At 42.9% G+C, this 569,941-nt stretch overlaps 9 protein-coding genes and 2 long non-coding RNA genes across 43 annotated transcripts in view; 4 read left to right on the forward strand and 7 right to left on the reverse strand.

Annotated features, from left to right (window-relative positions):
* Window positions 1-93,267: 93,267 nt before the first annotated feature.
* On the reverse strand, window positions 93,268-150,612 carry HMG20A (high mobility group 20A). Of its 3 annotated transcripts, none has more exons than XM_078380923.1 (10): window positions 150,491-150,612; window positions 120,266-120,356; window positions 119,102-119,249; window positions 117,820-118,032; window positions 114,364-114,496; window positions 113,048-113,079; window positions 109,091-109,166; window positions 107,056-107,271; window positions 105,955-106,098; window positions 93,268-93,962 (listed from the first exon to the last, which is right to left on the reverse strand). In XM_078380923.1, exons 2-9 carry the CDS (start codon window positions 120,352-120,354, stop codon window positions 105,962-105,964), a joined length of 1,044 nt encoding a protein of 347 aa, XP_078237049.1. In that variant the 5' UTR covers window positions 120,355-120,356; window positions 150,491-150,612; the 3' UTR covers window positions 93,268-93,962; window positions 105,955-105,961. The 3 variants fall into 3 exon arrangements, with proteins under 3 accessions (XP_078237049.1, XP_020664320.1, XP_078237050.1); XM_020808661.3 differs by lacking the exon at window positions 150,491-150,612 and adding an exon at window positions 150,150-150,277; XM_078380924.1 differs by lacking the exon at window positions 150,491-150,612 and adding an exon at window positions 126,977-127,306.
* A 356-nt stretch (window positions 150,613-150,968) lies between these two features.
* On the forward strand, window positions 150,969-211,510 carry PEAK1 (pseudopodium enriched atypical kinase 1). Of its 16 annotated transcripts, XM_072981691.2 has the most exons (10): window positions 151,012-151,229; window positions 167,498-167,603; window positions 168,739-168,843; window positions 181,884-181,972; window positions 182,643-182,763; window positions 188,729-191,973; window positions 199,655-199,771; window positions 201,676-201,872; window positions 202,910-203,658; window positions 206,084-211,510. In XM_072981691.2, the coding sequence occupies exons 6-10, from the start codon at window positions 188,843-188,845 to the stop codon at window positions 207,224-207,226; spliced, it is 5,337 nt and encodes a 1,778-aa protein (XP_072837792.2). In that variant the 5' UTR covers window positions 151,012-151,229; window positions 167,498-167,603; window positions 168,739-168,843; window positions 181,884-181,972; window positions 182,643-182,763; window positions 188,729-188,842; the 3' UTR covers window positions 207,227-211,510. The 16 variants fall into 16 exon arrangements, 13 of the variants coding, with proteins under 13 accessions (XP_072837793.2, XP_072837791.2, XP_072837792.2 ...); XM_072981690.2 differs by lacking the exon at window positions 168,739-168,843 and having other exon boundaries at window positions 150,993-151,229; XM_072981685.2 differs by lacking the exon at window positions 168,739-168,843 and having other exon boundaries at window positions 151,225-151,365.
* Window positions 211,511-233,056: 21,546 nt separating this feature from the next.
* On the forward strand, window positions 233,057-253,142 carry TSPAN3 (tetraspanin 3). 2 transcript variants are annotated; one of them, XM_072982116.2, is made up of 8 exons: window positions 233,057-233,246; window positions 244,543-244,734; window positions 246,064-246,138; window positions 248,064-248,165; window positions 249,645-249,797; window positions 250,571-250,654; window positions 252,190-252,330; window positions 252,811-253,142. In XM_072982116.2, the coding sequence occupies exons 1-7, from the start codon at window positions 233,184-233,186 to the stop codon at window positions 252,280-252,282; spliced, it is 762 nt and encodes a 253-aa protein (XP_072838217.1). In that variant the 5' UTR covers window positions 233,057-233,183; the 3' UTR covers window positions 252,283-252,330; window positions 252,811-253,142. The 2 variants fall into 2 exon arrangements, with proteins under 2 accessions (XP_072838217.1, XP_020664319.1); XM_020808660.3 differs by having other exon boundaries at window positions 252,190-253,142.
* Window positions 253,143-256,275: 3,133 nt separating this feature from the next.
* Window positions 256,276-294,118, reverse strand: PSTPIP1 (proline-serine-threonine phosphatase interacting protein 1). 2 transcript variants are annotated; one of them, XM_020808667.3, is made up of 15 exons: window positions 293,378-294,118; window positions 281,474-281,574; window positions 278,176-278,250; window positions 270,874-270,908; window positions 268,757-268,863; window positions 267,810-267,872; window positions 266,160-266,258; window positions 265,507-265,552; window positions 265,275-265,354; window positions 264,206-264,304; window positions 263,585-263,681; window positions 262,950-263,037; window positions 262,313-262,383; window positions 261,530-261,630; window positions 256,276-260,389 (listed from the first exon to the last, which is right to left on the reverse strand). In XM_020808667.3, exons 1-15 carry the CDS (start codon window positions 293,408-293,410, stop codon window positions 260,258-260,260), a joined length of 1,227 nt encoding a protein of 408 aa, XP_020664326.3. In that variant the 5' UTR covers window positions 293,411-294,118; the 3' UTR covers window positions 256,276-260,257. The 2 variants fall into 2 exon arrangements, with proteins under 2 accessions (XP_020664326.3, XP_072838216.2); XM_072982115.2 differs by lacking the exon at window positions 293,378-294,118 and adding an exon at window positions 285,917-285,946.
* A 3,858-nt stretch (window positions 294,119-297,976) lies between these two features.
* Window positions 297,977-304,519, reverse strand: RCN2 (reticulocalbin 2). Its single transcript, XM_020808663.3, has 7 exons — window positions 303,950-304,519; window positions 301,980-302,085; window positions 301,621-301,817; window positions 300,695-300,808; window positions 299,662-299,758; window positions 299,287-299,429; window positions 297,977-298,898 (listed from the first exon to the last, which is right to left on the reverse strand). The coding sequence occupies exons 1-7, from the start codon at window positions 304,166-304,168 to the stop codon at window positions 298,746-298,748; spliced, it is 1,029 nt and encodes a 342-aa protein (XP_020664322.3). The 5' UTR covers window positions 304,169-304,519; the 3' UTR covers window positions 297,977-298,745.
* A 179-nt stretch (window positions 304,520-304,698) lies between these two features.
* SCAPER (S-phase cyclin A associated protein in the ER) lies at window positions 304,699-451,113 on the forward strand. Of its 4 annotated transcripts, none has more exons than XM_078380929.1 (33): window positions 304,732-304,847; window positions 306,451-306,509; window positions 308,904-308,979; window positions 309,671-309,788; window positions 310,567-310,637; window positions 315,630-315,821; window positions 328,007-328,107; window positions 329,076-329,192; window positions 330,783-330,955; window positions 337,134-337,387; window positions 338,118-338,345; window positions 339,569-339,739; window positions 341,047-341,122; window positions 341,555-341,672; window positions 342,931-343,042; window positions 344,514-344,654; window positions 349,188-349,343; window positions 350,160-350,302; window positions 351,257-351,338; window positions 352,120-352,272; window positions 352,900-353,007; window positions 358,554-358,690; window positions 365,112-365,177; window positions 370,000-370,111; window positions 394,219-394,334; window positions 407,123-407,246; window positions 416,586-416,815; window positions 424,188-424,343; window positions 428,812-429,049; window positions 435,166-435,315; window positions 444,845-445,036; window positions 449,382-449,424; window positions 450,343-451,113. In XM_078380929.1, the coding sequence occupies exons 3-33, from the start codon at window positions 308,917-308,919 to the stop codon at window positions 450,444-450,446; spliced, it is 4,245 nt and encodes a 1,414-aa protein (XP_078237055.1). In that variant the 5' UTR covers window positions 304,732-304,847; window positions 306,451-306,509; window positions 308,904-308,916; the 3' UTR covers window positions 450,447-451,113. The 4 variants fall into 4 exon arrangements, with proteins under 4 accessions (XP_078237054.1, XP_072838049.2, XP_078237055.1 ...); XM_078380930.1 differs by having other exon boundaries at window positions 330,783-330,943; XM_078380928.1 differs by lacking the exon at window positions 306,451-306,509 and having other exon boundaries at window positions 304,699-304,847.
* Window positions 446,135-465,868, reverse strand: LOC140702418 (uncharacterized). 2 transcript variants are annotated; one of them, XR_013538943.1, is made up of 3 exons: window positions 465,784-465,868; window positions 451,569-451,685; window positions 446,135-447,475 (listed from the first exon to the last, which is right to left on the reverse strand). It is a non-coding gene; the product is annotated as an uncharacterized LOC140702418 (long non-coding RNA). The 2 variants fall into 2 exon arrangements; XR_012081570.2 differs by lacking the exon at window positions 446,135-447,475 and having other exon boundaries at window positions 451,436-451,685.
* A 2,030-nt stretch (window positions 465,869-467,898) lies between these two features.
* On the reverse strand, window positions 467,899-486,728 carry ISL2 (ISL LIM homeobox 2). Its single transcript, XM_072981949.2, has 6 exons — window positions 486,537-486,728; window positions 485,347-485,536; window positions 483,715-483,989; window positions 478,775-479,058; window positions 471,890-472,057; window positions 467,899-468,162 (listed from the first exon to the last, which is right to left on the reverse strand). Exons 1-6 carry the CDS (start codon window positions 486,592-486,594, stop codon window positions 468,046-468,048), a joined length of 1,092 nt encoding a protein of 363 aa, XP_072838050.1. The 5' UTR covers window positions 486,595-486,728; the 3' UTR covers window positions 467,899-468,045.
* Window positions 486,729-493,466: 6,738 nt separating this feature from the next.
* LOC144584590 (uncharacterized) lies at window positions 493,467-509,271 on the reverse strand. The gene is made up of 2 exons (XR_013538945.1): window positions 509,197-509,271; window positions 493,467-493,538 (listed from the first exon to the last, which is right to left on the reverse strand). It is a non-coding gene; the product is annotated as an uncharacterized LOC144584590 (long non-coding RNA).
* Window positions 509,272-513,063: 3,792 nt separating this feature from the next.
* Window positions 513,064-542,244, forward strand: ETFA (electron transfer flavoprotein subunit alpha). The gene is made up of 12 exons (XM_072982265.2): window positions 513,064-513,220; window positions 519,168-519,317; window positions 519,515-519,596; window positions 519,698-519,780; window positions 520,080-520,179; window positions 522,150-522,260; window positions 523,761-523,862; window positions 524,671-524,739; window positions 525,048-525,130; window positions 532,589-532,654; window positions 536,914-536,994; window positions 541,960-542,244. Exons 1-12 carry the CDS (start codon window positions 513,170-513,172, stop codon window positions 541,993-541,995), a joined length of 1,014 nt encoding a protein of 337 aa, XP_072838366.2. The 5' UTR covers window positions 513,064-513,169; the 3' UTR covers window positions 541,996-542,244.
* Window positions 542,245-547,376: 5,132 nt separating this feature from the next.
* Window positions 547,377-569,941, reverse strand: part of TMEM266 (transmembrane protein 266) — a 113,675-nt gene continuing 91,110 nt past the window's right edge. For all 10 annotated transcript variants that reach the window (XM_072982260.2, XM_072982263.2, XM_072982257.2 and 7 more), the window contains 3 exons: window positions 563,725-563,914; window positions 552,235-552,297; window positions 547,377-548,752 (listed from right to left, as the gene is read on the reverse strand). In XM_072982260.2, the coding sequence (XP_072838361.2) occupies window positions 548,133-548,752; window positions 552,235-552,297; window positions 563,725-563,914 (873 nt within the window). In that variant the 3' untranslated portion in view covers window positions 547,377-548,132. The remainder of the gene's footprint in view (window positions 548,753-552,234; window positions 552,298-563,724; window positions 563,915-569,941) is intronic.

The following is a 569,941-nucleotide window of genomic DNA, read 5'->3' on the forward strand; positions in this document are numbered from 1 at the left end:
AGAGGAGCTTCCTTCCGAAATGAGAAATCCCGGCTGGTTGCGCAAATCATGAACGGTGGGAGGCTTACCAGGGTCGACTCAGGTCAATCTGCTACCAGAGGTAAAGGAGACCAGAGGCAAATTGCACCCTTCTCCAATCTGAGAGTTGAGAAGAACTGGCACGTTGGCTTCCATCATCTAAAATCCCCCCCAAGAAAAAAGCCGAGAGGCCCACCACCTAATTTTCAAAACTCTCTTCCTGTTTATTGATCCTAATGCAAAACTGCGCATCCATTTTTCCAATCTGAATGTCACTTTCTGGAATTCGTATTACCTTCCCCCCCAGCTACTGCTTCCTGGACTGGCTGCCTTACTCCGTGTAACGGTAGGGCCGGCCTCTGGGGTTCCCTCTCTGGAGATTCCATTCCATTTTGCCTAGCTTGTTCTTGTTCTTCCCAGCCTGTTCCTCAAATAACATCTTTGATTACGCAAATTAAGCACAATAACCGGGCCCTCCTTGCCCTCCAAAACACATACACCCCCCCTCCCCGCATGCAGACACGCACAATCCCAGATAGGGAGGAGGAAGAAAAGAAAATTTTAAAAGAAACAAACCCGCCACTCATAAGCAGGAGCAGTAATTATGTGTATTGACGGAGATTCGGCTCCCCAAAGTGTTTGCATAATTGCAAATGGCTCGGTGGCATCTCGCTCTCCCTCCCTTCTCCTTCTGCACCGCCATCCCAGGGAGGAAAATTAATTGGAAAATACATGAAAATCCATGGGGGGAGATGCTGGGATACAGAGGAGGTTGGAATGGTCCTACAGAAGGGAGCAGAAGACAGTGGGGTACCTGAAGATGGGGTAAATCAGAGCATGGAAGCCTTACTTTTGGGGACTACAATATCCCTCAGGCAGCTATGGGGATTGGGGGGGTTGTAGTCCAGAAATATGTTTTTCAAGCTGTGCTATGCCTCGCCAGCAAAAGGCCTGCTTTGCATAGCAAAGGTCCCAGAGTTCGGCTGGTGGCATTGGCAGATGAAGAAATCAAGTAGCAAGGAGTTCCGCCTGGCCTTGCAGAACTGGTGCCAATAAGGATAGATGTTAATGGATCAAACACTAATAAGATTGTGTCCTCTCCCCTAGAGAAGTGAAGTGGTGCCTGCTATACCCCACCACCCAGATTTCCCTCTCTAGATGAACGGGTGGAAATGTCTCTTTTTCATACCCACTCCCCACCTTTCTTCCCATGGTGGGACTCAAAACAAATGACAACTAAGAATTACATATAAAAACCAGAACTTGGGACATTACACTACGTGGCATGAGTTCAATTCTTTCACTGTGGCTCCTTATTTATTTATTTGATTTGTACCCCGCCCATCTGGTCTATAAGACCACTCTAGGCGGCTTCCAATATAGCATAAAAAAAATAAAATAACACAAAATATTACATAAATCATACAACAACAAATACAATACAAAGACAGAATAAGAAATAAGGAAGGACAGAAAGAAAAATCAAATATTAACTGGAGAGAAGGCCTGAATATACAGCCATGTTTTTAATTGACTTTGACAAGGGCTGTACTAGGCGATCCACTGGGTCCCTCCCAGATCTGCAGTTCCAAGATCCTGCTGCAACGATCTTCTGCCTTTAGCCTTTTTTGGAGGGAAGATCCTCACGTATCCACGATGCCCAGCATTTTTGCCAGTCTGGGAGGGTCAAAACTGGAACATGCCCCCTTCTACTGCACATTTTACAAAGACTCACGCCATCTACTTAATTCCCCAATTTTAAAACTTTGTCCAATATCTTTTACATCTTTTTTCCCCCCTCCTCAAGTGAAATCACAGCGAGGGCTGCAAAATTCTGTGCCGTGTCTTGTACAAAAAAGGGGACTCCCTCACTGCAGTAATCAGATGAGGGACTCACACCTAATCATAATCTGAATTTCAGTCCTTGTACCGCCTGCAAAATGCCACATGACCTGTAGCTGCATTTCAGCTTTGCATCTCTAACATGGCTGGCTTAGGGTTGTAATAATAATAAAGCGTTCAGGGGAATGCATTGACCGGGGGGGGGGCAACTTGTGACCTCCCAGGTACTGTCAAACTACACTACCCATTATCCCTCATGCCTGGTTATCCAGCTAGGGACTGGTGGAAACTGACCTCCTACCAGAAGCCCATGAAAATCTCACCTTCACTCCCTTGGTTTGAACGTTGGACTGGCACTCAACAGAGCGAGGTTCTGTTTCTCACAGAGACCTGAAAGACGCTGGAAGAATCAGGCCCGGTTGCTCCCTGGTAGCCTGCCCTCCCATGCTTGGGCAGAAGCACTGCAGTGGCCTCATCCTGGCCCCATGAGTGGGTTCAGCAAAGAGGAGTTTACCGGAGTATAAAGCCATTCAGGGGCAGGAGATCCGAAGCCAGAGTCCAAAAATTCCGCAATCGAATAAGATAATCCAAAGGTTACAGATCCAGCAACTCTCAGGCAGGCGCCCTTACACTCAAAGCAAGCAAGAAGGAAGGAAAAACAACCTCATCTTACAACGCACTCTCCAGCTTTGTGTAGCCGGCAGCTTCCGTCCCCCACCTTGAACTCAGCTGCAGGTGTTCAGCCCCAGATGGAAGAGGACAGCCCAGCTGCAGGCACTTGGCCTCATCTCCCAGGAAGGAGAGCTTTCTCTCAAGTAGACCACCTACTCCTGAGGAAGCCCCTTCTCTGATATTATGATAAAGTGCAGCCCAGTACTTTAATAATAATAATAATAATAATAATAATAATAATAATCATCATCATCATCATCATCATCATCATCATCATCATCATCATCATCATCATCATCATCATCATCTCAAATCTGGAAGGGACCCTACGGATTATCAGATAGCCTCTTTCCAAGTTTTAACCTGCCAAGTTTTTGCACGATTTGGGAAGGGGTCCAGCCTCCTCTGACTCAGCCCTAGAGCCACCCTCATCTGGGGGATGATGCTTCCGGACCCTCAAGGGTCCACCCTCATATGGAGATTTGGCCCCTTGGATCTTGGAGGGCCCCTCAATTCAACGGGTCGATGCTTATTATAATTAGTAATTGAATTTTGTTCGTCATAAAAGCTTCTCCAGTGCTCAAGGGGTTGGATCTAGAGATGTGGAGATTACAGTAGGACCCCCCCATATCCACAGGGTCTGTATCCACTGATTCATTTATCCACGTTCTGAAAATATTAAAAACATTTAAAGAAAAATCCTAGAAATATATATTTCTAAAGATGAAGTTACCATAACTGGATACTAGAGGGAGCCAGAGACCATGTTATGTATAGCATTTGCTACTAAAATAATGTTCACTATCATCCACATTTTTCGGCAACCGCGGGGGGCTTGGAACCAATCTCTCACAGTTATGGGGGGGGGTCCTACTGTACTCAAAACAATTCTCATTTTCAGCAGTTTTCCAAGCCTTCCTGTACTGAGACTTCTGTTCAACTCTTCCCTCACACAAATAAGATTTACAGCTTCCTATTTCATTTCTGTTTTCCAATTTTTTTTAACTAGTTCATTGTCTCACAAAACCACCAAATTCTGCATCGCTCAACACCCTTTCTTGGGAAGTCCTTGGGTACCATTTTGCATAGGGATTGGAAGAATTCTACACAGATGGGCATTTCCCCTCCCCCGGGGGGATGACCAGGAAACCTCTGGAAAATCTCATAAGATCCCCCACATTTTTCTTCTCAGTGGAAGAAAAATGACCCAGATAAATCCTACTTTGAGGAGCAAGGACGGCTTTTTCTCGCATTCTACAACAGCAAAAGGCTGTCAGATGCACACATCTGGACGGAGTCTCTTAAAGCAGTGGTCCCCAACCTTGGGCCTCCAGACATTCTTGGACTTCATCTCCCAGAAATCCTGACCATCAGAAGTGGTGATGAAGGCTTCTGGGAGTTGTAGTCCAGGAACATCTGGAGACCCAAGGTTGGGGACCACTGTCTTAAAGGAAACACTTAGTTCAAGACCTTCCCCCCCCCCCCCGCTCTTGAAGACAAAAAGGATTTTGTGCCCTGCTCTCTGGTTGGAATGGTAGGCCCTCTTCACCATGCATATAAACTTGCTTTCTTCTGCACCCAGCCCCAGTTAGGTCATAAAGTTGAGCTTGCTTCCTCCTCCATGTTTAGTGGTTGACGTCCTGTTTAAATCCTCCAGAAATAAAGATAGGCACTTTATATGCCACACTGATGACCGTACATTAATAATACATAATAGTAATAATATTGCCCTTTGAGCAAAGCAGTGTTTCATCAGCTGGGAAATTGCTCTCGAGCCTGAGTATAAGCCGCCTGTCAGGCTACACAAAAAAAGCACACACACAAATCTCTACCCTCCCTCCTGTTGCTGCGGCTTGCATCGAAATTTCTGAGAGTTTATACACACCATGGATGAAGCATGAGTATTTTAGAAACCACACCTATCATATCTGTGAAGATTCTCAGTCCTCCAGGTGAGGTTATCTGGAAGTTGAGTTGTGGCAATTGGACATCTTCCTTATTAGGTTGAAATGCTTCACTCCTCATCCAAGTACAGTGGTGCCTCGCTTAACGAGTGCACCATTTAACGACAAATCCACATAGCGACGTGTTTTTTGCGATCATTTTTATGATTGCATTGCAATGTTTTTTATGGGCAAACATCGCATTGCGATGATCGGTAAGCGTTTCGCTTACTGATGTTCGCATTGCGATGTTTGGGAAACAGCTGATCGGTGGTTCCAAAATGACCGCCGGAAGAAGAAAATGGCCAGCCGCAGCATTTTCGCGCCCTGCCCTTGCTTACCGAGGCGGCGAAAATGGCGGCCGTATGGGGAATCTTCGCTTAACGGTGAGTTTATTCCACATAATGCGTTCCTATGGGGTTTTCAGTTCCGTTTATGATGTTTCCAGATACCGATGTTTTTCCTGGAACAGGTTAACGTCGCTATGCGAGGCACCACTGTAGCTTCTTCAGTCTGAAGAGAGTTGGTAGGCGATCCCTGATATATCCTCCCTGTTGGTTTCATTTCCCCTTGGTCTGAACACAGATCATGAATAGATTCTTCCTTGGTATACATGTATGAACATATGTGTGCCAGCAGTTGGAATAATATCCATCTAGTCATTAAAAAAACTTTTAAGAATGCTGAAAACAAATAAACTAACAGTACTTGAAGATTTTACTTAGTACAGAACTGCTGAGTAGCTGAGTGGTTTCAACATCAGGCTTTATGGAGCCAGAAGTTGGGGGTTCAGTTGCCCACTGGGCCTCCTTGGGATAGGACAGACTCGATGATCCAGTAAGATCTTCCCAAGCTGGGCGGTTGAGAGTTCTGACCCCGAGAGAGGCTCGGAAAACAGCAACCAGAAACCAGGCCTTCTCGGTGGTAGCCCCGCAATTGTGGAATGGCCTCCCACCCAAAATCCACCTGGCCCCTTCTTTGGGAACGTTCAAGCGATCACTTAAAAACATAGTTATTCGGACAGGCCTTCCCAAACTCTATAATACCCTGATAATAGTGCTTAAACAACCCGATATTCACTAATGTTCAACCCTCCGCTATGCTTTCATTATTTTATTTTAATATTTTATTGCTAATTTTTTTCATCTGTTCATATTGTATTGAGTATTCTGTATTATTGTCCCATTATTGTATTGTTTTGCCTTTATATCTTTGTTTTATTGTACTGTGTAAACTGCCCAGAGTGGCCTGGTTTGCCAGATGGGTGGTATAGAAATCAAATCAATAAATACGTCAGTAGTAGTAGTAAAAATGATGAACTAAGCATTACTAAGCATTATTGTTTTGAATTGTTTTTAACTGTTTTGCTTTACAATGTTTAATGGAACCCGCTCAGAGTAGACTTTGTCTAAAAGGGCAGGATAGAAATCTAATAGATAAATAAATAAATAAAATGAAACTGAGGCTATCCTCCTTTGGGCACATCGTGAAGAAAGCAGGATTCTCTGGAAAAGACAATAATGCTAGGAAAAGTGGAAGGCAGCAGGAAAAGAGGAAGACCAAATACGAGATGGATCCATTCCCTAAAGGAAGCCACAGGATTGAATTTGGAAGAGCTAAGCAGGGCGGTTGGGGACAGGCCATTCTGGAGATGGCTCATTCATAGGGTCTCCATACATCGGAGGCAATTTGATGACACATAACAACAAAAGAATTCTGCAGCAAAGCTCGATAACACACAAAAACAGAAGGACTATTGCACAATGCAAGCGATCCGGAGTATTACTATCTTTCTTCATCAGGACCATTGGCTTGTTGTCATACCACCAAGGCTACGGATGGTGAAAATTACTTTCTAGGACTCTAAAACTCACAACTCCAGAGCCAAAATGTTGCGGCCTTGGCTAGGATATTCTGGAAGCAGTGATATTCCAAAAGATAACTTTCCTAACCCATCATATTTCTGTTGGTGGCAGAAATAACAGCATTTTTAACCCAAGTTACTCCATTTTTCTACTGTCAACTCAGAAGTTCCCTTCCACCTCTGAATATTTTAGAGACATGTTTAGGAGTGTAGAGACTGACTTTTTCTCAGTTGCATATCTTGACATCTTTTGGATTTAAACTGACATTGACATCTTCTGCAGTTCCATCAGGAAGATAAGTTAATATCCTATCATGATTGTTTGCCTCCGGCTCCGGAATGTTATGTAACAGACACTCACGCATTCGCACAGAAACGTCCTTCAGCTTCCATAAAAAAACGTACGGATAGGACACCGCGAAGGCTTTCTAATTAGCGATGTAACTCAGTGAATATTTAACCCGTTTGGATCAAATAAGAGATAATGATCTGTTCCCTAACGGGGCCCAGTTTTAACCACGATGAAATATATAACTGGTCTTGCGCTGGAGTTGGAAAACAAGTCCACTTAGTTGAACAGTCTTGATGAAAGGAGCCTTCACTCATTCATTTTGCATCTTACATGGAAGAAATGCACCTTGTCAGATGAATTTGCACAACTGCAAGGCGTATAGGGACTTTCCATGAAATAAAGGCTGCACAAAACTTTTATTATTATTATTATAAAATATGAACTGCATGCCTTCAAGTCAATCCAGGTAGAGAGTACTCAGAAGTGGCTTCTCATTCCTTTCTTCTGGGGGGTGGGAGATTCCTGAGCCAGTGCAGCCGGCCCAAGGCCACCCAGGCTGGCTCTTCTCTCTGGAGGCACACAGTGGGGAATCTAACTCCCAATTTCTGTCTCTACAGCCATATACCTAAACCGCTGAACAATCCAGCCAGCTAGTAACCGTGTGCCGTCAAGTCAATTCTGATTTATGGTCACCTTTTAAAGGGTTTTCCAGGTAGGGAATACTCAGAAGTGGTTTCCCATTCCCTTCCTCTAGGGCAGTGGTGTCGAACTGTGGCCCTCCAGATGTTCTTGGCCTTCAACTCCCAGAAATCCTGGCCAGCAGAAGTGGTGGTGAAGGCTTCTGGGAGTTGAAGTCCAAGAACATCTGGAGGGCCACAGTTCGACACCACTGCTCTAGGGGGCACCCTGGGACTGTGCAGCTTGCCCAAGGCCATCCAGGCTGGCTCTTCAGGAATACACAGTGGGGAATTTGAACTCCCAGGTGCCCAGTTCACTGAAGTATACAGCTGGCTATTTTAAGACACAAAGGGCTAAAATATGCATCACTGAAACAATTCAACCCTACTTCAGTTAATGATGAAAAGTTGTGTAAATTAGGTAACAAATATATATACATTGGGGGAAACTGTAAAAAACAACAACAACATGGGTTTCTCTACAGAACGAAAAGTCAAAAGTGCACAACCAGATGTGAAAGAAAAGCAAGGAAAGACAAGCAGAGAAGTTTTAAAACATCAAATCAGGAAGATTCGCTTGGAAGCATCTGTGAATTTTATCAAAGGGCCTTAGTCCTTATCCACATGTGCCTCTGCTACCCCTGTTAGCAACATCTCCCAGGCTTTCCATCCTTATATCTTCCAGACCACTAATGGCTAAGAATGTGGACAAGGCTTCCTTCTGCTTAGAACTGCTTCCCTGTGTTGCAGGATACGCCTGGGTGAGCCACAGCAAGAGATCTTCCAGGTGATGGAGGCAAACTCCATGATCTGGAACCACAGTTCCCAACCTTGGGTCCCCAGATGTTCTTGAACTCCGACTCCCAAAAATCTTGGCCAGCACAGCTAGCGGTGAAGGCTTCTGCAAGTTCTAGAATGCCCAAGAACGACCCAAAGCTGGGAGCCACTGATCTGGAGGGTGACCCAGATGTACACCAATAATGCTCTCCTGAGCCTTTCCTTCTTCAACATGCAAATATGTATTAATCCAATAAGAAGCATTCCCTTTTACAAATAGCTAGAGCTGGCTCATGAGAAGAGAAGACTCCCTGGAAAAGACCCTGCTGTTGGGAGAGTGTGAAGGCAAGAGGAGAAGGGGACGACAGAGGACAAGATGGCTGGACAGTGTCATCGAAGCGACCAACATGACTTTGACCCAACTCCAGGAGGCCGTGGAAGGCAGGAGGGCCTGGCATGCTCTGGTCCATGGGGTCATGAAGAGTCAGACATGACTGAACAACTAAACAACAACAAAAGAGCTGGCTTGGCATTCAACTACAGTGGTGCCTTGCATAGCAATGATAATCGGTGCAGCAAAAATCGCTGCAAAGCAATTTCATCGCTATGCGATTTTAAAAAGCCCATAGGAATGCATTGAAACCCCTTCAATGCATTCCTATGGGTTTACAACTCATCTTAAAGCAAAAATCCTCCATACGGCCGCCGTTTTCGCTGCCTGGTAAGCGAGGAATCGGCGCAAAAACACAGCAGGTGGCCATTCTGTTTACCCGGTGGCCATTTTGGAACCACCAATCAGCTGTTTAAAAATCATCGCTTTGCGATGATCGGTAAGCGAAAAAGGGTACCGATCATCGCAAAGCGATTTTCCCCCATAGGGAACATCGCAATGTGATCGCAAATGCAATCACGAAATCTTTGTCACTATGCGGTTTCATCGTTAAATGGGGCGCCCGTTAAGCGAGGCACCACTATACATGGATTTGGTGCTCACCTCAGGCTGTTTCATCTGTTTCCTGTTTCCTTTTCTGCCTTCCTGGGCTCCCAAACTCCCTGGGCTCAAAACATAATTTGAGCTGGCATTTATTTTGCCATTCCTCACCATGTTTCAGTCCCTAATTTCATTTAAAGGCACCCGGGGTTTGCTGTTTGATTCAGAAGAGTCATCATCGCCATTACCATCCTCGCAATCGCTGGAAAATTGGGGAACGGGTCCTTTCTTTCCGTGTGGAATCTAAATGAGTTCTCATCAGGGTGGAATATAATTAAATAATTATATTTATTTGTCCTGGGGAGAGGAGTGGAAGGCTGTGAACCAAATGGAGGGGGGCCCGCTAGGGAAATGTCTCCCCACCGCCTGCTGTGACACTTAATCAGGTCACCTTTGTTTACATGTTCCTGATTTCTCAGGTGGAAACTCAGTGGCCTTCTGAAATCAGAGACCTAATAATCCAACCAAACACTGTCCGGATCTTGACACGATTGATGGAACAGCCTGATTTTGGGGGGTGGAAGTGAGATTAGGGGAAATGGGTGGATTGGGTGGATTGGAAGCCAAATGGTTTTGGATATTCCCTGGGTCCCAAATTCTGCTGCTTGAAAGGGAGGGGAGAAGACAGAGTCAAATTCTGTTCACATATAGAGTGGAGCTGTTCAAGAAGCAGCTGTGTCAGTCTGTGCCAACATATCAGACAAAAAAGCAGCAACAACAACAACAACAGAGACAAAAATGTTGTGGCAGCTTGAAGACTAACTTCTATATTTTCACGTGAGCTTTTGTGGATCAAGCCCGCACGCTCAATGATTGTTATACAATAGGACGGCGTTATCAGCGGTGGATCTGTCCAAGCCTCCCTCCCGCGCAGATGCTGAAAAAAAGTGGAAGGATTGAACTATATGCATTGCATGGTCTCTGGCTCCCTGTGGTGGCCAGTTCTGTTCAATGCACACTTGGAAGATATATAAATATTTCAGGGGGGGGTGTTATTTACTATTTTCAGCCAGTGGATAAGTGAATCAGTGGATCCTGAGCCCTTGGATGGGGGAGGGGGTTCCGACTGTATTTATACATGACCAGGTGGGGATACAGAGAATGGACAATGCGACAATGGTTTATTAGTAGAGGAACAGACCGTCAACTGTGAATAATGCCAATTGTCAGTCTAGAACAACGGTTCTCAACTTTGGGTCCCTGGATGTTCTTGGACTACAACTCCCAGAAATCCTGGCCAGCACAGCTAGTGGTGAAGACTTTTGGGAGTTGCAGTCCAAGAACATCTGGGGACCCAAGGTTGGGAACCACTGGTCTACAAGTTGACAATCGCATCGTTGACACAAGTGCCAACCCCTATGCATCTATGTAGCGTTTTACAATTGGTAATGACTTAAGAACCCTTGATTAGTCCTTTGAAGTGGGTCTGATTTTGGTTTGGGCGAGAGAGTGTGAATTGTCTTCTCTCTGTCAACAAGTTCAGCTCAGCTTCGTTATAGCTGTACCCGGCTATTCCCAGCTCATGCTGAACTCAAGAATACAACCCTTGCGTAGTGAAAACGGTCTACAACCTGACATTTGGGTACAGTTCATGCATTTCCCACCATGCCACCTTGCACCTTGCGTATGACCACGATGCCATGCCCAAAGCAAACCCTTCCCTTCTTCCAGTTTTCTGCCCATCGGTTCTGCTCTTGGATTGCACACCTTAGCATGGGGAGGAGGTTTGAATAGAAGCCTCCAAATGCTAGAACACAGCAAGCTTCCTGTTGGTCAGAAATGATCATGCCCAGGGCTCTTTCTTTCCAAAATAGGCACATTAGCCACCTCCCTCTCTTTCTCAAAACAAAATAACAATACAAAATATATATATTTTTTTTAAAAAAAGAAATACCTAATCTGCCATGTAGTTGTTTTCATGCATCAGAGAGCCCGCTTCTCATGCAAATCCAATTTCATGCTTCCCTCTGTCTCTTAAGGCATTAATCCTACAAGCAGCAACATCCGTATTGTCCCACTGATTTTAAGTCTTAACCGTGCGCCCAGGAAAGTGTGAAATTCGGTAGAACCAGGATCTGAACATCTTCCACTCCGTAATCTGATATCACATTTTTCCCGGTTCATAGATAAGATAAATAGGGACAATTCATACACAAAGCCAAGCAGGGGATTTAAGTCAACCCCTTTACCTTCAGACATACAAGCAAAGGTGTTGTACTCGTGCTACAGAGAACGGGGAAGGTAAAAAATTTAACTGGGACCCCTAGTAACTAGAATGCTGGACATGTGCTTTCAGATGGAGGTTCCCAACCTATTGTGTGTGTGTGTGTGTTAATCAAATGTTTAAGCTTTATAGTTGTTTTGGGGGGCACAAGAATAAGAATTATGCATGGATTTTGAACCACATGGGGGTCTGGCTTCTCTAAACCCAGTGTTGTTGAATGGAGAAGTGTATACAAATCTCATAGATTTTTTCCCCGTTGATTTTTTGGGAAGAAATTCACAAGTTTGCCTTAGCTCTCATCAGAACCAAGTACGGCCCAGAACATTCCTAATCTCTTCTGGTTGGGAAGCTGAATAGAGTAATTGATTGGGAGACCACCAGGAAAGCCTAGATTAGGGCTTTCTGCCAGTAACTCTGCAGACCCATCCAAGGCAAATCTGATGTAAAGGTAGAAGGACTAGAAAGAGGGAGATCAATGGTCTGGAGTCTGTCCATCTACAATGAGCAGTGCATGAAAATGTAAGTGCCCTTCTCCCAAATTGTGGGAGACGGCATTCCGGTCCCATCACTGCTTGAATGGCAGACTCACCCCCACAATTCATCCGGCCACTGACTGCTTCCCTCAACTGAGCTGAGTTACAATTCCATTTAAATGCTAACAATCATTTCTAATGTTGTATTTGCCTGTAGAGAGTAGAATCTGCCAGTAGCAGCCTTGGGGAGCACTGGTTAAACTGTAGTATTGCAGTCAAAACTGTGCTCATGGTCAGCGTTTGATCCCAGCAGATTCTGGCAGGCAGCTCAAGGTTCACTCAGCCTTCCAACATTCCAAGGTTCTCTTCCATAGCCTTGACAATCCTTTTTTTGTACAGTATCATGTGTAACGAGCCTTAAAGGTCCTTATGACCCCCTGATGTTGTGTTTGGGGGCATGTAGACTACTTCAGTGCCTTCAGTATTGAACTCATGGGGTTCTGGGTGGCCAGCGGCACAGATTGGATGGATGGATGGATGGATGGATGGATGGATGGATGGATGGATGGACGGACGGACGGACGGACGGACGGATTCATTCATTCATTCATTCATTCATTCATTCATTCATTCATTCATTCATTCATTCATTCAAATCCACAGTGGTGCCTCGCTTGACAACGTTAATTCGTTCCAGCGAAATCTCTGTAGAGCGAAAACGTCATCAAATGAAATAATAAACCCATTGAAACACATTGAGAACCGTTCAATGCATTCCACTGAGCTGAATACCTGCTCGTCCAGTGAAGATCCTGAATACAGCAGCCATTTTCTGGTGCCTGTTAAGCAAAAAATCAGTCCTAAAACCATTGGGGGGGGGCTATTTTCTTCAGCTGGTGGCCATTATGAAACCCGCCGATCAGCTGTTTGCTGATCGTCGTAAAGCGAAAATCGGTTCCCGAAGCAGGGAACCGATGATCGTGAAACAAAAAAAACCATTTAAACCATTGTTTTGCGATCACAAAAGTGATTCCAAAAATTTCAACGTTAAGCGGATTCATCGTTATATGGGGTAATTGTCCAGTGGGGCACGACTGTACAGTATAACCACAGCCTTGCTGTTCAGACCCATGCAATTCAAAGAAGAAGTGTAATTTGAACACGAGAAAAAGCAAAGCTGACATGCTAAATCATCTCTGCTAGGCAGTGAACTGCGTGCAATGCAACCCACCCTTCAGGTGCCAAAGGACTACTTTAAATCCTTTATAACATATTGCTAGGTAAATGCTGCATTTGATTGCTCGTTTCTCAGGTATATTTTTAACCAAAGAACACACGCACGCACACGGCGTTTTAATCAGCAGAGGACCACCAATTATGGCAGAGTAAATTAATTCAGAGGGAAGAATAAAACCTCCACTGGCTGGAAGAGCTAGGGCAGTAGTGAAAGCAAGATGGCAATCTTTAATATGAGGACCGGGGCGTTGCATAAATGCCCATATTTTCAAAAGGGAAATGTTGGAGAATATGCAAAGCAGACTGAAAAAATGCTCCTGTGTGATTTAAAAAAGAGCTCACCTTGGCCAACTGGAGCCACTCTGCAGGAAAGCCGGGACGTTCTGGACCAGACCATCCGCTTATGAAAATGGCTGAGCATTCCCGACTCTTAATACCAGTCATAAAAACATGAAGCAGGAGACACGAGGAACAGAGATTGATTATGTCCATTACATGCCAGCAGAAAGCCTAGCCTTGGGCACGGCAGAGATGTGTTTGGAGAGAGCTTTCCTGGGATCATATGCAGGTGTAAGCAATGAAAACGGGGAAGCCAAAGAGGCGAAGAATATTATCAAACTCAAACACCTTTCACAGGTTTTTAAGCTAGCAGGTTGGTAGTTACGGCACTGGCGAGGGGAAATGTTTTGTTTCGAGCTTGGAACACATCTTCAAATAAAATATAGTTTATCCTTTCCTTTTGAGATTGCAGCGTTGGTGTTTCCTCTATCCCAGTGGTTCTTAACCTTTGTTACTCAGATGTTTTTGAACTGCAACTCCCAGAAACCCCAGCCAGCACAGTTGGTGGTGAAGGCTTCTGGGAGTTGCAGTCCAAAACTCCTGAGTAACCCAAGGTTAAGAACCAGTGCTTTATCCCATCGTTTTCTTCCTCACTTCTGCTTCCGCCTCCATTTAGAAGTCCATTTGCATAGTCATTTCTTAGGTTCAAAATAAACCTGGAAACCTACATAGAAGTGAAGCCAGAGGGTACCAATTTCATGCTGAACCCAATGATGGCACCACCCCATGGAGGACAGCTGTCTTGGTGATAACTCAATGAACACCAGGCCAGCGTAATGGTTGCTGAGAAAATCTAGAGCACTCCATCATCTGTCATTGTATTTCTGATCCAACTGTCTCTTTTTAAAGCCATCTGAGCTCATAGATGTCATAACGTCTTGTGGGACAGAATTCCATAAGCCAACTAACAATGTTGAGGCTATGGCACCACTTTCAGAAAATCCAAATGTTCCAACTTTTCCTTGGACTGCACCTGCTTCAAACAGCAGCCTGCCACAAGGTACTTGAACCAAACAAGGAAACTTTCAGATCGCGTGGCAACTGAAGACCCCTGGTGAAAAAGCTTGATAGTGAAGAACCAAGATGGCAATCCTCATCCATTATGCTCCTCTACTTCAGCAAATTACTGTATTTTAGAAAGTGGCTCTGGATTCCTATATCCACAGGGAGTTGGCCTTCCTTGAGAAAGAACAGCTGGTGGCTGGCTCAGTGAATGACTGCAAACTTCAGCAGACCTGTCCATGGTGCTGAACTCATTGTTGGGGTGGGATTCAGAACTTTGGACAGCTGCTTTAAATTTGGGGCTGATCCATGGCTCATAGACAGGGGAGCCACCAGCCTCCATGGCACCCAACACCCCAAAAAATAAAATCTTGAAACATAACCAATCAATATATTCTCAAAGGCTTTCATGACCCGGATCCGATGGTCGCTGTAGGTTTTTTGGGCTGTTTGGCCATGTTCTGGAGGTTTTTCTTCCGAACGTTTCACCAGTCTCTGTGGCCGGCATCTTCAGAGGATAGGAGTTAGAACTCTGTCTGTGAACTCTGTCTCTGAACACAGAGTTCTGACTCCTGTCCTCTGAAGATGCCGGCCACAGAGACCAGCAAAACGTTAGGAAGAAAAACCTCCAGAACACGGCCAAACAGCCAAAAAAAAAACTACAACAACCATTGTAACTAATCTACTTTTAAAAACCAATTTTTAAAAAACGGAATTATCATCTCCACAGTCCTCCCCTTTCCCTTAATACTTCATCATGTAAACCCTTCCTGAAACAAAACAAGCACAGTATGATTTTTTCTGGTAGACTGCCTTTCAATTTACTGTGGGTGGTTCCCAAATTTTCCTCCTCCGGTCTTGCCTCTCCATTTCATCACACTCTCAGCTTCCTGTACAACTTCCTCCCATCTCGTCTTCTTCTGCTTCTGGTTTCCTGTCTCCTTCTCCTCTTTTAAGCTCAAAAGCCGAAAGAGAATATCAGCTGAGCAGCTTGGAAACAACACCAGTGTATGCCGCTTGTTCTTACTTTCTGTTCCACTTGTGCTGATGCTCTTCTCATCGCTGCTGGTTCTCTTTCTCCATCTTATCAAATTTTTAATTATCTACAAACTTCCTTTTACTTATTGTTTTTATATATTTGTTTCCTTTGTGTGTTGTAAGCCACCTAGAGTGGTCAATATGACCAGATAGGCGGGGTATAAATGTAATAAATAAATAAATAAATAAATAAATAAATAAATAAATAAATAAATAAATAAATAAATAAATAAATAAATAAAAGCATTTGAGAAAGGGGAACGCAACCAGCAGAAAACAAATTGAACTTCCTGCAGATACCACAGAGGTCCAAATTAGATGTTACATAGATTTTCCCCATGTCATTTCCCTCGGCTAAAAGCATAAGAGAGGAGCCTTGTTGAACAGCATGAGTGTTGCACCCCAGACTTGATGTTTTTTTCGTTGATCTCTCATTGGGAACAAAAGCTTGCAACAGCTTTGTGGCAACTCTACAGCCCGTCTCTAGCCCTGGGTCGATCCATAAAGGCTCATGGAAAGATCTAGCATTTCTAAGTGGTTCTCAGAAACAGAAGCTGCGAGTAATCCTCTTCAATGTCAAGGCGGTATGAACAGAATACTCACAGCTGTGCAAACATCTGTCCAAAGGCATGGACAGAATCTCATGCGAAGAGGGAGACTTGAACACATGTTTTGCCTGCAGGAAGTCTCTCATTTGGTCTTCAGTCAAAAGTTAGTCCAGTAACGGCGCTGCAAAAGCCAACTGCCGGAGATGCTGGAGAGACACTGCCAGTGAGGATGCTGTTGGGCTCGCTAGCTCAAGGGATGTGATTCACGAGGACACCCGGATCTCACAGGCATGGGAAGTGATGACCAAGAAAAAAGAAACCCACAATTGCAGGACCAGGCACCACATTTTAAGAAGATTGATCCAGTGAAATATGTCCAGAGGAGGCTGTCCAGAAGGGTGAATGGTCTGGAAATACAGCCCTACTTGGAATGATCAAAAGATATGTAGCCTGGAGAAAAGAAGATGAAGAGGAAACCTTTCAACACCATTCAGGTCACTGGTCCATTTAGCCAAGCAAGGTTGGCCACTAACTGTCAGCAGGTCTCTTGTATGGACAACAGGAATTGTTCACATCCCGAGCTGGAATCAGCAGGGTTTGAACTTGGCACCTTCTGCATGAAAAGCAGGCGCTCTGCCACTAAGCGGTGGCCTTCCCCTGCTGTCAGTCGGATGGTGCCGCAGGATTGCTTTCTATGTCTCGTGAAGCAAAGCTGGCATTGAAGCAGGTTTTGGAGAAGAGTTTGGAGACCCAAAGTCCAAAATTCTGGACAGCAATGGCAGACAGCCTCGAAGGCACTCCTTCACTAAAGGTCTTTGAGTGGAGAATGGGTGGCCCACATTCCATGATGTGATAGCATCCTGCAAAGAGCTTATATATACTTATGATTGATTCCTTTTTCTAATAATTAAAAGATAATTGAGTTGCATTATGATCGCCATGTAATGAGGGATCCCTCCATTTACAGGGTAACTGTAACTGTTTCCACTGCTTTTATTCTTAGATGAGTAGCCCGTCGTATAATTTTTAAACCAATGTGATTATTTCCATTGCTTTTGAATAACAGAAAAGTGGAGGTACTTTTATACTACAACAACTCATTCCTTTGGGAGCCTTGTAACTTTCACTTTCACGCATTGCTCTTGGAAACAACTTTCTCTGAACCCATATTGTAGGTTCTGCGTTGCAAAGGGAGCCAAATTAGATGACCTTTAAGATCACCTTCATGGTAGACCTTGGAATCCATCAGCCTGATCATTCATGGTGCACCCCATACAACGTGCGCTAAGAGGGAGGTATGAATTCTTCTCATGGAAAGGCTGGAGCACTCCGTTGGGTTGACATCTATGAAGCCCCCTGCCTCTCACATGGCATCCAGCTAAGCAGCCCGGCTCAATCTGTCATCCATTTGTCAACGTGACATTGAATGACGGATCAGAACAGACGCATGGCTGACATGCCCGGGACATCTTGAAGGCCTGTCTCAAGCTGCCTGCTGGTTCTGCTTTGTAGCATTAATCTCCCATGACAGAGAGACCCAGTGTGAAGAAGCCAGCTGTGCAGTGCCAGCTAAGCGGGGACAATGTGTCATATGTTCTAAAGGAAACTTGAAGTTCAGAGGAGGGGAAAAACTCCTGGACAGCTGAAGTGCGTTGAGCAGGAAGTGTCCTCAAACCAAGCTCAAGCATGGATGGAAGTGGAGGCAGGAAAAGCTAGAAGGTCCTGCTAGAGCTGAAGAAAAGAGGGACACCGGGGGCCTGAAAGCAAACCAAAACTGCAACAAAGCCAAGACTCTTTGCTCAGGGCAAGTCCCACCTAAATAGGAAACCTTCTGTAGGCTTCCTAATATGTAGGTTTCGTAATATGGTCCAAAGGCCTGTCTGTGCAGGCAGGACCAATTCAAGTCTAACATCTCCTTTCTACTCAGATGCTCTAACCATCACCAAACAGGTTGGCACTGCACAGTTCCCATCATTTTATGGTTCTATCCTCAACGGCTCCTGGCAGGACAGAAAGAGAGGATTTGCAAATCATAGGGCAAAACAGGCTATGAATGCATAGGTAGCAATAGAATGAGCAACTGAGAATCATCCCCAGTCTTCTGGAAGTGGTCTTTAGGTTCAAAATTGTGGGCAGAGTGTGCAAATCACTGTTTTAAAACCTCCAGCTATGCAGTGGAGAAAAAATAATCCAGACAGGAACCTATAGAGCAGATTATTAATTAGTTTGAAGTCACCCTCAATATACCACCCCTTCTTGTTTGATTAGTTTTAGCTCGACTCGCAATATAGTCTCAATAGATTCATTCAGAGACTCTGGTGTTGAGAAAGAATAAAAATATTTTTCTTTTACTCACAAATCTTCATATATCTCAGAACTACAAACGAATATATTCCTTCTTACACAGTGTGATGTCTTAACTGGTTAACTTGATTATTTTGACTAATGGACTGGTTCCATAAAGACTTCACTCAGATTCTAACTGCCGATTCTGTAAGAGACAGACTTTAATTCACACGGAACCCTGACTGGGTCAAAAAGGTAGGAAAAGGAATCTCGTGCAGAAAGGGAACAATTGATTGCTACTGTGTGATTTGACATTCAGACCCATAGTACTTTCCCTCCAAAGCTCTTGAAGCCATAATAAGCAGGCTGCTAAACCCCAACAGAAACAAGAAGAAGATGATTGTGTTGCTAGAGGAAGCTTGATCTTAACCACACCACACTGGTACTCATTGGACAATCATAACCACACAATACTGAAGCAACCCAGAGTCCTTGTAGTCTCTTAAAGGCTAACACACAGTGTTTAGGGACTGCAACTCATCTGGCACCGGGGAGTCCATATCTTTAAAGCTACAGAGCAGATATGTGTTTGATCCCATTGCCCAGGTTCTGTATTAGAAAGTCAAATGGAGGCAAACCAGCCACACGGATGTCCAGAGTTCCTCCCCAGCTCCTCAAAGGCGTCCCAGGGCCCAAGGGGCAACAGCCGGATCCCAAAGCAACTCAATTATTGGCCGGCTGTCCCCTTCCTTCTCTCTATCAGAGGACTGACAATACTTGTTTGCATCTAGCCCAACAAACTTCCTTTGATTTACACTTCAAATATTTTCCCAACCATTCTGCTCCTCCGTTGTCTCTTGTGGCAGAGGCCCTTTTACTCGGTCTCTCGCTGGCTCGCCCTGCACAGCCATGAATCACCGCAGAATAATAAGTTCATTTATGAGCAGAAGACCATCTCGGAGAACCAAAGAGCAAGCTAAATCATTGCAAAGCACCTCCAAAGCGGATTTAGGCGTTCGGCTGGGCTCCCCAGGCTGACGTCCGTCCTTCTTGTGGTTGCGTTAGAATGTCCAATAACTGGACATTCTTGTCATTGTTGTGCAGTATGATAAAGGAAAGTGGGCTCTTACACACAAACAATGTATCTGCACTAGACTGCAGTATCCTTTGGATGCTACTTCATTTGGGTTTGAATTGTTGGGTTTCTGCTTTGGTGGGAAATCTCTGCAAAACCAAAGTGCTGTGGAACCTTGGGTCCCTAGATGTTCTTGGACTATAATTCCAAGAGGTCTTCATCGCTAACTGTGGTGGCTGGGGTTTCTGGGAGTTGTAGTTCAGGAACACTTGGGGACCCAAGGCTGGGAGCTACTGCATTAGTGTAGTCTCCTAAACTACCATACAGAATGCTATACACCAAAAGCCAAATCCCCAGAATCTACTAAACCAAGAAATCATAGAATCATAGAATAATTAAGTTGGAAAGGGCCTATGAGGCCATCAAGTCCAACCCTCTGCTCAGTGCAGGAAACCAAATCTGACAGATGGGTGTCCAATTTTATCTTGAATGCCTCCAGCACTGGAGCACTTACTACCTGCCAAGGAAACTGGTTCTATTGTCATACTGCTCTAACAGTTAAGAAGTTTTTCCTTATATTCAGCCTAAATCTGGCTTCCTGTAGCTTGAGTCCATTACTCTCTGTCCTGCACTCTGGGATGATCAAGAACAGATCCTGCCCCTCCTCTGCATGGAAAGTGGGAAATACCTTTCAAGGATTTTAAAAGTGCCATCATACCTCCCCTCAGTCTGCTGCTCAGACTGAAACTGACTGAATAACCTCTGGCGAGCCTCTCCTTCTCTTCCTCTCCCTCCTTGTTTGATCTACCTTATAGGGTTGTCATGAGGATAAATGAAGGGGCTTCTCCCCAAGCTCTGTGCATACAGTATATCAGTGTCTCATGAAAACTTTTTTAAAAATAAAAAGACTTAAGATATAACTGGAACTTCTTCCGTCAAGGTCCAGGAACACCCAGAGCTCAGAAAATTTACTTAAGGGGGACTGTATTAATCAGTGGACATGCTAGTCTGATGGGGTCTGGGAGCAATAGTGCAAACACTCCATCATTGGCCATTTAGAAGAGTACCGTGAACTTAAGAGGCATTCAACTAAGGCAACTGTGCCTCTCCCATGATGATATTGTTATTAATAACAGCAACCAGAATAAAAATCAAATGTTCTTCTTCCGTATTATCTTATGACAAAAGAAAATTCAAATCTATTATTTAAAAAAATAAGCCATCAGGATTTTTTTAAAAAAAATACAGTCTAGCCATCAATTAAAATCATTTTGAAAACCCAGCAGACTTTATTGGGAACATTGTGTATGTTTAGAAAGAGAGGAGGGGGAGCTCTCGGAGGGCGAATAAACAAACTGGCACATTTCCAGTCTCTCTCTGCACTGCAAAAAAACAAAAAAAAAGCATCGGAAAAGAAGGCTTTGAAAAAGCTAATTAAGGAAGTGATGATTCCCCACTCGAGATGGAACGTCTCTTTTCAAGCAGCTCCGTTGCCTAAATGGCAACGTAGAAGAGCAGAGGACGCCTTGTTCCACCAGAGCAGCGCTTCCCCACCTTGGTTTCTCCAGGCGTTCTTGGACTACAACTCCCAGAAATCTTGGCCAGCACAGCTAGTGGTGAAGGCTTCTGGGAGTTTTTTTCTTTTTAACTAGACATCGGACAGTGACTGCAAGGACACTTCATTCATTCATTCCAAATATTTTTATCCTGCCTTTCTTGTTAAAAAGGACTCGAGGTGGCTTTTACATCATTAGGCAAGTCTTAGGTCAAGGTGGCGCATCCCCCCAGTGGCACATTTGAAGGCCCCTGTCAGGTCCTACCCCATTTCCCCAAAACCATTTTGACTTACTTTCTACTCTTGTAATCATTCAGAAATTGCAGTTTTCTGAGCCTAACTTCAGCCGGTAGCCAAAGAGTAAGGGCCACCTGCCCCTTTTAGTGCCAACAGCTTCCTCAGAGGGGAGCTAAGCATAGCGCACTTCATCGGGACTATTTAAAGCTTGTCATTCGGTCGGCCTCCAGATGTGGCTGAATTGCGATCCTAATCAGCCTTACCTGGCAGTGGGTTCCCCGTCACGGCAAAGCAATTTGGGGTTTGCTATTTCTTGAGCACCAGATGGCATACAAGGCTCCATTGTGAGCTGTCCATGGTCCTGATTGATCTCCATGAACTAACCTTGTCAACTCAAGCCTGTGGACCCTTTACCCACCCACATCAGAAAAGGTATACTCACAGGTTTTGCCTGATTCAAAACATGCCCGTGCTCTTTGAGGATATGAGAAGGTGAGCCAATTATTCTGGCTTCATGCCTCTGCAGACCGATCAAATCATCTGTCGTTGTTTGATCAATCAGCTTGTACCAGTAACAGTCATGTATTCTCGAGATCTCTAGATGGTCAGAATACTCATTGGAGGTCTCTTCTTTGCACTCTGCCATCTGCTTCTTTGCAACCCTTTTTAACTCCCCCCCCCAAAAGCACCCCTTAACTCATGTAAATATTGTTCACCCAAAACAGCTCACGGATTTTCATTATGCTGTTTTAGCAAGGTCAAAAAGTCTTCTTCTTCTAAAAATGGGAGGGAGATAGCCAGTGAAACACACATCAGGGGTCTGAGACATTGGAAACATCTGGGGCTTGAGGGTGGAACCAGCTTCTAACTGGACCATCAGGAAGTCACTTAATAGAGTTTAAAGCCAAGTAGGAAGAGCAAGGAATAATAAAGTGAAATGGGGCTATTTGGATACAGGACAAATTTCTGTGACTGTGGAGAAATTCAATCAATGCAACAATTGCGTGCATGCCATTCACCACTTGTACAAAAAGGAGATCTAGGAAGTGGCCGAGATAAGACTATTGATCATGCTTCGGGTCAAAAATAGTCTAATGATCTTAACATTTTAATTTGTTTTAATATAATTCATATATATCTATTTTTTAAATGTTCAGTGCTTTGCTATGAAGAAAGAAGACACCCCAAAATTGGAAAAGTAAATAAGCTGTGTTGCTGTCCATATTACTGGTGAGTACAACAAGCTGGGGAGGGATTTATCCTGCCCCCCCAAAAAAAGAGATAGGTTGAAATGGTACCCCCAGTTTTCACCACCTACACATAGAGTCAAGAATTTCTGAAGAGTGTTTTCTCGTAGCCCTGGAACATCCACCCTGCTGAAGAGACACCCAGCGTGGTGTAAAGCAGTGGTCCCTAACCTTGGGCCTCCAGATGTTCTTGGACTACACCTCCCAGAAACCTTCACAACCACCTCTGCTGGCCAGGATTTCTGGGAGTTGAAGTCCAAGAACATCTGGAGACCCAAGGTTGGGGACCACTGGTGTAAAGGATAGAGTGACAAGCTTGGGTTCAGGAGGCCTGGGTTCAAATCCCCATTCGGCCTTGGAAGGTCACTGGGAGACTGGAAGTGCAAGACTACTCTTTGAATATCTCGGTTACCCAGAAAAATTAATTGTAGCTTTGAACTGGAAAATAATGTATGACCTCCAATTAAATGAATGGTGTAGAGAGGTTTGGGAGATAGCGATTCATGATGAGTTCCGATGTAATATAAAAACAAAGGGGGTTATAAGTAAGAAGACGTTGATAGATATTTGGGGGGAAATTATTGATTTATAAAGGGGAAAGGACGTGTATCTTTGTGAGAGTCAGTAAAATTTTGGAAAGGGACAGTTCCGTGGAGGGAGGAAAAAATAGTTATACAGTATCTCCAAACGGCCTAGGTGGGGAGAACACGATTTGTGTAGTGTTGCTGCTGCTGCTGTTATGTTTTATTCGATATTTTAGGTTTGAAGGATTTTGGTTTGTGTTCTTCAAATATGACCTTTTTTTAAAAAAAAAAAAAACCTCCTTAAATACCTCACTTAACCTTGAAGGCCTTGTTAGGGCCTCTTATCATTCAGTTCCGACTTGAAAGCACAGAAAAGAGTTTCTCTATGTGGTGTTAATTTTTTGTTGTTGTTTTGGGGGTTTTTTGCTCTTCCATTTTGGACCTAAGCAACTTTCTACCCAAGATTCGTTCGATATGTGGTGCCAGAGGACAGCTTTGCAGATACCCTGGGCTGTTAGAAAGACGAACAAGTGGGTCTTATAGCAAATCAAGCCTGAACTATCTCTGGAGGCAAAAAAAATGTCAAAACTGAGGCTGCCCTCCTTTGAGCACCTCGTGAGAAGGCAGGATTCTCTGGGAGAGACAATCATGCTAGGAAAGGTTGAAGGCAGCAGGAAAAGAGGAAGACCAAATACGAGATGGGCTGGCTCCCTAAAGGAAACCACAGGGTGGCGTCTACAAGAACTGAGCAGGGCCGTTGAGGACAGGCCATTTTGGAGATGGCTCATTCATAGGGTCGCCATAAGTCGGAGGCCAGGTGTCAGCCCAGAACAACAGCAGCATCCAAGAATTGAACAGCATTGGTGCTGCCCTCCTCCTAGGTAAAACCCTTTCCATCTGTAATCTTGGGGTGTTTGTAAGAGTTGATGCTAAGTCGTCTTCATTTCATGCGACTGAGAGCCAAGTGCGTGGAAACAACCATGAAGGTCAGCTTGCAATTCCATGTGTATCATGGATAGAAACCACCACTTTCCTAAGGTAAAGGTTCCCCTTGACATTTAGTCCAGTCGTGTCCGAACTCTAGGGGGCAGTGGTCATCCCCATCTCCAAGCCATAGAGCCAGTGTTTGTCCGTAGACAGTTTCCGTGGTCACGTGGCCAGCGCGATTAGATCTTCCCACCGTGGTGGTACCTATTTATCTACTCGCATTCTTACATGCTTTCCAACGGCTAGGTTGGCAGGAGCTGGGACAAGCAACAGGAGCTCACTCCATCGCGTGGATTCGATCTTATGGCTGCTGGTCTTCCAACCTTCCAGCACAGAGGCTTCTGCGGTTTAACCCACAGCGCCACCACGTCCCATTGTATCCCACCACTTTCCTAATCGTGCCAATTCGTAGAGAGGAGGGGAGAGTGCACAACTGTGAACAACATCCTTGTCCCCTTCGTTTCTTTCCTTCCTAACAACCCCAGACCACCCCGCTTTCTATTTGGAGTTCAAGCAATACAGCGCTCCAGAGAATGCAGCAAAGAAAGTAGTGGGGTAAAGGAGGCAGTGGGGAGTGTTGGATAAATGAAATTAAAAGGTTCCTCTGTGGCTGGTTCAGACACTGGGCTGGGTGTCAGGCACGCCCTCCGCCCACTTTGCATTCTGCGGGGCTGCCCACGACAGACAGATCCATCTTCGGTCCCTTCCAATCCGCCGCCTAATGAATAAGTCAGCAAGGTCGGCGTTTGACATTGCCTTCTCCAGCCAACCCAAAACAAGACTCCTTGCCTGCACACACAGGGAGGCTGCTGTTCCAGGAGCGACGTTGAGGCTGGGAAAACCGAGAAGAGGACCACGTTGTGGCTGTTTGGGGTAGAGACCTGGGGAGCACTCAGAAAAAAAAATATTCTCAAACCTAGCAGTTTTCCAGGTCTTGCTAGGCTGAGGGCCTCCGATAAGATGTTCCCTCCCATCAGTGGGTCTTCCCAGCTCCCCACAAAAACAAAGATATAGCGATTCTCATTTTTGCCCGCGGTTCTCCTTCTGTGCCGGTTTGTGTCCTTTCCCACGAATCCTGCAAGAAAAAAATGCCATTTTCTTTTCTTTTTCTTTCTTTTCTTTTTCTTTATAATTTTTATTAATTTTTAACAACTATTATATATAAAAAAAAACTAAAGTAAAAAAAAATCTACGTATGCACTTAATGTGCTTCCCCCACCCCACCCCCAACCAGGACCAATGGAAAGACTTCACCTTCCAGAAATGCGCTAATTTGCAAAGGTACACAACCCCTTCTGCTTGGATAATACAAAATGCTCCCCATATTCTTGACATTCCTTTTCTTACTTTAAGATTACTTGTTAATTTGTCATTAATACCTACCTAGATAAGGACTCCCTCAGGATGTTGGTGCAGACCCTGGTCATCTCCCAGATTGACTACTGCCATGCCCTCTACATGGGGCTCCCCTTGAACCTGATCTGGAGACTTCAGCAAGTCCAGAATGTGGCAGCCAGACCAGTGTTGGGTATTATTATAATATTGCCTATTTTTAATGTTTTTAAAGTTTTAGTATTGTTGTACGCCACTCAGAGACCACTGGTAATGGTGCAGCTTAAAAAAACTTGTAAATAAATAAATATATACAAAGCCCTCCATGGTTTGGGCTCATGTTACTTGTCGGAGCGTCTCTCCTTAATGTCATCTGCCCGACCCACAAGATCATCCCAGTCGAGGCTCCTCTGAGTGGCCACCCCGAGGGAGGCCCATAAATCCTCTATGAGAGGTAGGGCCTTCTTTGTGGTGGCTCCAAATTTATGGAACCAGCTTCTGGAGGAGTTCCGCCTGGCCCCCTCCCTGTGGACTTTGAGGAATCAGTTAAAAACATTGCTTTTCAGTGAAGCTTTCCTCATTGACTCCAGCTGACCACCTTTCCCCCCCCCCTTTCTTCTTTGCCCTCATCTTCTTCCCCCCTCGCCCTCTTTTCCTCCATTCGTTCTGGGATTAGTCCGGTGCCATCTGTTTTGTTTTCTATTTTACGAGTTGTAACCCACCCAGAGTAGTGCTGTGACAGTAATGGGAGTGGGATACAAATTGAATGAATGAATGAATGAATGAACGAACGAACAAACAAACAAACAAACAAACAAACAAACAAACAAACAAACAAACAAACAAACAAATATTAATAGCTTATGTTCCAAACTTCTTTATACCATTTATTTAATTGAAAAAAATATTTTCTATTTGCTTTATAAAGTAGGGTAAGGTAAGGGACAGCTGGGATGGGGTACCTCTGAGTAAATTGCACTTAACTTTACAACTCTTTGCTATTATTAATTTAGCCACTGTTACTAGATTTGTGATCAATTCTTTTCTTGTCCAATGCCATTGCTCATTCTCAAATACCGTTAAAAGTGCTGCTTTAATACATATTCCTAAATCCAACTTTAATATTTCACTTTTCTCTTTCACTGGGTCTCCCTTTCTGGGAGAAAGCAGGAATCCAAATAAAATCTATTACATACATAACTAAATCCCAAAGATTCTGCCTGTTTCATTTTGTTGCTGTTTGGAAAAAAAATATCAAAAAGGCACACGTGTCTGCTTATTCAGGAGAGAAAGATCTTGAGATTCCAAACACATAATCTGAATGCAAGAGAGAGAGAAATGGACAGGTTTAATAGCCTCTCCTCCTTAACGCTCTCTTTTTGCTCTCATTTTGCAGCAGAGGGTAGACAGAGAAATCGCACCTGTCCTCGGTGATGCAGATTGTAGCACAGCACCTTTCCAGCTGAGCATCTGAAGTGAGAAGCACAGGCGTCTGTAAAAGACAAACAACCCATTTGAGGTGGTTTCTGACTTCTCTCTCTCTCTCTCTCTCTCTCTCTCTCTCTCCCTCCCATTCTCAGCTGGGAGCCCATAATTGGCCAGGCCATTATGCCAGGCTGCATCACCCCAGGAGCCAGGGAAGCGATTTGAGGGAGACGGCAAGACAACGGCAGCCACCTCCGATTCCCAGGCTGTGGAACGAACGTGGGTGGCTCGCTCTCTCTCTCTCTCCAGCGGCTGTAAATTCCAACTCACTCATATCTGCAAAAGCTGATGCAGTCAAATAAAGCTGTCCTGACAGCAACATTTAATCGCCCGGCTGTCTGCAAAACCCTGGGCTTCACGCACAGACAGAGACAATGGATGTGTGTTTTTACTAAGCTGGAATTTACTATCTTAGGGCTGGATTTACAACCTGAGCAGCCACTCAGTACCCAGATATACATAACCCGCTAGAAGGTTGGGAGGGTGGGGGGGACAGAGAGGAGGGGAGAAAAGAGGCAGCAGGCGCTTGGCTCCATTTTCCACCTCTCTTTAAGAGGATTTTTCTGTGCATCGGCGCCTGCTGAAGTCAGCAGAATATTAACTCATCCATCACTGAGTTTGGGAGATGTGGAATCCTACACAAACTCATAAAAAGCAGGCAACAGATGCACCTCTTTTTTGCTTCCTTTTTTCCTTTTGTTTGTATGGAGGGAGGAGAGAGAGCAAGAGAGGGAGGGCCGCCATTTCTACCAGATAGCACCTAGTTACCTGACTTATTTACATTAAATGTCCAGCTGTTAGGCTGGTGACTCTTGCTTTCATTGGGATGGGGTGTGTGGAGTAAATCCATATCCAGTTTTAGTCTGAACCTTCAAGGAGCTGTCCATTGTGTTGAACCTGTCTGGGAGGTAGAGTTTGGTACCATGGATAGCTCCTCTGGTCTTTTGTTGACATACAGAGCAGATTCACCTTCCTCAATATTACCAGCCTCTCCCATGGGCCCAATTTCCCACCAGTGTACACATTCACAAAGAAGACTATGGACTCAAGATCTTCAGCCAAGAGGATTGTTCAGAATGATTATCGTGGCTGTGGCATCTACAACAAAATGCTTGAGGACTAGCCTAAGTATGAAAAGCTTGGCCAACGAGTGAAGAATTGGCCATGGAATTGGCCACGGTGCTGGTGTGGAACTCTTGTGATTCACAGTTAAAGAGGGGCTTCCTCTACCAGTGAATCCACGGTTCTTCAAAGAGCTCAAGATACAGGATAAGCTAGAAGGAACCTCCTTGTCTGAAGTCCAGTGTACAGTGGTGCCCCGCATAGCGACGTTAATCCGTTCCAGGATTAACGTCGCTATCCGGATTCGTCGCTATGCAGGGGGGAAACCCATAGGGACGCATTAAACGGAGTTTATTGGGGAAAAACTCACCTCTAAGCGAAGATTCCCCCATCCGGCCGCCATTTTCGCTGCCCAGTAAGTGAGGGCAGGGCGCGAAAATGCTGCGGGCAGCCATTTTTTGCACCCGGCAGCCCTTTTGGAACTACCGATCAGCTGTTTTTTAAACATTGCAATGCAAAGATCGGTAAGCAAAACGCTTACCGATCACCGCAATGCGATGTTTAGCCTATCTAAACATCGCAATGCGATCGCATTAGTGATAGCAAAAACGCATCGCTATGCGGATTTGTCATTAAGTGGTGCACTCGTTAAGCGAGGCACCACTGTATAGCAGAATGGTTACAATGCTGGGCTAAAACTTGGATGACCTGGGTTCAAATCTCAGCTTGGACATATGACAACTTGGGTGACCTTGAGCTTATCATTCTGTTAGGCTGACCTACTTTACAGGGCTTTTGTGAGGATATAGTGCGAACGATAAAAGCCATCTATATCACCCTGACCTCCCTGAAGGAAAGGCGGAATAGGTACATAACAGAGGAGAGCTTTACGGACACCCTGGGCTGCCAGAAAGATGAAACAAGTGGGTCCTAGAGCAAATCAAGCCTGAACTATCTCTGCAGGCAAAAATGTAGAAGATGAAGCTGTCCTACTTTGGGCACATCAAGAAAAGGTAGGATTCTATGAAAAAGATAATACAACCAGTTCCAAGCCCCCACATGCCAAAACAACATGGAAGTATTGAATGCTCTTCATTGCCTGGTCTCTAGTTCTCTCTAGTGGCCGGTTCTGGTAAGTAAACCCTGGAAATACAGGCATATACATACAGGGTGGGGTGTTAGTTAGTAATTTCAGGCAGCAAATAAGTGAATCAGCGGATACTGATCCTGTGGATATGGAGGTCAAACTATAATGCCAGCAAAGGCAAGAGGCAGCAGGGGCAGAGGAAGTCGAAATATGAGACAGATTGTCTTCCTAAAGGAAGCCACAGGGTGGAATTTGAAAAGCTGAGGACAGGATATTTTAGAAATCGTTCATTCATAGAGTAACCCTAAGTTGGAAGTGACTTAGCACTACACAACAACAAATAAATAAATAAATAAATATGCCCACCATTCATCATACCCACCAACGAAAGCAAAGCAGACCGATTTTCTCTATTCTTTGCCTTGTGAACTTTGCATAATTTTTCAGCTGATACCGGGATCAAGGCCATGCCTCTTGATGGGAGGACAGGGGCGACACCAATAAGACCAGGATGGCCACCAGACATAATTTATGAAAGGCTGGGCTGAATCTCATGTTGCCTTTTCGGCAAGAGATGATGTTCTGGAGTGAACGATACATCATCCACATGACCGTTACAAGCTGGGGAAACCCACATCCTGAAACAGGGATTCACAATCAGCATTTGCGGTGGAGGGTTACAGCTTCCACAACAATGGCAACAGACTTGAGGACCTGTTGGCAAGGTCTTCTCAAGCCGTGGAGACCTCAAAGAGGGTTCACACTGAGTAGGAGAGTAAAGATAAGTTCCTTTTGAGGTCGATGGACTCCCAGAACGTCGAGGCTGACTGGGACATCATGAGAAGTGAGGGAAAGGGGGTGGATTTTTCCCAACTTTGTGAAGAAGTGAGATTGTCATATTCCGCCTGAGGACCACCGACATTCTAGTTCTTCCTCTAGAACCCTGTGTGTGTTACTACCATTCTATATACCCTCCCGTTTTCTCCCTTCTTGATGAATACATCATCTTTCTCTCTCCTCATTGCCACCTTACTGTTGTTGTTGTTTGAAAAAAAAATCCAAATTGTACAAAATAAACCTCTAATTTTGCAATCAGAGGCAGCTATGTAAATTAAGGAAATTTATGCAATTCTGTGCACTTTGCATAATTTGTTCTTATCAGAGAAATTGCTTTTACTTATTTTTAGTGTGGCGTTCTGTGCCTGCTTATTCTGAAATGTTGGCAGGTAAGTGCTGTCCTCTGGTTACCTGAGGCCTTCTTCTTACCTCTTCCCACAAGTCGAGGTCTGGATTAAAAAAGGGAAGTTGCCTTCGACTGAGCAGAGCGACAGATCCCACATAGCCAGCGTTCAAAATTTTGATTGACTGTCAGTCTCCAGGATCTCATAAAGAGGGAATCTTTCCTGCTTTTTCCTAGAGAAGATGCTTTGAGCTAGAGGGGTCAGATACAGCTTGACAAGTGACTATTATTAAAAAGGATGTCTCTAAAGTCATGCCATAGCCATCCTTAAGTCAGGGCAGATCCCATGTTAAAGAAAACATAAATTATCTGGTTTTGCTACATAGTTTTCCTCCAGCCATGCAAATCCTTCAAAGCTACGTGCTTCAGAAATCAGACATGCAAATGAAGCCTGTGTGCATCTCCTGATGGCCAACTGTAGAGCAAAAGAAATCTCATGCACAGAAGGTGGATTCAAGTAAACTGACAATAGAAGAAACAATCTTTTACTTCCGAAAGGAGCTCTGATTCTAATGATGCATGAACTGTATTTTTCAGGGAGTTTTTTTCCCCCACCCCTGAGGAGTGCTAAAATGATGCCCTTGGCCCCAGAGCATCTCCTTACCAACACTTCAATATGGATGCTTTGATCTTATCACTAGATTTGTTCTCCTTAAAATACTTTCCAAGTTTTATTGCCAAGGACGTGGACTCTGTGCATGCCAAATGAGCCCTCGGTTGCTAAGTACTCTTCTCCCTTCTAAAAGCTAAATTGCTTGGAAATGGTTTTCACTTCAGTCTTAATCTGAATATCGCATTTCAAAGCATGATTTTTTAAAAAAAATAATAATAATTCCTCATCCCAACACTTCATATTCACCTCCTCTAACTTGCTGCTCTCCACCTACAACCTGCACACTTTCCAGTCATTAGTTTTGACGGCAGTAGGTTGGGGGAGGAATATCTTTCCCCTCCAAATCACAAGTGCCTGTAATCTAAAGAGGACGGATCAGCAAGAGAACACGACACTGGTTATCTCAGCATTTCCACCAGCTCCTGCTTGGCCCTCGGGAGGAGTTCAACGCTGCCTGGTGACCTGCAATAAAGCCCCAGCATGTCTAAGAAAAGTCTTACTACCTTTGTGTTCTACTGCAAATGATAGTTTAAACTTGGAATACAGGTGGGCCTCTGTATCCACGGGATCAGTAGCCACGGTTTCACTTATCCATGGTCTGAAAATATTAAAAGAAATTTAAAAAACAAAAAATATGTAGTTCCATGATGTAATTACCAGGCCTGGCCACTAGAGGTTATCAGAAACTGCTGATCACTGCCTTGAAAAAATTCCCAATACAGTGGTGCCTCGCTTGATGATGTTAATTCGTTCCAGCGAAATCGCTGTAGAGCAAAAACGTCGTCAAGCGAAATAAAAAAGCCCACTGAAATGCATTGAAAACCGTTCAATGCATTCCAATGGGCTGAATACCTGCTCGTCCAGCGAAGATCCTCCATACGGCGGCCATTTTCGGGTGCCTGTTAAGTGAAAAATGTCTCCTAAAAACAGAGAGGAGCCATTTTGAGCAGCCGGCAGCCATTTTGAAAACCCAACAATCAGCTGTTTTGATCATCGTAATGCAAAGAATCGGTTCCCGAAGCAGGGAACCGATCATCGCAAAGCGAAAAAAACCCATTAAAACATCATTTTGGGATCACAATTGCGATTGCAAAAACATCGTTGTGAAGCAGATTCATCGTTATACGGGGTAATCGTTAAGCAGGGCACAACTGTACAAGCAAGGCGTCTCCAAGAGTTTGTAGCAGATTTCTAGTATCTGTGTCTCTTTTCCGTTCTAAACTCCAGTGAAGCTTTGGCTGGGTAACATGGGTCTCTCCAGATCTTGCTATGCAACCTAGGCTTTCCCATGATCTTTGCCAAAGAACTGTGTTCCATGGGCTGATGGGATCTGTAGTCCAAGGACATTGAAAGGGCCAGAGCTTCTCAAACATTTAGAAATTCACTGAGCAACTAGAAATCTTGGGCTGTCTTGCATAGATATTGAGACAGTAAAAAGACTGTATGCTGCCAAAGGCAGAAGCAAAGATATTTGTAATTGTAAACCTTTAGTATATAGTTTGAAACCCGCACCTATGATGACTGTGTGTCTACACATTTTCTGTGTGTGTGTGTTTTCTACTTAATTTTTGGAAAAGTTAGGCTACAGCTCTCAACGTCTTCCAGCAGCCATGGCCAGTGGCCATGCTCACTGAAGGATTTTACATCTGTAATATTAAAGGTAGACTGCTACTCAACCTGGAAGCTCAGCTCATAGCTGTTAAGGTAAATGCCAGTTGTGAGATCCTTTGTTCATTCCTTTGGCTAACTGTTTTGCCTAATTCCCCCCAATAGGTGGCTGGATAGCTCAGTGGTTTAGGTCTCTGTCTGCGGAGCCAAAGGTCGTGAGTTCGATTCCCCCACTGTGGGCCTCTTGGGAGTAAAGCTATCCTGGGTTGACTTGGGCCAGCTGCACAGTCCCAGGGATTCTCCCCCCCCCCCCAAAAAAGAAAGGAATGATAAACTGCTTCTGAGTCTTCTCTACCTGGGAAACCCTGAAAAGGGTCGCTGTAAATATGAATTGACTTGGTGGCCCAGAATGATAATTTAGTTCCCCCAGTGAGTGATTTAGTCCTCCAGTAGAAAGATACACTTCTGGCAGAACAAAACAAAGACGACAGGGAAAGACAGCATTTGCCTGTTGCCCTTAAAAATGTCTTAATCGCATTTTCCATTGACATCATTTTTAAAACACAGCTTCTGGTCTCCAGGATTTTCTCTATTTCCCAGAGCAGCAAGAAGCCACCGAATAAAATGCGGCAATTATCTTCCACCCCTTACTCTTAGCAACTCATGCAGAAGCTTGGTGGGTTCCTCTTTCTGGCCTATTTCGGTGTTTTCTCTTGCAGTTCCTCCAAATGGAAAGGAATGGAGTGGACCCTGTAGGTTTTCAACAGCACCCAAGAGCGCCCTCTGCTGCCCAGCTTAAGCCTCCGCCAGGTCAGAAACATCTGCAGGGATAAACCGGCCTGCCAGCATCCCAGCAGGAACGCTTAGAGAAGGGAATTGTTGAGTGAAAATACCGTCTATAAATAGTGTCTGGAAAGAGGAAGACCCGGTTTCCTGCAGGCTGTCCGTGCAGAAGAAAAGGAGACAAAAATACAAACAGTCCTTTCATGGATTCTACTTGGGTGCAACTCCCTTTACCATCTAGCATAAGTTGGCTGATGATCAGTGGAGGCCGATGAGTCCGATTTTGTGAAGGCAATGAGTCGGCGCCGGGTTTGGGTCCAAACTTGATAGGAGCTGCCTGAGGTGCCAGATTTGGGGTTTCCCAAATATTTCTCTCAAATCCCAGTTTATCTGGTGGGAGTGGAGGAAAACAGCCCCATGTGAAATGACAATGTTCCCCCTCCCCAGGAATTTCCTTTTTCCCTGGCTCCGCACATCTCCAAATCTGCCCCATGTCTTTCAATCTGCAAGGGGCAATGGCTGGATAGCTCAGTGGTTTAGGTCCCTGGTGAATTGAGGGTTCGATTCCCCATTGTTCCTCCTTAGAGGGGATAGACTTGATGATCCGCAAGGTCCCTTCCTGCTCTGCAGTTCTAAGCTTATTGTCACATTCCTGGGGGTTACAACAGCAGAGCCTGATAAGCCAGTCCTATGTCAGGAATTCAGGGAATGCAGAGCCGATAACCAAATACCAAAGCCAACTCACACAACATAGTCCAGGGTCAGAGTCCAAAGCCAAAATGTGCAACGTAGTCCAGGGTCAGAGTCCAAAGCCAAGGGTTCAGAAAACATTCAATGTTGTCAGGGGTGTGGATGCAAGCCAGAGGTTTGACTTGTTGCTTCCACGGACTTTCAGCTGTCTGAGAGCTGTTTATATAGTAAAACAGTCCTGCTGGAAGCCTTTTAATCCTGTCAGAACTCAGGGCTAGTTGATCCGATGTTTCTGCGGGCAGCCTTCAAGCGATCCTCTAACCTTTTGGTCATAAGTCTTCCCCGAAGCCTGGCCCTCAGCCTGTCTACTGGAGGAGGAGAATCTGGAGGCGATTCAGGTGTTTGTATTTCTAATTGCTCAGCATTCTCCTCAGCTACAGTTAACCCTTCAGGTTCCGGATCTTCGACTGCACTTGTGACACTTATTTGTAGGTCACAGACTTATAATACTTTCATAACAATTTCCTTATTGACATACTACAGCTGAAAAACACTACAACAGAAAAGCCCTGTGCTAACAGAACACGCAGAATAAGTCTCATCTAACAGTTCCTACTAGTTCTGCAGGTCTAGGATTATGACACCATACTCCCCGCATCCAATCTCAAAGTCAAAGTTTGCATGGATCGAAGGGGAGCAACTCAAGCTGTTAGAACACTTCCAACCATTTGCCCAATACAATCCTGAATGCTATAAATGCTGAAGCAGCCAGGGATAAATAGACACTCGTCATTTTCACTAAAGTGGGAAACTGTCCCCTATTGTCCCATCAGAATGCAAGGCACATTTGCTGCACAGGGAACCCGGGCGTTGGTGTTTGAACCCTCCGACAGAGAGAGAGAGAGAGAAAATGGTTGTGTAAGAACCGCCATGCGATACAGATAACAGCTCTGACCGTACAAATAGCCTACAAACGGTGGAATAAAATTCCCTGTGATCCTTAAAGGTAATGCAAGTTGGCAGGTGGTGCAGTATCAGCAGAGTCATTCACACGGTGAAACAATCGCAGCTGGAGTAAATGACCGTTTTGACCGTAATCTCCAGGTGACTTTTAAAAGGGGGAGAGTTAGTTAATCTGGCATTGTTACTACTTTATCATGCTACTCTCAGGAATACATGTAGGGGAAAGAATTCGTATAATCCGAATAATGACCCATTACGAGAACAGTTCAAGCGGGCACATTTTCCATCCTCTTTGTTCTAAGAAGTCGAAGTTTCCTAGTGTGATACCGTCTTTCTGCGTTGCTTTGGGTTCAGATTGCGAGATCTCCAGTCTGGAGGTTCTCATGGGCCTCAAAAATGCCGCTCCTCCCTCCTTGAAAGGAACACATCTATCCAGGAAACAGCCAGTGGGGAAAAAGTGGCAGCCCTAGTTCCAGACCTTGGAAAAGTTACTTTTTTAAATTGTAGCACTCAGATTCCTCCAACGCGACCACTGTGAGTCCAAAAACTTCTCCGCGTTTTTCTCTGCAAGATTCCCAGATTTCACATGGAATGCATGATTCCATCTAGTAGGGATTCTGGAAAGTCTTTGGTCCCCTGAGTCCCAAGTCCAAGTCCTTATTAAAAACAAACTTCCCCCCCCCTACAGAAAAAAGGGAGGGGTGGGGTGGGTCAAGAGTCATGGGTAGAAGGAGGGCAGCCATTTTTTTTCAGCTCCTCTAGGAGGAAAAGTAACCACCATACAGTAGGGTCTCTACTTAAGAACTTAATCCGTATTGGAAGGTGGTTCTCAAGTGGAAAAGTTCTTATGTAGAATCTGCATTTCCCATAGGAATGCATTGAAAACCATTTAATCCGTATCTGCTCTTTTCCGTCCATAGAAACTGATGGGAAGCTGCTATTCCGCGTTTTACCACTAGAGGGGGATTTTTTTATTTTTTTTTCCCTTAGGTCAGGGAACAGTGTTAAAAGCATTTCTGACGAAGCTAATTTTGAAGCAATGGACTGAAAACCAATTAATCCGTTCTGGCTGTTTTTTTTTTATGTAGAGGTGCGTTTGTACATTGAAGCATTAGTTCCCATAGGAACTAATGCAAAGCTGGTTAATACGTACTCTACCACTAGGGGGAGAACTTTTTTTTAACCTAAGATGACCTTAAAAAAAGAGCAGGAAAGGTTTTTTTTCCTGTTCTTATCTGGATTTTGTTCTCAAGTAGAAGCAAAATTTAGCAAATGGAGCTGTTCTTAAGTGGAATTGTTCTTAAGTAGGGACGTTCTTAAGTAGAGACCCCACTGTATTTGGAACTTAGAGGGAAAAGGTAAGTTGGGGGGGCGGACATGGTAGAGATGACTTGACTGCGACTGAACTCATGACTCATAACCCACCCCCTCCCTTTCTTTCTGGGGGGGTAGCTTGTTTCTAAGAGGGATTCGGAATTGGGACTTGGTTGGTATCAAAAACACAGACTCGAACTTGGGACTCAACCCCAAAAGACTTGCCAACCTCCCTGAGTTTAACCAGTGGGCCACAAGGCTCCTTTATGAGACTGGGCAGTCAGTTTGCAATGTCCAAAAATTGTTCCGGAATAAAAACTGATCAACCCTAGAAGAAGGGCCAAATAAAAACACAGACGCCTTCTACTCAGGAAAACAACAGAAAGTTCTTCCATTGTCTAAAAGTTTTCCTTCTCTGTGCAAAACAAGAGCAATACTCCAGAGCTCTTCTTTATTTTCAACTGTACTCAAAAAAAATCACCACTCAAGTCTGCAACTCGCCACAGACGAACTCTCTGTCAAAGCACCGGCGCTTTAGCAAATTGGAAGAAAATTGGTTTTGATTTAACAAAGTTATGAGTCTCTGAGAACGGCGCGTTTGGCGTGCGAGTTAACTGCCTTTGTGCCGCCTTAGCGCTGCATTAGCATATTCTTCTCCCATTTAATTAAGTAAGTGTTGCAAATTGTTTTTCTGTTAATTATTTCAGCTATGGACATTATTATTTTTCCCTTTCGGAAAGCCGAGTCTATTTGAGAGGGTTAATAGTCCCGCTAGCTCGGGTTTCCCCCTCCCTCCAAACCGTTCGCCGCTGTTGATAAGGTTCCATCTGCCATTGTTACACCGAACGCGTCTCTTCCATTTATAATTGGAAACATCCTGTAGCAAATAATCTCCTGAAGCACTGATATGATATCCCAGACGGTAATATTCTCTCTTCCTTCTAATTCCATGGAAAAAAAAAAAGGCCTGCTGACAGCCAGTGTTTTAACAAAAAGAAATCTGTCTATGGAGGCATGGCAAGGGAGGCACCGGAATGTAGAATGGGAGCATCAGCGAAAGAGGAAGAGCCCCAGCTGAAACAAGCCAAGATGGCCGAATCCAGGTCAGCTGACACAAGGCCATCTGATGCCCAGCTTCATCCAACCGTCTCCCAGTTTAAGTAGTGGGGGGAAATTACAGTGGTGCCTCGCACAGCGAGGTTAATCCTCTCCGGATTAACCCTCGCTGTGTGAAAGCATCGCTGTGCGGGAAGGAAAAAGCCATTGGAACGCATTAAACTTAGTTTAATGCGTTCCAATAGCAGCTTTACTTACCGTACAGCGATGCTTCACAATGGCCGGCAGCCATTTTTGCGCCCTCCCCTCGCTTAACGAGGGCGCGAAAACGCTGCGCGCAGCCATTTTGCAGCTTCCGGCAGCCATTTTGGACCCGCCGAATAGCTGATCAGAGGGTCACAAAGCGAAGGTCGGTAAGCGAACCGCTTACCGACCTTCGCTCTGCAATTTTCGCCCTATGCAGGCACCGTTTTGTGATCGCATTTGCGATCGCAAAACCGGCCTCGTAGCGCGAATTCACCGCTCTACGAGGCGCCCGTTGTGCGAGGCACCACTGTACTTAGGATTACCCTCTCTCTCTCTCTCTCTCTCTCTCTCTCTCTCTCTGTGTCTCTTTTTTGGCCTTAATTCTGCCCATGACCCTAAGCTGGAAGAAGGATGGATCTCACATAATCGGGACCTTCTCTCGCCCTGCTTCTTCCCCATCCTGATTTTGGTTCTTCTGGCAGAACAGCTGAGACGGTGGGGCTTCTTCTTCTGCTGGCAGGTTCCTCTCCAACGATCTGGAACCGGAGGGTTCCCGGGGCACAAGAGGGTTTCCGATTGAGAGAAAAGGCTCCGTTCCCCCTTTTCCTCTCCTACCACCAGCGCATCTTTGAGTTAGGCATGAACGATTTAATGCACATTGACTTGGAACTAAATCTCACTGAGTTCACAGAGACTTGCTCGCAGGTCACTGGGGCGTAGCATCGCAGCATTAACCTATACAAAGCAAGGTGGCTTTTCTGGGAAAGTAACTTGCCATTCTTAGAAAGTAACTCTTAGACTCTACTGTGGAGTGGCCATGGAGCTCTCCAGTAACTTTTGTTTTCCATGCCCTACCTCTTTGAGCAGTGAGAAATCTACCTAATGGGTTGTTGTTGTTGTTGTTTAGTCGTTAAGTCGTGTCCGATTCTTCGTGACCCCATGGACCAGAGCACGCCAGGCCCTCCTGTCTCCCACTGCCTCCCGGAGTTGGGTGAGATTCATGTTGGCAGCTTTGATGATGCTGTCCAGCCATCTCGTCCTCTGTCGTCCCCTTCTCCTCTTGCCTTCACACTTTCCCAACATCAGGGTCTTTTCCAGGGAGTCTTCTCTTCTCATGAGATGGCCAAAGTATTGGAGCCTCAGCTTCAGGATCTGTCCTTCCAGTGAGCACCCAGGGTTGTTTTCCTAATGGGTTGAGTACCTAATGGGTACTCTGGTTTATTTTCCCTTGGAGAACATTGGAACCAGATGGGGGAGGTTGGTAATATTTCCTTTTTTTCACACATTTGCAAGCAGAGATGGAGTAGAGACGAAGCACCAGATGTGATTACAAAGCAGCCGACCTGCTCCTTTGGATCAGTCTTACCATATGTTATCGATAGCGGGAAATACACCTTAGCATCTGCTGAACATATACCATGTCACACTGCATCCCACGTAGTGCTTCGGTGTTTGTACGCATACTTTGACACAGCTGAGCTCGAGGGGTTGGTGAGAAGTTGGATCCGTTTGCTTGTTTTTTTTAAAAAAAAGAACTTTTCAAAATTTGCAGGTAAAGAAAGTCAGTGGAAAGGGCATCAGATTTTAAAAATTAGTCCACGAGAATTGGGTTTTGAATTCTTGGGTGCTCACCTTGATCAGCTTTCCCTCTTTCTCACCTGCCTCTTTTGTCATTCTTTAAACCATGTCCATCTGCTTTCTTTCAAGAAACTCCCAGGGACCCCTGCACGTTGCCGAAGGGGCTGCTCGAGAGTTCGCTTTGCCGGGGCCATCGCGTCTCCAGCCACCTTCCCTCGGAGCTTTCCCCCAAGTCTTAATAAAGATCTCTCCAACAAGATGCTAATGCTGGATTATTCGGGTAATCTCGCCGAGATACTTCCCTGCGCGCGGCTGCTTATAAATAATGAATTAGGCCTTTACTTATTATTTCTCTTGCCCTTTAGGTTCACCCCAAGTCCCAGGAAGGAATACAAATTTAAAGGCAACGAGATCCATTTATTAATATCAGCCGCTGCCAATCCCACACCAGGGACGCTGCTCCATCAGGCCTGCCACGCTTTATCGCTACGGCGCCATGGCAGGGATGTTAATGTTACTGGTTTAATAACTAAGTACCAGCCTGGGTTTCAGTTGCCGGTCCTATAAATTGGAATGTGGGGGGGGGGGGACAGAGAGAGGCAGAATTGTGCATTTTAAAGCAGCAATATAAAATCAGGTATCCCCACTGGCTGTCTTTCATGCATCGAAGTCCTCGTGGAATTAGAGATACACACACCCCGCAGATCCTTCTGCAGATGCATTTCAATATAACACGGTCTTACTTTGGATCTGCCCCCCCCCCCCCCCCGGTTAAAGCCTCCAGTGTGATTCCACCAGAGCGACTTAATTATCAGATTCCAAAAAGTGTGGCAAAGGGACATGGCCCTGAAAGTTCAGACTTTTCAGGCATACTTCTAGACATTTTTGAGAATAATTTTTTCAGGTTTTATGTCATTCTTTTACCAATCCTAATTGGCAGCCTCAAACATTTTTTTTCTTTTGTTAAATATTTCTAAGGTGCAATATCAAAACTGGCCAGTAGAGGGAACAAGATTTCTTTCCTGTAGTTTCCAGGTTGATGGTAACCATACAGATGGGACTGGCTATGGGGATTTCCCAGCTTTTAAATTTAATCTTAGAACTGCAAAACTGGAAGGATCCCTATGGATCATCGGGTCCAGCCCCTGTCAAGGAGGCCCAGTGGGGGAATCGAACACCCAACCTCGGGCTCTGTAGCCAGGTGCATAAGCCACTCAGCTATACAGGATCATTCCCTCTCTCCTTCCACAGCTCCTGAAGGCTGCCACGGGACAAAGGGGGGATCTCTAGGAATCCCTGGGTGTAGGAAGCTTTTAATTTCCCTAAGACGCCACGGCATGGCCGATATTGTCACTGGAGGATTCCTGGCATCCCTCATACCAATAAAATTCCAGCTATAGAATGGGTTGGTTACGGTCAACATTTTGTACAGCACAATAAAATCTTTTGTCTTCTGGCTGAATTCCCCCCTGCTTCAGGTTCTCAGACAGACAGTATCATTGACCAAATATTTCCTGGTAACGGGCTTGGCAAATTGGCCGCCCTATGTCATCATGATCAGTGTTGTTACACCGTTCAGAAAAAGCATCTTTGTTTCTCAGTGGCAGCAAGGAAAGGACCCAGTCAATTGTGCCTACTATATTTCTCCCTTCATTTCTAATCATTAAGCATCTGTGCATCCCAGTTAAATGCCTTCCCTACAAAGCTTTCCAGCGATGTTTTGCCTTTTATACCAAAACAATTGCTAAAAGCAATTCCACCTATACTTAGTGTCCACCCAGCCCATCTGCACGGAAACTGCCTGGAGATTTATGTATGAGGGGGAACTAATTTCTATTATCTCCAACATTAAACTCGGTGATGGAAAATCCCATAGCCAGACTTGGAGGGGGGGGGGAGACATAATTTCAATAAGTTTCATACCAACTGAAAAAAAGGATAAGCATCTGGATGGGAGAACCAGAGGCTGGTCGTTCAGTTCCTGACGGTGCCTCCTTGACAGGGGCTGGATGTTATGATCTATAGAGTCCCTCCCAGCTCTGCTGTCGTAAGATGATAATTGTTGAGCTGCTGGGGAGCCCAGTGGTTTAGATCAGTGATTCTCAAACTTGGATCCCCAGATGTTCTTGGACTGCAACTCCCAGAAATCCTAGCCAGCACAGCTAATGGAGAAGGCTTCTGGGGACCCCAGTTTGAGAATATCTGGGGACCCCAGTTTGAGAGCCACCGGTGGAGAGCTGTCTGCAGGGTCAGAGGTTTGGAGTTTGATTCTCCGCTGTGCCTACTTGACAGGGAGCTGGTCTTGATGATCTATAGGCTCCCTTCCAGCTCTGCCGTTCTAAGATTCTAACATTCAGACTCCTGGAGGGGATGTGGAGGATAAAACCCATTCCTTCCCGGTGAGGGCTTCCAACTGTGTTGGGTTGGCTAAATAAACCAGTCAAGGGCATTGTAGATGAACACTTTGTTTGCCCACACTGCCAGTAGCTCAAAAAAAAAAAAACACCTTTGGTAGAATCCTGTTGGGAGTTGGGCAGCATATTACCTCTGCAGGCACAGCCTGTGATAAAACTTTTTATAGAGTCTACCTCTGAGTCAGCCAAGAGACACCTGCTCCTTCTACAGCTGGACCTGGTCGGGGCAATCCTATATTTCCGTCAGATATTGTTCATTTTCCACCAAACTTCCCAACAGTAGTTGTTTAGGCTCACGTTCCTTAGAGCTTGGAAAGTACCTTAAAAAAAAATTAAAGAAAATCCTGCTTACAGGATTGTTCTAAGGCTGCCATCACCCTCCTAGTTCTCACGGATCCTTTCATTTTTAGCTTCTCTCGAGGAACAGCTCAAAAAAATGACCAAAACTGTGGATGTGGGGAGTTCCTCAAGACAGCCATGGAAAGCATTCCCCCACCAAAGAATGAAAGGAAGAAAAAGTAAAAAGTTGCATTATACAGAAAATATGGCTATTTAAATCATACATCATTTTCTGCAAGTCGGCAGGGAATTTCTGGTCCATTTTCTCCAAACGATCAAGGTTTTCAAGCTCGGGTGCTGTAAATATTTTTGACTCCATCTTTGAGTTCATATGAATTTTATAACCCATATAGTAGACTCGTTAGGATTCCAATTTCCAAACCAGTCTATATAAGGCAGAGAACAGGATCTGACATTGGGCATTCCCCATAGAGAAGGGAGAGGGAAACAACCAGGTTGGGGCAGGCTTTGGGGTGATCTTCTCTAATAGATTCCACTCCTATCATGTTTTCCTGACCTTTCGTAGAAGGCAATTTAAATTCTAATTGTCCTGTGAGCACCAGCACAATCAATTAGCGAGAAGAGCTGCTAATTGTTCAGAGTGGGTGGAGACAGCGTACGCCTTCCCTGGGTTCCATAGATGGCTGAAAGCCCAAGGGGGTTTCTGGAATTGTGGAGGGGTTTAATCGGATCTCTCCGTTTAATAGCTTCCGTATTGTGCTGAAACGGTCAAGGTCCGTTAGACTTCTGGAGCATTGTCTGCAGCCAACGGCACCTTTTGCAGGGAACGAGATGGGCTTTGCCTTCATGCGTGGAGTTCCAACCTCCTCCATCGGACACCATCCCAGTCAACACATCTGGATCATTAGAAGGCAAACCTATCTTCCTTCCTGGCTTGGAAAGAGCCATATCCATACAATTCACTCTGGACCAAAAGTGAAGATGGAGGATCCCAGATACGGCCAAGCTAAGGGGCACAGAATGAAATGAGGTGTCCCCTCGAATCAACCAGCAGCCGTCCCAGGCGGCTGAGGAACAGGTCAAACTTCAGAACGCCTTGTGGCTCAAACCACGAGGAGAAAAAGAAACACTCTTCTGCTCGTTTCTGTCCGGGAGGACTTCAGGAGAATCTGGAGGGTGTGCATGTGGAGACCGAGACCTGAAATTCTTCCATGGAGAAGCTGCCACCTCTAGTTCCATGTTTCACTACAGGCAGGGTGGGGCTTGCAAATGTCCCAGTTGCATTGCGATTCCTGGTACACCCAGGAGTTGCAATTCCTAGAATCGTTCAGCCGCCTTGTTCTAACTCAGGCGACCCCAGCAAGCCCATACCGGCTTGTTTACCTACCAACCTGTGTTACCCCACCCCACCCTGCTAAACTGACCATGGGGGAAGGGTGGTCGGGGGGGAGGGGAGAGGAGAGGGAAATTACAGGATGAATCTGCGCGAAGGAGTCAACTGCCCAGCTTGGAGACGCACGGCGAATCTAGACGGGGTTCCCTCTTCCCCTGCCATTCATTTGTATCCCTCAGCGATTGTTTCCTAACCCTCACGCCTCCTGCTATTGCTTCTTGTGTTTGGCTTCCAAACAGACTAGCGCTCTCTCCTCCACATGGCCTCCCAGGGATGGGGAGAAATTGCGGGGATCGCGGTCAAGTCGGATTTAAGTCGCATGGGCAACTCGCCTTCAACGTGACTCAAGTTTTTTTTTCCTCCAATGACTTTAACTCAACTTGTGACTTTGAACCCACCCTTCCTTTTTTTTCCCCCCTGGGGGAAAAAAACTTGTGTTTCAGAGGGACTCAGGACATGGTACCGAAGACTCGAACTCAGACCCAAAGGCTTGTCAACCTCCCTGCTGCCTTCCTCTGAACCATAAATACAAAGGCAAAGGGGAAATCCTGTAATAACAGAATGGAGGGAGACGCCAAGCCCTGCCCCGAAGGGTCAACCCCCACGGCTACCTGGCAACCTCGCAGCTGACGTTCCTTTCTGGCTTTAGCCCGGGAGTTGGAAAACCACCACGCCCCCTTAAAAAATTCCTGATGTCATGTCAGAATAAGGTGCACATCAGACGACAATAGGTCCTATCGTTATGCGCCAGCAAGGTGCATAATATATTTTTAAAAACAACAGTCATGTAGTGCAAAAAGGGAAATAGAGCCTCATGGTGCAGTGGTTCAACAGTGGTACTGCAGCCATGACTGGGGGTTCAATCCCAGGTAGCCGGTTCAAGGTTCACTCAGCCTTCCATCCTTCTGAAGATGTCAAATGAGTACCCAGCTCACTGGGGGGGGGGGGGAGGCAATGTGTAGCCTGCATAAGCAGCACGCTTTGCTTAATTTGAGGACATACTGTAGTTTTCTGATCCTCTTCTGAGTTTTGGAATGAATCAGTAGAGCAGGAGCAGAGAAGCAGAGAAGTCAATGCTGTTGTGCGCCGGTACATTACGGCTTTTGGCTGGGTCATGTGAGATGCCCTTAACACCACCTCCCATGGGTCACCGTGCTTTCTGCCCCACCAGCCAGAGTGGGCACCTACTCTGATGCCCAGCAATATATATAGATGATATAGATACATAACGCAGTATTTGCAGGAGCGCCATCAACATACTACCAGCACACACAAACCGGCTGTGCCCCCAGAATGTCTCACATCACCTGCTCCCGAGGATAAGAGCCAGGTATGTCAAGATCAGCAGCTGGAAGCTGCCGACACACTGAAAGGACCTCCCTTCCTCTCTTCTCCAGCCAGAGCATCTCTCTGCCTACGTGCCTCGGGGAAGGACAAAGCTCGCTTCCCTCCCACCCTCTCCGTGGAATGGAATTAGCCATTTCCCTGCTCATCCTCTGCCTGATGCATCTGCAAAAATAGACAGAGGGGCCCCCTCTTTTGAATTTCCATTAAAAATAATAATACATTCCGTTCTGCTTCAGGAGGCCCATCGCCTTCCCCTGCCCGGTTTCCTTTTTAGCGTGCGCCAAGCATGCATCTTTTTTTTTCCTCCCCTTCCCAACACCATAATCATTTTCAACTCACTTTTCTTCACTCCATTATTTGGGCAATTTTGGACGGGTTTTATTGCTGGGATTTACAAAGCCATTCAGTTAAACTTTAGATAGCAAACCAGAGACGATTTGGGAAATGGAGTGGTTTTTGACACACGGCGCGTTCTTTTAAGTGGCTTCTGTAAAGTGAGACGGCCACAAATTGCTTCTGGAATTGGGGCTCAGGGTTCTGTTGCCCATGGCTGTAGATTTGGGAGCGAGAGTCACCTTAGGAAAATAGGTCCTGTGGGAAATTGATACAGGACCGGAAGCATTCAACAAGGGAAATGGAGCCAAGATACCGTCATGTAGAAGGTGGAGCAGGACACAGCTTGGTTACCGAGAGGAGGCGCTTTGAGATAAAATACGCTGTTATTTTGGTTCCCACCCTTTAGTCTTACCCGCCACCAGGATCCAGCCCCTGAGCACTTTCCTGAAACTGAATTCAGCCTTTGGAGCTGAAAGAATTTCCCACCATAGGTGTAAAACATGTGTCTATCTTGTTCTTCTTGTCAACATTTACAGGAAACAGGAGTGGAGGGCTGGGAGTGAAGATAACTGATGTGAATCTTTTTCAGTATATGGATAACGCTCAGCTCTACCATTAATTTGCACCTGCTCATATCAGCATTTAAGCCACTCTCTGATCCCCTCTGAGCTGTTCGATTGCATGCAATGACAATACTTGAAAGCCTCATTATCACCTCACCTACTTGTGGGACAGCAAGCCTATTAAGGTTATTGCTGCTGCCTGATATATCATATAATGCAGCTCAAGCTCAAGACAATGTTACAGGACAACAAACACAGGAAGGAGACAGGTAGAAAGCCAAACTACAGCGGAATTTCAACAACTGATTTCCTTCTGCCCTTCTGCATTATGTAGTTTAAAAGGTAAGTAAAGCAAATACTTTATCTATTTGATTAGGAGGTGAAATAAGTAAGAGAGCTTTTGAAATCCTAATTAAACCAGCTCAGGCCTGTCTCAAGCTCCAGCTTCCATTCTGAGATCAATATTTCCATTCATTTAAAGCCATAGCAAGGTTAGAGAGGTGAAAGGAGTAAATAATTAACTAATTTGCAGCTTTTTGAAAAATCCAAGCAGTCTTTTTTAATCTCTAGGGTAATTAGCTATGTTGCTGGCATCAATCACAGCAGCAGCAATTGTTTAAAGTACTCGATCATTCCATACAGAAGGGTTAAAAAAAAAACACCTCCATTTAGACCAGAATACTTTTTACTAGTTAATTGGCAAATACGTAAAATAGATGTTGGTGGTGTCCTTCTTGCAAGGAAGAAAGGCCTGGTCTTTTTGGCATCCTTCAACCTTCAGTTTTAAGGTGCATTCCACCAAAAATATGTCCAGGGGTCGAGAATGCATGAATGTTTCCTGCAAAATTCATGCATGCATGCATGCTCAGAAATACTGGGCTGCTCAGTTGGTAGAACGTGGAACTGGAGCAAGGATGTGCAGACAGATCCAGCTGAAACCAAAGGTGGCATCCAGACCCTGTTCCATTCACAGAAGCTGGCTGGATTGGAACCCAGCTCCCATTTCAATCCTTGTGATAGTGTCATCATTATAGGCTCTTCAGTTCAACCAAGAGGGTGTCAAAGTCCTTAGGAAGGGGTTGGGATTGTGAAGTTTCTGTTTAGAAAAACGAGACGGATGGAACAGAAAGGCATGCCAATTTACCCCAGCAACAGGAATTAGGCCTTTATTGCTGTGATTTAGGTAAGGGAACATCACTCCAAGTGTGTAAGAAGATGGAAAGGGTCAGATCCCTGGAATGATCATCAATATCTCTACAGATCCTTGCATTTATTTCAGGGCCTTGAAGGTTTTCTCTCTGGATCTTCCTTCTTCGAGCCTTGGATCCTTGTAAAAGACTCTGAAAACTGGGTTTCTCTTGAAGTTTGGTTCCCCACATGCTTGGGTTAGAGGGGCTTCTTTGTTTTCCGGCACCTTGTTTGTGTGTGAAAAATCACAGGCTCTTCTCTGCTTCTTCTTTTTGACAGCATCCAAGCTGAACTTCAGTTTGCATGGTTACTGGCTTTTGTTCCTGGGTTTAAAATATCGAATATTTGCAAAGTTTACTGCGGTTGCAGGGCTTGTTTTGAAAATGGCCTCGGAGAACCACATGAAGAAGAATGCAGTGGGGGGGGCAGCCCTCCTCTACAGTACCTGAGAGAGTGGTTCGGCTTATTGGGTCTAAAACAAGGCACATGTGATGAACACATGCAGCTTTGTCCCCCAACAGAGGATACTTCCCCCCCCCAAAAAAAAGCATCTGCTGTTTATGGCAGTGGAGGCTTGTGGTTTCCCTTTCACAAGGGGAGTGAACCTGTTTCCAGGGTGTAGCCCAAACTTTTAAGGAGCTGTTCAAAACACAGTACTGAATGCAGTTGGAGGGGGCAGTTCAGCACCATGGAGAGTTCCTTTGAGGTTCCGACTGGAGCCTAGAACAGACTCATCATCCCTGGGAAACTGCAGTCATCCGCTTCGACTGGCTTAAGGCCACTGCCTCACTTTGCCTCACAGCAGGGCTGGTCCTGCATGCAACGCCTGCACCGAGGCTTGGCTCATCAACATATTTCAGTCTAATTTAATTCTCTGTGTTGTTGTGTAGATAAGACACAATAATACTGCACTTAAGACTTGCATCTTGGTTACATGACTATTTGGGAGCCCTCAGCCGCCAGTGGTGGGTGGATGTTTGTCTTTGTGTGTGTGTGTGTGTGTGTGTGTGTTAACCATATTATCTATATTATTATTTGGGATCCTGTGCACTTTGGTAAATAGAGAATCAGATGAAGACTCAGAAGGAAGCATGCTGGGGGAGGTGGCAAAGGTAAATCACGCTATGAAATGTCTCGCCTACCTTGGACCAAAACCTTTCAGGGCTGCAGTAAGTCAAAAGTGACTTGATCGCATACAACAGTAACAACTGTACTGCAGGCAAATGAACAGATTACACAGAGGAAGACATCAAGCTGGCTAGGTGATTATTTGGATTGTAAAGCCAAAAAGGGTACTGTATTTCCCAGTAGGAGTTTTGGCCCATGAGATCAGATTTCTGTACAAAATCCACGAAAATTTGACTGCAGGAGGAGGCAGTGGGTCAGGGCCCCAAGGGTGGGGTACATTTACAGCCTGGGAGAAGCACAGGTTTCCCTGAGCCACAGAGGATGCGATGCCTGACTCTCCAGGTAACCTTTACTCTTGGGAGGCTTCAGAAATACAGACCGTGCCCTTGCCAAAGTGCTGACTTCAGCCGAGCCCTCCTACTCCTGCCTGACCAAAGTGTCATCTTCTAAAAAAGGAATAGGACTTTTACATCTCCCAGAATTCATCTGCCAGTGTATGGCCAGCGGCTGCAGACTCCGGGAACTGAGTGGCCATCCAAAAAAGTAACTTTGCATCTCTAAAACAGGCACTGTAAAGTAAGATCAGTGAATTTCCTCCCATTCAAATAAAGAGCAGTGGCTTCCCAGAAGTCCCCGAGCAGGGGTTTGAAGGCTGCAAAGGGAGAGAAGAGAAAGAAGAGGATTTTCATCCATGCTTGCCCAACATGCATATGCATATTTTATAGATAAATTGATTTGCTCTTGCAAAGTATGACTCACTCTGGTAAACAAAAATAGGCTGTTTTCTTCAGGGTAGATTCCCTGTTGCTCCTCTCTTCTTTCTGTCTTTATTTATTTATTTTATTTCGCCTTCTATATTTTACATCAGCTAGACCCTTTTGCACAATAATAATAATGTGCCATCAAGTCAATTTTGACTCACATCAATCCATCAGTCAATCAATTTTGACTTACGGCCTCGTTTTTAAAAGGGTTTTCCAGGTGGAGAATATTCGGGGGGAGGGCTTATCCTAACCCTCTTCTAGGGGCATCCTGGGATTGCTCAGCTTGCCCAAGGCCACCCAGGCTGGCTCTAGTCACAGGAGGCAATCTGATACACTAGCCAGAGAAAGAAAGAAAGAAAGAAAGAAAGAAAGAAAGAAAGAAAGAAAGAAAGAAAGAAAGAAAGAAAGAAAGAAAGAAAGAAAGAAGGAAGGAAGGAAGGAAGGAAGGAAGGAAGGAAGGAAGGAAGGAAGGAAGGAAGGAAGGAAGGAAGGAAGGAAGGAAGGAAGGAAGGAAGGAAGGAAGGAAGGAAGGAAGGAAGGAAGGAAGGAAGGAAGGAAGGAAGGAAGGAAGAAAGAAAGAAAGAAAGAAAGAAAGAAAGAAAGAAAGAAAGAAAGAAAGAAAGAAAGAAAGAAAGCTCTTTTTTTACTTTTCACTAGAGCACTTGTTCCTTCTTGTTTATCTCATTTCAAGGTGTCCTTTCCCTTTATCTTTCTCCGAGGTTGGGTTCAGACAGACACAATAAGCCTTGGCTGTGCTCCTACATATAGTTAAGCAGCTTATTGTCTTCCCATTTCAAAGGCATCTAAGCAGCTAAACCACCTGCGCTAAACCACCTTCACATTCTCTTGGCATGGAATAGCCGTACCTTGGGCAAGTGGTAAAAAACCTGGAGGATCTAAAGGGCAGGCCATTGGCATGATCCAGACATTCATTTATACCACCGCGGAAGTAAATCAGAGCCATCAAATTCAGCTGGCCTCTTCCAGTGGCAAGACTGGGAGGAGACAGATAGGTACACTTGGGCTGGTCAGATCCACCCCTCCTTAGAAGAGCCTGCTGTATTCGGGTGTTGTGGGCGAGATTTTTCCAACACCAGTATTCAACGGATGGCCCCGTTGGCTTTTCTACATAGAAGGGGAAGGGACAACATCCCCTCGTCTGCTTGGGCAGCAAAATCCCTTAGGATAGCTATTAAGTAAATCATGGCTCCCTCTTTTCTCAACCAACCATGTGCCTCTGAGAAGCCAAGAAGTACGTTAAAAAGACAATAGCTTTCCTGCAGGAATTGGTATTCAATACAACGTGAAAATAGAACTTCTTTTTTAAAAAGCCACACTAATTTTTCTCCCAAAACACTCAAACCCAAAGGGCCAGTATAGTCATGCTAGCTGCAGGAACTTGCGAAATGTAGTCCATAAGAGGAACTTTTCCATGTTACAATTCATTGGCACAGCCTCTCGAGTCAGGATAGTTTCATTTGCCACCAGCAGCCAAAAGCGGTTGGTTGACAGAATCCAACTGGAATCATTGCCTCTTCCACACAAATGCATATAACAAAGTACAGTGGTGCCTCGCAAGACGATTGCCTCATGGGATGAAAAACCCGCAAGACGATTGGTTTTTGTGATCGCTATGGTGCTTCGCAAGATGGTGTTTTTTTGCAAGACAGCAATTCTCGCGGAACGAATTATATTTGTCTTGCGGGGCACCACTGTACAGCCTGCCCAAATCCATGATAAATGAATCACACTTGTTTATAAGGTGCTATAGAATTCTTTGGCCATTCACACACCTTTGGCCTCCGTTTTCCATATATTCAGTGGAGGACAGACAGTTACACAAAAATGTAAACTTATTTTGTCTATCCCCCAAATTCTAACAACCAGTTTCACCAAAAAGTGCTATCACATCACCCCTCTGTCTTCTCAAGGCTAAACATGCCCAGTTCTTTCAGCCACTCCACATAAGCTTGGTTTCCAGCTCCCTGATCATCCTTGTCACCCTTCTCTGAACTTGCTCCAGTTTGTTGGCATCCTTCTTCAAGTGTGGTGTCCAGAACTAGACACAGTGCTCTAAACAAAGCCTAACCAGTGCTGAATAGAGAGAAACTAGGACCTCATGGGATATGAACCCTATATTATGTAAACTGCCCAGAGTGGCCTGGGTTGCCAGATGGGCAGCATAGAAATTCAATAAATAAATATATTTCTGTTAATGCAGCCTAACATTATTTATTTTGGGACACAAAAGTACTTCCTTCCATTGCTGGTACTGTTCTTTGTTCCTACTTCATATTTTCATCCTCCAGATGTTTTCGACTTCAGCGCCCAGAATATTTGAACATTGCTTGTTATGGTTAGTGTTACATACAGCACTGATGTTACCTGTCTGTCATGGGTTTGGAGGGAAAGTTCCATCCTATGGGGAGTGGAAGGCGGGACATCAGGAGGAGGGGCTGTACTGTATATATATGTGATGCGTGTGAGGAGACGCTGGGATGTGAAGAAGCAGCAGCTGGGAAGAAGAAGCTGGTGTGGGAGTCTGTGTGTCAGACAGGGTACTACTGTGTGTCAGTACCAACCTGATAGGTTCAGGTGTCTGTTGGTTAGCCAGAACTGATAGGTTCAGGGTCTGTGCTTCAAGTTAAGGGTTCTGTGTGAACCAAACTGTATGCATGTATGAATGAGACTAAGCCACGTTACTATATCTTATTCACCTGATCATTTTATTTTCCCTGTGTGTTGTATTTAAATAAACCTTGTTCTTTTATTTGTTTAAAAATCCATCCCTGGTCTGTGTGACTTCTTATAGGGAATGGTTGGTGGCAGCTTAGTTAACTGTGGCAGATCCCAGTAGGTCTGGGTTTGTCACATTGATTGGTGTCCAGCGTGTGGGATACGACTGGTCCAGTTGTCCAGCGGTCCAGCAAAGCCTTGGCAAGTGTGCCCAGAGCAAGGGGGGTCTAGTCAGGGACAATCTGAGGCGCGTAGGTAATCTTCTAGGTGTACCTCACGGGGAGGTGCGCTAGTAGAAGAACGTGCCAACTGGGGAGACTAGATTAGGGTGCTCTGAGGCAGCCTGGTTTTGGCGGGAAAAAAGCTGAGGCAAAACTGTATAGTAACAGTGATTTAGCCTGCCTGCTGAGAGGCCCAGCAGAGGGGGGTAGACTCTAGCTTGCAACTGTTGCAAGTAGTGCTGAAGGACAGCAGCAATCTATAGGGAAAGCTGGTTCTGAGGCAAAAGAGAAAAAAAAAAGTGGTCGTTTTATTTTGAGGCTTGACTTTTTGAAGCAGCCTGTGCTGGGGGGGGATTATGCCCTTGACTCGAAGCCAAATGGCAGAAATGGGTGAAGTGAAAGACCCCCAGGTAGACCAAGGTTCTGAGGATGAATTTGGCTCAGTGCAAGGTGACAGCACGGGAGAACAAAACCCAGAACTCAGGAAAATGCTCATAGCCCAACAGCATGAACTGAGGATGAGGCAATTTGAAATAGAGGCCAGAGAAACAGCTGAAATCTGTCAGGCAGAGGCAGATGCCAAGAAAAGGGGAATGGCCATGAGGATAAAAGAGATGGAACTGAAACACCAAATTAGAATGGTACAATTGGAATTGGATTTCCTAAATAAGTGTATTAACAATTTATCAGTTGAAGAAATGTCAAAGAAGGAAAAGTATGAGGCTCAGGTCAGACAAAGTGAGCAAGATCTTGAAAAATATACTCAGCAAAAAGACATTAAATTAAAAGAAATCAGAGATAAGACTGAAGAAAAAGTAAAAGAGATAAAAGCTAGGGCTGAGGAAGAAATTTTACAGATCAGGGCTGAGTTCGAGGCTAAGCGAAAGGAGCTGGATTTGAGAATAAAAGGGAAGAAATTGCAGCAAGGGGGAGGGGCCCATGGTGAAGGGAAGCCCTCAGACATGAAACCAAGACCTCAGATTTTGGAGGGAAAACCAAAACAGGATGAGAAAGACTCAAAATATAGCAGAAAATGTTATTTCTGTCAGGGAAAGGGCCATCTAATCTCAGAGTGTGAGAAATTAAAGCAGCTAAAAGGAATTGTGCCTCAGGATTCGAGTGGGACCAAGCCAAAAGCTGTGTTCTGTGTCCAGAAAGAGCAAGGCTCATTGTCACTGAGGGAGCCTGTTGCCATGGCTACTCAATCTGGAACAGCTACCTCTGCTGATCAGGCTGAGGAAAATGGTCCTCTTGTAGAGGTCAGGCGCTGCCTGCTGGTGAGAACAGATTCTCAGTTGTTTGAGACAGCAGGGGTGGACGTAGGAATACTTGACCATCAGTATCGGGGGCTGCGGGACACTTGTTCCCAGGTAACCCTGTGCCATCCAGATATTATTCCTAGGGAATATATAATCCCAAATGAGAGCATGAAGGTGGCAGGGATTGAGGGACAGGTGATTTCGCTGCCAGTAGCGGAGGTACCGGTGAACTTTCAAGGCTGGAGGGGAGTTTGGCGGCTAGCGATTTCATCGACTCTGCCAGCAGCCGTGCTCGTGGGAAATGACCTGGCTGAACATGTGAAACGGGTGCTAGTGATTACACGTTCACAAGCCACCACGGGGACAGTTCAAGGGGGTAATGATGAGCCAGAGACGGAAGCAGGTGGGGGGAGTTCAGAAGCTGTGGTGGAAACCTTAACCACAGACAGCAGGTTTGGACAAGAGCAAAAGGCAGACGCCACTCTCCAAAAGTGTTTTGAACAGGTGACTGACGCCCAGCTAACACCTGAAACCCCAGTGAGATTTCTGGAGAAAAAGGGGATTTTATATAGAGAGACCCTGAGGAATACCTCAAAAGGGGGAGATGGGATCAGAAGTCAGCTAGTGGTGCCTGAAAAGTATCGCCCCATGATCTTACAAAGGGGGCACTCTGACATGTTTGCTGCACACTTAGGGGTGAACAAAACACAGCAGAGAATCACACAGAATTTTTACTGGCCTGATATAGGGAAGCAGATCAGGGAGTTCTGTAAACAATGTGATGTGTGTCAAAGGCAGGGGAATAGCCGCGACAGGACCAAAGCAAAGTTGTGCCCTTTGCCTGTGATTGACACTCCGTTCAAATGCATAGGGGTGGATATTGTGGGACCTTTGCCCAAGGCCACAAAGAGGGGGAACAGGTTCATTCTCACCATTGTGGACCATGCCACAAGGTACCCTGAAGCCATACCCTTGACTAACATTGAAACTAACACAGTGGCAGATGCCTTGGTGGGGTATATGTCCAGGATGGGATTTGCCTCAGAAATAATCACAGATTTGGGCGCATCGTTCACATCAAAGCTCATGAAACGCTTATGGCAAATCTGTGGAATTAAGCACAAGGAAACCACTGCCTATCATCCTGAAAGTAATGGGTTAACTGAGAAGTTCAATGGGACTCTAATGCGCATGATTAGGGCTTGCTTGGCAGAGAATCCAAACAATTGGGACCAGAAGCTGCAATCCCTTTTGTTTGCTTATCGATCAGTGCCACAAGCCAGTACCGGGTTCAGTCCATTTGAACTTTTATTTGGGAGAAGGGTGAAAGGGCCCCTTGATTTGATCAAACAAAATTGGGAGCAGATCACTCAGGATGACCCACAAGACGTTGTGACATATATAGACTCTGTAAGAAATGACCTAAAGAGAAACCTAGAGCTAGCAGCAGAGACCCTGCAAGCTCAAAAGGTCAGAAAGAAAGCTTGGGATGACCAGGAAGGCAGGGAGAGGCGCTTTAATCCAGGAGAGGAAGTGCTTTGGCCTAGGCTCTGCAGAGAGAACAGACTGCAGCTGGGTATCCCAGAAATAAAATACTTGGGTCACATGGTAGGGGGAGGAGTGATAAAACCCCTAGAGGCCAAAATAGAAGCAGTTCGTGATTGGCCTAGACCCAACACCAAGAAAAAAGTCAAATCATTTCTTGGGTTGGTGGGCTACTACAGAAAGTTCATCCCGAGGTTTAGCGAGATTGCGGCTCCGCTGACCGATCTGACGAGGAAGAAGGCTGATGACCGCATCCCGTGGGCCAGCGACTGTGAGGAGGCGTTCCAGAGGTTGAAGCAGGCGCTCATCAACTATCCAGTGCTGCGGGCTCCAGACTTCGACCGGGAGTTCATCATCTACACCGATGCGTCTAACAGCGGGGTAGGAGCAGTTCTGTGCCAGGAGGATGAGAATGGTGACCAGCATCCAGTGTCCTACCTGAGTAGGAAACTCCAGAAAGGTGAGAGACATTTGGCAACCGTGGAGAAGGAGTGCCTGGCAATAGTCTACGCGATCCAGAAGGCCAAGCCTTACATCTGGGGAAGACATTTTGTTCTGTGCACTGACCATTCACCACTGCAATGGTTAAAGACAATGAAAACCCACAATAGCAAACTTATGAGGTGGGCTTTAAACCTACAGGACTATGACTTTGAAGTGAAGGTGGTCAGAGGGTCAGTGAACTGTGTTGCTGACGCCTTGTCAAGAAGACCTGAAGAATGAAGACGGCGAAAGAAACATGGACTATGTATATATATTGATGACAAAAGGTTAAATGTACCTGGTTTTTCTTGAATTTGGTTTGTATGAATAAAGGTAAATTGATGTAATGTATATGGTAAATGTTTAAATGCCTAATTGCTATGGTTAACTTAGAATGTAAGTATAAGTAAGTATGATATGGTATGTATAACTGTTGTTGTGTGTTTTATCCAGGTTGTTTTTTGGGAAAAAGCACCTTAGCTTTCCCCCTACAAAACAACTTATAAAGAGGGGAGGTGTTACATACAGCACTGATGTTACCTGTCTGTCATGGGTTTGGAGGGAAAGTTCCATCCTATGGGGAGTGGAAGGCGGGACATCAGGAGGAGGGGCTGTACTGTATATATATGTGATGCGTGTGAGGAGACGCTGGGATGTGAAGAAGCAGCAGCTGGGAAGAAGAAGCTGGTGTGGGAGTCTGTGTGTCAGACAGGGTACTACTGTGTGTCAGAGTACCAACCTGATAGGTTCAGGTGTCTGTTGGTTAGCCAGAACTGATAGGTTCAGGGTCTGTGCTTCAAGTTAAGGGTTCTGTGTGAACCAAACTGTATGCATGTATGAATGAGACTAAGCCACGTTACTATATCTTATTCACCTGATCATTTTATTTTCCCTGTGTGTTGTTTTAAATAAACCTTGTTCTTTATTTGTTGAAAATCCATCCCTGGTCTGTGTGACTTCTTATAGGGAATGGTTGGTGGCAGCTTAGTTAACTGTGGCAGATCCCAGTAGGTCTGGGTTTGTCACAGTTAGCTCTTTGGGGAGCGGAAACAGAAGATCAAAGGCTTAGAGCCCAATGCCTCCAGGCATCTGAAGAAGCGGGCTACAGTCAACATAACAAGATGTCTTAGTCTTCCAGATTATTTATTTATTTATTTATTTATTTGATTTATACCCCGCCTATCTGGTCCGCACGGACCACTCTAGGCGGCTAACAGCCATAAAAATAATATAAAACAACGAAAACAGACGATTCTAAAAAAGAAAGAAGGCACTACATTATGTCAGATGCCACAAGGCTCTTTATCGGTTTTGCTCCAACTGACAGACGCTAACCACTATCCCCCACCACTACCAGAAACATGGCTAGATGGCTACTGATCCATCCAGCAGTTCTTTCCCTTATTCAATAAGTACCGCATTGAAGCTTTTTATAAGGACTTTTAGGAAGCGCAAGTTGCTCAGAGGTATTGCCCAGATATATATACTACTTTTTGATGCTTTTGAATTGATGCTTTTGAATTGATGCTTTTGAATTGTGGTGCTGGAGGAGGCCCTTGAGAGTCCCCTGGATGCAAAGAGAACAAACCTATCAATTCTAAAGGAAATCAAGTCCAAGTGCTCACTGGAAGGACAGATCCTGAAGCTGAGGCTCCAATACTTTGGCCATCTCATGAGAAGACTCCTTGGAAAAGAACTTGATGTTAGGAAAGTGTGAAGGCAAGAGAAGAAGGGGACGACAGAGGACGAGATGGTTGGACATCGAAGCTACCAGAATGAATTTGACCCAACTCCGGGCCTGGCGTGCTCTGGTCCATGGGGTCACGAAGAGTCGGACACGACTAAATGACTAAATGACGATATACTATCTTCCCACCACCACCAAAAAACTGGTATTGAAAAGAACAACCCATTCTCCCAAGTTTGCTGTAGGATGACATCTTGTGTATTGAAAATATTTTACTCCTATATTTCTACTTTTTCGTTGCATTTACGAAAACGCTTGCACTGTATCTGTAATGTAATTTCTTTTCCGGCACCTCTGGTTACTCCTGCATGACATTATTGGTCAGGTCAAGAGTATATACTTCAGTTTCAACCACATTAGTTCATTGCTTTTAAAAACTCTTCTCTCCTGAACCCCTGAATATTAACCTTTTACTGTGTCAGGCTGGTTCTACTACATGGAAATTGCCGTATCATTACACTTTCATTTCACTTATTGCTATACCGTTTGGAATTGCTTCTGCTCCCACCTCTGTCGGGATTCAGATAACTGCAACCTACAAGGCATCTTGTGATGCCTTAAAGACTAACAGATTTTTTTTTCTTTCCCATTTTTTCCCCAGGGACAACAGCCTTCTTTGACAGATGCTTGAAGTTAGCATTATTATGATAATGCCTTAAACAGGGAGTTGTTGAATGCTGGAAAAACTACACACCGGCTCTTTTTTCCAGGCTTTCAGTGTAAAATGGAAGACTGAACATAGGGGATAATCATCTTAGAACTGCAGAGCTGGAAGGGACCCTATGGATCATCAAGTCCAGCCCTTAACAAGGAAGCCCAGTGGGGAATCGAACACCCAACCTCTGGCTCCGTAGTTGGACACTTAAACCACTGAGCTATCCAGAAGTTCCATATCCTCCACATCTGATCTGTTGATCGTATAAATAATCAACGACAACGACAACGACAACAACGACAACACAACAACAACAACAGCAGCAGCAGCAGCAGCAGCAACAACAACAACAACAACAACAACAACAACAACAACATCCATATCCTTTGCTGGAGGCATTTACACAGAGACTGGACAGTCATCTGTCTGGAAATGTTATAGATTCACTATATTAACTCATCAGGACCTTAAAACTCTAAAATGGAATTATTCAAGGATGGAGATTCTAGGTTTACCGCAGACACAGACCGGTTGATGTCCTCTGATGACTGCTAGTGAAAAAGCCATGCTGAGCCTTTCCTAGCAAGGCCAGTTCTTCTCCACACTTAGCCATTTTATGATAATAATTAGCTTTCCAATCCCCACTACCTTTAGCAGGAAATACGTATCAGGCTATTTGGCCTGTTATTTCCAGAATGTAACCCGATCCTTTTCTAAAACTCAGAATCATATTGAGAGTCCTCCAATCTGCCAGAACGAAGGCCAATTTGAATGAAGACCTTGCATTATTCATTATTTCCAAAATGGAGCAGAATCCCCATAGATCTCAAGGCTAAAGCTTCATAAAGAATGTCTTGCCAATAATCTCAAAGTGGCCCTAGCAGTTTTGAAGCATCCAGAGAGGCAAGGAAACTCTGTCCTTTATTATAGCCTTCAAAATGGATAGTTTCTGCACATCTGTCATGTACAACTGATCGGTAAAGAGATACAGCTCATTTTTATTTAAATTATTCCATTTATTTTCCACTGTGCAATTGACAGCAAATTCCATGCGGTGGAGGAGGAAGGCATTGTTTTCTCACATGTACACTGGAATATATTTATTTTCTCAATTGTTTTTTGTTTGAAAGGGATTTCCACTCCTTTGAATGGACATGTGAGCCTGTGGGAAATTGTTATGCAGGATTCTATTCATGCAATGTAAGGATCCCACAAAAGGACCATAATTCTGCCCAACAGCAACAAAAAAAATCCAAAACCCACCCAGTAGCTGCCAGATCACACTGGGGGGGGGGGACTCTAGCGTTCCCTGGAACCGTTTGGCAGCCCCACTTCAGAAGGAAAAAATTATTTTCCATTTGATCAAAGTGCATGGCTCTGTATGAACCCTACAACCGTTAAAACGCTGTACTGCAGCTAAAACTGTGCTCACGACCTGGGGTTCAAATCCCAGGTAGCCGGCTCAAGGTTGACTCAGCCTTCCATCCTTCCGAGGTCGGTAAAATGAGTACCCAGCTTGCTGGGGGGGGGGGCAATGTGTAGCCTGTATAATTAAATTGTAAACCGCCCGGAGAGTGCTTGTAGCGCTATGGGGTGGTATATAAGTCCAATAAATAAATAAATAAATAAAATAGTTTAAAAGCTCCTCTTAAGAATTTGTGGTTCTATGTCAGTTTCACTCCCAGCAAATACAGAGGAAATGGAGATGCAGATCCTCCCCAGACCTATTTTGTTTAGTCATTAAGTCATGTCTAACTCTTCGTGACCCCATGGACCAGTGCATGCCAGGCCCTCATGTCTTCCACTGCCTCCTGGAGTTGGGTCAAAGTCATGTTGGTCGCTTCAATGACACTGTCCAACCATCTCGTCCTCTGCCGTCCCCTTCTCCTCTTGCCTTCACCCCTTTCCAACATCAGGGTCTATTTACAGGTTACTAACAACCCAGAAGTCCTACCATGTCATGAAGACCCACAAAGAAGAGAGAGATGTTAAATACTCCCGTGTACAACTAACTCAACACCACGGGGTGGCCTCATTGAGCATGTATCAAGGATTATATCCCAGCCTGCCAGAAAGACAAACAAGTGGGCCTTAGATCTCCAGATTCTCTGGAAAAGACTCTGGAAAAGACAATGACACTGGGAAAGGTGGAAAGGAGAAAGAGGAAGACCCAATACAAGATGGACTGATTCTCTAAAGGAACCCACAGGCTTGAGTTTGTAAGTGTTGAGCTGGACTGTTGAGGACAGAACATTTTGGAGATCTTCATTCATGGGGTCGACTTGATAGCACATCAGAACAGCCATATTCTGGTGAAGCAGGCCCATTGACAATTCCTTGCAATTATGTATTAGAGTAGTGCATATGCACTGCATCACTTTAAAAAAAATAAAATCGAAAGACAAATGGAAAGCTTCCTACTGAAAGCTTTTGTTTGCCTTTCTCTTAAAAGTCCGATCAAGGCTTAACTTGCCAATATCCTGAAGTGGCTCTCTCATCAAGACACATCAGGATATTGGAAAATGGACAGCAGGCGGCTGCTGACCAAACAGGGTCGCTTGAGGTCCGTATGCCCTTTGGATCTGAGGATCACACTAAACAGCACACCAGACCTCCTAGCAATCCTATTTAGCCCAATGCGTCCCATGCAAATTGTGACATGTAGACCAGCGCTATTTCACTACAGGGATAGCTGACGCACAGCAAAGAGGGTGATATAAATAACAAGTGGAAACTGATGCAGATTTATCTGTGCCCCCAGCACCGTCTGATTCTGCAACCTTGACACGATTCCCCCCAACATTGGAGGGGAGGTGTGTGCTTCCCCCTTGGAGCAGGAAGAGCTGGACCTCATAAAACAAAGCACGGCTAGGCGAGCCTAACCACTGGCAACAATAAAAGAAAGGTGTGCTGCTTTTCTGCTTCACTTTCCTATCTTCCCCTCCTCTGCAACAGCTAGATCCAGACAGCTGTAACTTGGGATGGCGTTGGAAATTTAAATCACACCTTTGCCTAACCTCAACTGACAAGCTGCCAATGCACTAATCTAAGGATGGCTATCTTCTCTCGGGGGAGAATAGAAGAGGGAGGGGGGAACCCTTCCAAACCAACTAAGGGAAAGTGATAAATTTCCAATTTTATTTTAAAATATACCAGATGGGAGATTTTATAGGAGTCATAAATATGTCAAGAGCAATGTTGGCGTATGATTGGAGATGGCTGCCACGGAGAGGAAAGCTCCCCCCCCCGTCTTTAGAAATTCCATCAGATTCTTAATAAGAAGTGCCGGTAGTTAGACTGCCGTAAAAGAGTCCCTGTATTAAAGCAATTGAATTTCTATTTGCTAAAACATCTTTTCTCTTCTTCCCCCCCCCCTTCGTTTCCAAAACAGAAGGATCTTTTCTTCAAGCTAGCAAGATGGTGGGAAGTGGCACTGGAGGGGGGGCACGGTGGGCTGAGCTCAGCCATCAACACGTTCACACGCAAGGAGGAAAAGAAGTTTCCCACGAATCGTCTGCTTGTGGGCATGGAGATGCACAGCCTTGCACGACAGGGATCTGTATCGCCAACAAAGTTGCTCTGGGGAAGATTTAAAGCCTACTACACAACTGTAACCAGAGGGGAGAGAGACTCGAGTCACAGGACTCACCGTCAAGTCAGACCTGCTGCCGTGAGACCGACAGGTTACCTATCTGTAATTGTAGTTCTTCGAGTGGACCCCGGTGATGCACCTTAGTCTAATGTGATTTTTGCTATCGCAGAAGCTCTAGAACTTTCCGATGATCACCCAGGGTGTGATTCACAGAGGCCACGAAGAAGAACTGGGGTCAATCTCTCCCCCCCCCCCAAAAAATATCTCCCTGACCTACAGTATGTCACACACCTGTTATAAGAATTTTATTAAAAAGAGGATATAGAGTCTTGAGGTCCACGGGCGGGGGGGGCGGGGAGAACAGGAAGATAAAAAGGGAACAAATCAAATACCTTTTTTAAAAAAATTGATTTAAAAATAAATGCATGGCCATTTCTCAAAATTTCTTTAAAAAATGTTTTTAAAAATTTGGGAAATGGCCATGCACTCATTTCCTTCTTAGGAAACAGTCTCTTTTCTGGAGATTATTAAACACAAATGGGCCTCTGATGGTAGAATCCACCATTTTGAAGGTCATTTTTTCTTCCAGAGTTGCCCGAAGGGATTCCCTCCAAGATTCAGTGGAAAGACACACAAGCAGCTCCCAGAACTTCAAAGGTTCCCCAACTTTGCATTAAGGAAAACGGGGAAGTCTTTGGAGGATGTCAGAATAGAATAAGATGGCCCATGGGAGAACCTCTGTCGTCCTGCATTCTGATCCTATAGAGATCAGAAGGATTGTCGTATCTCAGGACTCCAGGCAGCTATGCTTCCCTGCATCTCCAGGAAGGGAAAATGAAAATCAAGGTCAACAGATAAGCTTTGATCTACGTGGACATTTTATTGTGTGCGACTGTCCTAATACCTGGACGGTCATCTTCCCAACACTCCCAACTGACACTGGGGCTCGCTGGCTAAGTATAATCACACTTGTATGTGTTTTGCATGTATAAACCAGCATCATGTTGGTAGTCACTGAAAGTAACGGCCTCTTAGCATAGCGCTAATTCTTCTCCAGCTCTTGTTTAACAAAAACTGGACAACACCCGCTTAAAATGCATGAGGCTTTAGGCTTGCACAAGGAAGACCGGGATGTCTCCTTGCGCAAAGACCATGGAAGTCCAACCACTCGCCCAATGGATCCCCGTGGGAGCAGAATGGATGAAGAGAATACTGGTATTTGTTTAGGAAATCATGCAGAAAATCCACAAGGGCCAGGATCTTAATCGTTATCTCCACTGTCTCAACTCATTCCACCTACATTTTAGTGGTGAACTGCAGCAAGTTAAGATGCAGGCTGATGCAGTCATAAAACTAAGCGCATGTAGCAGCATTTGCCTATGCTGACTATTTAACTTCTGGCAATTTGAGGCTGCTATTCACGCAGATTGCTTTATGGTGCTGGCATAAAATCATAACAGGTTTCCAGCAACTGTCTGTCTTTATTCTTTCCTGCAAACAAGCACACAAACACAGATACAGTTTTCTGCTTTCATTATAGAAGGAGAAGCCACCAAGATGCATGACAGGGTGACCATCAGAATGAGGAAGTTCACAATAAACAAGCCATTTCGGCATAAGCAGATCGCGATTTATGTTCTTCATCCACTGTCACCAAAACTAACATTCATGAAAAGTTGGATCAAACTTCCCATCTAGAGGTTGGGGGTTCGATTCCCCACTGTGTGCCTCCTGAGAGTAGAGCCAGCCTGGGTGGCCTTGGGGTAGCTGCACAGTCCCAGGGATCCCCCCCCAGAAGAAGGAATTGAGAAACCACTCTTGAGTATTCTCTACCTGGAAAACCCTGAAAAGAGGTGCCATCACTCAGAATTGACTTGACAGCACATGATTATTTATGGGGATGATTCCCTGGACGGTGCAAAGAAAAATGAACCAAAGCATTATGAGTCAGACGCAGAAGAAAAAGTGTGTTGTTGTTTTTCTGATTGCTACCCAAGGGCCCACCTTTTCTCCCGTGACACAAGTCCTCTCCCCTTGGCCTGATCTTCCAGCTGGGAAAATGAAGCTGTTGATCTGGCAAGTCCAGGCTGATGGAGCAGTTCCTGCTGGAAAACCTTCCAGCAGGGAGAAACGCAACAGGTTCTCTCCTGCTGGATCTGAGGCATCTGCCTCTGATTATAGAAGCAATAAATGCAGTTTGCCATCTTGCCTAGACCAAACTCTTCCCGCCTCCACTGCCATTCAGATGAGCAATTGACTTTTTTTTATTGTCTGTCATATCATTTATCTCTCCATAGTGTCTTGTATTTGAGATCCCTGACAAATAAGCAATCTTAAAGAGGAAAAAGGGGGGGAGAGAGAGAGAGGGAAAAAAAACTTGGCCATTTATCAACCAACAACGGTCTTCAAAGCACCTTGCAATAATCAAACAAAATGAAAACAGCTACCAAAGAGTAAGTCAATAAAACAACCACAATACAGTTACAGTGATGGAGAGAGAGAAACGCACACTTAAAATGCAGCGGAAGCGAATAGCCAGCAATCAACCAAATTCACCCATCCAAACTGAAAGCTCTTGAAAGCAATAAAACATTGTTTAACAAGGCAACAAGGTTAGCTAATAAAAATGGCTAGCAACAGATATAGGACAGACAAGAACTGGGGGATTATTCCAACCGGACATAATTAATAATAGCTAGAAAATGTTTCATGTATATACTTCAACTCACCATATTTATATATATATATGTGACTAATTCAGCGTTCAGTCAGCATGGCTGCCTTGCTGGCTGAGTGATTGTGGGGGTGGTCGTCCAAAAAATGAATTTTTCCAAGCTCTGCATTAAATGCCAGGTGTTTGTGGGCAAATATAGCTGAAGACCTGCTTTTCACACCTTCGTTGTGTTGTCCCCCACATACATCTAGATCTAGATGGACCTTCAGCCTTTCTATCTTATTTTCCTATTGAATGCATGCATTAGAAACCAAAAACCCATTGTAAAGTCCAAGTCCCAGAAAGTCCTAGAATTTTAAGAAGGAAGGGGTACGATCCTGCCTATGTGATTCTTAGAAGCAACTTGTAGGGAAAGAGATTAGACTTCAGCAGTTTAGAATGATGGCCTTTCAGAGTCTCTGGCCCTTTTTTCAGGCTGCACTTCAACATCAACGTAGCGAATGGTGAGGGACTGAAGAGTCTTTAATCTAGAAACAGCTGGAGAGTCACCTTTTCTTATCCTAGCAAGAGACGCACAACGGACCTGACCCAAGGAAAGCTGTTCTTAAGATCTCCTTGGCAACAACAGTGAACGACAAGAAAACCCCATGGAACAGACACTGCGCTCTTGTAAAGTGAAGGCTAAAGAATATAGGTCGCTGTCATTCCCGTCTGGATTGCTCACGGCCCTTCTGGAAGCATCTTGCTCCTTTGGATCACAAATAAATTGCAGATTAGTTGCCAGATGGATTGACTTCTGGTCTGAGATCAAGAGGGGGGGGTTCTTCTCTTGAGGGTCACACCTGAAAATCAATGTTTGGCTCTACGCTAATGGTTTGGGAAAAGAAGAATGGAAAGACAGTTTGCTTAGCATGGCCTCCTTTCGATGATATGAATCTTCTGGGTGATTTGTTTGTGTGTTTGGGGTGCCTGAATAGCACTGAGAATCTTCTTCCAACAGCTAAATTAAAAAAAAAAATCAAGCAGGGCTTTATTCGTCTCCTCCTGGGAGAATTGAAGGGGGATGTTGGTTGTCATTCTACACAATGTCTTGGGCTCTGTGGGGACATCCTCCCGAGATTCCTGGTGCTATTTTGGAAAGTGTCTTGAATGCAACATCTGGGCTGTTTCAGAAAGAGCCTCTTGAGTGATTTACGAAGCTCTGCATGTAGTCAACAACACCTACTGACAACAGGAAAACGAAGGGATGGGGACTTGAGTTGCGAGACTTGCTGTCAAGTCAGACTTAACTCACACTGACAACTCTTCTCTGATTTTTTTTTTCTTCCCAGTGACTTGGATTCAACTCGCAACATGGAACCCACTCACCCTCTCCTCTCTTTTTTTTTCGGGGGGGGGTGATCTTGTTTTTAATAGGGAACCTGACTTGAGGCTTGGGACTCGGGACTTAATACCAAAGACTCAAGACTTAGACTTGGGACTTGGTTTCAAAGAATCAGACTAGGATTTAGGACTTGAACCTGAAGACTTGCCAACATCCCTGGGAAAACGGGCCATCAGGAGTGAAATGGGATATCTCCTTCTACTGCTCAGCTCATCCGCCCTCAGTATCTGCTGGAACCCACTTGGACTTCATCCTGTCCTGAAAATTACTTCACCTCGGAAGACCTTTGGGGAAAATTGGGAAAGTTACTAGTTTGCTAATATTCCCAGAATCCTCCAACCGGCATGGCCACAGATTCTGACAAGACTGTTCGGAGTAAGAGACGTTTCCAAAAGATCCACCAAGGACTCGTGTCTTTGAAATCAAGAGGTTTTGCGACAATTATATGCCCTCCTTCTTTCCTTTTTGAACACCAGGGATGGAAAAAGTTCATTTGTATGGTACTACTATAACCCCCAAAATTCCCCAGATTACTTTTCCCATTTGCAATTAATCTTATTTCAGAAGCTAAGTAAGGTCACACTGGGTTATCAATGGGACGGAAGGCCACTCTGGATTTCCGGGTACGACTAAGAAAAAAAAATCCAACCTGGAACGCTGGAAAGCCATTGCTCCCCATTAGAGACAATGCCAGACAACATGGCAGCTTGATTTCTGTCTATGTGTTCTTATTATAGGTTTTGTAGTCCACAGAGTTAGCCTTTCTCATTTCTGCTCTGTTACGTGGTCAACAGAACACAGAGAAGCTCTCATTAGAGCATAAGAAGACCCCTCTTGGGTCGCAACAAAGAGCCATGGAGTTTCAAATCCTCTTTCTGAGAGTGACCAACCAGAAGCATCTGGAAAGGCAACTGCCTTTTCCTGTCCTTGCTCTCCACCAGTAGGTGTTCAAAATGGCCTCTGATCCTAGAGACAAGCTATAGCACTGGTGATTAATGGCCGTTCGGCAAAGTCATCTTTGTCGAATTTGTTGCATTCCTTTTGAAGCCCCTGGAGTTCATGGTCATTTCCTCCTCTTGTAGCACCTTCAAACCAAATCCCCTGCTCTGCTCTTGCAGCTTCCAGGCAGTACATATCTATATATGGGTTGCACGCCCATGGGAATTGCTGGAAATTTGTAGAACTGGAGGCGTGAGGAAAACAATCACACGGGGCGCTTCGATATAAATACTTTATGGATTTAATCACATCGCTGCAGAACGGTACAGCAGAGGTTCGAAATTAATAACAGATATAATATCTAATGCATTTACAAAATGATGTTTTACAGTTATAGCCGATCCATAATGCAATTACAGGGCGGCGGAGAGGAACATGATGAGAGGATGTGAGCAAAAAAAGCAGCTTAGCAAGGCAAGTCCTCCCAACCCCTGCTCATTTTGCTGAACCATGAAGAGGGCAAGCCATTAGACAGAGGCCACCATCACCTCACCCTCCCGTTCAACTGACCATGTTTATACAAATGTAGTCAAATGTATTTAACAGCCACCCAATGGTCCATTTATAGAAGCAATCAGAGCAGAGAGGCCATGGAAAAGAAAAGGTACAGAACCCCTGACAGGCATCCATTTCTACCTTCCCCAAGTACCGTATTTTTCCATGTATAAGACTATATTTTTGTCTAAAATCTTTAGGCTAAAAATTGTGGGTCGTCTTATACACTGAAGTAAGCTGAGGCAAGTACAAAAATAAGTGGAGGGGAAAGCAGGGATCAAATTGTTCCTGCAGGGCTTTGATCCCTGCTTTCCCCTCCACTTACTAAGCCTTAGCAAAAGGAAAGCAGGGATCAAAGTGCTGCAGGATCTCTTTGATCCCTGCTTTCCCCTCTGCTTGCTAAGTCCCATGGGGCTTAACAAAAAGGAGGGGGAAGGATCAAAGCAACCCCATGGCTGTATAAGAAGGAAAGGGATCAAAACAATAGTGCAGTTGTGGGATTGCTTTGATCCCTTTCCACACGGGGCTTAGCACCAAGGGAGAAAGCAGGGATCAAAGTGATCCTGCAGCACTTTGATCCCTTTCCCCCTACACTTGCTAAACCCCACTTAGATTTCATAATTTTGGGTTAGAAAAGTCTTATACACGGGGCGTCTTATACATGGAAAAATACAGTACTTGCCCTGTTTCACGAGAATCAAGAGGAGACAATGGGACTAAGATTTGAGAGATCCAGGTACAGGTGCCCACTGGGCCAAGGCCAAAAGACTCACTGGGTGACCTTGGACAACTCTCTTGGTCTGATCTAATAATAATAATAATAATAATAATAATAATAATAATAATAATAATAATAATAATAATAATAATAATAATAATTATTATTATTATTATTATTATTATTATTATTATTATTATTATTATTATTATTATTATTATTATTATTATTATTATTATTATTATTATTATTATTATTATTATTATTATTATTATTATTATTATTATTATAATTATAATTATAATTATAATTATAATTATAATTATTGAACGCTATCAAGGCCATTCTGACTTACGGTGACTCTTTCTAGGTAGGCAATACTCAGACGTGGTTTGCCATTCCCGTCTTCTGGGGGCCTCCTGCGATTGTGCAGCTTGCCCAAGGCCACCCGGGCTGGCTCTTCCCCCAGGAGGAGCACAGTGGGGGAACCGAACTCCCGGCCTCTGGCTCTGCCGCCGAGACCAAAGCCACTGACTGCACAGGTGGTGAGGATAACAAAGGAGGCATGATGAGAGCTATGTGAACTGCCTTGAGCACAAGGGAGGAACAACAGAATGTAAATGGAACTTTTGGAAAGAGCAGATACAATGGAAGGTGGCAGAAAAAGAGAATCAGGAAACATCTTTCTGGAAAGGAAAGAGAAATGGTTTTGTTTGGATGGCAATCCCGGTAAATTGCAGTAAAGTGATCACTCCTCTGCCTTCAAGCAGCAAAAATATCGGGAGTGGGGCTGTGTTTAGAGGATGCCTAAAAGGCGGAAGAGAGCAAAGGGGCCATAGGGTCCCTTCCAGCTCTGCACCTCTAAGATGGTTAATATTGTTCAATGCAAGCCCATAATCTAAACTCAAACATTGACATAGATCGATTTAACAAAGGAAGCCACAGCCTTGAGCCCACAAAAAACAGAGCTGGGCTGTTGAAGGCAAGGCATTTTTTGGGGGTTCACTAATTCATAGGGTTGCCCTAAGTCAGAAGGGCACATAACAGGAAGAACTTTGTCTACATACCCAAAATGTAAAATATTGGAATTAGAGATTCTGCACCATCCAACTTGTTTCTCTCTAGAATTCAAAGGCTTTTCATTTTGTCGGTTGATAGCTACATATTTACTGTCCGTTCGTTGCGGCTGTTTTAAAAATTGGAGCGATCACTCAAAAATATTGGCAGGGGGTCACCTTTAAACCTTAGGTTTTTTTAGAAAGCCACATTCGGGAAAAAAAAAAAAACACTTTTGTGTCTGTCTGTCTGCCTTGTCTCGGGGCTCCAGAAAATCGTATCCTAGCCTCCCGCAGGTGGAACTGAATGTGAGGGAGAAAAAACCCTTCACCCAGCAGAGCCATCAACTGTATAAATTACCCACAGAATTAAAATAACTATTACCATGCTTACACCATGTTTATAGGTTAATAAATTGTGCATCATGAATGACGAGCTGCTGACTCAGAAAGAGAGCCCAAACGAAGCATCATTCATCATGGATATATTTACTTCCTTTTTTTTTAAGCAGTATCTTCACTCTTGCTGGGGGAGAATGTAGCTAACGGACCTTTTAAAAAAAAAATTACAACCTGATAGAAAATATGAGTCTGGAGGGAAAGATGGAGGCAGGAGGGAGGGAAGAGATTCCTCCTCCCCCACCCCCTTTTTTCTGTGCATTACCATAGCCCTTGGGGGTTATTTAAATGGCAACTTCAAAGCAGGTATACGATCTTTCTGTTTATGGCTGCAGGAATTTCATTTTACTCTCTAATGCAGAAGCTTCTATGAGTCAGAAGAGAACAGGACGGCGTTGACACAGATCCGGCTGCTTCGTAACAAACTACTGCAATAACAAGCAGGCGGGCCTTTGCAAATAAAACTACAGTGCTTGCTTTTTATTTATTTATTTATTTATTTTTGACAAGGACTCTGAGAATTCGCCTTGCTAGCAGGCATAGGTAGTGGCCCTATTCTTGGAAGTATCATCTAAAAAAAAAAAAAATACGGAGGGAGGGGGGAGACTTTGCCACACTCCGGAAAAGTGTTGTGCTGATGATGTCTAGGGAGATAGAAGAGTCTTCTGCTTGGAGTGGATGCTTCCTACGCTGCATGCCTCCTTGATGTCAGACGTTGAGTCCCGCTGTGCTTTCTGGGGAAAAGAGCCAGCCTGTGTAGCCTTGGGCAAGCTGCACTGTCCCAGGAGGTCTCCAGAAGACAGGAAGGGCAAACCACCTCTGAGTATTGCCTACCGAGAACACCCTGGAAAGAGTCAACCTAAGGCAAAATGGAATTGATGGCATACAGTTATTATTCTTATAATATCAGACCGAGAGATCTGTCCAAAGTCACTCAGTGAGTCTTATGACTCAGTGGGCCTTACCTGGATCTCTCAAATACCTGGATCTCTCAAATACCTGGATCTCTCAAATTCTATCCCCGAACTCCATTGTATTCTCTTGATTCTCTTTCCCATGAAACAGGGCAACTTCTTGGGGGAAGGTAGAAATGGACGCCCGTCAGGCGTTCTGCACCTTTTCTTTTCCACGGCCTCTCTCCTCTGATTGCTTCTATAAATGGACCACTGGGCGGCTCTTAAACGCATTTGACTGCATTTGTATAAACATGGCCAGCTAAATGGGAGGGTGAGGTGGAGGCGGCCCCTGTCTAATGGCTTGCCCTCGTCCTGGTTCAGCGAAATGAGCAGGGGTTGGGAGGACTGGGCTGCCTAAGTTGGAAATGACTTGACAGCACACTATTATTATAATTATTATGGTGGTAGTGGCGGTGATTTTCAAAAATATGGAACGCCGTCAAAAATAGATAAAATCATTTTAAAAAAAAACATTGACTGGTATTATATAACAGGTTTTAACCCAAAATCTAAGCATGCTGTTTTTTGCAGTTCTGGGGGTGTTATTTCACAGATAAGCGGCTGCTTATAACATTTTATAAAATACATTTTTAATAAAATTATATAATTTTATAAAATTCTACGGCATTGCTCCCAATGCCCCAATGACGATCAGGCCCAATAAAAGGTGTTTCATCTAGAAGCGAGGATATTTCAATTGCCAGTTCTCTGTATTTTGTTAGTTTTTCCAATCAGAGTCTTTATGTTCAACTCCGGCATCCACTGGAATTGCATTGTTACTGTTACGTCTAGTGTATTATGGTCAGTGTATACTGTTGTTGTTGTTGTTGTTGTTGTTGTTGTTGTTGCTGTTGCTGTTGCTGTTGCTGTTGCTGTTGCTGTTGCTGTTGCTGTTGGGATCTGTGCTTCAGAAACAAAGAGAAAATTACTGTCGTCCCTTTATAGCTAGCAAATTTATTCTATTGTGAGCTCTTGTGGTTTACAGTCCACTTCGTTGGACACACCTGGACCACAGGTCTATAGGTAACATGCACAGTACGGGGATGGGAGGAAGACCCAGTGTAGGGACGGACATGTATGTTGGGGTGCTGAGATGTTGGGGGATGGGCAGCATCCACTACCTGGTCTGAGAAATACCTTTTTGTTACAAGCCATCAAGTCACTGCCGACTTTTGGCAATGCTAATTGGGTTTTATGGGGGGACACGAGATGTTCAAGGAGTGGTTGCTTGCCAGCTGCCAGAGTATTTCCACAGTGGAGCGAGGATTTGAACCCAGGTCTCCTGAGTTTTAGGACAACATCTGCTGCACCAAACGGGCACTCTGGAAGCTCATCAGCAGGTCTTAAGATGCTCCTGCCATTTGACTTTGACTGAGGAAAGTACAGCAGGACCGCAATATCCGTGGGGGACTGGCTCCAAGACCCCTCCCCAGGGATGCTTGAAAAATGCTGGGGAAATATCAAATGCTATACATTTTATTGTCTCTTGCCCCCTCTAGTGGCCAGTTCCAGTAAATACATTCTGGAAATACATATAAACTCGACTTACGAATGTCTCCACTTGCGAACATTTCGAGTTACGAATGGCTCCGTTCGCAAAATGTTGCTCTGACTTGCGAACGGAGCCTCGACTTGTGAATGAAAAAAAACTTTTCCTGAGCTTTTTTTTTTACCTAAGTTCATCTTAGGTCAAAAGAAGAAGAAAATTTAAAAAAATTCTGCTAATGGTAGAGTACGGATTAACTGGCTTTGTGTTAGTTCCTATGGGAACTAATGCCTATAGCTGCGAATAACGGCTCAACATACGAACGACAAACAGCCAAAACGGATTAAATGGTTTTCAATGCATTTCTATGGCAAACTTTGCCTCGACTTACGAACTTTTTGGTGTACGAACGCCGTTCCAGTACAGATTAAGTTCGTAAATCGAGGTACCACTGTACGTATCTCTGGAGGGTTTTTTTTTAACTTAGTATTTTCAGACAGCACAAAAGTGAAACAGTGGATACTGATCCCACAGATAAGGGGGTCCTGCTGCATACAGACATTGGCTGTAATATTTGATGAGGTCTGATCATTTTTCCAGTCCTGAAATTGTATGGCTAAACTAGAATTAACAAGAAAATGTGCCCTATGCAATCAACAAGTGCTTCTATCTCAAAAGGATTTTTTGGAGACATGCGCTCTGTGCCAGAGTAAATATTTGAACCCAGGTCCTCTTGGTCCTAGTCCAGTCCCTTCCCCCCCCCCCATAGACAGTGTTGCTGTCTGCAGATTTAAAAGCGGGCCTAAAGGCCGGATTCTGCCTCCAAAGAATTGCACTGTGCCGCCGGGCTCAGAAATGTGTCTCTTTTTACTCCCTCACACCAGGGACCTCCTTTGTGGCCATAGCTAAGCTGCCTTCAAAGGAAGCTCAACGAAAACAGCTCAAAGGGGCATCCGCAAAAGGAAATGAACAGTGACTGTTTGTGCCCAAATCTTTCCATCCTTCCATCCATCCTGCCATCCATTCATCTATCCATCCGTCCGTCCGTCCATCTGAAAGTTGCATCAGGCAGCTGGGAAGACCAGCAGCCTCCGTTCGCACCGAGCAGGGTTCTAGCTGCTCACCGAGATGAAAAACAAAATGTAAATTCAACATGTGAATATTCATAAGCCAAAACTTCACAAGGCTACTTTATATTTAGAAGCCTAGGCTCCAGGGTATACCTCCAAACCCAGTGGTTTTGTGTGCGTGGATAAGATAACGTTTCTAGGCTGATATTGGCAAAGAAAGAAAGAAAGACAAGAGAACTTCCTATGATATTATCTGGGTGCAGAGCAGCCAAACCGGGGATATTCGTATGGAGGTGGTGGCGGGAGTAGAGAATCGGCTTGCGTTAAAAGGTAAAAGGTGGTTCTTTCCTCCAACCACCACCTGACCCGGGAGCAAACGAAATGCCACACTGATTTTGACATTTGTGAGACTCGATATTGTGTGTCCGCCTTTAGCGTGCTAGAGGATAACTGCGACAGGAACAGACGTGACTCAGAATATGAGCGGTTCAGGGTCACACGTGTATCTTTGTATCCACTGTGCCGTTCTGGACAAATGATTTTGGCCAGCATGATTTTTTCCCCCCAGCATTTACTAGTTTAAAGAAAGAGAAATTGTTTTAAGGAAAAGGATAGCAGCTGGCTGGTTAGCTCAGGGAGTCGGAGTACCAAGTTCCAGGGCTTAAAAAACAAAATAAAAACAAAGTGTGCTGCTTATGTACCACCCCGCAGTGCTTAAAGCACTCTATGGATGGTTTACAATGTGATTATGAAGGCTACACATTCCTCCTGCCCCAAGCAAGTTGGGGACTTGATTCACCGAGCTCGGAAGAATGGGAGGCTGAGTGAACCTTGAGCCGGCTACTTGGGATTAAACCCAGGTCATGAGCAGAGATTTGGCTGCAGTGCTGCAGTTTAACCACTGCACCACGAGACTCTGAATAGATCCAGAGAAGAGCATAAGGCCTTACATTTCCCCTCTCCACCCCAAAGCAGATTAGTATGTCTACCCCACGATGAAGGTCAGAAAGTAGGATTTCAATAAGGCAGTAATGTGTAAAATTGTAATAGTTAGAACCCAGACACGGTAAGTCAAGACACAGCAAAATTCACCAGTACATTTTTGCTCTCTCACTCTATATATGTGCCCTCTCTCGCTCTCTATATATGCTCTCTATATATCCACACATGCACACTGCTTTTTCACCTCCTTTTGGCTTTGCAAGCTGCAAAATTACGGCGCAAGTCCCAGAAAATAAATCGAGTTAACACCCCATTAAATACGACCGCCTTTCCATGCAAAGGAGTCGGAGGGGAAAGGGAAATATCCTGAAATTAAGCTGCCCGGGTGCTTAGGGCCCCCTTGGCAATTCGCTGATATACCGATCCGCACGGTGGATTTAGATGAAAAGAATAAAAAAGGCTGGCCGTTGTGGCCATGCCCGTTTTGCAATCCGGAGACTCTCCCCACTGCTGCGGTGATGTCGGCGGTGGGGTGCAGTGTGTGTGGATGTGTTTTATTTGAAATGCACTTCGGCAGCAGATCTATTTCTGCAGTGTATACGCCTGTAATGGTATGCCACATCCCCCTAGGAGAATTCGTGAGGGATTTCAGAGTTATGTTTTGTCTTTTCTTTTTATCAGCAAACTTATTTTCCTATTTCCTACCCAGATAAAGATCTCCGTTTACGGCTTAGGCTCCCTGACCTTGTTCGGATTGCAGCCTCGCACAGAAATTGGTCCCAGAGAGAAAAGGGCATCGTTATAGCGAAGCTGAGGGTCGTGTGAGGTGGTGGTGCGTGTGTGCTATTCCTTCATTTTTATTCATTTCAGAGAAGGTAATGGTTTGAGGTGCATTTTCCTTCCCTTGTATTCTGCCTCGGTTTCACACATCACTGTCTCCAGGGGCTAGTTTTCAAAGATGTGTTGGTTTGCTTATGGGAACATTTAAATATCTATATTTTTATATATATCCAGAGAAACAGAACAAAAACAAAAGCAAGAAAATACAAAGGTTTTGTTTTTTAAAAAAACTACCCCAACAACAGCAACATTAAAATTAATGCCATACATGCTAGAGTTTTGTTTTGTGTGTGTGTGTCTGTGTGTGTGTGTTTGAAAAATCTGATCCAACGGGATAAAACACTGTCAGAAACCACAAGAATAAAATTCCAAATAAGAATAGAATGCCCTCTGGATAATTCACTGCGAACTATGGCCAGTCTATTGGGCCTAAATCTACATTTTGTTGTCTGAGCATAACTATGTTTCTAAGCTCAGGGTAAGAAAGCAAAATGCCTGGAGGCATGGCTATTTTTAACATCTTTCCTCTTGAAAGTCTGAGTCCAAGAAGAGACCTGAGAATTCAGGAGTTGAATGACTAACTGTCTAGATGACGTCATTGGGGAAATTTCGGCTCCTTGCGCTACGGCTTGCAGTTCTAGGAAGACGAGACACCAAGCAAGGAGTGGGCTGCATCTCATGGGGTTTGGTGTTGTGCTGATGCCATGAGTCTCACAAACCTGCTCCAAAAGGCTTTAAGTTGTAGCCCAATGGTTAGGAGATAGTGTTCCAGATGACAAGGGCACACCAAGTATTGTAGATCAGAGCACTGGTGATGCACCAGAAATTTGGGCAGCTGTACAGGAACCTGCCCATGGAAAAAAGAAGATGGCGGGGAATCAACTCAAGTGAATGGCCTATGGGTTCAGAAGTTCTTGTGCCAATGCAAAGACTATGGGAAACAAACAAGATGAGCTTGAACACTTAACAGAGGAAAGCAAATCTGATTTAGTAGGTGCTACTAAAGAAAACCAACATGAATTTGACCAAACTCTGGGAGGCAGTGGAAGACAGGAGGGCCTGGCGTGCTCTGGTCCATGGGGTCACGAAGAGTCGGACACGACTTAACGACTAAACAACAACAACAACCAAAGAAAAAAACGTGATGGATGAAAGGCTTGGAATGTAGTAATTGAAGTGTAGAACTTATTCAAAAAGTGATAAAACAAGAAGTGGGGAGGAGTAGCATTATATATAACATATAATATGTTTAATCAAATATGTCTCTTGCAATATGAATGGCTGTTGGAGAGTATTTGGGTAAAAATCAAATGACAAGGAAAGAACAGTGACAACACTGGAAGAGTTTCCTGTAAACCTTCAAGCCAGACTGAAAGCTTGTTTGATACCCTCCTAGTTAGACTGCCAGTGTTTCAAAGAGGGGAGATATGGTGGTAATCGGAAGCTTTAACTTTAACATCTATTTGGTGTTCCAGTTAGCCAAGATGCTGATGAATTCATCTTCCAGACACCAGCAGTGACAAAAGGGAATCACTCCCCTGAGCCTTATCATAACCCTCCAGTCTCCACAGGTCTCCTTGTGTCCACCAGAGGGAGTTTTCCAGCTTTTTTTATAAGACTTAAAAACAAAAATATGTGGGGATGGAGGCAGGCGATCTAAGAGTGTCGAAGTTCCAGGGGTATGTATGTGTGTAGCCCTTTAGAAGTTCCCTGCCCCTGATCTACACTTACAGACAGAGATTATAGCCATTACCTGGAGATGACAGGATTGAGCTTGGGAGCTTTCACATTTCAATGCTTGTGTTGTACCCGTGAGATACAGAACTTTTCTCGAGCTTCAATGCAGCTTAATCCTTATTTATTACAGAATGACCCTGTCCGGAGCTGGAGTCCCGTAGGCAGCTCGTGTCGTTCTGCCAACTCCTGCGACGTTGCTGGAACCAGTCGTATTGGCTCTTGCCTTTCCATTGGACCATTTCAGCAACGTGGAGAGGGGGGATTTGCTGCTTGGGTAACAGCCTATCCTCCATATTACCTTACCCGGGCTTCATGCTCTGGAGAGGACACTCCTCGATTCAGAGCATGTTACCATAGTCTCTCGAGACTGAAGGATGCCTATGATGATCCTGTCCTTACTGCAGGCTTCTTTGGCTGCTTCCCATGGTTCTCTCTTCCCTGTTTTAGAATCAAAGGATAAAGGAGTTGGCATGAGCCTATAAAGCCATCAAGCCCAACCCCCAAATCAATGGAGGACTCCACCTGACAGATGGCTGTCTAAATTTCTCTTGAATGCCTCCACTGCTGGAGCGCTCACCACCTCTTAAGGTCTTTGGTTCCATTGTCGTACTGATCTAACAGTTAGCTCATTTTTCCTGATATTCAGCCAAAATCTGGCTTCCTATAACTTGAGCCCATTCTTACATGTCCTGCACTTTGGAATGACTGAGAACCACATCCTGCCCTTCCTCTGTCTGACCATCTTTCCAGGGTTTTTTCCCCAGAGTGCCACCCTACCTCCACCCTTTGTTCTGTCTTGAAGTCTTCTGTCTCATCCTTACAAAACCCCATAAAGCTGTTTTTTAAAAACAGGTTTTTAAATTTGTTTTCAATCTTAGTTTTAATAGTGATACCAGTTTAATAAGTTTTTAATATAATTTTATGAGAAATGAGAGCACTGTATAGTTTTAATTATTGTGCTGCCTTGGGTCCCCTATCGGAAGAAAGGCAGTGTATAAATAAGATTAGATAGCCAGAAGTGAGATATTCGGTTCTTTAAAAAAAACAACTTCCTGTTTATGAATGTGGGATATTGTGCTTCTAATTCACAATTCTCACTGGAAGGACAGATCCTGAAGCTGAGGCTCCAATACTTTGGCCATCTCGTGAGAAGAGAAGACTCCCTAGAAAAGACCCTAATGTTGGGAAAGAGTAAAGGCAAGAGGAGAAGGTGACGACAGAGGAAGAGATAGCTGGACAGTGTCATCTAAGCTACCAACATAGGTGGAGGATTGATCAGGCTTTATTCCCTATCCTGGTGTGGGTGGGTTTGTGTGGGTGTGTAATTCCCGGTTCCTTATTCAGAGGAAATAATTCACAGCTATCTTTTCCTGGCAGCTTTTGCTCAAGACAGTTATTAAAAAGGAAGGGGAAAGGTGTAAAATGTGGGGAACTGGTTTGCATTCTGGGGGGTCCCAGAAGCTTTGGGTTGAGAGGCGTCCCCTTAATGGCTCTCTCCAGTATACCAAAAAGAAATGAAATATTTACCATGCGAGTTTCCAGCAGATGCAAAACCAGGAAGTGCCAGGAGAGGGCACTGTTTCTCCCCGCAGAGACTGGCCCTTCCAGAGACATCTGGAAATAATGCATCAGCCCTATTGTTGTGAAACCCTTTGCATTTGAGATCCGGCATCACGTCTTGCCTCTGTGCTTGTTACATTCCCCTCCCTCTAAAGCACTCGGGGAATGTGTGGAATGCACAGGCCTGGGTCCAGATAGAGACACACACACACAGGGCGCAAACAAGCCAGCCTAGGAGAAGCCTTCCCAAACATCAGCAGAGACAAAGAAAACTTCTGCGAGACGCCTCCAGTGCTTAAAACCTCTCCCGCTGCCAGGCAAGACAAGCGTTTCGAAAAGGAGGTTGCCAGGGAGGAGGAGAGGCTGATCCGCCGTGGGTAGGCTTTATAAATAAGGCAAATAAAAACACTCCCACGGCCTGGCTTCGGAAGCCCCACATCCTGTTTCCCACACTGGCAGAGCAGATGGCTTGAAATGCAGCAGCTACCGAGAAGGAGAGAGTCCCTCGATGGGATCTCAAAAGCCGAGAGACGCTCTCCCCTCCGCTCTGTGCCATTCTCATTCCTGCTTCGTGGCGTGGACGGCAACCTTGTCTAACTGAAGCCGACCCTTTCGGATGAGTGGCCGAGCTTGGAAAAGGTCCAGGTTCGGAGGGAGACTCCAGGATCCCCCTCCATCGACAACGCCTCTTGCTCTAAATCGGATTCACAGAAAATGGAAGGACTTGGGGTGACGCAGAGGATCGGCCCAAAGAGACCGGAGGAGCTGTTGTTTGAACCCGAGCCCTGTACAACCTTTAACTACCAAGCTATTTGCCCACCGGGGAACTGAGTTCCAATCCAGGGAGCAAGGGGGTGAGAACAGATGGGACGGCCACTGGCCCCAGAGGCGACAACGCATATCGACAACACACATCACAGGAGTAGGCTTACAAGTTTCGAAGCCGATGCTGTCCTCCCTACCTTGTTCCAAATGATGGGATGGATCCCACAGGCAAGCACCCCTCCGGTCTATTTTCCCGGGGCCTTCCCCTCACTGAACAGATTTTTTTCCCCTTTTAGTTCACTGACATTGTGGAAATCCAACAAACGAGCCCCAGTGCTGGCTAGGAAGGGCTGGAGGGGTTCAAAGTTAGAAATCAAACTTCCGCAACTGCTCACCCATGATTTTTTTCTCCCCAAAGGAAAAACACAGGAATCCTCCTGACCCTTTATCCGGCATCTGGAGGCCTGGGTAGCCCAGATTCGGTCTCTGAGCTCACCAAGAGTTAACTGAACATGTTACGCCTTTTCCACAAATCTCCCCCTCTCCCTCTGTGTGCGAGTGTGAGAGAGAGAGAGCGCATGTGGGTCACACTTGTGCTGACAAGGCAGTTTCTCCAGTTGTGGAAAAATAAAGTGGAGGCCCCAAAGGGCACTCGAATCCCCCCCCCTTTCCAGGTTCCCCATGTCCTGCCGAATGCCCTTGGACTTTGGATGCACTTCCTTCTCTGCCTCTCCCCTCCAAGAAGGGGGGGAAAAAAGAAAATACTGCCTTCTTTCCTCTGGGAACAAAAAGAGGTCTAGATTTCATGTGTGCCACACAGGAAGCAGTGGCCAACGCAGCAACAGCAGCGGTTGAAGTGCCACTGAAGAAGGAGAGGGCAGCAGAAGCCGAGAGAGAGAAAGAGGAGACTGGAAAGCGATACCTGGATCTCTGGCCAGGCCCTTCCTTGCACACAGACGGGGGCGTTTGTTGTGCCAAGGAGAGGCGAGAACAGAGTCCCCCTGTCTGACAGGGTTAGCTTTAGCATCTGGTGTCCACAGGAAACGGGTCTGGGCTCCAGAGCTTCCTGCCTGATCTCTGAACTCACTTTTTTTAAAAAAAAGAGAGGGAGGAAGCTCTCCGTATGAGCAGCTCCAGCAGCTGGATCTCGCCGCGCCTTTCGATTTCCCACAATGCCTTTGGCACAGCGTCCCTCCGGGGCATTGTGGGAACACCCAAGGAGGGCAACCAGACAGAGGATGCCGCGACACCAGCCCAGCTCCCTGACGAAACACAGATCCTTTGCGATGGGCCCCTTCAAACGTGGAGAAGACCCTGATGTCCAAAGGCAGAGTTTTCCACACTTTGGAAAAAGTTATCCTTATTATTATTATTATTGCAATGTCAACTCCTCGAAGGATGGAAAGACTCTGAGATTTAACAGCCAAGGCGCCTGTTTTGCATGGTCCCCTACCCTGTGAATATCCAAGACAAATGGACAGGGGGTTACCTGATGAGAGTGTTTGTTGCACCGAAGGACTTGCTGTCCTTGCGCTATTAAGCTCCCTAGTGCAACACTGCCAGCCAGCCCCCCCATGATCAGCTTGGCCGGTTAGCCAGAGTTGCGATCAAACTGTGCTAATTGCAACGGATGCGAGAGATATTTCAGAGCTGCCTGGGTGTCTGATTGTTTAGTCCAGTGGTTCTGGACCTTGGAACCTTGCAGAGGGTCTTGAACTAACTCAGGTGTTCTTGGACTGCAACTCCCAGACACCCTGGCCAGCACAACTGGTGATGAAGGCTTCTGGGAACTGCAGTCCAAGGACACCTTACCCAAGATTGGGAACCACTGGTTTAGCCCCTACTGACCTTGGGGGTGACATGGGATGTATATGTGCAATCACCACCCAGCTGGATTTGTGGGTGGGCAAATTGGGTGAACAAAGCAGGACCACTGATATCTTCCTGGACTACAACTCCCATTACTCCTATCCAAAACAACTAATATTGGGAATTGTAGTCCAACGTCCTCTGGATAGCTAGAATTTACTCTTCTCTGGGGCTAAACATTGGTGAAGTGCTAAAGACAAGAGTGACTAGGTTTCCCAAGACGAGGAGTGAAGAAAGATCTAGCCCTCCAGATGTTGCTGGTCTAGAACTCCCTCAAGACCCAGCCCATCAGGGATTATGGAATCGGTAGTCCAAAACAGATTTTACTTTCTTGGGCTCCCTGATCACTGCAGATGGCGACAGCAGCCACGAAATTAAAAGACGCCTGCTTCTTGGGAGGAAAGCAATGACAAACCTAGACAGCATCTTAAAAGACAGAGACATCACCTTGCCGACAAAGGTCCGAATAATCAAAGCTATGTTTTTTCCAGCAGTGATGTACGAAAGTGAGAGCTGGACCATCAAGAAGGCTGGCCGCTGAAGAATGGATGCTTTTGAATTGTGGTGCTGGAGGAGGCTCTTGAGAGTCCCCTGGACTGCAAGGAGAACAAACCTATCAATTCTGAAGGGAATCAACCCTGGGTGCTCACTCAGGAGGGACATATCCTGAAGCTGAGGCTCCAACACTTTGGCCATCTCATGAGAAGAGAAGACTCCCTGGAAAAGACCCTGATGTGAAAGTGTGAAGGCAAGAGGAGAAGGGGATGGCAGAGGACGAGATGGTTGGACAGAATCATCGAAGTGACCAACATGAATTTGACTCATCTCCGGGAGGCAGTGGAAGACAGGAGGGCCTGGTGTGCTCTGGTACGGGGTCACGAAGAGTCGGACACGACTTAATGACTAAACAACAACAAAGTCCAAAACATCTGTCAGGTGACACTTGTCTGTTGCTATTTTACATGGACACTACAATTTTAAGCTAGCTTACTCAGAAGTCTCACCAAATTCTACTCTGCAAACTCCCTAGCTGGCATGCTTAAGAAAGACTTCAACAACATCTGAGATGTTTGGAGAAAATAAAATGTTGACAGAGCTGCTGCTGAAATTAGGTCTGCATCTGCCAACTCCCGCCAGAAAACTGTTAGAGGTGGAAAAACAAATGTAATGATATTGTAAGTAGGTAAACCAATGAATATGCTTCTCGTGAATTAGTAACAAAAGAGAAAAACCATCACATACGCCTAATGTAAATTAAATCTTTATAATGTACTTTACATTATAATTTATGATGTATAAATGCATAAATGTGGCTGCGTAGCCAGAGGTTGGGAGTTCAATTCCCCACTGTGCCTCCTGGGAGTACAGCCAGCCTGGGTAGCCTTGGGCCAGCTGCAAAGTCCCAGGGCTCCCCCTAGAGGAAGGGAATGGTAAACCACTTCTGAGTACTCTCTACTTGCAAAACCCTGAACAGATAGAATTGACTTCACAGCACATGATTATTATTATTATAACGTAGACCAATTTCTTTTCTGAGGCTATATGGACGACACCACTTTCATTCAGTCACAAATAATACTGAGGATTTGGTTTCAACCGACCGGTGTTGCCTAGCACATCATCTACATGTAACCTTCAACTTTTCCAATCTCAAGATGTCACGTGACCCAGAGCATCTGCTTCTAGCCACCCAAGGAACCATGTCCTTCAACAAAACAGAAGCGGATACTTTTCCAAGGGTCTGCCAGTCCTTTGTGTACAGAAATGAAGACGTGGGGGAACTCCTTCTACAGCCCATGTGGTGCAAGGTCATAACACACACCACCCTACAAGCTACCTTCTCAAGTCATCCGTCTTCATCTTGGAAGGCTGATGACCATCTAGCCAGGATTGTTTTTGAACTTTACTGTGTCTCCCCTCTTCCAAACTAACACTGGGGCAGATGAAGGTGCCTAAAGAACTTTTAAGCTTGCTCCTTTTATGATATTTTGGCAGGGCAATGAAAGTATTACCCAACGGCAGATGTGATTATATATTTTTTGCAACCACAGCAGTTATTTTGCTTTAAGGAAATGGCCCCTCCCTTGCTACGAACAACTCGAGCCGCCAGCCGCCTTGTTCCAGGGCTGGATTCGGCACACCTAAGCCCTCCTGACCGCCAGCCGGCTTATCTCTGGCATCCTTCCAAACTGTGAGACAGCTCTGCGAGATCTCGCCAAGGAGGAGGCGTGACATTTTCATGGAACAAAACTCTGATTTCTTTTGTAGGTTTCCTCGTTTCCGAACGTTTTAGACACCTTGCATTCTGTTGTCAGGAGTGCTAGAGACATACGCTCTCAACAAGAGAGCAGAAAAATCTGCAGGGGGAAAAAAGGGGGGAGTTGCAGACATGAGAAAATTCTTCAGGATGCTTTTCCTTTACTTTTACTTATTTGCAATAGGTCAGATTCAGATTGCAAGCAGGGCCAAATTTATGGAACATAGTTTGTGGATAATTCTTTCAAGTCATTTCCAACTTATGACTCCTCGGTGAATCACACAGCCCTCTAAGAGGTCCTGTCTAACAACCCTATTCAGCTTCTGCAGAATCAAGGCAGTGGCTTCTTTCACATCAGCCAATCCATCTCACGTTACGTCTTCCTCTTCTCCTACTGCCATCTATAGTCATTTTCCACTTAGCTATCATGATGCAATTGCATGTCACGAGTCTCAGCAGCTCTATTATAAGCATCGCCAGCTAAGTCTGTAACCACAGCTTCAAAGTTCCACAAAACCCCACTCACCAAAACCACTGGCCAGGATGGTTAAGGACCCTGGGTATCATCATGACCATCATCATCATCACCATCACCTGACACCTTTTTTTCTACACTCCGGACTCCACTAGCAACCACCAGCAGTAAAACCATAGAGAGCAGGCAACCCAGTGAACAGAGAACTTATGTGATATAGTAGTTAAAGCCCTCTATGAGACCTGGGAGTTCTAATCCAATGGAGTCACAAACCTAACTGGATGATCTTTGGCCAGGCAGACCTTCTTAGGAATCTGGGTGAGGTAGGGAAGGAAAAGCATATATCTAGCGAGCCTTGAGCTTACTGAAGGAAATGCATGATATAAATATAAGAACAAGAAATAAGCATGAAACAAAGACAGCAATGGGAGTGAAATGCAATACTTAAAAGCTGTCATTTAAATTAAAAAAAAGGTATTAGAATTGTTGTCGCTACCTGGCCGAAAGATGGCAACAAGAGGATTAAGCACACCTCTCTGGAAAGGTCATTCCACGTTCTCAGTGGCACAACTGGGTAGAGTGGGCGGCACATATAAATAAATAAATAAATAAATAAATAAATAAATAAATAAATAAATAAATAAATAAATAAATAAATAAATAAATAAATAAATAAATAAATAAATAAATAAAACTTATAATAAGGCCCCCTGTCTTGTTCCTACCATTTGATGCTTGGCAAATCAATTGAGAAGCTTCAACTGGGGAAAACAGTTCCTGACCTTGCCACGTCATAAACGAAGGGTTCCCGAGTCCAAAGCCGGCATCTTGCATTCAGCTCCAAAAGCAAATGGGAAATATTACTGTTATCGGAGAAACACAAGATGTGATCTATTTTAGTCTTCCCAAACGGGAGATTGGCTGCTGCAAGTCTTCAAGGGCTGCTCCATTTAGAATGCTTTACAGTAGTCCTACTAGTCACTGAAAACCTGATATGTATCCCAGTGGCTGGGCACATGAGGACATAACAAATCCAGCAAAAAGCTCAAATAGGCTGAAATCCAGCATTAAGTTGCAATTAGAGAGTAGGCCCACTGAACTGCAAGCCTCATCAATTCAATGTGCTACTCCAGCTGAGGCTTAGTACTGTACTGGGATTTCAGTCCTTGTGTCAGAGAGAAGTTTTCGCCGTTTAAGGCCGAGTATAACCCCATGGAGTAGATACTTGGTGTGGTGTAGTAGATAGATAGATAGATAGATAGATAGATAGATAGATAGATAGATAGATAGATAGATAGATAGATAGATAGATAGATAGATAGATAGATAGATAGATAGATAGATAGATAGATAGATAGATAGATAGATAGATAGATAGATAGATAGATAGATAGATAGATAGATAAATAAATAAATAAATAAATAAATAAATAAATAAATAAGAGTGATGGACTAGGATTCAGGAGGCTTGGATTCAAATTCTTGGCTAGCCATGGAAGCTCACTGGAGGTGCAGAAGTGGGTAAAGCCACTCCTGAAAGCTCTCTCTCACTTTGATTGCCCCAACAGGGTTGTTCTAAGTTGGTTCTGACTTGATGGCACATAACAACAAATACCAAGATGGACAGGGTAGCAGCCACAAAATCACAACACACTTCTGGGCAATGCAACACTCCGTTGCTTGCTCCCCAGTGTGCAAATAGTTAATATTCAACGTATTAAGAAGAATCAAGGACATTTGCAGCGAAGTCTGGTCTGTAGGTGGCTATTCCAGATGTACAAGCCCTCACACAATGTGCAGACTCCGGGACCTCACCCTAAAGGCCTCCATCTTGAGCGCAACTCCCATCAACAGACAAGAGGCTAATGGGAATCTTTAAAAGACCTCTCAAGTCAAAGTCTCTCCCTTAAATTCTGTTTGCTTTGGACAGACAATCACTCATATTAATTACAAACCTCTGTCTTTCCCCTCTGAGAAAGTCTGCCAGAATCATTTTCTCTCTCTTTCTTTTTTTAAAGGAAAGAATGCAGATCAAAGAAACTGTTGCTATTCTGACGCATTTTTAAACTGTTATTTTTAAATCTGCTACAGCTTTATCCCAAAGAATATATGGGAAACTGTAAGGACAGATACATGAGTCATTCCTAGCATTTAGGGTATGAATAGTTCTGTATCAGCCTTCACAAAGATACATTTGCTTCCTTCTAAGAGTTTGCATGTACCCAGCCAAAATGAATCCCCATCCTCGTCTCGTTATAAATCATGTTGTTTCATAATTTCTTTCTATCGGCATTCTATCCTAGGGCAGGGAAATTATGGAAACATAAGGTTACGGGTGTGAGCTGCAACCTCCCAAGTCAAACTCACACTCAGCTAAACCCTGAGAGAGAAAGAATTAAAGTGAAATGCATCATATCATCATATCCATCCTAGCAGCATTTTAGAATAGAAAAATCATTTTGCTTCTGAACTAAGGATAGTTCCTTATCAGGAAAAGGGCTGTGAATGCTCTCAATGTGTTCTGAACAGAACCAGGGAATGCTACCATTTTTCGACTACAACTTCCAAAATCCCCGGCCAGCATGGCTGCAGGCAACACTAGAAGCAGGATTCCTCCTGCTTTTAACAAAACCTGGCCACAGCAATTCATTTCATACTGACATTCTGATGGCAATAATGTGCTTTCCAAGAAGTTACCTATGAAAAAAGTGTACATAAATATAACTGTGTGCCGTCAAGTCAATTCTAACTCATGATAACCCTTTTCAGGGTTACCTAGGTGGAGAGGACTCAGAAGTGGTTTCCCCTTCCCTTCTTTGGGGGATGCTCTGAGACTGTGAAGCTTGCCCAAGGCCATCCAGGCTGGCTGTTCCCTTAGGGAGAATCACACTCCCAACCTCTGGCTCGGCAGCCATCGGGGTAGGGGATAGAACCTCCTAAGCTGAAAAATGCAACTGTTGTTGTATGAACACCTCCCCAATGAAGCCTACAGCTCTGATCTTGTTCCAGTTTGACTGATTGTTTGCTTCCTGTTCGAAGTCCCAGTCCTGAGAGATCTTTATAGCCTTTAAGTCCTTCAAAAATGCTCCTTCCTTTGGCTACAACTTTCAAAATCCCCCAGGCGGTGCCATGCTAGCTGGAGAATCCTTGGACGGTTGTCCCAAGGTACATCTTGAACGAGTTCACGTGAGGACGTCTTAAAACCTCTGTCTTCCCATAGGCATCTCTGTCCACACTAAGATCAATGTCGGACTCCTGGAGATGCAGGGAGGTGGCAAACGGAACTAAATCTTTTCATCCTGGCAACCCATTTGCAGAATGCCCTCCCGACACGGCCAAGGACTGTCCCTAGCTTCATGATTGCCGGCCTTGTGGCAGGGCAATAAAAACTCGGTTATTGCAGAAGGCTCTGTGGGGGGAAACGCACACTTTACTGATCTGTGGCAGCCAATATTGTTCCCAGGTTCAGTCTAAGACATTAGGAGGCCCGAGGCAGAGCAGTAAAAGATGTACGGGACCCAAGGGGCCGGTACTGTTCCTCTGGTATCCTGAGGCAGAAAATCTCATATTCTCCTCTCTTCCTCCCTAGTAGTAAAAATATATATATATATATTTTAATGGTGCACTTAAAGCAGTAGTAGTGATTTTCTGCCTTTTCACGGGGGGCAGTCACTTGTCTGGGGTGGTGCATTCACTCTGTCTTAGGACAGGGGAAACTGGGATTCTCTGGATCTTGTTGGATTCCATGTCCCATCAGCCCCAGCAAGCCTGGTAAAATATAATGGGAGTAGTATTTCAGAGGTTGGGGGGGGAGATTCCCCGCTCGTGACCTGCCTATTGATACCAGCAAATGTGGGCAGATGAGGGACCTTAATGACATCTCACACTATTACACACTATTATTCCACCTTCATTCGTGTTTCTGCACAGGGCTTGAAAATGATGCCTTTTTCCTGGACCACATGACCCATAATCCCCCAGCTGGCATAACTGGGGGATTCTGGGATCTGCATTACAATAAAGGAACTGTTCCATACTCTGGAACAGTTAGCCACATGGTTGGGGTGAGAAAGGAACAACAGAAAGGCAGAGGAAACTGTTTTGGTAAATAAGCACTTTTTCTACATTGTGGCACCCTTTCGGAAAAGATGACCTTAGATATCAGAACTTAGAAAACCACGTATGTCCCAACCAGGGAGCTAAAAAAAAAATCCAAAACACAACCTTTAGAAATATTCCTTTTCAGATGAAAATGTCCACCATCTCCTCTAGCCTGCCTGGGGAATTCTCAAACTTTTGCCAAAAGCAACTGTCCTTAAATCTGCTATGAAATGTACCCTATGGCCACAACCCTGTTGCTTAGTGTAGTGAATTGCACTAGAGTAGGCCCAATGAATCAATGGGGATTGGGTGACTCCCCTACTCCTTAAGTTCCAAGGATTTAAACAAGACTACTCTAAAGGTGACCAGCTCTGGTAACATAAGTCACCAACAGAGCAGGCCCAATGGAATCAATAGAACTTACAGAGTGGTTGATTCACCAACTCCCCGTGGATTTAAAGGTGTGCGGTTTACTACACTAAGCAACAAGATTTGGGCCACGGTGCCTGCTGAACCTGGATCAGAAGGTGGAGACTTTTAAATTCTGAGATTCCAGCCCCATGGAATCTCGCAGCCAGCCTGGCAAGTTAAGAGGCCAAGTGACTAATTTTTCTAAGTGTGAACATCTGGCCTAGCTAGGAAGCTAATTTTTCTAAGCCCTCGCCCAGTTGCTTTCCAGACTCTGAAGGATACAGCTCAGCAAAGGACTCAGTGCCCTGGAATGCCAACCCTGGCCCTACACATCCCACCCTGAGGGAAGCCCACACAAATCACTGCCAGGAAACTGCCTGCAGGAGAGGAAGGACCTGTGACGACCTCCGGAATGCTCCGGCTCCTAAATGATCATTAATCCGAGAGCCAATACGGCAGCTGTGCCGTAAGAGAACAAACCTGCAAGGTTATTTTTACCCCCGCGTTTTGCTTTTCCTCCGTTGTGACCGTGTCACCGGTCACCATCTGCTGCTTGATGTCAGCAAACGCTTGTTGAACAGGAAGCCAGGCCCTTATCCTCTCGGGTTGGGTGGATGCCGAAAAAGTCACCTTTGGCTCGCCTTGACGCGCAGCTGCTTCCTGGGGCCACCTTTTTGAGAAAGGAAAAGGCCACTGGGTGGGGCCCAGAGGTGCAAAATGAAGGTGCAGAAACCCTGACGCTGCCTTACACCTCTTCTCGACGAGAGATTCCCAGGCTTTGAGTCCTCAGGTGTTGTCGGCTTACCTGTCCCATTGTCCTTGATCCCATGTTGTACCACTTATGGATCATGGGCTTGTGATGCAACAAGTAATGCAAATCTATTCTAACCCAGCTCAAAGAGTTATCTTGAGGATAAAGCGGGGAGCAAAACAGTATGCACACCAAGCTCATGGCACAGAAATGTCATAAAGCGAACAAAAAATATTGGCTACTCCAAGCATGGTGTTGTATTCTTGCAGAGTTAAACATATTCTTCACTGGTAAGCAGTTTCATCTGCTCCAGCTTTCCAAGCATGGGATGCTACTGTAGTGTAGCTGACAGGGTGACAGACTCATGAAAGTCAGGAGACCTGGATTCAAATCCCAGCTCAGAGTTGGAAACTCACTGGGTTTGGGGTGGGGGATATTTGGCAGTGGTAAAACTGCTTCTTAAACATCTCATGTGCCTTGAAAACCTTAATGGGGTCACCCTAAGTTGGATGCAACTTGACAGAATGTAACACACACCACTCAACGGGCGGAGGAACCTTTACCCTTCTAGATGTTTCGTGCTATGACACCTACAATCCTTTACCTTTAGTGATGCTGGCCACGGCCTCCTGAAGCTTAAGTCTGATGTACTTTGAAGATTTCGCACGTACATGCCGTGCAACACAGCACTGGTTCCTAGCCAATAGTTCCTACATGTTTTTAAGACTACAATTCCTAGAAATCCTGTCCAGCACAACTAGTGGTGATGGCTTATGGGAGTTTTAGTCCAAGAACATCTGGGGACCCAAGGTTGCTACAGACACTTGAAGCCCCTTTTATAGACGTCTATTGAAACCAGCCAGCGCTGTCAACCAGATGTGACACAGTTGGGCACTTGCTTAGAACTGAAGTTTCTGGCCCCAGGGGCTACAGTTTTGCGGCTATAGTTTCCAGAAGCCTGGCTAGCACAGTCAACAGTGTGAACATCTGGCTTAACTAGAAAGCTAGTACCATTTCTTTGGCCCTGCTTCTACTCCTCAGTTGTGAGCAGATCGAAGGAACAGGGCAAGGATAACTTCCCATTAGGAATGAAGTAAGCAGTGTATCTCAGGACATTTTGGAGATCACTCATACATAGGCTTGCCATAAGTCGGAGGTGACTTGATAGCATGCAACAACAAGAACAACAAGCAATAGATCTAGTTGGCTTTGGATACACAGAACAGATTCTAAACACATGCTGCATATGGAAACATCTGGCAGTCTTGAGTTGGACAACGGAACTTGACTTGGCAAAACTTTATGAAACAGACCAAAAGTATGTTAGTGTAGGTGGTGAAAAAAAAGGTTAGTATGGGGAGATATGATAGAGATGTACATAAAACCACATAAAGAGATACTGCAGGTATCGCTTGCTTCTGTGTATCCGTTGCTGAGAACACGAGCAAGGAGATTGTGGCTGCATCCAATTCTGGTGGGCTTCCTAGGAGGCAGATGTTGTGGGAACAGAACCTTGGACTGGACAGTCTTCACTCCGATCCAACAGACCTCTTATATTTTTAATAAGACAACATCAAATAAAAGGAACAGGCAGCCTGGCATTCTCTAAATCAGTGGCTCCCAAATGTTCTTGGACTAAAATTCCTAGAAGCCTTCACCGCTGGTTGTGCTGGCCAGGATTTCTGGGAGTTGCAGTCCAAAAATATCTGGGGACCCAAGGTTGAGAACCATGACTCTAAATGTTTCAGCCACCTTCCATCAGCTCCAGCAGGGATGGCAAAGGATTGGGGATGATGAGAACAGCAACCCAAAACAGCTAGGAGGTGGTGGTTTGCTTATCCCCAGTGTCAGACCAAAAGGTTCTGGATGGTCAGTTCTGGCCTTTCATATATATGGGACTGCAACTCCCATCCCATACCTAACGGTGAAGGATGATAGAAATTGTAGTTCCAGCAATATCCAGAGGTCCATAAAGGGCCCCACTCTGTTTAAGATTCAAGTGAAAACAGATGGTGTCGTAACAGTTGCAGCTGAACATGTTGCTGTTAACAACATACAAAAAAGGACACCGACCTTGTATGCCAGCAAAACACAATTCAAAACGTCATGTATTTGGAGTGCCTAGAAAAACAGCTCTGGTGATTAATAGGGATGTAATTTACATTTCAAGAGCAGAAAACAACAGAGTTAAATTTTTGCTCATTAAAATGTAGTTGAAACGGAAATCACAACAATTAGGCTTTAAAGCAGATTTAATGAAGCAAATGTTAAGAAAACACATCAACTGCTTCTTTTTTTAAAAAAAGCCCCAAAACTGAAATTATAAAAATACGCCTGCAGGAAGCTTGGAATTCTATGAAATTTGAGTAATTTCAACTAAGAAGTAGACTTTACCACTTTTGTCTCAAATAGAGGAAAATCTTCTTTTCAACACATTTTTCCTCTTAACCACAGAAGATCAAAATTAAATACACACACAAACATTCCTGTGCCACTAACACATTCTGTGACTGAAATATATTTTATCTCTTTTTAGCTGTTTACTTTGGATCTGTGTGATTTGTATGCTTTTGATATGGTCAAAATGACTAACTAAATAAACGAATTGAATTGAATTCAGAATGCTTGAGAAGCTGGCTCTTTCTGAATCCTGATGCGATTTCGCCTGATCCACAAGCTGCCAAATTGTGAAATGCAAACGATCTACCAGCTTTGTTTCCTGAGCGTTCCTAGCACACACACACACAAAAACATGGTTGCAATGTGACGAAGAACTGAGTTGTTTTGAACGAAAATACATTGAAAAACACCTGTTTCACTGTGAATATTTTGTGTTGTCTGCTTATAACATATAAATTGTATGCATGTTTGCAGATAAATGGAACACAATGGCCTCAGGAGTGAACATAATGCAAACGTGACATGAACCTGGAACAGGCTGATTTATCTGTCCCCAGTTGTGACCGCACACACAAAAATCGAGTTGATTCAAGTTTAACAAAATGCCAGTGTCATAAACCATTGTTTATTAGACCCAAGAAATGAATCTCACTGCCACATTTCCTCCTCTCCTTCTTATGGGGAAGAAAAAACACTTCCATTGTTTATTCAATCAATTTCCTGTTATATATGAACTCCAAAACGACGATTTACTCTCAGTATACAAAGTTAACGCGTTTCTTGCTTAAGACATATCCACCCCCCCAAAAAAATTCTAATGCAGCACTCAGAAGAAGGGAGCAAAGGGAAATGAGGCTCATGCTCAGCCAAATGAAAACCACCATTTATTAGAAATGGTTGCATTCGGGTCAGATTTGTTTCTTAATGCACACTGATGCTCGAGGACTGGTGCTTTTCTCTTTCTCAGAAACTATATGGTGAAGGGAATCACTGGAGAATAAACACAGTAACACAAACTACATGTAATCTAATGTGATTACAATTATTTGCTCACAACACTTTCCTCCCATTCCCAGCTTTCCATGCTACCATTTCAGATCCTGGTCAAGCACAGAATACTGGACAGATAGCATTTCTACAGAAGCATAAGAGTTTTCTTTTAAACTCTGTTTCCATGTTTCTGCTTTCTTGCCATCAGACCTATTTTGGGTTAAAAACCGGGCAGAATGGAGCTGGGGATGGCAGCTGGAAAACCCCTCGGGGCCCGGATCCGAGGCTTCCTCTCCCATTTCCTGTCCCAGCGAGCCTATCTAGTGGGCAGTTTTCCTCAGGGCTTGCTTTGTGCTTCCTTTTTATGTGGGACGCTTTCTCCTCTCCACATCTGGAGGAGAAAGGAAGGAGCAGGTCATGTGCTGTTGACCCTTGGCTCAATTCCTGACGATGGGCGTTTTCCGTGCATCGTCATTGCCAGAGGAACTGTCCGACTGAATGTGTGGCTGCACCTTCTCTACTGCCTGTCCGGGAACAGCTGCCATTATTTCTGGGCGTTTTCCCTTTGACTATGGCTCCATATAGCCACGTTGCTGCTGTTGGATCAAGAGATTCCAGCTTGGATTGTACCACGTCCAAGCCCCCATTGAGCCATCGGTGGCCTCTGTGACATGCATTACACCAACGTTTGCAGAAACTAAGAACACAATGGTTTGTTGGAATACCTTGAACTAGGACATGAGTCCACATATCAGAGGGAAGGAGAAAGATTCACTGATCACCGCCCCCCAATTCTCACATGACTGGCCATCTCTTGTCTGAAGGCCAGCTTTCTGATGTTCTCTTATGCGGCTGTAGAAGTAGTCCTGGAATTTCATGGGTAAGAGTGGAGCACTTTATGTAGCACTTATTCCTCAAGCTCGATATGGCCAATAGTTCAGTTTCAGCTCACACAACCATTTGTGAGGAAGCTGCCATGACTGCAAACTCAAGATGAAACACATTGGCATCTATGTCTACATCCATATCATGGAAAGTGTTAAGAACTGGGACCTAACAGGCACAGATGTTCAGGCACAGGCCAAAATTCTGTAGGAAAGTTCACCATTGTACTTGTGCTGATTCTTGACAACCATGGAAAGCATCAAAGACTTTTAAAAAAAGACAGAACATTTGAGTTGTTCCAGCCTGTGCAAACATGCTGGAAGCCTCTGCCCTTCGGCTCTTGAGGGAGGACAAAAGTTACAGCTGCGGAACAAGTGTAAGGATCTTACAGGATTCCAGCAAATGTCTGTACAGACACTCCCTGGTAAAGGAGGCAGAAGTTTAGCAATGTTCAAGGTTAAAGTAAACAGCAGAAATTCATTTTGGCATCTGTCCTGGCCTGAAATTTGTGATTCTCTTATAAAAAGGGAAATGATTGATGGCTGGGCTTTTCTCTCATCTTTTTATTAGGGACACGGGAAGCCGTCTTATACTGCATCAGAAGACATTTCTGCAACACAGCTCATCCTCAGTCCCAAGTTCAATTCCTCCTATCTCCAGTTAAAAGTATTTCACAGAGAAAGACCTCAGCACGTGGCCTTAGTTCTGTCATTGGCCGAACACGACTGGAGGATGCTCTGGGCAAAACAGATCCACAGCACAGCAACTTGGTTCAGCAAAAGGCATCCTCTTACAGCCAGTACTTGTCATCCATGGCTCTCCTCCCCTCCCACTTATTTCAGCTGGCAGGATAACTCAAATGGATTAGGTATCTGGCTCAGAGGCAGTCGGCAAGCACTGCAGAAGAAACATCTGCCTAAGTCCTTGAGAAGTGATAGTTGCTGGAATAGACAACAGAGAGCTTGACAAACCAAGAGCAGAATTCGGGTGATTAGATATCCGAAACTACACAGGTAGCTTTATCTCTTGCCCTGAGGGACAAAGAGTACCTCAGAGAGAGGGAATCCAGACCATAAAAGAGCAATGAGGGGGGAAACGTTGGCTGGGGGTTCTCCATGGTTGTCTTTTACAAAAGATACCCGATAGTTCTGCCTTGTTTGGCTCATAAACGACACCACATCTTGACATCCTTCAATTGAAAGCAAATATTTTCTCTGCTTTACACAGACACAAGCACCTTTTTGACTCTCAGTATGCTCGATGATGATGGCATTGCCTGGATCCTCCGCTCATTTCCTTCCACTTACCCAGCACTCTGTTCAAATCCAAAGCAAGAGAGGAACCCAAGCTGGCTTCTTAAAAAATCATTTTATGTATTATCTGAATTTCATTGTTACTTGTGTTTTTATTGTTTCATTTTTAAAAGTTCTTAGAGAATGTTATTTTACGAAGCAGCAAATCAAGAAGCAAATACCCTTTTTACAAAGTTTATTTTAGAGGGACAGTCACATATTATCAGACGAAAGAAACAAACCATCTCCCTCTGTCCATTTCCTGTTGCTTAAGAGAGAGAAAAAGAGTTTGGAATAGGAAGACTACACATACAGTGGACAAAGTAACAAACTACAGAAAAGGAGGTTTTTGTCCCACACAACGGTGTCGTGTTTTCCATCCTGGGAGGTAAAAGCCTGCCCTGTCGTCTCCTCTGCGTTGCCGCTGGCTTTAACAGAGTGAAGGATATGGATCTTGACAGTTAGCAGGACAAGACGTACATGCAACAGGAAACAAGAGAGGAGACTCTCTCGTTTGGAACACAAGCCACAAAACACTCCAGAGCTGTGTATCACTACAACAGACACCAAACTTTGACTTAACAGAGAAGGAAGCATCACTGTCGCCTTATGTGGTCCAGGCATGAAAATGATCAGAAGCGGTAGACCAGTCCATGGATGTTCAGGCAGGAAGTTGGATGGAGAATTTGATCATCTCTCAGGTTGCTTACGGGTCCCCATGAAATATTCTCATGCATTAAATAGTTTGTCCAGTAAGAAGGAACCAGAGCGCCTCCAGAAAGTCTCGTCACCTACCACTCGTGGCTTATTTTCATGGTGGCTCTTGTTCCTCGCTGCTTTTATCCCTTTAAGAAAAACATCCAAGGGGCTAAAAGACTGGAGATAAAACAGAGGGGTGAGGTTTAGAAGACGTGTGCAGCTATCGCAATGACACAGGATTTTGTGAAGACATCTTTGTAGAGATAACCAGAAGAAAAAAAACACAACCCAAACAGAGGAAGATTTTGTCCTGGAAGATAATCTGGGTGTGTCAATGAGTTTCAGAAATCAACTGTTCACGTGCCTGGATACATCATAGACATACCAGGCCTGTTTCAAAACACTATCTGTTGGCTGCCAATTTGCTTTTAGGCCCATGTTCAAGTTGTCGGCCTTAACTTTTAAACATCATAGGTGGCCTTGGTCCTCGTGGTTTTAGGGAACACCCTTATCTGAATGCACAAGTCCTATTTCCTGCACGAATCTCTGCTCCAGTCACCATCAACGGTGGAACCTAAATTACGCTAAACAAGCGCCAGGCTCTTTTCTGCAATAGCTCTTCCTCTTCAGAATTTGATCCTGTTTGATGTTGAGCAACCATCTCCTCCTCTGCCTCTTTTTCACAGTACATCTTTTTTTTTTTTCATTTTACTTTAATACATTGAATTAAACATGTTTATTCTTATGGGGACATGGTGGCACTGCGGGTTAAACCGCAGAAGCCTCTGTGCTGCAAGGTCGGAAGACCAGCAGTCATAAGATCGAATCCAAGTGACGGAGGGAGCTCCCGTCGCTTGTCCCAGCTCCTGCCAACCTAGCAGTTCGAAAGCATTAAAAATGCAAGTCGATAAATAGGTACCACCTCGGTGGGAAGGTAACAGCGTTCCATGTCGTCGCACTGGCCATGTGACCACAGAAATGTCTTTGGACAAACGCTGGCTCTATGGCTTTGAAATGGGGATGAGCACCGCACCCTGGAGTCAGACACAACTGGACTCAATGTCAAGGGGAACCTTTACCTTTACCTTTATTCTTATGGGTATTTTTCCATTCATTTTTATAGCCCTCCTGTTGGCTGTTATATTTAGTTAGTCATATTTGACTTATACCTGTATGCTTATTTGACTTGAATTTTTTACAAAATAATTTGAATTCTTTTAAAGCGTTTTTCCTGTAAATTCCTCAGGAACTGTTATAGCTGAAAGTCAGTCTTTAAATATAGTAAACAAATTAAATTTGGATTTCTCTGAGTCTTAATATGAATTTGTACCGGAACAATATTTTTGTTTACTAAACAGGCAGGAGAAAAGAGGTTTAAACTATTTGCTGCAAAGTTAACAGTGCAAAAATATCTGAGTCTTTGAGCAAGGTGAAACATGTTTTGCCCTCCTGATTTTATTATTATTTTAATCAAAGATAGCTGAATGATTAGACACCTCCTTTTTGTGTGGCTTCTCATCTTCAGGTTCACATATACCACCAAAGACCACAACAGGTTGTGGAATCTGATACCTCACTTTGAATTGTAATTTCAGTGCTGATTCTTAAGGAGAATGTAAAAGAGCTGCTTTTATGACATGGAGAATGTGCTTCCTGTTACATAACAGCACTGATGTTACCTGTCTGTCATGGGTTTGGAGGGAAAGTTCCATCCTATGGGGAGTGGAAGGCGGGACATCAGGAGGAGGGGCTGTACTGTATAAATATGTGATGCCTGTGTGGTGAAGAGGAGATGCTGAGACAGACTGTGAGACACTGGGAGGGACGAAGCAGCAGCTGGGGAAGAAGAAGCTGTTGTGGGAGTCTGTGTGTCTGACAGGGTACTACTGTGTGTCAGAGTACCAACCTGAAAGGTTCAGGGGTCTGTTGGTTAGCCAGAACTGATGGGTTCAGGGTCTGTGCTTTAAGTTAAAGGTTCTAGGTGAACCAAACTGTATGCTGGTGTGTGTGAAAATAAGCCACGTTACTTTATTTTATTCACCTGATTGCTTATTTTTCCCTGTGTGTATTTAAATAAACCTTATTCTTTTTATTGTTTAAAAATCCATCCCTGGTCTGTGTGACTTCTTACAGGGAATGGTTGGTGGCAGCTTAGTGTAACTGTGTGACATATCCCAGTAGGTCTGGGTTTGTCACATTGATTGGTGTCCAGCGTGTGGGATACGACTGGTCCAGTTGTCCAGCGGTCCAGCAAAGCCTTGGCAAGTGTGCCCAGAGCAAGGGGGGTCTAGTCAGGGACAGTCTGAGGCGCGTAGGTAATCTTCTAGGTGTACCTCACGGGGAGGTGCGCTAGTAGAAGAACGTGCCAACTGGGGAGACTTAGATTAAGGTGCTCTGAGGCAGCCTGATTTTGGCGGGAAAACGCTGAGGCAAAACTGCGTAGCAACAGCGAGCTAGCTTGCCAGCTGAGAGGCCCAGCAGAGGGGGGTAGGCTCTGACTCGATACTGTTGCAAGTAGTGCTGAAGAACAGCAGCAATCTCTAGGGAGAGCTGGTTCTGAGGCAAGAAGGAAAAAAGTGGTCGTTTTATTTTGAGGCTTGACTTTTTAAAGCAGCCTGTTCTGAGGGGGGATTATGCCCTTGACTCGAAGCAAGATAGCAGACATGAGTGAAGTGAAAGACCCCCAGATTGACCAAGGTTCTGAGGATGAATTTGGCTCAGTGCAAGGTGACAGCACAGGAGAGCAAGACCCAGAACTCAGAAAAATACTCATAGCCCAACAGCATGAACTGAGGGTGAGGGAAATGGAGGAAAGGGAAAGAGAGAAACAGCGGCAATTTGAATTAGAGAGAGAGAGAATGGCGTTTGAATTAAAGAGATTGGAACTGATGAACCAGAACAATAATAATAATAGGGATTCTGAGGGGGGCCAACTGTCTAAGGCTGACCTGAAGAAATTCCCTGTGTACCACAAGGGAGATTGTCCCGAGGTGTTCTTTTCCTTAGTGGAAAGAGCGTTTGTGGACTTCTCAGTGAGGGAAACTGAGAAGATGACCATCATGCGGTCTTTAATCAGTGGTAGCCTGGCTGAGGTTTATGCCGAGATGCCTGAGGAACGGATGAAAGATTTCGCAGAGTTTAAAAAACTGGTGTTTGCAAGACATGGGATAAATGCAGAGCAGCTGAGACAAAGGTTCAGGTCCCTCACCAAGAAGCCAGAACAGACTTTTACCCAAGTGGGGGCCCAATTGGTGAGGCTGCTTGAGAAATGGCTGTCGCAGGAGGGAACAGAGACCTATGAACAGCTTAAAGACTTGATAGCCCTGGAACAGTTCTATTCAGTCCTGCATGGGGAATTGAAATTCCAGGTGAGGGAAAGGAAACCGAAATCTGTGGCAGCAGCCGCAGAGATCGCGGATTTTATCTCCCAAATAAGAAAGCCCTTGGGTGAGGGGAAATCTGTAGGTAAACCCAAAGAAACCTACAGCAAGTACTCTCAGGGACCAGGGAAAAACCAGCAAGGGGGAGGGGCCCATGGTGAAGGGAAGCCCTCAGGCATGAAACCAAGCCCTCAGAATTTGGAGGGAAAACCCAAACAAGAGGAGAGAGAATCAAAATACACCAGAAAATGCTATTTCTGTCAGGGAAAGGGTCATCTGATCTCAGAGTGTGAGAAATTGAAGCAGCTAAAAGGAATGGTGCCTCAGAATTCTAGTGGGACCAAGCCAAAAGCTGTGTTCTGTGTCCAGCAAGAGCAAGGCTCAGTGTCACAGAGGGAGCCGGTTGCCATGGCTACTCAGTCTGGAACAGCTACCTATGCTGAGCAGGCTGAGGAAAATGGTCCTCTTGTGGAGGTAAAGCGCTGCTTGCTGGTGAAAACAGATTCCCAGTTGTTTGAGACAGCCGGGGTGGACGTAGGAATACTTGACCGTCAGTATAGGGGGCTGCGGGACACTTGTTCCCAGGTAACCCTGTGCCATCCCGATATCATTCCCCGGGAGTTTATAATCCCAAATGAGAGCATAAAGGTAGCAGGTATTGAGGGGCAGGTAATCTCTCTGCCAGTAGCAGAGGTACCTGTCAACTTTCAAGGCTGGAGGGGAGATTGGCGGATAGCGATTTCATCTACTCTGCCAGCAGCCGTGCTCGTGGGAAATGACCTGGCTGAACATGTGAAAAGGGTGCTAGTGATTACACGCTCACAAGCCACCACGGGGACAGTTCAGGGGGGTAATGATGAGCCAGAGGCGGAAGCAGAGGGGAGTTCAGAAGCTGTGGTGGAAACCTTAACCACAGACAGCAGATTTGGACAGGAGCAAAAGGCAGACGCCACTCTCCAAAAGTGTTTTGAACAGGTGACTGACGCCCAGCTAACACCTGAAACCCCAGTGAGATTTCTGGAGAAAAAGGGGATTTTATATAGAGAAACCCTGAGGAACATCTCAAAAGGGGGAGATGGGATCAGAAGTCAACTGGTGGTACCTGAAAAGTATCGCCCCATGATCTTACAAAGGGGGCACTCTGACATGTTTGCTGCACACTTAGGGGTCAACAAAACACAGCAGAGAATCACACAGAATTTCTACTGGCCTGACATAGGGAAGCAGATCAGGGAGTTCTGTAAACAATGCGATGTGTGTCAAAGGCAGGGGAATAACCGCGACAGGACCAAAGCAAAGCTGTGCCCTTTGCCTGTGATTGACACTCCGTTCAAATGCATAGGGGTGGATATTGTGGGACCTTTGCCCAAGGCCACAAAGAGGGGGAACAGGTTCATCCTAACAATTGTGGACCATGCCACAAGGTATCCTGAAGCCATACCCTTGACTAATATTGAAACTAACACAGTGGCAGATGCTTTGGTGGGGTACATGTCCAGGATGGGATTTGCCTCAGAGATAATCACAGATTTGGGCACATCGTTCACGTCAAAGCTCATGAAACGCTTATGGCAAATCTGTGGAATAAAGCACAAGGAAACCACTGCTTATCATCCGGAAAGTAATGGGTTAACTGAGAAGTTCAATGGGACTCTAATGCGCATGATTAGGGCTTACTTGGCAGAGAATCCAAACAATTGGGACCAGAAGCTGCAATCCCTTTTGTTTGCTTATCGATCAGTGCCACAAGCCAGTACCGGGTTCAGTCCATTCGAACTTTTATTTGGGAGAAGGGTGAAAGGGCCCCTTGATTTGATAAAACAAAATTGGGAGCAGATCACCCAGGATGACCCACAAGACGTTGTGACTTACATAGACACCTTGATGAATGACCTAAAGCGAAATCTAGAGCTGGCAGCAGAAAACCTGCAAGCGCAGAAGGTCAAACAGAAAACATGGTATGACCGCAAAGCTAGAGAGAGGCACTTTGACCCAGGGGAGGAAGTGCTTTGGCTTAGGCCCTGCAGAGAGAATAAACTGCAGCTCAAATGGGCAGGACCATATAGGGTCATTTCCAAGATGTCAGACCTGAACTACCTAATAGAGCAGGAGGAGAACCAAGCAAGGAGGGTGGTTCATGTGAATGCCCTAAAACCCTACTACAGAGGGGAACAGAGGGTTCTATTTGCTATAAAAGCAGCTGAGAGTGAGGAAGCTGAATTACCCTTCTGGGAGGGTAGAGGGGAAGTAAAATACAACCCAGAGGAGGTAAAGATCAGTCCTGCACTCACCCAAGACCAGCAGCGAGAACTAAAAATGCTGCTTAGTAAATATCAACAGGTGTTCTCCAACAAGCCGGGGATAGTGAAGGGAGTGATGCATCGGATCCACACAGGGGATGCACCCCCGCAGGCAGTATCCCCATACCGAGTAACGGGACCCTATAGGGACAAGGTGCGGAAGGAGCTGGACGAAATGCTGAGGGAGAACATAATCGTCCCCTCTTCTAGTCCTTGGTCCTCTCCGATAGTCCTTGTGGACAAGCCTGATGGGAGCATTAGGTTTTGTGTCGATTACAGGAAGTTAAACCGTGTAACCACTCCTGATGCCTACCCAATGCCCAGGCTAGACAACCTGATTGAAACCATAGGGGGTTGTCGGTTCATCTCATCATTGGACCTGGTAAAGGGATATTGGCAATTAAGAATTGATCCCAGGGATCAAGAAAAGACTGCCTTTTGCAGCCCTTTTGGTCTCTATGAGTTTCGAGTCCTGAGCTTTGGTCTCAGAAATGCACCAGCCACATTCCAAAGGCTGATGGACCAGACCTTGGCAGGGCTCAATGACTTTACAGTGGCCTACATTGACGACATAGGGATCTTCAGTAATACCTGGGAAGATCACCTGATACACCTGGAGTTAGTGCTGCAGAGGTTAAGTGCAGCAGGGCTAACAGTAAAGGCCAGCAAGTGTCAGCTGGGTAGCCCAGAAATAAAATATTTGGGTCACATGGTAGGGGGAGGAATGATAAAACCCCTGGAGGCCAAAATAGAAGCTGTTCGTGATTGGCCTAGACCCAACACCAAGAAAAAGGTCAAATCATTTCTTGGGTTGGTGGGCTACTACAGAAAGTTCATCCCGAGGTTTAGCGAGATTGCGGCTCCGCTGACCGATCTAACGAGGAAGAAGGCTGATGACCGCATCCCGTGGACCAGCGACTGTGAGGAGGCGTTCCAGAGGTTGAAGGAGGCGTTAATCAACTATCCTGTCCTGCGTGCTCCAGACTTCGACCGGGAGTTTATCATCTACACCGACGCGTCTAACAGCGGGGTAGGAGCAGTTCTGTGCCAGGAGGATGAGAATGGTGACCAGCATCCAGTGTCCTACCTGAGTAGGAAACTTCAAAAAGGTGAGAGACATTTGGCAACCGTGGAGAAGGAGTGTTTGGCCATAGTCTACGCGATCCGGAAGGCCAAGCCTTACATCTGGGGAAGACATTTTATTCTGTGTACTGACCATTCACCATTGCAATGGTTAAAGACGATGAAAACCCACAATAGCAAACTTATGAGGTGGGCTTTGAACTTACAGGACTATGACTTTGAAGTGAAGGTGGTCAGAGGGTCAGTGAACTGTGTTGCTGACGCCTTATCAAGAAGACCTGAAGATTGAAGACGGCGAAAGAACATGGACTATGTGTATATAATGATGAAAAGGTTAAATGTACCTGGTTTTGAATTGGTTTGTATGAATAAAGGTAAATTGATGTACTGTATATGGTAAAATGTTTAAATGCATATTTGCTATGGTTAACTTTGGATGTAAGTATTATTTGGTATGTATTACTGTTGTTGTGTATTTTATACAGGTTGTTTTTTGGTGAAAAGCACTTTTAGCTTTCCCCCTACAAAACAACTTATAAAGAGGGGAGGTGTTACATAACAGCACTGATGTTACCTGTCTGTCATGGGTTTGGAGGGAAAGTTCCATCCTATGGGGAGTGGAAGGCGGGACATCAGGAGGAGGGGCTGTACTGTATAAATATGTGATGCCTGTGTGGTGAAGAGGAGATGCTGAGACAGACTGTGAGACACTGGGAGGGACGAAGCAGCAGCTGGGGAAGAAGAAGCTGTTGTGGGAGTCTGTGTGTCTGACAGGGTACTACTGTGTGTCAGAGTACCAACCTGAAAGGTTCAGGGGTCTGTTGGTTAGCCAGAACTGATGGGTTCAGGGTCTGTGCTTTAAGTTAAAGGTTCTAGGTGAACCAAACTGTATGCTGGTGTGTGTGAAAATAAGCCACGTTACTTTATTTTATTCACCTGATTGCTTATTTTTCCCTGTGTGTATTTAAATAAACCTTATTCTTTTTATTGTTTAAAAATCCATCCCTGGTCTGTGTGACTTCTTACAGGGAATGGTTGGTGGCAGCTTAGTGTAACTGTGTGACATATCCCAGTAGGTCTGGGTTTGTCACACTTCCATTACCTCATTCCCGCTTATATCTGATGTTCATAGAATCACTGAGTTGGAAGGGGCCTATAAGGTCATCAAGCCTAAACCCCTGCTCAATGCAGGAATCCAAATCAAAGCAGATCTGACAGACAGTTGTTCAATTTTCTCTTGAATGCCTCCAGTGTTGGAGCGCTCACCACCTCCCGAGGTCACTGGTTCCATTATTGTATTGCTCTAACAGTTTAGACTTTTTCCCTTATATTCACCCTAAATCTGGCTTCTTGTAGCTTGAGCCCATTATTATATATACTACACTATGGGATAATCCAGAACAGATCCTGCGTCACCTCTGTATGATTACCTTTCAAGTATTGGGAAAGGGCTATCCTGTGTCCCTTCAGTCTTATTTTCTCAAGGCTAAACATGCCCAGCTCTTTCAGTTTTTCCTCATAGGACTTGGTTTCCAGTCCCCCTGATCATCTTTGTTGCCCTCCTCTGAACTTGCCCCAGTTTGCTGGCGTCCTTCTTAAAGTGTGGTGTCCAGAACTGGACACAGTACTCTAGATGAGGCCTAACCAGTGCTGAATAAAGGGAGATGAGATTTGGAGACTATACTTCTGTTAATACATCTCAAAATAGCATTTGCCATTTTTGCAGTCGCATCACACTGTTGGCTCATATCCAGCTTGTGATCTACAAGAATTCCAAGATTCTTCTCACTCGTAATATTACTGAGCCAAGTATCCCCCATCTTGTAACTTTGCATTGGGTTTTTTTTCCTCCTTAGGTGTAGAACTTTGCACTTAGTCCTATTAAATTAAATTCCATTGTTTTCAGTCCAATGCTCAAGCCTATCCAGATCTTTTTGAATTTTGTTCCCATCTTCCAAGGTATTAGCTATTCCAACCAGTTTTATGTCATCCACATAAAATTTTATAAGTACTCCCTGCACTCCTTAATCGAAGTCATTAATAAACATGTTGAAGTGTCAGGCACAGGACTGAGACTTGTGGTACCCAACTTATTACCTCCTCCCAGTTTGAGAAGGATTTGTTGATGAGCACTCTGAGTATGATCCAGTAACCGTGTATCCACCTAGCACTTGTTTCATCCAGTCCATACTAGTTAGTTTGCTAATCAGAATATCATGGGGCACTTTGTCAAAGGCTTGGCTGACATCAAGATAGATTACATCTACAGGATTCCCACTGTCTTCCAGGGAGGTTACCTGATCAAAAAAATGAGGTAAGATCAATCTGGCAGATTTGTTCTTGACAAATCCATGTTGGCGCTTAGTTATTACTGCATTGTTTTCAAGGTGCCTGCAGAGTGACTGGTTTATAATCTGCTCCTGAGTATTCCCTGGGATTGATGTAAGGCTCATTGGTCTCTAGTTTCCTGATTCCTCCTTTTTGCCCTTTTTGAAGATAAGGACAACATTAGCCTTCCTCCACAGTTAATCTTAACAACGGTTAGTGAAGAACTATTTTTGAAATGAAAGGCTTCCATGAAACAAAGGGTTTTATGCAGTTTGGTACCCCTTTGTGCAATTAACTGCTTCCATAGTTAATCATCCTTCCAATCTAGCTTTTCTGAGGACTAGCTGAGCAGGAAACTGCACACTTGGGCTATGCTGAAGAGAAAAAGAGTTGAACAACACTCCTCAGTGTGGTTGCCAGGCCCAGTTTTAACAGCAATGTGCTTACAACAGGTGAGGTACCCAAAAATGCATTAAACAGATTTATTTGTGTAATATCTCTGATTGGATGAGAACAAGCCTGGTTTCAACAGGCTGCCTTTTCTACTCTCTTCCTCCAGCATGTCTGTGATCATTATGTTCTGCTTTTGTCTTAAATGAAACACAGTTTAGCAGATCTGAACCGAAAACCATGGTTAATCTTAGCAATGGTTAAGAAAGAACTACTTTTGAAAGCTGGCTTGTTTCCACTAACTATAGTTAAAATTAGCCATGGTTTGCCTTGGGACGTATGTCATGACAAGTTGCTGTTAATCAAAGCAAACGTTTCTAAATTCCTCCTCACAGTTGCATAAGATGAGGCAAAATGACTGTGAGAGTCCAGGGGAAAACCAGATTTGATCTCAAAAATAAAACTGAAATTCACTGGTTTCCCCCAAAGAATGCTAATCTCCTTTTACCTTTAAGAAGTGAAACATTTATTAAGCACATTGTTGCAGGGATGACATAGCCCTGAGATTGAAACAGTTTTAGACTACCATTTTGAAGTCCTATTGTTGTAGAAGTGATGAAGTAGACATTTATCTTTCAACACATATAGGCAAAATTCATCAGCATACTGGCAGCAGCTTCAACTGCAATATACCTTTTGCTTAAAATTAGAAAAAAGGCAGGAAATAAACCTACTTTTAGTGGCCCCAAGGGTGATGACATTTTTGTACCCTGGCAGAATATAAACATTCCAAAATGGCTTTTAAAACCTGCACTATTTAATATCTGAAATCATTTATGGTGTTTAATATTAATCAAGTCATTAGGGTGACAGTTTGGAACAACATTACATTACACTCGAAAAAAGGAACAGCAGGAATGTAGCAGTTTCCAAAGTACTTGAGCCTGCTAAATGGCACAACAAGCGATACAGTGACTTTAAGGTGATCTACGAAATATTGTTTAATAGCTTTCCCAATTAAAAGTGGGTGAGTTTTCTATTAGCATGACAGAAAGGGCGGAATGTCATTCCAAAAAGACGTTACACTTTAGACATAAGTTTGTGGTCCAAATCAATGACAAACTACGGATGCCCTTCTCTAACCAATAATACATTATAACTTGTTTTGTTCACAGTTATTTCTTCGTTTCACCTCCTTGTTTATTAAAAACTCAAGAAGAGTCCATTTCACCGAAAGCAAATATTTTCCAGTTAGCATGACTGGACATACGGTAAACAAATCGATCACTATGTTGACCTTCTGTTTATCAACAAGAGCCAAATCTTGGTACATACATATAGCCTCCGTCTTTGCAACCGACTCATGTTGGGAGAATCTTTGGCCAAGGAATGTCAAGGGTAATTAATCACGCCAAAGCGACACTGAATGTCAGCACCAGTTGAGCATTCACATTTGGATAATGAAGTCCGTCTGGAATCAACCTTTAAAATTGCCTCATTTATGTTGCTTGAAGGAGTGAGAACATGCCTTCTTAACTAAAAACAGTGTGGAAGGAATAGAAGGGTGCAGGCTGGGTTTGTGTGTGTGTGTGTGTGTGTGTTGCCGTTGCTTCAAGCGATTCAAATTTGAATCCAGTTTTTCCAGAAGCAAAACAGATTTCCATTTTGGGGTCACCAGCCTTTTCCATGGTTTCTCCCAACAATGCACACAGTGAACTATCTTGACATTTGCAAGTTTCAAGCAGGGGTTTTACTGGCAAGGTGTGCTGGAATGAGAACATCTGGCATGTGGCTCGAGGTGTCCTTCCAACACCTGCCTAAAGGGAAAACTCTTTCCCACATTCTGCTGCAGACAGAATGCTGTCCCACCCGCAAATTCCCTAAGTCTCCCCTTTCCAGCTTGCAGGCATGCTAACGGAAAATGCTCTGTTAAAAATGAGAAGGCTGATGAGCTGTGGAAAAATCCCAGACTTGCGTCCACAAGCTGTTCCCCTGCATAAAATAGCGGCTGAAGAGCCAATGCGTTATCCGGCAGGGAGCACAATTGACTTAGAACTGTCGCCTGTTCCATCTGGCTGCTTGCTGGAAAGGCAATGGGCTTTTCACTTAGGCTGTAACGGGGAGCCCGCAATTAACTGCACTGCGCAATTATCAAGGAAGGTCAGGACCGGAAAGGTTGAGGACTTCCGGCTTTGTATAGCACAGATGGACCTCAGCTCTGAATATATTGAATTAAAGCAACTGTTTCATTTTATACATGCAATTCAGAATACACAGGCTTGGGAGCTTAGCCTCACAGATTTAGAACAAAAAAACTCGAACTGCTTTTAAGGGTACAACATTACTAGTTCTCTTTGACATAACAGGAACGGGGAAAAACAGTATTGACAAAAATGTAGGAAGATCACTAACCCTATCAAAAATGTCCCAGCACATACAAGTCTAACCATGAAAAGGACATGATGCTGAAACGGGGGTGGGGGATACTTTACATATACAGTGTGTGTGCTGTTTATGCTATATAAACTAAAATATGAGTAATTTTTGAGTTCACCAAGATACAAGAACCCGACATCAAAATCCAAGCCCAGAAATTGACTTCGCAAGGTTGGCATTTCAAATGTTACCCACATTTCAATGCAGCCCTAGTGAATATATCCCTGACATTTTGGTAAGGCGGAAACTCACCAGGCTGCTAGCGTTCAAGGTGGTTTACAACTTCGCGTACAGTGGCTATAAGATTCTCATTCTCCTGCGGATTTGCCAGGATAATGTTGTGCAGCCGATTCATGTATGAATCAATAGTGTCCACTGTGGGCATCTCTCCACTTCCTATCAGACACACAAGTCAAAGGGAAGAGGATAAAGCAAACTGAGTTAAGAGGTTTAAAAGGTACTCATACACAAATGCATGAGGAAAAGGAGAAGGCTGTTTGTTTCTCTTCATAGAAAGCAACTATCCAAAAAAAAGATAGTGTCTTCTTCCCAAGTAGCCTCTCCCTATGATGTAAACATCCTATTTTTCTGCTAGTGATCACTCTCTAGGTGGGCCTGATCCCTCTCCTCACTTCTTTAGATTAACCCGGCCCTGAAGGTCTGAATAGGACTATAAGCCTGCAGCTGAAAAATGATCGGTGTAAGTCACTCAAAACTAAAGGAGATCATGCATGCTGATGCTCAGCAACAGGGTGATAAAACAGGAGGATCACATCGTTTTACCATATCATATGCCTGTTAACAGGATTTCAAAACCAACAGACACTGCCATTCAGCTGGCATAGTGAAAAGATCTATATGAAAGAAAACACATGTGCCGCTTTTGGGAACAAGCTACCGTGATATTCAAAGAGCCTCGTGATTCGGTGGTTAAAGTGCAGTACTGCAGGGAAAACTCTGCTCACGACCTGCTTCGGTCCAAGCAGATTCAGGGAGCCAGCTCAAGGTCGACTCCATGTTCCTTCTGAGGTTGGTAAAATGAGTACTCAGCTCACAGGCAGAAGGGGGAGCCATGTGTAGCCTGCATATTTAAAAACCGTAAACCTCCCAAGGAGTGCTATAAGCACTATGGGGCAGTATATAAGCACATTTGGCTTTTGTTTTTGCTTTATCTCAAAGATTCTCCCAATAACAGATCCTGACACTTGACACTGAAAAAGATTCCAACACCCAACTCGCAGTACCCACTCATTAAAACGGATCAAGGACCACCAGGTCCCGAGCATACGCACAAAGATCAGCCATTAGGATTGAGGAAGGGAATTGAGAGTCCATATTGCACGAGCTTTTCACCTGGCAAGGGGACGCCAGCAAAGCTACTGGTCAGCGCCTGCCGTAAGGTCTCCAGGTGCTGCTGAAGGACTGTATTCCGACTGCGCTCCTGGATCACATCGACCTCCAACTTCTCCACGGCTGTGCGCATGCTCTCCACGTGTTTCTGCAAGGCAGCATTCCTCTCCTCAAATTCCATGTTGGACTTGCGCAACTGACGGAGTTCTGCTTCCCGCGCTGTCAACAAGTCACGAGATAAAGGAAAGACAGGGATCACTCGGGATTTTCTTCCTTGTGTTTAGCAGCTACTTGGGTCTCCACCAAAGTGCACCAAAACAACCCAAAGCAAATCAACAGATACAAAGTAATAAAACTACTATTTTCAAAGATTCATTTCAATTTTTTAAATTTAAAATATTTTTTAACTTTAACTTTTTCCTTTAATAGTATACATCATTAAAAACAAAATACTAACAGTGAAAAACAGTAAACTATTCAAATTTTTAAAAAATTAACAACGTTTCATTTAAAATGTTCGGTAAAAAGCATGACTAAAAACAGATTTAGAAGCAACAAAATATAAACCACCTTGTTTTAAAACCTCTCCTAGACAGTCAGTGACTGAGGAAAACCCTGCCTGAAGAAAAAGATCTTTGCCTGCTTGGGGAAAGACATATTGAAATGTCCACATCCCTAATACAGTGTGATAGCAAAAGACTGATTTTGAAGAGGTCTCAGGAATATTCATCCTTCCTTCTAAAACAGGAAGGAAATACAAGAAGATAAATTGTATAAGGATTACATTTAAGCTCAGCCATAGGGAGGAGGGATATCATGGCATTGAGCGTATTTGAGGTTAAAACAAATCAACGGTGACTGTTCAAAAGATAAATGCGCTATTATTGTACAGACCACTTCCAATAAAGATCCTGGATAAACTTAATTGTCTTTTGCCATCTTTTTTTTTATTTTGCATTTATGTCTGGATTTCATTATTGCCCAAAGTTTGTATCATTTGAAACACCACCATATTCTTGAACTTTTATTACAGTCGTGCCCCGCTGGACGATTACCCTGTTTAATGATGCATCCACTTAACGTTGAAGTTTTTGCGATCACAAAACGATGTTTAGATTGGGTCTTTTTGCTTCACGTTGATCGGTTCCGTTTTGGGAACCAATTTTTCGCTTTACAACGATCAGCAAATAGCTGATCATCGGGTTTCAAAATGGCCGCCAGCTTTCAAAATGGCCCCCCGCTTTTTTCTAGGATGGATTCCCCGCTATACAGGCACCGAAAATGGCTGCCGTATGGAGGATCTTTGCTGGACGAGCAGGTATTCAGCAGGTATTCAGCCCATTGGAACGCATTGAACGGTTTTCAATGCGTTTCAATGGGTTTTTTAATTTCGTTTGACGACGTTGTCGCTCTACAGTGATTTCGCTGGAATGAATTAATGTCAAGCGAGACACCACTGTACTTGACTCTGGTGGCCTTACAAAGAGCCATCTTAAGACACTGCTTTTACAGCGTGTTTGCTTACTGCAGCATCCTAGGCAAAATTCTCTTTCTGCAGATTTTAGCTTGCAGCAAGGATGGTGCAGGGCTTCCAAGGGGGTGCAAGGAACTGGCAGCACCTTCCTCTCTCTTAAAATTCTGTTGTGCAAAACAGCAGTTTCACAGACTCTAGCTGATTGGGTCAAGAGGAATCCTGGCACACAAATGGAGGCGGTGATGACGGCCTTTTGCCTTGTGGATTACTGCAGCACGGAATCAGAGCAGATTTGGAGCAGAGAATCTAAAAGCAGATGCTTTGCAAACAAACCATTTTTCCAGTCTTGCAACTGTAGGGTCACTAACCAGTCTCAGCCTTTATTTATATGCTTTTAATCATTATTTGCTACCATTCTCTTTCAGCCACATAGTAATCTCCTACTAAAAGCACATACAGCAATGTATAAAAACAATGTCTGCTTGACTCTTGCCTATTAGCAGGATATGTATGCAGGTGAAGGCAGCGGGAGGCAGAGAGAAGCAGGGCTTGTATTCTGCTCACCTTTACTGTGGTTCAGGAACTCCTCTGTGAAAATTGGAATATCGAAAACAGACCTCTCCTTCGTATCAGGTTCCTTCTGCATACAGACAACAGCAAAATTATGTCTCAACCCCTCGCATCATGAAACATGCAGATATGCTCAGGACCAAGTATGAGTAGCTGTGGCCCTTGAGATGCTGAATCACAAGCACCCTCATCCCTCACCACTTCCTCTGCAAACTAGGGCGGATGGGCACTGCAGTTCAACGGCAACTGGAAAGCCACTCGCTGTTCCAGACAAGTTGGGAAAAGTGACTATGAGAATTTCACCAAGCATCTCTCCCTTAACAAACCACAGGACAATGTCAGGACAGGATGGGATAAGATGATCTTAAGTTTTTTTTTTTTTTAAGCCAATTCTAATTTATGTTGCTGTTTTAAGGAACATAAAACACACGGTTCCTTAAAAGTTTTCTCTCCTGGTGAAATCAGACTAGCATTGCAAGGAGAAAGCAGAACATAAAGCCTTCTACGATGGGAAGAAGGGCCATCCCATCAGCTCTGTTGAAAGACCAGTTCCACTGTGGCACTTCCCTCAAATTCCATCTAGCAGAATTTATTGCAGCAGAGAGGGAGAAAGGACACTCTAAAACAAGGAAAACCATCTTGCAAGAGAGGCAAACCGCCCCCCCCCCCGTTAGCTGGCCTTAGGAAAAATAGGGGTACTTCACTTGCATTTTTATTTATTTATTTTTGGCCTACTTTTGGAACTTTTCCATTTTTCTAATCAAGTCAGTTGAACACAGCCTCTTTATTAAAATGATTTCTGGGAAAGAGAGAGAGACATGCCATACACGATGCAGAATAACTGAGAAAAAGACACTTTTAAACGAGTATCACTGTGACTTCTAGAAGTCCAGAATGATAAAGGGGAATCTTGCTTTTTTTTTCTTTTTTAACAGCATGCCCTTGTAGCTGTGAAAAAGACAATGTCCCTTTTTGTCTGCTCGGCTGTAACAACTGCAATTGAAACGGCAACATAATAATGGAATTGTACAGCAAGAAGGAAGATTTGCAGATAGCTTGAACGTTTCGGCTGCCAGCAGGCACCGAGAAATGTATCCTACGAAAGAATGCCTCTCGCTAGCCTTCACCAAGGCTGTGGGCTTTTGTATGTAAACACCTGAGGCTTTAAACGAAGTGTCAAACATGATTTCGGGCCAAGCAAGAAAGCTAAGTGGTTAAGAGCCTACAATGGCATTCTGGCTGTTAAAGCTCAGTGCTTCATCTTGGGGCAGGCCTCATAAAAGGGGCTCAGTGGAGATGAATGGAGAGCCGTTTGGCAGGTGGCCAAGATAGACAACAGCGCTTTGGAAGCGCAGAAAACCCTTCGCGGCTTTGCCTGAGCAAACTCAGAGGCCGCGGCAGCCTTTTCCCATTAAAAAAAAACACACCCCGAAGTTCCTAACCAAGTGTAAAGGTTGCTGGACATCCTCAGTTGTGAAGCAGTGTACAAGACAGAGAAGAAAAGGAGGACTGGATTCTAGAGGAAGTAGCAGGATGTCAGAACTGCTTCCTATATCTCACCATCTGTCAAACCTAGACATTTCTATGAGAAGCAAGATATTGGGGGGGGGGATGAGTTTGTCCATGGCCACTGTGCCCCTTTAAAGATGTTTTAAATGCTCGTATACTAGTTTTACTCAGGATCCTTATCTTGTGAGAACATATCTGGAGCTGGCAAGGTCCAACAGGCAGCACAACTAGCTGCTTTAGGGGATGAGCCTTAGCTCAGAGACAGAGCTCTTGCACTGCCTGGAGGAGGTTCTAAGATCAAACTCAGTATCTCCAGGCAGCAAGCTTGGAAAACACTTTTGCCCAAGTCTTTGCAGAGCCATGGACCGCTGAGATCAAGGGCTCTCAACCTTTGCCCCCCCCCACCGCCTTCAAGTGTTTTAGTCTTCAGCCTCAAAATGTGTTTGGCTTCAGCTCCAGAAAACCCAGCCTACGGGCCCAGCAAAGGGACGTGGTGGCGCTGCGGGCTAAACCGCAGAAGCCTGTGCTGCAGGGTCAGAAGACCAGCAGTCGTAAGATCGAATCCACGCAATGGAGTGAGTTCCCGTTGCTTTGTCCCAGCTCCTCGCCAACCTAAGAGGTTCGAAAGCATGTACATGCGAGTAGATAAATAGGTACCACCTCGGTGGGAAGGTAAAATGGCGTTCCCTAGTCACGCTGGCCACGTGGCAATGGAAACTGTCTTCGGACAAGTGCTAGCTCTACGGCTGGAAAACGGGATGAGCAGCGTCCCCTAGAGTCGGACACGACTGGACTAAAAATGTCAAGGGGAACCTTTACCTTTTTTTACCTTTACAGGCCCAACAAGCAAAGGTCTGGGGAACTAAAATGCAGGACACCAGGTGAGAAACAATGGCTTAGGCCAGACCACCCAATCATTTGAACTCAGTACAAAGCTTCCTATCCAAGGAGCTACCCTGAAAACCCTTCGACAGGTGTGCGGGTGGGGCACCAACATCCTACAAAGTCAGGGGCACCCACCACATCTTCTCCCAAATATTTCCTTCTGTGTTCACTGTATGGATCTGAGGAGGAAATACCTTGGGGAACATCCACAGAACTGCAGTCATTTTCGTGTACTGCTTTTTTTTTGTATCTATAGTTGGCTCGAAGCCTGATGTTTTAAAAAAGTGCAAGCAAATATCTAAGCAAACCAACAGTACATCACTAGCCAATTTGTCTCTACAGAAATAACTATCTAATGAAGAGTTTCCTAATAAAAAGAATACATAATAAAATGGGATGAGCACTACGCACAAGATATTGAGAAGGTGCAACCAAATGCATGTTTGCCTGAGGTAGCAATATAATTTATGCTGCTCTAAATAGATCCCTATGAAAATCGGTTGTAAACCTCAGGAATGAGCACACACAGAGAGAAAAAATGACTCCTTCAGACAGTGGGTTTTGTGGCAAGGTGGGGGAAGACACTACGGGTATGACGGTTGCTCCCCAGGGGAGAAATTCTTCCAGCCCCACCTCCGTAACGCCAAACAGTTCAGCAATTAAGTCTCTAAAAGGCAGAGAGATTCTACTTAATGGAAGAAAAGTAATGAAAACCATCAGCACTCTGCCATTATCGAGTACATTACCCCAGCATGTTAAAGGAGCCTCTCGAGAGCTCCTAGGTACTTAAACCACTCCGAGGCTCACTCGTGGGATTAAAATCATACGGATTTGATTACCACTTCATTGCAAAGGACTAATTTGTTCAGGCTTAGTGTCACTGTGTCATTTATCATAAACTGGAAGAAGAACACAAAACGGACTGCTTCTTTCACTGTCCTTAAAAAGAAAGACAGATCGATAGAAAGACAGAGGGGCACAGGTACCGAGTTCCCACGTGGAAAAAAGAATTCTGATTATTTAGAACAGGCCCTTGTTTTGAGCCTCCAGAAATTATACAAAAGATGAAATTATCAGTTGAAATATTTTTAAAAGGGGGTGGGTGGGATGACCAAGATGGTTATTTTTCTTTACCCAAAACTATTCTATATTTTCATTACTTTCTCTAGTTTTGTGCAACTCCAGTCTGATTATTTTATCACCTTTTCATGTGCTTTACAGCTTTTTAAAGCACTCGGCTGAGGGATTTAGTGAATACTCTTTCCATCTCTGCCTTCCGATACTTAGTAAGCACCACACAATCCGCACACTGTGCATGTTATACAACACATGGCATTATATAAGCTTAACATACAGATTCAGCAGGGGTACTGATGAGATGGGGGGAATAGATCGCAAAGCTTGAATGTGTATGTGACATACCAACAGACAGTATTTTAACACAATCTCACCACTGGCTGGCTTATGTGGTCACCCCATATCTCTTTAAAGTGTCCACAGCCCCTGAACAGTTAATAAAGAAAGCCAACCTAGGGAGTAGCAGAGGAGAGTATTTACCTCATGGTCATGGGCGGCCTGTCGTGCTCCCTCTGAAACAAACAATGTGGGAAACAAAATGAACAACATTTGCAATGCAGCCCGAGATAGATTTCACAAGCCCTTTTCTTGTTGCATCGTGAATGCATGCAAGGACAGCAATTCAATATTACTACAATGGAATTCTAGCTGTTTAATGAATGAACAATGTGGCCTCCATGACGCTCCAAAAAAGAAAGAAAGGAGACAGCCTATAGGTTCCATACAGACTGCATACGGATCCACACTGTGTTTCTCTTAAGGGATACTGTGCCTGCTGCATCAGGAATGAGGATAATACTGCATTTTGCTCCTATCACTACGTCAAGAGGTTTTCTCTCCTTGCAGGTGTGAGAGGTCTCCATGGGGAAGAAAACAAAGGACCACACTGAAGGAATGCGAACCCTGCTTCCTAAACCAAGGGAACCTTACTGAAAATTAAACCTGTTTATTTCATCAGAAAGCAGGCATTCCACCCAATCCATGTGTAGCGTATCTACCAATCCTCTCCACATCAGCATATCTCATACGACAAGCCAAGAAAGGGGAAGACAGACAGGTACTTTTGGAGGTAAATAGCTTTCCTCTCAACTCTCTTGCAGCTTGAACAGCATGAGACTGTAGGAACAACCCTGTGCTATGTATGCTTCTACACTTAACAGGCACTGAGAGGATACAGTGGGTTTCTGTGGGGTTGGAGCCGTCTACTCTTCCAGAAATGAAGACCAGCATTTATCCTACACTAGCCATAGGCCAGGGCCCACATTTTAAAAGGAAGTGCATGACACTTGGAGGATTATAGGTTTACCCATGTACACTTACTGCTCATTAAGTGAGAAGAAAAAAAGGCAGAAAAACAGGGGGAGGAAGAGAAAATGGTTGGAGTGATTTTTGGTAACTTGGCTCTCTGAACATCTCCTTTAAAAGGCTATTAACAAATAGGAGTATGCAACACTGAAGACGCACCACGTTTCAAGCAGAAAAGAAAAGTAAGTTAGGTGTTTGGTGAAAGTCATTACTCCATGCACGTAAAACGGAGCATAAAGTGAATTAGTCAAAGGTTCTGATACTGTATTTCCTCGAAAATAAGACAGGGTCTTATATTAATTTTTGCTCCAAAAAACACATTAGGGCTTAGTTTCAAGGGATGTTTTATTTTATGGTCATGTCATCTTCAGGTTCACTTAACAGGGGCTTATTTTGGGGGTAAGGCTTATATTACGAGCAATTATACTAGCGCTTATTTTCACGTTAGGTCTTATTTTCAGGGAAACAGGGTAGTTATTGTACATTAATACCTTGTCGGTGAGATTTGCCCTTTTGTCTGTCCTGTGCTTTCCTGCTAAAGACCTTGTACGCCTCCGTCTTCTGGTACTGCTCCAACTCCCTCATGTAACGCTCCTTGTCTCTGTCTGCTTCATCAAGGTATCGCTGAAACAAGAGAACAGATCATACTTCTCCCCTCAGAACAGAAAGCAATTAAATCAGGCAGATGAACTTTTTCCACAGTCCTTGGCTATATGGACAGTCAGGAAAAGTGAAAAGGAACGGAATATAGAGATTCCTCTTTACATCCCATGGTTTCAACTTTAAAGGTCAGCTAAAGGTTCCTCATCTCTACCCTTTTCCACAGTAAAATCAAGGACACACATAAAGGCATCTCAGAGGTTGTTCCTCAGCTATGAAACTCTCAACTGTGGAATACAGGTCCGGTCCAGCCTTTTATTTAAAACAAATAAAAGTTCTAGTCTATCAGGAAAAACTTCTTAACTGTTAGAGCAGTATGACAATGGAACCAATGACTCGGGAGGTGGTTAGTGCTCCAACACTGGAGGCCTTCAAGAGAAAATTGGACAACCATCAATCAGATCGGCTTAGATTTGGATCCTGAATTTAGCAGTAGGTTGGACTCAATGGCCTTATTGGCCCCTTCCAATTCAGTTATTCTGTGATTTTAAGATTCTATCTAAACTGAGATTTACTTGACAGGAGAGACTAAATTGAGTACACAGTATTTTATTTATTAACATGCCCCTGGTTTTATTATGGAATCTGAAGGACTGTCATTTGCCTTGTACCTTTGTGCTATGAATCAAAAAGACAATAATGCTAGGAAAAGTTAAAGGCAGCAGAAAAAGAGGAAGACCCAATATGAAATGGATTGTTGACTCCCTCCATAAATGAAACCACAGCCATGAGTTTACAAGAGCTGAGAAGTAGTTAATGACAAAACATTTTTGCAGGTCACTCAATCGCAAGGTAGCCATAAGGCAGAGGCAACTTGATGGCACGTAACAACTCCAACAAGAATGGAAAACACTAAGAAATTTTATCTCACATTTAATAGGACATAAATCACATCTCCTTGCCTCTATATGGGATGAATCAAGATGAGAACTTTAGTCTTCACAACAGTGAGGTGCTTGAATACACTTCTAAGGAAATCATATCAAACCTTGCCTCTAGCATTCTGACACATTTGCTTAATGAACAGAGGGCCTGGTTGCAGAAGACTTCAAAGGCAGTTGTCAACACGAGAAGAACTTAAATAGTAGACATCAGCGAGGATGGAAGTGATGGTACCCTTTCACATGAAAAGCTTCTTTTCCTTGCTCCTACATTCTCCCTTCATTTGCTTCAGGCTTCTCATCTTATCCTAAGATTATATCCTTCCTTAGAAAATGGTGGAGAATGTAACAAGGGGGTGATGAAATTTATTCTTGTAGGTAACTCTGAATGCAGAGTTGAAGTGACTCTCTTTTTCTAATCAAGGTCCTGCACAAAAAATTCTGGTAGCTCAAATAAGAGGTACACCATTGGTTTTGGCCTAATCCAGACTGGTGGGAGAACAAAGTAATCTACAGTAGTCTCTCTGCATAAACGACACAGGTTTTAATGTATTCATGGACAGAAAATATCTGCCAATATCATAATGCAAATACACAGAGTTACTTCACTTGGGTATGGTTCTGGATCTCTCCAGACTGGCCAAGCAGGCACCCAAAGGGCAAATATGATTCCATTTTAGTATAAAATGAGGTAAACAAAAGCAAAAGAAGTTCATAAATACATTCGAGCAACCTGGGCTTGTGGTCAATCCACAGGAAAGGCTCTCGAGATAAAATTTGGATGAAAACATTCACTCATTGTACTTGTGGAAGAGACCAATAGAGGATCATTTGAGACAGCGACAGAAAACAAAGCTCTCAAGATTCTACTTATGCAAATCTAGTGTGACTGCAGTTGGAATACTGTGCATAATTCTGATCATTTCATCTCAAAGATAAATTGGAATGGAAAAGATGTTCAAAATGCCACCAAAAAAAAAAACAATTAGGAAGCTGAACAAATATCTTGTCTGAAAAGATTATATCTGAAACTGTTTCATTTCAAATAAAATGTTAACAAGAGGGTGGGGGAGAACTGTACAAAATTGTTTGTGGTGTGAAAAAAGCGGACATTGTGTTTATCTTCCTCTCTAACCGAGAATCATCCAACGAAGCTGATTCAGAATGCATCAAAATGTCAAGACAGGCTAGGTCAAATAGGTCTCCTCTCGTGTCAACCCAGTGAATAGCACATTGCTGGCACTTCATCACTCAATTATGCTCCATCCTTTTCTTTTATGTCTTCAGGCACATTCTGTTTCTATCAATGCACTTCAAATGCATAATTATCCTATTCTGGTGCTACTAATTTCAATATGCTTCAGGCGCACCCACCCAGGGACACATGAAAACTGCATTCTAAATTCCTCTTTCCACATTGCAGTAGGTCCTCCACATGGCTTTCAGAAAGGGTGGATAAAAATCAATGACATTTAAAAATCAAATTGATTTAAATCAAGATTTAAACCAAAAATATCAGATTTTTTAAAAAAATTTAATCAACCTGATTTAAATCAAATCCACTTGCTTTCTCAACTGTTCATCTATGGCAGTGGTTCTTAACCTTTGTTACTTAGGTGTTTTTGAACTGCAACTCCCAGAAACCCCAGCCAGCACAGCTGATGGTGAAGGCTTCTGAGAGTTGCAGTCCAAAAACATCTGAGTAACAAAGGTTAAGAACCAGTGATCTATGGCATGCCACAGTATATCATTTTTTTAAAAAAAAATCAAATTCAGAAATTATTTTTATTGTATTTGGCCTGTTTTATTTCCCACATCATTTAATCTCCTCAGATGTTGAGACCATTGGGAATGGAATTATATCAATTATACTCTCAGATACACTTGGCTGGCAAGAAACTCAACTGAACCCAGTTGCTCTGTTAGAACAAATACTGTGAACGCTTCTGAGACAAAGCGCTAGAGTAGGACCTGAAATAAAGAAATAAAGAAATAGATAAAGAAATCAAACAATCAAGTGGGCAGTTCCCGCTTATCCACTTCATTTTGGGATGTTTCTTCTAATTAAAAATAGACTAATGAAGCAAGTATTGCCATCTAAAACTCCAAAGCATCACATTTTCTCCACACTATAAGCAGCCTTTATAAATGATAAACCATCTGATGCCTCCCCACTTTAAGTCTGCATCTTATTCCTTCAGGCGTATCTTTTTCAGGACACCAGCTGTACTGATAAATCCGTCCGATGAAGTAATCTCCTCTGGCGGCAATCTGCCTTGCCATTTCCCCACACTCAATATGGGAAGAGACCAACTTCTATCCTACTGCTCTTGTCATCACAGAGCAAGGTCACATCCTGGTGACAATACACCACATTCCATAGAGAGAAAGGCAATGCAAGGGTACCCGTTTTTCCTCAGGAGGCAGTTTGCTCCATTCATTTCCTAGCATCCTGGTGATTTCCGGGAATGGAACTTCAGGTCTCTTGGCTCGAAGCTGTTCCCTCCGTTCATTCATAAATCGCACATAACCTGTGAGAGGAGATTTAGGAGCATTGCTGTCCCTTAAAGGTTTTTTCCTCTTCCGCCCTTTGGACCAGCCTCCTCTTTTACTTCTTTGCTGTACAAGGGGAGAGAAGAGAAAAATTCAAAACAAGTTATTGTTTGACATCTCCTTTAGCATCTGGAATGCTTCTCTTAGTTACATGGGACACTTGCCTAGTAAATCTTAACAGCAAATTGTGTTTCAGCCCAGTAGTCAGAATGCGATGGGCGCATTCGAAAATATATTGGTCTGGACAAGCACCTCTGTATGCAACAGAGGGTTGCATAAAGTGGCCTGAGGTGGCTTGGGGTGGACTGAATTGGAACAGGAAACTTCAGTCTGAATGGAATGGATTTTCCTTGATACAGCCAAAAATCCACTTTTCACAGAAATGATAGGTAATGTCCCTACAGATCATGCCATTTTTTAAAAAAAATAGATTTTATTTAGTTTAATTTTGAAGGTTTTTCAGATCTCATGAAATGCTGGAAAGAGATTTAAAAAAAGAGGATGGTGTGATAAGAAGCAGATAAAGTGCCTTCAAATGATGCAAGCTGTGATAAAACTCACAAACCAGGGGATGGGTTTTAAGGAAAGGCAAACTTAGTATTACTAAAATTTCCAGCAGAAAGGGAGACCTAATATGATTTTAGAAAGAGGACTGAAGTCTTTAGATGACAGACATGACAACACTTGATATCTTAAAAGTCAGATGGAGCAAAGTGTACATTGTAAGAAATTAAGTTGTAACACAGATGAACATCAGCTCATCTGCCTTATAATCTAACCTCCAACAGAGGCTCGGGCCAAATGTGTCTGCAGAAGCAAAACAAATCACGAGGCAATTCTGTCATGTCATGCCAAAGGATGACCTTTCTCTCTGACTAAAATCTATAGCTCTCTCATGCCCTAAAGGGATGAGACATAGCGGCATCAGGCATTGGCATCACCAACAGTATGTAACTGCAGGTGTCCTCTCTTAACTGAGAGCAGAAACAGAAGGAACGCCTGTCAAAATCCATCAATAGTCCACTTGGTAGTTTTCCATTTAAAAAGGTGTACACAGTGGGGGCGGGAGGGAGGGGAGAGAAATGAATGGGTACACAATTCAGTTGGAGAACATCATTTTCTGGTTACTGCTCACCTCTTCCTCAGGCCTTGGCTCACTATGTTCTGGTTTATTAGATGATTCATTTCGCAGCCGTTGGGTTTGCAACAACTGCTCAGTGAAATCTGGGTTGTTGGCAGACTGGGAAACACTGCTACTGCACAGCCCTTCGGAGTGATTTAACCTGGTTGGAAAAATAAAATATCTGTGTACAATCCTCTCTTCATTGTCAGGACAAAGCATTTCTTATTTTTATTATGTGATGTTGCAAATCACAGAACATTATGTACCTGCCTGTTGCACCTGCCAGAGTGATTTCTCTTAAGACTATCTATATCAGGTATCTATTTTTTTTTAGGGTCCGAGGGAGACAAAACAGCCATCCAAAAGTACACCTATGGCAATGGAGCTCTTAAACATCTAGAAAACTCAAAGCCAGAATATAGCCCAGAATTTTCTAGTGCAAAATGACAATTTCCCATTGAAGGATCAAGTTTTATCATGAGGTCAGCCCATTTCCTCTAAACCTTTGTATGTTTTGCTGCCTTGAAGTTCCTACTGAAAGGACACTGAGAGATGGAAAGACATGGAAGGATGGGACAGAGACAGGGCAGGGGGAAATGATACCCGAGTCTAAAGCCCTGAAACGCTGTTCATCTTCTTAAGGGTTTTCTAATGAATGAAGGAAAAATGATTTTTTTTCTGCCTGAGCTATCCCATTCTGTCCTTCTGGCCACATGCCTTCCTGCAGACCAACAACGCCTTGAACTCCACACTCGGTGTAATCTACTGTTCCCTAATCTAAATTCTTACCTCGGTAAGGTATTCACCACCAGCCCCTATTTTCTTGCCTGCCAAGAAGCATCTCTAACAAGAAAATGCCCTTTGGCACTTCTGGATGCTGATTCCCCAGAAGACAACCCTTTCCAGGCAGTGTACATTTCAGTCAATATTTCTAACGGAAAAAATAGCAACCAAAATGAAAGCCTCCTCTCCAATATCTCAAGAGATATCCAAAGTGTCTTTGTTTTTTGTTTTCTGGAGACAAGAAGACCACTGTCAACATAATTCCTAGAACTGAAAGTAGCCTGAGAAACTGGAGCTGTGATCCATGGCAAAGATACTACATTGACCACATTACAGTATCAGCCCCAATAGATGACTGGACATGCATGAGCCAAGACTGGAATAGTTGCTTACCCAGCTGGGACAACTTCACTGCTCTCCTTTGAACCATCCTCTTCTGGAAAATGGGAAGGAGGAGATGCACTGGCCATTGGATTCTCCATTACTGCCGTAAAACAAAACAAAGATCATCTTTATGTTCCTTGTTTAAACCTGTTCATAGCTAGCAGGAAGAACTCCTCTGAGCTTAAATGTTTCCTCTTAATAAACACACTATAATTGTAAAAGCGAAGACTGCAGCTTTAGGGTCTTGTCTTTAGATGGCCCGAATCCAATTCATTTCAATTGAACTTGGACAAAGTTCCCAAAGAACCCCAATTGAAATTACCACCAAAAGTATAACCTTAGGGCAAGGTGTACTATATAACAAAAGAGACTGTGTTGTTAACTCTGGACTGCCTTATGCTAAGTTATAACAAAGGCAGTAACCTCCTAAACCACTTAGACCAGCTAAATTTCATGGCCCAATGATTTCTATACATTTTCTGGAGTTAATCAGAGTCTTTTCAGCAGTCATGAAGTGGCAAACAGACAGCAACACTTCTTGTTACAGGTATCATACTCACTATAAAGCAGAGCTAACTCTGTGCTACATAGAAGGATTTGAAGGATAATGAATGGCCCACCAATATTGTGCTCCCATACTCATGTCCATTTTCCTTCCCCATCACTTATCCTCCGACTCTCCATATGGTAGGGGCAAGGAGCTTGTGCCACCAAATTCTGCTGGACCACAGTCCCTACCAGCTACCATCTCTATCCATGGTGGCTCGGGCAGAAGAGAGCTGAAATCTAACAACATCTAGGATACAGATTTCCCATCCTTGCTTGTGTCATATACAGTGGTGCCTCGCTTAACAAGGATAATCCATTCCAGCGAAATCGCTGTAGAGCGAAATCCTCGTTAAGCGAAATAAAAAAGCCCATTGAAACGCATTGAAAACCCTTCAATGCGTTCCAAAGGGCTGAAATCTCACCGTCCAGCGAAGATCCTCCATAGGGCGGCCATTTTCGGTGTCTGTAAAGCGAGGAATCCGTCCTAGAAAACAGTGGGGGCCATTTTGTACACCTGGTGGCCATTTTGAAACCCGACGATCAGCTGTTTTTGGATTGTCATAATGCGAAAATCGGGAACCGATCATTGTGAAGCGGATTTTTCCCATTTAAACCATCATTTTGCAATTGCTTTTGCGATCGCAAAAACCTAATCGTCAAGCGATTTCCTCATTAAGCGAGGCAATCGTTGAGTGAGGCACCACTGTATTAGACTTCAAGAGTATCAGAAGAAAGACTTGTTGTCTTCTTCATATCCACTGACCTCTATATGTAACACAAATCAAAGGACAACTAGCTCCTGTTCACTCATCATGAAAAATAAAGGAGAGGCAGGGAAAGTCTCATGGGTGCAGTGAAATTTTAAACTAAAATTGATTTTCAGTTCAATTCCCACTTCCATTTACTTTTGCCTCTTTTGCAATCAAGCTGTTGGGAAAAGCAAACACGAGGTAGACTGACAGAATAAGCCATAGCTTTGAGCCTGCAACACCTGAGAAAGGCTATTGATTATAAGACCTCTCAGAGATCAGCGATTCAGAGAGTCATTTTAAATCAAAGGTGCTTGACAGGACATAAGAACAACCCATCAAACTGTTTCTGTGCAGAAACGATGGTGTGAAAACAAATTCTTATCCCACTTCCATCCAACAGAATTCTTCGTTCTGCACTTTCCAAAAGCAGAGAAACATTTTTTTTTTCACTCCCTAATGAAACCATGCATCTACAGCAACACCCAAGTCAGAGATTTATACCTTCTGACTACAAGGCAACATTACAGAAAGGGGCGGTGGGAAGAAGATAAAGGATCAAATGATTCACAGAAACTTGGGAGCATTTTGAAAAAAACAAGGAAAAAAGGATAACAATTACAATCTTTGAAAAAAGAGTCAGATGGGATTTGACTGCAACAATGGCATTCTGCTCTGTTCATTTCAGGTGCAATCCACCGGCAATGTCTCCTACGCAAACCATACTGAGATGAAGAGGGAGCTTTGCAAGCACATTTTGACGTATGTGCCCTTCATGATGGCTTTGAAGATTTATTTATAAACTGAAAAGAAAATGCACTTGGCTGCACTTAACCTGTTCAAATCTCACTGTATATTACATATATATGGCACAGACAGAGATACCTTAAGCTTCAGTAGATGATAAATGCATCTCTTTGCGTGCACAACCGAAGCATTCTTTTAAATAAGCATTCAGTTAATGTCTAAACCAGCAGATCAATGGAAGGTCTAGGTGAAACAGATGCTCCACATCAATCTCGCTGCCTCTAGGGATGGATGCAATACCAGCTAATCTTCCATTTACATTTTGAAGAAGGGTGAGTAAGTGGTGTCAGTTCTACTAACCAAGGACATCATTTCCCAAGGATGTAAGGAAGCAATCTACTCTCTGTTCTCTAGGAGAGAAAACAGAAACATTCACTAGCTGCTACGTAGCTTGGTTCACATGCTGAGTGTCAAAATGATGGGAACAAATAGAAGGGCTGTCACACTGTTATTGTCTAGTTTGTCCTACAAATGCAGCCTTTAAAATATATTCAGTAAGGACTTTTTTTCACCTAAGAGTGAACATAATAGGGATAATTTCAACTGCTTCATTTCTTAGTGGTACCATTTCTATAAGGCATCAAAGCAGACATCTACTCACATTAGATATTATTAATACTCTGAATGGAACCACTACATTATAAATGGAGCTTCATTTTTATAGGATGCAGAGAACTTGGACTTATCTTTCTACAATTAGGTAGCTTTTCCTAAAGGAAAGACTTCATAATCTTGAGGATAAATTCTGATCAATAACCTGAAAGGTCTATGGCTTTGCAAGCAACTGTGACAACAAAAATGGTTTAAAAGATTATATATCTTGAAGCTTTCCCTTCTGGAACAGCCTCCAATCAACTCAAAGTCATCTCAAAAGTTTCATCCTTTTCAATAAGAAAGTGTTAATTTTTCTGAAGCAGAACAGATATTGTTTGGCTGACAGCCACCTTACATCTGTTTGACACTCTGCTCGTTGTGTTTTGCCCATGACTTTTAAGCTGGTGCTTCTCTGTCTCCATTTTTCTTTGCATCTGAACTGGGTCAGTGTCAAAAACTTCAAGCTGGCTTATAATTTTGCAAAGGAAGCAGCTAAACATCAACATTAACACCAGACAAACCAGACCACATAAACACAGGAAGCTAGAGAAATATAAACTACTTTCTTTGCTTTAAAGCTTTGTTTTGTTTAATCTCTATGGGTAGGCACAGAATAAGGTCTCCAAAGAAGATGCCAAATATTTCTTAATATATAGAGGTTATTAAACAGGCAGGAGGAGTGGGTGGAACAAAAGTTCCCACTGGAACAAACCGGAAAAGGATAAAAACATCAATTGGGTGCCGAGTCAAGCGTTGACCTCCTTGAATCAGGACCTCCCAAATGTTTCCTGCCTTACTGGTCTCGCAGCTGCACTCACAAGCAATCACTCTCCATCACTATCAAACAGATGCAGGAGCTGCAAAGCTGCTAAGTGCCTTCCACAAACTCCTGCATTGGTAGCACAAAATGGTGTTGGGTGGATGTTCATGCAGCTGAGGAGAAGTACGAACGTTGAAGTTTCAGATGTGGATGAACCAGTGCGAAGCATATCCCTCCCTCCCTTCCTTCCTTCCTACAGGTTTTCTCCCATGCAGAAAAATCCCAAACTGGATTCCAAAAGAAAGTAGCACCGTTGCCCCTGCACCATCCAGCACAACAAGAAACTGCACATGGGAACAGCAGCTCAACATTTATACAACTTAATATTATCACACACAAAAAAGGGGTTTTTTAAAAAATAATAATAGCACAGTTGGTGATTGATTCCCTGACCTGTCTTTTCTCTCAAAAACAACCAGCCTCTCCCTCTTGGTTGACGGTAGTGCAGTGTACCAACAATCTAAATGGACTCATCTGCAAGGTCAGCACTAACTGAACAATTGTGACATTTGACTTCTAGCACAGTAAAGATTGCTATGTTCTGGTGCTTGAAATCCAAGCCACTTATGGAACTATCAATTCACTGCTCCCATCCTGATTTGCTAGCACTGCCAGTATACCATAAGCATTCTGATGTTATTAAGGCACCTTCTTTTTCAGGGCTCTGCTAATTATAGCACACGCTACCCATTCACTTCCATCCCTCTCTTCTTTTCTAAAGTATGAGTTGCCCTATAATTGGATTAACCATCCCAGGGCTTTCGGCAGGCTCCAAAACCATGGTGAAGGTAGTAGGGTGGCTTAAAATCCTAAATTCACTCTGGCTAATCTCCAATAGCAGTTGAGACAGGCGTAAGCATTAATTGCAGTAAAACCTGGGGAATGATGGAAATGAACACATAAGCAGAGGCCTCAGCACAACTGCTGGACCTAGGTTAAGCCAATTGGCATCATGTTCATCTCCACTAGTCCTACCTGCAAGTTTTGGTTATCACAAATCAAAAACTGGCTGCTACTTTGACAGCAGTATAAGTCCATGCCCTTCATTCTCTTTTTACCATGCCTTGGCTCTGACTTGACAAAAACTGACTTTCATTTATTCTATGTGCTGCTATTATATCAGTTAGCTCTCATATAACTTTACATCTGAGCTATCCAGCAATTCAATACTATGCATATAATATTATAAGAAACCATTATTCCCTACATTTGTGGTATCATCAATAGTTTTTAATAGGCAGTGTTTATAAAGATATTCCTATCTATATTCTCTACACTTTCTCTTACATCTCACTGTCTACAATCCCATCTCCAACCACGCAACCTGAACTTCTCATATACTAGTATGTATATCGTGAATCTGACAAATTCCTGAATCTGAGGAAATTCAGTATATATTACATAAATCTCACTCTATAATAAACTTGTTATTCCCAAGATGCCACCAGAGTCTTTGTTGTTTTGAATTTAAAATACAGTTTTGATAACTACTGATTTTTGGGTTTGGCTGATCTGACATGGTGTGGCATTCTGGGAAATATTGCTCTACAACTTTGGTAAGCATTGCCACTAGAAACCTAGCGTGAAATGGGACTTTAAAAAGTTAAAAGAGGAACAAACTCAGAAACTTGTTCTCACTGCTAAGTGAACTCACAAACATGATCTCCTTTGGGAGCATATCTGACCTGACTACCAAAAAGTAGTTTATAAGAACAATTGAACATTAAAAAGTAATCACTGCAGCTTCATTATAATTGGCAAAAAAAGGAGGAAGCGTCAGCTCTGAACTGCACAAACAACACCCACTGGGAGGCACCGTTATCTACAGGTATGGCTGTCTGCCACATATTTCAGTCAGTTTCTCGCTTCTATAGCTGCCAGCAACACAAGCCAACATGCTTACCTTCCTAAAGCCTGTGAAAATGGGATATCCCTAAATCTCCTCATGAACATAGTGCCTAGCAGATGGTCTTCCCAGGTTTCTCTACAAATGGGAGATTGAGATTACAGTACATCTCAACACTGTACACTGACAACATCTGAGATGTGCTGTTTATGACCACTCTATCTACAGTACTTGGGTCAGAAGACCATGCAGCTGCTAGTTTTGATTCTTGACAAAGCTGTGAACAAAACAAAGTGTTATAGTAAGCCCAGAAATTAGCCACAATTCACAGATTTTTAAAGGAAGCACCCATTTTACACAAATTGAACCATAAACAGCACCCGCACAGGAACACAGGATTGCATCCCTTGCTCAGAGAACAAGCCGCTTCTATGAGAAAACCCATCCTCTCCTCGCACAATGAAAAACTTGACAAGTGACATGCTCCACTTTATTACACGGTAGGATTAGATGTTCGGCCAGATGCCAACCAGTGTCTTTAAATCTCTAGTTTTCAGCACCCTGTTATCTGACATACATGTATCACTTTCAAATATATCTTAGAAGAATGTACTGCACAATTTTAATTAGTTAATTTCAATATCTAAAGAGCAGCTCTTCCAGTCCTTTATTTATTTATTTATTCATTTTAATGAGAACCACTACATCTAATTTTGATATTCCTTCTACGTACCTGAATTTGTCTACCAAGGAAAAATATGCCCAAATGATTTGCCTGGGCTCTGTGCCATATGTACTGTTCACAGCTCAAAACAAGGCTTCCAAAGTATTTCCTGTGACCTGTTTTCACAAACCATCAGTGCTACTCCCATCCAAAAGACAGATTTCTTCACTCACACCTCCAGTCTTCACTTGGAAATACGTACAGTCGCGCAACTAGGTAACAGTTATGATTAATCGAGTGCTATCTATGTACTTTTACTCTTTTTAAAACCATGATATGATTATATTAATGTTTATTGACAGAACTACCACAATTCTTCCAAGTGTGTACTTAAAATACTTAATGCAAAAAGTTTCTATTCTTTAAAGCTGTTGGACAGTTTCAAATTGACAAGACCTATGAAGGACTGAGTGGAAAAACAAAAGCAAAGTTGAAAAACTCTAATCCATTCACTCCCCCTCCCCAGTGCACAGGATGTCTACCTATCAACATTTTTAATCTGTTTTCTTTTTCAGTAGTCTATGAATTTCAAAGTAGAGAATATGTTTCAGAAATTCACTAGAGATTATTTGATGCCAGCTACACTCATGAAAATTATATACAAATTAAGTCATAAAATATGCATGCTCACAGTAATCATCTGGCCTGCAGCATTCCCATTTTACTTCTCCAAGCTGAACGAGTTGCTCAAACTCACTCAGCAACATTCTCTGGTTGCTGCGTGCCACTAAAATATAGCTAGGCACCAACTTCATAGCCTCAGAAGTGTGCTAAAAGCACAGCGATTTAAAAGCCCTTCAGTCAAAACTGAAGCAAGAGTGAATTCAGGCAATTGTTATAGTTTCCCTTCCCTTTACAGGAATCCTTTCTGCTGTCAAATTATACATACAAAAAAGGCGAAAGCTTGCAGATCAAAAACAGCTGAATCAATTATTTATAGTTTATATACTAGACACCAAAAAAAAATCTCATTAGGCTTTCAGAAAGAATCTTCAAATAAACGTTTTCATCAGATACAGGGAGCTAATCAGAGGCTGACTGGAGGATGGACGGTTGACTTAAGCTGTTACAGGATTTTTCAACATTGTTCACAGCAAGTAAACAAATTTTGCAGAGTAGGAGCCTCATTCATTCTTAATACATATCTGAAACCACTGAACCACAGAAAGTTTCTATGGTTCAAATGTAAGAAGAATGATTCAACTCTCCTGCACTTCTCACTGGAGAAGGGTCATAACTCATGGGAAGACATGTAGCCGTGGCATCTCCAGGGACAGCTAGAAAATGCTCCAAACACTGGTGACTCCCTGCCAGCCGTATGATACAAAATTGAACTACATGGCCAAACAGTCTAACAGTAAAAGGCAAATTCCTGTTTCTGCTTAGAAGCATTATTTATTTATACCTTACCTTGCATCCATTAATAGCTCTCAAAACAATCACATCCATTAAAGTGATGGAAGCTGCTACGCTATTACATGGGTCTGTATACAGTCATTTCTCTTGACCCTTGGTCAAAATGTACATCTAGATAATGTACATTTAGATTCCAGACTCTTCCTTCCAGATGCAAAAGGAGATACAAACTCAAAGTAAAGATGCCAGCTAGCAGAAATAGCCATTTGAGTAATCTGCACAGCCTTCTCATTGACTTCTTCAATCCTCACAGCCATACAATGTATGGTTCAATTTGTTATAATTAATACAATGTTATACCAATGCTAGACCAGTGCAGGACCCTGTCAGAGACACCTTCCTGTTTGCTCTTAGGCAATCTCAGCCTTTCTTACGGGGGTGGGGGAGCAGACTGAGCACTGCTCAATGGAGACTTTAATATCTATATACTCTTGGGGAATAGACTTTCTTGATGGTATGTTGCACTGCTCACTATTGTTCCTACTGAAATGTAGGCTACTAGAACCATGTCTACAAATACTGTACTGAAGTTATTGTGCATCTTGTTTTGATATACAGTACTGGAGAAAATATGAGCCATTCAGTTAAAGGTGTTCCATGCTGCAGTTTAGCATGGGGGGTGCGCACATTTCTATACAGTACCTATATGCATTAGGCCATTCTACCATGTTCTCTGCCTATGGTTCCCTTTTGTCTAAACCAGAAACAAACATCAGAGAGAGAAGAGAACAAAGCACTCTTATCAGACTGCAACCTAGGCCAACTTGACTTGGGTTGCCATGGTTTTTCCTAATGCATAAATTTAAAGTATCTTGAGAAGCAACCAGCTCTGGCTTTGGAACCCAGTTTCCAAGCAACTGCACATGTTCGCACATGTGACAGAATTTCTAGGCAGGGCATGTTCATTAAAAGGGTGTGAGGATACAGCCTCTGAGCCGGTGCCAAAACTGAATGTCAGAGCAACATTAGCCACCGCGTTTTTGCCTGTGGCTGCAGGGAGAAAGGATATGGGAGAAAGCTACAGAGACAATCGTAGCCCATATGTTCAAAATCAGGGCACACAGATCTGGAGAAATAATTTGTGTAATAAACCACTCTTCCTCCTCCTCCTCCTCCCTTTCAAAGTGAGTGTAGAGTGAGTCACTTGAAAAATGGAACACTCCGTGCTAGCAGAGGGACTAAAAAGACATACATGGAAGTAGACAAACTCTTTGGCAGAGATCAGAAACTCTGCAGTAAGCAGGAAGATTTTTCTTTATACATATTCTCTTCCTGAAACCTCTGTTAAGTATTTTTCCCTTTTTCTTTTTTTTTCTTTTTTTTTTTTTTTGCATATGAAAAACTTTAGGCACAAAATATGCTTCCCTCTATAAAAAGGCACAAAGTTCATTTTTATGACTAGTTTCTGAAAACAGGTTTGTTTTTTCCAGTCAGGTAAAAGTGAGAACAATGTTTTCTGGCTTATAGAAAGGAAAATAGGAAGGAGGGAAAATTAAATAGCATTATGCTAAAGCAGGTGAGCACACCACAAAGATCCAGAAACCTTAAGTAAAAGTCCAAATTCCAAGGGAAATATACAAATGAATCCAATCAAACCAAACCAAACTCGGCAGCTGAAAATCCAATTAATCCTTCTCATGCAATTATGGTGTTTTCTTCACCAAAATGGTCAATAATCTCAGACAACATACCCGGTTTCCCCGAAAATAAGCCTCACCCCCAAAATAAGCCCTAGTTAAGTGAAACTCCGTCCTCCACCATCGTACAGCAACCAGAAGATGACATGACTGTATCTGAATAAATGTAGATTGTTGTACATGACAAAAAATAAAACATGCCCTGAAAATAAGCCCTAATGCATTTTTTGGGGGGAGGAGCAAAAATTAATATAAGACCATGTCTTATTTTGGGGGGAAACATGGTAAAACTGGGAAATGATTCCTGGAGTTAACCACACTGAACAATAAAACAGTGACCAGGCATTTAGGTTTAATCACACCCAGGTTTATCTGACTCGCACATTAAGATAACAACTCCACAGCTAATGGTCCAAGTCTTCATTATGCATCTCATTTTAATGGGCAAATGCTACCTAATAAAACAGTCTGTATACTTAAAGAAAGTATTAACTATTCATTTAAAAAAAAGCAAAGCTATATCCTGCCTTTGTGCAGGATCCATAAAACTCCTAACTATGTACTTTTTCAGTTCTTAAGTTCTGAAACTATGTGGTAGTTACAAAGCAAATGAGCACTCATGTGAGAGAATTCAGAGGGAGTGCTATTTCCCAGCCTTCAATGTACTGTACTCCTGATATTTGAAAAAGAAACAAACCGAAGCCCTTCATTCTATGTTAGGGCAGTGTATTGTGGCTTCTCACATCCGGAGTAATGAGTGTCAAGGCTGGCTTTGCTATTGGCAAAGTATCATCAGAGGATTTAAATAAAAAGCTTCATCCATATCAGGCCCAAAGTCCAACTTCAACTGCAGGGAATGAGGGACCCAGTTAAAATTTTCTGCTCAGGTCAATTTATTCTCTCAGGGATGACCAGATCCCAAAAAAGGGGAGCAGCCTCTCATTTGTGTAGAAGGAAGGATTTCAGGAGGAGCAAGCAGCCTTTACAGCCTCTGAACCTGCTAAAAATTCTTTTCAACACAACTGTTAAAGAAGAAGAATTTTCTATAGGTGCAGAGGCTACAAAAGTTCCTCCTCCTGAAATCCTCCCTGCTGCACAAATGAGAGGCAAGGGAACAACATCCTTGCCCTAATTTGCAGCACATTTTGGTCCCTTGAGGCTGATCACAGTGGTCAAGCATTTTCATATGAAGGTAGCTTATGTCTAAGGTATCCTAGTACCCATTTCTTTCCAAGCTTCTCCAATTACTTCCTAGGTAAATGCTACCAATTCAGAACAGGACAAACAGCTAGGCACTACAGTAACTTAAAGAACATCATTAGCTCCCAGATAACAAGGATGTTGCTAAACTGTTAACACAAATCTTTCGGTTTGTGAAGGAAAAAAAAACCTCCTTTGTGTAACTGGAACACAGGAAGATCACCATAAATTTACGCTCTCCAAAAGCTTTTTGGCCTTGTTCCAAAAACACAGCAACAGAATCCATACTGGTAAACTACAGAGAGGTATGCAATAACAACAGCCGTCACTGCAAGTCAAAGTTGCCTAAGAACTCTCTGGCAAGCAATTTCAGGGGAGTTGAATGACACTGTGCTTCAGATTCACTTAATCAGGGGGAAAGGAATGTAAAGCTCAGAAATATTCAAACTTTAAATCAAGCCCCAACAATACTATTAATATTCAGGCTCCAGGAGCTGTTGCCAAACATATGGAGAAATCTATATTTAAATAATCAGTCTGAACCAATGCTAGCACACATGGCAACTCCTACTATTGTCAACACACACAATACTCTCTCTCTTCCTCCCTCCCTCTCCCTCTCTCTGTTTTTTTGGTTCTTCTTTTTTAAAAAAAGAAAGAAAGAAAAGAAAAGCATGTGGTGAAGAAATGTTGCTCACCTATTTGCAGACTGATCCACTATATTTTTATACAATACTAAATTGTATAAAACTCTGGGAGGCAGAAGACAGAGGAGAGCCTGGCGTGCTGTGGTCCATGGGGTCATGAAGAGTCGGACATGACTAAATGACTAAACAACAACAATAAAAATTATAGTTGCTGAGATCTTGGGACTCAGGTACTTGCCCTCATCTGGCACAGCTATGAATTTAGAAGCTTCAGAATAACTATGTTATAGCTTCACTATGGTTATTTTAACTAAGGTTTGTCAAAACAAGGACCTTCATAATCAAGTTCAAAGTTAGCATGTTTGAACAATCTGTAGGCAAAATGAACCGTTACTTTTGTTAACCCATAAACTAAAGTTAATCTAGAAGAGAAGCTCTGAACCAGCTTAAAGGTAGGATATGGGGGAAGGAAAAATATAACAGGTCAAGATTAAGCCAAAGTGCAGCACACTGTTTTTGAATATGGCTTTTTTCTGGTGGTACATTGTGTTTCTTCTACCATTCCTATAACCTCTTCAACACATGGTATACTTTCCACCAATCCTACTTGGCATGGACTATCCCATCTCTGACCTTTCAGGATGTTTGTACTAACATTTCACACACAGTGATTCTCCAAATCTCCATTCTCCCTGCCTACCAGAGTGTGTCAATGGTGTGTCTTAGTGTCAATGGTGCAGCATTCTGCTAGATATTATCTATTACATTTCTCCATTCTTTGGTCTTATATTGATGCCTTATCACTTATTGGTGCAATTTGTTTTAAAATTTATCATATATCATAAATGTAAAAACAGTATCTGTAAATATATTTATGTCCTCCGAAGAGCGGGCTCTTAGTACAGTGGGGTCTCTACTTAAGAACTTAATCCGTATTGGAAGGTGGTTCTCAAGTTGAAAAGTTCTTATGTTGAATCTGCATTTCCCATAGGAATGCATTGAAAACCATTTAATCCGTATCTGCTCTTTTCCGTCCATAGAAACTACAGTGGAACCTCTACTTAAGAACTTAATCCGTTTTGGAATGGTGTTCTTAAGTTGAAACGTTCTTAAGTTGAAGCAAAATTTCCCATAGGAATGTACTGAAAACCAATTAATCCGTTCTGGCTGTTTTTTTTTGTTATGTAGAAGTGCGTTCGTACATTGAAGCATTAGTTCCCATAGGAACTAATGCAAAGCTGGTTAATACGTACTCTACCACTAGGGGGAGAATTTTTTTTAACCTAAGATGACTTAAGGTTAAAAAAAAGAGCAGGAAAGGTTTTTTTTCCTGTTCTTATCTTGGATTTCTGTTCTCAAGTAGAAGCAAAATTTAGCAAATGGAGCTGTTCTTAAGTTGGATTGTTCTTAAGTAGGGATGTTCTTAAGTAGAGACCCCACTGTATCATAGTAGGGCCCACACTCTTTGATACAGTGACTGGTGAGACCAAGAATCGCTGATGTACAAAGAGAGTGGAAGATTCCAAACTCCTCACAACTATGATGGACATGGAGGGAGAAGGCAGCACATGAAACCAACGCTTTCTGTGGCTAATCCTTGAAATGTTTTGCCAGTAGTACCTGTGAATGCAACCATCAGATCACTACTCTGCTACATTCTTAAGATGAACCTCTTTCTTTCTTTTTTGTTATTTTCTTTTGTGTCTGCACTAAACCTTTTCCTAAACTCCATTTACTTCACTGTTTTATTCCCACTATCCCACTGTGAAGTTTTTCATATGACTCTGTTCTAATCAGACTGCTGAAACAGCAATTTACTTTCATTCCTAATAAAAATATATATATAAATGCCTCATGTCTGTTCATTTTTTTTTACATGTCAACACAAAAGCACCCCAAAAATAAACAAAAATCCAAGACTGCTAAAAACTAGATCATTAGTTATGGAGAACATGCTGCAGACACAATATTTCATACAAAGATACGGCAATAAACACAGTAATGGCAAAGTCTTATGGCAACTTAAAGAATGAACAGGTTTACTGCAGCAAAAACTTTCTCATGAGACAACCTACCACATAGGTTGTCTCATGAATTTTTGTCACCATTAGCCAGACTGTCAGGGCTAGACTGCCTCCACATCTCTCCATTAGTACATCTGCAAAAACGAGGTAAGCAGCCTAGCAGTGAAAAGATACAATTACTGTGAAAAAGTCCTGTGAAAAGATACTGTGAAAAAGTCCTGTGAAAACAATGAAAAATCCTAATAGTAGTGAATATCCATTCTTGATCTTGTAAAAGCAAGAGAAATAATTCCCCAGCATATCTAAAGAAGGACAAGACCAATGAGTTTTACCCTGAGCTATCCACTCCCAGTCTCTTTTGGATCCAAATCTGAAGGTATCAAATCAAATCAAATGCCAATCTAAAAACTTCACTCTTGCATCTCTCCAAATGGTTTACACATTTATTTACATCAGAATCAAGAAATTTGGGGATGTTCTCCTACGCAAGAACTACTAAGAAGAATAAGCTTGGTGTTGCTGGTGGTTGGTGGAATAGATGAAGTCCTTCAGGAGTAGTTTAGTTGGCACTAAATAGATGGGTAGCGTTGGAAGGAATGTGAAGACCACCTAAGCTGTATTCACCCTGCAGATATGTAGGTTCATGGCATGGTGGCAATATGAGGACACAGATAAGCCCTGCCTGCACATCCCTATCCAGCTTGGAAGTCAACCTTTACAAGTTTGGTGTGAAGGTCTGCACCAGTGCCTGGTTAACTCATCCAACTCTCCACTATAACACATGGTTCTCTATGTAAGAAAACACATGGGCTCTTTTTTCTGTATTATAAAGTGTAGAGACATAGTGGACAGATTGTGTGTAGGAAAGCAGATGGGAGATCCAGACACTTAGAACAGTTAGAATGTTGGAATACAACTTGGGAAAATTAGGCTCTTACCCCCACTGAGTGTGACCTTGAGAGCAGTCACTTTCCTTCAGTCTGCCCTGCCTTACCAAGTTCTTATAAAGTTAAAACGAAGATGGAGAAGCACATCTACTATACTGAACTCACCAACAGGAAGGCAAGACCAAAATATAACTAATAAAGCAATAACAAAAAGCGGTAGAAATAGAAACTGTTGCTCTCCATAACTCCTGTTAACTGTTTCTCCTCCACATCTGGGAATTGCGTGTCTACCAACAAATGTTTAGTTCTCTACTAAGCATGAAATAAAACATATACATCCCTGAAGGAAAAAAATAATTAAGAGCCAAACAGAGTAAACTTTGCCAGAATAAACTCAACACTCTAGCCACAGCATTTATTCTCCCACTAAAGATACTTTCCTCAACAGGTAGTCTTGCCTGATGCCTCATCTACTTGCATATTTCTCCCTCGTGTTTTTGTGCCACTCATTCAGGTGCCCAGCATCTGAAACAAAGTCCAGTCCTCTTCTCCACTGTAGTCACAACAACATCACTCTGTTCTCAGAATAGAAGAGATTTGGATTTACCAGAACTCAACGAGATCAAAGAGCTAAGATATTATCACTGAAAGAAGAACAGCTTTCAGTTCCTATCCTGGAATTGTTGTTTAACCTGGAATTGTTGTTTAACCTTGAAAAATAGTAATCTCATACTTAACTTAAGACAAAATATATCTTCAGTTGTTTGGAAAATGCTTTTGAGACAATCAGCCCAAGCCGAAATACTTGAAGACACCACTCTGGATGTTACTTCCAGGTGACTCTTTTCTCATTAAAAGTCTTAATATTGATAAAGAAGTTTTTTACAAAAATAAAAGACAAATAATTTCTTAAAGTGCATACTTCATCCTAAAGCTATGCACTCATCCTCTCAATTCACCCACTACTCCTCAGAAATAAAGAGGAACCTATTTCTGTTTTTTACAAAAATAAAGTTTTCCCATGAATCCTCCATCAGGAGTCAACATCCAGGCAGTCCTGAACCCACAGTATGATGATCCATGTATCATTTTATCTGAACTGGTGGCATGAGAAAGGGCATTCTTCCAAATATATGACCTTTCCCAGTTCACAGGGAGACAACATTTTTGTGGAAAGCATAAGCACCATTGACAACACTGAATCTAGGGGAAACAGGAAAGCTACAGTTATTGTTTCGAGTCCATGACTCACCCAAATGCTACTCAATATTAGTGAAGGTTGCTCTGCCACCCACCACCCCATGAACATCACACCATTATTCCAATTTGAGGTACAAAAAACCCCCAGTTCTCTCTACAGTTGTATGGCCATTCATCAACACAGTACAGAATCTCACCTCTGAGTCACCAGAAAAAAAATGAAATATCTAAAAGAGAATCCACTTTATATTTCTTGACAGTTTTTTCCACCAGCTAGCAAAATTTTATGACCACTTGACAAGAGGATGTTTTAAAGCTAAATCCTATTTTTCACGGATACTAATCTAGGCCCAGTTAGTAGTCTCACAGCTTTCGATTTTCACATAATTCTTCACAGCCTGACTTGCTTCTAGAGAAGAACGGGAAGTAATGTTGCTGGCAAAGGGAACCGTCTTTTCAGCAGTTATTCTGAAAGACCTAAATAGCATAGATATATTCTCCTTTCAAGTTTCCAAAATATGGAATTTAGGTAAATAAAAGCAGTGTGCTAGATAAACAGTATTATACAATACAGTACACAATGGTTTCTGTATACTCAAACTATTGGAGAACTATATAGTGCACACTCCCAAAAATATTAGGGTCCTTATAAATAAGAAGAGGAAATATTTGACATTTGCTGAACTGACATCCACAAACACTGAGAGAACACTTGGGAGTTTTAACTGTTATAAGAGTTATCAGCTGAACCTATCAGTCATTGTAAAGCAAGAAAAAAAAAGAAAAAAATCTATTTTGTACAGTTTTCAAAAGAAGCAAACTCTCAAATTCTGTAATAAAAACACAACTAAAAAAAATGATGTGAAAGTCTGACTGGTGGACTGTATTGCTTCAGATTTCAAAGGCAGCTCACATGATCAAATATCCATTGACTAAGTTTCCAGCCCATCTAAAACATGATGACAAAGCGAAGGACTCTAATCTAGCCTTTTGCGTGACATTTTAGCATTCAATGTACAGCAAACTTTGATGAGAAATCTGATCACATATGTAACCACATATGGTGATACATCTTAGGAGAGAAAGTCAGCATTGTGTAGAAACATTTAAAAAATTAGACACAATAGAAGATCATGGACAAAGAATAAAAGAGCATGAACAAATAAAGTTCAAAAATGATACATGTTGTCTGAAATCCAAACTTTCTAAGACACGCACAGCTACAATAACAACCAGTTTAATTTTTTTGTAATTTGTATCAAGAAGTGTAAGACAGATATACTGTCAGTTGCAAAACATTAGTATCTAATGGAAGAAAGCTAAAAGCACAGAAGAAAAACAACAGACTCATTTACATCTCTAGGTCAAAATACCTAGGGGGTCCCCAATGTTCAAATCCCCACTTGGCCATGGACACTCACTTGGGACATGGAACTGGTGAAACCACTCCTTCAATACCTCACTCACCTTGAAAGTCCTATTTTGGTCACTATGAGTCACTTCCAACTTGATAACAACTAACTAACTAAAATACCCTTAGTAGATAAAAATAGCCCCGATAACATGCCATTCTAAATCAGGGATGATTCAGTCCTTCACAAGTTCCTGTGTTTTCCGGACTCCAGTAGTTTGGCACAGTCCCACTTGAAGGTATGTGAGGCACCAATGAGATTTCTCAAGAACTTAAGACAAACTGGTGGTGGAGATGGAGCACACTAGTAGGTGACAATGTAGCAGCTTAGGCTAGAACAGAGGAGACAAGACATACAATCAGCACACTGCTTGTCTTGAAGCTTCATTGAATCATTCCTGAGAAAGAAACACAGCAAAAAGAGCTTTTTTTCCTGCCACTACAGGACTGAGAACACAGAATACCCTCTCTTGCTTGTCGCGGAAGAAGCAATGTCCTCTTCTAACAAAAAACAAGCAGCGTGTGCTGCTTATATGAATGATGATGCCAGGATGCAGTTTTATCGTTCCCTCTTTGCAAACAGACAGCCCTGGAAGGAGGAAACCATCCTTAATGGCTTGGTATTGTGCATCCTGGAATCTGGATACAGGTGTCCGAGCAGTGGGTAGGTGTGGGGTGTTCAACCATATTTGGCCACCATTCTCTGAGCCTTCCTCAGCTAGCTTTGGTACTTCTGGAACTTGTGATGTAATAATATATGCACTAGGCACGTGTGCGCATGCACACACACAGAGATCACTGGGGAAACAAGAGTGTGTTGTTGTTTTCTGCCCTCAGCATCAGCTCAAGCACAAGATGGCCTCAGAGGCTCTTTGCCCTTACTTTCATACTGTCAGTGTTTGTGGCTTGTATTGATTGCCTGTTGGATACTGCTTGGCATCAGCTTTGCCAAAGCCTGCCTCCTTGTGCTGTTGTTAATAGACACTGAGAGTGTGTCTCCCTCTTCTTGAGTTTGTATTTATTGCTTGTTTATTTGAGATGTTTATGTTGGTTGGTTGAGCTTTGTTGCAATTTGCATACTATTCCCTCATCAATTATCACAGTATATAAGCATATATTGTTATCTGACCCAAATATCATCCTGGGTAGCATTTCTGGGGCCTTTGTAAGTTCAGAATTCACATTCAACCTAGCAAAAAGCCATGTCTGCTCTGCAAAATACTATAATACTGATACAACCATGCATAACTTACTGGCTGACAAGTGGAACATTTAGAAAGTCTCCATATAATCAGTTGTAATGTGTTTTTAAAGCCGAATTATGGCAGATTACAAAATATATGGTAAAACATTTCTGAAGCATTTGCAAGCTTCTCCATCCTCCCTGCCTCCCCCCTCTCTTATTATATTCTTTATTTGCATATCAATACCCATAATGCTCTTCCAACTCACAGCAGTGTATCAAAGCCCTGGGAACAGGATGAATACTTTTCATGTACTCTGCTATTTTCTTTATGCTTTGAAACCTTTCTAATAAACCTATCCTTAGAATAGCTCCCTTGATAATTGCTTGCTGGATTAAGCATTTAAAGCAGAATTTGGGAAACTCCACAAGTGCCTACAAGGACTGCTACATAGTTTTTGAGCAAAAATAAAATAAAATCTGACAACACAACACTCAAAACATTAATTGGCTGATGAAACAAAATACAGGTATAATTTGTTTATAAGAAACAGTATACAAACCTTATGAAGAAAACAATTAGGTACAATAATCCAAGCAGTTATCTTCATTTAGGCAAAAGATGCCTTATTAAAACCTCAGTAAATAAAAGCAGAGCTTTAAAATTGGCACCTCATCAGTTGCTAGGATGACAAACCATGCAATGGAACAAGCACAAAGCGATTCTGAATAATCATCTGTTCCAAGACAATGTTTCTAGTCTTCATGCAGAAAAAGGAAAAAATGTTCTCATCTCTTTTTAACTTCAAATAGTCATCATTACTGAACCATTTTTAACAATGAAACTAGCAAGCAAGTATAATGTTATTCTTCTACATCAAGGACTTTAGTGTTCTAGGACAGCATGAGTCATTTTTTATTTCTCAAATATCTGCACAAATACTGTCAGATATCAGCACCTGATTTGAAAAACCAAGATTTTTTCTCTCTCTCCTATAGAACCAAAGTCTATTATTTCAATAAAAGAGTGGTCTTTTAGGCCAGATGGGCGGGGTATAAATCAAATAAATAAATAAAATAAAATAAATAACATACTGGCAACTTTGCAGTGAACTTTAAACTACTTAATGGTCTTGAAGACCAAAGTTGGGGGAAAAGAAAGACAGAACTAACCTACCATTTGCAGGAGGATAGAACACGAAGATTTTAGTGCAGTAGTTGTTCCAAAGCAAGAAAAGAAATTGAGTATGGACTGAGAAAACCAGAACAAGAGAATGCAATTGTTATGTGGCAGTTACAGGACCATGTTTAGCCTTCATCCACGCAGAGAGGACATTTTAGTTCCTGAAAGTCATGTCTGCCTGCAGAATTTACACACATCTAGACCTAAGAAGTAGGCATTTCACAAAATTGTCACTTGAAGACTTACTTGTCAACTATTTGCTACATACAGACTTTAAGCTCCAAAACAAAAATAAAACACAATGTTAAAAAGAAACCTTGGGAAAATGCAACAAATCTATTGTATTTTGCTTCCCCCCAGCAAAGCTATGTAATGTACTGAGACGAAAATATCCCAAGCTGGGCAGGATAAAAATCAAATTAATTAATTAATTAATTTTCTTTGGTAAGCCAAGAAGAACTGAGTTATCACGATACACCAAGGGCACGAATCATTAGAAAGTGGGAAGACATAAAACAAAATCGAGGAGTTATATGAGAAGACAGTCATAGCCATGAATCTGAGATGTTACTGTTATTTCTGTTGCTATTTCAAATTCAGTATCAAGTTAAGTAGGATTTACTCCAAAGGATACATGCACACAGCCATAGCCTTGGAAGTCCATTCTAATATTTATTTATTTATTTGATTTATATCTTAAGATTCCATTACATTAAATTACATTCATTTCACATTATACTATGAACACGGCAAACTCTTAAAACTCAACTGCATAGTTTGCAATACTTTTTCTGAATTGATTCCCCATCACATATGCAAAAAACACTTAGCCATGTTATCTTCACATGCAGTCTCAACAGCAGTTTAGCATTAAATATTTTGTTGCTTGCCTCACTTCTCTGCACACAGTGACTAGCAAAGAGCTATCTTCAATAAAGTAAAGCAAGAATTCCTCATGCTATCAACTAAAAAGACTTTGAAGCCCAGCCAGTTGCTAGTTTACTCCAACTTTTCCCCTATCTTTGTGAAAGTTTCAGATTTAAAAGTACATCTGCATGTTCTAATGTCCTATTTATCTATTTTAGTACCTTTGTTGAACAGTGTTGTAAGGAAAAGTGGTGGTGCTGGCAGCAGCAGAAAACCTCCCCTTCCTGTCCTGTGCTAATTCTGTTTACCTTTTAAAGGCTGAAGTAGTATTCTTAAAATGTTTGAATATTTCTGAGAACATTGTGAGTCAATCTAAAATAAGTCAGGGATTAATGTCGGATTGTGGGAATCCTCCTACAAACTTAGTTTAAAAGAGTGTAAATAAGTCAACTTTGAACGACTGCTTAGTATCATTGTTCTGTGAACAAAAATACCACTATTTAAGTGATCCTGAGAATTCTCACTTAAAGAGTCAAGTGGAGATTCTGATTAAATTAGAACAATGAGCATGGTAGTTGAGGATGTGTGAGGGAATGATAAGAATTTGCCTAACACTTTATTCAATACTGATTTTAACTCTGCCATAGGTATCTAAAGGAACTGTCTGTACAAACCCAACTCAAATTAATCCTAATTATTATATAGTTAATTGAAAAGTTTTTAAAAGGGAGTTTTGGAAACAAACTGTGTGGACACTATCAGTGTAAAATGAAATAATAAGACATTAAATAACTGAGGATATGCTTGAACAAACATTTTTCATTGTACCCAATGTTTAATTACTAAGATTAGTGTGTGCTATTCACTGTGTTCCAGCTTGTTAAGGGTTCATCTGCCAAATATATGTTCCCAATAATGATGCTCTGGAAGGCAGACAAATGCTAGCCCCTGCAAATTAATTTCAGATCAATAAACCTGTAAAGATTCACTGAAACATTAGAAGCAGACTGTCACAGTTTTCTAATCATTGATTACTAGACACAGACATGCCTTTCTATAAAACAGTGCCTTCTGTAAAAACTGTTCAGATATGAAGATCATCATATCTGTACTAGCTCAGAGAAGTACACAAATTGCAGGCATTGTGATAAGATAATCTTAACTTCTCCAATACCTCAATTCCCTCCACTCTTAGGATCTGAAGAATTACATAGAAGACCACACAGAGAAATGTCTGGCAAATCTGTTCTGATTTCCTGCTAGATCTGTTTGCTTACATTATGTACTTCCTAGCTAATTACTGGCATTTAGCATAAGGAAAACTGAGAGCTGCCATCACACTTATTGCAGGCTTTGATCTTAAGAAGCAAATAATGAATTTCTGTAAGATTCCATTTTCTAATACTACTCAGAAGAACCATATCCCAGCTATGAACCAACCCAATTGCAAAATGAATTATTATTTTTTTAATTATAAAAAGTATCTGAAAAATTAGTCTCATTAGAGTTAAGGTGACAATTAATTCTTTTTATTATCATCTTATTTGTTTTTAATTCTTCATTGCTCCTTGTTATATCAGATTTAGTTATCTAATTTAGTTATAATTCAGTCTGGCCACTGACTCTTCCAAGAAGGCTAACTAAATTAAAATCAACATAAAATCGACTAAACTAAAAGCAACATACAATTTTAATAGATCCATGCAAGCTAACCCTAGAGTCAGACTCAACATGTTTACACAAAGTTGCAACTACCGTGTTTACCCGAAAATAAGACAGGGTCTTATATTAATTTTTGCTCCAAAAAACGCATTAGGGCTTATTTTCAAGGGATGTTTTATTTTACAGTCATGTCATCTTCTGGTTGCTGCACACTGCTGCACAATGCTAGAGGGCGGGGTTTCACTTAACAAGGGCTTATTTTTGGGGTAGGGTTTATATTTCGAACATCCTGAAAAATCATACTAGGGCTTATTTTCAGGTTAGGTCTTATTTTCGGGAAAACAGGGTAGATGTCAGCTAAACATCTTTTTGAGCTCTACTGAGTTCAAGGGGACCAGCCCTCAGATACTTTCGATTAAGCTTATAGATGACTGCTGCAATCCTGTACCCACAAATTTGGGAAGAAGCACTACTTAATTTAATAGTATTTAATTCTGAGAATACACATACAAGATTGCACCATTAGCCAGTAAATGTTTACCTGCCATTACAGTCTTTATTTTAAGTCAAAGAATAATGATAATTATATGTTGTCAAGTCAATCCCAACTCATGGGCCCTTTCTGGCACTCAACAGGCATAGAATACTCAGTAGTTTCCCACTCCTGTTCTGCGGGTATTCTGGGACTGAATAGCTTCCTTAAGACCACACAAGTCAGCTTTTCTCCTACAAGGGACAGAGGGGCATTAAACTCCCAGTTCCTTGCCTTGCAGCCAAGTGGAATCAGTATTCTGAAAAGAAGAACTTATTCAACCTTCCGTAGAATGCATGCGAGACTAAACTGAGAAAAAAACCCAAGAATGATGAAATTATGGAAGATGCCCATGACAAAGCATTCATATGAATCTGCCATAGTGAACTCAAATTGTTGGCATGCATGCCTAGAACTCGGTGGAGGGGAAATCCACAAACTCATTATGTGCCTGCCAGCAATTTCCAATGATGGAATTTCAATCACACAACAAACTCAATGCAAGCACATTCAATCTGTGCAGAAAAAATGGTTGTACAGATCAAAATAAACCTATCAAATATATTTCAGAATAGCTAAAGAAGCCAAAAGTTGGCTTCTTCTAGGAAAAAAAAAATCTGTACCTCAATAAAGTGAAGATAGAGAGGTGAGGACAAGGAGGAAGAGGGAGTTTTCTTCAAGATTGTAACCAAGACAACTAGGTACTGGATTGATATCAGTATATTAAGTTCTGCTTGTTTTGATGACATTATGTTTTCTCCCATGGCTAACTTTGAACAGCCTAAAAGAAAACTATAAATCCCTCTGCTAACCCCACCAAGATTTTACATGACAATTATTAATTTAACTACACAGAACACTTTATATATGTGAGAAGACCATCCTAAAGGAGAAATATGGATATAAAGCGAACTCTAGAAATAAAATAAAATAAATACTTTGGCATTTCTCAGATTTTTTTGAAAACTGATAGGAGAGAGTAGCTTCAAATTAGGAGAGCCCAAGGGGGTAAATGAACTTCATGTTAATGTCAGTTTTCACTTCTCAAGGTATCACTTACAAAAACATTTCTTTACACATCCTCAGCTACCATGCTCATTGTTCTAATTTAATCAGAATCTCCACTTGACTCTTTAAGTGAGAATTCTCAAGATCACTTAAATAGTGATATTTTTGTTCACAGAACAATGGTACTAAGCAGTTGTTCAAAGCTGATTTATCTACACTCTTTTAAACTAAGTTCGTAGGAGGATTCCCACAATCCGACATTAATCCCTGACTTATTTTAGATTGACTCACAATGTTCTCACAAATATTCAAACATTTTAAGAACACTACTTCAACCTTTAAAGGATAAACAAAATTAGCACAGGACAGGAAGAGGTGGTTTTCTGCTGCCGCCAGCACCATTACTTTTCCTTACAGCACTGCTCAACAAGGGTACTAAAATGTGCCAGCCCAATAAGATTTTTTAAAAAAACCAGTCTAGCATTTATTTACTGATACCATTCTAAAAAAGCAAATCGTGGATAAACAGCTTTCTGAAACAAGAAACAGACATACCATTGGAGACCTAAGGATTTGAAAGAAAGCCAAGGGAATTAGTAATAGAAATAAGCTGTCTAAACAGGAGAAATCTACAAAAATAAAATCCTAGTTCTAGTTTAAAAATAGCTTTCATCATCCAACTCTGCTTTGCCAGCATTTAGTTACATTTGATGAAAGCTCATCAAACTAGAGCACTTGGCTTTCTCCTCTTCATCTAATCCCAGTTTTGCAATCTCAAAAACTAGATGGCCCTGAACAAATCTCCTATTAGTTTAGCACCAAAACATAAATTGCCAGGGGAGGGGAGGAACAACACTGCATGAAAGATAACAGGAAGAGCCATAAGTTGGTGGTGGTTTGTGGCCTTTGCATGCAGATGATCCCTTGCATCTGTTGGGAGGGCTGAGAAAATCTGTCTGAAACCTTAGGTGCTACTGCCAGTCTGTGACAAGCGGACCAGACTAGACAGACCAGTAGCCTAACTTTTTTGAAGGCAGTTTCTGACACATATGGTGGCACAAAGAAAACCAATGCAGACGTGACACCTGGATCATGAGATAACACCCCATGTCAAACGACATCCCATCAAATTGGGAAGTGGGTGCAAAATTCGTGGCAACATTCCTAGCCCCCATTTTAAAAATACTGAAAGCTAAATTGCTAGAACACTATCTACACAGCACTTCACTGCCAAGGTAGTAATGAGACACTGTGCCACTTGCACACATGGCACCACTACACAAGAAAGTGATCTCCATGAACAAAACTCACTCTCTACTTATGCTACAAAAATACTTGCACAACAGGCATGATCCTCACTACAATGCTGGAAGGGTTTTCCAATCAGGAGAAGCTCAATAGATATTTGCCACAATATTTCAAGAACATTTATTTTAGCCAATTTTATACAGCATAATGACCAGGGGAGAACAGGCTTGATTTTGATGACTATCCACATGTCATCCAGAACACTCAAAGCACCACCTTACTTTCCATACTTTTCCTAATTTTATTATTTATTTAAAATACATTTTTCTTATTTTTGAACCTTACAGCCCACAGAGCTTGTAAAAGTTAAAATAAATAAAAGAAAAGCGGGAGTGGGAAAGGAAGGGAGATGGAGGGTGGAAGGGAGAGGGAGACTAATTCAGTGACCTGGATCAATAAAACCTCTTTGAAATTTGCCAGTTCTATATATTTTAATTCACATCCCATAGCATTCAACCCAGATGGCTGTCAGGAAACAGAGCCCACGACTGCAGCTCAAAACTGGCAATGCTGCAGAAAGCATTCTACAAGGAAGGTGCCACCACAAGCTCTTCTCCTAATTGCCACTTGTTTAGTCTCAAGAGGAGGGGCACACAGAGTAGGCTTTCAATGAAGACCTTAACTAATGGACAGGTTTATATGCGAGGAAAGTGGTCTTTCAGACATCTCACTGGACTGCTTCATAAGAGCTCAATATTGTTTCAGTTCTATGCACAAACAACTTGCTGGAAGCGAACACATTCCACTGACAGTTGCCTGGGGTGCCTTGCTCGCAATTCCAGAACTTCCTCACTTCCTGATCATTAACGAAACTCAATAACTTTCAGGAGGGGATACATGCTGTGATCCATAATTGTTTTCTCATCCCAACAACACATAAATGATACCAAGGAGATGTTTGAATACTGATTTTTTCTACTTTGTGGGGAAAGAGTGTGAAACAGCCATGATTAGAAAGCCTGTTCAAAGAAGTTAGGACAGCAAGATTCAAAACAAATGAGCAGTAAGAGTGGCAATAAATATATAATATGGTGCTTTTTATGAATTTTGTTTAATTTTGCATTTTAAATAAGTACCTAGAAATAAGGCTTTTAAGTCTGGGGATGATCTAGACTACAGTGCAGCAAGAACGAATTTGAGGAGAGGCATTAAGCAAGCTAAGGCCGAATACAAGAGGAGAATTGAAGACTGCTTTCTCAGCAATAACATGAGGCAAGTTTGGCAGGGGGTTCAACAACTAACAAACTACAAAGCAAAAAAGGTTTCCTCAGGCGGAGGTGTGGAGGTGGCTGAGGAGTTGAACAACTTTTTTGCTCGATTCGAGATCGATCAAACTGAAACTGTTTGTTTGCCATCATTTACTCAGCAGAGTCCCCCCTTCATTGTGAATGAGCAGGATGTGAGACAGACTATGAAAGTGGTTAACTCCAGAAAAGCAGCTGGACCCGACTTAATTCCTGGTCGGGTGGTAAAAGACTGTGCTGATCAGCTAGCCGGGATATGGACTGTAATTTTTAATAGATCCCTGACACTATGCGCAGTTCCCGTCTGTCTCAAGGCTTCCGTCATCGTTCCACTGCCTAAAAAGTTGCCTACAAACAGTCCGAATGACTACAGGCCGGTGGCACTAACTTCAATCTTAATGAAGTGCTTTGAGCAGTTAGTTCGGAAATATATTATCTCCTGCCTTCCTGATTCCTTTGATAGGCTTCAGTTTGCTTATAAAGAAAATAGATCAACCGAGGATGCGATCAATACTGTGCTTTATATGGCTTTATCCCACTTGGAAACACAAGGGAATTATGTAAGAATGCTGTTCGCGGACTTTAGCTCTGCTTTTAACACCATTATACCCCACAGATTAATAGACAAACTTAAAGATCTTGATTTTCCAGATTCTATCTGTCTGTGGATTTTGGATTTTTTAACAAATCGTCCACAAAGGGTTAAACTGAATGACTACATCTCTACTGACAAGATACTCAGCACTGGCACTCCACAAGGTTGTGTCCTTAGTCCACTACTGTTCTCCATTTATTCATCGGATTGCACCAATAACCATCCCAGTAATAGGATTATCAAATTTGCAGACGATACTACACTAGTAGGACTTATCTCTGGGGATGATGAGTCTGCGTATCGGGATGAGGTATTACAGCTATCCCGCTGGTGCAAAAAAAACAATCTTTTATTTAACATCCAAAAAACCAAGGAATTCATAGTGGACTATAGGAAAAAAAGAGCAGACATTCAGCCACTGTATATAGATGGAGTTTGTGTGGAACAGGTGGTTGAATGTAAGTTTCTTGGGACTATCATAACAAATGACCTGACTTGGAGTGCAAACACCGCTGCGTTAATCAGGAAGGCACAACAACGGTTGTATTTTCTAAGGATTCTTAGAAAGCAACAATTGACTGAGAGTTTGTTAATCACCTTCTATCGGAGTTCGATTGAGAGCATATTATCCTACTGTCTCTGTGTATGGTTCACGAGCTGCACAGTGGCAGAGAAAAAGGCAATTCAAAGGGTGATTAAGACAGCCCAAAACATCATTGGCTGTTCACTCCCCTCTTTGGAAGAATTGTATAAGAACAGATGTAAGAGGAAGATATCTAACATACTGAAAGACTCCTCTCATCCGGGATATCAGCTCTTTAAACTATTACCATCAGGAAGGAGATTCAGGGTATTGAAAGCAAGGACAAGCAGATTCAAGAACAGTTTTTACCCAAGTGCAGTATTGAGTTTAAATGTGGGGCCATAGGTTTTTGGTGGATTTTAATTGCTGAGAGAAAACGGGGTGTCTATATTTGGATGGTGAAAGTTGTGTATATTTTAACTTTTTTTTGTAGTGTTGTCCAGTTTTACCTTGGGGAAGAGCACCTCATTTCGTTGCACCCACTTGTGAGCGCAATGACAAATAAATTTCTTATGTCTTATGTCTTATGTCTTAATTTTGCATTAGAGCCTGCAGCAATCATGTTTATACATGAAGTCCAGAGCAAGAAATAGCCCCACACCAGAGAACATTGCTACAGGAAGTCTGAATTGGCACTACACCAGGGATACAAGAAACCTCTTCTCTCTGTGTGGCTTTGTTTCTCACCTTCACAGAAGAACAAGGGAACAAGTAGAAGAATGCACACAAAGCAAGGAAAGAATACAAAGCTGACTGAAGCTTAATCAGAAGAAGGCCTGACTATGGCACAGCCAGGATCATATATGAGTTCTATCTATTCCTATCCAGATATGTTACAAACACCTGCTAGCTGTGCTAGGTGTCATCCAGGCTGACCACACTATCTATTCTATATAACTTAGAAGTATGGCTTAGATCTCTGACTGCAGAGCCAGAAGTTGGAAGTTAGATTCATCACTGTGCCTCCTTGATTAGGGCTGGACTCGATGATCTATTGGATCCCTTCCAGTTCTGCAGTTCAAAGACTATTGTTATTATTACTAAATTTCCAAAAAGCTATAATTTGCACACAGCCAGGAAAACCACTAAATTTGGAAAGGCAAAAAGGTCACACAGAAAAAACAAAATCAATTTCAGCATAAGGTCTTTGATGTACAGTCACAAATCTTACACATCCTCAAATCTTCAAAATAAACCATACAAAAATGAACAAAGATTTCATATACAAGAAAGACATAATTACAGTGGACCCTCTACTTAAGGAATTAATCCGTATTGGAATGGTGGCTGCAAGTGGCGCAGTGGTTAAAACGCTGTACTACAGCTAAAACTGTGCTCACGACCTGGGGTTCAAATCCCAGGTAGCCGGCTCAAGGTTGACTCAGCCTTCCATCCTTCCGAGATCGGTAAAATGAGTACCCAGCTTGCTGGGGGGGCAATGTGTAGCCTTTATAATTAAAATTGTAAACCGCCCGGAGAGTGCTTGTAGCGCTATGGGGCGGTATATAAGTCCAATAAATAAATAAATAAATATAAGTCGAAAAGTCTGTAAGTCGAATCTCCATTGACCTACAATGCACTGAAAACCAATTAATCCCATAACCAGTGGTTTTTATTCTATTTTTATTCCATTTTGGTTTTTTTCTGGTCTGTAAGTTGATTCTCTGGCTGCAAGTCGAATCTAAATTTTGCAGCCAGAGAAGTCTGTAACTCGAAAAGTCTGTAAGTCGAGCCGTCTGTAAATCGAGAGTCCACTGTACACAGAACGTCAACATTGCTCCATAGCAAAATGGAGAAACGCTAAAGCTCTTTGGAGCTTCGATTTGTATCTCACTGCGAAAGAAACAAAACAAAACCTGATTCCCCTACCAAACGTATTATCTACAGCATCAATGTCCCAACATTCTATGACAACAACACCCAAGTAGGACTACTAAACATGCATGCTAGTGGTCTAACTAAAATGGAAAAGTCTTCTAATGCAGTTTACAGTTCATCTTTTTGTTCTGTTATCCTCTAGACTGAGGGTTCAATGGGGGTAGGGACCCGTTATTTCATTCCTTCTGAAACATGTACAGTGGTAGTGCCTTTTGCTATTGCTTTTTTGGTGGCTTTATATTTTTATTGTTTTACACATTTTAAAAATCGATCTCTTATTCTACTTGTTGCAAACCGCCGATATTAGTGCATTGCACTAATGGGGCAGTAAATAAACAACTCTATAAATAAATAACTTTATTTCATGCTTTAAAAATTATTTTCAGCAGCAACTACTGAATAAAACTGTAGAAACCTGAGAACTGAAGTACCATAACCTGGTGAACATTTATCATATTTTAAAGCCATGATTACAAATAGTAGGATGAACTGCTGCATAGCTCAGTCGTTTAAGCATCTGACTGAGGAGCCAGTGGTTAGGAGTTCAATTCCCCACTGAGCCTCCTTGGCAGGGACAGGGCTCAATGATCCATAAGGTCCCTTCCAGCTCTGCAGTTCATCATAATCAATAATCAATAATAACAACAACAACAATAATGCATATACAACAAAATTCATCATACCAAAATGGTCCCTGCAAAACCAAAGTAACATTTTAGAAATTTATACTGGAGTGTGTACTTTGGCTAAAGAGATGTAGATCCAACCCCCTTGACTGCTCCACAAAGCGTTCTGAATCGATCAGATTCATTCTTCCCCACAGCGTAACCTATCTCACAGGGTTGTTCTGACGATAAAAACCTCAAGAGAGGGGGAAACGTTATATAGGGCCTACTTGGGCAGGTGATAAGAAATAAAAGTGGGGAACTCTCATTTTACAGAGAAGTAAAGCTGTGTCTGACAGGAGCTCCTCCTCCAAACAAGGAGGCACGTGGGAATCGGGTAGGCCCAGAAGATTCTTCCTTCAGGGCACGATCTTTTTTTGTGTGGGGGGGAGGGAGGTGGGGGGGTTGTGAAAGTGAGAAATGAGGAAATAGGATGATACTAGGCCCCTAGACTTTTGGAAGCTTCATATCGTTCGGGGGGGGGGGGGGCAGAGAAGACCCGAGAGGCCTAGTGGCTTCCTCTTTTCCTCCCCCTTCACAAGTCCCCAATTTTACCTCATCCCCTTCCTTCCCTCACAACACCTACCACCTCTCGCTTTCTTCACCTCATTCCCCCCCCACAAGTATAGGACACAGCTCTTCTTTCTCCCCTCCCCCTACCAGACAAAACTGACCTGTCACGGAAAAGCAGGGTAACGGGCAGGGGGGGGTCCCCTCAGAGCCTCCTGCCCCCTTCACCCCCACTCGGCCACCATCATCCTCTCCCCCTCTCTCTTGCCCCCCCTTTCAGGAACCGGCGCAGCACGGCCACCTTCTCTCTAAGATCCCTCCGCCCCCCACTCGGCTCCCTTTTATCCCAGTTTTTAAAAAAAGAGATCTAAAACCGCTCTTTCAGCCTCGGGTTGCTCCAAGCGCCGCGAATTGGGCCTCTAGATTAAATAAAAAATTTCATTTAGATCAAACATAGTCACGGATTTATTTTTTTTTTAATATTTGGCGGAAGGATCCCTGAAACCTGAGGGATCGCTGCGACGCGCTAAAACCCGTCGAACGGTTCCCGGCGCGGTGCATGCTGGGGAACGTAGTCCGCGGGCGCAAATTCCCAGCAAGGGAGAGAAGGAGCCGCAAGCTTTCTCTCTCCCACCCAGCTCTCTCCCACTCAGAATGGGAAAGAGAAGCCACGCCCCCCACATTTTTTTAACGTCTTGGACGGCGCGAGGGTGGATGGGTGAGCCGAGTGGGCGGGAGGGAGAGAAAGAGTGTCTGTGAGCGCGAGCGCGCGCGTGCGCCTGCGCGTGAAGCAGCTGCGCCAGAGCTCCCTGAAGTCTTAACTTTTCTTCCTCTCCTCTTCCGGCGGCCCCGCCCACTCGCCCGGCGCGCGAGACTCCCGCGCCTTGAGTGACGGGTTGGCGGCGCGAGCGGGAGGGAGGGAGGGAGGGAGGGAGGGAGGGAGGAGGCTGAGAGCGCTTGGCGAGGTGGGCGGGGCCACGCGCGAGCCTCGCCTGTGGCAGGCAGGCAGGCAGGCAGGCGGCCGGTAGTTTGAGGGGAGTTCGCCAGCGAGTTGTTGCGCGTGAGGGAGAAGAAGAAAAAGAAGGGGGGGGGGGAGAAAAGCGGTCCCCTTCCGCCCGTCCGTCCTTCAGGGCCGTCGGAAGGGCTTGTGCCGGGCGGCGAAGGCGACGACACCGGCCCTGAGGGAGTGTGGGGGGGGGGGGGAGAGCAGAGAAGAAGTCCTCCCTCCCGCCCTCGGAGCCCAGGTAAAACCCATCCCGACGTGTCTTTACTCACCCGGGGAGTTCGCCTCAGGAGGGGACAAAAAAAAAACAGGCCTTGAGGAGAGGAGGGGGGAGAGAGAGATAGAAAGAAAGAAAGAAATTGACGACGACGCCTGAGGTAAAAAAGCGGTTTAAATGCTTCACGGAAGGGGGAGGGGTGTTGGAATGTATTGATTTATTTTTTTTCTGAGGGGCAGCGGAAAGCAAGGTCGGTGGGGCGGGGGCGGGAGGGAGAGAAAGCGGGAGAGGTTTCCTGCCGGTCGGTCGGGTTCGTGATTTCCCCTCAGACGGGGAGTTGGGGGTGGCGGCGGTGTAACTTCCTGGCGTGAGGGGAGGAAGAGAAGGGAATTGGGGCCGGGGGAGGAGGAGGAAGAGAGACCCGGAATGGCAGTTCCTGACAGCTTCGTTTCGGGCCCCCCCCCCGCCTCGGGCCTCCGACGGGTCCCCCCACGAACCCACCCACCGACACAGAGAGGCGAGCTCCTTCTTGCCCTAAGTTTGAGGGGAAAGTTTGGGACGGGAACGAGGACTCCCTCCATCTCCGCCTCCTTTCCTGAGAAACTGGGGCCCCAGAGCACGAATGCCTCCTCCTCTGATTCTCTTCAGCAGCCTCCCCCCCAAAAAAAACGGGTATGGAAGCCCCGTTGAATTTAATGGGGTTTCTTCTCAGGGTTCAGTGTGCTTGAGGTAGGAGGGCTCGTTCTGTTGCCTTTATTTGTGCCTTTACATGGGGTGAGAGCCTCTGTGCATGGGTGTGCTTTGCTTTCTCCAGTGATGGTGTTCCTTAAAGCCCTTGGTTGCCCTTGCAGTGATGGAGCCTCTAATGTGGGTTTTGGGGATTGAGAGGAACCTGAAGAGGAACAAGAGCTCTGCTGTTCTTAGTAAACTGGATTACAGTACCTTAGGTATATAATCATGTCAATTCTGAGTTATAATGACTACTTCCAGGTAGAGAATACTCAGATGTGGTTCTGGGGGCATCTTGGGATTATGCAGTTTGCCCGAGGCTACATAGGCTGGAGGCACAGTGGGGAATCTACTCCCTGGAGGGACAGTGTCAGACTCTACAGCCAGACACCTAAACCTCTGAACTAGCCAGTCTGCTTAAATAATAATTAAGTGCAGTCAAGTCAGTTCTGACTTACAACAACCCTTTTCCAGGTAGAGGACACTCAGAAGTTATTTCCCATTCCCTTCTTCTGGGGGCATCTTGGGGACTGTGCAGCTTGTCCAATGCCACACAGGCTGGCTCTGTCTCCCTGTGACTGAAATCTAGAGGTGTGAAAGCAGTAATGAGAGGTGTTGATGGTCCCTTGGAGTTGTCCCCATAAGGGATCTCTGCCTGAACTACCTATGTCTGCTGGTAGAGAGGCATCAACTAAACAGTTCAGAAAATGCCCTGGGGAAGCAAAGAAATATTTCTGTGGCCTCTGCTAGCTCTTTTGGAGTTTGGTACAGTTGATGCTCTAAGGATTAACCAGACATTTCTGCATTCAATTGCTAGCTGTAGACAGCAGAGAAATAGGGTACCTCGCAGAGGAAAGGCTCTGCTTGATTTAAAGATAAAACTTTGGAAGGCATTGTGTCTGCATTGTACCTATTATCTGCTTTAGCTTGAGGATTTGTCATTTGGCTAGGTCTCCTGCTATTGGTTTCATTAGGCTGCTGTCATTAAAGTCAAGGGCAGTCAGAATTTGAAAACTGGGTGCCTGGACATCACAGGCAAAGAGCACATTCCAGAGTTCCAGAAGGTTTTTGTGATTTTCAGTGGCTTTTTTCATTACTTCAGATATCCTGCTTGATTTCCCCTTCTCGCCGCCCAAAGGGAAATAGTAGACAGAGTCTCAGCCTGTGGTTTCTAGAACTTATAATCGTTTCACTCTGCTCCTGTAATGGGAACACCATACAGGAAACTGACACAAATACAGTCTCAGGGATGGATTTCTTTATTCTTGGCCTTTGTCAGTTCTTGCTTTTGCTTGACTAAATACCACCATACTCCCCAATGTATTGACCCTTTAATGTTTCCCTTCCTTCAAGCATTTGGACAGCTTATGGAGGAAAAGTGAGATTACTCCTGAGTCTTGGTCATCTGTATTCTATCTTGCAGTGTTTATTTATTTGGCTGGCCTTGAAGATGCCAATATTGTTCTGCTTGGATGGCTTTTTTGATGGGAAAAACGTTAGTTGATAACGTAGACAAATAAGCTTTTGGTTTTTCTTCCCTTAACAGAGACTACCTGTAAGAATTAGAGCTGTAATATTTGGGACATTTAGTTAACCAGAAATCTAAAAGGTTTGTTCTGGTGCCATGGCATGTTACTTTTTATCCTGCGTTTGTAGGGCTGATTTCTAAATATTAAATGTTCCTTCTTATACATTTGAAATATTTCTCCAGACCAGTCAGTATGTAGATGTTCAAAAAAGTAAAGGTTCTTTTCTATATTCATTTGATTGATTGTGCTGTCTTTTTCAAGTCTGCTCAGAAGTAAGCTTTACTGAATTCAGTGCTACTTCTAGGTAAATATTGATAAGATTGTGGCTTAACTTGTAATTGCTGCCTTAATTGAGACAAAAATACTTGGGACCTATCATCCTTTGGGGACTTTTTTTTTACACTATTCTACTGAACTTGCAGAAGTATACTAAAGTACCTTAAAAAGTACAACATTCATGAAAACATGTGGATGCTAATAGTTTTGTTTTTGCTGGCTACATTAACTACCTATGCATAGAAATTAGATGCTGAAAGTCTCCTTTTTTATTATACTCTTGACTGTTGTGAATGCATCAAACCTACTTCTTGCTAGAATATGACAGAAAGCTGTTGCAATGCAAGAGAGCCAGTAAGGAAGTAAGGAGGCAGTCACCTATTACTAGTCTTCCATACAGATCCACTTTTTCAAAATCTGCAATGCCTTTTCACAGTTCTGCAAGCTGGAGTTTTGGGAGGGCAATGTATTTTCCCACTATGGTTTGGAGAGCTGTATGTTTACAAGGAACATGGCATTAAGTTAAAATTAAATGATGGTTTTGTCTACTTTAAAGATCTTGAAACTTTTTTTCTGTTTTACAGCAGAAGTACTGTAGAAAATTGAAGCACTTGAAAAGCTGAAGATTTTGATTGGATTACATTTTGTATTAACAGATTTTTTTTCCTGGCGAGGCTACTTTGAGAGTTTTTGACAGGAACATAGCTGCTGATGAGTTATACAGATTCAAGATTCTTTCTGGCAAAATTTTGATTTCAGTTGTGTTTCATGTTAGGGGATGGAATCTCATTTGTTCCCAAAAATGTGTTAGAAATTAGTTATTCAGCTATCTGAATTTCCCCTGAGTAATCCTCCACTCAATTCATACAGGTTTACCTCATCAAGGAATCCAGAAATACAGTGGTGCCTCACTAGACGATGTTAATCCGTTCCATTGAAATCGCTATCTTGTGAAAACATTGTCTAGCGAAAAGCGTTCCCCATTGGAATGCATTGAAACCCGCTTAGTGTGTTCCAATGGGGAAAATAGTCATCGTCCAGCGAAAATCCCCCATAGGGAAGCCATTTTGCAGAGCCGCCGATCAGCTGTAAAAACCGTCGTTTTGCAAAAAAACGGTCCGCGAAGCACGGACCAAATCATTGTCCAGCGAAATCCCCCATAGGAAACACTGTTTTGTGAATCACTATAGGGATCGCAAAAAGTCATTCTAGCAAAAAAAAACGTTTTGCGTGGTAATTGTCTTGCGAGGTACCACTGTACAGATAACTTCATTTGTTGACTTCCTACATTGCTTAGTAATTGTTCCTTTTATCATGATTCAGATGACTTACAACTGACTTAGAACAACACATAAAATACACTTCTGAAGCATGAAATGCAAACTTTAAAGCGAAGCACCTTACAGTTTATTGCTGAGATTCTCTGTGATGTTCAGTTTCATGTTTCTACACAAGATATTTTGCTGCAGTGGACCAACATTTCCTCAAAGTTTTTTTTTCTAAATTAAACACAAAGCTACAAGTGTTTTCCTTGGTAATTTACAAGCTTATCTGCAGTTCTATGTTCGGTTGTTTTAAGGTAGATATATTTAATTTTATGAAAGTTAGTTCTGAGTAAGATGTACAGAACAAAGCTGCATAGCTTTGTTTTTGTGACTGGCACTGTGTGTCAGTGGAAGTCACACTTGAGTAATGTAACATTCTAAGTAGGGCGAACTATTAGGTTTTGGTGTTACATAGATTAGATTAGGCATCATTCAGTCTCGAGAGACTATGATAACATGCTCCGAATAGAGGACTTGGAACCACGTCTAGAGTAGCTGAGAAGGCCAATTCGAGAGTGACCATCCCTTCCACACTGAAGACAAATATAATCTGTCCCCTGTCCAGCTACCTGATTTTGCTGGTTTCAGGACTGCCTCTTTGCCTCGGCCTGCTGGACAAATGTCTCTTCAAAATGGGAGAGGTCATGACGCACCGCCTGCCTCCGGGCTGAATGCTGAGATATTACATAGATTGCATGACATAATTTGAATATTGCAGATGATTCAGGCCAGAATCCTGTTAAGAAAGAACATGCACACGAGAACCACCACACAGCAGGTTTTCCCCTCTGGCAGGCCTACTTTCATGTGACAGTCATGCAACTGTACAACCTTGCTATCAGTACAAGACCATGCAAAGAGGTGTTTGCTCCCTCAACAGAATTCTGGACTTTTTAGTCACCTGTACATAAAAATTATCTTTGTCAAAGAAATGGCTCTTCTAAACTTCTACATTCTTCTTCTTTTAGAAGTGGAAGTGATCAATCATTTACTCTTTCATAATTTCTTAGAAGTTTGTGTGATGTAAGCAACTGCTCAAGTATTGTGCTTTATACATAGTTCAGAATCCTTGGGAAAAGGAGAACTAAGATTCCTGTTGATCTTGGTAAATAATGCTTTTTGTTAATAGTTCCTTTAGTTGGAAGTATATTAATTTCAAGACTATATATGTAAAAGGGTAACTGTTTGCAACTAACATGAAGTTTATAACTGCATATACTCATCTCTTTTCACATTCTCTTCTTGACAACTCTGTAACCAAAGTTCCATGGGGCTTAGGTTCTTTAAAGTGCTATCTGTGTGGATGGCTCCATATAAAATAAGGCTAACATAGTACAGTATATAAACATTTGCTCTCTAGGTAGAGCTATGAAAATTTCATATGAATTTGAGATAATTAATGTATAAAATGGATTAAGAAATTTATTACAATTTCTTCTTTTTTTTTAATTTCAAGTTAGCCAGACCTCTGATGTCATTTTTACCCTTGTATTTTTAAATTCTGTTTCTGTGCATGGCTAGAAAATGTTGTCATTTCTTGATATAAGGGGGAGAAATCCCATTCTGTCTTCTATCTACTTTCAGTCATCTTAGGGTTGGGTTTGAGGATGGGTTTTTTTTGTTTGCTTTGTTTTTATTATTTATTTTGTTTTGTTATTGTTTCCCTCATCCAGAGAAGCCAGAAATTGTGCTGGGAAGCAGCACCCATTCAATTAAAAATAATTTGTTGCCTCAGTTTAAGCATTCTAACCAATATCTATTGGCCACTCTTGCATTCTAATATGGATTAGTATTTTGACAACCATACACTGTATACAGAGGTAGAAATATAAGGTTGTGATGTTGTTGTTGTAGTAGTAGTAGTAGCTGAGGGTGCAAATTCAAAATGAACCAAGAATAGGCTTGTTCTTAATACATGTTCCCCATTATTCACTGTACAAAATACAGCCTGTGTTGTGAAAATATGTACTACTTTCAATCATTGAAGTGTAAATTCATAGATGAAATTGTGAATCTTAACTTCCTTTTAAGTCGAATACAGAACAGGTAATAAGTACAGTACCTAGAAACAAAAAATGTTTGACAGTAGAACTTTCAGCTTAGTTCTGTAGTTATAGCAGAAAATGAATGTTTCTTTTAGTTACCAAAACACAATCCTGTTGCTTAGCAGAATAAATTGCTCTAGAGTAGGCCTATTGAATCAGTGAGTATTTAGACAGTCAGTTCCTTCATAAGTTCCACTGATTCAAATGGGCCTACTCTAATTACAACTTACTATGGTAAAGTAAGTCACAGTTAGAGTAGGCGCATTGAATCAGTGGAATTTATGGAGGCCTACTCTTGTGTGGTTTACTATGTTAATTAAGCAACCGGATTTTGGCAATTGAATCAGGCAATTGTGAAACGTAAACAATCTCAAATTCAACATGTTAATTACTTAGTGAGAACATGCACCATCACATAAAAGACATTGGAATTATTTGTGTCATTCTGTGGTGAATGTTTTGGTCAGCATCAGTCATGTGGGTCAGAATCCTGTTACCATATACAGTCAAGATGATAATCATGCAAGTAAATCTCCCTCTTCAGCAGTCTTTCATGACCCCAGTCCACTGGCAAAGCAAACAATGTTCTTATGAACAATAAGTGAAGAGTAAGAACTACTCACACAAATGCCCTTATATACACAGTTTTATCCCAGTGAGATTTAGATACAGTATTTAGCAATCATAAGGGGGCTTTCCAAATTTGGTTAAATATCTTAGGGTTTCCCAGATATTTTGAAATAAAGTTTAATTTTAACAATACCACTTATCAGTCAAACTATTAAAAGCAATGCCAATCACTCAAAGAAACTATTAAAGTACTGTAATGCCAGAGATTTTAATAATAACAATGCTCTGTCAATTCAGACTAATAGCAATCCTTTTCAGTAAGGCCAGAGATTTCCAGTGTTACATCATGGAGAAAGGGGAGCTCTAGCTTTGAACTAATTTCAGTTGGAGTTGCAAAATACTGTAGTCTGTCATTTCTCATCTCCCTACATTGACATTAATATATATGCATCTCTGGAAATATAAACCTAGTTTGAGAGCACCAAAATGTTTTAATGATGTCTTCTAGCCTAATAATAATAATATGCACCGAAGTCAATTATGAGTTATGGAGAACCCTTTTCAGAGTTTTCTAGGTACAAAATAATCAGAAGTGGTTTATCATCCCCTTCTACTAGGGTTATTCTGGGACTATACAGCTTTCCCAAGGCTACACAAACTGGGTCTTCTCCTCCAAGGCAGAAGAGAAATCAAACTCCCAACCTCTGCCTCTGCAGCCAGATATCTAAACCCCTGAACTGTCTAGCCAGTGTCCTCTAATGTAGACTAGATATTTGGATAAATAAATTTAGAGATTTTAAAATTGCTTTTAATGTGTGTTCACAAATGTTTAATTGTTCTTAACATAGTTTTTGTAGAGTATTTTAAACCTGTGACTATTGTATTTTTTTTAATTGTTATGAGCTACCTTGGATCCCCTATAGATAGAAAGGCAGCATATATTTATATTATTATACAAATATATAAATAGAAAGATTAATTTAGATAATCTACATAGAGCTCTCCTTGAACTCCACAAAATTGAGGCCCACATCTAAGAACTGTTGAATCATATTTGCAAGACATTTTCAAAAAGGTACAAGTACAAAACCTCATAATATAGAAATTGATAATTCTATTTCATCATGAGATATCTGAGATATAACACATTTAAGTAAAAATATCCCCACATTAGATTTTTTAAAAAAGCATTTTAACAATAAAAATCAAAACAGTTTCAAATAATTTTTAAAATTGAATTTCTGTTATTAAAAAAATGTTCATATTCACCCACTCTGCTGTCCACCAGCTCCAAAGATAAATGTTATAAATGAGGAGATTACCAGTGCTATTGGCAGTCATAACAGTTGAGGTTAAAAAACTTCAGATAGTCCAGAATCATACAGCTAGGGTCTTGGCTAGGGCTCTTTAAAAAGGTGTATCGTTTTTATAATAGCTTTACTGGCTGCTAACCTGTTTTCAGGCACATTCAGAGCACTGGTTATGACCTGTAAAGCCCTATACAATGTGGGCCGTTGCTGTGTGAAAGACCCATGTTTCCCATATCAATCTTCCCTGGTTTTAAAATATCCAGAAATTTCCTTCCCTGCACTAAGGGGTTAAAGCTTTCAATATCCTCATTTATAGATGTCTAAATATTATATCATTATTTTAAGAGCTCAGTGTGGTTATGATAGTTATTGTGATTTTGTGGATATTGTGACTGTATGTCTTAAATCTCTTCTAAGCTTTTTTATACTATGAGTTAATAAGGTGCACCGCTGTGTGGAATGTTGTTCTGCAGCATTTAAAACACCTGTTCTTACCCTTACATGCTGTTGGTAACGGTTGCCATGTAAAACGTTCTGCAAGAGCTTTTCCGATTTAAGATGAAAATTCTAAATCATTAGACATATATTCTCCGCTCTTAAAGGATCTTTATTTCTGGTAAGTTTGTGGTGTTTCTCTCATCAGTGTGGTTATCTCCACCATCTTATGTATTTAAAGAATTAAATTGATTACAGTATTTCTGTTATTTGTGCTGCTTTCATCAAGGATGCCTAAGCCAGTTGCCTTTCTAGATAGTGTTGATATTGACATAGTCAAACACCATATTTCAAATTGCATTTGACAATGTAATGCAAGATGTATGTATTTGTAAACATTATCTATTTGCATTGTCATAGACTACATTTTCTTTGTATTTTATAAGACAGACTTCGCTGTTTGTTGGCTGTCACTGATGAAAATACACAATGCTGTTGCCAAAAATGGAGATGAAAAGAGATGTGTCATTAGAGAGGTAGATGAGGAAGACACTGTATTGGAATGTGTTGTTGGTAAGCTGCGGAATATCTAAGGTCAGAGTATCTTGTACATTTGGTGATTGTGCATCAAAATAGGTATGCCTGTTGCTAAATAACTGTAATATAACATACCTTACTAAGATGGTTTGGCCAGCACAAAAATGCAAAACCATGATAAAATACTACCAATATTTTACAAATAAAATACGATGAGTGACACTGGTAAAGTTATTTTAAAATGGAAGAATGAAGCATTCAGTTCAAAACTGAGTAAACACATTTCAGCTCCATCGTTCCTTTCACTAGATTTCTGCAGTAGGCAGCATATCAGATATCTAACCTTGTCTGCATTTAAGTTAAATCACATATAAGTGCCTATTATGCATATCAGATAGGGCAATAAAAATCAGTGGAGCACTGCAGGGAGAATGCACAAGCTAAGTAATGAAATACTATCTTTAACAGTAAAGAATATTTGAATAGAGTAGTATAATTTTGCCAAAGTGTCATTGACATGTTACTTACTGCCTCCTATTTGCCTTTTCATTTAGATTAAATTGCAAGTACAAAGGAATGAAGGAAAAAGTCCATTAAAAGATAAGAAAGTGAAGCTGCTGTTAGGAGAGTGGAGGCAAACAGAATCAAATGCCTGGGTTGTGGATGAATGATTCATTGGATTACTGAAATGATTAGAAATAAATATTTATAGATAAGCAATAGCCCACAATTCTTAAAGTCGCAGTATTATAGCATTTGGGTTATGTATATAGTTAAGAAATAATATACATCATAAAAGTGGAAGTAACAAGCATCAGAAGAAACATTTCATAATGGTAGTTACTTTTTAAAAACATGATATACAATTATTTGTGCTCCATGGATACAATATGGAAACAGTGTTAAGTACATTGTCAGGTGAAACAAATCATTAATACAGATAAAAATCTGTTTCAACTATTTAAAACTAGTTTAATACAACAGCAGCAAAATAACACCTGGCATTGAAAGATCCTGACCAGCAGCCAAAAGTGTATTTGAATAAAAAATGTTTCTTCTGCCAGTAGACGGACAGCTGGAGGGGAGGACAGACTAGCCTCCTCCAAAGAGAGTTCCATAGTTTGGAAGCTGTTACAGAGAAGGCCCTCACTCTTGCCCTCAGTGAGCATGTCTGTGAGGGTGGTGAAACAGATAAACACCAGTCCTGAGAATCTTAACACCTTGGCAGGGTTATACATTAAATGGTTATTTTGGCAAGTTCTTTAATCCAAGCTGTTCCACTTGCTGAGGATGGAGAGATGAATCTCAGTCTACCATGTAGGGAACAGCAGCTGTAGAGAATTTTTGTGCCTAATGGGCAACATACAAGTAGGATCTACAAGAAAATTCCAGCATACTGTATTTCTGTGGGCTGTCATCCATGAATTCTGAAAATCCCGTGCTAATCTAGTAAACTCAATAGTTGATATTCTAATGGACTACCACGTGGAATCTGGAGGGTTTGTCCCACAGACTTAAAAATTGGTGCATTTGAGGTATACTAAAATCATTGACAGTTTTATGATTGATTACATTGAATGGTGCTCTGTGCTTGGGATTAGTAAAGTTATCAAGGTAGAGATTATAAGAAATAAAAGTATATTCTTTCAAGAGCTCTGAGGAATTATCCAGATGGTAAATTGGAAGGTGGGTGGTAAATTATGTTTAGACAGTCCCTGGTAAATAGATAGTTTTGGTATCTGGCTCCGGAGCCAGAGGTTGAGAGTTTGATTCCCCACTGTGCCTCCTTGACGAGGCTGTATTTAATGATCCATAGGGTTCTTCTCAGCTCTGCAGTTCTAAGATGGTGGTGGTGGTAATTTAACTGTATTATTTAATAATTCCAATAGTTTCTCTAAATATATAATCTGGCAACACTACATTCTTAATAAAATAATATATTGTAAATGTAAACAAAGAATGGTTAGAAGTAACTGTACTGTTACACACAGCAGAAAAGGAATTCAGTATGATTTAAGTGGAGATTGAAAACATTTTTTAACAGGAAGATGTCACATTTAATACCTATTTTTGGATGTTGATGTATATAGCCTGCATAACAAAATTAATTTTTTTAAAAAATGAGATTGAAATTGGTTGCATGAGTGTGTGGTTTATAAGTTATAGAGAAATTGGGCAACTGTATACTTGCCAAAATTGGGCAAATGCACAGTTAGTCTGTCTATCTGGAGAGTCCTGGCCATGCAGAATTTGAATAGAACCATTATGGTCCTTTTTATGACATTGGAGCTTAGATTATTGTCAGAGAAATGGCTTTGTTTCAAAAGTAGCATTCTCAGTATAGTGGTGGAAAACAGTCCTGAGTAAAGTTTACTGTAAATAGTGTTTTGAAGTTCAGAATACAACAGCATTATTTGTAAGTTAATTTCTTTGAGGCACTGTAGGTTGTATAACTATGCTTTACATCTTTGTGAACTGTTTGTAAATAGTTTATTATAAACTATAAAATGTAAAAATAATCCAGAAGAGAAAGATACAGACATAAATCACAGTTTATAATACTATTACTGCATATGCCAGTCTTTGCAATTCTGTTGGCTTAATTATGCTTTTTTTTAAAACTTTGGCTGCTGTTCTATTAAAAAAAATTATCCATATGGCTTTCTTTTAATTACCTCTAAAACACGGTAGGTACAATTTTATTATATATTGTTTTAAATAAATAAATAGCTTATTGTTTATATAGTTTTAAGTCCTTATTTATTTATTTATATTACAAAGGCAACTTTTCATAATGGCCGGACTCCTGCAGTTGTATAGTATGACTGCTTTGTGGATGGAGCACTCTGCCTTTGCTCAAGCAATTTGCAACTTGCCATTAGGAAAGCCAAATATCACTTCATTAAAAAGGAGAGCTATGCATGCAGAAGAATACACAGGTGAATACCCAATTGTGCCATTGATATGAAAAGGCAATCATGCGTGTAGTGAACCATTGCACATGCAGAAACAAGAAAGAGGATTTTGGCCAATGACATCTAAATATCCAGTGATGGGCACTAAAATCAAAGAAATACTATTTTGCATGTGAGCAGATTCATTCATAGGCTACCTTCAGGATAGTCTGATCATTTGCATTTTATGCCTTTAACTACCTGTACTGTACAGTATGTTGACAATTAAATACAAATGACTGCTTTCCAAATGAAATGTTTATCTTAAACAGAGACATGTTATTTTTTACATGTCTCTGTTTCTGGAAAGTTTGTAAAAGTATTTTTGCGTGTTCCTTCACATATGCAAAGAGCCATACAGAAGTCAGTCAAATTGCCCCCTTTAAGGCCACAGTCTCTGTGTTCAAAGTTTTGAATTATGCTTCTAGATAGCGTAATTGTCTTTTATTTGGCTGCTGACCAATGTTATGGAAACTATCATAACAGCTGCATATCAGGAAGTGTGCAAGTTACAATATAAGAATGTTGATTTTAAATCACCTTATTGTGAATCCATCTATTCCAGAAAAGTATCAGTTCGTCATAATGTGTGGACTGGCCAGATGGATTACTAAAGGGCTAGCATTACAAGTTGAGGGAATCTGTGGATTTTTTTTATATGGTCTAGCCATCTGGAAAAATCTATATGGGCCATTAAACGTAATGCAGATCAAAGTTTAGGTTTAATTTTATCTTCTCCTAATAGGTATTCCGAAATACTTCCTAGGATGTCTCATGTTCTTAGAACTTAGAAAATTCTATCTTCTCTGTAATATTTGTTTATAATATGTTACACATTTGAGATATCCAGAATTTTTGGTTCTGTTTATTTATTTATTTATTACATTTATATCCTGCCTTCCCTCATGTGAGCACAAGGTGGCACATGGGCTTTTTGTCTCCACTTCGTCTTCTACAGCAACCTCTCAGCCTGAAGTGGGTCAAGCTGAGAGAGTGTGACTAGCCTAAGGGCACTCTATATACTTCATGGCAAGTCAGAATAAGAGCCCAGGTCTCCCAAATCCTAGACCAGTATTATCCACTGCATTACATCCAGGATGTCTCTCCACAGGAGGTTGAGTTCCCCTCAAATAATGCAAATGTTTGTTGTTTCTTTTAAATCAGCTTGAGATCTGGAAAGTAATATAGTGCCATTTAAGATTAAAGATTTAGTCTTGTCTATTTTAGTTCATGAAATAACACTTATATAAGAAACTAGGCAACTGAAAGGGGAAAACTATTAGCTAGCACAAGCTTCGTAAGGTTTCTGTACTCCCAGATGGGATTAGTTTTAAAACTCTCAGGGGAATATAATTTCTGTGTCTTTGAAAATAGTAGGGACAGATTTGTAGTATAATCTGCTTTCCACAGAACCCCGAATAATTGAAATGTTTGAAAGCTTCAGAGAACTGCAGTTCTGTTCTGTAGATTTTTGTGCTCTCTCTCTACGAGACCAGTTATTTAAAATATAGCAGTTAGACTGAAAATGAAGATGTCATAAATTATGGCAGGAACAGATTATAAAATGCTTTATATTCAAATAAATTGTTTGTTGTATGTATCTTTGTCAGAAAGTGATTCGTTGTAAAATCTATAGCTTTAAAAGGACGCATGTGAGGGAGTATGAGCCAAAAAGTTATTTTCTCGAAACACACACACACCATTTTCTATTAAGTGAACTGTCTTTTTGTTGTTCTGCTCCACCACTATGCTATTGTCTGTCCGTTATAGACAATTTCATGAATAGGCAATTATTCTCCTTATTTACTTCCTGTACATCTTATGTTTTGCTGCTAATTATATATAATGTTTGTACGAGTGCAGAAAAAGTCATGTGTTCACTGGGCTGGGATAATTGGCACTCAAGAAGATTAGAATTTCTTCTGCAGTTGTCATACATTTTCTCTGTCATAGCTCAGAAAGCAAGCATAGTTAAATGGCCTTGAAATGGATTTATTCTGTGCCCCCAAATCACATGTCCTCGTTCTGTAGCTTTGAGAATATTTGCTTGTGTACTTAAAGGTGTACTGATCTTACCTGCTTTTGTGCCCTGCCTGGAGAATAAATATACAACATGCTCTGACCCTTATTCTATGCTGTTCACACAGAAGCTCCTTGCCCTGTAAGATTCAAAAGGTATCTTGTTTTTTATATTTTAGTGTCCTAATAAAAATATTGCCTATACTTGCTTTTGGATTTCTTTCTCTTATGAAAAGCAAGTGCCTCATATTTTGTTCTTAAGAGTTCTTTCCATACACCTCAACAAACCAAAGTATATTATGAATCCAAGATGTAAAAGGATGCAGAAGGATATGCAAGGCTAATCAAGCTTTTTTCCCCCCCAAAGGCAAGAGTAGATGATACTTTTTTTTGTACCACTGAAATCTCACAGAGAGAACCTAGCTTTTAATGCTGTATGAGTCATCATCATATTTGGCATTGCAGAGCTGGGGGTGAAGTAGAGAAAACATAAAAAGTTCAAAATTCATGGCCAGATGTACGGGCCAGGTTCTCTTTTTTACACAAGCTCCAAAATGAGAATGTCAGGATCCACTCACAGTTGGTAGATCTGATTTCACCTCTAGTGATGTGGATTAGAAAGAACTGTGAATCATCAACACTCTCTCTCTCTCTCTCTCTCTCTCTCTCTCTCTCTCTCTCTCTCTCTCTCTCTCTCTCTCTCTCTCCATCCCTTAGATCAAAATATGGATTCATTTCTGGTTGGGTAAGAGAGGCACATAGAAACAGAACAAAGCCTATGTCAGAGAAGTTGAGATGAAATTTAGTTTACATATGAAATAAACTAATTTCAGCCAGATTAATTGTATTGCTGTACTTGTTGGTTGGAGAAGATAGTTGTCCTCAGTTTGAAGTCCTCCATAGGTAATGTTAGGAACTTGTCTTAAACAAAGAACCTGGTCCATACATCTGCCCATGGATTTTTCTGCACCAAACCCAGTTCTAAAATGGGAACATTTGGAAAAGGTTCATGAATTTTCTACCATACCAATTTACTTTATGTCTGTGACTACTACATTTCATCATAAGCAAATACTTTCATTCTTCTAGTTTAGTCTGCATGGGCTCTGATCCTGAATGCACACCTTAGTCTGTCGGCAATGAAGCTGAAGAACCAGTCATAGAATTCTGTGAAGCCAACAACCTGTTTATGCCAAATATAATCAGGCAATGAAACAGATTATTATACACAAAGGCTACATCCCAAAGCCAATCCACCATCTACATAATTGAAAGATGTAGATGGGGAAGCTGTAGTCTCTCTGCCAAAACAAGACAAGGAACTAATTGTCTCACTAGAGACCAAAGCAAATATATATAGGCTGAAATCCGTTCCTTGGTGTACAAGGTTGCACTAGTGTAAGCCCATTGAATAAGTGGGGGGTTTCTGAGTTAACTACATAAAGTAAGTTGCAACTAGGCTATGCAGATTTGAATCTGGAGTTTATGGAGAATTTCCTCCATAGTATGGTATTCCTGATTATAAAGTACAGATATGAAAACTGGAGGGTGAAGAATGCTGAAAAGAAAAAGGATGGAAGATTTATATGATTTGAAGAAAAACCAAAGTATAAAACGACAGCAAACTCATCTGATTTATTTGAAATGTGATTCTGAAAGGTAGTTTTACAGATACTGTGGGCAGCCAGAAAGATGAGTACTCGATTGACTCACGATTGAACTTTCCTAGAAGCAAAAACGACAAAATTGAGGCTATCATACTTTGGGCGCGTCACAATAAGACAAGACTCCCTGGAAGTGATTACAACACTGGAAAAAGTTGAAAGCGACAAGAAAATAGCAAAGACCAAACAGAGGGATTGACTCAGTGAAGGGACAAGACCTGTGGAAACCAAGAACACAGAGTATTTCCTTGACTGTCCTCTTTGCTCCATGATAGTGGTAACGCTGAAATGCCAAAAGATAAGCATCACACCTTTAGGTCAAATATCACGCTTATTGTCCAAGCAAGGGAACTCTCCTCGTCTTAACAACTTTGGCAAGCTAGAAATATGTTAAACTTAGTTTACTTCTTAATTTTTCAAGAGCTTTTGGCATTTGAGACTACTTTTACCATGCCTGCTTGGCAGTTGGCCCAGAGGCTGCTTGAACTATGCCCAATGCTTCTGTTGCAGAATGGTATAAATAGCTTAACTTAATCCCCTTATATGTTCACAGTTATCTTGAGTCTTAAGGATCCGGTTTGCAGAGGATCACAGAATGTTTTTTAAAAATGCAGATGTCTAAAGATGTACAGTGTGCGTGTATACTCTTATCACATATTTTATTTTATATTTAAAGGAAACTAATCAAGTACGTGTATGGAAATGTCCACTGCAGATCTAATCCCTACTACTTTTCCTTAATGAATTTTGGGCTGTTCATGCTGTTATCCATGTTTTCTGTTCTTTTAAAAATGTCACATTTGAAGGAAGTTCGAGACAAAATGTGAAAAATCATTTATAGATTTAAAATCAACTTTAAAATTTCTTATCTGAATTTTACTTTGCTTTAATTTTAACAGTGAGAAATATGCAAAATCTGAAGAAAAAATGGAAATCCAAAAGTGTGTCCTTCAAAATGGCATTCAAACCCTGGTCTTGGCTATTCCACACGAAAATCATTTTAAGGTATTATATAGTTTTATAGTTAGTGTGCAATATCTTAGCTGCTACAAAACCATCATCACTTTTATGTGATTCATGTTGTTTTGTTCTGTATTATGAAACCCAAGAATACTGTATGAAGTAAGTGAGAGGCAGCATAATATTTATTCCTTTGTATTATGTCGTGTGGTGATGTTGCATTGGCCATAGGCAGTGATACAGGACTGTCCAAGATCAGGGGGATTCATGACATCCATCTCTGTATACTAGTTTGAATGGGCTGAAATTTCCTTTTCTGACCAGTAGCCCTGGAGGTTTCTAGTTCTAACCCACAGCATTCAACAGGAATATGTAGACCAGGATTAAAAGTATTATTAAAATTAATTCTCTTGATCTACAGGATTTATAAACTACTTTTTTAAAGTGTAGCCTGCTCCCTTGGCTGCATAGGAAATTGGTACAGATATTGTGAGAAGAGGGCCTAAAAGTCTTTGAAGTATAGCTTGTATATGAGCTATTCTAAGATGAAACTGGACCTGTATGCTCCTCATTTAAGAAATTAAGAGTGGTTTGTAGGAGCTGATATTTAAGGATAGCTATTCAAGTTTTTTTTAAACTTGGGATCATTGTTATATTTATAGAAAAATGGCAGTTTGAGTATTTTGTGGCAAGTTCATTGTTCAGTTATTTTAAAAGCTTTTGTGCCAATGGTAAAATTAATAACGTATACTTTCCTGATGTGTCAGCAAGTGTGCCAAACATGCTAAATATAAATTGGTCAGGTCTAGATATTCAGAAAAACATTTCAGTTCAGAAATTTCCAGGGGCAGAAAATGCATTACTGGGGTTCCCAGAAAGTAGAACAAAGGGACCTGATATGTTTCTGATATAGACTCTGTATATGGATCATAAATGCGGTCCCTACAAATAGTATGGAATGGGATCTTATCTGATAGTGAAATAAATGGCTCTATAGCCCAGTATCTGAATGTAAGTTGCTCTGATCCTGACATAGAGTGATGTAAATGTGGTCATTAAATATTTTGAAAACATACAGAGTTGTACTTTCAGTGTATATCAGTGAAAGGAATTGGAGAATTGTGTTCGGGATCACACTTGCACAGAAAACAGCCTTGATGTTTTTTTCCCCTTCCCTTAGTGCTACTGTGCATGACCAGACACTCCCTAATGGCTCTCCCTCAATTCTCAGTCTGCTGCAGAAGAGCATCTTGAAAGAATACTGGAGCCTTACTCTTTTCAAAAAGTATGTTTCTTCTGGGGGCAAACAATTCAGTCCAACGGATACTATAAAGTCTGAAAAACCACAGACTCAATTCCTTAGCCATCAACAAGTCCACAAACAACATGAAAAACATGTTGTTCTACAATATTGGATCCCTTTAAAAATATAAACCTTCCAAACTTGGACTTGTCTGTGTCAACTGTGGAATTTGCTACCCATTGATGTTAGCATCGAAGGCTTCTTCGGTGTTAACAGTGGCAAAATACAGGAAGTCTACTACAGACAAACAGAATGCCATAGAGGCTACTCTGTTGAATGTGTTCCAAAGTAGAGGTATGGGTACTCGTATACGAATACAGATATCCCCCCACAGGTGGAAATAATGAGGGTCCAGCCCCATGGGGCCGGACTGTCCACTCACCATCCCACCGCGGACGTGTGCTTGACTGAGCCTTCCTATCGCGCTGTTGTCTGCAGTGGATTAGCCACTTCTGGCAGGAGACAGGATGACAAGGTCGCAGAGTGGCAAATCCATTGCAGACAACAGCGCGATAGGAAGGCTCAGTCAAGCACACGTCCGCGGTGGGATGGTGAGTGGACAGTCCAGCCCCACGGGGCTGGACCCTCGTTACTTCCACCAGTGGGGGGAAATTCATATACAAATACAAATACCCTCTTCTCTATTCCAGAGACCAGATGCCACCAGTGAAAGAGGATGCTTTATATGTCTTTTTGCTTTTTGTTTTGTTCTCATTCATACGCCTTTTTGGAGTCTAAATAGAGTACAAGCTTGGCACACAGAAGATTACTCATGTAGCCATTTAAAGTAGTATGGTTTAAAGAGATATGGACTAGGAAGCAGTAGGCCTGGGTTCAAATCACTGCTCGGCCATGGAAGCTTACTGCAGGTATGGAATTGGTAAAACTACTCCTTAAATATCTCACTTAACTTGAAAGCCCTAATTAGGGTCACTATAAGCCAGTTCCAACTTGACAGCATATAACTACTGTTACATACAGCACTGATGTTACCTGTCTGTCATGGGTTTGGAGGGAAAGTTCCATCCTATGGGGAGAGGAAGGCGGGACATCAGGAGGAGGGGCTGTACTGTATAAATATGTGAAGCGTGTGTGGAGAGTTTAGGAGATGCTGAGAGACACTGGGATGTGACGAAGCAGCAGCTGGGAAGAAGAAGCTGTTGTGGGAGTCTGTGTGTCAGACAGGGTACTACTGTGTGTCAGAGTACCAACCTGATAGGTTCAGGTGTCTGTTGGTTAGCCAGAACTGATAGGTTCAGGGTCTGTGCTTCAAGTTAAGGGTTCTGGGTGAACCAAACTGTATGCTTGTATGAGTGAAACTAAGCCACGTTACTTTATCCTATTCACCTGATTGTTTATTTTTCCCTGTGTGTATTTAAATAAACCTTATTCTTTTTATTGTTTAAAAATCCATCCCTGGTCTGTGTGACTTCTTACAGGGAATGGTTGGTGGCAGCTTAGTGTAACTGTGTGACATATCCCAGTAGGTCTGGGTTTGTCACATTGATTGGTGTCCAGCGTGTGGGATACGACTGGTCCAGTTGTCCAGCGGTCCAGCAAAGCCTTGGCAAGTGTGCCCAGAGCAAGGGGGGTCTAGTCAGGGACAGTCTGAGGCGCGTAGGTAATCTTCTAGGTGTACCTCACGGGGAGGTGCGCTAGTAGAAGAACGTGCCAACTGGGGAGACTTAGATTAAGGTGCTCTGAGGCAGCCTAGTTTTGGCGGGAAAAAGCTGAGGCAAAACTGCGTAGTAACAGCGAGCTAGCTTGCCAGCTGAGAGGCCCAGCAGAGGGGGGTAGGCTCTGACTCGATACTGTTGCAAGTTAGTGCTGAAGAACAGCAGCAATCTCTAGGGAGAGCTGGTTCTGAGGCAAGAAGGAAAAAAAAAAAGTGGTCGTTTTATTTTGAGGCTTGACTTTTTAAAGCAGCCTGTTCTGAGGGGGGATTATGCCCTTGACTCGAAGCCAAGTGGCAGACATGAGTGAAGTGAAAGACCCCCAGATTGACCAAGGTTCTGAGGATGAATTTGGCTCAGTGCAAGGTGACAGCACAGGAGAGCAGGACCCAGAACTCAGAAAAATACTCCTAGCCCAACAGCATGAACTGAGGGTGAGGGAAATGGAGGAAAGAATAGAGAGAGAAAGAAGGGAGGAAAGGGAAAGGCAATTTGAAATGGAGCAAAGGGAAAGGGAGAAACAGCGGCAATTTGAAATAGAGAGATTGGAAAGAGAAGAAAGATTAGAGAGAGAGAAAATTGCTCTGGAAAAAGAAAGGATGGCGTATGAGTTAAGAAAACTGGAAATGATGAACCAGAACAATAATAACAATAGGGATTCTGAGGGAGGCCAATTGTCTAAAGCTGACCTGAAGAAATTCCCTGTGTACCACAAGGGAGATTGTCCTGAGGTGTTCTTTTCCTTAGTGGAAAGAGCGTTTGTGGACTTCTCAGTGAGGGAAACTGAGAAGATGACCATCATGCGATCTTTAATCAGTGGTAGCCTGGCTGAGGTCTATGCCGAGATGCCTGAGGAACTGATGAAAGATTTTGCAGAGTTTAAAAAACTGGTCTTTGCCAGACATGGGATAAATGCGGAGCAGCTGAGACAAAGATTCAGGTCCCTCACCAAAAAACCAGAACAGACTTTTACCCAAGTGGGGGCCCAATTGGTGAGGCTGCTTGAGAAATGGCTATCGCAGGAGGGAACAGAGACCTATGAGCAGCTTAAAGACTTGATAGCACTGGAACAGTTCTATTCAGTCCTGCATGGGGAATTGAAATTCCAGGTGAGGGAAAGGAAACCGAAATCTGTGGCAGCAGCCGCAGAGATCGCAGATTTTATTTCCCAAATAAGAAAGCCCTTGGGTGAGGGGAAATCTGTAGGTAAACCCAAAGAAACCTACAGCAAGTACTCTCAGGGACCAGGGAAAAGCCAGCAAGGGGGAGGGGCCCATGGTGAAGGGAAGCCCTCAGACATGAAACTAAGACCTCAGATTTTGGAGGGAAAACCAAAACAAGATGAGAGAGAATCAAAATACACCAGAAAATGCTATTTCTGTCAGGGAAAGGGTCATCTAATCTCAGAGTGTGAGAAATTAAAGCAGCTAAAAGGAATGGTGCCTCAGAATTCTAGTGGGACCAAGCCAAAAGCTGTGTTCTGTGTCCAGAAAGAGCAAGGCTCAGTGTCACAGAGGGAGCCTGTTGCCATGGCTACTCAGTCTGGAACAGCTACCGCTGCTGATCAGGCTGAGGAAAATGGTCCTCTTGTGGAGGTAAAACACTGCTTACTGGTGAAAACAGATTCTCAGTTGTTTGAGACGGCAGGGGTGGACGTAGGAATACTTGACCGTCAGTATAGGGGGCTGCGGGACACTTGTTCCCAGGTAACCCTGTGCCATCCAGATATTATTCCTAGGGAGTTTATAATCCCAAATGAGAGCATGAAGGTAGCAGGGATTGAGGGGCAGGTAATCTCTCTGCCAGTAGCAGAGGTACCTGTCAACTTTCAAGGCTGGAGGGGAGTTTGGAGGCTAGCGATTTCATCGACTCTGCCAGCAGCCGTGCTCGTGGGAAATGACCTGGCTGAACATGTGAAACGGGTGCTAGTGATTACACGCTCACAAGCCACCACGGGGACAGTTCAGGGGGGTAATGATGAGCCAGAGACGGAAGCAGAGGGAAGTTCAGAAGCTGTGGTGGAAACCTTAACCACAGACAGCAGATTTGGACAGGAGCAAAAGGCAGACGCCACTCTCCAAAAGTGTTTTGAACAGGTGACTGACGCCCAGCTAACACCTGAAACCCCAGTGAGATTTCTGGAGAAAAAGGGGATTTTATATAGAGAGACCCTGAGGAATATCTCAAAAGGGGGAGATGGGATCAGAAGTCAGCTGGTGGTACCTGAAAAGTATCGCCCCATGATCTTACAAAGGGGGCACTCTGACATGTTTGCTGCACACTTAGGGGTGAAAGGGCCCCTTGATTTGATCAAACAAAATTGGGAGCAGATCACCCAGGTTGCCCCACAAGACGTTGTGACATACATAGACACCTTGATGAATGACCTAAAGAAAAATCTAGAGCTGGCAGCAGAAAACCTGCAAGCTCAGAAGGTCAGACAGAAAACATGGTATGACCACAAAGCTAGAGAGAGGCACTTTGACCCAGGGGAGGAAGTGCTTTGGCTTAGGCCCTGCAGAGAGAATAAACTGCAGCTCAAATGGGCAGGACCATATAGGGTCATTTCCAAGATGTCAGACCTGAACTACCTAATAGAGCAGGAGGAGAACCAAGCAAGGAGGGTGGTTCATGTGAATGCCCTAAAACCCTACTACAGAGGGGAACAGAGGGTTTTATTCGCGATAAAAGCAGCTGAGAGTGAGGAAGCTGAATTACCCTTCTGGGAGGGTAGAGGGGAAGTAAAATACAACCCAGAGGAGGTAAAGATCAGTCCTGCACTCACCCAAGACCAGCAGCAAGAACTAAAAATGCTGCTTAGTAAATATCAACAGGTGTTTTCCAACAAGCCGGGGATAGTGAAGGGAGTGATGCATCGGATCCACACAGGGGATGCACCCCCGCAGGCAGTATCCCCATACCGAGTAATGGGACCCTATAGGGACAAGGTGCGGAAGGAGCTGGACGAAATGCTGAGGGAGAACATAATCGTCCCCTCTTCTAGTCCTTGGTCCTCTCCGATAGTCCTTGTGGACAAGCCTGATGGGAGCATTAGGTTTTGTGTTGATTACAGGAAATTAAACCGTGTAACCACTCCTGATGCCTACCCAATGCCCAGGCTAGACAACCTGATTGAAACCATAGGGGGTTGTCGGTTCATCTCATCATTGGACCTGGTAAAGGGATATTGGCAATTAAGAATTGATCCCAGGGATCAAGAAAAGACTGCCTTTTGCAGCCCTTTTGGTCTCTATGAGTTTCGAGTCCTGAGCTTTGGTCTCAGAAATGCACCAGCCACATTCCAAAGGCTGATGGACCAGACCTTGGCAGGGCTCAGTGACTTTACAGTGGCCTACATTGACGACATAGGGATCTTCAGTAATACCTGGGAAGATCACCTGATACACCTGGAGTTAGTGCTGCAGAGGTTAAGTGCAGCAGGGCTAACAGTAAAGGCCAGCAAGTGTCAGCTGGGTAGCCCAGAAATAAAATACTTGGGTCACATGGTAGGGGGAGGAGTGATAAAACCCCTGGAGGCCAAAATAGAAGCTGTTCGTGATTGGCCCAGACCCAACACCAAGAAAAAAGTCAAATCATTTCTTGGGTTGGTGGGCTACTACAGAAAGTTCATCCCGAGGTTTAGCGAGATTGCGGCTCCGCTGACCGATCTGACGAGGAAGAAGGCTGATGACCGCATCCCGTGGACCAGCGACTGTGAGGAGGCGTTCCAGAGGTTGAAGGAGGCGTTAATCAACTATCCTGTCCTGCGTGCTCCAGACTTCGACCGGGAGTTCATCATCTACACCGATGCGTCTAACAGCGGGGTAGGAGCAGTTCTGTGCCAGGAGGATGAGAATGGTGACCAACATCCAGTGTCCTACCTGAGTAGGAAACTTCAAAAAGGTGAGAGACATTTGGCAACCGTGGAGAAGGAGTGTTTGGCCATAGTCTACGCGATCCAGAAGGCCAAGCCTTACATCTGGGGAAGACATTTTATTCTATGTACTGACCATTCACCATTGCAATGGTTAAAGACAATGAAAACCCACAATAGCAAACTTATGAGGTGGGCTTTAAACCTACAGGACTATGACTTTGAAGTGAAGGTGGTCAGAGGGTCAGTGAACTGTGTTGCTGACGCCTTATCAAGAAGACCTGAAGATTGAAGACGGCGAAAGAACATGGACTATGTGTATATATTGATGACAAAAAGTTAAATGTACCTGGTTTTGAATTTGGTTGGTATGAATAAAGGTAAATTGATGTAATGTATATGGTAAATGTTTAAATGCCTAATTGCTATGGTTGACTTAGAATGTAAGTATAAGTAAGTATAATATGGTATGTATAACTGTTGTTGTGTATTTTACCTAGGTTGTTTTTTTGGTGAAAAGCACCTTAGCTTTCCCCCTACAAAACAACTTATAAAGAGGGGAGGTGTTACATACAGCACTGATGTTACCTGTCTGTCATGGGTTTGGAGGGAAAGTTCCATCCTATGGGGAGAGGAAGGCGGGACATCAGGAGGAGGGGCTGTACTGTATAAATATGTGAAGCGTGTGTGGAGAGTTTAGGAGATGCTGAGAGACACTGGGATGTGACGAAGCAGCAGCTGGGAAGAAGAAGCTGTTGTGGGAGTCTGTGTGTCAGACAGGGTACTACTGTGTGTCAGAGTACCAACCTGATAGGTTCAGGTGTCTGTTGTTAGCCAGAACTGATAGGTTCAGGGTCTGTGCTTCAAGTTAAGGGTTCTGGGTGAACCAAACTGTATGCTTGTATGAGTGAAACTAAGCCACGTTACTTTATCCTATTCACCTGATTGTTTATTTTTCCCTGTGTGTATTTAAATAAACCTTATTCTTTTTATTGTTTAAAAATCCATCCCTGGTCTGTGTGACTTCTTACAGGGAATGGTTGGTGGCAGCTTAGTGTAACTGTGTGACATATCCCAGTAGGTCTGGGTTTGTCACAACTACAACAACAAATAAGACAGAACATCCACTTTAGACCATAGAGAGTTTCTGCTATTAAGAGGAGACTAAAGTAGCCAATCTCATGAGAAGAGAAGACTCCCTGGAAAAGACCCTGATGTTGGGAAAGTGTGAAGGCAAGAGGAGAAGGGGAGAGACAGAGGATGAGATGGTTGGACAGGGTCATCGAAGCGACCAACATGAATTTGACCCAACTCCGGGAGGCAGTGGAAGATAGGAGGGCCTGATGTGCTCTGTTCCATGGGGTCATGAAGAACTGGACACAACTTAAAATGACTAAACAACAACAAAGTAGCCAAATGGTAATAGAAATAATGAAATCTCACTTCATGGAGGGGTCACAACTCAGTAATAGAGCATACAATTCCCAGAATGAAGATGCCCTGACAATCATTTTTAAGAGAAAGAAGAGGAGAAGCTGTAGGACTGTTCTTCATTTTGATAGCCCTGAGTATTATAATGTCCAGGGTTCTAGCTATTGTATACTGTACACTCCTTCACATGTACTGTGATTCCCTTTGAAATGAAATCTGCAGAGAACTAATTTAAACGAGGAGTGTAATAATCTTTGTAAATAAAAAATAAAATAGCTTGTTCAGCCTTGATGTGAAATCCCACAAGAATTAAGAATTCCAGTCCTATTGCTGTCTTTTACAGTGACAGTTACTTGTCTCTTTATTTTTATAGTCTTCATGCTTAGTACAAACAACAATTATTAGCTTGGAAGTGACAGTAATAAGCTATTAAATGCTAGGGTAAACAATAATAACAATGAGCTCTATTAATGGGCTTGGTTGTACTATTTGAAGTCAGACTTTTAAAAAAATCATTGCATATATCCTGCATGTTGTCTTGTTCATTGTCACTTTGCATATATTATTCATAAGCAGCTGAAAGCTCCTCTGTAATCATGAGCATAACATTAATGCACCAAAATTCACAGAGCATTCTATCAGTTTCCTAATTGGACAGTGTGTTATTGATGAGTCTCCCTTGTTCTGTAAAAGATCAAGATTTATGAGATTGCTCTAGGGGTGGTATTAGAAATCTTGTTGTGGGTTCTTTGCTTCATACAGTTTGGCACTGGAGCTATTGTGTCTTTGTTGACAGTTGCTAGGAAATGGTTTTGCAAAATTTGTTTATATCCTTCATTCTATGTGACCAGTATCTTCCGTGCATTAAATTGTGTTTGAATGTCTGTTTCATGAAAAATATGTACATTAACCCATTACTTGGTTCTTCTGTGTAGCGCACTAAAGCTCCCACCCTCAAATGGGAGGAGCTGCATGCCTGAAAAGCATGAGTTTTGCTGTCTGAAAATGCTGTAGGCAGTTTTTCCATTGTTTAAAGTAGTGATATGACATGACACCTGAGAAATGTCCTACCTGTTTCAAGCTTATGGTGCTTGAATGATAGTGCCAGTCTCAGGTGTAAGAATCAGACCTAGTCTTTTTGATAGCTGCCCTCCCTTTGTCATCTCAGAAGCAAGCATATGTATAGAGAAGGGTGGCTGCACAACAGGCCCTGGTGGCATTTTTGAGGGGCAGGTTGGCATTGCAGTCCTTCAGAAAATGTCATTGGAGGTAAAAGCTCCAGTGTTTTTTCTGCATTGCACTGTCCTGTGTATGCTACCTTCTTTCTGTTTGACATTGTTAAGAAGGGAAGCTCTTGTGTATGAGTGTTTTGTTGTTGTTTTCTCTTTAGAACAGCAGGGAAATGAAGTTCCTGTGATAGTAGAGTCTGTAATTAAACAGCACTCCTTGAGAACAGTATCTTCTAGGCTGGATTTGCTGTTTTGTTCCATCTTTACTAAGATTGAGGTTTCAGATAGTTTGACTTGTCCTTTGGTTTTATGTGGCTAGTGGTCAACCAGACACTTCAAGTGTAAAGCACAGCAGGAATATCAATGCATTGGTGTTGTTAACTGGAATACAGAGTTTTGGGCTCCTGGGTAAAGGATTCTCACAACTGTGTATCCTAATCCTCTCCTGATAATTTAGGAGCAATTTTAAATGGATCTTAAACAACAAAGGGGAAAGGACAATGGCAAAATAAATCCCAAGAGGGGAGAAAATAGATGATAAGGCCAACCTTTGCTTTGATAGTTTAGAGCAGGGGCCTTCTAATGCAATTCCCAGAGTATTGCGTTATGTTCACCATTACCTGATTATCTATCTATGTTGAAAATTGCCAGCTTCTGTACTCTCAGAGATTGTTATGCTCTCCCAACAATGTTTGATGACTCGTAATAAATTATAAATTAGCAGTGAGGGTACAGTGGCACCCACTTCTTATTCAGCAAACATTTGTATTTGTGTTCCTAAATGTGCATGCGAATAATTGCTCTGGCCTTGAATTCAAATACTGTTCATTCTTTTGGGAAACGAAATGATTCAAAAAAGAAAAAGTTCATGTCGAAGTGAAGATTGGTTACATTTCTTATTTGTACAGCATGAATTAACTATTAACAAGCTAGATTCTCTGAAACCCTGAATTGCTACTGTTAGTCGAAGAGAAAAAAGAGAATACCAGTGGTTTGACCTGATTACAGCACAGCTGTTTTCCTGTGAATTTCTGGGCCATATAGGGTGCTCTGGCATTTTGGCATATCTTGGACAACTTGTGTTCCTGCATATGGAGACTTCTAAATTATTTGTGAAACCTTGTACTGTACTCTGTCAGTACTACAGATTACAAAAGATCTTCATATTTTATACATTTCAAAGCAGGGGACAAATTATGAACAGGTGCGATAAAACTGTGTTCTGCTTATAAAAATGGCAGTTGGGTCATTTAATCCTTTTACAAAGAAAGGATTAGAAGAGGAAAACATAAGTTGTAAGAATTAATAGCTGGAATGACTGGTTAGACAAGATTCAGGCTTAATATTGCACTAAAAGTTAATAGTAATAATGGAAAAGGAAGCCATTTCAGGATGTCTCAATTAGCCAGTAAGTATTGTTTGGCCCTGCTAGGTGATGATAGGGGTGGTGGTGTCAGAAGCAGCTCATCCAGAGTTTGGGGAAGGGTAATACCATTTGAGCGGGAGTTTCTCATTACATTGTATAACTTGAAAAGTAAACAGAAAGGCTGCTAGTTGGACAGATGTTCCTTTTTCCCTTGAGAACAACTGAAAGGTACTGTATGGGAAGAACTAACTTCAGTGTAGATACTTATTTTAGTAAGTAAGTGCTCTGGTGATGAACATATTTTTTCACTTGATTCACTTGGCAAATATTGAACAGATAGCACAACCTCTTAGTTTGTGTTTGGTCAGAAAAAATACAGTTTTCTTCAGAAAACTGGATATTGTTTATTTTAAGAGGAGGAAACTTTGGTGGTCATGATGGTGGTACAGTGTTCTACACCTCTACAGAACTATTAAAATCTTCACCATCTAATTTGTATTACCCGTAATCTCAACAGCAGCCTAGATCACTTTTGTTAACTACATATAGAATTGAAGAGGTGAGGCTAGAGAATAGTTGCTTTAAAACTACCTGTTTGTTCATATCAGTTCATTAAATGAGCCATGGAGGAACAAAACCTATTGTCTTCTTCACAACCTTTTCAAGTTAATCTTACAACTTAATACCTATTTGAGGATGATTATATTCATGTTTTATGCTTTTCTGATGGTTCATATGTGTTTATAGTAGATGCTAAATACTATCATTTAAGAATGGTTTAATTTCTGTTTATGCATACAACCTGATCAGTTATGAAGCAATAAAGTATTCATCATCATTATTTTACACCTGAGTATTACTACTCTTCATATCTGTTATGATGGGTTCTATGTAAACTAAAAATTTGCATACTCTTAGACGTGCATGACTCTCTGAAAGGCAAGTTGTGTATTTATAAATTTTCTTATAAAATTGTTGGATGTCTGATCTATAAGTAAAGTTGCATCATCCTTAAGAGAGTGTATCTTTCTGTAAACTTGTCTCAAGAGCAGATCACTCATATACACAAGCACTTGACTTGTGGGATAGAAGGTGTTGGTAACTTTACCCACAGTTGCCACTTTGTTACAAGAGTGAATCAGAGTTTGCAGTTAACTAGGATCTGAAATAACAATTGAGGTCAATGGTAGAATTTCCTTCAGCTGGCTAAACTGGTGAGTAAGATAGGATTTTTTACAGAAAAGGGAGAACACCATTCTCTTAATATGCATACCTTACTGAAGAAAAGCTGTCTCTGTTTTTTCTGAGGATGATTGGTTTCTGCAAGAAAAAGCAGGGTTTGGAAGGATTACCAAAGCATGCTTGAAGAAGATACAGATCTGTAGTGACAATGAGATGTGGCATTAACTTTATCTGTGAGACCAGTGGTTGCCTCTGTGATAACTTCCCTTAAAGCTAAAAATAATTAAGTTTTTTTAAAGAAGTGATTAAATTACATTTGTACAATCTTTTCAAGCAACGCAAGCCTCAATCTGCTTAACAAAAGTTGAGTCCATCGTTTTGCTTCTAGATTAATGGATTAAAACAAGTACGTATTGAAGTCTGTTTTAGAACCATTTTAATGGAACTAAAGCATATTGAAGGTTAGATCCTGCTCCTTCAAACTGTGGCCAAATGGTGGCAGCTTTTTTTCTCCTCTCAGTTCAGATAGCTGCTTCTCTAGTGCAAACTATTGTTTGCTGTTACGTTTGAAGTGTATGGTGTGTTTCACCTCAAAACTATTGCAGCAGGATGTATCAGTAGTAGAAAACATTGTGTAACATTTTACTGACATTGACATTAGAATTATGCTTTTGTCATTGAGGTCTAAAAATAAGAATATGATCTGAGTTTTGACTGTGAAAAAAAGCTGATGCAGAATCTTACTACCTCCTGTTCTCACTTAAGCCTCAAGCATTATCTAAGTTACGTATCTGACTTGAAAGATTTTCTTTCTGTTTCCTAGCAATTTCTTTGGAGATGTCTAATGTTCTAGAAGTGTAAAGATAGTTTCTGCCAATACTTAGGCAGAAGTGGTGTGTCTTTTGAGTAAATGCTGTGGCAACAGTTATCCAAACATATGTTTTCCATAGTGCTTTTCAAGCCTAGTGAGTTTAAATGTAAATGTCAACAATAATTATAAAGAGTTTTTTCTAAATCAAATTTGTATGCTACATTTTTACAAAAGTAAATATTCTGAATGGCTGCTGTTATGTAGCTACTGTGGTAGCTTACTAAGGCATTGGATGAAAATCTGTAACTAACTTCCTTGCATACTTTGCTGAAAGGTGGGGGGGGAATCAATTACTTAAAGGCAATTATGGGGTGCATGCTAGGAAGATGTGTGTACCCCAAAATCTCCAAAGGAAGCCTTTAATCAGTAGCTATTTGCCACTAATGCCATCATTCCCATTACTTACACTGAGCTGTTCAACAGGATTTCAGCCACCACATTCCTCTACTTTTCACCTGTTATTTTCTGTTGAAAGTTGTTCGCAAGCACAAATATTTCTTCAGTCTTGGAGTGCATCATGCATTAGCTGCAGCATGTAATTTCTTGTCCATGAGGCAGTTCAGTTATAGTTTTAACATGAATATCTTTTTGCTTTTTTATGATTTCAGCTGTGTTATAGCATAGAGGAGGGAAAAGCCCAAAAGGTTTCCTGGGCTTCCCAGTTAAGATAGGCAAGTTGCTGTTTCTTTGTGTCTCATACCATTAACACTTTGTCAAGGGTTTCTTTTAAAAACTGTCTATTGAATATCTCTTACATTCTTCCCATCCCTCTATCTCCTTCTGTACAGTTTTTGTTATGAGTTTAATCCTAGTTGAGGTTTTAAAATAAATGTCATTGTGGTGATATTTGCAGCAAGGCTAATGAATGCAACCATCATTAAATATGCAGGATTGACAAAGACACAATCTGCACTCCCAGCCCTACAATGAACAATGAAGAAGTATAAATGGAATCAGTAAAATTTGTGTTAAGGACAGAAGTTGTGTATATCAGGTTGCTGTAGAAACTAGCCAGACAAATATTCCAACCAGAAATTCCCATTTTCCATGTGTGTGTAATTTTCTGACATTATAAATCAGATTTTATATTGACTTCTCTCTAATGTGTATTAAATATTCTGTAAAAGCATATAGATCCTCATGGTGGTTACCCTCACAGGACAGTATTGGGTTCTAGGAATGGAGGAATATGATGACTAAAAATAGCAGTGAAAAGAGTGGGAGAGTTTCAGTCACAAGAGAAGAGGTTAGAATTATATGAGAAAGGAGGCTTGAAGGTATTGACTAGAAGGATAATTGGGAAGAAATGAGGGAAGAAAAAATACAATAGGGTGAGTTGAGTACTTTAAGCAAAGGCAGTATTAACCTTTATATCTTTTTCTTGTTTATGTCCTAGTGGAGATGGGGCAAAATCAAGAGTATTCTGACTTTGGATCTGGCAGCTCTTTGCAATACTGGCTTGTTGCCTCAAAACTTTTATATGAGGTTTGTTAACCAACAAATTATTCTCTTCCTTCCTTACCACATTTATTTTATCTTGAATGATTAGCTGTGGCAATCTCTACTCTTCATTTCTCATTATATGGCCCAGGCATTTTAGCTTTCTGTGATTTGTGTGCTTTATGATTTCTTGGTACTTGTTGGTTGATTATCCTCTCAGTCCAACAAATGCTTAATGTCCTGTTGTGACTACATTTCAAATACTACTTTTGAGTCCAGAGGGTTTTTTGTTAGCCATATTGCACTCAGAATTTATTCTGTATTTCCTGTCCACTCTTGCCTATTGCTACAATTAATACTGTTCATCTCTTATCTTTAAACACTTCCTGTCATCTAAAGATGTCATATTTGTTATCTCCCTCTAATTTATTCCATCAGCTCTTATTTCCTCTCTCCTCCATTTCTTTTTTTAATTTGCCATTTCTTACTTTTATATTACTATGTATTAATCACATTTACTAATATATAGTAGCTTAAAGTAAATATTAAATAGTATTTCAGTATGAGTGTGTGTTTATATTTGATTGATGCCTTTCTAAATCTTAATTTTTCATAAGTGTGCAGTCTTTCATTACCAAAATTTAATTGCCTGCAGATGACTTTACTGGCAGTGGGAGATTTTCAGTAATTAAACCTTCCTCCTTCTGTCCTGTAGCTGGCATCCATACAATGAAAGGGATTAAACAGGAGTAAGAAAATCCCCAGGACAGAAGTAGGATGTATTTGATTACGTACCAGAAATTGCCCCCACTGATGACATCATTACCATTCCACAGGTATAAGTTATGCAAGAAGATTTCATTCATATATAACTGTAGATTTGCATAATTGTAAGGTTCAGATTTAATGGATTTACAGAATAAATGTAGGCAACTTGAGACTGCAGGCATTAAAATGTTTGTTTAATGGGCATCAAAAGGGGGAATTTCTGCATAGGTAAGAAAAGGTTGAGATAAACATTCAGTATGTGAAAATGCTTGCTGATGTCTAAAATGCTTTCAGTTCTATAAACTGATCCACCACCCCACAGATTCTTTCTGAGTCTTATCAATCCTTTTAATGTGAACTGTTAATGTTGCAGGTTAAGACTGTAGATAGAAGATAGAAGATACATTTGTTCCCTTATTGAGCCTGTGTTTGTTTATATTATCAACTGATTCCAATGTTTCTATGGAATATAATGTCATTTGATTGTTTTCTAAATACTGTATAATCAAACCAAAAAACAGAAGAATCAGAAAACAGAATCATGAAATCAGATTACTAATTAAAAATGTCTTTATCAAATCCTGTTACTTAGTTATGCTGCCAGAATGCAAACAGCATAACTTGCAGCAGCTTCTTGCTGCTGATTAATGAGTTTTTGCTTGTCTGATGGTTTAATTGCCAGTAAAAAGCCAGTGTGAGTAATGCTGTTTGCCTTCTGGACGTGTGACTAGACAACAGGATTTGGGGCATTGTGACTAATTGCAGCCATGTGATCTACCTGTAACGAAGTGTTTCACTTTTTAAGAAAACATTTAACATCCCTGTATTCATTCTAAAAAGTATGAGAGTAGATTGACAAAAACTGTATTTTTGGTTAACTTCCAATGTTAATAAAATAAATCTAACTCAGTTTTCTTGTAACAGTAGTCAGTCCAATACTTTTGAAAATTCACAGCAGGGCTAATGAATTAATCATCCATACTTAGTATAATGCATCTGAACCTGGGACAGGTTATAAAATTTAACATTCTTCCAAAATTATGTGCCATTGCTGAGTACATTATCCTGTATGAAAGGCTTTGCAGTGGTTAAACAGCAATAGTTTGTAGGACTAATTGTAGAAAGATATGCTGTAAGTATTTTGAACAGATCGACATTTATGGAACCGAATTCATTTTCCATTGTCTAACCTAATGTTCTTATCGATCCAGTACTAGTGTAATTCTTTTATACATGTAACATCACTTATTGCCTCTTTCAATCCTTCTCACAAATTCTTCCTTCCTTTGGCTTTCTGCCTGTGGGAAGATGCCCTTCTATTGATTTCATCATTTTGTATGTACATTTGGAACATTTCTTGACTGTATTTTTAAAGTAGATTGGAATAACTCTAAAGTAGCTGCAAAGAAAGCAAAGGATTCTGTTACTAGGGTATCAGAAGTAGATACATAGGAGTGTACATTAGGGGTGTGCCAGTCCTCTTTTTCAATTACCGGAATTACCAGAATTCTCCAAGAATTTCTAAGAGTTGCGGGAGTACAGTTCACAGACCCATTCCTGTGGACACCTTCATTTCACTCGTCTGCACAAAGCCAAAGTTTCTGAAATAATATAGCATTCTGGGCCTCATTTTCTGCTGCACTACTTCTTGGGAGGAAGCAGTGCTTTCTGCAAGTGGTGGTTCTTGGGGAAGCACATTTAGTACAGCATAAATGGCAACAAGACTAGAGGATGAAGGGAAACAATTCTGAATGAAGTGTTGGTGTTAAAAATGGTGCAAAATGTCCTGTTGTTCCTCTCCATTAATTTTTGACAGTATTTTAAGGCATTGGTTCATAATTTGCCCCATTATTGCCTTTGCTCAAATAGGTTTTTGAAATGGTGCAACGGCCTTTAAAACCTGTATGCATGACAAATAATACTTCTACTTTTAAACTATCTTCTCTTGGGGAGGAAGACTGCTTGAGCATAGCATACCAGACATAGCAGTAATAGAGGGAAGAAATGGATCATTGACATTGCAATTCCAGGGAATGCTGGAGTTGAAAATAAAGAACTGGAAAAACTAACAAAATACAGGCATCTGGCAATCAAAATATATCTCACTTGTGGATATGAAACACACTTCAGTGGCCCCCATAGTTGCAGATTTCAGAAATAACGCCATCAGAGCTATTTAAAAAACCCACACATATTAAGATTAGAAATAGCATACATACTGCACTGATATTTAATGGATACTTAGATTTTTTGGTTAAAACTTGTATCAGTTATATAATACCAGTCAGTGTTTTTTTAAAATTTTAAAATTTTAACGATGATCTTAGAACTGTACAGCTGAAAGGGACCATATCTGCAATGCAGTACTTAAGGTATGAATTTTTTCTTATTTTCTTACTTCTATTCTAAGCCCAGATTTAGAAATCACAAAGGAAATTTTAATCTACTGTATGCTGCTTTCAATAGAGAACGACCCTACATTTAATATTTACTTGTAAACAAACATGCTTTGAATATTAAGGGTTTTCTGAATCAATTTTTAACCTTTGCAAACATTTGTCCTTCATTCAAAACCCAATGCAGTGTGCTGATACAAGTAGCTTTACTTCCTCTGTCAATGTGGAACACCCATAAATGTGGCCAATTTGGGGAACACAATTACCCTTTTGTTCCAACACCATCTACTAGCACAGCAAACAGTTTTCACAGAGCTTCCCTTGGTAATATCCAGATGTTGACAGCACTGAAGTGTATCATGTGATGAAAGGCATGAGGTATGAATTAGACATTAAGATAAGCTGCTGCTGCAGCAGTTGTTAATGTTAATGTTTATGCACTGTTTAAATTGAGGCTTTTTAAAAAATACTAATGGCTTTTGCTTTTCTCGAATGCAAGGGGGCAAATCTTAATGAGTTATTTCATGATACAGTATTTCTGTGCTGTGATGAAACATAGCTTGGCTTCCCTTTGTGCTAGGAATGCTGATGAAAGGCAGTACTCTTACAAGAGCCTCCTATTGTGAATATTGATTAGTTAGCTCTACAGAGAGCCATCAGGAATTAAGTCTGGTACCTGCAGAGGATTCTGTAGTACACTGATACAAGGAAGCTTCTCCCAGACAGGTGAAGGTAAAAGCATACGGTGTGCTCAGATGAAGGGAAAAAATTAAGTTTTTGGCATGAAGTACCTATTGATATAAAGGCAGATGATGGGCTGATGCCATTGCACTGGCATATACTTGTCTATATTGCTCACTAAATGAATAAAGCATTCATTTAAAAGGAAGCTTTTGCAATGGAGAGCATAGAAAACACATGTCTAATAGGTGCATTCATTTTAATAGGCTCATTCATGGAGCTGGTCTGATTAATTAGTGCATGTCACCATCTGGTACTTACCGTGAGTATTCATTTTTAGAGTCTGAAATTGCAGGGAATAGTGCACACCAATTAAGTTCCTTTTAACTGGATTATGTTAGTATAAAGTATTATTCTAGGAGGTCTTTATTGTGATTCTGCCAGCATGCCTCTGAAAGGAACCTGCCAGCCTGAAATTTAGGACAAAAGAAAATACTGCCTGTAATACATAGGGGAAAGGGGGAGGAAACTGTGTATTCTTTCATTAGACTAGACTGCTAATAACAAGAGAACTGAATGTAAGAAAACGCTTGTAAACAGGTGAAGATTTCACATGGTGTATATGTGTATGTCTGTATGCATACACATGTCTGTACAGTACTAGTTACAGTGAGGATGTTGTTTTTCCTAGCCTGTGCCTGGATAACTTTGTTAACAAAGAAAAGTTAAAATGTCAACATGATTTGCTTCCCCCCCAGCTAAATAAAACAGACACTTTTTGTATCCAAATGTATACCCCACTTGCATCTTAGAAGTCTACATTTTCATGGGCTGATGTTGTCAAATATTGTATTTACAGTGGTAGCTCAGCAACTTTTCACTGATCTAACTATAGAATATTTTAGCAGAAGTTCTCAGCAAGTCTAGTCTCATGATTTATACCCAGGAACAATGTGTCATGAGTAGAATGGACTGCATTCTATGAGCATGTGAGACTTTTTTTCTAGTTGAAAAGTATTTTCAGGGAGGCAGAATTTGCTTCCATTTCTGCTTGTAGCATGTGTCTGTTTATTGCTGTAGCTGGTATAAACATTTTAGCAACAGGACTATGTGATCAAAAGAAAATGCTCATAACTGGCATGTCAGTTCAGATTTATCTTGCTTTTCTGCATAGTCCTGAGGTTATTATAATCACATCTGTCCTCTTTATACAGATAAGCATCTGATGGTTACAAAATGGAAGCACTAAAATGTTTTTGCAGTACTTTTTTGAAAGTAGGGCACTCACTGCATGAATTTAAGCCCCAATAGTTCTGATTTTGGATTCTTCCTCTTCACTTCCTTACTTCCTTAGTCTTCCTCCACATAATATAAAGTTGTATGCGTGAGTATCTTGAGATAGGCTAGACCTAAATAAAAAGATTAACGCCTTTTTCTAAGTGCATGGAGAGCATGATTCATCCATAATAGGAGAAAATAGTGATTCAAGAACTTCCTTACCATGGCAATAAAAATTATAATATAGGCCATTAGTGATTAAAAACATTTTGATGTGTGATTCTTGCCTGGTGATGCTAGCGCATGTTTAAAGAAAACCATTTTTGTTCACATTCAATACAGTACTTTAAAGAATTAATATTGTCTTGAAAGACTGATTCATATTTCTTTCATTCTCTTCATTATCTTAAATATTTTAAGACACAATTTCTTAAATACAGTACAAATGTTGACACAAAGCATACAAAATTGTGACATAATAAACGTTCATGTTTTGTAGTGTTTATGCAATGCTGTTACTTCTGTAACAACCCAAAGGGGACATTTACACTAAGAAAGCTTTGTAATGAATGCTTTGGCAGTGAGTGAAGATTTCAATACACTGTACAGTACTATGATAAAATTGGAAAAGTTTCCTGGCTTTGGTAAATATATGTTCCAATTGTACTGCAGCTCCATCTGGTGTTTAGTTGGAGAGTTTGCATATTTTCTCTTACAATGAACAGTATCACTTGCTATAAAACAATCTAGCACTTGTAAAATTAACAAATGGGAATCTAGTTTCATTATTTATACTTGCTGCATACTATGTTGTGATAAAGGCCAACTATCCTTGTATTGTAGAAAGAAAATATGGTTGCATTTCATAAAAATAAAACTAGTACTACAGTTGCCAATCAAGACTGACTATAGATGTATTCCATGATAGTGATAGTGACGGAAGTCACTAAATCAACATCAAAACAGTCTTTTACATAGTTGAACTTTTTTATGCTGTGTGCTTTTTCACTAAAATGTGTTCATTCAAAATCATTCAGAGTTAAGGATGAATTCTAAAAGTGTACATGCTGATATTCTTCACCTTTGGGTTTTGTTATTTTAAAGATAGATAGCAGATAATTTTATATACCTTATTGACTAAGGCAAGTTACTGTATGGATAAACACTTGAAACACAACTGCTTGGAAAGACTATTTCATTTGATACACATTTGTGTGAGCATCTCCTGGTGTCATCCATAACTTTTAAGAATGTCACTGTAGACCAAACAAATGAGAGGTTGTACTGGCTTTGCTAAAAATCATTAACACCATATCAGTTCCTCATATTAGTCTTGAAAACTTGCAGCAGCCTTTGTGTAGTTTGTGTAGTTGCATTCAAAATACACAACACAGATCCATCAACAAGACATAATTTCTGAACTGAGCCTGTATTAAGATGCAGCATGGAGGGAGCAATGGGGTAACAGACTGTGTTTTAAAATAATACTGTGAATCTCAGTGCCTTGGGTGGGGGGCATTTATGAACTTCAAGATAAGGAAAGCTGAAAAAATATTTTAGGGAGTCAGCAGAAATCAGGAAGTTCCTATCTTAGGAGGTTAAAATGATTAACTGCTTTGTGTGTGCCTTCACATCTCATTCATGACTGTTTCTTATCAATTTTCTTCTCTTTTTTTAGGATGGAAATGGTTTGAATATGCCTGCAAGATAAAGGAGAAGATTGATAACAAATGTATAATCTTAGAATGTACTGAACAACACATCTAAGCATCACGTGGTTAGCCCTGGGAAAATGTCTGCTTGTAATGCCTTCACTGAACATGTCTGGAAACCTGGTGAATGTAAAAATTGCTTCAAATCAAAAAACCTGCACCATCTGCCTCCAGCCTCTGATAAAACTCCAGTTTCAAATGCAAATCTAAAAACCAATGCAACCCACAGCAACAGCCAACGTATTAGAAACACAGGAAATTTTCGACCTCCTGTGGCAAAGAAACCCACAATAGCTGTGAAGCCCACCATGATGACAGTAGATGGACAGGGTGTATGTGGTCAGGTCAGCTCACAAGATCTTTGTGAGAACAGGCCAGTTTTTGTAGGCTGGAACCAAAGCAGAACTGTCTCAAACAAAAAGCCACTGAATAATAACAATAATAGTGAAGAAGAAATTGAAGGTTATAGCCATGCTCGTAGGCCTTTTGGGAATAACGATGATGTAAGTAAAGCTCCAAACAACAATAATGGACTGACAGAAGTATTAAAGGAAATTGCAGGATTAGATACTCCCTCACCTCTAATAGGAAATGAAATAAATTCAAGGGAAGCATTCTTGGGAAGAATAAGCAATTGTTATAAAAAATCATTAGAAAGAAAAGTTCCTCCAAGTTGTATGACAGGCGGAATGAAAGACTGTCAAAATAAGCATGTTGTTCTGAGTGGAAGCACTGATGTCATAAGTAACGAAGGTGGACGTTTCTGTTATCCAGAATTCTCCAGTGGAGATGAGAGTGAGGATGATACTTTCTTTAGCAGTGTCCATGAAGACCATGAGAGCTGGGATGAAAGTGATGAAGAACTGTTAGCAATGGAAATTCGTATGAGGGGACAACCACGCTTTGCTAATTTCAGGGCTAATACACTATCACCTGTCCGATTTTGTGTTGACAAAAAATGGAATACTGTTCCTATAAGGAACAAGTCTCTTCAGAGGTTTTGTGCAGTCGACTACGATGATAGCTATGATGAAATTTTGAATGGGTATGGAGATGATCCTGTGGTCCTTTATGGGCAAGAAAGCATGCAAAGCATGGCCTCATCTGATTCCATGTCTCCTGACTCTTCTCTAACTGAAGAGTCTCGCTCTGGGACAGCCAGCAGTTCTTCTCAAAGGTTCTGCAATGGTGGATTATCTCCTAGCACTCCTAAAGATACCAAGGTATTTGAAGAAGAAAATAAAATTTTTTGTGATGATCAGCAACTAGTCGTGGCGAGTAAAAGCCCTCAAAATGCTAACAAAACCTTGGAGACGCACAAGGCTGTGCTTGCCCTTAGACTAGAAGAGAAAGATGTCAAGATTGCTGTTCAGAGTGATAAGCAAGAATGCCACAGCCCTTCAGGTCTGTCAGCTCCAGCAGCAGCAGCAGCAGCAGCAGCTACAAATTTGGTCCAAATGGAAGAACAAGCGAAACCTTACAGAGTAGTAAATATGGAACAGCCCATCTGCAAGCCATACACCATAGTAGATGTATCAGCAGTCATGACCCATGAATGTGTAGGGAATCAAGGAAGAAGTTTAGACACAGAAAATGGGCTGTCCAATCCAAATTCACCTGACAACCTAAATACAAATGCTACTTCTAATTCTGTATCATCTGGGCAAATAAATAGCCATCTTAAAAAATCTAGTGCAGCCAGGTACCAGGAGGTTTGGACTTCCAGCACAAGCCCCCGGCAAAAGATTCCTAAAGTGGAACTCGTCACCAACGTGCCAGGACCCTCCATACCTCTACGGAAAAACATCCATAAATCTGCCCCTACTTCACCTACATCAACAAATATTTCTGCAAAAACCATCCCTGTTAAGTCTCCTAACTTGTCTGAAATAAAATTTAATAGTTACAATAATGCTGGCATGCCACCCTTCCCAATTATTATTCATGATGAACCAACTTATGCTAGGAGTTCCAAGAATGCAATTAAAGTTCCTATTGTAATAAATCCAAATGCTTATGACAATTTAGCTATTTATAAAAGTTTTCTAGGAACTAGTGGAGAACTGTCTGTTAATAATAAAACTGCAAGTGTTATCAGCCACACATATGAAGAAATAGAAACAGAAAGTGCGGTATCAGAAAATACAGCTAGCAAATCTGCTGAACAAGCTAAAGGGTTGGCGAATAGCACTGAGAGGAGATTGGGTTCTGTAGCTCAAAAGGTTCAGGAATTCAACAGCTGTCTTGGTAAAGGTCAGACTTCACCTAAAAACTCTGGCCACATCTCCCCAACAAAAATACAAAGAGTCTTTCAAGCTCCAGTAGCCAAAATAGAAGACACACAAATGACATCTAGTGGCAATCGAGAAAATGCCTGTACAGTGCTATCTCAGATTGTAGCTTCTATCCAGCCTCCACGGTCTCCCCCAGAAGTATCACAGAGTGGGCCCAAGTCCTGCAGTGTTGAAGAACTATATTCTCTGCCCCCTGATGCAGACCAAGATAAAAGCACCCCAGTGCGACCCAAATCTCTCTTTACAACACAGTCCAGCTCTGATGCTGAGGCAGTCCCAGAAACTGGGCCAAAGGACATCACACCAAAATCACCAGCCACCTCATCATCAAAGTCAGTGGCACTTTCCCAGAACGCCACAAGTCCCCAAACTGAGCAAGCTCCCCCATTTCCTCCACCTCGTTCTACGTCTTCCCCTTATCATGCCAGCAAAGTGTTGCAAAGACATTTCAGCAACTGGACCAAGCCAGTGAGCCCTGTCAGATCAACAGATGCTGAATCCGTTTTGCATTCAGAAGGTAGACGAGCTGTTGATGCAAAGCCCAAACGCTGGATATCATTTAAGAGCTTCTTTCGTCGCAGGAAGACTGAAGAGGAGGAGGACCGAGAAAAAGAAAAGGGGAAATTGGTGGGTCTTGATGGGACTGTGATTCATATGCTTCCACCTCCTCCTATTCAACGTCATAATTGGTTCAGTGAGTCCAAAACTGATTCCAGTGAGAAACCCTCTATTGTTTTTATGTTTAAATGTGAACAAGCAAAGATGGAGGCAAAGTCTAATAAAAACAAGACCGAGGAAGAGTCAATAGTTGAAGTTTTGCCGAGAGAGAGAGAAGAGAGAGAGAGGTCTCCAGAGATGTCAGAAGAAAACCTGAAGAGTCATTCATCACCGTCTGAAGTTCTTGGAGAAATGCTCAGGTAAAATAATATAAATCCTTAATTTATTGTTCTGTTATACATTTCCTATACATTTTTTAAATGTATAGAAATAGAACTTAGATGCGCTAAGTGGGATATGGTGTTTTAAGTTCAGTGGATAGGCAAACACTGATTACCCAAAAATCTGTATTTTATCTGTTGAAGCAACGTATTTCCACAGTTCTCAGATTGATTTTGAGAAGACTGCAGGATCTGTAACATTTAGTACAAGAGTGTAGCCTTTCAGAGGTCATTGGACTACAATTCCCATCAACTATAGCCAGAAAGAGTGTGGAATTCGAACAATATCTGGAGGATCAGAAGTTGTCCATCCATTGTACTGGCTTGCTGCTTAAAGCTGCAATCCCGTTCCTTCGGTACCTGGAAAGCAAAAAGCAGAGGGACTCCTAGAACTGCAAAACATTGTTCTCCCTTCTCATATCAGACATGCTACTACTTACCCGGAAGCAGTTTGAAACATTCATTTTTAACTCCAAAACACAGACTGCTTACAGCAAAACTAGTAATGACACCAAACATGGGAATGGGCATGCAGTGTTCAAAAAGAAATACGCCAATACATTCTTCATAGATATGTGGTTAAGATATATTTCACGAAATATTGTAAAACCTGTGTCTGAGATAATTGAAAACCCATTTTATGCATTTTTAATATTAAATTCTACTGAACATGACACAGCTAACTACCGCCCAAAATGTTTATAGTATTGTAGCTGTACACTGTGCTCTAACATCTATCTAGATCTAGAAATTATGTTAAAAGTTCTGTGCAATAGAATCAGAATTGAACAATGTGATAGAAATATTATAGTTAAAAGGTGATATTGTGTTTTCCCCAATAGCTTCATGTTAACCTGCTGGTGCTATTCTTATTATACTTAAGTTTCTCAGAATATTTTTATCCTTTGTATTTATTGCCACCTAAGCGGGAGGGAAAAGATGAAAATTTTGTGAAATCTAAATAATCTATATTCTCTAACAATTTTGCAGTTCTGTTACATTTTGAATACTTGTGAGGCAATTGCTGTCTATGTGTCTCTATACACATGTGTGCATGCATGCACACATATGTATACATGAGACTAAGGTTGAATTCCAAATGATTCTGAAAGTGCTAGCAAACTAGCATTTGAATTAGTGTGAATTTGTGGTATACTTTTGGAATATGAAAAAAATGAAACTTTTCACTTTGAAGACTTGCTATGAAACATAAAAGGATGAAGATAACTATCAATGAACATGACATTTGTCTGAGAATGCCCAGCACCATAATGTTCACTGAGAAATCAAATTGATGGCCTAGAAATAAAGTAAGATAAGGTTATGAAATGTCAGATTGATGGGGGTCCTGAAGGCATATCAGCACAAAAAACTAAGATTTTTGTTTATTTTTTCCTCCTGCAGTGTGTTAGATTAGGAAAGGTGGTAGTGAATGATAACAGTGGGCTACAGATATTCAAAGTTATGTTTGTGACATCTCTAGAAACACCATTTCATCATGTCTGGAACACCTGCAGAATATGTCAGATTAAGGAAGAAACATCTGTACTGTAGTTGAATAACTTTGACCAGAAGCCATACAACTGTCTATTTTAGCTGTTGGCTTTTTATTTTTTTCCTTAGAAGTCTGCACTCAAAGAGTTAATTAGTAATTTACAATCAACACATGAAGATCATTCCTTCCATAGTGCTTTTCTTTGGATATCATGGCTCAGAGTCCTACAACTTCAAAGATTTTCTTTCTACAGTCAGAACCTCAGAGGTCTTCTACCAAATTAATGAGACTTCTTACCGATGAGGAGTGAAAGGAAACCCTTCAGTGAGAGAGACAAGGCACTGCCTGGGGTGACGAATGCAGAAATGTTTGATATCCTCCTCCTAAGCCCCCAAAGAACTGTCAGATCAATTTTATGCACATTTACTTGGGATTATTAAGTTCAGTGAGGCTTATTCCCTATCTAGTGTACATAAAGTTTTGGCTTAAGGGTGCAGAGCTAGGCAAGTATATTTGGGAATAAACTTTATTGACCATAGTGGCACTTTCTAATAAAAATGCATGGGTCTGGTTTACAAAAGGGTTTTCTGTGGAGATGAGCTTATGTCTGTTTCTATTCATTGGGTGGTGGGAGATGCTCCTGATATGCAAAAACACTAACAAGACATCAGAAGACCCAGCTTGTAAACAACCAATATTCTCATGCATATTGCTGAGCTGATCCTGATTCAACTAGCACAACATAAGGAACTTGGAGAGGTGAAGCCTTCGCGAATACATTGTAGTATTAGTATTTTAATAAAGATGTCTTAAAGTGTTTTAATGTCAATTGCAGTTTAATACTATAACGGGTTGAACAATATTTTAATATTTGTAACTTGCTATGTTCTAGTATTACTATTTTCTAGCTATATCGTGAGCTGTCTTGGGTACTAGACAAAGAGAAGTGTGGATAGGTATATAGTAGATATATAGAAACTAAAATAAATTCTGTTTACAGTAGGAACAGCTGACGGGTCTCTTTTATCATCAAATGTGAGCTGTTATTTCAGATAGAAAATAAATGGGCCAAAAAAGGGAAGTCACCTGTATTTGAACAATATACTAGATAATCCAGTGCAAAGTCCTTTTGTTTGTTGAGCTGTTACCTCTATGTGTGGAAGCTGTTGGGCAGCATGTCTCAGCATGCTGCTTGTAACGATGATCCAGGTTCCCGCATCTCCCTAGCTTATCATGTCATTTAACCATGGCTATTATGTTCCCTTAGTAAGTTAAACTGTAAGCAACTTGAATGAATCTGGTAAGAGGGCAGAAGAAACCTAGAAGGCCAGATGAGCAGCAGTTGGGCAATCACCAGGTGATGTCTAATATATGGATCTCTGATAGACTCGAAAAGAGGTCAGAGGGAAAGGATTGGCCCACTGCTTATTCTTATTATGGTGACCTTCATTTTATCCTCAGAATCTTCTTCCTAGATACTATATAAGAGCTCTCTTCCAGTTGAAAGGCCAGGGGTGTGCTAAACTTCACAATAGCTCTCTTGTCTGTTCTGACTAAGAAGAATGGGCTTGTGTACATGTAGAATGCTATTATATTGCACACACAGCCTAACCTTCTTCAAGGAGATAAAATTGTTCTGCGAAGGTTTATCCTGTCCTAGTATTAGCTGTGTAAGTTAAATAAAACTGGGATAGGGACTTCCCAAAAGCCACCCTGTAAGCTTCATTGAGCACACACACCTTTAGTCCAATACCATCTTTTACGTCTGTTCATCACACACTCGTTTTCACTCATCACTTTTTGGTCTTTCTAGCAAGGATGGGAAGTATGTGTCCTTTGAAATGTTGGACTGCACCTCCCACCATCCCTTCTTGCTAGTTATGCTGCCAAGGCCTAACGTGAATTGCACTCCAGAAGCATCTGGTGGACCACAATGTCTCCGCCTTTATGGCATTATCTCTCCAAAATACATAATTTTGGGGCTAGAAATGTGCCTTTGTTATCTGTGAAGATTCTCGGTCATCCAGGTGAGGTTATCTGGAAGTTGAGTCATGGCAACTGGACTTTTTTCTTATTAGGTTGAAACATTTTGCTACTCATCCAAGTAGCTTCTTCAGTCTGAGGAGAGTTGGTAGGCGATCCCTGATATATCCTCCCTGTTGGTTTCGCTTCCCCCTGTCTAAATGGCCTCTCCCAATTTGAAGAGACCCTTGTCCAGCAGGCCAAGACAAAGAGGCAGACCCAAAATCAGAGAGCTGGACAGTGAACAGATTGTACTTGTCTTCAGTGTGAAAGGGATGGTCACTCTCGAATTGGCCTTCTCAGCCACACTAGATGCTGTTTCAAGTCCTCCATACAGAGCACGTTACCATAGTCTCTTGAGACTGAAGGATGCCTAATCTAAATCTAAGGTCTGAATAGGCTTGTTAGAAGGACAAAGGACTGGGGCTGAGTGAAATTCCCACTTCTGCAGTCTTTCTCCATTGTCATGGGTTGTTAACGAGTAACAGTGATCTTTCTGTTGTGTGTGGTCCCAATCTTCCTGAGGACCGATAAAAGGGCAGCATGATAAATAGGAGACAGATTGTATCTAAGACCTCCGCCCCTGTTGAGTGAGGGATTTACTATATGCACATGTATGGCCTCCCTGACCCCTCTGTCCAAAATGGACCTACCAACTCTCCTCAGACTGAAGAAGCTACTTGGATGACTAGCAAAATGTTTCAACCTAATAAGAAAGAAGTCCAGTTGCCATGACTCAACTTCCAGAGTGCTTTTGCTATGTGTGATATTGAGTAATTCATAAAGAGCCTCAGGCTTTTGTTACAAGCTAACCCAGAATTGGGTATATGTTTGATTTGTTCTGCAGGTTTTTCCAGTTGCTTGTCCATCTCTCTCTAAAGCAATGAATATCTTTGCAAATTCCTTAACATGAGACAGTGTCTTCCATTAAATGAATGTCACTTCCCACAAACAAATGGAGCTGGGTATTTTTACGTGATTAGTCCAACAAGGTTCTGTAATTTGTCAATGTCAGTCTTTTGCTCAGTTCTTCTAAGATTCAAGGTATGCAGCCTTTACTCATTGTCAACTTTGCATGTAAGAACAGTGGTGAAAATCTTTACTTGCACAATGTGAAATGATATGAGGAACTGCTAGATAGCTCAGTGGCTTAGGCACCTGGCTGCGGAGCCAGAGGTTGGGAGCTTGGTTCCCCACTGTGCTTCCTTGACAACGGCTGGACTCTGTGATCTATAGCAGTCGTCCCCAACGTTTTAAACACCGTGGACCAGTTGGGGAAGGCGGGGCATCTTCCCTCCTTCACAGGGAGGCAGAAACTCTATCAGAATTACAGAAACAAAAGTGATTTCGAGAGAGAGTTGTTCATACCGTATGTATTAATAAACTGACATTCTCCACTATCTAGCCACATCTTCCAAGCCTCAGGTAGACCATTCCTTCTGTAGAGGAAGCTTGGTCCACCCACACAGTCCAGCTAGGCCAGCCCCATCTGGGCAAGAGGCCAGGTCTACTGACTCCTGAGTAGACCTGCCATCTGCTGCATCAGCAGAGTCTGGCGGCCCAACCCTTTCATATGTTTTTCCCTTGGATGGCAACGTCACCTACCCAAAGTCAATATTAACCCCAATAGTCCAGTCAATTGCTGTTTTTTTCCTGTGGCAGTGGACCAGGCTGCCGGGCCAGTTTTGGACTTCCGGAGGACAGAATGGGCCATCTGATTTTGATCCTCTGGTGCAACATCCCAGTTGCAGCCCCATTAAGAGGTGAAGGAGCTGCCACCACCAATCAGAGAATAAGCAATGGTCTGCCCTTAGCATAGGATTGAGATCTTCAGAGTGGGAGGAGGAAACATTTCTGGGAGTTCGGTTCCCCCCTGTGCCTCCTTGATGGGCTGGACCCAAATGATTAATAGCCTCTTTTCCAGCTCTGCCATTCAGAGGGTAATGTCTGAGGGCCAGAAAAATTACTTTTTGTATACAAACATTTTCCTTACATCTACAGGTGCTTTAACATGGTAGATAACTTCAGAAAGCTCCTGGCAGTGATGGAAGGATTTTGAGGGATAGGATTTTACACTATCAAGTAAATGTGTTTTAAAATGTTGTACAGAAATATGTGTCAAAATTCATGGCCTGCTTTTCTCACATCTCATCTCTTGGCTGCTGCAGCTGAAGGCAATAAGTTTAGCAATTTCCAAATCTGCCAGCTGCTTGTGCTTATATTTCCACACACAAATGGATTCTGTTCCTCTATATCTTAGCCACTGAAAGATTTACGAAAGACCTAGTTAAAATAGAGGCCATGTAAAACTTTTCCAATTTGAAATTCTAGCCTCATTTTAACACAATTTTTAACACCAGTCATGCCATAGATGTATTCTTAGTGGATGCCTATGGACAGTAAATGAACAAGATAGTTCCTGAGACTTTATCATTGTTTTTTTCCTGATACCTCATTCAGAGGACATTGCCATTGATTTGAGTTTGGTACATAGAGACATTCGCTGCATTTAGTGAAAACATTCCCCATGTGTCACTAATGTAACTGGCAGTCATTTCTTTTTCTTTAAATGAGATTACATTGTCCTTCATCCCTTTGGCAGATCTATTTGCTTCAGTGAGCTCATTAAGTTTGTATGGATGGGGTTTTTTGCACCTGCTAGAGAGCGAATATGTGTATCTTTGTAGACCGCTATTCCACATATGTTGTATGTTGCTAGAAAATCAAATGTTAGTTCACTGTTCCTTAACTGTTTGTTTTTCATATTTTTCATATTTACTGTCTGAGGAAGGCCAATATGCATGGTCATTTCCCCATGATCCCTGTTCTCATTAAGAGTGCTACAAGACATGTTAGGATGAGAATGGATGACTGCTCAGGTACATCCAGTAATCTTTATGGATGAGCAGGAACTCGAAAACCTGACCTTCTAGCCATTTCATACAATGGCACTCCATTTCATGACTTCATAATTTTAACTCTGAAAACATTCAGTGCAAACTCTGGCTACGATTTATTTATTTATTTATTTATTTATTTATTTATTTATTTATTTATTTATTTATTTATTTATTTTTGGACTTATATACCGCCCCATAGCGCTACAAGCACTCTCCGAGTGGTTTACAATTTTAATTATACAGGCTACACATTGCCCCCCCAGCAAGCTGGGTACTCATTTTACCGACCTCGGAAGGATGGAAGGCTGAGTCAACTTTGAGCCGGCTACCTGGGATTTGAACCCCAGGTCGTGAGCACAGTTTTAGCTGCAGTACAGCGTTTTAACCACTGCGCCACAAGGCAGTACACACATTTGTCTTTTTTGTAGGTGCTGCCATTTAACACCCTGATTGCTTATGTTTCTGAGTTGAGCCCCAGATATAATCTTAGCTGAATCCTGAGCTAAATGGTAACTGAGGGACACAAAATTTTGTAGGAAATCGTGAGTTTCTTCATTTCCTTTTTGGTCACATGCACTTGTGTGCCAGTATCACTTCTTCAATAAGATGATCCATGTGATCCACATGCAATGAACAATTACCAGTCCTCCAAGCAGAGTGAAAAATACAGGATAAGGAATGTTCCTGGTGACAGCTTCACCACCACCTACTGCATTAGTTTCTTTAACTGGATAGAAAAGAAATTTGGCCTCCCTATGTTCAGAGACTATTCATTAACTACAAGTCTTACCTACTGCTTTAACGGAACTTGTCTTCTTTCTTCTTCTTTTTTTAAAAACAATGAGTGGAAATAAAAGGAAATGATTCTTGTGTCCACCAAGTCTGATTTAAAAATAGATGAGCAACCCTGTTTTGTTTGTGTAGTCATATTTTAAAAATACATCCATATACTGTATGTTCTTTGTGGCCATGACATAGCAGCTGCTCTTTTAAGCTGTGTCATCTAACTAAACTATAGCAGTGACCAAATAAAACAGTTCTAGAACAATGTAAGTTGTGTGCTATGTGCCAAAGTAAGGAGAGAGTTAAGAGGGCAGGGCTTTAAGTTTGCTTGCGCTAGTTTTCGTAAGGTGTCTTGGCACATTCCCCAGACAATCCCCTGGAGGTAAACATCAAGGTGCAGTAGGTGATATCATTCCTTGCAGACTAAGCTTTGTTGCTCACAGCTTTGCACAACTTGTAGCTCACCAGGCCCCAGTGGAATAAATGCTTCACCAGAGTTTCGAGACATGATTAAAAGGTTCAAGAAGGCTCTGAGAGAATTGTCTTTAATGGGGAACTGTGTGAGTGAGTATAGTGGGTGAGTTCCTTTTCTTTTCTCCTTTTTCCTCTCCTCCTCCCAGTTGTTGATTTACTTTGGCAGCGTATTTCTCTAAAATATACCTAAAAGAGGTTCACCATGTGGAGCCTTAAGAATGAGCCTATTCTGGACTTAACCGAGAAATACAAAATGGTTTTCAGACACTGTACTCTGTAACTATGTAGAATTCTTGTTTCAAAATCACCCAAATGTTAGAAGACGGTTGCTTTGAAAGAACAGCTATCTTTTGGAGAGCATACCTTGTGATAAGGGGAAAGGAAGAGGTAAACATAAAGTCAGCCTCCATTCCCTGTGGTTTCCAAAGTGAATTTACGACTTCCCACTGGTTTGATTTTTGAATGTAACCTAATGTGTGAAGTGATCTAGGCTAACCCATTATTTGGCTGCATTTTGTTTTTGCACTGTTCCGCTGCATGTTGAGAAAATAATTATTACTACCAACAGTAAGATGAGGAAAAAATGAACTTTACCTTTTTGTCTCAATTTGCTTATGTGGGTCATTTGTATGTCAGCATTTAAACACCCCAAAGTGTGAAATGGAACATGTGAGTTTTTACACTATGTGAAAATGAAGGGAGCCTTGCTGGTCTTAAATTGCAAATTACTTGGACACTGCATTTTGTCCTTTGCTCTGCCTTGTTTGGGTTGCAGTCTTATGCCAACACTCACATGCTGACCTCTGATTTGCAAAGCAATACGACTGCATTCTTTGAATACATGAAACCATCCAGCTATCTATAAGAACCTGTTTTTACAGTTGGACAGCATTTTCAAAGATTGCTACCCTTGGTGGTTGGAATCAGTTACTTTAAATGCATTTAGGTTGAATCAGTCACCATCTCTGAAGGACCAATGTAGTCAATGCACTTTTCTTTGCTGGGATCTGTAACTGTTTCAGTACAGTATTCCTCTCTGAGTGATAGGGTGTGCATTCTTCATAGTAAAGCCTTTGTGAATACCTTAAGCAGTAGTTCTCAACTTTTTGAGTAGTAGGACTGCCAGTTACTCTATTGAGAGAAAATAAAAGAAGAAAAGTCTGGCCTCCAGCATAATAGAAACAAAAAGCCCAGGGTTCCAAGAGTGGCATTTATGGTTGTTGTGGGTTTTTCGGGCTCTTTGAGCATGACGAAGAGAGCATGGACAGAGTTCCTACTCCAGTCCTCTGAAGATGCCGGCCACAGAGACTGGCAAAACGTCAGGAAGAACAACCTTCAGAACACGACCAAAGAGCCCAAAAAACCCATAACAACAACAATCAGATCCTGGCAGTGAAGAATACAGTGGCATTTATGTTTACAGGTATTGTGTTGCTATCGTTATCAATTACATCAAATTGTAAAGCAAAATTACATTAGCATTATTGACAGTAAACACAAATAAAGGTAAACATTTCATGAGTAGTTGAAAATTGCAATACTACTGATGAGTATTTTATTTTAATCGTGACTGACCGTTTTACATGCCAAATGGGCAATTTGTAACAGATAGAGGGGCAATAGGAGAGAGAGCAGCATATGTTCAGAAGGGGGGGTTAAGAGAGGGCACATTTTTAGTAATTGTTAGGAAAGCTATAATTATTTTGTATTGCACCAGTGGAAGGTATACCACCAGTTGTCATTGTAGTATCATAACCTTCAGTGTTTCCTTACCCAACTTATAGTTATATAATGTCATGCTAAATTTTTACTAGTTAGTGCTGGTTGGATACTGTGGACCATTCAGTTTATTAAAGTTAAGACTTAAGCCCTATAAAGAACTTGCATTGATAAAGTTCCACTTAAATGTTTGGTAGAATCCTAAGTAGCAAAACACAGAACCTTAGGCAGAACCCTAAGCAGCAAAAGCAGTGAATCATGTCCTTTTACCCAATTTTATTCTTTTAGTCAGGTGCCTGATGAGCAAACCGTGGAAAATCTGTCCCCTCGGATTCCAAGATCTACATTGGAGAAGCAGGACAGTGGCAGTAATGCATCCCTCAGTCCACTGACCCCTCCAGAAATACCACATGGGGAAGAGGAAAGGGAGGAAGTGTCTGATTCTTCTGATGTGAGCGCCTGCAGTGCTACATACAGTAACTTGGGTAAGCACTTTGCATCTGCATGGAATTGTAAACTGCAGCTCAGTTTTGTTCCTCCTGTGAGTCTCAGTGTTACTTGCGCTACTGTACTGACTTAGAAAACTCTTTGTACATATACGCAAATGTTTCATGTAATTAGAGGAACACTTAGATCAGGAAAGTGTTGTAGCTCTTTCAGAGGTACTTGTGGAAGCTAAGATAGACACAGTATTCTCTATAATTCCTAAACATTTGAAATCTCTGGTTTAATTTTAAAATGCTATATGTTCCCCTTAAGTTAAATGTTGATTAATTCCCCTTAAAAATAATATTACCCAGTTTGCAGTGACTTTACAGATAGTTCTACTGGGGTCATGCAAATTGCATTAACATATTATCATAATATATCTAGGTTATTTACTTTCTTTTTCCTACCTGTCTTATTATTTTAAAAAAAGTCATTTCACTGTCTGGTATTTATAGAACATTTGGCACACTACATAATGTTTTATGTGTAGTAATAACAGTCAACACTTGTGTAAGGCACCTCATGTATATTATCTTAGTAACTGATACTGTTTTATATATAACTGTGAATTGACTATGTGTAGCAAGACTTGAAATGTTAGTCTACAGATCTTGCAGAGCAGAAGAACCACACATGTCTGCATTTATTTCTTACTCATATGAGACATGTGGTGCAATCTTTTGTCCTGTCCGTATCATTTTTGCTGTGGTGGATAATTGGACCAAAATATGGCCCATGCAATTATGCTTTTCCCTCAAAAACCTATCATGCCTTCAAGCCACTGTAAATATTTGGCTGGGTGGCTATTCTAGCATTAATTTTACATCATGCATTCTATACTGCATTTTAATAACAAACATTTGTGTTTTTTAGCAGTAGCAGCAACACAACCATAAAAGTAAAAAAACAGCTTCCCATGAGAGATGAGATAATGATGCTTCTTTCAGTTTCATAATTAAAACATTCTTAGATACAGCATATATGTATATTTTTAAATCGCAGATACCCTGAATGTTTTATTTGCTTTACCCAGGGCAATCCAGGGCAGCTATGATACCTCCAAAGCAACCACGGCAGCCCAAGGGGGCTTTGGATGATGCCATTGCTTTTGGAGGGATGTCTGATTCAGAAATAGCTACAACTTTACATCGAACACCACCGCCACTGCCAAAGAAGACTATTTTAAGAGCTCACACAGAACCAGTTCCAAAAGAACACCAGAAACAGGCCCTTGAAAACAGCCTGCGTCTGATGGCCAACCCTACCTATGACATCGACACCAACTGGGAAGCAAGCAGCGCATGCTCTTCGGTCAGCTCAGAATTCAAGGCCGTGGACAACGAGTCTGGAGATTCTTTGGATCGGCCCCCAGAAAAAGGACGGTCGCTCTCCTCCGCGGCCAATAGTTTTTCCAGCCTTACTGCTATCAGTATTAAAAACAGAGGTTCTAATAGCACAGAGTCTCTGACAGGCAGGCCTGTAGTCTACAGCAAGGTGGGCAAGGCTGTCCAGAAGCCACAACGACATGCACTTTATAGAGGAATTGAAAACAGAGGAGAGGTGGTAAGCAAAATCAGAAGCCTTCACACTGATTCTCTGAAGAAGCTGGCTGTCAGGTGTGAAGACCTGTTCATGGCTGGACAGAAAGATCAGCTTCGTTTTGGGGTAGACAGCTGGTCAGGCTTCAGATTAACCAGTGACAGGCCGTGCTGTGAAGCAGGCGATACAGTCTACTACCCAGCTTCTTACGCAAAAGATCCACTCAACAACTATGCTATCAAGGTAGGGAAATGGTTGAGCAATAATCACTCGACCAACTGCTCTACTGAATTTGCATTGTGGTCTGTTAACATTATAGTTACGTTTTGCTAACTAAAAGACATGCTGTTTCATGATCCCTGCTGTCTAGCATCCTGATCCTAAAAATTTATATCAGAATAACAGCATTCTCATATAAATGTGGAGCCGTGTTCTGGTTTAGATGGTTATGTGTTCTGTTGCAAGTATTTATTTTCTGGTACAGCAAATCTTAGGACCATGCTATTTCACATGTACATTGCATTCCATACGTCTCCAGGATGGCCCTGAGAAAATGCCCTCTACTGACCTTTCAGAAATGCAGTGAGTAAACGGCTTAATACCACAGATTCCTCCGTTTTGCAAATTGAATAATTTAGCACTGGGCCTCTAGTTTCCTTTCTTAAAGGTTTCTGACTTCTAAAAAGTACATGCATTCCGGTCTCTTTGGCATAGTCACATTAGCATTTATATCTGTTTATTTAAGCAGCATACATTTTTGCAGTAGCTAACTTGTGTTTGTATGCTTGTTTTTTAATTATATTTTAATTATATATTTAAAAATATGTGAGGGTTAAATATAGAAAAAAATGAGTTACAAAGAAATCATTAAAAAGCACACTGATATAGTCTCTGGTAAAAGTGTGGGGAATATGCCATTTAATCAGTAATTTAAGACCACTGCTTTCATTGTAATACCTCAGCTATTTCAATTTTCTTAAATACAGTTATGTTTCATTATATGGAAATCTGCCATAATATTTAGTTCTATATTAACATCTGGATTTCTTGATTGGAATCTGACAGAAAAATTTTCAAATACTTTCTAAGGAAAAAAAAATCAAGTGAGTTAAATTCAGTAGAGTTCAAGTGCTATGTTTTCCCTGTACATCCTGTTATAGATCTTTGCATTTTAAAAGCATATTTGTGTTGAGAACAAAACATTAAACTGCCACATCATTAACCTGAAAAATTACTCAAGTGCTGTGAATTCATAATTCTCTACTGCTAGAAAAGGTTCACAAGTTGGAAAGCAGGCAGAGAAGGATCCTATGAAGATGCAAGAGCTATACACCACATGCCACATATTCAGCAGGTGCTGTTGTATTGATTTATTTCTGTGGCACGGAGCCCAGTTTAGCTAACTGAAATCATGGATCCCATTTGGTCCTGGTACAAACAAGGTTAATTGATTTCTTTGAGAAACTGATAGTATAATTTCTATTTAACACAACAGGTTTATTTTTTAAAATGAAATAAGGTATGGTTGGTTTTAAAACAAAGTCTAAATATTACTCACTGCTATCCTGTCAAAATACACAAATTATATGTTCTACCCAGCGTTGTGCACGAGTGTAGTATTTGTTGTTCCTAAGTTCAGTTGGGAAGGGTATTATCACGTATACCAGAAATAAACCCCAGTAAAAGCTTACCTTGTTTTGATAAGATAGGTCAGGTGATGTGATAAGAGTATTGCTATACTTGCTAGAAGGGTAAGTCTTTTCCACACAAAAAAATGCAGGAAACAGTATGGATGTGAGTGAAATAATGTGAACTTTAAAATGTGATTTGTTACTTATTACCGTTGACCAAGGATGTCTTTACAGAAGCTTTTTTAAATTATTTGTAATAGAATCAGCAATTGTTAATAGAGATGGGGGTATTCGTATACGAATACAAATTTCCCCGCATAGGTGATGTTAACAAGGGGCGGGCCCCATGGGGCCGGACCCTCGTTAAAGCCACCTGTGCGGGGATATTCGTATACGAATACCCCCATCTCTAATTGTTAGTGGTAAACTTCTGCATTCTACATAGTGAATGCAGACGTTTGCCTGTGAAGCCTGGGTTCAGTCCATTGTCATCCCTTGCATTCCTCAATGCTGTGGGATTGCTGGGTTACCTAAGATTGGGAGATCTCTGAGATGCCGTAGTTGTTATTTACGCATTCTCCTTTCTAAGAGCCTTGCAGTGCCTCATGTTTTCACCTTTGCTGACCACAGTCCAGATGGAGAAAATGATGAGTAAATCAGTGGTTTCAGTCAGGCTTGCCCCATTTTTAAAAAGAGGTTAGATAATATGTAAGTAGTTTTACCATTCACCTGCACTTGGTACGCATTGTCTTTTTAAAAAACGACATTTTTCACACTTCTCGGGACCAGCATTCAGCTCATTCAGGGTACGCCTGAAATCCTTCCTTCATTCCTGCCATTTGTATTGGAAATTGTTTATATAGCAAGTATTCACGTAACTTCATTTTTTACTATTAAGAACAGTTTTAGTGGGCAGAGCTTTTTAAAGTTCGTCTTGCTCTTACTGTCTGAAGTAAGTGGACACGGTGAAGGATACCCTTTAAATTATCTCATTTAAAGCCACTTTCTCTCTTTTTTTTCCTCTCTTCTTCCTTTAGATTTGTAAGAGCAAAGCTAAAGAATCCCAGCAGTATTACCACAGTTTGGCTATTCGTCAAAGCCTAGCTATTCATTTTAACATCCAGCAGGACTGCGGCCATTTCCTAGCTGACGTGCCTGTGCGCCTCCTTCCGTGGGAGGATCCCAATTCACCTGAAGAAGAAGAGGAACAGGAAGATGATGAGCAGAAGATCAAAGAGTGCCCCTCCCCTATGGAGGCTTCTCAGAAAGAAGGTTCAAGTCTGCAGGGCACAATCAGCAAGCAGCGCAGCAGGGTGGTGGTGATCACCCGAGAGGTACCATATCTAACAGTGGCGGACTTTGTACGAGAGTCTTTGGATCGCCATGCCAGCAGCCCAGATCTGTATGAAAGACAAGTGTGCCTCCTACTCTTGCAGCTGTGTTCCGGTCTAGAGCACTTGAAACCCTATCACATCACACATTGTGATCTACGTATGGAGAACCTCTTGCTGGTGGACTACAGGCCAGGGCGTAGCCTTTTGAGCTGTGAGTCTGTGGAGCCAAACCCCACCGCTGCGTGTCCTGCTCGGCTTATAATAAGCAATTTCTCTCAAGCCAAACAGAAGAGCCACGTAGTGGACCCAGAAGTCCTAAGGGACCAGTCCCGCCTTGCCCCAGAGATCATCACAGCAACACAATATAAAAAATGTGATGAGTTCCAGACTGGCATTCTCATTTATGAAATGTTACACCTGGCCAACCCCTTTGATGTAAATCCAGAGCTGAAGGAGAAAGAGTACACTCGTGCTGATTTGCCCCAAATCCCCTGTCATTCACTTTATTCCCTTGGGCTTCAGCAGCTTGCTAACTGCTTGCTAAACCCTAACCCATCAGAGAGAATCCTTATATCTGAGGCCAAAGGAGTACTTCAGTGTTTGCTTTGGGGTCCCCGGGAGGACGTGTTTCAGACTCTCAATACCTCTTCCAGACCAACACAAAGAGAGACTGTGCTTCAAAACTGGCTGGACATCAAACGGACGCTGCTGATGATCAAGTTTGCTGAAAAGTCTTTGGACAAAGAATGTAAAGTCAGCCTTGAAGACTGGCTTTGTTGTCAGTATCTGGCTTTTGCCACTACAGACTCACTCAGTCACATAGTGAAAATCCTGCAGCAACACTAATTCATACGTGCTGTTGCCTTCACTTGGATATTTTCTTTGCTCCATGCCTCTTACTGTATGCATGTGTTATAATTCTAGTCTAGGTCTCAGAGTTGCCAACACTGAGCAGACTGATCTCTGTAGATGCAAGGAAGAGGCCAAACACTTATCATCTAGTAAAGCTAGTTGTGTGATTGGATAGGGAAGTACAGGAACTTAATAAGGAAACCACTATTCTGATATTACGGTTCCTGTTTCACAGTATGCCCATCAAGTTCTGTGGGAAATGTGTGTGCTGAGATGGCAGCATCCAGGAATGATTACAGAGATGAGTATGCAGCGCGTCATGAAGGAGCCTCCAGAATATAAGCACTTTCACAGAGATAGGCCCTCTGTCTCATGATCTGCCAGGCATGCCCATGTTGGGCATGAGTCAACGTCAGCCAGTCATACTTCCTTTTGAGGTAGTTTTGTTTGATCTTTTCCAAAGGGTCATATGACTACAAAAGGGGGCAGGTGTCATTTTTAGTCAGCTGCATCCTGGACAAATTGTTTTTTCTCTTTTCTTTCTTTTCTTGCTGAGGGGCAGATGGTATATTATAGGCAAAGCCTCAATTTTTACAACTAAAAAACAACATTGAAAAGCTAGAGTTCTGAGTATAGTACAAGCAAGAAACAAATACTTAACCCTTTTCCCTCCTGGCAGTTTTCTTATTCCCATTCGCCACCACCCCTCCCTTCACAGAGTTCCTGATGCATGCTCATTCTTGTAATACGTCATTTTCTCTTGCTTTGGCCTTCACTAATCCTGAATTATGATTTATTAATTCTGGCCAGAAATCTGGCAAGGTTTGTGTGCTTCGCTTTTTGTTAGCACACATAGATTCATAGAATAATGGTGTTGGAAGGGGCCTATAAGGCCATCTGGTCCAACCTCCTGCTCAATGCATGACACAATAGTTCTGCAGAAGTTATTGATGGGCTATTAATTATTACAGTGGAAAAACACAGGAGCAATTAAAGAGAATATGTATTAAGAGCAACTCTTTACAGGCAGGTTTGTCCTGAGCCAAGGCAAAAAAAAGACCAACATTTTGTGCCTGCTTTGCAACCATGTGTGGCATTTTGCAAAGTGAAGTGAAGGCTAGACATACTGGTGAAGCAGTAGTGTTTCTTAGAATTCACCTATGTATAACAAGTAAATTGTGTAGAGGAAGGCAGATTTTCTGCAGCCACAACTCTCTTTGAGCATAGAAAACAAGGGAGCAGAATACGATGTGCAGTTGCCACAAGAATAGCTATACTTGGCAGACACATTTCAATGGTATTCTGTTCTGGTTCCCTCTGAGCAGAATTTGGCTGCAGAGCTACTATCCATAACCGGCGTCTGGATACTTTAGGGATTGCTGTCAGTATTCAGAATCTGCTAACATTGTTCTGAAGGGGTAGCCGCATACTTAAAAGATGTTACATAAACAGTACCTACTGCTTCAAGGCGTGTGTGGCCTCTGGACCCTGCCGCTGTCTTCCTTTCCTACACTTCCTTTTTGTGTGTGGTGGCATTCCAGTCCTGCTGTATCTGATCTCTCTGCTCAGTATTGGTTGTTTGGTTTGCCTAGTTCTGAAATAATGGAACTGCAGCCTGACATGGAATTTCCCCCAGCTAGGGGTGGTAGTTGGAACACAAGCAGCTCTTGTGTCCAGTCTGTGCTTCTTCTCTGGATATATGTGCAATTTTTGGATGTATTGTTTTTTTGAAAAAAAACTGTTAGTGTTTACATTGCATAGCAGACTTAGCCATATGTTAGACCTGCCTCCTTTTCTTTTGTGGCACATGGGTGCACAAAGTAACGTGTGCTCGTTCTCTAGATTGGCGTTTCTTTATTGTTTAACTGTGACTCACCTGTTTACTTCACCTTTGAAGACAAATAGCCACTTTGAACAACATGTGCATGTTTGGACCAGAAACTAAAAACAATCCATCAGGAATTAGCTCAGCTTTTTCAGCTCCATACTCTTGGAGTTTGGTGTGGATTTCCCACTGATCTCGGCCAGGTAGTTCATGGAAACCTGAGCCCAACAGAGAACATACAGCAGCTTCATAAAAGGCTTTGAATCTTCCTGCTTCCATATCCATTGGTTATTAACAAGGTTAAAGATAATGTCTGTGAATGCCTCTTATATTGCTTTAAAGCAGGGGTGAGCAACCCATGATAAATCATGTGCCTGGAAGCCTCCTTGAAGTATCATTCATTTTCAGACTTTGTAGGAGGCATTTGACAGCAGAAGTGGACTTTAGATCTTTTTTTTTTTTTTTTGGCTTGAAAAGATTATGTGGTCCACAGCAGACCTTGGGGTAGAGCTAGCCCTGGACCTGCCACAGTAGCTTTCCCCTGCTTTAAAACAAAAGTGTAAATGGTCATTTGTATGAGGGCATCTGTAGCGGCATATGAAGAGCCACATGCACAGATGCCCAAGATGTGGGTTTTGTTGTGGGCCACGAAGGCCTTCAAAAGAGAGCCACTTGTTGCCATTGCTTTACAGGTGTATAACAGAATCCTCTTGGTAGCCTTGCACAAACATATGCATTACAGGGGGGGAGTGATGCTTAGCATTGAGTGCATGTTGCTTATAGCCAATTACCTGACCTTCACGTTGGCTCTGTAGAGGGCAGTGCTTCTTCCTCAGTTTAAGGTATGCTTTTCAGTGATACCTGTATTGCACATAAATTTTCACTTAACCAGCATGTTTATACTAGCAACACATGGACTACTGACCGCTGTGGTAGGCATATTAGTCCTTTAGGCCACTTGCTATATTTTTGTATATAAAGGTATGTATGTTTTGTTACATTCATATTGACATACACATGCAAAATAGACATATGAATGTTTTTATGACCACGCATAGTTTATGCAGCAGATCCCAAAATGTTGTACATTAGCCTGATTTCATTTTTCCTTTTGATTGCAGTTTTAACCCAGTATTAGCATTGCTCAAACATGAGAATACACTCACTGCCATCTCCTCGTGTGGTATTGGGTGAACCTTGGTAATGAAGGATAGGAATGTAAATGTTTTGTAACAATGAATGTGTGTGTGTTTGTGTGTGTGTGTGTGTGTGAGAGAGAGAGAGAGAGAGAGAGAGAGAGGCAATTGGTCAGACAGACATAAATGCAGGCTAGCCAGAGTTTCTATTTTTGGTGGAGCCTGGGGTTATTTTGGCAAACATTCTGTTGAAGCCTCCTTCATTTGTCAGGTCTGTTAAAAAAACAGGCCAAATCATAGATACCAACAGAAAAAAGGGAGAACAATATAGTGTTACAGTATAATTTCTGAACAAAATAAAAAACATTGTTGCCCCATAATTGACTGCTGGAAGCATCAAGGATTGAATCTTAGATACAGAGATACACATTCACAGCATCTGTGTTAATTAAGCATTTCTAATTGAGCTCACTACAAAAGACTGATTCCTAAACAGCTCTGTTAACCATAGATTTACATACATGCATATATACATTCAGACATACAAAATATATCTGTGTGCGTACGCACACAAAATTATGAATATACAGTATATGTCCAGAAAACTGCCTCTCAGCTTATTTTAGCTCAGTATCAGCAGGTTTCCTAAGGGCAGACAAAAACATCTCTGGTATTTAAGTATTTGAATATGTACTTCCTGGACATACTTTCAGTGTTATTAACTTTTGTGGGGGCAGCAGTCTGGGTCAGTGATTAATTGCACTAAGAACAGTGCCTTCTCACAGATTAAAAGTTCGGAGGGGGGACAATTCTGTAATGGGAATTGCCATTGCTAGGTACAAATTTAGTAACAATATCCCCATACTTAAAAGAACGAAAGAAAATAATACTTTTCACCAGAGGCAGAGTTAGGAATTCAACCAAAAGAACTCTTCAGTCCATGGGTTCTTTTGATGTTACTGAAATGCCAAAATAAAAAATAAGAGGGTATTTTCCAAATCTATATGCACCAAAAAGCAATTGTGTTTAAGTTTTAAAAGAGCCAGTTTCCTCTGCTTCAGCATATATTGAGAAGGGAAAAAAACTGAGGCAGCTTTATCATTTAGTCCTGAAGGTGCCCCAATAGTTTTTGTTTTATTCTATTTCATATTCGTTATACAAGACGTATTGCATGAAGTGGCTAGACAACCCCAGATTTAAAGAATCTGTCAGACAATTTTGTTCTGCTCTGAGCTTATGGAGATAACATAAACCGTACATAGAATCTCATGCAGGTCTTCTTACAAATACCATTAATAAAAGTATCACTCACTCTTGTCTTCATATTGCATACATGGATCATATGACGCTTTTTGTTGTTTTTGTTAAGAACTACTTTAGCCTGGCTATGCAGCGGTGCTGAGAAAACATGAAAACATGAGAAGCAACATGCAAAAGAGGAGCCGTTTCCTTAAAATGAAGCCATTCAAGGTTTACTTAAATTAAAACAATAGAGAACTAATAATGCAATGATACAGAAAAGGATATATTTGTTGATATAAAATAGAAAGGCATTTTTTCCTCGATATTTTTGTTATGAAGTCAATAAAGGAAGATACAGCCTCATATAGAATATTGCAACTATTAAGTCATGGAGTTGTATATATAGTAACCATTTTCTTCAATACTCTACCCCAGCCATTCTCAACAGGGACCCTGGCACATTTGAAGGGTGCCACAGACTGGAAGCAATTCTTCACACACCACTTTCTAAGGTTTGTTATGCAATCTACACAATCCTGATTTGGCCTATATTTCTTTCATATTGTATTTATGGCCATGTCCAAAACAAAAAAAGGTTGAGAATGGCTGCTGTACCTAACTGTCACAGTTACTAGCACCGTACCACCTTCAAAAATTCATATTTTAAAATGGGAGTTTTATGTTTCAATTATCAGAAGCAAAATGGTGCAGTGATTTCAAATTTGCATCTTATTTTACCTCTTTCATCTGAGTTCTGTAAATTCAGCCAAACCATTGTTCTGTGTCAAATCATAAAGCCTAACACTTTAGCTTGTTATTATTGTTAAACAAACAATGCCATCTGTCCTTTAAAGTTTCGTGAGTTTTGCTTTTTGGAAAAATTCATAAAGGGGAGATCTTGCACCACAGAGTTCTTTAGCCCTTTAAAACTGAATGTTCCTGTTTCTTTCGAAGATAATGTACTCATAACCTTATCTTTCTTTGTTTGCCAGTTGTACAGTGATTGTGAGGTTTATAGTACCATCTTGGCTGGTTTTTGTTAACTGCCGTTGAGTTGCCTCCGACCCTTGACATCCCTATGAATGAGAGATCTCCAGCATGTCCTGTCCTCAACAGCCCTACTCAGCTATCGCAAACTCAAGCCTGTGGTATCCTTTGAGGAGTCAATCCATCTTGTATTTTGTCTTCCTCTATTCCTGCTGCTTTCAACATTTCCCAGCATTATTTCATTTCCAGAAAATCCTGCCTTCTCATGCTGTGCCCAAAGTCGGACAGCCTCAGTTTCATCATTTTTGCCTCTAAATATAGTTCAGGCTTAATTTCATCTAGGGCCCACTTTGTCTTTCTGGCATCCAGGGTATCTGCAAAGCTCTCTCCTCCAGTGCCATATTATTTCAAGTGAATAATTTTTCCCTGTTTGCTTTCTTAACTATCCAGCTTTCACATCCATACATGGCGATCAGGAATGCAAGAGTGTGGATGATCTTGGTCTTCATATCCAATGATACATACTTGATTATCTTTTCCAGTTCCTTCATTGCTGCCTTTCCAAGTGTCCCGTTTTCTTGGCTGTACTCTCCATTTGGATTGATAGTTGAACCAATATATATAAAATCTCTAACGATTTCAGTATTTTCATTGTCAGCATTAAAGTTGTGTAGCTATTCTGTAGTCATTATTTTTGTCTTCTTAATGTTCAGCTGTAGTCCTGCTTTGGCACTTTCTTCTTCCACTGTAAGTTATTTCAAGTCATTGCTGCTTTCTGCCAGTAAGATGGTGTCATCTCCATATCTTAAATTATTGATATTCCACTAATTTTCACTTCTCCATCTGAATCTAGTCTGTCTTTCTGTATGATATATACAGATTGAACAGATAAGAAGATATCTGTTTAACACCTTTGCCTATAGGAAACCCCTTGTCTTTCCGTATTCAGTCTTAATGGTAGTTTCTTGTCCACAATAACAAGTTACACATCAGAGCAATCAAGTACTGAGGCACACCTATTTGTTTCCAAACAACACATAAGTTCTCATGATCCACACAAGGCTTTGCTGTAGTTTATAAAGCATAGTCTGGTCATCTAAAATTCTTTGGTGCACTCCAGGAGCCAGTGGATATTTGTAATCCAGCTTGAACACCAGACATTTCTCACTCCATATAAGGTAAAAGCCTTTGCAACACCTTGAGCATCACTTTGTTTGCATGTGAAAATAAAGCAATGGCCCTGTAGTTACTGTACCCCCTGGCATTTCCCTTTCTCTGGCACTTCCCTTTCTCTGGGACTGGAATGCATATGGAACATTGCCAGTCTGTGAACCTTGCATTATAGTCCTAACTGCCTGTGCTACATCTTGCCTCAGTATTAGAGCCACTCTGTTTCTTCTGGGTTTGTCATTTCCAGAGTAGAACACTGTAGTTGTCTGATAGCAAGCACTGCTATGTTTATATGTTCCATTTCTTGCTTTACGGTTTCCAGTTTACCTTGTTTCATACTTCCCACATTCCATGTTCCAGTTATATATCTTGTGCAGCATCGGGCTTTCCTTTCACTTCTGTACATATGAGCCACTAAATGTCCTTTCGGCTTAACTTAGTTGTGTCATTAACAACACAGTTGTTCTTATTCTTTGCTCTTCTCCAATAGTTGATTGAGTACTTTCTCATCTGGAAATCTCTTCTTCCAGCACTATCTCATTTCACTTTGAACTGTCTCATCATAGGGTTTTTCATGGTAAGGAAGGTTCAGACGCGGTTCAACACTGCCACCTTCTGCACAGTACTAACAAAAATTAGCCATCTTGGCTAAGATTTTTTAAATCCCAAATCATCCAAAGTAGAACAGGAGGTGACCTGTAAAGCAGTTTTCTAGTTGGAAAGAAAGGGTTGAGATAGTGTATAACAGACTATAAGCAGGGTTCAGACATAACCCTAATCTTGCAAGGCTCCTCATATGTTATTAAATGATAGTTTTATGTTCAAACACTCCACTACTGTACATTCAGTCATTGCCAAGAAACAAACCGTCACATGGACCTATGAGAAGCTTAGCTGGTAATCATATTACAGGCTTAGCTGCTACTCAAAATTGGCCCAAATCCATCTTTTTGCCTTTATTCAGTATAAATGAATGGCTCCTATTTACTCCAGGGAGGTGAGAGATCGATTTCAGTTCGGGGGAGGGAGGGGGCTGAGCCTTGCAAATCCACCTTGAGCTTAATGGAGATACACTATGCTTCCTAGAGGCCCTTACAGTTGAAAAGCACGCCCTCAGCATAGAGCCTTTCAATCATTATGATGGGTATTTTTAAAAGTATATTATCAATACAGTGTTACAAGGGAACTTCTGGAATATTCATTGTGAAAAATGGGTGCAACAGCAGTGCCACCAGAAGACCTTCATGAGAGAGCAACTCTTATCTAGATGTGAAGAAGGGTCATTGAATTTCTAATTACTTTAGAGTGTGTAACATGCTAGAGGCATAATTCCAAAACTGTGTGAAGGTAAATGAGGCTTAGCCTTTTGATATCAATAGATTTGATTAAAGACACACTCTGCCTTTATGTCTGGAAGACTAGTAAGACAGTGGTCGCCAACCTTGGGCCTCCAGATGTTCTTGGACTTCAACTCCCAGAAATCCTAGCCAGCAGAGGTGGTGGTGAAGGCTTCTGGAAGCTGTAGTCCAAGAACATCTGGAGGCCCAAGGTTGAGGATCACTGTAGTAACAGATTAGTAACTCCTAAAGAAATCCTTACAGTGATGTTTGTCACTCCATCCAACCCCTGGACAGAAAGCCAGAGAACTGAGCCTCAAAGCAACTAAATTGTCATCTCCCTTGTTTTGGAGGTGTTTCTCCTTATTCCCATAGATGCTGGATCCCAACTCCATTATCCTTTTGTTCCAAAAGAGTTCAGAACAGAGAGTGGAATGTTTTCACAGCAAAGAAACCTTCGTGTGTCCTTATTTTTATTGGTGGGTTTAACTGAACTGCAAACATAATCCACAATGCCATTTGTTTTTATGTTCTGCATGTATATTTTATATATAGCATATATATTATATACATACACTATTCGTTTGAAATTTTTATATTCATCAGAGTTGACATTTCTTTCTAACCCTTTGGAACAGAATCTAGAGTGATACAGTCTACCAGCCAGAATAATATTAACCTCAACTTTAGTCAGGTTTGGAAAATTGTATGACTTTTGCCTAGGCAGGGGCAGTCTTTTAAATTGAATTATGCTGAAAATTTTAAATGAAGAAGTTATTTTTGTTTAAAAAGTAAATAATTCTAAGTTGGTAATTCTATACATTCAGTTTTATATAAAGAAATAGGTGGCAGATCTTTCTAAATAAGATGGGAAGTAATATTTTCTTTATAAGACTCCATTCTTCTGGACAAGCTCTGCCTTTGGAATTCACTGCATTGCTGTACCTGGTGCTTCGTATCTATATTAACATATTTATAGATATAACTCCTAACTTCCCTTTGTAATTGAAGGGTAACTGAGGTCTGGTTTGCTGTGGTACTTTGCTGTGTACTCTATGGCATACATGTTAACTGTGTAAATAAACTATTTTATTACACTGAAAATCCAGATAGTGTGCTTGCCTTCACTGTGGTCGTCCTAGGGCATGCGTATCCATCCGTGTTACTCTGGCAACAGTAAAGCTGTTGGTACATGGATTATTTTATTTTCATTTTCATTTTGGACAGCAGATGCAAACAGATGCTGTTTAGAGCCTAAATACATGCCATAGCGGGAAATGTATTCCATACACCATTGTGTTCAGCTGTGCCATATTCACAAGGGATTTTAATACTTCCATGAATGTCCACCATACTAGCAATGCAGCTGTGAATAACTTTATTCTGCAGAGGAACAATTGTGTATTTAACATTTAGAAATAATAATAACTAATTTCCCCGCTGCTATGATTGCACGTGCCTAACTAAGCCGGACGTGATTTGCATCTTCACTGTTGGGCTTGTTTTTCATTCTTGCATGTCCTTCATGCACTTGTTTCTTAATCATGGGTTAATCTCTATTGCTTTGACAGGGTCGCTCAAAGTGGAGCACTGTGACCTTCCGGGAGGGGTTCATGAAGGATGGAACTAATTAGAAGTTACTTGCCTTTCACTTGCCCATCATGTTCTTGTAAAGGAAACATTTTGAGAGAACCACCTTTGGTTAAAAGACAGAGCTGTAACTACCAGTTTTGACACTCAGGGCAAGCAGTGCAAAAAGGTCCTCCCAAATCAACATTGTAATTCATGAACTGCTGGATCGTTCAGTGGTTTAAGTATCTCTGGCAGAGCCAAAGGTTGAGAAATCAATTCCCCATTGTGCCTCCTCGACAGGGGCTGGACCTCTGACCCATAGAGTCCCTTCCAGCTCTGCAGTTCTAAAATGATGATGATGATAATTTCAAAATAAGGCAAGACGTAATTGCAGCATTGAAACACCTTGCCAGCATCTTCCCTTCTTCGCAGGGAGGCAGAAACTCTTATCAGAATTACAGAAACAAAATGATTAAGCGCACGAGAGAGTTGTTCATACCGTATGTATTAATAAACTGACATTCTCCACTATCTAGCCACATCTTCCAAGCTTCAAGTAGACCTGTCCTTCTGTAGAGGAAGCCTGGTCCACCCACACAATCCAGCTAGGCCAGCCCCATCTGGGCCAGAGGCCAGGTCTACTGACTCCTGAGTAGACCTGCCATCTGCTGCATCAGCAGAGTCTGGCGGCCCAACCCTTTCATATGTTTTTCCCTTGGATGGCAACGTCACCTACCCAAAGTCAATATTAACCCCAATAGCCCAGTCAATTGCCGTTTTTTTTTCCCTGTGGCAGTGGACCAGGCTGCCGGGCCAATTTTGGACTTTCGGAGGACAGAATGGGCTATCTAATTTTGATCCTCTGGTGCAACATCCCAGTTGCAGCCCCATCAAGAGGTGGGGAGGAGCTGCCACCACCCATCACAAGAATAAGCAATGGTCTGCCCTTAGCAGAGGACAGACCTTCAGAGTGGGAGGAGGAGACATTTCTTCTGGTTTATTATATACTCACTAAAGAAGCATCCTCTTCTGTCCCATGAAGGAATGAAAGTTTTTACATTTTCAGGAAAGCTTACTCTCAAAAATAAGAAAGAAAAACTGACTGGACATGTTTACTGAGCTAGAGTGATGTATTGACAAATATACTCTCTGAATGTGTGCTTACTAGTTAGTTTGGGAGAGAAGAGATCCTCGAAGGGAGTCTTTTCTGGAGGGCTGCTTTTGCTGAATTTTTTTCCTTTCTCCACTGGCAGCTGCTTTCCTGCAGATCTTCAGCCCTTCCCTGGAATTGTTTCTCTGGTGATGGACCCCAAAGAGAAGAAGGCCTTTTTACTTGTTTCAGGAAAGGGTTATATTAGTTTAAAAGATGCACACTCCTGTTCACCCACCACCACAGCTTTCATGGACCCTGCGTTTACAGCTCCAGGCTATGATTCTTGTATTCTCTCAGTATTTAGCTGTGTCCTCACTTGTATTCACTAATCAGAAGCAACTGCTGTTTCCATGGACGATGGGGCTGAGATGAAACCGGTTCCGTAATAGAGCCAGCTGTCTGTTACCAACTATTACAGCTTTTCTCTGTTAAAATTCACGTGCCTTTAGAGCCATTTCTTCAAATATATGGCTGCTTACAAGGTAAATGAAGGAACATGAAATAATAAAGTTTCTTTAATCACACAGATCAAATTCCAGCAGTGGTAGTGAGTGATTACTTTTCATTCCTCAGTGGTCCCTACAGGCACAAAGGTAGAGGATTAGAATCTGCTTTTTTTTCCACACCCCCTCAGCCCAGGGCATCGGTTTCCCTCCCTCAAGTTTATTTATTTATTTATTTATTTATTTATTTATTTATTTATTTATTTATTTATTTATTTATTTATTTATTTATTTATTTATTGGATTTATATACCGCCCCATAGCACTACAAGCACTCTCCGGGCGGTTTACAATTTAATTATACAGGCTACACATTGCCCCCCCAGCAAGCTGGGTACTCATTTTACCGACCTCGGAAGGATGGAAGGCTGAGTCAACCTTGAGCCGGCTACCTGGGATTTGAACCCCAGGTCGTGAGCACAGTTTTAGCTGCAGTACAGTGTTTTAACCACTGCGCCACGGGGCTCAGTTATTTTGTTATTTTCTATAACTGAACTTCTGTGTGAGGGATGCAGTCCTAAGTTCTGCTGCCATCAAGTCACCTCTGATATATATGGTGACCCCATGAATGAGTGGTCTACAAAATGCCCTATCTGCAGTAGCCCTGCTTAGCTCTTGCAAACTCAAGTCTGTGGGATTCCTTCCGTAGGGAGTCAATCCATATTGTATTTGGTCTTCCTCTTTTCCTGCTGCCTTCCTGCTCTCTTCAGAAAAAAAAAGAGGGAGGGAGAGGGAGAGGGCAAGGGAAGACCGACGCATCAAGCAGGAGGACAGTAATTAATCAATGCAACATTTATTTTTTTGACTGATGATGGGACCTATGTTAACTTTTTTCCTAACACTTCAGGAGGCACCATAATTTGACTTGTCACTCTGCCAAGAGTTTTGCGTCTTGTCTAAAATTAATTGATCCGTTTTAATCTCAAATCGTGGTGTTCTCTCTCTATGAATTAACAGTGCCTTGTTAATCTTTATCAGCTTCAAAGACTGCCTTGCTCCGGCCTTCGTGCTAGCTGGAAGTGGCCCAACGTATCTGCGGGCACAAGGGCCAGCTTTAGGAGAACATCAGGAAGTCCCTGCTGGATCAGACCCACGGTATGTGTAAGGCTGGCATCCTGTTTTTCCACACTGGCCAACCGGAGGTTTCTGAGAAGCCCCAAACACAATACAGAGATAATTTCCTTCACCCACTGCTGCTCTTCCGCACCTCCGTACAGCTGCCATTCAAAAGAATATTTTCACTGAATGCAGAGTTTCCATAACAATTTTCCTCCAAGAATTTGTTTGCTGTCTGCTTTGACTATATATTCAAACCTTAGAATCACAGATTTAGTACCTTGTATATCCTTGTGTGCAGAAACATTTGCTTGTGTCTGTCCTGAACCCACAAGTCCATGATGAGGGATGGGAAAAGAGCTAAAAATCCCACATTGAGGAGGAAAGGGAGGTCACTCTGGCAGCAATCCAAAAGCAAACTTAAACAAGCAGATAGACTTTTATCACATGCATAACTGTGTTGAGTTGTGACTGTTATAGTTTGAATAATACCATCTTCATTCCAAATATATCACCGCCATCTAGGGGACACTATAAGAAAAGCACAGACTTGTATTTGACTTGTGCAATTGAGTTGCGCCCAATTTGCAGCAACTCTGGTAGGGTTTTCAGAGTATGTTAAGATATTTAAGCAGTAGCTTCACCGTTATCAGTGCACACAGATACATAACGGTGAGTTTCCATGGCCAAGCATGAATTCAAACCCAAGTCTCCTGAGTCTCGCCCTAACTTCTGTTTTAGTAGCCTGCCTGAGCAGAAAAGAGAATCAACTTTGTAGGTTTGAAATACATTTCTTTGCTTTCTATAATTGCAAAATCCCAGCCCACACCCCCTGAACTGTACAAGTCTGTGGAATTTTGAGATAAATCAGAATCTCCCCATCATGCAAATGTTGACTCCTCTGGAAATCTGTGCGTCTAATTTTCTTCCCACCCACGGTGGCAATATGAACTTGTCTTTGTTCTAGAAGACAAATTGGCCATATTTAAACAGGAGCAAAAACGAAAAGAAAGGGAGAGAGTTCATACACTTCCTTGGTTTTTATGTGATATGCATCTCAGTTGTAGGCATCATCTCTCCCTGTGTGCGAGAAAATTAGAAAGTGGCAGCGAGAGAGAGCAGATAAGGTTTTCTTCTTGCAGGAGGCTTTAACATGGAAGACCAGGTTCCAGGCAGAAACATCAGAGGAATCTTGGTATATTTATGCTAGAGAAGAGCCAACATAAAAACAACTTGTTCAGTGTTTTTAAATATTTGAAGAGCTGTCATACAGATGATGTGGCAACTTGCTTTCCATTACTTTTTTTCCCTTTCTGTTATTTTCCTCTGTTTCTTTGCATTGTTCATTTAAGAAGGCCCTCTTGTCTCTCCTTGCTATTCTTTGGAAGTTTGCATTCCATTTTCTGTAACTTTCCCTCTCTCCCTTGCATTTTGTTCCCCTTCTCTTCTCTGCTATTTGTAAGGCCTCGTTGGACAGCCACTTTGCTTTCTTGCATTTCCTTTTCTTTGGGATGGTTTTTGTTGTTGCCTCCTGTACAATATTACGAGCCTCCACCCACAGTTCTTCAGGCACTCTGTCCACCAAATCTAGTTCCTTAAATCTGTTCTTCACTTCCACTGTGTATTTATAAGGGATTTGGTTTAGATTATACCTGAGTGGCCCAGTGGTTTTTTTCTATTTTCTTCAGTTTAAGCTTTTGCTATAAGAAGCTGATGATCAGAGCCACAATCAGCTCCAGGTCTTGTTTTTGCTCACGGTATAGAGCTTCTCCATCTTAGGCAGCAGAGAATATAATCAACCTGATTTTGGTATTGCCCATGTGTAGAGTCGCCTCTTGTGTTGTTGGGAAAGAGTGTTTGTGATGACCAGGTTGTTCTCCTGACAAAACTCTATTAGCCTTTGCCCTGCTTCATTTTGAACTCCAAGGCCAAACTTACCTGTTGTTCCTTTTATCTCTTGACTCCCTACTTTAGCATTCCAGTCCCCTACAATGACAAGAACATCTTTCTTTGGTGTCAGTTCTAGAAGGTGTTGTAAGGCTTCATAGAACTGGTCAATTTCAGCCTCTTCAGCATCAGTGGTTGGTGCATAAACTTGGATGACTGTGATGTTGAAAGGTCTGCCTTGGATTCATATTGAAATCATTCTATCATTTTTGAGATTGTACCCCAGTACAGCTTTTCCCACTTTTTTGTTGACTGTGAGGGCTACTCCATTTCTTCTATGGGATTCTTGCCCACAATAGTAGATATGATCATCATCTGAGTTGAATTCACCCCTACCTGTCCATTTTAGTTCACTGACGCCCAGGATGTCAATGTTTATTCTTACCATCTCCTGTTTGACCACATCCAGCTTCCCAAGGTTCATAGATCTTACATTCCAGGTTTATATGCAATATTTTTCTTTGCAGTATTGGACTTTCCTTTCACTTCCAGGCACATCCGCAGCTGAGCGTCCTTTCGGCTTTGGCCCAACCACTTCATTAACTCTGGAGCTACTTGTACTTGTCCTCCACTCTTTCTCAGTAGCATGTTGGACGCCTTCCGACCTGAGGGGCCCATCTTCCAGTGTCATATCTTTTAGCCTTTTGTTTCTGTCCATGGAGTTTTCTTGGCAAAGATACTGGAGTGGCTTGCCAGTTCCTGCACTGCAATGCCCAGGTGGATCACGTTTAGTCAGAACTCTCCACTATGATCTGTCTGTCTTGGGTGTCCCTGCACAGCATAGACCATAGCTTCTCTGAATTACTCAAGCCCCTTCGCCACGACAAGGCAGCATCCATGAAGGGGTGTGTTTGGGTAGGACTGTGAAATCAGAAAAAATAAATAAATTCAATTTTCAGGTATGCAAATCTCCCAAAATAATTTACAGAGAGTTAAAAGTAACAGAGTCCCAATAAAGATTTATTTCTAAATAAAGATTTGTGCAGGGTGCAATGGCAATTCAAAGTAAACCAACCAAATCCAAACCAAACTACCTAAAAAGTCTGGGTGGTTATATAAAAACAAAGTGAAGAAGAAAAAATAATTTCACCTGGAGCTGAAAAGGCAATTGTTTTTCTATTGTCCAGATACAAAAGTACTATTCAATAAACTGCAATGGTTTCTTCAACAAAGCAGAACAAGGAGCCCATTTGATTCCACTTATGCTCTGCTTTTAAAGAAAGCAAATATTAAAAAGATGGCCAGTCTCCGTTGCTCAACCATCCAAACGAAACTAGAGTCCCGTAGGGCTGACAATGGAATTTCCCTTTACTTGAAGTAGGTCAAGCAACTGACACTAAATAATGTCTCCCTGCTGGGAACGCTCTCCCTCTCGTCTTTTTGTCTGAAGTCAACACAGGAGAGGCAACCTATGACTAATCTGTAGTTTTACCTTGCTCATTTGGTAGGGCCAGCACTACCATTTAGTGGAGTGCAGGAACTGCCCAATTGGTAGATATTGTCAAGTATTGAACAAGTTGATGTTTGGAAGATAACTGCAATCTGTCAAGATAACATGCCAACGGAAGGGGAAAGATTTCTTTCCAAAGAGGACAGTCAAAGAACCAGGAGGCAAATAGCAGAGTTCAGGAGCGGCAGGAAAAAAAAACAGAATCTAAAGGTAAGAACTGAAGGTTCAAAGGGCAGGTGTTGTCATTTCATGGAGCCTCTTGGGAGGTAGCTGTAGTCCCATACCAGAACGTCTGCTTTGTACACAGAAGGTCCTAGGTTCAATCCCTGTTAGGTAAAGGTAAAGGTTCCCCTTGACAATATTTTGTCCAGTCATGTTCGACTCTAGAGAGCGGTGCTCATCCCCGTTTCCAAGCCATAGAGCCAGCGTTTTGTCCAAAGACAATCTTTCCATGGTCACATGGCCAGTGCGACTTAGACACAGAATGCTGTTACCTTCCCACCAAGGTGGTCCCTATTTATCTACTCGCATTTGCATGCTTTCGAACCGCTAGGTTGGCGGGAGCTGGGACAAGCGACAGGCGCTCATTCCGTCGCGTGGATTTGATCTTATAACTGCTGGTCTTCTGACCCTGAAGCACAGGCTTCTGCGGTTTAGCCCACAGCGCCACCACATCCCTTCAATCCCTGTTACCCCCACTTAAAAGGACCAGGTTGCTCCAGATGACTGAAAAGGCCCTTCTTAGCTCGGCATCAGTCAAGACCAAAAACATAACAGGCTAGATGAACAAATGATATGCAAGGTCCTTAGAAAAGAGATATTTTGGGAGCTCCTCTGCTAACAGGACTGCAAGTCTGGAAGATCCCAGCAGGAATTATCCAAGTGGGGGGGGATGACTCTTCTGAACTCTGCTCTGTTTTTCGCTTCTGTCATATCTTTGCTACCTCCCACTTTAAAATCAAAATCAAAACAGTAGAAGAAAATTGCAAGCTAGAATATTAAGCCAGGTGTAGTAGGGGGAGAATTCCTGTCTGTGCCAGCAGCCCCTCTTGCTTTGGGTAAAGATTACTCAGAAGGAGGCTTCATCTCCTGTGTGTCTGCCATTGGAGGACAGAATATGGGCACAACCTGCAGCTTCACTGGGGTTCACCTCTTGGACAACCAGCAGGGAAACATGACATTTTGACAATATAACTCCCCAATTCCTTATTGGGGAGTTATAATCCAAAAACTAACTTCTCACAGCTCTGACCCACCAGAGGCTGGTGGAAAAAGGTCAGATTGCCTTCTTAGTTTACCACAATCTCACCAGGTTTCTATATTAGAAGTTCAGAAGGGACATTTTTGTGCTTACAAAGTGAGGTATGGTCTTCGCTTGCCCCATGGCCGACATGGAAGCCAGGCAGGGTGGGGAACAAGACAGTGATCTACCTCTCACCCATCAAGCCACTCTCTTGCCTGGAAGGAATTCTCTGCACTCGTCTCCGTGGAATTGCTGCTTGCCTATGGAGAGCAGATCAATTACAAGACAGGTGGGGAGCCAAACCTGAGCCACAAAAGGTCATAAAGCTCCACAGGTTACCTGATATGGAAAACCAGTAAGGATCTAACGACTACCTCCCTCTGTCCCAGAGGCACAAAAGTAAAACATTTGGACTGCGTTTCCGGATTTCCCCTCGCGTCTCAAAGGTATGCATGCTTTCTGCTCACTCAAGTGAGAGCTCTTTAGGGCAAAAACAGAACATTTTGTTGAATGGCTCAAGGTACAGATTTGCTCTTAAACTAAGGATTGGGATAACCCTTTGGAAAACGTAATGGCCCATTTTTCTATACAGCGTGAAATTAGCTTTGTTAACCGAAATGCTTCACACTGAAAAGGTCTCCAATAATAGAAGCAAAGTTCAGTGCAATAGCCGTATTATCACTTTCCCCTTCAACACCTGATTCTCACTTTAACCGCACTGACTGTGACTTATCAAAGGAAGACTGAATCTGCCATGATCGGCTCCAACAATGCAGTGCCCTTATCAGCCCAGATCCTTGAAGGAGTTCTCCCAAAGCTACTGGGAACGATCTTTATCTTGGTCGTTTTAAATCTACGACTGGGATTTGGTCTTATATTTTATCCGTGAGCTTTTGTCCCATCCCCCAAGCCACCTCCACCTGCTATTTTGTAGATGCTGCCACAAGTTAAGGATAACAATAAGCCAGAAATGTCTGAAGGAGGTGTAGTCGTGCTATGCTATTGCGGTAGAAAAAAAACACAAATCTGAGAGAGGAGAAGAGCAAGACAGAGCCAAATACTCTCTCTCTCTCTCTCTCTGTGTTTGTGTGTGTGTGTGTGTGTGTGTGAGAGAGAGAGAGAGAGAGAGAGAAAACGAGCATGCCCTTTTCTTTTAATTTCAACTCCCAGTGGTTGCTATGACCCTACCAGCCACAGTGGGTCTCAGCTGCTACTGAATCAATATCTTTCAGGACATCTAAGAACCAGGACCATAAGCAAGCAAGAAGTTAGGCCTGCCAATGGTGAAATGACACATTTTCCACGTGGCAGCACATATCATGTCAGTCTCCGCAGCTGCCCACCCCCACCCCCCCGAAGAGTCCAGAAATGTTGGTGGCTGTGTTGACCAGTTCTAATAATACTAACAATTCCATTCTCTGCCCAGAGCAGGTCATTTGTAAAAAACAAAACCAAATGGGGCTTAATGGCTTTTTGAAGACAGAAGAGATTCAAGACTGACACAGGCAATATTTCTTCACCCAAACTATGGAACTTGCGATCCTAACATGTAGTGATGGCCACCACCAACTTGGACAGCTTTAAGAATGGATGTGATTGATGGAGGTAAAAGCTATCAGTATCTGTTAATCAGGAGTGAAAGAACTGGCCATGTTTAGCCTTGAAAAAAAGAAGACTTGAGGGGAGATAGGACAGCACTTTTCAAATACTTAAAAAGTTGTCATACAGAGGAGGGACAGGATCTGTTCTCCATCACCTCAGGATGCAGGACATGTAATAATAAGCTCAAGATTACAGGAAGCCAGATTTAGACTGAATATCAGGAAAAACTTCTCAACTGTTACAGAGAAAATTGGACCACCCTCTGCCAGATCTGCTCTTAGATTCCTGCCTTGAACAGGGGGTTGGGCTTGATGGCCTTAGAGGCCCCTTTCCAATTCAGTTATTCTATGGTTGAATTATTTTATGACTCTATGATCTATGATTGACTATCGTTACCTCAGCACCAAAGACAATATGCCACCAAATATGGGGAACAAAAATAGGAGGTAGCTTCTGATGTCTGGACCTCCTGTGAACATCTGGTTCACGGCAGTGATGATCAAACAGTGGCCTAGAACCCTAGACAAGGCTTTGGGACAATTAATAAAGGCTGAATAGGAATATTTTGAATTAATCCATATACTCTGTAGGGAATTGGACCTTGTACTACCTGTTAATGTAGCTGCACCATAGTCATCTTTCGGTTTCTCATACACTTTGCTTCGCTGAAGTTCAAATTCTTCCCCCTTGCCATCCTTCTGAATACACCTCAGCCCCTTACCTCGTTTAATTAAATGTCTGCTTCCTGATGCCTTTAATCAGAGATTATCCAATAATACCTGTTCAAAGTTGTCAGACGTGATTAAAATAAATGCACTCTTCTTATTTTACATCTTGGGTCCCACCAGCAGCAGCCTGTGAACCCTTTGATTCCTGAGGCTTGGTTTGAAATAAATTGGATATCAAATTATCCTGTGAATTAATTAAATCAGAAACAGAATCCTTACAAGGCTACTGCTTCCCAGAGAGAAAAAGGGGAGATAGGGGTGGTTGCTGTGGATTCTAGAAACGGCAAAAGCAGTTTCTTTTTGAGGACAAGAACAAGCGCAGATAAAAACAGTCTGTCTTGCACCGCAGGGTGGATAAAATAAGTTCCAATTGTTGGCAATATGTTGAAGGCCAGAGAAACATAGGAATAAGACAAGCAAGATCTGGTAGGTGTGTAGCCAGTCCAAGACATGTTGCTGCCCGAGGCAGGGCCGCGAATTCCACATCCACCAAAGAATGGATTTTGGAAAAGGAAGCAAAATGTCCTTCACACACTCTTCCCATTCCCTGGTAGTAAAATTACAGTGATAACCAATTCAGAAGCTGCCCATTTGCTGCCCTTTTGTGGTACCCAGAAATTGCCCCTTGGAATTGGAGATCTCACTTTCCCTAGTGGTAGGGCCAACCGTAGTTATATAAAAGGTTGTAAACTGCAGTCCAGCAGTTACACCCACAGGAGGGGGGGGATATTTTGGAATACAAATCTCTGAATCCACAGCCAATATGCTCTGCTGCCTGGAAGATTCTGGAACTTGTAGTCCAAAACCTCCCCCCCCCAAAAAAGTTCTGGTTGTACCTTTTGCAAGATACGTTTCCATAGATGCCATTTTTAAGAAAACACAGCCTGGCCGTGTCAGACGGAAGTTCTGGGACAACCCAAAGCAGCTTGTGAAGAAGATGGTCGGAGGGGGAGCAGATTCGGCCAGTCGACTCTATCCCTGACCGACTTTCATCAAGCCAGAGAAGGCTGAGCAGTTGCGTCCAAGAGGTCTCTTTTGAGACTGGGGGTGACCTCTCAAGTGAAGATGCTGAAGAAGTAGCAGATCAGCCCATAGGTACCCTTGCAGGAAACACTTCAATTAAAAGGAGCCGTGTGGTCATTACAAAATGCAAATGCAAGAGCAGGTGATATCTTTATAGACCACTACAAAAAAATCATGCCGTCTGCAAGCTTTTGTGGATCAGGACCATCCACGTCATCAGGCGTGTACCAGTGGGAAGAATTTAAACGTTAATGCCAAGAGGGATTTTGCCAGGAAAATTTATCTTAGATGTAAAGTCCAAAAGTTCTTGGCAAGGAGGAAACAGACGATCTAGGATCACGCCAATCCAGACTCAGCCAGATGGTGCGGCATTTTAACAGCCACGAGTTGCCCTTTTGGCATGCAACCTTTTTTTTTTTTTCCAAACAGGAGGTTATCATTTGGAATCAATGCGTTACAAGGAACACGGTGAGTAGATTATTACATTTTCAGGCCTAAATTGACTTCTTGCTTTGTAGCAATTCACTATCAAGAGTTATGCTGTCTGTATTACACAGGCATGTGTAAATAGTAGGATTCTAACTAGTTCAACCTTAATTGTTAATTTGAAAATGAGGTAGCTCCCCCCACCAATGCAAAGCCCCCCCCCCAGTGGCTTTCTTACACCAACAAGGATCCCAAAGGAATCTCTGGACCTTCAGGAGAGAAATCAGGAACGTTGAATTTTTCAAAAAACAAAACAAAACACTGCAGCTGATGACATCGTCAGCCTTACACAGCAGACATCGTGCTGCTGGATTTCAACCATTACCACTTATCCTAAAGTGAAGGAAGAAAGTTATCTCCGTCTGCCTGGCTGTCATCCAGAGCTGTAAACAGAGTCAGACAAAAAGAGCTTTGACCCAGAGTGCAAAACTCTAGAGGGCTAGAAGAAGAAGAACATAAAACCACATGTCCCCAGTGCATGTCCCAGCAGCAGCCACTGTTTTCTCAGGCAGGGGGAGACATACGAGAGATGGCCTCAAAGATGAAGCCAGACAACCATCATTTGGACCCTGACTTTCCTCCATCCTCTCCTTGCGTGTCCCAGATCTCATGGGGCCTAACCCTTAACCAACAGGGCAGTGAACCTCAGGTACTAAGTTCCCACTCTGCTATGAACTCCACTGGAGAAACTGACATCTCCAGGAGGATCCAACGGGCTCCACATTCCCCACCCACTGGATAGGCCAAGGAAAGGCTCTTGGCCTTTTTGGCATCCTGTTTAGGAGCCTCTAAGAAGCATCTGGTGGACCACAGAATTTAAAACAGATTCTCAACAAAGTGGGAATGAGATCCTCGGAGAGCAGGCTAACTTATCTTCTTCTCCATTCACACATTCTGTTTTAGCATCATAAAGATTCATTTTGATTTGCTGTCGTGTAGGAGAGAATTTAAACTGCTTCTGGGGAAGGGGAGAGATGCCATGATTAACTTGCTGCTCAAAGGGATTTTCAGCTGCCACGATGCCAGAAGGACTGATTATTCCGATGCTTCAGTTCTCTCTTCTTCATGATAAATGTTAATTACAAAACAAGGCAGATTGGTATGGTTTTGCTGTGTTGCTGATTTTTTCCCCCCTTATAGCTATTGGCTTCTTCCCAAATGCATAAAATTCCATTTAGCCATATCCCGTAGCGCTTGATGAGGAATCCAGCAAAGTGCAGTGAGTGGATTATTCCCATTGGGACTTTTCAAAACACAGTCAAGTGCCCTTAAAAAGCAGTAAAGCAAAGCCAGAGGGAGATGTTGGCACCATAACCCTGTGACCTGGTTTTTTAAATCTTTTGGCAATCTAATGCAGTGTTGCATTCCCTCTATGCCTCCCATTCCTTTAATGGAGCAGTGTTCTCCCTTTATTTCTGTTGGGTGGTCAGTTCAAGCACAAAGCCCAGTCAAACAATTATCTGCTTGGGAAGGGACACAAATCCAGCCCACCAGACACAGGAGTAGCTACAGCTGAATTTAAGTTGTGTGTAAAATGGATCAGCAATAGTAAAAGAAATTATAGGATCATTCTTACAATCTGATCCTATGCAAGCATATGTGAATCTCACTGTGTTCTATTTGGTCTCCTGTTAATTTCCAGAAAATATATATCTCCCCCCGTTTCAGCAGATTCACTGGCTGCGGGCCCCAGAAGCCAGAATTGAAGGGCAACAAGGGGGTAGAGTTGGGATACGCCAAAGCTTCAGAAGACTTTGAGTCTCAAGCGAGGCTCGATGGGAACTAAAAGCTTCCTCCTGTACTCTTCCCCATTTGGGAGAGTCCAATAACTTCTCTTGTTTGACAGACCTAGGACAGGACCCGAGGAGGCAAAGCCCACTAGGCAGATGGTACTTCGCCATCTGGAGCATCCCCATAAAAACACCCAAGGCTTCTCATCACATCACCCTGATGGCAAACTAGAAAAGCTACCCTTTGAGACCATGCTGGCTGTTAGGTGCTGGGAGTGGTCTTCAAAAAAAAAGTAACTTTTCCAAGATCCATCCCCAAGACCTATGTGACCTCTAGCTTAGCTGTGTTGAAGTATTTTTTTAAGTCATAACCATAATAAGTAAATTTTGACCTTGTTTTTTTCAGCCTCTAGAGAGGCCTCGGCCAACAGAAGCCAGAGCCGTGCACTTTATTTTTCCTCCTGGTTTGTGACCTCCTAAAAGTGCTGACATAAGCAACTTGAAGCTAAGTTTCGCCGTCTCCAATTCCAAGCAGGAAATCTGCTGACAGCAACATCCTTCATCCTCCTGATTTCAAAATGTTTTCTTTTTCTTTTCCCTTTTTAATTACAAAGTCCCACCAGCATTTCCTCGAGACCAAAAAGCAGCCATAATAAATCTACATGTATAGGTCTTTGCAGCAAACTATAAATATAAGCTGGTGCAGGCACTCTTTCCCCCAAAATTAGAAATCTACTCCATTTCAAACTTTCAGAGTGTCTGGTTCAAACAAAATAACCACTATTTTATCAGACCAGTTGTTCTAAACAAAACTGGAAAAGCAATTGTGAAAAATTGACAATGTTGTTTGTATGGATACACCAAACTTCCAGAGTAAAGCCACGGGCCTCGTAAACAAAACTGTTTCCCCTTTGCAACTCATCATTCTTATAGGACCTTGGCCCCAATCATTCATGTTCTATTGCTTCCCTAAAACCAATCCATCTGTAGCCCACAATGTCTTGAAGTTAAGATATGAGGGATACAGTTTGTAGCTGGCTTGATAGCTCAGTGGGTTAGGTATAGCCAGAGGCTGAGAGTTCAATTCCCCACCTTTCTCTTGTGCTCCCAGAGGCATCTGGTGGGGCCACCGTGAGATATAGGAAGCTGGACCCTTACATAATCCAGCAGGGCACCTAGGTTCTTATGAGATCTGTGTTTGAATCCATCTTCACCAAGGAAATTAACTGCTGAGTCACACTGGTTAAAACTACACCTAAAAACATTTCAGGTACCTTGAAAACTTTATTTAGGGTCATCGTGAGTCCCTATTCTCCCACACCATAATAACCTGCCTCACAAGGTTGCTGCATATTCTATCTTGAATTTACTGAAGGAAAAACAGAATATGCATATGTTATGTTATGGGCTGTCAAGTGGGAACTGACTTATTTCAACCCTAATAGAGCTTCCAAGGTAGATGAGCTATTTAAGGAGAGGTTTTACCAGTTCCAAATCCCCATTTCTTAGTAGGGTTTTGAACTCAGGCCTCCCGAGTTCTAATCTGTCACTTGATCCACTACACCCTATGTAAATAAATATATATATACTTTATTCTGTCAAAATGTACAGAGAGGGGAAGAGGAGGGTTTAGAGAATTTGAAGGGCATCACCTGCAACTTTTTTGAGTTAACCCTACATATTTTCTACTGGAGCAGTATTGTTGGCTTCACTGATCAGATGACTTTCTCCAGCTAAGGGGACCTATGATCTCTTCTGTCATCTCATCCCACTTTGTGTAGGCTAGAGATGTGTCCGGACAACCCAACCACAGGACTTCTATCCAACCTCTTTATCTTAGAAACTGGAGAACCTACGACCCTCCAGCAACTGGACTACAGCTTCCATGAGCCCGACCTATTACAGCCTAGGCTGGGATTTGCAGTCCAACATCCAGCCCAATGCATGCGAGCATTCTTCGGGTTTCCCCTGTTGCGTCACGTGTGAAGAGACCTTTAAAAGACCGGCGGCGTAGAAGCGTTCCGTCAGCAGCCCCTCCGCGACCCTTCTTTTAACCTTCACTTTTCTGCATAAGCACACGGAGGGGGAGAAACAGACAGACTAAATCAGTGGTTCTTAACCTTTTTGAAAGAAACGCCCCCTTAAGCCATTGAGGAAGTTATCATCGCCCCCCCCCCCCCCGTGGTGATGATATCTTATTTATTTATTTATTTATTTATTTATTTATTTATTTATTTATTTATTTAAGACACTTAAATCCAATGACCCCTGAAAACAAAATTAAATTCCAAGAAAATGAAATGCCCCCCCAAAAGTAACATTTAATGATTTAGTTGCAAGTGAATTTCAAGATGCAAAAAGAAATATAAAAAGGGCATAAAAACAAATGCAGGAACTAAAAATTTCAAGACAAAAAGTCTGAAACTAAATTAAGATTGGAGGAAAATATATATTCATGCACACTGTAAAAAGGCTGCAGCCATCTTCACAGGTTTGGCTTGCTCCAGTGCCCCCCTACTGCCCCCCTTCTGCTCCAGCGCCCCCACACCGCCCCTTTTCGTTCTACCGCCCCCCCTGAAAAATGAAATCGCCCCCTGGGGGGCATTATCGCCCACGTTAAGAACCACTGGACTAAATGACCTCTGAGACCCCTTCCCACGTTACAATTCTGGGATTCCCAGCTCTTCCTCCCTTTCTCAATTGCAACCCGCCGGCCGCCCTCTCTGCCCCTCCGCTCCCCGTGACCTAATACATGCGAACAGCAAAAGAACGAAAGGAAAAAGTTAGGTATGAGTTAGGGACAGGAGTTGGAGAAAAGAAGTTTAGGCAGTTAGGACCAGTCTTGTGTTAGAGAAGAATAGAGAGATAGAGAACAAAATAAGAAATGAATAAATACTTTGATTAACATGATTATAAATAAGCAAATATAAATGTTATAAAAGCACAGTTTATTGAATTAATAAAAGAAGACCATCTATGATTCACTTTACATGGTTTACTGAAATAAACACTTAAATAAACATTGTTATATTGGAGAACTGTGATTTAAGAGTCATATTTGATACAGGGAGGAAAAATTCCTCTGGTGGCAGCGGAAAAGGGTTGCGAAATAAATGTCATTCCCGAAAGTGAACCCGGGTAGAGACAGATCAGAAAGAGAAGAAGCAACAGCCACAACAGTATACAGACAATTCCGTGAACAAAACAAGCAGAAGACATAGAACACGCCTCCCCCCCCCTCCCGTGGCTGGCTCCTAGGAGGGGCCGCGCGTGCGCGCCAAGAGGCGGAAGTGGCAGCGAGGGGTGGGTGCGAGAAGGACCTGCCAATCAGCCCCCCTCCTTTTCTCACGCGAAGTGCAGAAGTCCCGCCTCTTGGCCGGCGCACCAACCCGCTTCCCTCTTTCCGCAGTCCTCCGGAAGCCGGTCCGGGCTGCACTTCCGCCTCCAACCCTTCCGCCATCTTAGGAGCCCTCCTCTCGCTCCTCCCTGTCGCGTGACCCGGGCCGGCGGCCATTTTAAGCCCCGGAACGCTTTTTTTTTCCCCTCCCTCCGTCACCAGCCTTGGGGAAAAAGGGGAGCAGGGGAGGGCGGAGCCACGTGGCGCAGGCGCAATGGGCGGCTGAAGCGACGGGAGCTGGGCGGGGAGAGGGAGCGGGTGAGCGAGCGAAGGGGGCGGCGGGAGCAGCGACGACGACGACGACAACGACGAGGTGACTGAGGCGGCGGAGGCTGAGGCTGTGAGGCCGGCGGAGGCGAGGGCCATGGGGCAGTGCGGCATCACCTCTTCCAAGACGGTCCTCGTCTTCCTCAACCTCATTTTCTGGGTGAGGCCCCCCGCGCCTGAGGCGAACGAACGGCGGTGTCCCCCTCCCCTCAACAACCCGTTTGTTATCTCCTCCTCCCCCCCCCCTCAGGATCTCACCGTCTGTAAGGAAGGGGTCGTGAGGGAAAGGCGGCCGCGGCCTTTTTTTGTTCTCTCCGCCCGAGGGGGTCCCTCCTTTGTCGGCTTCCCCGCCTCCCCCACCCCGGCTTCGTGACCATTTTGGTTGGTGACGCGGTTTCCCTTCCAGCCGTGGGGGTTTCTGCCTTCCCCCCCCCAAGGTTAAAATTATGGGGAGGCAGAAGGAGAGAAGAAAACCACAGAACGAGTGTGTTGCTTATATGACGCCCTCCCTCTCTTCCCCCCCCCACGAGAAAAAGCTCAGGCCGGTTTTGTGCGGGGGTTGGTCCGTTCTCACGTTCTCCGCATACCTGCGGAAGACACGTGTCCTCAAGCCTTTCTGGGTGTGTGTGTGTGGGGGGGGGTGAAAGATGGCATTTATTTACTAGCGAAGGAAGGGGAGTTCTGGCCTGGAGGGTCTTCTCCCTGTTGCCTGTGTGCACCGCTGGTGCGGGGGGGTAATAAAAGGGTGAAATTAGCAATATGATAACGGCTACTAATAATGTGGAGCACATACTGTACAGAAAAACTTTTTCAAAAGGTTCATGCTCTGTTTTCCAAAGAGATGGGAACTACTGTATTAATGGAGAGGACAAAGGGATTTGAAAGGTTTGGGTATGTGGGGGGGGGGACCCGGCCTCTGTTGGGCCTCCTTGGTGGGCAGGATGAGCTGCTTCTCTTGGGGCATCAGAAGGACAGTGTTATTACAGCTGCCTCTCGAGCACACACACACACCACCTCCCCACAGTGTCCTTGCCACTCTCTTTGATGACCCAGATTTGACAAAAAAAAGGGGGGAGGGCAGGAAAGAGCCCGTCTGGAGGAGATATCGGTGGAGGAGGGAGTTTAAAAAGCCTTTTAAAGCAGGCTAGCCAAGGCACGGGGTTGTGTGAAAATTGCAGATCTGCAAAGCCGGTTTTGTTCCATTTAGTAGCCAAATGGAGCTGTCATGGGGGATGATCTAATTCTAGATGATGAGCTCAGATGTAATTTGGGAAACTGAGCAGCACAAATCCTTTTTTTTTCCTTTCTTTAAATTTTCCATCTTCTCTCACTTGTAACCTTGGCTACTGCCTCCATCCCCCCCAAAAAAGAAACTTTAGCTTAACCCTCCTTTAAGAGCAGGACTTCTCTTGAAAGGCAGGTGGTGGATGGATCCCTCCTTCTTAAAGCTGCATGTTTAGACATGCACTGGGTTCATGCTTGAAGCAGGTCAGCCCTCCAACACTTTAGTTCGGTACCCCAAATGTGTGCGTGTATTTGTGGGTAGGGTTCACAGGGATGGACCTATTTTGGTTAAATGGCATCTTATAGGTGGTATTGAAAATATGCCTATGTCCAAACAGGAGGTCAACAAGCAAAACAGTGACAAGAAACAAGGCGGTAGAAGAATAAATTTTCTTCTAGTTGAACAAAGTCTGGCTTTTGTGCTGTGCGCTATCATGCCTCAGATTATACTCAGTCCCTTTTTACTCCTTAAATGTGTTACGTTATTATGACTGTTTCTAAATAGAGGATAAGGAACAATGTATTGTAGACAGTGTTGTTTGGGGTGGAAAATGGACAGAGGCAGTGAAGTCAGCCATAAGGAACTCATTTGAAGTAATCCTGGCTCCCCCTTCCTCTGCCCATTTGGCTTCCCAGTTTATTCCCCATTATTGGAGAAGGGGAAGATAAACCTATTGTGGTTGCTTAGCAACCACCATATCACATTCTGAGGAATATGTGTAGTGAGTTCTGAACTAGAGAAATATGAATAAATAGCTAAAGGATGTGGAATAGGGGCCAGACTGCTCAAATTTCTTGAGGCTGGCTGTGTAGACAACTTATGTGAGTCTGTGTCTCAAATACATATCCTTTTCTTGGAATGTAAGTGTTAAAATTGTGTATATAGGTTATTAGAGCAGTAGTTTAACAAATACCTGTGGAAGGTGGAAAAATAGGCAGCTAACACGGAAACGTGTACATGAGATCAGCAAGCTCTAACTGAAGTAAAAGAAATACAGTGCAAGAACATCATGGCATGTACTGGGTAGCATTTCAAAGTTGATGGGCTGGAGTTCAAATTACTGTAGTGCCAGGTGCATTATCCCAGCTGTTTAAAAATTAGCTTTTGGAAGGGATTAAGAATGTGGTAATATTATCTTATACACAAAAATAACATTGCTATGAATAGTACTGTAAAGAAGATCAGTTGTTGCTCATGTCCATCGCATTCATTATTGTTTGGAAGTTCTCTTATACCTTTTTCTTCTGTTTGTTTTAATTTTGATATAATACAGTGATATTTATTGATATACAATATCTGGTTGTTGTTTTAGAACATGACTGTAAAGTTTTGAACTGTAATAACACCATTTGATATTGTGGAGGGTAGAGGGAGGGATAAAAAGTACTCTTATCCATACTTTCTATCAGAGTTTATTAGATGCCATGCATTATCTGTAGTAAGATACAAAGCATATCTGATTGGCTTATAACATAATCATGTAGCTGGAATTTAATATATTACTCTCAATTAATTTTGCTCTTTAATTAGCACTAGCTAATTAGCATTAGCTAATTAAAGTATTCTGTGTAAGATTTGCGTACGTTGCAAAAGCAGAAGAATAGCTGGAAACTCAGGATACCCATATAGGAACTTTGTGTGACATCCAGTTCTATTTTTAGATCAGAGTAATTTTGGGTGCAGTTGGAATAAAATAGAAGGACTGTTGTTTTTAATGAGAAGGTCTGCTTGAAAAGATGCCTAGGTACAGGTAAAAGTTAAAATAAAATATATGTAGCTGTAGGTCATAAGAGTTTGCAACAATGGATGTGAATAGAAAATTAATTTAAATAGCCTTAAATCAAATTGAAATACTGATTGTGTGTCTTTGAAGCAGTGGGGGAGCCCAAATTGGAAAACAGTAGGATTCAGGAGTACTTATTGTGCTACATTTTGTATTTTTTTTTTCATTTGAAGACCATCAAAGCCCAGTTATCTGTGAATTTCTAAAAGAAGAATAAGAGCCCATCACTTGGGTTGCATCATTTTAAAGATGGTGGAAAACGTACTGATTACTGTTGCTGGGATGTTAAATAGGGGTTGTGCCAAAATATTTACAAAATACCACCCCTTTGAGTTAAGGCTGTTGCATTCAGATACTGTGAATATTTATTTTGGGAGGCAAAAGACTACGGCTAGTGTATACTACTTGGTAACAGAACCTTAATATTGCAAGACTAAGGATTTTTTTAAAAAAACTGTTCTGTATACAGTACTTGCTTAGTGTTGTAGTCCTTCACCTAGGAGCAAACATAACATGTAAAATAACAGTTGAAACCGATTGATGGTTTGATCATTGAGTAAGAAAGTTATGCAGTTCATATCCATTTATAATAAGAAATTTATCACTTGGAAGATTTTAGAACCAAGGGTCATGAATTTAACTGGCAGTAGCTGTAGCCCAGAGGGGGGAAAATGTGTTCCCACAAGTTACAGTACATGGAATTCTCTGTCCCGTGACAAACTGAAGACAAATAATGTAAAATCCAAAACAAAATAGTGTAAGAACTGCAATATATTAAAGGTGTGCATATTATCTCATTTTGTTTACAGCTCTTTTGTAGTTATTTGTTTCTTCTAATGATGGGTTACTGAATATAATGGTCAACAATTAAAAGGATGGTTTAAATCCTTTATTTCTGCACTTGTTAGAAGCTAAGTTGTATGAGTGTAGGAAACAGAATGCTGAATCTGACAGACGTGAGCCTGATCTAGCAGGTCTCCTTTCCATATCCTTCTGAATTGAGATTGATACTGCAAAATGTAAAATATTATCCGCAATACTTTGTCAAATAGTGTGTTTTCATTCCTCCCTGCCCCCTTTGTTCTACCCACTGTGCCTTAATTTACTCTGTGAGGCTCTAGGGCTTCACACAGCATGATGCAAGTTTCATAAGAAACTTGATTTAAGATATCTATGATGTCACTGAATCTTACAGAATCTCTAAACATACTTGAGCCACACATCCCATCCTTCTCTGGGCTGCCTTTTCACCACACAGGGAAATAACTGGCCCTAGATGGTGCCCTCTGGATGTGTTACGACTTCAGGTTGAGGAAGACACTGGCAGAACTAAAAGGATCAAAACATTTAAGTAGTTGCTAGTGTATATGTGGATAGGCTCATCTTCTTTCTGTTTTTTGTTTAGCATTTTAAACATGGCTTTGCATAGATTAGCTGAATAAGATGCGGTTATTAGGTACCTGAAGCTTTGAATTATTACTGAAGTAGAAACTTGAGATCTGCGGCTAATGTTCCCTTTCAAACCAGTGTAATTTGAATGTTGTTTGAGAGAGATGAAACTCTTGAGGTGCAACGGTGAACTGCAGTTGCTCGAAATGAAGCAATAAATATATTAATCTAGGGAACTCTTAAGAGTTTGTTCCTGCTGCAGCCTTGAGTTACATAATTTCATCTTTGAACTTTCTGCAACCCAGCGTAAGCTTTGTTGTTCTTTTACAGTTCAAGGAATATAGTAGCCCAGAAGAGTCAGTTCACAGAACCAGGTGACTTGGTGAAAACAATAGATTGGGGTCATTGTTAGGGCCTTCTCTTAAGAAGAGACACCTTTCTTGTTCTCTCTTCCCCTTCACGTATTGGGTTGTAGTTTCTCGGCCCATAGGTCTGTTGTCTAGGGTTAGAGGCATTGTGTTTCTGAATGGCATTCACTGCCTAAGCAAAGATAGGGGAACAAAAAAAAAATAGCCCCCTCATCTCCTGGCTTATAGGCTTTGCAGAGATGTCTAGTTGGGAAACCAGGATTTTGGACTATACAGGACTTTAGGGAGGGCTTCTGACAATTGCCATCAAGTCAGTTCTGACTTTTGACAACCCTTTTCAGAGTTTTCCAAGTAGTGAATACTCAGAAGTGGTCTCCCATTCCCTTCTTCTGGGGGCACCCTGGGATGGTGCAGCTTGCCCAAGGCCATACAGGCTGTCTCTTTTCCCTAGAGGCACAGTGGGGAATCAGACTCTCAACCTCTGTCTCAACAGTCAGATAACTAAACCACTGAGCTGTTCAGCCAGCTTCCCCCCCCCCTCCAAGCATACAAGAATAAGAAGATATTTGTTGATTTAAATCAAGGGCGGGGGAAACGAGGTGATACACTCTTGCTGAAGCCTAGAATTTATTGACCTTATTCCTTTTGCATTTTATGCAAGTCTCTTCCTCTTGGGTTTGGAGCATAATTATTTCTCTTCCCATGTTAGCTGACTTCCATTTTATACAGTCTTGCAGAAGTGAGACGGAGACTGTTTACCTGACAAATATGACCTGTAAAGCTGAGAATTCTGGGTTACTTTCAGAGGCCTTCAAAGACCTAATATTACCACTCTGCTCCTCCTCGTTGTTTGTTTAGTCGTTAAGTCATGTCCGACTCTTCGACTCTTCATGACGCCATGGACCAGAGCACGCCAGGCCCTCCTGTCTTCCACTGCCTCCCGGAGTTTGGTGAAACTGTTCCCCCTACATTTCTACAAATGTTTGTCTTTGGTGTGGCCTTGTATTTTAAGGAGTGAGCAAAACAGCAACTTGAAGCAACCATTATTCCATTCATTTCAGCCGTGTGGTCTGCCTCTCATTTACTGGAATTTCTCTGGCTTGTACATTTAAACATGATTGTATATTTAAGAGGGTGGGCAGCTCCAGCTCCTGAAGTATCATTTTGCTATTTTGAAAAGTCAATTATAGCCAAATTGCTCATCATACCTAGTGGTTGGAAAAAATGGAATCCTCACTGGATTATGGAAAAGTTTCCCATAACACTAGAATTTCTCCATGTATCTCATCACTGTATTTCTAACAGTAAATAGAAGAATTAGCCTTGAGACTCATTCACAGAAATAGATGTGGTGAGGAGTGCAAACAACTTTTTCTACAGAGCGAAGCAGAGCCTGAAAATCAATACCTTTGTCCCCTCTGACCCATGTGGAATCAAAAGCAGTATTTTACCTTCCTGACAGTCAGATTTAATGAGGCATGGGCATCACCGCTTGTCTAATTTCTGGATTTCCTGCTCGAACCCAAACTTTCATGTCATCTTTGCTTGTTATAGACTTCTGAAGTACTTAAGTGTTTATTTTTGACTTCCTAGTAACCCTGTAAAGCTACTGCCCAACCTGCAACTTTGTTTCTGTGAGTGGAAGCCAACTGGCTACTTTTTGTTTTTGCTGTTAGAAACACTTTACATGTTGTTATCCTTGATTTATTAAGAGTGATAATCAAGATGGGTAAGTAGACATGTACAGTATTCCTGTGCCGTAATTACTGTGGGGTTGCTTTGTTTTTGTGGCTTCAGGATCATTCAGGGCAGTCTGAATGCTAGTGTCGGACCCTTTGCCGATTGCATTGTTAGTCTTTGATTGCAAGTCACCAAAGAAATGGTGGTAGTTCAGAGGCAGAGTTCTTCTCTGTTAGATTGGAAATAACGCATTCACACTGCACAGCTTGTAGCGTTTTAATGAGTCTTAGACTGTCAGACCTTTACAAACTTAAAATATGCCATTTGGTTTCTTTGGAGATATTCTGAAATGCTTTAATGCCAGGCTTGTGACTCCCAAATGTGATTGACAAGTTGGCTTCTAACATCAGCTATACTTTGAAACAGGTATTGGCTTTTTCCTCTTTGAAAAAAAAACCACTCAAGATTAGCATAATTGGGAGCTTCATACGCAGATTTCTTTCCATTCCAGCAGTCTCCATCGTTCCTGTTTTATTAACAGAATTAGATTTCTTTAGGTCTAGTGCGGGAGAGCAGTGAACCATTCTCTAACACTGGTAATGTTAGTACTGATTTTATTGCGTTGGAGAAACACATTCCCATAGAAACTGAAGAATCTCATTAACCCAAGGGAAAATACATACTTTAGTAGTTTTATGGCTGTGGTATTCTTTAATTAACTTTGGTAGCCACATGAAATCAGCAGAATCCAAAATACTTGCATGCAGAGGACAAACGTGGCCTTGACCATTGAGATATTGTGACATACCAGCTACTTCACAATTTCTCTGTAAGTTTTTGCATCAAATATTGTGTTTATCTTTGCTTATAAATGTCTGATAGTAAAGCTAGGGCTGTTCAGTTCTATAGGTCCACACACATACATTTATACAGTATGGGATCTACAAAAATACATGTCTGCAAAGAGTCTTATAATAGGTTTTGTGACAGCTCAGTATAAGCTTTCATAGACAGAGTGTGCATTATCAGAGCTGTGGGGCATGGTATTCAAGCTGAAGGGTTATAGAAATACTGGTTTTGGTTGTGGAAGCAATATTTTCAGATTGAGAAACTGTTTAAATGCAAGTGTAAACATCCCACCAGAGATGCAAGGAAAGTGATGGCTGCAGATAACTGGTGATCATTTTTTGTGGATTCATATAGGAGCTGTAGGATACTATAAGAAATGTCCTGCTGTTACCTATTCTAGAACCGTCCTGCAGAACAGCCATTCTCCACTTTTTTTTTTTGCCATGGTCATAAAAACAATAGGAAAGAAATATAGGCTGAATCAAGATTATATAAGTCAGATAATGAACATTAAAAGGTGGTGTATGTGTGAAGAATTATTTCCAGTCTGTGGCCTTGTTCAAATGTGCCAGGTACTTAAAGGACCATATGGCTCTTGGTTGAGAATAGCTACTGTAGAAGATTGATCATCAGTGCCAGTTATCCCTGCTAAAAAATTTTCCCCGTTTCATTGTGTTCATTGTGTAGTCTAGGGGTAAGGTATAGTTCAACATATTATGCATTCTGTAAGCAATTTTAAAACTAATGTTTTATGGCCAGACCCCTGTAGCTTATATTGATTTGTGCAACTCAATCAGGGTAAATATCAGCTGCAAATTGCTACAGATTAAAAAGTTGGTAATCTCATGACTCTATGTAACAGAAAATATCCCTTATTTGATAAGACATGATTATTTAGGAACCTGTTTTTTTTAATTGACTAGTCATGACCTGCTTTTGCTTAATATTGTTAAGACATAGAGGGAAAGAGAGACTATCCAAAATTTTTACTTGGGTGACTCCTTGTTTCTGCCTGACAAAGCAAATTTTTTGATATGGGAGATGACATCATTAACTAGCCTTTCTTCATCTACCATTGTTAGGCAACAGTTAGTAATTACTAAATTTCCCCATCCTGTGTTGGAGAGCTCTCAACAAAAAAGTGCTCTTATAAAATAACATTGCATTGGTATTTCCCTTCATGTTTCATACCCTTTAAAGTAAGAGTAGGGAGTCTGTGAGTATCCAGATGGCTGTTGAACTCCGGCTCCTCTTCTTGATTGTGGGCCATGCCCACTGGGGTTGATAGGGCTTGGATTCCAAAAGAATCTGGGGAACCATTTCTCTGCACTAAAGACTGACTTCTTTGCTTGCTTTCTACCTTAAAGACACTCAAGTTTCATGCTGCATTTTACAGTTTAATTCTAAGAGCCTTTCTCTTAGAATTGTATCAGATGTTTTGGTAGGGTATTCAGCATTCTGACACTACTGGCAGAACACAGGTATATTCTGTGTATAGACCAAGTTGGTAGAAACTGTCTTAGCTGTATGCTCTATCCCTGTTGGCATGATCGCACATGGATCTTCAAATGAAGCTGTATATTTAGGATGGGTGGAAAGAAAGCATATACAGTGGTGCCTCGAATAGCGAGCGCTTCTATTAACGAAGAAACCAAATAGCGATGAGGTTTTTGGGGCATTTTTTCGCTTTGAATAGCGATGTTTCCTATGGGCGATTATCGAATAGCGATCGTCGGGACCGCGCTTCGAATAGCAAGTACATTTTAGGTCCCCGGTTTTCGATTAGCGATGTTTTAAACAGCCGCACGATTGCTATTTTTTAAATGGTTTAAAGTTAAAAGTTTCCTGTTTGAAATGTTTGAAATCGTAAAGTGCACTTAATAAAACCTTTGTTAACCCAATTTGACTTTGTTCTGACTCTTTTTAAATTTGTTGTTGATTTTCCCCCCCATTGGGATGCATTGAATAGGTTTAAATGCATTTCAGTTGGGGAACCGCGTTTTGAATAGCGATGTTTCCTATGGAGATTTTTGAATAGCGACGGCAATTCGTTCCTATTGGAACAGATTAGCCGGCTTTCAATGCATTTCAGTGGGAAACCGCATTTTGAATAGCGAGGAAATCCAATAGCGATGTTTTCTGCGGAACAGATTAACATCGCTCTTCGAGGCACCACTGTAAATTCTTCATGGGAATTCACCTGTAGCAAACTGGACACGTGCTGGCTGAGATGTTGACATATTCTACATTGAATATCACTTGGTATTCCTGAGCATGGACAGTATTAGCAAATACAGTAGTTGTATTACTTCGTGTTTACATAATGAAGGTTAGTATCCTATAGAGCTGTGCAGATTTTTGCTTTTGGACTACAGTTCCCAACATTTCCCAGGCAGTTCTGTACATCACTGCTTTATCTTGTAGTAGGTCAGAGTGCTTGCACCACATAAATATAAGCCTTGTAAGATTATTTGAGGATTGACTTTTCATTTTGGTTTATCATTACTCACAAAGATGTCCATGTCAGTCTTCATAAGATTAATTTACAGTTTGAAAACCCAAGACAGAATTGCTGATGTCACTCAGGCTACTTTTGATGGAACTATGTAAATGTGGGAGGTCTCCTGGTGCTTCTGATTATTTTCTGGTGCAGATCTGCAGCGTTTGCAGCATCGGTGCAGAGAATTTGATACTTGAAAGCATATAGCATTTGTAACACTACCGAGTACGATGAAGTTATTGCATATGTAAACGTCCATATAGTTTGTAGGAGAGTCAGAGTGGTGGTGGGCATTATCTTTGAGGATCAAGTAAAGGGAAAGCACAACTAGGGGGCCTCTCCTTCTTGGTGTGGGTCCAGGAGCCTTAAATAGGGATGTGAATTTTGAACTGAACCATGGGAATTTTGAAAAGAAATTGGTCTCCATATTTATTTTCTTCTCATTTGTAGCAATTCTGCACAGCAACATTTTTAAACAGTAACGGGTCAGTTTTCCAACGTTCCCTCTAATTTTCCATCAGCAATGGATTCCAGCCATGACTGGAACCAAAATGGGCAGCAACACTGGCTGCATGGCACCAGTGCAATGCTGCATGGCCTCACGCCCGTGCAGCTTAAAGGGAATGTTGGTCACTTCTGGATGAGCCAGTTCTCTACACTGCAGAACACATCCAGCTCTAGAACCCCTTCTCTCTCATGACCAAGCTTTGTCAAAGTCGTGTTCAACCTGTGTGAAAGAATGACTTCTCAGATGAGACTCTGAGGGTAGCTCACTGGATGTTCTATCAATATTTGAAGAGAGGTCAAACAAGGCCATATAAAAATAAAGTCACCAGAAATTGTATATGTCTGAAAAATGCAATAATCAATTTTTAGGATGAGTTTGTTGGTTAGTAATGGCCACATGTAACAGAGTTCTCGCTTACTAAATGGAAGCAATTTCCATTCACCATGAATGTGTGTGCATGTGTCTGGTCTCTGGATGTCTGTGAATTTCATTGTATGCGCATACAGTACTGTGTGTATACTTACAATGACAATAAATAAATAAATAAAATAACGTGTGTTGAGAACGAGAGAATCAGTAACATTCTCATGCTGATGTTTGTTATGGCTTATTTTATTTATTTATTTATTGGATTTTTACCCCGCCCCTCTAGACAATGTCTACTCGGGGCAGCTTACAAATAAAACACGGCAATATATACAAATGTAAAATCATAAAAATTTACAGTTATTTACAATTATAATTACAATTTGAGTAATTGATTACCAACCAAAATCTTGGCAAAGATGGCATACCATAAGGAGAAAGAAAAAGAAAGAACTAGGGATAGAAGCTTACAGTTACCTGTATGCTTGATGGGTAAGTTGCAGTGTTTTAAGTGACTGTGGTTGCAGCGTGGGCTTATGTAACATGTGAATGCTGTACTACTTAGTATAGTTAACCTATCTCTAGAAAAATGCCTGCAGGCTTTCCCACCTTTCCCCAAATCCTGAATTGGATACTGGTTTAAAACCAACATGATGTATAGATGTGTGCAAATGTGCAAAAGAAACAGAACTCTTTTCTGACTCTTTTTTTTGTCCTTATCCTTACAGGCGGCGGCAGGCATCTTGTGCTATGTGGGCGCCTACGTTTTCATCACATATGATGACTACGATCACTTCTTTGAAGATGTTTATACGCTCATCCCTGCAGTGGTTATCATAGCAGTGGGCGCACTTCTCTTCATCATTGGTCTGATTGGCTGCTGCGCCACAATCCGGGAAAGCCGCTGTGGTCTTGCTACGGTGAGTCTGATGTCAGGGAAAAGGTAGCATTTGATCTAGTGATGAACATTTCCTCAGACTGACAGCAATTTATCGTCCCAAGTAGTCTCCCTAAAATAATTGCAGTTAGGGATGCAAATGCAGTTTGGGATGCAGTGATAAATCAGTCTCTTTAGTTTATTGCCTCTTGCTTAAACCACCATTGCGCTCTATGTGATGCTGAACTATTTTGTTAGAATTATCTAATGGCCCATAATAGCTCACGGGTAAAGCACATGTTTTGCATGCAAGGTTGTCTTCTGATGTCTCCAGTTAAAAAGATTCAGAACAGCAGATGATGTGAGAGATCCTTGCGTGCAACCCTGGAGAGCCATCTCTAATTAGTGGATGGTATTGAGCTACTTTGGCAAAATATAGGACTGTGATGTTCCTGCCCAGATTTGATTTCTGGTGGGTGAAGAAGCGCAGAATTTGCTTGGCAAGATTATGCTGTTGGATTTTTTGTTCTTTGTGGGTTACATCAGTTAAAAGTTCAATATCTGTGTGCGTTTTTGTGATGGGCAGCTGCCTCGTTAACTTGGCAGCTTGTAAAATCTTTCTTCATGCATCTCATAATTTCTTCATTCTCTCAACTGCTACAACATGATGAATAGGAGTGTTTCTTTTTCATGTACCAGAAGTAGGTAGGGTACAAATATGGATGATTAAGATTAATTGAATTTAAAATCATGGTATGTGCATGTTTATCTCTCAGTATGAGGCATTGGTATGGTACTGTATAGGAAATGGCGTCCAAACAAGCTGTGTCAGCTGACTTGAAGTGACCTTTTTGAAACTTCAGGCTGAAAGGTGATAAAACATGGGCAAGTTTACATTCCTCTACAGTGAAACATTTACATGAATCCCAGGGGTGCTTGTGTTGTGCATTTAATAATAAAATTCCATTAAGTGCAGCCAGTGATTTTTATTTAAAATGATAAATCATTTTTCAAGTATAGTACCTGTTTCAATGGGGACAAATTAAAATTAAATATGGATATTAGAATCCTTTTGGTGAAGAACAGTGTCCTGTTTGAATGTGAGATATTGTGTTACAGTTAGATTAATGTAATGTGAGTATGTCAGGTGATTGCTACTTAGTGCGTCTCTGAATCTTGATTAGTTATTTTGATCTCTTTGAGAGCTACATTAGCTTTATCAAATTACCCATAGAATGGAGAGTCTGGAACAATGGGCACATTCACTGTTAACAGAGGATTTTAATCAGGTTATCTTGGGGAACCCAACCAAGAGAAAAGAAAAAGAAAAACTGTGTTTCTCATGTCCATATTTTCCCCCCCTGTTTTACAGTTCGTGATCATCCTCCTGTTAGTTTTTATCACTGAAGTTGTGGTAGTAGTCCTGGGTTATATCTACAGAGCAAAGGTAATTTTTTTTCCTGAACTGCTGAAATGGGCTTCTGAATAATGTTATTCATTTTATTTGGGATTCTATGCCATTATATTTTCGACAGACAAAATAACAGGAGGCTGTGGCTTAGAATGATAGATGTTATTATCTTAGAGTTGCATGATTGCTAGGAGTAGTAATTAAAATCTTCAAAGAGATGAAAAACAAAAGAAAAATAACTTTAACAAGTCCAGCAGTAGGTTATGGATTACGGATATAGACTGTTACGCGCTGCTTCATAAAACATTTGATTGTGGCTTTTCAAATAATGTTTTTGTTGTTAGAGCCTTAAGGAACTTTGTAGTTTCAAAGTGCCAGATGAATTTATAGAGGCTTTATATGGATTCTCTGTTAATATTGTGGATCATCTTCAACACTCGGGGGGGGGAGGGGAGTGCCACAAATTCTTCTTAATCCCTTTCATTTCTTCTGAAGTTTGGAATAGTTGGAAGTCAAAGCTGATGGCACTGATGATTTTTAAAATCAAACCTTTCAATCCCAATTAATGCATTGCTTTCAGCTGATCTCTTGTACTTCCAAAATATACTTTTCTTGATATAAAAAAATACTGGTTTCATGTCAGAAGAAAAGTTAAAAATACGGAAAGGTTGGAAACGTGTTGATTTTTGCCTGTACAGTTTTTTTTTTGGTTTGCCTCCTCCTCCTCAATCCTGGTGTCTTCAGTCTTCCACTTTTGCAGATAGGGCATATGGTTTTGCCCTAGACATCCGTGAGCTCTCTCCTTCTTCGAATTATACCTTAGTTTTGTACAGTGATAGTTCTACCATTGGAGTCCACCTGGGATGTGCTGGGACCAAGTGGTGCATCCTCATGAATCAACTGAGGACCAGTGGTTGGTCCATCTCCCCTCCCCTCCCCTCCCCCTTGTCAACCAAATCCCTTTTCACTTGTTTCCAGTTCATTTTGTGCATTTGTGTTTAAACAGGCTTTGATGACCAGTGTGTGGCGTGGTCATCCCCTGGTGAGCAAGATGAGCTTGTTCACACTTGCACACAGTTGCTTAGCAGATTCACCTCCTAAGGTGAAGAGAGTTTCTGTTAATCGCAGATTTGGTGATTTGTATCCCTGGAGAGACATGCAGTTGCACATATACCCAATATATTAGGTCAAACAAGGGGGAAACTGTAGTCCCTGGATGTAAAAAATATAATGCTCTTTATTCCAATATAAAATGCCAGAACATTATAATTTCTGCATCTTGGGACTATGATTTGATTTAATTTTAATTTAATTCCCTTTTCTTTCTTTCATTGACTGTTTCAGTCAATGTATTAGTTCCTTTCATTATTTACGTACACCCAATGCCTGCTTCTCTTCTCACGAAGTAATATGTGAAGAATCTCATCTCAATTACCACTTCTTCGTATATCCCAAAGGCCAGAAGAGAAATTACAAGGAATCTTCTCTCAGAGAGCAGCAGTTATTCTCTCGGCTCATTTGTATAGTAGAGACATGTACATTTAGCCTGTGATGGTGCTTTGGCATGTCAGATACTATTTCTTACTCTAAAGCAAGCACAAATTTCAACTGTAAAGAAGCTGATTATTTTAAAAAACAAATGCAAGATCAAAATATGAGCAATGGGGGACTTGATGTTTCCAAAACACACTTGGAGGGGGAAAAAAAATCCTTACACTGAGAAGAGAGCTGGGCCAGCAGCACGAGAACTTCCCTCATTTTAGAAGGTACAGAAACACCTGGCAAAGGGTTATTATAAGATGCAAATACTCCTCTTAGCAAGTGTCCAGACAGCTGGCTGTATTCATGAGCTACTTCTGTATACTCCAGTCAATTGTCCCCTAAGGGAAACGGTGGCTTTGGAGGACTTTCATCCTGATGTCAAGAACAGAAACCACATAAACCTTTGTTTGTTTTAATAGGTGGAGTTCGAAGTTGACCACAGTATTAAGAAAGTGTATGACACATACAATGGAACTAACCCGGATGCTGCCAGCCGTGCGATTGATTATGTTCAGAGGCAGGTGAGAGCCAATGTAAACGCTGTCAGGGCAGATGCCATTCTGCTGAGGAAGAGAGGAAGTAGAAAGCCGCCAGCATCCTGGGAACGAGTAGGGAAAGCTATTTTCCCAGTAAACTTCAAAGTAAGATGCGGTAGCTCATTGGGGGAGTGAAGGCCTTGCAGGCAGGAGATCCAACATCTCTCCAGCTGAAGAAGATACTCCACTTCCAACCCTTTGAAGAGCTGCTGCCGATTATAGTATCCAGTAACAATGAAAGATAGCTGGCTATATGGAAATGCCTTTAGAATTGCAGTTTCCTAGAATCAGTGTTCCTACATCCCTTTCCTTTCTCCTTAGCCTAAGAACCATGGAAATCAAATTGCATTAAAGGTGAAAGTAGCCACAAGACTTTCCTTGGACTATTGCTAGGCAAGGTGATAGAATAAGCAGCTTCCAGATACAGATATCCTGGGTTAGAAAGAAAGCACCAAAAATACGCTTTCCGCCATTAGTAGAAGGTTGGGCATGTGATAGGGACTAGGAGTGATCTTAACTTCCTGTGTAGTAAATTGTAAATAATAATTATCTATATTGTTGGCAGTGTAACACTTAAGCCAGAACTGATGGCATTTAGTATTTGTAAGGTTCCTATAAACCCTTTATCCCCTGACTTGGGTATAAATGTGAACTAAGGCCCAATATAGCACTGAAACAAAAGTTAATTTTCAGAACACTCTATGACAAAGTTTAGTCATGGCTCTGCTTAATGGCAGAACAGTTGTTTCAAAATAGGTGTTCAGATTTATGGTATGAACATGAACATCACCTAGGATTTCAGCCAGTAAGATGCCTACTGAAAAACTAATTCTTATATCTAGGACTTCACGATTTTTTTTTTGGACTGCAACTCCAAGAATTGTCCAGAAGTACAGAACAGAAACCCAAGTCTACAGACCATCTGTATTCACCTCCGTCTGTACCATCTTCAGCCTGTTTCAGCTTTTAAACGCAAGAAAATGCTAGGGTAGCTCCCTCTCCCACCTGATTGGTTGTGGCTTTGCCATGATAAAGTTAGCTAAAGTGACTTTAGGAAGCTGTTCTATTTACTCATCCATCACAGAGAGGGGAGACGTAAGTCATGCTTAAGTCTTGAGCAAGTACTGTGTAGAATAATGGTCAACAATAGAAGTTTCAAAAGGATATAGCGTTACAGAATACGGCTGTTAATTGTGTCTTCCAGCACTTGTTGTTGAACCTAGGAAGGGGGCTCAGAAATACAGATGAGACTTAGAGATGAGAAGAGAGTATTTGCTTCTGTGAATTAAATCCCACTTGCAGGAAGAGGTGACAGACAGAAGATATGCCACTTAAGGGTAACAGCGGTGGTGGGCCTTCCACATATACGTAGCAGTGCCTAAAATCTAGGAAAAGGAACCCTTTGGCTTTTTACCTGTCTAAAGATAACTCAATGTGTTCTTCATCCTTCCTCTTCTTCCGTAGTTGCACTGCTGTGGCATCCACAACTACAGCGACTGGGAGACAACAAACTGGTTCAGAGAAACAAAAAACCACAGCGTGCCCCTCAGCTGCTGTAAAGCCACCATCAGCAATTGTACTGGAAGTTTGACTCGTCCCGGCGACCTTTATGCTGAGGTTACTATCTTATACTTATTTTGCAAAGTCTGGATTAAAGAAACAGCCCTGCGAAGCAGGCTGGGCTGAGAGATTCTAACATTTGCTGGGTAATCCAGCTATGTGCATGGAAGTTCAAACCCAAAAAGTTCACTAACCTAAGTCCAGCACTCTTTCTGCTTTAGTATGCTGGATTCCGTACAAAGAAAGGGGTTAGCAAACACCTTAACCAAGTGTCTAAATAGAAGCGGAATGCCGAATGGATGGGTTTTGGCTTCTTTCCTCTGTTCCCCCTCCCCTTCCTCTTGGCCACCACTGAAAAAGGATATTTTGAACTCTCTTGACCCTGGAAAATTGACACATGACAATAAATGTTTTCCTCATAAAGCTTTCGCCATGAGGAAATGTGTTAGTCTTCCAGGTACTCCAAACAGAAAACTTTAAAAAAAAAAGTAAACATCCACATCCTTTTTTCTAATTTGGTGTAGCGTCCCTCCAGTGTCCAAATAAGGCTGAAGACCTAGGTTCTCCTCTGGATGTCAGCCCTCTTATTTGACTGTGTGTGTTTGTGTGTGAAAGAGGCACAGATTCTGAACATTTAGCTACTCTAAAAGCTGTGGATTTCCCTCTCCAGAGGAGAAACACTGTAATATCATTGGTGCACTGTTCTAGCATATGGGTGAGTGCGTAGAACAGCCAAGCCTTCCCTTCTTCCAACAAGAGTCTGCCAGTCTTTGCTACTGAGGTGCAGGTTGGCAGTCTGTAATATCCAATCTAATTCTTTTGTTTTCTAGGGATGCGAAGCTTTGGTTGTAAAGAAACTACAAGAGATCATGATGTATGTTATCTGGGCAGCCCTAGCATTTGCTGCCATTCAGGTGAGAGTTGGAATTCAGGTCTTTCTCCGCCCCCCATCCCACCCCCCACTACTGTGAAATGAGAGAGTCCCTTACGATTGAAATGGAAACTCTTCCAAACTTCTCTGTCCTGTCTTGGCCCTGATGTGTTTTTAGTCCTGAATTCTGACTGCAGCTGTTCCATTTGTTAAATGTCGTCCTTGGCACATACAACACTCAGGTGTTTCCAGAGTGACCCACATGATGTTCCCTCAGAGGCTGTGCAAACAGTTGATGGAACACAGCAAAATGTCACAGCAGGATGTCAGGCAGTCCTGAAATACTGACCTGGCCAGTCTGAAGTGCCGTGCCCTACAGCAGAGCACCCTTCTTCCAACACCTTACAGCTGTTATGGGGAAACTCACTCTTCCACCACACACAAAGGATCTTCCTTCCCATGGCAGTGAAGGGCACAGCTAGGGTTGGACGGATAGAGAAGAGATGTGTGAAGACAGTGTGGGTCAGGGAGACTGGCCTTAGGTGCAGGGACCTGTGCTAGAAGCTGGTTTGTGAGCCCTGAGTTGCTTCAGTGTTGTGGGGAGAGGTCCTTTTCTTAAAGCTGCAGGTGCTATTTCTCCACCTAAGGTTTGTGGCGTGTGCTGCACTGAAGCAGAGACATCCACTGTTTGTGTGGGGCTTGACTCCTCTTTCCTAGTGCAAGTTCTGTGCTTGGATGCTCTGTGTTGTTTTGTTGTTGCATGTTTGTAGTGTGTAATAAAGCTGGCTGGCTACTTCGTTAGCCAGGCTCCACCCTACAGACTCATTTGCCCAGAAACCCAGGTGTCCTTGTATTTGTTGCGCATAGCTTGTCCTGAGCAAACTGGGCTCTGGTTATTTGCCAAAGCTTTGCTTTGGACCCAGATTTTGCTCCTTGACAGCTCACACTCCCTTGATAATGAAGACTGCACAAGCATCTCTGCCTAGAAGGGCTTGATCCCCAAAGCAAAGAGAAATTGGAAAAATGAGTACAGTTCACCTCAAAATAAATATTTTGGCTTGATTATTGCTTCCTCCCCCAAGAATCAGAGTGAATCAGTTTTATTTTGATAAGAATCCCTGAAATGTTGTTTGCTTCATTATTAACCTGTCCGGTATTTTAAGTTTTGAATCAGGTGTTCTTCTTGGATGCCATGTGACTGTAAACAATGTGATGTAAGGTCTGCGTGCATTATGTTCTGTGTTAATCTCAACTGCACGTTTTTGAGCTGTGGCAGCAAAGTGTGAAACTCTGATCAGTATAGGCTCCCAGGTGTGCCATTTAGATTGTGGCAGCTCAGATAAACCTCTTACGTGGGTGTTGTTTCTGAAATGTGGTTGTCCTAAGAACAAACCCTTTTTTGTGATAAAGGGACTGGCAAGGAGCAGACCTATCAGTGACTGGAAACAAGGTTTATCTGTGGTGTAGAACATAACTTGAAGGACTCCGACAGTCCCTTCCAGCGTGAACTCAGTGTGTGTGACTGATACCTGCTATAAATAATGCTTGCTTGTACTTAGTTATCTTTCTTTCCCACAGCTGCTGGGTATGCTTTGTGCCTGCATTGTGCTCTGTAGGAGGAGTCGGGATCCTGCCTACGAGCTGCTCATCACTGGAGGAACCTACGCGTAGAAGAAGCTGCAAACCTAAGCTTGAGCTCCTATTTTCTCTGCACGGAAGGTGACTTGGCTGGGTCAATGGCAGCCATTGTCTGGGTAGCTTTCACCTACAAAAAAAACACACCTTACAAAAACCTGGAACAGTTAATGCATACACTGGTGACAGGCAGTGTCTTTGCTTGTAATCCCCCATATTACTGTGAAACAAACACACACACACAAATATTTTAACTAGATTTCCACATATCTGTACGTTTTAGTAACCGAATAAATAGTATTTTTGGAAGCATATTCCTCCCTTCACAAAAAGGCAGTCTGCCACAAATATTGGAGGAGTAACTGAAGTCAGTAAATTTCAAATGTGTCAGTTTGATTCTTGCATGTGGAATTTTGCAGATCTTCACCTCATACAGGCCTGTTGTATGAATGAAGTCAGCAACCTCTGCAAGACTGTTTTTTACCCCTTAGTTTTGGGGGCAGGGTGGGTGGGGATTGTGACTTGCCTCTCACCAGTGCTTATCTTTTTTTTTTTTACAAAAAGGAAAACAAAAAGGCATTAAGTCAACTCCAGAACACTACAGAATTACTACTAACCAAAATTTTAGAATCACGTGAGTGCATCTTTTGACCTTCTTAAATTCAAATGAACAAATCTTCCAGACTTTTAGTGTGTTGAAAGTACAGGCTGGCTTTTCAGGAGTATAATGTATGCACTACTGTTCTATAATGAATATTTTCTTTTCTTTTTTTTTCTAAGATGATGCTGTTTATGTGTTGAGTGAATTGTTATCATAGAGTAGCAAAATAGTATGTGTCAGTGAGGTGTAAATAGGAAACCTAATAAAATAAATCTTCTGTACATCTCCCTCCAAACTATACCATGCTTAGGTTTTTTTAAAATAATGTGTTGTTCTTTGATGTACAAATCTTATATAAAGTACATAACAGTGGAGCCAATTACCTTGGGAGACGGTGAGCGCTCCAGCGCTGGAGGCCTTCAAGAGAAGATTGGAAAGCCCTCTGTCAGCTCTGCTTTGTTTTGGATTCCTGCCTTGACCAGGGGGTTGGACTCGGTGCCCTCATAGGCCCCTTCCAGCTCCATGATTCTATGATTCTCGGGGTTAGTAATGGAATAAATGAGTCCATCATTACACATCTTGCCATTGGCTAGCAGAGTGTTTTTGAGGTTATGATGCAATAACTTACCTCTTTGATGTGAGGTCTATTTATCCTTCCCCTAAATAGCAATGTTGAACTCCAAAGGTATGGTAGCATTGCCTCAGAGGACAGAACTGAGTGTGGTATGTAGTGCTTTTCTGCAGGAGTGGAGGACACCCTCTTGCTCCTGCAAGCTGGACTCTGCTGGTTAAGCTTTCAAGTTCTCCTCTACGTGTGCAAGCAACCTCTCTCCAGTTCCGTAGCTGCTTGGTGTCAAAGAACAACATCGTATAACATTGCCAAACCTGTTCTGCCCCTCTCATCCTTTGGCTTGCCTTTCCTCTCCTATTCTGAGGCTGATCATCATCCTGAGGGGCACAAGAAAACCCACTGCAGCACAGCATGGGGCATAATTAACATCCTTAGCCTCCTGTTCGAAGGCCGATAGTCATGCCCTGAATTGTCCTCTTGAAGACTGGACTTTAAAAAAGAGGAAGGCAGAAAAAGGATTTACTGTTCAGTGGTCTTTGCCTTCGCCATTAGATCTGGCAGTTTTGGAAAGAGTTGCTTCCTGTTTCCCACACACTAGGGAGACCTACAGAAATAGGGTTCAGAAACTGCTTGATATGGAAATGATGGGAAAAAGTCTCAAATACACCAGCTGGACTAAGTATCCATAGCTGTCTCTTAACTGAAGCTAATTGGAGGCAGTTTCCAGCAGCCAAGAGGTAGAAGGTCTCTGAAGGTGATGATAACAAGATGGACCGAAGCCTGCATCTCATCCTGCTGAGAGGCCCCTGCTCTGGCAGCACCCAGATGGATATCTCTGCCCGTGTTCAGGAGCAGAAACCACTAACTAGTATTTATTGGGCTGCTACATGGAAGTATTTCTTCTCGTTTGGGCAGTGCAATCTGAATAAGCCTTCCAAAACTAAAGTCGCCTTCAGAAATCAGATGCTCAGCCGTAATGCATTTAGCAGCAACAAGGTACTGCTGTTTTGTGTCCCATGCAAGAATATCTCCATTGCGGCCACGAGAATGGGTTGGGACAATATAATAAGTTTCTCTTTTAGGAAACATTTTCACTACTGGAGAATCAAGTGAAATCCCCCCAATCTTCTCTCCAAAGTTCCTTTTCTTTGTGATGTTCGGTTTTCTCACCATTGCACACAGTCAGTCATGCGGATTCAGGACTTTTGTGTTTTTACATTCTGGTAATTTCTTACTGCGGTACCTTCTGAAGCTGAAGGATGGGTCCTACCTACAGGTGGGCATTCAGAACACAGACCAGGTATGACCCATCCAGGATCATCCTCTACCCATAATAGAACAGTTACACCCCAGCATTCCGCTACATTTCTTTGGTCCGGTATACCTCTTTCAGGCCCAAAGTAGAGGGGTGTTACTACAAAACAATGTCAACTTAAGCAAGATGTTACTACTTAGTCAGACGAACATGATAGATATTCCTGTTGAAATGGCAGGGACCCATTTCCAAGTGATATTGAGTTGGCAAAGCAAGATGAATTCTTCCTACAAAGGCCTATGGCAGGAGAGTGGCTTTCTCTCTTAACCCACCACTTTCTACCCAGTGAAACATCTACATAGGCATTCCTCCTCACCAGCTTCCCTTTTTCAGTTTTTGCTTACATAAGTCTAGCTTGGCTTACATAAATGGGAGGAGGGTACTTATCCCTGTCAGAGGATGTGCAGGTAAGCAAGCTCTCAATACCATTGATGTTGCCACGTCCTGTGATGGCTTAATTGGATTGCTTTTCCAAAAATCAAGTGGCTGGCCTTGTAGTTGTCTCCCCTGCATCTGGGAATAAGTAGATTTGTGCGTTCAAATGGTTGAATTGGGAATCCTGTTGCTGCAACCATAACATTGCAGTGAGTCTGAAGGAAAAGTCAGCGCTGAGCAAGCGTAGATCAACAATGGAGCCAGTCTCAAACGTGGCTGAAGCCCTGAATTCTTCCCCCCTTCCTTCAGCCCCTCCCACCCTCTGCTCAGTTCAGCATGGGATGGTCATAAGCCCCAAGTAGCTGCTTAGTAAAAACAGTCACTGCCACTTTCGGCAAGAGATCGGGGGCACCCGCCATGTTCCTTTCAGAAGCAGCATTTTTCTCACATCTCCCAGCCCATTGCAAGAGGCTTGCTTTGATGCTGTTAACAGGAGAGGAGGTTAAAGGTCACAACTTTCCCAGAAGCTCTTGCATCGTCCTCTTGTCAGCTCCCTGCAGCCAAATCTTTCCTTGTGTGAATGCAGCTGGTTGATGCCTGCGAACCCTGCAAGGGATCGCCCAGAGCACAGACCTTTTGTTACAACTGCCCGTGGACTGTCCTTCCCACCATCCGTCAAATCAAATTACAAAATCTGACAAGGGTGCCCCCAGTAAATCTGCTTTTCTCCCCCCAGCTTTGCCGTTCTAAAGGCGCTCTCATCAGAGGCTCTTTTGTTTGACCGAAATAGGGATTAAGCTGTACCAATGGCATTGTTTGGGAGAGGGGGGTTTGTTGGAGTTCATCGGCCAACGAACCCCAATTTAATACAAAGAAGAAAGCCATTATCAAAGCCTTTTCTGGTGATGGAAGGAGTTGAAGTACGTACCCAGTATTACAGATTAAGGCAATGCCTAAGGAGAAAAAAACTAAGGGTGGAAAACTGACTCATCTTGACCAACTTTTCTGAAAATCTGCAGTAGCAAATGCACCCAGAGTCATCACATTCACTTTATATTAAAATTTACTTAATTAGGATTTTCTCTGTGACATCTGTACAATGAGTGCTTTAGTTGTCATGTTCCACCAGTATGTCACCGCCGGTTACAAAGCGATATGTACAAGAAACCAGGAAGAGCGTTATTTAATGTTTGGATGTTAGTGATTTAACATATGAATACTGGTCCCGTTTAAGAAAGTGCTGGTGTCATTGATGCGTCGGCCCGTCTTGCACATGATAATTTTTGACGCTTGAGGATTAACTTAATACGTACGAGGAAGGGAGAAGGCGGCGGCTGACACAACTGGCCTGTGAATCTGCCTGGTTAGTGTCTTAGAACCGCCTCGAGTGGCTTGAGAAAAGATGCTGATTAAATATACAATATGTATGGCGCACGCAAATTCTGAAAGGATGCGTTTGCATTTGGGTCACCAGAGATGGAAAGTGATACAAAACTGTCTTGAGGAATTGTGAGCTGTCCGATTCCTTTATCTGTACAATGGACATAACCTTTTAAAGTAGGGATGAAAGTAGACTGCAAAAATATATTTAACTCCTAATCAAAATAACCTTACACAAGTTAGTCATTTAAAGTATTGACCGTCATCTGCCGGTCTGGTTTTTCTGCATTGGGTGATTGATCTGTCTGGCATGTGCAGAAGTGGTCTGCCACTTTGGAGATGCAAAAGGAAACCTTGCTTCCTGTTCAGTGTTCTGTTCCATTGAAGGTTTTACTACAAATTGGTCAAACTGCCCAGGTGGTTTGAATTTATGTATAGTTCACCCATAGGCCAAAGAAGTATATTTTAACGATTAAAAAAAAGTAAAGCTGAACAGATTATCATATAGTAACATCAATAATTTGGATATCCCTAAATATTGTAGAAGTATTTAATTTTAAAAAGCGGGGGGGGGAAGAATTGATATTAATAGGCTGGCAGTTATATAGTAATTAATAGCCACAGCTAGTTTGTGTAATCTAAAGATTGGTCTGCTTTATATCTTATCTCTTCTAGGAAGGATTGAGTCCCACCCATTTTATCCATGCAACTTCCCTGTCTGGGAGGTGGGGCTAACAGGTGGTGTATGGCCAGAGTTCACTCAGTCAGCTTAGTGGCTGGGTGGTTAGAAAGCAGGCTTTCATAGATCCGGATTCTTCTAATTGGCCCACATATTTCAAGGGATGGGGATATTTGCTTTCTTATAGAACAGCCTGCATTTCTGCACCATAATTTATAGTTCACACAGGATAATGCAGAACGTGGGTATAATTTTTTTTAATGTACAAACTTTCACTTCTATTTTTCATTAAGGGAGGTACAATATGATGGGAAATGTAAGATCTTATGCTGGTAGAGTTCATTGTGAAGTTATATTCATGTCCACACAGCAGGAGTTGAAGGCTCTGGGGTCACATATACCCCATTTTCCTCTTTACCAACTCATTATTCCAAAACTAGAATCTGTTTTCCAGTTTTTCAAAACTCCTGTTTTAATGCAGAAATGAGATGGCAGTGGGTGGGTAAAACAGCAATTGAACAGAGAATTCTGGAGATGCAGTTATTCATTTTTGGCCTGGTAAGGAGGAATACAGAGGGCTCCCAAAGCCCCCCTCCAATGGCATGCAACCTATAAAATTCTCATTCATGTCAAGTAATAATTAAGGAACCTAACTCCTCCTCTTGAATCTAAGAAACAGACCAGCTTTCACAACTTGCTACTGTAGTCTGCAAATTTTTTGTTCTCATGCAGAAAAAAAAGGTTCACACATAGGGAAGCAGGATCCTGCTTGGGACAGACTATTTAAAATATCTGGGGCTTTCAGAAATCTACAATTTTCGAGGGATACCTTACAAATGCCGGTTTAACAATATCAGATGTCTTCCAGCTTCAACAATTTTAGAACAGAACACCATTGGAAAGATCAAGTTTAAACCTAGCAATGGCCACCAGTAACTACAAGGACATCTTGAACAGCCGATAAAACCAATAAATAAAAAATAAACCGAACACCATGCCAAGCCCTATTATGTATTTAAATGTCCACAGATTTTTAAAGTATTAACTTAAAAGAATGCTGCAGCCTTAGTAACACATTATTTTTATCTTGCAGCCTCAGAGAGGGCCCTCCCCCCAACATATGTTATTCTCTGTCTTTTTAAAGGGACTTCTGCTACCATGTTTTTGTGGTAGAAGAACCTAGACACCGTGGCTTCCGAAAAGAAAAGAAACGAGCTAGACTGGTACAATCCAGGTGCCTAGGAAAAAAGGAACTTAGCTCCAAATGACATAACTGTATTCTATTGCAGCACACTGCTTTATTTTTAATTTTGATGCGTTGATAAATGATCTGGCTGTGCTTAGATATCTAAGAATACTTTTTAAAAATACAACATTTTAATGGAATAGTTTATGTTTTAAGTATAAAGTAATCATCGTCGTCTTCATCTTAGAATTGCCAAGCTGGAAGGTGGATCATCGAGTCCCGCCCCGTTCCAGGAGGTGCCATGAAGAATCGGAACTCCTGACTTCTGGCTTCCCAGACAAAGATCTAAACCACTGAGCTATCCGGCGGTTCTAATAATAAACATGTGCCATCAACTCAATTCTGACTTGTGACCCCCTTGGAAGTGGTTTCCCATTCCCTTCTCCTGGGAGTGCCCAGGGACTGTGCAGCTGCACAAGCCGCCAATTCTCCCAGGAGGTATAGAGAGTCAAACTCCCAGTCTCTGGTTCTGAAACCAGATACTAGATAGCTCCGTGGTTTTGATCTCTGGCTGCAGAGCCAGAGGTTTGGAGTTCAATTCCTCACTGGGCCTCCTTAACAGGAGTTGGACTTGATGACCCACAGGGTCCATTCCAATTCTGGAGTTCTAAGATTAATAAACCGCTGAGCTATCTAGCCAGCCCGGTATAACATAGCTTCCAGTAAAAGATGAGACATTTCAGCTTTTTGTTCTTGTTATTTAGTTAATACACTTTTCAGTCGTCTGTAGGACAGCAAATCTCTTTTTCTGATCCACAAGGCTATTAAGCTCTAAGGTCAGCGGTGGGCACTCCTGTGAATGACCAAAGATGACCAGCTGCTGTTCAACTGTTTAATGCAAGATATTTATCAAAGGTTCAGTGCCATCACTGTGTGATGGACGGTATTTAAATTGACGCAGTGAATTCAAAATGGTTATGAGACAAATCCAACATAGCGCTTTCTAATGAAGAATATCCTCACATTTCTAAGGAAATACTCACCGAATGGCATGAAAAGGTATTCAGAAAAAGATGGCAGAGTTATTTTTCTGGCATTGCACTTGCTGCTTGCTCATTCTCTTCAAATTCCCAGCTGCTAGGATTTGTGGATACAAACTGTTGTGATCTGATTGGAACAACTGTAGGTACATTTTGATTCCTAGCAGCTGAGAGGTTGAATGGTCAAAAGTACAAGGCTCAAACCCCAGAGTCGGAATGCCACTTATTTTTGCTGATGTTTCACTTAAAACAGAGAGGGATTTTAGCTGAAACATTGTATTTTAAAATGTTGCTTTTATTTCAACACAACCAGATCATTTAGGAACACACCCACTGGATAAGAATAAATGAATACATTGCAGCAAAACAAATGTGTGTCATTTGCTGTTAAGTTGTCTTTTCTAGCAGCTTCGTTGGTTGCCACGTTATCTCTTTTCTTTTAGTAAGCCTAAGTCTGATGGCAGAGAAGATCAGCTATTTTCAAATACCTATATCAGAAGTTAAAAGATCTATATCCCCAAAATCCCACACCTGTAATTTTTTTGGGGTGGTGGTGGTTTTGTATACTCCCCTCCTCATGGCTTCCTATCCCTACAGATTTCATTCAGTCATGACATGAGGAGGGATGAGAATCATTTGTTGATTTTTCAGTGTCATGCACAAAGATCTGAATATGTGAACAGAGATTCTAATGTAGAAAAAACTGCCCAAAGCAGCCAAATCGAGCTGTTTTCAGAATCACAGTCCAAACTGGATCTTGCGGTTAAGTGCATACGAAGTATATACAAACAATAAAAAGATACACTTTAAAAGATATTTCAGGTTTGTGGAGGAGAGATAAAACATTTAGGAGTGCTCCTCTTATCAAAGTTTCTCCAAGTAAGATCCAGGCACAAATCCTTGTTTTCCGTTCAGCTCTGCAGTCCACCAGCCATCGTCACCCACATCCGTGACAGTAACAACATCTCCGGCTTGAATATCCAGTTCATCCTCATTCTGGTGAGGGGGGAAAAGTGAGTCACCAAAAGCAGTAGAATTCAGTTTGGGCCGAAAATGAGTCTTCTCATGTGCCCCATGTCTTCCCCATGACCCCCCCCCCCGTCCATAGTTCTGCAGTTGTGACCTCCAACCTATGACCTTTATACCTTTCTTATTTCTGTGTTGTTTTGGCTGTACTAATAAAGCAATTGGGTCTTCACCCCAGGAGACTCCAGGGGCTGCACTGACAGCCAAACATACTAAACAAGAAATAAACAAAAAAGGCAAAACAGGAAGTGGAGAGAAATCCACTTCCAGTTTTGGTCATTGGTTTTGTGTACGCTAAATGCCATGGCGGGCCCTGGCAATCTGTTTCAATGTTTGCACCTCGTATTGTCCCATAATATTTGAGGTAACTAACTGGATTGTGGACATCTTTGTATTTAAAAATGGACCAGTGTTGCTGTTCTGGATGGTTCATTTGTTCCTGCTCATTTGTTCCTGTCTTACAAACGTGGCGCCAACGTAGCCATTCAAAGACATGAAAGTAATTTACTCAAATACTTTGCCTTTGAGCAGCATCTTTCATATGGGTAGCAGCAAATTTTGATTCACAAAAGTCTGATGGACAGCAGGGGAGTGGTTCGTTAGTCCTTTTGTCCACCAGAGTAATGAATCATCATCAGCATCGTGTTGTCAAGTCAATTGTGATTTATTCAGAGTTTTCCAGGCAGAGGATAGTCGAAAGTGATTTACCCTTCCCTTCCTGTAGGGGCGCTGTGGTACTGTGCAGCTGGCCCAAGGTCACCCAGGCTGGCTGTACTTGCAGAAGTCACAGTGGGGAATTGAACTCCCAACTGTCTAGCCAGCTCAAGAGTAATGAAGCTTCCACCATCCTCGTGGAAGCTCAAGACATTTCCAGGCAGGAAATGTTTGTCTTTATGATAACCTGAAATGCAAGTGCTGCAACCACTCTTGCTGAAGTTTAAGACTGCTGCCATTTTCAATACCAGAGGGCAACACAGACAACATTTTGGGTCATTCTTCCCAGGAAACAATTTTATATGTGAACCAAAATTTTTCCACCTCTGTTCTGTGATAACTCTTCTATTGTTGGTGGACTGCACATTTCAACAAAGAATCGGCTTTGCTGTTTACCTGAGCTGTGTAATCGTAGAGTACGGTGTAGTTCTCGGGCAGAACAGCCCCATCTGTTTCCTGGATACGAATGTCTGCATAAACGCCATCTGCTTTCTCAGCTACAGAAACAGAAAGGGTTAACTTTTGAGAGACAAGGAATCCTACAGAAGTCCTCGAATGCAAAGGGATCTCTTCTCTCTCCCCTCCCCCAAAAGGGTATGGTTTCTCAGCTGCTGGCAACATACTATGGCCCTCTAAGGTCCACCACCACCCCCGGCCTGGTTGCTGTAATTAGATCCATCTGTCTAACTTTAATGCCCCATTAATTCCATGCTGCATTCCTATCATAAAGGAATTTTTCCCCTCTGCTCCTGCTGCTTTGAAAAATTACAGAAACAGCAGATATTATTTTAATGGCTAATGAAGATGTTAGACAATCAGCCTGGGAATGCCATTGCATCCAGTCTGATGCTTTGAAAAATCTTAGGGCAGGATGCTTGGGAGGGAAGTGGATGGCGACGCCTCCTGAAAAGTCAAAGACTGGTGGCGCAGCTGTGTAAAGATATCCAGAAATAAGAGGAGGGGTAGGTTGTAAGGCCTTCCATAGCCTCTTGCTGTCCTCCATAACCATATTAAGCAAAAAATGGCTGAAATGTCAGAAATTGTGCACAAATTGTGTTCTGTGGGTATTGAAAATGCCTAGCTGTTTACTGTTTAGACCCTTCATGATGTCAAGGTCTACAAGGATGAACAAAATGATCGTTAAGTGGGGGGGGGAAAACTATGTCTGAAAACACATACCAGTTGGGGGTGCTGTAGGGATAATACTGTCGGTGACTTGTCGATTGTTCCCATGGAGCAAGCCTGAGAATCTGCGGAGCCACAAGAGAGGAGCAGTGAGTTCCAGCGCTTGTTGGATCCCTAGGCACCCAGCACGATTCAGTTGCTGGGGGTCCCCGTCCCCAAATGTACTACGCTGGCACTCAGATTTAGTACTTTTCAGCACTACTAAGGACCACACCCCAGCGTATCTACCCCTCCGAAGCCCCTTCGCCTTAGAAACTAAGAGTCATGCTAAAGACTTTTCTCCCTCTCTTCCCCAGTGTACTACTTTTATATATGTATATAGTACCTTTCAAGGAGTATTTCCCATGGCAGTTTCTAATAATTAAAATGCAGATAATAACAAACTTAACCAAAACAACCATTGCGGTAACAAGAGGAAATGCAGGGAAAATCTTCATTTGTCTTCTCCCCAACACTGGTGTGTGGGATCAGGTTGAGAGGGCAGGTGACTAGGAAGTGCTCACAGTAACAAAGGTGACACGGCACTAGCTCAGCTCCTCTAAAATCTGTCCCCGCCTGTGCAGAGACACACTATCCCTTCCCTCTCTGCCTCCTTCCCATTCTCAAGATCCCCAAAGACTGAGTGTTTTACCTCTTCATCATCCCACAGGATTGGACGGGGCTGTTGCAGGTTTTTGCAGGCACGACTCTGTCATAATAGTTTTCATAGCCGATCGCAGCTGCATGGAGAAGAGAGGACACAAAAATAGCTTGACATAATAGCAATGTTCTCTACTCAGGAGTAAGTTGCATGCCACTTGTGGCTTTGTAGGGTCCATATGTTTTTGCTTGATCAATTAGGCACACCTGTTTAATTGATTAAAATATGCTACATTTCATGCATCTGAATTCAATAGTAGAGATGGGTATGAACCTCCAAACCAGTGGTTCGTGCTGGTTCGTTTCCTGGCCAAACAAATGTTTGGCATTTCCCAAGCCCACCTCTTCCCTCGGACACCCAGTCAGAGGCAGCAGCCCCATGAGTGGGTTCCTGCTGGAGGAGGCAGGGCTGGTAAGTGCTGAACACCTGTTCAGCTGGGTAATGAACCAGCATGAACCACCAGTTCATGCCCATCTCTAAAAATTTCAAATACTAAAGCCTTATTCATTTGTAATCTTTATGGAACGGGCAGTGCATCACAGTTTGAGGATGCCTACATCATTTCTGACCCTTCATGTGGAATGCAAAAGCGAAAATCCAGGAAGAGTTCCCTCTTGCTTGATTACCTGGAGGTTCTGTTCCTGTCATCTTGTTCTGAACAAAATAATTCATGTCCGTATCTACATTGCATTTCTCCAGGTTCAGTCGAACCTCTTCATATAGCTAGGAAACAAAGAGAAGCACCGTTTTTGCTCATTGTCAGCAAATATTAAAGAAACAAACATTTGCTCTTTTTGAAAGTAGTCTTCCTAGCCCCTTTTTTCCTTGAAAAAAAAAAACACACACCAGATTTCAGATCAAGTTTAGAGGCTTGACGGCATCGTGTGTTTTAACTATAATAGAAGTATACCGCTTTGTACAGGATGGAACTGCTGATGGTTTGTTAAAACCTTCAAGCAAACCTTATGCAACTTGTCCAAACTAGAAACTCTTTATGGCCCCTCTCTGAACCCATGACAAGTTCATGTCCTCCGTGGCCCTCATCGGCTGCAATTTATCTCTTCAGTTTCAACTTTGGTGCCCAGACTCAACCTAGTACTCCACACAAAGTGTCCCTGGACCACAATCCAGTTGATCAACCCACCCTATATTCTTCACTCCTCCTTCCAACCACATCTGTGGAAGAGAGACAAGGAACTTCTTAGATTCTCTTTGGCCTCAGGGGAACCTACAATTAACTCCCATACCTCGTCATCTTTCACACACTGCATGGAGAGCTGATTGCAGTGGACCCACAGGGAATTCCGTAGGATGGTAATCCGGTCGTATTCCTGGAGCTGAAAAGCCTGGATCCGGAAGAGATTAGAAAAGGATCAGATCTAGGTGCTTTCCCAGCATCTCATATGCAAATATCCAAACTTTCATTGCAGAAACCCTAATGTCACTGAGTTGCATAAGCAGTGACTTAGAGGGAGCGGAGCACAGATCATACCTTTTAGATCAGGAATTGGCCAAAGGGTGGCTTTCCATCTGTTGAACTACAGTTCTCATAATCCTTAGCTAAAACTGGTGAGGGTAAAGGACCGTGGGAATTCCAGCCTAGCATCATTTCGAAAGCCAGAGTGTAACATCCCTTTCATTGATGGGTTAACACAGAAGGACGGATGCACACCCGCGGAGACCAACCAGATGCCCAACTCCCATGCCTTTAGCTCTTCATCCACAACATAAGAACACTCTGGCACAGTCGCAAAAACCTTAGCTGCCTCTCTTACCCCAAGGACTGGGGGCAGAAGTCCAGAGATGCGGAATGCTGTGATATCGTGACACAATGTTCTACGATGCTTCCAGAGGAAAGTGTTTTAAAGAGCCACTTTTTCTGCCCCAGAACTCATAATGGGGTCCTGGACATCACAAATCTGAGCCATTTCTAGAAATGTAAACAGGAAACGCCGAGACTTTTTTTTCTCGTTTGCAGGGGTCCCTCAAAGCCTGCAAGTTGGTGTATATATTGCAGCAGGCAGAGGGATATATGTACAGCACATATATTAAGCATGTAGCCTGGGGTGTCCTTAGAGGGACATCCAAACACTGATTGGAGTTGTGCATGTAATCATGAAGAATGTACGGAGTAAGACAGAAAATATTGGTTGTGTTCAGACACACGATGCATGGATGGAAGTTACTTTGCATACTCCTTTTTCTGTATAAAACAATCTTGAAGTTCTGGACGGATGCTTCTTCCAGTGGCCCATCATAGGTCTTCTGGGGAAACGGGCGAAACATTTCTCCCTGTAGCGCCAACGCCTTACCTACCTCACAAGTGCTCACATGCTCCTGCTCCCAGGTAGACCTGGCCTGATCCAGCATTTCAATGTTCTGCTTGTACGCTCTTTCTGCATAAGTAAAGGACGCAAAAGGGAAATGATCACATATGAGTAAGGTGTGTGTCTCTCCCGTGTCTTGATGGGAACCTATATAAATTTTCTTGAGGTCTACGAAAGGACAAGCAGCGAGATGCAAAGGTGGATTCGTGAAAACACAGTACCTGCTTCGCTCGCAGCCTCTTTGCATTGCTTTGCTTTGGCCTGACTCTGAAATACAAAGAGAGAGAACGCTGCAAAAATAGAAACAGGGAGCAGCCATTTATAGGAGCAACAGCTACCTTTCCCTTGTCTAAACATCTCAAGAATTTTTTCAGTGGCTCTCTCCCAAAAGTGTCTCTGCAGAGCACTGGATGTCCTTCTTCACAGGGTTTTCTATGCCTCGTCAGCAGATGTAGGACTGTAGCCTTAACAGCGCACAAAACCAGCCAGGCTTCCTCGAAAAAGTCCCATTTTAATTAGCAGCACCTTATTGCTCAGTTAGAGCTCGCAAAGTGATGTCTTCCAACCTATTCCTGAGATTGTCTGCCTAGAGGACAAGCAGCAGGAATACGGAATAGATTTCCCAATAAATGGGTTTAGTTTTCAGCCCTTGGAAGTCTGGTTTATTCTTTTTACCTGTGCAAGCCATCACCTGGATCTAGTCCTCTGTGAGGTAGTCACACCGTGTACTTCGACTGTAACCGTTCCGGCGACAAGCCAAGCTTCACATGATTGAGCACTCCTCTATTTAAAACAACCACTCCCTACACCTAGAAAATGGCCCTGGTTTCTAAATTCACCTTAATGCTCCCTTTTAAAAAAAGTTACAGGATACCTTTTCCGTCTGCTTCTGATTGCCTGCAGCACTTATCCTGTCAAAGGCCAGCTCGGCCTCATCGGCGTCTTTGCATTTCTGTTCGTAGGTTTTCTTTGACTGTGCGCAGAGAAAGGTCAACACAGTAAAATAAGGCTGGTTGCATAAAAGGAGGATGCACCAGAAGTGGAAATCTAAAATGCAGTTACATTCATTGATCAAAAACCCAAAGAGGATTTTGATGTCTTTTTAAGAGAGAACAAATTAGCCAAAAGTATTCCAATCAATGCACTGAATTTCATCAAAGAATTTTTGAAAACATGGCCAGCTTTTAAGCCTCTGCCTCTACCTCGGGCTGCCTCAAACAGCAGAAGCAGGCAGTTGAGGGCAGGGGGTCATGTGGGGGTCCCAGGCATCTACCCCTCTGCCCTCTAAGTTCGCCCACTGGCCTCTGATGGGGGCAAAGGGTGCTGCCAGAACTGATGTAAGGTTCAGCAATCAACGGTGCCTATTTTTTGTAGCAGGTACTGGAGAGAAAAGACATTATTCCCATCTTATCTTAACGCTCCCCCCAGTAAGGAAAATAACTTAGGGCCTTACTTGAGTAGCATATTATAATTTTTAATTGTATTTCCTAACTTGGAGACATGATCTCCAATGCCAGGCATGCTTTGCTTCCCTCTTGTAACACACTTTCAAATGCAATTCTTCATTTAGACTAAGACCACAAGATCCACGGGGATCCGTTCCAAGGCTCCCCACAGATGCCAAAAAATGTGGAAATAGCAAATGGTACACATTGCATGGTCTCTGGCTCCCCCAGTGGCTACATCTGATCAATACATCCTGGAAATAAATATAAACAAACAGCAGGACCATTTTAATCTACAGGATCAGTATCCGCTGATTCACTTATCCACTGTCTGAAAATATTAAAAGAACTATCCCCACAATAAATAGTTCTAATGATGACGTTAGCAGAACTGGCCACTAGAGGGAGTCAGAGACCATGCTAGGTATAGCAATTGCTATTATAATAATATTTGCTATAATTCGTGGTTTTCAGCATCTATCAGGGAACTTGGAACAGATCACCTGCAGATACGGCGGTCCTACTGTACATATTTGGGGAAGGGAAGTTTATTTAGTATTTTCTGGCAGCAGCAAAGTGAATCAGCAGATACTGACCCTGTGGATAGGGGGTCCTACTGTATTTCCTTCCAGGGCAAATGCATGGTTTACATTAATTGTTTCAGCTGTTGTGTGGACAGCTCATATACACAACAGGGGCACCTCCAGCCCACCGGTCCCTTATCCAAATCAACAACAACCCTCCCTGGAAGGGCCATCCCAGAGAAGAGGGCTGCCTCTTCTGTTTGAGAAAGCAGCGTGCCTCTTTCTCACGTTGCATTGGTCTGTTGCAATCCATTGCATCGGGTCTCATGAAAAACAAAGTGTGCTTTGTTCAACCCTTGACCAGAAAAGGGGGGAGGGCAGCAGCTACCAGACCCGATTTCCTCTTTTCTCCCCACTTGTTTTATCGTTCCAAATTGTGTCTCTTGTGATTTCATCTGCAGGCGAGGGATCTATCAGGATTTCTACAGTGTCTAGAAAATCTCTTCCCCATCCCCAGTATAAAAAAATATAACAGTCACAACAACAATTATTTACCTCCATGGTTTTCTTATACATTGAGAGCTTGTTCTTATGCACCCGTTCCATCGTACTCTCGTACTGCAGGAAACACATAAGGTTAATACAGTATCTCATTTTTGGCCTTAGGAAGAAATAGCGCAGCAGTCCTTCCAGCATTTCTAAGAATTCCACACACCCCTCTCAGGACCAACCCCCCTGTGTTACTTTTGCAACAGAGACCTCTTTAGATGGGTATTAAGCTTCCAACAAGGCCAGATCAGCGAGGGTGAAAACACAACTCACAAAACAAGACAAATTCAAAGAGTCCCTATTAACTCCTGCAGTTTGGTGATCTCTGCGAGGCTGGTGGTAGGGTTGCTTTGGGCCAGCCTTTCCAGTTCATCATACCAGAACTTCAGCAAGTCACTTTTTTTTTTGGACTATATCTCCCATAATACCCCCATCCAGCATGGCCATGACCAGATAATTTTGGGAGCTGTAGTCCCAGAAACTAAATGGTCTCATTCGCACCGCCTGGAAGGGATTTGTTCTGCAACACTTCAGTCCAGATGGAAGCAAGCTGTCCATCAATACAAAGGGATCCTCAAAACCATCTTGTCTTAGATTTATGGGAACCAACAAGACCACCCTGCCCAAAGGCGGCTGCTGCTGCTGACCTTGCCAGAAGCCCTAAACCTATTCCAAAGCCAGAGAATACTTCTAAATATCATCTTCCTCAACCGGTGTGCATTATCAGTAAGCAAAGAAAATAACACTTTTTCTGTGCGACTGTTCTCCATATGGAAACATAGGCAGGTCCAACTGGAGTTAATAATCAATGAGTCAAATTTCTTGTAGTGATTTAGAGTAATTATCAATCATACATAGACTCTTGCTATCTCCTTGTGGATGAGCTACCAGGCTAAGTAGCCCCCAGATTAATTTTGGGGCAGGGGGGAGGGTGTCTTGGGCTTCTCCCTCACCTTTTTCCTTTGTTCCTTCTGCCTTTCTCTGAATTCTTCGAGGCCCTTCAGTTCATCCTTCAGCATCGCTGCCAACTGGATGTGAGAGTTCCCAACGCTTTCGATTTCTACACAGGATCAGAAAGCAGCGTTTGGTTGTCATGAACCTTTTAATGCACAAAACGAGCAATAATGCCTTGCCAAGGGACCCCCGATCCACAACGGCAGATGAAGCATTGGACCCAATTCCAAACCTTACAAAGCCCTAAATGTTCTGGATCCAATCTATCTCAAAGATTGCATCTCCCTTTATGATCCTGCCTGGATGTTAAGACCATCAAGAGAGACCTTTCTCTCTGTCCTGCCACCTTCACAGGGGCGTTTGGTGGGGAACACGGGAGAGGCCCTTCTCTGTGGCTGCCCGTAGACTCTGGAACTCCCTCCCACTGGAGGCCAGGCTGGCCCCATCTTGGCTGTCCTTCTGCAAGCAGGTGAAGACTTTTGTCTTCAGGTGGGCTGTCCCTGAGTGACTGACTGTCTAGGTCAGGAGACAATAAATGGGATAGGTTATATTTTGTTGTTGTTAAATTTAGTTTTCATAATGCTTTTACCTAACATTTTTAATATAATCTTCTCAATTCTTCCATATTTGCATCATTTACTGTTTTTCATTTTTGATATTGCGTTTTTAATTCCGTAAGTCACTTTTTTTAAAGAACGGGGTGGTCAAAATATTTTGAATCAATAAACAGATAAATAAATAAGGACCAGCTCTGAAATGTTGTTTGAAGTAAAATGCTGAATCATCCCCTTCTACAGAAGCCAATGAGTTTGATCTCGTTTCAAGACCGTAAGTGGGACAGTGGCATTTGCTACCCCCTGAGGCAGATCTCCGAAAAAGTTGCTGGTTTTTGGACTACAGAATTCCTCCAGTCATCACAGTCTCTGCCAATATCAGCCATAAGCCCAGAACGTGGAAGTATTGCTTTTTGAGACTACATTTTTAGCTGAGAAAGACCTTTTTGATGGAGCTACTTTTGAACCAACCCCTTTAAAAAAAAGCTCTTCATTTGGTTGTTGTTCGAGATGGGCACGAACTGCCGAATCGTTTACCTCAGAAAAAGAAAGCACAAGCATACCAGTAAAAATCCAGCAATTTGAGGCTATTAATTGCCTCAGTTTTACAAAAAAGATTCTGCCAAACAGCAGAAGGACAGGGCCTCTGTTTGTATGTATTATTCTAATTTTTCAGACACGGTGTAAGCATAATGACTTGATTTTAATGGCTCTTGCAGAGGGGACGGCTTATTTAATTTTATGATTAAAAAAAACTTAATTAGGATTTTGCCCATTTTTATTGCCTTGAGACGTTTGTAAGCTGCCTGATCTGGCTGGTTGGTTGGTTGGTTTGCTTTGCTTTCTTTGCTTTAGTGGAAAGGCAGGATATAAATAAATTTTAAAACTGAATAAGGAACCAAGACCCAGTTTGGAGGAGAAAGGCAGGATATAGAATAGCTAACTAACCAACCAATAATACATAAATGCTTTATACAGAAACTGTATTGATAGCTCCACCGTGACATAACACGACACCTTGAATAGGAAATGTGATCGATAACAACATCTAAAGGGGCCACAGAATTCCCTTGATTTTTTTTTTTTTGCAACAGACCTGACACATTTATCTATTTATTTAACTTATATGCTGCCCATTTAGACATTTGAAAATTCTGATATTACCGAGGGTGGTCTATGTTATTCGTGGACTTCTCCCCAAGCGCCCTTCATCCCCCCACATTTGCCCACGAGGTCTTCCACGCAAATCAAGACCTAGATTGTTGCCTCTCAGCAAAAATGATGGGTGACCTCAGCCACCTCTCTCAAAATGGTTATTAACATAATCTCAAAGTTGCATATACACAAAGATAAAACATTCATTTGCCTTATGTTCAACCAGAAGGGAAGGGCGTGTGTCGCTTGTGTTGCTACATTCAAACTGGTTGCTCTTTTATTTACAGCCACCCACGAGAAAAAATAAAAGTACCTATAATATGTCATTTCCCGTTCTCCCCCCCCCCGCCATAATTTACCCTCAGGTTGTCAAAGATGCCCCCAGTATAGCCTACTAATAAACGTACGTTGTTTGAGGATGTCAAACGAAGCTCTCAGAGTACTGTGGAGAGGAAGAAATATATATAATCATTTTGGGGGAGCAAAATTTCAAATAATGATACAGAACATTTCAAAACCGTGCACTTCAGCATCTAGAATGACGACACAAGTAACCACCATGATCGCAGATCTTAGTTGGGACATATACAAGAGGAAAATCTGTGAACCAATTCACAAAAGGAAATGTTTGGCTTTATGCATCCATAAACAGCATGCATTTTGCTCTCCAAATAAGAATTTCAGCCTTTCCTCTTCAATCTACTCCTTAACAGTCCAATATTAGATGATGACTCGTTTCATTTTATTTCCACTTTTTTCTAGTTATTAGGAGAATCAAACGCTTTATAATGGAATGAACAAAACATTCCTTTGAGCAGTTTATGCCTTTTTTTCCCTTACCATTTAAATCTTGTTTACTCTGATCCAATCACCTGCTTCTTATTGTTTTAAATGGGATTTTGTATGAGCCCAGCAAGCTTCTTGAGATCAGGGTTAGAAAAATATCGGTTCAAATTCCTTGTTGAATAACTTCTTCTAAAAAGGAACTTGGGCCAATTACCACTCCCAGAACTAATATATCCTGACATTTTCCTAATTCCTCAAGTGTCATCATGAAAAATAATTGGACAGTCGCACTGTCAACGACCGCCCTCTTGTGGTGGCGTTCTTTCAACCTCCTGTTTTCCAGGATGTTTCCCCCAATTCTCTATATTTACATGTTTTTCTTGAGATTCAGATGGATTTCAGTGACTTGTACCGTGTAATAACTGATCAATGTTATATTTCTTCAGTCTCTTTAACTAGCATTAGCCTTCCACAGAGGCAATGTCTACTGTGATGCTTCAACTAGAAGGCACAGAGACTAAGAATCTTCCCGCAGGTCCTTAAACTTTTCAGCATTGCACAGCACACCAAATTCCAGCAACGATACCTATCACAGAAATTCGTTTAAGGCATTTTTTTAAACCAAAAAATGTTTTATGCAAATCTCACGGTTTCATGCTCCTGTAAAATTTCTCTGCACTCCCTGCCCATTGGGAGCAGACGGGATAGAGGAAGCTGCCCCACGCCAGGTCAAAACTGGCTCATCATGGCTCGCTCTGACTAACAGCCGGGTCTCAGATGAAATAAAAACAGAAGCACTGTGCCACTTTAGCTCGATTTCAGTGTCGCTTTTGTGGATTAGAGTCCGCTTCTTCAGACCTAGGCCTTGAGAACAGTGTCCTAACCTCCTTGCAGTCGGACGTGGCTTCTACATCACAGCCTTACTGTCACTTGGAGCGTATGTACAGCTTTTCTGTACAGGAAGATGATATTGCACTAGACGCTGTTGAGAGGAAAACCACACCACACATTTTCTTACACTGTGGCAAACCGTAAGCAGGGGGCAGGGCGGAAGGAACTCACACTATGTATGTTGGATTTAATGCAACAATCAAAGACAAGTCGGGGTTTTTTGTCCCCACCAATGCTATAGCTTGTGTGTGTGTGTGTGTCTATGTGTAAAAATAAAAAACAGTTTATGTGCAGTATAAAGAGGAGTGCATTAATACTCCATATGGGGGCAAACAAGAGAGATGTCAGGATTTTAAAAGAACTAGTCTCACAGGGGTTCCCAACCTTGAGTGTCCAAGGAATTACCCAGGATTTCTCGGATTGCATTTCCCAGAAGCCTTTTCACCACCTGCTATGCTGGCCAAGGTTTCTGGGAACTCCTGAACGAGAGTAATGAAAGCCGTTAAGCTGTTAATTGCTGTGCAAACGAACTTCTAATGAGTTTGCAAAGTCCTATGACTTTATGGCCAGTGACTTCTGACCCGGTGGGTCTAAACAGATAATAAGGTCAATGAAGCAGAAATGAATTGACTGGAGTTTAAAGGTGGGTCATTCAAAAGAAAATAGGTCTCCCAGGGGTTATCCATGCAGGTCCTAGAAACATGTAAAATATGCAAGACACCATCTATGATGCAGTATAGCCTTATCGCAAAGAGTATTATACTGGCATCTTCTTGGCTTACTAATATAGCCATAGGCTGCCCCGTATTTCAACTCCCCACTAGAATGTTTTTCTGATCCAAAATACTTTACACATCCAAGCTGATCCTTTTCTTCTCTTTTGTCCTCTTCTCTGTGTGTTCTGCGCCATCAAGTCAGAATCGACATACAACAACCCTAATAGGATTTTCAAAGTTTGTGGATTCCTACGTTGAGCAAGGGGTTGGACTCTGGCCTTACAAGCCCTTCCAACGTCTACGATTCTGAGATATCTAAGGAGTGGGTTTTACCAGTTCCACTCCTCCATTTCGTTTCCATGGCCAAATGGTCCTCCTCTACCCCTATCAAAATCAGAGCCTGGAAAATTATTTACTAACCGTCATTTCATTACTCAATTTATTTTTTTCAGCAATGCCTTTGAAAAACCGTTGTTTCCACCGTTAAATGCCAGTGATATTATTTGTGAGAACTAATCAACAGCCTTGCTTTAATTCATGTCTAATTTTAAATAGCTTATACGTTAAAATTTGATGGTAATGGGCCAGTTAGTTAATTCATTTTGAATCTCTTTTTTAAAACATGAATGAACTATATTCCATTGATGATTTAACAAGAATGCATTAGTATTAAAATTCACTTTCCCAAGTTAATTGTTCTGGTTTGGGTAATCCTTTAAGTGAGCCGCAAAAAAAGTTGCAAACAAGGCAAGCTTTTGAGTTCCCCGTTAACGCTTCATCAAGCAAAGCAGGTATAAAATGTGGTCTTAAGGGAAATAGTCCCAAAATTAGGCTCTGACAGAAAGGTCACCCCTGGGGAAAAAAAAACTCTTCTGATGGTCTAGGTTCAATTTCAGGTAGCCCTTCAAGGTTGACTCAGCCTTCCATCCTTTTGAGGTCAGTTAATTGAATAAACAGCTTGCTGGGGTAGCTCTGTGTGGCCTGCATAATTAATTTGTAAACCACCCAGAGAGTGCTTTAAGCAGGATGGGGCATATATAAGCAGCACAATTTTTTGCTCCCATTAAGCAGGTAAAGACAGATGAAGGGTTAGGAGAAGACAGCACGGCTGAGACACTAGATAACGTTCTTCTAATGACATGCAAACTATAGCATTTGAATTGACCCACAAAGTAACCACAGTTCATTTTGGCTTCTCTATTGCATGCGTATTGGGACACTTTCATTTTCTATGAAACAGAACCAGCGAGCTGTTATGGATAGGCAGTCAAAGGTGTATCATGTTACAACCAAGACAGAAGTGTCCTCTTTAGTCAACGAGTAGTCTAGACAGAGTATAGATGGTTTAACCCGTGCAGCCATTTGCTACTGTTCGCAGGCGTAGGGACAGAGCCGTTTAAATTGGCATGTTTGTACAAAGCAAATCTCTCTTTTGTAGGGTGTGCTTGGAAATGGAGGTGCCCTTAAAATGAAAAGACGAGAGGCCTGAAGCCAAAGAATTCAGCCTAATCCCACACTTGTGAGCCTTATCATCGCCTCTCCGTCTTTTGTCCTCACTGTGCCATTTTATTGCAGATGCCAGGGCTGAAACTTTAGACTTTTGCAAAATGCCTTTAAGGGTAAAGCCTAACAATTTGCACCACAGGAAGTGGGCATGCAGAACTCTGAGGATGACAAAGGAAATGGATTTCTAGCAACGTACATTTTCGAACTGTTTGTTCTCTATTGCCTAGGGAGACACTGACAACTTATATTTAAAGACGTGGGTGCTCACAAAAATAAGGCTAACCGCTCTCTGGCTTTTTGTGAAATCAAGACTAGCATTATTTTTTTGCTTCAGACAGCAGATCTCTAGCGGCAAGGTCACGGCCTGTCCCCAACGGCTATCTCCCTGTATATTGACTAAATGTGGAGGAGTATAGATCTGGATTTTTGGAAGTCCAAAAACAGAACTCTGCACACCTCTAACAAAAACCTTTGAAGAGTTTCCTTCTGCAACAGCAGGGTCCCATTCTAGCTACTGCTTTTTGCAAAAAAATATATATTTCAAGTTGGAGTTCTCTGGGTCTTTTTCTGAGATGAGCTCTAGTCATGAGCACGTCTGATAGAGCTCACCCTTAAGATCCATGTCAAAAAAGAGAAAGGGAAGAGTTTTTTTAAAATAATCTCAGTCTGCAAACTTGAGCTTCTGTTCTAGACAAAACCTTTCCGGATTGCAAATCAGAGTTGATTTCAAAGCGTAAGAGCTGGTTTTCACCTGCACGGCTGTCTCTCATTGACTAGGATCAAATCATGCCTAGGGAGCCCACCGTCTGGTCTCACCAGAATGTGCTAAGCCAAGCTGTTCAAATCCAAGTTGTATCCAATGGATTCAGAGGTTGCAGAGCCAGAATCCGAGCATTTAATTCCCTTATTGTGCCTTCAGGGAGAGGAGCCAACCTGGGTAGCCTTGGGCAAGCTGCATAGTTTCAGGGCTGCCCCCAGAAAAAGGGAAAGGCAAATCATTTCTGTGTAATTCTCTTCCTAGAAAACTCTGGAAAGGGGGCCCCATAAGTCAGAATGGACTTAATCAGATGCAGTTATTATTAGCAATATTAATAGAGTATGTCCAGCCTATGTGCCGATCTGTAGATATATTAAGGTTGAGAAACAAGAGGACGCAGTTTACCTAGTGGTAAACGCTTAGCGGAAGGCCCTGTTCTTTAGCTTGCTGTGCACAATAATAAATCCAGCCCCCGCAAGAATTGAGATGTACTAGCTGGGTTTCTTCCCCCCCCCCGACACATACATGCACACCCTCCTGTAACTAATTCTATATATAAAGTGTGATGACACACGAAGTATACAAACCATAGCTATTTTTCCTGCATGCGATGAGTCAGAATTTCTATCATTTACTGGAATTTGCCTTCCGATTTCATTTCTCATGGCTTCTGCGCAGTTCTGAAATCCAGAAGATGGGCTTGGCTGTTTCCCCCTTTATATGAGCTAAACCCAGTGTTTGGGAATCAGTCCACAAGGCACTGCGACTAAACCCGAGGATAAGGCAGAGGCATCCAGGGAATGAGAGTCAAAAAAAAAAAGAAGCTGCTTCATCTCTTGGTTTAGCTAGAAGCCGGTTGATGGGGACTGATTCGAAATCTTCGTACTAACATGCAGCATCTTCCATCTATCCCAAAATATTTCTTTTAAAAAGCGGGGGGGGGGCTCATAAAGTCGCCAAGTGTCTTTTAGGTTCATGGAGGGCAAATTTATTTATTTATTAATTTGATTTGTATCCCCCCCATCTGGTCTATACGACCACTCTGAGCAGCAAATTCTGCCATGTTTTGAAGACCCACATCACTCCTAGACCCCTGCATGACAAGCTACTTTGGGAGCATTTTTTCCCTAGTTTTAAAAACTAAGAAAAAGGGGGGTGGGGGAATGGGCTTCCCCCTTCCCCGGTCCAATGATAGACATTAGATGGACTCGTAGCTTTGGAGCAGGGATTCCCAACCTTGGGTCTTCCCATAAGCCTTCACCATTTAGCTGTGCTGGCCGGGATTTCTGGGAGTTGGAGTCCATGAACATCTGGGTCACCCAAGGTTGGGAACCACTGCTTTGGAGGTTCTGATTTAAAGGAGCATCTTCCGCCACATGTATCACTCAGGCTCTTGGGTCCCTTTTGAAGATCCAAGAAGCCCCCCCCCAAGTGCTGTTCCCTGAGAGAGGGCCTTGTCCATTCTGGTGCTCCATTTATGAAATGCCCTGCATACAGAGACTTGTTGGGCACTTGCTTTCCAGCACTAAGTAAACAAATTATTCTTTATGTAGTCTTTTGTTGGATTTTTTTGATGCAAAACACTGCAGTTGTATTTGAGAAATTGTGCTTTCTGTTCTTATTCTTTTGTGTTGACCACGTGGGGATTCGAACTCAGGTCTCTTAAGTCCTAGTTCAGCTTTCTATTCACTACAATACACTGACTCTTTTTAAAAATTCTTTTTATATTTAGTCTGTCCAGATAATTTTTGTGATTGAGCACACTAAACAAAACCAAACAAAGTCAACAAAAGATTAAAAAGTGAAAGGTACGCACACACACACACACAAACACACATACACACTACATCTCCAGTTTTCACCCTATCAGCTTTCGTTTACATGGATAAGAAGATGGATTTGTTCTCTTGTTTGCTTGCTTCAAACGTAATTGTTCTATGAGCTTGCAAGAGTCTTTCTGCTGTTTTAGTCTAATGAGGTATAATTATATTTGCTCTACATTGCTTTCCAAAATGCTTTGATCGTTATTATGGTTTTCTCTGTGCAGCCTTCCATTCTTGCTCAGAGAAACAATTATTTCACTACTGGCCGCAGTATGAGAAAGAGCGATGGAAAAAGGCTGGCTGGAGCATCCTGTCAAAGTTCCCCTTCTTTCAAACCCCTCTGTGGGTGGCCTCACTGAGGTCAAATTCAAGACTTCAGCTGTCTGTAAAAAAATCTCTTTGATTTACGAATATTTCACAGCTCTTCAAAGCTTGTCCCTCCAGTGACTGATGGATATTTACATGGCGTGGGCTACATCCAGGAAATAACTGACGAGCCACAAGAGAGTGACAAAGAGATCAGTACAAAGGACGCAATTAAGAAACGAGTTTTGAGAACCTTCTGTACTTCTTTCAAGTGGACATGAGCCTTTGAGACAAAATTCTAACAAACTGAAAGCAGTGCATTTTCTCCTCCTCACTACACTGCTGATTTATTCTTATTCTCATTCTTACTGTCATGAAAGATACCCTCATGACCTCTTTCCAAAATAATATCATAGAGATCTTTGGTTCTATTGTCGTACTGCTCTAACAGTTAAGAAGTTTTTCCTGATATTCACCCTAAATCTGGCTTCATGTAGCTTGGAGCCCATTACTGCATCTCCTGCACTCTGGGATGATAGAGATCCTGCCCCTCCTCTATAGGGCTACCTTTCAGGGCAAGCTGCACAGTCCCAGGGCATCCCTGGAAGAAGGGAACGGCAATCCACTTCTATGTAGAAAACCCTGAAAAGGTCCATCATAAATCAAAATTGACAGCATACCGTTATTAGTTATTATTACTATCCTGCAGCCGGAATTTTAAGCTCTGGACCATCTTGAATGCCTGAACTAGACAAAGCCAAATAACCAACAAAACAAAAAAATACACGCAAGATGCACCACGAAATCACACAATTAGTGGGACATACACAAAGCCTTAGGCACAGATTTTGATACCGCGGCCGATACCAGTAATGCAAATGAGAAATAATTTGGCATTATGCTATTAAGTCAAACAGGGCTCACTTGACTTCTGTGTGGCCTCCGGCTTTCCGAGCAATTTGCACCAGCTCCTTCCCATACCGTTCTTCTGCCTGTGCCCTGTTAAAACAAAATTCCATCATTATCTTTAACTCAAGGAGGGCCACTTTCTTTTCCCTTTTTGACCACCCGTCCCATTCCCTAGAAGGAGTTCCCTGCCTAGAGATACACTCTTTCTCTCACTTGGTTACCATATTTGTGAAGGTCCCACCATAGATGTGTTTGTTGAGGACACAGGAGCGGGCCTTCTCGGTTTTTACTCCCAGACTGCGGAACTCCCTCCCACTGGAGGCCAAGCTGGCCCCATCTTTGGTGTCCTTCAGCGAGTAAACGAGGATCTTTCTGTTCAGGCAAGCTTTCCCTCAGTGACTGGCTGCCTGAGTTGGACTGTTAATGTTTGTTTGGTTGGTCGGTCGGTCAGTCGATCGGTCATTTGGTTGGTTGGTTCTATTTGTATCCCACTTCCATTAGTATCACAGCTCTACTCTAGGTAGGCTACAACACATGTAAATGGATTGTTGTATCTTATTGCTTTGAACATGTTTTTGCTGTTGCTTTTGTTTACTATTTTTAGTGTAGTATTTGTTGAATCCTTGCTAATATTTGTATACTTACTATTTTTAACTTTAAATATTGTCTTTTAATGATGTAAGCTGCCTTGGGCTCTCTCTAAGGAGAAAGGCAGAGTAATTAATTAATTCAATCGATCAATCTGGCTTTTCTGCATAGAAGGACCCTGTTCCTTAGACTCAGAGCATAGAAACCTTACTGTTTTTAGGTCACAGCAACTACCATCTCCCATCTAGCCTGGTCACTGACTAGGAGAGTTTGGGAGTTTGGGCCCAGAAAACCGTTTTCCCCCCCAAGATCCTATTGGAATGAGAAAAGGGGAAATGCTGGAAACCAGTCTTTGAAAAGAGAAAATAAAATTAAACAAAAATTTTAAAAGATGTCTGCAACAGTGAAAACAAACCTGTTAATAGGATCATTACACATACTGTATTTTTTCCATGTATAAGACATTACTTTTTCCTAAAATCATTTCACTAAGACTTGAGCGGTGTCTTATACACAGGAGTAAGCTGAGGAGAGAACAAAAGGTCCCTACCTTGCCTCTGCAAACAGGCTGCCTCCAATCACGAGGCTTAGCTTCCTACAATCATGAGCCTTATAGAACTGACGTCAGTTGATGCTGAACAAACCAATGGGAACACACCCCATTGCAGGTGGAGCCTGTAGGCTCAGATTCAACAGGGACTTGTAATGTCCGAGTGAATACTCAAAGCTGAGTTAAGATTTCTTAATTTGGGGGTTAGAAAAGGGACGATCTTATAAATGGAAAAATATGGGACTTTTAAGAAAACTGTTCTATTTGTATGGGTAAGGCAGAGTCATTTTTTAAAATGTTGTATTAACCTTTGTGAGTCACCTTGGTCACCTCTGTGGCCAAAAAAGTCATGAATAATAACCTCTGACATAATACTAACACAGCACTGGTATCTTTCTTATTTATTTTAGCAAACAGGGTCCAGATCCATTAAGAAGACCCATCTAGGCCACTTTTCAAATACTTGAAAGGCTGTCATTCAGAGGAGGGGCAGGATCTGTTCTTGATCATCCAAGAGTGCAGGACATGTAAGAATGGGCTCAAGCGACAGGAAGCCAAATTTAGTCTGAATATAACTGTTAGAGCAGTGTGACAATGGAACCATTGACCTCGGGAGGTGGTGAACACTCCAACACTGGAGTTATTCAAGAGAAAATCGGTCAACCATCTGTCGGATCTGTTTTGACTTGTAGTCCTGCCTTGAGAGGGGGGTTGGACTCAATGGCCTTCTAGGCCCCTTGCAACTAATTTCTATGATTCTATGATTCTTTTGTCTCTCCTTCTGCAACATTTTTAATTGCACTAGTGATGACCTGAAGGCAACATTTCCAATGGATGGAAGAAACTTTTACTCACTTCTATTAAAATAGCTCTGGAGAGGAGGCAGCGTCTGTGTCACTTTTGACTACACGGTGATTCATTTGCCTATATGGTGTCTGCAGCCTGGAGAAGATGAACTCCAAACGGATTTCTTTTAACCTGGCTAGAGATTTCCCAGAATATGGATGTAACTGAATTTACTTCCACTAACATCACTTAGGCATCATACTAAACCATAGCTTCATGGTTTGAGAACTCCGTGAACTGGAGCAGCCTCGGATTGGGAGTTCAATTCCCCGCTGTGCCTTCTGGGAGAAAAGCTAACCTTGGGCGAACTCCACCATCCTAGAGAACCACTCAAAGAAAGCACTGGGAAGCCGCTTCAGAGTCTTTTATACCTAGGAAAGCCTGGCAACTGTCCCTGTAAGCCAGAATCAACTTAACAGCACACAAGTATTTTTATTATTAAACAAGATTTGGGTTTGCACTCTTTCCTTCTCCACTAATGTAGCTGCAAGCAAAAAGACTGAACTTTGATTAGCCATGACTTAGTCATCACCTAAACGCTAAACTATGTTAAGGTTAACTATGGTTTGTTTAAACAAGGCAGCTTCCTTGCCAATGTACTAAAGCTGGCCTTTTCCAAACATACCATAAAACAACACACAGTCTGTCTGGGTTTGGACAAGATAACAAGCTATCGTCGTCATTTAGTCGTTTAGTCGTGTCCGACTCTTCATGACTCAATGGACGAGAGCACGCCAGACCCTCCTGTCTTCCACTGCCTTCCAGAGTTGGGTCAAGTTCATGTTGGTCGCTTGGATGACACTGTCCATCCATCTCATCCTCTGTCGTCCCCTTCTCCTCTTGCCTTCACACTTTCCCAACATCAGGGTCTTTTCCAGGGAGTCTTCTCTTCTCATGAGATGGCCAAAGTACTGGAGCCTCAAGTTCAGGGGTATTAGGGAAGATTCAGACATACAGTAGGTCCCCATATTCATGGGATCATTATCTGCTGATTCACTTATCCAGTCTGAAAATATTAAAAATGTTAAAAGAAGAATTCCCTCCCAAAATATAATTTCTAATGGTGAAGTTGCCAGAACTGGCCACTGGAGGTAGCCAGAGACCACACTACATATAGTGTTTGCTGGAGAAATATATTTCTACTGTGTCATTACCAGAACTGGCCACTAGAGTGAACCAGAGGCCATCCTATGTATGGCATTCACTATTAAAATAGCATTCACTATAATCTCCGTTTTTAAGCAGCCGTGGAGGGCTTCGAATAGATCCCCCACAGATATGGGGGTCCTACTGTACTTTCATAATTAGAGCTTATTTCAATCTTCTTACCTTTGTTTGATTAAGTCCTCCACATCTTTGCACATCTTCCTCCCATCCAGCAGTCGCTGGAGAAGCGCATCGTACCCAGCATGATTGGTGAATTCTTTGCACTAGGAGACAAAAATATTGAATAGCCGTGAGTTGACACAATTCCCCCTCTACAAGCATCCAGACTGGTCAGAATTCTGCAATTCTATCTGGGGATTCTATGGTAGAAACTAATGCCAACTTGTGTGCTAAGTATTTGTTTTATTTTAAATGATCTCATTTCAATCCAAATGGCACATACGTTGGCATTAGTTTCTACCATACAGCAGCCGGAATGCTTTATGTGTGTTCGTATAGAAGGCCAAATACGAGATGGATTGATTCTGTAAAGGAAGCCACAGGTTTGTGTTTCAAAGAGCTCTTGAGGGCAGAAGATGGCTGATTCGGAGGACTACCATAACTCGGAGGCAACATAACAGTGGCTGTAACACATGATCTATTCAAAGGTCATCAATTTCAGCTCTTTGAACCAATCCTGAAACTAATTGTGTTTACGGTCCATGTATAAGGAAGATCCTGCCAACCTAGCGGTTTGAAAGCATGTAAAAATGTGAGTAGACCAATAGGAACCACCTTGGTGGGAAGGTCAAGGCGTTCCGTGTCTAGTCGCACTGGGCACATGGCCATGGAAACTCTCTTCGGACAAACGCTGGCTCTACGGCTTGGAAAGGGGGACGAGCACCGTGTCCTAGAGTCGGACATGACTGGACTAAAATGTCAAGGGGAACTTTGACCTTTATGAGGAAGAAGGTGAGGCTGGTGACTTGCTCTGGGTTTTTAGCTTGGCATTTAAAAGAACTATCCGAAGTGCTGAACCGTTTTGGCCGATAGGGACTGGACCCTTGGATACCTCCTGTAAAATTAAGACTGATACCCAGAACAAGTTCGCTACCATCCAACCCTCTTCCTCAGATACGCAGTCAATATAAAATTGGCCGTGTGGGTTCAAAACACTGGATCTCCCAAACAAACCCCTGAAGCTTCTATTTTCTGTACAAATAGGTGCTTCTGACCCGTTGGGGAAATGATTGTTCTGGGCAACAGCTCTGAGAATTCCTCCAGCCAACCCACACTTCCGGAGCCACCTTCCACCAACAGAGATAGGGATGATACTTTTAGCGCTTGCTGGAAGCCTTTTGTTTTGTCTCCTGGATAGACTTGGCAGGCTGCCCTTCTATAATACCGGCCAGTGAGGGGGATTGGCTCTTTAGCATTCATTCGCCTGAGTTTGGCCTGAATGTCTGCCCAGCTGGTTTTGATTCTACCTTGTCCTATTTAAGGTGAGCTTTGTGGGTGATGATCTCTTGCCTTCCTTGATGAAGACGGTGCAGGATATTGCCCATCAAAAGCTTGGACTGTTTAAACACTGAACATGTATCGACACAACTGGAACCCCATCAGCTGTTTCTGCAGAGCATTTTTTGGGGGAAAGACTGAGATCTCTAAACCCTCCTGGGTGTCGTAGCTCAGGAAGATCGCTTTTCTGTGCTCTGAAGAAACGTGTTAGCCCACCACCCATGCAGAGCTCCAGAGATGCAGACAAACTTAAGTCCAGTCTAGTTGCTACCTCCTCGGTTGTTATCAAAACCTTTGGAAAAGACAACCAGCAACTTCTTTCTCTAGCATCCCTTTTTCCATGTTTAGGGTGATGTGCCTGAAGAGAAGACACCTCTTATTTATGTGTAGACTCTCAACACACTTAAGAACCCTGTAAAATGTGGGTGCTGGCTTGTGTATAAAACCCACACGAGTTTCCTATCTTCAGACCACTCTCTCCCCAGGGGGAGAAAATGACATCAGAGAACAGGAGGGGCTGGTTCCACCTCTCTGAAGTGCAACTGAAGGGGAGGGAAATGAACAAAGTTTTGGTTTCAACCAATGTTTTTATACCTCTGTCTAGAGCAGCGGGCTTCTCTAGTACGTACTTCCATTTTGTCCTGGTTAAGTCCCATTACTCTAGGCAAGAACTTCTCTGCTCACGGACTAGAATCCACAGAATGACTTAATCAAGGAATAATTACGAAATGATCCTTATCTGAAAGAATTACAATTATTTAATTACTCATGCAGACTGAATCTGTCTGTGTTTCTCCTTGGAGAAAAACCTACACCAAATACTCTTAGAGTCCATGAGTGTTTGACTTGTGAATCTGCTATCCCTGCATTGAGCAGGGGTTTGGACTTGATGGCCTTATAGGGCCCCCTTCCGACTTCATTCTCCTGTGATTCTATTTCATCCCTCCCCCATATGTCTGAAGAAGTGGATTTGTCCACGAAAGCTCACAATGATATAGAATAGTTAAGGTAGCACATGTCTTTGTCTTTCGCTTGGTTTCTTTGGATTTTTCCTACTAGCTTCTAGCATCAAAGATGTACAAGAAACAGTTCAGATACAATAAATATCAATACATGTCAGTATCAATAAGCTTTAGGTATTCCATTAAACTAGTCAAGGTCACCCTGGGAGGTAATGATAATGGCATTATTGCATTTAGCACACAGATATGATTAAAACCGAAAATAGCTGCTGCTAGAGCTCTCTCCCAGGCGTGTCTGGAACCACGACAGACAAGTTGCTGTGTTTAACCCTTTGCAGTGGATAGCATCAGTGGGACTCTTAATAGCAGCAGGAGGATTCTCTGTCATAATCACAGCAGGAGAGAAAGCTTAATCTCTTTTTTTCTGCCCACTACAGTCCCAGATCTGTTCCGGGAGCCCCTACAGTGATTATGAACATACACTGAACATGAACGCATATAGAAGGTGTTCAGCTTTCTCTCCTGCCATGCACAATGGCTGATGGTCATATTCTAAAATATCTCCTGTATGGAGAATTGGTGCAGGGAAATCGCCCCAGAGGGAGACCACAGCTGCGATACAAGGACATCTGCAAGCGGGATCTGAAGGCCTTAGGAATGGACCTCAACAGATGGGAAACCTTGGCATCTGAGCGTTCAGCCTGGAGGCAGGCGGTGCATTACGGCCTCTCCCAATTTGAAGAGACCCTTGTCCAGCAGGCCGAGGCAAAGAGGCAGTCACGAAAGCAGCAAAACCAGGGAGCTGGACAGGGGACAGATTGTATTTGTCTTCAGTGTGGAAGGGATTGTCACTCTCGAACTAGCCTTCTCAGTCACACTAGACACTGTTCCAAGTCCTCCATACAGAGCACGTGGCCATAGTCTCTCAAGACTGAAGGATGCCTAGTCTAGTGTGAACATGAACACCTCTTTTTGGCTCAAGCTCCATGGCTTGAGTGTGAATTTGAGCCTGTCTCTCTCTCTGGCAGGGTTCCTTCCACACCACGTTCTTCCTGGAATCAGAGACGCATACTTCCCATTCACTGAACAGCACAGCACAGGAGACAGAATGAATTAGGAACAAGGCTACAGATGTATGGAACATACAAAGGGTTAATCTGACCCCATATAGAAGCTTCCTCATTCAGGAGGTTCCCAAACCACAGACCTCCGGTTTGTTTCCCATTAAGAGGAAATTTAAAAACCCAGCAAGACTAAGAAAATAATGCTACCTTCATAATAGCCATAGATGAGCAAAACGTCGTTTAAAAGCTGAGCAATGTGTTTTTTCTAAATGTACCAACAATGCTAGTAGCAACCGGAAAAATGCTAACAAAATGCAACACATTCAGTTATCCCTCTGCCCAAAAAGCTTTCATTACAAACAAACGAAAGTACTAGTTTGTCAACCGGGGGGGGGGCGGGAATAAAACCCTCACTTCTAGGCTTCCTTGGGGAGACAGTTCCACAGAAAAAGCGCCACCATCCAAAAAACTATTTCTAGTAGAAATTCCCTGGGAGGTCGTGGTGTTAGGCTGTTGCAAAGAAAAACAGGAGAACTGTGGCATTTAAAAGACTGTTACCTTTTGTTTCATGTAATTTTTCTTATAGCCTCCTTCTATGCTTACACCAAATACTGTAAAATGGTTAGTCTTCCAGATGCTGCAAGACTCCATATGGTGTCTAGCAATCATTATCTTAACTCACAGCACCAAACTGTGTGCAGTCTCATCTGGGTTTTACATTCAGGGGTACTAAACATCCAAATGAAGACAGTTAGGACCACACTGGTAACTTAGAGGTTAAAATGGGAAGAGACCTTATGGATCATTGAGTTCAGCCCCTGTCAGGCAGGCCCAGTGGGGGAATCGAACCCTCAGCCTTTGGCTCCATAGCCAGATACCTAAACCACTGAGCTATCCAGCAGTTCTCGGGATCGCTCTGAAAATACGCAGCCAGCCAATGATAAAAATCAACAAGTTTCCATAAGACACATACTCCTATTCAAGACACAGTGTTTCCTGCATCTGTAGTGGGAGGAGAGGGACCTTTTGAATTCAGACTGGTGAAAGGACTGGTAAATTAAAAGAGCCATTAGGAAGCCTACCGTGGGGGTCGCCATTCCGAAAATGCTGCGGAGACCAGATCAAGACAGAAAGTCTTGAGGACCTCTGGACGTGACGGGCACTTTGTGATTACTGTTGGCGTGCTGGCATCTCGCGCTTGTCTCTGGTCCCATCACGCCACCCTCCTTGGGCCTGACTCATGCGCCTCTTTTGAATCAGATCTCAACAAACTGGTCATCTTTTTTCCAGGGAAACATCCCTGCCGTTTAGAACACAGAAGAACACGCCAGAGTGTAAAGGTCAGACACTGGATCTAGAGAGCCATAGAAGAACTCCAGAGGGGACAGATCGAAGGCCGTTCTAGAGCAGCAATCATGTTCACAGAGTAGCCAACAAGATGTACCTATTGGAGGCGCATGCACGTGCACGCGCACACACACATGCACACACAAAGCAGGACATGGATAGAGGTCATTATGTGTTGTGTGATCCTGACTTAGAGGGAATTTCTAGGGTGGCAAAGATTTTGCCCCTATGGATTCTGAAAACGGGATGGATCAAACCCGTAACCCTCTGTTTTCACCTGCCCTACAGATTCTTCACAGGGACAGCCTTGAAGCAAAGCAACGCCTACCATGCCCTTTCCGAAGACCAACTCAGAGATGGTTATTGAGCGCCAGGCGATCGGAGCTTTAAAACAGGGTGGCGACATTTCGAAGGGAGCAAACCTGCTGGTGGTGTTTTGCTGCTGGGAAGGAGTGAACGGGCCCTCCCTCCGACTCCCTGTCCCGCCAACACCTATAGTGCCTCCCCCCCCAGCCACTCCTCCCTAGTCAGAAGGACAAAACAGAATTAATGTGGCTGCCATCACCCAGCCCTACGGTATGTCTCTCGTTCCTTTACCCTTGCCCCAACTCCATCAATCTCACATGAACCAACACAGCGAGGGAGCCTTTCAGCGCTCAAATGGCTAGATCCTGGCTCTGGTATGACAGAAGAGGTTGCCAAATCTTCCTCCCGCACCATCAATGTCAAGGACCCTTGATCCTCTTTGAAGGCCACAGACTGGCTTAGGAGAAGGTACAGGATGCCTTCCCGCGGGGGTCACAGGCATGCAGCGCTCCCTCGCTCTTCTCCGACGCCTTCCTGCCACCTTTCTGCACCTGCTTCTTGACTCCTCCTCGCAGTAGAACTTAGTTCTCTTAAGGAGCCATGCCCACCCGCATCACCCAAATGCAAAAAGGATTAATAACGGGTGCTGTTGCTTGCTTTTTTTTAAAAAAAGGGCAAGAGAATGGAATATGGTTGGAATAATACCTGCTGAAAAACATCTAAAAATGCCCTTAAAAATGTCACGTGAAAGAGTAACTGGACAATGTTATTCATTGTACCAAAAAGCAAGGGCACACTCCACAGAAGGCTGTTTCCTATGATATCCATTGTGGTGTTGGAGTTTTTACAACCTTGCATGCTGGCTCTAGAAGGTGTGGCTGAGAGAGACCTTTCTGGGCTGGAGTGACTGTCAATTTATCCAATGCAAAGCCATCGTTCCTTCCCTACCTCTGAATTCAAACAGAGCCCCGCCTCTCTGCGGAGGGTTCCTTTGCTTTGCTTTAGTCTCTTAGAAGTCTGTGTTGATCTGTTCGTCTCTGTAAGTGATGAAACATTTTTATCCTTTCCTCTACAAAGGTCTCAGAGTGAGTTATTGAGACTAGTATAAGTGCTAGTTAGTGAGAGAGGTGGATTGTCTGGGTAACTTGAAGCTGTTGTCCTCTGTGAGTCTCTGTACTTCTGCTGTGTGGCAAAAAAAGAGGAGGAATTTTACCTGTATCAACAACCTTCATGTCTGTGTCTTTGGGGCAAAACTCTAGGCCAGCCCCTCTCCCATGACTCAGTTGTGTTGATCCATCACTCTCATTATTCCAGAGTAAAAGATGGCCACCCTGGCTTGAGTGACAAGATTGCTTTCTAAAGCATCTAAAGGATAAGGGGTTAAGGAAGGCGGCAACAGGCGCTGCTTATCAGAACTGGGGGAAGTTACATTTTTGGACCACTGCTCCCAGAAGCCAGCGTTTGGTAGTCCAAAAAAAGAAAAAGAAAAAAAGGAAGCTTTTCAAGCTATGTTACTCACATCACTTTTTCTAAAATTATACACACGTTTACATGAAATCAGGGCCCCATATCTGACGGGAAACGCCCGTCATTGCATCTGAACCGAACGGATCTTCCTTCTTCCCTGCTGACCCCCCCGCCGACTCTTTGCAGGAGAACCCTGGAACTGAGAAGCATTTTTAAAAGAAGAGCGGTAGGCAATCCAAAATTCACAGACCTATTGTGCGGGCTGATGGGGCTCTTCCAGAGGAAATGAACAGGCAGCGTGTGCCACAGGCCTCTCGCTTCTGCGGTTCCACCAACCTGCCATGCCTCTGTTACAAAATCGTGGGCGTTTGGAAAGCAGATTGCAACAAAAGACGATTCTTGCACCCTGTCCTTGACCAGCTGAGTCATTTCAGAAAACCCAAAGAACCATCTATTCCTCTTCGGGGCTCAGCTGTTCCACCAGTTAGGAGCACAGAACGAAGAGATCTTTCTTCCTTAGGTCTGAAATCACCAGATCCTTGGTCCTTTCATTTCCGGAAACCTCTGCTAGCATTGCCAATGGGCTGGGATGTGTTTTAGTTTAATAAATATAAGTTTGATGAAACAAATTATATATATGACCTTAAACACACCTTTGCTCCTAGGAGGAAAAACCTCCCTGCTGTCTTTAACTTCTCATCGTTTTCTCATAACATCCTTCCTTTTCTACAGCTGTTGTTTCCAGACAGCATCGACTCTGCCCACGACTGCAGGCCAGGGCCTTTCACAGCCACTGAATGCTCCAAAAAGGGAGAAATGTCTTCTTGAAATTATTGCTGAAGAAAAAAAGAAATTAATGTTCCGCTACATTCTGCATGGTCGCCTTTAGACTAGGGAAGCAAACTTCCGTCATTATTGCCATGGTACATATTTTTGGTTTCTGTAGCATGCAGTGCATAGACGTTCTCTTTGGGAACTTTGGAGAGATGCCCAGACAGCAAGTATGGTCACTCCCTATTGGGAAAGTTTGACCTCCCCCCCCCACAAAGTGAGTTCTGATTTCTGCTCCCCAACCATTGTTAAGAGCTTGATTCAGGATGTTTTGGAGGCTAAGGGTCCCCATCCACTACCTCCAAAATTTCCATTAACAGAAGCCAGCCAGACTAGCAGGTTATCTTAGAGTAGCTACCCAGGAGGATGATCTTCTAGAGTTAGTTTCAAATACGCATCTGGGGGTCAAATGACGCCTTAAAGAAAAAGCGTGTCTCCTCCTATTCTAAGATTTTCCCTCCAGGTACAAAGTTCCTTCAAAGCTCTGTGTCTGAGCATCCAGACTTGCAAAGGAAGCCCAAAAGGACATCCCAGGGACCAGTCACAGGACAGTGCAGGCTAATTTGTAATACATGGAGTGAACCAAGCTCATACTAAGATAAATGTCTTTTACTTTCTAAGTGAGCACTGCTTCAAATGTTGTGCTAACTGTACTGTCTGCTTTTTTTCCAACCTTGCCTCCTTTTTAAGCAGAAAGGTAGGATAAAAATATTAATTCATGAAGGGACTGTCTTTCCTCTTAGAAGAGATTTGAATATCTACCTGGCCAAAGAGAGCTGAAGAAGGACATGGTAAAAATTAACCAACTCTTTCTTCTGTCTTACAAGCCAAGAGTCCTGAGACAGAGAGAAATTTTATTAGCAGAAAGTTGTTTGTGGCAGAGGAATTTTTTTTACAATACAGTAACAACTGCAGATTTCCTTGAAATGTTTAAAGTCCCAGAAATCCTTGAGAGGCATGCATCTCACTGAATGATCTATGCCCAGTTTCCAATTACCACCTCTCTGACTCTGCTCCTCACCTGATCAACACAAGGCTTCAGATCCCTGTTACCATCCTAAAAACCCAAGCCTTTGCATGCATGCAGCCTCCCCAGGTAGATACCCAAAGTAACATGCAAATGTTAATAATCTGGAGCTGAAACCACAGGGAGGGGGAGAAACAGATCAAGGGCTGGTGGGGAGCAGATTAACAGAGCCTTTCTATGTGTGATTGCTGCAATGTTCCAGTGTATTCAAATGCACTTAGGACTGCAGCCAACATGCACACTTCTCTGGGAAGTAGCAAGTTCCAGTGGGGCTTCGTTATGAGTATGCATGCATGCATCGGCTTGGGTTTGTGGTGAAGAAGGCTTGCCACGGAAAGCACAGGAAGGAAGGAAAGGTAAAGGTTAGACACAGGAGACTTACATTTAAACAAAAACTCGGTCTTTGGGCACAGCCATGGAGGAGCACAGCCGAACCGGACTGACTCCTAGGGCATCTTACACTGATTTGCAACTTTCATCTCCCTACGACTCTTTCCCCTCCTCTCCCCATCCCTTTTGGTCTTGGGTCATCTTCTCAGGAATTGCAGTGAGATTATGTCTGCAAAGGAGCTGTTTGTTGTTGGCGCTGAGAGTAGCTGCACCAAATAAGTGGGTTCTTCTTGCTTGCTTGCTTGCTTGCTCGCTCGCTCACTTGGGTTTGTCTGTTTTTGCCAAAGTACAAGCAGCCACCCAATAGAGGGGTGGTGGAAAGGACATCAGCAGCTTCTCCTCTTTTTAAAAAAAGTTATTAAAATAGTTCTTACTGCCTTACATCGGCAGAATCCAGAGCAGAGTATAGCAAAATAAAGTCACTTTAAAAACAATCTGAAGCCACCCGCCTTCCTACAAAATGAGGCCCATCATGACCGAAGAGGTGAAAGAACAAAGCCTTACAATGCACAGGCAATTTTTAGCCCAGGTGAACAGCCAAATCAGGGTGCCCAGGTTAAGAGCAAAGACGGTGCCAATTGGGACTTGGAGGGAGGGCATCCTACGAGCAATCCCTCCTTTCCCTCTTAAGAAAGGAAGGTTCCGATCCCCTATAGAGTTGCAAGGGAGTAAATCCCCCTGTACTTTACATACAAATAAGCATGGAGTGGTTTTGACTGTGCAGACCTTTCCATGGGGCTAGCACCAATACCTCTGGACTGAAGTCACACAGGAGAGAGAGAGAGACGTGGTGTTGAAGCCATACCTTCTTCCTGGTACGACTCCCCTGGGTGTGAACTCACCAGGCTTACCCAATCGGAAGGGTTGCCAGGCCAGAAGTGTCCCTAGAACCCAAGCCTAAGACGAAAGGAAGGGCCCTTCTGATGCCACGAGACGGGGCATTGTGTGGCCACCAGGATGGGTCCTCATAATGTCACAAAAGGCAAAGGAGGAGGCTGAAGTTGTTCTGGGCTGATTGATGGGGCAAAATGGGCCCAAATAAATCCAGGAAGATGGACCAAACTTCTATATAACGTCCAAGCTGGGAAAGGAAGCCATTTTGGGGGTGACCAGGAAAAAGGCATTGAGGAGATGAGAGTTTGATTCCCCACGATGCCTCCTTGGCTCCTTGACCTGATGATTCATCAGGCCCCTTCCAGCTCTGCAAGATGTCAGTCTTACCATCCATTGCTAGGACTGGCATCTTGCACAATCATACCTCCAGCTTACATAAGGAGTTATTTCCCCCAGTTCCCTACACTGCTTCTGGGGTTTGCTGATGACTCACCACCAACTCATGGAGAGGGTTTTCCTGGCCCTCCATCACTGCCGCTAAGATGTGTAGAGCGGAAAAAAGGGTCCCAAGCTGCCCCACCAGGATTCCCTTCCCTGCCTCACCCCAGGTGATGGGAGGTACACAAGAACATACACCCACTGGCTCTTTCCTAAACCCTTCCCACCAACCCTGACATACGCAAGAGGCCAACCCTTATCATCAGGTCTGGGAAGTTCCATTTTAAGTTCCCAGCATCCTGAAACCTTGTTTCAATACAGGATTTTTGAGAAGGGCCACACAATCATTGGGTCACAGCCATGTGCCCCAGAGGGCCATCCTTGATAAGCCTGCCACAGGATAAAACATGGGAGGGTCCCCCTAACCTTGTCCAGCAGGGACAATGGTTTTCGCCTGGCCAGAGTGATGCTCAACTTTTTGGACCACATTTTGCTGTAAACCAACTTCCTTCACATATCCTAGACAAACCGTAGGTCATGAAACAGAGTTATCCTTTTTTTTTTTACTTTTTTCCCACGAAATTTTGCAATGGTTCACAGTTCAAAGATCATCACTGAATGTGTATTCAAGTGCATGGGGGGGGGGAATGCATTCAGAATGCACCCCGTAGAAGAAAATATGGCTAAGATTGGTAGCACCATTTCGGGCAGGAATAAAGCCATTTTCCTGCCCGAAGCAGAACCGGAAACGCCTGTGGAAGCATGCAGTTCTTGAGCCCATCCAGGGAATTGCAGAATTTCCCATAAGTATGTATCTCCCTTTCCTGCCACTAAAAACACCACTGTGAAAAATTAATCAGCCAGCCATTTGATGCTGTTTCATGACAACCCTAACCCGATGGTTCGCCACTCTTCCAAAGGGTAGGGCCCACCCTCAAAAACCCACCCTCAAAAAAAGGGGCACAGGGGTGAAAAAGAAATTCAAACCAACTGCCGATCTGTGTGCATTTTTTAAGATGTAAGGGACAATCACACAAAACTGACATGTATTAGCAATCGTTGGCTCTGCCCCTCTCCATCAGGAGTCGATTCCATCTGTCTGAGAGTTGGAAATTAAGGACGAGAGAGGAGGGAAAATGAAACAAAGTCAGCCGGCTGAAGCACGGAGTGCAGGCTTCTAGGGAAACAGTACACACATCGACAGCCGAAACCAAAAAACTACCAGCAATCTTAAAATGAAAAAGATAAGATATTTTTAGTATCACTCATCGATGTGACACACAGCAGAACAAACATCAGGAGCTCTGAAACGCCAGTTGCAGAAGGCCACAACCCAAACGTGACCCCCAACGATCCCCCATCAGACATGACCTGTGGGGATAAGGAAGCACTGCTGAGGAAAGATGCTGAAGCCAGACTCCAAGGCCAGTACGGGCAAAAGTATGTGGCAGGAGCTTTAATTGCTTGCAGAGGAAGCGAACTGGGAGCAAGCGACTAGCTTGCAAATAATTCAAGTGGGGACTTAGCTGTATGAACACGGGAGCAAAAAACCAAACCAAACCAAAAAAAACCACCACAAACCAATCAAGAGTTTCACGGCATCTAAAAAAACAACAACACCTAACCAGTTTTATCTAGAAGAAGCATCTGTGGAACTGCCGCCCATTTCATCATCTGACGAAATGGCAGGGGTCCACAGAACCCAACTTTTGAGTCTTCTAGCTGCGGCGGGACGGTCTCAGCTGATAAACGCGTCCCCGAGAGCCTTCCTAAATCACTCGGACACACTTGGATGAAGGATGATGACCACCTGTGCCAGGTATAAGCGGTAATGCTGAATCTTCCCCATAAAAGGGTCGCTTCTTAGCTCTGTGAAGGAGGAACACAAGAAACGGGCACTTACCCAAAAGGCGTCTTTAAATTGTAGGAGTGACATCGTCACACTGGTAGCGTTGGTACCGTTTCAGCCACTTTGCTCCGTAGTGCAAGAGTATTATTATTATTATTATTATTATTATTATTATTATTATTATTATTATTATTATTATTATTATTATTATTATTATTATTATTATTATTATTGAAGAAGTCGTAGAAGAAGGGAGACCCAGCTTGTGCCAGCTGCAGCCGAGCTCTGAAGCAGAAAGAGAAACAGTGTCTTTGCAACTTTCAAAACAGCTCAGGGCGGGTTCGAGGAAGCTGTGTGTGTGTGTGTGACATGACTTCAGGCTCTGAAGGGGGGAAGTTCTCCCCAAACCTCGCAGGTCTCCCTTTCCTCTACCCTCCCCCGTCACCCCGGATACGTTCCGGGGGTCAACCCCATTTCATTTCTGGCAAATGGAGGCTCTCGAAAAGAGGAAGCTTGGAAGTCGCCTCGGTGTCACCTGTGTGCAAATGAGACCCTTGTTGTTGTGTTGTTTAATGGCAACGAGATTAGTGACAGGGTAGGTTTACGGGGGAGGTGGGATCCCTGGAGGAAGGGCCCATGGGGGGGGGTAAAAGAGGCTGGGCTCAGGTTGCTGGCGTGAATCCCTGTGGTTGACAATTCTCGACGCAGAACAATTTTTCTTGCATGAGTGTGCGTTAGGCAGAAATCATGTGCACAGGAAGCAGAGTTGCGGTATTGCAGGCTTAGCATGGTTGCAAAAATGGAAGAGTTTTCCTGCCTCCCCCCACCCTCCCAACAAAGGAAATGTATGAATTGTGCTTTCCGGGGCTTTAGTCTCTTCGGATTTGCACAAGTAGCCTCCATTCATTGCTGTTGTGAATAGGACCGAAGGGAGAAGCTTGTGCGCACGCCGCCAGAATACTAATGGCGGACCTTCTCCCAGCCCCATTAAGCAGGGAGTTTTAAAATTCAACCAGGCCAACACTGGCCGCCTCCTGCGCCCAGAAGACCTCGGGTCCTCTCAGTGAGAGAGATGTGCATCCGTTCCAGGTGGAACACAAGGAAGATTGTTTACCTGCTGGTTTCAGCGGAGAAGACAGGCTTCTATATCAAATGGGAAATAGGTTCATTTCTCTAGCACTGGAAGCAGGGAGGCAGCGACTCATAAAACTGAGAGACACGGCGCACATTTTAATGGGAAGTAGAATTGAAAAGATGCCCAGATGACTAAACCCGTTTGGAAGGAACTCTAGAACGAAGGTCAAGCCATCCTCCGTTCCATGCACGAAGGACCTGGATTTAAAGGGATGTGTCGCCCCCATAATAAGCACACAAACGGCAGAGCAGGGGCCTCCGCAGCCCAAACGATGTTGTTCTTCAACAGGACTTGGAAGCGTTTTCGGGCTTGCTGGCTTGTTCCTTTGTTTGGATAACAATTCAAAGAAGGCGCCTAGCCAGCCGAGCCATGTCATGTTCAGAAACAAACAAGCAACCTTCCCAAACTGTAATAGAAAGGTGGCCGTTAAAACAGGGCCCTCAGGTAGCAGTTGGAGTCCTTTGGCTTAGCTGTGAGACAAACCTTTCCTCCTCCAGGCAAGCAGGGCTGGGTCTTTAGATGACACCGGCAGATGGAAGGGTGGAGCATCTTCACAGAGAGCGAGAGAAGGGCATTCGGCTTGCCGGTAAAGCATGCAAATCCACTTCCTCCACGGCCGCACCAATGACATCCATCAAGGAGCCTATTCAGCTCTCTCTCTCTCTCTGTGTGTGTGTGTGTGTGTGTACAAATGTGCTCGCTCCTTTTGTGTGCAGCTATAATGTGGGAAGAGTCAGCCTAGTTCCTCATTTCAGAGACTGCCAGTAGATAACGCTGCAAGCTGGCTGTCCAGCCTCACATAATACAGTATACAGTGGTGCCTCACACAACGATGTTAATTGGTTCCAAAAAAATCAACGTTGTGTGAAACATCGTTCTGTGAAACACCATTTCCCATAGGAATGCACTGAAAACCGGTTAATCCGTTCCAATTGGAACGGATTGCCGTCCTTGAGCAAAAATCCCCATAGGAAACATCGTTGAGTGAAACAATGTTTCCTATATTGGAATGTATTGAAGCCAACTCAATACATTTCAATGCCTTTGCGAAGTCCTTTTTCGCTCCTGTAAAAGTGTCTTATAATGTTTGGACGCTGTTTTAAATGATTGCAATGGTTAGTCCACCTCCTGAAACCTATGCAAACTGATTTTGGTGTTGTTCTGACACTTCGTTAATTTATGATGATTTTTTGTTTTTTCCATTGGAAACCATTAGACAGACCATCCAATGGTTTCCAATGGCGAAAATTCAAAAAATCATCATAAATTAACGAAGTGTCAGAAAAACACCAAAATCAGTTTGCATAGGTTTCAGGAGGTGGACTAACCATTGCAATCATTTAAAACAGCGTCCAAACATTGTAAGACACTTTTACAGGAGCGAAAAGGGAGATCGTTGTGTGAAAATCCCCCATAGGAAACATCGCTGTGTGAGGCAGCAAATTTAACAGAAAAAGGCATCGTTGTGTGAATTCATCGTTGTGTGAGGCACTCGTTGTGCGAGGCACCACTGTATATGAATGAACCCACAATAATATACTGTATATAATGAACCCACAAAACAGCACCTTTGTGCTGCTGCTTCTCCTTTCAGGGCTTAATCCTCTCTGGACCAGGCTGGCATCACCATGCAGATGCGAAAGCCCAGACCGGAGCAGAGGGGCCAGGGTGACGCCCCCCCCATCTTCTTTGCAGCCCCACCACCACGGAGCCTCTCCCGGTGCTGCAAGTGGCTTGGTTTCTCTGGTCTACAGGAAGAATCACCTTCCGATGAAGGAGGGGATTAACCAGACGCCTCTGGTCCTTGCTCCTCCCTCTCCCACTTCACCTTCCCTTATGGACCTGGGAATTCGGAAGTCACAAGTTGCAAGTAACAGTTACCTGCAATAAGTTATTTTGTGCAATGGTATATGGAACCCAGCCTTGTACAGTCAAAGCCCTGGGACGTTCTGATTATCAGGGACAGTGACATAAGTGGGCTCAACACTCAGAGGGCACTTTCTTGAGTTTTGAAGGGATATCCTGGAGGCCAAGGCTCAACACTGCTCATCCGTGTTGGTGCTACTTGACTTCTTGGCCGTGCTGAATACTCTTCTTGACCACCAGATTCCTTTGGGCAAGACTGCCCTTTTTGGTTGTCTCTGGGAACGCTAGCTCTCGGTTTTCTTCTTGTTTGTTAAATCATTCCTTTCGACTTTCTCCAGGTACCTTGTGGAGATCCCTCTCATTGCAACTTTGAAACATAACCATGTCTATTATTTAGCAATTAGATAAAGACACGCAATGAATTTCATAGGCAAAGCAAAATCCAGTGTATAGTGTCCCCCTCAATGAACCATGGGAAGACAGCCATTGTCTGAGAAGCATAGAGACACATCCCTTCCCTGTCTTTAGCAAAGGTACAACACAATAGAACAAAACAAAGACATTCTTCCTTTCTGAAAGACATTTCAAAGAGCCATCACTTAGAAAGAAATTTCAAAGGAACATCCTGGAAAAAAAACCAGAATTTCAAAGGAACTTTCTGGGAAAGAAAGTTCAAAGGAATACAATTTAAATTACTAATTTTGTGGTCCTTTGTGTGTTTCCTATAGAGTCATCTATAGCCAATTTAAGAAGGATGCCAACAAACTGGAGCAAATTCAGAGGAGGGCAACAAGGATGATGAGGGGACTGGAAACTGAGCCCTAGGAGGAAAATCTGAAAGAACTGGGCATGTTTAGCCTTGGGAAAAGAAGACTGAAGTGAGACAGGATAGCACTTTTCAAATACAGTACCTGAAAGGAAGTTCTGCAGTGGAGGGGCAGAGTCTGTTCTCAATTATCCCAGAGTGCAGGACACATAGAAATGAGCCCAAGCTACAGAAAGCCAGATTTAGGCTGACTATCAGAAAAACGTCTTAACTATTAGAGCAGTGTGAAAATGGAACCCACGACCTCGGGAGGTGGAGCACGCCAACACTGGAGGCATTCAAGAAAAAAAAACCTGGACCATCCTCTGTCTGATCGGCTATCTCTGCTGGCCAATATGAATAAATACTTTCCTAAACCCTCGATATACCTCATTAAAAATTCTTAAGGAAATGATCTCCACACCAGCACCTCTTAAAGCCTTCCTCTCCTCCCTCCTTTTCCGGTTCTGAGGCTCGCTAGGATTCCCTTTTGCACCAAGAAAGCCTTCGGGAGCCTTGGGATAGCAAGTGGGGAGAACTAAAAGAAAGAAAGAAAAATCACCACCGGATTACTGCTAGTGGCTCCAAGCCCAGCAGTGGCCATTTCTGACCCCAAAAGGCTCCCCCTACAACCAAAGCCTTCCCCAGGGCAAAAGGAAAACTTACCAAGCCTCAAAACTTGTGAGGAGGGGATAATTTTATTCATTTTAATTCATTATTTCCAGTATCCAGATCTGGTTTACAACAGTGTCGAACTATGCTGACAGGATTTTACCCATTGCAAAAAACAAAACTGTTATAAATACAGTTGTACCACATTCCTGACAAAAATGACATGCAAAATAAGGATTTTTGGGACATTTTAATCTGAGTGTTTCAACGGGAATAGTGTTGTTGCTTTTTTAAATTAAACACAAGACACCTTCTAAAGTTGTCTCTTTACAGTTAAAATCAACACTGCTTAGATGCAAAAATAATATTTCCAGAACATATAAACACACCCTCTATAGATGTTGATACAAAGAGAAACCTTACAAGTAAGGAAGGTTTTTAATCCTCCTGAATATTGATACAGAAGGGTTATTAGGAACGTAAAACTCATTCTCCTCATTTTCATCCTTTTCAAAAAAAAACCTCACTAATGGTACCAATCTTATCAGCCAGTCAAATCATTCCGTTTTCAAGTACATTTCAAAAAAGCAGTATTAAAATATGAATGTCCATTTCCATTCCTGTTAAGAACAGACCATTTGATACCCAAATTATGGAAGCTTAAGACCTCCACGACAAAGTACAAAGGGAAGGCAAAAACAGATGCACAGACCGGTATTTTACAGCTGAATGCTGTCAGAAATTCAACCCCGGAACAAATACAAAGGCCAAAATCCTAGAAGTTACACCAGCAAAGCATAACCCAAGTGGTGCAGTTTTAAAATGTGAGTTGCTTCCAGTTGAGAAATCAGCAGAGGCATCAACTCCTACGATTTGGCACGCAACAGGTAATGGTCTATCCTGCCTTCTCAACTTGCTGCCATTTTGTCCCCAAAACTTTAGGCCCTCTAGGTGACTCTGGTGTAAAATCAGAATAGGATTTTGGCCCAAGAGTTTCTTCTTAACTAAAGTTCTTCGTGGTAGAAACCTTCGTCATGGAGCTGCCTGCCGTAATCTGTGGCTTCACTACTGAGGAACAGATCTTGGTTCTCGATAATTTCCGCCTCTGTAAGTTTTCCGTTACCATCCATGTCCATTTCTTCAATCAGGTGGGCGGCCTGCAGAAGAAAAGCAGCAAGCGTGAACTTGAAACAAAAAATTAATCTGTAAATACTTTGGCGCCCCCTACTGTACGGATTTGAATGGACTGAACACATTCTTCAGCTGGTACAGCGATAGCCATTTTCCAGGGCTAAACACCATTTAGTAAATCTCACCTGCAGATAGACATATATAAGATCCTGCTGTTTAGGTTTCATTATTTAATATCTGCATTACTGCAATAGTTTTAACTAGCTAATCATGATACTGCAATCTTCAATGGGTCATCACAAATCACCAGCCACCATTAAGTGCGTATGAATTCAGCAGATTCCCATGGGGATTTAATGCCCATATATAACTATGTGATGGATTCTGGGCATTAATTTTTTTCAAAACTCTTACCTCTTCCTGAGCAATGCCCTTGTTATTGGGAGCGACCCAACTTAACAGCTCCTCGGGGTTAAGTTTTCCATCCTTATCTTTGTCATAATCGTTTGAAAACCGGTCCTTCTCCACAAGGATCCATTCTGGGTCTTCATGGGCAGCTAAAAACAAAAATTCCCAGATCTGAGTCTTTTTCTTTTTTTCCATTCATGCACCTTTGGTGCATGTGACGACTAAAAAGTCCATTAAAATACCCAATTTGAGTAAAGAACACACATTGAAAATTACTTGGTTGCAACAGGTATGTTGAATCAAAGGCAATGCATAACCTATTTGAGAGCATCAACAGTAGCTGCAATCAGAAAATAGACTGCAAAGAATGGATATACTCACTTGGATCTCTTCTGTAGTCACCCAGGAATTCTTCAAGGCTCACGAACCCATCACCGTTTTTATCGTGTTCCTCCAAAGTTTCTTGAATAACAAACTCCTAATAGCAGAAGCAGATCCATCATGTCAACACCGATCACGGGGGGGGGGGGGGGGAATAGAAGAGATTTCTATGACACGTCGTGTTTTTTCTGCAATCTCTATTTGAGTTTATGGGTGAATCTGAACATGTTCACAAGTAATCTGTTGAGAAAAGCCAGATTGCTCGTAAACATAGCATTTGAATTTGCATATGGGTTCAAATGTAGCTTGCAATGATCACTAAACCAATACTGGATTAAATTAATTGTTAATAATAATATCAATAATAATAACTGCATGCGGTCAAGTTAATTCTGACTTATAGTGACTCTTTCCAGGGTTTTCCAGGTGAAGAGTACTCAGAAGTGGTTTACCGTTCCCCTCCTCTAGGGGGAGCCCTGGGACTGTGCAGCTGGCTCAAGGTTACCCTGGTTGGCTCTACTTGAAGGAGGCACACAGTGGGGAATCGAACTTCCAACCAAGAAGGGGGTATTCTCTACTTGGAAAGTCAGAATTGATTTGACAACACGTTATTATTATAATACAGTAATAATTATTATTAAATAAGCTTTACCAGCCTCTTGTTAAAAATTATAGGAATGTCACTTGATGGAAAAGATTAAACAGAAACACAAAGCACATACAGAATCATATTTTCAATAAATACATATTTCTACAAGGGGAGGAAGGAAGTGCCTTGCAAGAGCCAGGGTTTTTTGCTTGGCGCCAAGATTTAAATACACCTAACTTTTTACACAGAAGCATCCCAGCTTAAAATCAGTTCCCTGCTTTAAAAAAGGACTATGATTAAAGGAACAGATAAGAGTGAAACAAGAGAAGAATATGCACCAAAAGGAGTCATGTAGTGAGGTTCAAAAAGGTTTTCTAGAGGAGCTCAGGAAATATGTAAAGCAGTTGTATGTTTTTAAAGCAAGCAGTGGTCTCCAAAACCTGCCTTCATGTATTCCACTTCTTCAGGATGTTCAAATGCAATAAGTTCATCCAGATTCAGGCCAGACATTCCATCCTTGTTAGCTTTTTCAAACCTCTTCTTGTCCTTTAAATGGAGCTGACAAAACAGTTTAAAACAGGCAATTACCCAAACGGCCGACAGAAGTCACAACGCAGTCATCAATTTAAAGCTCAACAACCATATTCTACCTTTGTTTCTTTCAAACAAACATGATTGATTCAAGCTGACTTTTTAGTTACTCAGACAATCACAAAAAACACCCTCAACTCAAAAGCCATAGCTAGAGCCTGATTCGTGGATTGAAACAGGAATCCACACAAACATACCCCCAAAGTGCTACCAAACCATCTAAGACAGTGCCACAGCTGTTGTGGTAACAAATAAAACACTGTGTAATCTATAAACAGTGAATCATTTGGGGGCACATCAGAAGCGATGGGTTCTGTAATCTTTTGTGAGCAGCCACCCACTTCATCCTAAGCAAAGTGTTATCCTCAGTGAACTGAGGGTGTCGCTCTTGTGTTTCAAGTGAATTGCCTAACCCTTTCAGCTCAGCATCCCCAGATATCCATACAGAGGATAGTGCAGAGGATAGCACTCACGGAACCAGGAAGTGGGAATCTAGCCCATGAATGCTTACTTGGGGTTAAAAACAGGAGCACCCTTTCCAAATCAAAATCTTCTCTCCCCTGGATTAATTCAGTCCATGAATCTAAATTTTATTTCCCTATGCAAAAGCTGATCAATAAGGAAGAACGGGGGTGACAGCCTGCAAAAGTAGACCTCTTTCCAGCTTCCCTTCAGTGGCCCACAAGGCTGACGACGAAAGCAGGAATGAATGAATGAACGAACTTAGAAAGCCACCCTCGGCTGAGAGAGCTGCTTTGGACAACCTTCTGGGGTCTTACCTGTCGAAAAGATTCTTCTTCAGCATCTTTCAGAGTTGTATCTTCATCAAAATCTATCACATGGTCGTACATCTGGATATTGTACTCCTCCCAGGAGACGTCCCCATCGCCGTTTTTGTCGCATTCGGCAAACTGCTGCTTCGTATCTTCGACAATATAACGCCTGAAAGACTGCTGGATCCACGAACTCAGCTCATCTGTGGAGGTTTCCCCGTAAGACAATGAGAGGGTGGAGAGATTTCTTCCCCATAAATAGCAAGAGAACAGCGTTTTCTAGGTTTCTTTAAACATGAACACCATTCTTATTATTATTATTATGACTTCCTTCTGTGATGCTGGCCATTTTTCAAAACACGTACCTTCTGTGAGGAAGCCATCAGCGTCCACATCAATTTTCTTTACAATCGCTTTCAGTCTTTTCTGCTTCTCCTCTGGACTCAGTTTTACAAACTCTTCTGCTTCTTCCTTTGAAGGGAGAGAGAACGCAATTTAAAAAAAAAATAAGTCCTTCCTCTGCATAGGCGAGCATCCACAGCATGCTGCTGTTTTTATCTTCCACCACAACTGGACCAGCAATGATGGAGCAGCTGACAACACACGATAGCTCAGGGGTTGAAACATCTGGCTGTGGAGCCAGAGGTTGGGAGTTCGATTCCCCCCGGGGCCTCCTTAACAGGGGCTGGACTGGATGATCCTTGGGGTCCTTTTCAGCTCCGCCGTTCTAAGATTGCCGTTACGAAATGGGTCAGTTCCCTGAATTTGTGCAAACTGCCAGATCCATATCATTTGAGGGAATAGTTTTTAAAAATTACTTTTTGAATTGATCAACAGTTCCTTAAGACTTCAGTCCTTAGAGCCATATGGACAGAGTCTTTCATGTCAGTTTTTTAAAGGCCTGTTATGGGATAAACAAACCAGCCTTATGACACTTATTGCTCCCTCTGCAGCTGGTAACTGCCTTCTGCCCAACCTCATTGATGCCTCAAGAAAGGGCAAAAATGTAAAGGCTTTGAAACCAAGAGCTTAATTATTTTAAAAAAAAGCATGCACCAAAATGGGAAAATGCAGAAAGGAAAAGAAGCTGACGCTACCCTGCTACCACAAAACATTCTGCATTAATAGAAAATGTTTATCGCTAACCCACTGTTTCGAGACTTGCATCGGTCATAACTCAAAAATCTGTTTTTGTGCGTAACCAAGCATTTTACTTCTGAGGAGGACAGATGGAGAAAGCTTTGTTAGAGGCTGTTTCCTGCTCCACTGCGGTGGCAATATGCAAGAAAAACAAGTTTTGACAGGTGGTGGCTGTTCTGCTGACTCAAATGTATTTGGATCGCAAATGCATTAAACGGGAGGCGAAAAGAGAAGTGTTGCGTGTTGTTCAGTGAACAGGACCCGCATCCAAACCAGATGGTGTGACACATCTTCAACAAGGGAAAGCAAGAGTTTCAAGCATGTCCCAGCCGATTTTTATGAAACGGGTACAGGCCCATAGGACCATCCCAACCCCATGTAACCCCTGCAGAATATAATTATTTGATTCATTTCCGAATGACGCCCACTCACCCACCTCCACCCACGGCTGCGGAAACCCAGTGTGAATGTAACGGTTATGGTTGAACAGGTATGGTCCACCTGCGCCCCTCCAGGAGTTACTCGACTGCAAGTCCCATCCACTTCAGTCCACTTTGCCAACCGGAAGGGATGATAGAAGCTGGAGTCCAATGATGTCCTGTTGCCCCCCCACCTACCCCGCTGGGTTCAAGGGTCCAGCCAGACCTGTGGACGCCTGGCTTCAGATCTCAACTTGAAGCTCTCTGTGTGGACCTTGGGCCGGCCACGTACCCCCACCTACCTCTTCAACCTAAGCCTACCTTGCAGGGTGGTTGTGAGAAGCAGAGCCGGCACCTGTTTTTAGTTCTATTTTCAATGTTTCGTTATTCAGTTGAATGGGTTAATTTAATTGAATGCCCTTGACGATGCCGCCTTGGTTTCTGTTATTGTTTGTGAACTGCCCAGAATCACCGTGGGTCAGATAGGCGGTATAAAAATCAAATAATTAATAGACAGATAGATTAGATGAGACATAATAGACAGACAGACAAATGATAGATAGATAGATAGATAGATAGATAGATAGATAGATAGATAGATAGATAGATAGATAGATAGATAGATAGATGGATGGATGAAAAGGGTGCAGGGGGCCGGGGTGGGGGCCATGGCACGCCCTGCGAGATAAAGGAAAGGGGGGTGGGCGTGTGTCTATAATGGGGGGTGTCCCCACCGCCCGCCCGCCCGCCCGCCGCCCCCCCCCAACCAGGCCCACCTCGCCTCCCAGCAGCGCCTCCCGGTCGTAGTCCGGCCGGTGCTCCCCGTCGCTGCCGTAGTGCCGCTGCCCGGGCTGTTGGTGCTGCTCGCCCTCCGCCTCCGCCCCGAGCCCCGGCAGCAGCAGCAGCAGGAGGAGGAGGAGGAGGCCCAGGCCCAGGAGGAGCCTCTGCCGCCGGCCCGGCGGGGACGGGGCTTGGGGCGGCCGCGGAGGCCTCATGTGGCCGGAGGGAGCTCCCGCTTCGGCCTTTCCCTCAGAGGAGGGCCGCCGCCGTCGACGCCGCCCAGTCTCCGGCGCGGGCCTGCCCTCCGTCGAGGCCGCCTCCGCCCCCGGCTCCTCCCTCAGGGAAGGCGGCGGCTTTTCCCCTCCCAGGAGGCCCTCCGTCGGTCGTCGCTCTTCCCTTTTTGGAGGCCCTTCCTCCCTTCTCGGGAAGAAGGAGACCAAGCCCTCCCCGGCAAGGCTGGTCCTCCCCGCCTCAAAGTGTGCCGGCTTCCCGGGGCGACAGGGCTTCTCCTCATTCCCATTTTCCAACGGAACGAAGACTGAGGAGGAGCCCTTCCTCCCAGCAGGTCAAGCGCGGGCAGGCAGCTTCATAAGCCGGGACCGCGCATGCCCAGGGCCTCGCGCGTGCGCATGCGGCACGGCTTCCTTCTTCATGGGGCGCCCGTGTTTTCCTCCTCCTCCCTCAAGCCGTCGGCTTCGTTGGCGTCTACTGAGCACGCGCGAACGCCCGCTCTCCTTCCCTCCCTCCCTCCCGCGCGCATGCCCAGTCGCAGCCGAACCCCAGGGACGCTGGCTCCGGCAGGGTTTTTCGCCGCCGCACCGGCTACCGGCGGGGCGAGATGACGTCACAGCGGCGGGACGCCCGGAGGCGGAACGGCGGCGCGAGGAGGCGAGCGTAAGTGGCGGCGGCGCCCGGCGCTCCTGGGGACCGGGGGGCCGAAGGGGGAGGGGCGAGGCCGGAGAGTTCCCCAGGCAACAAGATGGCGGCGGGCCGGTCCCTCCATCCATCCCTCCCTCCTCAAGGGTCTTTCCCCCCTCAGGGAAGGGCCGGGGCGGAGAGCGACCTTGAGGTGCTGCCCCCCCCCGGGTTGGGCTTCTGAGGGGCCCTTTGTACAGAAGGGGGGGCGCTTTCCCCTCCCCACCCCCTCCTCTGAGGCGGCGTCCCCGTGTTTCCCCCTGACGCGTGTCTTCGGGGCACGTGTGCACGCGTCCCAAGAGCCTCCCCTTCGGAGGCCGGACTCTCGCAGGGCGGTTCTGCAGCCCCGACAGCAGCCGGTGCCTTTCGGAGGGGGGGTATTGTCCTCGTCGCCCACCCCAATGTCGGCTGCAACGCATCGTCCTCCTCGTTTCTGAGGGGAGGTTTGTGGTGGTTGTCCTGAGGTCTCCCTTTCTTTCTCCTGAGGCGCTTTGGGGGCCTTTGAGGTTCCTCTCGGGGGGGGGCGGATCTGGCCGAGGCGCCGCTTCCCCTGCGGAGCTGCTGCTTCTCCTCAGTTCTCTCCCTCAGGAAAAGCGCCTCCTGTTTCCATTTCACACACACACACCCCAGGCCAGGTTCGCTCCTCGCACAGGAAAAGGGAACCAACAAGGAAGGAAGGACCTGGAGAAAAGGGAAGGCTGGAAGGTTGGGATTCTTCCCTCCTTCCTGCTGAGGATCAGCTCACCTGCTCCCCTCTGGGTCTCTGCCCTCATCCTCTTTTTTTTTTGGATGGCAGCCTCTGGCAATCCTGACCGCTGGGGGAGCCGAGGTCAGGAAAGGCGGATTCATCAGGCTGCTTGTTACTGTTTTTGATTTACATATATATACACACCACCTCATAGTGCCATAGCCTTCTCAGGGAGTTTTGCAACATCATGATGCAAACAGCACTTTGTCCCTCATCAGCACTGGGGTACTCAGTTTGCCAACCTGGGAAGGCTGAGTCAACTTTGGTCCCATGGGGATCACGCTCAGGTTGTGAGCAGAGGCTTGACTGTAATACTGCAGTTTAACCACGGACTGCATCGCCGGGTTCACGTAACTCAGGCTGCAGACCACTGTGACGGGTGCCCGTGATAAGCAGGAGATGTGGGAGAAATTCTCCAAATTTATATGCCACCTTATTCTCTCCAGCTAAAATGGAACAAATATAATGCGGGAATGAATTTTTTTTTTAAAAAAAAGGTGCTTTGAGTGAAGCAAAATAAAATTCTAATGTGATCGCTAAAGAACCTGAAATACCTGTGTGATTTTTTTGGGGGGGGGGTGGATTCTTCCAAATGCTGGTGGCCCTTTCATGATCAAGTGCTGCGAAGAAAGCAATGATAAGGAGAGTGGCGGGACAGATTGAGAAGCCTCTTTTTTTCTCAAGAGATGTGCACATACTTTTTCTTGATCGTTACGGCTGAGATGGCGCTTTCCCCACTTTTTAAAACCCAGGCGGTGCATTCCCGGAAGATATGTGCCTTGCTGCTAGATGTTGTTCACTCTGTAACTAATGTCTTTCTCTTTTCCCCAAAAGTGGCTGCACAGTTTATCAGGACTAAAAGTCCCCTAAAGGAGATAACTTTGCTTTTCATGGTACGACTAGCACCCTTCCTGTCTCTTCTAAAGACGAGAGTCCTGTGGCACCTTTAAGTCTGTCTTAGTTTATTGTGGCGTGACGGGGGATGGATGGCATTAGATGTTTCGCTGCATTGTGCCCTTCCTCTTATTACCTTGGCCAGCCCTCCCTGCCACCCATCATCCTCTCAGCTTCAGCCCTCGCTTCCCTGCATGTTTTCGGCCGAGGTCACAAGCGCTGCCTCCTTGCTCTTGTGCTGCTCACAGCCCACATTCCCACGAACGTGACGTGCTTGCATGGCTGTCTCTTTGTGACTACTACTTATCCGGCAGCTGTGAAGTCTCTCCTGGATACGCTTCTAGTACTGGCTAGATTGGCCTGTTTTCTTTGAAGCATGGACCAATCTGGAAATCTGTAGGATGGTGTTTATTTTTGATCCTCTGGTTCCCCCGGTAGGGGAGAAGTGCCATCTGGGAGAAGGGTCCCTTTTCAACCGGGCGGGAAGAAGAGCGAAGAAGAAGCTGCAGGAGGGTTTAAGGCTTGTGTATAACGCATCCTGGCTGTTTTCCTCCAATGGGCTACTCCTGATTCAGTGTTTGAGCCTCCTCTGTGCATATGCATCCATAGGCAAAGCCTGTTTTGTCTGATGCACTTTGTGAATTAGGCAGGTATGCATACTCATCCGGTGGAATATTAAAAAAACTACGCTCCCTTTTATCCTTGTTGACTAAGCCAAGGTGAACAAGGCAGGGCTTTTTCAGTGGTGACTCCTTTTTCTTTAGACTGCCCTTCCTAACGAGGTATATGTGCTACCTGCTTCACCATCCTTGCGATGCTAAGCTATGATTTGTTTTTACTCACCCAAGCAATTTAATTTGTATAATCCTTTAGTTTGCCTCAACATTTTGTTTACAGACCTTTATAACACTTGCCCGATGTTAGTGTTAGGTTTAACACAATGCATTACCCTCACTGTGGTACAAAATGTTGGAATTTGATTGAATAATAGACAGTAGAAAAATATTTGAAATAAATAAATATGCCTTGTAATCTATAAAGAAGCAGATTTCTAAGGATGACCCTTAAGCTAAGAACTCTGTGTTCTGTGGTAATCAGGACCGAATGCTCTAGAAACAGGAGAAGAGGGGAAGGAAAAAGAAGAAGAAAAAGACTTTCCATTTATTTGTGTTTTGGTTTCAAGAAGTGGATAAAGCAGATTGGGGCTGGGGGTGGGGAATATGTGGTCCTCCCATCAGCTTTTGCTGTTAAAGGCAATGGAGAAGGTTGATAGAAGATGAAACCCAGAAACCTTTGGAGGGCCACACGGTCACCATTCCTGAGTTAAAGTAATCTTATTTATTTGGATTGTGGAAAAGAAATAGCTCTTTCCAGTCCATGTTGGATGTTTCTGTGCAGCTGAATGCACACATTCTGGTCAATATCAAACCCCTTTCCAAACACACTTGCATATTTACACATACTGAATTTCAGAATATATCAACTGTTATAAATAATGTTTAATTCCAACAATACATTTATTTATTGTATCATTAAACTGCCTAACCCGGAATCCATGGTAGATTTTTTAAAGGTCGAGGAGAGGAAGGGTTTGATAAATTTGATTTATCGTAGGTAAGACAGACTGGTTACAGCATTGTGAGAATGAAGAAAGGAAAGTGAAAGATTAAAGCAAATAGGTAAAGAGAGAGTGATAGTGAACCTGTCTGCTGCTGGTGATCATTTACCACAGTTCCCATCATCCTCTCTCAGCATTGGCAATATTGGCTGGGGCCTATGGGAGCTAGAGTCAAATAACCTCCAGAAGGCAACAGAACCCCCACCTTTGGTCTGAAAGATATAATTAAAAATGAAGTACTCGGCATCATCAGGTAATGTCCTTTTCCCTTTAGCAGAAATGGAGATATTGTGCTTTTTTTGCAGTTCATTTGTTAATTAATTGGATGCTGCCGTGTTGATTCCAAATTATGGCAACTCTTCTTAGGTGTAAAAGGACTCCGAGTGCAGCAATTTAATACCTTTTTAAGAGATCTACTGTTTGCTTCTAAATGTACCCCCAAGTGCCCTTGAATTCATTTTTGTTTTCTGTGATGTGATCAGCCTGATCTCTTAGAAGAATAAAGCACCCCATACCTGTCTATCTCTTAAACAGGAGCATCGTGCTCTGGCAATGCTATTGTAAAACCGTGGCATCTAATATATATTTTTTTGTTAGCCTAGCTAGCATGTCTGTCGTAAGGAATTATCTGCTGAGCCAGTCAAGTCTGGTTCATTAGCAGCATAATTGAATTCAATGCATGCTGTAAACGTTAATGGGTTTTCTAAATTCAGTAAAGGTATTTCTAATACTTGTAGCCTGGATATTAAAACGTTGTTGTTATTGTTTTGCATAGCTATGACGACTTTATGGGGTCAGCCGAAAATGTGATAAATGAATCTGTTGATGCAGAGGACAGTTATAACATAATGGTAAGTCATCTACTCTGACCTTTTTGGGGTTTAAGTTGTTGGTTTTTTTTCCAAACTTGCATTTGGGAAATGTGTGAAATTCTTTACAGCACTCAGTCTGACCATTTATTAAGGCATTCAGAAAATCATCAGGGCCAGTGCAGTTGTCATATTGTTGTTGTTTAGTCGTGTCTGACTTTGTGACCCCATGGACCAGAGCACGCCAGGCCCCCCTGTCTTCCACTGCCTCCCGGAGTTGGGTCACATTCATTCTGGTAGTCTGGTTGTCATATTGCCTTTGTTTAAGACTGTGAAGTGCACTTTGTGAAATCAGTTACTGACTTGAGTTGACTTGCTGGTCTATAACTACTTCTAGTTGCCTCATCTGTGTCTTGATTCTCTTGTGACACTTTCACAGTGATTTTTTCCCCAAGGCTATGTGCAATGATTCATAGAATGATAGAGTCGGACGGGACCTATAACGCCATCCACTCCAACCCCCTGCTCAAGGCAGGAATCTAAATCAAAGTAGATTTGACAAATGTTTGTCCAGTTTTCTCTTGAATGCCTTCAGTGCTGGGGTGCTCACCACCTCCCAAGGTAACTGGTTCCATTGTCATACTGCTCTTACAGTTAAGAGGTTTTTTGCTTGTGCAAGTAGCAAGTCTCATGAGGTGCCTGCCTGAAATGTTCCCCCTTCCTTTTTCCCCAGGCTTCTTTCCAGCGCTCTAACAGTCATGACAAGGTCAGAAAAATAGTGGCTGAAGAAGGCCGCACGGCAAGGAATTTGATTGCATGGAGCGTGCCATTGGAAAGCAAAGAGGATGATGGTATGGGATCACTGGCTGAATTATACCTATGGTCAAGCAAATACTATGCTGACAAAGTTCCTTAGCACTTAGTTTAGAACAAATAAAACCAGAGTACCTTTTGATATACAATGTATTTCTTGTATGACATTCACTGCTGTATAATATGATGATGGCCGTTGTTTTAAAAGGCCGTCATTTGAGCTTAGATGGAGGTTAAGCCTGATGGTTGCAGACCCATAGCAGGTGCGTGCTACCTCCCTGTTCAGTTGTAGGGCTGGCCATCCTTTCGAGACCTCTTCCTCCATCCTGGGAGGGTCCTACTGCTCTGTTGAGCTGCCTCTGCTCTGGACAGCTTTCCAGTGCTGGCCGCTTCCGAAACTGGCGCAGACCATTCCTCTGACCACAGTTTGAGGTTCTGTGAGCCCCACAGGAGGCAGCCATCCCAACAGGTAGGTAGCTGTGTGCAGAATAGGCTGGCTGGGCTCCGCGGGAACCCCTCTCAGCCTCCGGTGACAGCAAGGCCTCCCTGAGAATAAATTTCTTGGTCATTTCCGGAGGGGAGCAGTTCCTTTCCCTAATTGCGTTCACGAAAGGAACCGGGTTATAGGCCCAAGAAAGGGCAACTCACCCCTCTGGAAATCGGACCCATCGGTTGCTGAGCTGAATGTTGTCCCTCCTGCTTCCTGATGTCTCTCCTCTCGGTCCCAACGTGGCACACAAGAACGGGAGAAGGTTTAAAAGTCAGCATAAGCCTTGGGCAGCTATTGGGGTTTAAGATGCGTCTCTCTCTTTGCAGGAAAACCAAAATGGCATATAGGAGGCAAATCGAAGAAAATAACTCAGGGAACGCACAAGACGGCTAAACAGGTATATATCCAGGTTTTCTCGTTGGCTTGTTCTCCATGCAAAGGACGTGTCTTCTGAACCTGAAATAATTTGTTAAACTGCATTGGAAAAAAATGTGTCATCTTCACTTTTTATTTTCTTTAATTTTCTTTAATTTTGAACCCCATCCCAGCAGTCAGTAAGCCTTCTGTGGCCTCTAGGCATGCTCCCTTTTATTTGAACTACTTTTGACACCCTGTTCCCCCCCCCCCCACTAAAGATCTGTTGTATTTTACCCTCCTTGTAATAGCGCTTCTGTCTTGTGCCACAAAGAGAGTCCTGCCCTGGTATTGCCTCTCAATGTGGCTCCAGGCTTGGGGAACAAAGACGTTTTTGAATCACGGCAGGCAGAAGCCAAAGGAGTCTTGTCTTGGTCTGTCTCCCAGTGAATTCCTTTGAACCTGTTTTAAATCATAGGGGAATATACGTTGCAGCCGTTGGAAGCTGAATGATGGTCTTAAAAACAGTTGTGGCCTGTAAGGCTCTGAAAACGGTTAGCAGCCGGATCCTTGGCACTCCTTTCAAGTTGACATTGAAAGGCCAGCCCTTAGGCACAAACCGTGTCGGTTTTTAAGTGAACATTTGCTTAACTCCCTACTACCCCTGACCCTAATCTGAGTTCTTGTCCTAAACACGCTTGCAGGGCAGTAAAGCTCATGGTGAACTCAGTGGGAACGACATGAGTAAAGATCTGGAGGACATCCGGTATGGCTTAGTGGTTAGTATGCAGGACTTGGGAGACTCAGGTCCATGTCCTCGCTAAGCTATGAAATTCCCTGGATGACCCTGAGTTGGTTGCTCTCTCTCCTTTTTATTGTGTTTTGCTATGTTGCCATGGAACAACAGTACCTAGTATAATTGTGTCCATATATATGCCTTATTCTGAGGTCTGATCCTCTCAGAGCCTCCCATCAATCCGATGCCAGAATACAAGCCACCTGCATATCGGTGACATAGTATGATTACATTGTAGGTTTAACTTACAGGTTTTACAATTGTTTATTTAACTTGCTCTTTAATGGTAATGTATCTTTAATTTCTTTTAAAAATATATTTATATGGTGTTTTTAAATCTGATCTGTTGTAAGCCACCTTGGGTCCCCAGTGGAGAAAAAGGGGACATATAAATAATTTAAATAAATAAAATGACAAATATGATAGCGGGCAACAGGCGTAGAAAGTACAGAAATGAAAGTTCTCTCTTAATATAGTTGTCATCAGGAGGGACTCCGTCACTATTAGCCATCTTTCCTGTGGCCATTTTTCCTCTTATGCACACCAAGCCATGCAGCTCAAATCCAAAGACATACCTATAAGGCTGCCGATTTTCTGTAATTTCTCTGCAATATTGAAAAACGTTCCAGGGTGGATAAAGGAACCAAAATGAAACATGTCTTTTAGCTATAGTACCAGAGAACAGGGGGAAGGAGAAAAGCCTGGTTATTTTCCTAGCTTAAGAGTTAACTCTCTTATCTCTGAAATGTGATAAGTAGGATGGAAAAGTTCAACAAGGTCCAGTACAGTTATGGTTGTGCCCTAGTACACACTAAAAGCAAAAATTTAACCAATTCATGGCGGTGACAACCTGCAACATGGCATTGGTGAACAATTCATACATTCTGCTGTCTTTATAATCATCATGACATGCATCAGTATCTTTCAGTTTAATGGATGGCATATACATATACATTAGACACAATGGTTAACAGCTGTTATATACAGTATATAAAAGCTCTAAAATGTGTCTAATTTTTCCATTTTACTCTAGCACCTCCTGTACTAATTTGATCGATGGCTTGATACAATTTCTACAATTCTAAATGTACTGCATGTTTAATTTGATACGCATTTATGATTTTTAATGAATAAATAACAAACAAAAATAAAGGCATTTGAAAACCAAAACATGGCCATATTTCCTCCACTTAAATACACATCCAAAGGAAAATCCTTCATGTTGGTGCAAGTGAAGGAAGAGAAGTTGGCATCTAGATGGGACGAGTGTCTGTTTCACCCTCTAAGGGCAGACAGCAATTTAGACTGATATTTCAAACCACCTAGGGATTAAAAGGAGCAATACTTACACAAATACCCAACTGTTCAGCATCGATAATTAGACTATATTATACACAAAACAAAAACGCACAGCTGTAAAACGATAGCCAGATACCCCTAATGGGAACTTAACACTCTCTCTGGGGGCCCATTCAGTTCCTTTGAGCACCAGGTCCAACCATCAGAGGGAAGAGGGGTTTCCATATGTAGAAAACCCACCGCAAACTTTTCAATAATTAATATAAAGGCATTTTAGCAAGCAGACCTAAAAGTGTCCCGTGTTTTTTAGGAAATAAGTTCCCCTACATTCAAAGAGGCTTGTGGCTGCCCAGAGTAGACCTTTGGTCTAGATGGGCAAGGTATAAATCTAATAAAAGAAATAAATAAGTGGCCTAGCTTTGGCAATGTATTTGCTGTTCATGAGATTTGATGGTTGGGGAATGCTTGGAAGATCAACAGTGGTCAAAGAGCAGAGAAAGGGATGGGAAAGTCATTCTTCCTCACTGGCCTAGACCTTTGGATTCTGCTCTTCTGGGAGAAGGGTGCTGTATCTCAGGAGATGGATGATGTGAATATTTGTTCTTGTCAGAAGCACCGCAGTACAATTAAGAAATAGATACCGTATTTTTCGCTCCATAAGACGCACCAATTTTTAGGAGAAGAAAACAGGAAAATATAATCTGTTTTCTTCGTTCCATAAGACGCACAGACTTTTCACCCCCGTATTTTGTGGGGAAAAAGTGTGTCTTATGGTGCGAAAAATATGGTAATTTTTGCCCAATGATGGCGAACATCAAGAGCATTTGGGACAGCTAACACCAGGTCTCCCATGGTATGAACGGGCATAGAGTACACTTCCATAGGTGTGATGTTACCTGCTCTTCTCCACGCTCACAAAGGACTGTCAGTACGAAGAAAAACCCTCCACCCCGTTTTCTTAGTTTCACTTTGGCTCTTCCCACTTCACTCCTTAGCCTCTTAAGTGGCTTCCAAGCAATCACGTTCTCCACGAGACCAGAGCTAGTCTTTCCTTGTGTTGCATCCATTTTATGAGGGGTGGTTCTTTCATTCCACATTATAGGGTCATTTGATACAAGACCTACGCTTTGAATTCTTCAGACATAGTGTTGTTTCAGAACGCTGCGGTTCAAAATGAGGGTGCAGTTCTTGCCCCGTTCATAAGAACACGGGTTCACTTCATCTCAGTATTTCTTTGGTCTCTGCTTCTGCTTCCAAAAGAAAGCCCGAAGCTACTATAGCCCAATGCAAAAAATCAATAATGAAGTTCCATTATATAAAAGGCTGAACTGTACATTACAGACAACCCATCGTTAGGAGAGGAATTCCTGAACTGTGGAAGGCAAATTGTTGCAGCAGAAGATTTACCCCCCCCCCCCCTTTCAACTTGCATTGATTGGACTTTGGGAGCGAATTATAAATTTGGTTCACAAGTCTGGTTTCTCAGAAAAGTCTGTCTGAACCTTGTCTCTGTACACCGGAATGATTTCAGCTTTTAATGGCAGAACCATTTGTAGGCTGAACCCTCGATCTATATTCCTCTTTGTATTATCTATGACAAGCATAGGCAAACTCCTGGCCTTCAGATCTTGTTGGACCGGTGCTTCCACCAGCTTTGGCTTGCCGTTGTTCAGGACCTTCTGCGTGCAAAGCAAGCCTCTTCTATTGAACTTTGGATCTCTCTCCACTTTCTTCCCCCTCTTTGGGAAAAATCATGCCAGAAAATGTTGCTTAATATAGATTTTCCCCTCAATCCAATAGAGCAAGATCTGTAATTTAAACCCTGTGCTTTTTCCAGAAAGTGGAGTTAAATTTATGATGGTGTTGATCTGATGTACTATACAAGATCACAAAGGGCCTTTGAGGGGAGAGAGGAGCCTCTCTCTCCACAGTGTGTGTGTGCAATAATTCCATCAACCTGAAATTGCTTTTGGCAAAGTAATTTGTGCATATTTACAAAGAAGTAAATCCTACTGCGTTCCGCAGAGCTTAACTGCTAAAGGTTGCTTAGGATTGTTCTATATGTATGTGTGTTTTAGTTACCCCACTTCACTCTTTCCCTTTTTATAAAATGGATGATTTGTACCCAAAACAACGCCACAAATTCAATTCTTTTACTTACTGTGTTTGAGTTCCTTTCCTCCTTTCTTTGCAACCCGTCTTTGCCCTGAATTTTAATTTGCCTTTTGCAAGGCTGCGTCCAAAACACAGTGCCACGAGGCATGGCTAATTTCCCCATAGGTGGGATGAGGGTGAGGGCAGGCGAGGGTGAATCGGCACAAGCGGTTGTTGTGTGCGCTGGCTCTGGGCCAGTTGCCCAGATGGGCAGAAATAGAGACTCAGAATCCCTATCTGAAGATGGGGTGGTGATGGCAAAAGGTGGGTCTCCCTAAGATTTCGTTAATGAATTGCTAGGGGTCATCCCTTATCAAAGAAACCCAGAGATCCTGTTTCCCAAACCTTTTTTGCCTTGCTCATTGATCCTCATAGCCATTGGTCCTGTTGCTGCATAACTATTGAAGGTAGGAGCCTTCGGGTGCAGCGATTCAACTGCAGTCACAGTCCGCTCATGATCCCTTCTGGGGGCATCTTGGGAATGTGCAGCTTGCCCAAAGTCACACAGGATGGCTTTGCTCCTAGGAGGTACAACGGGGGAATAGAACTCCCGACCTCTGGCTCCACAGCCAGACGCTCAAACCACTGAGCTATCCAACCCGCTTTAAGGATATCCCAGGCCATGAAATCTAGACTATAGCACCACACTCCATTTTCTCTTCCTCTCCCTGCAACCTTTGTATATTCCGAAGAATTCTGGAGAACCCGGAAGCTTGCTTGTACTCCTCTGACATCATCGACGGGAGTTCACGGTAACGTTTCCGACTTCTCTCGTCTCCTCTACAGAATCCTACATCCGACTGCAAAGTTGCAGCCGCCGGAGAGAAGAACTTCGATAAAAGCCCCACGAAAACGAGGCAGCCTCGGAAAGTGGATCTCCGAGCCCGATACTGGGCTTTCCTCTTCGACAACTTAAGGCGAGCGGTCGACGAGATCTACGTCACTTGTGAATCGGATCAGAGTGTGGTGGAATGCAAGGTAAAGGCCCTTCTGGCCGTGCGGTAAATCGGTGGAGGAAACTGAATTGTTTGCAAGTAGTCCTACCCGCTGTGAAGACTGAACATTTTTTTTCTGAGGTTTCTTGTTGCCCTCATAGAATCACCTCTCCTTCATTCTTGGTGAGGCAGGACACTGGCCATAGTGAGTCAAGATATGATACAGGTTTTAGTGCAACATAAGCGGCTTTGAAAGGTCTCTGGGTCCTTGTTTTGTTTGTCCTCTCTAACCGTCTGATCTGGCTACCTTTGGAAATTTGGCGTTGTCCTTTTTGACCTAAAATTCTTTGCTCGTTCAGGCCAGAGCTGACCCCTTGGATCAGTGTGATCTGCAAAATGGTCCTTGATTCGGTGGCTTTTCTCCTATTGGGACTAGCAGTTGTTTTTAGGGCTTTGTCTTTGAATAGGAAACTAAAGAGATGGGCACAGTGGTTCCATTCAGTCTGGCGGATGGCCAAGTCGGTGTTCCACGGTTCGGCGCCCTGCCTCCTCTAGCAGGGCACCCACTCAGGAGCAGGGCCCCTGGCTTCCCTGCCCTGCCTCCTCTGGGTGCTGCCTTTCAGTGGGCACCCACCAAACTGTGAAAAGCTTGTTTGTCCATCAGCCAAACTGATACGAAATCACCAAACCGGCAGTTTGTGCCCATCTCTAGAAAACTATTAACCATAGTAAGCCATCCTTGTGTGTTGGAAAACTACTTCAAACATTACCAATGGCTTCTGAGATATACGAGTGCACCGTTTAACGACGAATCTGCATAGCGATGTCGCAATTGCGATCGCAAAAGTGATCGCATTGCAATGTTTAGATAGGGCTAAAATTGCATTGCGATGTTTTTTTTAACAGCTGTTCGGCGGTTCCAAAATGGCCGCCGGATGCCCAAAATGGCCACCGCAACCATTTTCGTGCCCTGCCCTCACTTACCGAGGATGCGAAAATGGTGGCGCTGTGGAGGAACATCGCAGAACGGTGAGTTTAGGGCCCCATAGGAACGCATTAAACTAAGTTTAATGCGTTTCTATGGGGTTTTCCGTTCCGTTTAGCAATGTTTTTGCATAGCGACGATTAATCCGGAACAGATTAACGTCGCTATGTGGGGCACCACTGTACTGTGTCGTTTATATTCTTCCTTCCTGTAGTAATTCATCCTTGTGATCTAATTGTGGGGAAAAAATGGAAAAAACAGGAGTGTTTCTATGGCCATTTATGGAGCCTTAAAAACGAAGGTTCCTCAATACTTCTATTTTTGTATTTGTTGGGGGTTCTGAAGCAAAGTAATCCAGTATTCTCTCTGAAAACTGCTGCAATAGGAAATATAACCAATAAGCGAACAAATGGTAAAAGCAGCAGATCACAAAGCAGTGAAGCTACAATGTTTAAGTCTGTAGTTTTTCTTTTTTTAAAAAGTCTAATTTAATAATTTATTATCAGACAGCATGTAGTTTGACTTGTCTGTCCTTTCTCCCCCGTGCAATGCTGTAGTGAGATTTATGATAAAATAGGCCAATGTAATACTGTCATTAATTTACTTTTCTCCTATTTCCAGTACTTGGTTTGCTCCGTAGGTGGCGCTGTTGCAATTCAGCTTGCCTTGACATTCTTAAGTTTCCTGTTTAATGTCTTAATTACACATTGTTCCCTTTCTCAGAGATAGCTATCGCTCTCCTCATTCACTTGCTTTCGGTGAGCCCGGGAGATTGATGGCCCCGTATAAACAGTGACTGGGTGGGACATGGTCCTAAGTTTGGCTGCCCCCCCCCTCTAAATTTAGATGGAAAACAGACGCCTCGCCGGGTGTACTTTTTGTCAACTCAGCTGGAAGCTAGCAGACTTCTTTATAACAATAAATTTATTCTTTTATAGCTTTGCGGTAAGGGAAGCTAAGCAAGATCAGGAAAAGGGAAGACTTCAACATCTTCTAATGATGTTGAAGGGGAACTGGTTCATTTTCACATCTACAGTGATTGAACATTTTCACCACATTCTGGAAAGCATTAGCTTAACCCCACCCACCCCCTGCCAAAATTGGCTATAGGATTAGTGTACAAATAAAGCTTATTGGAAGTGAGTTTTAAATCTAAACAGTGGCTTGAGACTTCCAAGCTGTCTGCTGGTCTAACGCAATTTAAATATACATATTTGGGAAACCGAACTGTCGTCCGGCTCAGGAAGTTTCCCCAGTGTGTGTTTTTGTTTTGTGTGTGTGTGCTTAAGACGGAGAACCGATATGCCTTGCAGTATAATTGGATTATGATTTTCTAAATGTTTGTGGCTGAACGAATAGCTTATTTGTGTGACATCTCCATCGATCCAAGACTGGGTCCAGGATCCCAGGCATACAGCTTGAGCTAAACGAGAAAGGAAATCTTACGTATCTGAAACCTCTTAAAAACAAAAACAAACCCCACACTTACATTTCTAGACTGGAACAGCGGCAAGGTTCTTATCGGTAAGAAGTACTTGCTTACAAAACCGGAATGTAATGAAAAAGAAACCTAGAATATTTGCACGGCACAATTGCCTTTTATAAACAATGTGTCCCTCAGGTCATTTGGGTCTTACTGGGGACTGGCAACAGACTGTGGCCTCTTACATATTTAGGTATTTGTGTTTTTGAAAGTTCCAATGAGACATGCAACAAAATGTTGCAGTAGGTCAATGGTTCCCAACCTGGGATCCCCAGATGTTTTCGGACTATAGCTCCTAGAAATCAGCACAGCTAGTGGTGAAGGTTTCTGGGAGTTTTAATCCAAAAGCATCCGGTACCCACGATCGGGCACCTCTGCAGTACGTCTTTACAACCCCAACACAAGGAGTGCCCTTGTTGGTATTGTCAGCCAACCAAACCTTCCTTTAAGAGTATGAAATGTTATTCCCCCTGCTCCAAACCCCCGAGACCTTCATCTGCCAGCATGGCCTCTTGCCGTTGAGGCTGGCCTCTTTCATATTCTTGTTTGGGTTTTTTAAATTCTTATTATTTTTACAAGCTCTTGGGATCCATCTGATCATGTGAACATCTCTTTTGTTTCCCCGGGGTCCCCACTTGGGCTACATCCCTGCCAGCAAAGATCCGTCGAGTTCTCCGTAAGCAGAGCAAACAACCTCCATCTGTATGTGTAGCCTGCAAACTTGTGTATACACACTCACACCAGTGTATATGCAGTTTGCAGCCTGTAAAGAGAGGACTTCCTTTGTAGGGTGGAAAGGCTGCCAGTTTTGAAGTGCTGCTGCTGATCTTTTAAGGCTGCTTTGCCTGCATCTAGCAGTACAGGTTGTCCCTCCATATATCAAGCAGCAACCCTCACACTGCTTGATATATGGGGGACAACTTCAGAGGGGATGTGGTGGCACTGCGGGTTAAACCACAGAAACCTTTGTGCTGCAAGGTCAGAAGACCAGCCGTCATGAGATCGAATCCACGCAACGGAGTGAGCTCCCGTCCCCCGTCCCAGATCCTGCCAACCTAGCCATGCGAAAGCATGTAAATGCAAGTAGATAAATAGGTACCACCTCGGTGGGAAGGTGACAGCGTTCCGTGTCTAGTCATGCTGGCCACGTGACCACGGAAATTGTCTTTGGACAAAACGCTGGCTCTATGGCTTGGAGATGGGGATGAGCACCACGCCCTAGAGTCGGACACGACTAGAATAAATGTCAAGGGGAACCCTTACCTTTACCTAGCAGTACAGGTCACCTTTACCTAGCAGTACAGAGCCTGTGTCCTAAGTACACTCCTGTACTGCAGTGAGTCCTGGGCCCTTTGTGCACGGCAGGAGAGGAAGCTGAACATCTTCCATATGCGGTGCCTCCGACGCATTTTTGGTATCACCTGGCAGGACAAAGTTCCAAATAGAGTAGTCCTAGAACAAGCTGGAATATTCAGCATGTATACATTACTGAAACAGCGACGTCTACGTTGGCTTGGGCACGTCGTGAGAATGGCTGATGGTCGGATTCCAAAAGAGCTCCTGTATGGAGAATAAATGCAGGGAAACTGCCCCACAGCTGCGATACAAGGACATCTGCAAGCGGGATCTGAAGGCCTTAGGAATAGACCTCAACAGATGGGAAACCCTGACATCTGAGCGTTCAGCCTGGAGGCAGGCGTTGCATCACGGCCTCTCCCAATTTGAAGAGACCCTTGTCCAGCAGGCCGAGGCAAAGAGGAAGTCACAAAAGCAGCAAAACCAGGGAGCTGGACAGGGGGCAGATTGTATTTTTCTTCAGTGTGGAAGAGATTGTCACTCTCGAATTGGCCTCTTCAGCCACACTAGACACTGTTCCAAGTCCTCCATACAGAGCACATCACCATAGTCTTTCGAGACTGAAGGATGCCTAACTAACTAGCAGGTTGTCCCCCATACATCAAGCAGCAGCCTTCACGCTTTCAGGCTCCAGCCTTCTTATAACACATGCAGCCGAGTAATGTGCACCTGATTCAGGTGTCTGAATGCCTCGCTTGGCACACATACCACCTGACAAGAGTGCTGTTAAGTTCCCCTGGCAGCCTCTGCCACGGACACGTCCAATGTGCATTTGCTGCCTAGCAGTGGGCCTGGGGTTCTTTCCTCGCCTCACCTCTCAGGCAACAAAAAGGTGGTGCTCATCAACAGCAAATAAAAAAATGGGAGTACCCGAAATTCTTTGTTGTGTTTTCAGCAATAAATGGCTGGATGGAATAAAGCCCACATCCCTTTATAAAGCTTTATAATTATCCTTTCATTTAAATGACTCTGCTTTTGCCTTCGTTTGGCCTCACCTCTAGAATATTTCTGTAAGTCGGCTTCTGTTTTTGAAGCGATATTGCGGAAAATAAGTTCATGTTTTTGAAACAAAGAATGCTGTCGCTTCTTAAGGAGTCTTGCGGTGCAGGGGTTAAACTGCAGGACTGCATCCAAAACTCTGCTCATCACCCGGATTCAATCCCAGGTAGCCGGCTTGAGGTTGACCCAGCCTTCCGAGGTCAGTAAATGGAGTACTCGGCTCAGTGGAGCGGCAGCCAGCGTGTAGCCTGCATGATTAAATTGTAAACCATCCAGAGAGAGCTTTGAGCGCTGTGGAGCGTCACCCTTTGCTTTTTGCTTCCTTAGCTGAGTGTTGTTTTCTTCCACTAAAGCCATGCTCTGGAATTATATTGCCTGCCCTTCTTTTTACATTTCTAAACTGTTATGCAGTATGTGTAAATCAATCAGTCAATGAATCAAGGGCTTCCTAAATCCTTTCGAAACCTTTTTTTTAAAAGTAACCGTTACTTTTTATTCCTTGACGTGATGACGTGAACGTCGCTGTGCAATTTGAGGAGTGTGGGGACCAGATTATTGATTACAGTGTTGTGAGGATGATGTTTATTGTCTTTGAACAGGACAGGGCTCTGGTGACTGTTTGTGGTTGAAATTGCAGACCAAAGGGTTGCGATATAGGAGCGAACAGAGGAGGGAGCTGCAACCCCCCCCCCGCCCTGCTGTTTATGATCTACTCAAGCTTTCAGAGTCGGCGTCAATGGCAGGCCTGTCTCACTGCGCATCTGCTTGGAAGTTGGCGTCCCTCTAGTCCGTAATGTTTTCACCCGAAACACCGTTGTCTTTAGCCTCACATTCATAGGGCCAGTGTCAAGATGGATTTGATTTAAATCCAGTTGATTTTGATCACTATTCATAGCATGATTTACATTTTTTAAAATAGATTTTTTGATTGTTTAAACCAAAAAGCTCATTTTCTAATTTAATTTGTGATTTAAATTAATTTGATTTTTTAAAAACAATTATGGATTTTTTAAAAAAATCCACCCTATCTGGTGTTCTGCTGAGCTTCTGCCAAGTCCTAATAGCTGGATAGTTCAGGATCATACCACTTTGGTCCTGCCCATTGAGTAAAACAGGACTCAGTCACTTATGCAACTATTGCTTTTGTCTAGTTCTGAAGGTATGTTGTGAGATTTTTATTTATATTGTTCTATGCGGTGGTTGCATCTTCTCATTAGAGCATGGGCCGCTGCAGATATTAGCATAAGAGGGCAGCTGAAACTGTCACACTCTAATTTCAAAAGGAAAATTAGCTGCAACTTGGTGAAGGACCATCAGCTTCGCCAGTAGAAAGTCCTGGCTTTGATCATTGGCAGCTCTACTGAATAAGCCACCCACTGCAGAAAAGAAATGTAACATGAGACTTTAGGTGGTTTTAACCTTCCACCCACTAACGTGCCTATCCCTCTGCTGCTTGTCAGATAGGATAATACAGTGGTGCCTCGCTTAACGACGATAATCCGTTCCAGGAAAATCGGCGTTAAGCGAAAACATTGTAAAACGAAATTAAAAACGCCATTGAAACCCGTTCAGTGCATTCCAGTGGCGTAAAAAGTCACCGTCCAGCGAAGATCCTCCATACGGCGGCCATTTTTGCTGCCTGTAAAGCGACGAATCCATCCCTAAACACATCGGGGAGCCATTTTAAGCACCTGGTGGCCATTTTGAAAACCCGACGAGCAGCTGCTTTTGATTGTCATAAAGCGAAAATCGGTTCCCGAAGCAGGGAACCAATCATCGCTAAGTGAAATTCCCCCATTTAGACCATTGTTTTGTGATTGCAATTGCGATCACAAAAAGATCGTCATACAGCAATTTCATCGTAATGTGGGGCAATCGTTAAGCGAGGCACCATTGTACTTAGCCAAATGGAGAAATAGTCTGATCTGATCTTGAAGAAGGCATTGGTCATTCATTGATAGCCGTTGAAAAGTCTTTAAAAAAAAATTAAGTTAATTTGAATGTAAGTAGAAAAATCCAAATCTCACACATGTGCAGAGCTGGCCAGGTTATTCTAAACGTCAGCATTTCTTTTCTTTTCTTTTAGTGCTCAGTACTGAATGAATAAATATTTCAGCAGAAAGACAGGAGTCAGGTTACTGCCCGTGACTCGGGGGACCAGTGCTTTCTCAAGCTGTCCAAGTTCAGTGGGCTTAAATGGGAACCGTGCAGCGAATAACAGCTATTAATGTACAACGTTGTCCCGTTTCCCCCCCCCGTGCAGTTTTGTCAGGGGCTCTTGGGGGAAATGAGTGAGCCAGAGAGACAGACCACGAGGTCTATCCAGGTCTCTCCCAAATCATTTTTCTTTTCTTTTCAGAATATTTCTCTTTCCAGCTACAAGCTCGTCTTATCTGCAGATCACTGCAAACTTAATTTTAGGTATTAAAAAGAAAGAGGCTTGTGATCAGGTGGATAGCCCTTTCCTTTCTGTGAAATGAGTTTCAGAATTCTGATCCAGAAATAAAAGAAAGTAGGGTAAGTTTTAAAAAGGAAGAGGATTGTTTTTAAAATGTTTCTAATTTGATAAGAGCAGCAACAAAGAAACACTGAGAAAGTAAATAAAGAAGGGAGGAAAAATAATAAAAGGACCAAGCAACCTCCCTCACTAGAAGAATCGTAGAGAGACAAGTTTCTGGGATAGAATGATTCCAGTTGTTCATAGTAATTGTTCATTATTTTAATTCCAACATTAATGACTCTCAGTTCTCTCTCTGTAGATGGGAACTTCTATTTCTTCTGCGAACTATTTCCTTTAACTTTTCCATACAATTCCACATATCTGTTTCATATTATTCTGGAATAGCTTTTTCCCCAACCCCTGTTGCTTGGTAATGAACACAGAAGGCAGAAGGTGTTACATTCAGACCTTCCTAGCCAGCAATTAACAGGTCACCTTTGGGATTCTCAGGCTGGGGGGGGCATGTGTCTGCTGGCTTGGGCCATGCTCGAGAATTCCAGTGGGGACTTGGTAATTGCAGGCTAGAAACAACTGAATGTGACACCCTTTGCATAATAAAGCAATAGGATTTTGGCTTCTGAATCTTATTAATAGACTTGTTTTATAACTTTTTATCTTCTAAGTGTTTAAGAAGAATCCTTAAAGCATCATTATCTTTAAGATTTGGGGTCATTGCACAAATCTGCTGGGGCCCCCCCTCTACATTACTTTAATTCACTTTCTCCTCACTGTTGTTGCCATCTCTCATTAACTTGTCCTGCTGCTTTCTTTGTCCACACACTGGGTTCTTATCAAGTATTGGAAGAATCGAATCATAGAATCCCAAGAGTACATGTTGGAAGAAACGTCAGGGGTCACCTGGTCTAATCCCCAGTGATTAGACCAGCAGCACGCTTTTGATGAAACACTGAGCTGATGCAAGTGTTTTTGTTTTTGTTTTTAATGGTTGGGTGTGAATTAGAATTATTTCCCAAGCCTTAGTGCTTCATTTCTAGGATCCAGTTGAGATTGGGCATCTTCAGGGTGATATGACCACCCATTTATTTGGGAATAAGGCTCAGAAAATCAATGAGACTTATTTCTGTGGGAACTCACATAGAGAGGTTCACGGCCAGACCACTTTCCAAAGACCTTCCTTCACCCCTTTCTCTTATAAACGGAACTCTGTTTGATTGAGAATTATTAAAGAAGTACCCTTGAAATTGTGAGAAAGAGTGGGGATTTTCAGGGGCCGTTCCTTTACTGGAGGAGCCGAGACAGCCCCTTACAAAGCTTCCTTCTTGGGAGTTGTGTCTTTTTTTTTGCCAGCCCCCTTCTCAGTCGCTCCGCGTTTCCACCGTTTTCAGCTGCACCGTAGGGTATATCTGCTGCACTCTGGACCTTGGGTGAACTGGAAAGAGGTATTGATGGCGAAGACCCCAGAGCCCTGTGCCCACGGATTGGGTGTCAGCGGGACAAAGGGATGGCGCCAACCAGCCTGCCGTGTGCGCCAGTCGCAAGAATTAATTACAAACCAATCGAATCCGTCGCAGCCAATTGGAAAACTAATTGGTAATTTTAGCTGTACATCTATATGTAGTTATCTGGAGTCCTGCAGCGAGGCTTTTGAGAGCCCACTTTTGTTTGGAGGCCTCCTGCTTGACAGAATAGCCTTCATGGCTGCAGGGGGAAAGATGTGCATCAGTGGCCTGGGGGGGGGGGCTGCGCTCCGGCTGCTTGTCTTGTTTGTATTCCCTTGTTCATCAAACAGGGCTCGGATTGCAAGCTGTACGGTACTTGCCCCGATGATTTTGGATAACGGCAGAGCCGCGCATTCCTTGCCAAAGGCTCTTTCAAACCACGGACTGTAATTTTTGTACATCAGCCAGCCCTAGACATCCTAGAATCCTAGAGCCGTGTTCAGAGGGGTCTCTGAGGCCATCCAGTCCAACCCCCCCCCCAGCTCAAGGCAGGAATCCAAATCAAAACAGATCGGACAGAGGGCGGTCCCATTCTCTCTTGAAGGCCTCCAGGGTTGAAGGGCTCACCGCCTGCCGAGATAAATTGTTCCGTTTTCGTACTGCTCAAACGGTTAGTAAGTCTTTCCAGATATTCGGATGAAATCTGGCTTCTTGTAGTTTGAGCCCATTGATGCGTGTCCTGCATTCTGGGATGATCAAGAACAGATCCTGCCCCTCCTTTGTATGACTACCTTTCATGTATTTGAAGAGTGTTGCGCTGTCACTCCTCTATCTCCTTTTCTCATGGCTAAACATGCCCAGTTCTAATATTTCCTCCTAGGGCTTGGTTTCTGGTCCCCTGATCATTCTTGTTGCTCTCCTCCGAACTTGTTCCAGTTTGTCAGCATCCTTCTTTAAACCGTAGTGTTCAGAACAGGACACAGTACTCTAGATGAATAGAAGATTAGATGAATAGTGATGAATAGAAGGGGACTAGTATCTCACAGGATCTGGAGACTTTATTTCTGTTAATGCGGCCTAAAATCACATTTGGCTTTTTTTGCACCCACGTCGCACTATTGGTCATATTCAGCTTTTGATCTTCAACAATTCCAAGATCCTTCTCGCTTGCAATATTACTGATACGGTCACATTTTCAGAATGGCTAAATAAGTGGGGATTGGGCGACTTAACCAAATCATATCTTCTGTGTGATTCCTTCCATGCGGTTTGAGCCATGTCCTGCCGTCATTGCGAAGATGATAATTCAACACAAAGACTTTGCTTGTCATGGACAAAATTGAGACTGGATACAAGTCTTTATTTTTTGGGGGGAAAAAAGATTTGGTACCTTTGGTTTGATCCGTCTTGAGAGGCTTTTTTAAAAAAGTATTTTATTATTTTTTATGACATACGTATCTACAACAAACAACAACAAAAATAGCTACAAAACAATAACACATGAAACTAACAAAACATACAAGACTAACAAAACAAACATATAGGCGGGGAGGTATTTCTCATACCAGCTTATCTATTATATAAATTCTGACTACAGAAGTAATATATCCGTGTGCATCTGCACATGTTATATTCCACATCACTATTTTATATATCTAATTAAGCATCTAAACATCCTAAATTTATAATAATTTTTTTAAATTCTCTCATCTGCATTTCCATCCATCTGTCTCTCATCATATCTATCATAATATCCTCACAGGCCTATTCATTCCTTGATGATCTCCATTCTTATATACAGAAAACTATGTATCTCATCTTTTCAGCATAATCATTCTCATGGTTCTCGCACATTTGATATTTCCATATACATGCCTTAAAGCAAAACATCCAATATTATTATTCATCATCATTTCTAAAATTCATAAATCACATACGGTTGTCTAACCTCGTCTTGAGAGGCTTTTGAAGAGAGGTTGTACAACCATCTGCCCAAGGTTGCTGTAGATTTTCTGTGTTGCATAGCAGTGAGGATGAATCAGAAGGACTCTGAAGTTCTCATGACAAGATGACTGAGACGTATCCTCTTTCTCCACCATTGGAACCATTTTGTTACCACACAAATGTGATGTGGGGACGCAGGTCACGCATTGACTAAAGTAGTACGGGAAGACCCTTGTGTCTGTGGGGGATTGGTTCCAAGTCCCCACCTCCCAATAGTGATATTGGATATTATTAATTTGCCTGTTAGCTATGTTTTAATTTTTGGTTTGGACTGTGACCTGTTGAACTGATAGCTTCATGGTAATACTTCATGGAGTGGGGAACCGTTAGCCCTCACTATCCACTCTCAGCGCCTCTCGCCATTGGCCATAGAGACTGGGACTTAGATTTGGAGTCTAGCAACCCTCTGTTTCCCACATATTTTAATATGCTGTACTGTCTATTATGTATTATGGCTATTGTGCTACTATTGTGTGTATTTTTTGAGAATCGCTTTGAGTCTATTTTAAAAATACAGTATATGTATAAATTGATAATATGTGTGTGTCTATGCATTCTGTTCCGTCAAGTCGGAATCAACTTTTAGTAACCCTAGTAGGGCTTTCAAAATAAGCAAGATGTTTAAGGAGTGCTTTTCCCAGTTTCACTCCTACAGTGAATTTCCAGGGCCAAATGGGGATTCGAACCCTGTTCTCCAGAGTCCTAGCCTGTCACTCTATCCACTAACCCTACACAGGGAATCATGACAACATATGACAGTGCATATATTAAAGAACTGTGTCTTTTTTTTTTAAATGGAAGCCCTCACCCCAAATTTCAGATTTTGTTTCTCCAATTCCCATTCGCTTCTCCCAGTCCTTGTAAACGCCTTTCAGGGGGGGAAGAGTTCCATCTTCATAGCATGAGAAAGAGGTCTCATGCCGCCAAGGCTGGCACCTGCGACAGGTGTTTCCTGGATGCTTTTCTGGGGTGACCCTGATTTTGATCATATTTGCCAACCCATCTGCCCAATGACAACTTTAATGGTTTAGGTCTCCAGCTATGGACCCAGAGTTTGGGAGTTTGATTCCCCGCTGTGTCTCCTTGAAAGGGGCTGGACTCCATGATCCGTAGGGTCCCTTCCAGCTGTGCAGTTCCAAGAGGATGATGATGATTAACCAAATGGCGTTCTCCCCACCATCGGATGCCATTTACATTTTCCAACTGCTGACCGATGGGCACTCTGAGGCTGCCGCTGGAGAGAGCTTGCCAGTGCAGCAACTGATCCGATGATCTGTTGCCAGAACCGAAGACCAATGGCAGCGTGTGAACAATCTTAACGGGCAGTTATCAGCCCTGCTTATCAAAGGCCATTTGCGACACCTTGGGCTCTCTGGCTCTGCTCCCCATTGCAAAGTTTGTAAAAGCTGATTTCTTCCTCGGCAGGGACTCTGTGGTTGCTTTTCCAGGGCCGTTGTGTTTTTTTCATTTTGTTCTGCAAACTGTTCTTTTCTCATGGCAGGAGGTCCTGATGATGCTAGATAACTACGTGCGGGATTTCAAGGCTTTGATTGATTGGATACAGCTGCAGGAGAAGCTGGAGAAGGCCGATGCTCAAAGCAGGTAATCAGAAATATAAAGGTTCCCCTCTACCATTTATTTGCACACTCAGAAGTTTTGTTTTGAAGTCGTAGACCTCTGCCGTCACTTGCTGGCAGAGGGATAAGTGATGTGTGTGTTGGAGGACGTTACAGCTCTTTTAGCTCTCTGTCTGAAAGATTATGGGCTTTCTTGATCATGGAACCTCAGATATGGAACCATCTTCTCCTCTTCGAGACATAGTTGTACCCTCACCATTATGATCTTTCAGTTAAAACAAAAGACTTGTACAATCTTTCAGGGAAGGAACAAACTCCTTAATGCCTGCCACTGATGCTTGTTTGTATTGCTTTTAATGCACTTTTAATGGCATTTACAGCTGGCGATTTTGGGGATTTCGGTAACTTGTGATCTTCAGGGTTGCCACTTTCGGGAAAGTCAGGAAAATGGAAATTGGTCTGAAGTTGGGGAAATTGTGATTGAAATATATTCAAGCAGTGGATTTTTGACCTGCTGCTGCAAGAGCATGATCTTTTCTTGTGGCAACTGTGTAGGTGCATGTCATCTGTGGTTTTAGATGGGTGTGTTTTTGTAGTTGATGAAGTTGCCCCGAGCTTTTGGGAAGGTGGCTGGGGTTCAACTCAAAGAAAGGATGGGTTCTTGGTGGAGCTGATACTGGTGGGAAACAGGTTTCCAAAGCTTTGCTCTGTTCCAGCTAGGCTGTTCCTCTCAGGCTCCTCTGAGATGAGAATTGACAGTAAATAGCAGCCAAAGTTTTTCTTCCTGAGTGTTCCCAAGGCAGCAGAGTTGGATGTTGAGAATGTAACAACCTTACACATATAGGCACATCCCAAGGGCAGGGAGGGAGTAAAAACGGAGTGATCAGCTATGTGTCCAAAGGGTAAGCGAGATAGCTTGTCTGAATTTAATTGCAGGCGAAGTAGGGCTATCAATTCCTCTTTTTTGCTTAGTATTCTTTCTTTAATATCCAGGCCTACTTCGCTTGCATGGGAGGTAAAGAAGATGTCTCCAGGGCGCCACGTCATTCCAAGCCCATCAACTGATAGAATCAGTGTCACATCAAACGCTCGAAGGAGTCTAAATTTTGGGTATGCAAGCTAAACCTCCTTTATGATTTCAAGGTGGAAAATCCTGATGGTTTTCAGAAGACCTGCTCATTGGCCCCGGTTGCCCGTGGCAGAAGCTTTCTTTGGCTTACTTTGGTTCATCTTACAATGGAGGAAAACTGGGAAATGCCTACTTCTAAGAATTTAATTCCCTATTATGTTAAGTGTTCTATATTCCTCACGATTCTGTGAGCTGAACATAAGTCTGCGATTGGCGTCATGCAACAAAATGACTCAAGTCCTGTTACGCCATCAGCATAACTTTTAGATGATGATAAGCCCTATGTTAAGAAATTTGATCTGTTGCATACGGAGTTGCCCGATTCTATGTGCAACATATAATGCCTACGGGGATTGCTCACGTCAATTTACTTCCACAAGTTATGTTGTTTGCATAGCCGCATAACAAGATTCCAGCCATTGAGTGAAATAGCTAAAGATTTATTTCTGTAATACAAGGGGGGAAAACAGGCACGTTGTTGCCTCATTCATAGCATGTGCACAAACAGAATTCAAAAGAATTCCTTCTTACAGGCCACAACTCCTAGAGGTCTTTGGGCAGAATGAGCAGTTGTGTGTGTGTTGAGATGGGATCTGAAAGTGTATCTTGTGTTGCTAAAGATGCTTGACCCACAGTGTTAAATTTGGATGTGCTTGTTCTGATGAGCTGCTAGTAGGTAGAGGCAGATACATTTGATGCTGAATGGATTATAGGCTGGAGCCAGTGTGCGGGAGGAATCTAGGTGCACTAAGCAGGGAGGTACCCCCTTCACCTCACATAGGAGTGTTTCCCTTCAGGCTTTCTTAGTGCTGGACAACCCAGGTTCTAGCAGAAATGAGGCCGTTGGAGGTTCAAAGAAAGGCATTTTGGTGCTGCCCAGTTATTGAGACTGGAGGGTTTTTTTGCCCCCTTAGGATTTTTTTTTTTTTAAAAGAAGCGTTTCCCCCCCCCCATGAGGTTTTCCTTTTCCAGTTTCCCAGTGGTCCTGTTACGTCTCCATTGCTGTCAGCACTACCCACCTGAATTGGTCAGCAAAAGGAGTGCTATTTATTTTACATCCCATTAATAACACTTCTGAGAGTGGAGGAGAGGCTCTGGAGAAGCAAAATCCAACTGTGGACCAAGCTTCAGTGTGAGAAGCAGAGAGTGTTCGCCTTTTCTTGGGGTCAGTTTGCCGGGAGAAGCCAGGTGGAAAAATAAGTCATAGAAAGAGGCTATAAGTATTGGAATTAAAGACAAAGTTTGGCCTGCCTCCAGACCTTTGTTTTCCAACACTGCTGGGCAACATTCCCCAGAATTTAATCTTTGTGGCTCTCTGTGGCTCTCACCGTTTCTGGACAGCTGGATAAAATTGCCTTGTTTTGATTGCTAAAACAACGGTGTGAGTACATACAACTCAAACTTTTAGGGCAATGTTATGGGCTTGGGCATTCATGACCACTTGTGTTGTCTTGGAGTGGTGCCCCTGAGTACACTGAATCAGCGGAAGCCAAAAAGTGAAAGAATACAGAGGACATATCACACTTTCTAATGACATTGTTGGATGTTATATCCCCCCCCCCCCCGCTTAGGACTCAACCTGTGGCGGGGACTGTTAATCGCCTGGCTCCTGCAGGGGTCAGTTGGGCGGACAAGGTAAAAGCAAGCCACACAGCTGGAGCACCCAATTCCGAGATGCTAATGACCCAAGCCGGTCTGCCACCCCCAGCGCAGAAGCCTTCCCGGAGAAACGGCAAGTACCTAAGTGGGTTGATTCCTTTCAGTTGGGTTGAGAAACTATTGGCTTAAAAGTGGAATATGCTAGGAGAAACGTTCATGTTCGTTAGTGATTAGTGTCATTCATGGCATGTGTTTGTCCATAACAGTAGAAACAAGGACTTTAGCTCTTTAAACAGCTTCAATGTCCTTCCCATCATCCCTCTCTACTATCTGTGCTTGCTGGGGTTGTTAGGCGTTGAAGTCCAACATCCTATAGGGAAACTCCCTGCCTTCAGAGCGAAAAACCTGGTTTATTTAGGAGAATTTAAAAGCTGTCACCAGCACCGCTTAAATAATTCAGGTTGGAGAGCTTCATTAGCAGGGTCTTGCTGGATTGTCAAAAGTCTTCTGGCAGTTTTAAGAAGACCAACGGATTTAAGGTTGCATAAACTCTAGTCCACTTGTTTTTATATGCTGTAATAAATCCCTTAGTTTTAAAGGTATCACAGGACCCTTTGCTGCTTTCTCTCTAACTATGGGTGATGGTCAACCTGGTGAAACAAAAACAAGTTGGAACAGTATTGCTTTTTGAAAAGAAAAGAAAGCCAGCTTTGTTTGCCCCCCCCCCCACTTTTAAAGATATATACAGTATATGTTTAAAGTGTATCGTCACAATTTTTTTGTGTGTATCGCCAGGGACACTGGGAGTACCATTTTTAAAAACAGAAAAGCTCAAAAGAAAGTGTTGAATTTCATAGATATGGAACTGGGTCAGTGCCCCCCCCACAAGAGCAGCATTTAGCCAGGATTGTTGGGGCTGGTAGTGCAGGACAGACAAGAAATGTACAGAGAATTGGGTTAAAAAGAACAATGTTAAAAGTGATAATCCTTTCTTCATTTTATATCAGTTTTCCCCAACCTTGGGTAACTTCGGTGTTCTTGGGACTGCAATTCCCAGAAGCCTTCACCACCAGCTGAGCTGACCAGGGTTTCTGGGAGTTGTAGTCCAAGAACACCTGGCTCATCCAAAGTTGGGAACCACTGTTTCATATTAACGACCTAATAGAACGGAGGTCCACCTAATCAACAGCCTTCCTATGAATGCATACATGATGGCATCTGGTTGTAGGCATCTCGAAGAGGACCTTGAACGCTGTCCATTTTTATCTATATTGGAGGAAGTTCATCAGTTGAACGTTGTATTTTTCAGCTTTCTGTTTGATTTGGGTTGTTTGAATGCTTGTTTTGGTTCCAAGTGTAAAAATGACATCAGGGAAGAAATTACAGGAATATTACCACATCTATCAAGTAATAATTTATTTCCCCAGAGGAGAATTTATTGCACTGTAAAGATCTGTAGTCCCTGGTGGGAACTACATGCTTTCTCTCTTCTCTTTAATATGCTTTTTTATTTTTGTGTGTGTCATGTATATTTATGTCTCTTGGTTTTGCTTTATTTTCCACTGCTAGGCTGGTACCTGAGAAACCAGATTTAAAACTGTTTCTTACTAATCCCTCATTGCAATGTTTTATTTTGTAATGTTGGGTTTTATTTTTCTGCTGCCCTTTTGTGCTTATGCCTTGGGAGAGCCTTTTTTGGCAACCAGGCAACGTAAATCAAATCGCGTTCTTGAGATTTGCAAGGATGTATTCAACAAAACAAAACCTTGCTTGATGGTCATACTTAAGGCAGGCCTCTTGTGTGTATTATTTAGTGATTCACAAATAATGTGCTGCTTCGATTCCAGCAAAAGTGACAGCTTAAAGTGAACCAAATGCAAGGATTTGTGGATTTCTACTTCTCAACCTGCTGGTCAGGATCCAGAACAGTGAGAACAGTGTCCCACTCACATACTGGGGCTTCTCAGCTCTTTTCTGTAGTAGCAGCTTTGTCACACCAGCAAAAATAAATAAATAAATAAATAAAACTGCCCTGTAACATCCAGTGAGATTTGGGAGGTGGCTGGCCAATGAAATGGGTTCTGTCTTCCTTTCCCACGTGTGGGTTGGGCAACTGAGGTTGTTTGGATCCTGGCCATTGTGTAGGTTGCAGAGTGTGTAACACTGAATAATAATTTAAATGACTAGCTTTTCATTGCAGTCCTGTACCTCTCTAGGCAAAAGCACATGAGCAAGGCTAGGGGAACTGGGTACAGGATTGTAGCCTAAGCCATAAATTAAGAACTGTTGCTCTACTTTCCACTCCTTGATCAAGCTAAAGTTGGCAAACTAGACCATTGCCCATTTGCAACGACCAGCCTGCCTACCAGTGGAGGACACTGTTATTCTTCATAGCCCTACCCTAAAGTATTCTGACCAAATGGCAGGAGGCTGTTTTAAGTAGAAATACGAGCTATCTTAGAGTAGACCACTATGGAATTGCAGCACTTTTTGGTGTGCTTTATGGACAGCTTACATATGGGTTTTTGTTTTGTCTCACTAATGTTGTTGATAAGGTTTCGGGCCGGTTCTTCCAGATGGAGTCACTTTAGAAGAGGTTGAAGTCCTCAGTGGCTTCCCAGGGGTGGAGCCGGGGACCGAGAGGCCTCCTGATAACAGATGGTTTGTCACTTCCATGTAATACAAGAGGAAGCTGAGAGTGGGAGGCTCAGATGTGATTAGGGAATTGCCAGAATAGCCCCATGAATTATTCATGGCAAAACCTGGGCAAGTAACCAAACCCAGCTTGCGATACCAAGTGTGGGGTTGTTTGTAGAGAGCGAGTCACGATTCAGAAACACATAAGAAGAAGAAAACGATACATGGTCTTTCAGGACACACCTCCACCCTGCTAGCGCATATATTAACAGCACCCCCAGGACAGAGTGGCGGGATGGTGCACAACTCCAAATGTGCCGAATTTCATCTCACTTTGAGAGCTAAACAGTCTTGGTTTATACTCGGATGGGAGACGCCCCAAGAATGCCAGGAGCCTCCATTGGGTTTAAACCAAACCCTGCCTGAAACGCCTACTGCCATTGAGTTGACAATACTTAGCTACATGGACCAGAGTCCTGACTTGCTACCAGGCAGCAGCGAACATGATATAAGAATATTTTCTAAATGTCTATCCTTTTTTCTCCAAGCAATCCTAGCAGTCTCCCATTTAGAATTCCGACCGGCTCAAAACTTCCCATGCGGCTGCGCCATCTCTCCTGTTTCTGGGGGGGGGGCAAAGAGTTCATTTTTGCATGACGATCTTCTCCACTATGGTACTTTCCCAATGTTTTGCCCTCTTAATTCTCATCGCCAGAATCAGAAGTTTGGGATGATGAGGTACAGCGGTCAGAAGCTGGTCCAATCTTATTTCAGCGGGCCCTGGTGAGCTTTCTGGGTGGCATCACTAATGGCCATAGGATAAATTAGTGGGAAATTTAAATTAATTAATTAATTAATTTCATTAAAATATTTTTACCCCACTTGTCTCTTTAAAAATGACCCAAGGTGGCTTACATCGATCGAAAGGCAATATTTAACTAGGAAAACAATGAGTATAAAAAGGTAGTGTACATTATTAAAAGACAGCACTGAAAGCTAAAAACAATGAGTACAGAAAGGCAGCTTACATCATTAAAAGACAATATTTAAAGCTGAAAACACTTAAGTATAGAAATATTAAAAAGGAACAAACGGCGCTCTGAGAAATGGGAAACACAAGCCATATTAAAACACAGTCAAAGCCATGATGCATAACAGTACATTTCAATGAGAACTTTCGACACCTTCCTGCTCAGTTTTGATCAGAGCATTGGCAAAGCATTCATATGAGAGAAGGCATGTCTCGTATGACTGGTGAGCCCAGCATCCCCACCAGCTACCCTTGGACCTAGTAAAGGGAATCTAGAAACCAAATGGTCAAAGGAGGAACCTCATAATAAAAGATCTGAAACAAATCTCAAGAGGAGATGGTTGAGGAAGCTTCACCACCTGCGCAGAGCAGCAGGAGGGCCTGCCTGTTCGCTCCACTGTCCGTTGAGGCAACACTCTGAAGAACGTCAGGGATTTTGGAAGACCCTTCCCTCTTCTAGTTGGAAGCCTGCAAAGACGTTGAGTCGCAGCACTGCAGGAATTCAGCTTGCCTTGCCGATGGTCAGGACCATGGATAGCTCCAGAGTTGATTGAATTGGATGGAAGGGCAGGGCAGGTACCAAGTTAGTTTACAAGCCCGGAGCATTGCTTTAGCCCTAATCTGGTGCTAGCTCAGAGCTTGAGAGTCGTTCCAGAGCAAGAGGGGCCTGCGAAGCTCTGCCTCCTTAGCTGTTATGGGGCCAGCGCTCCATGATGCCCCTGCTCTGGTACCTGCAGTTGGCAGAGTCATGGCAGAGAGTCCTTTGGGACTGCAGGTAGAAGTTGGGAGTCATCTGTATCAAAGACACCTATTCAGAAGTAGAGGATAATGGATTCTCATTCATGTTAAAGTTACAGGAGTCCAGATATGTTCTGACTGAGGTCGTTTTTTGATCACAAAAACTAACACTGGCATGCTTTGACTAAAATTGGAGGTGGGAAAATCAGAGGATGCGGCTTGCGGATTTCTATTAAGGAACCATCTTCCCCTTCCGGAAAATTTGAGCACAGATGTCCAGCGCTTCCCTTGTGCCTTCAAAATCATTCTGTTTGTCTTTGCCTCTTCCCATCTGTCCCCGTCTTTGAGCCATTTGTGACATACCCATTTATTTCTTGTTCTCGTCAACCATATAAATGGGAATGATGATGGAATGGAAATGCAGGGTCTTTGCTTACAAATGCACATGGCAAGGTTTTTATCGGATTCTTGGCCATGATTTGCTGTTCTGTCCGGACAATTATTCTTTTTAGGCCTGCATGCCTGTTGTCATGCTAATTTAAATCTTCTACATAGAAATGTTGCATTAACAAATATTTGTAATTAACATCTTGCCTTCTTTAGCTACTAAATTCTGGTTCAGATACGCTTTCTGTGTCCAGTTCTCCTATTATTTTTATATTTTATAACTTGCTAATGTTTGTGTTGGCAATTCCTTCGACGGATAGATGAGTCTTGATTTCTAAACAGTATTTCTTCTCAAATAGTGTTTTTCTAATCTTTAACCCTCTGCTCCTAAATAGCAGTGTTTCTTAATGAGTAATAGTTTTCCTAAAAAGTAACGGAATAAAAGCACTGTCGAGAAACGGTATGTTTTAAGGGAAAAATCTGGATGCTGTACCCTCTTTCTGATTGCTTATGCGAGTAATTTAAAGCAGTTTTAATGGCATACTTAAAATGGTCCAAACGCTTTTTAAAAACCTGCATATAAGATTGCTTTCTGTTTGGTCAGGCACTTGATGAAATCTATGCCACTGCTCGAGTCTGGGAAATAGATTTGTTTGGATTACAGGTTCCATAAACCCCCAACCAATATAGCCTATGACCCTACTAGCTGGGAATTCTGGAAACTGTAGTCAAAAAAACATTCCTAGACTTAGTACTACACTGTCCACAACAACAACAACACCCCCCCGGATCCTTTTAATTGCAAGGGGATATGTACCAAACATGAGCCCTTCTGCAATGCATGGCACATGCTCTTCCACTTAGCTGTGCCCCTACCCCCTGATTACCAGCTGGAATAGGTTCTGATGGTTAGAGGCCAACTCATCCTTCCTCGGCTTAGATCTCACCAGATGTTGTGTCCGTGAGACCCAAAGCAGCACAGACAAAAGGCCAGGGATGATGAGAAGCGTAGTCTTAAAATATCTGGAGTGTAAGAAGAGGTGGTCTAGGAGTTTAGATTTTATCATGACTCCTTTGCAAAGCTGGGGTAACAGCAATCAGCTTGGCCAAATAATGGACTCCCTTGGTTTTTGTGTGTGTCTCCATTGATGCAGTCTGTGCCCTCAAGCTCTTGTCTAGAGCAGGGGTCTCCAAGCTTTTTGCAAAATATATGTTCCAGATTTTTGAAGGCTGGAGGAAGACAAGCTCATCCGCCCACATGCCTGCACTCCCACCCACCTGCACGTATGAACCCCCTCCTGCCCACGCTCACGCTCACACTCCTGCCCACCAGGCTGGATAAGAAGGCAAGATGGACCGGATGTGGCCCGCAGGTCATAGTTTGGAGACCCCTGGTCTAGAGGAAAGTAATTCTGACCGCACATCTCGGTTCTGTTCCTTGTAAAATGTTCTGAAGGCAAAATACTGTTGTAGGCGAATATCTTCATACCAAACCTTCCTTCTGCCGTCTCTTTTGAACAACGCAATGCAGAGCGAAAAGATGCTGAAGGATGGGAAACAGTCCAGCGCGGAAGACCCGTGAGATCGAAATCTTCTGTTCTGGCTGCAAAAATGTCTCTGTCTGCCGAACGATCGCAGCCCAAAGATGACAGTGACAAAGAAAATGTAGTTCTGGGCCCATCTGAGAACAAGCAGAAGCGTTCATTGATTGAAGACAGTATATCTAAAAATACAGAACCGGTCTGGAAAGATCACTATGAACAGCCCCTTGCTGAACGAACTCAGGTAAGTACAACCTAGGGGAAGCTCCCCAAGCCCTCCTTGTATGTTGGAGATCACATTTTCAGAGAAAACATCTCAACTTCCTTGTTGCAACCTGTTTTGAAACATTTGTGAGTTTGAGTTACTCCTAAGATGACCCTATAGAATATTTATGTTCAGGGGGAGCATATCAAGAACTGAATTCATACCGCAAAGGAGGGATATTTGTTTATTTATCTATTTTATTTATCTATTTTAAAAAATATTTATTTATTTATTTGATCCAAGGTGACTCGCAACAACTAAAATTATGAAACAAACAGCAATTTTTAAAAATGCTTTATAGATATCGTATTTAAAATGTAAACGTAGACTAAGATTTTTTTATTAAAAAAAACCCACAAGATTAAAACATTCCAAAATCTGTCAGTTTCATAAACAAGCGTTCCTGAGACATTTCGTTCTGAAAAGCCTGCCTAATAGTGGAAGGACCGGGGAGGCGGGGGGCGACCCGGCTTCTCAGGACAGTGCGTTCCAAAGCCTGGGGAATCAGCCACCAAGAAGGCCTTGTCTCGTGTCCATCCGAAATGAACTTGGGGATGTGATGGGAACCAAACAGGCTCCTACAGTGTGATGACAGCTTTTCCCTCCGTGACCCGTTTGTTGAAGCCTCTGACAAGCAGGCTGGCTTTTTAAGTTGGCTTTCGCTGTTTGCCTTTTGGGAACTCACTTGCCTTTCTTTCCTTCCTACCAGTTCACCGCCCGGGTCCTTGAGGACATTAAGATTTCTGAGAACACCGCCATGCCTGAGGGCTCCCTGCAGCCGCAACCAGACGTGCCGATTGTTCTCATAGACGCCGAGCATACTTTGAAAAGTCTCCAGGCGGAAGAAATCGCCTCTGCCGTTCCCAGGATTGACGAAGAGAGCCAGTTAGGAAAAACTAAGCTTGACAATGAAATGGACCCTGCGGATATTTCGAATGTGAGTCCTTCCACATTGTCGTTCTCTGCCAGTGGCACGTGTCTCAGTGGCTGGACCCAGAGGTGGCCTGGGTGGGACGCAGGCTAAGAATCCACTCTCCTGCAAGGGGGTGTCCTCCTGACCCTGCTTGCCACGGATTACCCTTGGTCAAATATGAGAGACTCAGTTGTGGAACACATTGCTGGCATGTATGAAAAGTCCAAAGTGAAATCTCATTCTCTCTCCAATATTATAACAGGATAACATTTTTAATTTTTTTAAATTATTATTAAATGAACTACAGCATAAACACAAAATAGACAAACCAAAGTACAAACCAACTGTGTTCCCACCACCCTAGTATTCCTCTGTTTTCCTCTTCTTCAGAACTGCATTGATTCCTGATTTGGTGCTTTCCCTTTTCCTCTTGTTAACACATATTCAAGAAATCTGCCCTGTGTATCATGACATTTATTATTTTGCATCTCTTAACCTTTAAATTACAAGTTAACTTATCATTTATAGCAATGTTCCATATTTCATTGTACCGTTCTTCCATATGAAATTCCAATTTTGATTTCCAATTCCTAGCTGTTATTTTAATCTGGCTGCTGTTAATAAATTGGCCAGAATCCAATTAGTTACACGGCGTAAACTTCAGTGGTGGATCGTTGCAAGTTAAAGAAGCTAAAGCCGGCATGTGCTGTTCCGAGCCGAATCATAGGACCGGGCGTAGCTTCTTCAATTTGTTTGTCAGGGATGTTACCAATTGTTTGGGTCCAAGTCCCAAGTTGGATTCACTATTAAAAACAAGTTCCCCCCCCCGGGAAAAAGGGAGGGGTGGAATGTTCCGAGTTGTGGGTCAGGTACCAATCATTGGGGGGGAACCAAGTTGAGTCACTGGTGCGACTTGCATCCGACTTGACAGTGACTCTCGTAATGTGAGCCCCCCTCCCAATGAGAATTATGCCAGTTGCATTAAGCTGATGGGCATAATGGGCAGGAAATAAATAGCATATGTCCATTTCCCAAAACATGTATATCTTAATCAATGCCCACCACTGTGATATTTTACCCATCCTTTTCAACAAAATCTCAGTTTTGGTACATTGAATTGACCAAATAATATAAGATTACATTTTGGGGTGGGGTGGGGGGGGAATCCTTTGCAACCAAATCCTCTCCATGTCGATAAAGTATTTCCAAAGCCGTCATTTCTGAAGTTGAGCCTTGCACTCCCCTAGTCAATGGCAGAAGTTCTGGCTAAAAAAGAGGAGTTAGCGGATCGCCTGGAGAAAGCCAACGAAGAGGCCATCGCCAGTGCCATTGCCGAAGAGGAGCAGCTCACCAGAGAAATTGAAGCGGAGGAGAATAATGACATCAACATTGAAACGGATAACGACAGTGACTTCTCAGTGAGTCTTATATAGATTTTTAGTTGTTCTGCTTTATATGTGATGCACAACTATTCGTAGAATCCTAGAACAATGAAGTTGGAAGGGGTCTTTAAGGCCATTAAGTCCACCCCCCTGTTCAAGGCAGGCATCCAAACCAAAGCAGATCTGACAGAGGGTTGTCCAGTTTTTTCTTGAATGCCTCCAACATTGAAGCACTCACCATCTCCCGAGGTCATGAGTTCCATTGTCGTACTGCTCTAACAGTTAAGAAATTTTCCTGATACTCAGCTTGAATCTGCTACGTCGAGCCCATTATTATGTGTCCTGCACTCTGGGATAATCAAGAACAGAGCCTGCCCCTCCTCTGCATGACTACCTTTCATGTATTTGAAGAGTGCTATCATATATTCCCTATTCAGATTTGTCTAATGGCACAAGTGTATTTCCAATGCCAAAAACAGCATTTAAGTAGACCAGTCTGCTTTTGGATCTTTCTCAGCATTGGGAGATAGTTGTGCAGCTATCTGCTGGACTAGTCAAGAAGAAGAATGTTTTGAATATTATTGCTTATTTTTCTGCCTTGTTTAACACCTTGAAAAAAAATTAAAAGAAGGTGTAGATGAAAAATGGGGCGTTTTGTGTGTGTGTGTGTGTGTGTGTCTGTGTGTGTGTGTGTGTGTGTAAGACTGTAGAAATAATAGTCTGGAGGTTTAGGAGGAGGCATGATTTTCCATTGGGAGAATGAACTGGCAAACGTCAGGATCACATGTTACTTGTTTGCCTACTTTTCTCTTTCCACACTATGGAGCTTTAAACAATCCACAATTCTCTGTCATGTCCAAACATGGGAGATGTTGCTATGGTTAGTGAAAACAAGCAGAGATCAAACTATGATTTCCAACCCTGGCTTGTTCAAAGCCTATAGTTTCCCGCTGTGAAAAAAAAGCCATGGTGGTTAACACAGATGAAGCCTTTCCCTACCACCGCCACCACCTTTGGATCTGCGAAGAGGAGCTTTCAATTTCAAATGAACCCCAGCTCACTGCTGTGCTTCAGCCTGGGAAACTGTAGCTTCTCGTTATGTCTGACCTGTGTTAGCAGCAACGCTTGTCTTTTTGTTGGTATACCACTTTGCAAGAGAAAATAAGGCGAGAGGGGGAAAATACACTGTTGCACATTAGATTTCTTTTTGCATATGTAACATATTTGAATTATTCCAGCCGTTGCTAATATTTGCGTCGTTTCCTCTTATTACCAATAGAATATCTAAAGTTATGTCCTCCTCCACCTCCTTCTTTGTTTTCCTTTGCCTTATGTAATTTTAGGCCAGCGTGGGCAGCGGAAGTATCTCTTTTTGTGGCATTTCAATGGATTGGAATGACGTCCTGGCTGATTATGAAGGTAAACGACATGGGCTTGTGACACTGTGAGAGTCGAGATCTTAAGATGAACTTTTTAGTGGCTTCCTTCCTTCCTTCCTTCCTTCCTTCCTTCCTTCCTTCCTTCCTTCCTTCCTTCCTTCCTTCCTTCCTTCCTTCCTTCCTTCCTGTCTGCCTGTCTGCCTGTCTGTCTGTCTGTCTGTCTGTCTGTTTGTTTGTTTGTTTGTTTTTTTTTATTTATTTCATTCTTCCTCCCTCCCTCTCTTATTTCTTTCTTTCTTCCTCCCTCCTTTCTTTTTTCTTTTTCTTTCTCTCTCTCTCCTCCCCCCTCCCTCCCTGACTGACTTAATTTTGAGAGAGGTGTCCTCACCACCTCAGTTTTGTACACCATGCAGATATTACCAGCCATGTGGTTTCAGTATCGCCTTCCAAAATCGACTCTTTCTCCGTACAGCTCGTGAATCGTGGCGTCAGAACAACTCTTGGGGCGACATTGTAGAAGAAGAACCAGCTCGTCCACCAGGCCACGGCATCCACATGCATGAGAAGCTCTCTTCGCCCTCTCGCAAGAGGTCTTCCCTTTTTAAACATTTGATAAAAGTAATAGAACAGTATTGGATTCCATTTTTTGTTTGTTTTTTATGTACACAAACACACACACACACACACCCCTGTTATTAGAATGTAAGAAGCTGTCTATGTAGCTTTGTGCTGCCTGCTGTCTTTTTGGCCAAGGTCTTTGCTGTCCTCTGATATTTGGACATTATTATTCGTTACTATTTATTTAGTGCCATGTTTGTCCATCCCTAGACACGTGAGGAGTTGCATTTGGGGCCACCTGAACGCAAAGCCCATCCTCCTGGCACTGACTTCTTATCCTTTCCTAGCCACAGCCATGCTTTAATTAAAAACTGGTGGAAGATAAATGTTACATTGGTCTTGTATCATGGAATATCTGGGGCAGTTGTGTCATGGATTTATTGTTCACAGTTGGTCCATTAGTCTGTGCTTTAGTAATCGGAGTCCTCATGTACATGGTTTTGTTGCTATGAGTTGCCCCTGTTTGTTCTCTCTCTCTCTCTCTCTCTCTCTCTCTCTCTCTCTCTCTCTCTGTGTGTGTGTGTGTGTGTGTGTGTGTGTGTGTGTTGCTGGCCAGCAGTCCCAGACCCAACACGCTGGGTATGGTATGCTTCATCCCCATGATAATTAGCAGATTGTATGCTTTTACATGTCAGATGAGAAATGGAGTTCTTTGTATATAGCATTGATGTCTGGCATTCTTCAAACAAATGGAGAATTTTCTGTGTTACGTCCCAGAACGGTAAGCCCATGTTATCAAGGCATTGGTGCCGGATCCCTGTTGTACGAGAGGGGATTGCAGAGGAAAGCCTATGGAGGCCAACGAACGGGCCGTGCGCTTGAGCAATTCCTTGCATCCTTTCTGTAAACACTGTGCCGTTCACACACAACTGCTGCACAACCTCTGTGTGAGCAGAACAAATAAACAGATTGCTCAGACTTGATAAGGGAGGTGGTGCAATATTGTTCCCCCATGGGTTTAAAACTAGGAGTAACTGATATTTGCCTGGATCCACGTGTGCAAGGCAATGCACCGCAGCGTTGGGGGAAAATATGTTGGCGTGGAATGCGCTGTTCACAACGTACTTCTGCATGAAGGCCGCACAGCGGTCAAACTGATAGCTGTGAGATCACTTGAGCAATCTAACTGCATGATAGTGGTGGCTGGGTTTCAGCATTGTCTACCAGCCTCCATATGCATTTGCTTGGATTCCACGTCTCACAGCGTGCTTTCCATATTTATTCCAAAAGGACAATAGCGGAGTCTAAAAAGAAGCATGAAGAAAAACAAAAGAAAGCTCAACAGCTGAGAGAAAAGTTGCGAGAAGAGAAAACATTGAAGCTCCAGAAATTAATGGAACGGGTAAGCTGGGTGTACTTTAATTTTTTTTTCAAAATACGACTTACAGCTGCACGCACGGCTAGGGCTCATGCCTTCGTATCTATGGGTATTGAAGTACATTTGGAAGAGCGATCTCCATCAACATGCCTGTTGGAATCCAAAGGTGTTCTACATGGACATGGACCATCTCTCCCTCTCTGAGCTTTCTCAGTGCTTAAGGTGATCAGAGGAGGCCCTCCTCTTGGTCCCGTTGCCAGTGCAGGCCTTCCTCGCTGTAGCAGCTCACGCATTATGGAATGCTCTCCCTTGGGATCGGGCAGGCTCCTTCCCTTTTATCCTTCCACCGACCTCTGGAGACCCACCTTTTCAGGCAGGCTTTTCACAATCATAACTTGAATCCCTGAATGCTATTTCTTGGTCAAGATACTTTATAATGTTTTGCACGTTGTTAGTAATCCCATACATTTTAATAAAAGTTTTATACTTTTAACTGTTTTTCATGTATAATGTTTTGTGTTTTTAATTCTGTTTTTCATACTGTGAGCCCCTTATCGGGAGGAAAGTAGCCGATGCCAGTGAATGAGATGGGAGGGAGGGAGGGAGGGAGATAAAATGTTATAAGTGGTTGTCTCATTGCAACCTCTTACGCATCTCAGAAATGCTAAGAACCTTCAGAAGAACATTGTATACAGTGCTGGTCCATAGGGTGATACAGCTCAAGGTGGGCATCAGTTACTACTTAGAGATGGACATGGACCACCCATCTTCCAGCAGCGTTAGGCAATCTGCTGCCTTCTCCCATCATCCTCTGCCAGAAGCTTTTGATGATTATGCACTGCAGTGCAACTTCTGTTTCTGGAGAGCACTATCCGTTCTCCTTCCCTTGGTGCTTCTTCAAGCATCTTGAAGGCACCTAAACTATAAATTACCCTGATATTTCAATCATGACATTTTTTAAAATTGTATTTTGCTGATCTTTGTCCATCTTACACAAATCCTTCCCCTAGCAAGCAAAAGAGGCTAGTAAATATTACCTGAAGCTTCAGGGTTCAATCCTATCTCTTATGTTAAGTGAGGAGAGCGCTTTTGTCATGTTGTGTATTACATTACCCCAGACCTTTAAAATATGTTGACATGCATTAAACTTGGAATGATTGCCAACTCATGAAATATGATGAGATTTATGACTAACTCTATTTTCTTTGTGGCAAGTGCCTTACTCAGTTTGATTGAAAGCTTTCACAAGATCTACATTGTTCAATATAGAGTTAAACCAATGTTGATTCAAGATTACTCCAGGAAGCATTTAATATCCTTTAAATTGTTGTATTTGTTGAATTATCAGCTGGAAAGTGGGCTGTACTCAATAATTTAAGGTTATATGGTGTGAACACTGCTATTGATGTTGGAGAGAAAACAGTAAGGTAAAAAGGTCATGCGAAATTTGCTTTCTGCCTTTTAATTCTTATTTGCTTGCTTTTTTTTCCCGTAGGAGAAAGATGTACGCAAGTGGAAGGAAGAATTGCTAGACCAGAGGCGGAGGATGATGGAGGAAAAATTGCTCCATGCAGAATTTAAGCGTGAAGTGCAGTTGCAGGCGATTGTGAAAAAAGCGCAAGAGGAAGAAGCAAAGGTGGGCCCTGAGAATTAAAAATGCTTGCTCTGTTGTGGGAAGGGCCCAGCTGAAATGATCTTGCACAACTTGATTTCAGCAGGAGTTGTGTGTAGGGCGTATTTTTGCCGAAGGCGTAGAGAGGCTACATAATAACTCAGTGGTAGAGAATATATTTCGTATGCAGAGGGCCCCAGAGGTTCAACCCTGCCATGTCTAGGTAAGGCTGGAAAATCCACTCCAAACAAGCCACTCCTGTGCTTGGTTTGAGGGGCCAGTGGTCTGACCTGTAACAACAGCTTCCTCTGTTGCTCTGATTATTCCCCAGGTGTATTTTTCCTGGAGATGGTTATGAATGATACAAGAAGAGACAGGCGTCATTTCCATTAGAGTGGACATTCCTTAGTTCTACAACAGGGCTGGGAAAAGTGTAGCCTGTAAACCACATAAAATTTCTCTGGGGCATTTTTGTTCTCCCCCAGGCTTCATCATGTAACCTCATGTTAAAGGGGGTGGAGGAAAGAGAGAATGGGTCTTAAAAAGTAGATTTTCAACTCCCCACTTTCAGTTTGCACTCCCACTTCAAAAATCAACCCCTCCAAAGTTCTCGGAACAAAGTCAAATGAACACAGATTCATTCATTCATTCATTCATTCATTCATTCATTCATTCATTCATTCATTCATTCATTCATTCATTCATTCATTCATTCATTCATTCATTCATTCATTCATGTGTTTCAGTGGATGGCACAGCCTGGGCTGAATCGTGGGAACAGAAAATTGACCCCAAGACTCAACCCATGCATCTTTCTTTGACAATGAAATGTCTTTGACTGAGCCCTTTCCCAAGGCTGGGGAATATATGGCCCTCCAGATAAGGTTGGACTTCAACTTCTGTCTTCTGGAAGGCTGCACATTTCCCAGCCTGGCCTTAGACATGATGGTTAGCATGGGGCTTGAGAGGAATAAAATAAACCTCCTTTCCCTTGTGTGTACTTTCTCTGTTTGTTTTTACTCTGTTGTTGGCGGCCTTGAATGTTAGAAGATAGGATGCAAATGTTAGAAATCAGTGCCGCTAGTTAAAAGCCGAGGGCCTCAATCCAGTTGTCAGTTCCAACAAGAGAAGACCCACTGAATGGGTGGACCTTACAGAAGTGTTGACTTCCCGCCTTCTCACCAGTTCAATGCATCTGTACTGATTGGGACTAGGTGTGCAGATATGTTCTCCTGGACTGCAGCTCCCATGCTTGTCTAAGGAATTAGGAGAGTCGTAGTCCAAAAAACCCACCCTCAAATCTGAACACCTCTAGTTAGGACTAACTGTTGTATTTAGGTTGATTATTCCCAGGGCTTGAAAAATCCACTTGTCCACTCGTCTGTGACGAATGAAAAAACGCTGCTTGACGATCCACAACTCCCTCCGTCCCTCCCTCGCTCCACCCCTCCTTGCCTCCTTACCCTCAATTCCCCCCCATCCTCTAGTCCTCCCCTCCCCCTTCCCATTGCAAAAGGAAAACAGCCCTCTTCTCGGGAGAAGAGAGTTTGAGTGGCACATAGATATATAGCTCTGCATAAGAATGTAGAGTAGTCCCATGCTGGAGAATATGGAGATTCCCTGCTCCCAATTTCAACCGAACAACCTGGCTCTTTAAGAGGCCTGGCGCTTTTGCTTTCAATTTTATTTTTGCTGGAGACATTTTTAAAAAGGCATTCAAAATACAAGCTTCATGACCTCACAGGCACGCAGGTAATAAAGCAACCCAAGTCTGAGGGTATATTTATTTTGGGTTTGTACACATTGTTATGTAGAAAGTGCCTAGTTTAAATTTAAATTTAAGTTTAAACATAAATTGCAAGGCTATAGTCTGGTCATGCTGACTGGTGAAATTTTTGACTGACTGGTGAGACATTCTAACATTTTTCAAGCCCTGATTATTCCCTTCCTCTGTTGGAAGTACATCATCTTTAAAAGTGTTGGAATCTTTCATTCCAGCATTGGATCTCCTACGTTTGGTTGACTGACATCGAAAATTAGCACTTGTGTGAGTGAATTTTTTTAAAAAAAAATGAGTGTTATGTCAGATTAATTATTGTGAGATACAACTGTCATGGACATTGGATTTTCATTGTTATGTTGAGGAGCATATGGTTTTGTCATGGTATCAGAGTCTATTAATGGCCAGCAGTATCCATTGAATTCTGAACTAGAGAACATTGCATGTGTTCTTTGAAGAGGGTGTGTGTCTATTGTTGTTAACGATCCTAGAAACATCAGCATCGGCTTAGTCCATTAGTTGAACAGATGCTTCAGTCACTCTGTTTAGAATCGTTCACTAATTTGATTTAGCTTTTGTCACGGTTCAATTTAAACCCACGCGGCCTCAGTAATAAAATTAATCTAATGTAATTCCTGTCTAAACAGAGGTGTTAAAAGTGTTGCATCTGTTCAGTTGTGTACCTTCTATTGTCCGTACATTCTCCAAGATCACCGTTAGGTGGGTCAAAACTACTCAGTGATGAGTCAGATGCAGCTTGCATTGCTGCCCGGTCTCTTAAATTCCCAGAGCTGGCTGCCTGCTGAGCTGCAAAATCCATTCTGTAAACGTGTCCCTCTTTGTAAACAAAGGAGAAAAATCTGTATTTTATTTGGCCATTTAGACTTTCTGAGGATTTGCAGATGGGGATGATTGCTAACCCTGTGATGCAAAGACATAGTCATGCAAAAAAAAAGTTTTTGTGACATTTTCCAACAGTTTTCATGTTGCCAGCTTTAGAAAACATTTTGTGGTGCCTGTTACACAAACGATTCCTCCTATACAAACTGGATTCCAAAGGTTCTTTAGAATAATTATGATTAAAACCTGGCTGTGGAGGTTGGGCATTGCTGGGCACCTGCCAAGGACCTGAAGAAGCATAGTGCCATCAATAAAAGAAAATAAAAATACATGGACAGAACTGTCCAGATCCATTGACTCTAGAGATAGGCGGGGACCTCAGTTTGCTCTTGCCAGTTCATGCGCACGGCACCACAGGGGCCACACATTCCCTGGCCAATGACCCGTTGACCAGCCGGCACATATCCCTCTTCTCCTCCTCTTTGGTGGTTCCACCACTCCTTGGCAGGAGCATGGGTTTGCCTCCTTATCTGAGTGGCGATCAGCCAAGAAGGTGAGGCAGGGAAGCCTGTGCTCCGGAGAACTGCCATTATGTCGCCACATCAGAGGGAATGTGCTATTATTGGGTGCCCCATCCCTGTTCAGCATCTCCAGCATCCAGACACCACATGGTTGACGCACATTGGTAACATTTCTCTCTCCAGAATAAAAGGGAATGAGGGGCAACCAAAGGTTATCTGCTGTTCCCTAAGGCCTTTTTAGAGACCTCAAGGTGATCGGAAAAGTTGCGGGGAATGTTGTGCTTCTCAGGCCTGCCTACTCTTAATCTCCAGCCGCAGCCCCTGCCACGAAGGTGCCGGACACAAAGACTAGCCCAACGCAAGCTGTTCTCTCCAGCTCGGGCAACGTGCACTGAAGGAAGCAGCCGCTTCTCGGATACTTGCAGAACGTCTTTCGCGTAATTTAATTAAGCGTTTGTTGTCTCTCACCCAGTTAAGTGTCACGCCACCTCATCGTTCTCTTCAACTGCTCGAAGAGTTGGAGACTTTCCCAGCTGATGCACCAGGCTTGTTTCCAGGGCTAAATATGTCATTCCCCCATTGGAGACTCATCCGTTGAAGCTTCTGAGTTGGAGAAATTAGTCAGCAGGACAGGAGATATTTGTGTAGAAATGTTTACATCCTTTGTACTGCTGATACTAAAACCAACTCTGAAGACAGCATTGCGGTTATTTTTTTTCAGCATTTATTTTTATCCCTTTGCTTGTGTGGGGTTGTTTCATTAGGACCTTTGCCAGCTTTTGTACCATAAAATGAACTGGGTGTAGAGACCATGAATTGTTGATTTGCTGATGAAATTTCTGCAGGGATCTGTAGTGTGTTGTACTTCACATGACGGAGCAGAGCAGATGTGATGGCCGCAGAATGTTCATAAAGAGTTTAACTTCTCAGTGAATGAGGAAGTCAGAATGTTCGCAGTTTGGCTTCTGGGAGAGAAGGAAAAGTTGTCAATCTAGGAGTAAATACCCCAAAAAATAACAGTAGCTTTGGAGAAACAGGTACAGGGAGACAATGATCAATTATGTTGATCATTCTAGAACTGCAGGGGCCCCTATGAATCATTAAGTCCAGCCCCTTTCAAGGAGGCATAGTGTGGAATTGAACTCCCCAACTTCTGGCTCAGTAGCCAGATGCTTAAACCACTGAGCTTTCGAGGTTTCTGGGGAAGCAAAGAGGCACAGAGAGTTTTGTAGGAGAGCTATAGTATTGTGAAAATGGAGGCGGAGGAAGATGGCTGAATAAAGGCTAGGTCTGAACAAACCAGGCAGTTATTGGACCTCCTATTCCTAGGTAATATATAGTAAACCCTAATGTTTGTGATATTTTGTTTTGTTGTTCTAGTCCAGTTAAATCTCTTTTGCCGTGGTTTAATTGCAGGTGAATGAAATTGCATTCATCAATACTTTAGAAGCCCAGAATAAACGGCATGACGTTTTGTCCAAACTGAAAGAATACGAACAGAGGTTGAATGAATTGCAAGAGGAACGCCAGCGAAGGCAGGAGGAGAAGCAAGCCCGCGATGAAGCTGTCCAGGTATGGCTTGATTTTAGAAATGCCAATAATAAGAGCATTGTGTCGAAATTCCCTCTTTTCCCCTTGTGTGCTGCTTACCAGTAAGGTAGTATTCAGTTTATAAAATGCGGGGTGGCAAAAATTCCAGGAGAACAGTTTCAGAGTGATAAAATAGCACACAGAGTAACCCCAGTGATGTATAAGGCTGTGGGACGCAACCTGTTCCAAGTCCTGTGTGTGATCTCTCTGCTCTCAGGCAATATGCGGTTGAATTGCAGTTTTTAGGTAGACGAACTGGCATGTGTGCGCTGCTCATCATACTGTTGGTGTTCCATGCTTCTGGGCTTTCCAGAGGCATCTGATTGGCCACGGCAAGAACAGGAAGCCTAACTAAGCAATCTTATTGATCCAACCAAGTTGTCCTTGTGCTCTTAGCAACACGAAACACAGAAGCCTCCAAACTTTGCTGACCTCTTGTTCCACTTTCCTCAAATGTTCTTCAAGCCAAATCATCAAACTTTTTTTCTGGACTCTGGTGCATGCGGAACCTTCCCTGTTTGGTTCGTGATCAGCCCACTATGACATGTAAAAAGCCGCTCTAGTGCTCTTTGATAGCATCTTTTGCTTTCACTTAGGAGTAACCCTCTAGGAAAATCAGCATTTACTTTCAAAGTTCATAGCCGTAGGATTGGGCTGTTGCTTTTTCAGCATGAACACATACAGGATCTGTGAATGTCTCTCTTCATTGACTGTGTCCTATTAAATGTGATTATTTACTCATGTTTTCTGGGGTTCTGCATTTATTTATTTTTAAAATATTAAATGTCAACCGTCTAGGAACGTAAAAGAGCTTTGGAAGCAGAACGACAAGCCCGGGTGGAAGAGTTGTTAATGAAAAGAAAAGAGCAGGAAGCTCGGATCGAGCAGCAACGTCAGGAGAAAGAGAGAGCCCGGGAAGACGCAGCTCGTGAAAGGGCCAGGTAACAAGTGAGGTCCTTTTTTTGCCCTCACTGCATGACTAGATCAGCACGAAGGTCAGATGCCCTTGGCTCCTCTTTTTCCTTTGGGGCAAATCGTAAACTCGCCTCCAGTTTTAACTACTGTGCCTTGTGGCACAGTGGTTGAACTGCAGCACTGCAGGGAAGACTCTGTTCATAACCTAAGTTTAATCCTGGGCTCAGCTAGCCAGCTCGAGGTTGACTCAATCTTCCAACGGAGTGCCCTTCTCGCTAAGGGTGGTGGGCAATGTGTAACCTGCATAATTATATTGTAAACTACCCAGAGGATGCTTTAAGCAGTGTGGGGTGGTATATAAGCAGCACGCTTTGCTTTGCTTACTCATGATAAACATTGTCAGTCGATTTAGTTACAAAAAATGAGAAGGAATACAGCCAGCCTTGTTCACCATAGTATCAGTATACAGTAGGAGTTGCCTTTCAATTGAATTTCTAGCCGCCCTCCCTCATTGCACCCTTTGCTGTGCCTCTGAGAGCTGAGCAGTTGTCTGTGACCAGGAGGTCACTGCTGGTGTTCTTACTGTGGAGGAGAACATTTTGCACAGAAGGGGCACGGAGATGAGGTAGCTTCATGTATGGACCTCCTGTCTTCCGCCTGACGGACTTCCCGTCTTCAGATTCTTAAAGCTGCATATCAGCAAAAATGAGGATGCAGGAGGCAGACCTAATGCATTCTGTCATCTTGCAACTGACGAATCCCAGATAACAGGACAAGTCAACGTGGTGATCTTTGATTCTGTCCCGCTTGCTAGTGCTTAGGATGGGTGTGAATTACCTCCTTCGATCTTTTTATCTTGTCACCACTAGGTACTATCATGTAGCTTTTGGTGCCATTCCTTTTTCTTCCATACATGGAGGATGATCTGTATCATGCCAGATAAACCCAGTTCACTAACGCGTGTCCTCTTGTTTGGATAGAGACCGAGAAGAGAGATTAGCAGCCCTGACAGCAGCTCAACAAGAAGCCATGGAAGAACTGCAGAAAAAGATCCAGTTGAAGGTAAACCTTAGAAATAGGTTGCTGCTTAATGAGATGACTATTAACTTTCGTCAGTAGCAGCTAATTAGCGAAACGCTGGCCAGAAGAAAGTTGCATGGTGAGAGAGAGATGCACTTGGAACATGCTTGGTCATGGAAGCTACCTGTCTTGTTTTCCATGCCTGGTGAGAGTCCTCTGGTTTCTTTCTCTTATTCAAAGTTAGCCTTCCTTTGCAGCCAGATCTAGCAAGGTCTGCTGTCCCACATCCCATGAATCATGGGCAGAAGCTTCCCTCTCTTGGCAGTCTAGATTGTGATTGCAGCTGAGATGCTTGGAGGTCACATACCTGGATAGAATACAGTACAGCAAAGCGCCACGTTTTCCATGATTGTTCCAGCATTGTAGTGATTCCGCACTCTGAGTCATGTCAATCAGTAATGATTCTGTATGGAAAATTGGGGGAGCAAGAAGAGGCCATTGGGGGGGAGACTTGTACGTTCCTGGAAGCAACAGCCTGGATCCAAGCAAGTTTCTGGAAGGCAGGAAGGATAGGAGTGATTGGAAGGGATCTCAAAGTTGGGAGGGAGATAGAGGGTGGAAAGAATAATGCTAAAAAGTTCTTGAATGTCACCAAGGCATTGCAGATTTCCTCTTGCTACCCAGGGTTATTTAATATTCTAAATAGATTTATCCCTTCCTGTTGCTCCCAGTGCCTCACTTGGGCAGATGTATTTCTGTCTAAAACTGTGTGTCCTTTTTGTGCGTGTGTGAAATACCTTGTGGGGGTTCCCCTTGCCTTCAGCACGACGAGAGCATCCGGAGGCATATGGAGCAAATTGAGCAGAGGAAGGAGAAAGCAGCGGAATTAAGCAGCGGAAGACACGCCAACACCGACTACGCCCCCAAGCTGACGCCCTACGAGCGGAAGAAGCAGTGTTCATTGTGCAATGTCTTGGTGAGATGGTCCTTCTGTTGGGGGGGGGGGAATGATGTGGGCTTGTTGGCTTGTGGGCTTTGTGTTAGAAAGAGAAGAATGCAAAGCTAACACTGCCGGGCTTGGCGGCAGGAGGCTAACTCCATGCTAGTGGCTAGCATTTTCTCTGCCATGGACTCTAGTTAGATGCCTCTGTTCTACCAGTTACAGCTGTTCTTGCAGCACCTCGGGCTCTAGTCAAGGAGAGTGGCTTCAGGTCAGCCATTTTCCTATCAGGGGCTTCAAACCCTTGGGAGACCAATACAGAAAATAAGGGAGTCGAAGCCAGTGATAGTCACTCCACGAACAACTCCTTTCCGTTTTTATACCACACCTCCTCTCTGCCTTTTTCCGGCACCCCTGTTTCGGGCCCCCTCCCCATCGTTTCCCCCACCATGCAGGATGCCTGGACTGAGGGAGATGCCTCCTGCTGATCCTCTCCGAGGAGGTTTTATAGCTAGCAGAGGGCTTCAGGGTGCCCCCCCGAACTATCGCTGCAGGATGTGATCTGTGAGCCTGCCATTCCTTGCAGCTCATATTAAGTAGCACAGAGGTGGACCTTGTTGTTCTGCTCGCCCAGGTGGATAAAACCGGTTTCCTCTTTTTCAGATCTCATCGGAGGTTTATCTTTTTAGCCACATTAAGGGGAGAAAGCATCAGCAAGCCGTGAGAGAAAACAGCAGCATCCAAGGACGGGAGCTTTCAGATGAAGAAGTGGTAAGTCTTCTGCGCCCTCCTCCTGGAATGCATCATCTGAGGCTAGGTGGAATGAGTACTCTTTGCCCATAACCGGCATGGCATCGGGATAAGGACCTGAGTAAGCCGGGTAAGTATTTGGAGAGCTAGCCTGATAACAGTTCTGCAGTAAGCGCCATCATCTCCAGCAGCAGTTACTGGGATTTTTTTTTGATTTGGAGAATAAATAATAGTCAGTAATGGCCAGAATCTCGTTGCTGATTTATCTGTCTAGAAGTTCGGTTGCGTGCATCACCAGCTCTGCTGAATTGTCACTAACTAACAAGGCACCAGACAGATCACAAGCCCAAATACCAAAAGGGGTGCCTATTTCCCAGTTGTGTTGCAGACACGCACTTCGTGAATATGCCGCTTTCATTCACAAGAAATTCTGACACAGATGCCGTTAGGATGTATCTTATAGCTTAGTTCATTGTCAAGTTCACAGTAGAGGAGCCGTGTCCATCTGGAAATAAAATTTGTGACCATTGTAGTCAGGGCAACATTTTAAAAAAAAGGACACCAATAATGCACGTGTGTGTGAGAGAGAGAAATGCCTTTGTTGTGTTTGCCACTGGTTTCCATCTTATTTTTAATCAATGAAGGTACCCATAGGTGAACACACTATTCCTACTTAAAGTTATTGCTTGTCATCTCTGATGCCTTCCTATTAAATGACCCTTCTCGCTTTGACAGCCAAGCTTTTATTTATACCACCTCTGACCTAATGAAATTTCACCTTTAGCCTCCTGCACTTGACGCTTCAGATCACATGCACTTGATCTCTGACACGTTTTGGTTTTAAGCCCCGGACGCATAATAGCTGCCTTCATTTTGCCAACAAAAGAGCTTCCTTGCATAGATAAGTTCGGGATAGGAAGGCCGTGGTTTCACCCAAGTGACCATGAAATTTCTCTCAATCAGCACAAAAGATCCAGGAGTAGGATTCGGAGTCTGCCGAGTTGTCTTTATTTCAGGATCTTGAACTTTAACATCTTACTTGCATTACATTAAAAGAGGACAGTACAAATATTTAGAAAGCCAAATTTTGGTGGATTCAGGGGGTTGTTTTTAGAAAGCAAAACTCTCTCTCTATATATACACCCTAAGACCTAACCTGAAAATAAGCCCTAGTATGATTTTTCAGGATGCTTGTAATATAAGCCCTACCCAAAAAATAAGCCCCATTTAAGTGAAACCCTGCCCTCCACCATTGTACAGTAACCAGAAGATGATGACATGACTGTATTTGGATAAATGTAGATTGTTGTATGTGAAAAAAATAAAATATCCCCTGAAAATAAGCCCTAATGCAGTGGTGTCAAACTGTGGCCCTCCAGATGTTCTTGGACTTCAACTCCCAGAAATCCTGGCCAGCAGAGGTGGTGCTGAAGGCTTCTGGGAGCTGTAGGCTAAGAACATCTGGAGGGCCACAGTTTGACACCACTGCCCTAATGCATTTTTGGTGCATATATATATATAAGACTTATTTTGGGGGAAACACAGTATATACTTTCTCGCTCCATCCCTCTTATCTCTTCCACACTCTCCCATACCTCATTCACTTTCCTTCATTGTCAGTCGTTCTCTTATTAATTAATCTATAGCTGACGATAGACTTCAGGCTGGCGAAACCTACTTGATTACAATCCCACTCTCTACCAACATGCAATGTGGGGGCTTAAGGGGCAGAGCGCATCGTTTATTTTTATGAATAATGACCTGCCTAAACAAAACTGTATCTGAAATTCTGCGTGTCAGGGATTCTGAGTCTAATTTAAATTTTAAAATGGCGATTTGTTACATAGAAGGGAGTTGGGCACCTTTACTAATTGACTGCAGATCCCTCAGAAATCTATCAGAAGATCCTGGTCTATCTTTTGCCCATCCCGGCTGTGGGATGAGCAACGGAGTTCAATGACAACCCTTGAATGGCATTGTTTGGCCTCTTCATTGCCTACGTGGCACCACCTTGGGTCTCTGAATTGGGAGGAAGGTGGAATATACTGAAATCAAATAACAAAATAAATAAGTAACTATTTTCTCCCTAATGCCTGGGTCAGGGGTAGCTTTCTGGGTCATGTACCACTCCTATCACGTTGCCTTCAATCTTTTCGAGCTGTTTTCCATGCACATGATCTTTGGATGGCCTTGTTGGTTACGACATCGTAGACAACTAATAATGACTACTGAGGCTCCAACTCAGAGCTTGAAAAAGTTATTTTGGACCACAGAGCCCAGAATCCCCATACCCACATAAATCAGTAGAAATGCTAGCTGGAGGATTGTGAATATTGTAGCCACCAGCTCATACTTCCTTGCCGTGCTTTATTTCTTAAAGGGTGGCTTTCTTTTGGTCTTCCGTCCTTTGTAACCTTTCAGCTGTCTTTCTGATTTCTAAAGGAACCACTGATACGTTGTGTTTGAAGGGAAGAGCAGGCAGGACGAGAGGGAGACCTTAGACAGAGGCGAGTGTTCCTGCACCCTGATTCAGATGGATCGTAGCTAAGCAATGCTATCCTTCCTGTTTCGAAAAAACATCTTAATCATATACGATGTATAAAAATCCACGAATGTTAGAACACAGGAATTGCACAAGAGTTGCTAGCACCCGGCTCTCGATTTGTTTGCTGCAGAAGTCCTGTTTCATTGGCAATCAGGGCTCAAATGTGCTTTCCTTTTGGGGGGGGGAATGACCTACTAATGAAGGGGTTGGTGAAAGTAATTGATTTAAACAAAGGCTCAGTGATACAATTTATTGTGATTTAAAATTAGTTTACCATATAAGTCTGGACGCGCATACTCCGATGGGAGCACCGGTGTCAGAACGAGTTAAGGATATCTGACTACCCCAGGAGTTCTACAGAAAAGTATAGACCACAGAATCAGTTCTTTGCCTGGAAAGTCTATAAATTTCTGGGGGACTCAAGTATCTTTATCATGTTCTGGCAAAGCCTTATGGCTACTTTTGTGGGTTGAGAAGACAGCAAAGTCAGTGGTGGCTTTTTGTGTTCTAAAGTGGCAGTTCCAGCTGCATCAGTCCCTTTATGCCACCTTAAAAATCCTTTGCTTTTCCTTCCCTCTGTGTTCTTTTTTTCCCTTCCGTTTCAATCATGTCAATCTAGATGCCATTCCTTCCAAGTCTTGTAGCTTATCTCTGTCTCTCTGCCTCCTAATATTGTCTAATTTGCCCTCTACGGCCGTTTCTTTCTTCCCTTCTCCTCTCTGCAAAACTCTGCGCGCCCATTGCTCTGCTGCATGGACAAAATTAAGAGATGTCTTCAAAAGCAGTGTGTGATTGGCAAGGCTGCGAGATGGGAGGTCTTGGACTTCAAAGAAGAGGAGGAAAAAATTTTAAAAAAATCCTTGGTGCTCCTAAGCCTTTAGACACACCCCAAAGAGAAGCACTTTGAATCTCGGAGCGCTCTGAAGTCAAAAAAGGTGTCTGCTTGTCCTAACACAACTTGGCCTCTCTCCCCCTTTGCAAACAAGTTGCCTCTTGTTACGTGATTGGTCCCCTGGGACAGTGGTTCTTAACCTTTGTTACTCGGATGCTTTTGAACTGCAACTCCCTGAAACCCCAGTCAGGACAGCTGGTGGTGAAGGCTTCTGGGAGTTGCAGTCCAAAACTCCTGAGTAACCCAAGGTTAAGAACCAGTGCCCTGGGAGGTCAACGTGGGCTTCCTTCGCAGGCTGAGTTCTCCAGCCCCGTGCTTAGAAGAAACAGCGTGGCGGAAGGAAAGACGACTGTGATAGCAGGAAAAACGTCTGTACTTGAGTCTGTGACTCAATCCTTAGTGTGTTTTCAAATGGGGAGGAGAGGTGAGGTGGGCACGAACCAAACCATGAACAAGGAATGAAAAGGAAAGACTGGTTTTGTGGTTCGATTTGTTCAAGCCTTTTTTGCTCAAACGAAACAAAGCACTGATTTTTTTTTTTTTTACTGCTCAGCACTTCATTTTTGCTTTGGCGAAAGGGATGCTCCCCCCCCGGCCCCTTCCCGCTGCCCCTGTCTGACCTCCCTCCCTGGTCCTCCTGCTGCCGCCTCCTCTTCCTCCTCCTCTGGGGCCATCTTTGGAGAACAGCAGCCAGGCTTCCGTTCCAAGGGTCGGGCCTGCTGTCCCTTATCAGCCGATCGGAGAAGGAAGCTGGGCTGCTGCCTCTGAAGAGGATGATGATGATGGCAGAGGCGGAGGAGGCAGCGGGAAAGGGGGCGGGCAGGCGGCAGATGGTGGAGGCGTTTGGTTTGTTTTTCTAGAGTTTGTGGGTGATCATGGACCAGTCCAATTCGTTGTTTTTCCAGTTCATGGCTTTCTCTAGAGGAGAAAAGGAAGATCTGGCAGTGTCTGTTAGTAAGGCTGTCCCCCTGATAGTTCTGTTATCCTTGATCATGGACATCTCTACGTATTTTCCGGTTCTTCGGCTGTTGCGTCCAGACTTAAACCTTGTCCACTCAACCAAGACATGGTCTCACTCTTTCCTTTCTTCCCTGCTCCTCCCACTTAATATCAAACTTTGGGAGGTATCCTTTGCAACTGGAAAGCTAGCTCCTTGCTCTTCTGTGATACCATTTCCCTAAAGTTCAGGAATACGGACTGAAATAGCTATGCTTTTTTGGGTGGCCATTACCGTTGGGGTGGGGGCCGACGGTTCCACCGCAGCCAGTGATTGTGGGATGGGTCGTTCCGATTTTTCTGGAGAACCCAATTCATAATGATACTTTGAGAACTTTCTGAACTGTATGGAAGCTTCTGCAGTCTGCCTTTTTCGTTATGTAGCATATATAGGATGAGCTTTTATGAATCGAAGCACATGCCATCATTATTGAGAGGGGAAGCTGTGTTATTTTTTTCTTTAAATGTTCTACTTTGCAGGGATGGGACCTGAGTCACAGGATTCACTGTAAAGTTGTACTTAATTCACACCAGTGGTTTGACTCCCCCCCCCACTGACTTGAACTCGACTCTGATTCCACCCACCCGTCCCTTGTTTCTGGAGAATAAAGTCTGTTTTCAGTAGGGATTCAGGTTTGGTCCTTGGTACCAAAGACTCCGCAGGGACGTGGTGGCGCTGCGGGCTAAACCGCAGAAGCCTGTGCTGCAGGGTCAGAAGACCAAGCAGTCGTAAGATCGAATCCACGCAACGGAGCGAGCTCCCGTCACTTGTCCCAGCTCCCGCCAACCTAGCGGTTCGAAAGCATGCAAATGCAAGTAGATAAATAGGGACCACCTCGGTGGGAAGGTAACAGCGTTCCGTGTCTAAGTCGCACTGGCCATGTGACCACGGAAGATTGTCTTTGGACAAAAACGCTGGCTCTATGGCTTGGAAACGGGGATGAGCACCGCCCCCTAGAGTCGAACACGACTGGACAAAAATTGTCAAGGGGAACCTTTACCTTTACCTTACCAAAGACTCCTGGCTAATTTGTATTTCTTTAATATTTTCCCTCTTTTTTTGTGGATCCAGAAACTAAAACCCAGCGGAGGTCCACTATTTCCCATGCCATCTGTATTTTCTTTCTCCCGTAGGAGCACCTGTCCTTAAAGAAGTACATTGTGGACGTTGTGGTAGAAAGCTCGGTCCCAACAGAACCCTTAAAAGATGGTGAAGAGATACAGAAGACCAGAAAGAAAGCCAAGAAGCTAAAAGCACGGATGAATTCAAGGTACTGACGTTTTTCTCCCTCTGGCTTTGTGTGTGTGTATATAGCTTGTGGCTTTCTTTCAACACCATTCCAGGAGTTTTTTTTTTCGTCCTTCAAAAAAAATTGCTACATTTTTTTTAAAAAAAACTGTTCAAGTTATTTGCTTTAAGAACATCTTGAAAATAACACTGATGAGTCTAATTTATGGCCACTTTCTCTGATTGAGGAAGAAAACCGAGTATTGATCGGGAGCCCTGGCTTTCACCTGTTAAGAGCTTTCCTCGTAATTGGATGCCAGAAGTCTGCCAAAACTGTAGCCTCTCCCGGCATACAATAGTATGTTTAAGTATGTGTAAACCAGGCCTATTTTTCTTCCGAGGTATTGATTTTTAAAATGAAGTATCAAAGAAAATCAATAGTAATCAACAAATAGGAGCCCGTCGGCGGGAGTGTCAAATCCCCAGGCTGGGTTTAATCAATTTTGTTGCTCGCCACAACAAGGAAAAGTTAGAAATATCTTAAAATGGAAAGTGAGTTGTCAGACCTGCAGTTTGTCATTGCCCTTAAAATGTGACATCTGCGCATCAGAATGGAAAGAAGGGACATCATTCTGTCACGAGCGCCTGCGTTTGGCTCTGAGCTGCAGAGTCCCCCCCCCCCGTCAGAGGTTATCTCCACTCCAATATAATCTGTCATTGATATTGTTGTTCCTTAAATGACTTCCTATTTAAAGGATCCTTTCACTTAGTTGAAATCCATTATAAGCAATGAAATATTGGCATCACTGTTTTTAATTGTCGGAGGGGAGGAGAGGGGCGGGGAGGCAACTGGCTGGGCCGGTGAATCCATTCCGTTGCTTTGTTGTTCTATAGATGGTCATCGGGTTTTAGCAGTTTTATTAAGTTGTAATAAAGTTTGTTTTGTAGTCACACAATGGATCTTCTTACTTTTTTTTTATTGCTCTCCACTTTCTGTTTCGTTCTGTTTTCCTTTTTCCAAAACTCTACGGCCATCGTCACCAATAGGGTTCTCATTTACTATGCAATAGCTTTTGGATAATTTAGTGTATCTCATTTTATTCGTTACTACCATGCAGTAAGTCAACTAAAATTGGCTGCAGCATTCCAGAGGCCTTTGCAGTGCATAGGGAGCTGGTTCATGATGAACTGCAACCTTCCCCTGCAGAAGCATTGGACTACAATGCCCATTATCCTGACCAGCATGACTGTTTGGCTGAACAGTTGAGAATTACCGTATTTTTCGCTCCATAAGACGCACCAATTTTTTAGGAGAAGAAAACAGGAAAATATCATCTGTTTTCTTCGCTCCATAAGACGCACAGACTTTCCACCCCTCTGTTTTGTGGGGGGAAAGTGCGTCTTATGGTGCGAAAAATACGGTATGTGACTTGCAGTTCAGCACATCTGTCGGGCAACGAATTGGTTGGGAAAAGTTAGTACAGTGCAGTTGTTCCAGCTATTTCTATTGCTTTCTAGTATTTTCAATGTTATAGTAAGCCTTTGTGCTGCAAGGTTAGAAGACCAGCCGTTGTAAGATCGAATCCACACGACGGAGTGAACTCCCATCGCTTGTCCCAGGTCCTGCCAACCTAGCTGTTTGAAAGCACGTAAAAATGCGAGTAGATAAAGAGATACCACCATGGTGGGAAGGTAACAGCGTTCTGTGTCTAGTCGCGCTGGCCACGTGACCATGGAAACTGTCTTTGGACAAATGCTGGTTCTACGGCTTGGGGACGGGGATGAGCACCACACCCTAGAGTCGGACATGACTGGACTAAATATCAAGGGGAACCTTTAGCTTTACTTAAGAGGCAATAGTAGTAGTTGAAATGAGTAGATCAAAATTGATGAATGTTGCATCGTCATCATTGTCATTTTTGACTGTTTCATAATAATAATGCTACAATGAGAATATTATTGCTACTAATACTACTGCTAATATTCGGTCTGTTATAATGATAGTTATATTTGAAGCCGTACAGGTAAATAACGTACACACAGTGTTAGTTGAAGTCTTCCCAGCACTTTCCACGTTTGAAGACCTTTAACATTGTAAGACTATTAAAAAAATTAAAAAACAATGTTATACGGACTTTTGTGTTGGAGGCTTTTCATGCCTGCTCTTGATTTGAACATGTCTCTTTCCTTGTAATTTTGTTTCTGGTTTTTTGAAAAATGCATTGGGGATCCAATCTTATTAGAAAGCGAGCCCCCAAATTACCCCAGCATTCTTTTAAAACACAGAATAATTCATAGGATCATATGGGCACTGCTTGCGTTGCGTGTTGTCAAGTTGATGTCAGCTTCTGACAACCCCAGTAAGGTTCCTGAGGTGCGTTCACGCTGTTTGAGTGTTTTTTACCTCTCACAGTGAGTTTCCATAGCTGAGCGGGGATTCAGACCCAGGCCCTCTGAGTCCTAGTCTGTCACTTTATCCACTACACTACATTGGTTCATATACTACGTAAAATATTGCATTTATCTACCCATTTCTTGCTCAGTATTTATCTTGCAACTTGGCATTTCTGCAAGTAGCAGTAAATATTACGCATCTTAGGCAGACGGCTTGTACCCCAATGAATTAAAGAGATTGCAATCGATGCAACAATAAGATTCTTGCCTGTTGAACATACTATGTGAAATATGTGATCTGCATCTGAGTGTAGTTCTGGACCCAAGGGAGTAAGCCCCACAGAGCACAGTGGAATTTGCTTTGCGATAAACGCACTACAGATTGCACCTCCTGAAATTGTCTAAACTATTGGATTAAGAAACAGACGGAGATTATTAGGTTGAAGCTAGGTAAGGTTTCATATTTAAAGAAATTAATTAGCTGGGGCAAGTGGAAGGTTGGAGAGCAGGACCCGCTCTTAATCCATTTGTAGCTTGAGTTTGCAGTTGGGTTCTCGTCGTAATTCATTTTGGTGAGCATTCGTCGCTGTCACACGTTCTTAATCGTAAGACACGTTATGAGACAAAATGTGCCCACTTTAAGGACTTGGAATATTAAGCATTCTTCAGAAATTATGAAACAGTAAAATATTAAAATTGAAGACAAGCATGTGAATGCACTCAGAAGGGCTTTTATCACCTTCTGAGTTGTTAGATCTTAAATCAAAACATTACCCATAATGGCAGAGGTGAATGAAGGGACAGCCTGTGATCAATGAGATATCTATTCTCTTAAGAATTTTCTTTGGTCTTATTAATAATATTTATAACCTGAAGCCATTAAGCCGGTGCTGATATATAGCAAAGTAAATTATTCCATATTAACATGTATGTGATGCTATCAGAAAAGTGCATCAAGATATAGTGGATTAACGGTAACTAAGTTCTCCCTTGCATGCAGATATCATAGTGGTCATAAGATCATCAGCTTGACATGGCTGTGGCCTTCTATTTCTGACTGTATGTGAAAATCTCCACTTCTTCTTCGTGGCCTCTGTGAATGCACACAGGTCTCGACGTTTTTGCCACCCAGACCAACTCGAAATGCAGCAACTATTGCTCTCGATCAGGATGCGGCGTGAATTCCCTAGGCGATGCCTTCATGGTAGTTGTGTCAAATTCATGTTGGTTGCTTCGCAGACACTGTCCAGCCATCTCATCCTCTGTCGTCCCCTTCTCCTCTTGCCTTCACACTTTCCCAACATTAAGGTCTTTTCCAGGGAGTCTTCTCTTCTCATGAGATGGCTAAAGTATTGGAGACTCAGCTTCAGGATCTGTCCTTCCACTGAGCACTCCGGGTTGATTTCCTTTAGAATTGATAGGTTTGTTCTCCTTTGCAGTCCAGGGGACTCTCAAGAGCCTCCTCCAGCACCACAATTCAAAGGCATCAATTCTTTGGCGGTCTGCTTTCTTTATGGTCCAGCTCCCACTTCCATACATCACGACAGGAAAAACCATAGCTTTTTAATTTATTGCCAACTATTAAAAAACATTTTATATGCTGTATATTAATTTGTCAGCCATCTTGGGTGTCGACAGGCTGAAAGATAGGATATAAGCACAAGGATAAATGTTGCCAATAGTTAAAAATGGCATATTTAAAATATCATGCTTTTTTGGATACCATATGAGCCGAGCACATATATATGGGAAACAGCCACCTAACTTGATTTCCAAATAATGAAATGTGTTTGAATGACTACATAGGAAAGCAGGGTTATATAAGTTAAGGAGGAGCTTACTCTTTGTGTCTTGGGTTATCAAAAAATAAATAAATCAGAAAAAAATGCTTTCTAGCTAGCAGGAAGAAAAATATGAACTAAACAAGGAAGATAATTAAAGGGGCAAAGGATGGCCCAGGGCGTGTATTTGGCGAAGATAAATATTTGCAGAATGTCCAAACTTGAAAATCAGCTTCCTTGCTTGTCACCCTAATCATGTCATGTCTCTTTCTGAATCCTTCCTGTTCTCCTTGTAGATAAAGGTCAAGCTTTTCATCCTTGTCTTAAAAGCTTTTCATATTTTTTGCCTCGCCCTGCTTACCCACCCGTGACTGTCTGTCTATCTGTCTGGAGTGCTCAGGCTGCTTAGAGGATCTAACAGGTTTGAAGAACAACTAGAAAGAGTCAGTAAGAAGTGCAATTACACGATCTTTTTCTCCTTCACATCAAAGGAGGAAGTTTTAGGTGGGCTCTAATGGATATAAATTGATGTGTTTTAAAAAAGCCTTAGCTGTAGAGGAGATGAGTTGTGGGAAGATCTCACTGCATTTGACAGAAAACAGTGCCAAAGTTTATTAAGTGAAAAGTTGTCCGGGATGTGATGGATATTTCTTTGTGCTATTTTGGTCCCATTGACAGGGAGTCTTAGCTTCTCCAAATGCAGACAGACCCTCAAAAGCAGCAGACCGAGATCTGCTCATTGCCGACATTTGGTTGAGAAATTATGAACGGCCTGTAGTATTTGTAATTGTCTCCCTCTTCCCTATTAACCAGAAAAGCAATAGGATGTAGTGGTGGTTTGAACATTAAACTGAGACCAAAAGAGATATCAGTTAAAACTCATCCTTTGCAGTGGGTAAGCTTCATACATTTATTCCTTCTCTCTGGCTCTTCCTTAACTACATCCCAGGGTAAAAATGAGAAGGGGCGATCACGTAGCACCTGACCTGAATGCTTTAGAAAAAGGGCAGGGTAAAAATGTAATAATAAAGAAATATAACCTTCCAATTTTCACCTGTGGTTTGGTCCTACAACAGCATGGAGGATGAAATTCACTTATTGTCCAAAACAAACCAACCAACCCTATATCCTGCTGCTTATGTAAGTAATTAGAAGTGGCTAATGAAGATTGTTAGAAACAAAAGAAAAACATTAATAAAGTTATTGTGAGTCCATAGTACAGTCTGGAACAAAAGTCTCAGCCCTAGTTCAAAAGAGAAGAGGCATCTGTAATGCTGAAAGAATGACTCATAAAAGCAAAGCAAAACTCTAAAGAATTGAATATGGTCTCTAATAAAGTCATATTGAAATTACAGGCTCTAGAAAAGGCACTTCCATAAGACTTGCACGTGACTTCTGTTTTATCATTTCTTTCTTTTCTGTATGAATATTTTTTTTTTAAAGAAATGGCGCTGTCGAGATTTTCTTTCCCCTGATGGGCTTTGTGTGCAAGAATTGAGAATGCTAAAATTCTGCATTAGCAAGATAAGTTTCATTTTGCCGCGCCTGTGAAAATACAGAGGCACCACCTCTCGTGATGGGCTGGTGAAACCACCTCTCGACACAGGCTAAACCAAGCCAAGTTAAGCGACGTTGATGGCCTCTCGCTCGGGTACTTTGGCATTGGGCCAAGATAAACGAGAACACTTTTTAATTGTTTGAACAGGTTTGTGCCATTAACGGCTCCTTGCACTTTCCCTGAAAGCCGAACGGCCTTCCGTAGGTGGGTTTTCTGTTGTTGTCGGGGGGGGGGGGAAGCATCTTGATTACAACAACTGCGAGCGTCGTGAAGAAGTGTTTGTGAGCCTTGAACATGGAAAAGAATTTTAGATGTTCTTAAAACAGGAATGAATAACATGTAGTGTACCCACTCTTTCTTTTGGGATTTGGCATGCAGATTGGACAGGTGTACTATCTTTTTAAAACCATGTATTTTCATTGCTCGTGACAGAAATAGCTCTTGGTATCAACATGGGTTTAATATTGGACATATATTCATTCCATTTGTTAACATGCTCTATAGCTGATGCTTACAGTAGTTTATAAAAGGTTCAAATGTTTCCGTGGGAATTTACTAAGATATAAATGTAAAAATTTCAAAGAGGCCCACTGACTTTTTTTAAAAAAATTCTACGAAGATCAACAGCATGCCCAGTGCAGTAATATCTAAACATATCAGAATAGGTTCTTTGTATAAACCAACACCAGGATTCTAACAAATATATATATATATTTTTCTCTCTCTCTTAGGGCAAAGGAATATGAAAGTCTGATGGAAGCCAAAAATCTCTCCTGTGATTCTCCGTACAAAGCAAAGTAAGCATGTGTGGTCCTTGATTTAAATGTCGTAGATGGTTCTTGGATAGACATTGCGTTGTTTTGGACGTCTTATTTTGTTTTCTCCATGCGTGCGTGGCTTCCCAAAGATTAAGGATGAAGAGTCCCCCCCCCCCAGGTGCTTACAGTCAACAAAACAGAGGCAGGTGAGACAACAAGAAAAGGGGATGTAAGGAGGAGAAGGGCTTGAGCCACAGGACTTACTATCAAGTTGGACTTAAGTTGCATCAGCGACTCAACTCGGGGTTGTTTTTTTCTCAGTGACTCAGACTCGAGTCATGACTCAGAACCCTTAACCCATCCTTCCCTTTCTTCCGGGGAATAGCTTTGTTTTTCATAGGGACTCAAACCCCTGGGGCTTGGGACTCAGGATTTGGACCCAAAGATTTGCCAACATCCTTGGTAAACAGAGCAAGAAAGAGGCAGGAGGCCAATCTCGGTGACATGATTTTAAGCTTTAAAGCAGGGTGGTGTTTTAAAAAATATGAGTGTGCTACCTTCCTCCAATATATAGGGGTGGCCCTCCAGATGTTGTGGGACTCCCCAAACCTTGTGCGGCCCAGGTAGCATGCCACATGATTGGGAATGGTGGAGTTTGTAGTCTAGCGTCATCGGTGGGGGGGGCATGGTGCCACCCTCCCTGCAGTAGGATGTGAGGACTTGGAGGTTTTATGGAATGATGTGGGTCGTAAGCTTTTTCCATGAAATCCCAGTTCTCTTGTTGCTTTTGAGTTCCAGAGGACAAATCCTGTTTCCCAGCAGTGGAGAAAGAGCGCTTGTACCCTCTTAAGCAGGATATGGAGATTGGCATATCCTGTTTCCTCCTTACTGCTTCTGTTTCCCTGTTCATTGGTGGTTGTTTATCCCCCTTAAACCCGGACGGGGCTGAAAGCAGCAGCAACCAACCCGGATGTGAAGGCAGCTCAGTGTAATATAAAAAGAACTGACAGGGTATGTTTTTTTCTTCTTCTGAAGGTCTAAAGGTAGTCTTTAATATCATTGAAAGCTAAGCAGGAGACAACATCTTAATAGAGTTTTAACAGTATTATGCAATTTCCTTCCCCTGGCAAACTGGCCCTGGATCACTGGTATAAATCTCTCTATCTCAGCTAAGTTCTCTGGAGTTTTGCCAGTATATACTGACCGAGGAACTGGCTTCTCTATTTGTAGAAAAGCGCACCATGTGGAGGAAACCAAGTAGGTTCGATCTAAATTTGATCCTGTTGTTTCCACATTTTGAAGGATGTATTCCCTCCCTCCTCCTATTAAGAACATAACAGTGGGGCCCTGCTTGATCAGAACCAATGTGGGTTTTGTCCAGCGTTCTGTTCACACCGTAGATGTTGGTTCCCAGTCTTTTCAGTCTCTTAGGAAGAGAATGATGAGAGAAAGAGCAAAAAGCATGCAAAATTTCAAATTGCATTCCCCCCCCAAAAAAAAAATCTCTGTGTGCTTTTTTCTTGGAGACGGTGAGTAAAGAAGCAGCCTTCGTACAGAGGAAACCAGGAGAACCTGCTTTAGCACCAGTAAGTGCTCAGTCAAGAAGACAAGGAAATCTGATCTGAGTCCAGTCATTGTCAAGAAAACTAAGCCTTTTTATTGAAGAGAGGGCTTGATCCCCGGGAAGACGGAGGTCCTCTCAAACCTCTGGTGGTTGCTTCAGGCGTGAACTCCCTAGCTTGAGCCTTTTTCTTTCCAGAGCTGGAGAAGGCTGCCTTTTTGGACTACAACTCCCAGAATTCTTCACCAACATGTTAGCAGCAAGATCTGGCAAGTGTGGTCCAAACGCTGCTCTGTTCCTGCCTTCTTGATATTTTTTACAGGCTACTTCTCGTGCAGATTTTTGCCTCACTTGCTTTTGTAAGGGAAACAAACCATCACAGGCTGTTTGTTCCCCCAAACGGTGGTAATGTAGCACTCACGGGTGTACATGTCAAAAGAAGATTTTGACTAAATATTAGGATGAACTTCCTGACATTCATAGCCGTTCAACAGAAAAGTACTGGGTTTTCCTTCATAAGATGATTTTAAACAGTGGTTGGATGGCTCAACTGTCATGGATGATGATGATGATGATGATGATGATGATGACATCAGAGTGCAACATTAGTAAAAATATTCAAAGGTTCCTCAAGAAAAACATGGAAAAATGGAAAAACATCTCAATGGCCTATGTTGAAGAAACTGAGGATGTTAATATCAAAAGAGGAATATTTCAGGGGGATTCTTTATCACCTCTGCTGTTTAACATCTCGCTAATCCCCATGTCAATAATTTTAAATAAAAACTGGATGGGGCTACGATATTTCAGAACAAGCAGGAAAAATCAATATATGGATGACCCAAAACTATACACACAAAGTTCCATGGAGATAGAATCACTGCTAAGCACAGCGGAAATATTTAGTGAAGATATTTAAATGAAATTTGGAATTGACAAATGTGCAGCTTTTGTCTCTGTTATATAATACCAGCTGGTGTTTTTATAATTGTTATTGACTGCACCAAGTATTTTTGAACAATCATAATATTGCACTCTACATCAGGCTGCATTCTAATAAAATCATGAATGTACAAATATGCAACACAGTGAACTACAACTGTGTGTGTGAGAGAGAGACAGAGACAGAGACAGAGACAGAGAGTTCAGTACATGAACCTGTACTTCAACATAAAGCTTCTCAAAATAAGCAATGATCAAAAACAAATTAGCTAACTGCTAAAAACCAGCTGAGAGTTTCAAGTGCAATACACTGGTTGCTGACTATTCAAGGATATAGTTACAGATTTCCTGCTTTGTCAGGGGGTGGGGCTTGATGACCCTTCGGGTCCCTTCCAACTTTACAATTTTTGATTCTATGTCCAAGGAATTCTATCCGGACGAGACAATAAAGTCCTTCCAAAAAAGGCCTCCCCTTCTAAAAATAGAAAGGCTACGTTTTCTTGACAAATGACTGGATTCAGATCAAATGTCCTAAAATCTGACAGATGCTCAGAGCAGGCTCATTGAGGTTTTTTAGAAAGAAGGGGATAAGATTGCTTTTTATGAGTTGATTCAGCATTCAGGTCTGGCTGTGCCAAAAAATTAAGCAGTTCTGTTCCCATCGGAGGAATCTCAGAGAAGGTAATTTTCTATCCTGCCTTAAGGTGGGTAATGGGGAATTTTAAAAAACTGTATGTGACTCAGAATTGAGACAGGGACTTTAAAAAAAAATAACAATAATAAAGGGGAAATTATAAGGTTAGGACGCCACTTATTCTGAAAAACTGTAGGAATGTATGAGAGCCAGTGTTCATTCTGAGGTTTGTTTTCTTAGTGGAGGGAAAAACTATTCTGAAATACATCCCTCAAGCTCGAACATGTAGTAGTCTTCTGAAAGCCTATAAACCTATATCTGGCTGATTTTTTTTAAAAAGGCAGATCTTTGCTCACAGTGAGAATGTGCACTTGAAAAAAATCAGTTCTAAAATTAATGTAATTTGGTAAAATTAACGGGGGCTCCAACCCAACGTACAGGGCTTATGACTGGAGTTGTGGTAATTTGGGGCCGTCCTAGCTAGAACAGGCCAGTTGGTTTAGAGAAGTTTACATAAGTGCTGGTTCTTCTTCGTGGTCTCTGTGAATGCACACTAGTGGGTTTTAGTGTGCTTGCGCAGAATCATAAACATTGTCATTTGGCATTAAAAGGATAATACCAAAAAAAGTACTCGTATTGTTTTTGGTGGCTAATGGAGGTGTAATGAAGTTATATTTTGAAAGCAACAAGTAGAAACAGCATTATAATTATTTTTTTAAAAATAGCAATATTTCATGTGAACTGCTGGATATTTCAGTGGTTTAGGCATGTGGCTGCAGAGCCAGAGGTTGGGAGTTTGATTTCCCCACTGGGCCTCCTTGGTAGGGAATGGACTCAGTGATCCATAGGGTCCCTTCCAGATCTGCAGCTCTAAGATGATGATGATGACCTGATTACTTAGAGAGACACTTTTCAGGCCACTTTGGACATTTTGAGCTTCGTTTTCCGGTTTCATACCATTCTGCTTTCTATGCTAACATGGGATATTTTAGCCATGAGAAAGGTAGCATTAATGACACGAGTAAAACAACAAATTGCTGGTAAGGAATGAGATGATGCTGCTTGTAAAGAGTTACACAATGAATTACTTACTTAAGAAGTAAGTAGCCAAACTCTGATAGGGTGCTCCGGAAGTTGTTGTCAGATGGGTAGGTTGGTTCAGCAGGCCACAGAATCCACAGAGGCCGATGCAGAGCACAAACCTGTGTCCCACTGTGAGCACATCTTGTGCATTAGATACCACTGGTATGTAAAAGGACATACGGGCTACAGTCCTGTACCCAATGGGAGTCAGTCGTGTTGCACAGAGCAGGCCTGATTTCTGAGTGAACATACCTAGAATTAGGCTGATGAGCTGCAATCCTCTTGCGCAGCTCTGCTGGCATAATTCAGCCTTATGCAAGTAGTTAGGAGAAATCATGGAGAGGTGGAAATAATATTCCTGAAGGACTTCCACCGGTGTCCTGAGCAAAGGTTGCACTTCTAATCCAGTGATCTGATGCACAATCAAAGTGTGCAGAGCATGTCGGGGCATAAGCCTGTATACAGTTCTGCAGGCATAAACTTACGCCAACCTCAATAGGATTTCAGCCACTTCCTTCTTTTCAACAAATTAAGTTTTAAGACATCTCAGAGAAATATTACTGGAACGTAAAATATTTTTCTCGGTTCAATTTTCCTTTCTTAAATTTCTCTTTCTCTTTTCCCCCCTGAAAAAATGGAAGGCTTCAGCGATTAGTCAAAGACCTGACGAAGCAGCTTCAGGTTCAAGACAGTAACAAAGCGTCCGCTCTGGACAGGATTTTGGGAGAGATTTCACGTATCCTGGAAAAAGAGGTAAGGTACATTTCTTTGTTCAGTTCCCAGTTACTTGGTCATTGCCACAACCCAAAATAATCTGTTTACATGTTAGTGATGTGCTGGGGATGGAGACATCATTTTAAAATTCACCTCTCAAGATGGTGTGTATAAATCTATGGAGTGTGAGCTGCTATGTATATATGTGCTCACATCTCATGGATTCACGGAGTTTCTCTGTAAATGCTTCACTTAGTCCTAGTTCAGTGTTTTCATGTATCTAATAGAAGGGTTAGGCATTGCAGAAGAGAAGACTGATTTTATATTGTATTTACCACTGTTGTTATATATGGTGCTGTCATTCTATATTGCTTTCCATGCTTAGAGGTAGAAATACAGACTATTAATTTATTAAACAGAAGAATACATTGAACGACTTGAAGAGTACATACTGCTAGTTTGTACTAAAGTATCGTTTCAGATTCCTTATACTTATTTGTTTCTCACTTTTATTTTAAAAATATTTGTACTACAGATGAAGGGAAGGAAAACAAAAAAAAAATCATTCATAGAGTTGAGAAACATAATCTGATCTCAGTTAGAACTCCACTAGTAAATGACAGAAAATAATGCAGATGGAGTTAGATTGTTAAAAGGTATTTTTCCAAAATGTAGCAGAAGTAATTTATTTCCTAAGAGGTCAAACATGATCCATTTGTTTCTCTTGTATACATACAGAAAAGTTTTATTTTCACTGTCGGCTCCTATAAAATTGATTGGTTGGGGTCAGAGAAGAATGTTCTTTTTTTCCAAGGAACTTTCCAGCAATAAAAGAATCCCCCTGCAAAATAGGTTTTCCCCCACCTGCTCTTCAAAATGTTCTGAAGAACTCAAGAAACATTTTCTGGGACCTGAAAGTTAGAAATTTGTTCCATAGAGAACAGAATTTCCAGAATGTATTTTGTGGTTCTGTTTCTAAAGCTTCTATTTCGCCTTTCCAACTGTGTCACCCTCAGTATCTCACTACATAAATAGCCTCTTTTTTTCCAAGCAGTTTTTTTTTCTAAAACTATGTTATAGTAAAAAGAAAGGAAGCTAATTTTGTCTTTGGTTTTTAGCTATACACCTGCAAGAATATACAGCAAAACGCTCTGTAAAAAAGCATAAAACATGCCAAAGTATAAATTAAAATGAGAACTGCAGAGAACTCTCTTTATATCTCCCTCCCATAACTGTATCTCTTTAAAAAAATAGGGGTGGGAGTCATCTTTGAGAGGATAGTTTCCTATGTAGTCTGTCCTCTGATGCCTAGCTCTTTGCTCCCTCTGCTTAAAAGATGATGGAATATAAAGCAAAACCTTCTCATTGTTCTTAGTTTTAGGGAAATGGGACGTTGTACAGGAGAGGGCATTTTAAAGATTACCGTATTTTTCCGTGTATAAAACAACACATTTTCCTAAAATCATTAGAGGAAAAATTGAGGGTTCTTTTATACACAGAAGGAGGTGGAGGCGAAGGAGCAGCTGCGCTCGGTCGCCTCTTGCAGCTGCCCATTGACTCCTGCTGCCGCTGGATGGCCTCCTCCAGAGCCACTCCGCTGGGGACAAGAGGCAGGGGCCAAGATGACGACATGAGCCGGAGGTGATCCCTGGCACTGGAGGAGGCGATCGGGCGGCGGGAGGAGGAGGAGACACAGCCACCCTGGGCCGCCCCTTGCAGCTACCCATTGACTGCTCCTCTGCCTCCGGCAAGAGTCAAAATTGGGGGTTGTCTTATACATTGGGGGGGGGTCATATATGTGAAAAAAATGGTACTTGTGGCTAGATAGCTCAGTGGTTTCGGTATCTGGTTGCGTAGACAGAGGTTGGGAGTTCAATTCCCCACTGCACTCCTCCTGGGGGAAGAGCCAGCCTGGGTGGCTTTGGGCCAGCTGCACAGTCCCAGGGATCCCCCCCCCCCCAAGAAGAAGGGAATGAGAAGCCACTTCTGTCTATTCTCTACCTGGGAAACCCTGAAAAGGGTCACCATGAGACTGGGCAGCCCACAATACTTACCTATGTATAACTCTGATTTACTGATCTTGCATTTCTCCTATTTCATCTGACGTTGGGAAAACCCTTAACACTTTAAACACTCAGAATCGAAAACTACTGCGTCTTGTTCCAGTTTCACATGAAACAGCTTCTCTGGTTATTGCTTAGAGATGTAGTTAATGCTGAGGATTTTTTTTAAAAAAAAATCACGACATAGTAACATAAGCTACGTGCAGCTTATCAGCTGCTTTTCAGACATATGTATGCTATTACTGCAAGTAAACAGAATTTAAACAGATAGACTTGACATACAATTCCGCCCCTGCCCTCACATTATTGACCCTGTTTGCTTAATGAAAATACAGCTCCGTAGTTGCTTGAAGCCGGCAGCAAGTCATCCGGCCCTCCCTAATTTAAGTTCCTATCTGCCAAACGGTATAAGATGATGGAAGTTAGAAAGGTAGAATATTCCCTAATCCATGCTGCTGAGTGTAATGCAGTATAATATCAGATCTTGGCAAAACCTGCTCCGGTTCGGGTTCAGTGGAATCCAAAATACCACGAGCAATGGAAGAAAAATAAATAGGAGGGCTTGTGGAAGAATGGAACGGAATGGGAAAAAAACTCTGCTGGAGTTCAGCAAAAAAACCACAGTGGAACTGCGTTCCTAAGAGGACACGGTAAGGATGTGTCTCGTACCAGAGATTTGCGTGGGAGAAGGACATACTTGGGAGCTAGCCAGCTCCATGGTTGTCCATACTGCCCAGTCTCCAGATGACACCACAGTCGGGAGTAGGCAATTTCGGCAGGCCCAGAGGCCTCCCACGCAAGACCCAATACACCCCCAAATCCCTGTGGTTTTCAGGGTTTGAAAAAAAATTCTTAGAAGAGTCCCCCTGCCCACATCCAGTTGGTTTTATGGGATCTAGGAAGCGACGATCGTGACAAATCTCAACTTGGGGTCCATTTCTGGGCACAGTTCCCTGTGTGTGTGATTCCCTTTCACACAGTTTGCCCACTGGGGGCGTCACCTTCTCCTGCACCAGTATATTCCTCTCCTTCAGTGACCTGAAGTGGGGTGGGATGTCACAGGGAGGGTGTTTCTGTATTTTGATCATCTTTTTATAGAACATGTGCAGCCTTCAAGTACACGAAGATGCATCTCTGCTAGACCTGGAAAGCTGTGAGGTGTTTGCCTGTAGGGTTAGCCCTAATACCAAACCAAGTATTGGCTTTCCATGTTCCTTTAGGCTAGGGTGCTCATCCTACAGCCCATTATAGATTTTTGGACCATAACTCCTGTTGGCCCTGCCAATGTTGCCAATGATCAGGGATGACCAGTAATATGAGTTGGGGGGCACAATTTCTCCTCTCCTGATTTAGGTTACTGGATAGCATTTCTTGCATTGATTGATTGATTGATTGGTTTGATTTGATTCGACTTGTATCCCGCCCATCTGGTCTATACGACCACTCTAGGCGGCTTCCAATATAACAAAGACAAGTAATAAAATAACACAAATTACATAAATCTTCAAATGACAATTTTCATTCATTCATTCATTCATTCATTCATTCATTCATTCATTCATTCATTCTTGTAAAGACATTTTCTCCATTCTGTTCTGTGGGAGCTGTTGAGATTCTGTTCATGTTGGTGTAACTAGCATTACACTTATGGAACCGTGGCCGCCACTACACCCAGAGAGTCTGCCTCCTGCAATTGGATTGTACAGCTGATTGTGTGGTTCACACAGTTCTGCGGAAGTGCCTTGTGAATAGCACGTCTGCCCTGCAGTGATTTTTTTTCCTGCCCCTTCCACGGCCTTTACATTATGCCTGCAGAGTTACAGAACAGGATTATATTCCTTCCTTGTGTGGTTTAAAGGCCAGGCTGATGCACTCCCTTCTCTTTCCTGTTTCCTGAACTGAGAAGACCAGGCTTTGCCACCCGATCTAACACGCAAAGTAGCGTTTGCATAAACCACGGAACACTTCCAACGGGAACAGAAAACTCAATCCAGTCCTGATTTTCAACTTCCAGGCTGGAAACAAACAATCATTTGTCCATAATACAAAGGAACAGAGGTGGTCACAGTATCTAGAAAATTATACGAATTCCATTCATCGAGGCTGGACCAGGATTTGCTTGTTGCTACAGATTCTTTTAAGTACTGACCCTTAGGTGCGAGATATCAGCATAAATATGGTTGCCTTTAGAAGTGGTTGCCTTCTTAAATTATTTTCTTTCCCTCCTCTGGATTTGCTATTATTAGGAGTGTTTTATTTACCCCTGTCATTGGGGTGTCATGATTCTGCATTTTGCCTCAAACAGTGTTAAGACTGGGCGGGGGGGGGGAGGAACATATTAAAACCAATTGAATATACAAACAATTTTAAAGCTGCCATTTGTTTGGATCATGACATTTTAAAAACTACTTTTGAACAGTTTGTGATGGTTCTATAGCTGAAAGGTTTATTGTGATAGATCTGACCTTATAACAGGACGCTGTTTGACTATAACTCATTTAAATTGTACACAGAAGACGAACTGTTTCTTAAGCCTCAGGGTGAATAAAGAAAAGCAAACATATGTACAATATTACAAATATCTGTTCTTAATTGCTTCGTTTAAGGTAGGAGTGTGTATATATTTTAACAGGAAAGCACAGATTCTTGCTGTTAACATTGATCTCCATCGGCTAATAGAATAATAGGTATAACTCTTCTCAGGAACTGTTATAAACATGTACTTCTTTTTTTTTAAAGAGCAAGACTGTGGTTTAATCAAATGTGTGTGTTCCCTCCCCCTCTTATCACAAGTAGGTATCTGTCTTCCAGTGGTGGACTTATAAAGAGGGAAGGTTGTATTTCTCATTCTGCCTATAATCAAACCATTGCTAATTGTGCTGCAATACGGTAACCTAAACAAACGTTATTGAATTTTCTTCGCCAATTTGTAGTGAGTCATTTTACTGCAGAGGATGTTTGCCAAACAGCAAAAATAACAGTCCGGGGAGTTGTGTATGTTAATAGCTCTCGTGGAACTATATTTATTTTTCTTTATTTTGCAAGATTAGACCCCTCATTTCATTATCCATAAACTCAACAAATTAGCAGTTGAAAACCAATTAAACAAATCACCAATTACAGAATAAATTAAAAAAACAACAGAAATATTCAGCAGTATGAACATCAGCAGATCTTTACGGTCAAGAAAAACAACAGTGTCGTGATTTATCCTTCTTGAGGAGAAGGTCCAAGGCAGACTCTCCTGAAAAAGGGAGTCAGAAGGCAAGATGCCATCAATAAAACTCTGTGGTTGCTATCCACCATCCTTTGGACCGTGGGGCGGAGGTGTCTGGAAAAGTGGTTCAGGTGACAATCTTAGGGACTGGCAGATTCTTGTCAGAGAAGGTAATCCAACAGGTATTCAGCTCTTAACCTGTGTTGTCCTTTAAAGGTGAAGATTATTCTCTGGATTGAGCTTGGAAACTTAACTGGAATTGTTTCTGTACAGGCCTAAGGTGATCGTTTTAGCTTACTGAGAATATAGCCAAGGTGTCTCATTCAAGCAACAAGTTCCATATGGCTATGAAGTGCATGGCAGTTGTCCAGCTTATCAGAACATGGATAACTATGCCCAGCCTATCTCTGTTTAGGTACATAGCCGCTGGCGCATCTGCCTTAACTCATAGAAGACAGTTCACTCAACCAAGGTTCTTTAAACAGGTTAACGTCCACCACAGCCCAGATTTAGGAGTGGCATGGGTACTGTGCAAGAGTTGCTCTGTCTGAATTAAAGTGGATCATCTTGACCTTACCAAGGCATAGCAAACTGAATGTTCTTTTCCATTAGAAAGCTAGAGATGGGCCAGCTGTGTCTTGAAGGTCAACATTACACACACATTGTCTCCATGGAAAATGAACAAGCTCTGTAATAATAGGCAGGATTTAGGTACCCTGATAGATCCCCAGGTGTTGTTCAGGTCCATGGATGAAAAGTGTTTGGAACAATTATCATCTTTATGGGCAAGTTTTGCTCAGCATCAACTCTCATGGACCACACCCCACTTCGTGAGTTGCGTCTAATGAAGTCAGCTGCAGCCCATACAAACTCATGCCAAAAAAGAAGTTTGCAGCCTGTGAACCGGGGTCGTGTGGCTCCTAGCGTTTTAGCGAAATGCTGTTGGACTTCGATTAAGGCTGTTTTAGTGGCCGAATATGGGAGCCAAAGGGATCGTTTGATGGATGAAGCTGTGGCTTTGCCAAGTGGATTGACGAACGAAATGGAAAAGCCAGCATGACCCGTGCTTTGAGGAGGCACAAGACTCTCCGTTCCTTTTGGTGTGCCAAAGTAACTGGGCTCCCCTCTTTGAAATGTTTGTGCTCTTCATTGTTATTGTGAATGCCCAAAATAGTTGGTGCTGCTAAGGAAGCTCCGATGATGAATGTCTGACTCCCTTTACCCCTGCTGCTTGGGAGTGGCATTAAAACAGTGCTTTGCATTTTGTTTTTTGGGGGGGAAAAGTGCCTGTTATTTTTCTTGCATTCACTGACATTGCCAAAACCAACCACTTTAATATAATAAGAAAGGAAATAAACTGTCAGCTGTGCAAGACAGAGAAATGAGGTGCATTTCTTCCTTCCGCAATCAGTAGGCCACCAGGAAGGATAAGTTACCGAGACGTTTCTTTGACTTCTAGTGGGAAATGTTTTACCCATGTGGAATCATGGAGTATAATAATAATCATGTGTCATCAAGTCAATTCTGACTGATGGCAACTATTTTTAGGGTTTTTTAGGTATAGACTATTCAGAAGTGGTTCACCCTTCCCTTCTCCTGGGGTGCCCTGGGAGTGTGCATCTTGCCCAAGGCTACCCAGGCTGGCTTTTCCCTGGAAACACAGTGGGGGAATCAAACTCCCAACCTCTGGCTCTGCAGCCAGATGCCTAAACCATTGAGCTGTTTAGCCAGCCATGAAGTACATAGATACGGGAATAAAGCAGCCATGTTACATTGTCCTTGCATGTAATGGCCAAAGAAACACCAATATTTACTGACTGTTCCCTAACTATTTCTTAATGAATGCTTAATAAATCTGACCTATGAGTGAGCCTTTCATTCGCACACCCAGCCCTTTCATTCTGTCTTTGTGCAAGAGAGACAAACCAGAAAGTTTTCCATTAGCTCTAGTTTTATATTTCACCCAACCCAGAAAACTGTGGATTTGAGCCGTTTGCACACACGGGGCACGGCAGAGTCTTCGGCCGTGTCGTTTTGGATGGAATATCCTGATACCTGCCTTTAGGGAGTTCCAACTTGGCTTCTGAAAATTATGGGGCGAAAGGGTAGGTGTTCGTTGTGATGTTCGTGTGGATCCTTCCTCTTTACAACAAACAAGAGACAACCACGCTATTGTTTATTGGCTTTCTCCCAACTTGTTCTCGTCCACGTGGGTTAGCCTACAACCTTTGCGTTGCTGGCTGGGGATGATGGGAGCTGTCATCCAAAATGTCTGGAGGGAGGCAGTTAAGAGTAAGTTCTCACTTGCTGTTCCTCTTTCCTCACTCCCTTTTATCTGTTGTTTTTCTGACCTTTTCTGCTTCTAAACACACACACACAGACACACAGACACACACACACAGAGTGTCTCCTTGACAGGGGCATGACTCGATCCATAGGGTCCCTTCCAGCTCGGCAGTTCTAAGATTGCATATATTATATTTACAGTGTATATATATGCTTTCCTAATCAAAGAAGTAATGTTTGTCAACATTAAAAAAAAGGAGAAATTGTCTGTCTTTTCTGTGGCTTGCCCAGCAAAGAAAGGGCAAAGGAAAGACAAATAAGCCAGACGTTCTCCCTCCTTTCCCCCCTAAGTATTATTCTGCCACCAGTGAAGTCTCATTATTTCTGAGTGTCCTAATCAATAGGGTCACGAAAGATTGATTTCAGCAGCTGTCATGCTGTTTATGACACAGATCATATACAGTCATTTATAGAAGTGGGCAGTAATTCTCTTGTTAAGTTGCCAGCGGAGAAATCAGTGGACACATCTTGCTTGTCAGGGGCGGGTGAAAAGGATCTTGATCGTATCACTCATTGACGGAGAGGAGGAGACGGACCCTGTTAATTGAATTTCCCCAGAGGGTGTGCGAAAGAAGCGGGGGGGGGGGGAAGACCTTGATCCTTGAGACGACAGAGGAGAAACGACAAGAGCTGTTGGTGTGTGTGTGTGTGGGGGGATCTGCTTACATTGATTTAACTTGGCTCATGACAGACCTGGATGAAACCCTGCCCAAAGGGACGACAAGAGTTCAATTGCAGGAGCTCCATCTCACTGAGTAAAAGCCTTTCAAACTTGCACGTCACAACAGTTTTTGTTGTTTTTATCCCGGAGAAGTAATCCAGCCTTACACATTGAGGTCCCCCCTTTTTTTGCTGTGGAATATTGTACCTGGCGATCATGCACTCAAGTCATTTATGACTAACGAGCAGACTGAAAGCAGAAGTAGACCTGTTACGTCAGTCCCCGAAACCATAGTACAGTGCTCTTAAAACTTGTGTTGTCTAAGGCAGTGGTTCCCAAACTTTTGAGTCCCTAGTTCTTCTTGGACAACAACTCCCAGAAGCCTTCACCATTCACTGTGCTGACCAGGAATTATGGGAGTTGTAGTCCAAGGACGAAGGGACGTGGTGGCGCTGTGAGCTAAACCGCAGAAGCCAGTGCTGCAGGGTCAGAAGACCAGCAGTCGTAAGATCGAATCCACGCGATGGAGTGAGTGCCCGTCGCTTGTCCCAGCTCCCGCCAACCTAGCGGTTCGAAAGCATGCAAATGCGAGTAGATCAATAGGGACCACCTCGGTGGGAAGGTAACGGTGTTCCATGTCTAAGTCGCACTGGCCATGTGACCACGGAGGATTGTCTTCGGACAAACACTGGCTCTATGGCTTGGAAACGGGGATGAGCACCGCCCCCTAGAGTCGAACACAACAGGACAAAAATTGTCAAGGGGAACTTTTACCTTTACCTAGTCCAAGGACATTTGGGAAACCAAGGTTGGGAACGACTGGTCTATGGTAGTCCAAAGGCATTCACCTTTTCCTTCCTGCTTTATTATATCTCAAGCCACCTTGCAGACTACAAGGATTTAGGGCCAACCTTTCCTCCTTCTCCCTCCCTCCCCCCCTCCCCAAATCCTGCTTTTGTAACATCTTGCCTGACAAAGAGATTTGTGATCTTGGAAGCTTGCACTCTTTTTTGTGACCTTTCGGTTGCCCAGTGATAGCTCTGCGAGGTGGAATACCTGACTGTTGAGCCAAGGGCCGGGGGGTCAATTCCTATTTTGCCTCCTGGGAGAAAAGCCAGGCTGTCTAGTAAGTTGATCACTCCCAAGATGTACCCTAGAAGAAGGGAATATTAAACCACTTCTGAGTCATCAATACCAAGAGAACTCTGGGTAGTGTGGCCATAAGTTGGAATTGACTTGATGGCATGTAATGTGGATGAAGAGATTAGTCTAGTGTGAATCCTGGACGGATCATTGTTGCTGCTGCTGCTGCTGTTGTTTTAGCTCTTTGGTCTTTCACCAAAGGTTGGGAGTTCGATTCCCCCACTGGGCCTCCTTGCTAGGAGCTGGACTTGATGATCTATGGGGTCCCTTCCAGCTCTGAAGTTCTAAGATGATGATTGTTCTTGACCCACATATATTTCTTTTTTTGAAGTTGCACCACTTGAATAAACAGTGAATTAATCGGGCCCTTCTTAATGTTTTGTTCAGGCAGAAGAACAGATTGGAAATACAGTCTGGCTAAGCATCGTAAGCCTATCCCGGTGTACTTCAACCTCAAACATCGTGAGATTTACTCTGTGTAAACCTGTTTAGCATTGCAGTGTAAATCCTGTTGGTTTGAATGGGTCAGTGTATATCAAACATTGCCTAATCTCTTAACTTTGCTGATTAAGAAAGAGCAAACTCAAGGTTGTGAGGCCAGGTTCAGATTCCCACTCAGCGGTTAAAGCTCTTTGGCTGGTCTTAGACCAACCACCGTCTTGTAGCTTAAACAACTTCACACAATTGCTGTAAAAATAAAATGAAGAAATGGCATGTGCTGCTCTGAGCTCTAGGGTGGGAAAAGAAAAGTGGAATGAATGAAAGAGAGTAGAAGGATCCTATGAAATAGATAAACCAACTGCATGGTATAACAACAGTGTTACATAGTATGCAGCTGGTTGGTTGGTTTAATTTATATGTTCATGCCCTGTCCTTTAGTGAAACAGGTTCCAGGAGAGCCTTACCATACATGTGACAAGTGGCAGGAGAGCCTTACCATACATGTGACAAGTGGCAGTGCCCATCCTCAAGGTTACAATCTAAAATTGAGGATACAGGACATTAGAAAAAAGGGAGGAACAAAGAAACACTGGATGGAATCCTGTTGATGACTTCCGCATGCCTGTGTCAAATTGCATACCTCATCACAGTGAATTCCCACTGATCAATGAAGCACTAACCCCATTGCTCTTTATGTACCTGTTGTGTGGTGATGGAGGCATCTCATAATGTGACCAGCACCTCACTAATGAGCAACAATTTGCTGTAGTGACTTTACACATTTTAACTTATGGATGTGTAAGTCACCAACTGGATTCTGGCCATATCTTTGATACCCATTTTTTCTTTTTCTTTTAACATGCAGGAACTGTCTCCATCTTTTACATTCACTTTTCCAGTACAGGGAAGGGAACTGCCAAATAGCTCAGTGGTTTAGAAGCCAGATATTGAGAGTTCAATTCCCCACAGGCCCTCCTTGACAGGGCATGGACTCGATGATCCATAGGGTCCCTTCCAGCTCTGCAGTTCTAAGATGATGATGATGATGAATTGTAAGGGTATATTCATTTATGTAAAATCTGGAAATCTGCAAAAGCAAAATCTGCAGAAGTTGTCATCCTCATAGCATTTCAGAGAGTACAAGTCATGTTAGTTTTCTTTAAAACCCAAACCGAGCAAAATCCTCAAGTATTCAAACCTTCAAGTAAAAGCCCTTGGGCAGAGTTTTTTTTTTTAAAAAAAAGCAACAGATGAATGTGGGGAAATGGGTCTTAACAATTAGCAGTTAAATGTGTGGATGACACGGATCAAAAACAGACCTCTTGGTCATACTGTCGTCACAATTCTCAGCTCAAATAAGAGGAAATCGGATACCTTCTTATCCTAGTGATGTGAGTGTAGAGAAAAGGAAAAGCATTTTTTTTTAAACATGCCCACTTCTCTCAGCTTAAAACATTCATGTCCCGTCTGTACTGTTAAGGAACTTCAATTACCTGCAAGGCATATTTTTATAAGAACTTAAGGACAACAACACTCGGCACTATCCCAGAGTAACTACTGATGTTGAAAAGACTTTTTAAAATAAATTTTTTAAAAAAACACTGTCAAACAGCATTTTAAGATTTCATTCATTGTTTCCGATACGTCTGCCGGCTGCGGCTTCACCAGTCATGATCTCAGATATTTACATTTCAGTCTAATGTTTGTCGTAGCTTTCAAATACAGGGGGACTGTGGGCAGACAGTGTTTATCACAGCCGAGAGACAGTCGGGAACGGCTGGGCTCCACGATTTGGAGTCCGGCTCAGTTATTTACATTAGAATCTGCACATTGTCAGGCCTGCAGGGAGGGGTTCGGGGCTGTCGGGACCGTCCCATCAACGCAGGGTGTTGTTAGGTTGGGGGGGGGGTTACCGTGAAGGTTAAATTGCTTTCATCATTCAGACCTTAATGCTGAAGTCAAATTCTCATTTATTTGATTTGTATAGTATCTGGAGCTTATAAAAAAAAAACAACCCCCCCCCCAAAAAAAACCCTTTTTATTTTCGTTGTTTGGAAATAAAGATAACAAGGAATCTTGTGGCATCTTAAGGGCTATCAGTTATATTTGGTTCAAGCTTTCATAGACCGCTGTCTGCATCTTCAGGTCCCATTTAAGATGCATCTGAAGAAGCGGACTGCAGAACATGGGAGCCTCCAGCAAATAAAACTCAATAGGCTTCAAGATGCCGGAAGGGCTCTCTTCTCTCTCCCCCCCCCCCCCCAATCTCAAACTAATGCAGTAATCCCTCTGGAAGTTGTAAAAAATATAAAGGAAGTTTGGAACCAAGCATCTGGCATATATTGAAAGAGCTTTATGTGTTCTCTTTGGAGAAGAGCCATAGATTAGAGATGAAGCACAGGCTTCGCTTGGGGAAATGGCCAAGTTCAGTGTCAGCTCTTTCAAAGAAAGGCTGGGAAAAGCTGCTCTGTGTGATGATGGAGAGTCATGGTCAGTGAATGAGAGAGAATCACAGCACCCATCTAAACAGACGTACTATCTAAGGATCTAGTGACTATTAGTCACTGTTTCTGATACTGATGCTTTTGGACACGTCCTAGGAGGAATTTCCTCTGGGACACCCACAGAAACAGTGGGGAGAAATGCTGGACACGAAGGCTTCCTCCCCTCTCTCTTTCCAGCAGTTTCCTGCTCAAGATTTAAGTTTTACAGTGATGCACTCCTTTGTGCCAGCCTTTTAATAATAATAATCTTAGAAGGGCAGAGCTGGAAGGGACCCTGTAGATCATCAAGTCCAGCCCCGGCCAAGGAGGCCCAGAGGGGGAATCGAACTCCGATCCTCTGGCACTGCAGCTAGAGAGGTAAACCACGTGCCCCTTTTCAGTTTCAGGCTCTTATGCTGGTCCACTTCAGATGTTACTATGTCCTTCAAGAGATGGTACACAACCGTCTGAAAAGGAGAACAAACTCATGCAAAAATCCTGAGGAGGATAGTGCCTCAGGTACATGCCGCCTAAGACTGCTGGACTTAAAACTTGTGCAGGAAGAAGTAGGTTAAAATCCATCTGGGTGCTGATAAGGAATCCTGTGGAGCTGAAGAATTCTACACAGGATTTCCTAGTTAGAAAGTGAGGATATTTTGCTGGGCAGAAAAACTCAAGCATAGAAAAGGGAAATTGAAACCTGTGGCACCAAGAAGCATCTAGATTCCCAAACTAGATTCACATCACATACTAATTTTCCAAATTATTCGTTCATAAGATGCAGTGCGACGAATATATGTTCTTATGCAATGATTGGGTGCATCATTTGCTTTATAGAAATGACAGGAAACGGCATCTTTATATGATACCTACGTATTAGTTGTACAGTATCTTCTTTTTCCTAATAGGAGGAGTTAACCTCTGTTTGCATTTGATGCAGTGTGACTATAATATGTATTTGAGTCATCAGAATATGTTCTTTCCAGATGTTACGCGATAGTCTAGTAAGTAGTGGATCCAAGGAAGGAGGGAAGGAGGTCAGTCGATCCATCCATCCCTGGCCACCTTTTGCTTGTGGTTAGAGCTTCCTATTGTTGGTACCAGGTGTTGTCAGTTGCTCCCACCCTACAACAAAGAACCCAAAGATTTGATCCACCCCCATGCCCTGTTGGGACAGGTCTCACTCCCATCCTGCAGCAATGCTGATCTTTGCCCTTTCTTACGGTAGTGTCGGATCTTAGCCCATGGCGTCCAAGGTATGATGTCTATGGTAATCACCCCTTTGGTCATTATTTGTGGGGCAGCTGAAATGATTTTCCTCTGTTTGGAGATCTCACTTTCTCTTTGGTTTTGAGAAAACGATCTCGCCACTCAGAAAGTTCGGCAAACGTTTTTTGTTGAATTTGCTGCTTTTCAGATTCCTCGCTTGTCCACCAGAGGGGGCCGCACTGGCAGCAATTCGGTTGCTGCCCATGGTTAGGTATAAAAAAAAGCTGCTGAATTCTGGAGGAGAAAACAGGTGGCGTGCTTGTGAATTAGGCTCGCCCACTGCAAATGACTAATAGAAGGTGCATTCGACACTCCCTTGTTATGCCAGATGAGTGGGAAGCGAGTTCCAGTCACTTCAAGGGGATTTACCCCTAGTTAAGTGCATGTGCGATTACAGCACTGTGGCTGTGCTCCTGTGTATGCTTACTCAGAAGTAAGGGTGACTTGAGTTCAGTCAGCTAAGTGCTTAAAAGGATTGTGGTTTATTTATCAATACAGAAGAGACTTCATGAGGTCTGATCTTTCCAGAGTTTGAGAGCAACGAGTTACAAATATTGAGTCATAACGAAGTTACTCCAAATTCTTAAATTTTTGGAAGTTGTTTAAGATGTTGCTAAGTTACATTAAAAATATAATGTAATAATTAGAATGCAATGTAACAGTGTAAGGGTGATTGCCTTACTTAGGATGCTTGACATTGTTACTTATTAACTAAACAATTTTAAGGGCTTTGGAACTTTGAGTAGTTAGTTTCTAAATAATTGTGTTCATTGGATCCAGCGCTACACAGGACTTAAATTCTGTTCCAGACATCAGCCAGCTTTTGTCATTCATGCCATGCATCTATTAATCTCTCACCATAAATTATGAGCAGAATCTAAAGCAGAATATAGTCGGCAGCCCTCTTAAACTCTTGTATCCCCTTATATTTGTTGCACCTTCGTCCTTTTTTTTTGCAAAATAAGTAACTAAATAAATTAAAATGCCAATTTCCTGCTCCAAGTAATCACCAGGAGTGTTGATTTATTTTTAAAATACCATTGGACTTCCCAAAATACCTAATGTAAGTCCTCTTCTGTTCTTGCTTTTGGCATTTTGGAACCTTTTTGGTGGTCTGTTTGGCCCCCGGAGGGCCCTCCACGTTGGAGGATCTATCCGGGGGTCTCCTACCAACTCTCCTCAGACTGAAGAAGCTACTTGGATGAGTAGCGAAACTTTTCAACCTAACAAGAAAGAAGTCCAGTTGTCATGGCTCAACTTCCAGATAACCACCCCTTGATGACTGAGAATTTTCACAGATTTATATGCAACAATGAAGAACAAGGCAACTGTTCTCATCACAGATACCTGGGAGCCTCCAGCAGTAGTTAAACTGCAGAACTGCAGTAGAGACTCTGCCCACAACCTGAGTTCAATCCCAGGGGACACAGGTAGCCGACTCAAAGTTGACTCAAGCTTCCATCCTTCCAAGGTTCATAAATTGAGTTCCTAGATGGCTGGGGAACTGATGAGCAATGCATACAATGCATAATTAAATTGTAAACTGCCCAGATAATGGTTACAGTGTTATGGGGTGATATATAAGCAGGACGTTTTGCATTTGTTTTGCTGTGTGCCCCTGCTGCCCCCCCCCCAATTTCCAAATCTAGAGACACAAGTGCCTTCACATTTTTGTCTTGGCAGTTTCCTCCTTACTCGTTGGGTGGGGAAGGGATGAATAGGTCATTATGCCCAAACAAGAATATGCAAAGAAACATGTTTGCTGATTGGTCTGTCTCTGTAAAAATAAGCATCCCTGAATACACACCAGCTTTGTCATTTATTTTAAGCAGAGAACTTGGCCTCCCCCCTTTTCTTTCTTTCTTGGCACAGAAGCCAGATAATTAGTTTTGTGTGTATGTGATGACGGGAGTGGTTCTGGTTTTATTTAGAACATCACTCGTCTTGGATCCCTGCCAAGAATAATGCTAGTGCCTACAAGTCATAGGAGTATCAGTCTTAGGAAAAGGAGTTGTGCTTTTTTTTTAATACTGAAAGCCTGCAGATGTATTTAAAGATGTCAGTTGTGTTCCCTGCTGGTTGGAAATGTGCCTGCGCGCTCTCCCTTTGCTGGCTAATTTGTCTGTACAAGTCATTGCAAGTATTGCTTATGCTACAAACATGCATTTCTCTGGGAGTCCATTTAATTGAACTCAGTAGGACTTAGAATAAGGGCTCTGAGTCTGTGCCGTAGGATTAGACCAGGCGAAAATGCATGAGTCGGGCAAGGATGTCATTAAATCTTTTCCCGTTGCCACAAGCCTCCAGTCCTCCTCTCTTCTCTCCACTTTATATATTGATCCTTTTTCAATCTGGGAGATTTTTAAGGCTAAATCCAGTTGTGAACCCTGGCCTAGAGTAGGTCCATTGAGTCAGTAGGGCTTTGGTTACTCAGCATATAAATAACTCCTAGTCATTCAATGAGTTTCCTCCAGTTGGGGGACTGATGTTTGAATTTAGCTGCCACGCTATTGTTCATGAAACTTTCAAAATAATAGTAGGAAGGGGTTAGAGGAGGTTGGCATATGCAACATCCAAAATAGTTGTGCATCTAACCTGCACGTGAACAACTTACGGGATACCTGAGATGCCTCCAGGTGCCCTGACACTTACACCCCACCAACACCAAATACCTTTCCCAACCAGTTTTGTATAGATTGTCCTAGAACCGTGGTTCTCGACCTTGTGTAACCCAGGTGTTCTTGGACTGCACTTCCCAGAAGTCTTCACCACCAGCTAAGCTGGCCAGAGTTTCTGGGAATTGCAGCCCAAGAACATCTGGGTCATCCAAGGATAGGGACAATGGTTCTAGATCTGTCAAAGAATAGTTGGGATGTAGAGACAACTGTACCTTCTCTCCCAGAGGGGAAAAAGACTCCAGGGGATGGAAGGGTGTGCACATGTACACATGGGCAGCTCTTTGCAATCTCTGGGAGATATCTTTCATAATTCAAACATGCCTCATTATGCTTTTTTTAAAAAATGGATTGAACTCAGAACCATATGCAGATCAGTTGCTCTGCCAGTGGGCTGGGGCCCGTCTCTAAAGGCAATTAAGTACATAAACCAGGAATATGGTGTCACTGAACTGCTGATTGATTGATTGATTGATTGATTGATTGATTGATTGATTGATTGATTGATTGATTGATTGATTGATTGATTGATTGATTGATTGATTGATTTCAGATATAGTTAATCTATGGAATGATCTGTTCTGAATATGGAATCTCCTCACATGCTTTTGTGATTGTTTGATTATAGAAATATATGGTACATTTTTTTAAATTAAAGAAAGTTTCCTCACCAATGCCACCAAGCCAATTTCTACTTTTCTGATGGCATCCTTGATTTTTTTCTTTTTAAGTTTGCTGATTTCTTAATTTTTGACACTGCTGTTTTGTTGGAAATGTAAACCTATGGCTTCCCAAGTAATTGACTCAGTAGTTCTAACTGTTTTCAAGAAACTGCTGGGGACTTGGCTTGGTTTTTGTTTTCAAGGGAGCTATTGGTGTCCCTCTTTATTTTGCTGCACCCGAGGGGGGGCATTATAATGATCCGTCTTCCGTTCACAAATGTAGTCCGTTGCTGTGTGCGTTGTTAACATGTCCTGTTATTGTTGCCAGTAGGCTAGAATAATTCAGGGACAACATCCAGAGACATTCAGGGCACCTCTTGAGAAGGCAGAGTTCTCTGGAAAAGGCCATCATGCTGGGATAAGTGAGAGAGCAGCTGGAAAAGAGGAAGGCCCAATGGGAGAGGGTCTGACACCCTAAAGGAAGCCCCAAGCTTGACTTGACAAGAGCTGAGCAAGGCCATGGAGAACAGGGCATTCTGGAGATCACTCATTCATAGGGTCGCCGTAAGTCAGAGGCGACTTGATGACACATAACAACAAGAACAACAGGAACGTTGCAGTAATACTTTTTGAAATGTAAAACGTTTAATTAAGAAGAAAATCGACCAGCCTTGCTGCACCTTCAAGATCCCTATAGATGCTGTCAAGGGTGTGATGGTGGCAAACCTGGCAGCAACTGCGACTTTTCGGTTGTGCACCAATTGTGGAGCCCCGTGGTGGAGCGACCCCCTTGGTGGGCAGCCTGTGGCGACCCTCTGCTGTCATTTGGGGGGGGGGTTCTTCTTGTAGAGCAGGGCTTCGCAGCTACTTGTAGGTCTATGTCACCAACCACTGTAGACCTCAGTCCTGAAATTTTGCATTGAGTACTTGCTGTCACCATTAGTTTTCTTAGTTTTCCAGCATTGAAGAACGTTTCCCCTCGCTTCTCGGCATGATCCAAAGCTATTGCCATGTAGAGCTGCTGACCTCTGCTGTCTGCTCTCAGCATATACTTTCCTATGTTCTTTTTTTAAGCAGTAGACAATGTACGTCAGGATTATAAGGAGATTCTGCAAGAAAACATGGTGGCATGGAGTGCTCTTGTGAAGGATAGAATCATGGAATAATTGAGTTGGAAGGAACCTGTAAGGCCGTCGAATCCACACACCCCCACTCAATACAGGAATCCAAGTCAAATCATACCTGACAGATGGCTGTCCAATTATCTCTTGAAGGCCTCCAGCGTCAGAGGGCTCACCGCCTCCTGAGGTCATGGGTTCCATTGTCACACTGCTCTAACAGTTAAGAAGTTTTTCTGATAGTCAGCCTGAATCTGGCTTCCTGTAGCTTGGACTCATTTTTATGTGTCCTGCACTCTGGGATGATCAAGAACAGATCCTTTCTCTCCTCTGTAGGGACTACCTTTCCTGTTTTTGAAGACACTCCCTTCAGTCTTCTTTTCTCAAGGCTAAACATGCCCGATTCTTTCAGTCTTTCCTCCTAGGGCTTGGTTTCTAGTTCCCTGATCCTCCTTGTTGCTCTCGTCTGAACTTGCTGCCATTTATTGGCATCCTTTTTCAAGGGTGGTGTCCAGAATTGGACACAGGACTCGAGGGCCTAACCAGTGCTAAGTAGAGGGGAACTAGGACCTCCTGGGATGTGGAGACTATACTTGGATAAACCTTTTTGCTCCTCTTCCATCCCAGTTTTCCTCCTGCCACCTCCAGGGCTGAGGCAGAAGCCCGCTACCATGAAGCAAGCTCAGATCTCATTCCCCTCTTCTTGGTTTCCTCCACCCCCCAGTGATCATCTCCTCCTCCTCCTCCTCCTCCTCCTCCTCCTTCTTCTTCTTCTTCTTCTTCTTCTTCTTCTTCTTCTCCTCCTCCTTCTCCTTCTCCTTCTTCTCCTCCTTCTCCTTCTTCTCCTTCTTCTCCTTCTCCTTCTACTCCTCCTTCTACTCCTCCTTCTTCTCCTTCTGCAGCTTTGGACTTCCCTCGAGCCTAGTGATGGTGGTGTGTGAATAGCGCTTAAATACTTTGGTTGTTTAAGCATTTGGCTGCATAAAGATCCATGCTCAGAAAACTGAATTCACTGTCCAAACATGCGATTTATCCCTTAGCAGTGGCCAAGACCTCAATATCATGGAAATGAAGTCTGTGCATCTGATTAATGAGCTTTCTAGTCCTGCAGAATTCGGCGTCACACTAAGCATTGAGGAACCGGGTGGGTAGAACGGGAGGAGAGACAGAAAAGTCTGAAAATCATCATCATGATGTTGAAAGCACAGCATCTGGAGTTCAACAACCAAACTTGGAAGTATCGGCTTTGGGTCTGCTGGTATCAGGTTTCCCCTCAGGGAACATAGGCTCTCTTTCAGTCTTTCTCTGTCAGTCACTGAGGGAAGAAGGAGACGTCATAGGGCAGCCTGCAGTTAGAGCTGAAAGCACATTAGTGTTGGAGAGATGTGATTCACAGTCATTTGTGTTTGAGACGTCGGGCTTCAAAGGAATTCCATCACAAAGTCGTCGCAAAGCAAGGCAGGAGTTGTGAACCAAGAGGGAAAAAACCCTTCTCCAGTCGTATGGAAAAGGACTGTAGATCGATGAGGATGAACTAGCTTAGTAACAAGAGTTTGCAGAAGACCGGGTTTAATGTGTGTCATTTCCCGTTCGAAAGATCAGGCGATACAGAAGCATCCTTTGGAAGTTTCTGGTCAGAACAGCCAGTCTTGCATTCGAGAGATCAATAGACTTGGCATAAGACAGCTGCCTGTAACAATCCTTTATGTACGAGCTTGGTTCCAAAGTACCTTCAGCTAAACATGTGTTAGGGTAGGTTTGCAGAAATTGTAGTGGGGAAATTGTGACTCAGGTAGCTGTCCCCCTTCAACTTCTTTCTAGAGTTTGGTGAATCAGACCACTGAGGACCCAAAGTTGGGAATTCCTGCTCTAGTGGCTAGTTTCCTCCACCTCCTTCTTTGGACCCAAGTTAGTAATATTTGGCATTTAATATGGTGCTTTGCATCAGGCACATGATCTTCGTCCTTAAAACGGCCTTGCGAAGTACGCCAAGGCTTTTTCGCCCCTTGTTACCGATGGAGTTTGCAGAAGAGAGGCCACCACAGTAGTTTAATCGGCTTGCTTTCGGAACAAGTGGCGGTGTCCCCACCTTGGCTGGAAAAGTGTTTTGAAGCCAGCCCACTCACTATCCATTGGGTTGTGTTTTTGCTGCATATCTCTACATCCTGACCTAGCTTAACACTGAGCATCAGCCGTGAATACATCACTGTTATAACATTGTTGAAGGGGCTGATTTAATGAATTTGGGGAAGGTTAGATTTCAAGAACAGCGCCAATATTATTCAAACTTCCTTTGGTGGTGTACCGAACCTGCAGCTTCCCCCCCCCCCCCCCGTTTTTCCCAGCAGTGGTGCTATTGAAAGTCCACCCTTTCTTGCAAGCTCTTAATGAGCCTCATGTGATTAATAAAAGCTATTTGGGTCCATTTTATGTGCTAATTTTCTTAATGGGACATTCAATACCACGGTCCACTCGCCACACGTACAGGATTTTCCCTTTCCAAACAAGGGTGTCAGCGAATGCCAAACCCCCCAAATCAGAGACAGACATGAAAGCAGCCTCGAGACGCATCCTTTGCGTTTTGGCCTCAGAGGGCCGTGCCCTAACAGCTCCCCCAGTCCTGTTCTTGTCCTCTGGGAAGCCGCGCTATTATAGAGGTGCTGCAGATTCCAACTCCCGAGAGGACCGCCTCCGTCTCCTTAATGAGCCGGGCTGACCCTGGCTCCCCCATCTGTTGCCTCTGCTTCCAACGCCGAGAAGCTCCTTTTCCTGTCTTGATCACAAAGGGACATAATTATTGTCTGCGGAAGAGTCGGATACAAAGACAGTTCATCCAGTCTGACCGCCACGGCACTGCAGGCCACCAAGATTAACAGCTACTTCTCCTTTGATTAGGTTAGGTAATAACAGTTACTTTAGTTAATAATTGGATGGATTCCCAGGCTGTGTAATTCACGTTTAGGCTGTCATTTTTTAATATTTTTTTTCTTGCTGGCATGTAGCTGAGCTGTATTATGGGAAGGGAGCCCGTAATCCTATTAGTTGTCACAGTAGACATAGCAGGAGAAAATAAGAGGCCTGTGAAGCCAGTAAGGTGTCGTATCAGGCAAGGAAATAAAGTTCCTGCTTTATTTTGTATCTGTAACTCATACGAAGCTTATAAAAATAAAAGAAAAAAAGATGCCTCTTAGAGGCCAATCTCTATGGCCAAAATATTTATACAACTGAATTTCATGGTTCGTTCTACTGCATTTGCAAACAGCTTATTTGCAAAATCGCTCAAGTTTAAAATAGCAATATAGGACATGGCTTTTATTGAATCCAACCCTTGGTCATTCCATCCCAATAAAGTCAACTCTGACTAGTAGCAGTTTTACGGAGGTGGGATTCTTTCCTTGCACTATTTTTAAAATGTGAACTCTGTAAAAACTTGTGCCATGTTTCAGTACTACCCTTGCAAGGAAGAAAACTAAGTTAGCTGTGCAAATTACGGTAAACATTGTTTAAGTAAAGGCTGCCTAGTAAGCATGAGGTTAAATCCAGTTATGAGTCCCAACTGGAACAGATGCACTGAATCCTCTGGATGTGTTAGGTCAACAATTCTGCAATTCAGTGATTTGATGGATCAGATGTTCTAACTTGGTAAGTCCCATTGATTCAGTGGATCTTTTCTCATTGGATTAACCATCAGATTTAGATCTATTGATCCTTCTTGCACAGGGTGGACCATTTTGGCAGGTCTCCAGACCACATTTTTGTTCCCCACCTAAGGACTACATGAGGTCTGAAAATGGCTAGGGGGGTGGGGGAGAGAGAGAGAGAATAGAAACCACACATGCCTGGAATGCTCATTTCTGTTTTTTGTTTGAGCCTCGTGGTGCAGTGGTTAGACTGTAGTCCTGCAGCCAAAATTCTGTTCATGGCCTGAGTTTGATGCCAGCTAGCTAGCTCAAGGTTGATTCGACCTTCCATCCTTCCTAGATTGGTAAATTGAGTACCCACCTTGCTGGGGGTGATGTCAATCTACAGCCTGCATAATGAAATTGCAAACCACCCAGAGAGTGTTTTAAGTGCTATGGATGGCATATAAGCAGAACACTTTGCTTTGTTGGTAAGGTTTGGGTGATGGGTTTGGTGAGCCAGGGAGAAGCCTCTCCTTACCCTGATTAAAGCAAATGGTACTATTCCAGAAAACTGTTATTTCTCCTTTCCTTTCTCCTTTGTTGGGGCACAAGGCGAAATGCAGATGCCTACACATAACACTCTGCCCAGGGTTTACCGCACGGTTACCAAGGAAGAGAGGGTTCCACTGTCCACTCATCTGTTAGATTCTGGGAGCCCCAGCCCCTGGTTTAAATGGCAGGACAGCCACTGTGAATAATAACTTGCTTATCTGGAGACTAGGTCCTACACTCCATGCCGAGAACTATCATGGTTCCTTGATCAGCAGCAAATTCAGACTAAGTTGTTAGCCTGGCAACCTGAATCTGCCTTTGCCCAACCTCTCTTCTTGCAGAAGAAACCTTGATTTTAATGCTGTCATAGTCAGTCCCTCTGTTTGATGGATCTGGAAGCTGAGTCAGCTCGGTCTGTCTTGCCGCTTGCCTGGCGTTGTTTCCGTGGCTGCCTGTCCAGCTTCTTCCCTTCCTTAGCCAGCTTGTGGTCAGTTCACCTGTTGCAGCAATTGAATTTGAGAATCTGGATCCAGAGATAGCGTTTCCTCCTAAGCAGCTTCCCTGTCGCTTGTCTTGAGCGCCATGTTTCTGGAACCCCCTGGTCCTGTGTTGACAAGCTATGATGCAGAAAAATCTTCCACGGAACACCTGTTCTTGTGCAATCTTTCCAGCTGCAGATGCTACAGCTTGGATCTATGTGCCTTGTGTTTTCAACACATGGGATCTACCAATGAGCTGTGGCTTCTCCCCTGTGTGGCATAGGGCTGAATGAAGAAACCCAAGATCCATGTGCCCCCCCACCTCTGTGTGGAACGGGTTAGGCAGCCATTTGCAAGCCAGCCAGATTACCCCATTGTGACCTGAGGGCTGCATGCTCTTCCTGCAGATCTGGCAGAACAAGCAACAGGCTTGTTAAAAGAAGCGGTGCAGAGGTATAGTCATATGCTCCTTTTGCCTTTCATGGCCTGGTTGCTCCTCCCAGAGTTAATTGGGGCAAAGTTGGCTCCCACTAGGAGTTGCCAAGGTTTCTCCAAAATAGAATAGAAATGTTTCGAGGTGTTTCTCCTCCCTCCCCTTCTCTTTGCCTACTCATTTGGCTAGATCCCAAAGAACTGAGTGGTTAGTTTTACACTCCTCCAGAGGCTTTTGGCTTGAGCTGGCTTTTCTTAAATTCCTCAGGGCACATAATTCTTGAAAATGTAAAGGCCTTTGGGCACGTGCAAGATTGGGTGCTTGAAAGTCAACAAAACCCCCACTGGTCCCATCTAATATAACGCTTTGGGTCTTGTAATTTTGTAATATTTGTAATTACAAAGCCTTATAATTTGATCTCGGTGCTTGCTTTGAACAGTTCACCCACAACATTCAACATCAGGGATGAACCATGGTGGGAAAGAGGGGCCACGGACCTCCGGGAGGGCTCACCAGCCCCTCCCAAGTAAAAACAGAAACCAATGGGAGACCACGTCCATTATGGGAAAACACTACCCGTTTTGGAAGGGAAAAGTGGGGTGGTTGGTCCATGCAGTCTGTTGACTTGTGGCTTTTTTGTGTGTTTTTGCTATAACAAGACGTGAATGAGGGTATCTACGTCTCTGTTTTGGGGGAAGGGGCCACTGGGATCCACAGAAAATGCCTTCATGCGGCTGTATGATTCACCTCCCTGTTTTACATCAACCTTAATGTTTTTGAAAGTGAAGCGGACTCCTTGGGATCAGGCTCTTGAAAGAACATTTCGTTCCTGCTTTACCCAGGACTCCCTCTACTCCAGGATAGGCAAGAGGAGCACCCCTTAAGAAACACAAATCAGTGCATGCGTATATTGTACAGTGAGAAGCTTGCATGTTTTTGACTGATTTAACTTAAAATGTATTCCTGTTTTGTTTTATCCAGAACACAGCAGATCAAGTTGGCTTTCACGTTGCAGGGGGGTTTACGGCTCTGGAGCAAATCCTCCAGGTTGTGACAACTTCCACCAACTTGAACACAGTGTCACGGATCCCTCTGAAGTGAGTAGATGGCTTTTTCCTCTCTCTCTCTCTCTCTCTCTCTCTCTCTCTCTCTCTCTCTCTCTCTTCTTTTCTTTTCTTTCTTTCCTTTTTTTTTGGCGGGGTCAGTAAATTAATGGCATCTGTGGTTAGGATGTATTTTCTGGCTCCAGTTCAGCCTGGCCTTACTATTTATTGCTCTGAAACTGATGAATAGGTTTATAGAGGGTTTTATGGCTCTGAAATCTGACATGGAAAATGAGGGCCAGCATCCAGAGCAAAAGTTTGGTATTCTAGCCATTGGACAGGAATGAAAATAACATTGTTTTCCTTGTTGACGGGGTAACAAAGGGTTCTCCTAAATATCAAACCCCTAGGAAAGTCTTTTTTTGGCACTAAAACTGCCAGAATCCTACAGTGGCCATTCCAGGGGGCAGTATCTAATCATAGTAGTCCTGCAATTGAGTCAGTATTTTTCCCCACGAACCTCCTCAATCAGAGATATGTGATGATGCTCCATACACACACTTTTTCGAGGCAGTTTCCCATGTGAGAGCTTGCTTTATTCCTCTGCCTGCCTCTCCCTCACAGGGCAGGCGAGGGAGGAGAAAAACGCCTGATCACCCACCCCAAAGCTGCATGCTGGGCATGGAATCGAATCATAGAGTTGTTGAATTGAAAGGGACCTGTAAGGCCATCCAGTCCAACCCCCTGCTTGAGGCAGGAATCCAAATCAAAGCAGATCTGACAGAGGGTGGTCCAGTTTTCTCTTGAATGCATCTAGTGTCAGAGCTCTCACCACCTCCTGAAATGATTGGTTCGGCTCTCATACCGCTTTAATAGTTAAGAAGTTTTTCCTGAAATTCAGCCTAACTGTCTCTTCCTATAGCTTGAGCCCATTCTTACGTGTCCTGCACTCTGGGATGATAGAGAACAGATTCTGACCCCCCTCTGTAGGAAGAGTATTTGGAAAGTGCTCTCCTATTTACTTTCAGTCTTCTTTTCTCAAGGCTAAACATGCCTGGTTCTTTCAGTCTTTCTTCATAGGGGTTGAACTTTGAGCCCTCTCCTTTCTGGGCCAAGTCTTAACATCCTGCAGACTTGATGGGCTAGCCTCGTGGACTAGATTCAGTCCATATACCATAGGATCACCATCCCAGGTTTTCACTGTTGTTATGTGCCTTCAAATCAGAACTAGCTTACAGTGACATAAAGATAGGTATTTAAAGAGTGGTTTTACTGGTTCCCCATCCCACTGGGTTTCCATGGCTAAGCAAGGATTCAAACCCAGACCTCCTGGGTCGTAGTCCATCCTTCAGGGTGTCTCCTGGTTGAGCTTTTTGAGGGCAAGCTGAACACTAAAGATAACCCCTCACTCTAACTGACCTTCATGTCTGAAAAAGCAGATTTGGAAACAGAGCTGGTATTCCCATCCAAAAGATCAATCACAAAACAAAATAAGCTAATATGCAAACTGCAGGCGGTATGAAAGCCCTCTGTTGGGACAATCAGATGCTTTTGGCATGTAAGGAAATCCCTTTTTTGAATGAAAGGCTCTTTGTAATGTATCATTTGGCCCTCGGATGTAAAACTCCACTAGGGTTAAGGTAAGCAAACCACAGTTAAGTGTGCTTTGAGCCTCCTTTTGCCCTCTCTGTGGCTCTTGACGGACACCCGCCGAAACACGCTCCTATTACTTCGCATCACTCCGGAGCCTGCAAAGATATTTTAAATATTTGTCACGGTTTTCCAGCAATCAAAAGTGTGGACACTCCGTGATGTTAAGCGTATTTATGATATGAATGTCATGGGGGAGAAAAAGGAGAAGGGAAGGGCGTGCAGGCCTACCAGAGAAACTAGGGACTTCCGTGGAACGTCAAGAAGGAAGTTCGTAATGAATAAGGAACATCTTTCCAAGGACTGTGAATAGGGCCCTTTGTGAGGCTCGCTGAATTTCTGCAACGCCTTTGGCAGCGATTCCACGCGCTGGTTTAGGACAAGCATACAGTTAATCACAGATAAACTTTGGCACAGACCAATTCCATGGCTTCAAAAGGACGAATCAGGAGTTAAGCTTAAAAGGAAGTATCCTCTGTAATTCCAGGAGAAAGCGGCTGCCAGGCTAGGGCAGAAAATGATATGTCACACAAATTATTGCAACTGTACCTGATTACCGACATTCAGGTTAGCCAGGGCTTGCTTCTAGCAGAGCATCCGGTACCCAAGGTTTCAGCCATCCTGGGAAACCAGCGATTATTTTAGTGTACCTTGCAATTTGAACAGTTTATATGTGTTCAGGCAGGAACCTATATAGGCTTTCCTTCCGCGACTGTTCCCGCAAAGCAGTTCTGTTTTTGATGCCCGTGTGAGGTCGAGAAGAGGCGGAGGCGACAGGAAGGGGGAAAGTTGGTTTAGGGTGGTAGACGAAAAGGAAAGGTGGCGATGTTGTGAGTAAGGACCGGGCTCATCCTCGTGTGTTCCTTAGTATCGCTTTGAAGGTAGCCCGTTGCAGAGGGAATCTTGTCTCGCTAGCGGTCTTTCCAAAATCACACGTTGTGCCCGAAGAATGGCTACCCACCAAAAGAAACGGGCCGATGCCAAAAGATCTCATTCCTGCCGTTATATAACAGGGTAAGAACTTCTCGGCCAAATATAACAGGATGGGCAGATTTATGAAACCTTGGGAGCAAATGGTATAGAACGAAGCGCTCGTTGAGGCCTCTGCGAACCACTTCTGGGACATAAATTACAAGGCTGTTTTAAGGACATATGAGAGAGAGAGAGAGAGAGAGATGCTGATGCAAATGACTCGAAATGCAATCTTGAGGATATTAGAAATGTGCACCCATGAAGATCAGCCTCTTTCTTTATACAGGAGAGGGAGAACCCTTGAGGAATGTTGCACTGCAGGAAGCCACACGGATGTGGTTTACCTGGCTGCCCCCTTGGTCACGTGGGACTCAGTCTATAAAATTAGAAGCCAAGCAAGCCACATCGGACAGGAGAGATGGGTGGGGAAGCGTGAAAAGGTCGAAGAGGCTCGGTTTGCGAGGGAGCTGCGTGGTACTTTTATCAGAGAGGCCCGCCTTCTGCGGTTCTCACTTCTAAGCCATGCTGTCATTTAAAGGGGCCTCTGGGGATCTGAACCTGCTCACGGTTTGGGAGTAACACCATTGCATGTCCTGTCGGTCGCTACTGTTTTGGCAATGAAGGCGTCACGTCAATGCATTTTGTGCACAGTGTTATTGGGAGGAACAGCGTTACGTACTTCTTTAACAGTGATGTCATGGGGTAATGCTCTCTAGTTCCTTTTTCAGAACTTTATCTGGGATGTCATGAATAATGTTTTCGAGTTACTTTTCAAGTTTTGATCTTATATTTTTTTGTCTTTTTATTATTTTTCTCTTGTTTTTGGCTTAATATGCCAGTTCCTTTTAAAGTTGCTTTTAAACACCATTTTTACAGGTGTTTTCTCTTAGCAGTCCTAAGAATGTTTATACACACACACACACACCTAAAAGAAAAAATACGATATAAGTCACATGATGCATTAATACACTGATCTCCCTTCAAAGAAGGTCAGTTGTGAACTCTGGAACAATTCAGATAGCAAAATACCTTTTAGTGTGATGGTTAAAGGAACTTTGCAAAAAGAGAGAGCTGGATTTTGCAAACAAAGTCCACTATGGAGGGAGGAGATGGAGACAGATTTTGGGCTGGGCTAGACGTCGGTCGCTGCAGGACAGCTTGCTGTACAGCATTGCTGAGCAACGTACCGCTCTTTGCCAATGAGCAGCCCCATTAAGGCTGTTTTGTGGGCCTGAGGATCTCATGTCCAGGAGAGGAAAGAAATACAGTATATAGCCAACCTGGAGGTGATCTCAATCTAGCCTGCTATGTTAATGCATAAAGAGCATTTTCCTATGCATGGAGTCTTCCAGAAAGAAGTGACTGCTTTTGCAGTGTGGGGTGTGCCCTGTCACTCCCCAAAACCTCCAGATGTGCAGCCTTTTGCTATCTCTCATCCTGCAGCAGTCAGCTAGGAGTGCTGGAGCAAATGTCTGGTTCTCAGCCTCCGCAGAGAGGCCAGCCCTGAAAAGTAGAATCTCAGAATGGCAGACGCAGATCCCTTAGTATTCTCAGTGACACAGTCCGTCTATGTTCTCCCCAGCCCTGTTGACTGGGAGACTGAGCTACACAAAACTTTCATCTTGACCTGCTCTAATATACTTCCTCCAACACTTTTAGAAGGAATATACTATTGCATCCCCTAACAGCCATGTTTCCACCCCTGCCAATCTGGCATGGTAGAAATTGCTCGCCGTGTCCTTTCTATACCACTCGTGATGACTTTTTTCCAACTCCCAAGGAGGCCCAGTGGGGGAATCGAACTCCCCACCTCTAAACCGCTGAGCTCTCCAGCAATTCCAGGCAGATCTGACAGATGTTATACCTCCTGGCTCTTTTCTGACTGCTCAAGCAGAGCTACCATCCACATCGGGAAATTGTACTTTGGCGTGTATAATAAGGAAGCAAATCACTGGTCAAATCGCTCGGCCAACCAGATTAGGAAATACTGTTGACCCACAAGGAAATGTGAACCTGCTCTGTTAGCTGGTTGTCGATAGCACCCACTTCGATGCATTTGCCTTATTCTTGTTTGTGTGTGTGTGTTTTTTAAGCTTGACCTACAGTCATAGTAAAATAAATCTGACGCCCACCTCTATGTTAGAGGGCAGGAGAAAACCAGCACGCAGGACTGGCTGGCTGTTTACCTGAATCAACTGGCAAAAAAATCAGTTCGAAATTGCCCCTTTGCGTACCCTATGCAAAAAAAAAAAATCCTCACTAATGTTACTCATTATTTATGTTATAATGGCCTTTTGTTGTTGTTATACCCACTAAAGAAAGCAAGCCTCTAGTGGTATTTTAATAATTTAACTCTTTATGCCTATTTTAGAAGTCGGATAGGAGGAGATTATATATGGACTCTTATTGTCCACATCTCTTCCCCCAAAATCCCGGCAGTGTGGTGCGGCTCAGAATTTTAATCCCATGTCTGCAAGATAAAGCTTTATTATGATAAAGATTTAATGGTATGTCCCTTGTTTTTTTTTATGTGCTTGGTGTTATTAGACCAACCAGGCCAATGCTGCAGAAAAATTGCATTTAATCTAAAAACAGTGGTGGTTACACTCTACAGCCTCCCTCTGGCAGAAAATTCTTCAGAGGCAGAAGTGGATCAAATTGGTTATAAATAATCATCTAAAAGAACAGTCGATGTTACTAGTGGATAGAACTTGGAAACATCCTCTTTGAAAATAATTTGTTCCTGCAACTTGTTACGCTACTAGGAAAGTAACTTGTTACTCACCCAAGTCTTAGTCTTGTAGCCTATTGAGTCACACATTACATTCCTGGTTAGTTTCTTGTCGGTTTAAGTTGCATTTAAAAAAAGGATTGAGAAGAAATTAGAATGTAAAATTCCAAAGAAAATGTTACTTGTTAAATCCATAACGAAACATCCATAACAAGGAACTCTGCTCTTTGTAACTCTTGACTTCCAAACCATGCTTATGAATGATGCCGTCTGACATTGCTCTACAATATCAGAACAGTGAAGAGCTCCATGAAACATCTGTAGAAACTTCATAAGAGAGGCACTACAAAACCAGTGACAGGACCTAACATATTAAAAATGATTAGTCGTCGTAGTCTTATAACTGCAGAGCTGGAAGGGGTCCTGTGGGTCATCAAGACCATCCCCTGTTAGGCGGGCACCGTGGAGGAATCGAATTCCCAGCCTCTGACTCTGTAGCCAGATTCTTAAACCTTCAGCAGCAATCAGTTCGATTGGAAACTTGCTAATAGAAAGTAACTCTATTATTAGTTTTTACAGAAGTGATCGACTTGAGTTTGAATTCCTGCATTAGCTTTGGTATTAGGATATATAGCTGCTGCTCTTTCTTAAGAAAGCCGCAGGATGCAAAACAGGTGCGGGGGGGGGGAGGATTCACAGATTGTTCCTATGTAGCAGGACCTCACCTGTGTCAGGAGGTCTGGGTTGAAGCCTTGAGACAGACTAGGTGACCTTGAGTAAGTCCCTCTGTGTGATCTTCCTCCCAGGTCTGTTTGTAGAATGCAACAGTCAGAACGGGTGCCATTTACCTTACCTTGACTCCTTAGGGGGGAAAGATAGAATATAAATATAAATAATAAATAAATGGTAATAATTAGACATCCATTGAAATGCCGGTTAAAGAAAAATGCAAAGATGCATATTAAAACCTTGGTTTGATTTAACCTTTGCTGGAATTTGGAGGGAGGTTTTTCACCTTCCTTCTGCTAAGGCTTTTAAGTGCAGTACTGTCATGTAAATTTAAACACCCATTTAAAGTTGTTCAGAACATCCCAGGTACAACATAAGCATCATCAAATTAGTTTTTTTTTAAAAAAGCTTGTTTATGATTAATTGAATGTGCTGACCTTTTCCCACCGACAATGCCATCTCTGATCAAAATCCACATTTGAATGTAATGAGCCTGCTTCTGGTTTACAGAGCTGAGAATAGTTCCTTTTCTAGATTACCAACCCTTAACTCCCAGTCATCGTGACTATGTTATGGATCCGTTTTGCTTCTCTAAATTTAAAAAAATCAATTGTTATGTATTTTTATAGGTATTTACAATTACGGCACCATTTGTGTGCGTTCCGTTGTCCAGACCCTGCTGTTTCCCCAACTCCTTTTGGAACCCCCTTGTTTTCAGAAGTAACTCCTGCATGCTTTATGACGAGCGCAAGCCCAACCATTACGGGACGCATCAACTATAAGACGTTGCTTTTGGATCCTGGCCTGTATCCATAAAGCTAATGAAATGACAGCTTAGAGTAGTTAAGCTATGGAAATATTTCAGCTTGCAGTAGTTTTTAATCACTTCATTACCTCCAAATATTTCATTTTCATTGAAAGACAGAGAGTGCAATCAACCTTCACATAAATCATATGGGTTTTATATGCTGTAGTTAAAGTTACAGCAAGCTTCCAAAAAAATATTTTTTTTAAAGAAAAGGTCCTTAAGTTAGGCAGTGTAGTACAAGATTAAGGAATCAAAGTTTTAAAGAGAATGAAGGTTGATGACGTGCCCAGGCACTGTGTTTGTTTTTGCTTTTCATTCATTCATTCATTCATTCATTCATTCATTTATGGCATCTTCGGGGATCAATGCTAAAGATTCAGTCGTTTACTCTGTAGTTGCACTGGGTTGAAATTGTACTTTTTGATGAAAATAATTGCTAGACATTTAACAAGGCGGAACAGAAATGCCTTACATGTTTTCATGATGTCACTGGTCAGAATTGGACCCAAACTATCAGACGTGTTCAAACCCAGAAATTTGAGATTGGCAGACCTCTTAAGCAGCCAGCGAGTCACCGCTTTAGTGTAAGAATGGTTGTGCTGAAAGTTTTGCATTTCCAGAGTTAAGTTTTTCATGGACAAGCACTTGGGAAGTGCAGGGTAGCACTAGTTGTGCAAAGGGTTGTGCATCTGGTCACACCACAGCTTGCACTATTGCTTCTGCAGTGGTATAATCCCAGGCAGAAACACTAGCAGAAATTCTGTCTGTGCGAGCACCCTGTTGGATCCAGGCTGTAGTTAAGTCTGATGAATTTCCATTTATAAATTTCACTGTTTTCATTTGTTTTAATTCCAACAGATGAAAAATGCTGTTAAGTGTCATGCTTCCATCAGCATGTTTCCTGTTAATCAGACACACAGGAAAATATTAGCCCATGTTGGGCATTTGCACTGGTGTAACTTCTCAAGTACTGTTTCTTTGTACATGACAATTATTCATTCATTCATTCATTCATTCATTCATTCATTCATTCATTCATTCATTCATTCATTCATTCATTCATTTTTTACCCCATCTTTCTCCTTGAAAAGGACGCAAGGAGGCTTACAGCAATGAAAGACAATATTTAAAGTAGAAAACAATGAGTATACAACAGTGGTCAACATCATTAAAAGACAATATTTAAAACTACGAACAATGAATAAGGAGGCATCTTACATCATTAACAGACAATATTAAGGCAAAGATCAATAAGTATACAAAAGTTTTAAAAACGTCACTCTGAGAAATGGAAAACACAAAAATGGAAAACACAAGTAGTACTATCAATCCGGTCAGAGCAGTAATGCATAACAATCTATCTGAAAAATCGCACACAGGTAGCTGGTTTACTGACGGAAGGCTTGCCTGAAGAGAAAGGTCTTTATCTGCTTGTGGAAGGATAGCAGAGATGGGGCCAGCCTGGCCTCCAGTGGGAGGGAGTTCCAAAGTCTGGTTGCAGCCACAGAGAAAGCCCTCTCCTGTATCCCCATTAGATGTACCTGTGAGAGAAAGGCCTCCCCTGATGATCTTAATGCCCAGACAGACTCATAGAGGGAGACGCGGTTTTTGAGATAGAAGGCTTGGACCCAAGTTATTAATATCTTACTTCTTTGAAAGTCATTTAAGATCCTCTCATAAGTCTTTATTTTAAAGTACCAAGACCACGAAACTCTCTGCATGAAAACCCCGTGCCCCAAACTTGACTTTTCATCCCATCGCAAAGCAATTGTTGATATTCCTTTTTTTATAAAAAAAAACTATCCTACAACTGAGTATGCACAGACATGCTGAAAATCAGTTCAACTGCAAAGTGCTTTTCAGGAGTTAATCCTGGAAGCATGTTGGGTTTTCATTGTGGGTAAGAAACGGAAACATGTACAGGAGCCCCACCGTCCATACAGGACACAAGGAAGTGGGACAGACGGTCACAGGTTCAGCCGAATGCATTCACAACTGGGAGCCCTGACCTTATCTGAGTTCTCAGTCATGGAAATGCTGGTTCAGTAAAACATGCTTGCAAGGCATCTCTGCAGACCTTCGTGATGACCATGTGAGAGTCTACCTTACTTCTAGGTAACATGGAGGAGCAGGACTTACATTTGCGCCCTACCATCATGAGAGCCCCACTGGCATTCTGGCTTAATACCCTAGTAGAGAGGTCGTTCCTTGCAGATGAAAAGTGTGAAAAAGAAACCAGGGTTTTCTTGGGATTTGCAATAGAGGCAAAACTAGGCTTCCAAAGACAGATTGTAAGGACACGGGTGTATATGCCATCTAACATGGCTGTAAAGCTGATTTAGGAAGCCTAAGAAAAAGTTTAAAACAACAGCAGTGAGCAAACAACCGTATTACATTCAACTATTCCGCTAACCGGTTTGTGTTCTCGGTGCATCTTCGGGTGTGTGATACTGAGCTGGGAGAGGGTTGTAAAACAAGGGGCACCTTCCATTTGCACACTCAAATGAAACAAACAAAAAGAAGTAGATTTTTTGGTGAGTATTTATATTTTAAAAACAACAACAACTTGCTTTTACTATATAAAGCGTTCGATACTTGTCCCGGAGACCTTGTGCACAAATGGTGACAGATGACAGCTGTTGTCCCCTTAATAAGATTAAAATAAAGAAATTAGTTGGGCTGACTTTAATCTGCCATTTAACCCCGTAAAACCACCTGGGGCCCTTCTCCACCACCGGCACTGTAAATTCTGAATTTAAAAATTGTAGAACTCAACCTGAGCTATGGATGGTTCTAAATACATTCTAATTATAGCTGTCTGTGGTTAACAAGCTTATGTCACCGTTCTCTTCCTCCCCCCTCCCCCTCCAGTTTTTAAATCCCTCTGTGTTTTAGCAAAATATGAGTAACCATCCGTTTGCCTGCCCCTCCTTTGTTGAAATTAATTGCTTTTTCTGTTTGGGATTCCTTTTCCCCCCCCTCCTTCTTTTCTCATGACATTATGATTTCTATAGAAAAGCATAAAGAAATGAGTGTTGCTTCAGTGGAGCTCATGAGATGTTAGGAGAATGATTTCTGAACGAATCGCTGTTTCTTCCACATCTGAAAATGAAACAGTGCATCATCCACTCTCAGAAACAGGGCAATAAAACAGGCGGTGCCTTTCCAAACAGCACAGAGTTTAGTTCCAGATGAAAATTTAAACCTTTGCAAATATTATTTATTATATATATATATATATATATTTATATATATAATTTGTTTTAAATTCCACATTGATTTTGATCCGATTAGATTGACTGGGTCTGGCCGCAGAAATGGCAGCGGTCAAAGCTCGGTTCCATGGGCGTAGGCTTGCTGGCTGGAGGGTTCGTTGAGCTGTAGACCAGCAAAGTAACTTTCTCCAAATCTGCCCTGGACAAGATACCCTCTGGGGCCCCTCCTCTCTTATCAAATTTTGGTGTATCAGGTGGCAGTGTCATTATTCCTAAGAAGCATTTCCCACTTCCGTAGTAATCCCAGAGGAGGCAGAGGACTTGGTGGGAGGCGGAAGTGGAGGGTCCCTTTGGACGCTCCAGGCGAGAGGAGGACCAAGGTCAAGAGACCCTGACGTGACCCTGGCAGCAACTCCAAGAGGCCAGAGGCTGGGGAGTCTCCTGCCGAACAGCGGAAAGGCTACCTAGGCAAATCGTGCTGAGGAGGGAGGGGTTTTATAGCCAGGATGCCACCATAAAAGCGTTGGCATCAAAAAACCAGAATCATTAAGTTGGAAGGAGGCTCTTTGGCCACGGAGTCCAACCACCCCCCTATTCAAGGCAGGAATCCAAGTCAAAGGAGATCTGCCAGGTGGTTGTCTAAACTTCTCTTGAAGGCCTCCAGGGTTGGAGCACTCACCACCTCCCGAGGTCTGATTGATTGATTGATTGATTGGTTTGTTTGTTTGTTTGATTTATATCCCGCCCATCTGGTCTGGTCGACCACTCTGGGCGGCTTCCAATAAGGTGTATACGATAAAACATAAGGATTTTACAAACAGTCCATAATACATACAATAATAAAACAAATAATAAATGAAAGAAAAAATAAAGAAAGAATTAAATATTGACAGGAGGGAAGGCCTGAACATACAACCATGTTTTTAGTTGACTCTTGAAAGTGCCCAGCGTAGGGGCCGCACGAATCACCGGAGGAAGGTTATTCCAGAGGCGAGGAGCCACCGCCGAGAAGGCCCGGTTTCATGTTCTGTTGTTGTACTACTCTAACAGGATGTTTTTTTGCTGTTATTCAACCCAAATCTGGCTTCCTGTCACTTGGCCGTTAACTTATAGAAGATCTGTGGATAATTGCTCACTCCACAAACGTGTGACCACTTTGCTTGCGTTGAAAGTTGTGTTCCCATTCTTCTCGGGTGGATGGACTCAAGTGAGAGATAGTGTGTGCTTCCCCTCTCATTTCTTTGCCATGAACCATCTTCAAGCATCCCTGTCGGTAGTGGGGAATGAAAAGCCAGAAACATAGCAACTCCTCCGTCAAAGAGTTTGGGGCTGAATCCTGACACAGTTTCCTACAAGTGGACAACCCGATTTGGATGTCTCTAGGCTGCCGGGAGAGGAGACAGCCGGGAGAGAGGAGGAGGAAGTGGCTTTCAGAGCTGCAATGGCATATCCTGCCAGGTTTCCTCGTGGGGGCCGCCAGTTGCCAACCACTCCCTTAGTATCTGTTGTTTTAGTCCTTTAAACAAAGGATTTGCTGGGCCTTGTGCCCATTGTTTCCGCACAGCACGCCCAAACTACCATGAAACATCTATCACAGGAGAAAAAAAGTTTGCAGAAGACCTTTGTAGTCAACAATAATATAAGCATTTATTCTGCTTGACTGCTGTTTGACACTTAGCCCTTTCTAACTCTTCCAGGCTGAGTACACTATAGCTGCCTTTGTGTTCTCTACATACTCTTCAAAAGTGTAAATGGCTCCCTGGAGGTTAGGGTGGAAGGAATCAGTCCCGGTTGTCCGCAAGGTGAACGGTTATGGCCTCTTTCCATTCTCGACAATCATTTAAGAATGTTTTGTTTTGGCTTTGCTTCTCTACATCCTCTTTTCTCACCAAGCTTGTTTGAGAATGACTTTATAAAGGGGTCCCAGTTGTGCATCCTCAATTAGACAGAAAGGCGGTGTGCATGTAGCCCCATCCCTGAAGATTTTCCAGCAAAATTAGCCATTGATTGACTCTTCTATTCCTTGTGAAATACTGTATGCTTAAATGTGAGTGGCAAAATACTGTACAGAATTGTTCAGCTACGTTCGTGGAGAGATGTTCTCTAACAAAGAGTGTATTAAAAATGTGTCATCTCAAAAACATCCGTTGTCTGGGTCCCCATGAGTTTCACACCTTATCTGGTTCGGCCTTGTGCAAAGAAGTTAGAATTTCAGGAAACTACAATTCCACTTTTTAACTTTTATGCCTTGGCCACAGAGCCAATGCTGAGCCCTCCTCAACGGCCTGCTTCTACTTGTCTTGGAAAGAAGTGAATTCTTTGGCCATAAGTCCATTTTTTCTTGATGAATCTAGTGGGAGTGCTTTCTGTGACAGTCTCAGAGAAAAATAATAATCATTCCCCTCACCCCCTCAATTCAAATTGATATAATTTTAGCACAGTTGCTTTTTGTGTTGGGTACACTTCAAAGCATGCCCATATTCCGTGTGCCTCTACCTTGTGTGAGAGATAAGTCAGCAAGGGTCATCCGTGTATGCCTAGGCAGGTGGCCAATCCCATTATTATTTCTGTGAACAGAAGATGACACCAGAGGTACATCAGACGGCTTGGGAATCTGTATGATTTATCTGCTTGACCTTAAACGGTTGTGTTAAAGCAGTAGGACTGTGAGTTTGGTGTCCAATAGCGATGGGCAATTTTGGTCTTAAGATGATTAAAATTCCACTTTTACCTCTAGGTCGCTCTGCAGTGCAATAAACGTTTACTACTTGGCCTGCAACCACTGTGTGGAAAATTGCACCTACGTTTTGTTCAGCAACAAGATCACTTTTCTAATGGACCTCTTGATGCACCAGCTAATGGTACGTAAGGTTTTTAACTCCGAATTAAACATGTCAGTATCATTGTGCTGGGTGAGCTTGGTGGAATGTTGATGAACCTGATAAAACGGAACCACGTCCACCCATGACCTTCTGTAATATGCACATATATTGTAAGAACGGTAGGGTTGCAAGATCCTGCTTGAAGGCCCCGAATTTGGCCCCTTATCCTGAGGCTAAGGCTGAAAGTTTCACTTAGGCGAATATCAGGAACCAGTGGGGAATATCATAAACACTTGTCTTGGATTTCAGGACTTCAGGGTCAGTTCTAGAGCAGCTTGGGCGGGTGTTAATGTGCCACCTTTAGGAACATGTCTAGTGTCTCCCATAGGGAGATCTTTGACATTGACCGTTCTAGGTATACCATGATCTCTAGTCTAGAAAAACAGCAGGAAGAGGCCTTTCCCAGCTCTTTCCCAACCTGGATCCTTTACCGGAAAGGCTTTGGGGCCATGAGGATGGTTTCTCACTTAAATGTTTCCAACTAACTAAAAACTGTCTAATTAAACTGCTGCATTGGCACTGGGCCTTGTTCTGCTGCCTTTGGAGTTCAGTTGTCATCTCATAGTCTTAGTTATGGTCGTTAGCCGCCTTGAACTCTGCTTAGGAAGTGGGGGGGGATGCAGATGAGTATAACATACAAGAGTGGGTGATAACTACTCAATCCGTGGAGATTCTGAGGGTTTCTGGCTGGCTACAGTGCTAAAGTAGAGTGATCCGTACATCAGTGCAACAGGTCTCCTCTTTTGTACAGAAGGGCGTTAAAATGAATTGTGCCTTACGACTCTTCATTCTTCTCTGATAGTACATGGTTGTTTCTGCCTTTCTGCCTGGAAATGAAAATGGTCCAAATTGAAACCAGATCGTTTGAATATTCATTCATTCATTCATTCATTCATTCATTCATTCATTCATTCATTCATTCATTCATTTACTCATTTACTCATTCTTTTGCCACCCATCTAACCCAGTGGTTATTCTGGGCGGTTGAACATTGAATAGCTTGAATGTACCAAGGCGACACACAAGGGTATACATCTTCCCAACATTTCTTTTGAAACTGGAAGCAGCTGCAGGAGGCTGCACGCCTGGAGGTGGCAGCAAAAGAGAGGAGGGACTAGAAACCAGTACTGTGGGACCCTAGGCAGCCTGTATTCCGAACCCCGTTGCTCCAGCAAAAGGCGATGAATCACTCCTCTGATTTTTGGCATGTTGGCTGGCCCGTGTGTCCCTCCCTGGGTCTCAGGATGGAAAATGGGGCATTGCTCACACCTGATCTGTAAAATATGGAGTGAGTCCTTATTTTTGAACATGGGTTTCCAGCCTTGGGTCACCCAGATGTTCTTGGACAGCAACACCAGCGTAGCCGATGTTGAAGGCTTCTGGAAGGGGCAGTTCAAAAACACTTGGGTCACCCAGGGTTGGGAACCAGTGTTTTAAGTGAAAGGATGAGCGGCTAAAGGAACCTGAATCCACCTCGTAGCCACCTCCTTCTTCCAATCAGTTAGCTTTCAGTTCTCCGTTCCTGTTTCAAAACCAGGCTATGGGTAAGGGAGTGCCATTACGAGAGGTGCAGTGGTGAGCCAATGTGTAGCAGGAGGGATATTTCTGTGTCTAAGATCCAGCCCTCCCCTCTGTGATTGGAGCAGGCCCAGCTTTCAATCAGATGGGGTTTTGCTATCCCAGAGAATTTCAGCCTTAGAAATCCACAGAAAAACGTTTTCTGTTCTGCCTTGTTTTTAATCCCTAAAAAATTGCATATCTTAGTGTGCATCTGAATGGGTTTTGCCAATCTAGTTAAAAAGACAGATCCATGTTAATGGGGAAACTTTTAACTTTTCACTTAATTTTAAATGTCATTAAATATTTTATTAGAAACTCATTTTTAATTCATAGTGACCCACTCATCATGAGATATTTAGTCTAGGATTGCTACTTATAAATGGTGTGTGTGTGTTTTCATGAGCCAAGCGGTTTGTTAATTGAAAAGTTATGTACATGCCTTGAATAATTTACACTGCACGGTTAGAATCAACAAGCCATAGGACAGTTGACAAACACTTAAGAGGAGGCCCTCCGGAGGCCCTTCGTGTAGACAAAAGGAGCCTGAACGCGACTCGTTCATTTGGCTTTCTGCTAGTCACAGTTTCATTCTGTTCCTCCGGTTCTTCCCCGAGGAAGGTACCGTTTGGGGTGCACTGCATCTGACTTCGTCTTCCTTGTATTGTACATTGTTGCTGTTAATGTGCCATCAAGTTGCCTCCAACCTATGGCAGCCCAATGAATGAGTGATCTCCAAATTGTTCACAAAATCATCGTTTAGAGGCCCTTGGTGGACACATGAGGTTCTAGCTTGTGTAGTGAAGGTTCAAAAGAGACTCTCTGTCTGTCTAAGGCCATTTTGGGGTGAAATTTCCCCCTTTTTGTTGTGCTGGTTCTGCTGAGCCTACCTACGAAGAAGCGGTTGTTTTTCCCAATGAGATGATGTTCAACGGTGGGAGGAGATACAGGGTTGGCCAGCAGGAGGGCAGGTGTTTCCTGAGCTCATTGCTAGAAGCTTGCACCCCCTAGAACTCTTTAACCTTGGTTAGGTGTTCCTCTTTCTCGTCACCTTCCCAAATGAATCAAGACGGCTCATCTCAAGCAGTTCGAGGGGACACACAAGTGGAGTTTGAATGTTGAACGGTGAGGAGGTTCATTTTAATTATAACCCGAGACCCTTTGAAGAACCTCTCTCTGGTGACCCTGATAGAGAACCTGTCAGATAAATCACTCTGGACCTCTGTGAGGGCCCCATCAGGCGTCTTGTAGACAAAGTAGGTATCTTACCACTCTGAGCTAAGTTCCCTTCCACGTCTCTTCGCTCCTCAAGAAGAAGCAGAATAGGGAAACCTGAGCCTTCTTGTTCATCATGCTTCCATTTAGATCAAGCTCTAGACATGTTGAATTACAGCTCCCATCATCCCCAGCCCAGTTTTAGGGCCCTGGATTGCAGCTATCTGGTATATAGCAGAAAGTCAAAAATCATTTATGAATGAAACGATAGCCCAGCTATTCCTTTAGGAGTAATTAGTTAAAAGCAGAATTAGTTGGTTGTCACCTTATACCAGTAGAGAGATGGTTTAGAATAGTGGTTTCCCAACCTTGGTCCCTTAGGTGTTCTTGGACTAAAACTCCCAGAAGCCTTCTCCATTAGATGTGTGGGCCAGGAATTCTGGGGGTTGTAGTACGAGAACATCTGGGAACCCAAGGTTGGGAACCACTGGTTTAGAACACAAACTGGTTCAAAGTTACCGAAGTGAAAGTCTGCATATACAGGTCTGTGCAAATTTTGTTCATTATGTGGGCCGAGTCACCAAGTTGCTCATATGTTACAGGTATATAAGCCAGGTATATATTTTTTCTTTGAGTGAAAGAATCCAACGGACAGAAGAGAGGATTTCTCTTGCAGGTTGAATGTAAGCCTGACCTGAAATGCCAACAATTTATTTAACGATTTGGTCTTAGTAAAATTTCTCCTTATGCATCTGAAGACGTGGACTCCAGTCCAGCTTATGGCAAACAATTTTTTTCAGTCCTTTAAGGTGCTTGTTGTTCTTGCTGTAATAGACTTCCTCACTTCCTACACAGAAATTTATTATTTTTATATATGGGCAACTGGGTCGACCATGTATTCATAATCAAGGCTTTAAATTAACTCTTTTTAGTGTATACCTTAAGTTGCAGGCGAAGGGAAATAGTAACTTAATTTCAATGCTTTTTTTCTGGGTTTTTAATATGGATGATTGCTTTCTTAATTGGGTGTTCTCAAGTGGAACACAGGAGTGTTGGCAAATTCTTTTGGAAATCACAGACTGAGCAGACCATGTGAGCTTCCCTTTGACTTGATATTGGGTTCTTTTGCTCATTTAGTTATACCAAAACTCACCAAAATTTAACTTGTGAATTAAATATGTCTCCTAATATTTCCCTGAGCCAGAAAACAAGGTGAAGGAAAATATCGGGATCCATGTACTTCGTGTCTTTTACATCATCTGCATAAAACTAAACCCAGATTGTGGCCGGACTGTGTCAGACTAGAGTTAACAGGGCTACCTCTCAAAAATGAGCAGGACAAGGATGCCTTTTAACTTTGAAAAAAAATTCCCATATTTATTTATGTATTCAAATTATGCAAGTATATGATGAGATCAAGACAAGAAAAAGCAGCCAAAATAGTTAGGCAGAGCCCACTGAATTTAAAGCCATCCATGACGAAAAGTGTTTGGTCTTATACTAAAGTGATTGGGGTAAAACTGTTGGACTTCCATGGAGAGAATATTCCCACTACTTTCTAAATCACGTGGCACTGACTTTTATAGAGGGCAGAGTTCAGAATGCTATCCAGGTTGGCCTAAGGTTCGTGTAAGTGGCCGGGGCGAATTTCTGATACTTTCTTCCAAAGGGATTTTTCAGTCCCATACTCAAGAGAGAGGTAGACTTCTCTTGTTCCTGCTCTGTTTTGTAACTTAAATCGCTTTTCCGCTTGTGTCATGTTCCTCATCTGAATAAATTATGGAGCAGAAGTTGGCGCTTTTAGAAAAATTAACTCTGGACTCCCAGCAATAGCGCATGAACATTTGACGGTAGCGCAGTAGAGCTTGCTTTACGATGACTGCCTAATTGCGTATGTTCTCTCCTGGGTTATTTCTTCTTGTTTTCTGCCCTTACCGTTGAAGCGCTGGCACAGTCAGGAGCTAAAAGCTTTGTTTAGTCCCTAGCCAGGTAATGCCAATCAGCTTTATCTTTGCTTCCACCGCCCTCAGATTGGCCTCAACTTTGACCTCGGGAGACCACCCACCGTAGAAAGCAGCTCCTGCCCTTCCCAGCTTCGTAACTTAATGGCCTGGTTTCGTGGAGAGACAGAGAGAGAGAGAGAGAGAGGCACCAGTATTTACTGCAAATAGTCTCCAGAAGTCCCCGTTTCCCAAAATGTTTCTGTTCAGGCAGGCCCAGAGGCTTTATGTCTGCAGAAACCACAGCAGCAGCACCGCTGATTATGAGAACGGGGTTCAGGCACCGAGGGAGCGCAATGATCAGAGATAACAGCGTAAGGTGCGCAACGCCCCTTAGTAACCTGTCCCCCGAGGGCATCCGACTGAGACACAGATTCTGCTTTTAAGAGGAAAAGGAATCACAAAATATTATCCTATGGCGGCAGCCAAGACAGCTACTTAAGGTAAACCTAGGGGATTTTTAAATTTTTCCCTACCAACAACACAGCCCCTCTGTGCCCTTCTGTCTGCCGTAAACGGTGTGTGCAAAACTTAATTGTGTGTGTGTGTGTTTCAGACATAGCCGAGCGAGCACAGGGTGCATGCTTTTCTCTTTTTATATATATAAAAGGATTAAGTTCATGGACCAAGGCAGGAGATACAGTGGTGCCTCGCTAGACAGTTACCCCGCATGACAGTTTTTTCGCTAGACATTGACTTTTTGCGATCGCTATAGCGATTCACAAAACAGTGATTCCTATGGGGGAATTTTGCTGGACAATGTTTGGTCCCTGCTTCGCAAACCGATTTTCACTAGATGACAATTTGCTTTTTGCTAGACAATGATTTCGCTAAACAGCGATTTCAGTGGAGCGGATTATCATCGTCTAGCGAGGCACCACTGTACTTCAAAAGCTCAGCCTTGCCCTCCCCAATCCTGAGCCAGCCACGCAAAGGGGCCTTCTCTCCGTTTTGCTTGGTGCTCTTTACAAAGCTAGACAAGCATCATCGGCACCTTTAAGGCGCTCTGTTTAAACTGAGAAGAAGCTAAAGGGACACATGCATCTGCAACAAGAACTCAAACTGCTGGTGGGTTGGGTTGGGTTTGTCAGGTTTCTGCAGGTACTTCTCCCGCCAGGTTGCCACCCAAAGCATGCATTGGCCAGTTTTGTAAAGGATTGATAACAACTAAACTCAAAATCTGTTCTCATGCTTCCCTAGAGAGGAGGAAGTTCCCAGTGAATAGAAGGTGTTGGAAACCTGTGGGATTCTCACACGATCAGTTTGCTGACAAATATATACATTGGCTTGTAGTATTATTTCCAGCATTTCTAACTCCTCTTTCTATAACCGGTTACCAAAACAACTGCCAAAAGTCAAACACTTGCGCATATAATGAAATCAAAAGGCTAAATTAATTTTAAAAAGAATAGCAAGCAAAGACACAAACTGGCTATTACAGGTAAAAGCAGAATCCGGGGAAAAAATGGTGGAATTAAAAGTGGGTTGCATGTTTATTTTGACTGACAGAAGGCAAGCTGCAGTCCATCCACAGAGTCCATCTTCTCTACTTCAGAGCCAGCCTTAGCTCCCCAGATATCCTTGGTCAACAACTCCCAGAAATCCTGGCCAGCACAGCTAGTGGTGGGGGCTTCTTGGGGTTGTTGTCCAAGAACATCTGGGGACCCACAGTGGGGAGCCACTGCCCTAGAGGAAGACCGTCCGCTCTAGTGATGTTGCAATCATGCCGATGGGTGTTGAGGAGGCAGCAGAGATTGGGGCTATTGCTATTGGTGTCGTAGGTGTTGTGTTAGGAAAGTGGTGTATACCTGGAAGCTGCTTTGACCGTCAAAATGGCTCTTTCTTTTCCTACCCTGAAGATACAGGAGCTGGAAGGTTTTTCTCACTGCTTTTCCTCCCCCCACCCCTCCAACTCCAGCCAGCCTTTTCACTTTTTCACGAAACCACTGCGAGATTGATCGTGGTTCTCCCGGCAGCGTGCCTAGTTTGATCCAGGAGCTTCTAAGAACAGGGCAGGAAAGGGTGGCCCATGCATGTTGCACAGGCATTCCCTGCTGGGTTAATGAGTCCCAAATTGTAGCATCTGACTTGCTAATGAACAAGGTGCACATGTTTTAAATACAATCCATCCATTTCGGTAGATCGTCAAAACCATTAGGCATGAATTACTCCGGGCTGTGTAAATTACCAGAGCAACGCAATATTCTTTCTTCAACTGAACTTGGATAAGACTTCTCACTTGCTAGCTTGGCTCACGACCAGGAAGAGACTCTTACGATGAATTTTAAGTTACCCACTCAAGGCACAGAGCTAATGAATAATAAAAAAAATGGGCATGTTGTTTGTTGCCAAGTGTTGCCATATTCCCACTGAGAGGGATACGGCGCTAAACGACAGAGCGGTGGCATTTTAAGATTCGACCGTCGCACCATTTAAATGAAAAGCCTTTTCCAATTGCACTGTAACTTTTTACCGTTACTTTTGGGGGTTGAGATGGTGGAGAGGGTTGTTTGTTTTTCTGCATACATTCCAGAGTTTCTGCTGAGGCTCATCCACTTTTCCTAGACCAGCCCCCAGCTTTGAATGGTGTCAAAAACCTATTCATTTGGACAGGTCTCCTGTGGTTTATCTTTGTCTTTATTATTACTAATGCCATCTTTAAAGTTTAACAACCATTGGGGGCTATGTAAACTGGAAGTTGTCTGTTGTGGGGCCCACCAGGTTGAGATCTAGAGGAGTCCTTGTATGCAGAAGGCTTCTGTGCGTTCGTTCGTTCGTTCGTTTGTTCAGTTTGTGTCCCACTCCCATTAACTCTGGGCAGCTTACAACTCATAAAATAGAAAACGCAAATGAAAAAGAAATATTAAAACTGGTAACAATAACCCTAAACAAATTTTTTTTAAGAAAGAAAGAAAACCAGATGGTATCAACTAATCTCAGAGCGGATGGAGGAAAAGAGGGGAGAGAAAAGGAGGAGGGGAGGGGATTGTTCTGCCAAAAACATAAGGCGTATCTGTTTACCTGGGAGTTCTTCCGTTCAGCTTCTATTGTTATCATGTGTACACACTCATATAAGCACATGTGCATGCACACTTATTTTAAATGAAATATTTTTACTGTTCTACTTTATTGATTACTTTTGTAATATTTTAATATGATTTTGTTCTGCTAATTGCTTGGTATGTTTTTTTAAAGCGGTACAGTAGGACCCTCCTATCCACTGAATCAGTATCCACTGATTTGACTTACCTGAAAATGCTAAATTAAAAAACCCCAGAACTGTGGTTCTGTTTACCAGAACTGTCTACTTAGAAGGATCCAGAGACCATGAAATGTATAGAGTTCAATACTTCTGCATTTTTATTTTTATTTTGGCATCCACAGAATGTCAAACTCATCCCCCACGGATACTACGGTCCTCCTGTATATACATTTTCTAAGACTAGGATGAAATAACTCACACTAAGAGAAGACCTTAAAAGCCTACTTGAGTGCAAACCCGCAGTGCGTCCCATAGTGCAGTGTCTATAGGAAACCCAAAGGCACAGCATGGAGGCCGTAGCTCACCTCTGCTGTTCCCTCCTCCAGCAACTGGCATTCATAGGAGACTGCCCTGTAGTGTGTCCATCCCAGTCATCTTTCCCTTGACAACAACACCGCAGGGTTTCAGGCAAGATTCTTTCCTCAACCAACGTGGATGTGCTGGGGATTGAACTTATCAGAGGGGTAAAGTACTGCCATGTGTCAATCCTGAAATCATCCTTGGTGAAGCAGCAGTATTTGATCTAAACTGAAACTGACCTTCTCACCCCAAAATAGGGTTTCAGCAGCTTCCCCTAGCTGGACAGCTCCCCATGGGAAGACACACCATGCTCAGAAGCCAGTCTGAAGGCAACAGACTGTGTCATTAAGCAACTAGGAAGGAAATACATGCTTCAAAAGAAAAAAAAACAAAACAAAAGCCAATCTCATAACTCCCCTTCCCCTTTTAACCAGTTGGCTCAGTTTCTTAGATAAGCTTTCAACCTGACAAATAAGACTTTGGTTTCTGTGCATCCATGCCAAGTTTTTAATTAAAATACAAACATTCTAGAGCAAATGCTAATTCAGGGCTCTGGGATATGTAGAAGAAGGCTCCATGTTAGTTAACCAGCCACTTTGAACAAAAATTACAAGTTCGTGGAGGACTAGGTTGGTTGAAATCAAGCTAAAGATGTTCCAAAATGTTTTTATTGCTAAAAGCTGAAAATAAATGCCCCCCTAAATAAAAATAAAGTGTTCCATTATTGCCCTTTGCCATTGAACTTATGATTCATTCATTCATTCATTCATTCATTCATTCATTCATTCATTCATTCATTCATTCATTCATTCATTCATTCATTCATTCATTCATTCATCTACTACTCTAGGTTAGACTTCCACATACCCCGACCTAACAATAATTTTTAACTGTAACATGTAATTATCAAAATGATTTGGAAAACTCTGGATATCCCCCCCCCACTTGAAATGCATTGATTCCAGCTTCTGTATGTGTATTTAGGTTTATGTTCCCGATGACCCTAATGCCACCTTAGGAAGAATCGCGAACAAGCAAGTCTTCGAAGGCCTGACAACTGGAATCTTGAAAATCATGGCTGTGGTGTTTGGGTGTCTGATCTCCAACATGGCTCAGGGGAACAACCAGAACAGCGTACCTAAATTAATCCAGGAAATGAAAAACAAGACCTCACCGGCTGAAGTCTTCAACAGTAGGATGCAAGACCTCATCAGGTAAGCTAACCGTCACCAAGGTAATTTTCATATTAGATCCCAGGTCTTTTAAACCATCAAGCCGGCTGTTCATGGTTTCCTCCCTCAACATAGTTTCATGTTGTAGTTTCTTCCCCCCCCCCCCACGGCTGTCTCCCTCTGCACCTGCTTGGCCAGATTACACCTGCAGGAGCGTCAAGAAGCAAATCTCCCTCCGTTAGCTGAACTGGCTCTCCCGTCCCCAGAAATGTTCCTGGTCCATCAGGTGTTCTGGCTGACTGGTCTAGACAAGGCAGAAATGGCTGCTTCGTTCACCTGTCTGAGATCGGCTTTCCCGCAGGGATCATGGTGCCTGAATTTTCCCTGTTTTCCTCTTCCCGTCTAGCCTCAGTTTTGTTTCATGTTTGGTAAATAACCAGCTCCTTGTTTCAGCTGGCCTGAGTGCATGGGCAGAGATGTTCTATAAAAAAAGTTGTAAATAAATACAAAGCTCTCTTGTCTGGCAACCGTTCCATTTTGCTGAGTGCTCTGACCTGCCACAGGAATTTTCCCACACACACATGTGTTCTGCCCCTTTACCATGGGTATCCCTTTAGATTAGGCATCCTTCAGTCTCAAGAGACTATGGTAACGTGCTCTGAATAGAGGACTTGGAACAGCGTCTAGTGTGGCTGATGAAGGACAATTTGAGAGTGACAGTCCCTTCCACACTGAAGACAAATCCAATCTGTCCCCTGTCCAGCTCCCTGGTTTTGCTACTTTCAGGACTGCCTCTTTGCCTCGGCCTGCTGGACAAGGGTCTCTTCAAATTGGGAGAGGCCACGATGCACCGCCTGCCTCCAAGCTGAACACTCAGAGGTCAAGGTTTTCCATCTGTTGAGGTCCATTCCTAAGGCCTTCAGATCCCACTTGCAGATGTCCTTGTAACACAGCTGTGGTCTCCCTCTGGGGTGATTCCTCTGCACTAATTCTCCATACAGGAGATCTTTTGGAATCCGACCATCAGCCATTCTCACGACATGCCCAAACCAACGTAGGCATCGCTGTTTCAATAATGTATATATGCTAAAAATTCCAGCTCATTCTTGGACTACTCTATTTGGAACTTTGTCCTGCCAGATGATGCCAAAAATGCGTTGGAGACAACGCATTTACCCCTTAAGGGAAAAGAAAAATGGGAAGGTGGCTGGCTTATGAGATGTAGCCATAAATGCAATTCCTTTTCCAAATAACCCTGTAAAACCACTGGGTTGTGCCCTCAGTTTGTTCTGCAGAGTTAAAAACATGTATAGAAAATCACCCGGAGAAGGGATCGCACTCGAGGTGCCTGCGATTCTTCAAACCCCACTCATAAGCTTTCCGTTTCTTCACTCTCTTCTTGTTTGGTGAAATTCTTCTGCTGAAGAATGCGTGTTCTTTCTTCAAAGTAAATAAACAACACAAATATCGCTGGCCCTAATAAGAATGTGCTGCACACAAAGGGCTCGCTTGCATCCGTGCCAGTTGGTTTCTGCTCCCAGTTACTCGTCATTTAATATCCAGTCAATTCTTTTATTTGATCAGATGGGTCACTTGTGCAGCCTTCTTCTTGGCTTGATGAGATTAGCCTCGGATACGCTGCTATGTAAAAAGCCCTCTTAATAGGACTCCCAACAAGGAGCGGCTCCCTTTGCCATTGATTTCAGCAAGAGTTCAGGGTGGGAATAAACAACTGGATCGTATCAGAAAGGAGTCAAGCCCTGTGAGGAATTGGGAAAAGAGCACCAGGTGTGATCCGTGGAATCTCTAGGCGTAGGAAAGATGTTGGTGTGAAACCTTCTACAGCCACTGTCAGCCAGCTGTAGATTATAATGAACCAGATCAGAGCTTCCCAACTTTGGGTCCCCAGATGTTCTTGGATTGCAACTCCCAGATATCCTAGCAGTGAAGGGTTCTGGGAGTTTTAGTCCAGGAATATCTGCGGACCCAAGGTGAGGAACCATTGAACTAGATAGATCTTGGAAGGGACAACTCCCATCAACACCCTCACAAGCACGCACGGTCAATTACTATGCAGGCAGTGGTATTCTGGTTTGAAACGACCACTGTTTCCAGTCCAAGGTAATGGCTGTATTTCATCTCTGTGGAGCAGGTGTTTCTGTTTGATGCACATCTTATGGTGCAGGGTTTTCCCCCTCCAGTGTGCATTTCCTTTATTTGTTTCTTCTCTCACTAAGATCCAGGGATTCCTTCCTTTTTGTTCCTATCATCTGTCTTCTGTCCTCTTCTCTGAAAGACGAGATAAAGGATACATTTAATTTTCGGAGGGTATCTCCTGCTTCTCTTAATAAATTGCTTTTTGTTGTCTCTCTGAACTCTTGTACTGACCCTGGCCTTCCTTTTCCCCCGACCCCTGGCACTTGAGACCCTCCAGATTCCCTACCTAATATATTAATTTCTTGATGGCGGGAATCCCATTTGGTCACACAGAGGTCTTTTGGTGTGTCTGTATTTGTGTCCCTGCCCTTTCTGAAATGCTGAAGCATTTTCATTAAAGTTGATATTTTAACCTTTTTCCCCCACAATTTATTGAATTGGCAGAGGTGTGGTTTTATTTTTTTATTTTTTTTGCCCAATAACTAAATAACAATAGCTTTCTAACATCGTTTTCTTCAGACCATAGTTCCTGGTGCTGAAGAAGCGTCTGTAAATAAACCCACCATTTAAAAAATAAATCTGTGCATATTTTGGGGAAAAACTAGTTCTGGTATTGTATCAGATCATAGTTAGAAAGGCTTAACTATGGTTCTGTGCGAGCGTTGAGTTAACAAAAGAAATGTACATATGTGAAAATGGCCAAAAACTCAGAATCCAGAATTGTGGTTTGGAATGGATTTGCAAATCGTGGTCTGTGTTTGTGGTTTGACGTGATGTCTGTTGTGACAATCCATGGTTAAGGAGAGAGCTTGCAAAACAGCTTTTATAAAATCCTTAATTTGGTGTATTTCCAAGGACCTTGAGGGTTGATTAATTCCTTGTTTTAGTCACCATTTTTAAAGAAACTGGTTTCCCATATTTTGAGGGGGGAAAGACAATACTTGCCTTTTAAAAGTTCCTTTAAAACATACATTTGAGTGCAGCAAGCTGCTCTCAGTTACCTGATTGTTGCATCAGCACCCACAATTGAGAGCTAGGCAACAGCCACACCCCTATAACTGAAATTAAAATGGTTAATTTTAATTAACCGTGGATCTTAGTGAGAGAAGAATCCCTGGATCTTAGTGAGAGAAGAAACAAATAAAATGGTTTGCTTGATAAGAGAAATTAACTACAGTAACTAAGAAGTAATTACAATGTTAAAGTTCCAAAAGGTAAAGTTATCTCTCATTACATTGTAATTGTAACTTTGTAATTCGATTGTGTATTAGTTGTTTAAAAGGACCTAATGATGAGTAACTAGTTTCTTCCAAGTTCTGATTCTGTCCTTTGCTCTCTGGAAGGGAAACACTACATCTGTAGAGGCAGGCGTACTAAGTAGATGCACGGGTATCAGCTGTGGTTCGCCTGATTGGTTTGGAAGCCATTTTCGGTTCTAAAATGTGATTAGTGCCAATAACGACATGCTGTCACGTCTGAACTAAGCCACTTCACACAGTTGCCAAGGGCATAATTTTTAGGGAAATAAAACCAAAAGTTAGTCCAAGAAACTAGGAGTCATAGTCTTCCTTATACACATCCTATTTTTGCACATTCAGAAATTAAGAACGAATGTGCCTGTGGGTTTTTTCAGACTTCAAGGTACCACATAATTCATTGTTCCACATTATTTATTCCATTTCCAATTCTTCTTGGGTTTCTAACCATGCATTAAAAGAGAAAACACTAAAACACCAAATTGGATTTTCAAGTACCCCATTAAAATTATGAGGGTGACTTTCCTCATTTAGGATCAGGGCGCACTTGGTTTTTATATGTCACCTTAGATGTAAAGATGTGTATTTCACGAAATGCTTTTCTTTTATTAAAATGATTATTGAATCTACGTGTACAGCCCATTCACATTTAGCCAAACTGGATGCAGGAGTTGTCTTGAGACAACTTTCTTACCAAACTTGCTATTCTAGTCAAACGAACTGAATTTGTGTTTTATTGGATAGTCCATTTGCACCAAGACTGTGTTGTGGGATTTTTCTTCTTTGTATGTTTTGCGTACTGTAAAACAAGTGGGGCTCTTTATCCCATTGGTTATGTTGGCTAGGGTTGGGTGGGAGGCAAGACCTTTGTCAACCTCTCCTCATTCTGGATGCATGTCTCAACCCTGTCTTTGAGACTCGAATTCAGAAATAGAGGCAAAAAAAAGAAAAGAGAAGGGGAAACCATCTCTCTTTAAAAACTCTGTCCAGCTGCTCTGAGTAACCCAAGTCGGCCAATCCAGATCAATCAATCTGGGGGTCTTTCTGAGACACTCTTGAGCTTGGGTTTTGGAAGCCTGCCTAAGCAGAGGGAATTTGGTAACTGGAGGACGCAATGAACAGAAGGCAAAAGGAGATGAGAGAAAGGAGATTCTTGATTTACTTTTCCCCTTTTCAGGAAAAGCAGTTGATCTCAACTGCAAGATGTGGACAACCACAGGTCTTGGGCATGCTGGAGTGGTTTGCTCGATAAGGGAAATATATGTTTTTCCCAATGTGGCAAATAATGGTAGGGGGTCCCAGGTCATTGGGGAGAAATCTCACAAAGAGAAGGCTTAAATTCTGACCCACGGTTATTTTGATGCAGTAGGGCTAGGATGATTGCTTTTTAGAAGACAGGTAAGGCAAAGTTGAGCATTGCTGGTCTTTCATATGTTGCTGAACAACTCCCGCGGTCCCTCTTCATTGGCTAGCACTGTCTAGGGCTGATGGGAGGCAACATCCACCAACCTCTGGAGAGTCCCAGTTGCTCGCTTGTGGTGTAAAGAGAAAGCACAATATGAGTCATAAAGCTCCCGTTTTCTTGCCTAGTTGGGCCCTGAAACTGCTGGTCCTCTTCTCCTTGCTGCCTGAACCTCTCCTGTGACTTCTCTCCAAAGAAACACAGAATCTCTAATTCAGTGATTCCCAACCTTGGGTCCACAGATGTTCTTGGACTGAAACTTCCAGAAGCTTTCACTGCTAGCTGTGCTGGCCAGGATTTCTGGGAGTTGTAGTCCAAGAACATCTGGGAATGATGAGCAAGAACCACTGCTCTAACGGAATATTCTCCAGGACACAAGTAGCAGTTACCGTTACTCTCATCTGTGGGGAAGAAACATGGAGGTGTACAATTCCATCACATGCATGGTGAGTTTTCTCTACACTGAAGCCAGACAGGATGTTCATATTGTTGCAAACCAGAAAATAATGGTGTATCTTTTTTTTTAAAAAAGTCACATCGAACATTGGATGGATGGATGAGTGGGTGGGTGGGTGGGTTTGCGTTGGTTGATTGGTTGGTTGGTTGGACTTCTAAACCACCCATCTTACTGATGGTCACACTGAGTGTTGTACCAACCCTAAACAACTAAGAAACATATGTTCAAATTAAATAACAAATGAAAGTTAATTAAATATTTAAAATTTAAGGCTGTCGGTGTTATACATACAATTCTAGTGGGGCTATTAGGCGTGGCATGATTCGAAAAGCCTGCCAGAAGAGTGAAGTTTTTAGAGACTTCTTAAAAATCTCCAGGGAAGCGGGGTGAGGTGAATCTCGGGCGGCAGTTCGTTCCAAAGCAGAGGAGCGGCCATGGAAAAGGGCCCGGTATTGGTCACATGCCTTGAACAATGTCACTGAGTAATTTTTTACGTCTGGTTGAACAACAACAACAGAAAACTAATTTAAACTGAAAAATGAAACTGCAGAAGGGAAAGCCAAACCAAGGGCTGCTCCTATGGATCCCCGGTGACCTTTCGTAATCTGTGCCTAGCCAAGCTCCTTCTCCAAACAGATTTTCCAAGAGTGTGAAATTTCAGGCCAGTTGCCTTCTCCAATTGGGAGGTCTGTGTATTGATAGTTTTAACTCCGGTGACATCTGACACTGGCTAGACCCAGCGTAGACATGCTTCTTCCCCCCCCCCCCCGCCACACACCACCTCCACCTGCCCAAGAATCCAGACTGGGTCTTTTCACCTGAGGCATTTCCAAGGATCTGATTCTAACAACAAAAAATGAAAGGCGCGATGACAGAATAATAGGACCAATTACAAGGCATCTCAAAGAAGCAGCCTCCTTGCTATTCACGACGACTCTTCTCTTCTTAATTGCTTCTCCGTGTATTCTTGCATGTGCAGGAACAACATGCGCACACAACGTAAGGCGGGCCACCTTGCACCTACAAACCGAATGAAGCTTTTCAAAATACATTTGCAAAAGGACTTGGCAGAAAAGCCATCTGCTGATGTAACAATAAATACACTTCCGAATCCATTACAGAGCCAAAACTCCATGGAGTGCCTTCATATCCGCAGGCCAAAAAATTGGTTTCTATTCAGGAGAGCTGTATGTAGACAATAGATTGCCAAGAAAAGGTGTTTTCATTTTTGTGTGTTCAGATGGCTTTTTAACGCAGTGTGTTAAAAATGCTCGTTCAACGAGTTGTGCTTTCATATTGTAACCTAGTTGTGTTTTCCAATCTAGTTATAAGCCACCTTGAACCCCACTTCTAGGAGGAACATGGGATGTTAGTCAAATCAATTTTAAAAAAGTCCAAGGAGTGCTGAGTTGTAGAAGGCTGGGACCGGATTTAATTGGGAGGCACTGGTTTTGCCTGCAAGAACATGACCCATCTCAAAGGAATGTTTCCAGAAATTCTATTTGGACTAATAAGAGAGAGGATAATGTTGTGTGAGCTCAGTTTTAGTAAAAGCTGCGTTCTGGCCAACAAGGCAGGACCTCGGTGTTGAGTCAAGATCTCTGTTTACAGCCATAGTTAAATTCTTTGAACCAACAATGAAATTCTTCGTTTGTTATTGGCTCAGGAGACGGAGGGTGTACATGTTAGACTTTGGGAGGATTACGTTGTAATCAGATTGTGTCTGGGTACTTTTATCCTTCTCATATGTTCTGCTTGATATATTTCTTTAAAACACTAAACTCTGGTGAAAACATAACCCGGTTTTTTAATTACAAGCTGTGGCAAAACGGGCTTTATTGCGCAAAGCAAAAATGTTCATTCAGTTTGAAATACATTGTAGGAATGGCATTAAATTCCATTGGCAAAAAAACCCCTGTAAAAGCAGCATTTGATGCTAGTATTTGATGCCTGTTTTTTAATCCCAGTTTCAGTGAAATTATATTTCATGTTGATGCAATCGAATGGCGCAAGTCTACGTCATTGAAAAGGTTGACGTTACCTACCTTATGGCATCTTCCTCTTCCTTTTTCCTTTGCCTAGCTATGTGGTGAACATCGGCTTAATTGAAAAGCTGAGCTCCTGTTTCCTTTCCGTCCAAGGACCGATTGATGAAAACTCTAAAATAGCCAGTTTCCTGCAGAACGCAACAGAAGCCCTGCGTGGGGTTTGCCGACTGTGTTTTGCCGTCAATGGCAGGTAAGGGGTGGGTGTGCTTTTTTTTTAAACTCTGTTTTTATTTGGCCATCATGAGAAAGGGGTGGTGGGGATGGTGGTTGCATTTGGTTGTAATCCGAAGTATATTCCTAATTACCATGTGTTTTACATTTGTTTACATGTGTGATGGCTTAACATTGCTTAAGTTTAGTTGTACTTTAATATCAGTATCTTCATTTATTGTGATTTTAAACTGTGGTTTCGGTATCTAGCTGTTGAGCCAGAGGTTGGGCATTCAGTTCCTTCCTCTGCCTCCTGCTAATGGAGCCAGGCTCTGTAGCCATGGGCAAGCTGGAGAGTTCCCGGGCTCCTCCAGAAGAAGGGAATGGGAAATTACTTTGACCACATGCTGTGGATATTAAGAAACATCAGGAGCAAAAGTAGACTCATGTATTGCTCAGGTCTCCAAGGCCAAAATATATCCTGTAAATAGTCCACCGGTGTTCCAGAGGTCTCCATGACTGAGCAAACCAGTTTGCAAACAAAAGTCTGTACAGTATTTAACTCCAGTGGCCAGTCACAGAAGAAAGAACGCCCAGGTGCAGAGTCCAGGAGGCGTGAAAAGTCCGTGCTGTGATAATCAAATATCTCTCAACACTGAAGGAATTCCCTCTTCTAATTAGCATTCCATCTGGAAAGTATAATTAGACCCTTCATATTATGGGGAGGTTGGCCTAGTACCCCAAGGCTGAATCAACTCACAAACTAGTAGTATTAGCATCCTCTGATTGAGATCAAGGAAATTAGGTTGTAATCTATATACATTTGGCTTGTTGGGTCCCACCCCTAAGTAAGATTGCACTTTCAGAATTCTAGAATTTGCTTTGGAATAGAATTAAGAGGAGAAAGCAGGTGTCATGGACAAAACAGATCATGTGAATGAACAAGAAATGATAATTAGAGGTTTCTGCTAGGAACCTGCTGTCATTCTGCCCTGGATAGATCCAGGGTTGTCTTAATTTTGGCTGTTAACAGGGTTGAGCCTGAGTAATAATTGGACAAGAGACCACTTGAGAGATCCAGAAGAGGCTCAGAACGAGCTGCCGCTGCTACTCAGGGTTGACCACATGGATTGGATGAACCAAGTACCAGCCAATTTTGAGTGTTTTTAATTAAATCAAGGCATTCAGACAAAGATGTATGAATTCTGCTCCCATGACAACCTTTAAAAATGATGGTTGTACCAGCAGGTACAGCGAAGGACACCCGGACTATGCTTGCCACTTGAATCTTAAAGAGTCTTTCGGTTCCATAAACTTTTTGCTGTTCAAGCGAGGGAATCCATAACTCCAAGATGTATGTGTTTGCAATGAAATATGGCTCTCTTTTTCCATTTTATTGGCATTGTCTTAAAATTGATTTAACTGAGTTGAACTTGCCTTTCAAGATATTTCACTTTTATATATATGTGTATGTATCAGTTAATAATGTCTGCGGATTTTTAAAGAGGACATTGAAAGCCCCATGGCATGTCCTTAAGAAAAAGCTTCACTGTTCTAACTTTTTCTGTGGTTAAACAGCTCACTGCGGGTTTCCCTGGGCAACCTTTATTTTTTAAAGTAACTTCTCATGTTGGCTTCTGGGCCGACGTGTTTTTTTGAGAGGGTGGACGAGATCCAGATAAACAGAAAGGGTCACAGTACTTAGTGTTTGGGGCTTCCTGAGAGATAGTAGACCTCTTAATGTTTCGGTTAAGAGATTTAATTTTTGAATGTCATCATGGCGGTTTAAATGAATTTTATTTTCATTATTGCATTTGACTATAACTTGTTTAACGGGAAGTCTGTTCTACAGATGTCACAGCCAAGGTGATAAAAGTTTCCGATCACCGTTTTTTATCTTCCAGATTGTTTGCTTTCATTGTAATTGTTTAAAAAAAATACAAAGATTTCAAAAATAATAATATCAGATTCTGTTATGTGAAATGAAATAATATTGTGCATCCAATATACTGTGTGCACTGAAAAGGAATATTTGGCATTCAAACTAAAGCACTCAATGTGTTTCTTTGTACTTTATCAGTTTATCCATGTTGTTTTTATTTTTGCAAGAATTTTAGAAGTTGGTGGCGCTGGAGTTTTCCAGTATTTCGTTATTACAGCCTTTGCAGACTAAAACATTGGCTCCCGCTTTGTAACAGGGCATAGATTCATCTTCCTCCTGCGGGCTTCCTGGCAGTTTCCACCCGTATATTTTCAGACCCAGAGCTTCTTGTCGCGTTGCACTTGAGATCCGGTTTTAAAAACCGTGCAAGCCCACGACACCAATAGAGAGTGGTTTCATAGGCACCCCGGATTAAGATGTTAAATCGTATTAACAGACACAAGCGTTGCTGGATTTAACACGTCTTGGGCCCAATCCAGCAATCCCTGAAGCTACCGGGAAGTGTTCCAAATACATTAGCAAGCTTCACGTTACGTTTTATAAGGATTTTGCATCAGAGACTATAAAACTGAGTAACGGTAACAGGCATTACACTGGAGTGGTTTGACGGTGCAGAAGAGCCTCTCCGTTCTGATCAGGCACACACATAAAAATCTACAAATAACTTGCTGAGAAACAGCCTTCTCTCTGCCTGTCCGCCTACCTATTTCCAGAGCAAACCCAGGTGTTTTTCACAAAGAGGACCTGACATCTTTTCCAACACAGCGACAACATGTTGAGTGCTTGACAGTAGCCAATTAACCTTTGAGGCTGAGTTGTCAGCTACCTCGCCGTAGAATATGCTAGGAATTTTTGTGTGTGCAAAATAAGGAGAGGTTGGGTCAGAGGGGTCTAACCTGCTTTGTATTTTGTTTTATCGTTGTAATTAAGATAATGCCTCTTTTGGCTGCCGGGTGGCAAATAAAAGACCAGCAATCTTGCTTGAGTAGTGATTGTTCTGGTCTCTGCTGCCAGTAGGCAGCAGCAGATTCAGCAAAAGTTGGGACCGCCAGGCAAGAACACATAAAACCTGGTGAGAAGGGAGAGAGATGCAAGTGGAAACCCCAAAGGCTCTCTGGCATGTCTTTCCTTCCAATGGGGGGTCCTCCGCCACTCCCCATTGATCATTCCCCATTGGGGCGCCACCTTCGCATTTACTCTTTGGGGGCTGCATCACACCCCGAATTTGACATTGTGTTCGGAATAGTTGCAAAAAACCGGAGAGGTGGGCTTTTGGATGTGGTTCAGGGGTCTTTCTTGAGATGGTCTGGTTTGCATTAGGATGGTAAGTGGAGAGAGCACAGTTTAATAATTGTTAGCGTTGGGCAGGATCCAGAGTTGCTAAATCCCACTGAAATCCATGGGATTTAAGTATGGCAAGCCCTGCTGGACTCCCTTGGCTTCTCCCAGGCTGGCTAATTCATGGCTTCCTCTTCTGACAAAGGGTTCTGTGTGGTCTACGGTTGCCAGCTTTGCTGGGCTAAATTTAGACGTCTCTCATCCTGCTGTTGTTAACCCCAGGGTACCCAGCTTGGGGCCGGCTGAGCTAGAGCTCAGGCAAGTTCTCTGTTCGGACTACATGTCCCATGAATCCCTGTTCCCCTCATCACAGTATGAGCTGTGTTGATGGAGAGTCGATTCTGGAAGTTGCAGTCTCAAAAAGTAATTTTTCCAAATTCTAGGCCATCCTCGCATTTTGTTTTTAATGAAAATTTAGGTGTAAGGCAGGAGGCAAGGAGAGTTGAATACACTCGCTCTTACTAGATCTGTGGAAAGAAGGGGCCCGGATCTCCAGGGTTGCCTGTGGGGGAGCAGGGTGATGAAGCACTTTATCATCATCGTAGAAGTGGAGAAGTAGAAGGGATCCTCTAGATCATCAAGTCCAGCCCCTGTCAAGGAAGCACCGTAGGGAATTCAACTCCCAACCTCTGGCTCCGTGGCCAGATGCCTAAACCACTGAGCTATGATATGCACTTCCACAAAGCGGGGGCCCTGTTCCTCACAGCCCCTGCTGTAAATGTAAATTTGGAAACCCTGAGAGTACCCTCCCCACACATACCATTTCTGACTGGCATCTTACATTCACCCTAAATGAAAGTTGCCTTCGGTTTCTTAATGACAGTTCCAGCCTTCGGGGACGTAAAAAAGTTCATTCTTTCCTGGAGAGTTAAAGGAGCTACCATCCCTGTAAGTCAAGTGTATCTTCAAACCAAAATGACTGCATTGGCTTTTAAATCCTCCAAGGCTGGGCTCTTGCGGAATAAATGAAGAGAGTATTTGAGGAGTTTTCGGTTCCCTCCTGTGTCCTTATTTATTTATTTTATTTATTTATTTTATTTATATCCCGCCTATCTAGTTGGTTAAGACCACTCTAGGCGGCTTGCTGGTGGATCTGCCACTTAGCACACTTGTTGCTACCTGGGTTTTTGACAGAAAAGTGGGATATCCATTACGCTAAAGAGAGGAAGAGGAGGAAGATTGAAGAGAGGCTCTCACAGAGTTGGTCCTGTGTTGCTTTCCTTGATAGGTCTTGGGCCATTTTTGAAGAAGCTCATCAGGATCCCACCGGACTGACCGCCGCCCTCGAGGCCACAGACCTGGTTGGGGTGTTGCATATGCTCTACTGCATTTTGTTCCATGGGACAGCCACCGATCTGAACGCAGCGAGCCCGAAAGAGAGTTACGGAGAGAATACCGTCCAGGTGGCTCTTCAGAGTTTGCGCTTCTTCAACAGCTTTGCTGTTCTGGATCTGCCAGCTTTCCAGGTAAGACTTCTCCTCTCTCTCACCCAGCGACAGCTTTCGTCTCGGCGTTACAGGAGCGAGCATCCGGGACCTGAACTCTGTATGCTGTCTCCTCCTTCCTGTTTGCCGATACCGTGTGGCTTGTCCTGGCAGAGGGGTGGGCAACGTAAGCCCTGTGGGCCGTATTATTTTATTTATTTATTTATTTATTTATTTATTGGACTTATATACCGCCCCATAGCGCTACAAGCACTCTCCGGGCGGTTTACAATTTTAATTATACAGGCTACACATTGCCCCCCCCAGCAAGCTGGGTACTTGGGTATTATGCAAGCTGGGTATTATGCCCCCGAGGGGCATCTCTGCAGCTCCCAAGGATACCCTTGATCCCTTCCCATGAGAAATATCCCCCAAATATACTTTTGACAAAAAAAAATACAGACACGTGTCTGCTTCTGAAGTCTCCAGGAGCAGTGGTTTTCAGGTTAGGCAACTAGGGTGAACTCCAGGATTCTCCCCCTAAAGACACACAAATAGAAAAGAGGTGTTTTGTTTGGTCCTGGGCTTCATTTGGGGATTAATGGCATTTTATGACCATTTCTGGACCCAGTACGGTGCCCTGTAGGGCCAGAATCAGTCCCCCAAAGCCTCTGACACCGCCCACCTTTGTCTGATCAGATCGGCAAACCATGGTTTGTGCGTGGCTTACAACTCCAGATGGGGGAAACCAGGGTTTGATGCCGAGGGAGGAGGGACATACGAACAAGCCAGAGGGCTAGCACATTCCCATAACACCCGCCCTTGGTTTGGCCTTTCTGAACTACTCAAGTCACGTGACAGAATTTAGAGCAGACCTCATGACAGGCATGTTTATATTGCAGTGGAGCCAGTGAACTGCCTCTCTCAACTGTCAGGCCTTTTTGTGCCAGATACTTGTGGCTCTGAAACGTCATTGCTGAAGATACAAAGAATGGTGTCTGCTATGGGGGGGGCACACTGGGCCAGAGGAATGGGCTAAATCTAGAGTTTCAGAACACCTACAATTTTACAAAATACCCTTTACTAGCTTAAGAGGCCTTTTGGATCCAGGCAGTTGTACCAGTTTAGTAGAGGGCCAATCAGAAGCAAAATCTGTTTCCATTTTGCATGTGGGAATTTCTCTTTCCTTTAAAAATCAAGCACGCCGATTTGACTACTCTGGAACTCCAAGGGGTGGGCTTTTGGGAGTCTTACATGTACAATGGAAATCTTTTTTTACCAGATTCCACTTGTACAATGGGATCAATGCTGTCATTGGTAGTGGGTGGCCGCTGATTAAAGACTTCCTCTTTTTTTTTTTCAATTTTGGGGTGTGTGCAACTTCATCTCATTGCTTGCAATCCGGGTGCACCCTGAAATTTTTAAAAGTGAGTTTCTAATTAGTAGCATTCTCTACTGGCAGTGGCATCATTCCCATAGCACAGTCAGAGTGGTGCAGCAGGATTTTGTCCTCTCTCTGTATTTATAAGTATGGCCAAGCTGAAGACACAGCTCTAATTGAGGGCTGCTGGTCATCGCTGTTCATTTGTACATTTTTCAAATATTAAGCTTTTTTTAAAAAAAAAACACCAGTAACTTACAGTCCACACACACACACACACACACACACTTTTCAGAGGGGCTGTCAGTTGAACACGTAGGGGAGGCATCTCGCTCAAGTACCAGACCACGGGCAGCCTGGACATTCTTATAAGCACAAACCATCCCCAAGTTCATAGGGTACCTTTTCCATTTATCTTGAGAGTCTAAACAAAGGGAAGGTGTCAGGGAGAAGCAATGCAGGACCTACTGAGCTGCTATTAGAACTGGTTAAAGAGGAAATACATAGTTTCCCTGAAAAATGACTTCTTACATTTATATACAAACGTCCGTGCCCCCCGGCCTCCGGTTATCAAGGTAGAGTAAACACGGAGCACTCGGATGAGAGAGAGCCTATGCAAACGTGTGTTGTCTAAAAAGGACTGGACCCAAGAAGATGTCACCGCGTTAACTCCCTGTAGCAAATTGTTCGGGCCCAGCAAAGCACAGTGCCCAGTCCAGTTGAAGAAGTGTGATGATGACTCTGGACACGCACGCCTCATTTCTGTGGTGTTTACATGGATGTTCCTCCAAGAAGTGTTTGGTGGTTAAGGAGGAGAGGTCTATCATTGTGAGTGGGAAGGCAGTTTCCGCTTGATCTTTATTTTTATTTACAATGGTGCCTCGCAAGACTGTTTTAATTCGTTCAGCAAAAATCGTCATGAAAAAATTGTCTTGCGAGGTTCGGGAACCTCGCAAGACGAATGAAATTTATTCGTCTTGCAAAGCATCGGTCTCGAAAAAACGTCTTGTGAAGCATGGTCATAGAAAAAACCATATTGCGAAGCACCATAGGGATCGCAAAAAACAATCGTCTTGGGAGTTTTTCACCCCACGAGGCAATTGTCTTGTGAGGCAACACTGTATTTAAACTATTTATAACCCACCTTCCTCCTTTAAAAGGACCCAAGGCGACTTACAACAATCCAAAGACAGTAATTAAGCTCATCACAGTGAGTATCCGATAACAATAAGATCTATAAATACCATACCAAAAAACATAAGCAACACCAAAACACCTTCAAATGCAATAAGGTACAACAACCAATTTTTAAAAACCCACTCAGCAGCCATTCACTCAGAGAAGGCTTGCCTCAAGAGACAGGTCTTTGCCTGCTTGTGGAAGGACAGCCCTAGATGAGGCCAGCCTGGCTTCCAGCGGGAGGGAGTTCCAAAGTCTGGGAGCAGCCACAGAGAAGGCCCTCTCCCGTGTCCTGTGAAAATGGCAATACCAAGAAGAAGGTCTCCTGAATATTTCAGCACTCAAGCAGGCTCATAAAGGGAGATGCGTTCCTTAAGACAACTTGGGCCGAAGTTAAAATACCAGCCTAGATTCATCTACCTTATTCGGTTTGGGATGTGAAGTGGCGTCAGACCCAGATAATACCTGAGTGGGAAATTGCCAGCTAAGTCCAGGGATTTCCGGGTAGGGCTAGAAGGGAGTCCTACCAGAAATTTCTGGGGGACTGCTGCCGGTCAGAGTTGACAATATTGGGATAGAGTATGGGCAGCTAGCTCTCTAGATTTCCTACACTCCAGTAAGAGAATTTATGAATGCCATTCATTCGGAACGGCACCACTCAATGCCCGAATGTTGCTGGGCAGCATAAATGGGTGGACACGCTACCGTTCATGTAAGGGAGGGTGCTGTTCCGTTCATGTCCTACTTGGGAGTTTCCCGTATGCATCTGCCTGGTCACTGTCTGAACCCTCTTGTTGGATTCAAGAGCTTCTGGCCTGCTCCATCCAGGCTATTTTTAAGATCTTGCAACACAGAGCTTTGAAGAGTGGAATTACTAGCATGTGTCTATTAATCTGGCTAATGGAAGTCCTCTCTCTCTCTCTCTCGTTTGAAGCTGATCTGGGATGTGGGAAAGCAGCAGTGGGCGGCGATCCAGCTTTGCCCAAAATTTTGGACTGTTTCGCATCTGCTCTTCCAGACGGCTTGAGCCAGTCTGTTTTGGCTCCCTGACTTACAAGACAGGGAGCCAAGGAAACATAAATGACACTTATTTTCCCACAGGCCTGTAGGGTTGTTTCATTCAAGGGAGTAGACTTTGATGTTCGTTCCTCATGCATCATTTCTCCCCTTTGACCCTGTGTCGCTTTTTCTGGCTGACATGTTTATTAAATAGAAGCCATGAGCTGCACAGATAAAGTGGGCTTCTCCCTGTTCGCTCCGTTCTAAGCGGGCGAAGAGGGAGTTTCTCGTCCCCGGCCTGCAGATGTGCAAAACGTTGACTATATTTCACCAAATCATTATTTTAAAAGTATCACTCCAGGCAAGGGAGATCCCACTGCAAAATTTCCAGACTTGGAACCGGGGGCGGGGAGGGGTGAAAAGAGGTTCCCTGCTTCCTGCTAATTTCTCCAAGAGATGAAGAAGGCCCTGGTGAGTTTAAGGAGGCAGCTACGGCCCATCTGTCAAGCAGCGTTCCAGGAACAGCGGCTCTCTTTAAATGCAGAAGTGCACATGCGAAAGACCCCTTTGAGAGTGGAAGAGGCTGCCTGGCTGAGCCTCAGGCCCGGCCCAGCAAGCATGGCTGGATGCTCTGGTCTTAAAGAGATCGACACAGCCAGCCCTTTCAACGTGAAATACCAGCTGGATGAGGCACCATGGGAGGTGGCGTCGGATCAACTGTAGGAAGCTCCTTAAGTTAAAATTGCCCCCCGTTGCTCTAGCGCCATCCATGTTCATGGCACTTGATAGAGTGTAGGGGTTCAGATCCCTGCCCCGAAGAGTTTACATTCAAGAATTCTTCGCAGGGCAGCAACAGAGAAAAGAAGATGATAGAAGCTGTAGTAAATACATACATGTGTCTTTCAATAACACTAAAGAATGCAATGTTACTTTAAATTCTAATGAGCTTTATTTAGCATAAAGTTTTCTGGACTGTAGCCCGCTTCGTCAGAAGTGGTCCGCAAAAGTTTGTGCCCTATTAAATTTAGGATCAAGTGCTTTCTCAGGTGACACTGTACTCTTCACTGTTGTAAAGGCCTAGTATGGCTTTCTCTCTAGAAGTATGAAGGCTTAATTACGGTAGGATACCCTGAGAAAGAGGTTGGATCAAAGACTACTCTGAAAAAGTAGATATGGAAGAGAAGAGTAATATTTATTGGTTGATTCTTGAGATTATTTGTAGTTGTGGAGGAGGAAATGTAGCATTCATCAGTTGACTTACCGTATTTAGAATATTTGTATACTGTTTTTCAACAGAAGGTTAGCAAAGTAGTACACGCTTAGTTTTAGAAATATGTTTGAATAACATGATAGACATTCTTGGTTCCACTTGCAGGGAGGGATCATTGCACAGATGGTCTGGAAAGCAGCTCCAGGCATAAATGGAACCAAGGAATCCAGGAGGTGAGATCATTACAGCAGGCAGGGATATGTTAGTGCAGATGTTCCCCACCTTGGGTCCCCTGATGGTCTTAGACTTAAAAAAAAAATGCCCAGAAGCCTTTACCTCTGCTGGCTAGGATTTCTGGGAGTTGTAGTCCAAGAGCATCTGGGGGCCCAAGGTTGGAACCCACTGTATTAGGAGTAGAGAGATAAAAGTTGAGGCTGAGGAAGGTCACAGAGTGTTTTTGAATTTTATGATGGACCTGAAGCAGGAGAACGGCCAGCAAAAGATAACGACTTAGATGAGGAAGGGATACACAGGCTGACAGTAAAGAAGGACGCCATGAGTGCATAGGAGTAAAACACAGATCGAGCTAGGCGCTTACAGGTAGCATTAAAAGAAAAAGCTTGAGAAAGTTACTTTGAAAAATAATTTTTATAGTTAACAGATCCAAGACTGGAAAAAGTAATCAGTCACTGTTACATTTACTGTACAAATTTATTCTACAGCCAAAGGCCCAGTAACTGTTTGTATTTGTCAAAAGTAACGCCTCGTGTTCTGCTTTTTCGTTACATTGGAGGAAAAATCATCAGAAAGCCAGAAGCTACTGATTTGTGGTACAAAAATCCTTCTGCACCTGGAAATTATTAATGAATGGTATATTTGACACTCTTGCTAAACTTACAAATGATATACATATATATTTGGGCTTCTTCCTTTTTTTACCCCAAACTGTCATTAGAATTATGCTGTCTTAGAACATAATGTTCTTACACGTCGGTCTTGTGATGATGAAACATTGCCTGCTATGTCCTTGTTGCTCTTTTAAAATGAACATTCCCATTTTATTTACCGTACCACATGCATCATGCTGGAAAGATCAGATTTAAATGGAGACAATGCTCTGCTAAACAAAAACTAAAGCCCCCTCTACCCATCGATTTTGTGGAAATGGTTTGTCCAGTCTATGCATTCCTGAGCATGCCTGTCCTAAATTCTGGCTTAAATCACTCCTCTGTTCAAGGCGCAACTTTGGATACATGCACCCTGTTGAAGCCATCATGAATATTATGATGCCCGGGTGGCAGATCTGTGATTTCTCGACAGCCCTTTTCATACGTTTCATTCAGGATCTGCAATAATGATATTCTCTCTCTCTCTTTCTCTCTCTCTCAGTCGATTGTCGGGGCTGAAGGCTTGTCCCTTGCATTCCGGCACATCGTGAGCTCTTTGTTGTGGTACTGCTCCCAGCACACCTGCGAGGCACTACTGCATGAAGTCATTGTGTGTGTTGGCTATTTCACCGTCAACCACCTGGATAATCAGGTAAGCAACCTAGCTGCAAGCATATTGTTCACCTGAGCTGCCAGCTGTGGCCAAAGCAGATGCTTTGTCCTTTCCTCCCAGGGTGATTCCACAAGAGAAGCCGTTGCAAGCCACCTGTCTTTGCTTCTGTTTATAGACAACCCGCCCCTCTTTAAAAGCAACATGAGATGTTCCAAGAAAACATGATTAACAGAATTAGAATCCAGTAGTCAGATTGTATTCCCAAGGATCAATGTCTGGGTCAGCAAGTGCAGTCATCGTGGTGGGCAGAATTTAATTCAAGGGAGATTGTCCCTCTTAAATTTAATCCTAGGGTTTTACACTTGGATTCTCCTGGAGGTGTCAGATCCTGAACCTGGGCCTTCTGCACGCAATGGTTCTGCTCTGCTCATCTCAGTAGCGACAGCTTCTCCCTCCCCTTGTAAGCGTATACCAGTAACTGATAGAATCGCGATGTTCTTTGGCTGCAGTCCATTAGGATGATGACTCATGCAAGGCTTTGGGGCTCCTCAAAAGCGCCACTTGGCACGTGAAGCAGGATCTAGTCCCAGTGAAGCAGAGGCCGAGAAGCTCCACTGAGCATCTGTTGCTTCTCTCGGCTGCTCTTTGGACTCCCCTTTCGTTAATGTGTTCATCGCACGCTCCCAGGAGTGGGAATTGTCTCCTTCAAATTCCCAGTGCAAAATAATAAATAAAAAAAGCTTGCTTGGTATCCAGAACATGCTGGGAAATGTTGCCCTCCCTTCCACATGTTGGTCGCCTTTGCGTTTTGCTTCTCTGGCACCCATTGAGAGGCAGATATGATTCCTTAGAAATGCGGAAGTGCCAGGAAGATGGGCATGATGTGCTCTGGCGGCTGGCCCTTGCACCCTAGGTAAAGGCCTGGCCGACGTACGAGCAGGGAGCATGCCAGCCTGACAGGTGGCCTTTGTATGGACAGCCAAGAGGCAGAAGCCAAGGGCTGTCTCTCGCGTCTGGGCCGTCTCGGCTACGGTGCTGCAGTCGCTTTCAAGACTTAAGGGCGTGTGCCATCAATTCTGTTTATGAAGCAAAGCAGCTGAAGGCATGTCCAGTGTCTGGATGGTAGGCCCCTCTTTCATAACACACACACAAACGTAGGTACAAAACCGAAATGAAGTGTTCCTTCGGTGCTTCCACACTTTGGCACACAACTCTTGCAAGAGCTGCCAATGAGTTTTCATGTGTTCAGTGGCCACCATACCTTTGCAAGGAACTGTGGAATCAATCACAAGGGCTCCTGTTGTTAACAAATAGCAGGTGTGGGTATTTTGTCTCAACCACACAGCAGAATGATTCATTCAGCTACCAGGGCACGGAAAATCCATTTCCTTCTGACCATGGGTTAATTTCCAAGAAACAGCTAGATAGTTTAGGACACCGTGCCCATCTGCAAAGTTCAGAACTAGAGGCAAGACAAAATTAATACCTGCAATAGCCTTCCCATTAAACAACCTGTAATGGGATGCGACCAGATCATAAGTTTTAAGATGCACAGCGAATTCAACACCACTGGTTGTGCTTGTAGGGACCTTCTGAGCATTGGAGGGAAAGGGAGTCTTGGTCCCCGTCGGTTCCAGAGTGGGCCAAGGAGGGGAAGGGGCTTTCTCTAGAAGGCTGTACACCAGCACCACCTGCGATCTGGCACGGTTCATATTCTCTATTATCCAAAGTGAAGTGTATTTACTTAACAGGTCCCCCGACAACATAGATGAGGGCGTAAGGGAAAACACAGCAATAAGAATAATGCCCCTGTCTTTGAGTAAGCCAATCAGAGGCTTACAGTAAGATTATGGTTTCTAATTAAAAATGTTGCTGTTAATTAACAAACTCTTTGTATCTTGAGATGCTTTCCGTTTTCTCCTCGCTAGCCGATCTAATTAATGAACCCAATTAGCATGTGTTGTCAACTGTTGAGTTCATTTGCATTTTATATTGGGTAATTGAGTGTGGCCTGATAATTAAATTAACACAAATGACGGATGAGTTGGCTTCATCCACATTACTGTATTGGGAATTAAAACAGACGGAATAGGAAAAGGAAGCCACACGTATTTATTGTTGTCAGTGAATGTTTTTAATTTGGCAGATCTTTGCAAATTGAAGTGATTGAACCTCTCATCTTCTGTGGCATAGTACGAAGATGGCTAGCGCTGTTCATTTCTCCCAGGGTGCTCCCAATCATAAATCTGAATGTAGGACTGCACCCTATAATGTCAACCTTGTATTTCCCCCCATTTCATCCACCCGACAAGCCAAAAACTCTGGAATTATAGTGCTGAAACTTTGTAATTCTGAATCATATATATTTATCACGGACTGGCATAGAATTAGTGGCTTGGGGAAAATATTTTTAACGGCCTACCTCTGTATTTAAAATCCTGAATGGCAATTCCATAAACGGTTAGCTCAAATAAGATTGTATCCTGAACCGGAAGCTGTTCATCCCAAATGGCAGTTGATCATCTTGGCATCGTTGCCATCTCACGGAAATGTTTCATAAAAAAAAGAGTCCTGTTCATCGAGTTGTGTTTATAACAAAGGCTTGATTGCACCTGTGCAGCTGTTAACAAAGATGTGTTCATGTTAGGAACCATTTTTGGCCTTATTTATTAATTCATCTATTTTGGCAGCTTCTGTAAAAAAAAAAGTATTGTAAGCCAATAGTGTGAACTCTGGGCATTAGGCAATGGCCCAAATCCTCATGCGTAGCTGTGCAAACGCTGCAACTTTTAGAGGCAACTTGTCCCAAGTTAAGAAATCTCCATAGACATTATCAATCGCACGCTGAGTCGTGCAACCCAAGGCTATACGAGAGCAACTAGGTGAGAGGATTTTCTCCCCAGTGTCGTCAGGTGGGCCTAGAGCAGCCACGCATGGTCCTGTATTTGCTTGCTGTTCCTCTCAGTGAGCCTGTGTTTGGTCCTGTCGTTTCACAGACAATAATAATTCAGAGCAAAGTCAGCATTGACATGATGGCGAAAAGCTTCAGTCAGTTCTGACCGGTGTTGTAGCTTCAGGGGCAATAAATTCTAAATCCTTTTCCTCTGATGGTAGTTGCTTCAATAAGAGTAGCGGGGGAAAGGCAGCTTAAAACAGTGTTTCCCGTTTTGGATCCATCCTAATCAAGACGTCAAAGATCCCTGAAAATCCAAGGGTTTCCCCGGTCCCCGAATTTTTAAGGCTATTATTTTTTTACTCAAGGCTATTTTAAAAAGAGCCTTAAACAAATCAACACAACTAAGAGAACCATGAGACACAGCCTAGGAGCATTATGATTATTATGATTATACTTACCCGTATTTTTCACTCCATAAGACGCACCAATTTTTTAGGAGAAGAAAACAGGAAAATATAATCTGTTTTCTTCGCTCCATAAGACGCACAGACTTCCCACCTCCCTGTTTTGTGGGGGGAAAGTGTGTCTTATGGTGTGAAAAATACGGTACTCCTTATCTCATCTCTAACTGAAAGATCATCACAAGATTTCTGTTGTCTACCTGCAGTGAAAAGCATTTACATTCATTTACAAAATGAAAATGAAAAGCAGGCATGGAGATAGCGGGGGGGGGGGGAGAGTTTCATCCTTCCTTCTTGTGCCATTTTCTTCCTTAAAACAGTGTGTGTTTAATCCAGAAAAGAAATGTTTCAATGCTCTGGCATGAGGCGATCCCATCCTATCTGGGCTATATGTGTGTGTTTTGGGGGGGGGCAAGAGATTCTACAAGTAGATCATAGAATTATTGAGAGAGAACATACATTCGCTCATCTTCTGTCCCAACTCTGCTGAGCATGGCCCCGTGTCTCCTTTGGCCCAACTCCTCCCTTGTAAAGCTGTGCAGGTGAGCGGTAGCAAGGCACAGAAAGATTACAGCAGTTGTGGATTTTAATGCAGACATACTTGTGTGGCTTCATTTGCTGGCATCTTTCTTTGCAAATTAACGGATTTATTCTGGGAGGCAGATTTTAAGTCTGACTTGGCTTTTGACAGGATGCCCGCCTTGCTGCCCCTGAAATGAAGAATACTCCCAGTAACTAGATGAAAAGAAAACTCACACATCAAATGCCCTTTTCACATGCTATTGTTGCCAGGGGAAAATGGCGTGAACTGATCCTTTTTAAATCTTGGAAACTGACTTTTCAGTATTGTCAGCCATGCCACAGGGGAATTTTTTTTAAAAAAACCTTGAAAATTATTAAAAGACAGTGAAGATCTTTTATCTGAACAAAAGGTGAAGATTGAAAGCTAGAGAAACGGGACTTTAAAGAACCTGGCCTAAGCAATGACATACCCTTCTAATTAAAAGCTTAAAAGTCTGGGATTTGTTTATAGACAAGCAAAGAAACAATGCCGATCTGACGAGGGAGAGAAAGAGCTGGTAAGGGTCTAAGCTACTTCAAGGTACAAGTTCTTTTATGAAGTCATAAATAGCTGCACAGAGACTCCAGCATTTAAACGGAAGCTTGCACCCCTGGGAATTATATACTGCTGAAGTTTTGATTCCAGTCGCTTTGAAATGACCAAAATCCTTTACGGAGTCAGTAAGGAGAAAGGATAGAGCCAGAGTCTCCGTCTTCCACTCTGGGAGTTCAACAGCCCAAGCATTTCCGATTGTTGTGTTTCAATTTGTGTAGCAAGCAGGCTTCGAGAGAGGCAACCGGGTGGCCTTTTAGATCCATTAGCTTTTTAGCCTGAGCGTTCCTAGGAGACTTGCCTCTGGATTGGGAATAAATAGCTGTGGAAGAACATGGCCTAGTAGAAGCGAGCGTGTTTTTGCACTTTACTTAACACAACATTCAACTTCGGTGCAAAGAAAGCGTTCTTGTAGCAGCCAGTTCAGTTTCCCATGAGAACTCGTAGTTCATATGGCATAGAATATCTTTGTCGTAGAGTATAAAGTACCATGTCCTTCCCTTGGGTTTAAAAATAAGGTTAAATTCCTGATAGTAGAAGCCTTCTGTGTTTTTTTTTTAATTACTGAATAGTTATTTCTTAAGTAATCAACTCTTATTCATTCATATCAAAGTCCTGCATTATTTAAAAAATATGGACATCTATGAAATATAGGTAAAGATTAAAAACAAATTAAAATGTTAAAATAAATAGGCTATTTTTAACTAGAAACAACCTACTTCAATGTTATTATCTCAGTCGTTTGCTAAATCTCGTTTTGTACACGTGGCGAGGCATAAATGGCATGCATGGAAGTGCTGCATGGATTGAATTTCTCCACAATCACAGAAAATTTGTCCTGTATCCAAGTAGCCCCATTTTACTTGATTATTCTTTGATCTGCCTACTTCACTTTGAAGTCTAAATGACTTCCAACACAAGCCTATTCTGCTGTACAGTTCAATTAATTATTGAATAACTTTTATTACGGAATATAAGAAAACATAAGAATAACAAAAAGTACCCAACATCTTCAGAATAAATCCTTCTCCTGTATAGATCTCCTATAAAAGAACTTCCCAGCATCTTTTTTCTTCAGCATCAGCTGTCTTCTTCATTGGCTGCTCAATTTTACGTGTTTAAAAGGTTCGTGGGTAGTTGTGTATGGGGTGTGTGAATTCTGTCTTCAAAAACTGCCCACCGTGTGAACTTATGGGAAGGCTGGCTGATGTCGTCACTTGTCTAAAAGCAAATAAGTACAACAGAGAAGGAGAGTGTGATATAGTCACTGTGCAAATATTTTATTATATCATTTCTTTATTATATCATTTCTTCCCAGATAAGTCTAATTCTTATTTTCAAAATAAAAGTTGATCATGCCCTTCTTCTTTCTTTACCAAGTATATGTGTTTAACAGAAATAGTGTTCTGCTTACTCCTTATCTCATCTCTAACTGAAAGATCATCACCAGATTTCTGTTGTCTACCTGCAGTGAAAAGCATTTTTTTAATGTCTTGAAGGTTCTTTTGAGGAAACAGGCAGGAAGAAGTATATTTTATTTCATATGAGCCAACCTGTTTATCCTCAATTCAGAGGTAGGCAAAGTTGGTTGTTTTTATACACCAGCTCTGTCTCTTGAAACCTCTAAGAACACTTATTCACCTTTGAAATAGGCTACACATTCTCTTGCACCACTCAACACAAAAATAAGGATTTTTGTTTTAATGGAAGCAAACTTCGAGCTGTATTCACGTACGGTTCCCCACCCTCACCCTTTTGTCAGCATATGGGACAGACTGTCTGTACAGTCCCAGGAGACCCCCGAGGACACAGATTTGGCCCCCAGACCTGTGTAAATCCCACTCAATCAGTGGATTTCCTTTAGTTCTACAAATTGGATTCACTCCAGTGTGATTTATCTATTTTGATTGGAGGTATAGTCTAGAGAACGTTTGACAGATGATCTCCTTTTTATCAGCTTCGCGACAGTAGGTTCGTGATATGCAGAGTAGGGACAGATCCTCCCCCCCTTCCACCATATACAGAAGTACTTACTTTGTGCAGATTATTATTTTTTAATGGCCATAACGGAAGACAGTGGTCAATATACTTAGATTCACCTCACATACTTCTCAAACCAGGGGAATTCTTGCTTGTGATTGGCACGCCAACCTCTTTGATGTATTTGCAAATTCAGTCGTCCTTTACCTATGAGTAGAAGTGGTGTCGCACATGTTGCTTGCCACAGCTGGTGAGTTACAGGCTGAAGGGAATAAAATAAAACTTACTTTTGAAATAGTTTACTCTGCATATTCCACCTGCCCAAATGTTCCGGCATGGTGTTCTCCCCCCAACAGGACTTTTTCGCAAGGAAGCTGCACAGAAGCAACCACCTTCTCGTGTGATGCGGGGCAAATCCTCGGCATCTTAACGTATTTTTCCTTTTGTCTTATTCATAAGGCAAGAGCGGGCAACATGTGACCCTCTGGGTACGGTTAATTGCAGCTCCCATCAGCCCTGGCCAGTATATCCAGAGGTGGTGGACGATGAAACTTGTAGACACGTAACATTTGGAAGGCCGCATATTGTTCGCTCCCAGTTCAAGGAGCCCGAAAGGCTGAAGAAAATACATCCATCCGGTCAGCTGGGAACAGAACTGGCAGCAGTTGGTTTAGACTTGAGCGGGTGTAAACGCACGTCACTTTTTACATCAATTCAACTGGTTTTGTTGGTTTTGTCTTATTCCAAAACCCTGCAAAACCTGTTCATCCATGGGCAAGACTGCCCCGCAATTATAACAGAAGACGGCCTCTCTCTTAAACTAGGGGTACACGTGTCCGCTGGTGGGAAACACAGGAATAGTGTAGGTGTGTAGGGTCTTCTGAACAATACTCTTGTTTCTGCTCTACCCCACTCTCCCTGTACTACTGGCTTGCCGAAAATAAAGAAAGAGAACTTTCTGGCTTTTTCACGGCAGGACTCTGGATTCTTTGGCCGAGTGGTTGATGCGGGACAAGGTATGAAAGGTTTCTTGATCTTCCTGATTTCACTGCTGTAGAACACAAGGATTGTGTCCCCTTGTAATTTAAACGCTGTAACTCTTAGTGATTTTGAAAGAGCATTTCCATGTCATAAATAACAAGCAGGAGGCCGTGGATTCTGGATCAAACACTGCTTCCCACCCTCAAAGGTCTGACATGGAAAGAAGGAACTTCATTGTTTCTTTTTATTCTTCATCAAGGTTGTTCTCTTAAAGTCTTATGCAAGGAAGGATGCACCTACGGACACTTGTAGCAGTCTAAGTAATTGTTTTGGATTGGAATTCAACTCCACTCCTTAAACTGAATCCACGTGCTTTAAATGCCAGTCCTTATAGTAATCGCTAGCTCTCTGCTGTTACCCCTAAGTAGCAGTACGTCCATTTATTCCATTTTAAGCAGAAGCAAAGGGGAAAATAACACATACAGATTGTGCTCGTCGTTGGGTTTGTGTTAGAACGCAACACACAAGCCTTTAGGGTTTAGCACATCACATTGTGCGGTTTAAAAGACACAAAACAAGCAGTTGTAGATGTCGAAGGTCCTTTACCTGTTCATTGTATGCCATTTCTGCAGAGTGTTGAACTCGAATCATATTAGGTGTGGGTTTAAACCATTCAGAAATCGGTGTGTTTTTCTGAAGCCCAGCAAGTATATATAAAAATAGTATAAGAAAAATGTAACAGCCAAAATTACAATTGAAGAAACAAAATTAGCAGCATTGATCAACACATAGTTTCAAGGTAATACATTTATTCCTTTAATAATCATCCTCCTTTGGCCCGGCGGGGGGAGGAGGCGGTCACTCAAAATGTCAAAAAGAGAAAAGAAAAAGCCTTAAATGTATAGGACGGGCCCACATATTTGGTTGTCTTTAAAATTCCTTTTGGATTTAGAAGAATTAAGAGGTTCCTATCTATATTCACTCAAGGGTTTTCAATTTCATTTTGGCCATTGAACTAAAAAATGTGAACTATTATGTTGTTGATCTTGCTCGTGACCTGAACTACATTATGAACTGAGAATGTGTTCTTAGTGAATTGTTAAAAGTTCTTTGAAAACTTGTAAATCCCTGTAATTTATGTTCCTGTGGCCTCTGCCACTTCTCTTTTCTCCCCTTTTGTTTTTTGATTTCCCTCCTGCTTTCCCCCCCCCTTCTGGTTTTAATTTGACTGCAATCTTGTCTGGATAGGTATACCTGTAAAATGCTGGATTTTAAAAGCACAATTTACAATCTGAGCCACAGGAGTTTAAAGTGCTCCTAAAGTACAGGAGCTTCCTCCGTTTAAAAAAAAACACACATTTGGGTCAGGCAGTTTGTTTATATTATTAATATTGTTATTATCCTTCAGGTTGGTCTACAGTTGACCATCTTCAGTTCTATCCCCAAGGCTTTGTAGAACAAGCAAATTAATTTCAGTGACTTTCACAGGAAAGATCCTGTCATTGATCATGGTGCAGTCTATTTATTTTTTAAAGTCCCCCCTTTTAAAATCAGTGGCATGGATAAAAATTCATAAAAAGTGAAAGTCTCTTGTAGCTCGCCAAACCCAGATGCTGTGCAATATATCATCTCCCCGTGCTGTGTCGCTCACCTCCTTCAATAATTGCTCATACATCTGGAAAGATGTTTCGTTAGTGGCTGGAACCCCTTATTCCCACATTCCCACCCCCCAAAAAAACCCCATACACACCTCCTTGACAGCTTGCTTTGTCTGACTCTGTAGGTATTTTTCTTTGCCTTGCAGCTTTTTCTTTGTCTCTTTTATGACCTCTAGAGTCAAAAATATGTAAAATCTAGTTGCTTGGCCGTGGTGTACCTTACAAGATTATTTTATACTGTAGAGATGGTTAATGGTGCGTTCCGTGAGGTTGCTAGCGTGAAGTTTAATGCTGAGCATTAAACAACCAAACTTCCAGCGCAGCTTTTTCTTAACTAACGTCTTTCACGTATGCAATCATCCTGTCTTGGCGGGTTCTAGCTTCCTTCTTTCAGTTGAAATAGGACGTTGTGCCTATGAGCTGCCCTAACGGTGTGTGCCATCTGCTTTTTTTTTTCCTCTTCCCCCTCCCTCTCCAGGTGATTGTCCAGTCCGGCCGCCACCCCACCGTCCTCCAGAAGCTCTGCCAGCTGCCCTTCCAGTATTTCAGCGATCCTCGCCTCATCAAAGTGCTGTTTCCAACCCTCATCGCGGCGTGTTACAATAACCCGCAGAACAAGCTCATTCTGGAGCACGAGATGAGTTGCGTCCTGCTGGCCAGCTTCATTCAGGTGGGACACCTTCTGCTCAAATAAATCTCTCTCTCCTCCCTTTGCGGAATCGCTCCACGTGCCGGCGAAGGGGGGGGGGGAAAGGCACGGACTTTGCCTCCGATAAGGATTCATTGAGGTCCCCCATGAGAGATTGGTCGAGGCCTTCAGAACCTTCCCAAGCCATAAACTTTTGCAGAGTAATTTCGGTCGATGTTAAATATTTCGAAAGGACCACTTTCATTTTAAAAACACAGGGTGGTCCCGTGCAGTTCTGAACCGCTTATTTTTCAATAAAGGACTGGCAGCTTCTTCAGTTGCCTATTTGGGAACCTGTCCGACAGAAAGGTATGTATTTTAATATAATGTAGCCCGCAGAAAAAGTTAAACAGTGGCTATATATTTGCCTGTTTTACGTTACAAAGTGTCAGCAGCTTTATTAATGGCTGTATTTTAAATATTCAGATGATAAAATCTCTCGTTTATATAAGTCATCCTTTCTGCTTGTTCACACACTTAACAATCAACACTATATGCCTACTGTCAGTATTCTATTTAATATAGCATATACAGGTTGTTTAATACAACATTTCTGCCCATGCACATTTTTTATAGATGAATAGATATTTTTTTAAAAAAAAATCTTAGTAATTGGAAATGCCTTCCATGCCTTAAATCTGGTAGAATTTATTCCCCTTTGAAGGGATTATTATTATTATTATTATTATTATTATTATTATTATTATTATTATTATTATTATTATTATTATTATTATTATTATTATTATTAGGTTTTAATTCACATAGGATCCTGTGAGCATTACTCCTTTTCACAGCTTCCCCCCATTTCACTGGTGCTTACAGGGAAGATGAGTTTTGTGGATTATGATCAAATAATTACAATAAAATAGAGAAAATGTCAGCATTTGGGGATATAAGACTTTTTTTAAATTGGGTCCAACTGTAGCCTACCAAAACGGCATACATTTTAAAAGTCTAGCCAGGTACCTTTCAAAATTTTACCACTCACTATATTAAGGACATAAAAAAGTACAATTGTTGTAATTATTCATTTTATTTACATTACAAATCTTTTCTCTGGGTTGCTCGTAATTTAAAAAAAAATTACCAAAAATAAAAATACAGTTTCAAAAATAAAAAGCACAATAAAATCAAAACTTTTTGTTAAGACATAAAGCAAGAAGAAGAAACCAAAGAGCCTTATCAATTAAAACAACAGAGATTTTTTTAATGCAACCCTATTGACATGTTGCATGTCCTAGAACATTTTTTATTCCATGCAAAAAAACAGGAAAATGCTCGGGGGAAAGCTCTGAATCCTGATTTCGCTAGTAAGAGCCAGGAACTGATGCTTCAAAACATGCACAGTGAGAGATGGAAGTGCGGCTTGTTACTTGGATAATAAGTTGCTTGCTTTTACCGGGAAAGTAATTGACATTCAGCTCTTTAGTTGGAGACGTGTAGCGTAAGTCAAACAGAGCTTGATTTACTGAGCACTCATGTAGGGGTTTTTGATTTCTGGTTCACATGCACGTGGCCCGCTCGGCAGCCCGAAGGATATGTGCAGTTTCCTCAGGCATTTGGGAAACCGCTTAGTTGTCCCCACCAAAAAAAAATAAAAAATCTAATATAACAGTATTAAACAAATAAACAAACAAACAAACCGGCTGCATAAAAGGCAAAGTTTCTTGGTTCTGCTCCAGTGGGTGCAGAATTGAAAGCAGCCCCTCATTTGTGCTTAGATTTCCGTTCGCTATCAGGGTGAGACACTATCTTGTGTGCCTTCCTGAGGCAAAGATCCGATTTGGTTTATAACAAGAGTCCTCCCCGAACGGGGGAGACGGAGAGATATCTGACCCCAAGAATGGAAAATAAATGTGTGCCATATGGGAGGACAGAGGCGTGAGGGAGAGAGAAGTTGTTCTCTCCTCTTTGCATGGCGAGATGTACGAGAAAACGCCAAAAATACAGAGTATGTCTTTATGGCTTTGGAGGTCCTACTGTCTCTCTCTCTCTCTCTCTCTCTGCCTAGAATGCTGTTAGGAAGGCCGCTCTTTCTTTCCGCCCTCGAAGGCAACTGGGTTTTAAGCGCTTTCTTAAAAAAAACTTTGCATAAAAGAGGAAGGTAATGTTACTTCTGCAAGAGGCCCTGGAGCCATTTCTCGTTGTGAACACTTTTAAGACATGACAGAATCTGTTCATGAGGAGCCCATTATGGTAACTATGGGGAGGCCACCTGAGAACAAGAGACACGGGGGTGGCAGAGGGGCTTCTGTAGGACAAGCAGGTGGCCTTCTTCATGCCCCCCCAAAAAAGAACTGAACTTTAACACAAGAGTCCAAATACTGATACCACCCGCTTGCCAGTTTGCGACCGTCTCGTTCAAAGGACCTACCCTGAGCTAGTTTAGAGTGAAGCGCTTCGTTCTTCTCTTCATGCCTGTAAACAAAAGGCTCAACCTTAACATTGGTAAATATGGGAAATATGTTATGTTTTAATTATTAACTGTACAAGACACTCTGTGATGCTGTTATCTGTACTACAACTGTTGATACGAGCACATTGTCCATTTCTAAGAAAAGGCCGAGATACAATCTTAAGTTCAGGGACGTGTTCCTCAAGCATGCTTCCGGGGTGTTTAACCAGCAAATTTTTTATTTATTTATTTATTTATTTATTTATTTATATCCCGCCTATCTAGTCGTGGTGGACTACTCTAGGCGGCCAACAACAGAGATAAATACAATAACATAAAACAGCATAATTACAATGACAATTAAAAATAGGGAATACTGTTCCTGCAATTTTCAAGGTTAATTACTTCTGTGGACCCAGAAAAAAAATGCATGCCTCCAACAGGAAGGTTGGATTTCTTCTTTCATTGAACATCGAATACACAAGCGATGCACCATTCAATAGAAGAAGTACTTAAACATCTCCCTAATGAAATCCTAAGGTGTATAACAAGCTGCTCTTGAAATGTCCGGCCACTTCCAGACTATCTCGCAGTGTTCACTTGTGTGTGGACAGCTAGTGCATGATCATTAGTAAGTGTAAATAGAGACAAAATCTGTATTTTAATTCAAACCAGATCAAGCCCCTATTTAGGCTGGCTGTATAATGTCCCAGAATTATCTTATGCTTGGTTGCAGCATTTTGTCTTGGGTCAACTATATAGGTACGTTCGGAGGGGCATATAACCCTGGTAAAATAAGGCAGTCATAGTGCCCGAATTGGATTTTTGTGCTGTGCAGGTGCTGGAAGGTTTACGTTGGTTTTGTTTGGGGGAATTAAACTTTCAACAGAGTTATCTCTAAGTTAGGAAACAAAAAATAATAACATAATCAAAAGAATAAATAAAAGCAACACCCTTGCAGTCACTAAGGACAGACAGAAATTGCAGGTCTTACTAAGCATTATCGGCAGTCGTTAGCAAAGTCAAAAGGTTTCCAAAGTCCAGCTAAGCCAGTACGGTCTACACAGTGTGGCAGAAGCTCATATGTGCTCATATGCCAAGGTCTATTACCCATTGCCTTTGCAAGGGGAGATGCAAAGTCTCACACCTGAACGCCTGACTGTGCAAAACGGAGGCTCTGTTTTTAAGCTGCCAGCCCTTTTGGGAAAAGTAGGTTCCATCATCCTAGATTTTAAAAAAACACCCTTCTTGGCCATCAACCCAACTTCATAGTGTAGTCAGTTCCAATAAATGGAGTCCCATGGAGCCAGTTGTGTTTATCTGAGCTGTATTTGCATGACCAATGTAGGAATTTCTGCACCTCTGCGATTAAGGCAATCTGATGGGTGTCCAGCAGAATTACTGCACACTATAAACCCAAGAACAATTAAAGATGTTCTATAATAGCCAGAAAGACTGTCCCGTTAGGACTTTTTCAGTATCTTACAACTGAAAAACAGGCATTTGCATAAACTGTTCTGCTTTTAGGAAGCGTGGAAGACGCAACTTTTTAAATTGGCTTTATGATATCATTTAATCCGGCATTTAATCTACTGTGATGAATTTAAGTATTTAAAGAGTTAACTGGTTTCAGTATGGTTTAATTTCATTTTACTGAGTCTGTGGTTGAATGGTTTCTACTTGTTTTTAATACATTTTTACCACATGTTGTTTAATATCTCTTACGATGGTTGCAAGCTGCCTTGTAGTGGACAGGCAGGGTAGAAATTTTATTCTCCTTACAAGGAGAAACAGGAGTACAGTAATAAGCCAAGGCTGAATTGCTTAGAAGTCTTAGGGTTCAATGTGCATTTGTGTTGAAGGCTAGCAAAAATCTGTTTGTACCGTGCAGGATGTTTGTTCTAACATAATTTGCTTTTGTTTCCACAGGATTTCACACAAAGTTCAAGCCAGACAGATAACCAACAAAGGGGTAAGTCTACTTCAGGGTGTTAACTATCCGTCAATAAAATCTGCTATATTTTTGCTCTTCAGAGGTAATAAGGGTCATAGAGTCTTCAGAAGAGCGGTTTCCTTCATGAGAAAAGTTAGAAGAACGTAGAGGAGTGATTGACGAAGGATTAAGGGCAGGGGGGGAAATAGACATGGCCAAAGAGTGAGTAGGTAGGTAGGTAGGTAGGTAGGTAGGTAGGTAGGTAGGTAGGTAGGTAGGTAGGTAGGTAGGTAGGTAGGTAGGTAGGTAGGTAGGTAGGTAGGTTAGACAGACAGACAGACAGACAGACAGACAGACAGACAGACAGACAGACAGACAGACAGACAGACAGACAGACAGACAGATAGATAGATAGATAGATAGATAGATAGATAGATAGATAGATAGATAGATAGATAGATAGATAGATAGATAGATAGATAGATAGATAGATAGATAGATAGATAGATATTTATATATAGAGAGAGAGAGAGATTGTGTGGGAAACAATCTACCCAGAGCAAAAGCAAACTGTATGGCTGTGTTTGGAGTTTTAAATATGTTTTTCCCACCAGTGTCGCCATAAATTATATAACTTGTAGCTGTCAGAGCAAGGTGAAAAGAGGTGTTGTCTAATCCAGCCTGGTGAAATGAATTACTAGAAAGGCAGTGCAGTCCAAGGCAATGGCGTGAATGAATGAATAACTAAATAAGTACATTGAAAAAGACGCAAATTACATTAAAACCACATCCTGAACACATTTGATATATAGCAAGTCCCTTTCAATACACCTGATTAAGAATACACATCTAGCAATGCAATGCAATATTAATGTGTGGTTATTTTTCCATGCCTTTTTTTAATTTTATAACAAAATGGTTCTCATTAAGTTTTTTTTTCCTTCCTTCCTTTGACAGAAAAGTCCTTAAGTCCCCTAGATTACCTCGAACTCTCTAATAGGTTCCCACGCCAGACCTGGGAGGAAGCAAGGCAGTTCTTCTTGAAGAAAGAGAAAAAATAAGATTTTGTGGACTCTTGGGTTTTGGGGTGTTTTTTTTTCCAAAACAGCTCACCCTTTTGGAATGGTTTCAGCAATTTCATATTCCGTTTAAGCTGTTGAAAAGACTTTTTATACTAAAAAATGCACATAATGTAGATAGATATTTATATAAATGTAACCTACATAATTTGCACTATTTCCATCAGAAGAATTGTATATACTTTAAAAATCCTGTTTTGTCATTTTGAAAATAGGTTGGTTGGTTCTTCATGTGTATATATATATATATATGTTTCCCAATGTTTTCTGGATATGTTAGACTACAACTCCCATCGGTCCCAGACAGCATGATCAGTGCCAGTATTAGTTTGGCATGATGGCATTTTTCTTTGGACGAGACCCCACAGAAGCTGGAATGGGCTACATCATGGTGCCATGGATTTATACCTGTGGTGTAGCGACTCTGGCATTGGGTTCTGAACACAAACATTGAAAATAATTCTTCTGCAGTCCCTCCTGTAAAAGCCCAATTAACAAGAGTCACACTACAGAGGTGTGTTTTTTTTTATTTTAATTTTTTTGCTTCTGTTCATTTCCTCAAATTCTATACAGGAGGGACAGCCCATTAGAAAGAACAAACCCCAATGTCTTACAATTTGTATAGCTTGTAATAAAATAATTTATTCTGTTTTGTCGTCTGTTTTGTATAACTTTATATATATATATATATATATATATATATATATATATATATATATATATATATATATATATATATATATATATATATATATATATATATATATATATATATATATATATATATATATATACAGAAGATCCTAATGTATTCGGTTATTTAGAGAGCACAAAATCCTAAGTATAGATGATAAGCTATGGAAATATGATGCCTTCTGGGATTCTGTTTCCAATTTACTTTAAATGTTGTGGGCATGTTGCTGAAGAAAATGTATGTTCTTAGAACAGTTCTCAAAGAATTTGTAAGCAACGAGGGTTTTCACTACATTTATTAAAAGCAATATTGCAAACCGTTAAAAGTGTTGATTTTTTCCCCCCACATCCCATTAAGTGGTTGTGATACATTCGTTTAAATGTCTGGACAATTTTGTTCAAATGCCTCACCTGATACTCATGAATCACCCTCTCTCAGCCCATCCTACCTCACAGGGTGGTTGTGATGATACAGTGGGGGAAGCAGAGGCCTGTGATCACCTGTTATTCACCAAAGAGCAGGATTAACTGAAATAAAGAATGCACAAGTAAACATAAAACAAGACTATCCAGAACCCTTAATTCTATCTAATAACCTCTTTCTTTCTCACAGACACACTACACACAGTCACCACCGTATCCTATTTATTTATTTAATGCAATTTATGTACTGCCATTCTGCATAAGACATCATTTTAATGCAACTCATGTGCTCCTCCTTCCATTTTCATACGTGTATGAAACTGGTTTCGATTAAGGTGCATCAGAGAACTGTAAAACACACCGTGTCTCTTTCTTACTTGCGTTCGATGTGACGAAAAAAGTCTCGGGGGGGGGAATCACATCCCAAACTGCAAGATACATGTCAACATACTTTATGCGGTTGGACACATGTGTAGGGCAAGAATCTAGGAAGGGGCACCAAATGGATTCCTTTTCCTTCCAAAGAAATAGTGGGGGGGGGGGAAGCATCCCTAAATATTTGCCATCTAGTTCAGTATCTGGCTTGCAAAGCCAGAGGTTGGGAGTTCGATTCCCCCACTGTGTGCCTTCAGGGAGAAGAGCCAGCCCGGGTGGCCTTGGTCAAGCTGCACCGTCCCAGGGATCCCCCCGCCAGAAGAAGGGAATGAGAAGCCATTTCTGAGTGCCTAGAAAATAGTGGAAAAGGTTGCCATAAGTCAACCTTTTTATTATTAAATATTTACCTGGATTTGAGATTTTAACATGCTCATTAATGCCAACCCTAAATGTGCTTGGTGTCAAAAGTGCTGGAAGATAATGGAAGGAGACATCGTAAGTGGGGGAGCCTACCCTGAAGGGCCGTTTCCCCACTCACTCCAACTCAGATCATAGCGGAACCCATAAAACCCCTTCAAATGCAATGGCCGTGTACAGACCGGCCGATGCAGAAATAAACCGCTCTCTACCATCATGGAAATAAATGGCTTGTGGCCCTTTTAAAAATGCACATCAACATTTCTCCTTGTCAACATTTGCAAGAACTTTGCAAGCTTGACTTGGGTCAAAAAGCTGGAAGAGCTGAATTGGACTTTGTGTCTGTTCAGCTTTCCTTACCCAAACTCTGCTTTAGCTTACAAAGTTGGTGTGGCCGTTTGCTGTCAGCCACCAGCGTGACTAAGGGTAGCGACAGCAAATCCCTACCTTTAACTCAACTTGCAACAATTTGCCAATAAGATTTACATCAACAGTGTAAAAATTCAGGAGGATTTCGGCTATAACATACAAAAAGGCATAAATAGAAACCATATTAAACCATTTTAAAGCATATTTAAAAAGATCAGTCCATCAGAACAGACACTATCATATGCTTTTACTTCAGTGATGAGGTTTCAGACGTAAGAGGCTGTTTTAAACTGAATCAGATCATTACCAGATCAAAATCAACATTATTAGTAGCTGTAGATAAACTCTGCTGGAGATCTCTGATCTTCCCAGTAAGCCTCCCATCTAAGTGCTAACCCTACTTACCTTCAGATGTGATCCCATGAGCTCCAGATGGGATCAGAATAACGAGAGTCAGAAGGGGCCCCTAAGGCCATCCAGTCCAACCCCGGGCTCAAGGCAGGAATCCAAATCAAAGCAGGTCTGACAGAGAGTTATCCCATTTTCTCTTGAAGGCTTCCAGCACTGGAGCGCTCCCCACCTCATCGGTTCCATTGTTGTACTGCTCTAACAATTAGGACGTTTGTCCTGATAATTCAGCCTCAATCTGGCTTCTTGTAGCCTGGAGCCCATGATTACGTGTCCTGCACTCTGTGCACTCTGGGATGATTGAGAATAGATCCTGCCCCTCCTCTCTAGGACTGCCTTTTAAGCCTTTGAAAAAATGCTCTCCCGTCTCCCCTCGGTCTTCTTTTCTCAAGGCTCAACATGGTGGAACAGACCAGATTTCCCTCCAAGGAGTCTGTTGACTCCTGCCAACTTCCACTTTTGGCTAGACTCTTGCAATGGAAAATGGAAACGAGCACAGATATTGTCATATTTCTCTAGACATTTTTAATTTTTTTCTTTGTGTTCTCTCTTTTCAATACCGTCACATCCTTCATGCTTAGGAAGTGTGAATGAACACGCTTTAGTGTGTGTTCTCACTACTGGGGGATGTTTTAGAAACCCCCAAAAAATATTAAAAAGTACCCAGTAGCTGATGGAAAGGTCTAAATAATAATTCCTGCAATAATGGACCAAGGAAGGAGTAGAGCTGCATTTAATGACAAGGAACATATAGAATCTCTGTGATCTTGTTGTACTTCTTGGGAGGCGGAGCAGAAAACCGAAACAACTCACATGTTTGTTAATCTCATCCCAAGGGAAGATTCCTCATTAAACCACCTTCAGAGTGGCACTGGGCTGCTCAGAATGAAGAGGCAGCTGCCGGAAGATCTTTCTTTCCTTCCCCCCCCCCCCTTTAAAAAGTGTTTCTAAAACTCTTCTTTCTTTGCAAGCAAGACTGGCAACATCTTACAGGAAATCCTAACGGACACTACAAATATTTCTGATCAAGGCCACGTTTTGCCAAAAAGACATAAATGATTAAGACAGCTGTGATTAACCTCTTCTAACTACTCCCAGCAACCGGACCAGGATTGCAATTAAATGTTTAATTGAAAGAATCCTGTGAATCGAGTTCTCTCTCTTTTTTTCTCTCTCTCTGCAAGTCTTGTTGCTTGACAGAAATACAGAGCGGGGAAGTGGGGGGGAGAGATTGCACAGTTGAGCTTTAATCGAAAAAGAACTGCACAGAGTAAACAAGAAAAGCCATACAGTAGTTGGTTTGGGTTGTTATGCAGGGACCCACTTTGCCAGAGCCCCCCCCCCCCATGGGGTGATCACCCAAGGGTCAAATCTTAGACCTTTTCGGATCCAGTGAATTAAATTTGTGACCCACCTCCCCCAAGATTCATAGTTTAATAATGGGGAGAAGAGTACGTATGTATTTTCTGATCACACTACCGCTGCTTTAATTGCTTTCTCGTTTAATTTTTTTGGTAAGCTAGCCTTGACGTTTGTAGCAAAGGGCAATACAGAAATTTAGATCTTTATCTGCTATATTTATATCCCTGCCTTTCTCTCAATTCACGATCCGGCACCCGAACCACGTCACTGGGGTTATGTGCTGTCAGATGGTCTCAGACTTACGGCCGCTCTCTGAAGGACTGACTTCCAGAAAGTCTTACCATTCACTGCTCAGGTCTTGCAAAGTCAAGGCCGTGAGTTCTCTTATTGAGTCAAACCATCTCCCATTTGGGGGGTCTTCCTCTTTTCCTGCCACCTTCAGCTTCTGCTGCTGCCAAGACCTTTCACAAACAACAGCGGCGTCGATCCAGCTAACGCTTGATTGTACGATACCAATGGAAGCCGTGGTAAACCCCTTTGGAATATTCTGTACCTCGAAAACCTTAGAATGAGATTTAACCACTTTATCAGATGTTGCAAGGAGGATGAACCTGGTCTTGGAGATGATGATTCCTATCTGCAAAATCCCAGGTGTGAATATTCCAAAATCCACAGCCGCAGGCAGTGCCTAATAAGGTGATTGCTTACCCATGTATTTTGAGATTTCTCCAGCCAACAAACACATCTGGCTTTTCTTTTAAAAAATAAAGAGGACATGGTTTCATTAATATTGGTCAGAAACCTACTGCTTCCGTCTGTTTCGAGTGGCTTAAGCCTGGGAGACAAATGGCCTCTCCTTACACGAGAGGCACTAGTTGCAGTCCCATGCACTGCTTGGAAATGCAGCCGGCACCTTATTAACAAGCAGCCACTTGCGGGCCAAAGGCTTAGGCCAGTTCCCTTACGCAGGCATAAATCAGCAGCAGGATTCTGGCCCCGATACTGGCACAAAGAGCTTTCTCTTCAGATGGACTTTCCCTTGGCCACCGAAGAGGGGCCTCTAAATGGAGTCTGGTGCCCTTGTTGCTTTGACTTCTGTTTTTTGTTTAGTGGGGTCTTGATTCTTTTCAACCTTTTGTCTATGGCCTGCTTTCGGCTTTGAATGATGCTCTTTTAAGGGCGTGAGCAGCCTTGGGTCCTTTTTTTTAAAGGAGTAAAGGCAGGGTAAACATATTTTAAATAAATAAATAACCGTTTCCCCTTCTCTCCTGGCTGTCTTTCTATGAGCGCAAAGTGGCCTCTCCGGAACCTCCTGCTGATCCGGTTCCTCACAACCACCCTGTGAGGTAGGGCAGGCTGCACAAGGCGGCACCCGACCCCCGACCATCTCCAGGGAGCGTGGGGAGGCTCGGAGCCCCGCTGACCACTAGTCCACACGGCCTCTAACCCTAACCCCCCCCCCCTTTCAGGGCCGAGAGTTGGCCGCGCGTTTCCCTGGCTGGCAAGGCACCCCCGGACCCCACCGGGCTGGTGGCCGGCAGCCTTCCTCCCTCCCTCCCTCCTCCTCCGGCCTCCCTTGCCTGGCTGGCTGTCCCGCCGGCTGGAGGGGAGCCCCGGAGGGGGGGGGGCGGTATCGCTTGCAGGTGATGCCAGGCGCAGATAAGGCCGCCGCCGCCGCCGCCGCCGTCTAGACAGGCGCATTAAGGCTCGCCGCGAGATTGATCGCGGCCTAAATGCACCCCGGGGACCGCCCGGACAAATCGCTCTCGTCTCTCCCCTCCATCCCACCCCCCACCCAGAAGCAGGCCTCCCCCTCCCCCTCCTCGGGATCGTCCGGTTGGGATTTGGGCTTTGGGGAAGGAGGAGGAGAAAGACGGGCGGTGCGCCCTGCGCGCCTCGGTGCGCCCCGGCGGTGGTTTGCTGGGTGGCTTCCTTGTCTTTTTTCTTTTCTTTCCTAAATGTATTTTAAGGGCAGTTTCCTTGCACAGGATGATGCCGCGGGGCGTTGACATGTTGGAGTCTCTTCCTCCCCCTCTGCCCCCCCCCCCCGCTTTTGAAAACCTGTTTGGGTGTGTGTGTGTTTTTTTGGACAGCTCCAAGAGCATCGTCTGGTCCGGCCCTGGAGACTCTGTAAAGCTGGAAGTCGGCAAGAAAGCAAGGCGCGGGCGCGGAAGTATTTCGTCCTGATCTCTTCCCCCCACACACACACACTCTGTGTTGGACGGATTTAGGGCTACAATACACACACACACACCCCGGGCCGGGAACGGAGAGCGCAGGAGAGAAGCTGCCGGGCGGCCCTGTCCTTAGACCGTACAAGAGTGTCCAAGTTCTGGCTGCCTGTCCGTCATAAGGATATACATTCCTCTGTCTTAACCCTTCTTCTTAAGGTCTATGCACAGCCCTTCTTCAGGACTGAAGTGGCGCCTCCCCTTGGAGTGGCAGTCTACCACTGAAGTCCAGTTGTTCCAAACCAAGAAACAGCTGGAAGGGGGGCTCTTGCCTTCCTGGGCTATTTTGTAGGCTTCCCAGAAACATCTGGCGGACCCATGGCAGGAAGCAAGAGGCAAGGCTGATTAAGGTGGAGGTCCAGTGGGAGCCAAGCAGGGGGAAGATGATGGCTTCTTGTGCATTCTGTTGATCTTTAGGATTGCTGCTCCAAAGCACCCCCCCAAAACAGTGGAATTCTGGGGTGGGGGACTATGGGATTTGGAGTCCTTTTTCCCACCGTGGTTTCAACTGTGCAGGCTTGAAGTGGCCCTGAATGGAATCACATCTTGTGGGACGCCCCTTCCATCAGGGATGCCCCCCCCAACCGAGTTGGACTTGTTAGAAGAGTTTCCTTTGTGGTTTGGAGCTGTCCCCTCTAATTTCTCCCCCCCCCCATGACCCAGCAAGCATTCCCTCCCAACATATAGTAGCTTGCCTAGAGCATTCTGGGAATTTAAAAAAATGGGAGCCTCTGAGCATTCTGGGAAATTAAAACTGCACTGCACTGAGAGCGCTGGGCGGGGAAAGTCCTGAAAGCCGATTGCCAGTGCTGGTGGGGACCCTGGCCTTTTGGCTGCGGGGGAGCCTCATGGCCTCTTCAGAGAGTTGGCGCGTGAGGAGTAACTAGGCCCAGTGGCCTGGCAGGGCGGAAGCAGCAGCTCCACCATGGAGGAGGCTGCCTAGGAAGGGGGAGGTTTAAACAATGGGCTCTCCTCGATCTGAGATTTGTGAACACAATGCGGAGGTCCCCTGGGGTCAAGGGACTCCTTTCACTGTGAATGTCCTGCTAAGGGATCCATCTTGATTATCTCTGGAGGGTCCCTTCTTTCTGCAAAGCTCCCTGGTTCTGTGGTTTGCCTGGCAGCCTCTCAGCTTTCTCGCTGCCCTTGAGGGAGCGGAAAGGTTTCGGGTCTCGCGCTGGTGGGCATCTAGTGCAGAGAATGGGCGAGGTGCCACATTCCCTTTGTCTCAGGCAGCGAAATGCCTTCGCCCAGACCTGCTCGGCCGATTGAAGTGTTGGCATGGGAGCGTGCGCCCACCTACCCGATGCCCACACGTCCGTTGGCATTCTAACGGCTCCCGAGTGAAACCCCATCTTTGGGGTGGAAGGAGTGGTGCCGGGCGAGGGTACGAGGCTGGGATTATTTACAGCACAATCCTACATATGCCTGCCTGAGAATAAGCCCTGAGCTTTCTCCCAGGGTGGATAGAAGTCCAGACTTGTGCTACTAATTTGCAGCCCTTTGCTTAGCAAATTCTGTTAAACACAATTAGGCTAATTAGCTTATGAAATTCATTACCCCTCCGAGCTAGCAAAGGCTGGCTTAGGTGGCTGATCCCTGTGCTTATCCGGAATAGATGTGAACTTGGCCAATGAAAGGTCACGGGCTGTGTACCTCTTATGTTTCACGGCCTTTTGCCTCGCTGTTTACAGTGTCATCGTACAGACACACCACAAAATGGTTAAGGATTATGATCCTGCTTCTGAGAGCAGAGGATTCTCTCATTCATACAAGGAGAGCCTCACCATTCACTCACAACTCTCCGTCTCATTGCTACAGTCCAATAACACAGTGCTAAGTAGATCGGAGTGCAGAAAACCTTGGGCCCCAATAATTCCGTTTCCCTCCTTTAAAGTACTGCCGGATTATTTGTTGACTTGGACGCAATAGAGACACATATGGCTAGCCATGTACGAATTGTTACTATGGAGCAGAGGTGTGCCAAAATCTGTATGCTTCTACTTGGGAGTAAGCTCCCTTTAGCTCAGTGAATAAATGAACACAACAGGCTCTCTTGTTCGTGTCAGATCTTTGGATTACCTAGCTGTTCAATGCTGTGGGACTCTGCAATAAGCAAAACCCTTCTTGAACCAAGAGTAGAAAGATCAAGTTGTGCTTTGATCTATGAGACACAGATGATCCTTGCTCAGGGCAACCTGCATCTATGTGTCAAGGCCTACGGTACACCCTCTCTTCTTAACTACCTCCAAGGGCTGTTGTGTGATGATGAAAATGAGTGATCTGTGTATGCCCCCAAAAGCAGAATGACATGCGAGTCAGAGGAGAAAACATCATCTCGGCCATCTTTACCATGAGCCTGTAAGGTGGGAGTACCACAACTAAGATCGCCATGAGCTCCATTTCACAGATGTGAATGTCAAGGTGCCACCAGCTGGTCGGGGAATTGGGGGCCAAATTTCAGCATCTTGTCTTTTCCATCAGCATCATATTTCTCTAATTCAACTGGGTGGGCTCAACACATGTTGGTATAAGTGAAATGATGATGGTGGTGATGATACATTTGGCAAGAGGTTCTGCTCAAACAAGCTGAGCTGAATGCACTTTAAAACACTCACAAGACCTTCATGCTGAACACCGGAAGACCTGCATGACTTCTGGCTGAGCTAAGGAACAAAGGGCACAGGGGCTTGTGTGATGTCCCCCTGCTCATTTCTCACTATAGACTAGTACAAACTATATTTTAATAATTATTACTGTAGGCTGTGAAGTTGACTCTGACTTATTCTGACCCTTTCCACATTTTCTTGATAGAGTACTCAGAAGTGCATTACCGTTCCCTTCCTCCGGGGGAGCCCTGGGACTGTGCAGCTTGCCCAAGGTCACCCAGGCTGGCTCTTCTCTCTAGAGACACAGTGAGGAATCAAACTCCCAACCTCTGGTTCCATAATCAGATACCTGACTCACTGTGCTATCAGTATCTCTAAAATCCCCGGTCAGTTATTTAATTCCACCTGCATTTTATAATCACTTATGTTTAGTAATAAATGATCTTAAATATATCTTACAAAAGCCAATTGGAAGAAGCACGTGTTCAGCAGGCCGAGGCAAAGAGGCAGCCCCAAAACTAGCAAAATCAGGGAGCTGGACAGGGGACAGATTGTATTTGTCTTCAGTGTGGAAGGGATTGTTACTCTTGAATTGGCCTCCTCAGCCACACTAGACGCTGTTCCAAGTCCTCTATTCAGAGCACGTTACCATAGTCTCTCGAGACTGAAGGATCCCTACAAGTAAAGGAAATATATAAACCCTGTGCCCCACTGGGCTTGATTTCCAGACCTGCTACCATCCTGATTGCCTTTTCCTGGACACATTCTGGCTTCTTGATGCTCTTCTTCAGCTGTGGGGCCACAAATATGTGGTGAATTGTCTCTCCTTAACAAAGAAAGGGCTGGTTAAATTCCTGTCCCCTGAAAGAGCACAAGCCTGGGGGGGGGGCGCAACCAGGTCCTTGTTAAGGAACATCATGAATTCCCCAATTTCCCTTTACGCTAGAGTAGAGAGTCAGCAGGAAATCAACAGTGTTTTTAAAGACTTACAATCTCTCTCAAGATGTCTGTCAGCTGCCCATGGAACTGTTTTGTTCCCCCTACAAAAAATTAAATAAATTTATAAAGGGGGGGACCAAGCTCCCACAATTTCACTTCATAAACAAGGAGAAGAAGGTGCCATAAAGTGGAAAAAAAATAAGGCTGTGCCATTCATTTAGAGGGCATCCAGGGCTGTTTTCTCCATGGCGTCCATTCTTGGCACATTTCCTGTCCATGTGAAAAGTGATCAATATTTTTTTCTCTCTTTCTTTTAACAGAATCACCCTTGCTGGCTCTGTGGCTGAAAATACCTCTCCCTCAACCCTAGTAAGAAAGCAAATATTCTTGGCATTGCCTCAAATGCAAATCTCACCCCCCCCTTGCCTTTAATTAATTATTGTTGCAACTCTGTCCTCAGATAACAGGCCGATCTACTTATTGAGGCGCAAGCCACTGCGGACTGCGATAGAAGCAGATAATTATACTGGGAAGGGAAATTTAAATAGAGGCCGAGAAGAAAGGAGGGCGAAAGGAATGGACCAAGAAAATAAGTTTTCTTTGAAACACTTGATGGCGGGAGATCTGATATTTGCAAAATAATACTCTGCGCAAGGGGAGTCCCTCAGAGGTTTTCACACTACAGCTCCCATTGTCTACTACAATCAGCTTTTGCTGATCACACCGTTTCCCACTCCAGCTGTATTCCTGGAGCAGATTTAATAGCGTATAGGAAAAACCGGTTTCTGTGTAAATTGGTGACTCAGCTGGCTGGATAGCTCAGTAAGTTAAGACTGTTGGGAGCTTGATTCCCCTGCTGGACTTCCTGTGAGTAGAGCCAGCCTGGGTGGCCTTGGGCCAGCTGCAAAGTCCCCAGAAGAAGGGAACTGTAAAGCAGTTTTTAATATTCTCTACCTCGAAAATCCTGAAAAGGGACATCATAAAATAATTATTTTGCCCAGTCTGGGAGTTTTGCACCTTAGATAGCTCTTTAGAATTTCGGAGTAAAACCTGTAGCAAATTTTCCATCCCTCAACTCTGGCATCATCAGTCTCCACTTCAGAGTTTCCTTTTAACATCCTAGTCCTCATGGTGCTACAAAAGATTCACTTGAAAAATGAAGCATGCGCAGCACAGTATATGACCAGTTAATTAATTTGGGGAGGGGAAACTGTTTCTTGGTTTCTAATTCCCAGCTCTCCAGAGAAGATATCGGGGAATAACAGAGAAGATTTCAAGGGGGGGGGGGGTTGAAGAAAAAAGGGGACTTCCATGTGACACATATAGGCCCATTTTAAGTGCATTTAGTAAGAGGGGTGCCCCACCGAAATTCTGAGTTGAGTTGCATAACCAGATTGTGCCAAGTGTGTATTTGGAAAAGTCAGGTTCTGAGAACACCAGAGGAATAACACTTTAAACAGTGACTTAAAATCAGCATTAGGGCCTTCTCTGGCAACTGGGTTAGACTTCTGGGGGCGAAGAACAAACTAAGATCTCACTCCATCCCCAGTTTTGAGTTACAAAAACTGACCAGACTGGAAGCTGAATTCAGAGCTTGGATGTAACTATTTACAGGTAAATTAGTTATCCATAACTAATGATATTTTCAGATAATAAGAAGTAATGTGACTCTGAATTACAGAATTATTTTTAAGGACAAAGAGTAATTAGTAGAAATAACAAACAGGTAGTTACTCTCAGCAGTGACTTTTCTGGAAGATTTTTAGAAACATTTGTACAGTTTTCTTCCAGGGTATTCTGCCCTTTTCTTGCCAGTCCTGAGTAGCAAGGGAACAGTGCTTTAGTCCTGTTGTTTTGCATTTTAATAAATATTTCCAAGCTGCAGTATCAGAATTGGCCACTAGAGGGAACCAAAGAGTATTTTTTTAAAAAAAAAATGTTCTGTTGGGAACCACAACCACAGCCATAGCATCACTAATTCCAGATCCAGGAAACAGAAAGGGCAGGAAGAGGGGGAGAGAGAAAAGAAGGCAAGGGTAAAAGAGCAAGCTCCTTCCATCGCCCTTTTAAGAAGGAAATTAAGGTGGGTCCTCTTTTATCCTGCATGCACCATTCAGTCTCTTGAGCTGGCCTTGTCCCATATCCTCATTTATCTTCCTCCTCCTCTTAGAACTGCAGAGCTAGAAGGGTCCCTACGGATCATCAAATCCAGCCCCTGTTAAGGAGGCACAGCGGGGAATCAAACTCCTAACCTTTGGCTCTGCCCCCAGATGCCCTAAACCACTGAGCTTTCCAACAGCTCTGCAGATAATCAGAAATGCACAAATACTGCCATGGACTCAAACAAGGGTCGAGGTGGAGCGTTATGAACAACGCATAGCATGGTTTGTCCATGACCCGTGTGTGACATTTACTCAAGTGTAGAGCAGGTTGGGGGCTCTGCCTATCCCTGGTCAAAACACTACACTAGCTCAAACTGTATCTTCAGACGCTCCCTCTCATCCCTGGTAACTACCCACCCAGTGACTTTCAAAGTGCCTTTCTACAAAGAACACTACATGCAACGTATTACTTGATGGGAATAATAGGAAAATCTTGTTAGCGTTGTTATTTTTTTTAAAAGCCAAATGATACCCCTGGTGCATTGTTTTGGAAATAAAGAATAAATGTTTCTGACTGGAAGAAAAAAAAACAATGCCAGTTGTTACACTGACTCACAAAACAAGGATATAATGGCCCAAATTCTCTTATATAGCAGAGTAAATTGCACTAGAGTAGGGCCATTTTGACCCAACTCCAGGAGGCAGTGGAAGACCGAAGGGCCTGGCGTGCTCTGGTCCATGGGGGTCACGAAGAGTCAGACTGAACAACAAAAGGGCCATTGAACCAGTGAGGATTTTGTGAGTCAACCCCTCCGTCCGTTCCATGGATTTAAATGGACCTTCTCTAGTTGCTTCATACATACCAGGCTAAGTCAGTTAAAGTAATGCCCGTTTGAATCCATGGAATTCACAGAGGCGTTGACTCCTCAAAGTCCCATTGATTCAAAGATGTGATTTTAGCTATTGATTAGTAATAACTGATAACATGGTTAATTTTTTGTTTGTATGTGGAAAACAATGTTTACTCATCATTATCCCTAAAACACTGCTTTTCAGAGGGGGTAATTCAGGAGCATTTTTAGTCAATTTTTAAAATATATATGTATTAAAAAGTTAAACAATAACAAAAAGCAATGTTTCATTAATGTTGTAGTAGTAGTAGTAGTAGTAGTAGTAGTAGTAGTAGTAGTAGTAGTAGTAGTAATAATAATAATAATAATAATAATAATAATAATAATAATAATAATAATAATAATAATAATAATAATAATAATAATAATAATAATAATAATAATGTGCCGTCAATTCTGACTTATTGTGATTTTTTTCAGGGTTTTCCAGTTAAAGAAACATTTATTTATTATTTATTTTATTTATTGTATTTATACCCCGCCTAACTAGTCATTTCGACCACTCTAGGCCATTCCCTTCCTCTAGGGGGCGTCCTGGGACTGTGCAGCTGGCCCAAGGCCACCCAGGCTGGCTTGCCTCACAGAAGGCTCAGTGGGGGAATCGAACTCCCCACCTCTGGCTCCACAGCCAAAAACGTAAACCACCGAGTTATCCAGCCAGCTCCAGTAGTTTATTCCCCCTTCAATAATTAGCATTGACAACAAGGTTTTTTTTTAAAAAAACTGCTGAGCGGTACAGTGATCTTATTCAAGATAACATGACAGCCCCTGATAAAATCAATAGGTTCTCTAACATTGGAGCGACGTGGGCGTGACTGTACTCCACAGCAAAACAAGTCCAATAAAACACCGTACACTAATTCACTCGTTCATCAAGTGAGCGTTTTCCACAAGCTGAGAGAGGAGCCTGCCAGACTCTCACCTCTTCCTGTCATCATCCCTTCCAAAAGAACAAAAAACGATGGTCTGAAGAGTGGATGGCTCTTGTATTCATGGATGCTCCCCTACCCCAGCCACAAACGCGATTTTTTAAAAAAGAATACTCCTTCTGCGTTGGGCAGCCCCACACAGCTAGAACAGCAACCCCATCCTCAGCCCACCCTTTTCAAGCCATTAAGGCGAAGGCCTTCCCCTCGCCACATACGGAGAGGACACACACTTTAAGAACGACTACGGGGGGCCGTGAGACCCCCACCATTTTGGAATCCCACTCCCGCTTACCACTGATACCGTAACTCATCCCACATACTTAACCTTGACCGTTGAAACAGGTTCTTCTAAACTAAGCTGAAAGCTGCCATATAATTCTTCCCACCACCACCCACCCTTCATTTCAGTGACTCTTTCCTTTTGCAAAAACGACAATTCCCACAAAGACTGGAAACCCTTTTGGCCACACCTGGAGGCATCGAATCCCACCAAAATCTCCACCTCTCCCTGGCCGCACAGAGAAGAGGTCAGTGAAATCTCATATAACCGTCCAGTGCCCGCCTCTCTAGGGTACCCTCAAACTGAGGAAACCCCCACCCGACTTCTCCTTGATTGGCACATTTGATAGAAACCAAATAAATAAATAAATAAATAAATAAATAAATAAATAAATAAATAAATAAATAAATAAATAAATAAATGCATACATACACACATACATACATACATACATACATTTCCAGTGGGGAAAAGTAACTTTTGCCAGTAAAAACCAATGAAAACGACAGCAGACAGGGTGGCAGGCATGCCAAGCGGTTCTCTGAAGGTCCAGACCCTCCCTGCGCCGCATGCCGAGTGGGTTTCAGTGCCCTCATGCCCACCTCAGGGGCACCAAAGAGTGTCATTCTATGGAAGCAGAAGCTCAAAAGCTTTTTTAAAAATGTGCTTTTTTTTAAAGCCACGGAGCCAAGATGAGCCAAAGACTTTCCTCCCAGCATCTTGCCCACAACAGCCAGCCGGGCACCCTCTCGACCTTTCACGAGCGTGCCACCCCACCGCCCTCAGCAAAGGCACGTTCTGCCACCTCATCGTGGCCTCAGAGGTGACCCAAAAGTTTCCCAATTCTTCCCCCATCGCCCAAGGACAGGCAGACTTTTCCCCAGAAGCTCAAATCTCCGCCCTACAACAACAACAACAACAACAACAACAACAACAACAACAACAACAACAACAACAGAGGGGTTGAGTTGGGCAGACCTCAGGCGCCAACCAAGCCATGGGTTTTTCAAGGGCGTTGGCTTTGCCAGCTGCCCAAATCTGCCCCAGAAGTATGCATTATTCTCAGACACAATCATTTCTTCTAAAAACCAGGCTGTTCCTCCCTCTGACGCTGCCATGGCAATTTGGCCAACCCGGTTTACCATTCAGAATAAAACCAAATATATCCCCTAGAAGTCTCCTACACAGGCTTTTTTTTTAAAGGTTGAAGTTCTAAACACACATTTCTCTGCAAAAAAAAGAAGAGGGGGGGATTTTTAAAGCACGCTTACGTCCTTCTCTTCTCACAAAACACCAACAGGTTCTTACACTCCTTGCTCCTGTGGAGACAGACTGAAAACAGGAGGGAAAATGGCCGGGTCTCCTTGCCTGCAAATGGGCACAGCTGTGGAAAAATAATTCAGCTTCTTAAAGGGGAACCTGCTAGTGGTTCTTAACCTTTATTACTCGGATGCTTTTGAACTGCAACTCCCAGAAACCCTAGTCAGGACAGCTGGTGGTGAAGGCTTCTGGGAGTTGCAGTCCAAAACTCCTGAGTAACTCAAGGTTAAGAACCAGTGTGCTAGAAGAGTCCCTAAATTTTTTTGGCTGCCTCTTCCCCCCCCCATATAATAATCCTCGGTCCTCCTCTAAAAACATCCAGTAATGGCATATTTTCAAGATTTTTCCCCAGACCAAGCTTTCCCGTTTTGAAATCCAGAATATTTTTCTTTCTTTCCCTGTCTGCTTGAACAGAGGAAGGAGCGTTAAACCGGTGGCTCTTATCATTGTAACTGAATCTATCCCCTCTAGGGTAGGACAGGTGGTGAGTGTGGAGTTGGCTGGATTATCCTAAAAAAAATTTGCCCTCGTTTATTTATTTATTTATTTATTTTATTTATGCCCCTCCCATCTGGCCTAAAAGACCCCTCTAGGTGGCTATGCTAGGCGGCTATGGTATATGCTTCGTAATGTTTTCCATGTGCTCCCCATTGGTGAGTGTACATGCTTATTTCTTGTGTGTTTGAGATCCCCAAACACATTGGGCACCGGAAGAAATTCAGGACTTTTGAGAGCCTTTTCTTTCCTTTTTTGTTTTTCCTTTCAGCTTTTGAGCAGCGCCGCCAGCGGGAACATATGTTGCAATAAGGTCTTCTCCAAAAAAGCCCCTTTCCTCATTCACTGGGGAAATTTTGAAGAGCAAGATGGACCTGGTACCCCCTTCCTCTTCCATCGGGGACCCTCTCATTCAGGAAATCACAGCTTCACAGCATACAAGGAACAGCAAGATCAGTCTGACTCAGGCAGGGGGATTCTGGGAATTGTAGTCCAAGCGGTGGGGGGCAATGACTAGTAGAGCAGGCAATAGAGGAAGAATAAGTGGCAACGGTGAACTAAAGTGTGATTCCTGGCTCTTGTGGGGAAGCACAAATTGATTCTAGGTTGAGGCTCCACTTTACAGGATCTGCTCATGTTTGGGCATGCATGGGCAGCATGTATAAAATTCAAGCTAAAAGTGAATACACTACCCTTGTGAATCTAGGATCGCCAGCCACGCTTGTGCGTTTTTTTGCAAAGCAATGACCTTAATTCTTGCGGTGCCTCTCTAAAATAAAACAAAACACGCTCACCCAGCTACCATATTTCACAGCAGGACTTCTCTTAATTTTAGCTCTTCCAAGGTCAAGTAAAAACTCACAGGCTGTATCACTTTCATATTATCGGTATTTGTTAAATTTTTTTATTATTAAGGTCAAAATATCAATCCCACCATTAACCTGCTGCTGTCACAATAAATAACAATAACTTACTTTGGTCTGCAAAGGCTCGGACAGCCATACCTCATCCATAAGGTAATTTAAATATTGGCAAAGAGGGGAAGGTGGGGGGGAAAAACACTTAATCTGGTGGACGGTTTTCCAGCAATCATGCAGGCTTGGAAACAGAGATGAACAGGGAGGAGGAGACAGACAGACAAAGAAAGACACTCGTCCAAAACAAAAGAACTTCAAGTTTTTTCCAGTCACCTGGCGTAGTTCGGTGGCGAACGGAGTGAATTCAGACGCATGATGATTTCTGAGGAGTACGTGGCGCTGATCAAGATGAACACGAGAGAGATAAAAGTCTTGAGATGATGGCATTGATCCGGAGCAACTCAAATCAAGGAAGAAACAGCATTTCCAAACTCGTCCGGCTTGTCTCTTTCCAAGGAAAGTAAAAACAAGGCAGAAGGGGGGGGAAAGGAACTGGATCCTAAAACTATCATTACATGATTTGGGTGTAATTCTAGTAAAATCCAGAGGTACTTATGGAGAAAGAAAATGGCACCCCTCAGAAGTCCTGCTTTTTGAGGCCTCAGGAAAGGTGGTTGAATCTGGTGCTCGGAACGATTACAGCCAAGATGGATGAGGAAAGAACGAAGATTTTAAATAAAGGTAATAATTTAAAGAGTTGACTTTGCACATAGCTCAGGAGATCTCATGCAAGGGAGCAGGGGCATGCGAAAGTCCGGGGGCGTGGTGGAGCTGGGCGGGTGGCGGAGGGACCCTCTTCTCTCACGTCTCCACGGGACTCGGAACCATGCTGTTGGGAGTGTCGGGGAGCTGGGACGACAAGGAGGTCACATCGCTGCCGGAGGAGTTGCCCAAGGAGCCGGATTCTGAAAAAGAGACCTATGGGAGTAAAAAAGGGGGGAAAGCAAGTGGTTAGACAGAGGAATCCAGTAATACAGCAGGACCCCCTGTATGTGTGGTATCGGTACCCACAGATTCATTTATTCATGGTCTGAAAATATTAAATGAAAAAAATCCATTAAAAAATATGTTCATATGTATTACCAAAACAGGCCACTAGATGGATAAAGACCATGCAATGAATAATTGTTAGTGAAGAACACATGGTCTCTGGTGCCTCTAGTGACCAGTTCTGGTAATGCATATGAAAATAGGTAGGTAGGTAGATCGGTCAGTCTCTATTATCCAGTTTTCAATTTTCGGGGTGGGTGGGGCTTGGAACCAATCCCCAGCAGATGGGGGTCCTATTATACATGCTCTGGAGGATAGCGCTAAATCTCAGAGCTGCCCATTCCTGGACGAGCACCCCACTCTCTGCTGCCCCACTCCTGCTTTCTTATAGGATTCCAAGAAGTCCTATAGATTTTAAGCCATTTTACGGCTGCTCCGTCCACAGCAAGACAGGACAGTCGGATATCTTAAGACCGGACAGTCCACTTGAACTTTCCCTTCAATGGCAGAAGGCCACAGCCAGGAATTTGCAAGACCATCCAGATGGCTCCTGACTTTCTGACTAGGCAGTGATCCTGAGCACCTAAGCAGCCACTGTTTACAAAGATGGATGCCGGGGACCCATATTTAATCAAATCACTCTTTTGGGGGCAGCCAACAATGCATTAACTCTGCAGGCAGCCCACCCGTCTGACCTCTCTAGGGCCTTAACCAAACATTCTCTGGGGTTCATTTTCTGATTATCTCCTGAGCACATTTGCTACACAGGAAAGAGTCCATTAGGAGAGGAAAATAAGAGGGAGAGAGAAGCCCTAGGTGGACAGCCACCTTCCTAAACAGTCAGCTATAATTAACATTGCATCGTCAGGGGCATCCCATCAGCAGTCTTGCGTCGTGACCCAGTGAAATAGAGAAGGACAACTCTATTTTAAGCCAGTTAATTTCAATTAGCCCAGCTCCTGTCTTCAGCGCTGGCATGAGCAACAGGAATGCTGTGGTACAATTTTGGCAGCGCGTCGTATTGTCAAAGCTCATGGCCAGGAGCCAGCTAATTGATAGGAAACCTACCTCTCACTAAGACAGAGCATTAGGTCATCTAGCTGAACATTTTCTACATGCAGGTGGGAAAAAGATCTGCTCCCGGGGGCTGAATCCAACCTTTCTAGCATCCAAATTTGGTTCCCAGGGATTTTGCAGACAGCTGCATATCCTTTCCCATCACTCTACCGCAGTGGGTCCCAACCTTGGGTCCCCAGATGTTCCTGGACTAAAACTCCCAGAAGCCTTCGCCATGAGCTGTGCTGCCAGGGATTTCTGGGAGTTGTAGTCCAAGAACACCTGGAAGACCCAAGGTTGGGAACCACTGCTCTACTGGTTATTTCTAAGCTTTTGTAGAGTTTTTGCCTCCTCTGAAGATTTGAAATGCTTCTCCTAAGCCGTCCAGAGGGAGCCAGTGGCAATAAGAGTTATAACCTAGAAGATAGGTAAAGGTAAAGGTAAAGGTTCCCCTTGACAATTTTTGTCCAGTCGTGTTCGGCTCTAGGGGGCGGTGCTCATCCCCGTTTCCAAGCCATAGAGCCAGCGTTCTGTCCGAAGACAATTTTCTGTGGTCACATGGCCAGTGCGACTTAGACACGGAATGCTGTTACCTTCCCACCGAGGTGGTCCCTATTGATCTACTTGCATTTGCATGCTTTCGAACCACTAGGTTGGCGGGAGCTGGGACAAGCGACGGGCGCTCACTCCGTCGCGTGGATTCGATCTTACGACTGCTAGTCTTCTGACCCTGCAGCACAGGCTTCTGCGGTTTAGCCCACAGCGCCACCACATCCCTATAACCTAGAAGATATTGCTATTTTAAGCCCTAACCTGTTGGGTTTGCCCTTGCTCAACAGTAGAATATGTCTCCCCCGATCCCGAAGCTTGTAAATATCAAGGGTTCCCCACCTCTGGTCTACACCCTGCCTGTGGTTCAAACAGAAGCCTTTCCTAAGCCAACCTGGAGATGCTGATTACAGAACGTGGGATCTTCTGCATGCAAAAAATTTGGACTCCTCCACTATCCCTTTGCAACCCCATGGAGAGTTCATCAAGCCATGAAAGAACTGCAAACATTCAACACATGAATTGTAATTGCAGGCAATACTCCTGCTCTGCATGTCCATTTAATGTCATATTGCTCACAATTCAGCACAGATTAGCCGTTCATGTAGGTTTTTGGTGTGCAGCCATCAGCCTCCAGTTTAAATCCAAGTGAGACTCATATGGTGTGGAGACATTTTTAGGGAGGTGGCTGTTGATGAACTGAAGCTCCACTGGGTCTACTCTAACTGAACCTGGATCCAACCCATTGTGTTTTTCAGGCTATGTCTTTAAAAAAGGAGGGGGGGATTTGTTAAAGTGTCCCGTACGACGTAACTCATTGTGGCATATTTAGATGAGGCTGTTCTTTTCAGATCCATCACTCCCCATTCTGAGAGGGCTTCCAGGCAAAGAGTCCCTCAGACCAACTATTCAGACTGTTCAGTTTTTCAATCATTTCCTTCTTAACAAATTTATAGTTGAAAGGGGGGGAAGCAGATCAGGGAAGGTGGAAGGGAAACGGGATGGAAGGCAACATCTGGTCCAGCGAAAGAGGCCCAGAGCTTCATCTGGAGGCACCGTTGAGTCATATGACTGGCTCACATTTTGCCCAGCTAAGGACTGATCTAGTGTCCCCAAAGGATGCTTCTGCACCAACGTATAGTTCCTAACCATGGCCCGAAACATTCCGGATATTGCACCACAGACAGTTCTCTGTACAACCTCAGCCGCTTCCCCAGCCCTAACTCCACTACTGAACTGGGTGCTCAATTTACCGACCTTGGACGGAGAGCAGCTTGAGTCAACCTTGAGCAGCTTACCTGGGCCTGTCAGGATCAAATTCAGGTTGTGAGGAGTCTTGACTGCAGCATTGCAGTTTAACCACTGTGCCACGAGGCTCTTCCACATCTACGGCTACACTGAGTTCTAAATGACCCACCACTACGGCAACCATATTAGGACAGGTGGAGGGGTGCACCAAGAACCCCCGAGTATGGGGTTATTGCAGGGCACTTTTCAATGGCTATAGTTCACCTCCATTGGCCAACAGGAGATGGAATGGTAAAAACAGGTGGATCTTTCATTCCACATCTTCTGACCTCTTTCATGTGACCCACAACGGTTTCTGAATTTCTTATCAACTGGACATTTTGTAGAGCAGTGGTTTTCAACCATGTGTTCTTAGACTGCAACTCCCAGAAGCCTTCACCCCTTGCTGTGCTGGCCAGGGTTTCTGGGAGTTGCAGTCCAAGAACACCTGGGTGAACCAAGGGTGGGAACCACTGATCTAGAATGATCAATCTAGAATAAGACCCATATAATCTTGTGTTGGGTAAATGATCAATGATGACGAAAGAAAAAAAAAAGTTTGGGAGTGTTATTATTTTGGATTGGCCATTTCAGTTGGGGGAATCTGGAAGGTGCCATGTTTTTTAAAAAATAAATTTTATAAGCTCAGAAGAAAGTCAGAGTTGTGACCCCCAACCCAGCCCTGTAGGGAACGATGTTAATGTCCTGCTAATTCTCCAGGAGGGGGCTCAGATCTCTCACCCCACCCACCACCATCTCTTACCAGTTGCTGGAAAGCCGGCTGATCCAAGTCACTCTGCAGGGCAAAATCGCTGAGCGCTTTCCAAGGCGGCTGATAGGTCTGCACCTCGACTGCATTACCTTGCACCGCGCTGTCGTGCCGGATTGGGCTGCCAGCCACTAACGGGGTTCCAGTCAGGCCCTGCAAACTCTTTGGAGGGGGGGGGAAAGAAAGACAGAGAGAAAAAATCAGACAGGTTTGCCTGATTCCAGTGGGGAGACCAAGACTGATTCAGCTGTCATTCAGCTACGGATGCTCTTTCAGAGGATGCAATGTCATATTCTGAACAACAACTTGCAGAATTCACCAGCTAGCATGGCTCTTAAGGGACTCTAGGCACTGTGATACAAAAATGTCACTTTTCCATGTTCTGTGGCTTTCTTCTTAAGCTTCTCTCCATGCCTGAACTCCAGGACGGCTAACATGTGTGTATGAGATACAGATCTGTTCATGGGCCCCAGAACAGGGTTGTTGTTGTTGTTGGGATTCATACCCCTTCTAAGACTAGGCTGGGAGCAGTATGCCCCTCCCAAATCAGGCAAAAGGGACCAAGATTCCTGTCTAACTGAGTCCTCATATTAATTAGAAATGCACCAAAGCAATCTGGTGACAGGGTGGTAGTGACAGAGAGAAAAACTGCTATTGTAGTTAAGCCCTCCCAGAAGCAGCTACAGTTAGGACCAAACCAAACCTGGAATTAAAACCAATTAAAACACAGTGGGAGAGGGGCTGGATTTCTGAGTTGCTCTTAATAACAAGTATTTTACCTTCCCCTCTCTGCCCCCAGGGGCTACGCTAGGTGTGTTACCAAGGAACTCAAATATAGGGGTACCTTTGTCTGCTTACAGACTTCTTCCTGGTTTCAAATTAGGATGTGCAAGATTTGCGTTCCTCCAGAAGAAAAAGGTGTTTTTGCATCTTGGTGTCTAGACACAAAATGTCTCTTTCCATCGGCTACATTTTTCTTGATTTTTCCCAAATTCTGTTTCCATTTCAAAGAAAAGCCCGAGATCCTTCAACTTCTATGCTTATTTGTATTGGGAGATTCTCTAGACCTCAAACTTGGTGCATACATATATTCTGGATTCACCAATTTGGTTCACAAAGCTAATCGAGTGATAACAGTTAGGGACTTTCTCCTGAGCGTGCTCTCCGGCTGTATGATAGGTGTTATGACCACAACTGAAGGCAAACTTTTCTACTATCAGTGGCCGTCGAAAACATCTATACAGTAATTTTAAAAAGTAGTTTCACTAAGTTAATGAAAGGCTTACTTTGTTGAGCCGGGAAAATTAACGGGAGGACGGCCTTGGCTATTTTTACTTTGCTTAATGTAGCCCCCTTGAGCAACGACAGCCTGTAACGTCCTGACTCAGTGAGCCATCCTTACTGAGTATCATTACAGAACATATTATTTTCTGGTGCAGTTTGTGTTTGCATTCTGCACATGCTCTAGAGCCACAACAACTTCCATGGTTCCTCTTGCATATCTATCAAACTCCAACTGGTTTCCAATATTCTGAGACAGCCTACCTCCTTTCTACACCCCATGCATAATTTTATCATCATCATCATCATCATCATCATCATCATCATCATCATCATCATCATCATCATCATCACATGCTGACAAGTCAGTTCTGACTTATGGCAGCCTTTTTCACGGTTTTCCAAGTAGACAGTACTCAGAAGTGGTTTACCCTCCCTTACTTCTGGGACTGTGCAGCTGGCCCAAGGCCACCCAGGCTGGCTCTACTCACAGGAGACATGGTCTAGAAGGGTGGGGTATAAATAAATAAATAAATAAATAAATAAATAAATAAATAAATAAATAAATAAATAAATAAATAAATAAATAAATAAATAAATAAATAAATAAATAAATAAATAAATAAATAAATAAATAAATAAGGAGGCTCAGTGGGGGAATCAAACTCTCAACCTCTAGCTCCACACCCAGAGACCTAAATCACTGAGCTATCCAGATAAAATTATCCAGTGAATTGCATAATTTTATGCTCCCTTACAAAATCTCCCATTAATCACAGCTTTTTTTCCCCTGATCTAGGCAGTCCCAGATCTTGTAGCCTTTCCTCATCGAACAGTTCCTCCAGTCCCCTGATCATTTTGATCAAACTTTTCCAACTGTGCTGTATACTCTTCTAGGGTCAGTGATAAGAAATGGATACTGCATTAGCATACGTTGTAAATGTTGACTATGCATAAGGGCAGACCTGGGCAAAGTGCGGCCCCAGGGCCACATACGGCCCGCGAGCCGCTCTTGTCTGGCCCGCTGGTCATCGCTGCAGTCCAAGCGCTTGTTCAAGCCCAAGACAGATTGGATTTCTCTCACTGAACAAGTTGAACATCAAAACCATTTATAGCTTTTTGTCTAAAGTTGATCACTTGTTTATCTTTTATTTTTAAGTAACGTTGGTTCGGCCCCCGAACACAGTTCAGATTTTTCGTGTGGCCCCCTATAGAAATTAATTGCCCACCCTTGCATAAGGGCAATATGAGGTCAGGAGCTTTATTTCCAGTTCCCTCCTCAACTATTCTATAATTCTTATTTTGATCAAATGCTACTTCCTAGGCTTCTTTTTATATAGCTCTATGAACATTTGTGACATCAGTTTTAGAATATCACAGATTTATTATATATTTAGCCCACTGAATAAACAAATGTAAAAATCCACCTTGCAAGCAGGCAACACTCATAACAACTTGATTATTCATCCTGAGACTGCCCCCTTGCCAAAAATAGGACCAGCGGTGGATCTGTGCTAGATAATACAATAGGAACTATGAACCAGTTCTTCTGCCATCAGGGCAGCTCAGAAATTCAACCACAACAACCTTCAATGGTGCTCTCCAGGTGTTTTGGACTACAAATCCCATCAGTATGCCCAATAGTACAGAATGATTGAAACCGATTCCATGGGGAGGGGTGCAACAAAGAAACAGTAGAAAGCAACTGGAGAGCCAGATTCAAAATGGAGAAAAAAATTAATCTGCAATTCACTGTCGATCAATTTGGCAATCAGCCTGCAAATTACGGTAATCAGAGAGGAGGGGCAAGAGATTTGTTCTCATTTGCTCCGCCACCTTGCTCAGATTTCACACCTTACATTTCTCCTCCACTCTTTTTAAACTGCAAAAAAGGATTTGGGTGGTCTATTTTTCAGAAAGACAGCTCTGCCCATCTATTTCAGAAAAGGAAAGGAAAAGAAAGGAAGTAAGAAAAGAAAGGAAAACCCAAATGTACGGCGGCACCCTTAAAATTAACAAGCCAATGTTACCATGAGTGTTTGTGGATTACAATCTATTTCTTCAAATACAAGTTGGGTCAGTAGAAGGGAGTTGAAAACGGTTAGCTTCAAATGGGGTGCAGCCCTTTTGGTTTAAGTTTTGATCCTTAGCCTAGTTTCCATAAGGGTTGCAATAAAAGTGTAAAATACCACCCAAAATTCCCTGTTGAATCCATGATATAAGAATTCCCCACTTCTCTGTTCAATCGATCAGTGAAAATAAGGTAGTGGAAATTAAAAACATGCCACTTATATAGAAATTAAATATCACTTTTGCCTTTGATGGGTAGAGGCCGGCATCCCACAAAATACAGCCTGTCCTGCAAAGATTGTTTCCTCTGCTCTTCCTACAAAATTTTCCTCACCCTCTACCAGCAAACTTTCCACACACACCGCCCTCCTGGTCCCATCCCCAGATGATCAAGTGGGTTTAAGGCAGACCACACACCCCATTCCTCCCAAGTCAAGGAAGAGGGTAAGCCCACCTACCCTGTTTCCACAGGGTCTTATATTAATTTTTGCTCCAAAAAACGCATTAGGGCTTATTTTCAGGGGATGTTTTATTTATTTATTTTCATGTACAATCCTCTACATTGATTCAAATACAGTCATGTCATCTTCTTCTGGTTGCTGCACAAGGGTGGAGGGTGGGGTTTCACTTAACTAGGACTTATTTTTGGAGTAGGGCTTATATGAGGAGCATCCTGAAAAATCATACTAGAGCTTATTTTCAGGTTAGGTCTTATTTTAGGGGAAACAGGGTAGATTGTACATAGCAGGGTTCCCCCCCCCCAATTTTTTTAAAGTGTCAACATTTATTTACAGTGTTCATTCTCTTTGATCCATGTCCTGCCTTTCTCCTTAGAGCTTAATTCAGTTTTGTTTAAAAATGTATTTTAAATCATTCTTGTTGCTTCAAACTGAGCAAATCATGCCTGCTAGTTATGGAGATTTTTAGAGTGTTTCAACAAAGTTGGATGGATAAGATTAACTTTTTAAAAAATGCCTTGAGTTTGCATGGACAGGATCCTCCAGGCAGATCTCCAGCTGCCACTGGACAAACATGCAAAGGATCTGGCTTTCTATGTGCTCAAAAGGAAGAAAAGGCAACAGTGTGAAGTACTCTCTTAATGTCATCGGGGACTAATAATAAATCTAGTTAATTATAGGTGGCTCCTGAGGTGCATCCTCCTCATCCTGCAGTTTGGGGACGAAGTGCCCCCTCATGCGCTCACTTAATATAAAGTGCTCCTAGTGGCTTACTTCTGAGTAGACATACAGGCATCGGAAGTGAAACTGATCTGTTAAAGCATGAAAAACGTAGGGGTTTTTTTAAATCTACTGTTTGCTTTCCTCTGGTGTTAAAATGTAGTCAGTGTCACAGATGCAGATTTACAATGCAATCCCAGGCATATCTACTTAGAAGTAAGATACGTTTTCGAGAGTAGTATTCAATGTTTTTCTAAGGTCTGGATAGGATTGCAGGGTTTGAAAGATAAAGCAGGAATTGAAATTCTAAGTGCTCCTATTTGTTGGTTCAACAGATTATTTTTTACTACTTTGCCTAAAAATATACTGACAAATCTGTTTACTTGGAAGTAAGCCCATGGAAGTGGAAGCTTACACCCAATTAAGCATCTAGATGGTTTCAGCCTCCTTCAGACAGTCATTCTTGAAAATATGTTCTATTTACAGCAATACATAAACAGATGAAAATTTCTTTTTAAAAATTGTGAGTTTGTTACACTAAATTGAGGAAGTATTGGGGATGCAGGCTATTCCATCTATATCTATATGGATTTTGGGGAGAAATGATCTACATTTGTTAAAAATATATATTCAGAGAAACCTAAGACCCACAGAGAGCTAAAGCACATATAGTAACATAATGCTAGCCTGTCTACTAAGAAATAAGCATTGATGAATTCATGGCGAGTTACTCTCATGTAAGCGGATATACGATTGCAGACATAAATCTAGAATCCCAAGGAGTAGGGGGTGGAAGCAGAATTAGAGAAGACCGTTTAGCCAGCTATCCAACAGTACCCACAACCTCCCTGGACCCTGCTGTTGGATTACAACTGCCATAATCCCCCACAGCATGGCTAGGAATGCTGGGACTTGTAGTCCTCCATCCCTGGAGAGGACCAGCTTGGGGGAGGCACTGTAGGAGAGATGCATCAACCAAGGGGCTAAAAACCATTTGCTCTGGGTTAATCCAGGATCAGGAAGGGAGAAAGATAAAAGACTACAACAGGAAAAAAAATATCCAATATATGTCTCCCTAGCTCTTCCCAGGTGCCAGAAGATTGATGTCCTAGAACAGAGGGGAAATAAATCTTCAAAAAAAAGGGAGGGATTTGGGAGGGGAGGCGCTGTGGGGTAGGGGGAAAAAGGTGCTGCCTTGGTTTCTCATTCCACTGATGCCAACTGCAGGTTCTCCTTTCTGTCACATTCACATGGTCAGCCTAGGCCAGTTGTTAAAAAATATGTGGCAGCCATCAATCAGACATGCTAAGAGGTCCATGGATTCCACACACAGAGGTACCTCTGAAATCCCCCAAGACGGGGTTCTTAGAGGGTTGAAGCCATGGGGGAAAGGAAAGCAGAAAGGGGGAGGGACCCAGAAGAGATGGAGGAGAGGAAGTTGAATTTGGAAAGTCCTCCTGGTTCTCTTGCTGCCAGTTCGAATCTGTACCTGTACAGCTTAAATGGACTGAAGTGTTTTTTTTCAGCTCCAGAACTTGAAAACATTACCCCCCCCCAAAAAAAAAAACCTTTTTGTGTCCTGGCTTTGAACTTAGGGCCACTCCTAACAGGGCTTCAAGGGATGTGGATTTCCATGGCCATGCTGGGATTTGAACCCAGATGTCTTGAGTCCCCAGTTTGATGTTCTATCCACTGCTAAACCACCGTGGTCCTCAGCTCCAGCAGAAATAGGGATGGCAGGCGAGACCGTCCCCAAAAGCCGCGCTTCCAAGATTTGACCCGTTCCCAAATGCTTATTTTACAGAAGATGTTCAAACAAACTCGGTGGTTCTACTCAGAAACAACTTCCGATGATCTGCCTTTGAAGCCCAGGTTAAAACTATCGCTCCCTCTTGTTGCATATCGACAAGATGAAAAGGGAGGTGAGTGGGAACCGCATGGAGGTGTGATGATCCCGGGCATCAATCCTGAATCAAGAACAGCTGGGCCTCTGCACCCCCAAAATAAGCGGCTAGTCAACCTCAGGTATGCACCCACACACGCAGAAGGGTGCCCGCCTGTCCTGGGGAGCCCCCCCCCCAAGAGCTGGCCTGATCCAGGTTTCCGGACAGAGTCAACAAGACACAAACCTATTTAGGCTGCGGTTCCATCCTTTTCCTGCCGCCCTCCGGCTTTCAATAAGGTGGCACTCGCTACTCCCGAGGAGAGGTGCCCTGGGATCTCGCCAGTGGTGAAAGGACCGGGATTGAGGAAGCGGAGGGGGGGTGTCTCTAAATCCAGGGTGCTTTTTGGGATGGGGGGCTTAAGGAGGGCGAGCCAGCCCTTCCTGCGCGCCCGCGCACTTCCTTACCGCCTTGTCGCTGTGTTGCTGCTGCTGGAGCTGCTTCATGAGGATGGATTTCTTCTTGTCTTTGCAGCGCTTGTTCTGGAACCAGACGCGGATGACGCGGGGGCTTAAGCCGGTCATCTCCACCAGCTGCTCCTTCATCAGGGCGTCCGGCCGCGGGTTGGCCGCGTAGCAGGTGCGCAGCGTGTGGAGCTGCTTCTCGTTCAGCACCGTCCGTACCCGCGTCGTCTTCTCCGCCTGCTTGTGCACGTGGGGACGCAAGGAAGGCTGCCGCCCGGGCACCGAGTCTACGGGGGCAGGAGGAGGGAGACACAAGCCATGATCAGGAGAACCGTGGGGGGGGGGGGGAGAGAGAGATCCGGATCGCAACCCGTTTTACTTCGTAGTCCGCCTCCCCGCAAAGAACGCACAGAACTCCCTCCAACACCCCTGACAGGTAGAAAGGACATCGCCACCGAAAAAAGGCAGCGTGCATGATTGTAATCAGTCCCACGGGAGCCTGACTCTTAACCTCTAGCTCCTGTCGATTCCCTTTATCAAAATTTGGGCCTCCCCAAGTTTTGCTTATTCGCGGTGGCTGGCTGGATAGGTCCGCCGTATAGGTGTCTGGGCTGGGAGTTCGATCCCCCACCCCATCCAGTGCCTCCTAGGAGAAGAGCCAGCCGGGGGGGGGGGGGGCTTGGGCCAGCTACACCGTCCCAGGGCACCCCTGGACAAAAAGGGAAACCTAAACTACTTCTGAGTATTCGCTCATTGGAAAACCCCTGAAAAGGGGTCGCCATAACTCAGAATTGACTTGAAGGGACATGATGATGATGATGACTGATGATGATCAAGTAAAATGGTAGGTAGATGCTTCCCTTAAGTTTGCTTAGGGGCACCGTATCCTTTTCCACGGTTCGTGGAAGAGATTGGTCTTTTTCTCTTTTTTAAAAAGAAAAAAAAGTCTCTGGATCTCTGGGGCCCGGAGATGGCGCCCTTTACTTGGGCCAAGGCGCAACCCGCGGGATAATCAGGATGATGACAAACACAGACGAAGGGTCGGGGAAGAGGTGACTGCTCTTTTTCTTAAGAGGAAAGAGAATTTGAACGGCTCCCCTCCCGGCTTCGCAAGAGGGAGTGCGCGGGGTCTACGCAAGCCAACTGGCATTGCGAACAAGACACCCCCCCCAACACAACGCAGGCGTCTTTTTTTTAATCAAACATTTTAAGATCTAGAAAGCAAATCTAAGACTGCACGAGGGCCACCCCTATATAACTAAGCTTCGTGAAGGAGGCTTACCCCCTCTCCCATTCTCTCACGCTCCCCCACCCCACAAAAATACCACAGGTAACAACCATCGCCGCTTTTTAAGAGCTTCCCCCATACTAAAAGCCAGTGGGGCCCATCGCCCAAAAGCCACGTTTCCTCCCGAAAAGAGACTCAACCCGTCCCAGGGCGATTCATCGGCAGAGATTTTTAGAATAGCCCTGGAAATAAAGTGGGGAATTTTCTTTTTCTTTTTGAGCAAGAGAAATGCTTTTCCAAACATTCATTTGGAGCGTGGTGTGGTTATCTTTTTTAAAAACTATTATTATTTCCGTACTTTTATTTTATTTTTTTATTTTATCGGGACCTAAGAATAACCGCAAACGTCACCTGGGAGGTGACGATGAAGAAATATATACTGTATATTTATTTCCTAATTGCAATGAAGAAATATATATATATATTTCTTCATTGCAATTGTTCATTGCATTGAAATATACAGTACTGTATATTTCTTCATTGCAATTAGGAAAACTAATCGTCATCCGGTGTGATTTCTCCGCAGTAGCGGGCAAATGGCTTTTTCGAAACCTCAACCCGTGTTGTTAGAACTGAAGGCGGCTAAACTATTATTGAATTCCGGAAGATAATCGTGTTAGACATAAGGCAAAAATGTTAATAATAATCGATCAAGCTGCGGAAAAAATTCTCGGTCCGCCCCAAAGACCGGTCTGCCTTCAGTCCTATAGAGGTATAACATCACATAACAGTGTTGCGTTTCAAAAAAATATTGTATCTTTCACTGTTTTATTTCCACTCCTCTCTTTAATTCTGTGGTGGTTCTAGCAAAACGACCGGAGGACGTTAAAAGGAAGGGAGACGGATGAAAAAAAAACTAAATAATGGAGTGGGAGGGCGAGGCGCGGTTAAAAGGAAACCACCAGATCCAGCGCCGCCAGCTCGGTTAAGCACTAAAAACTCCGAAAAATAAGAATAAAAATCGCCTCCAACAAGAGATCGTCTGACTTTTCTTAGACTTTACCTTTTTAAATGTCCACCCTTCATTTTAAAAATCAGGAGTATTTTAAGACAGAGCTGGGGATGATCATATATAGAAGCACAGTAATAATAATTCACAACGGTCTAACTTATCGGATATAGAGGTAAGGATCTAATTTAAAAGGAGCGGCGGCGGTATCTTTATGAGTCCTCGAAAACCGAACCAAATACGCCTTGTTGGTGTTGTCCTGGTTTAATAGGGTTCATGGACCACAGGAATGAATTCATTTTAGGTATAATTTTGTATCTCATTTGGTTATGGATGCCCAGATAAAGACAGACAGCCTAAGGTGGAAAGATCACATTCTTGTACATGTTTACTTGCGAGTCAACCTCATTATATTCAGGAAGACCCGAGGTTGCAGCCTGTGTCAGTTAAAAGAAATTTAAACTGCAATATTAAACTCACTTAGCTGAGAAGACTGTCAAATCTACCTCCAAGGAAACATTCCTAGAACTCCCATTGTCAGCCTGTTAAATGAATAAATTCCTTAGAACATAATTCCATTTACTTCTGAGTAAATCTATGTTAGATTCGCTCCCTAACAAAACCAGAGAGAGCCCTATTTTTTTAACTCAATAAAATCTCCTTCTTTCAGAAGAAGAAGAATTAAAAGCTGTTTAGATACTTATAAACCTACTTATGCTTGCAATATCATAAATAAACGTTTTAACCCGTGGGCTAAGATTAAAACAGAGACGGGGGGAAATGACATAAATAGTTTGAGGGAAGGAAAGAATGAAATTATATTACCTACGTCTATGTATGGTTAACTGTCTGTTTTGGGGCGTAATCCTCAAAAACTAACAGAAAATTAAAATGAAACTTTCGAAAATACATGTTCAGTAGTCACAGAGCAAAGTATTGCTCTACTATTAATGTAGGGTTTATGTATATTTCTATGAACATATAAATATAAATAAATATGTATTTCTATAGATAAATATATTTATATAGGAAATGGAAAGATTTACTCAGAAACAAGTCCAGTGGGACTACCTAACCACATTCAGAAGCTTCAGCAAAAAAAAACTTACGGAAATAAAAACTTTATTCTGGAGTTTTTAACTTCTGCCTGTGCTCAGAATTATACTCCAGAGCCAGTGTATGGTGTAGTAGTTAGTCTGCCAGACAGAAATGCAGGTTTAAGTCTTGAACTGGTCAGGAAAATCACTGGATGGTCTCGGTCCAGCCTCTCACCCTCAGCCTGACCTCCCTCACCTGATCGGTGCTGGCATAAAAGGAGGGAGAGCAAGCATCCGGCACTTGAACCCACAGACGGAAAAGCAGGAATCACAATAAAACATCATCTGCACTGGAACCAATTGTCCTTAATCCCAGATTAGGGCCAAAGGAAGGTGTCCTGGTTGTATCCAACTGAGTGGTGTGAGAAGGAGAGGGGAACTTTGCCCATGCTCAGAGGTATTCTGTCTTGACTCCAGAAAGGCAGCCTAGAGCCAGCAGAAAGTCTGAAACTGGCACTCTGTGTTTCTTGGCATACGGGGAAGAGTCCGAGACCAGAGTGAACATTAGGATCTGAATTTAGTGCAGTTTTAACTGGTAATGGGGATAGTAGTGGGTGATTGTCAATGGGCTGGCCTGGTGGATGCCAAGGGGAAGGCCAGGAGGCAAATGATCTCCTCCGGATGGATGGAGGGGCCCGTCTAGGTAGAGGGTGGAGGAACTGAGATCCCATCTAAGTCATCCATCCAGCTCTCTGTTAATACTCTAGGCAGGCAAGATCTGTGTTCTCCTAAGGATTGGGCCCCTGTGTGTGAGCAGACAAGACATCAAAGAAGAGGAAGGGGGCTGCTTTAGGTGAAGATGTGGGCAGCTTCCAAAAAATTATTTAGACCCTCCAACCCCACAAGTTTTTGAAAGGAGGTAAATGAAAGCCTGTTTCTGTCCTGTCTCTGGGGATGCCGAGATGGGGGACACCCTTCCTTAGAAGAAGCCCTCAGGAACAATAAATAAAAAATAATTAAAAAATACAGCCTCTGCTTGGAGGTCTTGAAATGAATCACACACACACCACACTCTCATTTCTGGCAGGACGTTCACTGTCTCTCTCCCCCCCCCCCCCCATGTATATTGTAAGCGCCTTGGGGCAAGCACCTCCCTACAGGCACCTTTGAGCCCGATTAACCTTTTGATTTTAAACGCACACACACACACCGATTGTATCCCACAAGTTCCCAGTAAGGCGGTGCAGTTCCGAAGAGGGACAGGCAGGCGAATGCGGCCTGCAGAGAGCAGGGAGAAGAGGCTGGGGGAGGAAGAGGCCGGAGGGGTGGCAGGGACAGAAGAAGGCCGGAGGCATTGGGCGAGGCAGGGAGGAAGAAAACGAAAATACCGGCAGATCGAGGATCGATCGGGAAGGGCGACTGTGAAAGTAGTAAAGGAAGAAAGGAGGGAGAAAAGAAATGAAAATCGGAAGAAAACAGGAAGGAAGGAGGCAGGCAGGCCAGAGGAGAGAAGGAAGGAAGGAAGGAAGGAAGGAAGGAAGGAAGGAAGGAAGGAAGGAAGGAAGGAAGGAAGGAAAAGAAGGAGCAAGGCGCACCAGCAGGGAAGAACAGAGAAGGGCTTTCTCGGGAGGAGGAGGAGGAGGCAGGGCCGGAGCGGGCGCCGACCTACCTGCGAGCGGCAGGCCCGCGGGCCGGCCTCCGGGGAGGCGTCCGGGGCTGCGGGGAGGGCTGTCGGCCGAGGCGGCCCGCTCGAGCAGGAGGCTGTGGTCGGCCCGGCAGAGGAGCTCGTGGTCCCGCAGCGAGAACTCGTCCCCGGGCAGGAGCTGCCGGCTGCAGACCGAGCAGCGGAAGCACTCCAGGTGGTAGACGTTGTCCCGGGCGCGCATGACCAGGTCGCTGCTGCTGAAGCCGGTCGCGCACTTGGCGCACTTGATGCCGAAGAGCCTGCAAGAGCCAGGCCGGGACCCGGGACCCGGGGGGGGGGGAAGAAGGGGAGAGGGGAAGGGCAGCAGCCGTCAGAAGGGGGGGGAGGCCAGGGAGACCCCCGCTAGGGGCGCCTGCCCCCCCCCGCCCCCACTAGCTAGCCTCTCTTTCCTCCCCACCCACCCCCCTTCCCGGCACAAAATGAATCCGGATGGATGGAGAAATCCCGCGGCCGCTGCAAGCTCCTCGGGGCAGGGGCCGGCCCTCTTACGCAAGCAACAGGGAAAGCGAGGCCCGCGGCCGTATTTAAAAGACAAGCGAGACTTGTAACACAGCCGTGGCCCTTTTCCCACCCCTCGAGCCTTCTCCTTGTGATATCCTATTACAGAACCATGTAATTATATAATTATAATGCTATTCAATTAATAACCAGTCCTCTTGCAAACGCTTGGAAGGCAGAGAGGACGAGGCTGAAGGCGCCCTTCGCCCCAATGGGCCCGCCGCCGTCAAAAACCACTTCGCTTTGGCTACTTCTATAAATACTGTATGCATATAATTAATGCCCTTTTCTCAGTTTCATGTTAATCGAGGGAAGGGCTTCAGCTTTACAAGCCGCCCTATTAATAACTATTAATAACCAATAATAATGATGCATAATAACATTAATGGTTTGCTGCCTCTCCTGGATTCTTACTAATAGTCCCATTATTCATTTAGTACCGCGACCTGTTCCTTTTGAATGTTGTTTCGATGTGGGTTGCAGCATCCACAAGCAACAGACTGACTAGGAAATTAGCAATATTAGCAAAGGACGAGCGCTAAGGGTAATTATCACCGCCCTTTGTCAGGATGAATAGAATCGTAACCTATCGACAACACAGTGAGTTACTGAGAAGTAAGTTCCATTGGAGTCAGTGGGACTTATTTCTTAGTAAATATATTCCCGAGGAGCGGATGATTTGTTTCAGGAAAGGTTCACAGAAAATAGCTTTTAAAAAAAATCACATTCGGGCAGAAGATAAGAGAGGAGCCGTGAATTATGACAACTTTCGCTGGTCATTCTGTCTGAACTTCCGGCCACCAGGAGTTCAAAGTCCAAAGACGTAACTCTGTCCTCTCTGACCAGCTTTAATTTTTTCCCCAAGGCCAAGGAAGAAAAGGCAGGCAGAACTTTTTTAAAAAAAGATTTTGTAAATAGGCACGTATAGATCAAAACCACATCAATAAGGTCTATATATATAGCAAACTTTCCAAGCAAGGCTCGTCTGAAAAGGAATATTGAAAAGAAAAGAAGAAAGGGTGGTTGTAAAAAAAAAAAAAGGGGGGGGATTTGGAATATTCCGGGATGTCTGGCGTAGAGGTTGAGAACAATGATCACCTGATATAGTCCCTTTTACAGTACGTTTTGCCATCTCGTACAAAACAAGTGCACGTTTCGTCCAAATATTGGCTACAATCCGCGCATTTCAGGCAGGCCGCGTGCCACTCCAGGTCCGGGGAAACCTTCAGGATGTACTGGTCGTGGATTTCGCTTCCGCATCCCACGCACATGGCAATCCCGGGTTTTTCTGCCAGTGGAAAGGAGCAAAGGAAACGGAGAAGAACGGACAGAATCGGGCATCAGGGCTTTTCTCAGACAGGCGCGCGACCGACAGTAAAAGAAATTAAAAGAAATCCGTTCAGCTCATCCGACAGCCTCGGTGTCTTCCTCCTCCCCCGGCTCCCCTCTTTTTGTTTTCTGAAGAGGGGCTCCGGATCCCTCCAACCCACCGAACCACCCAGAAGCAAAACAGAAGATAAAATAAGAAGGAATCTGGGTTTTTTGGGGGGGAATCCTTGCAGTTTATCCGACCCTTTTTACGTTTTCCGATTGCAACGCAAAATAAAATTAATAAATCGCCACCTGGCCCCACGGACAGTGTTTTTTTAAAAAAAGCAAAGCAAAGCAAAACAAAAGCTTCACACCACAACCCTGCAGTGGAGGGGAAAAAGAGAAAAATCCTGATCACCTCTGAATGACTGCAAAAATACTGCTCCTACCACGAGTAATAAGGCGACGGTTTTGGCCCTTTTCAATTGCTAAGTGAAAAATTCTTGTCTAAGCAACTTGAAAGGACCTTAAGAACAACCCAGGCGTTTGAGATTAATCAAGAAATAAATGCAAACACAATCTAGCCGCGCATTCTGGGGTAGGTTTGCATAAAGATCCAACTCAAAGCGAATACATTGGCAGGAGGAGAGCCAGAATTATTCCCGACGATGCGTAAAAGCCAGAGAGGAACGGACCTTGATTTCTTAGGTGACTTATTTGGGCGACTTTTCCCACACCTCTCTCTACCCAGCCCCCTCCCGCAACCTCAACTGAGCTGAGAAAATAAATAAGAAAAAAAATGAAAAATAAAATAATAAAAATAAAACACAAGGAAACAGAATTTAAAAAAACCCACAACCTTCTGCTAAAGAAGGTGCATTCCGACAGACACCCCCCCACCAGACTCTTTCCCCCCCCCCCGCGGCATTCGGAAGCCCAGAGTAAGAGGAATCAAAGAAAGCAAGAGCGCCACTTACTTTTGGAATGATCCCCCATAGCACCCAGGAAAGGATAAGGGAAAATAATATCCACCATGCAGAAGGAGATGTAGGAAAGTGTTGAATGGTGCAAGGGGGAAAAAAGGAAGGAAGGAAGATGTGGGGAGGGGGGAGAGAGAAGGAAGGCTGCGGTGATTCCCCCACTGCCTTGCCTGTTGGCTAACTAACTATTGCATCCTAGGAGCCGACGGGGAGGGCAGCTTGCCCTGTCCCATACGCAGCATGACGTCAGCACGGCGCGGACCACCCACCAGCTCTTGGAAGCGCGCGCGGGGGGGGGGGAAGGCTGCAAGGAAAAAAAAGGAGGCGGGCAGAGCGGTGACCTCACAGAGCTGCTGCGGCAGCCCTCGGCGGGGATTGGCGGAGAAGGCGACGGCGAGCGGGGATTGGCCCGGCCGGGAACAATGGAACGCAGAACGTTGGGGCGGGCGGCAGTAGTAGCAATGATCAATGCCTTCATGGCACAAGGCTCCGTTGGGGTGGCTCGCTTTGCGTCTTTTCCGCCGGTGCTCGCCAGGCTTCAGCCAAGCATCCCCACGTCGTCTTCTTGTTGCGGGAATCTCCCTGGACAGATCCGGGTTGTAGGAAGAGCTAGCTAGCCGGGGGTTCCTCCTGTCGTGGCGATAAGCCGCTCAGTTCTTGAAAGCCGGGGTTGGAAAACACAACTGGCTTCACTTCTGGCTTCTTCTGGGATTGGAAAGAGATTTTGATTTATTTCCATTTTTTTTCATCCGTGCCTAGCAGCCCTAGTTCATCCACAACTGGAGCGCAGAATTTCCTAGGGTTTCCTTTTAAAAACAGGCTCCCCCACCCACCCCACCCGCCGCCCCTGGTCTTCGATGGAATCTGCGGTCCATCCGCTCCGGTTGCACCGGAATTCAAACGGGTCCTCCAGGTAGCACCTAGGTGGGCTGGAAAGGGCAGCCGTGGGCCCGATCCCGTGCCGGTTTGCTAGGCAGTAAGCCCCCCCCCTTTTTTTTAATTCGGTGGGATTTGCTGCTTAGGAACAGGTCAGCTGTTTTTAAAACTCCAGTCCTTTTGCATGGCTCGTCTGAAGTCAGTCCCATTAAGCTCAACAGGCTTACTTCCTAGTAGACGGCATTCTTGAAACAGACTTCCAAGCAAGTGCTGGTCATACTGGGGCTCACTTTTGAGTAAACACGAATAGGATCGCGGCTAAAATTATACTCTACCCACATCTTTAGGGTTTCGCCCCTTTTATTTTCCCTATCTCCTTTCCTTAGAGATTTCTCGTTCCCCCCACTTCAAACCTAAGCCTTTTCATTTATTAAAACGCGCCTTATCACTTTCCCCCCCAGTTTACTTGAACAATGAATGGAAAAGATCAAACACTTGGCCGCGCGGTTTCTGCTTTTGCCTTGAAAAGCTAGAGTAAATCGTCTGGGAAAAATGTTTATTTTTATTTGGGAACCATGGGATGCCATAAGGACCCCTGCGAATTCGGAACCGTCGACCCCCCCTCCCACTATAGTTTCCGAAGATGGCCAATTTCGATTCCTCCGAAAATTGAACAATATTTCACCATTAAAAAAAAATCAGTTCATCTGGATTTTTGTTTCCGAAATGTCCGTGGGGAGGGTCTGATCTTTAATCATTTCATTTAAAATCGAAGGAGAGTAGAGAGTGACAAAACTAGCATTCTTATAGAAGACTATATCTGGAAAGATTTTTCACTTTGTAAACCCTCTTTCGATACTCCCAAATGTTGTTCATTTCATTGGAACTTGATCCTTTCTGACCTTTTGCTCCAAAAATGAACAGGGAAAAAAGGGATCAGAAATAAGGTCAGCTTCATGTCTTCACGTAAATCTAGTAAAAGGTTCCCTCCACACCTGGGGAATGGACAAGTGTCTTTCTAACGTAACTCGGGGGTGACCGGGGGATTCCATACACGTAATTGACTGGGAGGCACCGTTTTGCTCTGTCACCTTCGGCTGATGCAGGGTATGCACATTTTACAATTACATAGAGTTCTTTATCGGGCACAAAGGAAATCCAGCGAAAATGCCCTGTACTGTATATTCTTATGTATGCAGCATTTTTTTTCCTACAGCGGTTCTTGTTTCACTTAAATTTATTATCACGTTGATTTGTATATACTGTTAACGAAACTACTTCCAAAATCCGCTGGGTAGACTACCTTTTTTTGCTATCGTTGAACAAACTTTATAGGAGAATGGTATGATACACTCGTATTACGCTAATACGATATACTATTGGGCAGTATTGTGCTTGCTTACCTGAAATGAGTTCAACATAATTTCAATTAAATGAAAGGATCAATGTGCCGATTTTTTTAAAACCAAAATTTATCATCATAATTCATATCGTATCATCATTCAGGGCAAATATAATGTAATGCATTATTCTCATATGTTGTTGTTATGTGCTGTCACCAGGCCTCCAATTTATGGCGACCCTATAAAATTATGACCTCCAAAAGGGTCTATTGTTAATGGCCCTGCTCAAGTCTTGTGAACGAACCGACGTGGTTTCTTTATTGAATCAAGCCATCTCATATTGAGTCTTTTTTCCTTCACCTTTTCCTGGCATTATTGTCTTTGCCACTGAATCTTGTCCTTGTATGATATGCGCAAAGTCCGATAGCCTCAGTGTAGCTATTTTATTTTTATTTTTCGCTTTTAGGGAGAGTTCAGGCTTGATTTGACTAGCACTCATTCCTTTGTCGTTCTGCGAGTCCGTGGTCTTCCATAAAGCTCTCTTCCAAGGCCATATTTCAGTTACTTAATAAAACTAGTAGAGGACAACTTTGGTGTATTGTTGCCAGACAGACGACATTTCCTTATACACCGTATAGATACAACACTTGTGTCTACACACACACATGCCTGCGTGTGGTTGCGTCTGCGTGTGTATATGTCTGCACGTAAATATGCGTGCGTGTAACTTGGGTTAATATACACAAGATTGACTCCCTCGTGCGTTTTATGTAGACCGCCTTGGCTGCAGCATCGATTCCAAAAAGGCATGGAGCTGAAGGGCTTCGGACGGCTTCCCCAGACCAGGGGGACGACGACTATTTATTGATTTATTTTGGCGAAGTGGCCACAGTCCCATCAGATTCCAGAAGGCAGAAATCTCGTACTTCTTGGGAGAAAGAACAACACGGGCTTCCCTCTTCTCCGCAGCGATCCGGGAGCTTCTTCTCGGCTGGCTTTCACCCGGCGGCTTCTTCACTGGAGCCGTTCCGCCGGAGAAGTTGCGCGTCAACGGCGGTCGTGAGGATGCTCCGCTTGCTCCGCCTTTGGAATCTGCCTCCGGCTCTCCCTCCCGCTCTGTACCGCCGGCTGCTTCCCTCGGCCCCTCTCTTCCTCCTCCTCCTCCTGCTCCGTCCTCTCTCTCTCGCCCTTTCATTCGGATCGAGGGACCTCTGCTGGGAAGGCGGGTCGGAGCGAGAGCCTGGGATCTGAACAGGAAATGCGGAGATCTGCGCGATTCCCGGGCTAGACACCTCCCCGGGCCCAGCCTTAAGGGGAGGGAGGCGATCGCCTGCGAGGGACAGAAGATTCCCCCCCCCGAGGCTTTTGATGTCGCAAAGGAAGCCGGCCCCGATCCTGGCAAAGCCTCCCGTCCAGTCCCTCTGGCGTCATAGATTTTGGAAGCGTGGGGTGGGTTGGGAGGAGAGGTAGAGGAGGAAAGCCACCCAGAGTCTAAACAGAGGTAAACTGCCTCTCTCTCTCTCTCTCTCTGACGCATCTCAGCCTTTTGCAGACACCACATGACAGTGGCTGGTCTTCACAGATAGACTGCCCCAGTACATGGAGGTTCCATTTGAGCCCTTGCCTGTAGATAAACTTTCTCTGCAGCTTCTCGGGCACCCCAGTGAAGTCCTCCTAGTCTTAGATCAGACTAACCATCTTGAGCCAGACATCCTGGAGAGCGAAGTCAAGTGGGCCTTAGAAAGCCTGGCTAACAACAAGGCCAGTGGAGGTGATGGCATTCCAGTTGAACTATTTAAAATCTTGAAAGATGGTGCTGTTAAGGTGCTACATTCAATATGCCAGCAAGTTTGGAAAACTCAACAGTGGCCAGAGGATTGGAAAAGATCAGTCTACATCCCAATCCCAAAGAAAGGCAGTGCCAAAGAATGCTCCAACTACCGTACAATTGCACTCATTTCGCACGCTAGCAAGGTTATGCTCAAAATCCTGCAAGGTAGGCTTCAGCAGTATGTGGACCGAGAACTCCCAGAAGTACAAGCTGGATTCCGAAGAGGCAGAGGAACTCGAGACCAAATTGCTAACTTGCGCTGGATTATGGAGAAAGCCAGAGAGTCCCAGAAAAATATCTACTTCTGCTTCATTGACTATGCGAAAGCCTTTGACTGTGTGGACCACAGCAAATTATGGCAAGTTCTTAAAGAAATGGGAGTGCCTGACCACTTTATCTGTCTCCTGAGAAACCTATATGTGGGACAGGAAGCAACAGTTAGAACTGGTCATGGAACAACTGAGTGGTTCAAAATTGGGAAAGGAGTACGGCAAGGCTGTATATTATCCCCCAGCTTATTTAACTTATATGCAGAATACATCATGCGGAAGGCTGGACTGGAAGAAACCCAAGCCGGAATTAAGATTGCCGGAAGAAATATCAACAACCTCCGATATGCAGATGATACCACTCTGATGGCAGAAAGTGAGGAGGAATTAAAGAACCTTGTAATGAGAGTGAAAGAGGAGAGTGCAAAAAACGGTCTGAAACTCAACATCAAAAAAACTAAGATCATGGCCACTGGTCCCATCACCTCCTGGGAAATAGAAGGGGAAGATATGGAGGCAGTGTCAGATTTTATCTTCCTGGGCTCCATGATCACTGCAGATGGAGACAGCAGCCCTGAAATTAAAAGGCGCCTTCTTCTTGGGAGGAAAGCGATGACAAATCTTGACAGCATCTTGAAAAGCAGAGACATCACCTTGCCAACAAAAGTCCGAATAGTCGAAGCTATGGTTTTTCCTGTCGTGATGTATGGAAGTGAGAGCTGGACCATAAAGAAAGCAGACCGCCGAAGAATTGATGCCTTTGAATTGTGGTGCTGGAGGAGGCTCTTGAGAATCCCCTGGACTGCAAGGAGAACAAACCTATCAGTTCTAAAGGAAATCAACCCTGAATGCTCACTTGAAGGACAGATCCTGAAGCTGAGGCTCCAGTACTTTGGCCATCTCATGAGAAGAAAAGAGTCCTTGGAATAAACCTTGATGTTAGGAAGGTGTGATGGCAAGAGGAGAAGGGGACGACCGAGGATGAGATGGCTGGACAGTGTCTGCGAAGCAACCAACATGAACCTGACACAACTCCGGGAGGCAGTAGAAGACAGGAGGGCCTGGCGTGCTCTGGTCCATGGGGTCACGAAGAGTCGGACACGACTAAACGACTAAACACACAACCATCTTGGTCTGATTCAAGGCTCTCCTCTCAACAGGTGACACCAGAGCAGGCTTTCTTGAGATCCCAAGTTATTCTCTCTTTTGAAATCAGTTGGAAACTGTCCTTTTTCTTTTCTTTTAATGCCAACTCCAGAAACCCATAGCAAACACAGCCACAATGAAGACAAACTGGAAACTTCTGCTTCCTCAGACATTTAAATCCTCATGGCTTCAGTTCCTATTGAGTTTTTCTGCACTTCTAGGAAAGCTGCTTGAAATGCTCCTCCTACTTATTATTGTTTTAGGAGTGTTCTCACCATCTACTTTACTCAGTAAACTGAAATGGGTACTGTTAGGAACAAACCACTTCACATGGGGGGGGGGAAGGCATTTACTCCTCAGGACAGATATTTGGTTTTGGCCGGGACTTCTCACATGAAATAAAACTTTTTATGTTACCTGTCTCTGTCTCTGTTTACTCCCATTGGATCAGGGACATGACCCAGAGGAGGTAGCCAGTTCTTCAGATGACACCAGATTATTCCAGAAAACATTTGGCATTCTCATGTCTTAACTTTAGGAGGGCTATAAAAGCTCTTTTTTCTGCCTGGAATTTGGCAGAGAAAATGTTTTACTCTTGATTAAAAATAAAATAAATGTCTTCTTGATTTCCAATATGTTTAGTACGCCAATGGTTTTATACCATGGCAGAAGCCTTCAAAAATACCAGTATATTACTTTGTTGTTTTTCCTCCTTAATCTTAACTGCATTCAGAATTCTTAGAAATTGAAACATGGCATATGAACTGATGAAGGCTACTAACACTAAATCCAGACCAATGTTGCATTTAGTTCCACATTAAGTACATTGACTTGCACGAGTTCACCAATGGTTCAAGCAAGAGTCTGATGATAGCTGGGACTGAACCTGGAACCATCTGCATGTAAAGCAACAGCTCAGCCCCTGAGCTATGGCTGCTGGCAGAACAGGGGGAGCACGAATAAAATATTACAGCATTTAAAAGACTAACCATTTATTCCAGCATAGACTTTGGTGGATCAAAGTTTGCTTCCTCCAACACTGGAATGCAAATATGTGATGTATATATTTATGCATACACCCTTGAGCAGATGAGGATCAAATAGTAGACAAAGTGACAGTGGTTTGTTAACACAGAGATGGGGCTGTGAGGCTGTTAATTACTTCTGTTAGTAGATCCTGGTCTGAGCAATACCTGCAGGCCAGGTGGACCTGTCAAAGGAATGCTAGATGTTTCCAGGACAGAGTTGGCTATGGAAACAACTGTTTTATACTGATAAAATAGTACAGAATGTTGGGTTATTAATATATGTAACGTACCAAACCTTGATCTCTGTTGAAGCCCTCAGGGATGCACTGGAACTTGTTGATGTAGCCAATTTCTGCTGTCTCCCTCTGGAGTCTCCCTTAGTAATTCTTCCTTTTACAATAGCTACGTTGGGATTCATAGCAGGGTGTCCTGGGAGGCTGGTTTTTCTGTGTTGTCATTTCTGATGACAGATCACTGTCCATTCCTTCTTTTGCACATCAATTGTCCTGCGTAGATAGTAGAGGGGCACAGAGTCCTGAGAATGGATAATAAATAAATAACATCATCCTACTGCTATAGGACGTACCCATCCAAGGGATCCAGGGAAGCATCTAATATCAGATCAGGCTATTTGACCTAGTGTTGCCTACTCTAGCTGGCAGCTGCATTCTAGAATTTCATCACAGAATCGTCACTTTTTATACATCACTTGCTACCTGGCACTTTTTTTTAACTGGACAACACATCATCCAGATAGATAAAACTTTATTACAGTCAAAAGACCAGGCACAAATAAAACATGAAAATATACAAATATACAGAAGTATACAAAAATATTGGGATCAACTGCAAAGCAATAATCGGTTCTGAGGTGAACTACAGCATTAAAACATCTCCCCTAAAGCAATTCCAAAATGTCTAGCCAACCATGCTCTAACTACAGAGGCTCATCCACTTTTAGGGTCCTTTTTCTAATGCCCACTGCAGCACTAAGAAATTTGGCGACACTATGTGTAAGCATGGGATTAGAGTCAGACAGCAGCACATGCATACATGGCTGGACAACTGGGAAATCGGCCAATCAAAGGGGAAACAAGTTCTTCAGGTACTTCCTTGTAATATGTACACCACAACAGGACGTGTTCAGTTGCTTCTATCTGCTCCATTCCACATGGGCAAAGGCGCTCTGCCCAAGGGGTCTTATTATACTGTCCCTCCTGCACTGCTGAAGGTAGTGCGTTAAGCCGGAGTAAACGCCCTTCTATGCCTGGGCTGCTCCAACTGGGCAAAATAAGGTGCTGATGTAACCTTGTATACACTGTCCTCCCTAAGGTAGAATTCTAGGGCAGTGGTTCTTAACCTTTGTTACTCAGATGCTTTTGAACTGCAGCTCCCAGAAACCCCAGTCAGCACAGTTGGTGGTGAAGGCTTCTGGGAGTTGCAGTCCAAAACTCCTGAGTAACCCAAGGTTAAGAACCAGTGTTCTAGGGCACTGCTTAAATCATTTTGTCTCTCGATGTCCTCAATACACTGCTTAATGATTTTCTTTGCCCGTTCCATTCCCATGGTTAGCAGAGTCAACCTAGAGAGACCCAAAGAGGCTTTATTTTTCTTTTTGCTCAGTTAACTGAACCTATTTTGACTTAAAGGTGTCTTGCAGGATCAATGGTGCAAGACCAGTTGCCTCATTTTGCCTAATGGTAGGGCCGGCCCTACTTGGGACAGAACCTGCAAACATCTGCATGCAAAGCAGGTCTCTCTCCAATGATGTCTCCCCAAACATTTCATTCGTATATGAATACCCCATCTCTAATGACAACAATTAAAAATTAATATACTGTATATATATATTTCAGAAGATGAAGCATGCTGGAAAATAAGGCTAACGATGAACAAGATAAGCATAATTAGAACCAGGGAACAGGAAATTATGAAGGAGGAATAGATTTTAATAGCTGGAAATAAAACAGCCCATTGGAGATTAATAATCCCAAAAGTGGCCCATTAGAACTCATTAGCTTGAGCCTATTAAGGAAATGAATGCTATCAGAATCCTTCCAACTGGGATTAATGAATAAATGAATGAGCCCGTACACGTGTTGAGTCTTATCCCAATTATTTTGTTTGTTTGTTCAGTTTAAATGTTACTATAATGTCCATTTCTTTTATATAACTTTATTTCTCCTGTCTTGTTTTATTGAATACCATTTGTGGGTTAAGAACTGTTGAGAGGTCTTACCGTGTCGTCTCCTTTTACATAGCCCAGTTTGACTCAAATTGACATAAAATGGGCGGATGATGGATAGACATGTCTTTACAAAGTCCTCTTGGATTGCAGCTTTGTTCTAATATGGCTGCGATTGTGCTACTGTAGGTACACGTCACACTCTCCAGTGTACTCTGGATTTATTCTCAGTGATGTGATTTTACGGCAGCCATTGATGTTGTGTGAGCCTTCTTTGTTCTTTATTGATGCATTAAACACAGCAAGGCACAACATAAAGGACTGGAAAATCAGTTACTTATTGCGATCAATAAGCCTGGATCAACAGAGCTTGGAGAAGGATTGGAGGGGGGTATGATGGCTGGGTTTTCAGGAAATTTCAGTTCCAAAATGTAACTTCTCTAAATTCAGGAATCAGACACACAGACCCTCAGAATGGCCCTGCTGCATTTCACAAAGACTGATTCAGAAGTAAGGAATCAATACCCATATTTTACACATGAGGAATACTGAGATCTGGATGAAAAATCTATGTCTCAGCCTGCGTAGCACATAGTTAGAAGAGATGCTTTGTGATAAACCCCTGGCATTTGTATTTCCTTACATGGATGTGCCTCAGCAGTCAGACTTGCAAATGAAGCCTGAGTTTATCTCCCATTGGCCAATCACAAAACAGAACACCCTGGAATACAGGATAAGGAGATGATATGCCTGGATATATAAGTGTCTTTCACAATTTAATGACAAACTATTTCCAAATATAGTAACAAGCACTTTTGCCTAGTTTGACCCTCAAGCCAAACAACACAGAGGCTGTGTGGGTGTTCTTGGGTCCAGAAATTAGATACATGATCTGTCCTGGCTGAGACTGTGCCACTGTGAAGGGATAGCCATGTCGTTTGGTTGTTCTTCTAAAATCTTATTTGTCAGTGGAAAAGGACCGTGATTCAAACTGCTGATAAGCATGTTTTGGTTGGCTCAGCAGCTATCACTATTCCTGAAGAGGGACAACTTGACAGCTGAAGGATAAGGTATCATAAATGTTTAAAATCAATTTAAGATACAGGAGATCAGCTGCAAAGATGCTTTTGAAAGAGGTGGGTTTTGTTTTTGTTTATGTTAACAATCTATTAGAGCTTCTGGCTTTTGTCTGAAGAATCACAAATTAAAATGTGATCCTTGACTAACTGGTGCAGTGTATAGAAATGTGCAGGACTGTATGGGGAGGAAAGATAAGGGTGTGCACCCCAAGCGCTCCATTTCAAATCAATTTTAGGATTGGGCTGGAAAGAAAATCTCTCCAAAATTATTGAAACTAAGGTTCTTAACAATCAATCTACCATATTTTTCTGTGTATAAGACGTCCCCATGTATAACACCCCCCCCTTTTCTAATCCAAAATTAAGAAATCTAAGTGGGGCTTAGCAAGAGTAGGGGGAAAGGGATCAAGGCACTGCAGGATCGCTTTGATCCTTGCTTTCCCCTCCATTTGTTTTTGTTCTCGCCTCAGCTTACTTCCATGTATAAGATGACCCTTAATTTTTAGTCTAAATGTTTTAGGCAAAAGTATAGTCTTATATATGGATAAATACAGTATTCTAATGAATGAAGATTCTTATCAAAGTCCAAAAAGTTACTATCTGGGCCAGAACTCCAAGAATGACCCAGCTAACATAGACAATGTGATGTGTAGTCCAAAAAGTAACTTCTCTTCTTTGATTCTACTGCAATAACACATAGGCACGCAGAAGGACACCATCAGAAGCACTGGAAGACCTCCTAGGTTTGCAGAAGTACAAGAAAATGTCACAGGGAAAATGTTAAGAGAAAACAATAACAACTCCCCAAATAACAGGAAATACTCGATAGCAACAGAGTTTGGCTTGAGTGTTAACATGAAATAATCTTTTTTTAAGGTCACATGGACATTATTTCATGGAGCTGGAACTGCAGTCATTTTCTGTGGAAAGGAAATCTCACTCCTATCTGCCTCTGATTATCAGAAAGGACATTCACTTTGCATGTGAAGATGTTTTCTACAAGATGTCAACTGTATAGTAAAAGTGGAAAAACAACAAGAGAACGATGGGAGATTGGGGGAGATAATGCAACGGAATGTGCTGGAAAAGAGGCAGGTTGGCTGGCAGACACTTCTATTGGCCGTTGTTTTCTTGCAGGTCTTACGTATTGCTTCTGTTTTCCAGATGAGGAACATCTGTAAGCCAGCCGACAAAACTCTTCCCCCTCAAGCTTCTGTTCTAAGTTTTTCCTGGCTGTCACACAGGAAAAGCTATCTGTGGCAAACAGGCCATTTGGCAACCGAGAAACTCATAAAAGTCACACTCTTTCTCTCTACCCTAAAGTAAGACCTGTGGATTTCGGTGAAATTTACTTGTGGGTCGAGACACCCCTTTATTTATCAGTTTGTTGCGATGATCTGCCATATTTCCTCCAAAGAGTTCAAGGAGGCCTATGGGGCTGGTCTTCTTTGAATCACGAGCCTGTAAAGTAGATCAGGCAGACAGAAAGACAGAAAGAGAGAAAGGGAGATGGACAGAGGGAAAGAGATGTAGGGGGACTAACAAGTTCGCTCAGCAAATTTCATGCTGCACTAGAATACAGAGCAACCTACTTCCCTATGGACCCTTTAACCACTATACCACACTGTCTAGGCTTGCAGCCATAAAGCCAGATATCCATCATGTCATCAGCTCATTCCCTCTCTTCTTCCCCAAGAGCCCCTCATTTCTTAGTCCTGAGATTCTGGGTTTCTACCAAACCAACACTCTTCCCCTCCAGACCACAGAGGATTAATATATATACTGTACATACATACATATGTGTGCTTGCAGTTTGATACCGGATACAGTTTGAAAAGCTGGCAAAGGTACCCCTGTTTTCCATGTGGCTTGCTCTGGAAAGCTTCCCTTTGGCTACCCGCACGGAGGAAAGGTTTATAGCTTGCCCTTTGGGGGAGTCCTTGACAAGAGCGCTCTCCTTTAGTCTTGCTATATATTTGACATCCTGTGGAAAGCTCCTTCGTGCACAAAGGACAAGGGGAAAAATACTCTTCCCTATAATTGGAGGCAGACAAGAGGGAGAAATTTTCTTTCTCCAACAAGAAATCTCTGTTTCAAACCCAGAAGATATAAAGTCGATGGCACAGCACGCAAGGAGGGACATACAGAAGAAGGCAAAATGTTGTTCTTTTGTATCAGAAGATAGAACCTGTAGCTAAAAGAGAAGAGAACTTGTCTGAAAGCCAGCTGGCAAGTGAGGAAGCCAGGGGTTGGGTGTTTCATTTCTCACTGTGCGTCTCTTGGGTGAAGAACCAACCTGTGTCGCAAACTGCACAGTCCTAGAGCACCCTGCACGGCCAGATATTTTGACACAACAGTTGAGCAATTATATTTGAAAAGGCCTTCAGTAGGATGTGAATCCAACTCTACCCTCATATTAGGTTTCTCAACAAGTGATGCGCAAAGGCATACAATCTCAAATACTAGACGTCGTAGCCCAACCTCACTCCATATGCCCGTGGTGACCGGCCACTGGTCACCATCCAGCTCAATATCATTGACACTGACTTGCACCATTTCTTCTGAGACTCTTTCCTGACAGTGTAACTTGGAGATGCTGAGACCTGATTCGATGATCTGCTAGGGAGGCCAGATTCGTTTTCTCCTGTATTCTGAATTTTAAAGCCTTTACCTCTCTATTTCCCAAATATGTGATTAAGTAATTTAAAAAAAAAGAATTGAAACAAAGCTACACATGTCAAAATCAAGAGGCACAACTATTCCTCCCATGAACAGGACCAAGATTTACTGCCTGTTCTATATGTAATGAGGATAAGAAATCTTTCAGGAAAACAAAAGAGGCTGTATCCTTAATTCAGCTCTATCATGGTTGAACACATAGGGATTCAAACCCAGATTTTTAAGGGTTAAGATGGATTAACCTTTCTGGTTTGGTTTCTCCCACATTTAATTTCATTTGGACTCTCAAGTGCTTTCCATATGCAGAAATGTGCAGATTTTGGGAAATTCCAATTTAAAATGAACTGATGCAGAACCTGTCTCCTTTTGGAGGACAAAGCATGTGCGTGGCTACTAAGCCGTGACTCTTTTCTACATTCAAAGAGATGAACAGAATAAAAACACAAAGCAGATACTGAAAAAAACGTGGAAAGCAAAACCAGACACAGGGGCTTGTGGGCCCACAGTTATCCTTGAATCTGTTCTTATTTGTCCGAGAACCACATAGACTACTTTGCTTCAAGAGGCTTTCTAAAAAAGAGGTACACTATTGATTTTTGATCAAAAGAGACTATGGAAAACCTAGCAAACACTAATGTTGTCTTCGTGAACGACAACTTCCTCCATTCTAATAAGTAACATACACCTCTCGAACCCAAGTGGTTCAGGAGATGCTTCCTCATGCGATGTGGTGAAATCTGGTTCAATCTGCGTTTCTATTATCTCAGATCCAATTAACCATTTGGAGCAGACTAAAACATAACTAGATCAATCCAGAATCAGATTAATATCCAATCCATAATCACATTAATCACAATCTGTCCATAATTAGCCATCAGATAATCCCATTGGACATGAGGTGGCAGGCAACATCCCATTATCTCATTAATTATCTATTTTCAGTATCTCACAGTGTCCTATAACAGAAGGAAAGAGTTTCTCAAGGAAAATAAAACAAAAGAATCACTACCATTTTTTTAACTCATATAAGATCTTTCTAAAGGGTGTAAAGAAACCTAAAATTCAATATTTGGAGGATCATCCAGTATCTTTCTGGGTTTTTTAAATAGCTTTGTCCTCTTTCCCTCCACAGATGGTTTCTTAGAAGATATTCCCTTTATCAAAGAAAGTATAAACATATTCTTAAGAGAGAAATATTTTCCCCCCAAAATAAATCCTACCAACTTCATAAGGAATCAACAGTTCTCAGTTCAATAGCTTCAGCAGTAAGAAAAAACCATCCCTGGGAAAAATGATATGTCTCTCCACAGATGGTTCATGTCTTTGTTTATTTTTTTGAGGCAATTTAAGAGAAATTGTATTCCATCTGCTTTAGTATTATAATGGATTTAATCCACTGGAAGACTGAAATGAAACAGCATCTATTGTCCTTAAGGGACAACCCACAAGGAAGTCTTCTGGGATAAGCTGCTCTCGTTCATGGTTTCAGAAAATAGATTATTTTTTTGTTAGAATTCCTAGCTTGCTAGAGCAAGCTCAGGAAAACCAAAACACAACACAACACAACAAACACAACAAAACAAAACACCCCAAACCCCAAACCAAAGTTAAATTGATGGTTGTTGTGGGTTTTTCCGGCTCTTTGGCTGTGTTCTGATTCAGTGTTAAATTCTTGTGATCACTGCAAATTATGATCAAACTCCTAATAAAGAGTTTGCAGCTTGCGGGGCCATTCTAAGCTGTCAGTAGGAGATATTGCTTGTAAAAATGTTCCTGCGGGTGACGCTGTGTTACTCTGCTGCAGCAAAAACAATGAAGAATGGTGTCACAGCTAAAAGCCTAACCAGTTTTGTTTGGTGCAAATGTTTGTGCTTTGTAGCTCACTGCTTCTAATGAGGCAGGTCGGAGTCCAGAAAGCTTAACCAAAATCCGCCTGGTGAGTTTTCAATATCCCACAAGATATTTTGATGTTGACGTGTATATTCTTTTGCATAAAGATCTTCTTGCAAGTATAAACCTACTAGAACAAGGAGCAAATGTTGGGACTTTCTCCTTCATGGAGTAAGTTTTCATTTCTAGGACATCTTGCACCTGGGAAGCCATGGGGGGGGAGGGGGAAGGACAGAGATCCAGATCTGATTGCAATATCATGTTAGAATGACCATTTAGAAAGCAGAGCCCATTGGAAGGAAACAAACTCGTACAGCAAGCAGCACTACTGATTTTTTTTTTTTGCTTCAGAAAACTGCTCCATAAGTTACTTCTGCTTCAGATGGTTCATACTCTTTCTCAACGCTAAAATTCAAATGGTCAAACTAAAACTTTCCCCTTTCTGTTCTATCCACTAGTGACAAGTATTGTCTTTCACATAATGAAGAAAGAAAGCAATGACAAGAAAGAGAGAGGTCCGACAAATAGATGCACAGAGTGTGGTTTCAATGCATCTTTTCTGAACAGGCCAAAGATCTTGAAGTTTATGGTTTCAGCACTGACAGGGTAAGACATTCTTATCTTTCTGATTAAGACAGTTGTTGTGTTTGTTAGATACCAGGGAACATTAACATTCTTCTGTTACATCCTAGTAAGAAAGGAAACCTAATACTTCTTTAGCTTTCAGCTTTCAGGACTCATCACTGTCGTACCTTCAGGCAGAGGCAGGGTATGGATTCAGGAGAAGAGATGTGCAAACGCTCTGGAAACCCTGTGGCCTGGCGCTGTGAGTGATGGAAATGCCAAACATAGGGTTTGATCCTGGTCCAGAACCAAGTCAATCAAGGTCCCCTTCCAAGACAGAGACTGCTTAGCCAGACTCCTTTGGCTGAGCAGGGGAGATTATGGGCAGAGGAACCAACTCCAACATCTTCTCATGCATAAGGATCTCCAACTCTCTACTCTGGAGGAAAACAACAGTGCATCCACTTCTAAGTAGCTGAGCTCCAGATGGGAAAAAAAACTTCTTTAAACCCTCTCTACCAGTAGCATTGAAGGCAGTCATCTTCTTGGAGAGATCTATCTCACGGGTTTGTTGTGAAGATAAAACGGGGAGGAAGAAAACCAGGAACAGCACCTTGAGATCTCCAAAGGAAAGGCAGGATGTACCCTTAAGTGATGGGATGGATGGATGGATGGATGGATGGATGGATGGATGGATGGATGGATGGATGGATGGATGGATGGATGGATGGATGGATGGATGGATGGATGGATGGATGGATGGATGGATGGATCTTGTCATAGTAATCGGTTGGCTTGGTGCTGTCTGAAGTGCAGAAAGACTCTACCTGGTACCTTGACTGCCTATGTTTCAGTGGGATCCCACTTGTGTCTTGGGCTAACAGTGAATTTCTGCTGCTTCTGTTTTTCTCCAGCAAGGAAAAGGGAAACTAACTTTAGCTTTTAATTTTTCTTTTTCCATCATCAGAAGCAGAACTAGGCAAATTTATTGTTTGAAATACAGCACCCAGTCTTGGACTGGCATGGTACGGCCAGTCCAAGAAAGGGATCGGTCCCCGTGGTGAACACCCTTAGTTCTCATTGTGCTGCTTGGAATTGTGGCTTTCTCTTAGGAGTTTTCTCTCGAAAGCATTATTCCCCTTAAACATTTTCTCTAAACTTTTGTTATACTTCTCAATTTTATACTTGGGTTTCTCCTGCATCCCTGCCGATACTCTCCTCTTGTGAGTAGCGGTTGCCAATTTGGCTGCATAAGAACCAGAGTTTTAAAAAGTGAGAATCCAGCTTGAAAATTCCGGGAGATAACTGTAAAAAAAAAAAAAAGCTATTATCCAAGTGCTTTCATAAGAATCTACACACATGAAATGTGGGAAGCTACTAGCCATGAGCTTCACTTAACCCATGTGAAGCAAGACAGGCTCATGGAAGTTGTAAGTTCAAAGATCTGGAGGGCTGCAGGCTCCTCACTCCTGCTGTCCTTATGTGTCTTTGAACTGTTTCCAACCTACAATCTTTCTGTGAATTAAGGATCTCCAGAAGGTCTTCAGAATCCTGTCCAAGTCCTTCAAACCAAAGTTCCTTTCTTGCGCCAGTCCATCTCATCTTAGGTCCTTCTTTTTTCCTACGGTATACAATTTTTCCCATCATGACTGTCTTTTCCAATCAGCCTAGTCTTCTCAAAAAAAAAAAATCCTAATCAGTATATCCCAAAGTCTTCCTCTCCTTATGTGGGTCAAATGAGGATAAATTATGCCAAATGGATCTTTGTAACATAGCCTATTTTTTCTTTTCCTTTCACACTTGCCATAGACTCTACAAAACCTCTGTGTACCCATCTAATTCCAGGTAGCATCCCAATATTTTCCCCGAACTCTTAACATTAATTTTCTCCACCAGCTCAGATTCTTTTTCAATTTTATTGTTATGATTCTTATTTGCTGAGCAACAATAACAGATGTCTGTGCAATTTTAAACATTCTCCACTGATGTGATAAGAAGGTTTGGATCTTTGAACATTATTGGATTTTCTCAGATTAAGCAGGTGAATCCTTTCAATGCGTTGCAGGCTCCCTGATAGAAATCTATGATCTGTGGGCTGAAGGTTGCAGAAGGGAGCTGGCATTTTAAAAAAATTAAAGACAGTGCTGGCATTTTGAATCATGGAATTGCCACTTCTCTGATTTCTCAGTATAGCTGTGCTAGGGTCTGGCAAAGTTCAGCATGGTGTGTTGTTGTTGTTTAGTCATTTAGTCGTGTCCGACTCTTTGTGTTCTCATGGACCAGAGCACGCCAGACCCTCCTGTCTTCCACTGCCTCCCAGAGTTGGGTCAAATTCATGTTGATCGCTTTGATGACACTGTCCAACCATCTTGTCCTCTGTCATCCCCTTTCCCATTCCCTTCTTCTGGGGGACCCCTGGGACTGTGCAGCTGGCCCATGATTGCACAGGCTGGCTCTTCTCCCAAGAGCTGCTATGGGGAATTGAACTTCCAACCTCTACCAAAATCACTAAGCTATCCAGCCAGCTATGTAGGAATGACAAATTAAACGTCATCTTCTGCTATTTCTTCCTCTTCATCACCATCATCATTTTTAATCTGTATGTCACTTTGCAATGTAATCAAAGCGGCTCTCATCACAAGGAATGGCAATGCAAAAATAAAAATATTTATATGCCTTGCAGCAGTGCACTATTACAGCAAGAACAACCTTTATTTCCACTGTTCTACAATTATTACATTACTACGCTGTCCATACAAAATTAGCTGTATCTACCATTGTGCAATGATTATTCTTTATCTTTAATCTATAAAGCTGAGCCAAATACACCAAAGCTTTCCATGGCAGCTAATGTAAGCAGCCAGCAGTCAATTTCCACAAAATACCAAATGTAAGGAATCATAACCGGTGCTCTTAATTTCCTTGCATGATTGTCGAGCTTGGCTTGGAAAGCACAAAAGTAGGAACTTCACAGTCCGTACATGGTCCTGTCAAGCTGTATCATTTGACTGTACTGGATGATTGTTAAAATCCCTGCTCAAGACTGGCGCTACCGTGTGTAAATAATAATAATAATAATAGGTGCTATGAGTATTACAAATTAGAATCCAGAGTACGGAATAAAATAGGGAAAAGTCGTTATGACCGTAGACTAGAATCAATCAGACACAAAATGGGATATTACATTAATTAGCATTTATGGTTACAGCATGTAGAGTTAATATTGATTTATCTTTTTCAAATTAAAAAAGTTGCTACTTTTCAAATACTGAAAAATTGGAGTGCCCTTAAATATTGCAATATATGATTGTTGAGCTGGGGTATACCAAAACTTCTTGCAGAGGATATGCTACAGTTTGCTCTATATAAAACAATGGTTTTATTTCAGTTTTTTTAGGTCTGGTATGAAGACAACAGAATATAGTTGCTAAGCATTTAGCAACTTTAATGTAGTTGCATCTGGCATGAGATGTGAGTGACAAGAACAAGGCGATACAGTTGCCTACGTTCACAAACTGAAATAAGAAATTGATGGAGATAAAAGTGAAGTCCAAAGTCACCCTAAAGACAAACAGATTCATAATAAACCTATTAGATTTTAAAAGGCTGCAGTATTCAGTCTTTTCTACAAAGACTAAGACAGTTGCTTCCTGAAATAGAATACATGGTGATGAAATTTCCAGTGAGGGTAACAGCATTAGTTTGTTGAAGCTAAAACAACAAAAGATTCTGTGGCACTATATAAAAAATAAAAGGTTTTATTTGGTATACATTGGATTCTTGGCCTTTAGCGTGTTTTTTTTAAAAATTCTAGTGGTCAAATTGACTCTATCCACCCTATCTCATTTTACATGTTTTCTTAACCTTTTTAAAAAATTGAGCCCTATTTATTTAAAAAAAATGTAACTATTTTAAACTGTGAACAGCTTTGTGCTTATTCTAAGCCCTGGACCCATAATTGGCTCAAAGGAGCTAATTTTCTTGGCAGTCTTTTCCACGCCAAGATTTAGGCTTATTTTGTTATTTAAAGAAGGCAAAAATCCCAACCTGTTTTATTTCTCATTAACAGCTTGATACCCCCACTAAAAAATTCCTTCTGCTTCATCACCCTGGAAGCTGATATTTTGGTTGGAAGCTTAAAATCAGATTAAAAAGGGGTGTGTCGTGCTTTTAATGAGTGAAACACATGGTAATTAACAAAGAAACACTAAACTAACGTCTAGTGCAGAAGTGTAGGGAAGCCTTGTTCATCACACAGCTTCACGTGTATACTCCAATCCTATTGCACCTTCTCAAAAAATGAATTCTGACTTGTTTTGGTAAAAAGACTAACTAAGAAGAAAATAGTACATAGGCAAGAGGTCACACATTTAAATGTACTATTTGATATTTATAAAGGGAAGGCTAGTGAGGTGGACTAGGACTCAGGAGACCTGGCTTTAAACCTCTTTTCCACCATGAAAATTCAATGGAGGTTGGCAAGAGTAGACTGCTCCTTGAACACCTGACCTCAAAAACCCTATTAGGGACACAGTACTTTGGAAATTACAACTAATGTATAAGACCCCTGGAGCTCTAGCATGCAGTGGAATAGTTGAATATGAATTGAAGCAACCAAGCAAGCAAGCAAACAAATGCAGTTGGATGTGCAAAAAAAATGCTGCAGTGCGCAATATTCAAGTTTAGAGTTCCAGCAAGCTAGACCCTTTTCAGAATACTCTCTTTCACTGACCCATTTCTGGTATACTGTAATGCTTCTTGCAACATTTTATAGTCTCTGGTGCATGATATTTTGGTTACTATCCCCACTTCCTTTAATCAATCAATCAATCAATCAATCAATCACTCTATCTATCTATTTATCTATCTCTCTATCTCTCTATCTCTCTATCTATCTAAAATCTGGAAATTTCCCAACTTTGTTGACCCTTCCCATCAGTGCATATATCAACCATTTTGACTCTAGAGATCGATGGAGAATGAGTTCACTATTATCAAGTTAAGTTAAATTAAGCAATAGTTTAAAAATTAAAACTCAGTAAGCAACAAGCAACCAATTACAAGGAATGGAAAGAGCCATGCTTTTAATGAGTATTATTAACTACGACTAAAGAGTGAGTAATGAGTATTATTAACTAACTAAAGTAATGAGCAGTGCACAGGAGGGGAGATTGTCCACACATGGGTGCGCCTGTTTGTGGCTATGATTTCCAGTGCTCACAGCTTCCTCCAGAATTGTTCATTCTTGTTTCTCAGAGGTGTGCAGGAGGGGTCTTCCCACTAGACTGCGCTCTTTGATCCCATGGCCCAGTAATAAGAGTGTTCCTGCATACATTTGACCACTCAGAATGATGGGAAGGTTGGTCTCGCTACAGATATTCAGCAATAGCAACACTATTGTTAGAATGTGGTTGAACAACCTCCTCCTATTCAATGGAGGCTGAGCAGACTTAGGATTCTATTGTAAACTCCACTAGAAAATAAGATTGTTTTCCAACGAAGACGAAGAAAACTTGAGAGTTCTGGTAAGGAGCTAATCTGAGACACCCAGCACTGGAATTACGTGTCATTAGTGCAATGAGGGAGAAAGACGGGAGCAAAACCAGAAGTATCTCAACCTCATCTTACTTATTAATGACTTTCACCCATTTACTCCCAGCTATAGCTCCACCTATCGTTTTGTTTAACAGGAGCCAAAATGCACCTTGGCTTCAAATGTCCTTCCTTAATCCTTACTCTGTGCAGTGAGCAGTGAATTATTTCAACATCATCCAACCACACCTTTCCAATCTTTGAGTGGTGGACACTGTTCTTTGGTGGTGCTGAAGTCCTAACTCTTGTACATGGAATGGGATAAGGAGATCCATTTGATTTCCTCATTTCATTGTCTTTGGCCAGCCGAAGAGCCAGCTATCCTTCATTCAAGAGCCTGTGTCACATATCAGGTGTTACAATTAAAAAGGTTCTCTCCCAGGTCCTTGCAAGACCTGTTGATGGGTGGGGAAAATGGGACAAATATATATCCCATGAACTCTACTCCCTCTATCACACCTGAATCTAGCCTGCATTTCCTTGAGGGAGCACATTGTTACTAAAGAGAGAGATAGCAGTTTCCATTCCATAAGCAACCACATCACATAGTTCAGTGGTTCAGGCACGTGGCTGCAGAGCCAGAGGTGGGGCATTTGACTCCCCGCTGAGCCTCCTTGACTGGCTGGATTCAGTGATCCGCACGCCCCTTCTAGCTCTGAAGTTGTAAGATTATTATTATATTATTATTACTTCCCTTGTGAAAAATGGGGTTTTAAAAAACGTTTCTTAAGGGTACCCAGCTTGGGAAAGCTGAATAATTCATCATGTGCCCAAATCTGGTAGGTTTTCTGTCTTTCGCCTGCTTACATTTTCTGTGTTGCCTGTACTGACAGGAAAAGAGATCCAGTACAGTAAGTTACGAGAATATGCGCTGTCATCTGTCTCAAAGAAAGGAGGAAACTTTATGGGCAGGAGATGGCCATTAATTGATTTCTAGTTCTCAGGGGTTATGGGTGTGTGTGTCACAAATCCATATGGTTTCACACTGCTCTCCCTATTGATCCAATTGATTTCTAACTGAAGGACAGATGTTTGCTGTCCATTCAAAGTTTTCAGTGTTATATAAGAATTACACAGGGAGAAACTGACCCTTGCTTTTCCTTCTGTTATTCTGGCTGATTGCAAAGCACAGATCTTGTTGATAACAAACCCATTCCTTGTTGATGTTGTTGTTTTTAAACCCAGTCCTTCCTTACATATGACATTGCCTTTCCAGCACATAATGAGGTGTATCTCATCATGAGGTTGGAAGTAGTGTATGTGTGTATGTGTGTATGTATGTATGTATGTATGTATGTATGTAGGTATGTAGGTAGGTAGGTAGGTAGGTAGGTAGGTAGGTAGGTAGGTAGGTAGGTAGGTAGGTAGGTAGGTAGGTAGGTAGGTAGGTACTGTACATACGTACCCTAATTTTCACCCACAACAGTGAGCTACATTGCCATACCCACCAAGCATGCCAGGTTTTCAGAGGGATATCTTGGGGTCTCCTGTTTCATTAGGGAACTTTCCAGGCATCTGAAGAAGTGGGCCACAGCCCATACAAGCTTATGCCAAAAAATCAGTTGTGCATCTTTAAGATCCTTTGTTGAATTCCATCAGGAATTCAGTAGTCAATTGGCAACATCCGGGCCGGGGAGAGAGGTATCAATATGTTTGGAAGAAATGCAAGGTCTCTGGTCCAAAACATCTTATCAGAGAATCTAGATCAATGGTTCTTACCTTTTGACCCTTCAGAGAGCAGTGGCTAGTGACTCCGATATTAACGGGCAGTGAATCTTCTCCGGATTTTAGTCTGAACTTTACAGGAGCTATCTAAGATGCTAAAACCTGTATCTTGAAATAGGTCCAGCACTCTGGATCGCTCCTTTGACATTCAGAATAACCCCCTCTGTCCCATAGATTTTCTATCTCATGACACCAGCTGCCACTGCCTCCAGTTGTTTTAGATTTCTGTTCCGAGAAACCCTGATGGTTGGGTCAGGAAAGCTGAAGACTCTGGGATTGGAAGATGAATTATTTCAAAGCCCTGACTAAGTCATCATTTGGTGGTGGAAAGCCAAGAGGAATAGTGTTCAGTAAATCTCTCTGCGAATGCTGTTTCATAACAATTGAGGTGCCACTATAGAAATGTTCTATAGGGTAACATGACCCCCCCCATCCGCCAGTATTTTGTACCTGAATCTAAGGAGGTGGAGCTTCAGTTCTAGTAAAGCACAAAGTCGGTTCCTCCAGCTGGAAATCTGTTCACCTAAAAAACCCAAAACAAACTCTATTCAGTATGGAGAAACACTGAGAGATTCATTTTTATAATTGTAAGACTTACAATTATAGGAACAAATTATAAAAAAGGAGAAGAGGATAGGCAGATTCAATTCTGGTTTTTTTTTGGGTAATATTGCCCCCCCCCAAATAATTTTTAACAATACATTCCAAAATCTTATGGACAAAACAAATTATCTCTATCTGGACAAGCATTCACAGAGGCAAAATATCTCTTACATAAACAAAACAGGGTGTCACATCAACATCTAGCCTTTGAAAAGAAAAAAAAATTCAATACCATATGATTTGCATGATTCTAAGTCTTTCTTTGCAAAGAAAATGAAGGGATACCACAAGAAGGTACCTTTTTTGCACTCCCTTTTTGCTGCCCTCATTTTATATGTCAATTTCTCTGATTATATGATGGACAAAAAAACCTGTGGAGCCAGCTACATACATCAACATCTTCCATGCATTCCCATGTCTAGCTATATTGAGACATGCAATGTTTCGTAGGAGTTGGGTTGAGTCTTTATAGAGCAGATTTTTTATTATTGCTGAAAAAGACGCGAGGACAGTAACTGTTGTGCTTTGAATTCAGAAAGGCGCCATAGTCTCGGCATTGTAGTATTATTGTGCAGATGAGTCTATGTGGCTGTTCCAGACGTGCCTAGTTCATGTCTTTTAAAGTTTTGAGCAGCTTGTCCACAGAAGGATTAAGCATGTCAATGGTTTTGGAATCGATCAGAATCATCTGCTTTTTCCCAGCGCCAGAACGCAAACCACATTCCAAGGAGCTATCCTTTAATCATGTTCATATTGTCCAATGAAATTCAAATCCCAAGTCCAGAGATGCTGGATTCCGTAAAAACTCCTGGAAGCTCATAAATTAAGCAGGCGAATAAACGACCCTCCAAGCTTGAAATGGCCTCTGCGGACTTAATGGGGCTTGCGTTGTGTCTAAGGAAGGGGCGTCGGCTGAAGGAGTAGTAAATCTGTCCACCTGAAATGGGGATACCATACCAGGCTGGTGTTGCATGACCGGTCTTTGAAGCTGCTAGGTCATTCAGACAATTGGCAGGTCCTGCAGTAGCAAAGGGAGGGGGGGGTTAATGTCTGGTCTTTCCAAAGCTGTTTCAGCCACCTATGGGCAGATGAAAAAAAGGGCCCCTCCACCTTTTGAGCAGATGCAAGCAGAGTTTCGGTATAGGGAGAGAAGATTTACTGTATGTTCCATTTAGATATAAAAGTTGGTTTCCTTCATTTTGGCAAGATTGACTATGCTGAGCTTCCAGAAACTGGCTGGAAAAAAAAATGGTTTGGTAACTAAAGGCTTATGGATTATTATTTTTTTTCTCAAGGGGGACACACACAAGGAAGTGGAACGAATAAGCTCAATGTGTTTCTCAAACGGTCTATGCTTTTGCGTATAAGACACTTATGATTAGAACTGTAGAAAAGTGTGAGGATGTTGAGAACGCATGGGAAACCAGTAAGTAAAATGTGTGTGGAGTCCACCATACACAATCAGGCCCTCCTTTCTCTTCCCTCATCACTAGGTTGGCAGAGTGGTGTTGACCTTGGCTGTCAATCCCACAGCTGTGCTCCCTGTCACCCTGCCCACATCTCTTTCAAGCGGCTTCATATTTCAGAGGTTTCTAATATGTTCCTTAGACAGTGTTTTTCCTGGACCTCCCTCAGTCTGCCTCGGCCAGGTTGGATCTCTTTTCTTACGTATTTGATTGAGCCAGCTCCTGTGGTCAATAATAAAGATTGCACTGGACTTGTATGTGGGATACCTAGGTGAAAAACCTAGTTAAGTCCTCGGCACTGTGACTGGCTTTTGTTAAGTCACCAGTCTCCCAGATTACAGCGGTAAAAATATTAATAATGACCTACCTTGCCCAATTATTGTGCTGAATAACACATATTACAAGTAGTGGGGAATCCTATATCCATTTTTTTGGTTTACCTGAATAATTATAACCTGCCCGATTCTGACAGAGCTCAGGGTAAGGCACAATAGAAAAAGATCACACTAAAATAATTTAAAGCCTGTTAAAAGACATTAAAACAACTTACAAATTCAAAGAAAACAAAACACAGAAAACGGTAAGATTGGAGGACATGCTATGATCTCTGTGGGTACCAACAGTTGAGCGAATAGCCAAATTTTAACTTGATGCCAGTCTAGCCTCTGAGCAGAAGGCATCCCATTTCTGGGGTGCCACCACTGAGAAAGCCTTCTGTGTTATCTCCACTTTGTTTACTGCTCTCAGTCTTGTGATGTGCAGGAGAGGGCCACCCATCAGATCTTAAGGACCAGGCTGGTATAGATGCAGCAGGAGAGGCATCCCCAAAATACCTACACCCCAAGTCATTTAGGGATTTGAAAGTCATGGTTAACACCTTGAACTCAGTTTGAAAGCATAGCAGCAACCAGTATAACTTATTTAGGACCCATGTCCTACCGGTTGTGTAAGCTGTTCCTCCCGGCAGTCTACATTTTGCACACTGCACTCATTGCATAATCTGTGCCACCCTCAAGGGCAGCCCCACACAGAGTACATTGCAGTAGTCTAGTAAATAGGAAGTTACCAGTGCGTGCATGAAGAACTGTGGCCATCCTTATTATTCCAGTTCTGTCTTCCTTCAGGATATTATAAGGTGTTAGAATCCAGACTTGACAACTCTAGCTCTCCATTTTTAATTCAATCTTGTTTCATTTTATTTTTGCCTACCACCTCCATCAATCCTGTCCAGGATAGTGGGGCACTGTAGTGCACCTACAGCCAGAGGTGTGACACCTGGCTGCTCCAAGTAAGGTGCTGGCGCATAGTTTCTGGGAAACCATCAGTCACTACCTAAGCCTTGCTGGCCCACACGAAGGGGGAAAGTCCTCACCCCACCCCGGTACCCTTGCCACTACTTTTAACGGGAAGGAATTTAATTGTGGGATGAGAACATTTTCCAGCCCCCTTTTTGCAGACAGTGGGGCCAATAAAGGGACTTAGGATCCTGTATCCACCCGCCTTGTACCACTCAGCCACTACAGGATGAGGGCAGCTACAAGTAGGGAAAAAAAGGGTCATCATTGGCCAGGGTGATCTGTGTGGTGGATTCCCAGCCCAAAGGAGGAGACTGGGGTGCAGGAGCCCAGAAACCGTTGCACTCAATGGGCTGCAACCAGGGGGACATGAAGGGGTGGGGGTGACCCCCCCCTCCAGCATAGACCGCAGGAGGCTGGTCCGTGTACCCCTAAGTGACTAGCTCTGGACCACTTGTAGCCAACTAAGGTTTTACAGCAACTCCTCTCAGCCTTAGCCAGCAGAGCCCACGAGTGGGGAGAATGGGAATTGGAGTCCAACACCATCTCATTTCCCCAAGGTGAAAGCAAGGGCAAGAGGCTTCCCTCATATAGTTGTGGCAAGAATTTCCACCAGGACCTCTAGCTTGGGCAATGGCAAGGGATGATGGGAACTGTAGTCCCCAGCCAACTATCCTCCACCCCCTGCCTTGAAGGACAACCAAGCCGGGCGGCTTCTGTTGCCCTTAGCAACGCAAAGGGCGGGAAGGGACCTCCTCAGTGTTTTTTCCCCCCTCAACGGCGTCCTCGTCACAGTTTTGAAGACGCCTGTGTTTCCGCCTCTTCCTCTGATTGGCCCGCGGCTCCCAGCCAATGAGAGGCGTCCTCCCGCCCCCCCTCGCTCTTGCCTTTCCCTTCTCTGACATGGCGGACGCGGCTTCTTCCTCCTCCCGCCTTCTCGCGAGATTTCCCGCCTCACCGTGGGCCGGGGGTGGCAGGATCTCTTCGTGAGGAGAGGACGAGAAGTCACCTGAGGAGGAGGAGGAGGAGGAGGGAGTCGCCGCCGCCACGACGGAGGCCATGACCGGGTTTCGGGGACTTCTGAGGGCCCAGCGCCAAGCTCGGCGAGTGGTGAGTGTGGGCAGAGGCCTGGCAAATGCCCCTCCCGTTGTCTTGGCAACCGGAGAGAGGGCGGGGCTGGCCGCGCGCCCTGCAGAGTAGGCCGGCTGCGCTCCCACTGGGACAAAGGTCATGCAGCTCCCTCTCCCTTCACCCTTCCTTTCCTTGGTTTCTATGGGCTACGAGATATAATGTTATATTCCTGTCGCCTCTTTCCCGGAGCTGAAGGGATCCACTGTGGCTCCCTCTGCCTCCCCCCCCCACAGTTTAATCCTCACAACAACCCTGTGGAGGAGGCCAGGGAGAGAGAGGGAAGCTTGAAGCCGGAGGCCCTGCTTTCAGGCCCAGCCTGCTCACCATTAGGCCACGCTGCCTTTCCAGAGGCGAGAGGAGGGAAGAGTTTTAAGGGGCCACCCCACGTCCCAGGGCAGGGAGGGGAAGGAGACCTGGGCTTTTCCAGGCCTTGTGGGGCTCCCCCAGCCTCTCTCTCTCCCCCCCTCCAAGAGCCCTCCTGGGCCATGAATTCCTGGAAAAAAACACCCTCCCAATATGTCCCTCCTGCTGGCTTCACGAGGCCTGCAAGAGGGCACAGGAGGGATGGCTCTCCCTCTTGCACAACCTTGTTTCCACAATTAGGGTTGTTGTGTTTACGACCCTGCCTTTCCAACATCCTAAGGGGACGTAAGGGAGGGGGGACTGTCCCAAGGTCACTTGGCTTAGCTTCCTTGGTCATGTGGAGATTTGAAGCTGAATTAGGGTTGAGATTTTTTTTTTAAACAGAGAGGTTGAGAATTCAGTTCTCCGCGGTGCCTCCCATGAGTAGAGAGCCAGCTTTTATGGCTTTGGGCAGGCGGCGTAATTCCGGAGCATTCCTCAGAAAAAAGAGAATCGGAAACTACTTCTGAGTATTCCCTACCTGGGAAACCCTGAAAAAGGTGAGCCATGGGTCAGAATTGACTTGACAGGACATGAGGAGGAGGAGGAGGAAGATGCTCCAACTCTAGACAGTGACCTTGTGTTTGTCAATTTTCCGTTGCTCTCCTATTTATTTCATTGCATTTCTGCGTTGTTTTTCTCCCAAATGGATTCGCAAGTAATTTAAGAACAGATACAGCTAAAAACACAATAGATAATAATAAACACAATAACATATAGAATATAAAATGTCACTAATTAAAAACAATTAAAGCAATAAAATGGCAACTTCCTTTGTTAAAATTCCTTCCCCCCCCCCCATTTCAATTGTTGCCAAATCACGCTAGAAAGAAAAATCTTTGCCAGCTGGTGAAAAGGCAACCAGGTGTGGATCTATGGGAAGGTGTTCTCTAAAACCTGGAAGCATCCTGTAAAAGGGCTCTCTCTCACACCCTCACCAAATGCACTTTTGAAGGTGACCCTATTTCAAGAAAAGAAAGATGTTAAAAAAAGGCAGGGAGACTCAGACTAGGCACTTGCACCATTTCTTACCAGTGAGGACTGGAATCAATGGCTAGGGATCCTACGGATGTTTGCATAAGGTTTGTATAACATGCTGTAGCTAATTGTACCTAATTCACAAAGTGCCAGGGCCCATCTTGGTTGTATAATGGGATGTGTGGACAGACCCTCAATTAAGAGCCTGGCACCTCATCAGCTAACCATGAGATGTTATGCAAACCTTATACAAACACCAGTGGGCTTCTGTCCATTGGTACACATCTGGTTTATCGGGTTGAGATCAAAGGATGTGCAAATAGGATTTTCCCAAGTCCGGTGAACTTAAGGACAATCTGTGCTATATTTGATTTGTCAGCCAGTGCCTAGAATTTTATGCAGTTGCACAAATGGTGGTTCCCAAATGCTGTCTTGGTAGCATACAGTTTAGTTCTGGAACACTAAACGTTTTTGATTCTAGTAGAATAATTTTTAAGGGCTACACAGTATTTGCATCTTATTACTGTAGCTACAACTACTAGGACTATAAGAAGCTACCATATATGGAGAAATCAGCCATCCATCTACTGTAGCTCTGTATTGTGTATGCAGAGTAGCAATGGCCCTCTGTGTTTTTAAACTGGATTCTTTCCCTATCCTATTTGGAAGCAACAAGGATTGATGCTGGCATCTTTTTCATACAAAGCCTGTGCTTTACCTCTGGGCTGGAGCCCTTCCCTGAAACCTGGAAGTCCAGTAGTCCTGCTGTACAAAATTTGCAAAGCTAGAGCGAAAAAACACTCTGTAGTAATTATTGCAGCAGAGACTTTGATGGCACGTGTGAAACTCCAGCAACAGCTATGATGGATGTAAAACTTTGTTTTGTTGGGTGACCTGTTACAGTTTCTATTAGCTTTGAAGATACCACAAAACGCTGTTTTTCTGCAACAGATGAATTTGATTACCCAGCATGGTTACATGGTTTCACTAACAGTCGATTGTTGTTGCTGTTGTTTTCATTACTATTTGTATACCACTGAGGGTGGTGTACATAAATGTGCTTTAACTCACAGTATCCTTGAAATAAATCTTTGTGGTAAATTAGACTGAGGTGGAGTGGTGGGACGTGGTAGCCGTGTGGGTTAAACTGCAGAAGCCTTTGTGCTGCAAGGTCAATAGACCAGCAGACATAAGATCGAATCCACGCGACGGAGGGAGCTCCCGTCGCTTGTCCCAGCTTCTGCCAACCTAGCCGTTCGAAAGCATGTAAATGCGAGTAGATAAATAGGTACCACCTTGGTGGGAAGGTAACGCCGTTCTGTGCATAAGTTGCGCTGGCCACGTGACCACGGAAACTGTCTATGGACAAATGCTGGCTCTGTGGCTTGGAGACGGGGGTGAGCACCGTGCCCTAGAGTTGGACACGACTGGACAAATTGTCAAGGGGAACCTTTACTTTTACCAAGGAGTGATGAATCGTCACCCTCTTAGCTTATTGGCTGAGAATGGGCTCCATTCACGCTTCCATTGCTGTAACAAGTACTGTAGCATAATTAGATCTGCCAGTGATCCCTGAACAGAAACATACACCGAGTCACATGGGTCCAGACATCCTAGTCTTGTTCGCTCAGACCGGTAGCTTCTTTCTATGTTCATTCCTTCTTATCTTGCTGATTTAGAGCATAACGAGTTTTTTCATGTCCAGATCAACTATTGAGTCTGTCCAGGCTCCTGCATCCCAGGGTAAGAAAATTGCTCAGCAGGGAATGAGTACAATTGTCCTTCTCTTGCTTTCGCTCCCTGGCCATATTTACTTGGTGGCAGCCATGGGTCCGTGAGACCCTTCAGCGAAACACACATTTTATGTATTTATTACATTTATTGGCAAGCTTTTTTTAAAAAAAAGAGCTTCAGGTACAACATCCTGCTTTATGGAGGTATTGTGAGTGAATAGAAATGGCGAGAAGGATCATGGACTCTTTCCATTTTTATGACTTCTCGCAATACCCATGTAACTATGTGAAATAGTTTTAAGCAGCCTGAATGGGTAAGGGGCTACTTACACTGATGAAATCGTTGATTTTCAAGGTATATCCTGTCCTCCTTTCTGTAGTTGAGGAAGTATGCTTTAGAAGACAGTGGGAGGATTTGAAGGTGCTGGAGGCGACACAGACCAGGAATCTTTGAGGATGGGTTCAAATCCTTCTTCAGCTGCGATAGCCTCAGCTACCTCACATGATCGCTGTGGGGATAAAATGAATGGTGGGGAGTGGGTTGAGAAACCAAACGTAGAGAAAAGCTGGGATATAAATAAAATATGCCATCTCATTTTCAAACCTTTGTGAAAAGCTATGCAGAATGAGCACAAGTTTCAATGGCTCGAGTGTCTTTAATCAAATTAAACATGCCCGGGTGAAGCCACGCTCCTGTCCTGATCTTTTAGAAGTCTCTTTCGCTTAGCTCAGTTTCTCTAAATCTTTACAAAGAGGAGAGGCCTCGTGTGGGATCTGGGCCAACCTGCCGTTTGGACACGGTGTACTTGGCAAAAAGACTCTTCTTTTTTTTCCCCCTTCATCATCTCTTTCCCAAAAACATGATATGATTTGTGTCCTGATCCCTCTGCCGTCTACTCTTGTGGCTCTGTATTGCCCCAGCCCTAAAAGATGCAAGGTAGAGAGGCAGGGGTAATCTGTATACATGGCCAACTGATGCTGATGCACTTCTTTATATGATGGGCATCAAGCACACAGAACAGCTTATATTTTGTTTATTTTTAGGCATGCATTGGGGGTTCAAACAATGTACAAAACTACTGAAAAAATCTTTGCCTGCTAGCATCCCGACCCCACATCCGCCAACTGGAGAATTAGGTTAAATTCTGTCTCCTCGCCCCTTTGATTTGTTGCGTAATGCTGGGTTTGCTTGTTCATTGATCGGTCCATTTTTTTCAAAGACAACCATTCTTTTTGTACATTCCATTTAGATGAAGGAATAAAGGGCTGTTCCCCACTTCCCCAGTGCATTACTTATTTCAAAAGAAGATTTTTTTAGCAGCACCTTGTGATCTAAAAGAAGGGATTAAAAAGGCAGCGTGTAGCATCTTCGGATTTTTAAAATAAAAACTTCAGCTTTAAAAACCCTTTTCTGTCACAGAAGAATATAAATATTAAATTTATGAATAAATAAAAATCAATTGAAATTGCTTTCATGTTCTTCGTGACAGAAGACTAGCTCACTTTATGCAGTCTAAGAAAACTTAAAAAGTATTAAATAACCTCTCATTTTATGGTATAAAATTATGATGTTAGGATTAACAAATTAAGCATGTTTGATTTTTCTGATATTGACTTATTTTCATGAAAGTGACTTCTGGTTCTTCAGATAACATTCAGCAGATATTATATGTATGGTAATCACCAGGCATGTAATAATAGTACTCCAAATATACCTTCTTTCTCACAAAGAGTGGCTTGATTTCTAAGACACTTTTTGCCGCTTTTATAAACTTCAGCCTGTATGTTTCAGCAATATGGTGCATTTTGCTCTGTGACAGGACTATAAATTTTGGCCAGTGTGGGCTTTGTGCCATGAAAGCATGGATTTATTTGTCAAACGGTGCCTACAGTCTTGTAACTTTTATAGAAAATTATGTCTGAAACATAATCAAAAATATGGTTTTTGATATATATTGACAATAAGTAATTTGTTACTGGTAATTCCGTTCAAATGATCTAAAAATATTATACTCCTTGTTATGATTTAATATGCTTAAGATTGAATGCAAGGTACCTTACAGGAACCTTCATTGTTCTTATCATAGTTACAAATTGTACCTTAAATCATTGCTCATGTTAACAAATTATGTAGATTGACTACAATACAGGGTGTTCTGTTAGACCTCTATATTATATTACACGTGTCTTGAAAATCCCACTTCTGGGTGATATTTTTCATTTTTCAAAGACTGTTGAGGAAAGAAAGTTGGCAAAGAAATTATTCTTCCCATAGCACTGGATCCCAACCTTGGGTCCCCAGATGTTCTTGAACTACTACAACACCCAGAAGCCTTCACCACTAGCTTTGGAGAACATCTGGCGACCCAAGGTCAGGAACCATTATAGGAAAAGACTGGGTTCTTCCGAAATTGATGGGGAGTAGCATCTTACTGCTGTGTTGATTTGGGAGGAGACCTTGAATGTCTAATCAAAAGAGATGTAGACTTCAAAATGTGGTCCCCTTGTCTGAGCTGTCCATGAAGGTTTCGCTTCCAGCTATTACTGGTATGGCACTCCTTACCATCTTGGTTATATAAATGGTCTCAGGATGTGGCAGATCCTACACAAATAGAATTGGGTGGAAGCGCCATGTTATGTGTTATACTTGGAAGTTCCATGCAAATACCTGCTTACTTAATGAAATGCTGTTGCTTAAGACAGCAACATGTCTGGCTTGCGTAACTTAAGACACGTTGTCCATGCAGAATCTCTGGTATGAGCTTCCAGTGTTAATCAACCGTTCCCCTCACTTTCCTTCTTTTGTTTTAAAGGTCTCCCTGCTTCACCGGTTTCAGAGTACACTGGTAATAGCTGAACATGCCAACGAATCTCTGACGCCTATTACGTTAAACGCCATCGGTGCAGCAAAACGTCTCGGAGGTGAAGTCTCGTGTTTGGTAGCTGGCACCAACTGTGAAAAGGTAAAAAGAAAAAGATGCAGGATGGTTACTTTATGCTGAAATCAGAGGACAAAGAACTCCCTGTTTTACCTGTTCTTGATAAAGGAGGGCTTTAAATGTTAAGAAAGCACCACTCCAATTAGCTGCAGCATCTAGTTGCAGCAGCGAACTCTGTGTATGTGCTGACGAATAGCAATAGAATACGTTTCTTGCCACAGGTAGCTCAAGAGCTAACCAAGGTGCAAGGGCTTGCCAAGGTTCTCCTGGCCCAGCATGATGCGTACAAAGGACTTCTGCCCGGTGAGGCTTATTCTCAAACCCTGCTTCTCATTAAGATTTCCTGCCGTCAGCTTTGTGCTGGAATATATAAGGTGCTCTGACCAGTTTGTCTCGTTTCCCAGAGGAGCTGACTCCATTGATCTTGGCAACTCAGCAGCAGTTTAATTACACCCACATCTGTGCCGGAGCATCTGCTTTTGGGAAGGTCAGTCTGCATGAAAGCCACCCCAGATCTGTTGCTCTCAAAACAGTGACCCTAAAACAGGGCGCACATCACCCAAAATTATTATTTATATGTACAGAAAATGTTTTCTCCTAAATGCTGTGTATGTTTCTTCTGTGCAGCTGCCTTTGTTTGAACAGTGCTTGTACCCCAGAGAAGCATTAAATGTGCGGCCATTAGTTGCCTATAATTTTAGCAATAAAATTTGGATATAAGTTTTATGTGCTTTTCTAATTTATCAACAAGATGTGCTACTAAATAGATCTATACTTAATGTTTAGAGTCTTCTTCCCAGAGTGGCGGCTAAGCTTGATGTCGCTCCTATCTCGGATATAATTGAAATTAAGTCACCTGACACGTTTGTGCGAACTATTTACGCAGGTGAGTTCTGTAGGCCTGAGTGTACCTCTGAGATATGTACAGCTTTGCAGGAGTGAATCCCACATTGCTTTGCTCACAAGAACAGAAGAAGAAGAAACAGCTTTTGTGACACAACTAATAGGATCATCGCTGGTGCTACAGGATTGTACTTCAAAGTCCTGGGAAACCAGATATAGCTTCTTAATTAACAGAATCTGCTGACGTACTTCAAATGTATTATATTTCTGTTAATGCATTTCTGATAAGATTTTGCAAACTGTAAGGCATTCAGATAGTTCTCTTTATTTAATATGGGTTACATTAGATCTGATTTCAGCAATCTATAGGGTTATTTTTCTTAGTTAGGGAGACAGTGATATGATTATTTGTAATATTTAATTGACTTTTCCTAATCATTTTGCAGCCCTTGTTTGTCTGGCCTCATCATGCTTGTCTGATCCTATAATTTAATTTGGACATGAAAGCATTAGTCTTTATGTCTTTTAAATTTGTTATGACAGGATTTTCTTTCCTGAGTTTGTCATGTTCCCCTGCCTTCTAAGATTGATGGACTGTATATAAACTTTGATGTATATTCTAATAATCCCCTTTCTGAAATAATCGATGCTTCCTTGTTACTAGTGTCTATATTTCCTTTCTTACTTTCCAGTAACCTTTCCCTTATGTCCTCTGTAGTTAAAACAAAAAAGTGAAAGAAATTAAATTAAGAGTACTTTTGGTAAATATTTAATTAATCTGGACATAAATGCTATTGAATCTGTTCTTTCATATTTCACCTGAATCTTTCAAGATTCCTTCATATATGTAATTAGTTTGCCCTCCTAATTATATTTACCTGGAACGAGATTCTGTTGAAATCAATGTCGTTTCAGGAAAACAGGTTTAGGGTTGGTTGCCAGTCTCTTAGTATCAACTTTCCCAAGGACCACCTGGTGCCTGAGATAAACACAAATTGCTTCATAACAGGCATAAACTATTTGTGAAAGTTGGTTTTTGAACTGGGTTGCTTATAAAGGTAGCAGTGAAGAATTAAAAGCAGAGACACTTCAGTTTTCTCTGGTTTATCTTCCGAATTGGTTGTTCCTTCTATTTCTGAACGCATCAGAATATTTTTCCCCTCTAGTTTCCTTGCCGTAGTTGTGGGTGACCTTTGAAGCGTTGTGTCATTTGTGCAGTTTTCATAATGGTTTGACACAGCAGGTCACCTACAGGAATGAAAGAATTCCTATTTCTCTTTGATGATACAACTTTGTTTTCCAGGAACAGGAAGTTTTCCTTTGAGAATCAGTTGCTTCTTCTTTTTTTCTGAACATATTGCCATTGTGTTGATGGTTTTTAGCATTTCTGCATAGTTCTGCAAACGTTGTGTAGTTTGGTCCTAATTGCTGACCCCCTTTTTACAAGAATCCACGGGATAGGGCTTTTCTTTGTAACCGCAGCTAGATCATGGAAATCCTTCCCGAGGCACTCAAGCTGGCGTCACTCCCATTAAGCCTTCAGTGGGCAGCCAAAAACTGTATGGTTCTAAAAGGCCTTTAAGGCTGGTTTTAAAATTTGTGTCCAGGGAATATTTTCAAACTTCTTTTACAGAATGTTTTCAATGTCATTATAGATACTGTTTCAAATGTTTTGTTTGTTTGCTTAAATAATCTTTAATCTGTTTGTACATAGCTTTGAGAGTCCTATAAAGCAGAATAACAATATTGTAAATAAGTAAATGGATGTTGTGCCCAAGGAATGTTACTGTAGAATCCTCTGCTGACACAAGAGATAGTTTTCTGCAACACCAAGGAAATGTATTGGTTTATGAGATTGATACCTAGAAATGAAACTTTTTGTAGCTTGAATCTTAACGTTTTATGACCTGAAGCCATTTTGCCTGAGCGACTACCATGTGGCCTTCTTCTAAGAGCAGTCATTTATGGGGCGAGGAGTTGTGTGTTTTCACAGAAGGTGTGATCTTTTTGTAGGAAATGCCCTGTGCACGGTGAAGTGTGAGGAGAAAATAAAGGTGTTCTCTGTTCGAGGGACATCCTTTGAGGCTGTCCCTGTCAGTGGTGGCAGTGCTAGCGTAGAAAAAGGTGAGTGTCCAACAGTGTTCTGTCCCTGTTTTTCAAGTTGCAACTGGGTTAAAAACCATTCTCATTTTTAAAACAGAGTTACCTGTTTTGGGCTATGAAAAGTCTGCCTTTCTTGCATCCTTCAGCCACACCAGTATATAGTTGCCACATTCTCTAAGGTCCTGGGGTCTGATCCTTCCAGGAATGTGTTAAAGTCTCCTGGATCTGGTTATATACAAGCCTGTGGTATCTAAAATGGGTAATGCTGTTTTGAATGGCTAAAATGATTTATAGACCTAGTCCATATCTTACCTGGATACAATCTTAGGAAACAGATTATGGAGAAATCACTTGATATTACCTCCAAACAAACATCTTTCATTTGTGGTATTTGTTTGCTTTGTAAACCTTACAATTTATTTAACATTACAGCAAATAAAAATGGATAAAGATTGTATATTGCATTGCTTTAAATTAATCACAGTAATTCCAGTGTCATAAAGTAATGTTCATCACAGAGAGGAGGCATCATTTTCTGGGTGTATGATGTTTTCTAGTACCTAGTGGTGTACCTGTGTTTTTACAAAAAAAAATTATGACATTATTTTGATAAGCTACTCCACTTCTTCCAGTGGTTGATTCTAGTCCACGAGAGCTGATGCCATAAAAGGCTTTTTAGCATTTCAGGTGCCATGTTGTTGCTATGCTCCAATCAACTTGCTTCTGACTTAGGGTGACCCCTTGAATGAGCCATCTCCAAAAGGTCTCGTCCTCAACAGCCTTGCTCAGCTCTTGTAAACTCAAGCCTATGGCTTCCTTTAGGGAATCAGTCTGTCTCATATTTGGTCTTCCTTTTTTCCTGCTGCCTTCAACCTTTCCTAGCATTATTGTCTTTTCCAGAGAGTCCTACCTTCTCATGATGTGCCCAAAGTAGGACAGCCTCAGTTTCAAAATTTTTGCCTCCAGAAATAGTTCAGGTGTGGTTTGTTCTCAGGTTTTAGGACCAGACTCCTATTGGTTAGTTGTTCCAGTGCAGGCGCAGTGGTATAGTTAATTACTCCTAGTTAATGATCTGCTGCTTGAATCCCTTTTTGCACACCAACTTAGCTAGCTGGTGCTTGGTGGGGAATATAAGCAGTGCAATAAGTTCAGTAGTGGCAATTCGTTGCTGCAGTTTATGCCATTGTGCTACAGTATTTCACTGGAAGCAGCTAAGGATTCTCGCCTATATTTTGCTAAACATTTGCATATTCCCTTGATAATGGGCCTAATTGTTACCTTTCAATCTTGGTTTTACTCTGTTCAGTAGCTTCCACCTTCTTTTAATTAAACGTGTAAAACAGATACAATTCTTTACATCTTTTTCTTTAATTTAAAACAAGTTGGAATGCTAGCAACTGTGATAAAATTTTTCCATAGAAAAGGAAGTTTGGTCTCAGAGGTGGGGGGTTGTGGGGACTCATTTGCGTCCTGAAGAAAACTTACCGAGTCCTCTCTTTGTGGTTTTTGACCCAAAAACAGTATCAGGTCCGGCACCTGTTGGTCAATCCGAGTGGCTTGAGCAAAAGCTGACCAAAAGTGATCGTCCAGAACTGACCAGCGCAAAAGCTGTCATATCTGGAGGTAAGTAGTGGCTAACTGGTAATTGTGGTTTTAAAAAATTCAGTACACCAGAATATACCAAAAAGAGAGAGAGAGATGCATTTCTGGTTTGTAATCTATAGCTGGAAAGGTAGCAAAGTGGAGACGTCCCTGGTTTATTAAATTGGAAATAAGGGATGGATGAGTTAACTAGCTGAAAATCTTAGCATTTGTCTTATCCAAGGGATAACCAAAGGAATGATTGCTGTTCCAATGGAGTCTGTTGCTTTGCATTCCTATGATGTTGGCCAAGGAGCTTCTATTAAAGAAGGTTTTTCTTTATGAAGAATGTTACTCATACAATGGCAACACACACACAGGTGATGACCCTGTGTCACTACAGTGGCAGGATTTTTCACTTAGCAGAAGTTCAAAGGGGAAGGGGGCATTGTATTTTGTGTAGTATGTGCGCACACACACAAGGAAGTTAAAGCCACAAAAAAGGACTCTTCACCTGCTTTCTTACATGGAAGTCATCCCTCCCGGACCAGCAGGGGGAGTGTAAGTTGTTACGCTCTAATTCCCTCAACACATTTGCTTTTATGGAGGCACACAGTGGTTCATACATTAGCATTAATGGAAAAAAATTAATTCTTGGTAAAGGTTAAGGAATAATCCGGTTAATCCAAATGCATGTAAATAAATGCCATTCAAGGTTCCTCCCAGTCCTACGAACTGTGCATTGGCATGCCCCGTGTTTTTCCTTGACTGGGACAGCTAGGTGAAGTGTAATTCTAGATGATGCTGCAATTTCAAGGTGCTGGAACATGGTCAGTATCCTGTTTTTCAGGTCGAGGCTTGAAGAGCGGAGAGAATTTCAAACTGTTGTACGATCTTGCAGATCAGCTGCACGCTGCAGGTAAAAAGGGCATTTTTGTTGGTGATTTCTCAAACCTTTCTGAAGTCACAACAGTCAGAGCTGTGCCACTTCATTTCGCCTTCTCCCACGAGGGGCACACACACTTAACTTATTGGTTATTTTGAGACTGCATAAACCCTGCCTAAAGGCAGGATGGCTCCACATATGCGAGTGTTTGTGGTTCGTGATCCTACGGGCAATATCAGGAACCCCCTTCAAACGAAAAAGCACTTAGGATAAAGTACTAAATGTTGCTCTCAGGTTTTGAGAGACTTGTTTTGCCTGCTTCCTTCTTTCCTTCCTTCTAGTTGGTGCTTCTCGTGCTGCTGTCGATGCCGGTTTTGTACCCAACGACATGCAAGTTGGACAGACGGGGAAGATTGTAGCACCAGTAAGTAGAGTTGCCGTTTCCTATGATTTAGAGAAGCATTTCGGCATCTTCTGATTTGCATCCACAGGTTGCGCCTCAGGCTCCAGGGGCCGGCCAGGGGCTGCCCCCCGCCCCTCATTGCTGCAGCCTGTTGTGACTTGGGGGTTGTTCTAAGCCTTTCCCATCCTCTTTGTCATATCAGTTTGTCTTAGGGAAGGCACAAGGATTCCCTCGTGGCCTTTGGTGTCATTGCACCAGTCGCCACCCACGACGGTCATCCACAGAATACGTGACGTCCCTGTGCCGCCTGAAATGGGCGGGGCTTCCTGCACAGACGTGGCCTAATTGTGTGACCGAAGCGCTGTGTCTTGGGATGGAAGGGAATGCCATTAAATCTTGTTCCTTGTTCACCTTACTTAGTGCCTCTAAAACGTACAGCAGAGGGGAAAAAAAATGAAAAGTGGAAGCTTAGACTCAGCATCTTCATATAGTTAACCAGGGGCATCTCTGATGGCAGACTCTTTAACCGTTTGCTGTATTTCTCCCAGGGATCTCGCACAAAAGACTTCACTTAAGAGTAAAGAGTCTGGCATCAGAGATGCCCCTGGTTGACTATATGATATAGGGGAGAAGAGGGAGAGGGTGGCTTGGCATCCTGCCAGGAGAAACGGTGATTACAATGGTAGGCTTAGCGTTGTGGCGCTTAAAAGATGAGGGTCTGGGCCTTCAGGACAAGTTGAGGGTCCTGTGGGGTCTGCAGGATTCTGAGTACCAAATGTTAAAAAGTTCCTTGATGTGGAACAAAGACAGTCAAGGGCTAGAGATCCTGGGTAGGACTTCCCCCCCCGAGCTGCACCAGCTCTTCCACGGGGGGGGGGGGGGGCGGAAACACACCTTGAATTTTGCTTTAGAACAGCTGTTCCTACCTTTGGGTCACCCAGGTATTCTTGGACTGCAATTCCCAGAAGCCTTTACCACTGTCTATGTTGGCTGGGTTTCTGGGAGTTGCAGTCTAATGGCTTACCCAAGGTGGGGAACCACTGCTCTGGAACAAGGTTTGGGAGGCATGGATCCCGTTGGCCACATGATTCCCCATGTAGAAATATCCAGAGTATGGAAGAGTGTGTGGTAGCCTCAATAAGTTTCCAGTCTGTGAATATTGGTGTTTCCGCCCACCATGCCCTTGGGATTTTGTAAGTTGGGCGTGGGCTGCCTGATGCCATCCAGACATTTTGCACAACAGTTCCCATAATCCCTGACCATTAGCCATGCTGGTTTGTGGCTGAAGAAAATTGTACTCCAAAATATTGGGGAGCCACCTAGGAATTATTTCTGTTAGAATGCGTATCTTTAAATTTTAGCAGCATCAAAGATTTCCTTACATTGTTTGTGTACATTTGAAGGGGAAATATATATTTTAAAATGTTGGCACACTTATTTTGCCACCTATAGCATACACAACGAAAGAAAATGCATTGCGTCTGAAGCAAAGAGAACAAAAATTAATCACAGTTTTCGTTTTGAGTTGTGATCTAACTTAATTCAATCAACAAGTGAATTTGTAACTTGACCTTGGTTTAGATTGTTACGTGCTTTTGTGGCTTTATTTTATCCCCTGTATACAAGCCAGTTAGACATAGGTATTTTCACATGACCTTTTCTTGAAATAATCGCTTCAGAAAGATTAATTACCGTGTTGAAATTTGTCAGACTCATCTAATATTTTATTGTTCTCAATTCACTTTTACTAGTAATTTTTTTAAATTAAGCAAAGGAAAATTTGGAGAGAAAAAATCCAGCCCAAATAGCTTATGTGTGTATATTTTTCTGGAGTTATTATGGGGTGGGAGTGGGCACCACAGTCCCACCGCTTGTTATTTAGACATCTCCATAGGTGTCTTAAGGTACCTCCTGTCTTTCTAAAAGTTAACACAGGCAGTGAGTGCTAAGGGCAATGATCAAAATTGAGGCCACTGAAAAAGAGGAGAGGTATGAGCAAGCCTGAAGTCTGTGGAAGTCTTGAAAATTATTTTAAAACAACCTACCCATCATGGGCATCCTCACCGCATGGCCAGACCCATGAACACTCAGTTTGCTTGGTAACTGCATTGTATGCCGTCTTGGTTGGAGCAGAATAATGGGACAGGGAGAGAGAATGGAATGGCCTGCCAGAGGAGAGGAAGAAGTAGAATCGAGGGTCATCAGTGTAGGGATGACACTCCCCCTCCCTCCCGAGGTCTTAATAATCTCATCCAGTGGCTTCATATAGATAATAAGCAGCATAGGGGATAGAATAGAGATCCCCGTGATGCCCTGTAGCCAGGAAAGAAACCACAGCAAAACGGTGCCTTCAGTTCTCATATCGCAGAGCTGGTCCAAAAGAATATACCCTGGGTTGATGCTGTTGAAAGCTACTGAGAGGTGCAGGAGAACCAACAGAGGCATCAGCACCTCCTGTCTTTCCCCAGAGGACATCATCCTCCGTCAGGGCAACCGAGGCAGTTACAGGATTAAATTCCAGCCTGAGGCCAGACCCCAAATTTGAAACTCTAGAATGATTTCTGTTTCACAATCTGCACTCTTTAAAAAGAGCAGGTTCTGGAGCAGGTTGCACTAAAAGTATTGCAAATACCTACTTGGTGTCCCGTTTTAAGTTCTCACCCCTCCCAGTTTACTCCTTTTGAAGGACTGCAGTACGGCGTTATTGAATCTAGGGACACCGTGTCTGTCTTAAGATGGACACGTCCATGCTGCTAACTGTTGAAAAGTTTGGAGAAAAACTGGGCTTTGGTTTGGAAAACTGCCTGTTTTCCGTGAGCTCTTAGCAGCGTCGGAAAGTTGTGTTGGAGTTGCGAATGTCCGAGAGCGGTTTCTGCGCAGCCAGGGCTGAATGTTCAGAGACGGTCTTTCTCTGACTTGCGAAAAAGCTGAAGACTGACAGCCCCTTTCATCCTGCATTATCCAGCGTGGCTTTTAAGACCAAGAGAACTGTGTTCTCAAATTGATGTTCTGCTCCTCAGGGGTTGGTGCAGAAACATTAAATTGTACTAAAATATTCATATGAGAGTGCATTTAGCTGAAAGCAATTGATGTGCTTCTCCCAGGAGAGTGGAAAAGAAATGCTGTACGGCCCCGCACTCAAGCAGACACCCTAAGCACGCTTCTTAAGAGTAATCACGTGTCCCAGCTGATCAAAGCCCCCCTATAAGTTCTTAAACTGAGAAAGGACTAAGAAGGGCTGGAAATGTTTGACCTGGCGGACTCTTTAGTGACGTGAATAATTTCAATCCTGGAGCATTGTGGGGAGTCTTTCAGTACGATAAGAGCAGGCTCAGTGGCCACATTTAGAGGGGGAAATGGCTTAATTGCTTTTAATTACATACTTGCAATCAAGGCATCTCCTGTGTTTTTACTGTTAGAAAAAAGAGAGCTCTCTATGATGGAGAACTTTGTGCTGGACTGAACTGGACTTGCACAGGTTGTGATACACAGGTTTGGGGCAGGTTTGAGCCTTCAAGGAGAGGTATGGTTTGGGGGGGGGGACAGAAGCACCCAAAATGTTGGCTCCTGATGTTGACGAACCCTTTATCTGAGTTGGCCACCTCTCTCTCCCGGCCCTCTGACATGTGCAGAGAGGCAGAGCTAAACAAATGGTGGGTTTTTTTTTTACAACTTGTGTTCTCTTTCTGGAGAAGTGAGATGCATGGAAACGGGTCCTAGACTTTTGTATTTGGCCTGTGAACAAAGTAGAGCGATGTTACATTAAACGTATGTGAGAGGGAGAAGAGCAGAGAACTGAATAAAAACAGTAGCCTTAAAATAGTCAAAGCATACTCAGTTGTCCTGTATTGTCTTTACTGTAACAATCACTAACGAGGATCCTGAAACAATCCAAAGCAAGGTGTAGAAGTCAGCCTATGCACATATTTCCATGCATACCCATTTCTACCTGTTTTTTATTGCCCATTCTTGCCCCCAAAGGCTGCCACGTGGCTTCATGTGGTTTCAGGAAGAACTGGGAAGGGGCAGAACTCTGTCAGGGCCTGGACTCCAGACCTAACAACTGAGCCAACCCAGGTCCTTGTTTGCTGACGTTTTAATGTCCTCTCCTGGAAGGAATTTCTCCTTTTTCTCGACCCTTTCTGGAGGAATCTTAGATCCCTGGATTCTCATTTCTTCAATTCCATCTGCCTGCCACCCAAGGCTTCCTAAAGCCCCTCTTTTTTTTCTGGCCATTTAGTTCCTCTTCCTTTCCCCACTTTGATTGACTCTCTGTCTCCACCATACACGATCCTTCTGGAACTTCAGTGCTGTGACTTTTCCCTCTCTTCAAGACGGCCTCTCTGAGTGAGCCTCTTTCTGATCTGATCTCCTTTCCTTCTGGCCTGATTCTGTGCCCAGCCTTCTTTCACATTCATAGCCTGCTCTGCCCCCTGCTTTGACTCGGTTCTGCGGGATCTCTCTGTCTAACCCTGTGCAAGGTTTTGCATGCTTGTCTTTCTCCCTGACATCATCATTACAGCAACACTGAGGGTAGATTACAGTCTGAAAGGGCAGGACCGGCTCCATCATGGCTTCTGAAGGTCATGCGGAAATCAGTGAGTTCCATGGCCAAGTAGACGTTTGACCCCGCGTGCCACGGTCCTATAACAGGTTCGCTTTTAGTGTTTTCCTTCCTTTCCCTCCTGTAGTTTGCTGGGCCAGCTCGTAGCCTGAGTCAGGCCCATCTCTGCCACAAATGCAGTACGAGTGAACCCTGCAGAGGATAATGCAACCTTCTCTGGCCTTTGGCAAACACCGGGCATATGTTCCGTCCTCACTGGGCTGTGTTTTGTGTGGATTTCCCTGCTTTGATTTGTTTCCAAAATAGGAATATGTTTGCTACAGCAAACTTTGGTTCCCCCCCCCCCCATGCATGCTGAAACCTGTTTTCTTTTGCCACTGGCCACCTGAGTTTGCAGTTAGAGGAGGTTGCAATTTTATATCCGTGCAGTTTTCTGAAAAAAACGTTGAAAGTCTTGCAACAAACAGCGCTAGAAAGGCATTGGACTAAAATGATCATTATGTGTTTGTGCATTTAATACGTAAGTAATTAGGTAATAGGAAAACGTTTGCTAATGAGATGTGCAAATAGAGTGAAATACGAAGGTTTTTAGCTGGATGAAATACATTGTGCACTAGTTTAATGGAGTGAAAAACAGGTCTTCATTAGATCAGAAAATCCTGTGTCGGTCGGTGTGTCGAGCAGAGAGCGACCAAGACAGCAAAGGGTGTGGAAGCTGAGCCTTATTTATGATTGGGACAATTTAAGAGAGCTGGATGTGCATAGACTGAGGTAGGGAAGACGGAGAAGTGGTATGATTCTTGCTTCTACATATTTGAAGGGATATCTCATAAAAGGTGGAGAAAGTTTGTTTCCTGCTTGAACTTGGTGGGTTCAGATTCCAAGAAAGGAGGTTTAGACTAAACTGTGGGAATGTCTTCCTGACAGTAAGAGCTGTTAGTATTAGAAATCCCTTTAGGAGGTGGTGGGATTCTTGTTCATTAAAGATTCTTGAGCAGGGACAGGTGGCCGTCTGTCGGGGGCATTTTAGCTATTGGTTTCCTGCATTGGCTGGATTTGGAGTGAAATAATAAGGTTATTAATAACTTGTCCATCAAGGCATTTCTGACTTTCCAGTTCTGTGATTCTCTGCAAATCTGTTCCCTTTTTGCATTTCTTCCCTTATCTATCTTTTTTGTGATAATTAACAAATATATTATTTCCATACTCATAATGGGCGGCGACATCAAGAGCATTTGGGGAAGTTAACATCAGGTCTCCCATAGCATAGGATGAGGGGCATAGAAGACACTGACATAGGTGCGAAGACACTTTTCTGTGTTTGCAAAGAACGGTCTCCGAGCAAACCCCCCCCCCCTTTAAGGTTAAAGGTTCCCCTTGACATTTAGTCCAGTTGTGTCCAACTCTAGGGGGTGGTGCTCATCCCTGTCTCCAAGCCGTAGAGCCAGCGTTTGTCCGTAGACAGTTTCTGTGGTCACGTGGCCAGCGCGACTAGACACGGAATGCCGTGACCTTCCCATCATGGTGGTATCTATTTATCTACTCGCATTTTTACATGCTTTCGAACGGCTAGGTTGGCAGGAACTGGGACGAGCGACGGGAGCTCACTCCATCGCGTGGATTCGATCTTACGACTGCAGGTCTTCTGACCTTGCAGCACAGAGGCTTCTGCGGTTTAACCCGCAGCACCACCACAGTCCCTTTTTAAGGTTAACTCATGTCAAAACCAAAACAAACCGTAGTCTCTTTCCTTATAATAATGCCTCACGTGTATATTATCGTTCCGCAGCTTTGGAAACTGTTGTAGCAATTAGAGCCAAGTACAGTGGATACGTGGCCACCAGCTGCGCTTGCTAAACATGGAAGGCCCATGTTTTGAGACCCCTGGTTATTAGATGCTAAGGGCAGGCACAGCAACAGGTGCTTCCAACGTCTAAGAGCTTTCTAGTTATATTTGACTGTGAAGCACTTGATGAGAAGCTCTTCTAGTCTGATCCACCAAATAAATTCCTACACATTTAACTTTATGGACAACCACTTATGAGAGCTCCGATCCGTTGTTTGGATCTGAGAGGAAGAGCTAATCCCAGCAATGCAAAAGCAGCGTCATCTGAGACTGTTGATGCCTCAGTGGGCAGCCCGCAAAGCCATGGAATGCACCTAAGGGTGGTGGTGAGCGTTCACATCCCATACCGTTCAGAGGAAGAGGCCAGCATTTGGGAAAAACAGGATTAAGGCAACTGTCCTAGATGTCTTTATTGGGCTGTAAGCCCAGTAAACTCAATGCGTTTCGCTTCCAGATGTTAGAATGCACCATATTGTGCTGAAAGTTTGTTGATAAGGCATTTGCTCTCAGGTAGTGCTCCTTGTCTGCTAACTCTGCAACTGAATGAGACCAGTTTGGGATAAGCTTCACAGCCGCTTGGAGCCCCAGACTCAGCACTTGTATATCTGTGTACATGTTGAATTATACAATTTTAAGACGAAAGGGCTAGTCGGATAGGTGGAGGGATTGGAAAAAAAACCCAGGTGAATAAAGGGGAGAGGAACTGATGTCTTGTTTTTAAGAACTAGCACATCTGTTGCTTTCTGTGGCTCTTGCACACTGTTAAACATCTGCACGAGGACGATTAAGGAAGCATAGATTTTTCCTACCTGAACAGTTCTGGCTTATCTTGTCCTTGGAAGGGTTTTGAATTGACTAAACAATGTGAAAATTGGTGATTTCCAGAAAGAGTTGACCTTCCGAATCTCATCAGCCTAGCCTGTGGTGAGGGGTTGTGGAAGCCGTGGTTCGTCCACATCTGAACGTTCGTTCCCGCCTCACCTGGGGCATCAGGTGGCAATAGGTGCTTGCAGAATGTCCCCTTCCCCCCAATTTGGAAGGTTTCATTCAGTTTTCTTGTTTGTTCCAGGAACTGTATATCGCCGTTGGAATATCTGGAGCAATCCAACATCTCGCTGGAATGAAAGACAGCAAGGTACAGTGTGTTATATTTGTGTGTGTGTGTGTGTGTGTGTGTGTGTGTGTCTGTGTCTGTGTGTCTGTGTGTCTGTGTGTATTTTGCAGGCAAGGTGATTCTTCATACAAAAAAAAGTGACAATCATCTTTTGAGGGGTTGTGATGGTGTAGAAAAATACAAAGGTTGTACATTGAGCCCATTTTAGAAAGTAAATCAGTTGTCAGTGTATCACTTTATGGTCAATAATAACATGAACTAGCTGGTTAATAGTGCACACATTGAGAAATTCATTGATTGCTGCTTCTGAAGCCCATCTTCAGAAACAGAACTGAATTTATAGCTTAAACAAAACAAGTCTGTATAAGAATCCTATCCTGCAGACCCACATTCATATATTTCAGAATCTGACACATGAATTCATGCATAACAATGTGCAATTTGAATTATGGACTTACTACTCCATAAAGTAAAAGACGCCTTTGAATGCTCCAGCATTTATCCATTCAAATGGAAAGCTATTATAAAATGATGATAAAACTTTAAAAGGCTTAACTCGTTCGTAGCTGAAATGCTTTCCGCTGACGCAAGACTAGTTCAGTCCTCTGTCCAAGATTATCTTTCTACTCTACCGGTGGAATATGATTTGTATCTATTTTGGAATTCAGTCTTTGCATTTATGGAAGGCAGTTTAACTAATCTTGTCTTGCTGTGGATTCCTGTTAAGGTACTGCAACTATTAAGCCATTCTGGGTTTGTCCTGCATGCCCTGCTTTTCTCCTTCACTGTCTGCTGTGCTTTTTCTCTTTTAAATACAGCGGGCCAAATTATTGCATGTTATTGCAAACAAAGGCTCTTAAGAATCTCTGAGCAGCTTAGTCAAATAACCAACTGATTTTAGCAGTTCAGTAGGAAAAATTAAATAAATAGGGCAGATGTAAACACAGCACTCCCTTGTGGATCCTTTCTGAGAAAGGGTTGCTCAGAATGAGTGCACAATGCAGGAGTTACAGGGTGGAAAAGTCACTTTAGCTGTGTGTTCATTCCAATGCCGTTAAATCGTACACCTGTTGTGGGGTTTTCCAGACTGACATTTTTGCCATTGCAACTATCATACTGTGGCTGCAGTGCTTTAGGGCTCTGATCCTAAGTGCACTTACTTGGGAATAGACTTCATTGGAGATCATTGTTGTTGTTGTTTAGTCATTAAGTTGTGTCCGACTCTTTGTGACCCCCATGGACCAGAGCACATCAGGCCGTCCTGTCTTCCACTGCCTCCCGGAGTTGGGTCAAGTTCATGTTGGTCGCTTCGATGACACTGTCCATCCATCTCATCCTCTGTCGTCCCCTTCTCCTCTAGCTTTCGCACTTTCCCAACATCATCTTCTCTTCTCATGAGATTGTCAAAATATTGGAGGATCAGCTTCAGGATCTGTCCTTCCAGTGAGCGCTCAGGGTTGATTTCCTTCAAAATGGATAGGTTTGTTCTCTTTGCATTCCAGGGGACTCTCAAGAGCCTCCTCCAGCACAATTCAAAAGGATCAATTCTTCGGTGTTCAGCCTTCTTTATGGTTGAGCTCTCACTTCCATACATCGCCCCTGGAAAAACTATAGCTTTGACTATGCGGACATTTGTTGGCAAGGTGATGTCTCTGCTTTTAAGATGTCTAGGTTTGTCATCGCTTTCCTCCCAAGAAGCAGGCGTCTTTTAATTTCTTGGCTGCTGTCACCATCTGCAGTGATCGTGGAGCCCAAGAAAGTAAAATCTGTCACTGCCTCCATATCTTCCTCTTCTATTTGCCAGGAGGTGATGGGACCAGTGGCCATGGTCTTCGTTTTTTTGATGTTGAGCTTCAGACCATTTTTTGCACTCTCCTCTTTTACCCTCATTAAGAGGCTCTTTAATTCCTCCTCGCATTCTTCCATCAGAGTGGTGTCATCTGCATATCTGAGGTTGTTGATATTTCTCCTGGCAGTCTTAATTCCGGTTTGGGATTAATCCAGTTCTGCCTTTCCTATGATGTATTCTGACCCTAAAGTCAGACTGCTTCATTTAGGGGTGCCGTGAGTGTCTGCCTGCACCACGTAGGAGCAGTGACATTTCGTACCACACAACCCATGAAGTTGCTGTCCCTCTTGTTGAGTCTGTTTTATCCAGAGTTACTTTTTGAGAGATTCCTTTTTAGATTGCAAGTCCCAGAAATGCCTAGCCACTATGGCCAGTGGCTAGGCAGGCTGGGAAGTTCTGGGAGTTGCAGTTCAAAAAAAGGGAACATCCCCAAATTCTGGTTTTATCTCCAAGAAGAGGCCCAGTTCGCTCGTGTTCAGGAGGGGCTAGGACTACTGTGTGTGTTTCACGGCAAAGTTTTCCATATTTTAAGGGATATTTTAATTTATTTTTAAACTGGCACGATTGAATAGTGTGTTAAATCATATTTTCTGGCATTTTCATAGCTGAGAATAGCTATCACCGTTAAGCACGTGTTGATATTAAATAATGTCAGCTTCCCTATTCCCTTGGCTTTTTTAAAATAAATATATGACTAGAATAGAACGTTTTATTTACGAAACTTTGTACAAATCCTGAGAAGGAGCCTATCAGTAACCGTCCGGCTCAGGACTGGCACACAGTTTGGTTAGCTATGTCTGTAGCCACAGATCATGCTACTGTTAATGCTTGAAAATAAGAGGTGGGCACAAACTGCCAGTTCGGTGGCTCCTTTCTCAGCCGAATCAGTGTTCAGTGCTTCCAAGCCCCACCTCTCCTCTGGTAGGTTGCCCAATCAGAGCCATCGCCTGGAGAAGGCGGGGCAGAAAAGCCAGGCTGCTTCCTCTGAGTGGGCGCCTGCTGGAGGAGGCGGAGCTTTGATGCGCCGAACCCCTACTTGGCCAAGAAATGAACCATCACGAACCACTGAACCAGCAGGTTTGTGCCCATCTCTAGTTGAAAACTTTTCTACTTCCAATACTACATCACTGACCATTAAAATGAAGTGGATTTTATAGGACTTCACTAAGCTGCTCTTATTTCTGTGCCTTACTCCCGATTTTGAACCTGACCTGTTCTGAGAGATTCGGAGACACTGAGCTCTTAAGATTTTTCTCACATTTTGCTTCTATATTTAAACTCGTAGGATACGTTTTCCAAGGCTTAAACTTTATTTTACTTTTACTTGACCCGTGCCCTACTTCCGTGTTCATTATCAACACTACACGGGCGATGTATTTGCTCAAAGAGATCAAATTTATATAAAATGTAAAAAAAAAATCCACCTCTATAACCATGGCAACAGTCTCTCGAGTGGGTTTTCCCGCTATGCTGTAAATTATCTGGCTTGGTGAGCTTGTCCACTTGAAGAATCCTTCTGTAAGTGCTCCACAAAGCTTTCTGCAAGTAGAATGTATAATTTATTTGTACTTCTGACAAGGTAGAAAACCAGCTTTTCCTAAAGAATGGTACGTCTGTGCTCTCCTCCCCACCCCGGTTTTCCCTTTGTAGAGTTATAGTCGTTAGGTCCGTCACCGTTTCCTAATGTAAATATTAGTGTAAGGTAAATATGTAAATATGTGTGCATGTAAATATTAGTGTAGGGTTTTTGCTTCTTCAGTTGATGCCCCAGGGGCTGTTTCGAGCTTATAAGGGAAAAGCAGGATGCAAAAAAATGTAGATCATAAAATAAAATAAAATGGCCAGTGGCTGTGCCAGCAGCGGATGGAGAGAGAAGTTTTCATCTGGAGGACCTCAAGGTGGGAAAGACTGTTTCAGGGCTATCACAGCTTTGAAATTTCCTGTGAGTAGAGATGAGTCTGAATCTGTGGTTCTTGCTGGTTCGCTTCTTAACCAAACGGGTCTGGTGCTTCCCAGCTCCGCCTCCTCCAGCAGGTGTCCAATCTGATTGGGTGCCCACCGGAGGAGGCGGGGCTGAGAAGCGCCATACACCGGTTTGGGGAAAAAAACGAACCAGCACGAACCACCAGTACGTACGGTAGTTCATGCCCCTCTCTACCTGTGAGACAGAGCATTATGGCAGCAAGTAGGCGTAGAGAACATACCAGTGTGACACTGTACATGCCCAGTGTTTTGTTCGATTTGAGTATTGCGAAAGAACTCTGGGAAAGACAGAGGTCAGTGTGTGGCTGTTCAGACTGTGTTTAGCTTGTCTACTGTATTTTTATACTTCTGTATTTTTATACTACCTCCTTCCTTTAGGAGCAGCCCTGGAGTGCGAGCACAAAATAACCTTTTTATGATTCATCTCCATTTTTTCCCTCTCTTTTAGACCATAGTAGCCATCAACAAGGACCCAGAAGCCCCTATATTCCAAGTTGCCGATTATGGACTGGTAGCAGACTTGTTTAAAGTAAGTCTTGCCATCGGGTGGACTTGATCGTCTCCCATTCCTGAAGGTTTGGAGGTTCAATTGTACTAGGACCTAGGCTTGGTGGTACCCAGTAGCACACACACACATGTATGGGCCAGCAAATCTTCTTAAGTAATGTAGCCTGTGGAGCGGGTGCTAGCCTGTGTCATGTGCTTGTTTCTCTGGGTTTTTTTTAATGAGTCATAGAAATCCCAGTGTAGAGAATGGAGTGACAGAGTAGGACTCAGGAGGTCCTGAGTTCAAATCCCTGCTCAGCCACAGAAACTCCCTTTGGGGTGGGTGGGGGATGTGACACTGTTAAACTCTTCCTTAGATGTCTCATTCCCCTTGAAAGCCCTGCTTGTAAGGCAGTTCCAACTTCATGGCCCATAAAACACAAACACTGAAATCCCTGGTGCGGTGGAGTACTTGAGGACCATAGTCATCTGGTTTAATAAAGCTTTTAGTTAGCTTCTGCTGCTGTTGTCTAGGTGGCCTCTTTCAGAAGGTTAGCATTTCTCTTTCTGCCCAGCCCTTTGGGATGGTGTGGATTTGGTACCCACATATGGTACTTGATATCTAATAACATCTCTTTCTTAATCGTCATCTTAGAAATTTAGAGCTAGAAGGGATCCTATAGATCATCAAGTGCAGCCCCTGTCAAGGAGGCACAAGAGGGGAATCGAACTCCCCAGCCTTTGGTTCTGCAGCCACATGCCTAAGCCACTGAGCTATCTAGCAGTTCTTAATAGTTATTACGAACAATATATTTCACTTCATTTATTATTTAGGCAAGATTTGCCCAGAGTTAAATTTTAACTGAAGTTTTGCGAAGTATAAAGAGTTGTAAAATGTGCCTTGACCCAGAATGGGGTAGGCCTTCTTAACTCTGATGGGACTCTGCTGCTAGATGTATCAGTGCTGGTCATATTTTTGAGCTGGGTGTGAGAATAGACCACCCTTTCCCACAGGCTGCATGACAGTAAGAATCATCCTCCGTTTCTCTTTTGCCTCACCCCTCCGCTTGGCCAAGGACAGAGGGAGAGTCTGTTCTCTCTCCCAACACCCATACCCCAGTGGAAATGGGATAGGAAAGGTTAAGAACTGTATGAGAAACCAGGAGCATGACGTTTAAGGCTTATGCCTTGTCTGTCAGGTGCCACGGTGTCAGTATGGTCAGCTTGAAGAGGCACAAGGCCTGTGCCAGTCTTCTCACCGGGCCGGAGACAGGAAAACTTTTTTATCTTTAAAAGAGACGTTGATCCACAGGTGGTCTGTGGGGATCTGCACCTGACTGTGGGCAGGGTCTGAGCCCAAAGGGAGTGGGCTTGGCATCACTGCAAGTCTGCAGGACACTCTTTCCCTCTCTGTGCCCCACTCCAAATAACATTATGTTGAGGACTGCGGTTCTTCTAGTCCTTGACCAACTTTGGGGTTCTGAATTTTGCAGTTTTAAAGCAAAAAAAAAAGCATGTTATTGGGGGTGCCATCATTATGGTCTGGCAGATGCAGTTGGTCATTGTTTTACCTGAATCTGTGTAGCGTATTTTCCAGTTGCTTCTCATATTATTGATAAATTCAGAGATACTAAAATGGGATTGGCAAGCGATGGCAGGGGCAGGGCAGAAATTGTTTGTGTGTGTGCATACATGGTAGCCATTTCTCCCTAGTAGACAGTTCCACCATGCTTCAGAGGTTAGCCATTCACTGTTGAACTATGCACTTTGTACTTCCCCAATGTTTCTGTTATGTCAGGAATGGCGAACTAAGAAACCTCTATCTAAATCAAGTGTGTTGTTTCTGTGTGATAGCTTGCTGCCAAGTCTTGGCTGCTGATTGCTAGAAGCTATTTAAAGAAAGCAAAATGCTTGCTTGAAATAATGGATGTGTGGGGGCGAGGTAGCCCTGCTTGCTGCTGAATTTGGTGGGGTATGAGTAGAGGGGCACAGCTTGTCTGCCCCCCCCCCCGGGCATAATAAAGATACTTGTGCTGTCTATGGGATTCTGGGAGTTGGGGTATGAAAAAAAAAAACACGGTTTGCCATCTCTGATCAGAAGTGGGCTTCTGGCCACTTAATTATTCCTTTAAATAAAAACCAAAAGATTAGCAGTTGGAGTAAGAAGTTACTCTCAAGATCCTCAGCACCTGCCCACCTGCTGCTTCCAAGGGTTGCTTCACTTTTGGTATCAGCCAGGTACTCTTTAGTGCTTCCTAATTTGGAAGGGAGGAAGGAATGATCCTCTGACGGCCGGGGCAGAAACAGCTGAGCACGCCTTTTAGAACAGTACTGATTTCCCAGCTCTGGAGGGACATCTGGCTTGGGTTAACCCAATGGAGCCAGGATGATTTCAGCAGAGGTGAACCCTCTCTCACATGGCATTGAAAATCCCCAGGAGTGTCCATGGGAGCTGTGTATTCATTTATCTTAAGCCTAAAGGGAGGGAGGAGGTTGGCGTTGTGTACACCCACTTATGTTAGGTTTCAGTCTCCTGAATCTTGTCAGTAGGCTTTTCTTCCTTGACTTTCTTGGAAGGGTGAATTGGCTTTCAACAAAATGGAGGAGCTGGGCTTGTTAAAAGTCTTATTGTTTGAACACCCAAAACTCCCCAGAACTATGATTCTTAATCAGTAGCTCATTCCACTCTCTACCAACTTGTACTTTAGGGCTGCCATGGGGGGGGGGGGCGGAGGGATGGCCCCACCTGTCCAATATTATAAATGGCTAGAGCTGGGATATCTGAAAGTCTGCCTCCTCCAATAGGTTCCTTCCTGGAGTTTAAGATCCTCAGTGGAGAGCCCTATTGTGTGTGAGGTCAGATTGGCGAGTAGACATGAATGAGCTTTCTTAGTAGCAGCCCCTCAAATACAGAGATCCCTCTTTGTAGGCCTTCCAATAGACAGCCAGAACTATTGTTCTGAGTGGCATTTAGTCTCTAGCATTCTTTTTCCAAAACTGGCTTTTAGAGCATGTTTGGGTGTACTTTTAGAGACTATAATAGCTTTGTACCGTAAATGTACTGTAAATATATGTGTGTGTGTGAGAGAGAACAAACTTTCATTTTAATTTACTGGAAATCTCTGTGGGATCCCTGCTGGGTAGACGGGTAGGAAATCCATTGATGGCTCCTAGTTGCAGCATTTCACATTTCAAATAAAATTATTGGGAGAAGTCGGCTTTGAAGCGGGGATCATGAAATACTGATTGTTTATCAAAGGAAGCCAAGGCTTTAAAAAAACATCTTAATAGGACCTTGCGTTGGAAATCTGATTTCACACCAGATTGAAATTCTGTGCTTGGAAGCGGGTAGCAGTGCTGCCAAAGATATTTCCGTTTTTATTCTCTCTGTGTCTCCTTCCACCCATCCCAGTTTAATTCTCCTAGACCTTTGGGGCTCCGTTGGCATGTACTCTCCATGCCTGGCATGAGTGCCCGGTCTCTCCATGGGGGAGAAGTGACAGAAACTCTGCCAGCACTTAATGCCATTCCTGAACTAATGCCTGCTGGCTTGGCAGTAAACACGGGCCTTTTAATAAGCTGGAGACAAAGTGACATTCGGAAGAAACAACATGTAGACAATTTCCTTAATAAATTTTGTACGACTGCATTATTTCCACCTAATGGAAATGTAGATCTCTTAAATAATTGAGAGGCTATATTCACCCGCCGTGAGTACAGCTGGGATCTCTCCGAGCGAGGGCATTCTCCAGCCAGCCCCTGGAAGGATAAAGTAACTGATATTTTACGCCACTGGTTTGTGTAGGGTTTCAGGTGTAGTTGGCTGGCTAATCAACCACCTGCTTTCACGCATAGCTGCTCTTCTGAGGTCTAGTAAGAATCAGTGTGCAGCGTCGTCGGAGCTCAGTTAAGTGGGAGATCCCCAGCAAGGTGCCAAGGCGGGCGTTGGTGCCACATCCTCGCCAATTGCTCATGGAGTGGAATGGGTTCATCCTTGCCCTGGTTTGCACTTCAAGCAGTCCCTTTTTGAGATCTCTGTTGGGTTAACTTGCTTCTCAAAACCAGAGGGAAGAGAGTCAGAATGCTTGTCTGCCAAGAATAGGATCAGATAATTTTTACAAATATGGAAGGAAAAAAGTTTGCTGTGATTAAAGACTTCAGCAAGGGGTCCCTCTGAATTAAATCCTTGTTGTTAGCACCTGTTGAGTCATGTGTTCCTGGTTTTAATCCAGGAGTCATGTTAGGGGAAGGGGCTGTAGTTCAGCGATAGAGTACCGTATTTTTCGCTCCATAAGACGCACCTTTCCATAAGACACACCAATTTTTTAGGAGAAGAAAACAGGAAAATATAATCTGTTTTCTTCGCTCCATAAGACGCACAGACTTTCCCCCCCCCCGTTTTGTGGGGGAAAAGTGTGTCTTATGGTGCGAAAAATACGGTAAATATTTTGCACACAGACCTTATAAAGTTCTCAGATAGCAGGTGATCGGAAGGCCTCTTCCTAAGACCTCGGAGTTCCAGCTGACATAGAGCGTACGAGGCCATGTATAATTAGAGCTGTTTGGTGTACACACACACACACGATGTGGTGGGAGTAAAATTAGATGGGATGGGATTTTGAATTGATTTTCAAAATTGGTTTCCACTTTTAATTAGTTTGCTCACTGGAATAGTAATACTTGTTCAACAATCTTGATTTTTTTTTTTTTAAGTAACAGAAACCAGCAGGTATAGGTCTTTTGAAATCTAGATTGTTTCTTTACCAAAGAGCTAAGAAGGGAGAAAAAAGTGTGTTGTGTAAACTCATTTATCTTTGGAATTAATATCATTTTTGGATGTGTATTGTCAGTTCATTTTTTCCTAAGTTTATCTTGAATGTTTAAATTTTATGGTGTGTTTTAGCATTAACACTTACACTGCTTGTCAAGATCTAGTAACACTATTCCGGTGTAACTGGTTCTTTGCAGATGTATATTTAGCTGATATTCCTTTTTCTTCTCCTTCCAGGTTGTTCCCGAGTTGACAGCTGCGCTGAAAAAATAAAATCGTCAAGGGCTTCGGCTAAACTGGATGTAACTTCGGTTTTGAGAGAAATAATTTCTAAAACCAAAATATAAATTATATTTCATCGAACTAAAAATATAATACCCAGCTAATTATTGCCAAAAGCATATTCTAGATGACCTTTACATGCCTTGTAATATACCCACCTTCTGCCTTTTCAGCTCTCATGTAGCTGCAAATTACTTCTTAAATGTTTTTCTAACTATGTAATAAAATCTACATAACATACTTGATTTTATATAAGCTACCTTTGTGATTTGATGTTAATCTACACCCCAAGGCAAGTGTGTGGACAACTTCCTAGCTCTTGAGGGAGATATTCTCTGCCTTCAGAACCTTCCACCAGCAAAGCTCAAATTTTCTTGGAAGACAAAGGATCAAGCAAAATGTTTCCAGGGGTTTAATTCTCGCTGCAAGATCCCAAGTTTTTGCATGCTTTTTAAAAAATTGCTATTGCACTGTCAATTGTTTGGCAGGGGGCTGTAGTCCACCTGTGCCCAAAAATATATTCATCTGTGCTTAGAAGATACCAAGCCATCCCCATCTGTCAGGTGGCTGGTTTAATTATTGTGTGCTACAGATAAATCCATCTGTGGCAAGATAATATACAGTGGTGCCTCGCATAGCGAGGTTAATCCGTTGCGGATTAACCATCGCTATGAGAAACATCGCTCAACAGAACAAAAAAACCCATTAAAACGCATTAAACTTGGTTTAATGCGTTCCAATGGGCCCAAAACTTACCGTTGAGCGAAGCTTCTCCATAGGGGCGGCCATTTTCGGGCCCTCGCTTTGCGAGGGCGCGGCGGGAAAAGTTGCGGCCGCCATTTTGGAACCGCCGATCAGCTGTTTTCCCCCGCTTCGTTGTGCGAAAATCGCTAAGCGAATCGCTTAGCGATCGTCGCACAGCGAAAAAATGCCATAGGGGCCATCGCTGGAGCGAACGCTCCAGCGATGGCCCAGAAACCCTCGCTATGCAAATTCATCGCTCAACGGAGCGATCGCTAAGCGAGGCACCACTGTATACTCTTGTGTTTCTTTGAAAACAAAACCTGTGACAGCTCAAAAGCAGTTGGTTGTTTTATAGGCAGAGAATACAGAAAGGTTATAAAGTGACTTGGCTGTTAGATTTATGGACTTCGATAACCCAAGTTTTTAAAAAAAAGCTGGAGGGATTTTCCATGTTAAACTGGATAGAGAATGTTTGTTTTGGAATGGATTCCTCGCATATACTAAGTAATTTGGCATTAGAAATAATGATGTAGCACTCGGATCTCAAACACCCAACAGGAATGTTTGTGCCTGACATGGTTCGATTCCTAATTAGCAGCTCGTAGTCCAAAGGGTTATGAAGCTTGTGGCCAGGGCTTGGCCTAAGGCATTTCACCCCACAGCACAGTAGGGTGGTCTGGCCTTGGTGGTATGTGTGTGTTTTATTTTCAGATAAATTGCCCCCCCCCAGAAATTTTAATGTCTTACTATGATTTTTTTTAAATTATAGATGTAATATTCTGATATTTGGCAGTTCCTTGTTTTATGGCTTTATGGGATGGGGACTAGAACTCTTGACAGCATACCTTTGCAAATGGTGTGAACTGAAATATTGATTGTTATGTCTGAATCTTAGGCCTGCAGACCTGGAAGGGACCCTGTCCGGGAGGCCCAGTGGGGGAATCAAACTCCCAACCTCTGGCTTCACAGCCAGATGCCTCATCCCACTGAGCTGTCCAGTAGAGATGGGCACGAATTTCAGTTTGGAGGTTCGTGTTGGTTCTTTGGAGCAGCTTCACAGATGCCATGCATTCCTCCCCCCCCAATAACCGGCACCCCTACTCACCCACTGGAGCACGCTGCTCTTCTCGTCCTTTTCCCATGTTTTTCCAGTCCCAGCAGGAGTGCGTGCTTTGGCTGCTGGAGGAGGTGAAGAAGGGGGAAGCACACGCTCCCGCTGTTAACGAAACGGCACAAATCTCCAAACTGAGGTTCCTGCCCATCTCCGCTATCCAGCAGTTATATTTCCTTAGTGTGCATTTTTTCTTTTTTCTTTAATGAAACTGTAGTTCTTAAGAGGTTTTTGTCTGTTACGCTTTTTTTTAATGATAAAACTTTGTTGCAAGCATAGGAACAAACTGCCCCCTCCTTTAAATGGTTAAAATGAGCCGTTTTCTGTGTTGTGCCTTTCGCAAACCGCCAGCCACTTTTAGCTGGGGCTAACAGGTCCACACCAACCGGCTCAGGGTCCTTGGGAAAGTTTCAGATGTAGATATACATAGTCCTCTTGATTTTCTTTCCTAGCAAGCCTGGCATTCACTATAAACCATCACTAAGTTTTAATTTTCCTTGTGCTCATCTCTCACTCTCTGTTATGAGCGGTGTCTTTCGTAATAGAGATAACAAATCCGGAAAAGCTGGTGTCTGCCACCTCTCCAGCAGACCTCATCTGACTGTGACATATTTAGACAGCCTGCATCGTCATGCCGTATGCATGTGTTGGTTGCTTTAACCAGTAAAGAAACCTCAGAGACAGCCTGTCTGTGGTGGTTAGGCTTAGAAAGATAAAGAAACCACATGGTTGGAAGAGACAAGGGGCAAAAGGCAAGCAGAGCTATCATGGCTGGGTTAAAAACATCCTGGTGGGTTTGCATTTAAATATTCTGCAAAGCTGTATCTGCTTCTGACAAACTGAGCCATTGGGAACTGGGATAGGAATATTCCCCTGTAGGTTTGTAGGAGGCGTTTAGTTACAGAAGGCTGTAGGTAAGCTATGAAAGGAATCGTTGATACAGCACCAGGGGAAGCCTTGCTGCCTGGAAAGCTAGCTAGTGTCCCTTCTTGTGCTCCCAGCCAGTTTAAATCTGTGGTCATTCTCGGCTGCTGTCAAAGACAAAATATTCTCTAACCTCCTCTGCAGGGCAGTGGAGCAGTACATCCGCATATATAGGATTCATTCTAACTTGGTCACATCTCCTGTTCTTGCAGTAAATTTTGCTTTTATTTTGAATGGACTGTACTCTAGTATTTGTATATAGAAGAACAAAAATAGCCCTGAAGATACTGAAACGTTGACTTTAACCCTAGGTATGCCTATGAAGTTGCCTTCATTTTGCAAAGCTACAGAAACTGCTCTTCAAGGGCTTTGGCAATGGCTGGAATGAATAAGATGATTGTTGTGGTAGATGATGGCTTCTCAACCCGTGTTATTACACAAAACTGTCAGTTTTTCTCTAACCAAGAGGGGAGGAGCTTCGCAGAAGTCGCTGAACGGGCTATGTACGAGACCTTCGTGTGGCTCTTTTTTTTTTCTTTTGAGGCATAGGTAAGCATATACAAAAGAGAAAATGCTCCCAGCAGTCATCACCACCAAAGAGTTTTCTACACGAGTGAGACGCTTGACTCTCAACACCAGAATGAACTGTATCTGGCTTTCACATGGCATGAGGTGATGGCCTTTCTTGTATCTGTGGTCCGGCCACGAGCTATCACTGTGAAACTGGTGATGCAAATTTACAGCTTCTGCTTTCTGTATAATGATATAATACTCTTTTTAGAGAAAGAAAATAGAGCAAAGTAGACACTGTTGGTCCTGACTTCGCCTCAAGATGAGGAGAAATATCCAAGGCTGGCTGCAAACGTTTATGCACATCTTAGTACCAGAGTACCGTTTACTAGATGTTAAAACTTGAGAGTTGCTGAATGCATGATTCTTCGTAGTATTAGATGACTGTAAGGAGCTGCCTCAGAGAAAGGGCGCATCCCAACAGTACTAGTTAGTAGTATTTTAAACCCTGCTTGAGTTACAACAGGCATTTTCCGTACTATGACCAGCAACCAACACTTGGAGAGTGTCCAAAGGAGCAGACGTAGAGGACTTTGTCATATTTGAGCAACATTACTCTGTTTTCTTCTTGCTATCCGTCCTTCCCTGTTCTCAACCTATACTTCAACACTTCCCAATTCTAACACAGATTGTGACCAACAGTGAAGACAGTGTGCTAGTCCGAAATCTGCATGGTGAACATCTTTCATTTGGGGTTCTTTCGGAGGCGCCACTTTTGTTTTCCACGCACCAGTTCTTCTGTTTCATACCAAACAAAAAGCCTCTCTTTGGGGTTCCTCTGTTTTGGGTTTTCCATTTGTGTTTCTGGTGCATGGAAAGCCCTAAAAACCCCTTAAAAACTATTCCAAACAAGCAGAGGCAAGGCAACAGAGACTCAATCTAGTTCAAAATCCACCCCCCCACCAGTATATACACCTTTACCAGAATAAATCAAGTAACAATTCAAAAATCAATTAAAAAAAGAGAGAAAGCCCTCACAGAAAGGGGAAAAATAGCAAAATAAAAACATCCACATAGGACCCCTCCCAAAAGCCAAGAAAAGCAAGCAAACAAACAAAAACAATACAATGAAATCTGCCACATCTAAAACCATCAAAATATGCAGTATTTCTCTCTCTCCTACCACTTGATGTCTTCTCTTCTCCTCTTCTTTGAGTTCAGCAAGTAGGCCAAGGCCCAGATAGCAGCGAACATGGGCCAAAAAAAAAAAAAAAGGCCAGAAAAAGAAAATGGGGGGAAAAGATTCTCCAAAGAATCCTCCTCGCTTGGTTCCAGGTTCTTCCACAGATTCCAGATTCTCCCACCCCTAAACATTCTGATTAGTTACTGGCAGCATCATTCATCACACCTTGTCTTTGCAACAGGCCTCATGACACTGATTGGATGAAAAATTTATCAGGCTATTTGACATGCAAAGGGTGAAAGAAGGGTTACATGAAACAGGGAACATGAAAGAAACATGAAGCTTTTGGGTACCTATGTTTTGTTAACATGAATAGTTTATGTTTTAGAAGTTCTCTTTTGATCATCATCTGAAGAACAGGAACATCAAAAAAGAGCCTGTTTCGTGCATTTTTTCTTCCATGTCAACACACAAAAGGCCCATCTCTAGCTGAGGGGCCTGGAAAAGCACCATGTGTTTTAGCTGCTTTACTATTATGGGAACCTGTTGTGAAGCTTTAGGTAAGGCTGGGGGGGGGGAATCCTGCCAGAAATTATGGAGTGCTGCTGCCAGTCAGAGTTGTCAATGCTGGACTCGGGACCAACATTCTCACTCAATGTAAAACCGCCTTTAGAGTTGCAAAGTGACTTGGAAAATCCACTCATGCAAGACCCATGGACATGGCAAGTCTAACCAAGCATGTAATCCTATAAATGTTTTTTTTGGGAAGGGAGTCAACTAACGTATGGTGCAAACTGTACACTGACATTTAAGAACAATGTGGTAAGTCAATGCTGTTGCCTATCACCAGCTCTATTCCTAGAACAAAACTGAAAACAATATAGGTAGGATTTTCTCCTATTTTTTTTAAAAAAATCTTTTTTAATTAAAACCATATTTGTAAAATGTCCATTTTCATTCTCTTGTCTTGGAGGCAACTTTTAATATATATTTTTTGTCAAAATATTTTTCCCCCAAAGTTCATGCTAAAAATAAGAAGAGATCATACTTTTAAATTTCTTTGATTTGCATCATTCAAAGTGCTCCTTGAAAAAATGTGGGTTTACCCCCCCCCCTTTTCCCCAAGGAAGAACAAAAATAATTGCCATATTTATACAAAGGGGGGAGGCTATCGTTGTCATGTACAAAGGGGAATTATAAGAAATTGTAGGAGAGAAGTTTATATCTGTTTGGACTGTACCCTGCTGAAACCTGACCTGATAGAAGATTGTCCAGAGTTTCATAAAAATTGTGGGATCTCTGTATACTTTTTTTTTTTTAAGAAAAAGAACATATTAAGAATCTATACATATCTGAGGTCATTGTTTTAACAGAGTGGTTCCCACAGCCCCATCTCTTCCTTAGGTGGGGTAGGGGAGGTGAAGCCTGAGGACTTCAAAATAGTAGCAATTGTCAAGTTTTTCGTGCTGGCTCTCTCCCAACTCATGCATTTTTTAAAAAAAATGGATTTTCATTTCATTCTGATTCCAACAACATGTCCGTTCATGGATGGTTCCAAGGGCCCCATTTAAAGCTCTAGAACATCTCCCCTCTCTGAAGCATATTTTTAAAATTTATTTTAACCCCACCCACCCCTTCCCCATGGCAGGAAAAGGACTACGAATCTGGGACCCTGTTTAATTTTTGATCTTTGGATTCCAAAGATGTATACTTGTCGATCATGGACGCATTTTGCTGGTAGTGGATGACTGGCTTGATCTGAAACATGCCAAAGCTTTCTTGATTCTTCTTGTTATAAATATTTACTCGATGCTCCAGTTCAGGGCTAGCTTTGGTAGACCCTGCTGGGCTCGGCAGTTTCAGGTTGACTGGGTTCAGTCCTTTTTCTGTCAAGCAGGAGTCTTCAGATAAAGAGGAGAGCAGTTCTTGCACCACCGCGTTGTTGACCCTGGCGTGGGCGGAAGAAGGATCGCCCTGCTCCCGTTGGGATACATGGCAGGGCCTCTCCAAGGGGCAATACTCCGAGGACTCCTCCCGGGTGGTGCTGCAGTCCGTGGAAGAGCCGAAGGTTTGGCTGCTGTCGCTCTGGGCCCGGGTGACAGAGCTGTCTGTGGATCGGGAGGCACTGCCTGAGGCGACGCTGGTGGACATCCCGTTGCTCCCCATGATCTTCATTGGCACTTCCACGGTGAAGAGGTCTGAGGAGATGTTGGGCTGGTGGACGTCAATGGCTGCTGTGGTGATGACGCAGATGGCTCCTTCGGGAACGCCACTGTCTGCAGGCAAAAGGTAGAAGGCATAAGAGGCCACAGGACCCTCGTCCCAGAAATGCGGCAAGATCTCCCTCCCAGAGGTTGACAGGCTGTTCGAGCAGTCCGGGAGAAGCTTTCTTTGGAAACTAAACCCTGCTTCCCAGATCAATTCCTCTTAAGCCAGGGAGAGAAACCTGTGGTCATTTAGATACAACTCCCATCAGCCCCAGCTAGCAGGATACAAGGTAGGAGGTGGTGAAAGTTGTAGCTGAACAACATCTGGAGGGGCCACCGTTTCCCTACCCACGCCTTACGCAGTGTGTGTAGTAAAATGAAATATGAACGTGGCCCCTTGACATTAAACAAGCTATGAACTTAAATCCTTATGGAAAGTGGTGACAGCAGTTTTCCCCGCGAGGTTCTGTGTGAGACATAAATTTCAATGGGATTTACTCCTTCATAACTACTATGGTAATCTGGGATTTTTCGGGTTATCAATTGCGGCCATCTGAGAATTTTAGCTTCCTCTAAGCTTCTAGTTCTCTTGTGCCTGAAAACAACTATCAGATAATTAGACGACTAAACAGCCTCTAAGTGAAACAGCAATATTTACTGGCCTAAGGCTGGGATTTTCAATCCCCACCCCAGTATGTAGCCCAGTTCATAAACTCTCCACCAAAAAGTCAACATCTTGCCTCCTAGAATGAAACACCTTCATTTCCTTTTTCCTCTCTTAGCATCAGGCTCAGCTTTTCTCCGCCAGCCCTAAATCAACCCCCCAAATTTTTTTAAAAAATGAACCATAACATACCAAAGCAAGTAAAACTTAAAATATCACATGGCATGGTTCATTCAGCATATTTTTTGTAGATGAGAAGAATGATCACATAGTGGGTGCATATTGGAATAAATCCAAAGACAGGTCACATATTACTGCCTCTACTACTAAGGTTTTACCCATGAATGCAAGCACAGGAGTAATTCCTGGATCAGCAAAATTACTGGAGTATGAGGGAAGCAGGATAAACAAGCTGACTCTCGTTTACTTTTTTTCAGTCTATAGGGCTTGAAGGTTTTCAATCTAGAATTTAGATTGTTCCAGGTCTTCAATGCTTCAGTTCAGGACTGGCTTTGACAGACCCACAAATGATGAAAATGTGACATAATAATTAGTTGTGCTTTGCATCCAGAATATCCACCTTTGTGACACATATGTAGCTTTATGTATAAATATCATCTTAGAAGGTTCCTTCGCAAATGAAAAATGATGTTTTCCCAACCAAACTCTGTGCATTCCCTCCCCTTAAATTAGGTAATCTACTTTGCATAGATTTTCAGTGTACAGTGGACCCTCGACTTACGGAATTAATCCGTATTGGAACGGTGGCTGCAGGTCGAAAAGTCTACAGGTCAAGGCTCCATTGACCTACAATGGATTGAAAACTGATTAATCCGTAGCCAGCCGTTTTTGTTCCATTTTGTTTTGTTTTTTTCCGGTCTGTAGGTCAATTCTCCGGCTGCAAGTCGAACCTAAATTTTGCGGCCAGAGAAGTCTGTAACTCGAAAAGTCTGTAAGTGGAGCCGTCTGTAAGTCGAGGGTCCACTGTAGTATGTAGTAGACTCTAAATGTGTGTGTGTGTGTGGGGACTGAGGTATGAGAGAAAGAGGAAAGGTGGGGGCGAGAAACACAATTGGATTGTGACCCAGTGGCCGTTAATCTAACACTGGTCTCCCCTGGTGTTGAGTTATTCTATCCTTCACGCATTCAGGTTAACCCCTTTAAAAGGTTCCCAGCGTGAGGCCTTCTTAAATTGTCTTATTGTCTCTTTCCCCCCACAGGGATCTGGCTTCCCCCCATTTCCATTCAAGATGCCATGTTCTTAAACTAAACGATTCAGATCTCAAAGTGCAACTGAACCTTAAAATCATTCTGACTGACTTCATGGGGAGTCTTGCCCACACCCAGAAGTTTCTAGAGGCCCCCGCACAGAAATACTGAGAGGGAGACTGCTCGACTCCCAGTCATGGCCATGAATGGAAGGGAAGCTGGTATGAAATGGCACTTGGGTGGGCTTGGTGGGGTGCCTGGGTATGAAAGAGCACTATTCTGTATCCTCCATATCTTGACCCACCATATCACCTACCTATTCCCCACCCACAAATGATAAACACTGATGGTAATCAATAGACAGGCCAACCGTTGAATTATCTTAAGAATGCTTTTGGTCTGCACCATTAATTTGCTTCCAATGAAAGGCTGGAAACCCTAGTAGGGTTCTTCAGGTATGTGAGTTATTCAAGGAACAGTTTACTAGTCCAGCCACCAGACAGACCCATAGGTTGCTGGGATCTAACTCCCACCACGTCTCACCATTAGCTCTGGTGGCTCTCCTTGGCCCTCTCCCCAACCCTCAGGATGTAAAGAAGTGTGAATCGTTCCATGGGGCCTGGCTGTAGAGAAGGAGATGGACCTTTAGCGTGGCGCTCAGGACTAAGATTAGATGGCATTTTAAATTGTATTCCCAACTGCAGCATATCTTCCTTAGAGAGATTTGCCTCCTACCATCCTCACTGATCTTCTTTCGGCACCAGACAGGCCCCTGATGTTAATTCACTACAGTGGTGCCTCACTTTATGATTGCCCCGTTTAACAACGAAAACGCATTATGACAAACTTTTGCGATCGCTCTTGCGATTTCGCTGGAACGAATTAATGTCGTAATGCGAGGCACCACTGTATATGGTTTTCATGGCCTGGGTACACTTTGTCTTTTTTTAATCTTAATGTTCTGCTGTAGAGATGGGCATGAACTGCTGATTCCTTCAGTGGGCTGGTTGCACAGGCGTTTGGTGCTTCTCTGGGCCCACCGGAGGAGATGGGACAGGGAAACACCGAACACCCGTTTGGCAGATAAATGAACCAACATGAATCACCAAATCGGCAGTTTGTGCCCATTTCTATTCTGCAATTATATTGTTTGAGTTCTTTTACCCCTGAGTTTGTTTTAGCTTTTTTCTTATTTGCCGCCTCCTTGGTCTGTTAAATTTCTGTTTTCTTTTTCTTTTTTTGTAAATTGCATTTTATTTTGATTGTATATTTGGAGTTATAGATCTTATTGTTTCAGTCTGCACTGTATACACTGCCCGCATTAGTAGTAGCACGCATTCCTCCAGGCTGCAGGGTCATTTTTACACAAAATTTGTTTACCAATCACAATACTGTACTTCATCTAGAACACTTGAATAACAATGACAGTGGTGGTGTATTTACAAATAATACTTTCCCTTTGCCCATCTTGGAAATTGTTCTAGTGAAAAAACTCCTTAAACTAGACAGACTCCTACTTTTAAAAATCAAGTGTCATTTATTTTAAACAGCAACAAAACCAAAATCCGTTTAAGTGTCCAAGATTATCTATGTTTCACTTTGGCTTTTTCTGTACCATTCTATGCAATGCCTCCATTAATAGCTGCAATTCTTTTTAAGTTTCAGAATACAAACTTACCACTACTGGGCTCATTGTAGTATTGGCTGATGTAGTTGTTCATATCATCTTTGACCATGGCTTCTAAAAATGCAAAACAGAAAACCGCGAACAAGTTGGCTTCAGTAACAATTGTCCAAATGTCTGCTTGATTACTAGGTTTTCAACAAATGATTCAGCAAGACCAAAACCTGCACAGACCAAATATCTTACTTCGTGCAGTTTGGAGACAATGAAGCCTTTTTTTCATCATACATGTCTCAGGGATCTCATTGGCTTTACAAAAAAAAAAAAAAAAAGGTGGTGTATGACTGGAAAGGATGTGGGACAAGTGGAAAACATGAAGCAACCAAAATGATCAAGGGGCCAAGTCTTAAGATTACAACATTGGGGTCCTCTTAATTTTGACATGATAAGAGGTGTGCAAAATTATGCATGTTGTGGAGGGGAAAAAACGGGATAGGAGGTATTCACCCTCGCTCATAATACTAGAACCTGGAATCAATGGATAAATACAGACGGCCGGAAATTCAGGGTTGACCATTTATTCTTCACACAGTGAGTGCATGGTTAAACCTTGGGGTTTTCTATCCGAAGATGTGGTGATGACGGCAAAATTGAATGATTTTAAAATCTAATTAGACGAATACATGGAGGATTCCATCATGTGCCTACTAGACCGCTACACTTCATCTCTAACCCTGGAGGCAATGCAACTTGCATGCCAGTGACTTGGGAATGGGGGCAGGAGGAAACCATGGTCCTTATGATCTACTTGTGGGTCTCACCACCGTGAGAGCAAGAGCCTGGACCAAATAAGCCTCCCTTGATCCATCAGGCTTTTCTCTTGCAAGGCCACTCAACAGTCATAATAATTGATCTTTCTCCACCTCGTTGACAATTGCACAGACTCTTGTTCTGGAAGGATCCCAAACACTTTACAAGACAGAAACACACGCACGCTCCTCCACAAAGGCCAAACACTCTGCCCGTACTTCACAGTGCACCGGAAAGCAACGCCATGGCACTTTAAAAAAATAATAATGAAATAAGCAGTGTAACTTCGGCTGAAGTTACTGTTTTTTCCAGGGGAAGTACCCATTTTAGCGGGTACTAAAAGGTTCCAAAGCAAAAAATGAAACAGGCCAAGCGTTTCCGCATGATGCCGAAATGAAAGACATGATTGTTGGGTTATGAAAACTACCAATATCTTGTTTAGAAAGCGCACGCAGCAAGAACACCCAAGCTGGAAAGCAACCTGATCTGCCCACTTTGCGGCGTATCGCATGGCTTAAAAGCATCCTCTCCTTTTAAGCGTTCTTTTTGATACTGTGTTTCAGAGGTGGGGGGGGGAAGAGAGTACAACCCTCGCCTCCATCCCTCCAAGCCAGATTCCCCACAGCCCCCTGGGTCTCTGTGGCTACAGCCTTGCCTTTTTCACAGCACATTGCGGTTTGCAGGTGAAAGAAACAGATGTTTTCTGTAGCACACTTTCTCCATACAACAAGACCCAAACCACTAAGCGCTCAGTACCTGAAATTGCTGTGCTCCTCAGATGGCAATCTAACCTGACACTGAAAGGGAACATGGCCGCCGTCCTGGTTTCATTGGCTGTTTAAAAGCTTTTTTGGCCTCTGCTGATCTTTAAATGCCTGCAGTCAGAGGTGTGCTTTCGGCTAATGTCTGAGTTTAAAAACAAGCCTCAGTGTCGCTCAAGGCAATACCACTGGATTAGGAGTACATTGCAATGCTTTTTCAGCTATCTGTTTGTTAAAATACACTTCGTTTCAGTCATCCATTATTGATACTATAAATGCCATGTAGTCATCATGGGTAGAGATGGTTAGGTAGACATGGCTACAGAAATGGCGGGGGGGGGGAATTGAGGGGCTGTGCATCAGCCGTCCAACGCTAAAGATGCTGCAGATCAAAGGAAGCGGTGGAATTTCGGAAGGGCTGCCTACTTGCATCACAAAACCTCACAACAATGACCTGTGGCCCTTACCAGAATCAAGCTGTTCAGAATGGAAAATTCGGAAAGGGTAAAGGGAAGCTCCCGAACAGGCTGGCTGACCAAATGTCACATGTTTGACTGAAAGACCTCTAAAATGAGGCCACAGTTGTACTCTATACAGTCAACAAGAACCACCTTCAAACTTGTTACAGCTCTCATCAAAAGAATCCCCAGGCACGTAGGATCTGCAAAAAAATATTTCTTCACACCAGTATTAAAGGACGGTTCTAAATGTCATCTGGAGTAAACTCTAAGAGTTACATTGACTTAAAAAGAAACCTAGCTAGGGGGTGAAAAACATTAGATTAAATGGGAAACCAAGGGCAATGTAAGGGACGGGAGCATTGAAAGCTACATAATCAGAGCCTGGCATTACATATACTGTACTTGTTTATAACGTCTTCTTGCAATAATATATAATGTCTTCATTCACGAAATGTAAGAAAGGCTCAAATGTAGCTGAACCACTTTTACCTTTTCCGATATTACCAATCTCACCAAGCAGAAATAATCTAAAATCAATCAGTGCCTTTGCCAAAACTGAATGTACATCTCAAAACAATTCCAACTCAAGCCCTTGAACATATTTCTGATTTGTAGTTAGGTGTCTATCTTGTCACCCAGAAAAGAAGACATAAACTGAAATTTTCTTGAGGAGAATAAAATGATGAAGAATAACAGCGTTTCCAGATCTAAGGATGACAAAATAATCAATCCCATTCTTGCTGACCACACAGAATGTAGTCACCTGATCATTGTCCTGTCTTTTGAGATCGCTCCCTCTGCTTCTTTATCATACACTTTACTGGCTGAATTGGCAAACTAATATTAAAAAAATCTGCACAGCCATCACCTATGCAGGAGACCATTCTATATAGATCCATGATCCTGTCTTTTTAAAAGGTACAGTTTACGGTTAAGAGCGTCTGTGTTTTTTCCAGCTTGCTAACAACAACCCTTTAAAACAAAACTTTCCATTGCCCCTGTTGAATTCTTCTTGCCAGGACTGAATTTCCAAGACAAGGGTATGATTCTTTCTTTACAGCAAAAATTGTCAGAGACTACAACTTGTTCAGGTTTCCAGTAAACTTAAAAGCTCCAGTGCCAGCACTGCCCATTACTTAGAATTATTAACCAGTACTAGCAAAACGCCAAATCCTTGTTGCTTTAAGAACACAGAAAATGCTCAAATAGTCAGACCACTGTTCTAATGGCCTCAGCATTTTCTAAACCAGTCTTCCCCAAGCTGATCCCCTTCAGATGTTGGCTAGGGCATTATGGAAGCTGTAGCACATATTTGAACAGTATTGGGGATCAAAATGCACCCCCCCCTTAATGAAAACTCATTCCATAGTCTGGCTGCTCTCTCTCTCCACTTCCTACCAAATGTCTATTCTTGAATCATAAAAGCTGTCGTTCTGGAAATGGTAGCCGTGTCAGCCAGTGTAAATGTATCAGGCAAAGAAAATAAATAAATAATTTTTAAAAAAAACCTTCGTCAGACATGCCTGTCATAAAAGCTGAGGTTTCTTCCTAAGTCTGGAGATGCCAGGGATCAAACCTGTGAATTCTTGCATCCAGTAAACATCCTTTATCACTGGGTTTCCTCCAACTGATAGAGGTGGGATAACCTATGCACCTGGCATATGTAGTTCCCTTTTCTTCACAGAAATTAGACTTTTAAAAATGTGTATTAGATGTTAACAAGATACACAAAAAGAGGAAATCCTTGACCATTGGTAGAAAGAGCTTTTTAAGTATTAGTATAGTAATCTCAAAAAATCAAACCCACTTTTTGGTTAATATTGAAAGGCAAAATATTTGGACATGAGAATGAGGTCACCTGTTGATATTAGCATTAGAAATCACATCTGGCAGAGAAAACAAAAGCCTGATGCTTTTGTTATCACCACTGCCCCCAAGTGGCACATTTTGTTGTTGGCTTCTTTAAAAGTGGTTTTTTTGGGAGTTTCGGTTATCTTGCCTGGCTCTGTCCAGATCCTAGACTTTGCTTCCTGATAGGAGATGATGGGATTTGCAGTCTAACATATTGGAGTCGTGATGGTTCCAAAGAGGCATTTTACTCATCTTTCAAACATTGAGAATTATTTAAAAGAAATTGCCATAAACACTTGAAAAATGCCTCTAAATAAAGGTATACATGTCCTTAACTTTAAAAGGACTACATAACCTGATATACTCCACCCCAAAGGAATACTGGCATTCTCATCATGTGGCTTTTGAAATGTAATGCCATTACATTCTCTTTAAAACCTTGTTTTGATTCATTACTTCTCACATCTAAGATGGATATTTGTACACAAGTAAAGCTATTATAGCCACTAAAGTAAATAATTCTCTTTGTCCCATTACTAAATAAAGTATTTTACAACTCACTGTTAATACAACAGACTCAGCAATGTATAAAGGCAAGGCTTACAAGACTCAGTCGGTTACTTGATCTATAGTTCAACTAAATAAGGTGCCCTGTTATTTGGGCAGTATTTCTAAACATCTGTTTTTGGTACCTGTCACACTTACTCCCAACCTTTGTATAAAAACACTCAGATGACAAACTAACTCAAATAATTAAGGCTTCTTTAATAACTCAGTGAGAAAGCAAAGCAAAGTGTGCTGCTTACATACTGCCCCATAGTGCTTAAAGCTCTCTCTGCCAGTCTACAATTTAATTATGCAGGCTACACATCCCTCCCCCCACACACACACAGTGAGCTGGGTACTCAATTTGTCAATCTCAGAAGGGATGGAAGGCTGAGCAATCTTGAGCCAACTACCTGAGCCTGTCAGGATTGAACTCAGCTCATAAGCAGTACCGCAGTTTAACCAGAAGGCTCCTTAGCACCAAAGAACAAGTTAACAGGTGCTATTGTAAAATAAATGATTATTCTGCCTCCTCTTTTTCCTCTTCTATTGATTAATGTTTTTATAGTATCTCAAGTATGATGGACTAATCTTCCAATGTAATAATCCTTTTGGTTAATTTTTCTAATGTAACATATTAATTTATCATTGACTCTGTACTCTATATTTTCTATACTTTATAATCCATTATCCATAAATGATTGAATATTTTTAAAATGTTCCAAAGTACATCTTCGTTGGAGACTGAGAAACCTCTTTTTCCATATAGTTTTCTCTTTTATTAAGCTAAGATTTGTCACTGATGCATCAGCTTTGCTTAACACACAGCCTAATGTCATTACTCTCTCATTTCTGGCTGCCTTACTGTGACTTCGCTTAATAAGCTAACTAGATGTCTCCGGAGACAACATAATAAACACGCATTTAGAAGTTCCAGGGACTTGGTCCTATACCACAGTAATTGTTTTAGAGGAAGATGAGACAATGTCCCACGGCTGTATGAATGAACAAAGGAAAAAAAGGGAAGTAGGATAGCAAACAGAACAAATCTGGAGTAAATTATTCCCAATGTGCTCCACACAAAAGGATCTTGTTTAAGTGTGCTTAAAAAGCAGGAGATTTTCTCTTCATCTGTGCCAAAGGTCCACATTGTAGGACTTGTGTCCTAATAGTTAAACACGTTAGAACTACATATTCGCAAATGCGTTTAAAAATGAATGAAAGAAAAAAAAGTCCACAGGAAGAAGATGTAGGATTTTAATAGCACCTTATGGAAAAGATTAAAGGATCCTAAACAAAATATTAACCATGAGCCACTGCGATCTGAGCATTCCATGCAGGCATGAACTTTTTATCTCTAAGCTTTAAAAGGAGTTTTATAGGAACAGACTTAACAGAAAAAAGCGAGGGGAAGATTGAGTCTGTTTGGCCTGTAATATATTGCACTTTCTTTCAAACTAAAAAAAGAGGAACCTGCTCAAAGTTATCATTTTAGAAAAAGGCAGTGCATATCCTCTGTAAATACTAATGGACCCACTGAATCAATGGGATTTATGGAACTGTTGACTTAATTGATTAGTGGATCTGTTCTTGTTGGAACCCGAATAGGATACTGGCCCAATGAGGACTGATTGATTGATTTATAATATGTTTACCCCGCCCGCCTTTCTCCTTAAAAAGGACCCAAGGCAGCTTACATCATTAAAAGCCAACATTTAAAAGCTAAAAAACAATAGGTATACAAACTCAGTTGTTTAGGTCTCTGGTTGAAGAGCCAGAAGTTGGGAATTAAATTCCCCCACTGTGCCTCCTTGACAGAAGCTGGACTCGATGATCCATAGGATCCCTTCCACCTCTGCTGTCCTAAGATGATCATGATAAAATATTGTGAACAATCAAAGAAATGCCACACTAAAACCAGGAAGCAAAATCAACACCAAAACCAAATTCAAAGCAAGGAGGCACAACAATCCATATTAAAAAAAACCCTCTAAAGGTTTCGGCACCAGATCAAAACCTTCCTGTTCCAGAAGGCTTTTAATTGAAATAACATCAACTGTGTAGGTCCTGATAACAATTTTTAGAGTATGTATTTTAATTGTATTTTAATCATTTTATCTTTTGTTGTATTTTTATTGTTCCAGAAGGCTTTTAATTGAAATAACATCAACTGTAGGTCCTGATAACAATTTTTAGAGTATGTATTTTAATTGTATTTTAATCATTTTATCTTTTTATCTTTTGTTGTATTTTTATTGTGTTTTAATTGTTGTAAGCTGCCCAGAGACCTTTGGGTAGAGTGGGTGGCATATAAGTTAAATAAATAAATAAATAAATAAAATAAAATAAAGGAAAGGCTGTCTAAGGAGAAAAGTCTTCGCTTGTCTGCAGAAGGACCACAAAGATGGGACCAGCCTAGGTTCTCATGGGAGGATGTTCCAAATTTTGGGAGTAGAGACAGAGAAGCCCCTCTCCCATATCCCCACCAAACGCCCCTTTGAGGGTGGTGGGACTGAGAGAAAGTAATATATTGCACTAGCCAGACTTTCAAACTGAAAAAAAGAGGAACCTGCTCAAAGTTATCATTTTAGATATGATAACTAGAGTCATGCTGCCTCTTAAGCATGGAGATTTCACAGATACAATCTCCCTGCTGAATGTATTCATCCCTATTTTGAGCTCACTAATCTGTGGTCGTGTTTCAAGGCTGCTACCTCTTCTGGCAGGAATCCCAAATGTCCGCGACATGTTGTGTATCCTTTGCCTATCTGAAATGTGTTGTCCGGCTTCATTAAAAGTTCTGAAGAGTCAGCAGTTGAACTGCCTCAAAAGAATGACTTAAAGACAAATGTATATTCAGCCTGTCCCAATATGAAACTACTTTATAAGTTCTACCGCCAGCTGGTCCATTAGAAACTATTCAGAATCTGTAATAGAAGAACATGTTTTACTAGGATTAACTAACAGGAATTGAAATCGTGCATTCTCCTGAACTGTTCTGAAGGCTCATTGTTAAAAATGTTTTTATTTAATATCTTGCCTGAAAATCTGTATTTCGGTACAGATTTGGGTATGGATTTATTTTAAATCTGCAGAAATGAGACAGATTGGATTTAGGAACAGACCTGTAGAGCAGTTATATGGACTTGAGAATGAATAGGTCTACCCAACCCTAGATGGTCCTATGGTAAAGGATTGCTTTTTTGGACTGGAAAGTAAAACAGGGTGAAAAGCAGGCGAAAATAAAAAGCACATGCAGTTTATATTAAACGTTACCTGTACCTACTGCACTGCTGATGGCTGTGGCGTGTGTCACGTGATACTGAAGCTTTAAGGACTTCCACTGTTGCACAAAGCCCCATGTAAACACAACGGTGCAAACCCAAGGGGCTCCCCCTGGAGCTGTAACTTATAGATTGCTCCATAAAAATATCATTTGGAGGGACAGGGTGGAGAGAGAAAGAGAAATCAACAGGAGTCTAATATTTCTCTTGGAATTTTGCAACCCTTCACGGTCAAAGAGCCCATGCTGAATGTCGCCATTGTTTCTTAGGGTTGGGGAAATATAATTGGCTTGAGAGAGAGTATCCCATTTCTCTCGAATTAGGTAGTTCAGCTCACTAAAAGCCCATTGTTCAAGGCAGAACGGAGGGTCTCCGAACCCGGAAGAGAACTCAGGGGCCAGACTTTGCAAGGCATAGCATAACTCTGCCTATTTTATATCTCTGTCTTTCCAAGCACACCGAGGAACATTTCACCCTTCCCAAAGGCTGCAGCATAATCATGAATGCCCTGGATGTACTGGAGGGCTAAATATTGGGTAGTTTCTGACATGAGAAGGTTGAGGCAGATGAGGATATGTCACAGAGGTCTCCAGGGCAAAGCAGCCTTGAAACCTAAGTACGGGATTTTAGTAGTAATGGCAATCTCCTGAGGACAGGCAGTGATTCTTGCTCTTGGCATGTCACAGAGATATGGGGGCATAAAAACTCCCTCTCATTTATTGAACTTATGTATTTGGTTCCCCTGCAATGAATAATGCTGACGTGCCCGGTGTTTCGGTTCTAGATGCTCTTTCTGGAACGCAGACAGTCCATGCTCTGGAACAGACAAACTGCAAAAACAGCACCAGGGCTCATAAAGAACCAGCAGGCACTTAGGGGGAACACGCCGTGAAATTCCCAAGAGCCCCTGGGGCTATCAATATGAAAGTACTAGGCACTCCCTATAGTCAGGACCAGCATGTCTCAGGTATCTTTGACTCTGTTAGGGAGCTTATCTTATCTTTCATTAAACACCTTGAGGAGATAGAGAGAGATTTGGTAGGAAGAGAGGAGACTCAAACTATGAGATGAGCTTCCCCAAGAAGTGTGTTTGTACCCCTTGCTGCCCATTTTTAAAGTAGGAACACAAGACCATCGATTGTTTCAACCAATTTTATTAAGTTAAAGCCTTTTTGACTGATTCATTTGTCCTGCATTGTTTTAATTGTCTGCTGTACTACTGTACAATGTTATTTTTAATTTTTATGCAGTTTCATTTCTTTTGTTCACTTTGTCCTCTAAGATCTAAGCAGGAAGTAAGGGTCAGAATCCTACTGCTTGGAAAAGTAACACTCCAAGTTGCATGCTTGGACAGTGCAAAGTTTAGCTCTGGGGGAATCTATAGGAACCTACGAGATGCAGGATCCATGACTGAGCTCCATCTTTAGATCAATCTCTGCAGGCAGTGCAATAATGAAGAAGCACCACATCCTGCCATGAGGTCCATATCCTGAAAGCATTTACTGGGCAAACTAATTGTTACAGATATCATTTTGAGATATGCCTTAAATTAATGCTTTCTTGAAGTAAGCCTTTATTTGGAACCTCTGAACCATGGAGGGGTTGGGGATTCTTTTTCTTTAAGTTATGAAGTTGAACTTCTCTCTATTACTGGTTTTACTTTTACTGCTTATCTCATATCCCATACCCTCCCCAGTTTTCAGTCTTTAATTGTATTTTTAATATTCAGTCACTCTGAATGGGCTTTTGTACGAGAGAGAGAGAGAGAGAACGTGTGTGCATGTGCATGCGTGTGCATGAGTGCGTGTATTGAAAAAAATAAATAATTTATGCTGGCGATGCCATTAAGTAGTTGTCACAAACCTTATGACTCATCCTTTCACTATTTCATTCCACTTATTTAGTTATATCCTGGTATAGCTATGTATTTTCAAAGCTGCAGAAATGTTATGCTTAATTTATACTTCCAAGAGACCAAATTAAAAGATAAGCATACATATTCAGAATCAGTACCTAACACAGGAAAACTTTTTTATGCATTTGACATATTCAGACCACTATGAAAAACATCAGGAAAAAAAATACAGTCCAAATGACACTGCTGTCTATGGCAAAACTCTCCTCTATTGGAGCAGTTCTAATATGTACCCTGACTCTCTATTGATATACTTGAAAATGAAGTTCCAATGATTTTACTATGACTTGTTTCTAAGCAGGCCACAAATGCTAAGCATGCTTAAGTGTACTACTAATGTAATGTAAAGACATTCAGAAATGATTTATCTGGCTTGCAAATTGGCCATGTTTTATGCATGACCAAGACTCCACGAAGGAGATGCAAACACTATGTGCTTGTGGCAACCTGGAAACATAAAGTCTAGAAAGTATAAAAGTTTAAGGCCGACTCTCAGAAGCACAATCATTTCAGCAGCTCTACTTAGAAGTATGCATCACTCTTGTCCATTCCTAATGTAACCCTCGAGGAACACATGCATAAATTATAAAAGTATCCTCGTGAGGAAAGCACTAAGAAACCTTATTAAAAAGGGGCAAATGAATTAAGGAGGTTTGATGCAAACTCCGTTTAGAACACGGCAGGCCAATGTAATAGGATTTGTTCATACAAAACAACAGAATTACTTTGAAAGAAAGACAAGGTGCAAGAACTATATGTAAGATTCTATCCTAACCACGAGCTTCACACTGCTCTGCAATAACGTAGTAGGAAGTTGACAAATCTGAAGAGCATGACTTTGTCAACTAGGAAACAGAAAAACAAAAAGGAAATCCAAGTGCTGACTGTGCTCAATCCAATCATACAATCATTGGTGCCTTAGCTACTGATATGTCGCATCAAAAATTCAAAATATTCTCATACGTACTAAAAACAAAGTAAGCAAGTTCCGGTCTAAAATTCAGGTGAACACCCCTTCTCAAACAAAGGAATAATGGGAGTTATTAGTTGATCATGAATTTGCATCCACCTCTGTAACTCCCTGATGGCCTTAGATTTCCCTTTAATATCTTACGCAGAGGCTAATTAAAAACTGTGGGTGAGAGGCACAGAGAAAACCATGGGGCACGCAGAAAAGATACACACCAAGGAGTACAGTGCCTTTCCACGCCTGTTTGTGTGATTTAGCAAGGTGGCAGGCATCTTTATTTCACTCAAAGAAGTAAACTGTATGGGCTCCTGTCCACTTTTTGAAGTACAGTAGGACCCCCTATCCATGGGATCACTATCCGCTGATTCATTTATCTGATACCTGAAAATACTTAATTTAAAAAACCCCAAAACATGTACAGTATTTATACACATTTCCATGGTGTATTTATCAGAACTGGCCACTAGAGAAAGCCAGAGACCATGCAATGTATAGTGTTTGATACTTCTGTATGTTTTGGCATCTGCAAGGGCCTTGGAACTGATCCCCCACAGATGCCGTAGACCTATTGTCTACGTATCTGAGATCAAAACTGGTTCGGGCAAAACACTAAGGCTAGCCCAAGCCATTCTGGAGCCTGAGCCGAAAGGCCAGATAGCACCACCACTCCCAGTTCTAGTAACAGAAGCCGACCAGAATAGGAGCTTCCCCCACCCTATTACCCAGCACCTACTTAATAAGCCTCCTAATGGTAGAGTCAAGTATCCAATGCTCTCAGTTCCTAAAATGTCAGCCACTGGGACATCCTCTGGCCGCACGGCCCCAACGGACACCTCCTAGGGCCCACAGATGTCCTATACAGCTCCAATGAAATGAATGGAGGTGGCTGATGAGCAGTTCTCAGGGGGACTCTTTCAGTAAGGCTAAAGCCAGGTCTGTAACTCACCCCGAGGAGGCCGCATTTCCATGACATTCTCCGTTGCCTCGTCATCAGAATCGCCTCCAGCAGCTACAACTTTGTACCGGTTGCTGGTCTGCTTGTTCAGAAGGTGAGGGGCCTGCAGTGCGGCTTCTCTCTCAGCGGCCAAGTCCAGATCTTGCTGAGCTAGGTGAGCTCTCAGCTGCCTAATTTCAAACTGAAGCCAGGGTAGACAGTGCGGGGAGAGGAAAGGATGAGCAGAAGACAAAAATGAGCAGCAGTGCAGAGATATATTTCACCATGGGTATGTCTGTGCGTAGGAGCCATTTATTCAATGATTAACATCCAAGCAATGTTCTTAAAAGGGCATTAAAAATTAGTACGAGCACTTTCCCAGCCTTTTGTACAACAGCTATTACATCAGTCTGATACAAATTCCCAACATTCATGTGTTTGTGCTTAGCACAGGCTGTGCTGCCGTGTGGAAAGTGCAAGGTGTTAGGTTTCACAATGACAAAAGCAGTAACTGCTAACTTGCAACTTTTAAGAACATAAGCTTTTTTGGAATAGAGCCGATTCCATCAGATTCCTGAAAGGTTGCCCCAGTTGGTAGGTACTTACCTGCAGCCAGAGAAAATCAAGCATATGTGCATGAGTAGATACTGGACAAAAGACCACGAAAATGCAAAAAAGGGCAATCTCTACCCCATGGCCTTCTGTCTATGAGAAAACTGACTGCCACCAGAATGAATAGCCTTATTTCTGGGGTTAGTGTTCTCATTGAGAAGAAACAGTTTCCAGTTGCAACATTACCTATAGGATAACATTATGAAACCAAGAGATATTATTTTGTGTAACTTAAAGACTGTACTTTGATGTCTGATAACCACTCTGAGGGTTGGACAACATCGGCTCAGTACAGGCCTCCTAAAAGACGGACAGAAGGTGTCTCACAACTTTCATTTGATTTTAAATTACCAGACTCAAACTTGGAAGCAAAGAGTTACAAACAGTTACCTGAAACATGTGTTTCTTTCAATAACAAGGGGATTAATAACGTCAGAACTCAAAAGTAGTCTGGTTTCTTTACTAGTGTAACAAGTTCTGTTTTCTATAATAAGTCATGGTTTAAGGACATTTTTGAGACATTCTAACATTAACTTTTTAAAAAATTTTAAAAAGCCTTAGTATATCCTAAGTGAAACAGAAACTGAAACAAGAAATCAGCAGTAAATGATTAATATGAAATACGATGTACAGTATATTTTTGTATGCATACAAAAATACTGCACATTGACTCTCTTGTAATACTTTCAGTGTAATTCATATGTAACTTGTCCGTTTAATCATCCTACCGTGTTTTCTCGAAAATAAGACAGGGTCTTATATTAATTTTTGCTCCAAAAATGCATTGGGGCTTATTTTCAGGGGATGTTTTATTTTACAGTCATGTCATCCTCTTCTGGTTGCTGCACAAGGGTGGAAGGTGGGGTTTCACTTAATTGGGGTTTATTTTGCAGGTAGGGCTTATATTACGAGCATCCTGAAAAATCATACTAGGGTTTATTTTCAAGTTAGGTCTTATTTTCAGGGAAACAGGGTAGCAGATTTCACCATATATGTACTTATGAGAACATGTATAATTTTCTCTAAAATTAGTTGATAAATGGACAATGCTGGTCACAGAAATCACCTTATTAACCCCAGTCTGTTGGCTCTTATCTGACTTGTTAATTTGGCCAAGAGTGCCAGTGATTATATTCCATCATCTCAACAGATATCTCTTTCAGTTGATTTCTGAGCTGCTGTCCAAAGGGAGGTAAATGATAGCACTCTTTTTTTATTCCACCATAGGAATAACAGTTCTGGCAGCATTATTATGAGTTGACTTGGGAATTTTACTTCTTTCCTGAAAGCCTTCTGACGGGAAATTTAGCCTTTGAGAACAACCATTACATGTGTAGATATGTGCCCACATTTTTACATGCTTGCCAGCATCTGGAACTCACGTTTTGCTATCTGTAGCTGTCCTGCACTGGCATTACTACCAGCCGTGTATTGGTCTGAAGTCCTTCTCTCTATCTTTGGCAAAGATTGACTGTGAAGGCACCGTACTCCTTATTTTATCCCATACACTGGCTGAAATCCTGTTCATAGCCTACGCCCTTCAAGAATTGTGGCAGAAACACTTTGTTTACCAGAGAGGAATGGACTGGCTTATGTTATGAACAGGATTTCAGTCACTGAGGGTTGCTATTTTCAGGTGCCAAGTTCTTAAGAGTTCTTCAGTTTTATCATATTAGATACTCATAAGAATGAGCACAGGTAGTGAAGTTTTTCCTAGCTGCAATAAATAAAAGGGCCAATTATGAAATCTCTCAATGCACCTATCTCCCTGTAGTCCCTCTCGTTGTTTTTACTGTATACTCTTTTAATGTATGGGTCATATGACTGCAATAAACTTACTTACTTACTTACTTGCTTGCTTATAAGAATGCTGAATATTTTAGCTGCCACACATCTCAAGCTTTTTCTAGCTGTTAACATCGCAGTTTCGAATTGGGTTAAAGACATCAAGTTTTATTTCTAAATTTTAGCATTAGCAAAAAATTTGCTACATGCCATATTTGAAAACAGTTGTGCTTCTCCAGTGACATATTATCTAATCTGTACCTTTATTTTTAGTATTGGTCATTATAGACATCCTTTATGTTTGTGCAACCTTAGTTTCCCACTTACTAAGACTGCATTTGATCAATATGGAAGAGTTGGTGGCTATTGTAAGGGGACCTTATAGGAAAGAGACAATGTTCTAATACCAGCATTTCTATGTTGTGCCATTTAGGCTTTTAAAACCCATCTGCCTTCCAGTACTTCGCTGTAATGAAATTGCTTTAATTTGTTGTGTCTAACTGCCGGAAGCTTCTATATCAATCAAATTCGCACCCTCATGGTTGCAAATAATTTATAATGTTTGTTTCCATCGAAATGCCGTAAAATATTTTTTTTCTTTAGAGTAAAAGGAGTATTGAAATACCATATTGTAACACCTGAAACAAGAACATTAACTTTGGGAATCGTACTATTTTTGTTGCTGCTCTTTCTCATCAAGATGACTGCAATGTTGTTGATCATTCATTTATGTTACCATTTGCTGGTACAGGAATTTAAAATTTAACTTAATGCTATTACCCACAAACTATGGCAAGCAACTACCTACAACCTGATGTAACTGCTGGTTATCAGGATGCTTAAATAGTCAGGGGTTCTTCTTTATCATATTTTTGGGCTACAATTCTGGATTTGTGGTGATTGATCAGCAGTTTTGTGTATGTTTCAAATTATTCCATTACTTTCATGATCTTAGGGATTTTGACCATTGGTTTTGCTGCCATCAGTGTCATGTTGTGAAATTTCAGAGGTTACCTTCCGGAATAAACACTGAAATTAGCAAGGCTTCAGAAAAGTGGTTTTGCTACCATCTGGTGACCAAATAGTAAAAATGCAGCTCGGCCAGCTTTGCTTCTCTCTATGGAGAATCCGATCAAGTACTTGCATGCAGAAGTTAGCACGGAACTTCGTGGTTAGGATTTCCACAAGATCAGCTGAGTTTCAGACTACTAATTTTCTAGCAAGAAATATCACTGCACCCCACCCCCTCAATTAGGCCACTGGGGAGGGGAGGAAGGAAAAGTTGGAAGACAAGCACCATATTTTTAGGGTAAAACAACTGGTCTGGTCCTCTTAATCCTCAATTCTCTCTTCCCTGATCTACTTCTTGGTACATTATTCCAGGTGTTGGAGCTCTTTTAAAAAATCAAGCTAAACTGGATTTTGAAAAGACTGAAGTTTGCCCTCATTCACACTAAAACTGCAAAGCTTCTTGTCCTCTATTAGTTTCGTGAACAGATTTTTGTAGCCCTCTGAAAACATTTTCTACTGTTTCTTTCTCATACCAGAAACAGATGCAAGAAATACTACTTTCTCCTTTATCAATTTGCCCATCCTTTAATCTCAGCTTTGGAGGCGATGCAGTGCATCCTGCCTCTATTACAGATATGATACATTGGTACAACAGAGATAACCTTTCAAAAAGAGCAGTGATACTATAAAACACCCCTCCCATGGGAATATACAGCTCTTTCTGTCTCCCTTTCTTACATGGGTATTTAATATGCATTATCTTTGAGCAAACCTTTGATGCAGCATTTTAAGGTCGCCTGCTAGTTTATTCTTCTTCTTTGTAGCGCTTGAATAAATGAACTGGCTACCACAAAATACAGCATGAAAGCCTCAATGGAAGTAAACACTGACAGCTATATCCATGTCAGGAAAGTGTCTGGACAACCCTAACTGCTTTAAATGAGTTTTTTTTTCCTTTTTAAGTTTTTAGATATTTTTGAAGCTGCTCCAAATACTATTTTGCAGAAAGTCAGGGTAGAATGAATAAATACACCCCTATACAGTATCTGTTTGCCTCCTGTCTAAATTCAAGTTACAATCAAATGATCTTGTTACACATAAAACTTTTTTATGTGTGGTTCAGAAAACACAGCAAAAAAAGTGCAAATGCATGTTTCACATTTAGTATGCAATGCATGTTCTTTGTGCATGAGTACAAACAAATCCAAACAATTCTATGAAGCAGATTTCAGAGTTTTATCAGCATATATGTTGCATACTGCATTTGACAATTATTTATAAACATCCATGAAAGGGCAGAGACCAGCATGAGGTTCTAACGATCACCTGTCTTTTAGGACTAGCTTTGAGTGCCCAGTGTGGAGTAGCGGATAGAGTGATGGACTAGGACTCCGGAGAACAGGGTTCAAATCCCTGCTCAGTCATGGACACTGACTGGGGGCATGGAACTGGTAAAACCACTCCTTAAATATCTCAGCTTAACTTGTAAGCCCTATAAGGTTGCTATAAGCTGGTTCTGACTTGACGGTACATAACTATTACACCTACACAAAATGGGTAACCCCATCTTGTCTAGTGTTTTATGCCAAATAGACAGAGCTGGAGCTATCTATCCATGGATTACAGAATTCTCTTTAATGGCCCAAGAACAGGAGATGTTTGGCACAGCCTTGGAGAGATCAACGAACGCTTTAAAACAGAAACCAGCTGCACCAATGCAGCGACAATCATTTAGCTCTACTCTATTAGTCTTCACTGGAATGAATGCCTGCCAAATATTTTTCTGACATTCGGATACCAGCCAGTGTTTATTTCCATTAGTTTGGCAACAATAATTTGGAAAGAGAAAGCAACGCTAGGCGAGAGTTGCAAATGAATGATTTATGGGTTACGGTAACATGCAGATGAGCTCGGCTGTGTTCCAATGCCTGGGTGTTCAGTATAAAAGTTAATGAGAAAAGAAAAGTGGGTAACAAATTTGAGCAGCACAAACAACACAGTCATTAGAAATAGAAGCTGTTTCACAAATTATCTATCATTTTGAAAGGGAACAATAATTCCTCCATGTCTAGTACTACAGTTTTTATTTTTTAAATCCTAAAACCCCAGATTCACCTGGATTGGCTGAGGGAGAAAAGGAAGAAAGAATCACAATACAGTACTGTTGTTCATCTATATAGCTTTGCTCCATGTTAAAGCACTTCCTAAGCACTGTTCTGTTCAACCTCACTCTATTTGGAGAAGGTGTCTCAATGACACAGATGCTGAATTCTCTTATCTTAGATCTGTCTACAAGAAGCCAATCTATAGGGAGTCAAACTAGCTTTGGCCTTTGCCCATCTCATCCAGTACTATTTGAACTGACCGGCAGTGGCTCTCCAGGATAAGAAACAGTGTTCCCCCACCCCACCCCAAACTTCCTTGATAATGCAAAAGATCCCATTAGGGACCCTCTATATGTAAAACGTGTGCTCCTCCAATTAATCTGTACTTCTAATATATGTGTTTTCTGACCCAGCCCCTACAATGCCAAGACTAAAAATTTATAATAATTTACCCATAGTAAATCTTACTGAAGTAAAAAAGGGTCTCTTGTGTGTTAGGTGCCATCACGTCACAACCAACTTACAGCAACCCTAATAGGGTTTTCAAGGAAAATGAAATGTTTAAGGAGTGATTTTACCAGTTCCACACATCTCCAGAATTTCCATGGCCAAGCAGGGATTCAAACACAGGTCTTCTAGTTGGTCACTCTATCTACTACAACACACTGAATACAAAGACATTGAAAGGGGTGTAATTCTTCCTAAAGACTATTCAG

This window comes from Pogona vitticeps, chromosome 12, assembly GCF_051106095.1.
Source record: "Pogona vitticeps strain Pit_001003342236 chromosome 12, PviZW2.1, whole genome shotgun sequence".
Lineage (NCBI taxonomy): Eukaryota > Metazoa > Chordata > Lepidosauria > Squamata > Agamidae > Pogona > Pogona vitticeps.

What these genes read in the sequence shown, in the direction of transcription:
- ETFA (XM_072982265.2), top strand. Translation starts at nt 513,170, where the DNA reads ATGACCGGGTTTCGGGGACTTCTGAGGGCCCAGCGCCAAGCTCGGCGA. An exon ending in AGCGCCAAGCTCGGCGAGTG is followed by an intron (nt 513,221 to 519,167) that starts GTGAGTGTGGGC and finishes TTTGTTTTAAAG; the next exon opens with GTCTCCCTGCTTCACCGGTT. An exon ending in CTGGAATGAAAGACAGCAAG is followed by an intron (nt 532,655 to 536,913) that starts GTACAGTGTGTT and finishes CCTCTCTTTTAG; the next exon opens with ACCATAGTAGCCATCAACAA.
- PEAK1 (XM_072981692.2), top strand. Translation starts at nt 188,843, where the DNA reads ATGTCTGCTTGTAATGCCTTCACTGAACATGTCTGGAAACCTGGTGAA. An exon ending in TGTGTGAGTGAGTATAGTGG is followed by an intron (nt 199,772 to 201,675) that starts GTGAGTTCCTTT and finishes TTATTCTTTTAG; the next exon opens with TCAGGTGCCTGATGAGCAAA. An exon ending in TGCTACATACAGTAACTTGG is followed by an intron (nt 201,873 to 202,909) that starts GTAAGCACTTTG and finishes TGCTTTACCCAG; the next exon opens with GGCAATCCAGGGCAGCTATG.
- PSTPIP1 (XM_020808667.3), bottom strand. Translation starts at nt 293,410, where the DNA reads ATGTCACTCCTACAATTTAAAGACGCCTTTTGG. An exon ending in AGAGGCTGCGAGCGAAGCAG is followed by an intron (nt 265,355 to 265,506) that starts GTACTGTGTTTT and finishes TTACTTATGCAG; the next exon opens with AAAGAGCGTACAAGCAGAAC. An exon ending in AGTGTGTGAAAGATGACGAG is followed by an intron (nt 263,682 to 264,205) that starts GTATGGGAGTTA and finishes TTTGTTTCCTAG; the next exon opens with CTATATGAAGAGGTTCGACT.
- SCAPER (XM_078380928.1), top strand. Translation starts at nt 304,792, where the DNA reads ATGACGTCACAGCGGCGGGACGCCCGGAGGCGGAACGGCGGCGCGAGG. An exon ending in TCTTGATGCACCAGCTAATG is followed by an intron (nt 407,247 to 416,585) that starts GTACGTAAGGTT and finishes ATGTGTATTTAG; the next exon opens with GTTTATGTTCCCGATGACCC. An exon ending in TGCTGGCCAGCTTCATTCAG is followed by an intron (nt 445,037 to 449,381) that starts GTGGGACACCTT and finishes TTGTTTCCACAG; the next exon opens with GATTTCACACAAAGTTCAAG.
- ISL2 (XM_072981949.2), bottom strand. Translation starts at nt 486,594, where the DNA reads ATGGTGGATATTATTTTCCCTTATCCTTTCCTGGGTGCTATGGGGGAT. An exon ending in TATGGGGGATCATTCCAAAA is followed by an intron (nt 485,537 to 486,536) that starts GTAAGTGGCGCT and finishes TTCCACTGGCAG; the next exon opens with AAAAACCCGGGATTGCCATG. An exon ending in TGTAAAAGGGACTATATCAG is followed by an intron (nt 483,990 to 485,346) that starts GTGATCATTGTT and finishes TGGCTCTTGCAG; the next exon opens with GCTCTTCGGCATCAAGTGCG.
- RCN2 (XM_020808663.3), bottom strand. Translation starts at nt 304,168, where the DNA reads ATGAGGCCTCCGCGGCCGCCCCAAGCCCCGTCCCCGCCGGGCCGGCGG. An exon ending in AAGAAGAATCTTTTCGACAG is followed by an intron (nt 300,809 to 301,620) that starts GTAAGACCCCAG and finishes CTGTTTTGTCAG; the next exon opens with CTCCATTTAAAGGACAAGAA. An exon ending in AGGGCATTGCTCAGGAAGAG is followed by an intron (nt 298,899 to 299,286) that starts GTAAGAGTTTTG and finishes TTTCTTCTGCAG; the next exon opens with GCCGCCCACCTGATTGAAGA.
- HMG20A (XM_078380924.1), bottom strand. Translation starts at nt 127,100, where the DNA reads ATGAAGTTGGTGCCTAGCTATATTTTAGTGGCACGCAGCAACCAGAGA. An exon ending in AGTGAAGTTGTCCCAGCTGG is followed by an intron (nt 119,250 to 120,265) that starts GTAAGCAACTAT and finishes TTTTCCAACCAG; the next exon opens with GTTAAATCACTCCGAAGGGC. An exon ending in GGGCAAATCTCACCGACAAG is followed by an intron (nt 113,080 to 114,363) that starts GTATTAATGTAC and finishes TGTTTGTTTCAG; the next exon opens with AGGGAGCACGACAGGCCGCC.
- TSPAN3 (XM_020808660.3), top strand. Translation starts at nt 233,184, where the DNA reads ATGGGGCAGTGCGGCATCACCTCTTCCAAGACGGTCCTCGTCTTCCTC. An exon ending in GCCGCTGTGGTCTTGCTACG is followed by an intron (nt 244,735 to 246,063) that starts GTGAGTCTGATG and finishes CCTGTTTTACAG; the next exon opens with TTCGTGATCATCCTCCTGTT. An exon ending in GTTATATCTACAGAGCAAAG is followed by an intron (nt 246,139 to 248,063) that starts GTAATTTTTTTT and finishes TTGTTTTAATAG; the next exon opens with GTGGAGTTCGAAGTTGACCA.